Here is a 571,282-nt window from a genome sequence, read left to right on the forward strand (position 1 = left end):
TAAATAAGGACGGACGGGCAGCCCCTCCTCCCTCCTGCTTTGCTGATCTCTCTCTTTCTTACAATTTATGAGGCCAATTATGAAGATGAGGTTGGAAGTTCCTGGAACTTCACTAAATGCAAACGGCAGTCCCTGCTGTTCCCATCAAATTAATTAACCGCACGCTATTGATGGCCGCTCAAGGCTGACGCAGGAGGCCCGCCCTGCGGCCGCCTCTATGGACATGAGGACCCAGAGTCCAGAGCCCAGCCGGGGCTCCACCACCTTCCGCAGTCCCTGCCTGGCACCACAGGGGACTCCAGGGACCCTCCTTTCAGCCCCGAGGCCCCACCTGAGCCCTTGACAACATAGGGCATAGATACAGAGCTTTCGATAGACAGACATACTGACATATAGCTAGTTACCCACACATGTATGCAGACACAAAATCATGAACACACAGCATACACAGGGTGTGGGAAAGCACGTTGGGCACACAAGAAAATAAACAGACTCAAGCGTAGTGACAGCCCAGCTGAGGGGACCAAAGCCCACTTGGATGAGGGCAGTGGGGCTGAGAGGGTCTCACTGCAGAAGGAACACTACAGCCGGGCCCTGGGCCTGCTCAGTCAGAGCCAGGCCTGAGTCCAGGGGAGCAGAAGGCCAGGCAGAGAGGTTCCACCGCCACCCAAGCAGCAAGCAGTGGTCCACCAGTATCTGTGGGGGATGGTTCCAGGATGCCCCTCGTGGGTACCAAAAGCTGTAGATGTCCAAGGCCCTTATAAAATGGTGTAGTATTTGCATATAACCTACACACATCCAACTGTATACTTTAAATCATCTCTAGATTGCTTATAAGTACCTAATACAATGAAATGTTTTGTGAATACTTGTCATACTGTATTGTTTAAGGAATAATGGGCAACCTTTCTCAAGACACACAAATCCCTCCATTAACTCTTTTTGGGGACTCCTGTGTCAGACTGCACAGTCAAGAGGACCCCTCCCCAACCCCCCCCCCACCCGCCAAGATGGATCTCTCTGGAGGACATGCACACTCTCCCCTTGGAGCCCATGACCTCCTGCTGCCCTTGCCAGAAGGTGGAATCAGGAGTTTGGTATGGAGGTGGTCTCTGGAATTGAGTCTCCTGACAGGAGGGGAATGGCAGGAATGGGGGCCCCTGGTTTCAGACACAGGAGTCAGTGCTATCCCACCCCCTGGTTCTGCAGATTTCTTGTGTGTAGGAAGGGGTTTACTGGCCAAGTTAACTGGAGACCCACTGGTTCCCTCTGCTCCTAGCAGTGGAGGCCGCTTCTTTGGACCTGGAGAAGCTGCTGTGATGACTAAGGACACTGAAGAGGGAAAAGGAGAGAAGCAATGGCTACCTTTGGATCCTAACACCCCAGGCTTCAGACTTCTGCCAACTCTGACCTTGCTTGGGATGGGGGCGGGCACGAGGGCCCAGCTCAGAGTAGAGCTAGTAGACCTGGGGCGGGGACAAAAGCAGCTCTAACACCTGGGGGCCAGGGATTTCCCAGCTTCTCTTGTCTCCTCCAGGCCCTGGACAGCCAACCTCCCTGGGAGAAGCTCTGAGGAAGAGGCTCACCCCTCACCAGTTTCTGGGCCTCTGACGGAGCTGTTTCTGGTTGGTACTGAGCTGTGTGCAAGGGGATCTAGGACTCCATGGGCTTTGGTTCCTTCCCTGCATGACCCATGCAGACAAGGCCCCATGGCGTAGACTTCAGGGCTCTGAACTAGAGTTGGGAGGCCCACTCTAAGGCTGCTGGGACCCCCTGACTGAAACAGAGGCCAGCTCTGGGACTCTGTAAGCTGACAAAGGACCCAGCAACTGACCCCACGCTGCCTCACAGCTAGTGCACAACGGTTTGAGCTCATCTCTGCATCCTGAGTGTCCTTTATGCTCTGCCTCAAAATCCCCCATGTCACAGGCCTCTCGAGGCTCCTTGCTGCTCCTCCAACACAGTCAACTTCTCCTGCCTGTGCCCATTCTTCTTCATACTTGGGATGCCCAAGCCTTCTTCTTCTGCATCCCTCCACTTCCCTCACCAAGTTCTCCATCCTGCAAGGTCCAGCCTCTGAAAAGGATCTTGATGCCACTAGCTGGACTAGCTCCTATCTATCTGCTCTACCAAACCAAGCCCCTCAGCTTGACTTTCAGTCCTCCGCCAGCCTAGCCTTCTCCTGGTGCCCAGCACATGCAGCCCCTCCAAAGTGGGTTCCTCAGTTATGCCCAGAGCCTGCTTACCCCTCTCAAATAGGCTATTTCACTGCCAGCCACTCCCCCTCTCCAGGCAGCCTTCCTTGACTGCCTCAGCCCTGTCAGTGGCACAGAGGCTACATTTAGTTGTTTCTAATTAGGCTTTGCCACTTTTGTTCATGTTCCCAGATAGCCTGTTCTAGGGCAGGGCCCACAGGAGATGTTGGTGGATAGACAGGAACTCCTAAATGCCTGACTCCATGAATTCACCCTTTTAATGTCCACAAGTCCCCTTCTGAGTTCAGGAGCTGACTCAGACCTGGCCTATTTGAAGAGCAGTTAACGTGCCTTTCTGGGCTCTGATTCAGCACCCATTCTATCCCTACCTGGGTGGAAGAAGGCAGGCAGGGCTGCAGCAGCTCACAGACACCAGGCAGGTTGAATGCCAAGTGCACTTTACTGGGCCTCTGGGCCTTCACATGCTGTCTTCACAGAGCCTGGGGCACCCCTCCCAACACCTCCAGCTGCACAGGAAGCAGGGTGGGTGGAGGGAGCACATGGAGTGAGTGGCTCATTCTCCTGCTCCGAAGGGTCATGGGTAATGCTGGGCCACAGCTGCCCGCCTTCCTCCTGCAGCCCCCATCTCACCCCCAGCAGCTAGACCCTCCGCAGTGTAGGAAAGGGCAATGCCTGGGCCTTCAGCACAGGAAGCTGGCTTCAAATCAGCCACCTGTTCCTGCTTAAAATGGGGCAAGGAGCCACGTGCAGAAGTCTACCAGGGGCAGTTGTGTGGTGGAAGGGAGAGCAGTCTCCTCTTGTTGAGGAGGGCAGGGCAGACCCTGGGAGCCAGGCTGGCCCTCTCTCTCAGGCCCAGGGAGCTGGTGGTTGAAGTGGTGCGGTTCAGCCAGCTGAGGCTAGAGGGGAGTACTGGATGGCCAGGTGGGGCAGCTGGTCTGGCTGGGTGCGCCCTCCGCCCCAGCCATGGGTCACCAGTCCCGCTCGGCTGGTTCTCGGTAGGGCAGGCCTAGGAGCCTGAAGACATCCTTCTCAGTGGGGGTGGGCAGCACTTGGCCAGACCCCACCTTAAGACCTCGGGTATCCCGCAACACAGCTGTGCTGAGGGCATGCTCTGACAAGCTCATGCCCTTGGTCTTAGCCAGAGCCCGCATGGAGCGGTTGAAGTGGGCAGAGCCGGTGAAGTAGAGCAGGGCGCAGGCAAACTCGCTGTAGGGCACAACAATGATGTCCAGTCGTCGATGCCGCCGCCCTGGCCCCGGGAGCTGGCACACCCCCAGGTACTTCTGCTGCTGGCCGTTCTCCTCCTGGCTCACCAAGTCATCAGTCAGGAACCCTGGCATAACACAGGAGGGCTGCTGGGAGGGTCAGGGACCCTGGTCACCCTGGGTCCTCTAGTCCCAGGTCACCCATTTACTTGCTGGTGACCTTGCCCTCTCTGGGCCTGTCTCCTCACCTGTAAAAGGTGTATAAAAGTTCCTCCTACCCCGCACAGCGCCACAGAAAGATCAGGTGAGACACTCAACCTGCAGGTGGTACTAAGCTGTTTCGTCTATTCCCTGAAATGGCTCCGGCCACAAGGCGAAATTCTCGGGGAAACAACCTGCCCCTGCTTCCTGCCTAGAGCTTGCAATTTTGAGGCTCTCCCTCCTGGGGGCCATCTAGCCCCACCCTGCTCCCTGCCAACCTGCTCACCCAGAGACAGAGCTCATACCTTGCTGGCGAAGGCTGTTCAGGAGGCGACTGAAGACTCCCTGGTGAGATCGGCCATCTGGGTGAGTGAGCAGCACATCGACATCCCCACAGGTTGCCTTCCCCCGACGGTAGGAGCCACAGGCCACGCACAGCAGCCCCGGGCTGAAGGCCTGAGCTGCTTCCCGGACCTGGGAAGGAGCAGGGAGGGGTCAGGGGCTGTGGACCTTAATCTTCCAAGGAGTTCCTCTCCTGTGTCAGCACAAGGGCTGACCCGACCCTGGGGCCCACCTTCCAGTTTACGCCCCAAGCCAATCCCTGGATGCAAGATGAAAGCCCAAGGAAACAGACCCCAGGGAACAGAGGCCAGAAATCCACCCAGGGAGCAGTTATCTAATTTCACCAGGACAGGCAAGGAAAAACCATGCTCACACGGTGGGAGGCAGCCTAAGAAGAGATGAAAGAAGTACTCGGATTCTGAGGAAAGCTCTGACCCTTCCCTCTAGTTCTTTCAGAGCACAGAGACACGCCTTCTCTTGGCCCCTGTCCAACCCGCGTGCCAGGTCTGTGAAACTCCACTTAGGACAAAAGGCCAGGTACGTGAAAGCCCTCAGCCAGGTCTCAGCAGCCCAGGTATCTGTGGATTTGGTGATACAGACAGTGTGTGATTTGGGGATTGAAGCCTGAACAAGTGGCTGGTACGGTGACCTGGGCCCAAGTGTGGGGGGAAACGGAGCCCAGAAATATAACTACAACTGTGTGGAGGGGGAGAGGAAGCAGAGAGGGAGTGGGAGAGGAGCCCAAAAATATAACTACACCTGAGATGGGAGGTGGGGAGGGGAGGCGAGGGGAGGGGAGGAGAGAGAGACAATTCTGAGCCAGTGTCTATACCCTTACTTGGAGGAATGGAGCTGGGTGAGGAGGGAGCTGTGACAGAGGGGACTGTCAGCTGAAGGGTCATTCCTCAGTGAGTGGGATAAGCTCATTAGCCCCTACCCAACAGACACTGAGGCCTTTCATATGCAGATAGCCTCCCGCCTCCACCCCAGGACACTGAGATTTCTGGGGTCCTGGATACCCTCAACCATGACACCTCAATTCTCGTGACAAGCAGTTCTGCTAATCCCCTCACTCCCTTCTTGAGCCTCCCAAGAAGATGGGAGGAGACCTAGGGTGAGTAATCCCATCAAAAACTCCTAAGGCTGGACCTCTTCGATGTGGGGGAGCAGGCCAGGTGGGCAGGGGTCCCAGACGCTCACTGGGGCATTCTCCTTGCCTGGACACCGTGGCTGAGTGACAGTGTCATCATGAACACCAAGGCCTGGGGACAGGTGAACAAAAGGGCCTGTCATCCATCCTGCGTGAGCCTCAGGGTTCTGTAGCTTGGAGAAGAGCTGAAGGCCGATTTCAGCTAAGCTGTCCATAGCGTCCTACCCTATCAGAATCCTAGACCAATGTGCGCAAACCTTGCCCACAGCAACCAGCCCCTAACCCTAATGCCAACTGGACACATCTAACCCTAAATGAACCCTAGTCTCTGTAATCTAGCTTTTATATGAACTTGATCCTTAACCCAATTCAAATGAAACCTTAATCTTAGCCAAACCTGATTTGTAGGACAACCAAAAATCTTAACTAAAAGCATCCAACACTAAGAAAACCTTACTCCTTATTCAGGCTTAATCTTAACTCACCCTCTTTTTCTTTAATAATTGATTGATTTGTTTATTTATTTATTTTAGAGAGAGGGGAAAGGAGAAAGACAGGGAGAGAAACATCACTGTGTGGTTGCCTCTCACGTGCCCCCAACTGGGGACCTGATGTGCAATCTAGTAATATACCCTGACTGGGAATCGAACCAGCGACACTTGGTTCGCAGGCCGACACTCAATCCATGGAGCCACAGCAGTCAGGTTAACTCACCTCTTGATTTAGCTTTCTTCTAACCCAAACCTAATCCTACTAGCACGAGGCTTCTTTACCAGTTCTGACCCATAGAGGTGGGCTTCAGAAAGTCCACACATCTGGAAAGAGATATAAAACTGCCCATTTGTACAACTTCTGAAGAGAAAGAGTTCCTAGTTTTCAGCAGGTTCTCAAAGAAGTTTGTGAATCAAAAATGTTAAGAACCTGTGCCCTGACCCACCATAACCTAGCCCAGTTCAAACCTCAACATCTTAATCTAACCTTAACATGAACCCAGTCCCAACACCATTCTAGCATGTAAGCCAATGCTTACTCTACTTGACCACTGAGAACCCCAATCTAAGGGGCTGGTTTTGCAGCCCTTCCCTACCAAAGCCACCCACCCCTCCTCTGGGCTCACAGCTTCAGTCTGGACTTGCTCTTTCCCCCCTGGTCCTCTGGTGGCCTGCAGCTCCCTCTGCCTGCTAGGCTCCCTGGCTGAGGGCAGGAGCTCTTGGCTTTGAGCCAGGCCCTAACCTTATAGCTGGGCCTGGCTCTCCCCACTGCTTACTGTCTGCTCAATCTCTGCAGCCTCCTCCCTGGGAATGCGTTCCAGAAAGTCATCGTAATGCTTCAGGCCGATGGCCTGCTGGCTAGTCAGGGAGGCCTTGTTACGGATGTCTTCTAAGCTCTGGAAACCCTGGAGAAAAGAAACCAGTGGGGGCACTATGAGGATCCAGGACCAATGAAAAGGCAGTGAAAGAGCAGACAGTCAAGGCTTCCATCACCCCCAGACTCCAAGAAAGACCTGAGACAGGACCAACCCCAGGGGCAGTTGCATCTGTAATCAATGGAACTTGGAAAAGGCAGGGGTCCTGGAAGACAAGCCCCAATTCAGCTGTGCTAAAATCCTAAAAGACTGGTTCACGATTCCATCTGGGCTCTGGATACTTATCCCTGAGGCCTAGTCTCTTCAGAAAGGCCCTTGCTGGTCTGGGAGACAGAGCAACATACGTCTTGTCTCTGCCACAGATTAACCTCAAATATACCAAGCAACAAGGCAGTTCTGGAGCTAGGAAAGGACTCTACATGAGCCCTGGACCCTTTAAAAAATGGTCTCCCTGTAGTCTGGGTTCATTCCAATCAGAGCACAGGGTAAGAGAGCTGTAGGTCAGGAGTTCTGAGACACAGGGAAACTGAGAGGGGGGTGGGATATGGCATTACCTGGTGGTACCACATCTGGGCAGTCTTGGTTCCAGCTCCCCAGATATTAGAGAAGAGTTCCAAAATAGGCACGCTCTCGCTGATGTGGTCCAGCTTCCGCAGATGTCCACTCTCTAGGATCTCCACGATCTTCTCAGCCATCCGTTTCCCAATCCCAGGGATACGGCAGGCCTCCTAAAGGAGGGGGATGGGAGAGGCAGGAAAGAAGAGTGAGAGGACAGGAGGGGTAGAGCCAGAGGGGTGGGGAAGCTGAGTCCTTCAGCAGATGTCTGAGTAAAAGCCAGCCAGGCTACTCGGCAGCTGATGGCTGTGTAAAGCTTGGGCACAGCTGAAGTTGAGATGTTTGGATGGAATGGGCTGGTTAACTTGTCTTTTGGTTTCCAGGGGGATGGAGATCAGCACAGGAAGCAGAGATACTAGTCACCATCATCATCACAGCAGTGAGAGCTAACATTTACTGAGGCCTTACTGTGTAGCAGGTCACGCACTACAGAGATCGTCTAATTTAGCCCTCACAGAACACTGAGTTTGTTACTATTCTTAGTCTCTTTTTACTGGTGAGAAACTGACACTCAAAGGGCTTAAGTAATTTGCCTAAAGTCACATAATTAGTGATTGATGGAAACCAGAATTCAAACCTTGGTCTGTTGGCCTCCAGAGTCTAAACATTTTAAAAACTTTATTATGGAAAAAATTCCAAAGTAGACAGAACAGTGTAACAAACCCCCAAGTAACCATTAACCAGCTTCTGTAATTATCAAGATTTTGCCAGTCTGCTTTCATCAATCTCTCCATTTTTTTCTTTTGTGCAAGTCCCAGACATCATAAAATCTTAACCACTCCACCTGATCCCACTTGTGACTGGAGCCTCCACCAACCTCTAGCCAGTAGAGAAGACCACATTCCACCCCTCCGCATACCCTGCCCTGGCCCCCAGGTACCTGGTAGGAGGCAACAGGCTTGTGGAAGCTCTTGAGGGCATTGATGGCCTTGGCATAGCCCAGGGCCCTCCACTTGTCTCCCTGAACAGTGTAGGCTTTGGCCAGCACTTCCAGCTTTTCTGTGATGTGGGCATTGTGGTTGGTCGCCTTCTGACTTGAAGACTGTGCACAGACCCACTTATCCAGGCCCTCAGGGGCTGGGCTGGGCTCACCATCTCCCTCAGAGGGGGTGGGGTATTGGCCACTAATCAGGGCTTCCAAATCAGCTGCGCTAATCTGGGTCTCTTCCCCATCACTACTTTCATAATCAGAGCCGGGCTTGAGGAAAGGAAGGAGAAGAGACAATAAATTCATGCGCTCCGTGAATGCTCCTCAAAGGTGGGGGTTGAGTCTCCTAGTTAGACCCCAAAATCAGGCTGGGTCTTCTGCATCAGACTTGGGTCTCCTTAAGTGTTGAGTCGTGTTCCATTTGACTACCTCAGTCCCAGCCCTATGATGCCCAGTGGCATGTGGTAGCTTTGATCTGGGCAAATACAGGATGAGTGTTGGGAAGATCTAAACGGCTTCACAATAAAGAGAGCCCTCCTCTCTCGGGGGCCCTGGACTTCCTGAATGAATACTGAACAGCCATGTTTCTGTGATCTAGCTTCAGGGAAAGGGAGCGCTGGGGGCTGAAAGGCTCCTTACCTGGGCTTGGGGGCTTGGAGCTTCTTCTGTCCTCTGAGGAGGAGATACAGGTCTAGTGGGAGTAGGGGGAGGACAGAGGGCTGTCCTGAGAAGACCCTCAGAGCCTCCAGGAGGAGTAGAAGAGTCTTGGTCTGCTTTACTGAGCTGTGGTTGGGACAGGTACCTGCAGGGATGGTGATGGGAAGATAAGACACCAAAGGTCTTACCCTACCTCTGCTCCTAATCTTTCTCTACTTGGAAACCTTGGTTTTCCAATGTGTTCAATTAAGACAATGTGTTATTTTTAATAACCCAAGGAAAGAGTTCAAGGTGCCGCCAGAAAACATTTGAGAAAAGTCTGGGACCAGCCCACCTGTCGGGGATGAAGATGCTGAATCCTGCTGTGTCCACCAGTCTTCTCTCCTGCAAACACAAGCTCAGCCAGGCTGACTTTACCAGCTGAGCACCCAGGGGCAGCCGGGGCAGTCTAAGGAGACGGAGGGCTCGCTCACAGTCCATGCCATCATCCACCACGATGTGAGTGACCCCTGGGGCCTGGGCAGGATGTATCTGGCCACCATGTTTGACAATCTGGTTCTCAAAGAGTTCTGCCCGGGTTCGCCCAATGCCTGTGGGCACAACATGGGCCCGCAGGGGGCTCAGCCACTCTGTGAAGATATTCAGATGCCTATTGTCATAACTTTCAGACATGATCCAAATGATCCCATTATAGTCCCCTACTCCCAAACAATCATTTTCCTTCCATCCAGACAGCCTGCGTTCTGGGGACTCCACCATAAGCACATGGTTAATTTCTTCATGGGCCATTACTTGATGTAAGGGGAAAGGATTTTGGTAAGTCCTGTTCCCTCGTGTAAATTAGAATAGTGTCTGGCACACTGTAGGCATCCTATAAATCAATTTGTTCATTTATTCCTTCAAAAAGTATTAATAGATACCTACTGTATACCAGGCACAAGGCACACATGTCTTGCAATTATAGGTCTCACAGTCTAACAGATCCTCCCTTCCCACCCGATATAAGCTTCTGCTATCCATTTGTCAATTTGGCTGCAAAATATCTTATAACTCTGGGGACCTGAGATGGATTTCTGGGCTCTCCCCACCCCCTCATTGCAGGCAACCTCCTGGAGAGCAAAGGATTCTGCTGGTCATTCATTTCCTTAGGAACCAGGAAGTATTTTCTGATTGACGGAAGTCTTAGGGTGGGGCAAAAGATAACACAGCAAGTGGCCTGTCAAAGACTGGGACCAAGCCTAGTACCACGCATGTATAAATCAATCTGCAGGCCCTGCGCAGGCAGAGTAGGCTCTAACATCTGATTCTGGCCACGAACAATGTAGAAAGTCTAAAGGTTCAAGCACATGAGGGTTCTGAGACTGGGTCTGCTCACCTCCTTCTCCATCTTCCCTCTTGGGAATCTTTGTAAGTGCTTTTGATGATGGATTTGCATGAATTTTCTTTCGCTTGGGAAATGCCTTCAAGATGCCCCTGGGGTCCATTGAGGTATGGCTGGGTCCTGGCCTTTCTGTTTGAGAGTTGATCAGGGCAGCTGTCATGAGGAAACCCAGAATTGAGGTTCTCCAACCCCTTTGCCCATGGAGGTAGGATCTCTATGGACTTGGGGGCAGTAGCCCAGTTCCTCAGGGTCTCCCAAAACCATTTGAACTTCATTAGTTTGGCCTAGCTCTACACTCACCAGCCTTTCAAAGTCAGAGTATTGGGGAAAATGGGGGGAGCAATAGAACTACTGGGGGAACTTCTGAGGGGTACCAAACGGTATCATTCCTCAGAGGGGTTACTCTAAAGATTCTGTGTAGTGTCTGCCCTGCTGCATCCCAAAGGGGTTTACCAAGAGGGGATGCCAAGGTAGGAAATAGAGCTAAATCTTTAGGAAGGACTTGGTCTCCAGAGAAGAGTGGAACCTGGGTGAATCTGCACAAATGCCACATAATCTTTTCTCTATCCCCATCACAGACCTGCAGAGGAAAACCTGGTGGTGCGGGTGTGGGAAGTTTGGGAGACAGGCAGAATACCCTGTACCTGCCCTGGTTGCAGGCCTCTCGGCATGGGAGTACTCGACCCCGCAGCTGCGGGAAGATGGGGCACGGCCACAGCAGGTGTGCAGCGTCTTCCGGGAACGAGGGAGTCTCGGCTTCACAGCTGGGGGTAGAAAAGACTCGGGCAGGTGTGGGGTGCCCGCCGCGGTACGCAGCTGGAGCGTGCTCGCGACTCCCACCTGGGGCCCAGAAGGGTGATGGCGAGTCCGGACCCTGCCCAGAGGATTCAGTCCGGGAGAGGGTCAACTTTAGGCTCAGCAAGCCATCCGGAGGGTGAGCATAAACTACTACTTACTTACCAAGGCAGCCAATGAGAGCGGATGAAGTGACAGAAGGGCGGGGGGGTGGGGGGTGGGGAAAATGACCAGAACAAGTTCCGGGTCAGCCGGAAGTGACCCTAAGCCGAACGGTCGCCATGGTAGCGGCCGGGCGCACAACTGGGCGGAGGGAAGATGGCGGTGACGCGGTGGCTGGAGAGTCTGCGGGCTGCTGAGAAGACAGCACTGCTGCAAGATGGTAACTCGACGTTCCCCGCGAGTTCCCTCGATCCTTACCCTAGGCTCCGGCCCTCCGCTCTGGCGCCTCCGGAAAGGGCCCAGAGCCTGGGACGGCAGAGCTGGCAGAGTCTCGGCCGCCACCCAACCCAGGTCCTGCATTTACAAATGAGGAAACTGAGGCCCAGAGAGATGATGTAATTGGAACACGCATCTCTGGATACCCCCTAGTTTCCTGTGTACCACTTCGCTCTGCTCGGAGATCTGTTACTAATAAATAACACATAATTCCTTTCACCTTCATTATGTCGTTTGCCTCTCACTGCTGTCCCGAAAGGCTGTTAATTTTCCACCCATTTTACAGAAGAGAAAACTGATCCAAGAGGGTTTTAGGTCAGCCCGAGATTCCCACCCAGTCAGGTACAACTGCATCTTGACCTGGAATCTCATGAACCTTACTTTTGGGGTTCCACTGCTGAATGCAGCCTGGTGTCATGGAAAGTGTCAAGAGATGTCAGGTGCTAATTACGACTCTGCCATTAATTCATCGGGCTCTCCAATCTGCCCCTGTACTTGTTTGGACCTCACTTTCCTCATGTGTAAAATGAGGTGGATGGCCTCCCTGTTATCTCTGAGGTGCTTTCTAGCTGTAATATTGTTTGTAAGTGACCTTTTAAAATGTTTCACGGGTTTTTAGGGGAGACTGAGCAAGGGCCTGGGGTCTGTGCCTAGAAGAGATGGCACAGAGGTATGGAATTCTGATTTCCCTTCTGGGATTGGCGGATGTAGGGTACCCACCCTCATCACCACCACCAGAACTTCAAGGCCCCTTCCTGGACCCACATGGCAGCCAGAATGAATTAGGTCTTAATTCCTGTAGTTTTTAGGGTACCTATTAGGGATTCACAACTGTAGGCAAAGGCCAATTAGGGAAGCACGGAAATTAAAATCAGCTGCTCATTTGCTCATTCATAAACACAGCATTTAAGGAGGCTTTACCATGTGCCAAGCTGTGTACTAGAGAAGATAGAAAAAGACAATAAGCAAACCATTATTAAATACATGGATACACTTTGTCAAATCTCTCCTGTAGATTTACCTTCCTGGTGTGTGGCTGGGTGGGAGATGTTATCTCCTTCCTACCAAGAATCACTGCTATTGGTAATGAGAACCCAATACATTTTTTTTCAAGAAATAATTTACGTCCATTGTGGAGATATGAAAAATAAATAAACAAGTTACCCATAATCCTACCTTCCAGAGATAATCATAATTTACATTTTCATACACAAACTTCTGTATTTTTTCTATGCATATACACATAATTTTAAACAAAATACTTAAAATTTTTTATATTCACATACATATATGTACCTACTTATATAACAAATACATATTAGAGTAAACTATAGATAAAAATTATATAATCTTTGGGTAAGGGAGAATATTCTAAGTACAACTGGGTAGTAACCACAAAGAAAAAACAGTTGACTATATAAAAACTAAACACTTGTTTGAGAAAACTCACTTTAAGTAAACTTAAAAGGCAATTGAAGCAATATTTGCAACATATATGACATATGGTTAATATATCCAAAGCTCAATTAGATTAGTAAGAGAAACATGAATACCCAAGTAAAATAGGCTAAGGCCTAAACAGGTGATTCACTAGAAACACAACCAGTAAACCCATGGAACAACGTCAACCTTACAAATATTTAAACCATACAGATTATCCTAGTATGGTTATAAGAGCATGGACTTTGGTCTCGAGTTTAATCCTGGGCCCATCATGTCCTAGCCTTATGACCTTGGACGAATTGTATGACCTTTAAGCCTGAATTTTCCTCATTTATGAATGGGGGCACATAGGATTATTATGAGAATTGAGTACAGTAAAACATGTAAAGTACCTGGCCAATAGTAAGCATTGCATCCTGCCTGGACTCAAGACTGGACTCCAGGGGGAGAAGAGGGTCGGGCCAGAAACACCCTCAGCTACTCACAGGCAACACCTTATACCCCACTCCTTCCAGCTCTTTGAGCTATCCAAATGATTAAGGATGGTGTGACCTAGAGGGCTGCTGAAAGACATGCAGATTTCAGGGGTGAGTTCCCCAGAATATATTATATTAGGAACTACTCTAGAGAACAATGTCTTTGGGGAGTGAATTGGACAGGAAAAAGGCTTGGTAGATAGGATATAATTGCAGGTTTTGGTTAGTGACACCCTTGACTCTGGTTTAGGGCCTTGGTTCTTGTATTCATCAAATGTATGTTGGACCTGTTAACTGGGCATTAGTCTTCTGTTATTAGTCTCACTGAGGAATCTACCTTTATCCACTTACCTGTCTAAAAATAGGGGAAATGCCAGGTACATGGTGTTAGGAAAACTATAGGCAGGGGAGATAAAACCCCTCTTATCTAGTAGAAGAGACAGGCAGTAACCAGTCACACAAATGTAAAATAATAAGGTAAATGCCATGAAGAAAACATGGGGACTAACATCGTGTGACTGTGTGATAGGAATGGCCTAGAGGTGTGCAGAAGAAGGCAGAACAATTGCATGGCTAAAGGGAGTACTTGGTTGGGAAACCCAGTTTACTATCCTGAGAACATAAGCTTGTTTTAGGAACTGAGGAGAGAAAAATATATCATTCCTGAAGAGAGAGATGCTTTTAAAAGTATCATACTATGTGGTAAATGCTCCACTGAATAAAGTATTAGAAGGGTATAAACAAGGAAGCAAATTTTGCCAATGTGGCTGGGGGTGATATTTTAGGAAGACTTCCCAATGGAAGTGATATTTGAGCTAGGTTTTGAAGGGTGAGGAGGAGTTCAACAGATGGAAAGAAATATGGAGCTATTGCTGATAGAAGAAACAGCAGGGCAAAGATATGTTGAAAGAAATCTTCAGAAAGGAAGAGAGTCCCAAGACATGTCTTAAAGTAATAGTGGACGGTGGTTGGCAAGGAGTGGGAGGCCCTGGGAGGGTTTCTTAGTATGCCCAAGGCTGTTGGTGTTTCCCAGGTAGACCCCTTGATCTGTAAGGCACAAGGCAAGAGGAGGCTTGGGGTTAAGGCACTCTCTGCTTTGTGCATAGGGAAAAGGAAGGTGCACTATTTGTTCCCAGATGGGAAGGAAATGGCTGAAGAATATGATGAGAAGACGAAGGAACTACTTGGTAAGTGACGGACTCCCAGTGGGCCCTTAGGAACACTTGGGGTGACCTAAGCACACACTCCTAGCCTGAGGCTCGAAGGAGGAACCTACCACCAAATGTGGGAGCGAGGGAAAACTGAGGCCTTTGAGGCAGGATTGTTCCTGAGAATAATCTGAGGTCAGGGCTGGACACCAGAGGTGGAGTGGGAGTTTGTTTGACCAGTAAATCCCATTCCACCCCAAACAAATGAGAGAGTGAGTAATTTTTATAAGGTAGGAATGGGAATGTGGAGAGTCCATTGGGAAAAAATTTACCAAGAAGGCAGAATTGGAAGTGAGTCTTGTAGGCTGGATAATGATAAGGGCAGGCTTTTCACTGCATATATATATATATATATATATATATATATATATATTTTTTTTTTTTGCTTGTTTTTTAAAGAAACCACACTAAGGACAAGCAAGTATCAGAGGCAGTAGTTCCTGACCTTGTCTCAGAGGCAGCACTATTAAATATTGACCTTTATCTTAGAGAATGTCAGAATCAAAGGGAGTAGGGGCTAGAAATGGTAATTTTGTAGGATTATCATTTGTGTTCCTGCAGCTCTTTTCCTCCAAGAATAGGCTCAGGAATAGGGGCTCCAGCTCAGATTTCTGGGAATTATTTGATTTGTCCACTCTCTGTTCCCAGGTCTACACATCAGCATTAACTGACTTCCCAGAGCTAGGTGGCTGGTTCTTTGACCCAGGGCCTGAGGCTGTCAGCAATGGGAGTTAGTCTCTTTATTAAGTTCTACCTGAAATTCTAAGACCAATGCTGGAATCATGGACTGGATTTTTTTTCTTGTCATTATTCTTGACTTTAATTTCTTCCTGGGTCTGATCGACAGGTAGGATTGGTGAGGGAATTTCTTTTTCCCTTTTTCTGACAGCTCATAAATGTCCAGAACCGACAACACAGATTACACTGGTTTGCATTCTCTTAGTCTCCAGTCCTAAAATGTGTGTCCTGCGCATGTTCAGTCACAGAGTGAAGTGTTGATCCCTCCTCATTATGAGCTGCTTGGGCCCCAGTCCCAATTGGTTTAGTCTGGTGCTATTAAAAATCTTGATGTGTTTAGCATATGACACTGATTTGGTGGAAACCAATACAGTAGTAATATCCTCACAATGCATTGTAATTTATAGCGCTCCCAGGGGGTGACAGCCTTGGAATGCCTAACAGGGGCGAGCTTATGAAAGCAGAGGTCACGTGGGCTAACCACCACCATCACCAGGCCAGAGTCTAGGCTCAGCTCCTCTCCCCCAGCCCCCAGCATCACCTTTTCACACAGAGCAAATCAAACAGCCATAGCTGCTGTGGCTATAAAAACAAACAAACAAATAAAACCCAGGCCCCTTAGTTGCACTTGGATGTGAAATTAAAATGAAAAAGTTCAGGTTCCTTCATTTGTAGCATCCTATGTTAACCTGTCACTTCTCTTGGCAGGTGGGAAATAGAGGCCTCCAAACTCATTTTTCTATACTTGATCTTAGCCAAAAAAAAAAAAAAAGGTCAAGAAGCGATATAACTCCACTTTCTTAAAAGCAGAAATGGAGGTTCACAGGAGAACATTGTTTGTCTAAAGTTTACCTGATAATGATGTTACTACCATAACTTTTATTGGGTGCCATGCTAAGTGCTTTCTGTGAATGATCTCATGTGATCATCCTCATACAGCCCAGTGAGGTAAGTACTGGTGTCCCTGCATTACAGGTAAAAAATTAAAAGGCAGTTCCAAGAGGTTAAGACCCTTGTTGAGAGTCACGTTGCTGTTTAGTTTCTGAGCCAGGATTTAAACCTAGGTCTGTCTGATTAAGAGCCCATGCTTTAGTCTGCCACAACATACGGTTGGGAGTTGAGAATATTTAATCCTGCTTTATTTTCTTCTTATTAAATTTTGCTCTCCTCAGCATGACCTGAGTAGGGGCTGGTGAGAGCAGGACAGAGATGGGCAGAGAGAACCACCGGATCCATGGAGCAGCTGATCCTTTTCTTACTCATCTCTAACCACTGTCCCCCGTCACCGCACCCCCGGCAGCTGCCCTTGCAAAATACTGTTCATTATTAAGTGTTGAATATAAGTACTCCCTGGGCCTGAGCTGACTTTTACTTGTGCATTCTATGAAGTAAAATATGGACAGGGTTTTTGTGGCCGTAAATGGGAATAATTTCCATTTTTTTCAAGCTAATAAATTTGATAATTGGCCAAACTGGTATTCTGTTAGAAAAACCCAGAAAGTAATTTACAGGGGAAGAATTGCCAATGGTGCGTCTGTCTAGGATGGAGTTTGTCCACTCTGTGTTCATAAGCATGGTAGTGTCATATTATTTTCTACCCTGTCAGTGCTATTCATTCCTACCCCCCACAATGAATGCTGTATGTATTCATAGAGGAAAAAACTGAAGGGCCCCATAACAATGATCGGAACATCAAACCAGCCCAGTAGAACACAGCATGTCCAGGGGGGCAGAGGCTGAAGGGCAGGCCATCCCCCAGCGATTACATTTGGATTATCGGCCTAATCTGCTTTGGTATTTGACCGCCAGCCTAACCACCCCAGGCTGCATTTGGAGGATGTTGAGCACTTTCATCCCCAAGCACTTCACTAGCTTTATAAATGACCCACTCGATTCCCTTCAGCCTCCTCGGGGATGGGCCGTGGCAGCTGTTTAATGGCCACATAGCAATGTTGCAGTGTTTTAGGGCAGAAAAGAAGAATCCTACATCTAGTTTAAGCTGCAGGGAGTATTTAGGAAGGGGGAATGTAATTATCCACATTGGAAATGGGCCAGGGCTTTGAGCTTTGGGGAAAGAGGCTTTTAGGACCTCTACTTTGCAGCCCACCTGAAAGATGGGACCTCCTTTAGCAAGCAGTCCTGGACATCAGCCTGCTTCCTGCTGACTTAGGAAAAAGCCCCCAGGCACTGCTTCCTTCATATATTCCCCATCAGACCCTTAACAGGGTCATTGGAAGTCTCCTTTCCAAGGACTGACCCTGGCTTAGCCGGAAAGATATGACAGCGTCCCAGGGAGCTGCCTTGCACACACCAGTTTGGGTTTAACATATAATCAAATCAGAGTGACAGCAGGTGGAAACAGTCTTCTGTTGCCGGAGGAGCTGTCCTTGAGTTCAGGAACAAAGACAGAACAAGAAACGCAAAATGCAGATTTGCATGTGTGCATTCATGCCCACGTCCATGGGAAAACATAACAAGAACCTCACCAAAATCGTTTATTGCATTTCATAAGGGAATGAGTAGGGATACTTTCTAATGCATTCTAACAAAGAATTTAATCCCAAGGCTTTATTTTATTTTTTTAAAAAAGCTAAAACAGCCAAGGGTGCCAAGTTCCTGTAACCTGAATAGCTTTTAAGGTCAGTAGTAAAGAAATGAGTAGCTAATTTTCCTCCTCCTCAGTGTGCTCCTTGGGGAGGCTTCTGTGCAAAACCCAACATTTCCTTGGAGTTAAAGAATAGACAGGGAATACTGGGATCAGAATTTCCTCTCCTAGCCATAGTGCTGTCCAGCTTTAGGACATATGATTTAACAAGTCCCATGGTTAGGAGAGCACCTCACATATCCAGCCCCAGATAGGTAAATTATATTTTAAAATAATCCAAGTTTTTCCTTTAAAGGCTAAAATATAAAAAGAGAAGTAGAGCTACTTAAAAAAATAGAAACCTTTCTAAATATCATAATGCTTATTGAATATTTATAGAATATAATTTAGCCTTTTATTAATGATTCAAATTCTGGACTTGAAATTGGGAGACCTGAATCGTAACTGTAGCTCTTGCAAGTCAGTTTATCTCTCTGAGCCTTGATAATTCCTCCTTCTCTGTCCCCTGCAGAGTGGTGGCAAGGGAAGAAATGCTATTTCTCATTTAAAAAACACAGGCATCGGACTAGATGCTTTCTGAGGGACCTGCCCCGTGAAGATCTGTGGTGACTGTATCTCATATAGCAGCCCCTCGGGTCTCAGGGCGCGTATCTGCCCTCACACTGAATGGTCCCCTGTGCTTTGTAGTCCTGACGCTGCCCTCTGAGGTGAGCTGTTCCCTCATGCCCACATACCTGGGAAGACAATTAATTTCCTGCCATATTCTGCACGTAGCATTTTATATACATAGTCTGAGTAAGAATCCAGGAGCGGTCGAGTTAGGTGTGTGGGTCTTGTCACAATAAGCTGCTGCTTGAAGGCATTTGTCACTTCTGAGTTTGTGACTGTGATAGAGGCCCCCAGAAGGCTGGCTTCCAGTTAAGCGCGGTGCTGTATTACATGAATAGATTTGGATGTATTCCTGGTTACAGTCCATTCACTTAAAAGAGTAGAAGTATTTTGTGGAAAAAAAAAAATAGTTGCCTATAAAGCATATTTCCAAGTTTTACTCTTCCATATTAATTTTCATTATAAACTTGGAAATGTGTTTCTAGGGAGAATTTTTGGCCCTAAGACGTAATAAAATCACACTGCAGAATGCAGCAGACCTTGTAAAAGTACACATTCAAGAGAAAATTCTAATTTTACAGCACACTTTTGTGTTCAGCTTGCGTGCCTTACTTAGAGCAACGAGGGTGTTTGGGTTAGGCACAGCTGCTCAAAAGGTCTCAAGGAAGCCCACTGATCCCCTGATTTAGAGAGTCAGGCTGCAGCTCTCATCCCTGCCCACCCACCCCACCCCCAGCCCCCGCCGCCCCAGCCCAGGAAAAGCAACTAACTGGAATAGCTGCAGCAGGATCCCTGGCCCTTTCTGAGTTGTTTAGCTCCTAACAACAGCATTAGCAGCATCTGGGCTGCCCAGGCTGGAGTACACCCCAGTGCCGCAGGAAGGGAGAGGAACAGAGAGGTCACAGGTCGGCTGAGTGGGGTTCCCAGCAGGGCTTTTCAGAATGTCCATTGAACTAGTTTTTTCCTTTATAATTTCTGTAATGTATGTTCCTTACTTGGAAAAAAAAAGCTTTATGCAAACACCTGGCTTGTAAAGCAAGGTAAATAAGAGATAGTTGTTTGCATTATAAAAGGATGATTCTTCACAAAAAACTCACATTAGATCTTATATAAATAATTTAAAGTATGGTGTGTGCTTACCTTTGTTCAGATATACCTGAAATGAGTGAATTTCTACATTTGAACTTTCTGAATCATAAGGCAAATATGCCTACCAGCTTTCACCCTCTTAATTCATTTTTCCTTTGCACATTTTCAGAGGGAAAAAATGCATGTCAACTCACTCATTCTGGGATCCAAATTTTCCCAGTTACAATAGCTACCCTTTTCCTAACCCTCACCTGTAGCTCCCACTTTTACCCTGCTCCCTTTACCTAATGTGATGTCAATGATTCAGCAGAACAGAGCAGAGCCCCTTTCCCATGATCCCATCACTTCTTTCTCTCCCCAGTAAGAAAGTGGCGTGTAAAAAGTGCCCTGGGAGCCTTCGGCCAGTGGCAGATTGAGGTGGGAGAGCCAGCACCCCATGGAGCAGGGAACCTGGGGCCTGAACTCATCAAGGAAAGCAATGCCAACGTATGTTTATCTATCAGGTGTCTTGGGGAGGCAGCACTGAGTGGGGAGTGGGCTGCCAGCCCTTGAGGACAGGGACCATATCTTCTTCCCCGCTTCATCTCCAGTGTGCCCACCTGGACACAGTGCTCTAGAAGTGTTTGCCTGAATGAATACCCAAGGGGTTTTTGGCTCGGTCATCCCAGGGCAAGGGCTCTGGGCCTGGAATGTCACAGTGATAGAAGCACCAGAGGGCAGAGATTTGTGGAGGGGGGCCATTCCTTCCTACCCCTCCCCAAGAATGGTCGGGGCGTTGGATTGCCTTCTACAGCCCATCTTCATGCGCAAGGACACCAAGATGTGTTTCCAGTGGCGGATTCGAAACCTCCCCTACCCTAAGGATGTCTATAGTATCTCTGTGGACCAGCAGGAGCGCTGCGTTGTTGTCAGAACCACCAACAAAAAGTAAGTAGCGTGGTTGGCAGAGGCCTGTCTGTGTGTGAGCAGGATGTGGGTGGAGTTGGACCCGGCTTAAGGCTCAGACTGCTCCCTACCCTGGGTGGGGGAGGGGCAGAGAAGCCTCCTCTTCTAGCTCTGAGGAAGGAAGGGAGAAGGGCTGTCCTGAAACTGCAGTAGGCGATCAACACTGAAGGGCTTTCTCCTACAGGACAAGTTATAATAATGTAATTAACTTTATCAGGGCAAAGAAATTTAAACAAGTGTCTGGTCCAGTACCTTGCATATACTAGGACTCAATAAATATATTTTTTAAATAATTTATTTATTTATTTATTTTATTTTTAGAGAGAGGGGAAAGGAGAAAGAGAGGGAGAGAAACATCACTGTGTGGTTGCCTCTCACTCGTGCCCCGAACTGGGGACCTGACATGCAACTTAGTAATGTGCCCTGACTGGGAATCAAACCAGCGACACTTGGCTTACAGGCCTACGCTCAATCCACTGAGCCACAGCAGCCAGGGCCCTCAATAAATATTTTTTGAATAAATGAGGAGATGAGGGGATAACTTATGATCTTAGGTGCTTCCGTTGTAAGGTTATTGTGACCTTGACCTCTGGCTGGATCCAGTCCATAGTGAACTTGGCCTGATGATAATCACTGTTAGGGCTGGCCTGGAAGGGAGCTAGGACCTGGAAGGTACACCTGTGCGAGGTGACAGTTATAGGACTTTCAAGTGTTGGCCCAGGAGCAGCCAACCTGACCTCTCCCTGGACTGAGGGACAGTGGTCAGTGCTTTGGCCTCTTGAAAGTCTTGCATTATGTTTCAAAAGAGGTACTCAACTTCCCTTTTCTCCCCTCCTCGTTGTCTGCTAGGGGGAGGCAAAATGTGGGGTTGAGGGGACCGAGGTGACTGAGATGGACATTTGATCCTGGCAGGGCTGCTTCTAGGCTGACCATCTTGGAAATGTATTGATCCTATTTGGGTTTCTGGAGCTCTGACTGGTCACAGGAGAGAGAAGAGCCCTGTCATTAATCAGTTTTGCTGTGGGCCAGGGGGATCGCAATGACATAGATTTGGGGCATTGAAATGAAAGGTTTTTATGAGTTACTGGTCCACAAGCTTTGAAGCCACCCAACATGCCTCTTGGGGTGCTAAGCTTAATGTAGCTGACCTTACTGGTTTATGTGCATTAAGGAAGGCCCAGCTCTTTGTCCATCTTCTCAGATAGTGTGGTGCCCACCGCCCCTCCCCTCCCCTGTCCCTCAGGCCCACAAGGCCCACGGGGAAGCAGCATGGTTCCCACGCTCCCCCAAGTGCAGCCCTGGGTCCTGCCCACTTTTTATGGTGCCCCCCCCCCCACCCTATCACTTTGGCCGGGTTAAGGAGACAGGGAAGAGGTGGAGATGAATGAGTTAATTTCAGGATTATTGCTGTACATGCAGCCAGTAGCCCCTGCAGTGGGCCTTGTCTATAAAGTTATAATAATAAGAGTTTGCGTTTATAAAGCACTTCGAAGCCCTCAGACAAAAGGCACTTCATTCCTGTTATTGTTCTCATCATTAACAGGAGTCAGTGCCTAAAGTGGAATTTAGCAATTTCAGACAACTGAGAAATTGCCTGTAGGAAAACAAACTCTCTACTTCAGCAAGCATTCCCTGGCGTAAGAGGCCTTGGGTCCAAATGGGGACAAAAGTGCTCTGACAGCACTTGAATCTGCAGCCCAGCAGTTTGTGGAGCTGGCTGCTGCCTCCCTTTTGTCCCCCAGAGGTCACTGTCGAATACAGATATCAGGCAGAAATGTGATTACCAGGGAGAGAAGAGAAGCTAGCTAGCTCACCAAAAATTCACGTCAGTGCAGATCCTCTGGGTCCCATCTCCTGCGCGTACTCAGCTATAGGTGGCGCTGTTGGCCAGGAACTCGCTGGCTGGAGGCCCACTCCAGTGCCCAAGGGGCAGGGGGTACATTTTTTAACTGATAGGTGAGGCCATGTGGGATGGGAGTAGTGCCTCAGGAGGGGGCAGGGCCAGAGATTGGAGGGGAGAAGAGTTTGCCCATTTTGGAGCCAGCACTGAGTCTGGTCCAGTGACCCAGCCTGGCTCAGCCCAGCCTTCCCCAGGTCCCTCTGCAAGGAGGTGGGTGAGAGGGATCGCTAAACCCTTAATTCTGAGCTTAGTGGCATTTTCATCTTCTACCTGGAGTAGCAATGTGTCCTGTACCTTTACTACCACTAATTAAACAGAACTTTATGGCTTTTCCTTTGAGCAATGTTTAACTTTCTCAGAATACTTTAAACATCTATTTTCTGATTATCACACCATCTGGAGGTGGGCAGGGTACATATTTTTATTCTTGCATTATAGATTAATGATTATGTAAGTGTATCTGTAAAGTCAGACTTGCCAAAGGTAAAGTTAGTAATGGTCTCAAAGCCCAGGCACCTGCAGTTTGCCTTCTTCATTGACCTGAAGGTTCCATGCCTGCCCCAGTCTGGAGTGTTGTTACTAGTAAAAGCCAGATTTCCTTTATCCATACCTGCCTTGTCCCTGAAGAACTGGGTTGGCTACTTTTTTCTTTTATTAATTTTTTTATTGATTTGAGAGAGAGAGGGGAAGAGTAGGGAGAGGGAGAGACAGAAATAGCCACTTGTTCCGTCTCTTATTTATGCATTTATTGGTTGATTCTTGTGTGTCCTGATGGAGGATCCGGACCTGCAATCTTGGCATACTGGGATGACACTCTAACTAACTGAGCTACCGAGCCAGGGCTGGGCTGGCTACTTTTACTGAAGGAATTGATTCCAGTGTATCATGTCCTTGGTCTCAAGTATTAGTGAGGGAAGGAAGAAAGTGCTTCTCCAGGATCCCAGTGTGGCGCCATCTGTTCCTGTTAAGAGCGGTTGTGCAAAAAGAAGGTTCTTATCGTCATCCTATAAGCTGGCAGCTGTAAGTGGAAGGCGCCAGGGCTCTGGAGTGGGACTGTGTTGGCTGAAATCTGGCCTTTGCCATGTATTAGTTGTAGTATTTTGGGAGAGGTTTCCTCATCCATCACAGGAGAACACTCATACCTTTCTCACAGATTGGGGAATTTGATGGAATCCCATATGCACAAATGCCCAACACAATGGCCGGCCATAAGCAGGTCCTCAATGATTCTTTGAAAATTGGGATGTGAAGGGAGCCTGGCTGATCTGACCTCAGTGATACTAACACTAGAGGAGGTGTTAACAGACACAGCTAGAAAAAAAAAAGATTCTGTGCTGAAATACCTTTAAGAAACTCTGAATTAAACAAGTATGTGAATGTGTACTGTGACTCTCAAGGAGGGGCTACTACAGGCAGGGATGAATAGTTTGCCCAGAGCCTTGACATTTAAGAAAGAAGGAAGATTTGCCCACTGATTTTCTAAGGTTGGACTGGCTGGAAGCTTCTCTGGACTATTCTGGCCAACCCTGAGTGCAGATATACAGCATGCCCCTGGAGGTGTGTGGGGCATGGCCCGTGTGACTGTATACAGTGTCCCTGCTTCTACTTTAAGCCTGTCCTCTAGCGTCTTTCTCAGAAGACCTGGCCTCTGTGCTCTTTCCCAGTTCACTGCAAGGGAAAATGGGTTGGGAAAGGGTTGGGAATTGGGAAGGCAATACAGTGGGAAGAGAGTGATGGGGTGCGACGGGCCATTTCTTCTTCTTTTAATAATCCTCACTTGGATATGTTCATTGATTTTTAGAGAGAGAGGAAGGGTGAGAGAGAGGCAGAGACAGAAACATTGGTTGGTTGCCTCCTCCAGAGGCTCCGACTGGAGATTGAACCCACAACCTAGGTATGTGCCCTGGCCAGGGATCGAATCCACGAACTTTTGGTATATGGGATAATGCTCCAATCAACTGAGCCACCTGGCCAGGGCTGGTAGGTCATTTCTGAAATAGCCAAAATAAAAGAGCTTTCCTTTTGGCACACGCTGAAGAAAGTTGGCTTCTTCTGGCCTGTTGGACTAGCACCTGTAGACTTAAAGTTTATCTAGGACAACTCCTATATTTAAGGAAGAAACTGAGGCCCAAAAGCTAATTGGTCTGCCCAGGGTCACAGGGCAGGGCCAGGAGTCCTCCTGAGAGCCTTTGCTTCCACATATGTCTTTTGAACACTTTTGAGATTCAGAAAGATCACCATGTGTTAGAGCGCTGTGGGGACCTGCAAAGTGGCTGGATCCCTGGGGAGCCCACCTCCCATATCCGCCCCATTCTTGGACAGATGCAGGGAATTTACATCCGATGATCTGTTACTTAGAAGTGAGACTAGAAAGATGGAAGGGGCAGAAGAATGGGGAGTTATCATTTGTTATTAGAACATCTGTATTTACCAGTTTTATGACTTGGGCAAGATACCTAACTTTTCTGTGTCTCAGTTTCCTCCTCTGTAAAAGATGGTAATAGAAGTAAACAACCTGAGTAGGACTGTTTTAAGGATTCCATGTGTATAGAACAGTGCCTGGCATAAAATAAAGTATTAATAAATGTCACCTCTCATTGTGTCACTGAGACTGAGAACAATGAAGGGAGATGGAATTGGGAGTGTGTTGGGGCATCTGCAAAAACCCAGGAACCACCTGCTGTAAGAGTTTAACTTTTAGCAGAAACACAACATGGTCTCTTCAGGCGGGCACGGGGCCTTGTTTCTTCTTCACCCTTAAATCCCTAGGCTCACAGCTCAAGGCCTGGCACACAGTTGATGCCTAAGAAATGTTTGCTGCCTATCTAGGGCTGCCTGAGATTGAGTATTCTGGCTTCTCCAGAAGCACAGTGGGTCTCTCTCTAGTCCAAGTGCTGATGAACAAGTCAAGTGCAGTTCCTCTCAAGGCAAACCCAAAGGTCAGGGAACGAGGGACGGGGGGCTGTCCCTGAGGAGGGACACTCCATACTCCCTTGAACGCTGCCTGTTAGGACCTTCTGGGGAAAATTGTTTAACCTCAACCAATAAACTAAACCCATTAGAATAAACTCAAAACAAAACTGAGTCTCCAGACGCACTGCTTCCACTGCCCTATCCTCTAGGCTCGTGAAGTCCCTCTTGAAAGGAGGTGGGTGTAGGACAGAGAAGGGGGTAAGCCATGCACCTCAAGTTCTCTTTGATGTTGTTGCCGTCAGGGCCCTTAAGGCAAAGCTCTCAAATTCTTTTTCTAGTTCCACTGCCCCAGCCTGGGGCATGTGGCTTGATGGTGCCCTTCTGAGGGTGCACAGGTATGTCCCTGTCCCACCAGCACACAAGCCAGGTCGGTAGAAAGGATGTCCCCATGCTCTGCAGAACAAGGCCTACACAGGCCCCTCGGGTTTGGCTGGGCTGCATGTGCCTGGGCTGCTTCTCTCCCAGTTCAGCATCTTGTGTATATTTGCAGGGAAGATGTTAACACTTCCTAACAAGCCTTTGTGTTCATCTAATCTTTTCTGTTTAACCTTTGACTCCCCCCTATTATCAGTGTCTGCCACCTTTGCTGGCCAGACCAAAGGCCCCAGGAAAAGACCTCAGCCTGGGCTGGCTAGGAAGAGGATGAGGCCGGCATTCCACCCCGGTTTGCAGGCAGATGGATCGCCTTTCCCTGGGGCAGAGCTTTGGAAAATAAAGCAAACCTGTGGTGCCATTAGGATCTCCCAGCCCCCACTCCTTTTGAACTGTCAGCCTTTAAGTAAACATTCTTTTCCTGCCATGGGTCCCAGCACCTTGGCGGGGAGCGGGGGACCTGGGAGGAGAGCCTCTGCTAAACTAAGGGATTTGGGCAGGGAGAGCAGGGCAAAAGTACTGCATTGATGTCAGCTCTCTGAGTCCCCAGGGCATCAGGGCTTTTGAAGTGGACTCGAGGTAGCTGTCACCACAAGGACCAGGCTCCTCTGAAGTATTAAAAGCCCTATCCTCTGAGGGCCCCTCACTTGAGTTTGTTTGTACCTGCCTGCGGCGCTTCCCTTCCGAACCCACACACCCCGGGCAGCAGCAGTGATGCTGTGCCTGGGTGACAGGTCTGGCAGCCACTGACAGAGCCTCACTACACTTCCACTAAGGAAAATGCCAGTAGGCCTGTTGCTAGAGACGAGTAGGCCATTCTTTGTGTCCTGGCATGATAAGCACCAGACCAGGAATAAGAAATTTCTATCCTGACTGCATTGACAACTGGCTGTGAAACCAGGCAAGGCATTTCACCTCTCTGCACCCAAGTTTCCTCTTGGGTAAAGGAGGTCAAATTTCCTGCAAAGCAAAGTCCAGTTACACACATTATGGACTTGGTGTTGCTATCTGGGTTTTTTTTCTGTTTATTTGTTTTTTTTTTCTAAAAGGGATCATTAATCTCTGGATTGGCACCTGCAGATGATAGTGGTGTGTGTGGTGTGGGAGGTATGTGAAAATAGAGCAGTACACTCACAGGGCCAGCAAAGTAGTCCAGAGTGGTTATCCTCTCAGGCAGCTTCCTCCTGTGGATGTACTTCCCTCTCTGGCCTACAAGCTAATAAAGCCTTGAGAGACCCTAACAGAGGAAAAGGTAGCTGAGACCTTCAGAGGAAATCCCATGTAAATGGCAGCTGTCAGTCCCCAGCTTTGGGGGACAGCCTTTATTGAGTCCCTTGTTAGTACATATGTCCCATTTCCTTGGGGTACAGAGGCCTGGCTTGCTTGAGCTACCTGCATATTCCATGTTTCTTCTGCATGTTTTTGGTAGTTCTAAGCTTGAAGTAAGAGTCCCTCTAACCCCTGGTCTAGTCAAGGAATCCTGACCAATTCTGCCTTTTTACTGCTGGTCAAGCCATAGGCCTTTCCTTCTTCCCAGAACCACTAAGTTCCAAACTGCTGGTGCTCTAACTGGCTTCCCTTCCTCCTCTCTGGCTGTCGGAAGGTGTGAGAGAACTGTATAGAAGCTTGGCAGCACAAGGCCTGATGCCCAACTGTTGGAGTAACCTTGTAGGATGTCTTTATGGCCCCTTTGTGTCCCCACAGGTACTACAAGAAGTTCTCCATTTCTGATCTGGACAGATACCAGCTACCTCTGGATGATTCTTTGCTGAGCTTTGCGTATGCCAACTGCACGCTGATCATCTCTGTAAGATTCACCCAGGCCACTGCATCAGGGAGAGGTTCCTTCTTTCCCTGCCCATTTCCCATTCCATAGGAGTCTAGCCCTAACCCCTGTGGTGTGCTTGCTACAGAACAGACATCTGTACTTCGCATGGAGAGAGCAGGGTGGGGGCTCTCAGCTAGAGAATAGAGGGTGATGGTGATGGTGGAAATCATAGGACTGGGGTTCTTGTTCAAGACCTGCTCCTACCCAGCCATGTGACCTTGAACAAATCATTTAACCCTTAACCTCAATTTCCTCATTTTTGAATAAAGGGATCAGAAGGGGCCCTGAGAGAGAGAGAGAGAGAGAGAGAGAGAGAGAGAGAGAGAGAGAGAGAGAGAGTGTGTGTGTGTGTGTGTGTGTGTGTGTGTGTGTGTTTAGAGATGTGACTGAATTGTGTCTTCATGGCTCCATCTATAGTACCAGAAGCCAAAGGAGGTCCTGGTGGCCGAGTCGGAGCTGCAGGAGATGCTGAAGAATGTCAAGATGGCCCACAGCAGTGACGGGGACTGCAAGACCCAGTAGTGGACTCCTGAGCCTGGCACCTGTGGTGTGGAGTGTGGTGAGGCTCTTCCTGTCAGCCCGCAAGACTTGACAGCCTGAGCCTTTCTGGAACAGGGGCAGCCTTTTCTCTTCCAGGCTTTGTAGAAGCTGGGCCTTGGGGCACTCCTGGCCCTGCCATGGCCTCAACTTCTGAGTAAAGCCATTCTGAGTCATTGCCTTCCTATCCACTTCTGCATGCTTCTATCCCCAACAAGGGTGCTGGTGATGACATTCCCTTCTCTATCCTAGGGACCTTCCACATAAAGCGTGTCATACAAAGGAAGGTGTGGGCCTTAGATAGCGATGTGGGTGGGCGAACCCTGACCCCAGCCGGGGAAGGCTAGCATCTTCCCTGACCTGTTTGCATCATCTCAGAAGACAACTGGGCTTGCAGATGTGGCCCAGAGGAACTCCCTAAGATAAGGGTGGATGAAGAGAAGTTTTTATTTTAAAATGCAGAAACCTTGGACACAGAGCCTAGGATCTGAAGACACTGTGGGTGAAAAGCCAGAATAGGCATGGTAGCTTTGTGAACAGTGTGCACATACTGGGTTGGAGTGAGGAAGGGTCACCGCAGATGGACAGCAGTTTAGTCCCTGTTGGTCCCCTCTCCATACCCTCAAGGTGACAGCCACCCCACCACCAGGGCAAAAGGATTGTGTGGTCAATGAGGGGGTTTCCTGGAAAAAAAAAAGAAAAAAGAAACCTTTGTTCTTTGGGACACTGAGCCATGATGCTGGTCCTACCATCTCTCCAGCCTGCACAACCCTCCATTTGAATCTGCTGTCCCCTCTCCTTGGGGCCTCCCAGGAGTCCCCAGCCAGTGAAGAACCAGATCTGTGAACAGTTAAGCTTTATTTTTACAAAAATGAACATCGTAGTATATGTCTCAACAGCTGGCCTGAGGCTGCGCTGGCTGCAAACTCAAAACTGCTGGTTCCCTTTGTCCTTTCTTGGTTTCAAAGGGAGACCAGGCCTCATGCCCCAAGAATGAGACTTGAGCCTCGAAAGCTTGATCCAGGGTAGGGTCTGACTGGGGGGGCAGGGTTTGGTGCCAGCAAGGGTATTGGCAGCCTCACCCCTCCTTCCAGCAAAAGGACAAAAGGGGACCGCTGGCAAGGCTGGAGCACCTCACCTCACTCTAAGAGTGCAGGGGTGCTTCTCCAGGCCAGATCCTTGCGCTGGCCAATAGGAAGGCAAGGCCCAGTGGCTTCAGCTTCACTCTCCCAAAGCAGCAGGTCCCTTCTCTCCAGCTGGCTCCTGGGAGGGACCATGCCTCTGGGTACCCAGATCCCCAGGAGTCAGCAGCCTTTAGCTTAAGGGCCCGAGCACTGTGGCCACAGGCCTGGGAGTACAGGCACTGAGGTGGGGAGGAGTTATCACTGCACCCTCCAAGCAGGATAGGTCCCTGAGTAGCTGGCTTTCCTGGCCCACAGGCTGGGGGGGGTGGCCCCGACTGTCATGGGTTTTGAAAGTCCAGGACATGGAGGTTGTGAGCCAGTGCAGCATAGAGATGCTTGGTGGTGAAGCGCAGGCAGTACACAGGACTGCTTTGGGGTGTCGACGTCAGGGGGAAGGCCTGCAAGGGAGGGCACAAGAATGGTGAGAGCAGCCCAAGTGGGGGATGGGGAGCCGAAACCGGGATTCCCAGGCCCGGTGCAATGGGCCGTGTGCCCGTGTAGGCTTCCTCCCACCTCTCCAGGCACACCCACGCTCAGGTGCAGCCCCTTAAAATTAGTCCCTGCTCCCTGGAGGCATGAGGTGGGCGGGATGCTTACGTGTAGGCAGGCCCTTTGGCGCCGGTCCCAGAGTCGCACAACGCCGTAGTAGGAGGACCCTGTAGCAAGCAAGTGATTCCCATCTGTCTGCAAGCAGTACAGGGTGCTGTCGTGTGGCTCCTCCCACTCCATGACACACTTCCTGTCCAGGAAGAGGAGATGCAGGGGGAGCTTCAGGGCACCCTCCACCTCCACCCCCACATCCCCATTCTGTCTGGGATAGAGAGAAGCTGACTCACCAAATCCTTTAAAAACCAGCCTTATTGAGGGAAGCCTCCTCAGTAAAGGTCTCTTTCCTCATCAAGCCCCGGACCCCCAAGTAGATTACGCCCTCATCTGCTTGACATAGCTTTGACATGTCACAGGACTTACAAGGCTTTAGAGAGGCAAAAAGGCCTCCAGAAGGGCTGGGACACAATGCTGAGGGATGGCACCCTGACAGCTTCCAAGGCTCCTATCAGGCCCTGTGGCTACAGTGTCTGAGGCCTTGAGGCCAGGACTGCGCAAGATGAGGAGTCTAAGCTTGGTCTACCCTTGCTGACTGCTCCCTGATGTGGAGTTCCTGTGCCTTCTCTTACCAGGGCTGGTACAGGGTTCCCACCACCTGTCCCCCTGCTCTACACACTCACCTGACACTGGCTCGGAGGTCCCAGTATCGAACGTAGGTGTCATAGCCACAGGACAGCAGTGTGGAAGGGGACTCGTACATGAGATCCAGCACCCCAGCCCCTGGGGGAAAGTCACTTCCCAGGTGTGTCACCAGCTGCCCCCTGGGGAGAGAGGAGGGGCAGAGGATGAGCCACTGTCCCACCTTGGCCCGCACAGGTTCTTTGAACCTCCAAGTGGTATCAGTCCCTAGGAAATGCAGCTCCTTCCTGAGCTAGAATTAGACTCCCTTAGGAAGTGGGGGCTAAGGGGGGGTGGATGCCCTGGACTCCCCCCCTTGCACCCCAGTCCCAGTCTCCCCCTGCAACTAAATGCCTCAATCAGCCGCCAGCAGCCCCTTCATCACACCTGCATGCTGACCACCCACCACCCAGGCTCTCCTCCTCAAGGACGATGAATGGGCCTTGCTGAAGGGGTCGCCCCCCCCCACCCCCCACACACACGGTTACTTTATACTCCTTGATCCTGCAGGTCATGCAGTTCTGAGCTGCCTGAGTCCAATGCCTTAATTCCCGCCTGTAATCTGGGGCTCAAACCTCATTGGGGATAAAGACCACACAAAGGGAGAAGGGGAGTCCCAGGAGATGTTAAAACAAGTAAACACCTTTGTGTCTGGGGAGAGAAATCGCTGAGAAAGCAGCTTAGCAGGCTGGTCCCCGGTGTTCCTGGCCAGGCTGGCCCCCAGCCTGGGGCGAGCACGCCTCTGTGATCACAGCCCCCAGCCTGCTGGGCTCCAGCTTGCTCCCCCACCCTCACCCCTCCCGGTGGCCGAGAGCAGATTACTGAGAAGAACAATTTCTTTGTGACTGTGTAATTCCCTCCGTGACCGCGGCAGTGGGCAGACCCCTCGCCCGATGCCAGACCCCTAGCAACCATGTAGGGGGGCCTCCTGGCCCTAGCAACTACCCCTCAACATCAAGTGCACCCGCTAATCCCTGTGGCTAGGGGACGGGTAGAAGCAGTGAGTTTGCAGAATGACTGCGGGGAATGAAGGAGAAGAGGGGCACCCTCCAGACCCCATTCCTCAGCTTCACCCAAGAGATGCTGGGCTCTCTTCCATGATAGGACTGAAGAAACAAGGCCTTGGACACTTCACAGGGACACACAGGTAAGAGGCCCTGGCATGGAGTGGGGAGGACTTCGTGGTCACATCAGCCCAGATTTGGCCCAAGCAGTCAGTGTTCTTCAAAGGGCGTAAGGCAAACGAGGCTGCCAGTCACGTGTGTGAATGTGGCGCTCAGCTCTAGTCCTTCTACCTCACACAGTCGCTGACCCCCGACCTCCCTTCTCCCCAGTGGAGCCCCAATCTTCCCTGAAGGCTGAAGGGGTAAAGAAGGAGACTGTGGGCTCTTTTCTGCCCACTCTGCCTTTTCCGTGAGCCCTGGACAGTGAGGCGACCCCAGCAAGGGGTTACTATCTGTTACTATCTGGTAGGAGGCTGGGCCCCCAGTCAGCACCCCTGCCCCCAGCCTCCTCTCCAGGGCAGCGCTCTTCTTTCTGTCAGGGTGAAACAGGACACACCACAGAGGGGGCAGGGGACGCTGGGCAAATCCAAGGAGGACCAGGCAGAAAGCCTTCTCTCCAGATCAGCATCTCCTAGAGATCACTGACCTGGGCTCCCAGGAACCTCTGCCTTCCCAGAGGGGCCACCAGCCATGACTCACCCACCCTGGGCGGCTAGAGCCCTGAACGTGGCTGGTCTCTCTCCCTTTCTCTCACGGGTACATGTGCACATTTGTACATATCAGGTAGGGGCTGTTTTGCTCCACAGCTCTCCCTCTCCTTCCAGATTGGGGGCCCTGCCCCCTCCATTAGTGAGGCCTTCAGGAATGACTGAGGAGCTCTCCCCTTTAATCTATAAAAGTAATTTCATGTTTGTCTGTTTGAAATAGAAGATGAAAGGCAGTGCGACTGGGGGCGTGAAGCCCAGCATGGCTCTACCTGCCCACCCCTGGTCCCAGGGTCAGAGGGAAGGAAAGCTGGGCACCCTGGCTAGGCAGCGTCAGCAGCATAAGGGCCACGCCCAGACCAAGTGGCCAACCTGGAGCCCTGGCCCAGAGTCAGCCACCACTGTAAAGTGTCACGCCACAATGTCTGCAATAAGAAACACAGAACTCCACTGTCTCGGAGAAACCAAAGGGCAAGGGTGAGCATCAGCCCCTGGGGGCCAGGACAGGTCTGGAAGCCCCTCGTCTGCCAGCCCGGCCTGACCAGGGGTTGCAGAGTTTTCTTTCTGCCACACTATTCTCTGATTCTCTGAAATGGCCACACACACTTTAAATCGGCCAATAAAAAGATACAATTTCTCTTCTGGGCCCGGCACCCCTGAGGGCTCTGTATTGCGGTGCCCGTGAGGTGAAGTTCAGAGCGTAAGCTGACACACCGCACTCTGGGAAGTGGTCAGTCTCTTCCATAGCGGCCCAGCGGTGCCTTAGGAGCCCTGCTGGGGTTTTGATTTGGGAAAACAAACAGAAATGGTACCGTGGGCCCTTTGTGGCCCCCACCCCAGGACCAATTTAACTAGAAAACTCTAGCTCAGCTGCTGTGGTGGACAGAGAGAGACTGGCCGACAATAGCCCCAAACTTTGGGGGAAAAGGGGACAAAACAAGCTGTCTCCTCAGCCCCTCCTCCCAGCTCCTTTTCTTACTACAAGTGTATTCTTGTAAAAAAAAGATTAAATTGCAATTTGTATAACATGGTGACCCCCAAATTCAGACGTTTCACCCCTTTTCTCTGGAAAGAATGTTAAGAATGCTTCTCGGCCTATCACTGTGGGGGGTGGGAGGGGGTGCGCTGCCTTGGCTGTAGGAACAACTTGTGTGGGAACAGGGCAGCCGCTCACAGCCCCAGGCCAAGACAGGAGCAAGGGCCGAGTCTGTCACTATAGAAGGCCAGACAAAAAGTCTATTCCCTTCCAGCTCCTGCGCACAAAGCCCAGGCCTCCCGAGCTGCTCCGGGCTGGAGCTGCTAAGGGCTGGGGGGCCTCCACACCCAGCCTCCCCCAAGCAGGACTCCAGCAGTCCTCTCCCCACCAGGGAAAGATGAAGACAGATGGGGCCGTCCTGTGAGCCTGATGAATGCGGCCCAGCCGGAGGGCAGCCTGACGGAGATGTTTGCCTGCAGCCTGGTTACGTGGGCCTTATCCCAGGGAACCTTGAAGAGGGAATCAGGTCTCCCTGATCCAACCCACCCTGCTGCCCAGGCTCCACTGCCACTGGAGGGAGGGAGGATTGAGAGGAACTTCTTGACAGTCCAGGAGGAGGAAACTTTAAGACATGTAACCCCCTCTCCCCACCCCCACCATGACCGTCTTTATGGGGAAAGCTAACATAAGGTAGGTGCCAGCCCTGAAGACCCGGATGTCTGCTTTGGGAAAGGCACTGAGTTCCAGGCTAGAGTCCAGCAGGGTCGGGCAGTCCCTGGCAGGAACAGCTCCCCCCCCCACCCACCCAATCTGGGCCCTGAAGAGCCAGGAAGCCTGGTGTCCTGTTCCCCTGCCTCCCCTGAGTCCTCTCACCCCTACCTGGCCTGCTCGTGCTCCCACCACAGCCATGGCCCACAGAACAGCCTCCTGGGCTTGAGCACCCTGAAATGCCCCTGACTCCCACTCCCCACCCACAGCTAAGAATACCTGTGGCCTCACACTATTTTATAGCTACTGTTACCACACTAGGTTCCTGATGATGCTCCCCAGAGCTCCTATGGGTGCTCATTCCTGCATTTGTTTGGGTGTAAGGACACCCCATCTTGCATGCGCTATCCCAAAATGCAACAATGGCTTTTGGGAGAGGGAATGAATGGGAGGGTGACAATAGTTCACCTCTCTAGATCTCTTTGGCTCCCAGGAGACAGAGGGCCTAAAGGTATAAACTGGGCCCAACATGGTTGTTAAGGAAGTGGGAGGTCTCTTCTTCCTCCCTCCCTCCCTCCCTTCCTTCTTTCCTTCCTTCCTTGCTTCCTCCCTTCCTCCCCTTCCTTCCCTCTCTTCTTTTCTTTGACCAACAACCACTTATTGAGCTCCTTCTGTACACAAGGCATTGCGCTTAAGAGAAACTGAAGGGAGATGTGAAGTGTGAATTCGAAGGAGACATTCCCTGTCCTCAAGGAGTCTGCAATCCAGGAAGGGAGAGAAGCTTATCATGTATCCGATTAACAACACAAAGCGTGACCTGGGGGGCACCAGAAGAGAGGTGAAAGAAAGTTTCATAAGAGCACAGAGAACATTTTTGGCTGTGAGTACTGAGTAATTGTTCAGTGAATGTCAGAACTGTGACAGGCAATGACAGGAAAGAGGGGGTAACCCAGGTAAAAGACCGGCAACGACCGAAGTACAGTGCTAGGGCACCTGGTTGGCAATCTGGTTTATCAGAGGCTTGGGTCCATGGGGGGAGCAAGTAGGCCTGCTCTGGCTTCCAGACCATGGCGGGCGCACTGCTTAGCAGGCAGAACCCCACGAGTGGTGGAGAGCAGGGAGTGGTTGTCCTAGTCCAGCCCTTCGGCAGGGAGAGTGAGAGAATCAAGGAGGCAGATAGGCCCCAACCACGAAGTGATGGAGACAGGAGAAGCCCATCAAAGCTGTCCTGGCCCTGGCCCTACCAGGTGAGAGGGAAGGGCCCTTGCCAAGCACACAGCCTCCCACATGCACGTGTGTGCACGTGCATGGCCCCCAGCACCCGCCCGCGCACACGTGTTCAGACACAATGGCTCAAAGGCCAGGCAGTCCACTTTGTACTGCTAACAAGGGAACCGTAATTACAGGAAGGGGCAGCCGGGCAGATAAAAGGATACAAAATTTCAACATCTGTTGCCATAAAGGGATAAGGAGAAGTGAAACGCAAAGTATCAGTTTGGTGTCAGTAGGCAGAGAGCCAATTTCAAAGAGTTCAGGGGGACAGAGGGGACAAGAAAGAAAAAGGAAAGGGTGGGGGGAGAAAGAAAGGAAAAGAAAGAAATTACAGGGTTCCTTAAAGAGGTAAAGAAAAAAGAAAATGAAAAACGCTGTCAGTAATACTTTCAAAGGAGAAGGCAGGTACTTTAAAGAGGGGCAATTCCCTTAATCAGCCTGACTGAGGGCCAGGCCCCCTGCCCGGTGGAGGCGGAGGACCTGGGGCAGAGACAAAGCTGCACCTGGGCGGGATGGGTACTAACAGTGCCCTCGGAGTGGCCCGGCACTCAGGACACCAGTCCCTCCCTACTGCAGGTGGTTTGTCAGGCGCCCTCGCCATTGCTAGCGCTAGTAGATGACCTGATATTCAGCTCCCATGCTCAGTCCAGGGTCCCAAGATAAGTTCCCAGCCCGAGGTGGAGCTATGACAGGCCACACAGTGGCCAATGAGGTAGCCCTGTGAGTTCTCCAAGAGTCACCAGCTCCAGCCACATGGGTCAGGATCATGGTGTGCTTTGTGATGGAGGTGCTGTTCATGCTGAAGTGTGAGCAGGGCTTCAGGAGGCAGAGAAGGGTCAGGCACAGGAGTCAGGTGGAGCAAAGGCTCAGAGGGGAAAAACAGAGGGCACCTGTCAGAACGTGTGAGAAGCCCATCTGCCCAGCTTTCACTGAGAAAGGAGATGAAGGGGCTTTAGGATGGAAAAGGAGGAGTAATGGGGAACCAGGGATGACCCTGGCCAGAAGGGGAGATGGGGGCCATTTCACACACATACGCAGCACAGTGCCTAGCCAACGACTCAAATCCTCAGTCCCAGGAAGAGCCAGGTCACCAAAGCCCACTCCTACCCCTTGCCCACCTGACAGGCCCCAGGCTGGCTCGGAGCTGTGGCTGGACCCACTGTGACACCTCCCGGTCTGGGATCCCAGGCCTCTCCCTCGTGTTGCCCAGCTGCCCACCACCACCAGGGCGACCACTGTGCCCTGCTCTCAGGGCACCAGATACAGCTCAAATGCCCCTTGACAGAGTATGACCCACAGCAAGAACAAGCCCTGAGGGCAGGGGGGAGGGCAGTGATATCTGGCCAGCAGACCCCAGCAGACCCCAGGCAGTGGGCGGGCAGGCAGTCTCCACACAGACAGCACCTTCCCTGGGGCCCAGCCAAGGGCCCTGCTCCAATGCAGACAGAGGACACAAGATGAACCTTGATTCCTCTAGGCCTCAGGCTCAGAAACAGGACAGCTTTAGCACAGTACCTTGAGGCCTGATGGGACCCCAGGGCCTAGCTATGGACACTTCAGTGGTTGGCCGTTGGCACTGTCTGTCAAGATGGAGCCCTTGAGGGCTGGGGACTGGGCCTGAAGAACATCTCCCTTCAGAAGCAGGAATGCTCTGGCCCCTCCAGGTTGGATGAAGGACTCCATCTTTCTCTCTGCCTGGTTTAGACAGGTTAGACATCCCATCCTTGGGCCCAGCCCATGGGCCCCAGGTCTAGGAGAGAGAAAAGCAAAAAAGAGGGGGCAGGGGGAGGCCAAGTTCCTTGACATCTAAGCAATGGTTATGTGCCACTGCTGCCCTCTGACCTCCAGCCAGGGCCTCCCCTTGCTTAGCCCCTGGGGAGAACAGAGTCTCTGGGAATGCTGGCAGAATGAAAGGCTGAGGGAGGCATGGTGACCTCGAAGGAGTCCCCAGGCAGTGTAGGTAGCTCCGTCTGCCTGAGGACAGGTACTGAGGGGCACTGACGGCTGACGAAGCACTGGTATTCGGCAAGGTACCTACACTTCTGTGCTCCGTCCCAGCCGCTACCCTCATCCTGAGGGCAGCCCTGGTGGGGCGGCGGGGGGGTGGGGTGGGGGAGATGCTCAGAGCAAAGCTGCCCCTCAGTACTCCTCCCCCGCCCCAAGTCGTTGCACACATAAAAGAGAAAATCTCAGTGCTCCTCAAGTTTCAGCGGTGACAGGTTAAAAGCAAAAGAATCCACCCAGCACCATACTAGGCCTGGCTGCTGAGTCCTGCCGGCGATGTTGCTCCACCTTCCAGATTGGCCTGTCAGTCAGGCTTTGGCGTTATTGAAAGATCAAACTCTGTCCTGCCTGTTCATTACCTTAATCCTATTTTCTACATGGCTTTATTATCTGCTCGGGCTTCTCTGGGAAAGACAGCTACAGAGAGAGTCGTCCTGTCCATCCACTTCCTGCCACCAAAAGCAGATACCTCCACCAGGGCACCTTTCCCTTGATCCCTGGACTGCTCGGTCCTCCAAGCTCCCCTGGGGACAAGAGAGGTGTTCAAAGAAAGCCTGGCTCACCTCAGTGGTGAGGAGGGCAGTCTGGGGACTAGAGAGAAGGCAATGCCAAGTGACACCAGGGCAGCCCTGCCACAGGCTGGTCAGAGGGTGCAGTGGCTGTTCCCTGTCTGGTTTCACTGAGGACTGTGCCCACTACCTTGTATCCACTCTCATGCGGGTTCTTTTTGGGTTCTGTAAAAACCCAGTGTTTGGGTTAGTGAGGTTGAGGGATTTCGTGAGAGAATGCCATTCAAGGACTGGTGCCTTAGAACTCCATCCTGATGGTCAATCTGTGCCCAGGCATACCTCCTACCAAGGCAGCCACAGGCCAAAGAGGCCCCTTCGGCATTACTCCCCCTTACAGTTGGGCCGCAGTGGTATACCCCCACCCCACTGGCCTGTCCGCCATCCTGGGCCCAGGTCAGTGATGACGCCAGACCAGGTCCAGCTACATGACTAAATAAAACTGACCTTCAGCAGACATGCCCGTCTTTGTTACTTATAGCCTTACTGTCAAGAGCCTTCTCTATGTCATGAAGTCAGCAGGTCCACCCCTGCCTTCACTAGTCACAGGCCACAAATGTTCAGAGGATTGAAAGGTGAGCCTCCACAAACTCCATGGTACCAGTGGAAGACAGCGTGGATGTGGAGGAAGAGAGGGAAGGAGACAGTGTACAGCTGGGGACTGCCTCAAGGTGACAGGCACTGTGTGGGCACTTTTTGAAAATAATCTTTTTTCATACTGGCTCTGTTACACAGGGATGATTAAGTCCTATTTACAAATGTAGAGACTGAGGCCCAGGAGGCCCCCAGGTCACAGAATTAATAAGCAGCAGTCAGTTCTGGATCCCAGGTCGGTCTGACCAGACGGTCTGTGCTCCCTGTCGCTCCTCATAGGCCCCCATCACACCAGAGGAGGGGCTCCTTCTTCCTCAGCCCCACTCAGATGCAGAAAGTTGCCAGGAGCAGGATTTGGCAGAACTAGCCATGGTGATAACTTTCACAGCCCCAAGTTTTCTGAAATCTAAAGGCCTGTCTTCAGAGGAGAGGTTCAACTTGCTTCTGGTCAGGATCACACCCCCAGGAAGCAGATCAAGCCTCGATGAAGGGTAGGCATTCTAACTCTCAGCACTATGCAAAGATGCAATGTGGTATTTGGTGATGCCGCAAGTTTCCTATTACTGCAGCTGGATCATCATTAAGAGCATTAATTAAAGTGTCTCATGTGTTATAAAAAAAGCATTTGGAAAGACTGACAACACAATGGATATTTTGAAAAAGAAAAAGATATGGCTAATACTTTCCTGGGGAGATGAAGAGAAAAGGAGCAGACAAGCTAGAGCAACTGAGGCAGGAGAAAGGCAAGGTGAGCACCCTGCTGTCGCTAATTACAGCATTGTAAACCAGAAGGTAGGTGCTGGGGCGAGTGAAGAGTTCTTAAGAATTGATGCAAAAAAAAAAAAAGTAGTGACAATACTAAATGCCATTGAGGATGTGAAGAAATTAGAGCTCTCATACACTGGGGTCAGGATGTAAAATGGTAAAAATACTCAAAACAGTGTGGCAGGTAAAAGTCTAAATGTACGCTTACCAAATGACCCAGCAATTGTACTCCTGGGAATTAATCCCAAAGAAATGAAGTCATATGTCCACACAAAAGCCCGCACACAAGTGTTCATTACAGCTTTACTTGCAAAGTCAAAAAATTGAAAACCCAAACGTACTTCACTGGGGAAACAAACTTGGATACATCTATACCAGGGAATGTACTACTTAGCAATAAAAAGTAAAGTGCTATTGATACATGTAACAACTTCTACAGGTCTCAAGAGAATTATGCTGAGTTAAAGGGGAAAAAAAAACTCAAAAATTTGCATACCATATTATTTCATTTATGGAATACTTCCAAGATGGCAAAATTATAGAGATGGAGAACACAGTGGTTGCTAGGGGTTGGGGTCAAGAGGGAGGAGATGGTGGGTTATGACTATACAGGATACATGAGGGGGTCTTTGTGCTGATGGAACAAACAATTTTGTATCTCGATTGTGGCAGTGGTTACCTGAATCTACACATGTGATAAAACTGCAAAGAACTACACCTATGTACACATGCACATACACACGCACCCAGAATCTGAATAAAGGTCTTTGGACTACATCGATGTCAATTTCCTGGTTTTGCTATTATATTATGTAAGATGTTAAACAGGTACCTTGCTGTTCTATTTCTATAGCTTCCTATGCATCTATAATTATTGCAAAATAAACTTTTATAAAACCACACAACAGAATGGAAGGTAATCAGATGGGACTGTGTCAAGCCTGCCAAGGTAGAAAATTGTGAATAAAACCTGGGTATATTTTAACTGTTCCGTATTATTCTTTTTATGGATCTGTAGGCTCCTTCCAAATTTCTTAATTTTAGAAAAATCATCTCTGAGGATAGTGCCACATAGTTAAGCACTCCTCAGAGAAAAAGTATCATAAACCCAAACTGTTGTCATCATAAATTTTACCTGAAATTATTTACCTACTACAAATTACTTCAACAGTCGACTCAAGCTAACAATGATTCCATGTGAGAAGGCGCCACAGCAGAGGCTGGCAGTGGGTGTCGGGGCAGTGGTCCTTCCCAGCCTGCTCCTGGACCACCCGGCAGCCAACTGAAGCAGGGGCTGGCTCAGCCCACTCTCTCCACTGCCTCCCTGGCAGCTCCAGCCCCACCCCCACCGCAAGCCATGGTGGGCTTAGGAATCTCTTACCTGTTGAGGTCCCAGATTCTTAGGGGTGAGAAGTGCCCACAACAAGCCGTCCCTGTCACAAAGGAGCTGCCAAACAAAAGGAGAGCACAGTCAGATCTGGCTTGTCAGAACTTGTGGCGGAAATGGCTACACAATCGAAGGTGCAGTGCTCATTCTCCAGGGGATTCTGGGGTTAAGCCAGGATGAGAGAAGCAGCCAAGAAAGCCATCAGAGCAGTTGCGGAAGACCGCTGGGAGCACGGTGAGCACTGCAACCCAGAGCTGAATGGCCAGAGGAGCCACAGGTCCAACGACAGCTGAGCCCGCTGCTCTGACTCAGTTGGCGTGGTATCTACCCAACATAAAAAACAGATCTCTAGGTGCGCAACTTGGAGGCCAAGGGAGAGCATGCGTGTATGAAGTTCACAAAGCCGTGGAACAGAAACGGTCTCCTGGGATTAGACTGTTGGATGCTGGAAGGTGATGCCTGGTCAGAACTGAGGGCGGCTGGGGGGCATTCCTGGAGATTTTAAGAGCTCGGGGCATCTGGTAATGGGGTACAAGCACAGGGCAGGTGTAAAGCCACTGGTCTGAGAAAAAGAAAACGATGAAAGGTGAGTAAGGATATGGGAGGATGAAACAGGAGAAATGCTAGTACATGAAGGTGAGGGAGAGAGAGAGTAGGGAATATGAGGGGCCAAGCAGCCAGTCTGCTATGGAGAATGGGGGTCCGGCTGAGTTTACAGGACAGTGACAGACACTGCCGAGAGGCAAGTGAGAAGGAACACTCCTACCATATTTCTGAGAGTGTGTCTTGAACCCTTAAAAAGTTCAACAAACACAATCTGCAGTTTCATTTTACGTGCAGGCAGTGAGAAGGCTCCATGCAATGAACCAGGCTGGCTGTAGTGCTAGGACTAGAACTTGAACCTAGGCGCCAGGCCACTCTTTTGTTAGAGGATTTGACAGGGGTGGGGAGGGGAAGCTTGCAGGAACCCAGGGCCTGAAAACCTAAACTGCAAGCAAGACAGCTGAAAGCAGCTGTGTCACTCAGGAGCCCGTGGCAAGGAAGGGCCATGTCCCTACATGTCAAGTATGGGGGGAGGTGGACTGGACATACTAATGACATGTTAGCAATGTGGGGCAGCAGCCCACCCTCTCTGGCCCTGCCCAGCACCTGTGGCTCTCTGATCCCAAGCATGTCAGTGGGGAGATGGATTTCCGCAGAGAGGGCTCTGAAGAAGCCCATGGCTTTGGCTGGGGGTAGGGAGGAGGGGGGAGTTGGCCTGAAAGTTACTGACTGGGGAGATGTTGGGGCAGGCACTGGCCAAGCCACTGATTTACAATCAAAATTGCAGGGCAGGTGTCTGCTTTTCAACCCAGACTAACAAAATGGCCACGTGAGCCACCCTGTGGCTTCCATGCCTCAAGCCAAGACTTCGTCTAGGGACATGTGCCATCATCCTAGCTTCCTCTCAACCCATAGGAATGTCAGCAGCCACTAAACTAGGGTGGTGTGCCAAAACTGCCACTCTGTCATGTCCCGAGTGACTCCCAGCCTGGGAAAGTGGCTGCTGGACAGTGAAGCTCCCAACTACAAAGCCGGGAGGTGTTGTCCTCAACATCCCCCGGCATTTTCCTCTTGTGGGAAATCCATTAATAACTAGTAAAGCCAATTGCCTTGGGCTGGAAACATAAGAGCCACTTGGAAATTGTTCAAGCAGGCAATTGGGCTCTCCAGATTTTTGAGGATTGGACCCAGGTGAGGGGCCCCAGCAGAGATATCTCTTAAGGAGGCCTATGGCAGGCATCTGACCTGCCAAGGCATAAATTAGCATCAAGGAAAGTCAAAAGAGAGAGAGAGAGAGAGAGAGAGAGAGAGAGAGAGAGAGAGAGAGAGAGAAGGTAGGCATCTGGAGCCTGAGACCCTGCCACTCCCACAGCTCTGACCTCACAGCAGGCTGGGGTGGAGATGGGAACACCTTCCCCCGGGACTCCTGTGCTTCTCTATTCCCGCCCACCCACCACCCTGGCCCTGTCCATCTGCCACTAGGAGAGGTGCCTCTCACCTTCAAACCCCACGAAGGCCTTTCTTAATTGCCTGGATAAGACACCTATGAATGTTCCCTTCCATAAACTGTTTTTCCCTCGTGTCACCATGGGAAGTAGGGAGGAAGAGAAGGGGGCAGAGTAGAGAGTCCCCCCTGGCACTTATGAGGACCTAAGAGTTGAACCAAATTGAACACACTCAGCAAAAGATGATATAAGCAGCAGTCAAGCAGATTTGAAGCCAGGTTCTGCTGGGGACACCTACCAGGACTCAAACCCAAACCAGGGACAGGGACAGCAGACCTGTGCCAAACAGGCAGAGACAGAAGCTGCTGCTCCCAGGTGACCTGACTATCCCTCCTCTGAGTCCCCATCACACTCTGATCTCACCTCCTTGGGACAAATGGTACTTTGGGGGGTTATCTTCCCATGTTCTCCTTGAGATCATGAACTACCTGGTGGCTCTTGTGTATTCCAGTGCCCAGCACAGTGCCTGACCCAGAAGAGGTGCTCAGGATAAATCTGTGGACTTGAACTGAATGACCTTCCAGAGCTCACAGCCAAATAGGATGAGAAGCTAGTCATATGGGCTGTGAAAGGAGTCCCTTTGCTTCTTAAAGGAATAATTCCCAAATCAGCAAATTCAGATCCGAATGACAATGACACAGTCATACATCGTTGGGGCTATGAAGTCCCTCATGAGCACCACAGCCAGATAACAAATGAGAAATACCAACAGCACCTAAAAAATAATGTCAAAAGTCTCTCCGTCCCTCACCCCTCTCTCTGTCACACACACACATGCACAGGCTCTCAAAGCTTGAGGGTCTAAAAGTCATTATGACTCCATAAACTCTACTCTTTTTGGACAAGAAAGCCCTTACCAGAAGCCAGCCGTCTACAGTTTCTCATTCTGTGCCCAGGCCCCCATCCTACCTTACTGGCCCCCTGGCCCCAGCTCCCAGAAGCCTGGCATCACAGAGATCATTACCAGGCCCTGGCAGTAGAGGTAGAAGCCCTCACATCAGAGAGAGACACACCAGGAGAACTAGGGATTCTGGGACTCAAGTTGAAGAACAGAAAATAACAAAATATAGGAGTAAGAGGAAGGTAAGAAGGTAAATTAGCTGAGTTTGGGCAGAGTGAAAAGAAGGTAGATTCTTGCTACCTCTGCCTATTTTAGGCCCTTTTAATTATATGAATGATTTATTGAGCATTTACTAGGTGCCAAGTTCTGAGCAAGTGTTTCAAAACCATTATTCTATCTAGTCTTCATAACCCCGTGCAGTAGATTCTACTTTCCCTAGTTTACAGACGAGGAAACTGAGACACAGAGCAGTAATGTAAGTTGCTCGAGCTCACACAGGGAGCAAGAAGGACTGGAATTAAAACCTAGTCAATCCTGTTTCCAGAGCCCAAGTGACTTTATACCCCTGGCCTCATAAGTTCTCTCCCTAGCACCTAGTATAATACTTGACACATACTGAAATGCTTGTTGAATGAACGAATGGACAAATGACCAAAATGACCCCACCTGGAAGGAGAAAAGAGAGACAGAGTGGCTCTGAGGTGGGACAGAAGTGGCGTGCTCAGCAGCTGTGCCCCGTGGCTGGCCCGGAGCCGCCCAGCTGGCCCAGGCCCCAGCCGCCTCTGAGCAGGGGCTGACACACTTTGGCAAGGGAGGCCACTAGAGCTGTCACATCATTCACCAACATGCCCATCAAGTGTATTCAGTTCTCTTCAACCCGCATTGGCATTTTAATTACTGTTGGGTAAACTAATTTGTACAAATGAAGGCTGGGCTGCCTAATAGAATATGCAAGCTCTCTGACCTCTGACAGGCACTGACACGAGATACAAAGGCCGCCGAGGAAGGCTTTTTATCTGAGCCTTATTACTCTCTATTACTCCAATTAGTCAGGCTCCAGTGCTCCTAATTGGAGGAAAAATTGCAATTAAATCAATTTTTGATGGGCTGCAAGTGGGCTCCAAACTGCCCGGCTTGTGAAACACTGATATTATAGCAGCAAAGGTCACAGGCCTCATCAGCACCTGGGAACCCCCCTCCCCGATTTCCCTTGGCTCCCTCCTAAAATGCTGCAAGGAAACCCCTGCCCCTCCATCAACCCAGCCAGCAAGGGTGGGAAGGAGGGAGTCATTAGAACATGTCAGGTCTCATTGCTGCCACTGCCATCTGCTAACCTGCACCACTGACATCATTACAGCAGCTAAGTCCCGAAGCATGAATGCAGTGCGAAGGTCACCCAAACCCACTCAGTGAGGGGAAACCAGAAGCAGAAGTGCAGTGGCAGTACTGTGAGGGAGGGACCAGTAGAGTGGGAACAGGAGGTCAAGAGAAGTCAATAAGAAGAGAGATATAGGCCAGGGCAGGTGCAAGTGTAGGGCAGCCAGTTTCCAAGATCCAGCCAACAGGGTACCCTGAGCCACCTAAGGAGAAAGGAAATAGATGTGTTTGGGAAGGGAAAAAAAAAGAGGCAAAAAATTTTTATACTCTCCAACAAACATCTCACCTTGAAGCTGGGAAAAGATCCACCTGAATGGGAGCACACTTGTGGGGCCTCCTATCCACAGCAGTGCCTGCCTGTGAAGGGTGGGGATACCCAGAACTAAAGCTGTAAGACCAGGGAGGGGAAGGTAAACACTGTTTTGTTCATCAAACTAAAAAATAAGAAGACCTTTTTTTTCTCTCTCCCTATAACAAAGGAAGCAAGAATATACAATGGAGAATGGACAATCTCTTCGATAAATGGTGTTGGGAAAACTGGACATACAAAAAAGTGAAACTAGATTATTACCTTATACCACACACAAAAATTAACTCACAATGGATTAAAGACTTGAATGTAAGACCTGAAACCATAAAACTTCTAGAAGAAACACAGGTGGTAAGCTCGTAGACATTGATCTTGGCAATAATTTTTTTGGAATTGACTCCAAAAGCAAAGTCAACAAAAGAAAAAATAAACAAGTGAGACTATATCAAACTACAAAGCTTCTGCACAGCAAAGGAAATAATCAACAAAAATGAAAAGGCAACCCACTAAATGAGAAAAATATTTGCAAATTACTGGTATGTATCTGATAAGGAGTTAATACCCCAATTATATAAAGATCTCATATAACTCAACAGACAAAAAACGAAAACAAACAAAAAAATCCAACAACAATCTGATTAAAAAATGGGCAGAGGACCTGAGTAAGCATATTTTAAAAGACATACAGATGGACAACAGGCACAAGAAAAGATGCTCAACATCACAAATCATCACTGAATTGCAAATCAAAACCACAGTGAGATATCATCTCACACCTATCAGTATGGCTATGGAGTATCAAAAAGATAAGAAATAACAGATGTTGACAAGGATGTGTAGAAAAGGGAGCCCTCACACACAGTTGGTAGGAATGTATATTGGTGCAGCCACTATGGAAAACATATGAAGTTCCTTTAAAAATTAAAAATAGAATTACCATATGACCTAGCAACTATTTCTGGGTATTTACCTGAAGAAAACAAAACCACTTTCAAAAAGATATATGCAGCCCCATGCTCAATGCAATGTTATTCACAATACCCAAGATATGGAAACAACCTAAGTGTCCATCAATGGATGAATGGATAAAGAAGTTGTGGTACATATAGACAATGGAATACTACTCAGTCATAAAAAAGAATGGGACCTTGCCATCTGTGACAATATGGATGGGTCTGGAGGACTAAGTGAAACTTTTTTTAATGTTAGCTACTATGTATATTGTATTAAAATATGAAATGATGACATCTTAGAACTGAAGAACTATGGTAGGTTCTAAAATAAATACTGTAAGTTTAAAAGACAAATAGATCAAAACAAAACAAAAAAAGAAACTCATAAATTCAGAGAATAAATTGGTGGCTCCCAGAGGGGAGGGATTTGGGAGTGAAGGGTGTCAAAGATACAGACTTCCAGTTATAAAAGAAATAAGTCATGAGGATGTAATGTACAGCACGGTGACTATAATAAATAGTACCACATTGCATATTTGAAAGTTGCTAAGAGAGTAAATCTTATAAGTTCTCATTAGAAGAAAAAATTATAACTATGTATGGTGACAAAAGGTAACTAGACTTATTGTGGTCATTATTTAGTGTACACAGATATCAAACAATTATGTCATACACCTGAAACTAATATAATCTTATCTGTCAATTAATGTCAATTATATGTCAATCAAAAAAATTATCTGCACATGTAAGAGGATAGAGGGAAAGAAAACATTGAAATGCTAAAAGTGATTGTGTTTGGGCAACAGAGTTATTAGCAATTCTTTCTTCTCTTAAATTTTCTTTATTTTCCAAATCTTTGTTAATAAGCGTGTGCTACTTTTTAAAGGGAAAAACATTATTTATATCCTGTAGGAGAAAACACAATAAAACCAGAGACTCTTGTTCGCTGGTTCACAGCCAAAAGCAGGTGAACTTAATAATGAGCTGCTTGCTGGAGAAGGTGTCAGCAAAGGTGGCCGTGGCACACCTTGAGCTAAAGCTTTAGGACTGACTAGTTGCCCAAGGTTAAGACGGAAAGCCCCAGACCAGAAGAGAAGGCTCCACTGGCCTCTTTCTCCCAACTAGGCACTGGACTAGGGAGCAAGACTGACCCCTGACCCTGGCAGCACACACAAACACACAGGCCTCTCTCAGGGCAGGATGTGTAAGTAGCTGCCTAAAACATCAGGCTCTGGACAGAGTATCCCGAGGCTGAGGTTCCCAATGCCTACCCTCACACAGCAGCTCTAACAAACAAGGGCCAGCAAAGCAGGATTTCTGCTTCCCCATAGAGGAGTGCAGTCCTACAGCTGGGAAACACCTCCACAGAAACACAAAATGGTTATTTTCCACTTTCACAAATGGAAAAAGGTCAGCCTGGTCCTTGAAGACGCTGGCCCAGGCTAGATAAGAGGAGGCTGTCTTCCCAAATGCACCCACTCAAGAAGCAGAAACTTAGAAACCTGAGCAATGGAAGAATAGAATAGAGAAAAAATTAAGTACATCAAAAACAAAAACTCACAGTACAATGTAATAATATACATTCATCCAATCTACTGAATTTAACAAGAAATGTGTTGGGGCTCCAAGGAGAAGAGTTTCTACACTATATTTCCCAACTACATAGCCTCTAAACACTGCTTCATCCACTCCCAAGAGAAAGAAATGGCAATGTGTTCCAGTGCTAAGGGAAAAATGGACTGCGTCAGACTTCCTGAGAAATGATGATATGATATTCACAAAACAATGTATCCAACAAGAGGCATGGAAAAAAAAGAAATAAAAATGGTCATTATTTACACACAATATAATTGTCTACCTAGAAAATCCAAAAGACTCAACTAAAACTATTACAACAAATACCAGCGTGGGAGGAGGCAGATGGGATGCTCTGTTGGGTAGCGGAAGGCAGTGCAGGCTCAGGGCTCCTGGCTCTGCCACCTAGTGATCTTAGATGAGTTACTGAACATCTTTAAAGCTCAGTTTCTTTATCTGTAAAGGAGAAATAATAAGAGCACCTATGCATAAGCTTGTTGTAAAAATTATATGATATAAGATGCTCAAAACAATGTATGGAACACAGCAAATACCCCCAGATGCTGGCTATTATTATACACCAGCAATCCCCAATCAAAATGTAATCAGAAATCTATTCACCACACACACACAAAAAGGAATGAAGAAACTGTAAAATAGCCAAGAATAATCCTAACAAAAACAAAAAACAAGACAGCCCCATTGTAAAATCAATAAAGCTTTACAAAAGGACATAGAATTGCTGACTTAAGTGGAGAGGTAGATCATGTTCCTGGATGTGAGGCCTCAAGATGATAAAACTGTCAGTTCTCCCCCTATTAGTCTATATATCCAGTACAGTCCCATCCAAACAAGATTTTACTTAATCAATTGATTGTAAAATTCATCTGCAAGAGGAAATACACAAGAATAAGCAAAAATATTTTTAAAAGAACAATGAGAAAGAAATTGCTTGATACCAAACATACTATGAAGCTATATTATGATGTCCATGATGGAACAGACAAATAGATTAATGGATCAAAATAAAGAATCCAAAGCCATACTCATATATTTGCAGAGAATTAGTAGATCCTAAATGCGACCTTTAAAGACAGAGGGTGAAGAATGAATTAATCAGTAAATGGTATAGAGACCACAGGACACGCATTTGGAAAATAAAATAAGAGCCCTACCTCACAGCAAACGTCAATTACAGATGGATTAAGGACATAAATACTTTTTTTAAGGTTATTTATTTATTTATTTTTAGGGGGGGAGGGAGAGAGGGAGAGAAACATCAATGTGTGGTTGCCTCTCCCATGCCCCCAACTGGGGACCTGGCCTGCAACCCAGGCATGTGCCTTGACTGGGAATCGAACCAGTGACCCTCTGGTTTGCAAGCGGTTCTCAGTCCACTGACCCACACTAGCCAGGGCCATAAACACTTTTTAAACTACACAAAAAACAATTAAAAGTATTAGAAGAAAATACAGTATTCCCTCACTTATCGCGGGTATTACATTCTAGACACACACACACATACTCGCAAAAGGTGAAAATCTGCGAAGTAGGAACCTTACATTTATTTTAGTATTTATATATATTTTAAGGCTTTATAAACCCTTCCCACACACTTATAAACCATTCCCAGTCCCTTATTAACCTTTCCCACTCCCTTATTAACTTTTCCACACTTTTATAAACACTACTTATGTTTTTAAACATATTCTACACTCTTAAACCTACGTAACTTTAACAACATACATATACAGTACCGCAAAATCCCGCGATATAGCAAAAAATCCATGATAAATAATTAAATATAATATTTTTAAAAATCCCGCGATACAGTGAGGCCGCGATAAGTGAACCACGATATAAAGCGGGATTACTGTATAGGAAAAGTTATAATCTTGGAGTAGGAAAGACATTATTAAGACTAAACTCTGAAGCCATAAAGGTAAAGATGACAGAACTAATCTCCAAATAATAAAAACATCCATGCAACAGAATACACTGTAAAAAACAAGCTGAGAAATTATCAAATATATGTATAATAGTCAAAAGATTAATATCTAGAACATATAAAAAGATCTTATAAATAACAGAGGAAAAAAGTAGATAAGTGAGAAAAAATGTCAATAAGTAACTTATAGAAATAAATATTCATGGCCAAAAAACATATGCAGTAATATTAAATTTCCAAGTACTGTTTAAGCACTTTATATAGATTAATTCATTAAATAATCAAAAAATTCCTACAAATTTGATATTTTTCTAGGTGTGATAATAGGATTTATAAGTACATTTTAAAAGCATCACTATCTTTTAGCACAGACACTAAAGTATTTATTTATATGTCTGATATTTGCTACAAAATAATATGGGAAAGGAAAGTATAAGGGCAGAATTGAAGCAAAATTGGCCAAGAATTGATAATTGTCCTACTTTGGTATATTTTTTGATTTTCTTTTTTTTTAAGGATTTTATTTATTTATTTTTAGAGAGAGTGGAAGGGAGAAAGAGAGGTAGAGAAACATCGATGTGTGAGAGGAACATTGATGGGCTGCCTCTCACACGCCCCCAACCGGGGACCCAGCCGCAACCCAGGCATGTGCCCTGATTGGGAATCAAACTGGCAATCTTTTGGTTTGCAGGTCAGCACTCAACCCACAGAGCCATACCAGGTAGGGCTTAAATTTTCCACGATAAAATTTCCTTGAGGAAATTGAGGAACAGAGAGATCAAGTAACTCACCAAGGTCACATAGCTAGTAGGTGGGAAGACTCATGATTTGACCTCAACCACTTAGGCTCCAGAGTCTAGCTTGTAATTGCTATTTTATACTTAATTCCCCAAATTAAATACCATTTTTTACCCTTCAGAAAAGCAAAAAAAAGTTGTTTTTAACTGACATCACCCAGGAGGACTGATAAGTTTAAGAAGGAATAGGTACTTGCAGACACTGTTTATTAGGTCGTCGGCAGCCGTCCGTCTCGAGAGACGATGGTGTAGCTTCTTAAGAGTCTATCTGCACCGCCGAGAATGGCTGTGCAATCCGACTCGGGAGTGACATCGTATCTGTCTCCTCTCGTGTTGAATCGACATCTTGCGATGACGCTGAAGCTACAGAGCCTGGGCAGGGTGATATGGAGGGTCTGCTGTTGCCCGTGCAGCAGACCCCCCCTCTCTTCGCAGCTGAAGGGTCCAAGGGAAAGACGGAGTCAATACAGCTTGGCTTCAGGTGCGCCGCAGGAGTTGCCGGTGTTGACTACAACGTCAAACCGCCTTAGGGACTCCGGCTCCGGATTTTCTGTCGGGGTTTACTCCCCTAGCCTTTCCCCTGAAGAGGTATGCCGCAAGGCAGCGGAGGTTTTTTGGAATCAGAGTTTTCCTTCTCTGATGTACCCTGGCTGGAAGATCGAACCAGCGACACTTAGCTCGCAGGCCGACGCTCAATCCACTGAGCTAAACCAGCCAGGGCCTGTTTATTAGGAAGGCATATTAATTTGATACAGTCCAACTGGGCAGCAATTCAGCAGCATCTATAAACTTCTTTTAAATGCACTTACCCCTCAATACAGCAAGTATTTTCTAAGTATCTTTCCTAGAAAAATACCTGATTACATGCACAAATAGGCACGTACAGAGACATGTCCTGAGGCATTGTTTATAATAGCAAACCACTGAAAACAACCTAAATGTCCATCAATAGTTGGATGGCTAAGTAAACTATGGTGCACCCACCTTCTCTGAATCAGAATGCAGCAGTAAAAAGAATGTGGCAGAGATATGTGTTCTGACAGCATAGGACCTCTGCATGACATGGGTAGAGAAGAATTCAAGTTTCAGAGCTAATGCATAAATGTGAGCCTAACACAAAGCAAAACCCTACATTTGTGTGTAAATATACATACATAAATATTCATGAAGTTATACAATGCCTGATATTTGCTTCAAATTAAAAGATCTGGAGTGACACATACTGGACTTCCTACAGAAAGAACGATGTGAAGCGGGGCCACGGGAAACTGAAATGAATTTTTACTTTATATTCTATGTATTTTAAACTGTTTGAACTTTGTACAATTGAACATATTTATATATTACTTAGGTAAAAAAATAAAATAGAAAATGAGAAATTAAAAGAAAGATGGTAATATGTAACAATATTCACTTTGAAGTGGCTTGAAAGAAGGGTTGCATATTGGTGGCACACTGAATTCTGAATATCTGAATTCAGACTGAATATCACACAAATCAAGGTGTCAGTTGGCTCCATCCCGAACCCAGCTGATGCCCTTGACATAGACATAGACCCTTCACCTGGAGGGCTTCTGAGTGGTCAGAGGCTGGAAACAGTTCCTATGAGAATTTCACAAATTTCACTGCTCTTATAGTAGTTTCCCCCTAAACTTCTGCTTCATAACCACTCTTGCTGTAAAGAGGTAAACAAGAAACTTCTTTAAACAGGTGAGCTTCTGAATTCCACTGGGAGTCCAACAGAGGCCGACGTGACGGCGTAACCCACAACAATGCCCTGTATGTATTGGGTACTCAATGACTTGCTGCTATAGCTGCCTCAGCCTGAAGCACAGAACATATTTCCAGCTTCAAAACAAATCACTTTTCCTTTTAGGTGGTCAATTTGGGCATTATGGTAGTGGTCAGGCCCAAGGCCTTGGCTACCATGCTGCTAACATCTTCTACAGGGCATGGACGGCCCATATGGTCTGGTGATTACTGGGGAGACTAAGGCTAGACAAGCTTTGGTGTTTTTTCAGGTTTGCTAATGAACACAAGTGCCTAGTATTTGAATAAAGGCGAGATGGAAGGATGATGAGGACCATTAGGATAAACTGTGGCCCTACAGAGAAGAAAGCAGAGCTTGACTGGAAAGCTGCACAGATAACCAGAATGCCAACGCCAAGAAATTTATTTTAAAATTTGATTCTTTTAAACATACCCACATAACATATCACAGAGGAACCTTGAGACTCAGACTTGGTCCACACTTGGGCAGGAGAAATAGGGAAGAGAGATGAAAATAGGTCAAAGCAAAATCTGTTTGGCCTATGATCAAAAGGTCCTACACCCCTGACCCACTGAAACACTGAGCCAACAATGGAGTCCCTAGATATTGACCTGGCTTTTATTTTTATTCTCATTGTTCCATAAGCACCAATGTGGGGGAAGCATCAAAGTATAATCAAGACCTTATAGAAAGGGGTTTTCTCTGAAGATTCAAAGGGCACAAGAGCACATCCAGACTATCCACCACATAACTGCACGACCTTTCTCATTCACTGGCCTCCTAACTCTTGCCAGGCTTAAAGTAAGAGAGGTCTTGATGACCCACCAATGAAAAGGAGTCCTACAGTGACATCTAGCAAATTTAAAAAAAGGGGGCGGGGGCAGAGGACATGAGTGTCGACCTACAGATTCACCACCACCATTGATCCCTGTACCACTTCCATTAAGACAGAGGAAGGAGAATTGGAGGTGAAGTTCTGCACTCCTGAACCTGGCCTGATTGTTGCAGCGTTTCCCACCATTACCCTGAACGCTACTGCAGAGGGTGAAGGATGTTAAGGAGAAGGAAGGGGGTGTTACAGAGGTTGGTAGACCTATATATAGAGCCTCTATGCATCATGAATTATACACAACAGGGTTATAGATGTGTGATCCATGACAAGAAGAAAAGAGAAGTAAAACCTATTCCTCAGGAAAAACAGTCTCCATTGTAGAAGAGAACCAGTGCAAATCCAACCAATAACTCTTATGTTGCCCTGGCTGGTGTGGTTCAGTGGATTGAGCACAGGACTGCAAAATGAAAGAGTGCAGGTTTGACTCCTGGTCAGAGCACATGCATGGATTGCGGACCAGGTCCCTGGTTGGGGGTGGGTGAGAGGCAACTGATTGATGTTTCTGTCCCTTTCTCCCTCCCCACCCCTCTCTCTAAAAAATAAATAAAAATCTTTAAAAAAATAATAACTCTTGTGTTGACTCCTTCCCTGTGATGGGAGACAACAAGGGCCCCAGAGTCCTCACCTTGACCACACAGAGACTTACATTACATGGGGCAATGGAAAAGTCATAAGGCTGGAGATAGTATAAAAGTGAGGGTACTGAGGTCCTTTTATGCAAGACCCCCATCACAGGGTTTTTCAGGAAGGTGAAGTTCTGAGGAACTTCCAAACTCCCAGATTAGTTAGCAGCACCAGGAATTTTGACCTTGAACTTCGATCTTCCCCAAGATTTCCTACCCTCTTAACAATAGCACCAAGGAGGGAAGAGGCAGGAGTCTCCATCTTCCCTCCTGTTCTACGAGGTTAAGTATACTCCTAGAGTCTAATTCCGGCTGCCTGCCTCTGGAGGAGGACCAGCCAGAACAGGACTTAGTTCCAGTCTCTCTCTGCCCCACAGGGAGGGTGTTGGGCCACTGCTCATTTGTCCAGCATCACGTGTCTGCAGTCAGGGTCTTTCCCCTATATGTGTCCCACTAGGAAGGTGGCAGACTTTTCTAAGGGCACCATTCACAGTTTACAAAGGAAGAATCTCTGATCAGCAGACCAGTAATGAAGTGAGGACGGGGAAATTAAAGGCAGTGTCATCCACACAGACACCTTGGGACTGGATGTCATGAGCAATTTGGTCTTTATAAAAATAGTAAACCCTATTGTTTTGTTCTGTCTGCCCTACACCATCCCTTCATACATGAGATTCAAGCAAGACTTCCCTGTTCTTACACACTCTCCATTCTCTGGCCACAGTTACTTGATCAAGGAGTGGGCAGCTGACCCAAGCTGGGCCAAAGGGCCCCTACCCTGAGATTTTTGGAAGCCAGTCACTCTCCATGACTTAAGCGATGAGCTGCCAAAACTCAGGAGCTCTTGGCAGCCTTTGGAATAAGCTGGTCAGCTGGAAAAAAGAAGCTAAGATCCAGGAAGAAAGAAAGATGAACACTCCAGAAATATAAAGTCCTGGCAGCACTGTGGCTTCTGGGTCCAATTACTCCTGAGCACATTTCCAGTTTTATTTAAGTAAATTGAATATGGTTTCTGTTACTTACAACCAATTTGTCCTGACCACTCCAGTGCCTTGTTCAGTAGCTGATGGGCTTCTCACACATGTGAATGTCGCCACTGATGGATGAGCAAAGGGCTTTGTCAGACACCTATTGGACACCTTGAGGCCTGGCTAAGAAGAGACACCTCACCCATGAAATCAACAGATAGTGGGTTTGCTAGGGGAACAGTTAAAACAGGGTAGTACAGGCTTGCCTGGAACTTCAAAAGGGGGATAAAGTGTGCTTTTACACCGAGGCCAGGAAAACAATCTACTCCCCTACTCCCAGTAGCTGGTGAGGAGACAGTCTGGACGAGAGCAGATAACAGGGAGGCTGTGAGAGGTGTGGGATTATCATTTCTAGGCGAGAAAGCCCTGATCTTCAGAGAGCTGGCCTCTTGGATCCTGATGAGAGTGAAAGTTCTGCTGAGAACCACAAGGCTCACTCCGATAGGAAAGAGTTGAGTCTACTCTCAGGCCCTTCTATTTCCAACAACGACAGTGCCAGGCATCTGAGAAATGGGTAACGTAAAGATATCTTCCAGGTATTTATCTAGTTTGAATTAAGAACAAACAGAATAATTAAGATAAGTATGAAAAAATAGGAGTTAATTTTACCATTTTCTCTTTGTGTATGTTTGAAATTTTTTAAATTAGAAGTTCAAGAATACACACACATTTAAAAGTTAACCCCAAGCAACTCCTTTGTCGCAACTTCTTTCACCCCTTTCCTACCCTTACCCAATATTAACGGCCCAAAAAACAAGGGAAAAATAAATTTGACCACATGAGCAAACTTGAATATTCCACTGCTGAGTCCCTCTGAGTGATTGAGTGACACACACACTAAATGCAGGAGGAACCAAACAGAAAACTCACACACAGCAGGTAAAATTTTGTTTTTCTTAAAAAATAAATCAAAAAGCCCTACACAACCTAAAGCAGTCCTAAAAAAGCCTCTCTCTCTCTTTTTTAGAAATGAACCTGGCCCTAGGTCAGAAAGACATTTGAAATCATAAATCAGAAATTAGGTGTGAGAAAACCAGGGCCCTCCCATACATGGAAAACCACATTCTGGGACATAAAATAATAAATGATATCATGTCACATAAAAAATCTATAAATATATCACTATATATCATATAAATAGACATTTATATGTATGTTTCTATATCTACATACAAATATAGATATGGATACATAGATATAAAAAAGTGAAGCAAAATATGACAAGTATTTGAGCTTCAGGCTCCTGTGAAGACCTACCTTCTTATAGGTAGCCACTGTGTGGAGCCTGTCACAGTGAGCAACCCATTCCTACTCCTCTCTGAGCTACTGTACACACACCGCAAGACCCCCAAATTCTAACCAGCCTGTGTTGTCCATAGACATTTACCTCCATGCTCCTGCTCAGGACTTGGTCAACAGCCCTCACCTCCCCACTGGCAGCCTGTAGGCATCAAATTCTACCTCCTAAGGCCCCGAGGTAGGCAAATAACTTAGCATATTTGTTTTCTGGGAAAAGTCAACCCCTTGATGTTTAATTTCACCTTTTTGGAACATTGGAATAAAGGCCAAACACATCATGAGCCACAGGGAAGCACTGGGGCCAGGGCAGTACCTGACTCACTGCCATGCCCACCATCAGCACCACCAGGCCCTCCCCTGAAGTACCAAGACTGGGGACAAGGTGAGATGTGGTACTTATGCTACCTGTGATCTGTGGTGCACATGTGTACGCACAACTGTAAATAACTAAATTATAGACTTTGGATGTGTAAGTCTACCTCCCTCCCCAGCACACTCTCCAAATAAGGTAAGATCAACCTATCTTCCCAACTTGTACTTCTCCTCAGAAATTTTTTGGGGGAGCAATGGGTGTCAACTGGAGACTCACACCATAAGCCCTTTCAGCCAAGCTGCATATCAAGAAAACATCCCAGGCCACTGATTTCTTTTCTGCTGAGTCTCCACACCTCACCCCCACCTAGGCAACATGAGGAATAACACTGGAGATTAGCATGTCGATCCATTACTCTTGCCAGACCTTTCCTAGCCCAGGGCCAGTAGGTGGCTGATGGCCGTCAGCCCTGAGTTGTTGACTATCCAGGCAGAAAGCTATGCTATGGCTCAACTCCCAGGTACTGGTATTTGGCTCTCGGGAGAAATGAGAACATGGGCCCAGTCACAGCCTTGGGAAGAGGTGCATGCCCCTCTGGGCTCTTGGCCTTGCCATCCTTTGCTAAGAAGACACATGCAAGCAAACACACACACACACACAGCTGGTGTTTTCTCCTTTTGGTAAGGGGGCACCCTGGATGCTGCACACACATTCACACAGACACACCCAGTGCTTGGGGAGCAGAGGAAAGAGGTTCTGTGGGCACATGCACACCCTACACATACATGCCCACAATCTGTGTTGTAAGCACTGCACCCCAGGGAGTCTCTCTCCCCAGCCTTCCTGGGCAGCGGTACATTTTAGTCAGCCCAGGTGTCGAGCCCCTGCCATTCTCTCCCCCTTGGCCTGTCTCTGTCCCTCCCTCTGCCCTCCCACAGTAAGTGCTTTCAGGCCACACAATGAGTGGGAGGAGGAGAAACACTTCTATTGAGGAAGGCGTTTTGTTGTTTCATCCCTAAGGGGGGAGCTGAGGTAGGGAAGAAGGGGGGACCCACAAAATTTCTAATAAGCAGTTTCTCTCCTCAAAGCTAAAATGATTTTCTTTAATTGCTTAGTGGGAACAGTTTATTGTGGGGTCTCGGCCCTCCCCCCCAGCCTAATTGACTTACTGAAGTTTAACAGGAGCTTTCACCTGGAGAGACTGCAATTACTCCCCCCATCCCACATTCATACCTGGGCTCTCCCCACAGGGGGCCTTTGTTCCCCCTAAATACAGCAGTGACACAAACGTCCTCAGCAGCAGGGGAACGCATGCAGGGAAGTGGTAATTTTCAGCCCAACGCAATTAGCTGAGGGCTTTTCAGCCTTCCCAGTGAATGGCGGGGAAACTTCGGCATGTGGGAACGGTGAGCTGGGGCTGCTCTGTGCAAGTCAAACAAAAGAGGCCTCTGAATTGGGCCCCATGATGAGCCAGACCAGGGCTGGTGGGGGCAGCTGGGACTGGGGTCTGGACGAGGACCTACATCATCACTCACCCAATCTGTGTCTTCCACTCAAGGCCAGTGGCCCCAAATAGCTTGCTGCGAGGCAGAGGCATGCAAGACAGTTGACTTGTCCCCAGCTCCACAGCTCTGCCTTTATGAAGCGGATAGGGAAAGGGCGGTGGGACTGAGCTGGGGCAGAACGAGGCGGAGGCCAGAGGGCCACAGGGCTGTGTCTGTCTGACTCTCCCCAGAGGGCCCAGGGCTGGAGCTCGCAGTCCACTTTGGACCTGCCCAGACACCCCTGAGTCAGGAAGATTTCAGGAGAGATTCTCCTGGGAGTGCAGAGACAGGAAGACCTAGGGCTCTACACCTACTGTTGCCTCCACAGCAGCTTCCACAGCCAGCTGAGCAGAGGAGAGAGTCCTCAGCTTCAGGTTGGCTTTGAGGCAAGGGCGGCACAGGGTGAAAGCAGTGTGTGGCTTATCTGGGGCCAGTGTGGAGGTGTCCAAAGACCAGAATGTGGGCTCCAGCCATGGAAGTAATGTGGTTACTACCAGCCTCCCACAGCCAGCTCCAGAAGAGCCCTGACCCAGACCCAGGAGAGAAAAGAAGCAGTTCTCCTGGAAACAATGAAAAAATTGAAACCAAAACCAGAAGGGCTGGTTGACAAACAGCTGTGCCTGGGTGAGAGAGAGAATGAGGAGGAGTTGAGATCACAGCCAGGTGAGAACACAAGTGCAGGCAGCACTAAGCACACTGGGAAGGCCCCGGGGCCGGGACCCGACAGGCCAGCATTCAGTGCTAGAGGAGCTGCTCACAAGCAATCTAACGTAGGCAAGCCTGTAACCTCCTGCGGCCTCACATTTCTTGTCTGTAAAATGGGAAACAGTTATACTAGAGCAATGTTTCCTAACTTTCAAAACAGGAACAGAAAACTTCTGAGTTAACATCTCTAAGATTTATAAAGCAAGAACCAGGGCAGCTATCTCAGGTGAGCAGAGGTGGCATGAGGGGCTGAGCCCCGCCCATGCGTCATCCAATCCTCCTGCCTTTGACGCAGACCTTTGGGGCTCTGCCTGGAAACACCAGAGCCAGATCCTCCCCAGGGCTACTCCACCCTGACCCAGGACCCATGAAAAGGGGCAAAGCTGGGCTTCCCACACCAAAGGCCACTCTCTACGGCCCTGCCTCCCAGCTGCCCTCCAGTCACAGCAACAGAAGTGGGATCACACCCCCACTTATCATCAAAAGCCTCACAACACATGATGGCGTCTCTGAGAGCCCAGGCGAATGTACTTGGGGGCAACCATGGCTGGGGGCGGTTGGAGCAATTTGGCATATGGCTTGTAGGTGGTGGGAGGTCAGGTCAAACATTTTGCTGTTTACCCAACAAGGAGATCTAACCATAAAAATGACTGCATCGTGATGTGCTACCCCACCCCGCTCCTTCACTGGCCTGGACTGGTTCCTAGGAAGTTCTGTTCCCGCCCTCACCCCCAGCTCAAGACTACCAAAAGAGATTCAACATGATTCTCTACAGAAGAGTAAAGGATGGCTAGTCCAAACACCCACAGTTCAGAGACATGAAAGCAGACCCTCTCCTCACACCCCACTGATCCTGGAATAAACTCTTCCTTTCGGGAATAGCCCAGACCAATAACCAGCAGGGGACAAGCAGGCCTGTCCCCTCAAAACAAGTGGCTCAGCTCCAGTCACATCTGGCCTGGATTCTGTCTTCTTGGGTTCTGCTGTCCCTGCATCAGCCTTGTGTCAGATGGAAGCTCCTGTTCTGGAACTGACCACCCCTCTCACAGAACAAGGTCTTGCCTGGGCAACTGCTGAGCTGGAAGCAGACAGAGATAGGGGCTTCCTTCCTTCAACAAGGACCTCAGGGCTACACAAGCCAACCCGGTGCTAGGTGCTGGGGTGTTTAGAAACAACAAAACTCGCATAGGCCTGCCCTTAGGCAGCTTAAGGTCTAGCCAGAGAGTCAAGTCTTCAATTCATATTTTTAAAAAATTGGAAGCCATTCAAGACAACCAAGAAGTTCTCATCCCAAGTAATAGTGAGATGATCCTGGGCCAAGAAAACAGACAGTGTAGCACAACAGCTGAAAAGCATAAGCTCTGGAGTCACATGCCAGGGCTCAAACCCTGGGCATATCAGTCACCAGATGTAACTTGGGGCATATTAATTAACCTCTCTTAGGCCTCAGTGTCCTTACTTGTAAATTGAGGATGGTGACAGTACCTATCTGGAAAGATTAAAGGAGATATCAAGGGTTCAGCGTAGTGCCTGACACTTAGCTGACACTCGTAAGTGTCCGTCATCCTCATCCTCGGCATTATTAACATCACTGGCTAGGCAACCGAGAGACACTGGGGACTCATGATCATGAAGTGGCCTAGTAAGAGAGACTGATGTTGTTCCCTTCCTGAAGCATCAAGAACCGGGTAAGAAGAGAGACCTCAGGTTCCCTGTCCCTATTCTGCAGACCACTTCAGAAAGCTCCTGCCAGTGCCGATGACAGACAGGACAAATTTAACCTGGCCAGGACCATGGGAGATCCTGAGTTAACCAGGGGCCTTAAAGGGCAGACTGAATTTGTGCCTCCTTCACCTGACCACAGCCCCATGAGCCCTCTCCTGCCCCTACTCTACCATCAGCCTGCTGGCTGGAATGCAGCAGCCCCTGTGCCAAAAGGCCCAGGCGAGACAGGAGGCCAGGAGGCACAGGTGGTTCTCAGAGGAGCTCCCTGGGCTCCAGAAAGCATTTCCCCCACAGGCGCAACCAAACTGAGGCTTGTTGTTGGTGAAGGCGCCTTTGCTTGTTTGGGCTGCAGCCCAGACAGTGAGGGGGCTGCAGCAGGCCAGGGGACACAGAGCTTGTTGGCGGGGGTGGGGTGGAGGTAGGTGGGGGGGGGGGTGAGGGGTGAGGTGGGGTGGGGTAAGCAGCAAGTCCTCTGGCACCACCTTCCTCCTTCCCTGGGTTTCTCACTTTGCTCAGCACAGCAACCTGAAGGAGGCTGGGGAAGCACTTTTCACTTCCCAGCAAATACAGCGACAGGGGGAGGGAGAAGGATGAAAGGTTTGGAGTTTTTTAATTTGGTTTTGGGGTATTTAGGTGGTTTGAAAAAATAATAAAAAGAAGTTGTTTCTGTAATCCAATTAATTTCAAACCTAGGATTCAGATTTTAAAAAGCCAACAGTGATCCCCCACACCTCATACCTACTACCCTTATTCTGAGACTTGAAGTCCCAGTGGAGCCAGTTGGTCCCAAGGGGCCTGGTGGGAATTTTTCTACCTCTTTGTGATGGTGGTACGGATGGGGCACAAGCATGGCTTTAGTCAGCTGGACCACAAAACTCAGGCCTCAAGTTCCCCAGGTCCACACAGACCCATGCAGTCCTGCTAATCACGGGTACCCATGGCCTTCCAAACAGAGGCTCCACACCAGAGGCTGCCAGAACCCACTTCTTCCCAAGAGCCGTGTTCCCTGGCCCCGGGCCTGGCCAAGGCCTCCTGCAAGGGGTGGAAGAGATTCCAATAATGACCTTATCTGTTTCGTTCATTAATTCCAGAAAAGGAGCCCCCACCCACAGGTCCTTCTGCCTCTGTTGGCTCCCTCCTACTGAGCCCCAGAGCGCTGACGCCAGACCTTCCATAGCCCTGCCGCCTTAAGAGAAGAGGGGAGGGACCCTTCTCACTAGGCCTTTGACATAGGAGAGGTTTTTCACAAAGGACTTTAGGGCAATACTGGGCCTGGGAATCCCTTCCCTAAGCAGCTGCCTGCCATCCTGTCCAATCCCTCAATGTTAGCACTACCACTCATACCACATCCTCAGTTCTTGCTTTGGAACAGATTTGTTCTGGTGGCGTGTTTTTATTTTTCATTTTTGAAATCACAAGATATAAAAACTATGGGTCTCTCTCTGGCAAAACATTAGAATACCGACAAGGTCATTTGATTGGAAGTTTCCTTTCTTTCCCACTAAACCACTGGGATGAAATACAAACCTTTCAGAAGAATGAAAAGAAAAGACACAAATTTGCAAACACACTTGACAGTGGTGTGAATTCCTGATTTACTGGCTGAGTGACCCAGCTCACTTCAGACTTTCATTGCTACACAGTAGCTGTGCCAAATACTGGACACTGCTTGCTACCGCCTTGAGGTATCCTCAAGAAAGTTTCTAGAGAGAAACAACTTCCCATCCACCTCCCCATCTCCCTCTGTGAAAAAGCCAGGGAGTTTAGACCCCAATGAGAAACCTGCTCGGAACCCTCGGGTCAGCTGCCATCTCACAGGCCTGGGCTCCCCGCCAACTCAGCAGTGCCTGCCCTCACTCAGGGTCTGGCATTCCCTCCTAGGACCACATCACCCACTCTGACTTGCCTGAGAGGCACACAACTTTGTTCAGAAAACAACCTTTCCTTGCACTCCACCACCAACAGGAGGAAAATTCACAGGGAAGGAAAGTCCCAGGGAAAAGGCTAGGGAAGATAATCTAGAGAAGAAAAAGACTTCAGAAAACACAGTGATTGCCAGAAACTCAGTAACTAGGTTCCCAGCTCTTCCTCCATGCTCTAGGGAAAGGAAACAAGAGCCCGATGGCTTTAAGAATCCACATACATGCACACTCACTTATGTTGGGGTGTCTGCTTGAGGTGACTCTGTACCAGGAGAAGCAGTGACATCAGCACAGAGTAATGAAGGTGAAAGGCAGGATTCCATGTGGATCATCTCAGGAGAGGTTGCTCTTGCATAGGGAGAGGGCACCCAGAGACCAAGGAACCTGCCTGCCACTCTGACACACACAGACGCACAAGCTCTGAGACAGGTGACAGATACACACAGAGCTGGGAAGAGAAGGGCATAGGACCTGTGCCTGAAAATAAAATAAAATAAAAATAGCATTGGCTATCGATTGCTCAGTTAATTTTCATGAGGTGCTAATTGCTTCCTCTAATCATCTCTTCTCCTTTTCTTGGAAAGTAAAAGTACACAGAGGGACAGTTTTTCCTCTTTATGGGGAGGAATGGGGAAAAAAAGGAGGAAAGAGGCAGATAAAGGAATGTGCCTTCTACACACTTCCAGCCAAGATGGAGGCCTAGACTGACATGTTCTGTCTCCCTCCACAACTAAGAAGGAATACAACTACCACAAAACCAGAAATAACCAGAAGTTGCAGAAAATAAATGGAAGTCCAAAGTATGAAGTTATAAAGAAGTGGTGTTCATCCTGACGGGGAGGAGGGGTGAAGCCGGGGTGGAGAGGTCAAGCTGTGCTGGCAGTGGCAGCAGTAGTGATGGCAGTGGGATGGCGGTAAGCACAGACATCTGTATTTAAGGGGAGATGAGAAGCACCTGGGGAGCACCCCTGGCTGCAGAACAGATCTGTCAGCTTACGATTCCAACACTGGGGAAGGCAGACCCCCATCACCTTGGACTGTGAGGCCCGGAGTGGGTGAGGACAGAGGAGGAAGCTCCCAGTCTCTCAGTGGAGAGTGAATGGCAGGAATCAATCTTGGACCCCCACCCCCACAGAAAACACCACAGCGTGATGAGAAGGGTCACCCGGTTGTGACGAGTGCATGGGGCTCCGCCCCCTATAGCGTAGGAGGTGTGACAGCCCCGCCCAGGAAGCAAAGGTAAGCACAAAACTGTCTGGATGGCACAGATCATGATAGAGAGCCCGGTGATGCAGCTAACCAGCCAGCAAATATCTGATCTAACAGCTCAGCAGATAGGAAATCTTTCTGAGGCACAGTTCAGAGCTTTGGTTGTACAAATGCTTACAGACCTAACAGCAGATCTTAAACAAGATGGGGAAGAAATGAACAAAAACACATAAGAAACTAGTGGTGAGGGAAAGAAAACCAGGGATCATATCAACAAATCGAAACATAGGGAAGGAACAAACAGTCAACCAGTGCAGAAAGAGGAAACAAAAAGTGAGAAAAATGAGGAGAGGCTCAGAAACCTATGGGACAGCTATAAGCGGGCCAACATCCGAATCACAGGGTTGCCAGAAGGTGAAGAAGAAGAACTAGAAATTGAAAAATTATGTGAAAAAATAATGAAGCAGAACTTCCCTAACTTGGGGAAGGAAATAGACTTACAGGCCCAGGAAGCACAGAGAGTTCCAAAAAAACTGGACCCAGGGAGAAACACACCAAGACACATTATAATCAAAATGTCAAAAATTAAGGATAAAGAGAGAATCTTAAAAGCAGCAAGAGAAGAAGAGAATTACGTACAAAGGGGTCCCAATAAGACTATCAGCTGATTGCTCAAAAGAAACTCTGCAGGCAAGAAGGGACTGGCAAGAAATATTCAAAGTAATGAAAAGCAAAAATCTACAACCACGATTACTCCATCCAGCGAAGCTGTCATTCAGAATAGAAGGGCAGAGAAAGTGCTTCCAGGACAAAGTAAAACTGAAGGAGATCATCAGATCCAAACCACTATTATATGAAATGTTAAAGGGACTTGTTTAGGAGAAAGGAGCAAAACTATGAACATTAAAATGAAAACTATATCACAAAAACCAACAACAGAAGCTAGGGAACCAAAACAAAGGCAAACTAAGTAGGCAACCAGAGTGGGAAAAGAATTAGGTATGAGGTGCATTCTGGGGGGAGGTCAGCAGGGAGGGGTAAGATGGTACAGGAATTAAGAAGCATAGTAGGAGGGAGTGGAGTAGACAGGAAGATGTTGAGAAGAACTATATGCACAATCAATGGGCATGGACTAAGGCAGGGGCAACAACTAGAGGGAGGAGTGTCACTGGGTGGAGAAGAACAAAGGGAAAGAAATTGGGACAACTGTAACAGCATAATCAATAAAGTATATTAAAAAAATTAAGAACTAAAAAAAAAAAAAGAATCTGCCTCCTACAGGTGCTCAGTAAACTCAAATGCCGGGTTCACCCAATCACTGGGGAGGTCCCAGGCCAAAAATGGGATTATGTATCCATTAGGAATTAGGTCTACCAACCACAGAAAGACATCCTGTGTATTTAACCTAAGCTAAGCAGGTACTTGGGGTAAAAGCAAAGGATGGTTTGGGGGAGAGAAAGAAAAAACTCTAGGCCTTTGACGAAGTCACAACAAGCATTAATTCCACATAAGATTCTGTACCCCTGCTCTTAGAAAGGGAGAAACTCTCCCATGACAAATCAGTACCTTTTCTCAGCCTCCGAGAACAATGACTACCAGATACACTCTGAATCAGGGTCTTCTTAGGAACTGATTGGACTTTAGACATGAGCCCTAGGATGGCAGCAGCAGGAAAAAGGAGTCAGAATTTTAAAGCTGACATCACCTGATTGACTCAGATAATATTCCACAGACAGGACCAGGCCACCCTTGTCTAGACCGAAATTCGTATGTACCTAACCAGGCCCAGTTAAAGGCCAGCCCACCTCAACCTTTCCCTGGCCCCAAAGGTGAAATCCGGTGCATGCTGGGAAACAACAACAGTTGTCAATCCAATGCCCTACACCTGAATCTCACCGTTTTGTACTTTTAATACAAAATTTAAAATGGCAAATATCAGGTCTCCCAGGAAGGCAGGGTTTCTGATCAATATTTTTATTGTCTGTCAAAATTCCTCAGTCTTAGTCCAGAAGTGAGGTCTCCACCCTCACCAGGGCTCTTCCACCTCTTTTTTATTATCAATGAGTGAGGGAGCACCTCCAAGCACCCTCCCACTGGTGTCTCTCTCCTTTTCTCTACCTTGCTCCAAACTTGCCTTTAAATTCTTGGGTGCTCTGCAAAGTTATCAAGAGCAACTCCTGACTCTTCCTCCAACTAAACATAATTATACTTTTAAAAGGGAAAAAACAACCCAGAGAATGCCAAGGAGGCCTGCTGCACTCTTCCCCTTGTAATGAAGCTTAATAATGAAAAGCCCTACACTCCAATTAGTAAGAAATGCCCATTTTCTCCAGCTGAACACCCCCTATAGATATATCTAATCTGTTTCCATGATTCCATCTCTTTTTTCCATCGAGTCTGCATTTAAAGGTTATGATCTGTTGGTACCTTCTCAGCCCTGACAGGACAGCTGGGGAGCGACAGTGTTTTCTTAGAGCCCCAGTGTGACCATCCTCGACACCCGTTCCCCGCATTATCACATCCACACACATAAGCTCTGACTCTTTGAGGTTCCTTATGAGCTGTCCACAGAATGGAAGAGAAGGGTGGGAAGAAACAGCATTTGGAAAAATTAAGGGAAAAGAACAGTAAAAGGAAAAGGGGAGGAGCTAAGTGTTGCTGGGAGTGCCCATTTCTCAATGAGAGAAATGTTCTCTGCCACAGAGAGGCCCAAAGCAGAAGCTGCTCCTTACTGGTAGGCCGCTTTGGGACACAGGCCCCTCAAAGACCTTGTAGCTCCAGCTTCTTTTCCCACATCAGGCCTAGCAATGTGACTGGCACCAATTCCTGAGACAGTCTGAAGGGTGCCAAAATCAGCACAGAGGAGCCGCTGTGCTCAGGGAACCTTGGCAGGATGCCTCTCCAGGGCCACCTCATCCCAGTGGCCAGCCTGCATCTCTGCCTTCTGATCCTATGCAAAGTGAAGACACAGTTCCTTTCTAAAAACCTGATCCTGCAAATGAAGGCCTCACTCCCAGCACCACACCAGATGCCAGGACCACGGCCTGGACATGGGTGGGAGTGGGCAGGCCATCACCCCCCAGCTCCCTGACTCAGGAGTACCCCTGGGCTTCCCTCTCCGCAGAGGCAGAGCAAGTCCCAACCAGGCTGATGTTCCCTGAGTCTCCCCTCCCCAGGTCACACACATGCATCTCCTCTCTCCACAAGACTCAGGGCCAGAATGGGGAAAGGCCCTTTCACCCAGCTCCCGGCATGAGGCTACAAGGCAGTAAGGCAAATGGTCAAGGCCGAAGTCATCCTGCTGGACAGTCCCTAATGGGTCTACCTGTGATGAGGCCCCAGTTCTCCTCATCAGGGAAAGTGCCTCCCACCCTGTCCCTAGTTTCTAGGGACTCTTCCCTCAATTGCTGGAGAGAAGCATTTGAGATTTGTTGACTTTCCCCCAGGCATTTGCCTCTTCTGTCTGGTTCTGTTCTCTCCTGACCCTTCCCCATTGCTGGGTAGTCATCTGCAGCAGGCGTGTGCTTCCACAGCACCCCTCCTGTCTGTCCCCACCTCCTCTGAACCCCTGCAGACAAGGCCCTGCCCTGGCTCCCTGAAGCTCACAATCTGTGCTCCTGCCAGACTCAGTCACAAGAGGGGTGTAACTCACTTCAAGCTGGCAGCCCTGTGTGGTATAACTAACCACCCCCTCAAGGGATGGGGGTGGAGGGCCAGGCAAGCGTGGGCCTGTGCATCCCAAGGTGCTCTTGTTTTCTGGGCATCCCGCATGGTCTGTGACAGACGCATGGATGGGGGAATCCTCTGCCAGCCAGAATTGGCATCTCACCCTACCTCTCAAATCTGCCACTAGCCTCCAGGGCCGAAGACCCTCCAAGAAGAAGAAGCCCTGCAAGACAAAGACCTGAGCCTCCCACCCCCACCCCCAAGCCTGGCCTCCCAGCCCAACACAGGCCCGCATTAAAATCAACACTCCGTGAACACACAAAACTGACAAGGCAGAGGGGGTGCACACATCAGATACAAAGATCGGGCTCTCGGGAGACGCGGCCTGTTGGTCTCCCATGTTAGCTCCAAGTGACTAAGCGCAGGGTGGGAAATAACGCCATCGCGGCGGCCAAAGCTCCCGCCTGGGCTCCAGGTTCGGCAGCCTTTTCACAGGGAAGATGCCTCTGCCTGGAAAAAAACGCAAGCATTGTGTGGGGACCATTAATGCATGCGCCTTTGCACATTCCTTCGAGAAGAAGCACACTAGTCCCTGAGCCCCCAGCCCTGTGCCCCAGCGATTGTGCCGGCCGGCAACACACTGCACATGCCACCTGGTCCTTCCCCCCCCCAGGCCCCCAGCTCTCTGAGTAGTGGGAAGGGGCCCGCCAAACACCCTGGCTTCATTGTGCCCCAGAAAGAGGGGACTAATTACTCGCCTACACTCTGGAGCTCCCAGCCAGGGAGAAAACAGAGGCCAGTGGGGTGGAGAGGGTGGGAAATGTGGGGGGGTGGGGGGGTGAAGAAGGGAGAGAAAAAGCCACAGGATACATTTCAAAGTTTCTCTAGCAGTTTGGGGGTAGAGGAAAGAAAGCCTGGTCCCGATGTGAAATCATACAGAGGTCAGGGCTGGGTCTCCCACCCTTGTGAGAAAGTGGTGAATCGGGGACGGTTTATCAAACAATCATTTTTTTCTTTTGAAACCAGGAGGCAGCAGCTTGGACAATTCTGCAGATGTGCTTGATGAGTTAGGGACAAAAATGGCCCTTTTCTGCCCCCCTCCTCCCCTCCTTCTATAAGGGCTCCCATAGGGGGTTGCTTCTCCCTCCACTGCCTCCGGGACCCTGCCCTCCCTTCTTCAGTGGTCAGCTGAGACCCCCACCCACTGCTTGCCTTTGTACTCTTGGCCTTTGGACATACTGACAGGGGCCTTTATGAGACCCCAATCAAGACCCCCATGTCACAGGTACCTAGTAGAGACACCAGACCTTTTCAAACAAGGGACAACAAGGAAAATCGGCTGGTCCATTGTCTCTCCTCTGTGCTAAGTGAGATGAAAGGGGCCCGCGGCCCCCTCCCCAGAGCCCGCCTGCCAATCACCTCTAGTTATTAAGGTCACAATGTGTAAATTCTTTTGACCTGCACCTAATCAAAGATTCACCGGCCCTTTCAAATCCGAATGGGGAGGAGGGGAAAGATTCCCTCCCATAAACCCAGCAAACTCTCCCTCAATAAAATTTCTCTCTCTGATTCCTTCTCTGCTTCCCATCTCCACCCCCTCGCTTCTCCTTACTCCGCCCTCCTCACCACTAGCTTCAAACACGAATAACAAGTCCAAAAAAAACCCGAAGAGAATTTAAAACTTTCTATTTAATTCTCTTTAAAGAAAAAGTTTTCAGACAGGCACAGTTGCCCAAGCAAACCGAGAACCTGCGCAGCCCCTGGGGCTCTGATGCCAAATCTCTCCAGTTGGCTTTTTTCTCTCCTAAACTGGCCTCTCTTGCTTTCCCTTAGTGCCACTCTCTGTGGAGAAAACTACAGGGATTGATGATACTGCCTCACGTAGCATCTCTAGCTCAGCTGCTGACCCTCCAACAGCCCAGCTTACACTAAGTGATTTTGTGAGCTGAGGGAAAAAATATTACCAAGCCCAAAGTAGGCAACACTCGAGGAAAAAAAAAAAGCAAAAAAAAAAAAGCCATAGGATAGAGCAATAGAGAACAAGAACCAGAGGAAAGGACTTGAGAGAAAGCAAAACTTGGGATTTATTGTAGTTTAAGAAGTACATAATGCAAAAAAAAAAAAAGTACATAATGCTTAAATCAAGCAAGGAAAATAAAATGCTTGCAAATTTTCATGCATCACTATCAAGGCTATAGCTTTGATTTTATCTTTCTTATCATCACTTAGAATAAGGAGGAGACCTAACAAAGCAAGATAGTGATAAGTGAATATATGTAAATTGTCAAAATCTAGTCTTACTAGATGCCCTGCTCTCTCTGGTGGTACTTCTGCCTCTTGGCTTCTCCTTGCCTGGATGTCTTTATTTCTTTCTCAGCTTTCCTTGGGTGCTAATCCCTCCTGTTACTTCAACCATTGTCTCCATACTGATGCCTTCTGCATCTCGATCCCATGTCTGAGCTCCAGGCCACCTTTCTGGCTGTCTCTGGCCACTGCTACCTGACTGGGCTATCACTGCCGCAAATCAACATGTCTAAAACAGAACTTAGCCTTCTCAAAGCCAGGGTCCCCTTTATTCATCAGCCTCATAGAGAAACCCATGCCGGTCTGTCTCTTCCCTCTCTCCCCCAGATGCAGTCATGACTGCCTGCAGGCTGTGTCCTCTGTTTCTCCTGAATCCAGGTTGTCTTCCCACTGTCCTGAAGAACCCAGTCCCTTACTGCTGACAAAGTGCACTCACAGAAAAGTATACAAACAGCCTCAGTCTATCCCCCTCCAAAGTATCCTATACACTGTGCCAACCACATAAATCATTTAATACCTTCAATCTGGCCAAAAATATTCTATAGTTCCCTATTATCCTCAAGTTAAATTCAAACTCTGCTCCTCAAAGCCTTTAAAAACCAGGCCCCAAACATCTGCTCCAGCCTCATTGCCCACCACGTCTTTACACAAACCCCCCACCCTAGACAGCCGCACTTGTCTGCTTTGAACCCCCAAACATGCAGTGAGCCTCCCATCCCTTATGTCTCACTTCACACACATCCCTTTACCTCCAATTCCCTTATGCAATGGAGCGCCATCCTTGAAGACCCACTTTAAGCTCCACGTCACCCAAGAAGCTCCCCTGCTTTAACAAAAAGGCTACTGCTTTCCTCTAATTTCCTGTCAATAACCTTGATAATCGATGGCTCTCACACTGCATACACAGTGGAATAAATCTAAGGATGTGCAGATTTATTGGACTATAAACCCCTGGATGACAAAAACTGTCCTTTGCATTACTTCATACTCCCCATGTGACCTTGCACATTATAGCATTCTCAACACATCTGTAAAGCAGACGCTCAGAAATCTGTATTACACATAGAAAAATGTTTCTGAGCTTACATTGCCTTTTTAGACAAATTCTAATACTTTGACTGATTTCTTTCCCCAAAAAAGGTCTCGAGCATGAAACCATGTTTAATGCTGCAAAAGTAAACGTAAGAAAGGCTCTTTTCAGGGTGATAGAAACATGCTAAAGTGAATTGTGGTGATGGTTGCACAGCTCTGCAAATTCTCTAAAAATCATGGAATTGTATACTTAAATTATATGCTAAAAAAAGGTGAATTTTATGGTATATAAATTATACTTCAATAAAACTGTTTAAAATAAAAAAGTAAGTGTAGGTGCATGCAACTTTAATTTAAATAACTGTAAAGAAAAAAAGGAAGGATTCTCTATACAGCTGCCTGATACTAAAATAGACATTTAAATGTATTTATGTTTTTTCTAATTATAAAAATAGGCTCATTATAAAAAATATAAATACAAAAAAGTAAAAAGAAAGTAAATGTCAGCAGAAATCCACCACGTAAGAAATAACTCTAAGGAGACAGTCAAATAAATGACTATCATATTGTTTTATAACCTTTTTTCATTGAACAATGTTATGACATCTTTTGGGATCAATTAATATACATCTATATCATCCCTTTAATGACTGTGTAGTACTCTGTTGAATAAAAGTACCATAAAATATTTAACCAGACCCCTATTAATGGATATATGTGTGTTCTTAATACAAATCTTTATATATACATCTTACATACTTGTCTGGTTATTGCCTTAGGATAAATTTCTAGAAATGGAATTCATGTGTCAAAGGTTTTCGCATTTTTATTTTGATACTTACTGCCAAACTAACACATTTTTAAAAGCCTAACTTTTCCTCTCCTTCTTTCTGGAGATAGCCCACCTTTACCAGCCTGCAAAGAAGGATTTTTCCTGGCCATAGATCTCTAACAAATGGAAGAATCCTTTGAACAACTTATATTTTTGTGTTAGTTCTTTGGTTTTATTCTCAACCACAGCTCACCCTGGATACTAGTGAGATTCAAACTGGTCAGGAAAGTAGAGTGCTTCAAACACATTAATTTACGTGTCCTTCACTCTTTGCCAAATGTTACAAATATCACCCTCATGCCCAGCTGACCCTTCTCTTGGGTTACCATAGGACCCCACCCCAATCACTCACTCGATCTCCTCCCACTCAGGCCCAGGAGGAAAAGAGGCCCAGGCTTAGCCAGGACAGCTAATGCTACAGCTGCAACAAGACAGAAAATTACTGGAGAGAAACATCCTGTAAGAACAGAATCCTCATGAGAAAGAGAGACGGCGGGTCATGTACTCTGAACTGCACCCTCTCCGCATCCCCTGCAGGCCATGGTGCCATGAGTTCAGGGTGAGGAGCATGTACTAAATGATGGTTGATTAAATCTGGACAGCATCCTATAGGGAGTCTGTGCTCCTGAGACTCCAGAGTTTTGACCACGCACCACAGGACTGATCCTCGGCAAGACTCAAGCTAATCTCTCTTTTAAAATTCCTCAATCAATGAAGAAGGGAGGGAGAGACACTCATGGTGGCTACAGGCAGAAAGGGGTTCATTTCAGCTTACCCCACACATCTCAGTCTTTCCTTCCCTATCTGTTCAGCCAGTGCATGTCACATATGTAACAGAGCCACACATAAAGGAGGAGATGCAGCCCCGACAGCTGCATAGGGCCTCTACTACTGAGGCACATTTATACTTGAAAAGCTCTTTCTTCTAGCCTTTGTATCTTCCTAACTAGTTCAGCTCCTAGAAAGAAACCAGTCTGAAGCTTCTCAGCCAACCACTTACTATGCCAGCATAATGAAAGCGGTGGCCATCCCCTACCTATCCCCACCTCCATCACCACCAGAAGCAACACAGACTTAAGTCTCCAGCCTGGGAACAGAAAGCCACACTTTTCTAGATGGGACAGATGAAACATGGGAAACTGAGAATGGAAAAAAGGCCTGCTGGTCCCACATTCTGCTTCATCAAGCCTACCCACAGGGTTAAGAGGATCAGAGAAAGCACAACAAGAAGAGCCTTGGCTTTAATGCCTTCTGTAAGCAGGCAAACTCCTGCCTCAAGATGCATGCCCTTCAGCCTGTACACAGAGGCTCCAGCCCCCAGGGCCAGTGTGCACATTTTCTAAAGTGTACCGAATTTAGTTTCCAGCCCACTGTGAAAATCAAAATACTACACCATGACCACCACAGCCATTGTTCCAGAAGCTAGATTGTGGCTTTGCTGTAGAAAGGAGCAGAGGAGACCGCAGAGCAAGCTGAGCAGGGCCAGAGACAAATCTGAACACAAGAACATGGAAAAAGCGCATGTGGGGGTGGGGGTCAGGACAAAATATAATTTATAATTATTTTGATCCCCTAAAAGGTTCTCTCTCATTACTTGAAATACCCATTTGCAAATTAAGAACCTGCTGAAGATTTTGGATGTTATCTCATCCCAACTGGCACTCCACCTGCCCCTCCTATACTTTTTTGTTCCCCATCCATGTTTTACATTTGCATTGCAAACAATGAAAAAGGAAAGCTTCTGCAGAAAGCAATTTCCTGGGCCAGCAGCTCTTGGACTAATATTCCCTTTGCAATTACCATGCTTTCTGTATGCGTGTACTCCCCTTGCTCCTCTCTCCATTCCTCCATCCTCAGCCAGCAACTTCTGCTTGAGCCAAGTCTGTCTAACAGAGCACTACAGACCATGTTCCAAACTACCCCCTATGAAATTGCCCTGGCCAGAGAGAGGAGCAAGAACTGGATGGGAAAAGCGGCAAGGATCTTGGGTAGTCAGCTTAATAGGCAACCCCAGAGGCAGAGGGGTAGCACTCAGGCATATAGCTCTTACAAAAGACAGCAAATAAAACCCCTGCCCCCAAAGTTCACAATCTGAAACTTTAAGAGTCTTGTTCAAAAAACTGCTAGAGAGGTACAAGGATTAGCAGATGTCCAATCCACAAAGCCAGAGATCTTTCAGTATTGGTCTGAAGGAAGAGCAAAATACACTTGTTGGCTTGCTGAGGCATAAATGCATCCTCTGATCAGCATAGCAGAATTCAGAATCAACACAGACCTTTATGATTCATAGCACCTGCACGGCCAGCTTCCCATATCAAGGGTGTCAACAGATTCTATTGTTGGTGGTATACGTGAATATCTATTCTCTTTCTTGGTGTGAGGAAAATGTTCCAGCTCTTGTGTTCCAATCTCCTAACCCCCTAAATGGAACTACTATAATAAAGAAACATACTGAGACTCACTGATACAGGAAAATGGTCATTGGCAGCACAATTCCTGTTCTTAGGTCTTAAGCCCATGACCAAGCAGAGCCACACATGACCATCCTGAACTTGGAGAAGAAAAGAAATACAGCTGACACTATGGGCTGCCCCTAGAAACCCCAGGAACCAGGACTCCCATATATGGAAATGGGGTGAGCACATTTTCAAAAAACTTGACTTGGAATAAATAGAAAAACAAGGCAGTTAAGATGACTCCAAACTAAAATACTGAAATCTGCCCCAAATTGCCTGAGAGCCACCCATTTGCAGGAGGATAGTGATCCTTCTACATCTTACATGACCCCCCAATCGTCGGCAGCCGTCCGTCTCGAGAGACGATGGCGTAGCTTCCTGAGAGTCTATCTGCACCGCCGAGAATGGCTGTGCAGTCCGACTCGGGAGTGACAATCCCTGCCGCACTTGTTACAGGCGGGCAAGAGCGACCCCCCAATACACAAATGTATATTAATGCTATTGATTCAGCCACACCCCCATCGTTGCCTTTTTCACTCGAGTCCACCCCAACCCCCAGTGTACTTACAAGAATAAGCTCCACTGGCTCAAGAAACTAAAAACACAGATATTTCATGAAGATCCCTCTTTTGAATGATCTGAATATTACAGTTAACAGGTGGGGAAATCTTAAATATACGAGTATTATCATGACAGGGCCACTGGAACGGATCAGTGCCATAAGTCAGACAGGACTAGAAGTTTCCGCCCCACCATCAGGTTCCTCTTTAGCCTTGACAGATCAAACTCAAGCCGATGCAGGCAACAGAGATCAGTTCAGTCTCCGAGCCAAAGGTCTTCACAGTGAGGGACCAAAGCTGCCCTGGCTGGGCCTCTGCCGGCCCGTGTCCCAGATTAATCACCACCAGGCAGGGCCTGGACACCAGGCTGCAATCTGAGCCCAGCAGCACCTGCACAGGGGTCACCCTGGCTCCTCCTGCACTCCGCTTGGGCAGGACTCCAGGGCGTGAGGGTGTCCACCTGTTGACTAGGTTACCTGGAACAGGAGGGCAAGACACTCAGCCATTTTCAATCCTGCAGGTAAGTCAGAAACTGTATGAGTGGCTAGTGAAGGAAGGAGGAAAGATGCAGCAACTCAAGTAGTTAAGTGAAGGCTCTACGAGAAAGAATATTCCCAGCCTCTGAGCAGAAGAAAAAGGCCCAAAGTCCCTCTCTAGAAAGGAAAGGTAGCTCTAGACCAACAGTGGGTGAACTAAGCTCTCAGAGGTTATGAACTAATGAGATGCTCTGAGGGTCCGGTACACGTGCTCCTCATCTACAGATCTGCAGGACACTGATGAGAAGGAAAGAGACCAGAGCAGGGATATCTTTTCAAAACACCCTCAAATGCTTCCAGATATGCTAGAGTAAAAGGAAGCTTAGAAACAAATTCCCTCTGTGAGGTGTAGGAGTTTCCTATGAATGCTAAGACCTTGGAAAATAGTTTTTTCAATGATCACCTAAATCAGTATGCTATTTCAAATACTGAACACTCAGAGCTGGCAACTAAGTATGGTGAGTGTACATATATATCTATCTCCTCCAGAATGCTCTTTTTAGGACCAAAGGACCCGATTATATTGTAAAGTCCTCTCAGATGGTAATCTCTTTTACACTGTTGCTTCTCTAAGTAGAATAGGAGGAAGTATTCTTGAGGCTAAAAAAAAAAAAATTTCAAAAGGAGGAAGATAAGCATGAAGATCTGTATCTTAGAAAGATCTGTCCCAGGCCCTAACCTGTGCTACAAGGAGAAACCACTCATGAATGCACCCTTTCCCACATGCCCCATGGCCCCAGGGAAGACAGGGTGGGGAGGGGTCAGAGTCAGATTGAAGTGTGTCCCTTGAAAGAGCAGAGAAAAGCACAGGTCAGATAAGAGGAGAAGGAGCTCCTGCGCAGTGCCTTCATTTGAGGAGGAACACCCACATCCTGACTGTTACACCTTGTACCTCCAGAGCTCCATCTCCAGGAATTCCCTTTGAACTCCAGCTGCAACCCCACTTTAGGATAGAGCAGTGGCTACAATTACACACTTGCTTGGAACAATGGGGGGGGGGGTGCCACATGTGACAGGCCATGAAAGGTCCCTGCCTATAAAACAGACTGGAAAACAAACCCTTAATTTAAATGTTAATGAAAGTGCTGTGGAGACATCAGAGGCTTCCCGGCTGCTCAGAGAACAGCTACACCAGCCACAGAATTTATGGCTCCCCTTCACCCTCCCGCCTCCCTCTCTGCCTCATCACCCACTGAAGTTTAAAGAGTAAAAAAAAAAAAACAACTAATTTTAACATTAACTCCATGCTTCCACCTTGGGATGTGATTGCTAAATTATCTGTAGGCAGAACAGTGATCAAAGGTGGAAAAACACAGGCACATTGCACACACAACCCAGAGAAGTCAGCCACAGCTGTGGCAGGAAAATTACCTTCTCTCTCTTCCCGATGTGATGCAGGAAGAGAAGAAATAGTAGTGCAGGCAGGGACTGGAACCGGGAGGTACAAGCAGCGGGAAGAAGAGAAAGAAGACTCTGACCCCTCCAGTGTGCTCTGTTCTCCCATCTGAGAACTTAGCACACAGATTACCTACTTGACTGGTCTGTCTCTCCATCAGACTACGCTGTCTAGTTCACTGCTGTTTCCCCAGGGTCTAGCACATAGTAATGCTTAAGTACCTGGAGAGAGAAAGAGAGAATGGGGGCAGGTGGCAGGTGGGAGAGAGACAGAGGTAGAGGTGGAGAAAGAACTGAAACACTGAGACTGAGGGATGGAAAGGTACCCCTGTTAGCAGGGGCAGGGTCTCCATGCACGGACTCTGTCTCCAGCCTTCTGCAGCAGCCTCTGTTTCTATCTGTGGTATTTTATTTGTCAGCTCTTGACAACTGAGCCAACCTTGCTGGCCAGGGAAAGACTTGCTCCCACAAATGGGTTCTGGGCCAGCCAGTGCTGGTTGGGTTGCTGGTCTCAGGCCAGAAGCTCAGCACATGAGCCTCCCAGTGCCCATCCTGCCCTGGCTAGTGGCAGATATCCAGAGTCTTGAGGAAATGAAACCCACCCTTGTCCCTGTGGCATTTTGTCCTTGCTACTGATGGACACAACCGCCAGAGAGGCTTGGCTTAGCGCAGGCAATGAACTCTAGGGCAGGCACTGCCCTGAGTCTCAGCAGGACCAGACTGATTCAACTATATCCCCGCACCGATCCTATTCCAATTTTTAGTCACTTCCGGCTGGACCAAGGGGCCCACCTAGCATTACCCAGAGCTTCCTTCTTTCTCCAGGTGCCATGCCAGCTCTGGCCCCTCTATGGTGCCTTATGCCACTAACCCTGTCATCCAAGGGCACCACATGTAGGAAGCTCCCTCCTGTGTGCTCTCCAGCCTGGCAAAGGGGAGCACTAAGCCAATTCTTGCCTTAGTAAGGTATCCTTTCCCTGGACAGGCCCCAGAGGAAGCTTCCCTCTCGCCCCAACCCTGGGAAGGGAGAATGGAGATGTCTTTGAGTTGGCCAGGGGCCAGGCCATCAGGAGAGCAGCCACAGGTGAGGCAGGACAAAACCATCCATCAGAACACTTTTTCAGGTTATCAAGGTTAGGGATCCTCTTCAAGACCCAGCTCTCCATTGCCAACCAGAAAAAGCAAAACTCGGGGGCACAACCTTTACTTTTGATTCACTTCTTCTAAAAGCACTGAGCGAGTTATGAAGCCCAGGGCCAAAGGGTTGCTGAACCACTGGGAACCAAAAGAATCCAAACTGAAAGTTGGCTGCTTCTTTTTCCAATCTTTCAAAACTCTCTGTCAGGGAAAACTCCAGATGCAATTACCTTTCACTAAAGAAAGGTGCATTTCAACAGGCTAGTGAATATGCATCTACCCCCCACACAACACACAGCAAACCCTGTAGCCACTGGAACAAACACCCTGCTCTCCCAAGAAACCCACCCCCTTACCAAACAGTACACAGTGCCTGCTTTCCTTCCAGATTCTCCCTCACCTCTGGGAGAAATGAAGCAAGAAGGGGCAGCTGCTCCATCAAAACCCCCCAGAGGCCGCAACTCACTTTACAAATTTGAATCGGTACATTTCATGCAGACTTGGACTAATCCCCCCAAAAACAAACAGGCCACCACAGTGAGAAAAGTAACACAAAATTATATTGTATCTTTAATAACACAGCTAAGTCAAGTTTCTACACCTATACCACTCATATATTTCCCTAATGACAGAAACAAGAGAGAAGGAATTAAAACCCAAGTGTCCTGGGAAGCCTTCCTGACCACACTCACTCTCACGATAGCAAGCATTGTCCCGAGATGGGGGAAGGATTCTGTTGAGCACCTCCTTTTCCTTGAGGGTAATAAATATGGTGTCTGCAGAGGAAGGAGGAGCTGGGGGCTCCTCTGTCTTCCCTTCCCATGCAAACAGGGCAGGCAGGCCTACAGATTCATTTCACCATCAGGGCCCCCACGGCCGGCTTGAAGGGAGCCCTGCAAACTGAAGATCTATGAGAAGCCTCACTCCTGGACTGAGTGAGCCCAAGCCTCCATTACACACTGCCTCCCACCCCCTGCTCTATCCCAACTCTGGCCCCAGGTCCCACAGAGCCCTTCAAGGGCCACTGCTACTGTCCAAGATGCTACTGGTAAAGGCATGGCAATGACGTGGCCACAGGCTGACGACCGGAGCGCGAGCTGCTGCCTCTTCTATCCCACCCCACATGGGCTCCACCTCAAGCATCCCTGAGCCTCAGTTTCTCCCTCTGCCCAGAATGGCACCCCTCTCCCCCCTCAGTCAAAGACAGCCTCATTTCAGGCACTTAGTATCATGTGGCAACCACAACAATTATGTACCCATCTAATCCCCTCCACTGAATAGGATCTTTGGGGGGAATTGCCTCATAGCAAGTGTTCAGCCAGTTCACAGGGAGTAAGGAGAAAAGGGAGTAAGAAAGGGAAAGATGAAAAGTAGAAGGGAATGAAATTAAGGCTTTAACAGTTCTGCATTTCCTCACTCTTGAGTATTTACTAACTGTATTTAGCGTGTAATAATGTTAGATGGCAACAAAACATTTTTCACATTTTAAAAACTGCTTTTCTATGTTACTCATGGAAAAGTGCTCAGAATCCAATGTGACCCCAGGAGGCCGGATCTCTGAGAGCAGCCCTACAACACACCCAGACAGGTGCCCTTACAGCCCGGGCACGCCTCCAGCATCTCACTGCTCTTCCAGCTCAACCCATCCTCTGTCACTCATAACAGCGCCACGCTGGGGCTCCTCTGCAGGAGGAGGGCCTCATCTGTAAGCCAGGAATCTGAAAAACAGAACTATTGCTAGCAGGGCAGGAAGACGGGTAAGCAGTAGAGTCAAAGGTCCTTGCCTGCCACCCTGCTGTGGAGACTACTGGTTTTCCTTCTGTGTTTTTTAAGTGCCTAAACACAGCTCTAAGAACAGAACTGGTGTGAAGTATCATCTTCCATGACTGTTTACGAATCAAGAACTCAAGGTCATGGAAGGAAGGAAAGGTGACATTTGGACACAGGAAAGAATACCCGCTTTCTTCCAGTCATAAGCACCTCAAAATAAGCCTAGGGCTTGAGGTTTCATGTTTCACGCTACAAGTGTCTAAATAAACACATAAGAAAGGAAGACAGAAAAGCCCCTGCATCAGATAAATACAGTAAATAGCTCTCGCATTTTATTTGAAATAGAAGAAAGAGATTAATTAAGAAAAGTGTAACTAACTGTATGAGGGAGCTGTGAGGGAGTGAGAATTTGTCAGGTAAACCTAGAGGACAGCTCCTCACATGTCCCATGTTCTTCATGAGGGGTTCAGGGTCTCATCACATTAGGGAAACTGATGACCATAGTCAACAGGGAAGGTGGCAGGAAGGGGAACAGAAGGCAGGCATCAAGGGCGGAACATTACAGAAGGAAAAGGAGAGGAAAGAGAGATTCCTGCTGAGTCCCCCCACCACCACCACCACCAAGAAGACTGCAAAAGAGCAATATAATGTAACTCCACCTGGGCCAGCAAAGCCCTGGCCAGAGTGGAGAATGAGAGCCACTAAACAAAGGCTACACCAGAGAGGAGAGATGCTGGCTGACATCATATTACAGCCCTTTAGCTTTGCAGAGTATTTTCTCAGTCATTATTTCAGGTCATAGTCACAATAATCTAGGAAGCTCTGTAAAGGAAAAATATTTACATTTAATAGATGAGGAAACTAAAGCTCAGAGAAGGGAGTGACCTACCTGAGGCTCCTCTGATGGCTGATGGCAGAGCAGAACTTCGGTCTCCCAGAACAGACCCCAAGGCTAGGAGGCATTGCCTCCCAGATTGGGATAAATGGATGAGCTGATTGAAAGGTTCAAATTCATGGACACAGAGAGATAAAACTGATCTAACACTGAGATGAAAAGGTTTCTAACCCAGAATACTTTGGGGTAAGAGAAAAAGGAGTAGAGATAACACTAGCATATACTCTGGTCTCCTAGCGTAATGACAGAATCCCAAATGCAAACTATTTTTAAAGAGTTCAAGATACCATCTGTGGAGTTAGGGGAAAGGTCATCTCAAATAACTGTGGGTCAGGAGTTGAACAGCCAGCCAACAGTGAGTGGAAGACTCACCCCAGGGTCAAGAAAGGACACCAAGAAGACAAGAAGACTGAAAGAGAATGTGAAGAAAATAGAAATCTCAGGTTTTCACCAAAGGTGAGGTACACCAAGGGTGTGGCAGAGGGTTTGGCATAGAGCTAATGACTAATTAGTGTCAGCTGCTAGTAGTAGTAGTGGTCATGGGGCACACTAGCAACAGAAAGCTAGGTCCTTCCTCAAAGCCAGTCTCCAAGTTGTAGCCAAAACTCCCCAAACTCAGTTAATTGTAATAGAAACTGCTACTTAATGGTGAGGGCAGACTCCATCTTCACCTTCTTATTGGCACCATCTTCAACAGTTGCTGTGCTCTATTCTGTTAACAGGTAGCCTAACTCACTCCAGAAGAGGTAGCTAGAGTAGAAGAATATGGGGTGGGGGTGCTGGGAGAGTCTGTCTGGGTTCTTTGGCCTAAACCCATGTGCAGGAAGCATAGGATCATCTCCAGCCCTGAAGAACTTTCCTCTACACCCCTGCCCCCCCACCCCCGTTTCCTGAAGCCAGCAGAAGTCCACAGGTAACCACCAAGATAAAGTCATAAGCCCACCTGCCATCTCTCACAGATTGTCCCACCTTCCTTCAGTCCTTACACAGATCCAGCCCACAGACCCTAAAGCCTGACTAACCGGCTTAAAAACGGACATTAGGAAGAAACTGAGGAGGGGACAAACCTTGATGGCTCCATTTTCCACCCTCTGCTCCCACATACTTAGGCCTCTCTACTCCCTGCTGGTCTTTCCTTCCCTCTTTCCTAGGCTTCCTAGAATGATTTGTTCTGAACAGCGACAGGTTTATAGGTTAGCCGACACCTCCGCTCTGTGGAATTTTAATTAACTTCTCCCATCGTCAATATGCTAAGGAATGGGGTCTCCATTCTCTGGGGTCAGCAATGTGTTTCAGGTCCTGCTATATCAGCCGTCAAATTGAAGAATTAATGACGTGGCTAATCGGCTCTAATTCTTTAGGAAGAAAAAAATTTGAAAGGGAGTTGTGGAAGGGGGCAGGAGGAGGGGTGCAAGCTCCTTGGGGTGAAGAGAAGAAGGAAAGGGGGCTGACCAAAGAGGGTAACTGGCTCTCTCATAAAACAAATGACTGACTCAAACCCAGTGTTGGAGGGTGCATCCCTACAGCTTTCCTATTGATCATCTGGATTGGGAGTGAGGGAGGAAGGAAGTGGGGAAGACCCTGGGTAAATACTGTGATGGAGCAGGTACAGGAAAGGGCATCAGTGTTTTCTGCTGGGGAGGAGAGAGGCTCTGCCTTACTCCATGAGAGCCCAGAAAGCAGAAGTCGGGATAGATAAAGCTAGAGAAATACCAGTCGGGCCAAAGGGTAAGGTAAAGAAATGCCATCATCAAAAACTTGGCACTTCTGCTACTATAGTCAATAAATCTACCCCCCACACACGTCTTTGGATGAAAGCCCAATGGCACCCAGGCCCCAAGCCTCTCCTGATGTCTCAGCTCTGCAATGGATACTCCAGAAGACATTTTCCAAGGGGAACAAACCACTGATGTGAGTTGTAGGAGCAGGCTGGCTGGTACTGTCTCCTCCCAGGGGTTCTGAGAGGCCTGAGCTCTCAGGTACATTCTAACATAGTATTCTTTCCTTCACATTCCTGAGCTAGATGCTTAGGAAGCTAACTCCTGGAAGGTTATCTCAACCCCATGCATATATGAAGTGAGCTTCATAGCTCAAGTCTTGGGACAATTCCCAAAATCTCCAGGAGAGTAACTCAAAGCAACCTAGAATATATAGCTAGAAGATTTTCTAGCCCACCTGACCTTGTAAAATAAAAGCATTATTATACGGGACATAATCATATCCAAAAATGTCTCCCTTACCTGAGTAATGGACTGATAGCAATGGACCAGACTCGGTCTTCAGTCTGGATGGTGTGTAAGCACTGCCCAAGCTGGCCTGAGGCCAAAGACCATACCTGGAAACAGGAGAGGAGAGGCTCTCGTTGGCAGTGCCTGGATGGGTATGGGGTGAAGGAAAGATGCACCAGCTGGGGGTGACTCTCCCTGGGCGGCGGTGGGGTGGTGGTGGAGAACCCCTTCTGTCCTGTGTACACAGAGCACAGGGTACCAGCAGAAGGGCCTCGCGGCTCCTGAATATAGCCTACCACCCAAACAGACCCTAGCTCTCAGTCCTAACCACCCTCTTTTACTCCCACCCGACAGCCCTTACTTCCCCGCCAACTTCATCCCAGGGAATCAGAAGTTTCGCATTCCTCAGCTGAGACTTGACTGAGATGAGTGAGTAGACGGGCTCACCCCTCTTAGCAACCTCCCCATGTTTGTGGATTTTCCTTTCTCCTATCTCTCACCAAGGTTTTGCTTTGGGGAGGGAGGGGGAGGGAGGAAGATCAAGGCACGGTATGGGAGGAGAGAGATGGAATTAGAGTAGAACTAGAGAGAGGAGTAAAAAGAGAGATGCAAGAGAAAGAAAGAATGGAAGAAGAAGAAGCTCTTCAAAGTAGGAAGGTGGTGTGTTGTTGTTTGTTTGTTGATAATGCCCAGGGTCCAATGCTGCTCATGTCAGCACGGAATTTAGCACCTAATGTCACCAAAAGTAGCAGAAAAGCTTAACTCTTTTAAGCTTCCATATCTCCTACAGGTTAAAAATATTGCTTGAAGCACATTATCTGGTCCCTATCAGTCAGGAATGTACATTAGCAGCCACTCTGAGCTTAACTCTAATCAACACTCACAGAGCCCTCTCAGCCGTCAGTGCATTTAGAAATCTCCCATTAAGCACAAGGCCCCCCTGCCTCACTCTACCCCAGATGACACACACAGGGAAATAAGCCTCTAACTAAACAGAAGGGAAACCTCTAATATACAGGGCTGTCCCCAGACAGCAGCCAAGGAGGGATCCTGAGACGGCCAGCTGGATCAATGACCTCTCAAGGTCCCTGCAGTGCTATAAGGGGAACACACAAGTCAGTTAGCACCTTAGATGGAAGAACTTTCAGGAAACATTCCTTGAGTTTAAGGGGTAGGTAATGGAGTGGGGGTGGTTCTGCCTCCTTAGGGTCACATGATATCTCTTCCCTATAAAAGGAGAAAGTGCTATAGATTTTGTGTGCATGATCGGGGCAGTGGGCATGAGTTGCTTTTCTCAACATAGGGAAAAGAAAATAAATGTAACAAGAAAAGCCTGAATGAGGAGGAGCAGAAAACAAAGGTAAATACCAGAAAGTTCTCAGAGTGCCATGATTCCAGCTTACTCTTCTGGATCTATAGTCAGGCCGCTTTGGTAGTAACTAGATGCACTTCTGATGTCCTCTTTCAGACGGCCCCATATTGAAAGAGGTTTACCTTTTCTCTGATACAGGCCCCCTAGAAGGCATGTTCTTGCATGGGTGGTAGGAAGACACTAAGGACTCTGATTACCAAATCTATGGGGACAGCCTAGGCCTGAATTCATTAGTGCTCTCCAGGAAACTGTCTGGTGGATTCCCAGATTGTACAAACCACAGAACAAGGTTCCTGGTCTCCAGGAGTGGCTCAGGAAGCATGCTGCCAGTTCTGAGCAGCACACCATCCACCAGGAACATGAGTGTGCTGAACACATCTTTACCCTCAGTGGTCAAACACAAAAAAGACCCATCCCTGGAGATGTGACTCAATGGGAGCGGACATTTATACGGTCCTTTTAAAAAGCAGTTGGCTGTATATACCAAGACCTTTAAAATCACCAAAGTCTTTGCCCTGGCTGGTGTGGCTCAGTTGCTTGGGGACCATCCAGCAAATCAAAAGGTCACAAATTTGATTCCTTGTCAGGGCACATGCCTGAGTTGCAGGTCTAGTCCCCAGCTGGGGCACATATAAGAGGTAACTGATCGATGTTACTCTCTCTCTCTCTCTTTCTCCCTCCCTTCCCTCTTTCTAGAATAAAAGAAAAAAAAATTGAATCACCAAAGCCTTTGATTCAGTCATTCTATTGTTGAGACCCTATCCTAAGAAAATGATCCTAAAATGAAGAAAAACCTAAATGATAAAAATATTCCCTAAAGCCTGCAATAGCAGAAAGGACTTCGGAATCAGACAAATTTGGGCTGAACACTATTTGTTACTTATTATCTCTGATCTTACAGATGTTTCATAACTTCTCAGTCTCAGGTTCTCACGTATAAAATAAGAAATAATACCCATCTTTCAGGGTTGCAGTGTGGAAAAGTGAAGATATGTATAAATTACCCAGCACAATAGCACAGTATTTGGTAGGTATTAGGCATCAATAATAATGGTTCTTAATACTATAGGAAAAAAACTAGATACAAGCATCACCAATAGGAAAAATTGTGACTAAATTATGGCAAATCCATTGTGAAGCTATTAAAGATGACACTAACAAAAAATTTGTACTACTAATAAAAAAACCTTATCAAATAAAGCTGATACAGCAGTGTATACTGGGTAGCTAAAAATATATTGTAAGCATAATTATGCAGCAGAAAATTACCCTAAAAGATAAAATGAGAAAATAAATAAATGTAAAGAGCTTAGCACAGTGCCTGGTTACATTCTATATTGTTACAGATCAAACAAGTAAATCTATGCTTTGAAAAATAACAAAAAGAAGAAAAAAAGCAAGTTCAAATGCTCCCTCCCTCTTTATAAAATCTCCCCTTCCAAGCCAGATGTGATCCAGCCACCCTCCAAATTTCCTGGCCCTTTCCCTAGAGCCTCACACTTCAGTCTTTAGCCATTTCCAATCACCTTCAGAGTGCACTCATGTCTCAGCTCTCCTTAAGGAGAGAGGCTGTATATTCCTCCCCTTTGAATAACCCTGGTTGCCTTGTATAGGCACATATCATAATGAATGAAAGGATAGAGAAAAAGGAAGAAATGAAGGGATGGCCAGTACCAGCCCAGACCCACCAAGAATGCAAGCTACCATTCTGCCACATCTCAGGATGGGGCTGGCCCCACTAAAGTCCAGAGAGGCCACCCAAGCTAAGTCACAGTAAGTTTAAAACTAAGGTTCTGGGAGGATGAGGAAGAAGGCTTTCCAGAAGTCCCTTGCTCAGCAGTCTTACAAAGAAAATGTTTTCGTTTTCTTCACCCCAATAAAACAAACCTCTTTTCTAAGACACAGTACATATTTGGGGAGCTCCCTCAAAAAGAGGCTATAGATATTTATAGGCAAACATGATAGTTATTATGTAGGTTCATATGCATTACAAGCCTGAAGTAGCAGCTGTAGAATTGCAAATGCCACCAAAAGAAAGTGGAGAGCCAGTTATAAAAGGCTAACTGTGGGTAATGTAGAAATGGGCCAGGAAGATGAAGGTGGAGAAATGCAGAGACAGCAACAGAAAGGAAGAAACAAACGCAGCATCCAGAAAGCCAGAGATGAGCTAGGCTGGAGGTCATTGGGAAGCCCCAAACAGCTGACTAGCTTTCTGAAGTTGAAGAACCAGGAGGGAGAATTCTGTCACTGACATAAAAGAAATCCTCAAAAGAAAGGATACACTGCAGTGACAATTTTAGAATTCAATAGTGCTCTATTTCAATACTTTAAAAAAAAAACTAAGTCTCTAAATAGGGCTGAGTTGGTATTTAACCCAATATTCCAAATAAAATTGCTATCATCTTTGACCGTAAGCAGTCCATACCCTTGCATTGCTATGTGTGGTCATAAAGCTTCATTTTACACTGCACAGGGTATCAGAGCAGAGCATAGGATAGAAGAAAGAGCTGTCAATGAAGAAGAAGAGCCAGGGGAAGCTTGAACTATGACAAGAAGATGCTATAGCGAGATGGGATGATCAAGGTCACACATGCCACCAAAGGTTTCTGAGCAAATTGACTTCTGGCCAGCCTCTTCGCAAGGAATCATACACACAGTTACCAATCAGAAATCTGAAGTGTAGGGTGGGGGAATGGGAAGCAGGTGATAAGAAATTCAGTTTCCACATTGGTTCAAAGGTTTTCTGGATTTTTCAGGCTCCTTGTGCTGGTGTGCATTTCTCTGACAGAATACAAAGTGTGAGGAAGAAAACAGCAAAGGGAGGAAAAACTTCCACAAACACAAAAGAACATACTTAGCTTTTCTTTTTATAGAAATTAGTGACATTTTTCCATGACGGAGTAGTCACCAGAGAGTACATGGAGTCAGAAAAGTTAGTGAGTAAAGACTGAAATTTCCCTCTCCTGAGTCTTCTCTCCCTATGTGTCTTGGAGGCCTGTTTGATGACACGAACAAGCATCTTGCTCCTGTTAGCACTACAAAGTCTCCAGATGCTGGAAAACAGACAGGCAAGATACTATCAGGCCTCTTACACCCTCAAATAAATTGTCAGCAAAGTTCCCACAGCAGCCCTAACAGGCCAGGCACGTGTGGGCCCTGCCTAGGGCTGCTGGAAACACAAACGAAGAAAGCTATCGCATGGGTGGGGGCCTATTTGACCCAAACGGGATGAGCTGAGTCCATAAAGCAGGGGTCACACTACTTATCAGGCTCATTCTGTTAGGTCTTGGCAGATGTCTGACTGCAGGCCAGGCGATTTGGCAATGATGCAACAAATAACACCCTTCTCTTGTCATCTTTCTACTGCTTACTGACCACATCACTCTCCAGAGAAGCAGTAAAAACACATTTTAATTATCAGCCTGATTGCTTATAAACAAGGTGGTGAAAAATTAACCTCCCTAAACAGAGAGCAAGTAAAAAGACGGAGATTTTAAAATAAAATATTGGGGTCAGAACTCAACCCACAAACTTGAGGAAATTCAGCTCAGGGAGGAAAAGCTGGCCAGGCCCTCTGTTTTTGAGTTCACGCCACATTTCAAGTGAGTGGCAAGCTTCCCAGCCACTGTCCACTCCTTTCCCAGGCCAGCTGGCAAGGACACAACCTGGCATGGCAAGCTGCATGCCAGAGGCACATAAGTGAGTCCTTTATTGTGTTGTTTCCCCCGCCCCCACCCAATGCTCTCGGCCAATCCCAAGACTGCGACCCTATCCACCCTCTCCCACCACACTCCCAGCAGACAGCAGGGAATAACAGTATGTAAGGGGGTGATCACCTCACCTTGGCCGTTCTGTCCCTGGAGCCACTCACGATGATGCCCCCTTTGCAGTCCACACAGTTCACCTCCTGTCCATGAGCTGAGTACTTGACAGTGAAGGAGCTATGAATCTTATGAATACCAATCTTCCCATCTCTAGGAGAGAAATAAAGAGCCCACCCCCAATAGCCAATTATTTTCTCTGTTAGAAGAGAAAAAGTCTACAGGAATAGCCCAAGCCTGGAATGACATCCAAATTTGGTGAGTTTTCAGGCAGTCCCGTCCAGTTAGGTTCTAAGCTTCTATACACGCTTACTTCTTCAGTACACTTGGGGTTGAACAGAGCTGAGAGACAGAACAAATTTCCCCCTTGGGAGTACCAACACCAGCTTCGCTTTTCATTAAAGGCTCCTCCTGTTTACCTTCCCCAGCTAACCCTGTTAAATGCCTTTGGTAAAGCTCTGTGCTTTGAATGGGAAACAAACAAAAAACCATTACTCCTTCTTCTAGTCTCCCTCCTCATCCCTTTGGAGTTAAGACAGAAAAGTCAGACACAGGCAGATGTTCCCTGAAGAATCCTAAGGAAGAGGGTGGAAGGAGAAACCTGTAGCACTTACCCTCCTGCGCTGATAATATGTGAGTTGGCCAACACAAAGTGGCAAACGTCCTCATCATGCCCAGCAAAGACTCCCAGGGGTCGACGATTCAAGCTGGCACCATCTGGGCGGAATTGATAGGCCAGGATGAAATTAGCTTGCGATATGTACAGAGAATTCCCCTCTAGCTGCATCCAGGGCATCTGACTGCAGAGATGAAAAACAAAATTTAAGGATCATCAAGATACAGAATGAAAACCTGACTTCAATCTTTGGAGAGGCTGACCAATCCCCAACTCAGCAAGGATGACCTGCAAGACTAAGTCTGTATGTATCTTGCTCTCCCCTCCTTCAAAGAGCTTTGTGATGACCTAATCATCTTTGGACTATCTAAAAAAGAGAGAATTATAAGACCAATAAAATAGTACTTTTAATCGGAGAATGCTTAAGACTTGAATTACTTGGTAGGCAGAGCTTAGAAAATGCAAAAACTGAGGGGTGGGGAGGGCAAAAAAGAAACCTTCCACCCTGATGAAGTAATTTTTTTTCATTCTGTATTCTTACTAATTTGAATCGTAAGTGCTAAGTTTCAAGGTTCCAAGACTCCCATATGTGCCACTTTCCCAATAGATTGGTTTGGGTACGATAGAGAAAAGAGAAAAGTGATCCCAGGGAAGCTCCATTCCCTTGTCCTACTAGAGCAAAGGGGCCATTTATAAATAAAAGGAATAAAGCCATTTAGGAAAGGATGCTAAAAGTGTACTGATTAGATACCTAGATCTTCACAGGGGATATCTACATTTCTCTATTAGAGGGTATAGGGTAAGGATGGCAATGGAAAAATACAGCCCCTGGGGCAATCACTATAGTTCAGGGGCTAAAGAAAAATAGCTCTCCTAGGTAGCTGATAACAGAAATCCACACACAGTTAAAGATTCCCCTTTACAATCTGGCAGGAGGAAGAAAGGTTGGAAGCCACAGATCAGTCCCATGGCACAGAGTGAGCATTGAGAAGAAAGAAGACTCTGCCAGACACCAAGCTCTCTGGTGGGGACTAAGCCCCTTTCCCAAGGTAGACATCCCAGCAGCCTGTCCAACTCTACGTAGGGATTCTGGGGCTACCAGGTCCCAAGCAAAGTACAGGGACAGCTGATTCATCCCCATTTCAGAGACACCAGCTCATACTGCCAAGCCTGTCTGAGCAAACTGGGCTGTGTTTCTTCCCCAGACTCCTTAATACAAGCGTCATGGGAATGTGGAAAAGTTCTGCAAATTGACTTGACGGGCCATTAAATGCAGCTTGGACTTTGTAGGAACTGAGTTTCTGCTCATGAGGTTTTTACAAGTGTGTGCATATATTATATGGAACATGTGTAGCGTGTGTATAGATGCCTACATTTTCACTCATTATGCACATTCCTCTTCAACATCCCCTTGCATGAGTTTGTGGCACACTCAAGTGGGCAGCAGCAGAGGGGTTTGGAACTCATGTTTAGAGTCATCTGGTAAGCAGCCATTGCCTAGGACAAGAAACCAGGTTCATGCCAGGTGAACAGTGGAGAATCCCAGGGCAGCCCGGTAACTGTTTTGTGTGTTTATTTGCCAGACTGCTTTAAACCAGCCAAAAAGAAAGTGTCAGGGACAAAACTTTGATAGAGAAATAAACTCTACTTTCTGGTATTAAAAGACAAAAGTGGGAAGTAAAAGGTAAAGTCATAAAAATCCACATTTCTCCATCTCCACTGCCCCATAATTCGCAGCCACTGATGTCAGTATAATAAAACCAACAGACAATGGACACAAGCAAGAGAGAAAGGGTCACCAGAAGAAGAAGCGTGCCTGTATCTATCAGTGCAGGTACAGGTTAACCAAGAATGAGGAATCGTGATGTTAATTATCCAACCAATCAACAAGGAGCATTTTTTCTGGTAGGGAGTCACATAATAACTGAAATAATTTAGCACTGATGAAGCATAAAATCTGTGGCATTAGCAGTGCCAAAGCCACTATCTAAATCTCCTGGCACTTTTCCGAAGCTCTGCCTCCTATAACATATATATCCAAACACTTAGAGTCTATTTTGCCTTTTAATAAAGTAGAGGACAGAACTATAGGAAGCCAGGAGTGAAGGTATAACTCCCTACGGTAGAAGAATTAAAGAAAAATAATTGTTAAACAAGATGGCATTGAAATATTGGCTTCATTTACCTTTTGATGAGCTACATTAACAGTGTGGTTACCTCTGAGTGGTAACTTATAAGTTAAGTTTTATTTTCTTCTTTAAATTTTTCTATTTTTCCAAGTTTCTAAATAAACACTTATTTTTATAATCATAAAAATATGAAATTCATTAAAATAAAATATGGTTTCTATACTCTTTTTTGATAAATGTGAAAAAAAGTTGTCCCTCTGATGCCCCCTTTATGGTATTTAAAGGATCACCAGGGCCATACCACCCAAGATAGGCTATTCACACTCTAGCTAGGACCAGATTTTTCACTTCCCAGCATGCTTTTCTGTCCCAGATAGCTTTTTAAAAGTCAAGAGGCTACTTACCTGCATCTCCACTTCAACAGAATTCCCTCTCGGCAGCGCCCCAACCTCCAGTTTTGAGACACCTTCACTCGTTCCTTCACTGGTACACTGGCCATCCTGTGTCCAGACAAACAGATAATCCAGTCATTACAGTTCATTGCCAACAAGAGAAAATTCCGTGGGCTTACAAGTCAGGACTCAGGGACATCCAGAATATATCTGGATATAACAGAAGGGGCTAGGAGACAAGAAAGGAAAACCTCCTCTCCCCATACTGGGATAACTAAGAAATCCAAGGAGAACACTCTTTCCTTTAAAGTGTCTATAGTAATGCCAAAGCAATCTAACAGAGAAAAGATGACAAACAGTGCTGGAACCACAGGCTGTCCATAACAAAAAAAAACTGATTTAGATTATCACCTCATAGCACAATAAATTCCCCCAAATGAGTGAATTTAAAAGTTTTATTAACTAAAAGTTAAAGTATTATTTAAATTTTAAATACTGCATAGAATAAAGAAGAGATTGAAATGAAAGCAACAGAGTGGGGAAAATTAACACTTAACATCATAAGTACAAGTTTTATACTTAAAAGTTTTAGGGGACTGATAAAAACCTATCACGGTAACACACCCTGTCTCCAATATCCTATCGTCCATATCCAACAGCAGATAAGAACAGGCACACAGTTTCCACATGAGAGAACACTGGGAAAACAGCCCATAACAATAGTTTACAGACATGCACATTAAAATAATTATTAAAGTACCACCTCACATCTAGTAAGTAGAAAAATCACACTAGCTTTGGTTTGATAGAAAAGTTTGGGTTTGGTTATACATTGCTAGCAGCATGCTGGTACAGCCTTTCAGAAAAGAATTCTGTTGAAAAAAGTTGTTAAATGACAGCTTTTGACCCAGCATTCCCACTTTGGGCACTATATCACAAAGAAATAATTCAAAAGAAAAAAACATTTTTTACAAAGATATATATTGCAGCTATATATTAGAGTTAAAATCTGGCAATAGCCCAAATGTCTGTCTGTGGGGGAGAATGGTATACTAATGCAAAGGAATATATTGCCAGTAGAAATGATAAATGTGAGGACTGCAAAATATTTTGGAAATGACTATAGCAAAGAATGGTAATTTAAAAACTAAGTCAAATTAGCCCTGGGCTGTGTGGCTCAGTTGGTTGGAGCGTCATCCTGTAATCAAAGGGTTGTGGGTTCAATTCCTGGTCAGGGCACATGCCTGGCTTGTGGGTTCAGTCCCTGGTCCTGCTCTGGTCTGGATGGGTATGGTACAGAACGTAACCAATCGATGCTTCTCTCTTGCATCAATGTTTCTCTCTCTCCCTTTCTCTCTCTCTAAAAGCAGCAATGAAAAAATGTCCTCACGTGAGGATAAAAAAATGTTTTTAATAAGTCAAATTTATAAAATAGAGGTGAGGATAGATGGTAGTTTCAGAAGTGAGCAATTTTAAAAAATATATCACACAGTTATGGAGAGTTAGGCCTTTCAATTTACGTTTAAACATAGATTAAATGAAGTTATGGGAAAAGCACAGAATGCAGATTTAGGGAACTAGGATCCAAACCTGGTTATCTAACTTTTCTAATTGTCAGTTTCTTCATCTATGAAATGAGGATAGTATTTCACCCAACTGTGGGGTTTTAGTGATGACAACTAAAACAAAGTACAGTATAAGTTATAAATCACTACAAAAAGGTTATTTTACAGAAATATAAATCTATATAGTGATTAATATCCATGAATAGTGTCATCTCTAAAGCTAATTCAATAATCATTTGTTTTTCTTCTAACTCAATTATAACTAGTAGAAACTGTACTTCTAATGTCAAACTTTGTCCCCTCCCAGGCTGAATGATTAGGATTTGGGTGTACACATGTTAAAGCTATAATACAATACTGAATTTGTCCATTGGGTGCATATGATCCCTGGATTCACATTACTAGGAAGCACCCTATACTACCAACTAGAGAACTGAGGACAGTAAAAGCCTGTCAACAGGATGGACCAAAAGAACTCATCTCTTAATGAAAATGATTAGACTACCTGTCAAATTCATTTGCATATCCTCCCAGATATAAAAGAAGAGATAGTTTGTAGCTAACCTCTCCTCTTCAGTCAGGTCTAAGTTCATAAGAGAAAATGAAACTGAAATTCAAACAAGGGGGTAAAGAATCAATATATTTCCTGAATTGGGATAAGGATAACACTTCTCTCATCTCCCTGGTCACTTAACTGCAATTTGGTGACACTTTACTAAGGGTCAAAGCACTGCCCTGAGGGCCTGATCAGCAGCAAGAAACTTTCAAAGTTGAACTTTAGAAGCTGCTGCTACCAAACAGCAGGTGCAAGCTTCCTCTCCCATAGTGAACACCATAATCAAAATACTGGCTCTGGTCCTTCAAATCAAATGTCAACTTTTTAAAACCATTCCATTGGCTTTCACTTCGCTAAAAGCAACTAACAAGCAGGCTTTTTCATCCCTTTTGTTTGTTCAATCATCCCTGATTGTTTCCTAACCAGTAGTCAAATCGTATTCATATTCTTATTGGCTTCAGTACCTGAAAAATCAGAAGGAATAAAAAAATCTTCTTTCTCTGAAAGCAGGTATCCCTCCTGCCATGGTCCAGTCAGAAGGGGTCAGTAAAACAAGGCAGCAGATGTGACTAAGATGACAGGAGCAGGAGCCCCTGGGAATTCAATAAGGACCCTTGTTCCCATCCTTGAAATGCTTTCTGGTTAGCTGTTTCTCCACCACGGTTACTGGTGTAGTGGGCGTACTCCCTCCAAAAACTAATGGTGCCCTGAAAACAAGCCTCTTACATGGCTGTTAGGCACGAGGGATCTCTAACCTGGCCTGTGGGCCCACTGGAACTTCCATTTTCCCAGCCCTCCTTCTCTTGCCTCAGGCTCATTTTTCCACTTGGGCCCCCACCTTCTCAGCTTTCCGGCACTTAGTCACCATTATAGTTTGACTGCATTCCTGGGCATATGACCTATTTTAAACAAAAACAATACAACATGCACCCACAGTAAGGTATCGGGCCCCTTAAAACCTCGGCAACAAGTAAGTCCAGCGGGACAGAAATTAATCTAGGCAGTTATCTAGAGTCCCCTTTCATTTCACCTCTCCTCTCCGCACCCCAAACCAAAAGCAAATAAATAAACCTAGTCAGAAGAAAAATGGCTTAGGGGTGAGGGAAGGGGAGGTGTGGGTATATCATAGAGGTCTTAAACCTGAGTCCCTACGATCAGAAAACTCCTGGGACACAAATCAACTTCCCTCCCTGCTCCATCTTGTAGTTTGAGTCCCCTTGATGCCACCCAAGCTGCCTACCTCCATGACTGGCACGACTACCATAAGCATAACTTCCTACTGACTTGGCAATTCAGAAAAGGAAGGTATCTGTCCACAAGTGACAATCAAGGCCATGACAAGGAGCACTGGGCTAAGGAGGGGAACAGGGTTATGCAAAATGATGCTTGGGGGCTTGGAATTTTTAATGAATACTGTCTCTGAATTTCTTTGATCTCCTTGCTCTCCAGAAAGCAAATTTCCTCACATAGTGCCTGTACCCACTAGAGCTCTTCTACTAAAACTAAGAATTTGGCTTTAGGTACAAGCATTTAAACAGCCTAAGACAAAAAACTTCTATCTCTTTGTTTATACTTGGCATTAGACTAAATCCTCCAATGGCCGTCAGCAGCAGAGGTCCATAATTAAGGTTAAAAAAAAAAAATCATTATATTGTGTTAAATTGCTTACCCTTTTGGCCAGGGAACAGGGCATAACACCAACATGCAGGGTGAAATGAGATTATAGGGAACATGTCAGCATGAGGACAGAACCATGCACAAGGAGAACGTGGAGCAGACTCATATCTCCTTTGAAAGGCCTCCAATGACAGCTCACCTTATTCACTCAACTTCACTTCCCATGGCTCCACACTATGCAACTGAACTCCAGCCAAACCCATCTCTTCCGCATTTATAACTGTACTCATACCTTCTCCCATGTTGCAGCCCCAACCTACTTAGTCCTTGACAGATGCTTCCTTCCCTCTTCTGGGCACTAGTCAAATTCACCCATTCTTCAAGATCCAGCTTAAGCCTCTACTTCCCTGATTCCTCCAAACATTCCTCGCCTTCTCATGTGAACCTGTAGACTGAACCTATTATAAACCTAGGCTTGTTAGCTTTTCACAGCTGTGTGTCTTGTTTGTCCAATACAGTCATAAATTCCACAGGATCAAGTCCTTAAACCTCTTAGTACTTCTGAAAGTGGATCTCAATCAGCGGTATAACAGGAACCCTGAATAAGTATGCCATCAAATTTTAAACGATTTATAGAATTTATTTTCATTCAACTAAAGAGTCCCACTTTTATAAAGCTTTCTGTCAGACATATCACTGAGCCACAATTTGACTCACAACACAGTTGCTACAAATAAGAGGAAGGTTGCATGTTCAGAGGAATAGATATAAACTTTATCTCAAAGTAGATTATAAGAGAACAAGGTCAGGGCAGTAATAGTTCTACTCAAACAGGAACATACCAGACAGTGAACACATAAATAGACAAGTTTTTCAACTTTTTGAAACTTGCTTAAAAAAAAAAAGACATTTAGGTTTTAATTCTTTAATATCCTATCAAAAATTCTAACATCACCCAAAAGTATGTCTTAGACACAAAAAGTGAGAACCATGGTCCTAGCATAGCAGGTCTTTTGATAGAAACTGCCTAAACAAGTTCTTAAAAGTACAGCTCTCCCTTTAGCAAGTCACACTTTCAACAATGTCTGTAGATTTTCAGGAGCCTGGACCTTCAATCTCCAAAGGCCCTTCCTAAAAACGTATAATACAGCATATCTTCATGAATTCAACCAAGGCTTCCACATTCTTATGCTAGAGAAGCTCCAGGGAAGGAATCTGAGCAGATCAAGTAACCTGATGTGGCACCCACATGTCAAAGCTTTCCAAAGCAGTTTTGGAAGAACTGGGCATAACCCTGATTCCTTACGCGGTTTAGGATTTACGGTCACATTCACATTCATATTCATTTCCTCCTGCTATTGGTCCAGTTCTGTATTTGCAGGGCACTTGACCAGTGTGCATGTTCTGCAAGATGTCAAGAGATACTAAACAGTGAAAAAAAGAATTTTATTATCGAAACCTTTTGGGAAGTGCTGGATGAAACAAAATTAAACGGGCCTATCACAGGACATCTCAATGCCTTCAGTTTACCAATGGGCATTGTGAATTCCCAAGAGAGGGGATGTGGAGCACAGCATTTCCCACACTCGTTTGATCACAGAATCAGTTTTCAAAAATCCCACAGTACAGGCTGATCTAGCACTTTCTGAGAATAAACAACAGCAAGAAAGATACCACTGTTTTCTGAAAACAGGCCGTCCTCTAATTGAGTCATGAATTGGTACCTAACACTCAGAGGTGGACCTTGTTTCTCATACCTTCAAAATGACTTTTCCATAGGCTCCCCATCTGAAATGTGAGGAACACACTATTCTGCTTCTCTGGGTTATTTCACAGTTTTTAATCTTATAACTGTGTTTCATATTAATCACCAAAGCAGATTCTCGGTCCTGGTGGCCAAGTTTCGAAAGCCCTGGTGCCCTTCCAGCCTGGATGAAGGGATGGAGAGAACATGAACCAGACGCCACCCAGAAAGTTTTACATCTCCAATTTCTAGGTCATTACGATAAAGTCAAACTGCAGCCAAGATAAGTGATGAATGAGAGGTTCTCCTTTAGTAACTCACTCCTAGAGGAAGGCCTCTCTTAAGCACGCACCACCTGTATCTGAATCTTAACTTGCCTTTTCAATATGGACTTTCTAAAGGAAAATTCAGAGAAACATAGGCACTACAGGGAGGAAAGAAAATGAAGTACCAGAAGAACCCATTACAGATCTAGTCAGCAGGGGAAATATCACTCCTTTCAGTGAAACAGCTTTCCAGGAAAATATCTCAACGTATTTACTATAAAACAATTTAATTTCCCTGTCCCATCACCTGCCACCCCACCATCCCCATCCTCCCCAAAAAAGCCCACAGATTGTGGATTTCCTCTCATTCTTGGCAGAGTTACCAGAAGAAATATAATACCCCCTTTGGACTGCTCCCAACAGCTGCTGAACAAGAGGGGGAGCTGGGGGTAACCTTCCAAAGCTGCCTCTAAAAATGACCATTCTCCCTGCCAAACCATGCAGCCAGTAAACATAGGTTTTCTTTCTCTACTACTTAAAATAAGGGAGACCCCAAAAGCAAAAGTGTGCCCTAGTCCAAAATACTTGCCCCCAATCCATTTAAATAATCCTCTTCTCCTTCACCAAACTAGTACTTGTGTATCTGTTTGTTTAACCTACCCATTTGCAAGGTAGGGTTCTTAAAAAAACTTCTATTCAGTGTAATTTCCTTATCACTATCCACCTCCCCAATACCTCCTATAGACACACACACACACACATACACATACAAACACACAAATCTCTTTTCAGGTTAAGAGCCTTGAAAAACAAGTCTAGGAACAAATTTAGCAACGGCTACACCGCACCCTAGCCCTTTCCCCTTTTCCCAACATCATCACACACCAAATGCGCTTTTCTGTCTAGAAAAGCCCCATCACCAGGCAGCAGAGAGACTTCCAGTTAGCCGTCAGCCTCTCAGCTGAGACCACCAACAAAGAAGTTCACAAATGTCAACTAGGGGCAGAAGCAGTATCTCTCTTTGCTGAGGAGAAACTGGACAGAGCCTTCAGCATCATTCCCCAAAGGTGACAGCCGTGGTTGAGTGAAGACCGTGAAAACTGTACAAGAGCTGAGGGAGAAAATATAATGTAAGGAATGATTTGGAATCAGGGGCAGGAGAAGGCGGAGGGATGAACTGGTTGACCCCAAATGTCTTTTCCATCTCTAACTCCTATGATTCTTTGACCTCCAATTTTGTGCTGCGGACAAGGAATGGAAAGTCAACAGACGTGGTGATGTTTTGAAAGAGCCTGGCAGTCTGCTCTTGTCATTTAGTGGCCTTTGCATGTATTTTTTAAGGTGTCTCCAAGCCCTGTCTTCATTTCACAGTTGTCACCTTTCTCAGCAATTTGAGCTCATGTCAAATACCAAAAAGAAGGAGAAGAAGAAAGAATGTACTGGCGATTAACTATGGGCTAAAGAGGGGCAGGCACGGGGGCCCATTGGGTGGCCCAGACTCCCAGGGAGGGCAATGGGGACAGTTTGGATATGATGAACTGACTAAAAGTTGAGACAAGGCGGCTAACCTCTAACAAGAGATAAATTCTTTCCCCAGACAGCCTCATGCTCAGTTTTAGACACAGTTCAAGCATATACACGATTTAGGATTCATAAATGGATCCTTAATAAGCCCAACCATCTTGCTTCTATGAATTACAACTGAAGTTCATCTGAATCCTGGTCATACCTGAACAAGACTGCTGAATAGAAAGAATAAACCAAATCTTTGGATTTGGTTGACACACCCGAGGTAAATTCTGGAGCTTAGCAAAAATCTCTTTCTAGGAATGAGAGGCGGGGAGGTATGCCAATTTCCACTGAAATTTCAAAATTCAACTTTCTCATTTTTTTCAAGCAGTTTATCTCATCTTAAATTTTCAAAACTTATAGGAGCCTGGCATCAAGAAGAGTCTACCAGAACATCTCCCTGTTCCATGGTTATGAGTCAGGACCAGAAACTAATCCAATGCCAGAGTCACCCCAGTTAAGGTTAAGTTGTCACACGAAGGTAATTCTTTTCCATGTCAAACACTCAAAAATAGTTGTTGTTTTTTTTAAATCTGCATGTTCTTCAGTAACCTCACTATCAGTTTGATTTCAGCAGCTCAAGCACAACTTTTACCACAGGTGAAGGTATTAGACACAGAAAATTGGAAGTACAGAGTACTGAAATACTTTCAGAGATCTCATTTCAGTAAGAATTACTCATCTTGCAGATTGTGAGGACTTTGGGTTTCTCCATGTTTCTGCCCTGAAAACTAGCAAATGCATCTCCTACTCTTCAAATTTTACAGGACTCGGAAAGTATATAAGCAGCTTCTATATTCTCACCATCTTGGAGGAAAAGGCCTCTTCCATTCTTCCAGTTTGCAGTGGGAGGTACTGACTGCACTAGACCATTTCCTGCTTCCACAGGTGTATTGGTTTTATTTATTTTAAGCATGTAAACTGAACTCAACTTCCATTACCTCACAGAACCATTAAAAATAAGGCCTTTCCAAAACGACTGAAGATAAATAACATCCATATATGAAACCCTGCAGTGCACTGGAGAACAAGTGCGTGCCTCTTCCTCCCTAGGTAAGGCAGAAAGGGGAAGGAGAAAGCCTCAGGTACTTTAAGTTGATAATTGTTTTCCGAAAATCACTGTTTAGGTCTTAAATGTAACCAGTAAGCGTAGCCTTCTCTGTTCAGAGCCAGGAAAGGAAACTTTATGCTTTCTGCCCCCCACCCCCCAAGAAAAAAAAAATGCTCTTAGGCCCAATCATTTTAAAACAAACAAACACACTCGGCTTATCTGTGTCCATCTCACCACTCTGGACGTTAATCATCACTGAAATAGATACCCCAGTTCCTCAGCCTCAAAGTGCTCCAAGCCTCCAAGACCCTGTCTGAGGAATGAATGTACATGCCAGGGCAAACACCCCAGAGCCTGACTCCCTAAACACCTATTGTGAGTTCTAGGCAAATCTATCACAGGCCAATGCAAGAGCACCCATGTATTGCTCAAAGGAGATTTAAAATAAAATTCAAGTTTGAAAACATGTAGGACTTAATTTGGAAGGAAGAGGATTAAGTAAGCTTTCTTTAACATAAGACTGGCAGAAGTATTTTTATTTTTAAAAAATATTTTATTTGTTTTCAGAGAGAGGGGAAGGGAGAGAGAAAGAGAGAAACATCGATGAGGGAGAGAAAAATGGATTGGCTGCCTCTCACGTACCCCCAACTGGGAACCTGGCCCACAACCCAGGCATGTGCCCTGACTGGGAATCGAACCAGCAACCTATTGGTTCACAGGCCGGTCTTCAATTCATTGACGCACACCAGCCAGGGCTGGCAGAAGTATTTTTTAAAAAACAGATTTACATACATGGATATACTTCTTTCTTTCCATTCTTTGCTCTTGTTAATTTTCAGTATCAGAATATTTGAAGGTAGCACCTTTGCTCTTCCGCCTATCATACTACCTGCAGTTAGCCTACATTATAAACTGGCAGTCAAATTTCACTGTTTTGTTTTTGAAGACTGAACTAGGTTAGTTTCCCCTCTACTCTAGGAAAAACTTAAATGATTGCTATATGAAACATTTCCTTGATTTTTATATTACAGATCTTTCCATTCCCCCAGGTTTTTATAAAACCTTCAAACAGAACCGATTTTAAACCAGATGACTGACTCAAACTGTCCCTGTGTCTGCTTTTTTTTTTTTTAAAAGAAAAAACCCTCAGGATACCTACCAGTGTTCACTGTTTGAGCAAGAGGCCTAAAGGGAAGCAAATTATTTGTTTGTGGTTTTAAAGTGACCAAAATGCCTTCAAGCACAAGTATAAGACCATTAACAAATCACAAGGAACCAAAGCAGTTCATCTTACTCAACAAAGCTATGATCAGTTAGGAACAGCCAAACTGAATGGGACTTGCCCTAGGCCGGAAGGTCAGTAAACCTTAGCAGTTTGTGTTTCTGAGAATCAAGAGGCTCTCCGGCAGGGAGTGCAGACCCTAAGCTCACAGGTTCTACTGTCATGTTTCCAAAAACATTTAGGACAGGTGAGAGAAACTAAGCCGTGTGTGTGTTTTCCCTCACCTCCTGTCTTTAGGCAGCATCTCCAAATCAAACCATCTCCACTTTTGCTATATACAGACCAACTAGAGGGGAAGCCAAGCAATTCAGAAGTTCCATTTTACAACAACTTATTGAGTGCCTACTATGCGCTGGGGACTATGCCAGCACTTACACATTGAAGCCTCATTTTACAAGATATGTTATTCCCATTCTTTATAGATGATAAAACTCTGGTACAGTGAGGTTGTGATAAACCTCACTTCTGATAAAATGAAGTTTTGTGTTGTACTTATAAAAACTTATCCCACTATCCAGTCTGCAATTAATTAGCCCAAAACATGAACTAGCAGCCATACTCCCACTGAAATTTGGGCCCTGGCACCCTGATGCCATAAGAGGAATGGGGTGTATACCATCTCCCTCCAGGCATGACAAACAACCACCTCTCTTGGTGGCTTATCACGTCTCTGCAGCTGTCCAGAAACAGACCACACTAGTAAACACTGTCTCCACCTGCTCTAACACACATAACTTCTCCCCTCAACTCAGAAAACACAAACAGTGACCTTGCTCTTTATCAAGTACTGTGATAAAACAACTTCCCTAGAAATTTGGAGATGCCTCATCCTAGGAGACAGGCAAAAAAGCAAAACACACATGGCTAATAAATAATAAAGCCATATCACTTTGCAGTCTCAAAGCACTATAAATAAGTTTATACTATACCCATAAACTCATTTTTATTTTATTGCTATTACTACTTATAGAACACACATTCATTTCCATTAGCTCTCTAGAGCACTTGAAAAGAAAAGAAAAATAAGCATCAATTCTTTCACTCATCCATTCAATCTCTAAAAGGAGGAAGAGAAAGTCAAACTATGCCTTGACTGGCTTGGATTCCAGTCAATTTAGCCACCTTCTCTTATACATTCTCTAAAAGTTTTTCCTATGAGAAATAAAGGTAACAAGATTACATCCCAAAAACATCCCAGAGAATCATTGTCATCAATAAGAAAATTGTATGACAATTAATAAAAGTTAAACAAAATGATCAGGATCAAAATTTACAAAAAATTAATCTTGTACATCAATAATATCCAAATGGAAAACATACTAAAAAAGAGCCTGCATTCATAATAAAAACAAAATGCATAACATATTTAGCAATAAGTAAAACAACAGGTGTGTGGGAACTTTATATTGAAAACCACAAAAACTTTTGAAAAGGCACAGAATTTATTCTTGCTTGGGTGTCTGTGTGGAAGTAGAGATGTCTTTCTCTCTCTCTCTCTCTCTCACACACACACACACAAATCCAACAAGGATAATGGAACCCTAACAGATATTAGACCCTATCAAAAAACAGCATTTAAAGTAGTATGGAAATGCAAAAATATATCAGTGGAACAAAATAGACTTCATTAATAGTTGACAAAATAAGCTTACTAAAACAAAGGGAAAGATAGGAATTACTTAACAAAAGGTATAGTGATAACCAGGTAACCATTTAGAAAATAAGAGTTGAATTCACCCTTTGCACATATAAGTGATATTGACTGAAGTGTTAACTAGTCTAAAAAGTCAAAATATAAGAAAATCAGTACCTATTCAAACAGAAGATTTTTCAGGTCTTTGGGGGGTTATAAATTTCTCAGATTTGGGGAAAAAAATAAATCACAAAAGACCAACAGATTCTGACATACAAGAGTAGACAAAAGTAGGTTTACAGTTGTGAGTAGGCAAACCACAGTTTATTCTTGTATTACTATTAATTATTGTATTATTTTCCATACAACAACTGTAAACCTAATTTTCCCCACCCCTGTATTTAAGTGTAAAACTTCCATATACTAAAAACAGTAAAGTAAAAAAAACTAGGGAAAAAATATTTGCATCAAAGATGACAAATGATAGCCTAATAACTACAGCCTAATATCTATAACCCACAAGGATTCCAAATTTACAAGAAAAACATCAAGACTTCAAATAATAAATGGGCAAAGACTCAGAACAGACAATCTCACAGATGAAACAAACATATGGGAAAATATTTATCCTGATCAGTGGTAAAAGAAATGCAAAATAACAAAACTTTGCGATACCATTATATGCCTCAAAATAGCAAAGATTTTTAAAATTTTCACATTCATTGCTGGTGCCACAGTGACTTGGTATACCTTTCCAATCCATAACCTTTGACCCAATAATGCCAATCTTGAGAATTTATCCTAAGTAACTAATTCAAAAAGAGATATGTATTAGATGGTATGTGGCTTATATTTCAATAAAGCTGCTACCAGAAGTACATTATTCATTTATCTATAATAGCAAAAATATGGACATAACATAAACATAATCTCATGGTACAGCCCACAAACACTATGTACCTATTCTGTTAGGATCAGTAAGATAGCAACGAAGAAGTGTGTAACTGAAAAGTAATTTTAAAAAATCAATAGTTGTCTAGAGGTGATGGCATTATAGCTTTTTATGTCTTAAAATGACTTTTTAAAATGTTGTTATACTATACTTGAACTACCTTTTTAAAACCCAAACTGGATGGAGTTGAGTGCAATCTGAAAGCTTTCACTCCCCCAATTTCATACATATTTTCCCTTCTGTTTAATAGCTTAAGTAATTCAGGAAAGTTGTTCATTCACAGATCTCAAATCCTACTAAGAACAAGCCAAATTGCAATACCATGCCCTTACATGCAGCCTAAATCTAACCCAACGTCGTGCCATAAGCAGGCACCCTTTTGTGGGTCGTTCTGCCTGGATCAAGTCATAAAATAGCGTTGACACTTGGACCAAGGGCCTTCGCTTCAGGTCTGAGCCCTGTTCTCCACATTGGACTTGATCTGAGCCCTGGAGCCTAACACCCTTTAGAAGAGGGTGAAAGGATGAACGTCCACAGAACGTTCTAAGAGACCACACAGTGAACCCAAGCCCTAGACCCGGACCGGAAGGAGGCCTCCGAAGACCAGCCAGGCTCTCTGGGGCTGAGGAACGCAGCGAGTCAAGGTCTGTGAGAAAGACACAATTAAAAGCTGAAGGGAATGCTTAAGATGGCTAATTGTGAGGAGCCGCCCACGGGGAGGGCGCACACTGAGGGATGTTCTTGGCAGGCCCCCTCGGGTGGGGACCTCCGAGAAGAGAAGGGTGCTCGGGTAGGGGTCTCGGTGGAGGCTGGGGCAGTGCCACGGAATTCGGGGTGCGACACGGCCCCAGGCTGACCAGGCCGCGGCGCCCCGCCCTTTCCCGGGACGCGGGCCGACCCCGGGGCGGGTAAGCGGGCGGGCGAGCGGGCGCTTACAGGTCGGTGCCGAGCCGCGTGAAGCCGGAGTTGAGCGAGGCCCGGGCTATCCGGCGCCAGAGCAGGTCGCAGCTGGTGAAGCGCCGCAGCCAGCGGCACACCTGAGCCAGGCGGCCGAGGGCCCGCATGTCCAGGTAGGAACAGATGAGCAGCAGCAGCTCCTCTGGCAGGCGCCAGAGCGCGGACCCCGCAGCTGGGCGGCCCGCCGGCTCCCGAGCGGCCGCCTCCTCCTCGGCCTCCGCTGCCACGGCCGCCCCCGCCCCTGCTCCCGCGAGGCGGCCCCAAGCCTCACCCCCTCGTTCCTGTTCTCTGCCCGGCCTTGCGTCCTCCCGCCGCCCAGTCCTGGCCCTCCATTCCTGGTTGCCCTCGTCTCTACCTTTGGCCTCCTTCCCTGCCCCTGCGCTCTCCTCATCTCCCCTTACGATCCTTCTCGCCCCTTCCTCCACGCTTCCGCCTCCCTCTCCTTCCTCCCCCGGACCTGCCCCCGCTCCCGCCTCGGCTCCCAACCCTGCTGCCTCCTTCGCCTTTGGCGGCTCCGGCTTCCCTACCGCCCCGCTTCCTCTTCCGCCTTGCCTCGCTCCTGCTTTTCCCTTCCCGTTCTTCCGCTTTCTCCGCGCGACCCTCCCTTCCTGCAGTTTCCTCTCCTCCCCGCTCTCGCCCTTGCCCGGCCCGCCGTTCCCGGGGGGCCCCAAGCGGCCCTGGCTGCTCATGAGCGGCCGCAGGGCCGGCCGACGCACAGGCGAGCCCGAGCCCCCGCCACAGCCGCCGCTGCCCCGGGAGGAGGCGACACCATGTCGGACCGGGTCACATGGGGCGGAGCGGGCCGACACCTGGACCCGCCCCTCACATCCTTGGCCGCGGAGCGGCTTCGGGGTTCTGGCCGGAGAGCGGACCCCCTTCCCGATCCCCGAGCCACCTGGAGCGTTTGGTGCAAGCACATGCATTCATTGGTCTAGCACGTGAGGAGGCCGGCTGAGGGCCTGGCCAAAGACCGCACACTAAAGGAGCTTCCGCCTCCCAGAAGCGGCCAGTTGGAGCTCCTGCCCTCAAGAAGCACCCGCTTGGATGGCTTGAGAGCGCTCCTCTTCTTCGGCTGATGCCTCTTTTCCTCAAGCCACATACCAGCGCCCCATAAACTGGAGCCCCCTTAAAGTTAGTAGATTCCTTAACCTGGGTTCTCACACAGGGTATGAACCACGGTCCTGGCAGTGAACTGGTATTTTAGACATTTGGGAAAGTTTGCAGTCCTCTCGATCCTAAATCCCTAACTCCCCAGTGTATCCGTAAATGGCAAAGTTAGGGCTTCTTATTAGTCACCACCCACACGCAAGTGGATTCTCCAGGCTCACCCATGATCCCCTTTCACACCACCCATTCCATTCACAAGGTCACCAGTCTGAAGGGGGAGCTAAGAAAAACCTGAAGTCTAGACATGCTGGCACGCCCCCCACCGCACCACCAGTCACACGTGGCTACAAATGTGAAATACACACCAAATTTTGAAAACTTATACAAGAAAAAGTATGTGAACTATCTCAATAATGTTATATTAATCACATGGTAAAGTGATAAGATTTTTGATACATTGGACTAACATTTTAATTAACTACAAGAAAATTTAAAATTATACATGTGACTTACATTTTTTCCATTGGACAGCACTAGGTTAGACAGTAAGATTTGGAGGGAAGGGAGAACAATGCCTGTTCTTATCTGTGTACTGTATATCCCAAATTCTGATAGGAAGGATTTGAGGTTTTTATTTTGTATTTACATCTTAAGTTTCATTATCAAGTAGCAAGAATGAATGAGAAATCAACTCTGGAAATTATTCAACACTTTAGCATAGCCAAGGAGAGACCTAGGAAGGAACTGCATTGAGTTATGGTGTTGCAGAAGCATCATGTAACAAGGTCAGACCGGAATCTGGCTTTGCCCTAGAATTACTTTTTGATCTTAGCAAAACAACAACAAAAACCTCACATATCTTGGCTTTTTAGTGTTCTCAGGCTGTAGCAGAGATAATGCCTCTGCCTTACTTTCGAGGGATAAATGAGATGATCCCTGTAAAATGCTTTGAACTCCACTAAGAAAATTCTCAATAATAGTTACAGGTCAAATCCTGTTACAAAAAAATACCCTTACAAAAAAAAAAAGGCATTGTGTAGAAAAAGATCTCCAAACTGCAGCCAGTAGTTATTAAAAGCAATATTTGACACATTTCAGTATACCTAAAGAATTTATACCATCTCTGAGATCAATCTAAAGAAATTTTCTTATTCATACTGTTAGAACACTGTTGAGGTAGGAACTCTGCAAATTGAGGTCATGTCATCATCAATTCAACATTTATTGACTGCCACATTTGTGTACTGTGAGCCACCCTGAATAGAAGCCAAATGAAAACAGTACATGGTTCCCATATTTTGTACTCAGATTTGTGTTAGACACCTTTGTAATATCCTACCGTTTGTCTATTTCTCTGAAGATTTTATTTATATATTTTTAGAGGGGAAGAGAGGGAGGAAGAAGAGGGAGAGAAACATCGGTGTGAGAGAGAAACAACCATGCCCCCAGCTGTGGAGCTGGCCTGCAACCCAGACATGTGCCCTGACCAGGAATCCAACCGGTGACCTTTCACTTTACCTTACGATGCCCAACCGAGCCACATCTGTCAGGGTTTATTAAAAAGTTTTTTAAATTTGCATGTTAGTAAGTAAACTGAAAACATTGGACTACTTTAAACTTAAGATGCAAAAAACATGGGTTTCATAATATACAGGGCAGAGCAAAATTAGGTTTACAATTGTATGGAAAATAATATAATAATTAATACATAATAATATAAGAATGAACTAATTTTGCCCTACCCTATAATAAAACTTAGAACTTGCCTTGCCTGGTGTGGCTCAGAGGATTGAGCACCAGCCTGCCACCCACAGGGCTGCCAGTTTGATTCCCTGTCAGGGCACATGCCTGGGCTGGAGACCAGGTCCCGGGTTGGGGGTGCTTGAGAGACAACCACACATAGATGTTTCTCTCCCTCTCTTTCTCTCTCCTTTCCCCTCTCTCTAAAAATGTATAAATAAAATCTTTAAAAAAAAAAAACAAGACTCTATATGAATTTTATACTAAGTATTTAGAAACACTAATACTGTATTAGCTTACTTTTAAAGAGAATTTTCAAGTACAGACATGAAGTTCTTCGTGTATGCCCATGTAAGTGACATAAAGAGTAGCAAATATTACTGTTATAGTAGTATATAATGTATGTCTAGGATTGTAAAAAGGCTAGAATTCTGTGTTCTGTCCATTCCTATCAACATAGGTGACAATCTCAGATGGGAGCCATTCCCATATCCAGTACTCCAGTGTCCACGATCCCATTGGTTAAGCCCTCAGGTCCCAGCCTTTAAAAATAGGCAGATGTAACAGGGAAATTATTCTGAAATGAATGAAAGAGAAAGAAATTCTTTTGTGACTGGAAATTTTCAATGTCGTACATTTGCTCTGATGCGCACCATTATTATTCTATAATAATAATAATAGCTTATGTTTTAGAGCACTTACTATATATCAGCCACTATCCAAAAGAGCTTTTCACGTGTTGTCCCACTTTCCTATCAACAATCACATGAGGAAGATACTATTAACCCATTTTTTTGCAGAAGATAAAACTGAGACCTATGATCACATGATTCCTGAATGGCAGAACAGGTATTAAATCCAATCTAACCCCAAAGCTAGTACTCTGAACCATGCCTTTGCCATACTCTGCAGAAAATGGAGTAAGGCACTGAATTCAGGGTTCTCTAAGATCCCTTATAACTAATAAAGACACACCTAATAATACTATCCCTTTGACTATCAAGAAGTCTAGTATCTAAATAAAAGCTATTTCTGCTCTGACTGGTGTGGCTCAGTGGATTGGGTGCCAGCCTGTGAACCAAAGGGTCACCAGTTCAATTCCCAGTCAGGGCACATGCCTGGGTTGTGGACCAGGTCCCCAGTTGGGGGTGCAAGGGGCAACCACACATTGATGTTTTTCTTCCTCTCTCCCTTCCTTCCCCTCCCTCTAAAAATAAATAAGTAAAATGTTTTTTAAAAACTTTTTTAAAAAGCCGTTTCTAAGCAATTAAATTAGTTCCTTTTCTTGTTTCAATTACTTTTTATGAGTTAACCATGTAGACTTAGAACCTCTTAATGCTTTTCACAATCTTTAAACAGATTTGTAGAAACTATCTTGCAAAAAACATTTAACTGAAAAAGTTTAGTAATTTCTTCATTTTGCTTAAGCTTCAGTTTCTTCTGTTAAGTTTAAGTACAATATATGTATGGTGTGTATTATATGAGCCTTTTTATAACTTTGTCCCTACCTGTATGTATGTGTGTGTTTACACACACACACACATATGGAGATTTTGTAGAATGATGTTAATGGTTATTTCTAGGTCATAGAATTTTTGGATTTTGTAATGTTTTGTATTGCTTGATTTTTTTAATAAGCATATATCACCTTTATAAAATTAATAAAATCTCTCAGAAAGAAAAATAGAGTTGTCACGGGTCCAAACACACCATGCAACAGGAGAGTTTGAGATTTGAAGCCTAGATCATTGTCAGAGATTTTATCTAGCCACCTAAGTGTATTTAAACTTTACTTATTCCATTTAAAATGTGTATCATGTAATAGTAAAATAAAGAACAAGTTAGCATATTAGAAGAAATAAGAGGCCTAACAGTGAATGCCATATCCGTAAACATTTGAACAAGCCACAAATGGAAGGATAGCGTGCGTCTAAACTGTTGTTTTCAGGAATTACCTATCAGATTCATAGTTTATATCCTGAAATTCTATGAAAACACCATCAAGATCTTTTTTTCTATGAATCCACTATCTTTGTCATATTGGAAAATATAAAATATTTTTATTTTATATGAAACAATTTAAAGTATGTACTGTTTAAAAAGTTACTTTATGCAGAAAAGACTAGAAGGAAACATGATGGAATGCTAGAAATGAATGCTTATCACGGGTGGAATTATGGGTAGTTCTTTTTCCTGTTATTTTATACTTGTCTGTATTTTCTAACATTTCTGCAGCAAGCATGTATTACACAATCAGTTTTTTTAAAAAGAACAAAAAACCTAAGATGTGTTTATACCTAGAGTATTAGAAAAATAAGAAGTACTTTAATTAAGTTAGTTTATTTTAATATTTTAGAAGTTCATTTTATAAATATCCCATGCCAAAGAATTCCAAATAGTTTATTACACTTCACCTTCAAGGAGGTGGAGTATAATTCCTTGACCACACACACACACACACAGACATTCTTAAGAGGGCTAAATATAGTGACTTCCTTCCAAAGAATACAATATGGAAAGAGGGTGGAAGAGAGTAACTTTACAGTGGAAAAGGCTGACAAACACTATTTCAGCCAGGTGATTGAGTTCAACATCTACCCTTGATATATTATAGTGATAACAATGGTAGTTTACCTCTGTGGTCTTCCTCCCTAAAACTCATAATCCTGGCCTAATAATGAGAAAAACACCAGACAAATTGAGGGATGTTTTACAAAACTACCTGACTAGTACTCCTCCAAAATGCCAAGGTCATCAAAAACAAGGAAAGTCTGAGAAATTGTCACAGACAAGAAGAGCCAAAGGAGTCGTGACAAGTTAATGCAATGTGGTAGCCCAGAACAGAAAAGAGAAAGGACATTAGGTAAAACTAAGGAAATCTGGTCCATCTATTATTAATCAATACAACTGAACTACATACACTAATGTAAAATATTGATAATGGGAGTATGTGGGACTGCTCTATACTGACTTCACAATTTTTCTATAAATCTAAATCCGTTCTATAAAATAAAGTTTTTTGAAAGTTCACTTTAGCCTTTTGTGACTTTTACAGAAAATCTTTGCAAAAGTTGTAATGAACATGAAGGCAGTGGGTTTCCTGAGTTATAAGGGTTCATGATATCTTGAAACCCTGTCCTGTCCCCAACAATGCAAAAGAAACTAGTTAAAATAATGCACCATAAGTCATCTCCAACAAAAATAAACCACTATAGATTTCTAGTTGTCCAAATTAATAGCAGTACTAGAAAGATTCATTTTCCAAAGGGTCAGATATCATTCCAAGAGACTGTCCTGACTATAACTCTGAGAAAACACACATTTTCAAACAAGTTTTTATGTAAATTATATATGTATTTATATATAGTGCAATAAATATACACATATGTATACAAAATTTAAGGATCCTATATCTATGGATAAAAGAGCAAGTGGAAGGGTGGGCAGGATAAAAATATAAAATGTAACTTTGTACAGAAAGCAAATAGTCAGATTTGCCAATGGAAGCGATGCTATTATTAGTCTATGATAGCCTCTTTCATGTTAATAGGTGGTGATCAAAGGGATTTTGAACAAAATGTAGAGCACACCATTAGCATTAGGATCTAAGATAAATTCCTATATTGGATCTAAGATAAATTCCTATATTGTCACATGGCATCAGAATTTGATTTTTCTGATCTCTGCCAGTCAGAAGACTGAGTCATTTAGCAACATATGATGGAAGGTACAAAACTTGAAGATGAATGGAACCACAAAATCATGTGAAATTTTTATAATTACCTGAGGATTTCTTTAAATAAATACGTACATAAAAATAATGTCGCCACTGAGATCGAGTATATGCAAATACAATCTTAATGAGCTTTTTCTAAGAAAAGAATGATGTGTTCAAGTTAAAAATTTCTCTTAAATGTAATATTCAGTTCTGGGAGAAAGTGCCAGGTCAAATATAAAATTCTTATTTCTTATTCTATAATGAACATTACCATTTAAGAATGCCTAACTTCAGATGCATCTTTTCATTCAAGACACTCATTACACTGAATGAACCACAGGATATAATTTATTTCTCTTGTGCTAGGTTTTAGGTCCTGTTAAAAATGTGGAAAACATAAAAAGCAACTTTTCTGGAGTATCATTAAATTACTCAATTACATTATTTTGAACAGATGGTGGGTTGTGTTTAGTTGTTAAATATAAAAGTTTGGGTGTGAATGAAATAAGGGTAAGTCTTATTTAATTTGGGGGGGTTACTTTAGTTAAAAAATACTTATACACATGCACACTCATATATTAAGTAAAGCTCAATTATATCTTTGGACCAAAATTTAACAGTTATCTTCTAAGAACCTGTGTTATTACTTCTAAAAAAGTTATATATTCAGTGTAATGTGCCTTTCTCCTTTCTTTTTTTTTTTTTTCTGTGTGGTTGCCTCACTTGCGTCCACAACTGGGGACCTGACGTGCAACCTAGTAATGTGCCCTGACTGGGAATCGAACCAGCGACACTTGGCTCGCAGGTCAACGCTCAATCCACTGAGCCACAGCAGCCAGGGCTTCCTTTCTCCTTTCTTATAGCAGCTACTTCAAAAACAAATGGAGGAACGAATAAGAAAAATTCCCTGCATTTAAAAATCTGCCATGGAAAGAAAAGCAGGGAGTAGTCCAAGCTAGCCCCTGGGGATCTTCCCAAGTTCAGTAGATTGACTTGAAAACAGGGAGTACATATAGCTTGAGCTCTACTTCCTTTAGTAGTACAGTACTGGTCAAAAAAGTTTTCAAGTGCATGGAGTTGAGCAAGACCACCTGCTCCTAACCCAGGACAATGGCCACTGGACCACCAACTCCATTGCTTCAACACCAGCTTTCCTTCACATCAGAATACAGGCTTTATGCTAGAAGAGTTTCCCAGTAAAAGAGTAAGCAAAGAGAAGCTAAAATTCATATCTATGATAGGAGCTCATAAATTAGGAGTGAAACGAACAGATTAAAAATCTAAACTGAAATGAGTCTAATAGAACCAAGCAATAATTACATAGACATCGACCCTTTAAATACAGAGTTAAAAGTTTAAATCCTCACTTGGCAAGGGCGTGGGCCTCCAAGTGCTATGGAGCCACCAAGAAGTAGAAAGGAATGACCAGTCTCGGTGGATGTGTGGCATAACCCAGGAGATTTAATCTATAATCTCTCAAGATCCTCATCTCTTGGCCCCACGCCACAACAGGAAAGGAGTCACATGGTCAGGCCGCACAGCTTGTGCCATTCTTCCAAAAGAATTGAAGTCAACTAGAAGTTCCAATTTCCCTGATTTGAGTCTTCAGTCATTTATGAGATAGCATGTTGAATTGGTGTTCAGCTAAAGGGGTGTAAAGAAATATTTAATATGTAATATTTTGTAGGTTAAGAGAATTAAAGTTACTACAGAAAATTCTCAATTCTATATCCTATGTTAACCCATGTAGGAAAATCAATGAACAATGGCATTTTAAATGTTTTAGCAGTTAGGTCATGACACCATCTCGGTGGCATCCATGAGGAGACTGAGAGGAAGCAACTGAAAGTCTTGGCATCACACAACTTTCATAATGTTGGTCTCTTGAAAACTATAAACCCATGTCCCTTTGGATAATTTTTAAAGTTTTTATAAGTTTGAATAATAAAATTTTTAAATTTGTTCAAGAACCTTCTGTTATGATTAAAACACTTCTTCAACAGTACCCAAGATAGAGTCATAGAAACAACCTTAGAAGAAACAAGAAAATGGAAGTGGTTTGGAACAAATATATTCTAAACTGTTTAAATAAGGCTTGGAACATTCATAGAACACAGCTATGAAAGAACAAAGAAGATCGTATGCATTATTATAAAAGTATAAAAGATCTCTAATATACATTAAGTGAAAAAAACAAAATGCATAACTGTATATAACACATCACCCTTTGTTAAGGGGAATTATATTTATGTGCTTTGACATTTGTATGCCGAGTATCTTTGGAAAAATACACAAAAAGCTAGTGCCCGTGTTTGCTTCTAAGGAGTTGGTGAGGGACAGAGGATCTTTTCATTATATGTGCTATTGTATACCTTTTGAAATTCTATTAAGTATTTGTGCGTATTACCTATCAAATAATAAGCTTTATCTCTCTTTTTTTCTAAAGGAGGGGCCACTCTCTGAAAAGTAAAAGAGCATTTCGAGCATATTTTGAGCTAATGGAAGAGGCCATCATGAAATAAATTGCCATCACCTGCCAACAGAGAGGTGTGATGGAGAAGGGGACTGAGGGATTTAACAGTATGCTAACTGGGGTGTCAGAAGGTAGATCAAAATTAATACCTAATTTGTAAAAATATGGTAATTACTGACAGAAGAAGAAAGAATTTTTGCATTTAAGTAAGTAGTGATATGTTAGGGAAAAGCACTAAACAGGGAGAAAATACTAGAACTCAAAAATTGTAAAACAATAAAATCATTTGCAAAAGAAAGCTTCAGAATGTTATAATGTCACAGTAAAACGTATAAATAAACTTTTGAATGAACTCCATCAGATCCAAAAATCAGTAAAACAATTTCACTTTCTTAAAATGCTTCCACAAATGCCCCCTTAAAACACATACATATTTCAGACATACACTGTGAGAAGCCTATAAGACCATTAAGACAATTCTGGACTTTTATGGCTATTTCTTTTTCAGGGGCCATTCTTTGCATTTTTACTGCTCTAAATTTACCTCTCCAAGTCACGGCACTGCAGATTGAGCTTTCTTTCTTTCTTAGTTTTGTTCTCAACCAAATCTTTTGTACATTTCTGGAATTTAAGCCACCTCAGTTACCGCTACTTATCTATAACACCAATGCTTTGAGGGATTAAAACAGGTTTCTTGTAATACACTTAGATCAAGAGTTATCTGAGTTGAGAAGAATATCTTGTTTGAGTTGTGGGTGGAGAGTCTTTTTTATTTTTTTATTTTTTATTTATTTATTTTTTTAAATCTTGAGTTGTTTTGATTTCCCCTGAGAGCAGTAATCTTCAGCAAGTGAAATTTTTTAAAAGCCCAAGCACACCACAAAACATTCCAAGTGATTTTAACTCCTGAATGAGGTTGGGCTACCTGAGTGATTCTCTCTCTTCTCTTCTTTGGCAGAAAGGATTAGAAACCTCCACAGAACTTGCTCTCTATTAAAGTGGAGTGCTGTGCATTCATTGGCAAGAGGTGAATTGTTTTCAGATTACATGCGAAAGAGTGTGTGTGTTTCTTTCCCACATCAAAGACTTGGATGGAAGCAGTTCTGAGTATTGCCAGGGATGCAAGAATTGGCGCTAAAGTGATTAACAAAATTGCTTTCCTGCAAAAGAAGCACAAAACATTACCTAGGGATTAGAGGAGGAGAGGGCAAGATTAAAGGTGATGTTGAATTTTGGGTGGAATATCTTATCCATCTTTTTCATATCATGCTTCAAGGATTCTGTGACTCCTCCTTAAGGAAACCTGAACAAATCAAAGTCTTGCTTTCTCAACTTTTGTACAGAGGGGTGCTGACAAGGTAAAATTAAAACTACTAACACAAGCAGCACTCTCGTGATCTCCATATCTTTATCTCATTCTACAAATACATGTTTAATATATTTTATTCAGCACACACCAATGACTCCATTGACCAAAGAGTCTTTCATTTATAATTTGTGTCCACCTGTTTCACTTAGATGATACTGTTTTATAGAATTTCTAGAGTTTGATTTTTGTAAATCCTTGACTTGATTAGTATAGCACCCCTTTTTAAACATATCTTTCACAGTCAAAATCTTCATCTAACCAAAACATTTTTTTAATTAGCCATAAAACCTATATTCTAAACAGGAAAAATTATACAGCAAACCTCACAATTTCTAATTTAGGAAATTATTTTAAGGGGTATCTCTGAAATGCCCAAGGTTTGACATGCTTTGTCACTTAGCATTTTTCATCTTTCAAAAACTGAATTTAGGCCTCCCTTCTTCCAAGAAGTCCTCCTGATTTCAGTCTCTCAATCAGAGACAGGTAGAAACATTAGATATTGTCCACACAAATGTACAGATAGGAATAAACTTTTTCTTCCTCCTAGGTTTCTTCCTTTAAAACAGTAAATTCTGGAGTGCACACCAGAAACTAATATAAATATGTCAACTGTAACTGAAAAAAAATGTTAAATGATTTTTTAAAAAACATTAAGTCCACAAAAGGAATGACACACATCTGGGTAGATGGTAAAAACATAGTTAAATGTGATATGCAAAATAAATAAATTCAGAACAATATATACAGTATGATACAATTTATGAAAAAATTAACACAAAAAAACTATAATTCTTTAGCAACCATATACGTGTATATAAAAATGCAAAAATTTACAGAATTATACATCTCAAACTCACGGTAGTAGTGGCTGCCTCTGGAAAGTAAAATGGAAATGAGATCGGGGGTGAAGGGAAATTTTAGCTGCATCTATAATGTTTATTTGTTTTAAAGTGGGGGAAGATTATTCACTGAGACATAGTTAGGGGATGTGAAGTATCATTGAAATGTTATCTAAAATATGCAGCAGAAGTTTGAGATCTCATCTTTGTCCTCAGATTATTCTTTCACATAATGTACAGATATTTTTTGTCAGATACTAGTTATGTCTCAGTTTCTTTATAACAACAATAAAACCTGTTTCAAATTGATTAAACAATTTAGGATAGTTGTGACCTCCTCTTTTCCCACAATAACTTTATCCTCAGAGGTTAATGTACTGTGGTGATGGTGCTTTGCCGTTGTGTGTGTTTTGTAGAGAATGAGACTCACCATGAGTCTTCAGTAAAAAGAATAAATAGAGGAATAAATAAATAAGCACTGTTGGCTTACCACCCTGCATGCAATAATTTGTGGGTGTTTTCATTTTGCAGTTGTTTCTTGAGGTTGCCTGTGTGACTTCTTCGCTTTCAGGAACTTGTTGAGAACAATCATTTTTTATCTGTCTTTCCCTGAGGGTCTCGTAAGGTCACTGGACATAAGATAGCTGTGAAATTTGACATTGTTCCAATTTAAATGCCTTACTCCAGCAAGTGCAAGACTGTGGATGCTTCGGTGTGGGGATTGCCACGGCCAGGCCTGTTTCTGAGACTCGCCAGCCCTCCAGGCTTCAAAGCCTGCCATCCTTGATCTCACTAAAGAATGTTTTTGAATTCTATGTCCATCTAGTGGTTGCCTGCAAAGATCTACTTGGCTTTTTCTTTCTTCCTTTTCTTTCACACTTGATCAGTGAGATTCTGTTTGTGATGGGGGTTTTGCCCCCCTTGGTCTTTAATTCTTTCACAGGTGGTTTCAAAGTGTCTATCCTTAGCCACTGCTTTCTATAAACAAGCAGGAATTCATGAGCCGCAGTTACTGATGGCTCTCCTCACTGAGCCATTCTCCCCTCACTTCGAAAATAGACTGTTTTGTGGACAGTAAAGTACAGTTCTTTTTCACAGATGAGATTAGGGGCTTGAGGGGAGTCTGCAGAGGGGAGTTTTTCTTTTTCTTTTTTCTTTTTTTTTTAACTGGAGAGCCTTTGTGTTGTAACTCATTTTAGCAAATGCAAGAACTTTTACTTATTTTACTCTCAGTTGCATCTTTGGTTAAAGATGACATGGTGCTAAATAGAGGATGCTGAGAATTTGCTGATTTCCTCATTAATTTCAACGTCTCCAGCATCCCAAGTATAAGGTTAGGAGTTGAAGGGCAGATGGTGACAGGAGCTAATGTGGTTACGTATCCAAGGGATCAAATTATATCAATTCTACCTAAGAATTTTGATGTACCATAGGGGTTGAGATATCTATCTTATCACCTCCTCCCCTCTATGGGCTGAAAACTCTCTCCCCAGGTTTCAATTCCTTGGATTTGAGGTTGTAGGAATGGATTCAATCTCTTATCTGTAGCAGCTTTGGTCTTTTCAATTTTCAAATGGATCATGAAAATTGGAGGGAGGGTAGGTTGATGGATTATACTACTCTGAATTCTGTGAGGAAAAAAAATAATAGAGGCCAAGTGTTATCACTTGGTTCCTAACACATGCACAATGTTAGGGCATATATGTGTCTTGGGCCATCTTGGCCTCTAGGAAAACAGGGATACACAGTGAATTAGTCACTGCCTTTGTTCCAGCTCAAATTAAAATAAAAAATATTTTTAAATTTTTAAAATACTTTTTCTCTTTATAAATGTAAAATACTTTATTAGAATCAATATAAAAAACACAAATTGTGTTCATGCAGCATTCATTGTTGGTAATAGCAAAAAAGTGCAATTAAACAACCTAAATGTTCGTCAACAGGCAACTGGCTGAATAAACTATAATGTCTCCATCTACAGAATGATTATGTACTAATTAGAAAGGGTGAAACTGGAAAAGAGTGACATGGGAACATCTCTAAGACATAGTGTTGCTTGAAAAAAAGTTGAAAAATGTTATATACAAAACAATCCTATATAATTTTAATGGGTTCCGATATATATATGATTAAGGAAGGTGATCTAAGGGATTTTAACTTTATCTGTAATGTTCTATTCTTCTACATGAAGAATGTATTTTTATAATTCTTATGTAATTAAAAGTAAATTTTAAATAATTTTTAAAACCAAATAGAAGATGACTAAAAAGAAAAGAAAAATCACCTATGATCTACTACCCAGCCTTCTGTATAGTCTTTTGTATATATACCTTTCTTAAAAATGTTTTATTGCGGTAAAATATACATAACATAAAATGTACCATTTTAACCATTTTAAATTTAGTAACATGAAGCACATTCACATTGTTGTGCAATCATCACCACCCTCCAACTCTGAAATTCTGCACCCATTATACAGTAGTTCCCCATTGCCCCGTGGCCCCAAGCCCTGGTAACCACTGTTCTACTTTCTGTCTCTATGAATTTGATTACTCTAGGTCCCTCATCTAAGTGGAATCATACAATATTTGTCCTTTTATATCTGAATTATTTCACTTAGCATAATGTCTTCAAGGTTCATCCGTGTTGTGGCATGTTTCAGAATTTCACTCCTTTTAAAGGCTGAATAAAATTTGATTGTATGTATAGAACACATTTTGTTTGTCCATTCATCCATCAATGGGCATTTGGGTTGTCCTCACCTTTGGGCTATTGTGAAGAATGCTGAGATGGACAAATACCTGCTTGAGTTTCTGCTTTCAGTTCTTTGCGCATTTACCCAGAAGTGGAATTGTTGTTTCAAATGGTTATTCTGTGTTTAAGTTTTTGAGAACCTACAATACTCTCTTCCACAGTGGCTGTACCATTTTACATTCCCACCAGGAATGCACACTGGTTCCAGTTTCTCCATATCCAAACCAACACTTGTTTTCAGGGTGATATATATCTATATGTAACAGCCATCTCAAAGTTGTTAAGTGGCTATATACTTTAAAAAATTAAAAATTGGCCTCAAATCTAGCTTAATATAACCTTAACATTGTCTATGCCATTAAATATTCTTCAATATCATTTTAATGGCTGCACTGCATTCCACTTAATAAGATGTACCATAATTTACTCAATCAGTTCCCTATTACTATAGTATTAGAAACTTAGGAGTCTCCAGTTTGTTTATTTGTTTGTTTTTGTTTTTTTTTGTTTTCGTTTTTTGGCATTATAAAGAGTACTCCATATTCATATACTTGACTTTGCTTTAAATTTGCCTATAAATTTCTAACAGTGATATTGCTGAGTCATTGGGCATACACATTTTTTAAAGCTTTGAAGATCAATATCCATCTTAAAGTTCACTTAAAAAGAGGGATTGGAGGACAGAAAGAATTTCTCCTGCAGCTACACACTTGAGACCCCAAGCAAACTACTACTTAATCAGTTGAGAAATTCCCACACACAATGTAAAGAGTGGGCATTGTCTGTCACCATTGACCTACATCAAATCTTCAGTGTAGGAAAAGAATGCAGAAACCTCTTATTGGAAGGCTTGATTCAGTAGTACTCAGGGTGCTAGCATAGCCTGTGTGTGAGCGCTTTCATCACTGTGGTTCATGGGGACCCAGGACCAACCTGAATCTCTTTTACTTTTCTCATTCCTGAAATGCAGTGCTATCTCTGAGGTGGAAATTACAGAAGTACCCAAGAATAACAATAGAGCAAATATGTTCAAGACGAGGAATTATCCAGCAATAAATAACAAGGGGCTAGCTTTCTCCCTCCTGAATTGCCTAATATTTAATTGGTATAGCCAATGCCCCCAGAGAGTCTTGGACTTAGGAATTCTAGACAGACTTTATGTCCCTCTCTCCCTTACTCAGAGACCTTGGCCACCCATAGGTTTCATGGGCAATATTCTGGTTTCCCCCTACCTCTCACCATTCTTACTGACGCAGCATGAAAATTTCATTCCGTTCATATTGACCTATTTTCAGTATTTCAAACAAGTGGCACACACTGTGGAAAGACTTTTGGACTTGGAGTCAGATAATCTGGATTTGAACATTGGCTCTATTGTTTCTTTACTAGGTGATCTTGGGCAAAAATACTTCATCTTGCTGAGACTCAGTTTCCTCGTCTGTATAATAGGGATGACAAGACCTAAGCTACTGTATTATTATGTATATGTTAAACTAGAAAACAGTATGTAAAAAAAGTTAGCACAATGTGGAGTTCGTAGTGAGTGTCTGATGGGTGACGTGAATGTCTTATTTATCCTGGCCTCTGAGCCTTGGTCCAAACTGCTCTTTCTGAAAGAGCCCTCTCTCATTTCAATCCTATACATCCACCAACGCAAACTCATGTTTTAGCCACCTTGAAAGTCCTTCCACAAAAATTTTTATCACTCACTGACTAGACTACTTATTTACTACCTGTATTGTAGTATGTCTATACTGCCTGGTGTTGGTCATACTTTTTACCATGTATCTGTCCTCTCCAGGTAGCCTGTCAAAGGACAGGAACCCTGCCTACTAACTCTTCCCCCCATCCTACTTTTCCCCTCTGTAGTAAGAATGATTTACACATAGAAGATGGTAAATAAATATTGGTTAACTGACCCTTTTCATTCTCCCCATGCTTCATGATCTGCCTGTATGCAGAGGTCCACATCAGTCCTTCTAAATGGACTTTCCCCTGGGGCTGTTTTCAGGGAGTGTTTATACCAATTTTGCCCCAACAATAATAATATTTAACAAATAGCACTTCCCTGCTTACAACAATAGCCTATGTGGACAACAGAATGGATATGGTTGCTGTTGTCATCCCTATTTCTCAGGGACTCAGAGAGGTCAAGTGATTTGTCACAAAGCCAGTGTGTGGCAGAATGGAAAATTGAATTCAGATCTACTGATTGCAAAACTCATGCTCTTGGCTTCACATAATAAAAGTTCCCTCCCTATTTAATTGTTAATGGACATTTGTCCCTCTCCAAAGTAATATTGTTGACTCTTAGGTCTTTGCCTAAGAAGAAAATGGTGGTGTTTTTAGGCACAATAACTGCCTAAAGAAACTTCTTTAGTGTCTGTGGAGGCATGAAAGAAATGTACATGCTATGCCAGTTCTCAGGAAAATGTTCCAGGTGAGAACCTTGTGTAAATTATTTCCCTGGGGCCCAGAATGAAAGCTGGGAAGGTGAGAAGGTGTCTTTTCCCTTACACCTAATTAATTACGACTCAGAGCAGCCCTCTTAGAAATGGTTCCCCCGCTGCACTTGTAACCTCCTAGGTGACCTGCCCCCACTGCTTCTGCTCCAAGGCCTTGGCTCTGACTTCCAGGAGTTCTTCCCCTGCAGTCATCCTCCATGAACTAGGGTCCTTCCAGGAAAGGGCACAGCTCTTTAACCACAGCTTAAGGGAGTCATAGGTGATCCTAATTTGAAGAGATTCTACGTGTTGTCCTATGACTACACCAGCATGTCTCCCAGCTGAACATTTAATTCTCTGACAGCTCAGTAGACATTCTTCAGATTTAGGGATGGTATGAGTCCACAGACAGGTCCCCTACAACCCAAACAGAGCCATGTCTCTTAGCTACCTCAGTCACTGAGTAAGCAACAGCCTTTCTATCCAGAGTGTCAGTCTACCTGTTGTTCTAGTAAAACTCCCTAGAAGCTCCATGAATCTTGATTTAGCTGTTACCCTAAATTCTACTGATAACAGTTGTATAAATTCATTTCTTCCCTGTTCTCCTTGGACACTTGGTCACTAAAGTCAACTTTGCTAAGTTGCTTCCAGATTTGTTCAATATATATATTTTTAAGTATATTTTATTGATTATGTTGTTACAGTAGTTGCAATTTTTCCCCCTTTGCTCCCCTCTGCCCAGTACCCACTTCCCTCCAGCAATCCCACCCCACTTAGTTCATGTCCATGGATCGTGCATATAAAGTCTTTGGCTTTGCCCTTTCCTATATTATTCTTAACATCCCCCTGTCTATTTTGTACCAACCAATTATGCTTCTTAATCCCCGCGCCATTTCCCCCATCTCTCCCCCTCCCCCCTCCCAGCTGACAACCCTCGAAATGATCCCCGTACCTATGATTCTGTTCCTATTCTGGTTTGCTTAGTTGGATTTTATTTTTATTTTTTAGATTCAGTTGTTGATGGTTGTGAGTTTGTTGTCATTTAGTGTTCATAGTTTTGATCTTATTTTTCTTAAGTAAGTCCCTCTGACATTTCATATAATAATGACTTGGTGATGATGAACTCCTTAGCTTCACCTTGTCTGGGAAGCACTTCGTCTACCCTTGCATTCCAAATGATAGCCTTGCGGGATAGAGAAATCTTGGTTGTAGGTTGCTTTTCATCACATTGAATACTGCTTGCCAGCCCCTTTCTGCCTGCAAAGTTTCTTTTGAGAAATCAGCTGATAGTCCTATAGGCAGCCCCCTGTAGGCAACTCTCTGCCTCTCTCTTGCTGCCCCCAGGACTCTGTCTTTATCTTTCACCTTTGGCATCTTAATCATGATACATCCTGGTGTGGTACCCTCTGGCTCCAGCTTGCCCAGGACCCTCCATGCTTCCCAGATCTGCATGTCCATCTCCCTCACAAAACTTGCGAAGTTTTCCTCATTTTTTTCAATTCTTGCTTCCTCATTCTACACTGGTTGACTGTTTTTTCTTCGTCAGGTTCCAAATCATTGATTTGAACACCGGTTTCCTTCCCTTCACCATTGGTTTTGCGTGAATTTTCCTTCGTTCCACTTAGCATAGCCTTCACTTCTTCTCTGATGCGTTTCCCATACTCAAGCATATCTGTCAAGCCTGTGAGCATCTTCATCACCAGTATTTTGAATTCCTCATCTGTTAGGTTGTCTATCTCCTCATCTGTTAGGTTGTCTATATCTTCGTCGCTTAGTTTTTCCACTAAAACCTTGATCCGTTTCCCCTTTTGGGCCATACTTCTCTGTCTCCTCATCTTCACAGGCTCCTGTGCTTGTTTGCCTCCATGTCCCAGGTAGAGCTGATGCTCCTGTTATGTTGTAAAGGGCAGAGCCTTAGGGATTGATCAGTACAGAGCGGCCTGTTTCACCACGTTGTGGTGCTGTATGTGGGGAGGGGTCCGAGAGGAAACAATGCTGCCTGCCCAGTACTCGCCCCTTATCCAGGCACCTCTCCCACTTTCGCACTGGACTGGCGCCCCTCTAGCTGCTGCCCTGGCCATTGTTCCCAGAGTGGGTGAGTCTGCAGATGTTCTAGGACCGTAGGGGCCCTTTAAACAAGCGGACTCTGCTGAGAGACCAGCAGTTTCTGCCTCTGTCTCAACCCCCACTGGTTTGCACAGTCAAAAGCAATGAGGCTTGACTTTCCGCGGTGCTGGGACAGTGAGCTGCGCGGTCTGGTGAGGAGCTGGGAACGCTCCCCAGGTGTCCCTCCTGACTTTTTAAAACGTGTAGCTGCGCTTTCTGCCAGCCTGCTGCTGTTGCCGCTGCTGCCACCACCACACCATGTCCTCTCTGCCCTGGCTCCACCCCTCCTACCTGTCTGGATGAGTATTTCTTCTTTATATCTTTGTTTGCTGGACTTCCATGCAGTTTGATTTTCTGGAAGTTCTGGTTGTTTCTAGTTTTTAGGTAGTTGTATTCCTTCTTAGTTGTGGAGGGAGACGCAGCATGTCTGTCTACACCTCCTTCTTGGCCGGAAGTCCCAGTCAAAGTCCCAGATTTGTTCAATATATATTTATTGAGAACTACTTCTCATGTACCTTGTAGGCACTGGGGATAAAAAGATGGGGTCTAGAATCTTCTCCTTTTTTTCTCAACCCAGTGTCCACTGAAAGCCATACTTTCTCACAACCAACAAGCCTCATATCAGCAACAACCTTCAAGTTGGACAGAGACTGTCCATGTTTTCAGAAATAAATATTAACATAAATATTAACACAGCAATGACAATTATATTGATTACTCTGGGCCAAAAAAAAAAAAAAATGGGAATTTGACCTCAATTTACATGCTATTTTAGTAGAAAGTTACATCTAACCACAGGTATAACATGTCTTCATCTTTAGTCACATCATTTGGTGAAACCCTCTCCCCCCTTCTTATGATGTTGTTGTTACAACTAATTTTCCCACACCTAACCATTCTGTTTCAAACACTAAGAGTTCAATCCTGTCTCCTCCAAAGATCTTAACTTTGAGACTTAAACATTTTCCCTTATTTCTCCTCCCTAGTCATTCTTTAGTATAACATCAACTCAGTCAAATGAAATAAACACATATTTACAGAGTGGGGATGGAGGGAAAGGTGAGGATGGGGAGAGCTGTGATTATTGACCCATCCTGCCCCAGCTTTTCCTCACTAAGAGGGTCTTTGGATTCAAGCTCAAAATGTCAGCCAAAAATACAAAAGTCTAATTTCTTATGCTTCCCTAAAGACCAACAATGAACTATTGGAACTTAAATTTAAAAACCAATACCATTTACACTGAGACTTCCAGTCAAGATTGCAGCATAGGTAAACACAGCTTGCCTCCTTGCACAAGCACATCAAAATTACAGCTGAAATATAGAATGACCATCACTTAGAACTGTCAAAAATTGAGTTGAATAGAAGTCTGGCAACTACTGAATTAAAGAAATCATGTCCTTCCAGACTGGTAGAAGGGACAGAGTCACAGAACAAGCTGGTCCAACATCCACATATGGTGGATAATAATACAAGATGGGTATCTCAAGAGCAAGAAGTCCCAACCACACACCAGACACCCCAGCCCAGGGTCCAGTGCCAGGATAAGTCGCCATAATTTTTGGCTGCAAAACCCAGGGAAGATTGAGTCAGTGGAAGAAACTTCTGGAGTCCCAAGCAGTTCCCCTTAAAGACCCACACACAAACTTACTCAGACTCACTCCCTCTGAGCTCCAGCACCAGGGTATCAGCTTAAAAGGCACCAGTGGCATACAGGGAAGAACTGAAATGTCTGACATCAAGGCGGGAGCTGAGGAACAACTTTCTCCAGACAGAAAGAAGGGCAGAGGCCATTGTCCCTTTTCTGAGCCATCAGGTTGGTGCCATATCAGAGACTCCATCAACCTGGCCAACACTGTTTGCCCTGCCCTGAAGATCCCCTGAATCCCACCAAATTTACAGGGCCCACCCAAACTGTTAACAGTGGGATTTCCATATGAATGCCTGGTCTTGGCTCATGCCTCACAACTTCCTAAATCCTCTCAAATAAGCAACAGCTGGCCTCAGTAAGGCACCAGACCCCTACCTCTTGCTAAGTGGCCCGAGTTCCGGCACTAGCAGCAGCAAGCCTAGATTCACAGCTTGGCTTCACCTGTGAATCTCCAAGCCCAGTACAAGTAGCAGCCAGCAGCCAGCTCAAGATTGCTTTATAGCTCATGAACACTGATCCTGGGCAGACACAGGAGCAGGCTGACCCTGACCAAATCATCTGACAACCCCAAGCCTGCGTATCCAGTGGACAGCTATAGATCACACTGGAGCACAACTACCCTGCCCCTGCACAGCTAATCATCCACAGAAGGTGGAGGTTGATGGTCAGTGGTCACAGCTAGTCCTTGCAGCTGATTTGCCTGGGTAACTCTCTTCCATTGATCTGCCAACAGAAATCAAAGCTCAGCTATAAGAGGACTGTGTCCTCAGCCCACACAAAGGGTGCACCTTTGTTACAGAAACAGGGGTGTTCCAAAAACCCCAGACTTTGCGGCTGGGGGATGGGGAAAAGGAAGCATCTTTTCAGAATGCCTCCACATGCCTGAGGCTGGAGGCTAGTGTCTTTCTTATGCAAAATGGCTTTAATGCATCCAAAGCCTCAGGTAGATGGGAGGAGTCTTGAACCAGGGGACGGTATGGAAAAAAGCACACAGAGCCTACGTAAGGTTCTGTGAATGGTCAGAACTGTTTGCAATGCCCACTGCGTCAGAGGACGCAGTCAGGGATATATAAGCAGCTGTGGACATTTTAGCTCTCTCGGGCTCTCTCGCTCTCTCTCTCTCGCTCATGCTCTTGCTCTCACGCTCTCGCTCTCTCGCTCTCTCGCCCCCTCCATGCGGCTTGGTGAGGGGCCTTCTCCATGTGGCTTGGAGAAGGGGTCTCCAGGCTGCTTTAAGAGGCTCTCGCCACCCGGTTTTGAGGAGAGGAGATCCATGCGGTTTGCAGGAAGAAAGCAGTTTTCAAGGAGGCTGAGAATCCAGGCGGTTCTGCATTGAGAGCTGGAGGGCACCACAACACAGAAAGGACCTCCCCAATCAGAAGAGTGATTGGCAGCTGCTGGTAAAGCTGAACTGTGTTTGGAAAGTAGGGAAACGGTTTCTCTAACTTTTCTAAAGCTAGCCTGGTTTGGTAGTGGGGAGGCAAGGATATGTGTTTATAGGTGTTTTAAAGAATATAAGACTTAACAACAGAAATCTGCAAATAACTAAATCTATATAACTGTTAAATAAACAATTCTTTTTATTTTCACTAAACTCTGGTACTGAGAGTTATAATTTTGGTGGCGGGCAATCGGGCCCCTAACTAAAGAGCCCGTGGGTTTGTTTTCAATTGGAGAAGCCCAGGGGTTCTGTAACACCTTGAGTACCCAGCTTGGGTGATAGGGGAGGTGGTGCCAGTGGACCTATAGAACACCTACTACATTAGGCCACACTACCAAGACACAGAGTCAAAGAAACACTACCTAATACATAGAAATGAACACAGGAAGGCTGCCAAAATGAGGAGATAAAGAAACATGGTCCAAATGAAAGAACAAATGAAAACTCCAGAAAAAGAACTAAACAAAATGAAGATAAGCAATCCTTCGGATGCAGAGTTCAAAACAGAGGTTATAAGGATGCTCAAGGAACTTTGTGAGAACCTCAACAGCATAAAACAGATCCAGTCAGAAACAAAGGACACAACAATTGAAATGAAGAACAATTTACAGGAAAACAACAGTAGAATGGATGAAGCCAAAAATCAGTTCAATGATTTGGAACATAAGGAAGCAAAAAACAATGAATCAGAACAACAACAAGAAAAAAAGAATCCAAAAAACCGAGGATAGTGTGAGCAGCCTCTGGGACAACTTCAAACATTCCAACATTCGCATCATAGGGGTGCCAGAAGGAGAAGGAAGGAGCAAGAAATTGGAGATCTATTTGAAAGAAAACTTCCCTAGTTTGGTGAAAGAAATAGACATATAAGTGCAGGAAGCACAGAGAGTTTCAAACAAGATAAATGCAAAGAGGCCCACTCCAAGACACATCATGATTAAAATGCCAAAGGTTAAAGATAAAGAAAGAGTTTTAAAAGCTGCAAGAAAAAAGAAGTTAGCTACCTACAGGGGAGTTCCCATAATACTGTCATCTGATTTCTCAAAAGAAACTTTTCAGGCTCAAAGTATTGGCAAGAAATATTCAAAGTCATGAAAAGCAGGAACATATAGCCAAGATTGCTCCACCCAGCGAAGGTATCATTTAGAATAGAATGGCAGATAAAGAGCTTCCCAGACAAAAAAAAAAACCAAAGGAGTTCATCATCACCAAGCCATTATTACATAAAATGTTAAAAAGACTTATTTAAGAAAAAGAAGATCAAAACCAAGAACAATAAAATGGCAATAAATATATACCTATCAACAATTGAATCTAAAAAACAAACTAAGCAAACAAGAATGTTAGGGATAAAGAAGCAAGCCAGTGACTCTCAAACCAGTAGGAGATAATTAACTAGATGAATCATGGAAAGGGGTGAGGAAATGACATTCCACAGCTCCTCACACATATCTCTGGGGTCAAAAGGAGGGAGATTGTTGTCACCAAACACAGAGAAATGGGAAGATGTAGCTAGATAACTTTGCAAATAAGTTGGAGATAGACCCATAATTAGATTACCCTTAGTTAATCATACCCTGAGTTAAGTAGTTAATCACATTATATTGTGAACCCAGACTAACCAGTAATGGAGAAACAGGGGAGAAAGAGAAGGGAGGTGGAGCTAATCACATTAGGGAGAGGGAGTTAATCACATTAGTATAAAGTCAGTTTTCTTTGTCTGCTTTGTGCTCTGCACACTCCTGGCTGGCGGTGCACCTGACTCTGCAGACTCATGAATAAGCACCTTGCTTTGCTGCTCAAGTCCTGGGTTCCAGTTTTTTATTGTGAGTGTTTCTCACAAGAACAGAAATGGAATCATGGATACTGAGAGCATGGGAGGGAGGTGTGGGGGAATGGGTGAAGAGGTGAGGGGATTATGAAGTACAAATAGGGTCCTTAGACTTCCAGGCAAGATGGAGGCATAGGTAAACACGCTTTGCCTCCTCGGGCAACCACAGAAAGAATTACAACTAGACCTCAAAACAAATAACACCTAGAACCATCAGAAAATAGAGCTGTATGGTAATAGACAACCAAAGATTTAAAGAAGCCACATTTATTCAGACAGGTAGGAGGGGCAGAGATGGGCCAAGAGGTGTGGAGATGCATTGTGGTGTGGAGAGGTGGTGGTGGCAGAATGAGCAGTCTCACATTCAAGTGGTGGGCAAAAATTGGGAGGACTACCTTGGGAGAAAGCCATCCCAGCCCCATGCCAGCCCACACAGCCCAGGTTACCAGCATCAGGAAGATAAATCCCTATAACTTCTGGCTGTAAAAACCAGTGGGGATTGAGGAGACAGAAGAAACTGCCAGAGTTTCAGGATACCCACTTCAAGGGCCTGCACAGACTTAGAACATATGCAAACCCACCCCCTCTGGGATTCAGACCCAGGGCAACAGCTGGAAGAGTACCAGTCACATACAGGGAGTAAGTGAAGTGACTGGAAACAGGATGAGTGGCATGCAAACCTCCAGAAGCCAGACAGCAGTATTGTCCCCTCTCCAAGCCCTCCACCCACAAAGAATCACAAAGCAGTAAAGTGGGTTGCCACTCCCTGGCGATTACCCGAGGCTCCACCCTATACAATGTACAGGTGCCTTGTCTACAATAGGCCACACTACTAAAACAGAGAGTCAAAGCAGCTCTACCTAATACACAGAAACAAACACAGGGAGGCTGCTGAATTGAGGAGACAGAGAAATATGGCTCAATGAAAGAACAGATCAAAACTCCAGAAAAAAAGAACAAAACAAAATGAGATAGCCAACCTATCTGATGCAGAGTTCAAAACACTGGTGATCATGATGCTCAAAGAACTCACTGTGTATGGCAACAACATAAAAAAAAAAGAAAAGGAAGAAATAAAGGTTATGCTAAGTGAAATTTTTAAAAATCTACAGGTAACCAACATTGGAGGAGAGGAAGCCAGGATTTAAATTAACGATTTGGAACATAAAGAAGAAATAAGCATTCAACCAGAACATCAAGAAGAAAAAATAATTTTAAAAAACAGGGATAGTATAAGGAGCTGCCAGGACACCTCCAAATGTATCGACATCCAAATCATAGGAATACCAGAAGGAGAAGTAGGAAGAGCAAGAAACTGAAAACTTATTTGAAAAAATAATGAAATAAAACTTCCCCAATTTGGTGAAGGAAATAGACATACAAGTCCAGGAAGCACAGAGTCCCAAACAAGTTGAACCCAAAGAGGATCACACCAAGACACATCATAATTAAAATGCCATAGGTAAAAGATAAAGAGAATCTTAAAAGCAGCAGGAGAAAAGCAGAGTTACCTACAAAGGAGTTTGTATTAGCTGGCTTCTCAAAAGAAATTTTGCAAATAAGAAGGGACTGGCAAGAGGTATTCAAAGCAATGAAAAGCAAGGACCTATAACCAAGATCACTCTACCCAGCAAAGTTGTCATTTAGAATGGAAGGGCAGATGAAGTGCTTCCCAAATAAAGTAAAGTGAAAAGAGTTCATCATCACTGAGCCATTATTACATGAAATGTTAAAGGGACTTTTTTAAGAAGAATAAGAAGATCAGAACTATAAACGTTAAAATGGCAACAAATTCACAACTATCAACAACTGATCTAAAAAACACAAACTAAGCAAACAAGTAGAACAGGAACAGAATAGTAGATATAGAGATCATGTGGAGGATTATCAGCTGGGAGGGGGGAAGCGGAGAATGGGGGAAAGGGTGTGGGGATTAAGAAGTATAATTGGTAGGTACAAAATAGGCAGGAGGATGCTAAGAATAGTATAGGAAAGGATGAAGCCAAAAAACTTACATGCAGGACCCATGAACATGAACTAAGGGAGGTGGGGTTGCTAGAGGGAAGGGGGACACTGGGCAGAGGGGGTCAAGAGAAGAAAAATTGGGACAACTGTAACAGCATAATCAATAAAATATACTTTTAAAAAAGAATAGTCTAGGAAATGGAGAAGCCAAAGAACTTACATGCATGACCCATAGACATGAACTGTGAACTAAGGGGGGGATTATTGGAGGGAATGGGGGTACAGGATGAAGGAAGGGAAAGGAGAAAAATTGGGACAACAGTAATAGCATAATCAATAAAATATATTTTTAAAAAATAATTACACATAGGTAGTTACAAAATAGCCATGGGGATGTACAGTACAGCATAGGAAATGGAGTAGCCAAAGATTTTATACTCATGACCCATGGACATGAACAATGGTGTGGGAATTGCCTGAGGGAGCAGGGGTGCTGGGGAGAAAAGGGAGAAAATCAGAACAACTGTAATAGCATAATAAAATATAATTTTTTAAAAATACCATTTACAATAACATAAATACACACAAAACCCCAAATACGATAGCACCAAAAAGCCCAAATATTTAGTACAAGTCTAACAAAACGTGTACAGGATCTTTATGTAGAAAACTGGTGAAAGAAATAAAAGGAATTTAAATAAATGGAGAGAGATTCCATGTTAGAAGGTAGTATGCAAAAGTCCATTGCTTTCCCCCATACCAGGAATGAACCATTGGAATCTAAAATTTTTTAAAAGATACCATCTAAAAGTCTTGTTTATTAGTGTCATGTGGTTCATGCCAGTGATTAGCACATTAGCTTGATGATTAGCAGTTTCAACTTGACTATGCTGTTTAGTCAGAAATCCTGGGGTTGTGAGACCTCCAAGGAGTGACCCAGACCTCATCCTGGGTTTTGAGTCAAAGCTGTCCTTTGAGTGATTCTAATCATTCCTGGATTCCTCTGAGGTACTATTTATCAAGTCCTTTTCCTTTTCTCCAAGCCACTTTCATTCCAGCAGCCACATTTTCCCTGCAGGCTTCCATTCCTCATTTTCAAACCTTCCTGCCTCTCTTGCTCCCAGCAGGTTGCCGAACTTTAGTCTGACACTTCTGAAGGCTCCTCCAACCTCAGCAAGTCATACTCCTTTGTGGCCTGTTTCCCAAGCATTGTCTGGCTTCTCGGCTGGCTCTTCTTCACCTCCAACTCCCTCCGTGCTCTTCATCTGAGTACAGGTCAATCCTTCAAGAATGTATTTATTATGTTTAAATCATTTTCTCTGCAACAAATATTTGCATATGGGAACCCCACATTTGCCATCTGGTTTTCCCTACTTCCCAGCCAGAGGAACTCTCAATTTCATATATATTTTGAGAAATGAAGTTTTCCCCAGATGGTCTCTCCAAAGTACCAAAGCAAGGTCAGGGTTTATACATTCCTTCAAAGATTCTGGGCAGAGGTTAGAATTACTCATGTATTCTTAGTCCCATCAGCAGTTATTTCATCAGTGCACCTGATAATGGGACACAACCTGACTCTTTTTTTTTTTAGCTAAAAACACACCAGAGTTTGAGAGAAATGTTGAATCATAAACTGGTGTCCCCAGGGAAGGGAGAGAAACCTGCCCAGTTGCTTAAATAATTTCAAACCATATCCCCTAAGAATATTTCCACAGGGAAAGAAAAAAGTATGAATATTAGAAAGATGATGAACCAGGTGTGCCAAACGATTTCTTAGTCATTCTTAGCCCTAGAAGGGGTTGGAGGCAGCCCCACGTCTGTACTGGGAAACATATTTCCCCTTTTAAATCAGGAAAGAAAAAAAACAACAACATAGCCCCAAATAGAGAATGTTTTCCTTTGTAACTGGAAGCAAACATCACTGATGGCTTTAACAGCTGCCTGCCAACATGGCCTGAGAAGCAGGCAAGCTCAAACATTTTCTGAGATCAACACATGTACAGACATACAGTATATTAGGTCAAGTTATAAATCCAGGAATAAAAGAACAAATAAACAAGTTTCAGCTTTCTCTAGGCTTCTGCATGCAACACCAGCTAAACTAGACTCTGAAGCAGAGAAATCTAGATTCCAAGAAGGCAGATATCTCAGGAGTTCAAGGCAAAGCTCCCTCTTGTAGGAAAAGAAGGTGCTGTTGTAGATTAACTGGCTGATGGCTGGCCAGGAGGAGGCTGACGGCCCTGCCTAGCTGAGGCTTCCTTGTGCCTTAGCCTAAACAGATTCTGAGGATGTGGGGCAGGCTAACTTTCAGCCTGCCATTGACTTGATCTTTGACTCCAGTAAATCATTTAATATGCCATGTGCCTTTGTCCACATGTTCATGTTTGGTGCAATTTGGATGAGAATTCCAGCAAGTTGGGGTGTGTCACCCATTAGGGCTAACTCTTCAGAGCGTCTAAGAAGAACCTTCTTGACAGCAGCTTCGCAGAGAGCCAAGGTATCTGGACAAACCAAATTGAAATGCGTGCAGATGGTGATATTAGCATTCCTGTAATTATGGCTGAAAGGTAGAAGAACAAATGTGTTCTTTAGTTATCAAAACAGACACAAGACTTTTGTGATAATTTTGCTTTAGGACCAGAAACACCCCATAGTGTAGCGGGTAGGAGAATACTGGGTTATTCTTCTGATCCCACCACCATATTAGTTAGGTGACCTTGAGCAAGTCACTGAGGCTGAGATTGTTCAAATATTAGTTGGTCATGAAATCAACAAAATGAATCAGAACTAAACATTTTTTAATGAAGTCAGGTTGAATAAAATAAAAAATACAAGTGCTTAGGTCACAATAAGTATAAGCACTGTTGCATATGGGTGTAGATATATGTTTCCTGGGGTCAAGATAAGCAATACATTTCTTTTTTTAATTATATTTTATTGATTATGCTATTACAATTGTCCTGATTTTCCCCCTGGTATCCCCTCCACCAAGCACCCATCATCCCTCAGGCAATCCCCCCAGCATTGTTCATGTCCATGGGCCATGCATATAAGTTCTTTGGTTACTCTATTTCCTATACTGTGCTTTACATCCCCATGGCTTTTCTGTAATTACCTATTTTCACTTCTAAGTCCACTCGCCTCTTCACCCACACCACCCTCTCATCGGGCAACCATCAAAATGCTCTCTGAATCCATGATTCTGTCTCTGTTCTTCTTGTTTGCATAGTTTGTTTTTAGGTTCAGTTGTTGATAAATATGTATTTTTTTAATTTTTTTATTTTCTTTTTTTTAAATATGCTTTATTGTTTATGCTATTACAGTTGTCACAATTTCTTTTCCCTTTGTTCCCCTCTACCCAGTGACCCCCCCTCCCTCCAGTTGTCCCCCACCTTAGTCCATGCCCATTGGCTGTGCATATAGTTCTTCTCAACATCTTCCTATCTACTCCACTCCCTCCTACTAAGCTTCTTAATTCCTGTGTCATCTCCCTCCCTTTCCCCCTTCCCCCTCCCCACTGACCTCCCCCCAGAATTTTCCCCATAACTATAATTCTTTTCCCACTCTTGTTGCCTACTTAGTCTGCCTGTTTCATAGTTCATAGTTTTGATCCTCCTTCTCCTAAACAAGTCCCTTTAACATTTCATATAACAGTGGTTTGGAGCTGATGAACTCCTTCAGTTTTACTTTGTCCTGGAAGCACTTTCTCTGCCCTTCTATTCTGAATGACAGCTTTGCTGGATGGAGTAATCGTGGTTGTAGATTTTTGCTTTTCATTACTTTGAATATTTCTTGCCAGTCCCTTCTTGCCTGCAGAGTTTCTTTTGAGCAATCAGCTGATAGTCTTATTGGGACCCCTTTGTACATAATTCTCTTCTTCTCTTGCTGCTTTCAAGATTCTCTCTTTATCCTTAATTTTTGACATTTTGATTATAATGTTTCTTGGTGTGGTTCTCCCTGGGTCCAGTTTTTTCGGAACTCTCTGTGCTTCCCAGACCTGTAAGTCTATTTCCTTCCCCAAGTTAGGGAAGTTCTGCTTCATTATTTTTTCACATAATTTTTCAATTTCTAGTTCTTCTTCTTCACCTTCTGGCAGCCCTATGATTTGGACGTTGGCGCGCTTATAGCTGTCCCATAGGTTTCTGAGCCTCTCCTCATTTTCCTCACTTCTTGTTTCCTCTTTCTGCACTGGTTGACTGTTTGTTCCTTCCCTATGTTCCAATTTGTTGATTTGATCCCTGGTTTTCTTGTCCTCACCACCAGTTTCATATGTGTTTTTGTTCATTTCAGCAGGACTAGCCTTCATTCCTTCCCCGTATTGTTTAAGATCTGCTCTTAGGTCTGTAAGCATTTTTATAACCAAAGCTCTGAACTGTGCCTCAGAAAGATTTCCTATCTGCTGAGCTGTTAGATTAGATATTTGCTGTCTGGTCAGCTGCATCACTGGGATCTCTATCATGAGATCCCATCCTGACCATTTTGTGTTTACCTTTGCTTCCTGGGCGGGGCTGTCACACCTCCTATGCTATAGGGGGCAGAGCCCCGTGCACTCATCACAACCAGGTGACCGGTCTCACCACACTATGGCATTTTCTGGGGGGGGTGAGGGTCCAAGATGGATTTCTGCCATTCACTCTACACTGAGAGACCAGGAGCCTCCTTCTCCGTTCCCACCCCCTCCGGTCCTCATAGTCCAAGGCAATGAAGGTCTACCTTCCCCGGTTATGGAATCACAAGCTGACGGGTCTGGTCTGCAGCCGGGGGTGCTCCATAGGCGCTTCTCGCCTCCCCCTAAATACAGGTGTCTGTGCTTACCACTGTCCTGCCTCTGTCGCTGCTGCTGCTGCCACAGACAGCACAGCTTGACCTCTCCTCCCCAATTTCACCCCTCCTACCTGTCCAGACTAGCACCACTTCTTCATAACTTTATACGTTGGACTTCCATTTATTTTCTGGAAGTTCTGGTTATTTCTGGTTTTGCGGTAGTTGTATTCCTTTTTAGTTGTGGAGGGAGATGGACCATGTCAGTCTAGGCCTCCATCTTGGCCGGAAGTCTCCTGTGTTTGTTTGCTTCCATGTCCCAGGCAGAGCTGCCGCTCCTACTACGTTGTAAGGGGCGGAGTCTTAGAGATTGGTCAGTAACGGGCGACCTGTTTCACCACGTTGTGGCGCTGTATGTGGGCGAGGGATCTGAGAGGGAACAATGCCACTTGCCCAGCACTCGCCCCTTTTCCAGGCACTTCTCCCACTTCTGCACCTGACTGGCGCCCCTCTAGCTGCTGCCTTGGCCATCGTTCCCAGAGTGGGTGGGTCAGCAGATGTTCTAAGACTGTGAGGGCCCTTTAAAAAGCGGACTCTGCTGAGAGACCAGCAGTTTCTGCCTCTGTCTCAACCCCCACTGGTTTGCACAGTCAAAAGCAATGAGGCTTGACTTTCCGCGGTGCTGGGACAGTGAGCTGCGCGGTCTGGTGAGGAGCTGGGAACGCTCCCCAGGTGTCCCTCCTGACTTTTTAAAATGTGTAACTGTGCTTTCTGCCAGCCTGCTGCTGTTGCCGCTGCTGCCACCACCACACCATGTCCTCTCTGCCCTGGCTCCACCCCTCCTACCTGTCTGGATGAGCATTTCTTCTTTATACCTTTGTTTGCTGGACTTCCATGCAGTTTGATTTCTGGAAGTTCTGGTTGTTTCTAGTTTTTAGGTAGTTGTATTCCTTCTTAGTTGTGGAGGGAGATGCAGCATGTCTGTCTATGCCTCCATCTTGGCCGGATTATTTTTGATAAATATGTATTTATTGCTGTTCTATTGCTCATAGTTTTACTCTTCTTCTTTCTCTTAAATAAGTCCCTTTAACATTTCATGTAATAATGGCTTGGTGATGATGAACCCCTTTAGTTTTTTCTTGTCTGGGAAGCTTTTTATCTGCCATTCTATTCTAAATGATAGCTTTGCTGGGTAGAGCAATCTTGGCTTTTCATGACTTTGAATATTTCTTGCCAATATCTTCTATCCTGAAAATTTCTTTTGAGAAATCAGCTGACAGTCTTATGGGAACTCCCCTGTAGGTAGCTAACTTCTCTTGCTGCTTTTAAAATTCTCTCTTTATCTTTTAACCTTTGGCATTTTAATCATGATGTGTCTTGGCGTGGGCCTCTCTGCATCTATCTTGTTTGTAACTCTGTGCTTCCTGGACTTGTATGTCTATTTCCTTCACCAAATTAAGGAAGTTTTCTTTCATTGGTTTTTTAAATAGAGTTTCAATTTCTTACTCTTTCCTTTTCCTTCTGGCTCCCCTATGATGCAAATGTTGGAATGTTTGAAGTTGTCCTAGAGGCTGCTCACACTATCCTCATTTATTGGATTCTTTTTTTCTTGTTGTTGTTCTGATTCAATGTTTTTTGCTTCCTTATGTTCCAAATCATTGATTTGATTCTTGGCTTTATCCACTCTACTGTTGTTTTCATGTAAATTGTTCTTCATTTCAATTATTGTATCCTTTGTTTCTGACTGGATCTGTTTTATGCTGTTGAGGTTCTCACAAAGTTCCTTGAGCATCCTTATAAACAGTGTTTTGAACTCTGCACCTGATAGATTGCTTATCTCCATTTTGTTTAGCTCTTTTCCTAGAATTTTGATCTGTTCTTTCATTTGGACCATGTTTCTTTATCTCCTCATTTTGGCAGCCTTCCTGTGTTTATTTCTATGTATTAGATAGGGTTGCTTTGACTCCATGTCTTGGTAGTGTGGCCTAATGTAGTAGGTGTCCTGTAGGGTCCAGTGGAACAGTCTCCTCTATCACCCAAGCCAGGTACTCAAGGTGAACCATTTGTGTGGGCTGAGTATTCCCTCTTCTTATAGCTGAGCCTTGATTTCTGTTGGCAGATCAATGGGAGGGATTTACTTAGGCCAGTCAGCTGCAAGGATTGTCTGTGACCACTGACCACCAACCCCTGCCCTCTGTAGAGGATCAGCTGTGAAGGGGCAGGATAGTGGTGCTCCAGTGTGGTCTGTAGCTGTCCATTGGGTACACTGGCCCTGGGGTTTCCCAGGTAGTACAAGCCAACATCAGCCCCCACTTGTGTTTTGCCCGGGGTCACCCTGCCTGAGCTATAGAGCCATCTGAGATGGCTTCTACTTGTACTGGGCTTGGAGATTCCCAGGTGAAGCCAAGCTGTGAATCTAGGCTGACTGCTGCTGGTGCCAGGCCTGGGGCTCACTGAGCCCAGCTGTTGCTTGTTTGAGAGGATTTAGGAAGTTGTGAAGCATAAACCAAGACCAGCCACTCATATGGAAAAGCAACGTGGGTAGGCTCATAAATTGAGTGGGCTAGAGTCTCTAGGGATCTCCAAGGTGGGTCAAACAGTGTTAGCCAGGCTGATGAAGTCTCAGATATGACACCACCTTTCCGGCTCTGTGGGGGGAAGGTTCATAAAAAGGACAATGGCCTCTGCTCACCTTGATGCCAGACACTTCAGTACCTCCCTTTATGTTATTGGTGCTTTTCAAGCTGTTCAGAGGGAGTGAGTCTGAGTAGGTGAGTCCATGTGTGGGTTCTTTAAGAGGAACTGCTTGGGTCTCCAGCAGTTTCTTTCACCAACTCAGTCCCTACTGGTTTTTGCAGCCAGAAGCTGTGGGGACTTATCTTTCTGACACTGGAACCCTGGGCTGTGGGTCCTGGTATGAGGCTGGCACTCCTTGCTCCCAAGATATCCCTCCCAAATTTTTATCCACCACACATGGGTGAGGGACTGGTCTGTTTCATGTCTGTGCCCCTCCTACCCATCTGGATGGATGTGGTTCTTTTATTCTGTAGTTGTCAGACTTCCATTCAACTCAATTTCTGTTAGTTTGAGTGATGGTTATTCCACATTTTAGTTGTAACTTTGATATGGTTGTGCAAAGAAGTGAGCCATGTCTGCCTACATCGCCATCTTGACTGGAAGGAAGTCTAGCAATACATTTCTTACCATGGGTAACAAACAAGTTTTTCAGCCAGCACCTTATACCATAAAGTTTTGATTTTTCCATCTATTGAGTGGAGATAATTCACTTCATACATATACATATATACACTTACATGTTCATATACATATGTATATACTGAGCACCACAGTGTGTCAGACACAATAGCATATAACATACACGGGCATAACAAGGCCCTGTTTTCATGGAGCGTCAGCTAGTTGGGGAGCCAGTCATATAAAAATTACATAATTATTGAACTACCTCTGTGGTCAGGGCTACGGGAGACTTACAAGTTGTCAAGAGAGCATGTTAACACAAGTTCCTAACATGGGCTGTGATATCAGGGCCCACATCCCTAAGGAAGTGGCATGGAAGGGAGCAGAAGGACCAGAAAGTGCGAGAAGACTCTGAAGGAGTAACAGTATCAGTCAAATGAGATGACAGTGAAAACACTTTGTAAAATATAGAGCATTATTCAGATGTGGTATGTTATTATTTAAAACCATGATTATAAACATGCCTTAAATATGAACTTAGTTTCCTTCATGCATCCATTCAGTGACTAGAGGAGCACTGCTTAGTGCCAGATCATGTTCTAGGTTCTGGGGATATAGCAGTAAATAAGACGGGACCAATGCCCTGTGAATTTCCCCTTTCAGAGACAGACAGACAGTACACTCATAGAACCGTAATTTCAGAGAGTGGCAAAGTGGGGCAGAGGCATAAGAAATAATGAAAGTAGGGGAAGGGAATTTTTTAGACAGGAAGACAGGGCTTTCTGAGGGGGTGGTAACTAGATCTGAATAAAATGAAATTTGCCACTTTCTGGTGATGTGACCTTGGATACATCACCTAATATTTCAAGACCTGGTTTCCTGATCAGTTAAAGAAGTGTACTTAAACCAATCTCACAGGATATGGCTGAGAACTAAATCAGATAAGGAATGCAAGGCCTCGAGTGTCACCCTGGCTGCAGTAGCTCAGTGGACTGAGTGCTGGCCTGTGAACCAAAAGGTTGCTGGTTTGAGTCTCAGTCAGGCCACATGCCTGGGTTGTGGGCCAGGTTCCTAGTCAGGGGTGTGCAAGAGGCAACAAGAGGCAACCAAATGATGTATCTCTCACACATCAATGTTTCTCTCCCTTTCTCCCTCCCTTCCCCTCTCTCTGAAAAAATAATAATAATAAATAAATAAAATTTAAATAAATAAATAACCAAGTGTCTGCTGATCTTTTACTCAAGATATATTGTGAAGGATATAGAACAATAAAAAGAAGAAAGTAGGCCTCTTATTTTCAAACCAGGCTGGACAAATCCCTCAAAAGGAGTCACTTCTGGCCTTCAGTTCTGTGTCAGCTGGGTCCTCTGGGAGCAGACATGGTGACAGAAAAAGGTGTGCAGTTTGTGGTGTGTGTGTGGGAAAGGGGGTAATACCTGGGAAAGACAAAATTGGGAAGAAGCAGAACTGGGCAGGAAAAGGCTCTGGAGGAAAGACTGCTGGTTGAAGGAGTCCCACCCTGGTAAAAATGGCCAAGCCCTGATACCCCTGATATGCCACATCATTAACAAGGGCTGCCTGTGAAGAACATGGGCTCCACTAGAAAGGGCAGCCACATGGCAAGTTCTTCCTTGAAGGGAGATCTGAGTGGTGCACCCCCACAGCTGCCACAAACTCCCAGCCTCGCACTGGGAATCCTGTAGACTTTTTGTTGTCCAAGCCACAGGACTTCCTTGGGAGAGGAAATGTGATTTATTCTGACTTGAGGAAGGCTGTAGAAAGAAAAAGCACTCAGAGGGCCAAAGGATCTCAGCCCTGATTTTATGATATTCTGTACCTGTTAGGAGGTCTTCAGCCACAAGTTATAGAAAACCCAGCTCAAAATGGCTTGAACAGTAAAGAATATTTATAATCTCATCATAAGAAGTCTGGAGGCAGGAGGCCCCCAGGGTTGTTTAATTTAGAATTCAATGATGTCATCATTATGTCATGACTTGGGACGAAACAGTTTTCGGTTTGGACATCCTCAGCATGCCAGCATTGTCTCCATTTGCTTCCTTCATGGTTCCAAGATTACTGCTGCAGTTGTAGGCATCTCATGTGGATGAGACAAGAGCTAGCAGAGGAAGACAGGCCTTATCTCCCTGTGCATCTCTTTTTATCAGTGAGGAAACTTTTCTCAGAAGCCCTCCAGCAGACTTACTCTCATGTCGCATACTCATCTGTACACAAGTCACCAGTACAACCAATGGGGTTGCCGTGACTGGTGGGCCTAAAGACCTGGGATGATAAGGTTAGGAAACTCCTTTCACTTTTATTTTTATTATGTCACTATATATACATACACAGGTTGGGGCAAAAGTAGGTTTACAGTTGTTCATATGGAAAAGTAATACAATAGTTAATAAATAATAATACAATGATAAATGCTGTTTTGCATACTCACAGCTGTAAATCTATTTTTGCCTCACTCTATATATGTATACACACACACCACATGTATACAGACATATATAGATCACCTACATTGAAATATAACTCCCATACCAATATTCGACTCTTTTTGAACTAAAAATTTTTGTTGATCATTAATTTTTTAAAATTATTTATTTATTTGTTGTTTTGTTTATTTATTTATTTTTAGAGAGAGGGGAAAGGAGAAAGAGAGGGAGAGAAACATCACTGTGTGGTTGCCTCTCACTTGCGCCCCCAACTGGGGACATGATGTGCAACCGAGTCATGTGCCCTGATTGGGAATCGAACCAGGGATACTTGGTTCGCAGGCTGACGTTCAATCCACTGAGCCACAGCAGCCAGGTAATTTTCTTTTCTTTTCTTTTTTTTTTAATTGTTGTAGAGCCCTGGCTGGTGTGGCTCAGTGGATTGAGCATTGGCCTGCAAGATGAAACGTTGCTGTTTCGATTCCTAGTCAGGGCACATGCCAGAGTTGCAGGCTTGGTTCCCAGTTGGGCGTGCGTGAGAGGCACCCGATCCATGTTTCTCTCACTCATTGATCTTTCTCCCTCCTTTCCCCTCTCTCTGAAAATAAATAAATAGAATCTTTAAAAAAAATTGTTGAGGAATACACATAACAAAATTTACCATTTTAACCACTTTCAAATATATAGTTCAATTGCATTAAGTACATTCACATTGTTGTGGTAGCATCACCACCATGCATCCACAGAACTCTTTTCATTTTGCAAAACTGTAATTCTGTACCCATTAATCAGTAATTCCCCACTCTTCTTTCTCCTAGTCTATTCTATCTCTATGTAGTTGACTGCTCTAGGTACTTCATATAAGTGCAGTCATACATACAGTACAGTATTTGTCCTTCTGCATCTGGCTTATTTCACTTAGCATAATGTCCTCAAGATTCATCTATTTTGTAGCATGTAGCAGAATTATTTTCCTTTTTAAGGCTAAATGATATTCTATTATATGCATGAACACACCACATTTTGTTTAGCCATTCATCCATCAATGGATGCTTAGGTTGTTCCACCTTTTGGCTATTTCAAATACTGCTGCTTTGAACATGAGTGTAAAAATACCTCTTTGAGACACTGATTTCAGTTCTTTTTGGTACATACCCAGAAGTGGAATTGCTAGATCAACTAGTAAGTATATTTTTTATTTCTTGAGGAACTGCCATACTGTTTTCTGTAGTGCCTGCACCGTTTATATTCCCACTGACATTGCACAAGGATTCCAATTTCTCCAAATCACACCAACACTTGTTATTTTCCTGTTTTGGTTTTTTGGGTGTTTTTTAATATAGTAGCCATCCTAATGGTTGTGAGGTACTATTCCGTTGTGGTTTTGATTGGCTTTTTTCTAATTATTAGTGATGTTCAACATCTTTCACGGGCACCTTATTGTCATTTCTTTGTAGAAATGTCTATTTAAGTCCTTTGCCCAGTTTTTAACTGGGTTGTTTGCTTTTTGTTTTTGTTGAGTTATAGAAGCTCTTTATAGTTTTTAAGTATTAACTCTTTATCAAATATATAATTTATAAATATTCACCAATATGTGATTTCTTTAGAAGTTAAAAGCTCAGGCTGTGGAAACTAATGCTTAGATACAAATCCCAGAGGTGCCATTGACTGGTCTGGAGGGAAGGGTAAAAAAATCACAACATCCAGGGCCTGTCAACAGGGAAGAAAGGGGCAGTGGCAGCTAAGTATCAACCAGCGGAGTTCATTATACAGTACCGGATGTCAAAGGCAGTTGGGTGTGGATGGGGCTTACTTCAGTTTTCAAACTAAGAAGCATACATATTAAGTATTGTAATACTAGAAGACAGCATTTCCTGGTGTGTAGACTGTGCGAGCGCCACAGCAAGTCCTTTGCCTATCTCATTTCATTTATTCATTCAACAAGTATTTAACAAAAGCCTAATGTGAACCAGTTGCTAGTGAGCTGAAAGCAAAATAAAAACAAGAAATCAGACATTGGCCTGCCCTCAAGGAGTTTACAGACTTTGATCAAAGAATCAAACAACTTACAATGACACTAAGTGCTATGAAGGGTAGGTCCATGGTCCTATGGAAATCGATCTGGTTTAAGCATATCAGGGAAGACTTCTTTGAAAATGGAGAAAACAAAGCTTGAGTTGAGATAAGAAAAGATAGGGGTAAAGAGCTAGGATGTTTCAGACACATTAGCCCCATGAGCTAAGTATAATTATCCTCCCCACTGGGAGGTAAGCTCTGTGATTGTAGGGTCCTTGTCTGTCTTGTTCACCAATATATTTCTGTTGCCTAGTCCAGCGCCTGAGACAAAATCGCTCTTAATAAACATATGTTAAATAAATATGCCCTAATTTTATAGATGAGGAACTTGAATCTCAGAGAGGGTAAGTAACTTGACCAAGGTCACAGAGCTACCAAGTGGCAGAGCAAGGTTTGATGCCAGGCAGTAGTAAGCTCTGCAGCTTGAGCTTTTAACCTTTTAAAAAGTCTTCCTTAACCCCATAATCCCAGACCTATAGAATAAGCATTCTCTTCTTTGGCCTCCAAAAGCATTTATTTCAACTTGCTAGTGAGGCCCATAACACATTGTATTATAGTTGCTTTACCATATGACTATCCAACTCCAACCCTCCTTCCCTCTGAGTAATAGTAAACTGTGAGCTATTTAAGAGATTATATCTAAATATATACATAGTGCAGTACTTAAGAATGCAGACTAAGAAGTCAGACAGACCTGGGGTTGAAACCTGTTTTGGCCACTTACTAGTTGAATGCCCTTAGGTTCTTTACTTAACCTTTCTAAGCCTCTGTTTCCTTATCTGTAAAATAGGGATAATAATAGAACCCACACCTCACAAGCTGTTGCAAGGATTAATTGACATAATGTCTGTAAAGCACTTAGGCTAGGACTCAGCACAAAATAAGTACACAATAAAAGTCTGTGAATACTCTATCCTGGGAAAAAATGCGACCGACATCAACACCCACCCACCCCCAGTTGGAATAAAAATTATATAGGGATGGGCAGGCTTCAGCTACTGGGTTTTTCTTCATTCAAAATACACTATTAGCAACATCATCCTGAGCCACAGTCTCATGGAAGGAAGGGACTGGCCAGTAAGGGGCTAACTCAAGAAGGTCTCAGAATCACCAAGTTCCTTTTCCTTTCCCAACCCTGAAGGCTTCTTGTTGCTCCTGCTCAGGCCTTGCCAATCCTCCACTTCTTCCTCCTTTTTTTCCCATCCCTCCCTCCCCACTTCAAACCCTGGGAAAAAAATGAAGAAAAGCACACCAACCAAGAAGGCTTTTCACTTCATTGTGTTTTCCAGCTAGACCTGAACAGACGGCAATCAATTCAGCTCTCTCGCACCCCCACCCCGCTCTTCTTCTCTCATGTCCTCTTTGTTGTTGTTTTTTTTCCCTCTCTCAGACTGTGTCTTCAGGCTTAGGAAAAAGCAGTTACCTCCCAGCAGCATGAGGAGACAAGAAGCTTCAGTGGCCAGCAGCAAACACACACGATTGTAACAGGTCCCCATGGCCCTTGGCACTTAGAAAGGCTGAGAAGCTGGGGATCCCGTTCAGATCCCCTGAGAAACACCTCAGCTTGACCACTTCTGTCCCAGCCCAGGCTCTGTTGCAGCGAGTCACACAGAAAACCTCAGTCTCCTCTGGCCAAGAACCTTCTGAAGTCTATCCCATCCCCAGGCAAGGGGTTCTCATTCCAAGTTTGAGGAAACCTGGCCATTTGGACTTGAAGTCAATGAGGATGAAGAAGAAACATACCTTTTCCATTTTCATAACAACCTAGTGGGATTTTTCTTTTCCCAATAAGGTAATTCCAAATTGGCAGAACCTTCAAAGCTACAAATTTCCATGTCCCCAGCCTTCACTAAAGAAAAATTTCCTGGTTAGGTTGGCAGGTTTGAGGTATGCAAGTGAGAAACGTTCCCCAAATAGTTAAACCTGAGCTATGAATCCAATTAGTCTCAACAAGACTCTCCGCACCCCCATGCTGTACTATTACCCTCCTTAATTCCTGCCTAAACATATATTCAAAAATAACTACTGTTTATCAAGCACCCAGTAAGTATCAGGAACTGAAGTGTTTTATTTACTTATATTGACTCGTTTTATCTTCACAACTATGCAACAGAGGAATTTTTTTATTGTTTTCTTTCAGAAGAACAGATAGGTTAAGTAATTTCTCCAGTCACGCAGTTAATAAGTGGCAGAACTAGAGTTTCAATCTCATCGCCAACACAATAACATGGGTGAATCTCAAAATCACTCTGCAGAGCGAAAAAGCCAGACCAAAAATAAATAAAAGAGTACCTACTATAGGAATCCATGTATATAGAACGATAGAAAATGTGCCCTGATCAGTGTGGCTCAGTCAGTTGGACATCGTATTGCAAACTAAAGGTTACTGGTTTGATTCCCGGTCACGTGCTTGTTTTTCAGGTTCGGTCCCCTGGTTGGGGCGCGTGCAAGAGGCAATCGATCAGTGTTTCTCTCTCTCACCGATGTTTCTACCTCCCTTCCCATGTCTCTAAAAAATAAATAAATAAAATCTTTAAAAAAATGAAAATGTGAATTAATCTATAGTGATAGAAAGCAAATCAGTGGTTGTCTGGGGATGGGGAGGGCTGACTTACAAAAGGGCACAAAGGAATTTGGGGGGAGTATTAGAAATGTTTGTAATGTTGATTGTAGTGATGTTTCCACAGTGATGTATACGTATGTCAAAACCCACCACATCATACACTTTAAATATGTCCAAATCAGTGTACTCCAACTATATACTTCAATGAGGTTGAACAAAAGTACCCCCCAAATCCTATCGCTTAAATAATTTACACAAACGCTTTTACCTTTGCTATAATAATATCGTAGGGCCTAGCCTGACTGGTGTAGATTTTTATGCTGTTGTTTCTGGGTTCTTTGAGGTGAGAGGACCTAGCTGTTCTCACTGGAAACTCCAGTTAGGCAGGACTGTGATTGTAGAAAACCTTTTGCACCGCTCACAATTAGGCCCAATAGAATGTTGGTGTGCTGCTGCTGATGCTCTAAAGCAGCAGTTCTCAGGTGTTTTGGTCTCAGGCCCCTTTCACACTCCTGAAACATATCAGGATCTATGTATCATATCAGAAATCAAAACTGAGAACTTTTAAAGATTTTTTAAAATAATAAGTCTATTACATATAACATAAATAATAAATTTTTATTAAAAATAACTACATTTTCCCAGAAAATTAGGGAAGGGAAACAGGGTTGTTTTGCACTTTTGCACATCTATTTAATTTCTGGCTTTATAGGTGATTCTCATGTTCTCATATTTGCTTCTTCATTCAATCTGTCACAGGGAATGCAACAAAATGAACACAGTGAATGAAGCTTTCTGCAAAAGACCACCACCTACTTGTGAGAGAATGAAAGTGAAAAAGGCAAATAACATCTTAGTGTTATTATGAAAATAGCTTGACTTTGCAGACCCCTGAAAGGATGTTGGGGATTCTCAGGGGTTTCCAGACCCTACTTGGAGAGTTGCTGATCTCAAATGTTCAGAACTGTGAACTGCTGATCTCAAGTGTTCAGAAATGTGAACTATTTGTTTCAATTCTTATGCTACCACTTCCATTATTTTCCCTCTTCTACCCAAGACCTTGTGCAATTCCAAGAGACAGAGGAAGAAACTGGGGCACAGAGATATCAGCCGGAAGGTTGTCTGATAACTCTCCTTCAAAGTCATTTCCACCCCTAGGAGTCTGTGCATCGGGGATTTTTCTTATAAAATCAAGAGAACCAAAGCCTCAGCAGGACCCAGACACACAGGACAGGGAAACAAACGCATAACCATAGAAACATCACAGACCTTCCTCATGACCCCCTCACAGAAAGGGGGACAGCTGCCTCCTCTCAGGACCTTCCTCTGGTTCACCCCACAGAGGGTGTCAAAAGAATATCCTGCAGCCCTGAAGAAACTGCACACAGATCTTACCTCTTATTGGTTCCTTAAACAGGTTAAAGCCAACTCTAGTCCACACCCTCCCACCAGAACAAAACTTTGCCCCCTGGCATGGGGCAGCTGGGGCATGAGCTTAGAAGTCAATCAATCAAAGTGTGAATATTGTTTCCCCTTCTTACAGGCTGTGTAATCTTGAGTAAGTTACTGAACTTTTTTGAATCTCGGCTTCATCTGTAAAAGAGAAGTCATATCTTTCTGAAAGGATTATTGTGCAGATTCAAGGATATAATAATATATAGGATGAGGCAAAAGTAGGCTTACAGTAATGAAAAGCAAAAGCCTACAACCACGATTACTCTATCCAGCGAAGCTGTCATTCAGAATAGAAGGGCAGAGACAAAGTAAAACTGAAGGAGTTCATCAGATCCAAACCACTGTTATATGAAATGTTAAAGGGGCTTGTTTAGGAGAAGGAGGATCAAAACTATGAACATTAAAATGAAAAATGTATCACAACGACCAACAACAGAAGCTAGGGAATTGAAACAAAGGCAGACTAAGTAGGCAACAAGAGTTGGAAAATAATTATAAGTATGGGGAAAATTTGGGGGGGTTAGTGGGGAGGGAAAGGAAGGGAGATGGTACAGGAATTAAGAAGCATAGTAGGAGGGAGTGGAGTAGATAGGAAGATGTTGAGAAGAACTATATGCACAACCAATGGGCATGGACTAAGGTGGGGGACAACTGGAGGTAGGGGTGTCACTGGGTGGAGGGGAACAAAGGGAAAGAAATTGTGACAACTGTAATAGCATAAACAATAAAGCATATTTTTTAAAAAGTAGGCTTACAGTTGCTCATATGAAAACAATACAATAATTAATAAATAATAAGAGAATAAACTCTGTTGTGCATACTCACAACTATAAACCTACTTTTGCCCCATCCTGTATGTAAGAGACCCAGCAGAATACCTGACACGTAACAGAGGCTCACTCTTAGTGACTGTAACATTTTTACAGAAAAGTGAAGAAGAGCAAGATGGAAATACCACAGCATCCAGCATCAGACAGACCTGGGTTTGAATGCTAACAACACTGGCTTTGGGCTTATCATTTCATCCACCTTGTAGAATTATTTTAAGTGCTGACTGAAATAACGTCTGTAAAATGTCTGGCATCTAACCCATGCCCTGCAGATGGTCACTGTTATTAGCATTTGCAGCTGTGGCTACAGGGTCACTGCTTCCCAGGGGAACCTCTCATCCTCAAGGGCAGCCTCTTTGTGATCCAGATCTTAGGATCCCTGGAGACATGTTAGAATGGCTGGCTCTCCATCAGGCCTGATAGGCATTTTCCAGAGGAGTTAACCCAGTCCTATCAGTTGGCATTTTCATTTTGTAGATATTCAGCAACAGAGGATGTTGCACAGAGGTAATAAAATGATAGGAGGGTTAACATCTAGGGGAACTGTTTCCGAAGCAGAGAGAGAATAGATACTGCATGTAAAAACCACCTGTACAGGGAAGAGGCTGTACATACACCAGCTCTGGAGTCAGACTCAGATTCACATCCTGGCTCTACCACTCATTTACCAACTGCAAGATCTAGGACAAACTACTTAGCCTTTGTAAGGCCAGTTACCAATCTGTGATTGGGAATAATGAGAGTACCAGTACTAAATGTAAATAGCACTTAGCATAGTGCACATAGAAAATTCTATGGGTTGGCCAAAAAGCTTGTTTGTTTTTTCCATAAGATGGCTCGGTAGTGCTTAGTTATCTTTAACTTCATTCAAAACAATTTTCTTAGATTATATTGTGACAGCAGTCATATTAGTGTGCATTTAAGAAAACATAAAAATTGGTAAATTTTTGAGTAGTCATTTCAATATTGAAGATGAAAGAAAATCCTCAACATTTTTGGCGTATTATGCTTTATTATTTCAAGAAAGGTAAAAACACAACTGAAACACACACACACAAAAGATTTGTGCAGTGTATGGAGAAGGCAATCAGAATGCACTGAGGGGAGCCGGTACTTCTGTTGTTGGGAGGAGTCTGGGCCCTGCAGAGCCATGTGACTTAGGATGTGCCCTGACCTGAGTGGCTCAGTTGGTTGGGAGTCTTCCCCGGCAAAGTGAAAGGTTGCAGGTCAGGACATATGCCTGGGTTGCGGGCTCCTCCCCGTTGGAGCGCCTTTAAGAGGCAACCATCAGCGTTCTCTCTCACATCAATGTATCCCTCCCCCCTTTCTCCCTCCCTTCCGCTCTCTCTCTAAAAATAAATAAATAAAATCTCCAATAAGAGGAAGAGTTGAATACAAATAAAGTGGTCCAGGGTGCCACTGGTGCATGCACAGCAAGGCTCCGGCTTGAGGAGGGGCTCAGAAGAGCTGGGAAAATGGGAAGGGAAGGGGCGATCAGCAGAGCTATAGAAAGTGTGGGAGGATAGCAAAGATGGGGAGACAGGAAAAAGGTGACCTCCAGAAACAGAAAGAATGTGTGTGGTGCGGGGAAGGGACCAAGACGAGGAGAAGGTGGGAAGGAGAGATGGCAATGCAATGTGACTGGTGGTCCTGGGGCCCATGCGGGGGGGGGGGCCTACTCCCCAGTGCGGGCTTGTAAAGGATGAAGAGTGATTATTGAGAACTCACTGCACGTCCCTTTATATGCTCTTAATCCTACGAGGGAGGTCGAACCCTTTGCTCATGCTTCCGCAGCTGTGAAGTGTTGGAGCCAACTTTCAATCTCGCATGACTCCTAGATCCTCGGCTGGCTCCTGTGAGACGGGACTGAGGGCCTTCCCAGCTCCACCCTCACACATGGGACTTTCTGGGGGAAAAGACGGGGGGAGATGAGGGAAGATAGGAGCAACCAAGACGTGGAAAAGAAGGGAAGGGCCTGAGAACAGGTGGGGGATGAAAGGAGAAGAGACTGAGAAAGGACAGAAAGTAGGCAGGAAAGGGAAGAATAGGGGTGTGGGGGGTGGGGGGCAATAGGAAAGGAAGAACTGAAAGAGAAGAAAAGGAGCTGTGGCGGAGCATGGCGTTAAGCCAGAGGGAGGGGGAGCAGGAAATGCGGGTGGGGTCCTGGAGGAGTCAGAATCACCTGGAGCATAATCCTAGGAGCTGAAGGAACAAGAGTTGGAGTTTAGTAGGTGTTTGTGGTTTGCTCTTTCCTTGCTGTGAAAGTATGGAGCGTGGGGATCATTGCCCATGGAGCTGTCAACAGACGAGTGAGCTCAACAGGAGTGTCAGACGGTGGGAAGTTGGAAGTGAGGTCAGACATCTTACGACCTGTACTGGGGGGTTCTCGTAGCTGAGGCTGAGTTGCCATGTTCAATTTGTTGATACATTGAATGGACTCAACCAGTACACTGTTCTAGCGTCATCAACAATCTGAGCTGAAGTTTTCCCTTTGGACCATGTTGTGGGGGTTTTTTTTTGGAGGGGGAGTGTAGTAAAATGTATTTTGTCACTAAATACGTTGTTTGTAATGTAATGTAATGATTTCACAAAGTCTTTATCTTCCTTTTTTTCCCTCTGAAAATCTGAACAGATCCTATGTTTGATCTTAAACCTTGTGGACTAAAAAGGGCAGATTTTTCTTTTTCTTCTTGGGTTTTTGCTAGAACCCTGGGGTTTAATCTCTTGAGGGGAAGTTATTGGAGGAAGAGAGCATACCAAAAAGAAAAGAGCAATGGAATATTATTTAGCAATAAAAAGGAGTGAAGAACTGTTACACATTATAACAGGGTGGACCTTAACCACATTACGTTAAGTGAAAGAAGCCAGTGACAAAAGACCATATTTGTATGCTCCTATTTATATGAAACGTCAAGCATAAGCAAATTCATAGAGACAGGAAACAGATTAATGATTGATTGCCTAGGGCTGGGGGAGGATGTGGGGAATGTGGGTATGGAGTTTCCTTTGGGGTGATGAAATGTTCTAGAATTGATGTGTTGATGGTGCCCAACTCTTAATATACTACAAACCATTGATTGTACACTATAAATGGTGGATTGTGTGAGATGTGAATTATATCTGAATAAAGCTGTGAAGAAAAAAGAGAGAGACAGAGAAAAAGAGGTAGAAACTATTTCACCTGAATTAGGGGGCATAGAATGGATCAGTCTGGCTGGCATTTAAGGAAGCACTCAGGAATGCAGCTGAGGCCAAATAACAAAGGGCCTAGAATTTTATGTCAAAGAGTTTGGACTTGATTTACAGACTGAACTGTCGAATATAGTAGCCACTAAGCCATGTATGACTCCTGAGCACTTAAAATGTGGCTAGTCCCAAGTGGGGTGTGCTGTAGGCACAAAATACACACCAGATTTTATTAATAACTTTTATATTGATTACATGTCAAAATGACAATCTTTTTGATATATTGGGTTAAATAGCACATATTATTAATCTTGTTTTCAAAATAACTTTTTAACATGGCTACTAGAAAATTACAAATTACGTATGTGGCTCACATTGTATTTCTATTGGACAACACTGTTATAGATAGAGAGAGGCCATTGAAGGTTCTAAAGTCAGAACAGGGTTTGGCAAGTGTTTTCTGTGGAGGGCCAGATGGTAAATATTTGAGGGCCATACAGTGTCTGTCACAACCACTCAACTCTGCTGCTGGAGTGCAAACGCAGCAGAGGCAACGTGTAAACCAATGAGTAGCTATGTTCCGATACAACTTTATTTATGGATGCTGAAATTTGAATCTCATAAAATTTTTACATGTCATTAAGTATTATTCTTTTGAGTTTTTTTCTATAATCATTTAAAAGTGTAAAAAAAATTCTTATTTTGTGGACCATACAAAAATAGGCAGGAAGAGGGTTTGGCCAGTGGGCCACAGTTTGCCCACCTCTGAGTTAGAGTTAAGCTGGAGTCTCTGAAAATCTTTCGCAACAACCAACACCATCGGGGCTCTCCCCACAAGCCAGCACGCAGAGCTTGGAAAACTCCTCCTTTGCAAGCAGCATGGATTCACATAACATTTGATCTGGAAGGGCCAGTAGGGATCATGTACTCCTACCTTCTCATATTACATTTGAGGAAACTGAGTCTCAAAGAGGTAGACTCACATAAACAAGGTCACGTTGCAGGGAAGAGGTTCCAAAGAATGGGACTAATTGCAAGACTATCAGGCAGCAGCTGGCAAAAAAGGAAGGGTCTAAGGTCAGACTGAGTACCTAAGCCCCATTCAGGGACTCTAAATTCTTGCTCTTCCATCCATCCACTTATCAATTTTTTTATTCATCACTTATTTCTTAAGATAGCCCTTGGTGAGGCTCTGGGGAGCTTGACGTCAATTAATTTGTTCACTGACCTTGAGGAATTCATGGTATAGAAAAAAGATATTTTAAAACACATATCCTTGGGGAGGGGGAAGAGACAGATGTCCTGGAAGGATAAGGGAAAGGACCTATGAGGAGATGTGGCTTGAGCAAAGATCAGGCCAAGTAGGAAGTAGCCAAGTGCAGGAAAAGGTGGGAAGAGTGTTCTAGGAAAAAGGAACAGCATATGCAAAAGCCTGGAAAGTGCCAGAATGTTTAGGGAATTGTAAATAGACCATGGGTGTGGATGGAGCATTAGTCAGGAAGCTGAAGTAGGAGAGGTGAGCCTGGAGGTTAGTAGGACCCAGAAAATGAAGATCCTCTGTTTGAAATTAAGACATTTGGTCTTGATCACATTGGGTGGTGAAGAAACTCAGAGAAATTATAAACAGTGAAGTAACATAGTCAGACGGAGCTTATTAAAAAATCACATTGGCAGTTTGCCAAGCAGAAAGGAGAGAAACAGATTCCATGGAAGAAACAACCTGTGCAAAGGCCTGAAAGAGTGCAAGGACCAGTATCAGCAAGTGACCTAGTGTGACTCATGCATGTGATGTATGACAAGAAGTTAGAAGAGATCAACCTAGGGCAGCAATTGGTACACATGGTAAAGGGGCTTCAATTTCCAGCCAAGGAATTTGAATTTGATCCTTCAGGTATCAGACAGAGGTAAGAACCTCATAGCAGTGAGTGTGAAGGCAGAACACAGACTTAAGGTCAAGTGTTCCCACCTCTGTCATTTATTCATCAAGTCTCCATTTTCTCAGGCACAATGGAGATAGTAAAGCAGTGAGTGTAAACCAAAAATAATGTATAAAAAGTGCTTATCACTTTTTAAGAGCCTGACGCACAATAAGCACTCAAAATGCTAGCTCTCAAACCTGAATGGGGCACATCACATCAAAGGGCTCTCCGTAGAATGCTCTGTGGGGAGGGAGTCCTCTGCCCTCTTATTTTTGAAGTCTGGCTAACTTTCCTTTTTTTCTTTTAAGGTGAAAAAATCATTGTGGGACCACAACCAGCCACATTTTGGGGTAGTTCTCTTTAATATATTCAGAGGAGCTTACACACCTGCCTCTGGCATTCTGTGCAGCTGTCCCCACAGCAGAGCACAGGAAGCCAGCAGCACAACGGGAGAGCGCTGAGCATTCTGTCCTGGACCTGGTCACAACCTTTGGGTCCGTAGAGCCCTCCCAACACTGATTATCTGCTCATTTCATATTCATTTCACATGGTCTGTATGTACAGAATAGTTTACATCTCAAACGTGAAAAAGGAAAAATATTTTATGTATAGGTTCATAAATGCATAGAACAGCTCTTAAGAACCTAGTCACTGGTCCTCTCCAGGATAGGGAATAGTGTGTGTAGAGACAGAGGCTATGGAAGACATCGTTTGTATTTTTTTTATACCTTTTGAGGAATCGTGCATATGTATTATCTATTCAAGTGAATAAATTAAATTTTAAAGATATAAAAGCGTTTTGCTTTCCCATAATAGAGGTATACCATAATCACAGTTGGTTTAACCTCTAGTTTTGCTTTCCAACACCTTGCTCTCTAGTCCAAAGCCAGAGCAGTGGACAAGAGGGTGGAAGTGCTGGTTTCTTTCTACGACCCAGACCTCCCAGCTGGGGAATGGGGAGACTGGCACTTGCCACAATCCCCACAGGGGTAGCACTGAGAAAGGGGCTATCTATTGGTAAAGGATTTCAGGATCTGGGAATGAAAGAGAATAGATTAACACAAAATACTCCTGCTTTTTAACCCCACATAGGTCTAGGGAAATCTAATATAAAGGCTTCAGATCCATTTACAGTTGTGGCACTAAAGATGAATGTTAATTAGTGACATTGACAATTGTCATTTTCTTTGTAAACCCACTTGATGACGAGGAGCTGCAGGAATCTTGCTATATGAGCCTCCTCTCTTTGAAGAACAAAGTCTCAGGCTGACCTACCTGAAACAGACAGGAAACCTGCCCACCTGAATTACAGGTCTCAGTTGAGAAGCAGGGTTTAGTGTCCACACAGTCTATCTGGACAGTGTTTGCCTAACTAGTTTTTAATGAGGTTTTCCCTTCCTCCTCTCTCCAGGCCCTTCACCCAGGGTGAGGTGCAGAGAAGACATTTAATAAATGATGGCTGAAATAATGGCTGCCTTGCTGGCTTCAGGAATGCCCTCACTTTATAGACAGGAAAACAGGGGCACACAGAAATGCACTACCTTGCATGAGTTCCATTATGCAAAGAATCACTGGTTCAGGCAGGACTCCCCATTCAACCCCTAAAGCTTGTCTCTTCTCTCTTAACAGTGAATGCTTAAGAAGCTCCTGCATTTCCACCTTCAAAGTCAGGAAAATAGGAGAAGCAGCTGTAATCTAGACAATCCCTCTCCAGATCTCAGTTTCCCCATATGTAAAATAACAGTAGGAGTAGGATGATCGCTGAGGTTCATTCTCATTCCATCTGGTCTCTGTACACAATTCTACAAGCACCAGCTACGTTGGACCATTTCTTCCTCCAAGTTGTATTTCTTTAATTCTTTAAATTTCTCAGGAGTTTCAAGAGGGCGCTATGAAACGGGGGACAGTCAGCCAGCAGGCTCTTCCTTCCACGGAGCTGCCTGGCTGCTCAGTCTCCCTGCTGGTAACCAAGCCCTTGTCCGCCTTTTGAGCAACCCAGCCCTTTCTTATTGTGGTGGTCTGTTTCCATTTGCTGCTTTTATTCTCCGCGTTTTCCTTGACTCTGATGTTATTCCCCCTGCTGCACAACAAGCCCTTCTGATCTCTGTGAAAGGCAAACCCGTGTCATTCTTCCAAATCATCATTGTATGACATGTTTTTATATCAGCCGGACAAAGGAGCTATTTGATCAGGGGGTATGGTGTGTGATTGTAAGAAATTCAGCTAGTCGGTGGCAACCATTGTTCCCCCAGCGGCTCCCTGACCCCATTCTGTTCCAGGAAAAACTCCCTGAGAGTGGCCTCTATTCATGGAGTAACACCAGTCCCCAGCCCCGCTCCAGGAGCATGCTCAATTCCTTGCAGTGTCACCGATAGCTGCCCGCAGCCACCCTTTAACTCTTTCATCAGCATTAGGTTTCCAACCCCACAGCTGTTATCACAGCCCTGAGCTTAGGGGGTTAGAGATATAGGCATGCTCTCTGCTCTCCCTCTTATCTGGGAGAAATTCAACCTTCCTTTGAAATGGTCATTTGGAAATTACCCGTCTGCTGCTTTCAGCGCAGCAGGCCTGGCTAGCATGGCCTGCCCTCCTCAGTTTTCCCCCAGCCCCCGAGCTAGCGGTTGGCAGATTGTTAATCAGTCCCTTAAAGATGAGGAAATACTTCCACACTCTTAACAGATATTACTTGCCTAGCCTTCCCTTTCCTTCCTCTCTGTGCACACGGGGCCCCTGACTGTGTAAGGTCTTTGCCGCATATTGTAGGAGAGACAGAATTGTGTACGCATTGGCACTTGGCCCTGGGAATTCAGCACATTAAGGAGAATGAGACAAGTAGACATGTATCTGCAGAAACATCTTTAACATTGTCTCATCGTGAACCCTGTGCTGTTAAAACAGTGTGAGGTACACCCAAACTGCTTAGCATGCAAAGTACCCAGCTGATTGGAGTGCTCAAAACCACACACAGTATGAGATATACCCAAACTATTCCAACCGAACTGCCTAGCACACAAACTACCCAGCTGATTGGAGTGCTCAAAACCTCACACAGTGTGAGCCATATATATACCTTTTAAAAGGTCCGGCTTGCCCTAAGTATGTGGATGCTAAGGCATTACACATTTACAGAATGGCCCAGAGAATACCGGAAGATTCTGTGAAGTGTCTTAAAACCTAATAGCTTTGGGATTTTCCTTATTATCACTGTGCTCATTTTACAGAGACTAGCAATGGAAGGACCCATTCGAGATCATGTAAAGCCAGTGGCTGAGCAAATGCTCAAATCCAGAGCCTGTGGTTCATTTCTCCCCTGGTTCATTTTTTAATTCATTAGGTTCTGCTTTTCTCCAAGAAGCTGGCAATAGATTAAATTGTTGCCAGTTCTCTGCAACTACTATCAGGGAGTCAAGGGCCTCAAAGCCAATAAAAACACAACTTGAGAGTCTAGTATCCTAAATGAGGTTCCTTCTCTGCCTTATCCCACCTCACTGTTTCTGTGCCTTGAGCCAAAAAAATGGTCTCTCCAGTTAGACAACATTAGCCTGGCTCCTCCATCTCAATTCCTCTTTGGCTTCAAGGAAACACCCATAATGCAATAGCTACAGTAGTAACAGGTATATGTAGAGTGGCCAAATAATTTATTGTCCGAAGTACTAATTCATGTTACAACATGGATAATCTTGAAAACATTATGCTGAGTAAAAGAAGTCTGACACAAAAGACCACATATTGTATGAATCCAAATATATGAATTGTCCAGAATAGGTAAATCCATAAGGATAGAAAGCAGAAGTTTCCAGGGCGGGGGGGTGAGGGGGGGCATGGAGAGTGACCATTAATAGATAATGGTTTCTTTTTACAGCGATGAAAATGTTCTGGAATTAGATAGTGATGATGATCACACAACTTTGTCATACTAAAAACCACTGGATTGTATAAATTTTATGGTATGTGAATTATATCTCAACAACAACAGCAACAACAAAAGATTGGGGAAGGTGGATACCACCTAAAAAAGAAAGTTTGTCATCCAAGCCAGGACCAAAACTGGGTAATAATTACCCAGGAAAATACAAGGTGGAGCAAAAGTAGGTTTACAGTTGTTCGTATGGAAAATAATACAATAATAAACAATAATACAAGAGTAAACTCTGTGTTTCATGTATCACAACTGTTAACCTAGTTTTACCCCACCCTGTATGTATAAGCCAGGACATATGGTCACTCTAGCTAGAGACAATGAACCTGAGCTCTGTGTGCCATCTGCCTAAGAATGGCCTAGAGTCTACCCAATGAAGGATTCTGTGGCCACTGGCAGCCCCAGGGACCATATGAATTGGTGCTCTCAGCTCTTCTTAGCTTTTTCTGCTCCTAAATCTCCCAAGCCATTTGAGATTCTGTTACTTCTTAAATGTACCTCCTCTTTTGTAATGAGCTTTAAAGGTTTTCTCTACTCCGTGACATTGGACCTCTTTCCACTTACCCGAAACTTATCCATTCATCCATTCGTTCATTTATCAGACAATTATATAATGTCTGCTGTGCCAGGCAGTCAGTATAGGGGCTGAGGAATATAGATTGAAGTCAAGTTTCCTTCCTCCTAGGAGTTCACTTTCTACTGAGAAGGCTGACATTTAAGTAAAAGGAGTGCAACTACTTTTGAAACAGAAGAGTATATTGTGCCCTGACTAGTGTGGCTCAGTGGGCTGGGCAGCAATTCCACAAAACTACAGGTTGTCAGTTCAATTCCCAGTCAGGGCACATACCTGGGTTGCAGGTCAGGTCCCTGGTTGGGGTTGTAGGAGAGGCAACTGATCAATGTTTGTCTCCTTGTTTCTTTCTCCCTCTCTTCCCCTATCTCTAAAAATAAATAAATAATCACATCTTTAAAACAAAAACAAACAAACAAACAAAAAAAACAGAGTATATTAGGTACAGGAAGGCCCAAAGAAGGCGAAAGTTAGCGATTCCTGATGCTGGGAGTTTTTAGATGCCCACTGCTTGACTTTGTAGAAGGACAGTGACAGGGCCTTCTTTTGGTGTCCCCAGGAGGAAGGATGCTTTCTTTGTCTTTGTCTTTCTCTCCAAGTCCCCATGATTACTGCTCCTAAATGCCTCTCAGCCCCAGCTGTACATGGGGACACAACCACTGAGAGCTCTGGAGCCTCTTTCCTGGGGTGACCTATACTCCAAATGAGATTCCCATTCTCTGGATATCATCTGGATCTTTCCTTCCGAAGTACATAGTGTTATTGCCCATTTTTTCTGCCCACTCACAAAGGCTTACAAGGTGAAACTCCTTGACTGAGGTCACACGGCTGGTTGGTAGCAAACAGGCTAGAACCCAGGTTCAGTCCTCCAAGTGAAGTCCTTCTGAGCTTCCAATGAGGGGTTTTATTTTCCTAACAAAGTGCGTGTAACCTGAAGAGGGAATCCCAGTCAGTCCTAAGTCAGTTTTTTGTTTTGTTTTCAATTTTTTTTTTTTTTTTTTTGCTTTAGCCATGTCAGGGGTCACAAGTAATGATTAGTGACCCCCTCCAGGGGTGCATGTCAAGGTCCCAGGACAAACATCAAGCTGGGACTTCTGATCTCTCACAGCCTGCCTGTGCAGCCCAGTCCCTATGCCATCAAGCTCAGAAGCCACAGGCCAGTCGTGTATCTAACTAGGCAGAAGGAGCAATGGCATTGATTTCCCCTTACAACAGAAGGAAACATTTACATTTGGAGGAGTCAGAGGCAGAAAAGCTTGGAGATTAAGAGCTTGGGTTTTAAAGGCCAACAGATCTTAATTTAAGTCCTAAACTATGGAAGGAACATAGTCCTTCACTTTTCTGAAACTGTTCCTCCAATTGTAAAGTAGGGATAACAGCTTATTTAGGGGATAAAATCCTCACAAAGATAACACTTGCCATAGAGTATTGGTGTGAGAATGAAATGAGATGAGACATATAAGGGGCTTTAGCACAGTCCCTGGTAGATAGTAAGCACTTCATTAATGGCAATTATTGTTATTATTTCTTTTCTAAAGCGACCTCTAGTCTTCAAAGGGTCCAAAACTCTGGAGACCATTGGTTAAGACTCCTCAGATCGTGGTGGCAGCCCTCTTATTTGCCCCATAATGGGATGACCAAGCACTAAGACATCCAAAGTGAACTCCACTCATTCATTCACCAAAATTTACAAAGCACCTACTGTATTCCAGGATGACTTGAAGAATTATAGTTATTAATATGTAGTTATAACTCAGTGTTGTAGACAGAATAACATGTGAGGCCTCAGAGGGTTGCCTGGGAGACACACGGGGAGAAGACAGGTTTTGAAGGGTACGTAGGAGTTCATCTAGGCAGAGGCAACAACGTGAAAAGACAAATGCATGCAAGAACTTGGTATGTTTGGGGGTTGGTAAAAAGACCTGTATCACTAGGCTCTCTCAGACAAGTGGAAAGAGGTAAGTTGGGAAATTGTGGCCAGAACGTGAGTGGCCTCGTATGCCCAGGTGAGGAATTTGAATTCTATCCTGTGGGCAAGGGGAAACAATGGAGATTTTGACATGTGGCTGACTTGAAGAAATCTTTGGCTTTGTTTAGAAATTTTTGTTCTGGTTGCATTGTAGTGGAAAGATTGCAGAACACGCCCCAACCTTTGGGGGTCTTGGTCCGGCAGAAAAGTGGCAAAGTCCTGCTGCTGCTGCACTCTCTCTCTCTCTCGAAGTCAGTTTTCTCTCCTCTTTCTGCATGTGCTTCTAGTTCACTCACATTTCACACAGGTTCTAAGGGACTTTCAAAGACTTCAGAGTTCTTTAACAAGGCAGAGCTGAGGTTGAAGTCCTCTCAGAGTTTTCTTGTCAGTAGTATTCAAAACTGGTGTTGATCTTGGATTGTCAGCACCTGAATTTTACCTCTGACTCCAGATTAATCAGCTCTATGACCTTGGCCAAGTAAGTCTCTATTCCAGTGTTCCTTCCCTTCAACCAGGAAGGAACTTCCCTCTCCTAAATTCCCTAGACTATGTTGGTACCTGTCCTAAGTCACTTTTTCCATTACATTCTGCTCTGCGTTGTTAGTCATTGCCGTGCTTTGCAAATGAGAAGGACTGGAATCAGCAGATCTGGCTTCAAGTCCACGTTCCACCACTTGCCAGTTGTGTGGTATGGAGACATTATTTAACCCTGCGGACCCCTCATTTCTTCCTATGTAAATACAGAGTATTGATACCTAACACACTGAGTCACTAGGAGGTCAATAGAAGGAATAATTGAAATAACATATGTAAACGCAGAACCTGAAACATCAGACACTCACTGAAGTACATACGCATGCATGCGCGCGTGCACACAGATACACAAACACACACACTGTAGTCTTGGTACCTAAGCACTTAGCTTAAAATAATTATCAGTATGGACTCAGTATCAATATTGATATTGCATATATGCCTTGATTTTCTTATCTTTTTAAAAAAATGTTTTAAATTTATTTCCAGAGAGAGGGGAAGGGAGAAAGAAAGGGAGAGAAACATTGATTAGTTGCCTCTCACATGCCCCCAACCAGGGGCCTAGCCCACAACCCAGGCATGTGCCCTGACCAGGAATCAAACAGGTGACCTATTGGTTTGCAGGCCAGTGCTCAACCCACTGAGCCACACAAGCCAGGGATGATTTTTTTATCTTTAAAAGGTAATGATACTGATTCATCTGCACTGAATAGTTGGAATAAAACTGAAAAGCACACTATTTGTAATTGCCTATTTGATATCTGACCATATGTAGTTTCTCTTACTAGACTGATTGTAAAGTCCCCAGAGCAGGAATAAAATCATTGCTTTCCCTGTGAATAAGAAGTGGAGTGGGGCCCAGGGCTTGGTGCATGACAGTGGAAAGAATCATATTTAAGCCTACAAGCCAGGAGGTGCCCTTCTGCCTAGCCTGCTGCCCATTCTCAGTTGCTACCTTCTACTGACTGCACAGGCTCACACATAGACATCACAAATGCTGATTTCAACTTTGTCCTTGAACATGGTATCCTTAGTTTCTAAGCCCAAATCCCGGTCACTAATGACAGCCGGCAGCCAGACCTTGAGATGCCCAGATGTTGAGGGGTGAGCAGGAGCCCAAAGGATCTCTCTACCTATGGGGCAGAGCCAGCCCTTCGTGCGAGTCCCAGAGGATAGTCTGGGAAGCCTGACCTTGGGATGCAACAGGAGAAAGGCTGGTCAGCAGGTCACAGCCTCTGGCTGAGCTCCTGGCCTTCAGCCCAGCAAAACTACTTCTCAGAGCCCAAAGCTGCACACCACTCAGCAGGGCTATGGGGAGTTCCACGCCTAGATCCCAGCCTGGTCCATGGGACCCAGCCCAACCACTTCACCTTTGCCTCTTTCTCAGGTCAACTCAGTCCAAGGCATCCTCCTAAAGGGACCATTCTGCTGAATTGGGACTCAAAATCAGCCTTCAGAGTGACGTACGGGGTAAACGAGTAGCTCCACTAAACGCCTCACTTACATGGGTACCCGGCCGCTCACCACTGGAGGGCCTGGACTGCTCTGGAGGTGGGAGCAGAAGGTCCCCTGTTGGCTCCCAGAACATCTCACAGGCATTAGCCCTCTTAGGCGCCTTCTAACCTGCATCTGAATCCTTAGAGGCAGGTAGGGAGGGGGTTGAGCTTAGGATAATGCACTCGGCCTGCTGAGAGTTTCTTCCTCAGGGCTCTGGGCTGCCTGGGTGAAGGGTAAAAGGAATTCTTCTAACCACAATAACAGCATTTATTGAGTGCTTCCTCTGTGCCCGTCACTGTTCTAAATACTTTACAAGCATTGTCTTTTTGGCCCTCCACCTGTAAGTAGGCACTATTACGAATCCTCTTTTACAAATGAGGAGACTGAGTCCCAGAGAACTGAAATCCCTTCCACAAAGTCCCAGAGATCCAAGCTAGAGAAGTGACCACTCAGAGCATTTGCTTTGTCTCACACCATGGCTTGAAGGGAAAGAAAGAGTTAATTTGGAAATTCACTGAGGTCCTTGGGCTCTAAGGTGGGATTTTAAGACTCCAGGGTGTAGAGTGGCAGAAGACACTTCAGTGCTTCAGAATCCAAAAACCCTGGGTTCAGATCCTAGGTCAGCCAGTAAGTAACTAGCTCCACCACTTGGGGCAAGTTGCTTAACTTCTCTTGGCCTTAATTTTCCCACCGGTAAAATGGGACTAGTAGTCCTGCCCTTGCAGGGCTATTGTGAGGATTGAAACTGACATACGCAGCGCCTGGCACCTGATGGGGGCTCGATAAATGGTCACTGTGGTTACTATGCTTCTCTCCCCTCCCTTGTACTCACTGACCGCCCCAGCAGCCCACCGGAGTAAGTGGAAGCAGCTGGGAGGGGGGTGGAGGGAATAGGGGAAGGGCGGGGGCAGCTTGAGTGACTGCAGGCCAGCCCTGAGGGCCTCACAGGGGATATTGGCCCTAGCCACAGGTGCACCAATTACTCTCCCCTTGAAAAGCCTGGGGGGTGCACCTCCCCCACATTTTCCCACTCCGCACAGCCCCGACCTTTGGTTCTGCAGAAGGCAGTGGCAGCTCCACAGCACCAGTCCACTGGCTGGTCGTTTGTCTTCGGGTTTCATGGCCTCCCTGAGGCTCCCAGTGCCTTGGAAGTTTTCCCTCCCTTTCCCATCCACTTCCCAGTCAGCCTGGGAGCAGCTCGAGTTTCATTCCTGGGAGCTTTGTTCCAAATGGAAGTTTCTGGTTAAGATAATCCCTGGGTGAGAGTGGTCAGTGCAGGAAGAGACAGGAGCCTCTCTAAGAAGCTGTGGGAACAGCCCCACTCTCCAGGTGCTCCGAGGAGGGAGCGGGCTCAGCTGCTAGTCCTGGTGGCCCCTTCCCGGCAGGGCCAACAGGGTGGCCCTACACAGGGGTCCTGGAGCCTGCCCAGCCCTTTCTCTCTGGAGCATCCCTGCCATCATCTTCCGCTGATGCTTGCAGGAACCCTAAAGGGCTCTTACCACCTGCCCCAGCTGAGATGTCATACACAAAGGAAGAAACTGAGGGGATCCCAACCCCCGAGGCCACCAAAGCAAACATTGTTTACATCTGTTTTATAACATAGGCTCTATACAGGTTTTCCTCCTGAAATAAATTTCTTTTGTCAAAACATTTTTTAAAAACAAATTATTTAGTTCAAACCTTCCACCTTCTAGAGAAGGAAATTAGGGTTCAGGCAAGATGAATTTCTGAGGATTCCACAGCTGCTCATTCTCAGCTCCTGTCTTCTCTGCGATTGCTTTTATGACTCAGTCAAGTGGAATACCCAGTGCTAACTCATTTCTTGCCCACACCACGTGGTGTGACAACTACAGGTTTCCTAGTCCTTGAACCCCAACACATGAGACACCTGAAGGCAGGAACCTTGCTCCAGCAACTCAATACTCAGTGTGCACAGAATGAAGTTGGGACCGAGATGGGTTGGGCTGATCTCCATCAGAGCCTCCCACTGAGCTGCCTTGGAGCCAGCATGGCCTTAACTCTGAGCACCTCTGCCCTCCTCCCCTCGACCCCTCCCTCTTCACACAACCCTGTTCCTCCTCTGTCTCAGTCTTCCCATGCCTCATTCCAATGGACTGTCTAACCGGAGCCATCTGCTCTAGATGGGAAGCGTTGGGGGTCAAGGGTCTATCTGACTTGCTCACCGTTACTTCCCGACACTTGCTTTAATGCCTGGCATAGAGGAGGTGCCCAATAAATTTCTCACAGGTTAGTACAGGGTCCTAGAGAACAAAAAAGGTTGGCATTGGCTGGGAAGAAAGATAAGAAGCCTTGGATGTTGACTCTGTGTTGCCTGTGCTCCTCTCTCCTTCCGTTCTTGCTCACTCCAAACCACTCGGACTTGACTCTCTCCCCAGCATGTGTGGGCTGCTTTGGGGTTGGGAGAGGGGAGGCCAGAGCAGGTCTGAGGACCAGTGTGGTACCGACGCACACGCTGGCCTCTGGGAGTGAGCAGGAAGGCCTTCCCCTGGCAGGACACCATCATATCTGCCCTCTCAGCACCCCCAGGCCTGTGGGGGCCCCACCTTCGGCTGGCACACCTGCATGGAGGAAGCCAGGCTGTATGTGCCTGAAGGACCTCGTCCTCATCTCACCCAGCTTCCTTGCTGCCTCGGGAAAACTGCTCCCCAGAGACTCTGCCTTTCTCCTGGCCCCCCATAGTACCTCTTGAATGACATCACTATGCAAACCTGGGCTTGCAGGGGCTTAGCTCGACTGTCCCAACCCTCCCCCAGAGTCCCTCCCCGCCATAGCCACCATTTGTTAGCAACTGTCATTCAGGACCTCTGCGAGACACCTTTCATACTCCCAGAAACTCTAATCCTCCTGACAACTCTATGAGGTGGAGTATGTGCCCCATTTTGCAGGTGAGAAATTGAGGCCAAGAGAGGTGAATGATTCACACAGTTCTGTCTGACTCCAAAGCCCTTACTCCTAACCATCTTGTCAGGCCACAGCCGACTTCTGGCAGCTCCTGTAGCCATTTCTCTGAATTCCTTCTCTGACCACCGAGGCCTGGGGTGGGGGGTGGGGGGTACCACATCAAGGTCAGTGCAAATTCCAGGGGTGTTGGGGACAGTCATAAAGATTCTCTTTTCCTTCCCTCTCTGCATCCACACCACTGGTTGATGGAAGTGCCCCCCCATGCAGGCCCGCTTCCTGGGACGGGCTCCTTCTACAAGGCCTGCCACCAACACCGGCCCCTCCCCTCGCTCCCACACCTGAGCATACTCCCATCTTACCAAGGTCCCCAGGACAAAAATCACAATTCCAGATACCAACACTTAGGCTCTGACCCCCCTCACTCTCTGCAACAACCTTGGGTTTTTAGCCTTTTGGTCATGGCTTCCCCTTGTCTTCCTGCTTTTTTTCAGAGCCCCAGATACCAGTCAGACCTCACCTCTCCCTCCCTGGGCTGCTAGCACCTCTTCTCAGGAACCCCCTCTTCTCCTCTGCCCATGTCCCCCAACCCTCACTCCACCAGGGAGTATCATGCCTGACTTAATGGAAGTGGCTGGAACTTGAGCCCAACTGGAGAAGCCAGCCCAAACTCTCAGAAGCCTAAGACCCAACTTCCTACTGACCCAGTCTCTGCTATCAGAACAGAGATCAGGCAAACCCTACATGGTGTGTTACCCACGATGAATGTTTTATGAGCCTGCTCTTCCTTACTGCGGGCTGCAGGAGCCAGGGAAGGGGAGGGGGAACAAAATTGCTCACCGAGGCGCTGGGCAGGGAGACGAGGTGGAAGTATGGTAAATGGCTAGGGTAGCTTGTGATGGGACAGGGGGATTTCTCTGTGAAGAAAGGTTTAACAAGAGTTGGTGAGGTAATTGAAATGACTCAATGTTGGTGGCTGAAAATAGGAAACAGTCCAAAAAGGTAGCAGTTTTGGACCTGGGTTTGGGAGCTGTGGGCCTGTGGGCAGACAGACAGACAGACAGCTGGAATATGGTGTTGGTCCCTGCCACCCCCATCCTTGAAAGTCACTGGCTGGTTCTCTGGGCAGTTGGCTTGGGCCCAGTGTCCTGGCTTCTCAGCGGCTTGCCATTCTGCCATTCCCAGGTACTTTTTGGTCCTTTGGGCTCAAGGTAGCAGGAGGCTTCAAACCACATGGAGAACCTGTCCGGACTTAGACTTGCCCCCTTAAAGCTGTGTCCAGTCCTGGCCCTTGTTCTGAGCACCTCCAACCAGGCCCCAAGCTACAGCCCATCTCATCCTTCACGGTTAGGGGCCTCAGCCCCAGTGCCAAAGCCAGGGACCTTATTTCACACAGGATAATGTTCTGACTTCCCTCCCCTCCCCTCCAGACCCTCCCCTGTTCTACTAGTATACCACACACACCCAAGAAAGGAAGGGAGCAGAAATGCAGCTCCCAAACCAACCCAGTGGCCCCAGCTTGTTTCACTATTGCTGAGAGAGAGCCTGAGTCGGGGGAAATGGTCTAAAGGACTGGGCCTGACCCCTTCTCAGCATCTGTCAGCCAGTACGTGGGAGACTGTGCATGAGGGTCAGCTCTGGGGCCTGCCCAGATGGACAGTTCATCCTTGAGGGTCAGCAAGAGATCCAGATGGGGAAGGGGGACAACCAAATGGACCTTATTGGCACAACCCTCCACAGTAATGTGGGACTTGAGGGTCCTCCCGGAGTTCCTGCCAGCTCCCCGTCTGTCTTGCTACCACTTACTCCTCCTCTTTCCTCTGCTCTCTTTGGCTCTTAATTCCCCTTCACTCTCTCCTTTGAAGTCCCCTGGTTGCTATGGAAACCCAGTGGCAGGGAAGGAGGCAGAATTTGGGGAGGTTCAGAGACATCCATCCCAACAGGCCATACTTAGACACTTGTTTGTCCAGGTTTTGGAGACATTATTACAGCTTGAGGAAATGGTGGTGAGCCTACTCAGAAAGCCTTGGACCTTCTTTTAGTAAAACCATGAATGTCTGGATGAGCTCAGAGGGTCATCTATCCCAAGACTCTCAAGTCTACCTGACCTTCCAGCATTTCCCAGAGCCTGACCCAAGTCCTAGGTAAAGAGAACTCCCAAACCACCTCCTCCATTCAACAACCTCCGAGTCCACTCACGTTTTATTAGTTGATTGCTTCAACCAATGTTTCCTAGAACATACCTGACACTGTTCTAGGCACAGAACAGTGGATAACCATCAATGAGCAAGTGCAAGTCCCTGCTGTCTTGGGAGTGATACAGAGATCAAAAGCAAGTATATAGATAAATAACAGGATAATATCAGATACTGATAAGTATACTAAACATTTGTGACAACATGGATGGACGTAGGGGGTGTAACGCTACATGAAATAAGTCAGAGAAAGACAAATATTGTATGATCTCACTTATTTCAGAACCTAATAAATAAATGATGAATGAATGAGTGAATGAATAAGTAAATAAAACAGAAACATATCCACAGATATAGAGAACAAGCTGGAGATTGGCAAAGGGGAGGGGTTTGGGGAAGGGGAATTTTTAAAAAGTTTTTAATTAAATAAATAAATAAGAGAGTAGTGAAGCCACCGTCCCAGGAACAAAAGGAAAATCACTGACCAACTTCTCTGTAATGGTCTGTGCAATAATGTAATTCACACTGCTAATATATAGTATATAAAAGAAAATGAAGCAGGGAGCGACCGCAGAAATCTACATAGTGCTCAGTCAGCCATCCATCGATCTAGAGGAAAAGCATGCCAGCCAGAGAAGAAGCGCAAAGGCCTGAGGCAGATCTGAGCCTGGCTTTTCTGGCTGGAAGGCAACATGGCCGGAGTGCAGCAGCTGAGTGGGAGAGCAGTTAAGCGGCCAGACTCGATGGGCAGAGGGGACCACACAGGTCATGAAAAGAAAAATTCAGTTCTAGAAGACACAGCCCTTCAACCTCTCTAAATACGGTGATAACACGATCAGATTTATGTTTTAAAAATTGTGGCTACTGAGTACAGACAGGATCATAGGGGGATAAGAAAGGAATAGGGGAGAGCAGGTAGGGGCTGTTGCCCTCAGTCAGACAAGAGCTGAAGATGGCTTGGAGCAGGGTGATGGCCGTTGATGAGTAGCCGAGTAGATGTATGGATCAGAGATATGTTCAGAGCTAAAGGCAGCAAGATGGGAGGCAGGGGGAGGCTAAGAGTCAAGGAGCCTCCTGCCTTAAGCCAACTCTATTCATTGGTTGCCTCCTCTTGGCCCTGGGGTTGGTGGAGGTAGGAGGAAGGGAGACCGTTAATGACAGTAAAACTCTTCCCTAACCCCAGTTAAAAGTTTCAGGCTCAGAAATGGTTCTGTTTCCTATATCATCAGGACACTACATTCTCCTGGCTTTCCAACCAGCTATTTCATGGGCCACACTTCCTCAACCTTCTTTTCTGCTTCCCCCCTTCACCCTGGCCTCTCACCCTGTTTAGAGTATACCAAGGCTCAGACTTGGAGCTCTTCTATTCTCTAGTTATGCTCACTCCCTAGGAAATCCACTCCATCTCTTGGCTTTAAAAGTCACCTGTGCGCTGAACACTCCCAAGTTTATATCTTCACACTAGATCTCTCCCCTGAATTCCACACTCATACACAACTGCCTACTCAACACCACCACTTAAATACTGAGTCAGATCAGACTTAACATGGCCATACCTAAACTCCTCTCTTCTCCCTCAGAATCTGCCCCTCCTGGAATCTTCCTCACCTCGGTAAATGACCCCTCCATCCTTCCAGTTGCTCAGGCTAGAAACCTTGGAAACCCTTCAACTCTTTCTCTTGCAGCTCATATCCAAATCTATCAGCAAATCATGTCATCTCTACTGGAAAAAATAAAATAAAAATCCAGAATTTCAATCTCTTCTGTCACCTCTAATCCACTATTATCTCTCACCTAGATTATTGCAATAATTTTATAATTGGCCTCCCTTCCCTCCCTACTATCTATACTCAACACAACAGCCAAAGCAATCTTGCTAAAACTTAATTCGGATCATGTTACTCTACTGATCAAAACTACAGTCTTTTCAATGGCCCTACGTGATCTGTCCTCCACCTCCACCGCTTTGATCTCTCTTGCTTCACCTCAGCTTCTGTCATTTTCTGCACCCCCACCCACCCTTCCCAACTCACACACACACACACACACACACACACACACACACACTCTCATAATCTCCTTCACTTAGCTCCAGCCACACTGGCCTCCTTCCTCTTCCCCTAATGCAATAAGCCTTCATACTTGTTGTTCCCTCTACCTGAATGGCTTTTCCCCCAGATATCTGAATGCCTTACCTCAGTCATCTGTCCGCTCCAACATTAACTTTTCAGTGAGACCTTCTTTGACCAGTCTATTTAAAATGGCTACAGCCCCACTCCACCTCTCACATTCATTCCCTTCTCCGCATGTCTCTCGATAGTGGTTGTCAGTGTCTGCTATACGACACACTGTGTGCTCTGCACTCCCCACCATGACCACTAGAATATGAGCTCCATACTGACAGGGCTTTTGTCTCTTATTTCCTGTCTTGTTGCCTTACCAGAACAGAGCCTGGCACATGGTAAGCACTCAATAAATAGTGAATGAATGAGCGGAATTAGGGAAAGACCTACAGTCCTTAAGAGGCAGCCTGGGTCTAGGTATTAAGACCTGATTTCTAATACTTGCTTTGGCCCTAGCTGTGTGGCTTCTGGACCTGTAGACAGTGGAGAACTCCTGGTCCTTTGTTGTTACAGCATTCTAGAATGATGCTTAGTCATAGCTCACCTGCTACCATTCGGCGGAGAGTGGAAGGCAGGGATGGACAATACCTGGTTGAATAAGGGAATTCTCACCCCTTCTTTCCAGCCAAGGCTTTGGTGAAGTCTTTACTGGCTTTGAAATGAGAGGCAAGGCTCTGGCTTGGACTTAGAGCCTTGGTGAGGGAGGAATGGGTCAGGGGCCCAGACTCACCTGCAGAATGGGAACAAATAGAGGCCTAGCCACTAGGCCTGGGCTCCTCCTCGGGAGGAATCTGTCCCTTTGAGGGTCTCATGGGAGGTGCTGGTAGAAGAAAAGGAGGAGAAGGGGAGGTGGGAAACCAGTACAGGTAAAAACTGACAAGGGAGGACTGGAAAGGGCCCTCCATGTGGATCACCTGGGCCCACATACTGGTCTTCAGCGGAGCTCTGGGAGGTCAAGCCTTCATGCAGACCTCAGCTGGCCCCCAGGCCCTCACAGCCAGCACCCACTCCAAGACAGAGTGGCAGGCCTTTTGGCTGAGGAAGGAGAAAGTCCAGCCCTCCTCCCTTTTCTGGGCCTTGCAACAGCTCCCTGCTTGTTTTCCCCGAAATAAATGGGCTGAGCATATTGGGCCGGCAATAACCCCTTGAAATCAGTTGTTATCACAGTTAACAACCAGTTTGGCTTCAGTTCAGGCTGTTAACTATCAAACCACTAAGTGCCGGTAATGATTGATTCTTGGCCAGTTGCAGCTTGAGTGGGCTGTAAAACCCCATTAGCGAGGGCTCTGTGGAGGCAGCAACTCAAAGATAAACAAGGTGGTGGGTGCTCTAGCCCAGCCTAGCCCCTCCACTTTGGCCTCTGCCCCCATGGTACCATGGCCTGGGGTCCTGCTAGGGTTCAACCCCTTCCCGAAGCCTCAAGCAGCCTCATGGACAAGAGACCAACTATCCTGTCCAGCTCTGCTTCCTCCCACCCCCATCCGTCATCACCCTCCTCTCTGTAGGCAGGTCCAGCTCTATGGGCCATGGTCCATCTCTTCTCCCTCATCACAACGCAGTTCCACCCCACCACTCTGGAGTACTCAGGCATCACAACCCTGGGGGCTTCAGGGGCAGCTTCGCCTAGCCAGTCACCAGCCTTGGCCCAACCTGGCCCCACTTTGTGACCAGGATCACAAGCAGGGAGAGTCTGACATTCCACCCCACCCCAGACTCCCTCCTATCCTGTGGCTTCCCCCAGGAATTGCTCTCAAACAAATGAAATGTGGGTAATTACTGGGCTAGGGGCTGGACAGGCGGCCTGCAGATGAAAGCGTTTCCTGGACGGTCTCTTCATTTGCATGGCATCAGAAGCTGCTCAGAAGGTGTGACTTTTCCCACAGTGAGACCCCAGCTCCTTGCACAATAAAGCCAGGCTGCTCACCCAGAATTAATTAAAGGGGGAGGGGAGGGAGCAGAGGAGGAGGCAAGAAGAGCTGGGGGAGCTGTAAGAGAGATGTCTAGAGCCCCCTCTCCAAGTCCTCAGTGAACCAGAAGAAACCTACTCTATCCAGAGTCCCTCGCCCTCATAGCAGGCTGGAAGAGGTGATGTAGACAGACCCCAGGGTATCCCCAATCTCTCTACTCCAAAGCTTCCACGGAGCCCTCAAATTCCTGATCCACCTGGATGGCCCGAGTCTGGGACTTGCAGCTGCAACTCTGGGAGGCCCGTGGGGTTAGAAAGTCTTGGGGTGCTCCGCTCCCAAAGGAGGTGCCAAAGGACAGAATCCCAGAGGGAAGAAGTTTCTGGATTGGCCAAGGAACTGGGTTGTGGCACAAGCCCAGGGACAGTGTCAGAGAAGGCAGCAGAGGCAGCCAGCATGGGAGGCCTCAGTTATAGACTGGGCCAGCTCTGCCTTCAAGGTACCTGCTGCTTCTGGGTTGTATTCTCCTTCATACCATATCATGGCATGGTATGGTGCCAGTGTCACCAGTCCACGTCCAAACACACACCCCTCCGCCCACCATGGACCAGTCCTCTTGCCCATACCATGACCTGCTCTACCAGCCTGTGTTCTTCTCTTGGCCTGAGAGCTTCCCTTCCCATCCCATCCCATTCCCAGTTCCTCTCCGTCCAGGCCCCATCTCTCCAAAGGTGGTAGCCTCTCCCTAAATCACAGTCCCCTGGGTCCTTTTGCAGCACCTGTGCTCAGCACCTTCTGCTCACAGCTCTCTAACCAGATCTCCCAAAGCTAACACTTGTTCCATGTCACAATTGTCAACACCAGCCTTGGAGGTCCCCACTCTGACATACCGCCACCTTGGACCCTGGCAGCTGCTCTTTTCTTTCATTTTCTGGAGCCTGATACTCAGAAAGAATGAACCTCAGCATCTCCTATCTGTCTCCCACACAGACCTAGGCACACAGAAAGGCACAGTTTTTAGACTCATTGAATCCATGATCGCAGCTCTGGCAGAGTCATCATTTCTGGCCCAGAGGTGGCATGGGGAAGTGTTAGCAATAATTCCTGTTAAAAGCTAGGAAGTCCAGGTCGCCCAGGACAAGCTAAGGACTTCTCCTTGCTCCTTCCCCTACGTCTGTCCTCCCAGTGACAATGATGGGGACATCAAACAGACATGGGTCCTTAGGCAAAAGGGAGGCTATTGTCAGAGCTGAGGTCTGATTTGCTGCATCTCCCAGCTCCCCCGCCAGCTGGGACAGGGCAGGGGGAGGGACCCCTGCAGGACTCACCCTCCAACACACATTTTTAATACGCAAGTTAAATAAATATTTTAGTCATTTAATAACAACTAATACACAACCTCCCCCTACTGACACCCACCCTTAAAACACCTGCCTAAGTCCCTACCCTTTTCTCCCTGCCCCCACCTGGGGGAGCAGTGGAGTTCCTAGCTGCCTGGCCAGCTTGCTCTGCGGGTACTGGGGGCTCAGGAGCACCTCTGCTGGACTAGAAAAAGCCTCCCACCCACAGGGGGCCCCCCAATCCCAGTCTTGGCCACTAACCGGCCTTCCTGAGAGTTAAGAAGACACCACAGCCAAGTGGAATACAAAAATAGAGCCTCTCTTTTGTTTTAAAAAAAAAAAAAACCCAACAGCAAACAATTAATTATGAACAACTAGAACCCGGGGCTCCCCCAGCTCCTCCCCAGCCTTCAGTAGAGCAGACCTCATCTTGCTTGAGTTTTCTCTGTCTGTGCTCCCCTGAGATGGAAATCTCTGCGCCGGGAGCTGCGGGAGGGGCCGGGCAGGCGCCTATCGGGGCTCGGGAGCCCAAGTCCTCTGGCTGCCGCGCAAGCTGCGCGTAAAGGGCGGGTAGTTAAGGAACTCGAAGCGCAGGCTCTGCTCGGTGGTGTGGTGGCCGCGGGGCAGCCGCTTCATGAAGTGGACCTCGCGCTGGTGCTGCCGCGTCTTGGAGCCCTTGCGGGGCCGGCCCTTGCGAGTGAAGGCCATGTACCAGCCCTCGTACTTGGCATTCTGCAGGGCCGTGTAGTTGTTCTCCAGCACGATCTCCGTGAAGACACAATCCTTGCCTTTGCCGTTGCTCTGCAGGTAGGGGGGCCAGACACAGCGTTACTGGGCTCTCTCCGGAGCCCCCCCCCCCCATCAGAGGCAGAGGGCAGGCGGCCCCAGACAGCAGGTGGGCACCCCAGCAGATGGCAGGGTGGGCAGGAGCCGCAGCCCCACCCCCTGCCTGGGCACCCGCTCTCTAATCCCTCACAACCCGCAGCCCACCCGGCAACTTCCTGTCCTCCCGGGCAGCAGTGACACATGGCTATCTACCGAAAGGGCTGGGCCGCAACACGGAGAAGCAGCAGAGAGGGGGCGCAGCCCCTGCCTGCCCTGGCCTCCTGCCCACCAGTCTGGCCTGAGCTGCTAGCACCCGTTTCCCCACCTGCCCCCCTCAGCCCCTCAGGATTCCAGCTCCAGGGCCCCTGGGTAGCCACCCTATGGGGGAGGGGAGGTCGCCTTCGAGGAGGCGCTGAGCCCCAAGCCCCAAAGCCCAGCAAGCGGGGAGCTAGAGGCTGGAGAGGAGCCGTGACTAATGGGGCCATTTCAGAGCTCGGCCGAGGGGCTGGGCCTGCGGCTTACTGAACATTCCAAATGCTGGTACCATGTAATTGGACATAATAGCAAAGCAATTTGGCGATTTGTTAAAAAGATATATGGAATTTACCAACCCCCCCCCCAAGCCCCTTCCCTAGCCTTCCTTCTTCCTTCTTTGCCTTTATAGCTTTTCATCTCTCAAGCAATTTCCTTCTCCCTCACCTCTCCCCCTCCCAATCATTAGGTAACCCCAAGGTGGCCCTGTATCTCTCTGCCCACCTTGTTGATATCCTGGAGGAGCTCAGCCAGCCCAGCCCCCTCCCTACCGCATCCCCCTCCTTCTGGGGCTTCACCTTGGCAATCAGCTTCCCTTTCTTGTTCATGCAGATGTAGAGACCTGTCTCAGCTCCTCGAACTCGAACCCGGCTTCCAAAAGTATCTGTCTCCACAATGAGCTTTGCTGTCCAGAACAGAGGAAGGAGGTTATTGGAAGCTTCCTTACTGCCACAGTTTCATGTCTTCACCCCAGCTGGTTCACAGACTTGTCACATCCTACCCAAGAGATGGGCTTCAGCCCCTGAGGTAAGGTCAAGTCCCCTTTCTGGGCCTCAGGCCCCTCACCTGGGTTTACAGAGGGGGATGGACAAGATCATGGTGTACCAACTGGGTTCTGCAGAGGGGTCTTGGGGCCTTCAAATTGAAAAGACCTTCTTTTAAAACAAGACAGTTATGACTTTTATGTCAAGGTTTCATGATGAGTTTTCCTGCTAATCAAAAGATCTCTGAAGATCCTTCCAACTCAAAATATTATGTGTACATACCTCACAGATCATTTTATACATCTGAGTACAATGGTGACCTCCAGTCCTGAAGGTGAACGTGAAAGCATTCTCTCCCATTTCTGGTACCTCGGGTTCTAACTCACAGCCTTGGCCCCCCTTCCTTCCCCACTGCTGCTCTACTGAGAAGGTGATAGGGATAGGACAGTTCTCCCTAACACAGCCCCTCACCAGCTGCTTTCCCAGAACGCAGAAACCAGCTGGGAGGGTCCTGCCTCTCCCCCTTGCTTCCCAGTCACTGAAGTCCCCAGCCCCAGTGTCCAGAAATCAGCAACTCAATGGTCTTTCTTCTTTCGACCTCCACCACAGCTGGGATTCTCACACCAGTGACCCAACCCTTTCTGTGGGTGTAGAGGGAGAAAATCAGGCTTACTTGCCTCTCAGTCTGGAGAGAAATTGTGGACCTGAATTCTGTGCCTTCTTCCCCCTCCTCCTTCCCCTCAGACAGCAAACTTGCCACAGAAGCCAATTCCTGTCCATTCTCTGTGTAACTCCTCCCTTTGAGGCTGTCCCCCAAAAGGGAGTGAGGGCTGACTTAGCCCTTTGGAATGGGACAGAAGGGGCTGGGTGTCCTGCCCTCCCTATTGCAGCGCCCAGCCTCTTCCCTCCTTGAGAAAGCAGTTCTGGGACTCCCAGAGCTGCCTCCCAGCCTACACTGACAAGGTGGCACCTTCTCTGGCTCTGAAACTACTGGGAAGATAGGCACTAAGGTCAGCAAGACAGCCCTCAATGCCCAGCCTGTGACTACCCACCCCCTTTACATAAGCACAGAGCTGGGACCCAGCGGCCAAGTCCTCAGTCTGGCTCCAAGTCAGCCAAGGGGAAATGCAGCTGTCACTTCTCCCCACCCACCTCCTCTTGGACCCAGCTAGTCTGCTCATCCCTCTTGTGGTCTGCCTTCCAGAGCAAAAAGAAGCTGCTTTTAAGGGCCAAGAAGAACATTGATGGGAAAGGGGCAAGAGAGCATCCCACTCGGAGGATTCTGGCCAAACTGGGCAAATAGGGATGGAGTGGGCCTCTCTGTCACTTCCTGGGGCCCACAAGAAAGCGGCTAGGACCCCTCTGCTGTTCTTTTCCAGACTCTTCCTGTCCTGGTTGCACACCCTAAATCTCTGCTCTTGGACCATCCAGCTTCTACTCCTGCTGGGCAGGCAGGGACAATCCAGTAGCCTGGGAAGCCTCCTATATGTGTAAAGAGAGAAGTGGGCATCGACCTTTGACGTCTGAAGACGAGTTCTTCCATGGCCAGCTTAGCCTCTTCTTCCCTCCCCAAAACCCAAGGATGCAGGACCATTTGCTCTGATGGAGTAAATCCAGAAGGAGTCAGGCAGGCATTCATTCCCATTCCTAGGAAACTGAGTAGGGCAGCTAGCAGCCAGTTTGGAGGGACAAAGGGAAGGTAGGCTGGCCCTGCCAGCCCAGCGGGGGAGCTCGGCCACTGGGCAGGCTGCCCCCACCCCCACAACCAAGAGCTCCCACTCTCTTTCCTGGATGTTTCTGGGGAGCTGGGTCTGCAGTGTACAGCGGCTTTCCCGACCAGGCTTTTGGAAAGCTTAACATTTTCAAACCTATTCTTCCACCCAGTGACAGATTTATCCCAGGAAAATTATGTCTCCTTCTCCAGCTTTGAAGGGAAGTCAGCTACGTCGACGCAGAAAAAATGCAGCGAGACATACTCGATCCCCCAAACTGGCTCGAGAAGAGGAGAAAGTATTCAGGAAATGTTTAAAAAGGTGAAAGTAAGAAGAGTTTTAATCGCTCTGCCAGACGCGGGGGTCTCTCCAGAGATTCATAGAGAACAATCTTGAACCTCTTTTTTAACATTTACAGACTTGCAACTCTTTTCAAACTCCACATCTGAAAAAAAAAAGGCTCGTTCTTTTTCTGTTTTATATCATTCTTCATTTTTCTTCTTAGCTCTTAAAATGCCTCACCTTTTTATTACATTTTAATAGAGTCTTCCCCTCTGCTTTCATGCTTGTTTAACTTGGTCATTATTTAAAGGTTTTTAAACTCATAATAATCGCTCTCTAAAAACAACACCAGCCGCCCAGAGGGCTTGCTTTTCTCTGGGTACATCAGGACTCTGGAAATTGGCCTTGTTTCAAGGCAGGAATATTGAATGTTTTAGAAATCAATCAGTCCTCAGCCTTTCCACCCGGCAGTAGCTCCCTGTACTCACCACCCCATCGGGAGCCGAGAGCCGGGCTCTGACCCACCGCCTGGGTTCCTGGGTAAATGGAACAGGGAGGGCCCCTACCCAAGCCTAGTCCTCATGTGTAATTGACCCTTCTGATCAAAGCATTTAAAGGTTCACAGCACCCCCCCCCAAGCTGCGAAAGTTGGGGGGACTTCTCTCCCTTCTCTCTCCCACTCTCCTTTTGTGGGCCCTGGCGACATATCCTCTTTCAAGAGCTTCCCTTAAACCTGGGCCCCCTCCCCGTGAACCCTCTGCCTCCACCTGCAGCTGGGGAGGGGTGTATGAAAGGGGGAGGTGTAAAGGGAAATTCCTGGATTCATTCATCTGTTGGGCAAGGCAGGGGCACCTGTAGGCCAAGTACTCCCCCAGGTCCCTTCCCAAGTCCTCTCTTCTCCAGCTGACCCCCAAAACACTTTTTTGCCTTAACCCCTTGCCTCCTGAGCTGGGGAGCCTACAGAGTGCTGGCCCACACAGTTGTGGCTGGTGGATCCAGTCACAGCAGGACAGCAGGCAGAAGGGGGCATGTTCCACAAGCTACCTTTACCCTGCTGCAGTGCAGCTCGCCTTACCGAAGGGGTCCCCGTCTTCTGCCATGGCGTTGATGCGCTTGTTGGCCAGGACCTGCACGTGCTTCCCGCTGGTGCGGCTGTAGAGCTGGTAGGTCCGGATGAGGCGGCGGCTGAGCTGATCCGTCACCAGGCTCTGCTCCCTCACATGCTGTGTAAAATTAGGTGAGGACTGAACAGTTACCTTTAGGAAATTGAAAAATACACAACACGCCATTATAATGCTACTCTGCCCAGGGGCCCGAATGGCCCCCATTGCCCTGTACCCCACCTCCAGTGCCCCAGGCAGCCGGAAGGGGCTGGGGGTCCCCCCCAACATGCCAGCTCAGGGTACCACCCCCCACCCGGGGAAGCCGGGCATATCCAGCCTAGCATGGATGAGCCAGGGGAAGGGGAAGGATCTGGACCCACCTGTTGGGAAACACCCTGGGACTCGCGGCCAGCTCGGAACAGGGAAGCCAGCTCCCTGCCCAGCGCAGGCCCCCCGCCCGGGCCTTCCTAGAAGAGCAGGGCGCTTTTAAGTAGGGAGGCAGCGCTGCCTGACCCCTGACATTTATAAAGACAAATTCACACAGCAAATGTTGAGAGCGCAGAAGGCCTAGGCACCTGATCTTTCCGCCAGACCCGCCACAAGCCTCCCCCCAGAGCTGCGGAGAGGGTCCCTGAGACAAGTCACCCGGACTTCTGACAAGAACGCTCCCTGGCCCCGACCTGCCCCCTTCTTCTGCGGCCAGGTGTGGCTGCCCGTGGAGTTCCCCCAACCTGGCTAGAATGCGTGGGAGACGACTCTGGACTCTGAGACCTTGGATTCTAGCCTCGACACGCATTGGCTGTGTGACCCTGCGCTGGGCGCTACCTCTCTGTTCCTTAGCTCCCGACTCAAGATAGTTCGGGGTTGGATTTCTAAAAAGTTCCTTCCAGCCCTGCCCCACTGGCCGCAGCGTCGGTCCGGGTACCCCTACCCAATTTGGCCCGCCGGCGTTCCCCACTGACCCCCGGCCCGCGGCCCCCGCCTCCCCGCAGTGCGCCTTACCTGGGCTTGGAGGCAGAGAACCAGCAAGTGCAACAGCCTGTGGGAGACAAAAGCGGGCGGGAGAGAGAGGGGCGCGGGGTGAGCGAGGGGCGCGGCGCGCGGCCGGCGGGGACTGGGCGGCGGTACTCACAGGCAGCTCAGCGCCGAGCGGGGGCTGCCCATGGCGCGCGGCCCGGGGAGCGCGGGGAGCCCTGGCGGGATCACGCCGGCCCGCGGGCACAAGAGATGAGACTGGCGGCGAGCGAGGACTGCTCGAGGGCGGGAGCCCAGTGGCGATGCCGACGCTGCTCCGCAGGTCCCGGGGAAGGTCGAGCTGGCCGCGCCGAGTCGCTCTGCGCCGCTACCGGAGCCGGTGGCCGCTGGCTACTCAGGAGCCGGAGCAGGCGGAGGGTAACGGGCCGGCAGGCTGGGTGGGTAGGTGGGAAGGGGAGGGGGAGGGGTGGGGGCGGGGGGCGCCGCACCGGGCGCGAGGGGGGAGCGCGGGGCGGGCGGCCGGAGCCCGCAGCCCCGGCTAGGAGCTGGGGCCGGGACGCAGCCCGGGGCGGGGGCGGGGCGGCCGGGGCGGGGCGGCCGGCGGGTCTGGGATTGGGGGTCTGGGCCAGGGGAGGGGTCTGGGGACCCGCCGGAGGGGCGTGGGCGACCGAGGTGGGCGCCTTTCCCCCACCCTCCTGGGCCTGTCCCCTCGCGCGCTCTTGAGGTCTAGACGCGCGGGGATGGGGGCGCCTCGTGCGCCCGTTCCATGGGGTCCCGAGACCCTCTGCAGGGACTTCCTGGACCGCCGGATCGTCAGAGTTGGAAAATGCCAGGGCTCCACCGTGGGGCTCGGTCTGCTCACGCCTCTGGCTAGGCTGCGGGTCTCTGAGCCACCTACTGTGCGCTCCTGCTGGGCCTGCCCCTGGGAAGTGGCCGCTGACACTGGACTGAAGACCAGTGCCTGCCTGTGCGACGGGGAACCAACCCCCCATCCTTCTGCTCTTCTGCTGAGTACCCCGCCTTGCCTGTCTCTCCTGCACCTCTCAGTCTTCAAGAAGCCTTGAGAGAAATGTCTTCTTCTTACCCTCCAGCACCCATTATCACCATCACCTCCCGCTCCTCTCCCCCGTTCCCAATACAAATACACACATATACTGGCCTGTGACTTGGGAGGAACCACGAGCCACCTATGTTGGAGAGCCCAGAAGTCCCTGGCAAGGACCCCCAGTCCCTGCCAACCTCCAAAGCAACAGGCAGATGGTACAAAAATAACTACTCTTAACTGTTTTTCCTGGGGAAGAGATTTCGGTCCAGGCAGCCAGCTTTTCTCTCAGAGTCCCATTATTTGTGCACTTAAGAGGCACTTACATACCTACTGTGTACTAGACAGGGACTGGTGCTTTGTGTCAACTAGGACAGGGCGAGGGGGAGTGCCAAAGAAGGAGGTATGGACTTGTCTAAGTCGTTCCCAGACCCTCATGCTTCCCCTGGCAGGAGGAGGAGGGGTGCTTCTTTGGGAGCAGCTTGGGTGGGCAGAGGTGCCCTGGGATAAGCACTTCTGAGGAGCAGGTGAAGTCACTGATGTTCTGCCCAGCCACTGACTTTGACCACACCCCCTTGCCCCACTGGCCCCCTCATGTCCTTGGGGGTTGAAGCTTGAGGGGTTGGGTGGTCTTAGGAAGCTGTTAGGCCAAAGGAGGTAGGCAGGCCCTTTTCCGACAGTACAGTCAAGTTCTGCCTGCCTCCCCTTTCTCTACCTTCTCCCACTCCCAGCCATAATGCTAACACTGAGCAATATGCAGGTGGGAAAACAGAGGCAGAGGACTTATCCCAAAGATCCCATCGCTCCACAAAGGAGTGGACTTCCTGAGCTCACCTGTTAGCCCCTCCGGGAGTCTATTCACTCAGCTGGCTCTCGCCCAAACAGACCTCCAGGCAAGGACATATCTTACTAGCTCAGAACTTGCGGTTCATGGCACAGAACTGGGCAGGGTTATTCTGCAGTTAGGATTTGATGAATAAGTACTGGGGAAACTGAGCATTTAGACCTCAGCCCAGAAGTGGCTTCCCCAGGGAGACTTGCCTTCACCCCTTGCCTCAACAGATAATAATCTTAAACACCACCATTTATTGAGGATTTGTATTTGCTAAAGGCTGGACTTAACTCTCTCCTCCCAACCCCACTAGGAGATGGGTCCATTGGGTGGGTGGGTGGGGGAGACAGGTGAGGTGGGCTCCAGTGCCCACAACCCAGACTAGCCTTTATCCTTTATTGTGCCCTTCTGTGTTAGAGGCCTGCAGGACACCTGTTGAGTGTCTACCTCCCCAGCTGCACTTCAAGCAAGCAGAATACTCACCATCTTAACCTCATGCCTGTGAATAGTAGGCCCTTGAAAAAGTTTATTTGCATACATTAATGAATGAATGAGTGAAGAGATGTCAAGCAGAGGATCTGAAGGGCCTTCTCACCACCAGGGACCCTGCTGTATAAAAATGGTCTGATGAGAACAGGGAGCAGGAGCCAGACATTCAGACCATCCTTAGTGTGTTGTGCATAGTCGCAGAGTCACAACCAGAGTCACTCTGTGCACCAGTCCTCCCCTGGAATGGGGGTGATAGCCAGAACTCCTGGATCAGACCAGGGTCCAACCTGGGTTCTGGAGTCCCCAGAAGGTTCTGAGCCTCAGTGATCATAACACACCCTTCTCTCTCTCCCCCATAGACCAGCATCTAGGCCCTAAAAGGGTGGAGGTCAGGGTTTTAGTCCTACACCTTAACCTCTACCAAAGAGCCTGCTTGTACAGGACCAGAATTCCTTTACATTTGGAGAATTTCCCCTGAACTTGATCCTTGTCAATTTGGGGAGATTCTTCTCATCTCCCCAAAAGTCTGTCTCTAGAGGGGGGTAGATGGGGACAGCCACGCATCCGTCCCAGGTACTGTCTGGGCACACTCTGAGTGACAGATGCAAAAATACTCCTTCAGGGCCCCAGCAGGCTTCTCTCTCCCTCCCTCACTGCCTTGCTCGCCTCCCAGCCAGCTCGCTTCTTTATCTTATCAAAGCCCCGTAATTACAATTGCTATTTTGTTTCTTCGAATCTGCAATCAGAGCTCCCTGGCCCTGATGAGGGAGCGCCTGTCAACCTGATCGCTGAGTGACAGCCCGGCCGCCTTTCCCGGCCGCCCCCACACTTCGCAAACACAAACACACACACACACACCCTCACCTCCTACAAACACAAACACACACTCCTCACTAACACAAACAGCTTCTCTCCACAAACACGCCCTCGCGGAGACCCAAACACACACCTTCAGCCTCTTTCCAAACGCATCCCTCACCCCCGGCCCACCCCAGGCCCTCAGATCCACACCAGCTGGCACGGCCGCCGGGGCTGCCACTCGTTCCTCCTGCGCCAGGCGTTCAAAGCGCTGCGGACTCTCCGCTCACCGTTGAAATGCAAATCTTGGAGACTGCGTTAAGTACTTGGGACACAGTCTGGGAATCGTCCCTTCTACCCCGCACCCCCAAAGGCAGGCTGCCCTTCGTCCAGCAGTCTGTAGACCCCAGTGTAAGCCTTCATCTCTCAACGCTCCTTGTCTGGAGTGAATTGGCAGCATTCCTACTGTGCGCTGAGGGTGTAGAAGGGGGATCGAGAGACGGGGCGAAGAGGGAAGAAAAACTTCCTAGCACTATCCGCGGGGCACCTGGTCTGGCCGGGAAATTCCTGGATGAAGGGGCAGACGTGGATTGGGCCCCCATTGCGGGCAGGAGCTCGCTAGGCGCTGGCGGGAGAATATCGGAGACCCACCAACACAACAGTCAAGGCACACAGTGAGCCATCAGCTGCGCGTGTGTGGGGGTAAATACTGGGGCGAAGCAACGCGCAGGGGCTAGCTGGGTTGGCCTCCCCCTGCCCCCAGATGACTTTTCCCAGCACCCAGCGGGTCTCCCACGCCTCCAACCTTGAACGTGCGGAGCAGGATTTCGGAGGCTATAGGCGAGAGGAGGTAGTGAAGCGCTCTAACAGGAGCCCTTCCAGTGAATGATGAATGAATGAACGAACTTAGCCTTAGTAACTTATTCCCTTGCCTTCCGCCTAAACTTCGGCGGCCAGACCACTTGAGGGCAGGGAGCCCCTGTACGCCTAAAGCCCCTAAAAGAGTTGACTTGGGACAGCGACAGGGACACAGGCGGTTTCAACATTGCCCACCAGAGGGCGCCAGCTCCCCCTTCCCCTCCTTCTCTAACCCGTGCTGCGGGAAAGTGAATGGTCTCAAGCCTGGCTGCCACCCTCCACCCTGGTTCTTGGTGGAAGCACTTCAGGAAATCCTCCTGGAGAGGAGAAAGGGGCCTGCGACCCTGATCACTGCAAAAAACAGAGGGATCACCTTCCTTTATCCTCAACTTGAAAAAGTGAGGTTAAAAACTGGACCCTCTTTGCTCCTCACCACAGCGAGCTGGAAACCTCTTCTAGGGATATGTTGAAGAGGGAGTGCTTTCCAGGGACATCCTCTCCCAAGTTTACATCAGCTGGCCCAATACCACCAGCCCCTTCGGGTTATCTAGGGACCCCTCCTACTTGCTCAACTCACTGTGGGAGGGAGTGGGCCAGGCCCCTCCAGGCACTCTTCTCCGTCCATCCTCAGCATGTCTGGCCCCAGGCTATCCCAGGAGGTAACCTTTTATTTGTTTGTTTGTGGGCACTAAGACACCCTACCCCATCAACACAGCTGCTGAACTGCTGACCCCAGAGTTGGTCACATACACATGCATCCCATCAGGTACTGAATACATCCCTTTCTCTTTCTGGCACAGCAGCAGCCAAGCCCAAGAACCACCTGATTCCAGGCACCAGAGACTCCAGACCAGGCGGTGTGTGTGCACAGGATAAGGGGGGTGTGTGTGTGTCAGAAACCCCTTAACCTATGAGTCTGAATCCCAGGGGATCCTCTTTGCCCCCATATGCCAGGCCACCCGGATTCTGGTTTCCCTGTCACCCAATCTGGTCAGCCCCCTCCATCTGGCCCCTGGAATCAGGTTTCTAAGGCTCCACAGAAGCTCAGAGACAGCCTGCAAGACTGGAAGGAGCAAAGACATGCCTCCTCCCTACTCAGAGCCCCCTCATGGGGCTAGAGATGCACATTCCTCCGGCTGCTTAAACCCCCTTATCTGCCCCCCTGCCCATCAGCCTGAGTGCTGACAGAGGCCCAGACCCCTTGTTTGAATGGTGATAACCTCCTGGGATGGCCCTCCCCCACCTGTAGGGACTGGGAATGGGCTTGGTGTTGGGAGGTCCTCTTCTAGCAAGGCAGTTTGGGACTGGGCCTGGCTGGGGCATAGCAGTATCCCACATTTCCTCACCCTCCCCCAGGCCTGGGACCACCCTCAGTGCTGCCACACTGCCACCTGGTGGTCCCTAGGGTAATGCCACCCCAGCAGGGAAAGAAGCCACATGAGTTGCAAAAAAACAAAACTCTACACTTTATTTCACCCTTCATCCAAAAATGTAAAAAGTGTTTAAAATGTCTAGTCCTGAGCTTTAGATGCTGACCTCTAACCTCAAAGACAAGTGCGGAGAAAGGATCAGGACAGTTCAGAGTTCCTCCCACTCATGGAGAAAAGGGAAGCCCCGGGTATGGTATAGAATTAGAAGAACACCAGGGCCCTGTGGAGAATGGGACCCACTTTCTCCTAGTACCAGCCCAAGACCTCCCACACCACCCTTCCTCTTCAATGAAGAAGACATTTGAAATTCTTGATACTTGTACAGCAACATGATGCATGGCATGTATGGCAGGCAGCTAGCTGACCTGAGGAGAGCAAAAAAGAGATAAGCATCTAGGCCCTCACCTGCTCCTCCTGCTCTCCCAGACCCTGCTGGACACCCCTCCCTCCCTCCCACTCACCAAGGAAGGCTAGGGCCTGCCCCTCTGCTTCTTGGCAGGAAGGATGGGACACAACTCAGCTTCCTCCTCCTCACTCTCGTCGTCTTCGCTCTCTTCCTCAGAAACATCATGGCTTACAGTAACTGGTGTATACACAGATAGTAAAGGGAAGGGGAGAAGGTTCAAGCCAGACCCCTTTCATACCACACATCATTTATTCATCCACTGTGGTGCTAGGCTTACAGGGCCCCGACCTCCCAGAGCATATGGTCTAGATGGGAAGAACCTCAGACACTAAACTAGGTAACAAAGAGCCAAGGAATTACATATCACTGGAGCTGGAGAAGCTGGGACAGGTTCCATGAAGGAGGTAGGCATGAGAAAGGACAGAAAGTAGAGGGCACATCACGGAGAACCCGTATGGCAGCTACACTGGGATATAAAGCTGGAATGGGGCAAGGGTGTGGAGTCGAGCGAGACCTGATGGAGGGTACACTCTCACCAATCTGGTGGCGCCCAGTGATCCGCACAGGACCAGAACCTGACTTCAGGCGGAAGGTTACAGGAGGTTGGAGCTGGAAGTCATCCAAACTGAGCTGGGAGGAAGACAGGGATGAAGGCCTAGCCCACCTCTGCCCTCCCCCACCCCACAAAGTATGGCCAGGGAACTCACCATGGGTTGGCAGGACAACTTGAGGTTGGCCACAGGGACTGCAATCTCCTGGTGGTCATGGTTCCGGGCCACAACTTCTACCACATTACACTCATCTTTGGCCCTTTCCGTGAGGCAGAGCTGGGAAGGGTACACAACGCCTTGAAGGGGATCTCCCCAAGCAAGTATTGACCCCACAGTGCAGGCATCTACCCTAGAACTTCCCAAGCCTCAGGGGTCCCTGAGTTACCTGGCCTAGGGAGAGGGCCATTGGGAGGCTGGGGAATGGAGGACCGGTAGACCCAGGAGTTGCCTGCTTAGGTTCAGCTATTCACCAATACCCCTCTTCCCCACCCCTCACCATAGTCAAAGACAGCATGTGCTCTGCATCATCCTCTTCCTCTACCTTGAAGGTGAAAGAGCGCGTGTGTCCCGAGAGCTCACATCCTGTAAGAGATAAGTGAGTGTGCCTAGGTGTGAGTGCGCGTGTTATGTGAGGGGAGGGAGGGCGTTTCACCAAACCTTCGTCACGAGGCCATGAACTGCATCTACACGCCCACTTTTTCGGAACACCTGGGGCGCTCAGCCCTGGGCCACGCCGCGCACATTTGGGCAGGGGTCTCACCACCACTTCCGCTCCAGCTGCGGCGTTCGAGCCCCACCTACGCCTTCACCCACGTCGTGCACCCATCTGCATTCCTGTTGCTCACGCCTTCCTCTTACCGCCCCAGGACTACCCTCATCCCCTCCTTTCTCAATACCGAAGAAAAAACTGTCCATAGTGATCGGAGCCGGGGCCCCCAGCCTCCCGACGCCCTTGGCCCGGGTTCGGCTCTCCTGACTCCAACACGTTAAGGCGGCCATGCTGCAAGGGCCGCTGGGGAACCCCACCCACGACACGTACAAAGCAAAGAACTCCAGCAGGTTCTGGCCCCGCCTATTAAAGGGAACGCTCGCCACTGAAACGCCGCGGATCCCCGGCTTTTTCGCCCAGCCTCCGCTCAAACCTGTGTGTGGGTCGAGACCGCAGACAATGTTAAAGAAGCATGAACTCGGAACTGAATGTTCCCGTCCTTGCTCCTTACAATGACCCAGGCTTTCTGAGGGAGGCTCCTACTTCCATCTTCTCTAGCTCATCACACCTAGCGCCTCCAACCCAGGGTCGACTTCCCTCGAAGGGAAACTAGATATAAAAATGTAAATCTTGCCAATTCTCCCACGAAGGTGAGTTTCAGGGCAGCATTTTCCCTTACACAAAATGGCATCTTTCAGAGCTTCAGATGCTGGCTGGATGCTTGTGCTTGCCAGCAACAACTAACTCCTGCCCCTGGCAGAGGCCAACTTTCCAACCTGTACGGTCCTTTCCAATCTGCCCAGGAACAACATCCTTCCACCTTGGACTCCTGTCTCATAATTTGGGCGACTCCACACCTTTCACCGTTTGACTGAAGGACCTGGCAAGTTGTGCTCCTTATCCTATTTGACAACAGGACTTCACTCAAACAACTTGCCCCAACTCACACCCAAGTTATAACTGGCAAAAGGGTGGCTATGCCAAGAACCTGTCCACTTTTACCTTTTGCCTTACCTTGAGGAAACCCTGAAATAAAGTCTTTCATAGAAAAACGGAGTGGAAGAGGAAGGCAGACTGCCTTCAAGAGCTGGTCCCTAAACCTGTAACAGCCGTGGAGAGGAGTACTTGGCTTGTAGGTGAGGCATGAAGAGCAAGAGGAAAGGAAGGAGGAAAAAACAAGTCGGTTTACACAGTACACCACCACACACATTCAATTCAAGTTTTATTTTGCTTCTTGCATGGTCTTCAGATAGTTTTACAGTTCGTTTTCTACAGAAACTGAGCTGTGACCTACACAATCAAGGAAATATCATTCCGACCTTAATAAATATTCATAACCATAGGAAATAGCATAGCACTTTACAATCCTAGAGTGATGTATGCATAGGCCTGGACATCTCTTTCACAGTTAGCATCTGTGACGAGAAGACCAGCCAAAGTTAATAGAAAGCCAAGAAAAAGCCACAAGCAAATGCTAAAAATCTTGATTCCATAGGATGACCCTGAAATCCTCCAGATAAAATGCCATAATTGTGCACTAGTATAGAAAATGTATTTAAAAAGAAAATCAAATGACATAAACCCATTTAGAACAGTCATATCTCGGCCCATGAAAATGCAAACTTGGTTCCAGCTTTCCAACATACTATATCCTATCAGTTGAAGGTTTCTACCCTGAAAATGAGGCCTCCCTCCTTCCCTCCCTCCATCTCACCCATTCATGGGCCTTGGTTGAAAGTCTCTAGTGGTACCACTTCAGATTACTACTCTTCAAGACTCTCAAAGCCCACCCTGATGGAATTCTATGAAGAAAAATATGTTTCCAGTTTCCTCTCCTTGCCCCTTCCCTCAGCTCAAAACTAAACAGCTGATATAAAACTGAAGGGAAGCTGATGATAAAATACTGTTAGAATCTATGGAGAAATCAGCCAGCCATAATGAAAAAAATGAATTCTGCAGAGATTACCTGCTAGTCTCATGCTCAGAATCCTTAAAAACACCAAATCTAAATCAAAATACATGAAGCTTTCAGACTCTGATTAAAAGGAAAAAATAACCATTAAGTCACTGGTTATGCTCATTCTTTGTCTCTTTTAAAAATTCAATACAAACATGCAAGAATTAGACTCTGATTTAATAAAACCAGTAGTAACAGGTCTTGAAATTAAAGGACAACTGATCTGAGGGTGAACGGGACCAATCAGTCCCTGAACCCTACTTGACAGGTGTCAACCTAACATTTCACATGCTGACCTGCATTGAGGTTAATTTCTAGAAGTGACTGCACTTGCAACACATTAAGATTCCTATGAAGTTATAGGCTCTTGTACCCAAAGCAGTTGTGGCCTAGCCCTAGGTGGGAGGCACTTTAAAAATAAAACTTACTGGAAAAAAAAAAAACAAAACTAACCGAAGACAGAAGAAAGTCACCTTCCACTAATTTACATTATTCAAAGTGCCATCCTGAACCACACCCTTTCATTTTCAAAATGAAAAAAAAAATTACAAAATCAGTAAACACAAAGGCAGATCACAGCTAGTATATACAAAAAATTTACAACTTTTTCATTTTTAGGCTTTTGCCACAACAAGTGCACATTTGTCCCTACAAAGCACAGCATGCCTGAACCAATCATCACTATAGGAGACAACTGGCCAAGATTTTACAAAAAAGCAGGAAATCCGCCCAAAATTGAAATCACTTATTCGGCTTAAACTATGCCACAACCATCCCACTTGGAATTTATACCCGGAAGCCTCTGAAACCCATTAAATCTTTTTCTTCTCTGCCATGTCCCCCCCCAGAATGAGACATTTCATTCAATAAGCCGAGGATGATAAATGATTTTTGATTATGTACTTAGGTGGGAAATGCAACCACACTGGATGCAGAAAACAGTGCTGAAAGAGCCCCTCCCTATAAGCCCATGTTAAGAGGTCTTGACACTTAACATAAGACCCCAAAATCCTGTTTTATATAGGATTTGAAGCAATACCATCTTCTTCCAACCAGTGATTAAAGTGTGAAGAGTGAATTTTATATATTCTTCTTTGTTTCCAATCCCAAATGGCTGATTTGTTTTCCGCTCCAGAGGCCGACCTGTATGAAGACCCCAACCACCACCCACCCGGTGAAGTTAAGAGACTTTTGGACAGTTCATAGCGCCAACAAATGTCACAGGCTCCGACCAAGTATAACCACATCCTTTGGAAATCCTTCCATTTTTGCAATTTCAAAACATCCTAACTTGCTGTAAAATTCCAGAATTCTTTTATCATCTGGTCTCACTTCACAGAAAGCCCCCCTGGAGCCTAGAAATAAAACAAATAATCAAAATATGTGTTAATTAGTAAAATTATGGACATGAATTGTGACTAATCTTTAATAGATTTCAAACAGTTTCATAACAGGTGCCTGTCTATTCCAACCCCTAAATATCATGTCACAATTTTTAAATTTTTCATTAATATTAAATGAACATTAATATTCTCATTATTAAATACTGCAGCGATAACTATTTTAGATGATGGACATGTTAACTAGCTTGAATGTGGTTATTTCACAATGTATTTCAAGTCACCAAATTGTACACTTTAAATATATGCAATTCTTAACTGTCAAATATACCTATCTCATTAAAAAGAATTTCAACCACCATGGTGAAAAAGGTGAAGGGATTAAGCATAAAAATAAAATTCAACCACAAGTTAAAACTCTTCTCCAGAAAGAAAACCTTTTGGGGAAAAGGTTATAAGAAACCTCAATGCAAAGGATACCTCTGTTTAATATCTTAATATAAAGTACCACTGAAGGGGCTCACAGGGCAGAACCTAATCCAGTGTGTCATAGACCATTATAAGCAGAATGAATGTGTTCTATATTCTAACATACTTCATATACCCACCTACGTGATTCAGTTCCAAGCACAACACTGTACAATACTAAGAATTATGATTTCAGAGTTGTTTTAATTACCCCAAAGGGACACCACCGACTCAAATGTTACAAAAATGCAACAAGTGCATTGTCATGTATCAACAACCCTGTAATGAGGGCTCAAAAAACTTTCCACTTTTGTATTGCCCAAAAGCTAAAGTTTTTTACATTTTTTAAAGGCAGTTAAGAGGGAAAAAAAAAGGACTATGCAACAGAAACCATACGTGGTCCTTAAAGCCTAGAATACTATCTATCTGGCCCTCCATAGAAAAAGTCTTCAAATGTAAAGCCAAATATTTTTGAAGGCTGAGTTTAGGTAAACTCAAAAAACTGGTGACTCTGCATTCCTAAATGAAATTTCTCGAGGTTAATTTAATTTTCAACTATCATTTATGAATCTCCTGGCAAAATAAATATAACCTCATGTGTTCATTTCTCATTTAATTGAGGTGCAAAGTAAGCATTCATGGTGTAAAAGAGCAGCCTTTTTCAATTATTAATAAGCATGCAATTCTTGCACAACTAATAATGCATAAGTCAAATCATAAGTGGTGTAAAATATAGTCTTGCCCCCCCCCAATGCCCACCTAAACACCAGCAACTCCATATAAATATATATATATATATATATATATATACTCACCATTAGCCTTCAGTGAAGACAGGAGGCAAGCCATCATGCTTTTGGCTACACTTGGGTCAGTTACTTTTTTGTGAATATCCATCTTTATCAGAGAAGGGAAGTTGGCAAGGAAAGTTTCTGGCAAAACTTCCTGCTCTTCATGGAAACTCAACATTATTTTCTAAAAATTAGAATTTTCTAAAAATTAGAATCTCTTTAGACTTTCAGTAGCTACTCATTATATCTATAACCTAACTAGAGAACTCAGCAACAGGAAAGGAAAATATTCAAGAGCTCTTTCAGTCATAATTATCACACGTAGAATTAGCTTATAGTTCTAGCTGAAACATTTTCACTTTTAAAGACTATTTCTAAATATAATCATATATCCTGCATTGGATCCTCGAACAGAAAAAGGACTTTAGTGGAAAACTGGTGAGTAAATAGTGAAATTTATAGTAATGTACCAAAGCTGGTTTCTTAGACTTGGACAAGTGTAGAAAAATGGGTGAGGGATACACAGGAGCTCTGTATTATTCCTAAGATCTTTAAATTTTAAATTATTCAAAATAAATTTTTTAGTTTGTATGGCTTGCACAAAAAAAGTGAATGTACTTAACGCTGAACTATACAGTACACTTAGAAATGGTTAAGATGATAACTTTTATGTAATGTATATTTTACCACTTTTAAAAAAAGGTTTGTTAACAGACACACTGGTCATTCTTTATATGTTCTTATACTGAAAACTGTAGTTGTCAGATACTGAACAGCAACACATCAACAGCTCTATCACCAACACGCTGCTGTCAGTATCAATAGTCCCTTAGTGAGGCCATTCCAAACCAGCCTCTCATTACATAGCTAGGGCAGAAGGTAAAAGAGAGAAAACTACAGAGAGAATGTGAGAACACTGTTGTGGTGAGAGCGGTAAGGAATTTCAGAAAAGGGGAAGAGGAGCAAAGTAGAGTCCAAATACATATCTAAAAGTATTTATTGAACATAAAAATTATCGTTAAGAAGGAACTATTTTAAAAATGCATATACTGATGAATAAACCAAAACAATCATTACTTGATCAATGTGGGGCACAACATTTTTTTTAGAGGAAAGATTCAATGAAGCTGGATCACATAACAAGTGCTCCTATCAGAAAGCATTGAGAAAAGCATTACTGAGAAAGCCAAGTTAACCGCCTGACAACCAAGCAAAGAGATTTTAATTACCTACACTTGCCCTGAGTACCCAGAAGAGACTGTAACATCCTTAAGTTTGGTGCTTCAAAACAAGGAGAAAAAAAAAAGGTTCTTTAATTGTCTACACTATTTTTTTATTTGAGGAAGTATTACAATGCTTCCAAATTCAAAACTGTCCTAATACTGAAGGAACATTGAAAAAACAGCACATTAATAAGCCCTAATTCTCTTCTGTGAGAAATTTAGAAAGCACTGAGAATTTAGGATGTATCTTCTTAGGAAGGAAGGAAGGTTCATATGCTTACTTTTTATTTTAATAAGTACTTAAGTAAAAATTACTACAGTATAATTCTAAACCTCTGCATTACCTCCGCCTCAGACAGTTCTTTGTCACCATTTGGCTTGGTATACTTCTCTTGCATGAAGGGAATCCAGGAAATTTTACATTTTTTAATGAAGGGGGTTACATCTACGGTGCCCAGGGCATAACCACATATGCCATCTTCATCTTCTAGGACAAAGCAATAATCCAGGCTGAGGGAAAGCAGCCCTCCTACTAACCTGCTCAGAAGAAAAGAGGCCAGAGTGAGTTTACAAGTCACCAACACAAAATTCAGACCTCAGTGATGTGAAGGCCCAAAGCACTTGAATGACAACCTGTGGCAACTACACTCAGTGTATGAAGAAACTGGAAATACACACATATTAATGTTCAGGTTTTATTAAAACTAAAGTGGGATTTCTAAAAAACTATTTCCAGTCATCACCTCCCCTCAATCTAGTAAACCTGGCTTTGAAATATCTACTTCCCAAATCCAACAAATCCAAATACTTAATCACATACTTGTCTCCAATAAGGTCAGGTTGACTTTGAAAAGGTAAACCCACTCCATCGTCATACATTTCTCTGCAAATCTTGTACACGGAAGCCTGAAAATATAATTTAGTTAAGCGATACATCAAGAAAAATGGGAAGAGAATTTAACAAACAATGTGGCTCATAAATCTGATTGGACTTATAGGACAAAATGTATGGCCTGTCATAATAATCACATTTGCTCTGTTAAATTAAGATTTGCTCAGTCATAGTTGTAACACCAGTAGAAAACAGAATGGTTGTAGTAAACACTGAGAAGTGCTTTGCAGGAAATGGTTATAGGCAGTAAGTACTGGATTCAAAATCCAGCAAACTATGGGACTGTCTCAGTTTTCTGAGACATGTTTTAAAGATGCTACAGTCTTTAAACAGGTTTGCTTTTCTCTGTAGCTGATTGTCAACAGCCTGTAGGCACTTCCCAATGAAAAATTACAGAACACTAGTACATTGGAGAAAATCAGCCAAGGACACCTATCATTTACACACTGTTTAGTAATTCCAATTCTGAATACATTTCATCTGAATTTTTAAAGGGAGGAATTAAAGAACATATCACAATACGTTAGCAGTCCGAATTCCTTCGGTTCGTCCTTAAATATTCCCCCATCCATGATCAATGTTTAGTTAACTCCATCTAAAGTTCATGTTTAAGACAGAATGATTAACTAGGGAGTCCAAAGGAGAAAAGTAGTAATGTGCACCATAACCATACAGCAGGTTGGTAGATAGACAATTACCTCATCTTTAGGAAAATATGGTCTGATAGTATAAACTTTGGAGGTAGGAGTCAGTGGAGGTGGTTGAAAAAAGAGATCATTTGCCCCATCAATTGGCAGCAAACGCTGTGGGAAGGAAAAAAAAGGAGATGAATTAGTGTTGGGAAAATATCAATTTCTTCACATGGGTGTGCACTGCAGATTACCAATTTAACATTAATGGCTACTGCAGGCAGACCTAAAGAAGAGGGGTGTACTATGCTTTACTAATATAAACACCTCTTTGCTGAGGGAGGGGAATGCTTCTGAATAGAAATTACCCAAACTGAGTTACACAGTTTTAGTGGCATTTAATATGTATTTAAATTTACAGTTAAAAAAAAAAACAACAAAAAACCAACTCCAATTATGACAAATTTTTTTTTTTTTTTTTTAGCAAAACCAATCTCATATAGACCATCTTTCTACTAAAAGATGGCAGAACAGCATGTCAGGAGGAGAGGTTTGGTCTGAAGAGGGTTATCTGTCCAGGAGACGCTTTATTCCCAAAGCAATGCGCTTCAGTTTGCTGTGCGCAGCAGAGCACCTGTTGGGGGGAGAAAAGTAGAGCACCTGGAAAGTCCATGAACAAATTCTAATACCAAATATGCTTCGTATTTTGTTCGCATTTTCATTAACAGACTGTTTTTTTCAAGTGTTTAAGTTTTATTTATAAAATAATTGTGAAAGTATCCAAAAGCCCTTTCACCATTCACTTGCATAATTATTCATTCTTTTTGCTCATGGAGTTTCCACCGGCAGACAAGCATGCGCGCATTGTGCATTGCGGGCGCAGATTAAAATGCTGTGCGACCTGCAAAGAAACAATGTGAAGTGTACACCTAGAGCCGCTGCGCTTCGCAGGCGCGGGGGGAATTGGCAGCATCTCCTTCAGAAATTACTGTGAAAGAGGAGGAAAATTTGATTTAAAATCCAGCTATGTAACTAAATTGAATTTGGGACTAGAAAGCCTTCGGCAGACCAATCCTTCCAGCCATCTGATGCGTAACATAAGGTTTCTCATAAAACAAAGAAAATGTCAATTCAGTTGTGAATTCATATTGATACCTGGAACTCTCCTGCTAGACCACCTCTAAAGGCCCAGGGTTCTTGGTCTCCAATTAAGAACTGTGCTGAAGAATGACTACGACACCCTGTTGAGATCAGATCCAAGCGGAGAACGTTACGAGAAAGGGGATTTCCTGGGGTCTCAAACGTCCAACAAACTAATAAACACTTTGTGGAAAATAGCTCTCTAACAATAATAATCCAGGGTTTCAAGACAAGGCTGTGATAATAATTTTTAAAGAATTCATAATGAAATTTTCAATACTGATGAGTCCTTCCTCTGATTAATAAATAATTACTGTTAAGAGTTCTACCTTTTCTTTAAATGTTGGAAGAAAAGTAAATCTCAAGTTTGTCTGGGTCAAGTCTATACATTCCCTTAGAAACAGCTATAAAAATCAATTTAGCTGCTTGCTATGTAGTGAAATTACAGTAACTATAAAGCGAAATTAATGAGAAAGATAATGAGTCATTTTATTATCACAGCCCATGAAGGAATCAAACCTGTCTGAAGTCACATTTTACATTTTGAGAAAGGGAACAGGAAAGGGGAGAGGGGAGAAAAGGGTTAATCTTGTCAGAAAACTAAGGGCAGCAGAATAAATAACAAGGACAATCCAAATTCAGAGGGGGCTAGTAATACTACTAGCCTGACAGAAACTGAGAACTAAGGAGAGCTGACTGATGCTCCTAATTTGTCCAGAGCTAAAACATACTTTTCTCAAAAGTATGACAATAACTGGCTCCTCTGATTGACCATCATAATCTTTGCAGTGCGCTGAACACATGCACGGAGAAGTAGGCTTTGTGATCCAGAAGTTAGCTTTAAGGTTCACCACTTAACCAACTTCATATTCACAGACAATAAAGGCAGCTAACAATAAGAGATAATTAAAGGCAATACTTGGAGGCCAAATCAGAATCACCTGCCTAGTCTTCTGACAAGATAAGCAGCGCAATATAGTTCTTTTCCATTTGAAGACAGCATTCTACCTCCTGTTCAAGTTAACAGTCTCATCAGTACAAGGTATAGTGTGCTAGTCAGACAGTCCCAAAGCAAACCAATTTTTTTGCTGACAATTCAAGCCCTTTAAGAGATTATATCCAGGTTTGTCACTTTTTAGGGGTAGGGGTACTTAAAAAAAAATATATAATGTAATATTTGTAAAATAAATATGAAATGGGGTCAAAATTTAGGCTATGAAGAAAACCTGCCACATTCCATAGCTCAGTGTAAATTTACACTGCAGGAAAAAACTATACCTCTCAAACTTTTAAGATCAGCCAATTTCCCCTCTCCCCCACTTTGAGACTACAACATAACTAGCACTTGCAACTATTGTAATAAAAAGCTGCATGTACGAAGAGCTGTGTAAATGAAAACATGGTTAATGCCTCAGTCGCTGCGCAAACGTGACTTCAGTTCATGCCTACTGCCCTTAAATCTACCTGAGCTACCTCACAAATAGAACCTTTCAATTTAAGCTAATTAATCATGACGCGCTGTGAGCATCTGCCGCTGTCCATCCAATAGTAGTAGACACTTGTGCTGAAGATTCTCCCATCTGTACACAATGGGGAAGAAGATAATAGAAGTCGTTAGTAATCAAAAGTACTGCATAGCCACATTCTTTAAAGGACTGAATGCCAGCTGGACTGGAGAGAGGAAACAAAGGGTTCTAATCAGTAACTCCTTGAAATTACTATAGAATCAGGAAAATACTCTCCTTGTCATGAGCTTTTTGTGAAGCTATGTGAATGCAAAGATGATCATTTAAAACTTCTAAGATGCTCTCCTTGTAATTGTACAGCTATCTATACAATCTGGGAAAACTGCACCATAATTGGACAGTGCAAAGGTAAAACCTGAGTGGAAACAACACAATATCTATATAACCAAGAATTTAACTTTTGCCCTGGCTGGGTGGCTCAGTTGGTTAGAGCATTATCTTGTACACCAAAAGGTTGTGAGCTTGATTCCCAGTCAGGGTACCTATCTAGGCTGCAGTTCAATTCCCAATTGGGGTGTGTGTGGGAGGCAACCAATTAACGTTTCTATCTCACATCAAAGTTTCTTTCTCTCTCTCCCCCTTCCTCTCTCTCTAAAATCAATAAACATATCCTCAAGTAAGAATTTTTTAAAAAAAAGAATTTGTAATAATTCTTGAATTAAAAACAAGATGGAAATTTAATACTTAAATCCCTATAAAAGATAATTATAACTCCCTGGTCAGAAGCCTGGAAGGTAACTGCCGTCATCCAACAACCAACAGAGGTTATTTCCTGAGTCGAAGAGCAGACATCTATCACAGAAAAGAGGTAATCTCTTAGAGCCTTTTAACAAGAGGTCAAAAATCTCTGTTCTACCTGTTGTGCTACATATACAGGAACCCTAAGTTCTATATTTTCAAATTAACAAAGACTATACTCTTAGCTGCTAATTAGTTGTATCACAGGAAAACCACTATTTTTAAAACTTAAAAGCCCAAAGTATACAGGCAGAAGGTGATAAATTTCATTGCCACTACTCCTTAGTTAACCCAAGCTCACAGTGTTTCACACACCTGCTGCACAATCAAGACCATGTAACCCACCACAGTATTTGTGACTACTATGAAAACTATGACATGTCAGTCAGCCTTGCTGCCTGCTGTGTGCTGTATTGTAAGTCCATTCCATATTCCTTACAGCTGGATTGATAACCTGGAAATGAAATGAGGTCCCTGGAGAAACTTGGCCATGCTGGTGCTTTTTACCAAGTCTGAATATTTAAAAAAAAAAAAAATTGGTTTTCAAAGAAGACATACAAAAGTCCATTTAATGAAGTTTTTAGGGGGCTGCAATTTCCATCCCCTGCTAAAACCAATTACTTGGCAGAGAAATAAAGAAAAAGCCATGTGAAGTAATACCAAGTAGCACCAGAATAGCCCACCACTAAAGCTCGCATGCGCACAGGGCTGGGAGGATGGCTTCCTCTTGCCAGGCCCCTTAGTTTATTTCAGCAATTGTTCTGTTAAACAGCATTAATGTTATCAAGACACAGCAAGCAGCAGAGAGCTTACCAAGTCACAATTCATAGTGTCTCGGCTCCAAATCAGATAAAAATGGTATACAGGGTTCCATCCAGGAAGCATTCAGTCATAGCAAGTTAAAGTCAGTACTTTCTAACACATTTTCAAAATGTTTATGCTGAATTAGCCCAAGGGAGAAAAATCAGTGTGCTCGATGTATTTACTGAGACTTGCACCTCAAGTCTGCAACAACAGCTACATGTCTGAAAAAAACTCTAGGCAAAGAATTTAAACAGAGATGGAAATTCTCAAGTTCCCTAAATATTTTCTCCCTGTGGGATAATCTGTCTTTTTTAAGGAACAATACATCTGAGACGAGATTATTCCTGGTGCACCTACCTAACCACTGTACAAAAGACTTCACCATAGACATTATACTCTTGATATCCCAAACATAGGAGTACATGTCATAAAGGATTGTTCTGTTGGCACAATTGGAAAGTCGAGTGAACATTCCCATCACTAGTCCGCACATCTCTTCAAACTTGGCTGCTCGTGACCGCCATTCTTCAATCTGTTGAAGTTGAAGATCAATAAAGAGACTCAAAAAATTGCAAGCTTAACAAAATAATCTAAAACATACTTATAAACTAACCTGGTTATCAGGTGCAATTTACCGTAACCACTAAAGAATCACTGAGCTTTAAACTCTTTAGATAAGCAATAAAAGTTTGTGTCTGCCAGGTCCAGTAGCTCAGTTGGTTAGAACACCAATCAATATGCCAAGGTTGTCGGTTCAATCCCCACTCAGGGCACATTCAAGAATCAACCAATGAATGCATAAATAAGGGGAACAACAAATCGGTTTTTCTCTTTCCAAAAATCAATAAATTACGAAAATTTTTTTTTAAGTTTGTGACTGCTCAAACTGACAAAATATTCCTAAAATAATCAACTTTGACTTCCTTAATTTCTAACTATAAGGTTAAACTATGGAACTGTATATACCAGATTTGGTAGAGTCCACGTCCACTTTATAGACTATTCTAAGATGTGGTCTATTTTCTGCCAGTTATCAACGTACTCATTTAATACCTTCTCCATATCATCAGGGGACCGACCCATCCAGGCTAGAGAAGCAGGTAAATTAAGCATACTCACCTTTTCAGAGTCTTTTCCTTTGCAATTGACACTGACAACACTGCTATTTGCTCGAAGCCACTGGAACTCTCGTAACATCTGTGCTCCTTTGGGTCCATGCTCATAAGGTAAGTAGAAAAGATCAGCAAGTAACTGCAAATCCTCCAGAGTCACTGGTTCTACAGTGTACAAAGGCTTTTCATTTGGACCTGGCACAAACTGCTCCTTGTTTGTCTGTTCATCAGTCTGCATAGGGGCAATATCACTGATGCAATCTTCCTGCATAGACATCTCTGGGGATTTTGATTCAGCTATGCTCTCTTTATCAGTGTCCATTGGTTTCAATTCCTCTGACATTTTAGCTTCTACAATTTCAGTTAGTATTTGATTGTCATTCTTGTTGTCTGTTTCTTCTTGCTTTTCCACTACCATGTCCATAGGTTCCTCATCTGGCTGTTTCTTTTCTTCTTCCTTGGTCAGAGCTGTAGGTTCACCCCTCAAGGCTGCACCCTGGCTCATAATGGGCTCCTGGTAAACTGTTGTAACTACAGTTGTAGCATTTAAAGAGGGTGCTGCAACTAGCGGAGTCCCATCAACTACACTTGCTTTGGCTCCACTGTGTGCAACTTGCCTACCTACAAAAACAAATTGCCACAAAGATAATCAGAATTAGAAACAGAAAAATCAGATCTAGAGTAACATTTTCTTACAGCTATAGCTGGAACCTCAATTTCAGCTTCCAAATTATATGAGCCCTGAGAAAAGTACAATTTCTCTAAAATCATTAGGGAAGTGGGGAAAGAAGAAACAGATGATAAACATCCCTACATTCCAACACCTATTATCACTTCTTTTGAAAATATGTATTTAAAAGGTTAATTATTTCAAAATAAATATTTTTTAAACAAATTAGCATTCCATCAAGACACAAGCCATTTAAGACCAAAAGATTTTAAAAACCTTACTTTTTCTCTAGATCCCTAATCATATTGCTTGGTAGACCTATAGCAAGGCACATCAAAAAATGTTCTTTACTTTATGACTCAAACCATGTGATCCAACCCCCTTAACAAAGAATAGCCAAAACTCACTACTGTACTGATGAGGTACGCCAAATTCCTGTAACCATTCTGTTAAAGCTAATTTTAGAGCCATCTGTGGACTATAAAGTACATCAGTTTCAATATCTTCATCACTGCCTTCGTTTTCTAACTTTATCTGGATTGATACAGTACTGTCTTCACTGTCAGCTGCAAAAAAAGAGAAAGAACACAAAAACAGTTTTGATTACAAAAGCCTCCTGAAAGTGACAGGAGACAAATGCAAAACACTGGTTGTTACAGCACAACCAGAGAAGCAAAGACCTGGAAGAACAAACCTTAAACATAAAAAATGCAAATGCAACCAAGACCTTTCACTGAACAACTTCACTTTGATTAGTCATGTAAATGTACTGCTAAATGTAAAGTCACAATTGAAATAAAGACTAATTTTAGAAATACTAAAAAAGTCATTTATAAATGTCCTACTGAGTACCAATTATTGCAAATGCAAGGTTAAAGGCACTATGCTGTCCATGAAGAAAACATTCCCTACCCTTCTGGGGATTATAACTTAATCAGAAAATAATTATTAAAAAATAGGCAAATTAATAAATGCATTGCAGAGAAAGAGTTAAATCAATTAGAGAGCCAACATATGAGCACAGATACTAAGCAAATAATGAATCTCTGAACCAGGATAGTGGTAGAGAAAATTAAGTCTGAACTCTGGCTTGGTATTCAGAACCTTCTATTCTTAGCTCTCTTCCTCATTTCCCTATACATGGTCCAGTTTGGACTATTCCTCAACATGCTTCATGCAGTCTTAAAAGAGAAAGGAGCTAAGTGCCATGAATATAGAGGGGGTGAAGAGTATATCCCTAATTTTGTGGGAGGTTTTCATTGGGGAGAGGGAGGATAACAATGATTGGGATTTAAAGGGAGACATTAATTCAATAAACAGAATGGGAAGTAGGGGTACAGAACTGAGAAACAGAACACAAGTATATACCAAATATATGGTGACAGAATATGATTTTACTGTGGGCGGTGAGCACACAATGCAATATACAGATCATTTATCACAGAAATGTACACCTGAAACCGATATGACCTTATTAACCAATATCACACCAATAAATTTAATTCTAAAAAAAGAACAAGTATGTAACTACATATCACCAAGCATCCATGTGACATTTCAATACCCCCAAATGAGTTAAAATTCAATTAACTTCAAATTTTCAGTATCCAGTGTTTTCACCTCCAGCCCACCAATCCTTTAATGCCCAGCAAACCTTACTAATACTTTGACCCAGTTTAAGTATCCTTCCCTCTATAAAATTGTTTCTTACCACCAATTTGCTTATCAGAAATAATCATTCCTTCCTGTGTTCCTATAGCACTTTGTAGATAATTATCTCAGCACTTCTTATATATAGTACAGTTGCCTATACGCTTTGTACAACACCAGACTGTGTTCTTCAAAATTCAGGAACACTTTATTCTTTGCACCCTTCATGCCCAGGAAGATGCACTTGCCACACAAGAGGTGTTTAAACGTTAATGAATAAACAACTAGCCAGCATCCTTTTATTTGAAAATCAATTAGAAATTTTTCATAAATAAAAATTCAGTAAGCCAATGTTAAAAAAATGAGAATATGTGCCATACATGTAAGCTAAATCTAAATGATATGTGAAAAACCTCAGATAAGAATAAGTTGTCTAAAATATCCCATTGAATATGTCACCTGAAAACACAAATTGAATCTGAATTCTAGAGATAATTTTAACACTAAAAGACTAGTCAGTCTAGTACTCAAAGGCTAACACACAGTTAAAAACAAAAAACTGAGGCCAGGAGGTTGTCCAAAGCCACTCAGCCCTTCTTCTATCATATACTAGTATGTACATATCTCATTCATAGGACTAAACAACACACCTTAAAAAAATCTCTTCAACTATGGTTACAAAGAAACACTTATCTACCAGTGTCTTTAGTTAAACCCAGCTCTTCTCCCAAGGTCAAGGTTTAAGAAGTCTACTTACTCATCACTACATCTTTTCTCACTCCGTTCATGTTTGATTTGTACCAGGTGGCAAGGGTGTGGATAGCAACATAGTTGGCTTCAAATTCACAATTTGGATTAGTCAGGACTCCTTTTAACCGTGGGATGAGTTCTGTGGATCTTCCTTTGTATGGGCCCAGAAATAGTCTCTTCTGATCATAATCATTAGCATGAATGTTATCCCATATTACTGGCGCTCTCTTAATAATCTTAGAAACCTCTTCGATGGACTCTACTGGAATTTCTTTAGAAACAACTTTGGGACCTAGAAATAATGACCACGTTTAGTTAAAAGACCTTTATATGTGGTTCTTCAAAACATATTCCATACAATATTTTATTGTATTTTCTTTGTAATATGTATACTTTCTAACAATCTCTTTTTAAATAACACAGCAACCTGTCTTTTTACTTAGTTTTAATCACCCCCTTCCAATATTTCTAGAAACAGAATTAATCCAATTAGTCCAAAGGTATAAATATTTAAGGTTTGGTAAAGCTTCCTCAAATTGATATGTTAATAAGAAATAAATTTACATGTAAACAATTTCTTTTTCCATTATAATACAGTATATCCTTAATTAGACAAACCCCAATTAACCTAAACTATGGAATGATTTCTAACTTTAATTCTTAGAATAAAAGCTAATACAGTGCTGTGGCTCAGTGGATTGAGCGTCGGCCTGCAAACCAAGTGTTGCTGGTTCGATTCCCAGTCAGGGCACATGACCAGGTTGCACATCAGGTCCCCAGTTGGGGGCGTGTGAGAGGCAACCACACAGTGATGTTTCTCTCCCTCTCTAAAATAAAATAAAATAAAATAAAATAAATAAATAAATAGTTAAAAAAAAGAAAAAAGCCAACACATATAAAAAAGGTCATTACATTAAAAAAAAAAAAAAAAAAGCCAACACATAAAAAAAAAAAAAAAAATGTCATTACATTAAAAAAAAAGCTAATACTAGCTGTCAATCCAGCATGAGTTTTCATTTTATAAAATATAACCGTCTCCTAGGGCTGGAATCAATATACTTTTAGCCCAGTTCCCTACAGATATAACTGTATTATTTATCAGTAAATATTTAGGTACAGTGGAAATCCTCAAAGATGTTTTTAATACTGAGTGAAAAATGTATAGTTGGCAAAAGAATTCTAAATTTTACTTATTTACTTTATTTATTTCTGAGAAAGAGAAACATTGATCTTTGCTGTTCCATTTATTTATGCATTTGCTGGTTGATTCTTGCCTGTGAGCTGACCGGGGATTGAACCCACAATCTTGGCATACACTTGGCATACAGGGCAACACTCCCACCAACTGAGCAACCCAGCCAGAACCAAGAAAATTTTAATTACAAAGTTTTCTGGTTAAAGGTCAGTTTTTAAGAAACATCCAATTAACCAGAACAGCCAACTTCTTTAGTGCTAGTTTCACTGTATAAATCTTAAAGACTTACCAGTCCAAAGCACCTCAATTCCAGGTAGAAGCTTTTCACCCACAGTCCTTAAATAAGGAGACTGAGACACATTTGGATAACAGAAAGTGCCACAATATTCTGAATGTAGGGAGGACATAAGTAAAATAGAAGTGAAATGGTCATGAGTTTTTAAATAAGGGAAAAATGTCTACCAATTCTAAATTCTTTTCATCCAAATCATAAAGGCCTCCATGTCATGTCCCAAAGGAAGTAAACTTAAGTAGAAAGTTTATTTAAGAATGAATTCATTAAAAAAAAAAATCAATTCATAAAATGTGATATTCTTCTTCCAACAGTAATACAGATCAATTGTATGATCACTAGAAATACAAGTTTACTAAAGAAATAATTTAATGGGTGGGGGGAGCAAAGGGGGGAAAATGGAACAACTGTAATTGAAAAATCAAAAAATAAAATTAAAAAAAATAATTAAAAATTTTAGCATTTTCTACAAAATTCTGAATTGCTTATATGTCCTGAGTTACAGAGGCCAAATAGACTGAATTGATACTGTAACCAAGATTGCAACATTATCCCTATGGCTATTAGTACTCAACTGCAACAGAATTATAATTTATAGTAAATTAATTCCCAGTATAATCTTATTGAATATTATTTGAGTACTCATGTAGAATCAAACCACCAAGATAAGGTTCATGGCTCACAATACTCAAGACAGACACACACACAAAGTTAAAACAAATTGTCTAAAATTTCTTAGGACTTATTTATGTCTTCCTGAATAAGAAGTCAATTCTTGGGAATGAAGAAGGAAGGAGGGGAGGAAAAGGGGGAAAATATTAAGCTTTCTATGATGACATCTTAAAGTTAAGAGCCCAGCTGGGAAAGGGAAGAGCGAGAAAGAACACAGATGCACGGGGAGAAAAAGGATAAGTAAAAGGAGATGAGAAGTGACTAAGTTAAAAACTATGTAAGTTTGTTTTTATTTTCTAATTTTCATTTTGATAATACTAGCAATCCTACAGTAGTCCCCCTTATCTGCTGGGGTACATGTTCCCAGACCCCCAGTGGATGCCTAAAATTTTGGATGGTACTGAACTCTAAATTATATTTTTTCCTATACATTCATACCTGCAATGAAGTTTAATTTATAAATAGGGCACAGTAAGAGATGAACAACTAATAATAAAATAGAACAATTATAACAATGTACTGTAGTAAGTGTGAATACGGTCTCAAGATTTCTCATTTTACTGCACTCACCTTTTCACTTAAAGGAAACACTTTACACCTTCTCTTTGGCATATCTGAACTACCAGCATCACCACTCTTGCACTTTGGAGCCATTATTAAGTAAAATAGGGATTATCTGACAGTAAGTACTGCAATACCTCAACAGTCAATCTGACAACCAGACAGCTAAGTGACTAACAGGCAGGTAACATATACTTTCCAACCATGGTTCACCACGTATTACTGAAACCACAGATATCAAAACATGAGTAACAGGAGACTACTGTATTTTCAGTACTAAAAATTACGTAAAATCTTTTGCCTATTCAGTTGTCACTTATTAGGCCCTAAAATTTCTCCAGTTTAAGACCCCGAGAAATATTTCTAGAAAAATAACTCCTACCTTTATACGTACACCCAAGAGAGTAGACAACACAATAAAGCCCATGCACAGTCCTTTGAAAGTTAATGTATTTCAAGAGTAAGTAAATATAAAGCTATTATATACAATACCTGTGGGACAGAAGAGGAAAGTTTCTGGCTCTCCTAGGTACTGATAAATTTCATTTGTGATGGAGACCTGGGCATGAGCAAAAGAACTGAATACCTCTTTGTCTGCTGCACACATATTATGGTCAATATCATCAAAAAGCAAGGCAAATGACCTGCACCCAAACTGAGAAACCTAGGAAAAGAAAAAAGAAGAGGCCTTACCAGGGTCATCTTAGAATAAAAAACTCAGGACTCCAAATATCAAAGCATATACTTAATAGTTATATTTAAAAGTCAAATAGTTCCCTTAGTAAAATATTCAAAGCCAAACCCATTTTTACATTTTCTATGCTAAAAAACTATAAACAGTTTTGCGGACTGCTTTTTTTCATTTGGGTTTGAATGCCATATACCAATATGTTCCAATAAAGCTTCTATTGAATACTATGGGCCTATCTACGACCTTAGCTGCTAATCATAAAAGACCAAACTGTCAGAAAAATACAAAAACATGAATAAGTAAACTCAAGACATGAAAAACCCAGACTTTCTCTAGTCCCGAAGGACACAATGATCCTAATTAATCTCTTTGCACATTAACCTTAACTAAACCATGAATCAGAAAGAATAAGAATACCACAGAACTTGATCAAATAGGAAAACAACCTCTTAAAAGCTTATTCATGGAAACTTGACTACCTTAAATTTTTACCATCCATTTTAATGCCACAAATAACATAAACCTTTGCCTAATAAAAAAATACACAGACACACACACACACAAGTTAGTTACATATCAGCAAACATTTATCTGCAAACTTAAGCCTTCACAAAAAAAAGTTGTGCAGCTTTTAGGTTAGGTAGAATTTAGGCTTCAATCTGGTCCACCAACAGCTTACATGTGTACCTGGTCTATTTTTCTTCTCATCTTGGGAAACAAATCATTTCCATACTCAATTACATCTCTTGTGCATATAACTGAGGGAACTGATGTCTAACAGGTAAAACCCTGTTTCTATAACCTCAGTCACAAATTCAGCCAAACAGCCAACAGTATACAGTTTTTCAAAATGTGGTTGTGGATCACTTACTGCAGAATCACCTATGCTAAGATAACTCCCCACCCCAAATCAGTATAAGAGTTTCTGGGAATGGAGACTATTAGTCGGCATTCTTTTTCTTTTTTAGTTGGCATTCTTTTAAGCATCACTTCTAAGCATTCTTTTAAGAACGTTCTTATGGAAAAATGAAGTTTGAGAAGCACTGGTACCTCCAGTGAACTCACTTTAGAAAACATCCCTCTATCAAAAGCATTAAAATAAGAAATCTGTACAAAAACAAAAAGCATGAATTTGCTTTCCTTTTAACATCATAAAAACAACTCAGAAAATTTAGTATTAGGTACTGATTAAGGGAAAAATAATGAAAAAAAAATAAGGTAGTTACCTGATCCAGTTTGCGTTTCAACGTAGAAACTTCCTTGGGATTAGAAAAGGTAATATCCAATCCAGGTGAGATAGCATAGATGAACTCTATCTCATATTCCCATGCGGCAGAAATGAGAGTCATAAGTTGTTCTAAAGAACAGAGTCCATATTTTTAGAAAGCAGCATAGAAAACTAAAAGAACCTCACCTTTCAATTGAAGACATCACTTTCTCCAATTTGCAACAAGTCAAGAAAGGTCCCTTACTTTCACAAAACTGTCATGTTCAATGTGACAAAAAGATAAATGTGTTCTTAAATACCAGGGTTAAGTGATGGACTTAACAATCCTGACCCCTCATCTTTGTAACTACAGGAAAAATATTTATTACAGATTTTAAGTTTTTAAAACATGATACAGTTTTCCTAAATAAACTGAAACACTATTCCATAACAGGGTATATCTTAAAATAAGTTTCTGTGCTATCTCAAAATAGTCATTTGACTGTATTTTGAGTATGGATCACATTAAAGTTCATTACCAGCATCTCCAAAAAATAAATAAGTTGAAGACACACAAATTATATAAAGTAGTAAACAGTCAATGGAGATGGGATTAAGTTTTAATTGCTTCTTGATAATTTAAGAAAACGTTGTCTTTAGAGCCTCAGCTGGGCTCCGTAACCAAACATCTTGTCAGCCACATGTGTATCATTTCACACCAAGTACAAAAATGTTTCCCCATTCACTGAAGTCCCACCCTCCGCAAACACACTATTTGTCTAATTTACAAGGAGGTTCTGTGATGTACTACTTTATTTACAAATTTTACATAATTAACTCAACATGAGAACATACATAACAAAGATATCTGATTGCTTTTCACTTCAGTGCAGGCATAGACTAGGGTGAGGTCTTCATTTTAAAGACAGAACCACCCCTGGCCAGTGTGGCTCAGTGGATTGAGCGCTGGCCTGTAAATCCAAGGGTCTCCAGTTCGATTTCCAGTCAGGCCACATGTCTGGGTTGTGGGCCAGGTCCCCAGTGGGAGGGCATGTGAGAGGCAACCACACACTGATGTTTCTCTCCCTCTTTCTCCCTCCCTTACCCTCTCTCCAAAAATAAATAAAATCTTAAAAAAAAAAAAAAAAGCACACAGAACCAAGAACAGTAATCAAGTAGTTAAGACCAAAACATACTTGAGCCTAAAGCAAGAGGATCAAAATACTAATCCTGTCTTCCATTTAAAATTTTGCTATTTTGTTCATGGATTATACTGTACTTATTTTTACTGCATCAAGCTAAGTTTTAAAAACTGCAGAAAATATTATTTATCCCAATTTTTTTTTTGAGTCCCATATAATCTGCATCCAACGTGGGTGCCTCACTTGCCTGGCCTAGCCCTGCTTCAGCACCTCTTTCATCCAGAAGCCCACTTTTGAGACCACTGGCAGAAATTAAAAAGTACAATTTATGACCATAGGACAGGTGGATGCAGACTAATATAACCATGAATCAGACCATAGCTGTGCACTGTTAGTGCTACTCTTTAAATCTGCACTAACTCGTGTAGTTACTAAATAGAAGAAAAGGAAACTACCTACAAAGTGAAAATAAAATACTTAATAAAATTCCTATACCACTATGTTAAAAATAGTTGTTTTCTTCACTTACTCTGAATCTATGAATTAAAAAGAAAAAGATTACCAGCTTCCTCCACTGAATACATCTCTCGCCAAAACATCCTATGTTTGTAGTCATCTTTTGGGGCATACAAGTATGTATTCAATTCCCATTTCTGAAGCCTTAAGGGGAAAGAAAATTACATATGTATAAACAGGCAACATGCATAGGCTGCAAATCTAATTTTTTCTTTTTCTTGAAGAATTTACAGTATTCCCTCACTTATCGTGGTAATTAATGTATTACTACGTTCTAGACCCCCCCCCGCGAAGTAGGAACCTTACATTTATTCTACACTTTTAAACCAATGTGACTTTAACAACTTACGTATACAACACCGCAAAATACCGCAATATAGCGAAAAAATCTGCAATAATTAAATACAATATTTTTAAAAATCCCGCAATACAGTGAGGCTGCGATATAGAGAGGGACTACTGTACATCTCTTAAAAGGCTAATAATATTCTAGGGAATAGCTTTTAACCTTTCTGTAATCCAGTTGAATTGTAAAAAATACTACAACAAATATTTTTAGAAAGCATATTAAACAGTCTTAACTAAAAATACAACTCTGGTCCTGGCCAGGTAGCTAAGTTGGTTGGAGCATCAAAGGGTTGAGGTTCAATAGCAGGTCTGGGCACTTGCCTGGGTTGAGGGTTCCATGCCCACGGACTTATGGGAGGCAACTTCGCATTGATGCCTCTCTCTGTCTCTGTCTCTCACACACACCAATGAAAAAACACATACAACTACACAACTCTGGGCGAGGCAGGTAAAGCCCAAGTCCTATTCAGCTCCCCAGAAAAGTTTGAAAACCTATGGCCTAAGTGAAAAAGAGGTAAAGGCCAACTTTTGCACCTAAGAAATCATCAAATTGCACCTGACCTATTGTTAGTATTTCTTTAAACAAAAAGAATATGTTAATAGTTTAAGATTCTCCATTATAAAATAAAAATTTACCTCCTAAAGAGTTCTTTTCTCTGTTCCATAACCCAAGGTCTTCCATAAAATCCTGGATTTAAAAAAAGAATGAAATTATTTTAGTTTCAAAATGTGTTAAACTGTTTAAGAAACGCAGGTTACAAAACATACAATCCCATTTTATAAAGATGTGCACAACATACCAAAATCTGAAGGTCATTTAATAAATAAAACATTAAAGTATCTTTGGATGATGATATTATAGGGGGATTTTTTATTTCCTTTTTGCTTCAGTAAATTTTCTGATTTTTCTACCATGAATGCATTACTTGTATGATAGTTACTTAAAAACAGCTAGACACTGTCTCTTTTCACTGCCAGAAAAAGACAAAATATAATTAAATCTAACTTCTAAAAAATTATCTCAACCTTACAATGGGGAAAGGGAAAGCAAAGTAATTCAGAACTGCTATTAATACTAATTAATAAAAATTTCTATCTAGGAGAGTAAACTGCTTTTAAAGGAGGGAGGAGAGATAAACAAGGCAGGAAACAAAATCATGAACACAACTAGAAAAGAATCTGATTGACCTAATTTTATGATCACATTTTTTAAAGTTCCTGATGTAATAAAAGGGACCCCCAAAAATACCTTAAACTACATTCACAACAAATTCAACAGTGAACTGGCCCAAACAGGAAGCTCTCAAGCAATCTCAATTCCAGAGCAAAAGTTTGAACTGAAATTTCAGTAACACGACTTGCTCCAGTGTCCAAATGGGCGGAGGAAGGGGGCCTGCAAAGCACATAGCGGGAAGCAAACCTGCAGACTGAAGGCTTAAGTAGTGGTGTAAGAGCAAAACGGTATTCGGAGCTCACTGTTCTGCTAGTCAACAGTTTACAGCTCGCCTAACCTTTATCTTCCACCTCTTAGTCTAATCAATCATCTGCAAGAGATTAGGACAACCTCTCAGACATACCATGAATAGTTAAGCTTGCATTTTGAATAAAAAATCACGCGCACACACACACACACACACACACTACCTAAGAAACCAAAAACTGAAATTTATGAAGTGTACTTAAAGTTCTGATCTCTAGACAATAACAAGGACAAGAGACCAAAGAAAATTTCATTAAGTATCAATGTATGAAACTGTAGCATGTTCAATCTTGACGATTCAATGTTACTCTCTTAAGGTGATCTTGCCTAAAATAGTAGGTAAGTTTTATACAAGGCTTGATAGCTTTCATAGAGCACTAGCATTATCATTTTTATTTTAAAGGAGTAGGCATTAAACATCCCTTTAGAGTTTTCGATATAAAAAAGAAACATTTTTCAAGTGTCTTAACATTTTAATCTGAAGATTAAAAACCCTACCTTTGCTCTTTGAGTCAGGTTGGTTTTGATTCAAAGGCACCACAAAGAGGAAGCAGTGCCCTTACACATTAGTTAAAACAACAAAGGTCTGTGAGGAATAGAAAACAAACAAAAAAGGAATCCTGGCAATACCTACAGTTTTTCTATCCTCATTTTAGGAATGGTGCCAACTTACAAGTACCAAAAAAAAAAAAAAAAAAAATCAAGTGCTTAGCCACGAAGAAAATATAGGAGGGAATGGGCTAGAACTTGTGAATGGGATGGAGGGACAACACATAAGACAAAACAACTCCATTCTTTGAGTAGTTCCATTTCAATACCATTCTGAAAAACAAACCAACTTATTCAAACTACAACAAGCTTTTATCCGTAATTACTGAAGGCAAGTTTCCAGTGTAAGATTTCTGTATCTCTGCCAACACTCTTTCCCCGCCCCCCACATCAAGATCTCTGATGACAAACATTCTTTTTCTAGAATCTCCCTGCAAACAAGCCCAATAAATATGTCAATGGGTAAGTCACACAAAGCAATTATGTTTTCATAAAACTTCCACTCCAGTAAAATACAAAAGTAGTTTTTCACTGTCTTCTCCCAAATTCTGCAAGTTAACTTTGCTGAATTGTTTCACTCATTGAAAATTAGTCGTCTCCACTACAATTTATCTAAAATACAATAACCATCATCCATCTTTCAAATGAATACTCGATGCCAGTGATTTTCAAGATTTTCAACTTTTTCAACCAGTGTGCTGTAAGAATTTTCAAAACATGCAGTACCTGTTTAGTCAGAAGCACTGACCTCTTTTCCCTTAAACTGTCAAATTAAAAAATGACCACAGCCAACACAATAGCCATCTGGTGTGAACAAATCAAAATTATACCTATTTTCTTTTGTCAGAAAGGCAAAAAATGTATTTTTTTGGTGTGCTGCAGAATTTTAGTAATTAGTCTGTGTGCCAGGAGACGAAAAAGGTTGAAAATCGCGGTTCTATGCTGGAAAAGCTGAAGCTCTCAAATAAGAAAGCAACCATCTTTCCTTTTCCATACCTTTCTAGTTTTTTATAAAGAATAGTTTTTATACACTCTTACTCCTCTACATACCATTACATACAGGACAATATAAAGCAGACATCTAGGAAACCCTGACTCAAAATACTTCAGAAAACTCGAATATATGCTGTACTCGAGGAAACAGTGACAATGTAACTGATTAATGCTCCCATACACTATACGGTCAAATACTTGTCTATCACATTAATAAATTACCTTTACAATCTTCTGGTCATTTTCCCCAACTCCCCTTTAAATGGAAACCGGAAGGGAAATCCCGAGAAGGACATTTTTTAAACCTCTCCTGCAATCACTAAATTAAAATTCCGTATCTGATACGAGTCACAGCTTCTTCCCTCGGGGGCAAAAAAGCACAGCAGTTGGCAAACGGCAATTTCTAGGCTGCAAATGAATCTTCAAAGGGCGGGAGGCGGGGTGACTGGCATGCAAAAAAAATTATAAGCTAAGAGGGAATTAGTAAAACCAGAGGCCTACTGTGCTTCTCTTCACTCCAGGAGTACAACAAGGACCTTTCTGTGGGGCTTTCTTTTTTTCCCCCAAGGACTGGCGATGGCATCACTATACACATTTCCCCACTTGAACACAGACCACCCTAGGGAATAACACCCCAAGGTACAAACGAGAGCGCAGCGCCAGGCTCCGGACCGCCGCCTCCGCAGGAGGACGCCTGGCTCCAGCCCAAGGCGGGTGGGGTCAGGCTCAATGGCCAGAGAGGAATTCGACGCCATTTAAAAACCAGAAGACGACTTGCCCACCCTCCCGTCTCTCGCCTCGCGTTAGCAAGGTCAAATTTCAAAAAACACCCTTTTAGAGCCCCCCGCCGCCACCTCCTCACAAGGACAGAACCTGCTGTTTTGGGAGGCGGCAGGAAGCAGGACGCTCTCGCCCAGCCCGCGCCAGAATGCTCACCTTCCACCACGCCACAGAGGAACCTCCGAGCCCCTCCTGCAGTCCCGGACACGGCTGCTCCCCCAGCCCCGGCCGGGTTGCCTTCTCCGGGAGCCGGAGTTGCCGGTGGCTCCAACGACGCCCCAGCGGAGGCAGCAGGGTTGGCGTTGAGCTCGTTCTCCCGCTCCTCCAGCGCCGTCTGGCTCTCCTTCTGAACCATCCTCCTGCCCTCGGCCGCTGCCACCTCTACGGGTCCTCCGCTGCCTCCGTCCGCTGGGCCGCGGGCCCAGAGCCCTGGAGAGGACCTCGACTCCGAATGCTCGCTCCTCCCGCTACTGCCCTTCCCCCTCTGCCCTTCCCCCTCCCACTCCGCAGGGACCTGAAAGCCCGGATGAGAAGGGCGGCGGCACCGGAGCGAGCCCTTTGTCAGCCGCTGCCTCCGCCTAAACTGGGGAGCCGGAAGTCTAAGCCGAGAACGAGGCTGCACCCCTCACTCCCTGGAGACAGATGGCCCAATCTTCCTTTTCGTTCTCAGTTGGCCTTTCTTGCCCTCCCTATAATCTTAGTCTTCCGCTGTTTTCGCCCCGAAAACCCAAGATCTCTTCGACCGCGGCCTCTACCTCCGGCTTCCTGTTTATCCGCACTGCGCCTGCGCTGGAGACCGGCTCAGACCGGTCCCTTTATCCTGGCTCCCCCGCCTTCTTTTCGGCCAGCCTATTGAGCTTCTTTCGGTAGGGGGAAGTAGAAAGGAGGAGACGCGAAAAGCAGAAGGTAATGAAGACAGTAGGATGTACCATTTATGTTCTCCACCCTCCAGAACGAGCCCGGCGCCCTGGGACAGACCATTACTCGACCTAAAGAAGGGGAGCATGGGAGGAGGCTGCAGCGGGTTGGGGCAATTGGAATTAAGGGGAGTAGGGAGGGTGAGAAGAGAGGCGTTTACTCTCTCGACGAGCAGGCGCAGTAATGAAGCATCTAGTTCTTAAAGACATAGGAAGGAACTGACCTATTTCTATTGAGATTCTTCTAATAGGTTGGCTCATTACGACAACCTGACCCAGGCTCGGTTCTGTGAAGACAGCACTCCCAAGGAGTTCAGCTAACCCGTGTCTTGAATCATTTCCGCGTCCTCCCAGCTTGTCGCTAACCCCTTTAAAATTTTCAATCATTCGTTCGTTCGTTCCTTCATTCAGCAGACACCTATTGAGCTGGCCTCCTGCTGAGCTCTTGAGCCACTATGAGCTCACAGTGGAGTGCTGGGCACAACCAAGTACACACCCTATAAGGTGTACCCAAGTGTTGCCGGAACGCAGAGCATGGACTGATTTAATCCTCTTTTGGGGATAAGCGGTGACCATGGATGGTTTTGCTTTTGAGAGATGTTAAAGGATGACTATGAGTTTAGCCAGACTGAGTAGTGAGGAAGGGAAAAGAATACTCCAGGCAAAAGGAACGGAGTACAAATTTAGGAAGGGATGAAAAGGCCTGACTTGTTTGGGAATGGGGAGCGTGAAATATGAGGAAGAAGTGGAAATACCTCGGCCTCAGCATAAACGTAATTTCCTTGGGGAAACCTTCCCTGAACCCTAGATGGGCTTGGATCTCCTTGCTGTGCGTCCTCAGAGCTCCCTGTAGTCCTGTCATAATGCACTTCACATTTATGTTGAAATATCTGTCTCAGCTTATGCGGTAAAAATGTGAACTGAGCATCTCAGTCTCATTCTGATTAAGACTTCCTATTGTCCATCTTACTTTTCAGTCTCATACCCAACTCCTCCAGCGGTAGCCCAACTTGGAGCTCCAGGGCCTCTTACAGTCCCTCTATTTTTTAGTTCTGAAGCATTGAGATTGGGGTTAATGGCAAGCATTTTCTTAAGGGACATCCTGTGATGACAGTTGGGGTCATAAGCAGCTTCACTGGATACTGCGGATCACTTGAGGGATTGGGGGCTGTCATTCCAGCTGACCCCAGCCCTTAGTCTCAAGAAATTTTCTGCTAGCACAGGGGTCTGCGGCCTGTTAGGAACCTAGGAACCGGTTGGGAGCGAATCTCATCTGACCTCCACCTCCATCCCACTCCCTTCCCCCCACCTTCATTCCACAAAACCGGTCGCTGGTGCCAAAAAGGTTGGGGACCCTTGTGCTAGCAAGTAAGTAGCCATGATTTCATCTACTCGCCACAGTCCAGACTCTGGGGTCAGTGGCCCAGGCGAGATCCACCTTCCATATCTGTACCTCTCAAACATGAAGGGGAATTAATTCTTGCCTCACACTTTCTCTCCATACCACACCTACAATGGGAACCAAAGTTTAACAGGCCTACAATAAATATTTGTAGAATGAATGAAATAGGGCCCTACTCTCAGAGAGTGTACATTCTAGTTGAGGAAACAGACCATAACAAACCCAACACATACACAGGAACTCAGTCTGTGATAAGTAATATGAAGTGAAGAAATTGAGTGATGTGATAAAAAGTAATCACAGCAAGGAGGGGCTACTTTAGGTGGAAGAGGAAGTAATAATCCAGGTGAGTAATGACAGTGGCTTTCACTAGGGAACAGCAGTGGAGATAAAGAGGGGGTGGACATTTGGTGGTAGAATTGGTGATTGACTAAAGGAGAGGAGACAGAGAAAAAGAAATGAAAACTCCTAAAATTTTGATCTGAGCAACCAGGTGGATGGTGTCATTACTTGAAATGGGGAAGATTGAGAAGGCATATATCAAAGCTCCATTTTGAACATGTTAAGTTTATTACAGGTCCACATAATATGTCAAATAGGCAATTGGATAAATGGGTCTTCGAGCTCAGTCAATTCTGGAGATATAAACTTAGGAGTCCTCTGCATATAGATGGTATTTAAGCCATGGGGTTGAATCTGATTTGGAAAAGAGGCTCAGGTCTGAGCTGTGGAGCCCAACAGAATTACAGTTAAAAAGGATGAGTCTGCAGAGAGGGCTGAGAAGGGGCAGCCAGAAGTGTAAAAGGAAAACCAGGATGTATAAAATACTGGAAGGCAAGAAGAGAGGGTGTTTTGAGACAGAGCAGCTGACAACATTCAGAGTCCAACCAATGGCTGGAAAAAAACAGACTGCCAACCTGATATTTTTCTGGTCCCCATTTTTGTGTCCTGGCTCTGGGACACTTCGCACTTAACTAGAAATTCTCAGTTTCAGACTTCAACTTCCCTTAAACTTGGACCTACTCTAAAATATAAAGAATGTTCCCATACTTAACCCAGTTATATACACAAACTCACCATACTAATTAATCCAATCAAATAATTTCTGAGTGCCTATTATTTACCAGGCCGCAAGGATAGGATGGTGAGGGAAAATGAACCTAGATCCTGCCACTCAAGTGTATCAAAGAAGACAATTACTCAAATAAACATATACAGTAATTACAAACTGAGCAGTGCCAGGCAGGAAAAGCATAGGGTACCATGAGAGCCTGTCACAGTGTCAACTTGTTTGGATTATTTATGACATACACAGTATCCATTTTTCACACACAGATCTTTACTGTGCCACAAGGCCACTGAAGAGAGACAGGGGACTGGATCTAGTCTCAATCCTCCTATAAATGTACCCGTTTCCTCTTCTGTACAATGGAAGGCTGAAAGATAGACTAGATCACAGGTTCTTAACTTAGGGCTCACAGATGTGCTTAAGGGATACCAAAATAAATGGAGCCCTGGCCGGTCAGCTCAGTTGGTTGGAGCGTCATCTGTACATCAAAATGTTGCGGGTCTGATTTCTGGTCAGGACACATACCTGGGTCACGGGTTCCATCCCTGGTCGGCATATAAGGTGGGGGTAGGGGAAGCAGCATATCTATATTTGTTTCTCACATTGATGTTCCTCTCTCTCTCTCTCTCTCATCGATGATCATATTCTCAGATGAGGGTTTTAAAATAATAAATTAAAAATAAATATAAAAGTGCATTTTTTTTCCTTCTCGACAGTGGGCCCATATATTTCATCAGATCCTTCAGAGGGGTTGTGACCCAATGAAACCCAAGGGCCTAAAGAGCAAATAATGGTGTGATGTGAGTAGGGTCAGATGACAAAATGATGGACTCTGAAAGTAAGTTTTTGTTTCTTGGACACCATACCCCTCCCTTCACCTTGTAAATGTGTACAGTAATAGAATGGAATAGGAACCTCTATATAATCTTGAAATACAAATAAATGTTGGAATTATTTGTATATCTGTAAAAACACTCACTCAAGACATCCTTGGTTTATAGCTAGAGATTGTTGTGTAGCAGAAAATTCTGCCTAAAATTGGATTAAACAACAAGGAAGTGTATAAACTCAAATATGAAAGACATGATAGTTGATGGAGGTCTAGGCAGGGTCTATTGGTGCACTGTTTCCACTTCTTGGTGTTCCTCTTGGTCCTTTATATGTTGCCATTTTATCAGGTTGGTAGGGAGATGGCCATGGAACTTCCAAGCTGAACATCTTTACTAGTCACTGTTCCTCAGGGGCAGAAAAGAGTGGACTTTTGCAGTAAGTCGGAGGTTTGAGTGCAAAATCAAATGCAACAGGAAGCAGGATATTATTTAATTTCAATCTTGAAACTGAGTTACATCCAAAGACATTCTATGGATGGTGAAGCTTAGTCACCATATGACAGTGCCCTAGAGAAAGGATGGGAGGAACCTACTACTGATGGCTACCTCTCTAAGAACAAAACAAAGAAAGGTTCCCGCCCCACACAGGAAGTCCCTATTACCCTAGTGTCACCTGCTCCCTGGTAACCTGCCCTGGGTCCACTTCATCTGATTCCTCATCGTTCTTTGCTGGAGTATAAACACAAATGTATGTCCATACTGGAGGAAAGGTTGAGATGTTTACATAACAAAATTTCATTAGAAACTAAAGGGAATGCCTCACCCTCAAAAGAAAAACACTTTGACATTAACTGATGTCTGTAAATTAGAAATTATTGATTCAACTTGTAATGTCTAGACAAAAGACAGCTGGTTTGGCATAGTCTTTGAGACATCAATATCCTGTCCCCTGTCTCCTCTAAGGAGAAAGATTCACGTAGGTGCTTCTCTAAGGTCAGGTATGTTTCCAACCCTTCCAGAACCTGTGTCTTGGTCTTTTGCCAAGAGTTGGCCATACTATGGGGAAAGAGGCACCTTCTTTTAGATCTAAAAGGCTGCAGGTGCATGAGTTAGAGGTTATGAGGTATGTGTGGGGTAGGAGGGACAAAAAGGCAGAGACAACAGCCTGTGCATAGCCATTGTGTTTTATTGGATCTGGTGTATTTTTTATTTTACAAAATATACAGACAAGCCAAGGATGCAAAGCAGTCAACAGCATTCTGATGGGAAAGGGAGCTCCCTGGGGCCCTTCCCCTTAGATCCTGGCTAATGGAACAAGCAGGTATATTACGGAGTGGCAGCATGGCAGGGGTGCTGATGATAATGTGGGACTTGGATCCTATGGTTCCTGCCTTCTAGGTGTGTTCAGAGCTTCTCTGGGTAGATTAAATAGAGCAGGAGGAGACCCTAGGTGGGAATTGAGGAGGCTATTTTGGGGGTTGGAATAAAGGCTGGGTAAGTCAAAGATTTTAACGGATGCCCCCACACTGGTTCAGATGCTATGCCAGTTTCCCTCCTTCCCTTTTCTTCTAATGCATCCACTAGATGGTCCCTGACTCACTCCATGCTGGTAGTCTGAACCTTTGGGAGGAATCAGCCAGGACACCTCCCACCCATATCCCCCTGCTGCCACTACTACCATATAAATAGGAACGAAGAAGAGGAAAAAATTCGAGGGATGAGCCAGGCATCAGAAACCCAGGCTTTTCTGGGAGCATAGAAAATTTGTGGGGTGTTTCCAAGGAGAAAAGGCCTTCCGAAGAGCCTAGGAATTCATATTCATGTGGCTTGGGGGCAGACCTGTGGAGCTCAGAGTGATAGCCTGGCATGCCTTAGCTCTCACTGACAATCTCTAGGCCTTTTACTCTGTACTCCAGCTACCTCCTAGGACCTAACCACTGGCTCAAGCCGAAGATTTCTACCTTTACATTCTTGTCCCCCTCCTACAGAGCTCTCAAAGGCCCTGCTGAAAGGCTGATAAATGCCAAGGTCAGAGCAACCTCTCTGAGAAGGGAGTCAGGGAAAGTGCTTATGAGATGAGGGATGGGGAAAGCACCATAGCAGGAGAAATTTTGTCTAGTGTTGTGGTTTCTAGAGTGGGAGTGGGAGGTGGAAAACCAGTTAATTCCTATAGCAGGGACACCCTCAGCACTGAATGTCAGGCAGGAAGGGCTAAGAGATGTACTCTGCCCATTCCCTGACCCCTTTGGCTCCAAGGATCTGAACCACTAAATCCCCAGGCTCTTGGATTCCTACAGGCCCTAGGGCAGGGCTAGGATGAGGACAGACCTGGGGAGAGAAGGGTGAGGTCCAACTGGACTAGGGCTAGAGCATGGTTCCCCCAGGACAACTGAGTCCCCTCTCCTGGGGAACTAGATGACATTGTCAAAGAGCTGCATGGACCTCATGATGTTCTCATCCTGTAGCCATGGTGTGAGGGAGGCAGATTGAAGAGAGAGAGAGAGAAAAAGAGCTTGTCAGAGACAGGGAGAGAGACACTGAGTTACAAATGGGGACATTCAGAGACAAAGAGAGGCAATGAGGAAGGAGACACCCAGAGAGACCAGAGGTGGGGAATGATAGGCCTCCCCAGTTGTGAAGGAACAGGACTGGGAGTGGGGTTAAGGAGATGATACTCTTCGCAAAGGAGCCTTCTCCTCTATTATTGAATTAGACCCTGAGTCCAGACCAGGGAAATGTGGAAGGTGGAGACCTATACCTTTTGACAAGATTCAATGAATTCTTCAATGGTCACCACGCCATCCTTGTTCCTGTCCATCTTCTGCAAAAAGGTAGTTGAGAGGGATAATAGAAGCAATGGCAGGAGCAAGGTAGGTAGAATTCAGGTAAGTTCCCCACGGGGACCTCACCTTCTTCCCTTCACTCCAGGGCCCTCCAGCCTACCCAGTCCCAAGTACCTGAAAGAAGCTCTCCACATGTTCCCTTGGGGCCTCTTCCCGGAGTGCAGGATATGTGTATTTGCCCATCATGTCATAGATGGACTTCATGATATCAAGCATCTCCTATTAGGCCAAAAAAGAAGAGGATCACTCCTCAGAGCCTATAGCCTCCAAACCAGGAGGCCTAGGGCCTAGGGCAAGCATCACCCTTGCTGGTAATGCATTTGCGGGTCACATTTCCTTCCTGTGGGCCTTTTACACCTCCCCGCCAGCTCTTCAGTTGCCTTGCACACCTCCTTGGTGATGCAGCCATCCTTGTTGAGGTCATACAGGTTGAAGGCCCAGTTCAGTCTGTCATCTATGGTTCCTCGAAGAATCACTGACAAACCAGCCACAAAGTCCTGGGAAGGAGGCAGGGGGGAAAATATGTCTTCAGATACCCTCCACCCAGTCTCCTCTCTGGGTTTGGCTTATAGATCCTGGCCCATCTCCTCCAGCTCACCTCAAAACTGACCGAGCCATCATGATTGGTGTCAAAGGCATTGAAGAGAAAAGTGGCATATGTACTGGAGTCTGTAGAATAGTGGATTAGTAAGCTTGGCTTCCAGATAACAGAGGACTTCCAATCTCTATGGGGCTCCCCAAACACCTCTTATCACTTGGCATTCCCAGCCCCTCCACAACCCTCTCCCCAACTCAGCCTAGAGATGTACAGACAGCTACTTTCCTTTCAGGCCCTGTCCCCTCACCTCCTTGAGGAAAGAACTGGGAGTAAATCTGCTTGAAGTTCTCCTCATTGACAATTCCACTGGGACATTCCTGGGCAGTGGGGAGACCAGACTGAGGACAGAGACAAAACCCCCTTCCACGCATTCCCCTTCCATACCCCTCCCCACTCCATGCCCAGAGACTCCCAGAGAGGGTCAAAATCTTTATGATTCCAAGGGGCTCACCATGGAGCTCTTCTAATGGGAGGCAAGACTTCTCCCCAGTGCACAAATGAAAAAACAGAACTAACCTGACAGTCTACAGGTTCTGTCCCTTCTCAAACAGGCCAGAACCTCCTACTAGAAGTTCAGTCTGCCCAAGGGGAGCAGGGTGGCGGAGGAAGGGAGGGAGAAGGGGATTCTCCCTACCCCTCCCCTTCTGTCTCATACCCCAAAGGCCACCTCTCTGAGAAGTCCAGGATAGGCCCCACCCCTCTCCCAGTTTGGCCTTACTTTGCACTCACGTTCTTGAAGCCCCTGTACAGGACCTGCAACTCTTTGCGAGTGAACTTGGTTTGCTCCTGCAGCTGCTCCAGGCCTTCAGGCCGGTGACACACGGTAGACAGTTCAAATTCATCCTCCACGCTGTCTGAGGGGTTAGGGGGGACGAGGGAGGGGGAGAGCTGCGCCTCAGGCCCAGCCCCCACGACCCCTCTTCACAATCACCAATCCATACATCCCCCCTATCTCCAATGCCGGAGACCAGCCTGCCAGTTCCCTGGACATCAAGGCAAGCAAACAAGACTCTGGTCAACTTCAATGTCTATCAGCAGGCCCGGCCCAAGGCCGGGCCTGGCTCCAGAGCCAGGGATCTGACCCAGCGCTGGCCCCTGGGCCCTTGGTTCCTGGTTGGAGGAAAAGGCCCCAACCCATCTTCATCCCATAAGGGATTAGAGTAGTAAAGACAGGTTTGAGAGGGGGCGTCTGAGGATCCCAGCTTCTGGGCCTTCCCTGACCAACTCAGATCTGCCTAGTCCAGGTCTTGCCCTGCCCAAATCCCCACCTACCCCAGCCATGCCGGAGCCATGCCCCGCCCAGCTCCAGCCAAGCCCCATTCAAACCCCATTCCTGCCTTCACCTCCCTTAAGCCTTAGCCTAGGCCCCACCCCCAGCCCCATCTCAGTAACCCCGAGCCCCCAACATCCAGTCCCCAGGCAAATGCCCCCACCCCGTTCTCCCAAAGCCCCCCATCGCCCCCGCCCCCACCAGGAGAGTAAGTCACCTGGGTCCAGCGGGCAGGGTCTGTGGGGGCGTAGGGAGGCTGGGGCGGCTAATGCTGAAGGGAGCACACTGTCACCAAGAAAGCTGAAAACCCGGCCAACTGCAGACACACACCTTATCCCTCACACTCACTGCAAATCTCACAGACCTGCGTGTTACAGTGCACACACTCCAGCCCCGCGCGCAAAAGCACACGTAACGAGACATACACAAAATGGACCCCACGCACGTAAGCATGCGGCACTCACACTGTTTTTTTCTGAATCTATCCCCAAGTGGGATCCGGAATCAAACACAATGACACCCTCAAATAACTACAAAACGGACCTTTACAGCTTGAAAAATGAAGTATGAGCCTATGATTTGGACAGGGACCAAATGAGGAAACAGGCCTAGAGACAAAGGGAGGTCACTCAACTGGGAACCAGGCTGCCATTAGAAAATCCAAGTATCCTGGCATCTGGTGGAAGGCGGGCTCCATCCTCATGGGTGACACACATCTCGACAACCATAACATGCTCAGGGATGGGGCAGGAGGCCAGAGCTGCAGACACTAACACAGCTAAGCCACGCACAGACCCGCACAGCTGCCTACACCGCCCCCACCACACTGGTCACAGCACTCGACTTGGGCCTGGGCCCTGCTACACTGGCCACGCCCAAACACACAGGTCCCTCCCATTTTGCAAACTGGTACTGCCCACAGACACTAGTGTCCCCCGCACCCCAAACTGACCATGTCCCCACCCTATGTTTCCTCTGAGAACTGTAGCTACACCTGCTCACTCTAGCACCAGCTAGTGCCCACCCTATCAGGGGGACACACTGGTCGCGTGCGCGCGCGCGCACGCACACACACACACGCACACACACACAGAGGCCCGCCCTGTCACACTGGTCCCACACAACGGGCCCCGCCCCAGGAAATACAGGAGCGGCACTTGCTTTCACTGACTGAGGGCAGGGCTTGGGGCCCGCAGCAAGGCAGCAGCTTGAGGAACCGCTGCTTCAGCGCTTTTTTAGTGGGCCCTGGAGGGTGGCCTGGGAAGAGAGAAGACCCCGGGAAGGCACATTAACCCCCACTGCCCCTCCGCCATTCCCTGTCCCTTTCCCACCATCACAAATTAACCCTGGCTGGGGGCGGGTGTTGGGGAAGGGTTTAAGGGGGATGGCGAAGGTAGCTGGGACCAAGTTCGGGGAGCCCAGTGGGTTTCAGAGGCATGGAAAACCAATGGAGGCAGCTCGGGCACCTTGCATAATGCAACCCAGCTGGAGACAGCGAGGCAGCCAGGGAGAGCTGGTACTGGCTTCAGTGTCTGCTGACCCAGTGCCCTTGCCTCCAGCATTATGGCTGGACCTCTAAGGGTGATGTCCAACCCAAGGATTGCCTGAGTAGGAACACCTCTCTCTCACACACACATACTGACAGGTGTGTATAGTGACATATAGAATGATAAGTCACAGAGTGATGGATTCCATACAGTGACAGCTTGATACCTAGTAACTCACACCCAATGGCCTAATTAAGCAGGCTTCAACACATGTGCACACACACACACGCATATACACACACCCTGACCTAAAACTCCTTAATACAAACATACAAGTGTGACCTAGGAAAAGCATGACACATATACATGAGGACCTATACAGGCCATCTTACACACACAGCATGATCAAGCCACACAAAAACACGCAATGACCCTGGGGACATCATGATACAATGTGTTAGTGACACACTAGGGCCTTATAATATTATCACACATATCAAGGTCACCATGACAAATACCCATTATCATATTGCGATCTATTGCCTATGGCACTCAGGTACCTAACTTCACCCACAGAACCTCCATCTGTCCTGAGGGCACCCACCTTTCTTTTCTATAACTCCTCATTCCAAGGTGCCAATATCTTCCTTCCAGTGGAACAGAGTTTCTCATCAGCTAACCAATCCACCCTAAAAGTGTCCCTTCCCAGTCCTTTCCAGTATGGCCTACTCTTTGAAGGTGAAATGATAGCAAACACTGAGGCAATAAGGGACCTTAAGATGAGTATTTTAGTGTAATGTGGGGCTATCCAGAGCCCACAGATCCCAATTCCTCTCCCTTCCCCTTATTTACACACATGTCCTACAGCTCTAATTGCATCCTATGGAGACCCGCCATGTTCATGTGTGTCTGTCTCCTGGCTGCACCCACTTCCAGAGTCCACAGAGACTGAGGTTGGCCTGAGTCCACAGAGACTGAGGTTGGCCTCAGTCCATTTCTGGAGGGACCCAACTTTCTTTGGTTTCAGGTTACTCAGGCATCCCAGCTCCCACACAGGCCCCATTCTCCCAATTCAGTCTCCACCGTCAGGATAAGTCCCCGCTCCCAGAAGTCATGGCCTTCTCCCCCTCCAATACGTCCTCTCTCCCTCCTCCTTAGCAGGAGCTATGGAGGGGTGGGAGGGAGGCAGTGGGTCGGGTAGGGGATCGATGGCAGCCTGGCCCTTGGCCCAAGGCTCCATTAGCACGGACTCTGGTTTCCCGAAGCCGAAGCCTTATTGCACTTGGGGCCTCCGGTGGTAGAGTTGCCACCAGACTGGGGGGAGGTTGTCCCCTTCTTCCAACCTCCTCCTCTTCACACATACTTCTTATTACCTGCTCCCAAGACTCAATCTCCTCTAGGCCCCTCCAAAGGTAGAAAGAGAAAGGGGCTGCCTTCAGCCTATTGGAGGCTGGGTTTCCTGGATGAGCCCTCTTCCCACCAAATAGTCTAAAGGGGATGGTAAGTTAGAGCCCAAATGATTGCACCCAAGCAAGATTGGATGAGTCCTGGCTGCTGTGGCTCAGTGGGTTGAGTGCCGGCCTGTGAACAGAAAGGTTTCCAGTTTGATTCCCAGTCAGGGCACAATGCCTGGGTTTTGGGCCAGGTCCCCAGTTAGGGGCAACTGATCAATGTATTGATGTTTCTCTCCCTCTTTTTCTCCCTCCCTTCCCCTCTCTCTTAAAAAAAAAAAAAAAAAAAAAAGATTGAATGAACCCTAGTTCATCTAGGACCAATTCTTGTTCCTCATCCCATCCCAATAAATGCAGCAGAGAATGGAGGGTGAGCTAGTTTTCTACTCTTACTGAACACTAAAGCAATTCATGGACCTCTATCTTGTCCCTAGCTCCTTTCACATCTTTTTAGTTCTCCCCCGCAGACCTCTTCTCATGGTTCTTGCCTGTTTGCCTATCCCTTGTGGGGAACAGCCATGCTATGGAGCTGCATAGTTCTTGGTGTAAAGCAGAGAGAGAGGCCAGAACTCTCTGGGGGAGGCAGAACATGTTCCTCTCTCTACTTCCCATATCACTCACCCCAGTTTACTTTGAGGTGGAGTGGAGAATTGACTCCCCACTCCCAGTGTCTAGGCCCTGGAGATCATTCTGCCCTTGGATCCTGACAGGAACTGGGCACTTGGGAAGCACGGTACCTGATCTGACCCACCCCTCTCCTTCCTGCCAGAGCTGATCTATGTCTCATTCACAGTGTTCCCACTTCTGTCCCTCAGAACCCACTCCCATCCTAAGTCTTGGGTATAGAGCTAGTATATGCTCAGGGAACTCTGGGAACAGCCATGTACACAATCTGATACCCAAAGGGGCTCAGCCACCCACGCTGTCCCCTCAGTCACATCTACCACCTGACAAAGCCACATATCCTGTCACTCTGACATTTTAAATCACTTTTCTGTCACTTCCACAGGCTCACAGAGTCACATACTTTGTCCTTTCTCATCACACACATGAACACACACAATCACGTCCCCTGTATCTCTCACGCACTGAGCCACACACACTCTGTAACCTATACCTGCAAGGATGGAGGTACAGAGAATCACACACATCTCCAGTGCCATTGTGGGCCCCTGGCCCCAAAAGGGACTCCCTAGAAGCCTAGTGTTATCTTGGGATTCCCGGAACCTCCTTCCTCTACTCCAGATAAGCCTGCCTATCTCTTGACCTCTCCTCATATCCCCCAGACTCCCCTCACCTCCATACCCCAGACCTCCCACACTGCACCCCTCATCACTTCCCCAAGTACCATATCCCCTGGTCCTCTCTCTTCACCTCCCTCAGACACCCAGTCCCCCACATTCCCTCCTCACCTCCCCTAGGTGCTCCACCCCAGTCCTGTTCCCCAAGCACCCCTCCTCATCTCCTGCAGATGCCCTATCCCATCACTAATCTGTTTGTCCCTGCTCCCGCTCCCAGTCATGAGTAGCCCCTCCCCAATGCTGCTGGCGGCTGTCCCTCCACCCAGAAGCCCAGACCTGCCCAGACACCTGGGTTACCTTCCAAGGAGACAGGCTCAAAGAGGCCAAACTGCTCCAGGACCTTGACAAATAGAGCGAGGACCACAAGCACTGCAACCATCTCCAGCCCTTCCAGGTTCATGATGGGCCTGGGGCATGGCCCCCACCAACTGAGGCTCAGACAGGCCTGCCTGGCCCTCAGGCTCCCCAGCGTGAGTAGGATCGCCTGCAGCCTCCCTCCCCGCCTCCTTCCCTAGATCTCCTCCCTCTCCCCACTTCCCTCACCCCGCCCCTGCCCCACTCACCTCCCAGCCACAACCTCCCAGCCACAGCCTCTTTCTCTTCACAGGCCACCTCAGCCTCTGGTCTGGCATCTTCTTGGGAGCTTTTGGTGTGAAGGATTTGGGCCAGGACAGGCCAGAGGAGGGAGGCAGTGACCTGCCTCTGTCCCTGAGGACTGCTTTCCTCAGACACCCTGTGGCTACTCTGTGTCCAAGGAAGGGGGCAGAGGGAGGAGCTGTGCTTAGCGAGAAGGCAGGGAAGGGCAGTCTGTGTGAAAAATGGGGGGCTGCACATATATAAGTGACAGGTGTATGAGTTAGAATATGTTACGGGTGTCTGGGTGTTTTCTTGTATGTATATTCCTACGTTTGTTCATATGGAGGATATGTGTCTATGCGTCTATACATGATTGTGCATCTGTCTATTAGGTGTGTGTATTGTGTATAGGGGTCTGTGACCTGGGTGTCTATGCTGTGCATGTGAGTGTATCAGAATATTTCTGAGTGTGTATAGGGTGTGAGGTGTCTCTGTTTTAGGAGGACTGTGGGACGTGGGTCTGAGGACTGGTAGGTAATATGGATGTGTCCTATAATTAGGTGTATGGGTCTATGGTGGTTGTGTAATTGTATCTGCATGGAACTGGATGAGAAAATAATAGAGGAGAAGGCAGTGACCTCTCCCGTCAGGAGGACACTATCAACATCGATTGTGGTTGCCATAGAGACTGTGAGGGAGGGAAGCACCCTCTTCCCACAAACCACAGAGAGGGAAACTGAGGCCCAGGGAAGGAGAATTAGGTCCAATAGCCTGGGCAGGAAAAGGGCTACTTAGCTCTATCACAGCTCTTTGGGGAGGAGACTTATTTTGGCTCCCTTTGTGACCAAGAGACTGGAGCTCCTTGGGAGAGGAGGAGGGACTGTGTTCTTTCCTCCCTCCAGTCTGGGGCCTCACCCAGTAGCTGCCAAAGCCCTGCCAGCTCCTAGGGAGCCATTACTGAACAGATGGAGAGGCCCAGGGTGGAAGGGAAATCTGAACCCTCCAAGAGCACCCCCCACCCCCACCTCCTGGAACATTCCTGGAGCCCCTCCCCCATCTTCCCAGCTCCTTCCTGGTAAGTGGTGGTGGTGGTGAGTGTAGGGGGTGGGGACAGGCCTGCAAAGCCAGTGAGCCAGAGAGCCAGAAGATAGAGCTGCTGAGTTACTGCACAGCTGACTGAAGCTGACTGAGCACTCACTATGTGCTAGATAGAGTACTATGTGCTTACAGACATTATTATGTTGAATTTTCACAATAACCCCGTGAAGGCGGTACTGTTATCCCCATATTACAGGTGTCAAGATTAAGGCAAAAGGAGGTTACATCAGCAAGTATCAGAGCCTCAATTTTAAGCCAGTCTGACTGTGAGCCTGCTGTGCCCTAAACCAGCACACTACACTGGCTCCCTTCTTAGACAGCTTGCCTACCCAGGAGGCTTAGTTTCCAGGGATGGACCCCAAAGGAAGCCCTCCTTTCTGGTCCAGCTCTGGGAGGGGTGTGTCTGAGCCCCAGTTGTGGGGTTGGGGTTGTGTGGCCACTACTTCATTTGAGATTCACTGATTTGTAGTTCTACAGACCACCACTGGGTTCAGGCAACCATTTCATACCGTATCTTACCCCTTTACTCCCCCGACCCAACAGCCCTGGAAAGGGTTCAAAGGAGGATTGGGAAGGAGGGCAACCTCAGGCAGGCTTGACCCTCTGCTTCCCCTCTTCCCCTCCTCCTGAGAAGAAGTCAGCTCAGGGACTGCTTTTGGATTGGCAGATTCTGGCACTTCAGAGATTACGGATTTACAAGTGAAACCAGCAAACATTCTTCCTATCAGGGTCCAAATCCATGTCTGGCATTTAATACCCTTCCACTCATTAGCACGTCTCATTTTCTTTTTTTTCCGCCAGTTTGGCCTCCTCACTGCCCCACTATCTCTGTGACTTTGTTCCTGCTAGTCCCTCTGCCTGGAATACCCTCGCTTCTGCTTTCCTTCTATCTTAGTGCTCTTGCCTACCCTTTGGAGGCATCTTAAATTCCCTTCCCTTCAGCATCTCCAGCTCTCAGCAGGCTCTAGATACCTGAATTTCTACTGAAATCAATGTTGGGCCCTCAAAACTCAGCACCTAACTCTGTAATGTTATTAGTAGGAACAATCAAAGAAGGCAGCTTAGCATGCTAGGTAATAGCATGGGTCAGCATGCAAGGCTCCCTGAGTTCAAATCCCAGCTTTGCCTCTTAATTTTAAGTTGCAATTAAATGGGTGAGTTCTTAATCTTTGTGTGCCTCGGTTTCCCATCTCATATGGTTGCTAGGAGGAGCAAATGAATTAATATATGGAAAGCTGATAGAATAACTCCTGGCACAGAGTAAATGCTAAAGTGTTTGTGACCCTTATTAACAACATGTTACTCCCCCTTACCCCTGGCTGGTTTGGCTCAGTGGATTGAGCGTCGGCCTGCGAGCTAAGTGTCGCTGGTTCGATCTTCCAGTCAGGGCACATCAGAGAAGGAAAACTCTGATTCCAAAAAACCTCCGCTGCCTTGCGGCATACCTCTTCAGGGGAAAGGCTAAGGGAGTAAACCCCGACAGAAAATCCGGAGCCGGAGTCCCTAAGGCGGTTCGACGTTGTAGTCAACACCGGCAACTCCTGCGGCACACCTGAAGCCAAGCTGTATTGACTCCGTCTTTCCCTTGGACCCTTCAGCTGCGAAGAGAGGGGGGGTCTGCTGCATGGGCAACAGCAGACCCTCCATATCACCCTGCCCAGGCTCTGTAGCTTCAGCTTCACTGGAGAGGACACTCCAGCGTCATCACAAGATGTCGATTCAACACGGGAGGAGACAGATACCGTATCACTCCCGAGTTGGACTGCACAGCCATTCTCGGCGGTGCAGATAGACTCTTAAGAAGCTACACCATCATCTCTCGAGACGGACGGCTGCCGACGACGACGACTCCCCCTTACATTTCCATAGCACTTAACATAGCACTTAATTCACAAAACATTTCCACAAACATTGTTCTCTCAGTGGCTTCTCATGACAGTCCCATGAGGTAGGCAGAGTGATTAGTGTGCCCATTTTACTGATGAAGTAAACAAAGACCAGAGAGATAAAGGGACTTGTTCATAGATAAATGATGCAGATTTGAATCCAGATATTTCTGGATCAATCCTGCTTCCCCAATTAGATTCCAAGTTCCTAGAGGGCAAGGATGTTAAAAAAAAATTTTGGACGTACACAAATTGAATGCCATGCTCTGAGCTGGTGCCTGCGGAACAAAGGTGAACCAAACAGGGCTCTGGTTCCCACTGGGCAGGAAGAGACAGCCCACTGAGAGAACTACAAGCCATCTATTCATTCAAAAAAATGTTTGTTGCATACCTACCACTTGGTAGGAACTGTTTGTTCTAGGCAAGGCATAAAATGAGCTAAGTTAAAACTTTCTAAGTGGGAGCCCAGGCAAAACCTGGAAAGGATATTTTTGAGCTGACTCTTAAAGGAACGCTAAAATGTCTACAGGCCACCTTAACAAAGGGATCAACATTTATTGAGCATATTTTGTGTCCTGGGTACTTTACATATATTACCTTACTTAGTCCTCATAATAAACCTGATAGGTTGGGTCTATTATTCCTGTGTTTATAACTGATATGGTCAGAGGGAATAGTAATATATCTATTTTGCCGATGAAGAAATTGAGGCTCAGAGAATTGATTTTCCCAAGACAGCACAGATGACAAGGGATGGATTAAAACTTGAACCAGAACCAATGATCTGCCAACTCCTTCAGGCTGTCTCTCCAATGCATGTGGGCGTGTCAAGGAATCCTGGCGGTGACTGTAGCTTAGTTACCCAGGGGAGTTACAAGTGATTAGACCAAAGGGTCGGATTCCATGGAGCCTTGAATGCCAAGCTCTTCAATTGAAAGAGGCAGCATAGCAGCATCTCTTTGACTTCAGATGCTGATTCACAGATGGACAGATTGACAACCTTGCAGCCATTTGGTCTGTCCCTGACCCTCTACTTCCCTCTCTCACTCCCACCTTCAACCTTCAGAAACCTTGACCCAGCCTCACAGAGACTCAGGGTCCTAAATCAACCAGGCCTCTAGTGGAAGGGTCTGTGGGAAGTGAAAGAGCAAGTTGTTTTTCAGGTTCTCCTTTCTCCTCACTGAGCGACCTGTCAAGTCTCAGGGCCCTGTGAGAAACTTGTCCAGGTCTGTCCTCCCCAAGCATTCCTGAGCCACTTAGCTCTTTACTCAATAGAATGAACTCTTAATGAAAACACATCAGAGACAGAGTGAGTGAGGGCTCAGGGGAAAACTTCCTTGAAGCATTAGGTAAACCCTCCCTGGGTCTCTCAAATCTCACCAGAGATACTCCTATCATTTGATCTGTCAAACCTTATGGGGGGGACCACCCTATGTTAACTGTCCCACATTTCCATCTCTCCTTATTCCCCCAGTGAAAATCCCAGCCAGTGAAGACCCCAAAGCCCTCTCTCAGTCTTTCGGCCCTACTCTACCCCAGCCAGGACAGAAGACACAGCAGCCCCCAGCTGTATCAGATGATTAATGAACTCCCTAGGCCTTTGGGCTATTTTGGGGCCTGGAAGTCATGCCTGCTATGATTGAGAGCGGGCTCCGCCTTGCTCTGGCCATCTGTCACTGGAGAGAGGCCCAAGCAGTGGGCTTAGGGGACGCATGCTCCCCAAGCGACTTCTAAGTATGGCTCTGTCTCAGCCCCATCTCTTCTCCCTCTTGGGAGTTAATGGGAAGGAAAGGCCTGTCTATACTCCAGGGACTCAAGCAGAGTAGGTACCATGGAGAGAGCCAGAGAACTACAGATCCCAGAAAGCCAGGGGGCTAGGCTGCTTTGGTCTCCCCAGGCCAGGTGCAGAGGGATGCTGGGTTCTGTGGGCTCTGCCCAGGCAGACCTAAGGAAACCCAGGTGGAGGTGGCACAGATCTCACCAGTACCATGATATGATACCCATAATCCCCATATCATAAATTCCACAAATCCCACACTAAACTATAACCTAGTGAAGGCTACACAACTAACTTAGTGTGACTCAGGAACCCCCTTCCCAACCCTAAAGCATAAAACTCTAGGTACATGCAGTTTCACTGTCACAGAATCCCAGGGATATGCAAACCTAGGGACACACAGCCCCAGAGATGTATGCACAACCGTCTTAGAACAGACTCCTAGAGACAGACAAAATGGTGACATATACTCCTTATGCCACATAAGTCTATTCATCCTATCACGCATGAGCTCACTAGCTGAGTTCATGTTGGTCCAGTCCTACCTCAGATTTTTCCCTCTGGACACTCACTCCAGTCATCTTAAGATCCCATTGAACTAAACAATTTATTAAAGGGCTGTGCCTTTCCCCTGATTTGCTGCAAGCTTCCTCCTTTTACCCCTGTGAGGGGCTTTGCCTCTTGCATTCGCCTACCTGAAGTCCCCTCCTCTGCCATCAGTGAGAAGCCCTGCACGCTCCTTCACCATTGTGAGGGACCATAATGCTCCCTCTCTTTTCCTCCTTGACAACCTCCTATCTCCTCCGCCTTTTCTGCAAGGAACCCTATCCTGAGCTCCACTCCTGTATTACCCTTTAAACCCTTTTCTTTGGGGGGGGGGGTGTCCTGCTCCCTCAGTCTGTGAGGGGCCCTTTTCCTCCCCACCTTTGTAAGGCTCCTATCCCACTTCGCTCATTTTTTAAGGGGTCCAGCCCCTTCCTCCCTTCCTCATACCTGGCGACAGCGACCCAGTCACCAGCTGGTAGAGGGATCGCGCTGCCTGCCCCAATGGGCTCCGGCACCTGCGGGGACAACGGTTCATGGTTCGGCTGAGAGCACAGTGGCCAAGCTCCGCCCCCAAGTCCCCGGGTGGTCGGGTCTCCACCCCTACCCGAGTGGGCGGCGCCGGAGGGTTGGACCTGCAGGACGAGGACCCCAGAGAGTAGAGCCTTGTTCCACTCCAGGTCTTCTTCGGGCCGCACGAGGGGGACCAGTCCTGGTCCCAGCATCTAAAGCACTGGATCCCAAAGTTCCTAGACTGAGGCTGAGGTGGAGGTGGGGCAGGGGGCAAAGGCGCGGAGCAGACTCTCTCATAGCCTTTGGGAATATTTTCCAGATTTCTGGTGGGAGAGGGGAGCACCCACTGGCTTTGAAAAAGAAGTTGGGGGGAGAACGAACCTTATCTTTAATTTCCTTTCTTCAGCCCCTCCTTCTCTGCCTGTCACACCTCTCCCTCTTCCATTCTGGCAGAGACGAGAAGGGGTAAGAGGACACAGTTGTCATGGCAACTTCCCACACTTACATACTTCCTGGACCAATGGGAGAGAGAGCAGAAGGGAGGAGGAGGAACTGGCCAGTGTATCGGGGTGATAAAAAAGGGAGGCAGGGATGTGACCCTACTAGTCTATTTCCTGGCTCCCAATCCCTTTCTCATAGCTGTTCCTGTTTTGTGTCCCTCTGTCCCAGCGGGTTCACAGACTCTCCCATCATACGCTGACTGCCAGCCGAATGCATCAGAAGCCCCCCTCTCCTCAGTCCCCGCCCTGACCACTTTCCCGGATTCATCCCCATCTGGCTTTACCCAAAGTAAACATCTTCGAGGACCCACTCATGTCTTTACACTGCTGGGAGAGCCTACAGAAGGGGCACAGTTCCAATCCTCCGACTGGGATCCCGTAATTTTCCCTGAAAATCTTGCATTTATGAAGCAAGAGTCACCTCCGAACTCCATGCAAATCTTGCCCCTTGGTTTGATGACATCCCTCTTTCGATTCAGCTCCGCAAGCTGACTATGACCACACGGGGGCGCCCCAGTCCGGGGAACGATATTTATGGCCAGAAGGACGTGACTCCGACTCTGGAGATCCCAGGCCCAGGGACTAGCACTCAGGCCTTTGGCCAGCCCAATTCTCTCCCCATCTTCTTCAGTTCTTTTTTTGCTTCCAGCTACGGAAGGACTACCGCTGGTCATTGACTTTTCCCACCCCGCCTCACTGCCAAGCGGCCCTGCCAGGCTGGTAAGACGAGAGAGGTTAGATGCCAGGCGGGGGTGCCCTTGGAATTTCCCGGCCCCTAAAAGTGTTCTGTCTGCACAGGGAAGATACTTTGGGAACTCAGATGGCCCCGTCGTACCTCCGCCCCGCACCCTTCTTCAGCACCGAGGACAATGACTCCCTTTCAGGCTTCTGATCAGGCGTCTCCAAGCACCCAGCACTTTAATTCAGGGGGTGTCCCAGCTCCATTTGTCTCCTGCTATAAGATAACCTTTCTTCTAAAGGAGAGCTCCAGGTAGTCCTAATTCTTCTTTTCAAGTCCTGTGTAGAGCTATCTACAGAAAGGATGCTTATAATATGGAACATGATTCTTGCCTCTTGACCTTTTTATTTCCCTTGGGAGGTAGGCAGGCAGGAAGTAGTATTCCCCATTTTACAGAGAAAAGTGAGGCCCAGGGAAATCAAGTCACACATAGTTAATACTCACACTTCCATTCCTGCACCTTCTACTACAAGTACTTGCCCACCTTCACCTAGTCAATCTGATTCAAACTGCAGAGTAGGGAGGGGATGATTCTATTAAATGGGAGACTCAATTAAAGCAGGAAGCAAACACTGACGAATGTGGTGCTAATGAGGGCCTTGGGGCCCTTACTACTTTCAAGGATACTGAGGTGGTGAGAACAGTTCAAAGCAGAGCTAGATAACGGGACCTTTGGATTCCATCTAGGCCTCAGGCACATCTAGGACACATCTGGGACCTGACTGAGTAGAAGGGCTTCCCTTTTTGGGAGTCTTGGCATAGCGGCTAGGACCTTCACAGGGCCAGTGAGTCAGGGAGACACTTTCTAAAGGCATTGCATTTTAGTCCTGTTCCCATCCCCGAGTTTTAACCTCGCCCTCCTCAGGACAGACAAGGATCATGGCCTCCTTCCATCTCCCCAGCTTGTTTTAGGCACGGGGGAGAGTCTATCTCCTCCCATTCTCTGTTGGAGTTCTTGGGCAGGCTGCACAATAAAAGACAGAAACACACATACGTGGAAATGTACACAAGGTAACACCCACACAAACACATGGATCTGCCTACCAAAACCCAGCAATGTGTACAGGCACAGATGTACTGGTCTCACATACCCCCCCACCCCCCACCCCCAGTGTGGGAGAGAAGATATCTGGGCAGCAAAGTGGTTTGGGGGACACTTACAAGGGGAGGCCTCACGGCACCTCCCAAGCCTAGAGCTTCTATCTCTGGGTCTGGAGAAGAGGCAAGAGAAAGTGTTGCCTGTCCTTTGGGTTTGGGTGAAGTTCTGGGATGATTATTGGGTTTTGAAGGATCTTCTGTTGTAAGAATGATCTCTGAGTACATTACAGAGGGAGGGGCTTGACCCAGCATTAACCAAAGCTCCTGGATAGGGGCCAGGTGCTGCTCCTCGGAACAAGGCTGGGCAGCTGGACATGAGTCCCTGCTTGGGTCCACATGGGCTATTTGTGGAAAATGTGGGGTAAGCAGTGGTATGTACTAAAGATCCCCTTATGCACCAGGAAGCCAGAGAGACAGCTAGGTTAAGACACATCACTGACACTCACAGAGCCCCACTGAAGACACCGTCACATGAAAGTACACAATCAGCATCAAACGCCAATATAACTGACAGTCTCACAATCACAAAACATGACACAACCCACTTTAACAAATACTTGCCCCAGAAAGCTCACAAAGTCTTACAAAGAGACACACCACTATAAAGTGAAGCCCTGACACATTCTAATAGTCACATACCACTTCATATAGAAGCACGTATTCAAAGCACAGAGTTGTACATAGAACAGAAACATATGGTCAAACAACTTCATTAGTACCATCAGGGTACTACACAACCTCACTCAAATACCTGACGAGATCAGACGATTGCACAGCTACATACAATCACACTCACCCTGGCTGTCACCAAGCCCAGGGCACATGGCAACCAGCTGTGGGAGGCACACACATATACACACAGACACACACAAAGAATGACAGGCGATCACTCACGTAAAGCCTCCCACCATAACCCTCCCTACCTTGTGTCACACAGGCCCACACCTGCTGTCTCTCCCCACATGCCCACCTGCTCTCTCCAACCCGTTACCCCACTGTGGGACCCAAGGCTTTAAACCCCCGTGTCCTGGGGCCCAGAACAGCGGGAGGGTGTCTGGGTATGGGGCAGAGTGTGGGGTAAGGGCTTGGCCAGGGTCAGAGGCATAAGGGTCTGAGGGGATGGAATCTACCCTCCCTCCCTTGACCCCCGATCCATCGACTTACCGGTGAGCTGGTCATAGGATCCGTCCAGGTCTCGGGAATCGGACAAACTCTCCTTGCGTCCCTGGCCCCGCATGGCCCCCGGCAACCCCCTCCCGTCCCTCCTGGGCCGTGGGAGGGGGCGCCGGGTGACCAGGATAGGGTGCTCACACGGCGCCCCCTGGTGGCGTAGCACGCGGCTGGGGCTGGGGGCCAGGAGAGTCCGGGCTGGGGTTGAGAGTCTAGGGACCAGGAGGGGTCTAGGGCCCACCCGGGGGTCCTGGGGCAGGAGCGGAAGGGAAGCTTGGGCAGAAGGTGAGCGCTGAGCCTGAGGCAGAGCGGAGCTGAGCACAGAGCCAAGCTGAGCCGCCTCTCTCCTCCCGCCCCCTTCCCGCGGCTGTCACCGCTGCCTCCCCTCCTTTGGCGCTGCCGGGATTGGCTCCCCCTACCCCCGCCCCCTCCTCTTTGCAGCTCGGGGGAGGCACCCAGTGAAAGGGTGAGCTGGGAAGTGCGGAGAGGGAGACTGGCTCTCCAGCAACTCAACCCCCTAAACCTGAAGCCACGGGTCTTGGGGGTGGAGGAAAAAGCGGGTCCAAAAAGGCCCCACTGGGGGGAAATCCAGCCCCCAATTCTCAGGCACTCTTGCCCCCACCGCCAGCACTGGTTAGGGTAAGTCTCCATCTGAGTCTCGTTAGTCAGTCTATATGTAACCCTATTTTTTTTGTTGTTCCCCTCCCATGTGTGGGTCTCTGAGCTTCCCGCTATTCCTCCCCTACATACCCCCACCCCCGGCCAGTGCCCCCACCCTGCTTGAAGGGTCAACCCGGCCTCTAAAAATAGGCTTCTCAGGCCAGCGGACTACAATTTTCTCTCCTCTCAGAAATACTCCAACCCTCACCCACTCCAAGACCCTCTCTCTGGGCCCCATTCCTTCTCAGGGTGCCTTCTTTCCTGATCTAATGACCCCCACCCTATTGGCCAACTGGGGAGAAAAGGAAAAGATAGTCAACCAGATCACTTTCTCAAGACTTTCTTGCTCTGTTTCTTTCAATTTTCCTGGCCTCCCTTCTATCACCTGCTCTGACCTAGATTCCTGCTGTTTTCCATAAGATTTGCAGGGGGGTGGGGGGGTGGGGTGACAGGGTTTGGGGATCCAGGTGGGGGAATGAATGCCTTTGTTATGAGCCGCATTCCCTTCAACTAGCTCCTTTTCTGAAGCAGGAGTCTAGCACAGTGCTGGGCTACCTCTGGCTCCCAGGAATGGCTGTCTACTGAAGGACTGAGCCTACTTCTCTGACCTTACCCAGGATGCTGCCTGGACTCCTAGCCCAGGACTCCCAACCCCCCAACGAGAATAGAAGGCAGTGTCTGGTGGGTCTGGATGGTGTGGTGGCAGTGTCCCAGGTATTCCTGCCTGCTGAATGGCTCCTGTGGAAGAGTGACCTGTTGAGACTAAAAGCTTCAGCTAAAATGACCCCAACACATTCAATGTCTTCAACTGGATTTAATTTCCAAGCATTTGATTCAATTAACCCAGCAGGAATTATGGTGGGAGATTGGGCATGAGAAGGGGACAAGTAGCCAAAGGAAGGACTGTCTTTGGGAGCAATGTCCAGCTCCTGGCTCTCCCCTGGCTCTTGAGGGTCCTACACAGACCTGGCACAGACACTGGGGAATGAACCCTTTTGGGGTTCAATTTTAGGACAGGATGGGACTCCTGATTAGAGTCCTTAGAATAAGATGGGCCAGAGATGGGTGGACCTTTACCATGCAATCATTTATTACCTCATGCCCTTGACCTGCCCTTATTCACCCATAGGAAAGACTGGCAGGAATCCATAAGCAGTCCGAATGGGCTGGCTGTCCTCTTCAATACCAAGTTTGGAGATAAGGGAACTGTTTTCTCCCTCCTTCCATCCAGAAGGCAAGGGAGGCTACACCTCTCTGAACCAAATTTGCTTCCTCTGTGGCCAGGAGAGTCCCTAAGGATAGGCAGGGCCAGCCGAGCCAGATAGGACCAGCACCTGAAAGATTAATTTTGTCTTTGAGAAGTGAGTTCTGGGTGAGATTAAGAGGGGGGAAAAAGAAAAAAAAAGACACTACAAAGACTGTCCCATACAAATCAATTTTTAATAATTTCAGCTTGCCACAAGCTTCCAGCTCCAGTTCCTCTAGGTTTATCATTGTGGAAAACACTTGAATGACCCCAGGCTTAGCTATCCATCTTGTAACCATAGGTGACCCAGCTGCTGATCTCTTAAGAATCTACATCTGTCCGTGGCAGCATGTTGGTGGATTCTCTGCTCCTAGTCCATGTCTGCTCAATGTTGGAGCCAGAATGCTAGTTCCAAAGGAGGGCAAGCATCCCTCCCTTGAAGTTTAAGTGGAACAGCAACAACAGAGGTCCCTGACTTCTGCTCACTGCTGGATTCCTGCACTTAAACTCCACTCTTCCTGAGCTGCTTGCTCTCTGCCATCCTGAGACTTTAGAAAGTGTTTCAGGGATTGAGGATCTCAGAGCAGCAGCTACTTAGGAGGCATCGAAGGCCAACTTCTCAAATGTCAGGAGACTTGCCCGCATTTCCACCGGGAAAACAGGTAGACAGAATGGCCTCTCCATGATGCTCACCTGGCCTCTTGTAGATAGATGGAGGGTACTCTGCCCCCAGCAGGTTCTCTCCCTCCCAGGCACCAAACCACAGCAGGAACAGATTCCTCCCCAGAGGAAATTCTCAGCAGGCTGGATGTAAACAACAGCCGGGTGAGGGGGTGGAACTCTGGAGGGGAGCTCAGCAGAGGCAAGAGAGGCTCTCAGAGGAGGGGGTGACTAGGGAGGTGGGGAAGCTGCTGGAAAGGGAATCTGCAAAGTAGGCACCTGAGGGCTCCAGAAAACCTGTCAATGTTTATTTCACACACACACACACACACACACACACACACACACACACATACACACACACCCTGGATAGTTTAAACCAGACTGAAAATGAAAAGCTCAAGCTGTGACCCTTCGGTGCTGACGAATCAATGGGTTGGAAGATAGGGGAAAGCTAACAGGTACTCCTGGTACCAAGAACCAAATCCAGAAAGTGGTGGCCAGACAGCAGAGCACTGAGTGGATTCTAATCTTTAGTCTCCCAGAGAAGTCAGCTCTGATTTAGAAAAGAGAAAAAAGGTACTCCATTCCTGCCCTACCCTAAGCCTGAGCTAGGAGTTCTAATGACTGGACAGACTGCTGGCTGGGGCAGGGGAGACAGATTTCAAGCCTAGCTCAGCCCCAGGCCAAAAGAAGCAGAATTAGTTCCACCCAGATCTGAGAGTTGTCTGTTTTCAGAAGCCTAGGAGAGCCACTGATCCTCAAGGTGTTGGCATCACCCTAAGGCTTGCCCCAACAGCATCTGAAAATGTCAGTAGCCACAACTTATATATAATCTCAATTGGAAATGTGAGGGGATGTCCAGGAAGGCCACCCTGGACATCCCTACATTCTTGAAGGCTTCTCTGTGCCCACCCATCCCTCCCCAATTATCCCTGGCTTGCCCTTCCTGGTCCCTGCTGTCCATGCTCCACTGAAGTACGGCCTTCACCAAGAGAACTGGGTGTCTGTATTGTTCTCCAACCTTGGGGACAGCTCCGTCTCCCCTTACTTCCCCTCCAGCCCCGAAGTCTCAAGGATAAGGGTGGTCAGTAGCTGCTCAGGTTGGCATGGCCTCAGGAGATAGTGGAGAACTCCTTCAGCAGGACTTCCTGGCTGAGTGTGTGGAAGGCCAGGTTTCTCCGCACGTTGGTGCTAATGGATCGAACCTGGGAAAGGGTGGGGGAAGGTAGGAGGACACAGGCAGAGAGAAAAGAAGAGAGAGTCATTACAAACAGGAGAGGGCACTGCCTGAGGCACAAGGCCATGATTCAGTGCCAGAAGTTTCTCTCAGGAAATGAACCCTTAACAGCTATCTTCCCTGCAGGCAAACGAGCAAACAGGTCGGTTTGGTGATAGTGGGAAGAAAAGAAAGAGACTGAGAGACAGAAACTCTCCAGTATTCGAGAAGAGGATTCAAGCGCCTGAACAGGTAGGAGCAAGCAGGGCAGGAATGCAGGGCAGGCCTTTGTCCTGGCCTCAGCCATGCAGAAGGATGATTGTCTGGTCAGTGGTCTAATGGAGAAGGAGAAACTGACACTAGTGGACTCTAGCTCTGGAGCTACCTCCCTTTCGATGTGTTTCTAGTCTCCTTACTCTCCCTTTGCATTTATCTACTTTTTCTGGGCTGGAAAGAGCGTTTAGATGCAGCCCTTGCCTGGCATAGATGGCAGGAGTGTGATCCAAGGAGGCCAATGACCAGGATTAGGTCATATAGCTAGTGAAGTCCCAGGCCTGGGGCAAGACCCAGGTTTCTTAATTGCTAGTCCAGCACTTTTTCCACACCACAGACATACCTCCCCACTTTAGAGGAAAGTCTGGAGTGTAACCCTGCCATGTCCCTCCTGCTCACCTCACATGCTTTCTACCCATGGACCCAGAACCTTGCAGAAAGGGGTGCCTGGGTCAGCAGGGAAAAAGATCTATGGAGAAGGGGTCAGAGGGCCCAGCTTCCCACTCGGAGTGCATTCCAAGAAGAATCCAGTAGACTCCGGAAGGAGACTTGTTCACGAGAAATGGATGTAAATGTTGTATGAGAGAAAAAGGGGCTGGGGAGGAAGGAGAAAAAGAATGTGCATCTGTGCTGGGCCCCAAAGTCCAGGGAGCTTTCAGCCAGACCCTCCTTGTTCCCCTGTGCCAGAGTGCAGCTATAAGAATTGAGTAAGACAGCAGCTTTGAGACAGAGTTCCTCTAACCATCTCCTCCACAACCCTCCCCATCTTGCAGTAACTCACTCTTTGTTAAGTCTTGGCCCTCAGTAATTCCCCCACATCACCCCATAAAAATACCCTGCTATATCTCCTTATACCAATGGCTTCACTTTTCCCAACTAACTCATCCCAGAGTATGTCTTCACCCTTGGGAAGTCCAAAACCCCAGGAATGTCATGTCAGGGTCAGAGCTGGGCTGGGTTTAGTACAGATGAGCTAAAATCCAGCACTTCATCTTGGACTTGGCACAGAGTGGTAAAAGCTGGGCTGGCGCACTCCCTTCCCCAGTAGTGGGAGGTCTGAGGACATGGGGAGTAGCTAAAGAGGCCTGTGTGTTCTGGTCTCAGCCCCCAGCCAGAACATGTACAACCAGGTGGGCAAAGTGGCAGGAGGCTGAGCTTTTCCTGAGAGTAGATCTGAGCGCAGCGCAGTAGAGGGACCATCAAGAGGGAGAGTCCAGTTCTGTGAAGTGAAGCTGACTGCGAGGTGGAGTAGGAGGCAGAGCACATGCTCACTGGCTCCAGGTGCCAAGGGTGGGGGCTGCAGGAAGTTGAGTGAATGGGAAGTGGGAGTGGGGACAGAGAGCAGACTGGAGAACTAGATTGGGGGTGTGGGGTGGCCTCAGACTAGGAGCCAGTTAGGAATTTAGGAAGTGACTGCATAAGGAGGAGAAGCGTCAATTACTCTCGTTAGTTTCTCTGAGGACGGGATAAGGAGTAATGAGCCAGAGTTGCTACTGGGAACATATGTCAAACCCCAGGCCCAGCTGGAACCGTGCAAGGGCTGTCGCCATGGATGCAGAAGAGAGGTGGGCAATGCCGCCTCAAGCTTCTCGCCCTTCTTATCCTGGCATTAGTACCCTGGAGAATGTCTTTTCTCACTGTCTGGTCCCAGACTGCTTTGGGAGAGAAGTTGCACACCCAATCCCAGAAGACCCCTCAAGTCTTATTCCATCATCCTTTGGCAAACTGCAGTTGCTCCCTACATGCCACCTGCACAGTAGAACTCAGTGGCTGGGAAAGGGCCCCCAAAAGACACAGGTAGAGACAGAGGCATGGCAGACTCACCAGCTCTTTGAAGAAGGCAGCTTCCTTGTGCTGCTCCGAATAGCGCTCATACTGGTCCAGGCCATCCTGCAGCTTCAGTGTGAGTGTGTCATAGTTGGCTCGCACTACCTCCAGCACCTGGGGAAGGTCAAAGGCCAGGCAGAGCTTAGACCAGGCAAACTCTAGATCATTTGGCCCCATGCATGCCCCTCCTGCTGCCCTACTGCATTGAACTTAGCCTGGGGCAATACCCTCAGAGGGCCTTGCTCACTACTTATCACCCCTTCCCTCCCCCCAAAAAAACCCTGGTCACAGGGAGCAATTCCTCAGGATTCGGGGATCCTTTCTACTCTCTTCCATTCCCTACTTTTCCTGACAAGTCCAGCCTGGCCACTGAGGCTGTTTACTCTGGGTATGGTAAAGGAGCGTGAGAAGAGCCACAGAAATAGTAACTGTCTAAGCTAACCAATGTCCCCATATCATTTATGTTTTCTCAGCCACATCCTGCAGCTTTCTGTAACCAGGTTGTCACGGTTGCACAGTAAGACTTTGCCAATGTCTCCTTCTTTTCCCCTTTGTGGGATCCACATTTCCTCAGTCCTGGGATGCTCCTCAGCACCATCTGCCACTTGTTTTCATCTCTCAATGCCAACTCAGTCTTCCTGTTCATTGCCTGGATCATACTTTGGGATATCCCAGCCTTGGAGTTTAGGGGACACTTTATAGACTAAGCTAGAGATAACATCATCTTTTGTTCTGATGAGGGGGTCTCTGCCCCACCATGCCTCTCTCTGACTCTCTGTGGCAGGGACTCAGACCTCCACTGACTCCAGGAACCTTGTATCTCTGTGGTTCCAAAAGAAAGGAACTATCATAGCTGGTCTTGATGTGACTTTAGTTTATAAAACCATGAATTAAAGGCAAGGACAATTAGGAAGAGAGGCACTACATCAAGTTAGAAGAAATGAGCTGGGCAGAAAGGAGAGATCAGGGGAGAGAATGACCTTAACTGTGCTAATCTGGGTGATAGCTATTTCGCAACTTGATCTGATGTGGGAGGGAAGTCTGTGATGTCAGGGAGAGCTCTCCGCTCAGTAGGGAGTTTAGGAGATTAAGTGAGTAATGAGGGAGGCTTAGCTCTTAACAGCAGATAGGAGTGAAGGGGATAAGCCAGAGTCTGAACCCGTGAGAGGGAGAGGATGAACTCCTGAGGGGCTCAAAGGTGCCTCTTGTGGCAGGGCAGACTTTACTTGGTGGCCAACACTTCTGCCTGCCAAGAATTCCTGAGGAGAGAGTATGGATGGAGAACACAGGGAAGGCTGTGTCCTGAGTCTGAGGGAAAGGACAACTAGAGCAAAGGTACTGGCCCATGCTCTGGGCTTATAACCTCCAGACACTGAGCTCCTGAAGGTGACTTTGCCTGGTTATGGATCCAAAGACCCTAGTAGGGGCTGGCTCCTTTGCTTCTAATTCCATTTGAAAGCTCTGTCAGCAGGAGGACCAGTACCTACAATGGCAGTCACCCACAAAGTAATCTAGTCCTCTCATGTACCTGGGCTGTGCTCATAGCTAGAATATCTACAGCCAACGCCTTGGCTCAGAAGTGAATGGCTCAAGCCCAGAAAAAGGCAAAACTCCTCCAAGATAGAATCAGCCCTCACACACCAGGCAAAATAAAATAATACATGCCTTCTCAAACTCTGAACAAGCCTACTTTCTTTCATCAGCTGTTGGGCTGGTGCGCTTCCTAGAAACATGTCCACCACCTCAGCTCAAAGTAGCCCCCAATTCAGTAAGCCACATGCTCTCTAAGGAGTCCATACTGGCCCTCTGCCCCCACGACCCTCAACAGACAGGAACCTGGCAAGGGGCCAGAGAGAACAGAACTGGGAGTCCCACTCTTACTATGAGATCTCAGATGGTTCACCTAACCTCTCTGAGCCTTAGCCTTTCTCTCTAGAAAACAGAACTTATATTCACCTTCCTAAAATGACACGGGAATAAAAGTTTTGAGTTCCTGAAAGTAATTGATGGAAACATTATCATCCCAATGGTTAAACCGCTCTTGGGACTCAAGAGGAACTGTCTTCACACCCTGTTTTAAACAATCTCAAAGATCCTATGTGCATAAATTATTTTTCACTGAAAGAAAACATCTTATGGATTTAACTGGAAGACACATACGGCCTCAGTTTAGGGAAGACCTGGTGGGAGGAGCGGACCTAAATCCCTCCCCTGAGGTCTCCTGAGGCGAAGGGCCTGACATAGGCCTTGAAGTCAGAGAAACCTGAAATTTGGTCCCATCAACCATTAATTAGCTATGTAAACACATACACATTACTTAATCTCTTTGAGCCTCAGTTTTCTTATCTGTAAAATGGGGGTAACACTATCTACCTCATAAGGCTGATGTGAGGATGAAATGAGAATTGTCCAATGTCTGGCACATAATGAAGTCAATAAATGGTTACTAATTTTATGATTAAAGCTTCCTTCTGGTGACAATGGGCATTTGGCAGTTCTGCTTATCCCCAGATAGTTTTAACCCTAAGCCTGGAGCTGGGGCCTTGTACATCTTTACTTAGGCTATGGCAGATTCTAGTGAGGAGAAAACTTCAATCAATATGAAAGCAGGTTTCCCATAATGACCTCACTGTACTGAGTAAACTGGCAATGCATCAGCCAGAAGTCAGAGAATATCCAGTATGCCTTGCCAACCTTACCAATCTTGGGAGTGCAAAGGATACAGGTTATACTAAAGAAAAACTGAGCCAAGATTCCCACAGATTCCCTTGCATCATACAGGTTCTGAGACTCTTGGCCACATCAGGATCAGGAAGGAGAGAGATACCAGTGCATGGTTAGTTCAAAATTGCTGATGAGTTTTCAGACACATTCACACCCTCCCTTTAGCACACACAACAGATATTCCCCACAAACTATTCAATGGTCTGTGCCCCATTTTTTTTTAACAGACCCTTCAAAATGGGAAGTAACTTCTACCCTAAAGATAGCAGCAAAGGAGAACAGTCAAGTTGGAAAACTTCCTGGCAATGGCTATCCAGCCTTGATGTCAGAGGGCTTTGCCTTGTGCCTGAAAAATTGCTTAGTCTCAAATTTCTGTTGGATTGAACTCCCAGCATAATGAGAATTAGGGGACAACTAAGTAAAAAGATGTGACCTGACAGCAAGCTTCTGTTCATTACCTTCTCAGTATGAACACTCCTTACAAGGGCATTTCAGAATGGATCAAACCTGATTTTTACGAAATTGAAACTATGGACTGTGTATTTGGGGCATAAAGTCACATTCTTTCCCATCCTTTCAACCTTTTGCTCATCCTTTCTGTAGGATTTATTTTCAGCATCAGGGCTGAGCCTGAACGATCTGCCCTTGAGGTGACAGGCCCTGACGAAGCCTAAACTGTCAGCACCAGAGTCACAGACCTGTCAGAGGTAATGGCCCTCACTACAGCTGCTGTCTCAGGGGCCCTGCTTGCTGATGGGGAAGTTTGTCCTCAGAATTAGCTGACACAGTAATGTAAAGTGGAGGAGGTGGTAGATAAAATAGAAGAGACCTTGAATTTCTTCATTTTAACCTGGCTGCCCATTCACTGGTTTTGCAGCTGAGTCTAAACCAACTTAGTGGCTCAACCCTATTACGTGCTTTCATCTGTGGAAATGTGCTTCATGGTGGTTTGTCTTGATTCCCCATTTTGCCCGTTAACTCCTTAAAGGCAGAACTTGGCTCTGGGGGCCTTAGTAACCTATCAGAGTGCTGAGAACAGTGCTGGGTGTACTGTAATGGCCTAACTCCAATCTTGTGTGACCTTGATGAGAGATTCCTTTCCTTTTTGGTTGGGCCTGAGTGTTGCTAAATTAGTCCACAAGCATGTTGGATGTTTACTGTTTCTTAGGACTCTGTTAGGCGTTGTGGAAAATCTATAATGTAACCCTGGGTCTCTTTCTTCAGAGTGCTGAGAATCCAGCTGGGACACAGACAGTTTCAGTGAGGAAATCAACAGTAGTGGCATGCTTGTTTCTCCAGAAGAGGGCCCACCACTGCCTGTCTACACCTGCTAATGTATAAACCTCAACACAGTGTGCTCTTTCCTCTACAGTAAATCTCTCATTGGTAAGCCTCTAGAGGACAGGTCACTTCCAGAAAGTCATGGAGGGGAGCATTTACTTATTTATGACAGGAGTTGGAATTTCAGGTCCTAAAAAGCAGCTATTCGACATATTAAAGCGAAAGGAATAATAATAACAGCTAAGGTTATCAAGCACTTTCTGTGTCAAGCAGTATGCCTGGCACTTTATATACATTACCTTATTTAATCCTTACTACTGGCCCTATATGATAAACATTATTTTTATCTCCATTTTACAGATGAGTAAACTGAGGCTTACCCAGATCCACCCTGTTAGTAAGTGGTAGAGCTAGGATATGAGTCCAGGCAGACTGACTCCAGAGCCATAGCCTTAACTATGTTATCTTGAAAATTACTAGCTATTGGTTGAAACTCTTTTTCAGGGTCCAGGCACAACTAGACCCAGTAGCGATGCACCAAGATCTTTACTTGGAGAACATCTTTGCAGTGCTTCTTGTTTAGCTTTAACTAGTCCTGAATTTGGAAGAATACATATGGATTATGGAGGAAGAAGAATTGGCTTTTTGCTTCTCTATCATCAGAATTCCCCTTCCAAGCTGTCTGATACTTGATCACCACTTAACTTAGTTGTAAGCATGCCACTGAGAACCTGTCCTTAGACTGGTGAAATTACAAGGTCAGGGATACACCTTTATTGCTTCTGGGAGCAAAGAGAGTTGCTTCTCATTGGAAAATCCATAACCAGTATTGGGGAAGGTCTGGTTTGGGGAAAGTAAAGGACGGTGAGAAGCTAGATTAGGTCCCTTCAGAGAAAATGAAAGGTCAGAGCTCTTATTTCTCTTCAGTCTCTTGCCAAAATTTACAGAGCATTTTAGCCCTCTAACAAATCCAGAAAAGGGAATTAGGCAATGCCCTGAGTAGGTCATTCTCATTTTTAGAAGAAAAGTTATCTTTTGAGTTTGAGGAAGTTTACTGGGTAGTAAGTAGAAGGAGAATGGTTCCGGTCTTCCTGGCTAAAAAAAGCTGTATTTAATTTCTGTTTTTCCTCCACAGACAATGAGAGGGACCTCAGCCTACATTTACCATAAAAACTGCCTGCAGCTATTTGGACCTTCTTCCCCTCTCCATTTGTCACTGACCATTACTGAAAGACTATTCTGTGCTCAGCACTATTTCTCTTACTTACTTATTTATTTTTCAAAGGTACTATGTCCTCAATGAGGCAATAATCACACTTAAGCTTAGAGACATCAGAATTTTTTTATTTTTTATTATATTTTTAGAGAGAGGGGAAGGGAGGGAGAAAATGAGGGAAAGAAACATTGATGTGAGCAATATCGATTAGTTGCCTCTTGTATGTGCCCCAACCAGGGACTGAACCTACACAACCTAGGCATGTTCCTTGACTGGGAACTGAACCAATGACTTTGCTTTGTGGAACAACACCCAACCAAGCCACATTAGTTAGAGAAGCACTATTTTTTTTTAGAGACTGGACATTATGCTAGAGCAATGAACAATTTAGAGGGGTGGCATGGAGAGCAAACCTGTTATTCAGACATTCTTGGCTCTGTGGGCATAAGTATGGGTTTGTCCCAAATCTGGAATCATTTCCAAACAACTTTCTATGGAACAAGATCTTTCATTATTTTCTCCATCATCAGCCTGCTGAGTAAGCAGTACCAGTTCAGCTCCCTCTAACTGATGGGAGAGAGAAGCAAAGGCAATGTCTAGACTTATGCCTTGTGATGCTCTTGCTTATGGTTTCAGAACTTGATCTCAAGCTCTCCTTGCCTGCCTTGCAAAATAAGTGGGGCCAAAAATCATAATCTCTAACTAGTGAATAAATATCTGAAACAAATCATATGGCCAGAGGCCAATGGGAGAAATAGATGGATATTATCATGAAAAATCCTCTAAAAAGCCTCCATCTTCTTTCTTCCTTTGAACCACTATGTATATCTGTTTCCAATCATCCAGAGATTTATTTTTTTCTATGATTGGAGATTTGGCTGCAATAAACTGGAACAGCATGGAAGTGGGCAGGTACAGTCTCTTTCGGAGAATGGAAAGTTGGCCCTGAGGTATGCGCATTCATTGCAGAAAGGATTCAGCGAATCCTTTTAACACCCACCCAAGCCTAGAGATCACCTGACAGCTGTGGCCAAAGAAGCCCAATTAATTAAAGACTTGAATATCAAGCTTGTAAGTGGGTATTAAGTAATTAAATAGCAACCAAAACCAGGTTTTGCTGATAATGAGTTTGGAGTGGTCTGTAAAGTTTTTTTTGTGGTTTACACCAACTACCACAGGGCTGAGCAGGGTCTTCAATTGCTAATGGTGGAAACTGACATCTCTGGAGTTCTGAGGACCTGGGAATCATTAAAGATCAAACATCAAACGTGCTTCCCCAGATTACCTTCCCAGCTCTCCACAGATCATGCATGCCTCCCACTTGCTAGGAGTGAATTTGAATTCTTTGAATGTTTGTTTTCTGATAAATCAAGTTTAACCCGTAAACTCAGGAACATGCCCCTAGTTAGAGTAGGCTGACCATATAGGAAGAGTACTGGATTAGGAGTAAAAAAACTATTTTCTAATTCCAACTTTGTGTCTTTGGGTAGTTTACAACCTCTCTGGACACCTGTTTCTTCATATGTGAAAGGAGGGCCATGAATTAGGTATCAGGTAGGTGATTTCAAAGGTTCCTCACAGAACTATTATTTCTATAATTTTATCCCTTTGGTAACACTCTGCCAAAAACAGGTATGGTTGCCTTACATGTCACTATCCTCAAATATCAGTGATAACGCCATACCTTCCTGGCCATCATTTTAATCACCTGATTCATCTTACTTGAATGCATCAAATACTTTCTCTTTCCATTTTTCTTCTTTGCTTCCATCTCAATAGCCTTCATTCATTTGGCACCTTCTATTTGCTAGATGCTATCATATATTTTAAGGTTTATTTTATATATCATCCCTAATCTTCATAATATTAGAAAATATTATGATGATGATGACTACTTTACAGATAAAGAAACTAAAGCTCAGACAGATCAAGAACATATAACTAGTAAATGATGATGCGAAAATTTGAACCCAGGTTTCTGATTTCATAGTCTCTTTTCAATTACATCCCACTGCACACTTCTTACATTCCATGTTTTATTTCCTACTCTATAAGAAGTCTCAGTAAGTTCCTCTATTGGTGTCCTGTGGTTTTATCCTCATTTGCCAGCCTGGCAGAGCAGTCATACATGTTGCCTGGACTGGGAGCAGGCTGGTCACAGACTTAAGTACGCTGCCCAGATAGGTTATACTGGAGATGTTAGATCACGGAGAAGAGAATGAATGCAAGTTTGCTGTCAGGTCAAATCCTTTTGCTTAGCTGTTGCCTAATTCTCATTCTGCTGGAATTCAGTCCAACAGAGATTTGAGACTAAGCAATTTTTCAGGCACATGGCAAAGCCCTCTGACATCAAGGTTGTATAGCCATTGCCAGGAAGTTTTCCAAATTTAAAACCCAGGAAAGAAGATAATGGACTCTTTAAAGCAAAAAATAACAACAATGTACTTTGAAACTTAATAACAAACCTTTAGGAAAACTGTATGACAACACTAGTACAAAGAACAGGAGGGGGGCAAATGGAAATAAACTACTGCAATGTTATTACATGTCACATGAAGTCACATAACATTATATTTTAAAAATACACCATGATCAGTTTAAAGGTGCAAATTGTAAGCCCTAGAGCAAACACTAAAAAAATAAAACAAAAAGGTATACAGTGAACATAAAATGGAAGTACTAAAAAATACTCCGTTAATCAAAAAAAAGCCAGAAAAATAATTGAAGAACAGATGAGAGAAATAGAAAAAAAAGCAAGATGACAGATTTTAACTTAGCTGTACTGATAAATTTAATGTAACACTAATTAACAGACAGATAACTGGATATTAAATAACATCTCAACTATGAGCTGTCAAAAAGAAATCTATGTAAAATATAAAGACAGAAATGTTGAAAATAGATAAAAATATATCATATAAACACCAATTGAAAGAAAGCAGATTTACTATATTAATATCTGATAAAGGAGACTTCAAAACAAGGAATATTATCAGGAATAAAGAATGAAATTCATAATGATAAAGGGGTCAATTCATTAATAACACAATTCTATATGCATGTACACCTAATAACAGCTTTAAAATTCTGAATGAATCAAAAGTGACAAAGCTGAAAGAAGAAATAGAAAAGTCTACTACAGTTGTAGATTTCAATACTTCCCTCAGTAACTAATAAAAGAAATACAGAAAATCTGTATCTGTAGAAATTTAAACATTACCAACCAAATTGATCTAAAGGCATATATGTAAAAAAATTCTACTCAATAGTAGAATATATATTCTTTTATTTTAATTAATTTATTTTTAATTGTTGTTCTCTTACAGTTATTCCATTTTTCCCCCATTGCTCTCCCGACCCGCCCACCCCCTCTTCTCCCAGTTAATCCATGTTCTGTTGTTCATGTTGAATATGTATTCTTTTAAAATGCATGCAGAACATTCAACAAGACAGACTATATGCTGGACCATAAAAAAATCTCAATAAATTTTATAAAAACTGAAATCACATATTATCAAACTACCAGGGAATTAAATAAGAAATGAGTAACAAATTTATCTGGAAAATGCACAAATAATGAAAGCAATACAACATACTTCTAAATAAAAGAAATGAAAAAATAATTTTTGAACAGAATGAAAATGAAAACAAAGCATACCAAAATTTGTGGGATGTTAACATGGAAATTTTATAGCTCTAAATTTTTATATTAGAAAATAAGAATTAAAATCAATCAACTAAGTTCCTATCTAAAAAAATGAGAAAAAGCAAATTAAGACAAAGCAAACAGAAGGCAATAACAAAGATAATCATATAAATCAATAAAATAGAAAGCAGAAAAACAAATGAAAATCAATGAAACTAAAAGCCGACTCTCTGAAAAGATTAATAAAATTGATAAACCTCTAGCCAGACTGATCAGAAACAAGAGAGAAAACATATGTGTTACCTATATCATGAATGATAAATCCGATAGACATTTAAAGGAAAAAAAAGAGAGTATTATATATAACTTAGGCCAATAAATTCAACAACCTCTATGAATGAATAAAGTTTCTTAAAGACACAATAACAGTGTTAGGCTCAAGAACAGGTAGAAAACCTGGAGGTCCTAGCCACAACAATCAGACAAGAAAAAGAAATAAAAGGCATCCAAATTGGAAAGGAAGAAGTAAAACTGTCATTATTTGCAGATGACATGATACTGTATATAAAGAACCCTAAAGGTTCCACCAGAAACTACTAGAGTTGATAAGTAAATTCAGTAAAGTAGTAGGATACCAAATAAATATTCAGAAATCGGTTGCATTTTTGTACACCAATAATGAATGATTAGAATCTAAGAAAACAATCGCATTTACAATTACATAAAAAAATACAGGAACTTCCGGCCTAGATGGAAGTGTAGGTAGACATGCTGCATCTCCCTCCACAACTAAGAAGGAATACAACTACTTCAAAACTGGAGATAACCAGAAGTTCCACAAAATCAAGCTGCATGGAAGTACAACAAACAAAGATATAAAGAAAAAAATACTCATTCAGGCAGGTAAAAGGGGCAGAGCCAGGGTGGAGAGGAAATGGTGTGGAGGCGTTGGAGGCGGCGACAGCAGCTATGGCCAGATGATGGAAAGCACAGTTACACATTTTTAAAACTAGGGAAGGACACCTGGGGAGCACTCCCAGCACCAGACCAGACCACGTGGCTCACATTTCCAGTGCCAGGGAACATAAAGCCTCACTGCTTCTCTGAGAACCACGGCCAGGGCTACAGCTAGAGAGGTGCCAGTCCCATGCAGGAAATGGGAGAAGTGCCTAGAAAAGGGGCAAGTACTGAGCAAGCAGCATTGTTTCCTCCCAGATTCCTCCCCAACATACAGTGCCACAACATGGTGAAATGGGTTGCCAAATACTGACGAATACCTAAGGCTCCGCCCCTTACAACATAATAGGTGTGACAGCTCTACCTAAGACACAGAGACAAACATAGGAGCCTGTCCAGTTGACAAGACAGAGAAGTATGGCCCAAAAGAGGAAACAAATCAAGGTTCCAGTGGGAGAACTAAGTGATGAGGAGATAGCCAACCTAACAGACACAAAGTTCAAAACATTGGTGATAAAGATGCTCACAGACTTGATATGCTTGAGTATAGCAAATGCAGAAGGGAAGAAGTGAAGGCTAGGCTAAGTAAAACAAAGGAAAATTCACACAAAACCAATGGTGAACAGAAGAAAACCAGGGTTCAAACAATGATCTGGAATATAAGGAAGAAATAAATAGTCAATCAGTACAGCAAAAGAACAAGAAGTGTAAAAATTATGAGGATAGGCTTAGGAACCTCTCAGACAACTTTAAATGTGCCAACATCTGAATCATAGAGGTGCCAGAAGAAGAAGAAGAGGAAGAGCAAGAAATTGGAAACTTATGTGAAAAAATAATAAAAGAAAATGTCCCAAATTTGGCGAAAGAAATAGACATACAAGTCCAGGAAGCACAGAGAGTCTCAAACAAACTAGACTCAAAGAAGACCACACCAAGACACATCACAATTAAAATGCCAAAGGTTAAAGATAAAGAGAGAATCTTTAAAAAGGTAAGAGAAGAGAGTTACCTGAAAAGGAGTTCCTATAAGACTGTCAGCTGATTTCTCAAAAGAAACTTTGTAGGCAAGAAGGGACTGGCAAGAAGTATTCAAAATGATGAAAAGTAAGGACCTACAACCAAAATTGCTCTATCTAGCAAAGCTATCATTTAGAATGGAAGGGCAGATAAAGTGCCTTCTAGACAAGGTAAAGCTAAAGGAGTTCATCATCGCCAAGTCATTATCATATGAAATGTTAAAGGGACTTATTTAAGAAAAAGAGGATCAAAACTATGAACATTAAAATGACAACAAATTCACAACTATCAACAACAGAATAAAAAGTAAATAAAAATAAAAACAAGAACTGAGCAGAAAACCAGAATAGGAACAGAATCAAGGTATGAGGATCATTTGGAGGGTTGTCAGCTGGAACGGGGAAGGGGGAGAAATGGGGAAATGGTGCAGGGATTAAGCATAATTGGTAGGAACAAAATAGACAGAGGGAAGTTAAGAATAACATAGGAAAGAGTAAAGTCGAAGAACTTATATGCATGACCCATGGACATGAACTAAGGGGGGTGGGATTGATGGAAGGAAGTGGGGTACTGGGCAGAGGGGAGCAAAGGGAAAAGAAATTGGGACAACTGTAACTGCATAATCAATAAAACATACTTTTAAAAAAACTTAGGAATAAGTTTAATCAAGGAGGTAAAAGACCTTTACTCAGAAAATTACAAGCTACTGAAGAAAGAAACTGAAGAAGATACAAACAAATGGAAGCATATACCGTGCTTATGGAGAGGAAGAATAAGCACCATCAGAATGTCCGTACTACCCAAAGCAATCTAATGGCATATTTCACAGAACTAGAACAAATAATCAAAAAATTATATAAAACCACAAAAGTCTCTGAATAGCCTCAGCAATATTGAGAAAGAAAAACAAAGTTGGAAGTGTCACACTACCTGATATTAAACTATACAAGGCTATATAGTAAACAAATCATGGATGGACCTAAAGGGTATTATGCTAAGTGAAATAAGTCAGTCAGAGAAAGACAAATACCATATGATTTCACTTATATGTGGAATCCAAAGAACAAAACAAACAAACAAATTGAAATAGACTCATAGATACAGAGAATACTCTGATGGCAGCCACAGGGGAGAGGCATTGAAACACTGGGTAAAAAAGGTTGAAAAGTTGAAGGGATTAAGAAGTACAAATTGGCAGTTACAAAACAGTCATAGGGATGTAAAGTGCAGCATAGGGAATACAGTCAATAATATTGTACTAACTATGTATGGTGCCAACTGGGTACTAGAAATATTGGGGGAAACACTTTGTAAAGTAGATGATTGTCTAACCACTATGCTGTAAAAATTATCCCTAAATATATTGAAGAAATTAAATTAATATTTAAATGCTACCCACAGAAGTACAGTAATATTTGCAATTAATTCTGAAATGTACTAAGAAATAACATGGGTTGATTAAGAGCCATCTTATGGATCAGATATGTGATAAAGTATAGTAAAATGTAAATGACAGAATCTAGGTGGTGGTTATATTGGTATTCACTATATAAGTTTTTCAATTTTACTGTGTTTGACATTTTTCATAATAAAATGTTTGGTAAAAATTTCTTCTCACAAAGGGAACTCTAGGTCCAATAAATCATGACTAGTCAAAAAAAGTGGTCTGGCAGTAAGCTTTTGTCTTTTTTTGGTCTTACTATTCCATTTTTCGTTGGGGCAAGAATCACTCAGACTGATATATCACTTCCTCTAAGCTAGTAGCTCTTAGCATTTCAACAATGCCAAGGATTCCCCTCATCGTACTCTGCCACTGCCTTCCTCCACCACTGGCATTCTTCCCTGACAAATTAAACAGACTCTGGGTAGCAATCAACAGTGTTTAGAATAATTTTGAGCTGGGCACCAGCCACATAAGGTTTTTTTAAGTGAGTGCACTTATCTGGACTTCCTAATAAGCTCAATCATTTGCCAAGCTTAGGGACTTACATGTATATCATGGACATCTAATGAAGATTCTGCCTTTGCCTTTTTTATGAAACTGACGCAGGTATGAAATGATCATGACTTTTCACGTGGAAACTCACTCCAAATAAAGGTCATTAACCAAACTTTGATGGGTTTATAATGAGGCAGTATTTCACTAGGGGACGAGAAGAACAGGGAAGTTTATTTGTCCTCCTTAGGCTTGTAAAGGGTCAGGTGGGGCTACTGCAAGCATGCCAAATACATCGCCAAGTGAGGTCTACAGGAAAGCACATGGACAAAGGTCTAACTAAGCAAGAAAGTGGTGAACCTGATTCTTATACTGTGAAGTCCTCAAGGGTGGGCCAGTATGATTGTTGTATTTTTATAGCCCCTGGCTTGGCACGCAGCAGATAATTTCTGTACTTTTGCACAAAAAAGAAATAATAAAATCTGGGGAACTTGAAGTTAGGGCACCCATTATTCCTTGTCTTATTGCACCAACCAAAGACATACAGAAGCAAAGAATTCTTAGATCAAAGCAGATTCTGGAGATTTCCTGGCAGGCAAATTGGTTCTTTTTCAGAATACTTTGTTTCAAAGTGGCAAAGAAAGAAAGAGAAAGGAAGGAAGGGAGGGAGGGAGGGAGGGAAGGAGGGAGAAAGAAAAAAGGAAGAGAGAGAGAGAAAGAAAGAGAAAGAAAGAAAAAGAGAAAGAAAGAAAAGAAAGAAAGAAAGAAAGAAAGAAAGAAAGAAAGAAAGAAAGAAAGAAAGAAAGAAAGAAAGAAAGAAAAGAAAGAAAGAAAGAAAGAAAGAAAGAAAGAAAGAAAGAAAGAAAGAAAGAAAGAAAGAAAAAGGAAGAAAGAAAGAAGAGAAAGAAAGGAAGGAAGGGAGAAAGAGAGGGAGGGAGGGAGGAAGGAAGGAAGAAGGAAAGGAAAGAAAACAAGCCAATAGCACAGGAATTAGAACAAATAGCAACCGCATAACAAAATCATAGACCTCACTGAATGAGCATCCCTCCCTACACTGGGTGCTTACAGTGACTTTCTGTCCAAGATAACCTGCATATCTCTCCAGGCACAATTATTTAATATAATTGTTTGGAAACAAGAATCTAAAAGATGGACACAAATCTCTTAGGATAAAAAAAGGTTAAATACTTTTTTAAAGGGAACTTTTTTCTTTATACAGGCACCCTGCATTTAACATGCTGACATTTTTTTCCTTTTCTATTTCCATCTAATATACTTCAGGACCAAGCACAACTGCAGAACGAATTTAAGCTGGGTACTTCTCCCAGTTCATCCATGTCTTGCAAGCCTGTCACCAAAGGGCCACTGTCCTAAGATTTATTGATCTGACAGACTGGCTCTTCCTTTCAGCAAAGTGGATCAGATAATGAACCTCACAGTGGGTGATTAGTGAGAGGCCATCAGATGGTTAAAGAAGTGGTGACAGTGACTCTTTAATTTCCCTGGGCAGCTGCCCCACCTCTCTGACTTTATTTGGCTGAAGCCCTAGATACCCCTTGTGAAGCTTTTCTTTGCACTAATTATAGATCCAACACGCCCAGATCCTTACCCTGCACTAGCAAGGCATGCAATCACACTAAGAGGCAGTCAAGGTAATGGGAGGTAATTAGTGTGGTACACTAATATCACACCAGACCACCTTCTCAATGGTTCATTGTGGGCAGCCACTACGCCCAGCTCAAAGCAAGATGCAGCTGTCTCTGTTCTCCCCACCTGAGGTTTCCTTCCTTGGAAACATATCACATCTCAGGGAGGGAAACAGAAACCATGGTCTGTGCACCTTATTCACTGCCAGTTCAACATCAGGTCTCTGTCTTCCTGCTGAGATGCACTAGATATCCCTCCCTAAGAGAGAGTTTTTTATCAGAAATCTCATTTGTGGGCTATCCAGTTTCCCTTCTGGCTGGCTGGGTCATTTATTTTTAAGATTGCAACTTTCTTTGAGCAGGATCACTGTGAAAGGTCAAAGTGCTGTTATGGTAGTTAGCAAAAACATTTCCAATTAACACAGCTTATGATAGAGCTAACAAGTTTGCATAGCAACACTTCTGGCCTCTAATGTTACCACAGTAGCAAACTATGCTTTTCTGAGCATACCTTACAGTTTTAAGCTATCTATTCGGGAATACGTTTTGGTGGAAATAAAACAAAAGTTCCTAAAGATCTATTTGGAAGGAAGGAGGTGGCTAAAAATCAGACTGAAGAAGGAAGTCCTACCTGTACATTCTCATCTAATAACTGGATAAAGGATCTTTCTTAGGTTAAACCAGGAAAGCAAAGGCCTGGAACCTTTTGAAAAGCTGACAACTACTGGAATTCCTATAATCTGCAACACTATTCCCCCTATGCACTGCCTATCATGCTTCACTGGCAATGAAGCCTGACTGGGGAAGACCAAAAGTTTATGTGATGGGCCTTTCAAAATTCGTTCTTAGTTGGAGAAAATGCTGATAGTGGCAGAGAATAATAATAAGATGAGCTCTTCACCAATGACTTCAGCATTCATCTAGCTTGGCTCTGGGACATTAACTTTAAGAGTCTTCATTTTGCCTTCTTTAAAAACAAAATGAAACTACAGAAGTCCCTCTCTATATCGTGGTCCACTTATCGCAACCTCTCTGTATTGCGTGATTTTTAAAAATATTATATTTAACTATTTATCGCGGATTTTTCGCTATATCACGGGATTTTGCGGTACTGTATACGTATGTTGTTAAAGTCACGTAGGTTTAAGAGTGTAGAATATGTTTAAGAACATAAGTAGTGTTTATAAAAGTGTGGGAAAGGTTAATAAGGGACTGGGAATGGTTTATAAGTGTGTGGAAAGGGTTTATAAAGCCTTAAAATATATATAAATACTAAAATAACTGTAAGGTTCCTACTTTGCGGATTGGCCATCTAGAATGTAATACCCATGATAAATGAAGGAATACTGTACTACTTTAAAGACAATTAAAATTCAGCCCTGGTCAGGTGGCTCAGTTGGCTGGAGCATCATCCCATGCACCAAAAGGTTGCAGGATCAATTCCCAGTCAGGGCACATACCTAGGTTGTAGGTTCAATCCCCGGTTGGGGTGTGAGTGGGAGGCAACCGATCGATGTTTCTCACATTAGTGTTTCTCCCTCTCTAAAATCAATAAAACACATCATTGGGTGAGGATTAAAAATATATATACATAGCTCTGACTATAGTGGCTCAGTTGGTTGGGTGTCCTGCAAAATGAAAGGTCACTGGTTCCATTCCCAATTGGGACACATGCCTAGATTGCTGTTTGGTCCCTGGCCGGGGTGCTTGGGAGAGGCAATCAATCAATGTTTCTTTCTCTCATTGATGTTTCTCTCCCTGTCTTTCTCCCTCCCTTTCCTTCTCTCTAAAAATAAATTTAAAAACTCATACACACACACACACACACACACACACACACACACAATTAAAATTCAGGGCATTTCAAGATGGTAGTGGAGAGAAAAGCTACACTCACCTCCTTCCAGGACCAAAATGGAATTACAACTATATTAAAGAATAATCATCCTGAATAACCAACTGAAGATTAGATGAAGAGCAGTCTTACACCATGGGTTTACAGAAGAAGTCACATCAAGACTGGGAGGAAGAACAGAGACGCGAAAAGTGCTGGCTCCACTCCTATAGGAGGTGGCTGAAGTTCTGGAGAGATGTCTCAGCTAGGGGCAGGGGTTGTTGCCCCTGAGAAGCATGGGGCCAGAGCATTAGAGCTGAGCCAAGGCACCCATAGAACCTCCAGCTATGAAAAGCAGTGGGGTTTTTGGGGGCCAGAAAGAGACTGGAGTCCACTACAGACACATGCACCATCTTAAAGGGCCAACACACAAAATTTCATTTCCAGTGACTAACCCTGGGGTCTAGCAAAGGGAGGGCAGAATGGATTAGTCATGTGAGGAAAGTCTGGGTTTTGTGGCTCCGGGGAGAGATCTGGGGTGACAGCCACCAGGATCCCTGTGCTATCATTCTCCCATACTGCAGAGACATCTTTCTGGGGTGGAGCACTCCCCTTGTGTAGCATCAGCCCGAGGGACAGCAATTGCCCACACTCTGGACTTCCTCTCATCTCGCCCTGAGGGACTTAGGCCCTGCCGAGGAGTCAGCTGCCTTGGCCACGGTGTAGAGACTCAGTGGGTGTCAGTGACTGAGCTGTCTGGCTTCGGGGTGGGGGCCATTCCCCTCACTTTCCAGTGAACCTGACTGGTGCTTCCACCACACGAGATACGAGAGAACCTCCTTTGGGCTTCTGGCAAACGCACCTCTGGGCTCCGGAGGCCCCACCTGCCCAGCTCCTAGTGGCTCTGTCCTGCCGCAGTCAGGACAAAATAGTGAAAAAAATGACTGGCTCAGGGTGGGGAGCACACGTACCACCTTCCCTGAAGCCTGACCAGCACCTCCCCTCACAGGAGATCCACTAGCCCCATCCTTCATATCAAGATACCAATGGTGTACTGCACAGAACTAGAATAAATATTCCAAAAATTTATAGGAAACCACAAAAGACCCTGAACAGCCTCAGCAATCTTGAGAAAGAAGAACAAAATAGGAGGAATCATGCTACCTGATATCAAACTATACTACAAGGCCACAGTAGTCAAAAGAGCTTGGTACTGGCATAAAAACAGACATACAGATTAATAAAACAGAACAGAAAACCCAGAAATAAACTCATATCTTTATAATCAATTAATTAACATTTGACAAAAGAGGCAAAAACATACAATGTGGTAAAGACAGTCTGTTCATTAAATGCTATTGGGAAAATTGGACAGATATATGCAAAAAAAAAAAAAGAAAAGAAAAGAAAAAAAAGAAACTAGACCACCTTCTTACACCATACAGAAGAATAAACTCAAAATGAGTCAAAGACTTAAATGTTAGACTCAAAACCATAAAAATCTTAGAAGAAAATATAGGCAGTAAAATTTTAAGATGGTTCTCACAGCAATGGCTTTTCTGATATATCACTTCGGACAAGGGAAACAAAATAAAATTAAACAAATGGAACTACATCAAATGAAACAGGTTTTGCACAGCAAAGGAAACTACCAACAAAATGAAAAGACAAGCCACTGAATGGGAGAACATATTCACTGATACATCTAATAAGAGCTTACTATCCAAAATTTATAAGGAACTTATAAAACTCAAAACCAAAAAAAGCAAACAATCCAATTGAGAAACGGACAGCCCTGGCTGGTGTGGCTCAGGTGGTGGGCGTCATCCACAAAATGAAAGGTTGCCAGTTCAATTCCCACTCAGGGCACATGCCTGGGTTGCAGGTTCAGTCTCCAGTTGGAGTGCGTACAGGAGGCAGCCAATCAATGTTTCTCTCTCACATCAATGTTTCTGTCCCTCTCCTCCCTCCCTCCCCCTCTCTCTAAATTAAAGAAATAAAGAAATGGGCAAAGGACCTGAATAGACACTTTCTCCAAAGAGGACATATAGATGGTAATAGACATATGAAAAGATGCTCAACACCACTAATCATCAGAAATGCAAATTAAAACGACAATAAGATATCACCTCACCCATGTCAGAATGGCTATCATGAATAAATCAACAAACAACAAGGGCTACGAGGACATGGAGAAAGGGGAACCCTATTGCACTGTTGGTGGGAATGCAGACTGGTGGAGCCACCATAGAAACAGTATGATAGAGTTATCATACCGCAAATAATTTAAAATGGAACTGCCCTGTGACCCAGCAATTCCACTTCTGGGAATATAGCCAAAGAAACCCAAAAGAGTAATTTGAAAGAATATAATAAGCACCCCTGTGTTCACTGCAGTGTTATTTATAATAGCCAAGATTTGGAAGCAGCCCAAATGCCCATCAGTAGATCAGTGGATAAAAAAGCTATGATATAGTTACATAATGGAATACTACTCAGCAATAAAAAAGAAGGAAATCTTACCTTTTTGATAGCATGGATGGACCTGGAGAGTATTATGCTAAGTGAAATAAGCCAGTCAGAGAAAGACAAATACCATATGATTTCACTTATATGTGGAAACTAATAAACAAAATAAACTAACAAACTAGAAATAGATTCATAGATACACAGAAAAGACTGACAACTGTCAGAGGGGAAGGGGGTTGGGTGAAAAAGGTGAAGAGATGAAGCAAAGAAAAAAAAACTCATAGACACAGACAACAGTATGGTGATTACAAGAGGAATAAAGGGTTTGGGGGAGGTAGAGGAGGGTAAAGGAGAGATAAATAGTGATGGAAGGACACTTGTCTTAGGTGGTGAACACAATATACAGATGATGAATTATAGAATTGTACACCTAAGACCTATATAGTTTTATTAACCAGTGTCACCTCTATAAATTCAATTAAAAAAATAAAAATAAAAGCAAGACTCAAAATGACATCATCATTGGATGTAAGGGTAGAGTAATGCATCAAAGTGTTGAGAGTAAGTTTTTAATTAAATCTAAAATTGTATACTCATTTGAATAATTTATGTGGGAAAAATACAAATTTTTAAAAATATGTTGACAAAAATAAGAGCCTACCAATTATGTATTATTTGTAGAAAACATTTATATTAGGTCAGTTATACTCCAATAAAAAGTAAAAATATATCCAAGAAGTTAGAAAAAAACAGAATCCAAGAAAGAATAAAACTAATTGAGGTTGAGTCAGGTTTGGGTGGGAAACTAGAACCCCTTAGAGTAGAAGAGAGTGTCCCAAATTAAAGTGGGAACAGGAATGTATGTAAATAAAAGTATTAAATTATTTTAATTTTAATTATTAACTTTTAGAGAGGAAGGGAAGGGGAGGTGGGGGGAAGGGAGAGATTTGTTGTTTCATTTATTCATGCATTCACTGGTTGATTCTTGTATGTGCCCTGATCAGGGACTAAACCCCTCAACCTTGGCATAAGGGGATGATGCTCTAACCAACTGAGCTACCCGGCCAAAGCCAAAAGTATTAAATTACTTACTGTTATAAAAACAACCCCTAGAAAGAAGTGAAATTATAAATGGGGGAATATGGAGGAAGGCAAGGGCTGGTGTGAGCCCTACATTATTCATATTTTACAATAGAGTATAAATAGATATTAGGTGATAACTCAGTACTTTTTGTTGTTTTGATTTTGATTTTTCTAGAAAAAATAGTTGTCTTTAAAAAAAAAATTAAGCCCTGGCTAGTGTGGTTCAGTGGATTGACAATCGGCCTGCAAACCAAGGGGTCAAGGTTTGATTTCCAGTCAGGGCATATGTCTGGGTTGTGGGCGAGGTCCCCAGTTGGGGGTGCGAAGAGACAAGCACACATTGATGTTTCTCTCCCTCTCTTTCTTTCCCCTTCCCCTCTCTCTAAATAAATAAATAAAATCTTTTTAAAAAGAGGTAAATTATTAACAAAAAATAAAATAAACAATTAAAATTCAGTGTGCAACCTTTTAGATTTGGACTCACCTAAATATGTTATCTATTAAAATTAATAAATTTAAAATTTAAAAAGATGTCCATGTTCCTTTGGTATGTGGAAAGGTTTTATTTCTTATTAGTGACCTTCCTGACATGCTTAGAATAAAGAGACTCTTCCCTCACTTATAAAGTTATCACACTGTGCCAGGAGCCTCTACTTAGACATTTCTACCTAACTGGGAGGCAAACTCTCCAGGTCCCTGTTCAGTACTTCTTTTCCTCAACTGAATGGGCCCTTACCAAACCAGGACCTCCCCCAGGAATGAGCCCTGTTCTCCTCTCCCTTCCTCTCCCCATCTACCTTCCTCTCCCTGGCTAGCCTCTTCCTTCAGGATAACTGACAAACTCAGGTTGTCAAACATGCCTCAGCCTGATGAAATGGAAAAAGTTCAGACTTCCATTTTAAACAAACATAGGTACACATTATGGCTTTAACACTAATAGCTGTGTAAACTTGGACAAACATTTAGTCTCTTTAGTATCCTTATCCATAAAATGAGGCTAACGGCACCTACCTCAAATAGTTGATGTTAAAAATTAAGTCAATAAGCTAATAAAACTGCCTAGGCTCCATAACTACTAGTTATTCCTTTCTTTTTATCTATTCGTGTTTTTTTTTTTAATTCAGGATACTTTCTTCCCTATTTCTGGTAGTGTGGCTTACTTCCTGGTCCAAGTAAGAGAGTGGCCATCCTAAGCAGTACATAATCAGCTCTATGTGTACCTTCTCAAGATGCCCTATATAACATGCAGTTGATTTCTGAGGTTAACCGGCTCGTAGGAAAATGAGAATTCCTCTGGCTCTGACTCTGTGTCTTCCTTGCTTTAGTGAATCCAGTGAACAAACAACTCACATCAAACTTTTTTTTCTGTCAAACAGGTCAACTGAAATGCCAGAACCTAAACAAAATCAACAAGGAAGGCAGGGTCAGACAGCCAACCCGTCGGTCACATGCTCGCACCCAGTAAGAGTTCCCACAGCAACCATCACTCAGGGTTACAGAGAAAGCAGTGTGAAACTATAGGCTATTGCAGAAAAATATAATGCCAAGTACAGGAAACTGAGCTATGGCTACCATGGGAGTCTGAAATCCAGCTCTCCAGCATATGTCTCTGCCAAGGCTGTCTTGCATGGCAGTTAAGGAAGGCCCTGTTCTAGGATGAAAAAACATCACAGGGGCTATCAGAGTGGGCTGCATAGGGGCCTCAAGTGCTTGGGGGAGCACTTTACATAGGTGGCTGCCATGGGGGAGTGAACCATACTCACCTCCTGCTCAGAAGGCCCTAACTCACAGCTTTACAGCCCCTTCTCGCAGTCGTCCTCAGCCCCCAGTGGTGTGCTGGAGCTGGCTCGGGCATGCCTGGCCTGCGAGAGCTGAGTATTTAATTTTCATGCATTGTGAGAGCCACTTGGCTTCACATCATTAGCCATGGTGGGAGCATTCACACACGACTCTACAAATCCCACCATTCACCTCCTCTACCAGTTGTTAAACATTTACCAGCACTGAAGGGCCAACAATTCTAAAGCTGAAGTATCAAGCTACATTTTCATAAGCCTTGAAGCTCTTAGGATATTTTTCCGAGACTTTTCTGGGTTTTCTCCTACATGTTCCCAAGCAATGGGTATCATCCAGGGCCCCTAACAATGTTTGCCCACAAACTAGGAATCTCGTCTTATTCTATCCCACTTCTCCATGGGAAGATAAAGCTAGGTTTCATTAGGATTTGTAAACACAGTAGTTATTTGTAGTGGCTCCTGTCTTAGGATCAGGAGAAAGACTACGAACAAATGGAATACTGAGCTTCCAATGCAAACTTCACTCATTGAGATGTGAAGCATTTTTGTTTGTTTTCCTAATTTAACCTACTCCCCAAATGAATGATATTCTGCTTTGTTATAATATTTTTGAAGATACCTCTTGTAATATACAATATTACACAGGCCTCCTCTGAATCCAAAATCCAAAGCTTTAGTAAGAGTGGAGACTTACAGAAATAATAGAGGTGAAACTCCATAAAAATTCCTAACATAGAAAATTTAGCAATCTGGGTACAGTGTCCTATGGTCCTTGACATATGGGGGTGCCAGCAGGCCACCTTCTGATCATCCCAGAAATTTCCTAAGTGTGTATGTAGAGAAATTTTTAGCAGGCTACTTGCTTCAAGGGAACACCAGTTTCAAGGCAGATCTGCTCACTCTTAGAAACAGAAAGTACACTGGTGTTTGCCAAAGGCAGGGGTGGGGTGGGTGTTCAATGAATAGAGTATTAGTTTTGTGAGATGAGAAGTTCTAGACATAAACTTACAACACTATACTTGTACACTTAAAAATAGTTAAGATGATAAATTGTTATGTGTGTTTTACAAAAATTAAAAAAAAAAAAGATAGGTTTGCCTATTAGGTCTTATCACATGTCTAGCATTGAGGCTGGCTTACACTAGGCCCATGATGAATGCTAATGAATTGAATCTAGTGCAGTGCAATTATGACAGAGATGAGAGTTAGTGCATTAGGGATTATGGAAGCTGTGATAATTTAAGTGACTGAATTGTATTTCTAAGTCATCCAGTCTCTAGGTACCTTGTGATCTGAGGACAAGACTTACAGAAACTCTGAGACTCTTCTCCACCTATCCCTTCTTTTTCAAGTCCCAACTCAAGTCTTCTTTCCTCTTTCCAGACCACCACAACCTACAGAGATCTTTCTTTAAGAGGAACTCACAGATCCCACTGCTAGGACTGCTTGGCTATTGATAATAAATTGCCTGAAGCCATCTCTTGGGTTTATTCCATCCTTTGAGAATAAAGGCCCTTTATCATACTTCTGTATCCCTCAAATGCCTCACACAATCTGAAGCACACAGCAGGCACTAAAAGCTAAACTACCGATCCTGAATGAAGGCTGAAGAAAGCAAGAGTGGGCCAATCATTTACTTGCTTTCCAATGGAATATTTCAAAGGAACAAAACTGGTCATGGATGTGACTAAAAGCTTAAGGAATCAGGTGCTCAGAGAAGATTTTGACTTAAATCCTAAATTGCCACTATGCACTTCAGATATTCAGGGCTCTAGAGAATCTTCTGTAAAGTTCTGCTATGAAGCGCCCTCTTGCCTGTAAGAAAATTAGAGCTGATATAAATCAATATGTCGTAGCATCTGTAAACCAAAACAAATAGTGAATAGCCTAAAAGGAGCTCCAGATCCTCCATGGATTTTTTCAAAGGTCTAAACACTTTAGGGGAAACGGAAGTGTGAGATATTATTCAAGGCAGCTTGAAGTATCAAAGACTGGTTGAGAATTTTTTATAAGATAGACCCTCATCAAGAAAACTAAGGACCTATCCATAATTTTACACACTATTTCAGAGTGGATAATAATTCTCTAAAGCCTATTCTATTAAAATAAGGACTTTATTTATTTTTAGAGAGAATGGGAGGAAGGGAGAAAGAGAGGGAGAGAAACATCAATGTGCGAGAGATACATCAATGGTTTCCTCTCACACAACCCCAACCGTGGACCTGTTCCGCAACCCAGGCATGTGCCCCAACTGGGAATCGAACCAGCAACGTGTGTGTTCACAGGCTGACACTCAATACCCTGAGCCACACCTGCCAGGGCTAAAGCCGATTCTTGGACCTTAGGTTAAGAAACTATGAGCTAGTATTATTCCACAAGATGTCAGATGACAGACCTCTTGAGTGTGGACCCATTTCTAATAAGATCTAAAGAAAACTAAGAATAAAGGAGAGGGAGGAGTATGTATGAGTTTAGGGTGGGCCAGGATAGAAAGGAGCTCTTTTATTCCAGCATAGTTCTATGAAGGGAGACTTACTTCCTCAAGATGAGATGTGCTCAAAGCATCCAAACCTAAGACATAGCCTGGGATCAAGAGTTTCTCTTAAATACTTTCCATCTACATTTATTTAATATAGACAAAAAAATCATTGGGATTTATTTATGCAACATAGGTTGTCAGGGTGCAGGCCACTGGTGGGGGGAGAAGCATATCAAGTGATTCTCCAGCTAGGGACAGGTGCTTACCAACAAGCCATACTGGGGAGAAAAAGGAGCTAAATGGTGTTGGGAAAACTGTACTGGTACATGAGAAAAAATGAACCAGACCACCAGCTTACACCATACACAAGAATAAACTCAAAATGGATAAAAGACTTAAATGTAAGTCATGAAACTATAAAAATGCTAGAAGAAAACACAGGCAGTAAAATCTCAGATATCTCACGTAGGAATATATCCTAAGAATCCTGAAACACCAATACAAAAAAATATATGCACCCCTATGTTCATAGCAGCGTTGCTTACAATAACCAATATCTGGAAACAGCCTACGTGCCCATCAGTAGACAAGGAGATAAAAAGGCTGTGGTACATTACACAATGCGGTATTATGCAGCAGTAAAAAAGAAAAAAACTTACCTTTTGTGACAGCATGGATGGACTTGGGGAATAGTATGCTATGTAAAATAAGCCAGTCAGTGAGACAAATACTACATGACCTTACTTGTATGTGGAAACTAATGAACACAACAAACTGAGAAATAAAATAGGAACAGAAGCACAGATACAATGCACACACTGACAGCTGCCGGGGGTGGAAGTCGGGGCAGAGGAGTGGATGAAAGATGGTGAAAGGATTAGTGAAAAAACATTTATGCATTACCCATGGACACAGACAACAATATGGGGATTGACTGAGGGAGAGGCGAGGGTGGGGCTGGGTGGAGTTGAGCAAAGGGAGAAAAAGGAGAGACAACTGTAGTAGCATAGCAATAAAAAAATGTGCTATGTATATACAATGTGATATTATCCAGTCTTGAAGAGGAATGAAATTCTGGTACATGCTTCTACATAGTAGAATCTTAAAGACATTACACTAAGTGAAATAAACCAGATACAAAAAGACAAATATTGTATGATTCCACTTATACGAGTCAGCTAGAATAGTCAAATACAGAAGTCCCTCGCTATATCGCGGTTCACGTATCGCAGCCTCACTGTATTGCGGGATTTAAAAAAATATTATATTTAATTATTTATTGCAATTTCTCACTATATCGCGGGATTTTGTGGTACTGTATACGAATGATGTTAAAGTTATGTAGGTTTAAGAGTGTAGAATAAATGTAAGGTTCCTACTTTGCAGGGGGGCCTGGAACATAATACCCGCGATAAGTGAGGAAATACTGTACATAGAGAGAGAGTACAACAGTGATTAATAGAGGTTCGGGGGGAGGAGAAATGGGGAGTTGTTGTTTAATGGATAGAAGATTTCAGTTTGGGAAGATGAAAAAGTTCTGGAGATGGTCGCACAAAATGTGAATGTACTTAATGCCACTGTACACTAAAAATAGTTAAAATGGTAAATTTACGTATATTTTATCACACATGAAAAAGGAGTCAAAAAGAACAAGTTTCACAATCAACCTCAGAAAAACATGACACCTGTGTATACAAAATAAAAATGCATGCAGCCCTGGCTGGTGTGACTCAGTGGGTTGGGCATTGCCTGCAAACCGAAGAGTCTCAGGTTTGATTCCCAGTCAGAGCACATGCCTGGGTTGCGGGCCAGATCCCTGGTTGGAGGCATGTGAGAGGCATCCGATCGATGTTTCTCTCACACTTCAATGTTTCTCTCCCTCTTTCTCCTTTCCCTTCCGAAAATAAATAAATAAATCTTTTTTTTTTTTAAATGCATGCAATTTATTACATTAGAAAATACAAAACCATTCAGTCATGTTGAGGGTATTAACTGATTAAAAAGCTTTGCCCTCTATGAAGCCAACGAGAAGTAACAGAAAAATGTCCTCTGCTGGACAACTGAAAAAAAACAACCTGTGTGAGAGAATGGACTTTGTTTAATAAGCAATAATGAATTTACAAGCATCTCCTTTAAAGCTTCAAACAGAGGATGGAATGTGTCTGGGGGTTTTCAGAACTCAAAAACTCAACAAATCTCTTCCTAGAAAAAATGGCAATCTGGGCAGGCAGATCTAGCGAAGAACCTTCTCTCTCTCTCTTTTTTGAAGTATATTTTATTGATTATGTTGTTACAGTTGTCCCAAAATTTTTACAGCATAGTGGTTAGACAATCATCTACTTTACAAAGTGTTTCCCCCAATATTTCTAGTACCCAGTTGGCACCATACATAGTTAGTACAATATTATTGACTGTATTCCCTATGCTGCACTTTACATCCCTATGACTGTTTTGTAACTGCCAATTTGTACTTCTTAATCCCTTCAACTTTTCAACCTTTTTTACCCAGTGTTTCAATGCCTCTCCCCTGTGGCTACCATCAGAGTATTCTCTGTATCTATGAGTCTATTTCAATTTTGTTTGTTTGTTTGTTTTGTTCTTTGGATTCCACATATAAGTGAAATCATATGGTATTTGTCTTTCTCTGACTGACTTATTTCACTTAGCATAATACCCTTTAGGTTCATCCATGATTTGTTTACTATGTAGCCTTGTATAGTTTAATATCAGGTAGTGTGACACTTCCAACTTTGTTTTTCTTTCTCAATATTGCTGAGGCTATTCAGAGACTTTTGTGGTTTTATATAAATTTTTTGATTATTTGTTCTAGTTCTGTGAAATATGCCATTGGTATTGTGATAGGAATGGTGCTGAATCTATAGATTGCTTTGGGTAGTACGGACATTCTGATGATGCTTATTCTTCCTCTCCATAAGCACGGTATATGCTTCCATTTGTTTGTATCTTCTTCAGTTTCTTTCTTCAGTAGCTTTTCTGAGTAAAGGTCTTTTACCTCCTTGATTAAACTTATTCCTAAGTTTTTTTAAAAGTATGTTTTATTGATTATGCAGTTACAGTTGTCCCAATTTCTTTTCCCTTTGCTCCCCTCTGCCCAGTATCCCCTTTGCCTCCATCGATCCCAACCCCCTTAGTTCATGTGCATGGGTCGTGCATATAAGTTCTTCGGCTTTACTTTTTCCTATATTATTCTTAAGTTCCCTCTGTCTATTTTGTTCCTACCAATTATGCTTCTTAATCCCTGCACCATTTCCCCATTTCTCCCCCTTCCCTGTTCCAGCTGATAACCCTCCAAATGATCCCCATACTTATGATTCTGTTCCTATTCTGGTTTGCTTAGTTGGATTTTATTTTTATTTTTTAGATTCAACTGTTGACAGTTGTGAATTTGTTGTCATTTTAATGTTCATAGTTTTGATCTTTTTCTTTTTCATAAATAAGTATCTTTAACATTTTGTACAATAATGGCTTGGTGATGATGAACTCCTTTAGCTTTAACTTGCCTGGGATGCACTTTATCTGCCCTTCCATTCTAAATGACAGCTTTGCTGGATACAGTGATCTTGGTTGTAGGTCCTTGCTTTTAAACACTTTGAATACTTCTTGCCAGTCCCTTCTTGTCTGCAAAGTTTCTTTTGAGAAATCAGCTGACAGTCTTATAGGCACCCCTTTGTAGTTAAGTCTCTGATTTTTTCTTGCTGCTTTTAAAATTCTCTATCTCTCACCTTTGGCATTTTAATTATGATGTTTCTTGGTGTGGTCCTCTTTGGGTCTAGCTTCTTTGGGACTCTCTGTGCTTCCTGGACTTGTATGTCTATTTCCTTCACCAAATTTGGGGAGTTTTCCTTCATTATTTTTTCACATAAGCTTTCAATTTCTTGCTCTTCCTCTTCTCCTTCTGGCACCCCTATGATTTGGATGTTGGCATGTTTAAAGTTGTCGAGAGGTTCCTCGGCCTATCCTCATTTTTTTCAATTCTTGTTTCCTTATTCTGTACTACTTGACTGTTTTTCTTTTTCTTATGTTCCAAATCATTGATCTGAACCCTGGTTTCCTTCCCTTCACCATAGGTTTCATGTGGACTTTCCTTCATTTCATTTAGCATAGCCTTCACTTCTTCCCTTATGTATTTGCCGTACTTAAGCATTTCTGTCAAGCCTGTGAGCATCTTTATCACCACTGTTCTGAACTCTGAGTCTGTTAGGTTGGCTACTTCCTCATCTGTTAGGGTGGCTATCACCTCATCGCTTTGTTCTCCCTCTGGAACCTTGATCTGTTCCCTCTTTTGGGCCATACTTCTCTGTCTCCTCATCTTGACAGGCTTCTGTGTTTGTTTGCCTCTGTGTCTTAGGTAGAGCTGTCACACCTGTTATGTTGTAAGGGGCGGAGCCTAAGGGATTCATCAGTACCAGTGACCTATTTCACCCCGTTGTGGTGCTGTATGTGGGGAGGAGTCTGAGAGGGAACAATGCCTCTTGTTTAGCACTCGCCCCTTTTCCAGGCACTTTCCCACTTCCGTATGGGACTGGTGCCTCTAGCTGTTACCCTGGTTGTGGTTCCCAAAGTGGGTAGGTCTGCAGACGTTCTAGGACTGTGGGGGCTCTTTAAGCAAGCGGACTCTACTGAAAGACCGGCAGTTTCTTCCTCTGCTCCTACCCCCACTGGTTTGCACAGTCAGAAGCAATGAGGCTTGATTTTCCCCGGTGCTGGGACCGTGAGCTGTGCAGTCTGGTCTGGTGCTGGGAATGCTCCCCAGGTGTCCCTCTCAACTTTTTAAAACATGTGACTGCGCTTTCCGCCGGCCCGCTATAACCACTGCTGTTCCTGCTGCTGCTGCTGCCGTCACCACACCACATCCTCTCCACCCCGGCTCCGCCCCTCCTACCTATCTGGAGGAGTATTTCTTCTTTATATCTTTGTTTGTTGGACTTCCATGCAGCTCGATTTTCTGGAACTTCTGGTTGTTTCTCGTTTTGAGGTAGTTGTATTTCTTCTTAGTTGTGGAGGGAGATGCAGCATGTCTGTCTAGACCTCCATCTTGGCAGAAAGTCTCAAAGAACCCTGTCTTGTCACTATTCACTAGGTGCTATAGATTTCAGTTAACATCTATTCATGGTATTTAGGTTTTATTTTAGGAGTCTATTAGAATCTACTTGGGGATTAAATTTCTAATTTTTTCTTTCTACTTAGTTTGCTGCTAACAACTACAGGGCCCTACTGCATCTCAAAGCCAGCTCTTTGGGAAGCTGTGAATACACTTAGCATTAAGTGATATTAGCATTGATGATCCTAAGTGAGGGGAGAGAAGTGCTCCAACACATGTTGGAGATTAACAAGGCAATCAAATACTTCTAATCTGATAGTGCTGAGAATAAAATCAAGTGTACCCTAAGCTGTCATGCAGGGCCCTTCAAAGTTAGCAACAACTATTTTGAGAGCAGATTTGCAAAGGGTCCCAGAATAGTATCACCCTTCCCCCACTCCCCAAGTGAAAAGGATCATTAAGAGAGGTAATGAGTGTACAAATACTCCATGAGAACAAGGACTACACTTAGATTAACCATCACTAATCCCCACCACCCTGCACCATACCTTATATACAGCAGGTCTGTAATTATTTATTGACAAAATAAATCTTTGAGAGCTGTTATCCCTTCCCCATTCTCAAAACAGAACTGTCTGCTCTCCCTCTCTATAGAAATTGCCTCATCTCTGGTTTGTGAACTCTTTTTGAGAGACACTTTCATCACTTCATTTAACTTTGAAAGAAGGGGGAGGAAGGGGAGGACATGTGCTTGCTAATCATCCTCTTCCAGATTGCCTCATGAGCCAGAATGAATTTTTATTATTGGTCTGTGGCTGCTACTGCTGTAGAAAGATTTCAGCCTGACCTTCCCAAGCTGCTGGGGGATGAATACTGCACGTGGCTGACAGGGAAAATGTGTCTCTCTATCTTTTTTTTTTTAATGTTTTAAGTAAAGCTTTTATTTAGACTAACCAGAGCTCACTGTGTAGGAAAGTCACCCTTTTTCTCACTGAACAAAATACAAGATGTTGAATCCTTTTGTATAAAAATGGTATAGTAAAATCGATCTGAATTGGTCCATCAGGAAAAAAGTAGCATCTTGAAGCACCTCACAGAGAACAGTGGTATCAAAGAACAGGACTCAGGAATGCTCCATAGGCGGAATAGTAAAAAAGAAAATGAAGCCATTTATAAAGCAGATTAAAAAAGCAGATGGATTTTCACAGGTGGCCTTACAAAAGAGAACAAACATGTCAAAGGAACAACTGATATACTAATAGAGTCCTATCCATCTGGCTGAGGAAAGAACTACTGGTGGGAATACTGAGAAGCTTGTCTGTCAGGAAAAAGGCTTGCTTGGTGCCTCACTGGCAGAGCTGAATAGTTTTTAGGAACACTGGAACACACTGTTGCTCCTAACTGGCTGGCCCTGCTAGCAAGAGGCTCATAGAAGGATTATACCGATGCACTCGCAAAAAAGGCTGGGCAGAGCACATTAGGGCTTTTAAAAATTAAGATTGTAGCCTATATACCTGGACTCTCATCTCATGAAGACCCTGGTCCTCCACCTTAAGGATAAAGTGGGAAAGGCCCTGGCTGGGTGGCCCAGATGGTTGGAGCATTTGTTCCATACACCAAAATGTTGTGGGTTCAATCCCGGTCAGGGCACATACCTAGATTGTGAGTTTGATCCCCGGTTGGGGTGCATATGGAAGGCAACCGGTCAATGTTTCTCTTTCACATTGATGTTTCTCTTTCTCCCCCAACCCCCACCATACCCTTCCTCTCTCTCTTAAAAAAAAAATCTATAAACATATCTTTGGGTGAGAATTAAAAAAAAAAAAAAGAAAATGGGAAGAAAGGGAGATTGTGTGAATAGGATGCCTCACTTTGTGCTTTTAAAAATAGGACTCAAGAGTCTCATTCTGAAACATTAAGTTCAGGTCCATGCCATGCGCTGAAGTCCCATCTGCACTTTTATATAATACAGAGCTGAGTGCAGGCATTTTGGGAGATGGGGAAATCAGGCCAGACTCAAGAGAAACAAACACACAATACTATCTGCATCTCCAACTCAGTCCATAAAAACCTGCTTAGAAATAATTTCTCAAGGCAAACAGAACTCAATTACTAAAGAAAATCTGCCCCAATGAGGGCTTATGTTTTAATGAGCCAAAAAGCATCAAATTAAGCTGAACTCTGGGTTTTTCTAATTGGCAGTTTCATCCATTTCTAAGTTTTCATTTATTACTTTCAAAAATCAAAATGACTCTCTGCCTAAAATTTTAAAAAGAAATGCCTTCTTACCCACTCTAAAATAAGAATTCTCCAAATTTTCACCTATATATCTTCTATATAATTAAACAAACCTCTCGCATGGCACAAAAGCATAAGTCATTACTATTTAAAGTACTATCAACAAATCCCTTACTAATTCCTCCCAGCAGCCTGGCTTTTGCCACTCCCACTAGAACAGTGGTAACCCTTTAATACAGTTCCTCATGTTGTGGTGAACCCTTGTCCTGGCTGGTTTGGCTCAGTGGATTGAGCGTCGGCCTGCGAGCTAAGTGTCGCTGGTTCAATCTTCCAGTCAGGGCACATCAGAGAAGGAAAACTCTGATTCCAAAAAACCTCCGCTGCCTTGCGGCATACCTCTTCAGGGGAAAGGCTAAGGGAGTAAACCCCGACAGAAAATCCGGAGCCGGAGTCCCTAAGGCGGTTTGATGTTGTAGTCAACACCGGCAACTCCTGCGGCGCACCTGAAGCCAAGCTGTATTGACTCCGTTCTTTCCCTTGGACCCTTCAGCTGCGAAGAGAGGGGGGGTCTGCTGCATGGGCAACAGCAGACCCTCCATATCACCCTGCCCAGGCTCTGTAGCTTCAGCTTCACTGGAGAGGACACTCCAGCGTCATCGCAAGATGTTGATTCAACACGGGAGGAGACAGATACCGTGTCACTCCCGAGTCGGACTGCACAGCCATTCTCAGCGGTGCAGATAGACTTTTAAGAAGCTACACCATCGTCTCTCGAGACGGACGGGCATGGGCAACAGCAGACCCTCCATATCACCCTGCCCAGGCTCTGTAGCTTCAGCTTCACTGGAGAGGACACTCCAGCGTCATCGCAAGATGTCGATTTAACACGGGAGGAGACAGATACCGTGTCACTCCCGAGTCGGACTGCACAGCCATTCTCGGCGGTGCAGATAGACTCTTAAGAAGCTACACCATCGTCTCTCGAGACGGACGGCTGCCGGCGGTGAACCCCAACCATAACTAAAGCACAGTGATTAATCACAAAAACAATATATAATTATATATGTGTTTTCCGATGGTCTTAGGGGACCCCTGTGAAAGGGTTGTTCGACCTCCAAAGGGGTCACGACCCACAGGTTGAGAACCACTGCACTAGAAGCTCAGTCACAGAATCCCTGTGCAATCAGACAGAGGACAACTACTTGATCCTAGCCACCAAGTAGGGTCACTCTGGGGAGAGTAGTGGCTTACCTGTTCCTCCGACAGTTGAGATATGTGGTTCACAGCAGCATAGGATTCAATTTTGGGGTTAAAGTGGTTGATGATGGCTCTGAAACAAAGAATTAACATTAAGATAGCACCAGATGTAAGGAAAGGATAAATGAATTAAAACCAAGTATTGCGTACTCTGGTTTAGAGTATGAGAGCACAGAGTGACTGTCAGAGGGTAGCTGTCCTCTTATTGAACATGGGATCAATGGGGTAGAACTGATAATTCTAAAGTGCAAAGGGTTTAATAATTTATTAGAGGCAATAGAATTAAGCATCTCTGCTTTGCAAATGAACTAGTGAAAACCTCACAATCAAACAAAAAACAAAACCAAGCATCCTTTAGAGAGGAAACAGGACCCAGTAGGCTGTCCACTAGGGGGCCCCTGGTGTTTCGGTCAGAGTGAGAAGTAGTTCGCTCAGCTCTGACTTGGGAAAGCAGGGCACTCAGTAAAGCAAAATCTACATGTATGCTAAATACAGTCTGAAGAAGCTGAGCTTTAGCAAAGCCTAGAATCAATCTTCACACGTGTTAGTTAATATTTCAAGTCAAAATTTTATTTCCAGCCACAGAAACCAAAATCTGAGTGTCATTTTCAAACACTCCCTTCTCCTTCATTCTCTCACATTCAAGGTCACCAAGTATTATCGAATTTACCTCTTAAAAATCTCTGAAATTGGAAATAAATAAATGTATCTGAAACCAATGCCTTGGTATAGGTCCTTGTCATTTCTTGTCTGGTGTAGCAGAAAAAACACAGGTTTCAGATCAGAGTTCAGTATAAGTCCATACTAATATAAAAATTATTAAAAAAATGGGAAGAAGAGACAAATTTTTCTAACAGAACAATTTCAAATGATATGTGCAGATACTCTCCTCTTTAGGAGGTGTAGTTTAGTTCCCATTTCCACTGAGGGTAGGCTAAATTAGTAACTTATTTCCAAAGAACAGAGTAGCAAAAGGGAAAAATGGTAACTTTACAGTGAAAAGTCCTGAAGACCATCTTAAATCAAGTGATGAGGGTGAACATCACTACTGATGTCATGTCATGTAGCTGTCAAGTAACCCCTGATACAATCTGATGAGAAGGACACCTCACTCCTTTTGTGTACTTCCCAAAATCCATAACCCTGAATTGCATCCTGGCGCAGAAAGAGGACATTAATGGATAAACTGGTGAAATAAAACATAAAATATGGAGTTCAGTTAGTAGTAATGTATCAATGCCAGTTTCTTAGTGTAAGAAGGGGATAACTGGGTCGAGGAACATTATTTTGCATTTTTCCCCCTGTAATTCTAAAATTATTCCAAAATAAAAAGTTTATTAAAATGTGTGATAGCATAATAGAAATCAATGTTTTCTTTTAATATAACTTGCTGATTGTAAAGAGTTAGAGAACCACCCTGGCTGCTGTGGCTCAGTGGACTGAGCGTCGGCCTGCAAGCCAAGTGTCGCTGGTTCGATTCCCAGTCAGGGCACATGACTTGGTTGCACGTCAGGTCCCCAGTTGGGGGTGCAAGTGAGAGGCAACCACACAGTGATGTTTCTCTCCCCCTTTCTCCTTTCCCCTCTCTCTAAAAATAAATAAACAAAACAATAAATAAATTATTTAAAAAATAAAGAATTAGAGAACCATTTAATCTAATACAGGTAATAAAAATGTAAACCAGAAACTTCACAAAAAACATCGTTGGAATCCTATTTTGACCACTTATTATTCTGAATGATTTTGAGGAAGCTATATGTCTCATCAAAGGAGAAAAAAGTGGGAATAATAATACTTTGCACAGCACCTAGGAATAGCACATTGTAGGCGTACAATAAATGTTTGTTTAAAGAGTGACTAAATCTTAGAGGATTCTTGCAACATTTATATAATAAAGCAATGTCAAACACCTAGCATAATGCCTGGCACACAGTTGGTGCTCAATTAATATTCAATGAATGAATAAATTAAATATGATAGAAACAGGTCAGGAGCCCTATGCTTTATCGTCGGCAGCCGTCCGTCTCGAGAGACGATGGTGTAGCTTCTTAAGAGTCTATCTGCACCGCCGAGAATGGTTGTGCAGTCCGACTCGGGAGTGACACGGTATCTGTCTCCTCCCGTGTTGAATCGACATCTTGCGATGACGCTGGAGTGTCCTCTCCAGTGAAGCTGAAGCTACAGAGCCTGGGCAGGGTGATATGGAGGGTCTGCTGTTGCCCATGCAGCAGACCCCCCCTCTCTTCGCAGCTGAAGGGTCCAAGGGAAAGACGGAGTCAATACAGCTTGGCTTCAGGTGCGCGCAGGAGTTGCCGGTGTTGACTACAACATCAAACCGCCTTAGGGACTCCGGCTCCGGATTTTCTGTCGGGGTTTACTCCCTTAGCCTTTCCCCTGAAGAGGTATGCCGCAAGGCAGCGGAGGTTTTTTGGAATCAGAGTTTTCCTTCTCTGATGTGCCCTGACTGGAAGATCAAACCAGCGACACTTAGTTCGCAGGCCGACGCTCAAAATATTCAATGAATGAATAAATTAAATATGATAGAAACAGGTCAGGAGCCCTATGCTTTATGCTGCAGAGCATATATGCTAATATTTTTTGGCGAAGGGTATGACAGATTTGCCACTCTGGGAATTTATATCTACTTTTTTTGGGGGGGGGGGTGGGAATATATATTTGGAATAAAGATAAAATCATCCTTCATACTGCTCTATGACATTCTCGGCCCAGAGCTCCAGATTTCCGCAGAGATTAAGGTCTTCCATCACACAAGTTGAGGGACTGTTTAGAAACCTGAGAGTTGCAGAATAGTCTAAATCCAGTTAGTAATCTTTTAACTCAGTACCCACAAACGGCACTGAGTATATGTTTCTGTTTTGCTTTTCTTGCTGGAGATGCCAGGTGCAGGGCATTAGGCCTAGGAGGTAAGAAAATTAGCCTGACACTGGCTTTTCTCCCTTCAGGCTTTTTAGCAAGGAATTTGAGAGAGGGCTTGGGAGCTTCATGCTGTTGAAATAGAAATATATTCTAAGAAGCAAAGAGATGACAAAACACTGAAACCAGGTTAAGTCAGCCCACACTGAGTGTGACACATGCCTTTGCAATGACTAAAATACTTAGCTTTTCCTTTCCCAAGAAGTTTGGAGACTACTAGGGCTCACCCAAGTTATGATTCCACAAGGTCCCTAGACTGGGACTTACATCTGACTAGTTAGTTCTCAGTAGAAGAAAGATGAGGTACCAGATTTAAGGATGAGTGAGGAGTCTTTTTTTTTTTAAGGCTTTCCTTCCCACTGATATCACCTCCAAAAGAATTAACTACTGAACATTTCTTCTGAACATTGCACTCAGGGGCAGTGGGGGGGCTTCTCCTGAAAGATTCTACCAGTAGCACTCTCATTTTTACTGATCAAAGTCTGACAGATAGCAAATGTCCAGTGCTGAAGTCTAAAATCTGAGTGTTCCAGCAAGGAAGAAGTAGCATTTTTTTTAAATATCAGAAGATGAATGAGCAGAATATGAGTTTAATTCCCTCCTACCCAATCTATCCAAACCCCGCCCCTACAAAAAAAGGGCAGGTTCAGAGAAGGTGAATACTACGAGCAGGATCCAAATTCCTTGTTCCTGACTAACCTGGTACAAAATAAAGTTCAAAAAGGTAGCTGAAGAGACCAGAAAGAGGAGTCTTGCATGAGCAGAAGGCTAGGGCAGGCTATATCAGGGCATCCCCATTAAGTTCATATTGAATTGTTACGAACTATTTGTTCCTAGCCCCCCAATTTATATGTTGAAGCCATAATCTCCAATGTGAGTATATTTGCAGAGAGGGCCTTTATTGAAGTAATTAAGGTTAAATTAGGTCATAAGGGTTGGGCACTGACCCAACAGAATTAGTGTCCTAATAAAAAGAGATAACAAAGAGATTTCTTGATCTCTCTCTCTCTCTCTCTACCTTGTAAGGACACAGCCAAAAGGTGGCAGACTGGCTCTAAGTCAGGAAGAGTCCACATCAGAAACTGACCCTGCTGAACCCTTCATCTAAGACTTCTAGCCTCCAGAATGGTGAAAATAAATTTATTTTTAAGCTGCCTAGCCTATGGTATTTTGTTATGGCAGCTGAGAAAACTAATACATGAATGTTCTACTCCCCACAGGGACCTTGGAGTTTCGGCAAAGCAGACCACAAGCCCAAGGCAGTCTTCATTTACAAAGTAGTGATAAGGATAAAGTTGGCTTCTCATTATGCAGGTGACTTCCTTTTTTGGTGCCCTTTACCTGTGGACTGTTATTACCTTCTCTTCTAGAAGAGGCTCATACTGAGGTTCCTATCCTACAAAGTACCTATCACAAATAACACAAATGTAGCAACATGGGTTACCAGCTTCTCAGACAGATTAGACTTGGCTTTTTAGCCTTTACCAAGTGAGAAACAGATTTTAGTAAAGAAAGATTTTGCAGGAGTTTTTGAGTGGCCTGTGCCATAAAAAACACACACATACAATAAACAGAGAAAATGTCTGAAAGGACAGCTGTGTAGGCAATACCATACATGACAAAGAAAGAATATCCCAAAAGGCACTCTGTACCCATTAGCAGTGATCCTCATTTCCCCTCTAACCCTCCTCTCAGCCCCAAGCAACCATTAATCTACTTTCTCTATATGTAATAATTTATTGGGTTGGCCAAAAAGATCGTTTAGTATTTTTCCATAAAGACATATTTTTCATTTTTCAACAATAACTTTATTGATTTGGATATTTTGAGTATGTTGGCTATCCCCCGCTATTGGCTCCTAGTGGACAGAGCCCAGGGATGCTGCTAAACATCTTCCAATGCATAAGGGAGTCCCCCAGCAAATAATCATTTAGCCAAAATGTCAATAGTACCAAGAAACTTCGCAAACCACTTTTCACACATTTGATCAATCACAGCACCTTCTCCATACACCGCACAGATCTTTTCTTTGCGTTCCGGTTGCATTTTCACCTTTCTTTAAATAATAACAAAACATGCCAAATATGCTGCATATCTTCTTCCGTCTTCAATATTAAAATGGGTGCACAAAAATTCACCAATTTTGACAAGTTTTTTTTGAATGCATCCTAATATGACAGCTGTCACAATACAATCTAATAAAATTGTTTCAAATGAAGTTAAAGATAACTAAGCACTACTAGAGTCATCTATGGAAAAAACTAAATGAACTTTTTGGCAAACCCAATACCTATTCTGTACCTTTCCTATACATGGAATCATAAAATATGTGGCAGCTTCCTTCACTTAATATCGTCAAGATTCATCCATGTTGGAACATTTATCAGTACTTCATTCCTTTTCATGACTAAATAATATTCTATTATAGCTATACCACATTTTGTTTATCCTTTCTTCAGTTTATACATTCTTCAGTTACTCATTCATAGACATTTGGATTGTTTCTATTTTTTGGCTATTATGAATAATGCTATTATGAACATTAGTGTACAAGTTTTTGTGTAGACAATGTTTTCATTCTTTTGGGCATATACCTAGGAGTAGAATTTCTGGGTGTTATGGTAACTCTTTGTATTAACATTTGGAGAACTGCCAAATCATTTTCCAAAGTAGCTGTACCATTTTACAATCCCACCAGCAATGTACGAGAGTTCTAATTTCTACATGTCCTTGTCAACACTTGTTACTGTCTTTCTGATTATTGCTATGCTAATGGGTGTGAAGTGATATCTCATTAGGGTTCTTTATCAGATATATGATATGTAAATATTCTCTCCATTCTGTGGGTTTTCTTTTCACTCTCTTGATGGTACCATTTGCAGCACAAAATTTTTTTAACTTGATCTACTTTTTCTTTGTCACTTTGTGCTTTTGGTGTCTTACCCAAGAACCATTGCCTAACCCAGGGTTGTGACTATATATTAAAACAATGACTGTACATGTTAAATGGATGAATTATAATATGAATAAAGTTTTTAAGAAAGATTAAGGTCTCCGCTGCCAGCAGTCCTTGAGAAAGCTGCCTTCCCCAGCAACCAATTCCACTAGAATTCACAGATCCCAGGAAAGATAATTTCCTAGAGCTTGTATATGTTAGCAATGCTGGTGGCAGGAGGAAAAGAAACTCATTGGGCCACTGACTGTTTTGTACATCACAGCAGATAGAGTTTAAGGAGCTGCTTGCTGGAGAAGCCTCTGTGGTGCAGTGACACAAAAGGTAACAGATGTGAGTGAGACTGTCCCCGGAAGCCACTTGTGCAGAAAGGACCAATCCTGCCTGGATATAAAAAAGTCCAACTTTTGGTAATATGCATGATATCATTAGAATAAAAGGTCTGCATTTGGTAAATGATGTCAACTTTTGGCTGTTGAACAAAGAACTCCTTGGAATCAAATGTTGAGGTAGACTGGTGGAGAAGGAAGGTTTCCTTATTTTTAACACCCTTGACCATTTTTTTTTTTTTTAAGAAATGACTAGAACTGCCCACATTACTCAGAGAGAGCCATCCATCCAGGACTATGAAGAGGGTTTAAAGAAATAAGGTCCGAGGAAAGGGAAAGAAGTCTGGAGGTAGAACTTGGTGGAGAAAACGAATATAATCTAATCAAATTTCCAACTTCCCTCAAATTAGAACTAAATGTTCCTTGAAAGCAATGATCAAATTTATTTTGCTCACCAATATATTCCCAGGCCTTTAGCAAAATGGCTGGCAAACTGAGAGATTTTATTTTTAAAACTGAATGAATAAATAAATGAAAGTCTAAGGTTTCTTACTGGTGTCACAACAAGCAAGGAGGTGCATGATCTCTAACTATTCTCCAAAAGTATGAAAATAACAATAAAATTGTTTTATCCCACCCTGTGAGAAAAGGCAGCACAGACACAAATAGCTGTCCTCCAAAGTAGGAACAAAAGTTGTCACTAAAGACAGAAAAGATTTCTGGCATTTCCTATTAAAGTAATCTAATATCTTCTAAAAAGTAAGCCTAAGTTTTTGTTTGTGTATTTGGGAGTGGGGGGTACAAGCACAGTAGAGGAGTGTGTTACACTCTCCCAAAGGGAAAAGGGAAAAGAAAAAGACAAAGACAGAGTCAAGGGAAATTGTGAAAGCCAGCCACAGTAAGGGATGACTCTGTACCCAAAGCACCTTTAAGGGCAAGTATCTGGGCCATCCCCCACACCCCCAAGCAACTGTCAACTTCTGACTGCTGAAGACTGGGGTCACTTACATAAACTGAAGCAAAATGAAGTGGACAGATGGAACAGTAAGGCTGAGCTGGGGATTTCTTGGTCCATTTTTAACTTATTCTCTCTGACTCATGACTCTGCAAAGCAGCTTTCTTTTTCCCTAGTGTTGGGTGGATGATGGCTGAGACACACAGTTAATGCCCAACTTACCCAAGAAATGCATAGAAATGTTACCATAACAATGTAGGCAATGTAGCTTAAGAGAAAATGTGGATTATTCCTCATATCCAAAGCTATAATTTCTCACAATACCAGCTGTCTCCCGTAGATGGGGTGTGGTGGGACATCTAAGGGTCTTTTATGAAACAATAAATAAATAATAGTTTCAATTCAGAGCTCAGAACATGATTATTTTCTGAGTGAGCTATTTGAAGGAAGCAAGCTGTCTCAGAAAGTTACTATGTAAAACCTTCAGGAAGGCCCTGGCTGGGTGCTCAGTCAGTTAGAGCATTGCCCTGACATGTTAAGGTTGTGGGTTCTATTATTGCCAGGGAACATACAAGAACTAACCAAAGAATGCATAAATAAGTGGAAAAACAAATTGATGTTTCTCTGTCTCTTCCTCTCCAAAATTAATACATTTAAAAAATATTTAAAAATCCTCAGGCAGAAAGGTGAAAAACAGGCAGACAAGTAGGAGGGGTGAAATCATGGCGATAGGGTGGAGAGGTAGTGTGGCTCAGACAAGTGGTGGTGGTGGAACGGATGGTCCCACATTCATGTGTGGTGGATAAAAATTGGGAGGGAAACCCTGGTAGCAAGCGATCCCAGCCTCAGGCCAGACTGCACAGCCCAGGGTTCCAGCACCGGGAAGATAAAACCCCATTACCTCTGGCTGTAAAAACCAGTGGAGGTTGGGGTGATGGAAGAAAACTGCCGGATTTTCACCGCTTAAAGGGCCTGCATGGTCTTAGAACATACACAACTAGCAGCAACTAGAAGGGTGCCAATCCCATACAGGAAGTGATTGAAGTGACTGGAAATGAGATGAGCCAGGCAAATCGCAAGAAGCCACGCAGCCTCATTGCCCACTCTCCGAGCCCCCCACCACAAACAGAGACACAAAGTGGTGAAGCAGACGGCCCTGCCCTGGCAATTACAGGTGCTTTTGCTACATAGGCCATGCTACTAAGAGAGGGAGTACAGGGAGTAAAAGCAGCTCTACCTAATACACAGAAACAAACACAGGGAGGCTGCTAAATTGAGGAGACAAAGAAATATGGTCCAAATGAAAGAACAGAACAAAACCCTAGAAAAATAACTAAATGAAAAGGAGAGAGCCAACTTGTTAGATGCAGTGTTCAAAACACTGGTGATAAAGATGCTCAGAGAACTCACAGAGTACAGCAAAAAAATAAAGGAAGAAGTGAAAGTTACACAAAGTAAAATAAAAATATATATACAGAGAAACTTCCGTGAAGGGAAGGAAGCTGGGATTCAAATCAACGATTTGAAATAAAAGGAAAAAATAAACATTCAACCAGAACAGAAAGAAACAAGAATTCAAAAAAAAAAAAAAAAAAAAATGAGGATAGGCTTAAGAATCTCTGGGACAACTTTAAACATACCATCCTCTTAACCATAGGGGTGCCAGAAGGAGAAGAGGAAGAGCAAGGAATTGAAAACTTATTTGAAAAATAATGAAGGAAAACTTCCATAATTTGGCTAAAAATAATAGAAATACAAGTCCAGGAAGCACAGGGAGTTTCAAACAAGTTGGACCCAAAGAGGACCACACCAAGACACATCACAGTTAACAAGACACATCACAGTTAAAATGCCAAAGGTTAAAGATAAAGAGAATCTTAAAAGCAGCAAGAGAAAAGCAGAATGTTACCTACAAAGGAGTTCCCATAAGACTATCAGCTGATTTCTCAAAAGAAACTTTGCAGGCAAGAAGGGGCTGGCAGGAAGTATTCAAAGTGATGAAAAGCAAGGACCTACAACCTAGATTGCTCTATCCAGCAAAGCTATCATCTAGAATGGAAGGGCAGATAAAGTGCATCCCAGACAAGGTAAAGCTAAAGGAATTCATCATCACTAAGACATTATTACATGAAATGTCAAAGGGACTTATTTAAGAAAAAGAAGATCAAAACTATGAACACTAAAATGACAACATACTCAAAACTATCAACAACTGAATCTAAAAAAACAAAAATAAAACTAAAACAAACTAAGCAAACAACCAGAACAGAAACAGAATCATAGGTATGGAGATCATTTGGAGGGTTATCAGCTGGGAGGGGGAAGGAAGAAAATAGGGGAAATGGTGCAGGGATTAAGCGTAATTGGTTGAAACAAAATAGACAGGGGGATGTTAAAAATTGTATAAGAAAGGGAGAAGCCAAAGAACTTACAAGCACGACCTATGGATATGAACTAAGGGGGGAAACTGACCTAGGGAAAGGGGACACTGAGCAGAGGGGTGCAATGGGGAAAAATTGGGACACTGTAACAGCATAATCAATAAAATATAACTTAAAAAATACTTCCTAAACCGGTACAACTGGATGTCATGCCTTTGTTTACAGTTTTCCTCATATGGAGTGCTATTTTTTTCCTCCACTAAAAAGCCTATGTCTTATTTTTCCTTGAAGACCCATGTAAAATACCATCACTTCCTTGAACAACATGGTATAACGTAAAAAGCAATGCTTTAGGGGCAGTAAACCTGAGGTAAAATCTTGATTAGTTCGCTTCTAGGCTGTGTGATCATGGGCAAGAGACCAACCTGAGTATCAGTTTTATCATCTGCTTGGATTTCCTTTCCAGAGCTCTCCTCTGTGTTTTCCTATATTTATACCAACTGACATGAACTAAAGGGAACCCTCCCGTCCCCCCAAGCAGCTTCCCATTTCCTAGACCCAAAAGAGCAGTCCAGTGTCTCAGACATCTAGTGTTAAAGACAAGAAAGCCATCACATTCGTAACTGTTTCTACCTGGGAAACCTTCAAACATACATGTAAAAGACTGGCTTTCAAGAAGGGGTAAAGGTATGACTAAACGGTACGTGGCAGTGTTTAAAATGGTTCATCTGAGGTTGAGTTATTTAATTTCAAACTAACATTTCTCTTCATCTTCAAAATTGCCTCACATACTCCCATTACATGCAGTAATAAGCTTCCTTCATAGAGTCTATGAATCTTCAGCCCATCCAACTCAACAACAAAAAAAAACAATTTCCCTTGATACCTGTTAACAGCAGTGCATTACAAGCCTCAGAGACTCTGCTAATTAACATTAAACAAAATAAAACCTCATATAGGAACTACCTTGTAACCTTTTCATTTTGAAACTATCTAGTCAAAACTTCAGTTAGGGTTATTCCTCTAATTTATCTCCTGTGTACCAGGTCTTAACCCTTTCACACAAATTGTCCCTTTTCTTATACTGCAGTTTCTGTGGCCATTCTTTTTAGGAACAGCGACACAAAAATAGAACCTTATTATAGAAGCCATTTTGACAACCATCAGGAAGAATGAGCTACTGACCAGCATATCCAGTTGCTTGCTTTACCCAATGATTCAACTATGTAAATTGGCCCAATTACTAAAGAGAACCTGATTTATTTGTGAACACAAAATTACTGGTTGAAGAGAATAGAAAAGAGAATGGATATCACTGACTGCACCATAGTAACCCTCAGATTTTTAACCTGGGGAATGATTTGAGTCAGCATTCCTCTCAATTCCTAGGTGAGAAACACATGCCACGCACCAGGTAAATTATTCACCTTACTGGATGACATTTTCATCCAGGCCACATTGGACAAACGAATGCTCAGAATTCAGGAAACAGGAAAGAGTTAACGTATGTGAAATCTACATGCACACAGCCTGAGGGGTAGTTACCTCATTTTCTGAAGCTGTGCGCATGACTGTACATTTTGGCAGTTTGAGCTTTCTACTTTGATGCATGATTCTGTCCAGTGTAGGTTTCCACCTCATCACCTGCTTGAAATTGGGCAATTGGTTATAGCTACTTTGCTTGAAAAATGAGCTAATTTCTAGTTACTGTGGCCCCAAACCATAGATTTAAGCCAAGTAAGATGCCATGGGCTTTACACTTTGACTAAATTATCTCCTCTAGCACTGGCAAGGAGAAGAATGGAATTCCTCCCTGCTTTAGATACCAACCTGATGGGTTTTTTTTCACTGTTTACACAATCACAATGAATGTAAATGGAGAAGAATTAACCACAGGAGTTGAAGGAACCACAAAAGTCAAATGGACAATCTACATTTCCATAAAAGACATCACTTAATCCATTCCCCTTAGAAATGTCCACTTTTTATTAAAGCTTTCTCTAAATAAATGAACAGGTGCTCCAAAAGTTTCCTAGGAATAAAAAACCTACAAGATTAGCCTATATTCTTGCTTATATCCCATTACTCTGTGCTTCAGCTTCCCTTACTCTGTCTCCAGTGGCAGGCCAGGAGTTGGTGGCAGAGTTCCTGGGAATACAGATTGCAAACCTTTGACAGCCTTTGCAATTAGTTTGGCCCTTTATTTCCTATCTCCAGAAGCAAGACCTCTCTAAACTCTCAGAAGTTTCTAGTGAATACAAAGGAACAAAATGGGCCATGTGAAATGTCTATTACAACAGATTTTCTGTCCCACTTCAGGATACAAAAAAATCCTAATACATACTTGGGAGGACTTCTCAGGCAGTAGAGATAAATTCAGAACCCAAAGAAGTGATCTAATTTTAATTAATGATGAACATTTCAATCCCTTCAATGTGACTCAAAAAACTTTTTAAAAACTGGCATGAGTCAAAAACCTGAAATATGTTAACTACATATCAGTCCCATGAATCCAATTAATCAACTTATTATAAGACATTTAACTTAGAGCAGGAGGGAAAAAAACACAACAAAACCAGCAATTGGCTAATTTTGGCTTGTTTTCCTTTCACTTCAAATTATTTTAGTGGATCACATGCTGGACTGGAGAGACAGAGATTTCCTGTGGATCCCATACTAGTTAGAGAAAAAAGGCAAACAGATCCCAAACTAATTACAAGAGCTGTGCATATACCTCAGTGGGTGGCGAAGAAGGAATGGGGATCTCATGTGGACAGAGGAAAAAGGCTGTGAATATTCTCAGTGGTCCAGTGTGGGCCATATAGACACCTTACTTTACTGGAGTTGTCCTGATGTCCACACACCGGAGAGAGGGGATGGTAGGCATATGGATCACATACCAGTTTTCAAAGACATAAAAAGAGGTTTATGCTCCATCCCAGGGGTACCTTTTGGAACTCCTCAGGAAAAGCAATCAGTGAGTCTGCCAAAGTAATTAAGCAAGTGAACATTTACCATAAAGCCCACATCAATTAAGTGAACAGAGATGAATCTTATTACAGTGCACTGTCGGCTCTGAGCCTGCAGGTCTAACCACTGAGAGATGTGGCGTTACTCGGCCCTATCCACTCGCTTACTCACTGTGACGGAGAGCTTCACCCTTCCTGTCAGCTCTAAAAAAACAGGTTGCTTTCACCTGCTCTGGCAGTGACTTACGTTGCCTTCAGAGAGGCCCTAGCACCAGTGGTTTCCTATAAGAAGCCTGGGTGTAAATAGGAAGGGGAAGAGATGCGGTTGGCTAGAGAAAGGATCCTTGAGAGGTAGAGAGGTAGAGGTGTGGGAGAAAGCAGGGAAACTGGGTAGCAGTTCGATTAGTAAGGTAAGGAAAATGGGATGGGTTAGTGTATCAAGAAGTAAATGAAGAATAAATAAGTTGCGCAAAGTATTAAACCATTCTGCTTAGCTGAAGTTGATAGTTCTCTCAATGACTAGGGAAAAATTTAAAATGCCATTGCAATATACTTTCTCCACGGGGGGGAAAATACCACTAAGGCAGGTTGCTTGTCCAATATTAATGGCAGCCTCAATATCAGCTCTTTAATGAGTTAGCTCCAAAGCTAAAGGGTCAGATTTTCTCAACAACCTGATCAGTATTTATTATTGAACAAAATGCACTGTTTGCTAGTGAAATGGGTATTTATCAATTATCCTAAGATTTGCAGATGGCACAACTTTTGGCTCTATTTCTTTCTAAAAATAATCATGAGATACAAAATGAAAGCCCCAAACTGATGAAACGGCAGCCCACTAAGTCCATTCCTCAGACTGTAGGAATACCTGTAGAGACAAATTTAAAAATCATGTAGCATTTAAGGCCATGTGTCTATTGCTCAGGTAAAGGCCCAGTGTTTAGAAACCAATAAATCTCTAACTCATTATAGAGAGGAGAGCCTAGACATTGCTGGGAGACAGACATGATCAACCAATTAAGGAAATGACATGGAATGGGCTTGTGATTGAAATTGATGGAGGTCTCATAACACATGCATGTGCAGGCACTCATACATTTAAGCTTCTCTCTAGGCCTAGAACGAGGGCAAAGAGCTGTGGTAGAAAGTAAGTTGCAACCATACTTCAACCACAGCGTTTTGTTTGCAACAGGGCCTGCAGTTTCCTTACTTTCAAAGGCAGTGAGGGGGAGGTGGAAAAAGTAGGGGGAAACTAGATGACTACTACTCATAACCAAGTGCTGCCCAGGAGAGGACTTAGTAGGAGGATAAATTTGGAGCCTGATTCTTTGACAGCACCTCCAGTAATAGCTGGTAAAGCAGGGCGTGAGAGGCAGCTCCCAACTTTCATCATAATAGTGCAACAAAATGGAAGTCTTTGGGGGAGAGTCTATGAAATTCCGAAGTAAAAAAATGAAGCTTGTTGCTTCATTGCGGGGGTGGGGTGGGGGTGGGGGGCTGGCTCTGGCAGAGGGTCTCTACAGGTATAATTGTTCTATGTTCATAAAGAAGTTATTAGCTGCTTTCTCTCCAATATACCAGAAACAGTGGTAAGTTTTTCCCTTCCTGAAAAGTGACACCACCATAAGGAGAAATTTAGTTTTAAAGTGATTACAGAACTTTATCCTATATGCACCACTTTAGAAAGAGAACACTTCTATATTTTCCTTCTCCTCCCTTACTCTGTAAACTGACTGCTTTCACATGTAGTGAAGGAGCACTCTGTCCCTGGAAGAAAGTTCTGTGGTTTCTGAACTTTTGATAGTTCAGTTTGTTTGACAAACATCTAAATACCTACTATGTGCAGGTACTGTGCTAGGAAATGGGGGAGGCAAATGAAATCTGACCTGAAATAGCAAGGAATGTACAGATTAGTGGAAAAGACACATATCACAGACAGATAGTTTTATTATTTGTTAAGGGCTAGACAAAGAACAGACAGACGGTAGGTATCATGGAAGCATGGGGGGAGTCAGAGGGGTGGATATTTTGCCCAAGCTGAGGGCTTAGGAAAGGCATCCTAAAGGAGATGGTGCTTGAGTAAAGTTTGAAATATGAGTTAACTTAATTAGGCCAAGAAAGAGGAGTATACCCTAGCAGATTATATTATAGGGATGAAAACTAATACCCAATTTTTACCAACTCAGACTACAGAAACCTTACTAGTTCAATTAGGTTCACCCATTAAAAAACCAGCCAGCAAAATTCTTCCAGTAAACCAGAGAAAAGTTGGAGTTTCCTTTCCCAGGGTCTTGTTTCAAAGCTTTCCCAGCTAGGGAGTAGGAGGGTAACTGTACTTCTATGAAAGCTACAAGTCTGCTAGGGTCCTATTTGCTCAGTACTGACTCAAAAATGCTCATGGAGATAGGATATGGCAGGTTCTGTACCTCCTCTCACCTAAAACTAAATGTTAACATCAAGCAGCTATCTAAGCTGAAGATAGGCCTTTCAGCCTCCTATAGGAGTGATGGATCTCAGCTGTGCTATGCCCGCCCTCTACAGTGTTACTCTTCAGCTGGTGATGCAGCTGCTTCCCTAAAGCCACGCTGGAGACTCTAGTCTCTGATCGCCACCAAACCACACTGAAGAGAATAAATGGCTCTGCTCTGCAGCTGCCTGTTAATTATAACAGTTTCCTTGGTTCTCTTTTGGCTTATAAGACAAAAAGCACATTTGGGGAGGCCCTCAATAAGCAATACATGAGAGAACCTTAACCTCATAAACAGCCTAAAAAAATACCTTACTGCCAAAAGCAATAAGGCATATAAACACCTAAACAATACACATGAAACAGCAACAGAACACACATTCCTTCACCAGGGCCTCTAGCTTACATAAATGACAGCAACCCATCACTTAGCCGATGAGAGGATTTTTTTTTAAGGCATCCTGATAAAATCATCTTTAAAATTCAGTAGATACGCAAGATAAAAATAGCATTAATTAGCTTGACTTGTTACTTTAAAAAGGAGGAAAAGCAATGCATAATGTTATCAATAATTCACTTCAAAGTGGCTTTAGTTGTCTCAAAGCCCCATTTCAGATAATAAAAACCTTTTGGATGTCTTTTTATAACCCTGGAAGGAATTACAAGTCAGTAAATCCTAGTGTCAAGATAAACAATTCAACTCATCATTGAGTAAGGGGACTCTTGATAATTCCAAAGCACACTTCCTGGCTATATACCTAGGAATTAAATTACTGTGTCATAAGGTTTGGGCAACTTGGACTTAACCAGATACTGCCAAAGAGCCCACAAAATGGTCATACCAACATATACTCCCACTAGCAGATTAAAGACCTTTGCTTCTGAAATTCAACTCCAGTGACTGAATAAACTGAATAGAGACTGCTATAAGGGAAAGACTGGAGGTAAAAAGCAGGTAGGCTCTTGAAATGTGAGAGTTTATGAGGCCTTGAACTAAAATGATGCTTGTACAAAAGGAGAAGAATTTACTTGAGAAATATTTAGGAGTTAAAGCTGACTGGGTGGAGGAAAGAGAAGGCTCTAAAGCAACTCTGAGATTTTTACTTTTACCTTATGCAACTGAACAGATGATGATAACATTAATTAAGATAGTAAACATAGGAGGAGATGGTTTTTAAATTGTGGGATGAGGGCAATAGGCATATTCTTCAGAATGTCAAATTTGAGGTACTTGTGGGACCTCTAGGTAGGGGATGAAGTTCAAGAGGCAAGACCATGATGGTAGTAAAAAACTGTGATGCTTGTTAACCTAGGGAGCGACAAAGAATCAGATATGCAGGCTCAAAACAGTAAGGGGAAAAAAAGAAAGAGAGAGAGAGAGAGAACAGCACTTTCTATTAGTTAACACTAGATTCTCTATTCCAGGAAAAAGTCAGTTAAATGCCCCATGATACAAGGTAGGTACCCTCCCCTTTAACTAACTCTATATATGACTTTCCACCTGTCTAGACTAAAACCTTCAGCCTAAGATGGAACAAGCAGGGATGAAAGAAGACAGCTTCATACCACTGGACCTCAAAGAGCTACCAAACTATGCTTTAAATGTTATCAAAGGGGAGATGACCTGACATCCTGTTTGACAAACGAAACAAGACTTCACTCCTTTGAGTGTTTTCTACTCAGATACACTTCAGCAATTCTGTAATTCGCTGTGCTTTGAGCTCCTTGTTCTTCCAGATGTATGGAAAGGTGCTTTTAAGCAAGAAGGAAGTATTTACTGAAAAGTTATGACGAATACTTCTTCATTCTCTGACTAATTTCAACAAAGTGTGACTAGAAGAAGCTCAGGAAATAGGATAACAGTTGTGATCCAGTAGTTTCATCCTAGTGGAATACAGAACAGCTGGGACTCACCACCCGAGTCAGGCCTGTTTTACAGCAGTAATTGACCTTGGAAACCCTGGGGTTAAAAAACCAAAGTTATATTCTAATAAAACAATGTGCTGGTCTCTCTAGTGTTAGAAAGCAGGCTAAATTGCCATACTTCAAACTGTGAGGTGAGTAAGAAGTCAGCTGTCTTTGACCCCAGCACTACAGTGTAATAAGGATGGTAATGTTAGTCAACCCATCATATCTAATCTTCTAGACCTGTTTTATAGACACTTAAATACATGTGACTACTAAGCACTTGACATGTGCTTAGTGCAACAGAGGAACTAAATTTTTATTTTAATAAGTTTAAACTAAAAAAAAACTAAAGGAGTGTAAAATATTATTCCACTAAATACAACTTTGTTTTGGAAGCTATATTTCACTTTAATCACTGCTTTAAGATATTATTGCTGTATTATAATGCAGGTCACGCATATGTGTTGTTTCCAGTACTACTATCACCAGTCAGGTTGATTTCAAAGAACTGATTCAGTTCAAATTACTTTCTATGTAAAAATATAATGTATTTATTTAATATTTTATGCACACAGCATGAGTTACAGCAGGGTTTCTTAACCTCAGCACTACTGACATTTCAGGCGAGATAATTTGTTTCTAGGAACTGTTCTGAGCACTTCAGAATGTAGAGCAGCATAGTTTGTCTTTACCTACTAGATGCCAGTAGCACTCCTCACCCCATCCCCGAAGTTGTGATGATGGAAACATGCCAAATGTCCCTTGGTGGGAGAAACTGCTGAGTTACAGTAATACCTACATAAATCAGAGTAAAATGCTTATAATTTAAAAATTATGTTTCTAGTTTTAAAAAGTAAATATGAACAGATTTTTAAGTTTAAAACAAAGGCATACTACTAATGCAGAATTGAGTACAGATGCAAATGATAATACTATGCTGAAACAGTAAAAAGAAAAAGTAAGACTGAAAGAAGGCATGTTGCTGGTTTCATGATGAATGGCAACGCAGTGTGCTTCAGCAGGACAAAATGAAAAAGCCGTTTGTTGTGCAAAAGTTTTCAAGGTAATAAAGTACACACTATTAAGAAATGTAAGAAAATATAAAGTCAGTAAGTTTCTTCTTAACATTAAAACATTAAAAATGAATCACCAAAATAGGCTGTCTCAAATCAGAATTAAACACCAACGAAGGAATTTTAATTATTCTAAACAAGATCTGAACTTGTATCTTTGGCCCCCAGACCAGATCTGTTTGGTTTAGATTGTGATAAAGCAAAAGAAATTCTTACTTCAATTATGAATGTTTTGTCAGAAACTTATTAGAAAAAAAATTTTAAAACACCTTATAAAAACTGAAAGACCTTCAATTAAAACACCAAATAACTGCTTATAAAATATAAGACATTTCTAATGATATAAAAGATCAGTTGATTCAAAATGTTTTAAATTACAAGTACGTTTCTTTAGATTTAGATGACACTGCTCAATTAATACTTTGGATATGCTTTCTTTCTGAGAATTCCCAGATATACAAAGAAATTTGTCAACTTGTAGCCTAAAGATCTGAATTTGTGACATTTATATTATAAAATCTACCTCTGTCAATGAAGAATTTGACCAGATATTTTTTAAAATTCCACTGCATGGATGGAGTTACAGCTATGTTAAGTCAAACCCAGGTTTATTGGCATTTTAAAACAAGACTGAAGTTTCCCTTCAGCTTGAATCTACCGCATGTTACATATTAAAAACACTTGTGTAATATTCTGAAGCAGTCTCTCTAATGTCATAGATATGGTTGCTAACATAATTTAGCCTATATGTGAAAAAGCTATGAATATTGCCCTGACCGGTGTGGTTCAGTGGGTTGGGCATCAGTTCAATTCCAGGTCAGCCCACATGCCTGGGCTGCAGGCCAGGCCCCTGGTTGGGGGTGTGCAAGGGGCAACCCATCGATGTTTCTCTCGCAGATGGATGTTTCTTTCCCTCTCTTTCCCTCCCTTCCCCTCTCTCTAAAAATAAATAAAATTTAAAAACAAACAAACAAAAAACCTCTCTCTGTAAAATCAATGGAAAAAAACATGTCCTAAGGTGATGATTTTTAAAAAAGCTATGAACATTGCCAGTTCATGGAACAGTTGAGAAAATTAGCAGACAATGACAATGAATCAAATCACCCTGAGTTCCTTGAAATGCTCATTGGTTGACTTGTGGAAAGGTTTACAAAAGATTTAGTATGCTGTTGGTATTTCAACTCAAGATCTTGAAATAAAAGGAATGCCTGCCAAATTTCAATAATAAAAAAACTTTTTTACTAATGAGTTAAATTTGAAGCTCCAAGAAAAGTAAAAGCTTATTTTGTGACCTATCTGGTAAGGTATTTATGTTAAAATTGAAATTTTTCATTATAATAATTAATATTTTTCTAATGTGAATCAATATGTACATTTTAACTTAACTGATAGCACTAACAAGAGGCAAAAACTACAAGATAAATTTGAAAAATGCTTTGTTGATATTGATAAATTTAGAGTTGCCTTAACAATTTATGCCATATCCCTTTGAATTTGGTGTTAACACAAGAGTTAGTAAATTTCCTTAAACTGGACAGATACCTTTGAAGTAAAATGAATTCTAAAAGAGATGAACCACTTTTATCAATGTGGATGCAAATTTTAAAGGGAAATTCTTTTTAGGTACTCAATTCAGTTATCGGAAAACTTTTAAGTATGTTTGGAACAACTTGAGTATATAACTCTACTTTTTCAATTCCAAATTTTATGAAATTTTTATGAAATCTAAATAGAGATAAAGTATTTCCAATGAAAATATATTTCAAATATTTTGATAATTTTTATCAAGAATAGATGTCGAATTCTGCATCTCTCAAATGACTGATGAACAAAACCCCCAAAGCAAACATATTTCCTCATGTACACATTATCTCTGGAAGAATATACAAAAAGGGGAGCGGGAAAGGGAATTCTTGCTCTAGCACAGTGGTTCTCAACCTTCCTAATGCTGTGACCCTTTAATATAGTTCCTCATGTTGTGGTGACCCCCAACCATAAAGTTATTTTCATTGCTACTTCATAACTGTAATTTTGCTACTGTTATGAATCATAATGTAAATATCTGATATGCAGGATGTATTTTCACTGTTACAAATTGAACATAATTAAATCATAGTGATTAATAAAAAAAACAATATGTAATTATATATGTTTTCCGATGGTCTTAAGTGACCCCTGTGAAAGGGTCATTTGACCCCCAAAGGGGTTGCAACCCACAGGTTGAGAACCGCTGCTCTAGCAGAAAGCTCTTGCTTTGAAAGGTCACAGAGAAGGAAGAACATAAGCCTTAACTAAAGTCAAGGCCGCAAGACTCTAGGGTGGGCAAATGTCCTCAACAGACCTGTTTGGTTTAGTGCTTAAAGTAGCCTTCTCCTTCCTAGAGTGACTTCCATGACAATACAGGAGAAACGGAACATTTCAGAGACTTTCCAGAAGCAAATGATGGGTGGCCATCTCCCGGAGCTTTTCAAAGGAGCTATAATTAGAACAGAGCTATCCTAGTCACATTCTACCTCGGGTACAACATGATTGCACCCTGGCCTTCAGATGTCCTTCCAAAGTCTTAACTGCAGTGGCACTCTACCTATGAAGTCTTGCCATGTTGGACTCTCAGTGCAGGTCAGGAGCTAAGGGCACAGGGTTGGTATACAGGAACTATATAAGTAATTATTGACTAGTTAAGAGTTAGCTAAGATGGGCCTGCAATTCCCAGATGGATGAAGTACTATACGTCCACTATGTAGAGTCAGTAAATTTCACTTAAAATCCCTACTGGGTGTAAGGGGCATAAAAATACAGGATTAAGATATGATACACTGTTGACATAAGCCCTCACTTCATAGTGTTTCATTATCACATATTTATCCAGTTAAAAATTTTAAATGTCATCTTAGGATTTCTCTTCCTACTGAAACTTATCATTTTTTACAAATTATAGCTTTTTAATTACTACTTGTTAGACACTGCAAGTATTAGTGAACGTGTCAAGTCAGAAAAAGAAAACAATATAGATCCAAGATAGCAGAAGAGTAAGTAGAAGCTACACTAACTTCATCCTAGGACCAAACTAGAATTACAACTAAATTGTAGGGAAATCATCTTGAATAACCAACTGAACAGTAGCTGGAGAGAAGCCTTATAACCACAGAGAGACAGAAAAAACCACTTCACCGTAATGAGAGTGGTAGAGAGTGTAGAGGAGGTGAGAGATGACTGGCTTGGCTCCCATGGTGGCAGCTGAAGTTCCGGAGGGATATTTCAGCAGCTGGGGGGGTTCCCCTGAGAAGTGTGAGGTCTAAATCCCAAGGTTGGCTCCCCAGCCTACAGCACCAGAGCCAGAAAGGAACCCAGGTAATATCGAGCTGTGAAAAGCAGCAGGGTTTCTGCCTGTCAGGGAGAGAGAGATGGAGATGCAGAGTGCCTCTTAAAGGGCCAACGCACAGAATTTTGTCTGCAGCCACTTACCCTGGGCTCCAGCAGGGGGAAGGCAGAGTGGACTAAAGATGCTTGAGAACAGGCTGAGGTTGGTGGCTCTGGGAGGGAACTGAATAAATAGCTTCCAGGATCCTATGCTGAGTCATTCCCCACACTGCAGAAGCCATCTTTCTCAGGCAGAGCAGTCCCCTCCAAGTGACATCAGCCTTAGGAGAAGGAATAGCACTGCCCACAGGAATTACTCTGCCCTATCCTGTAGCGCTTAAACTGAGCTACTGATTATAGCTAGAAGCTACATGACTGATCAGTTTAACAACTAAGGCAGAAAATATAAAGAGGCTGCCAAAATGGGAAAATAAAGAAACAGACCCCAAACGAAAGAACAAAAGAATTCTCCAGAAGAACTAGATGAAATGGAGGCAAGTAATGATTAAATAGAGAATTTAGAGTAATGATTATAAGGATACTCAATGGCATGAAAAAAGACATAGAAACCATAAAAAAGGACCAATCAGAAATAAAGAATGCAATATGTGAAATAAATAAAACAGTGGAAGGAAAAAACAATATGTTAGATGAAGCAGAGGTTTGAATAAGTGATTTGGAAGACAAGGTAGAAAAACGCCCAGACAGAGCAGCAAAAAGAAAAATGAATTTTAAAGCCCTGGCTGCTGTGGCTCAGTGAACTGAGAGTCAGCCTGTGAACCAAGTGTCGCTGGTTCGATTCCCAGTCAGGGCACATGACTAGGTTGCGCATCAGGTCCCCAGTTGGGGGCGCGAGAGAGAGGCAACCACACAGTGATGTTTCTCTCCCCCTCTTTCTCCTTCCCTCTCTAAAAATAAACAAACAATTTTTAAAAAGAAAGAAAAATGAATTTTAAAAAATGAGGAGAGCTTACAGAAACATTTTTGACAACATAAAGTGTAACAACATCTGCATCATGGGAATACCAGAAGGAGAAGACAGCAAGGGAATGGAGAACCTATCTGAAGAAATAATGACTGAAAACTTCCCTAATCTGGGGAAGGAAAAAAGACACACAAGTTCAGGAGCTCAGAGAGTCCCAAACAAGTTGGACCCAAAGAGGGTTGCACAGAGACACATCATAATTTAAATGACAAGGCTTAAAAACAAAGAGATAATACTAAAAGCTTCAAGAAAAAGCAGGTAGTTACACAAAAGGAAGCACCAATTGGACTGTCATCTTATTACTCAACAGAAACATTTCAGGCCAGAAGGGAGTGATGGGAAATATTCAACGTGGTAAAAAGGCAAGGACCTACAACCAATGCTACATTACCCAGTGAGGCTATCATTTAAAACCCAAAGAGAAATAAGGAGATTCCTGGCCAAGGAAAAAGCTAAAGGAATTTGTTAACACCAAACCAATATTGCAACAAATGTTAAATGGCTTACTTTAAGAAGAAAAAGAGAAAGAAAAGGGGGGAAAAAAAAGAGGAAATAGTCTAACAATAAAATGGCACTAAATATGTATCTATCAATAATCACCTTAAATGTAAATGGCTTAAGTGCTCCAACCAAAAGACATAGGATAGCTGAATGGATAAGAAAACAAGACAATATATATATATGCTCCCTCCAAGAGACCCACATCAGATTGAAAGATACAGACTCAAAGGGATGCAAAAAGATATTTCATGCAAATGGAAAGGAAAGACAAAGCTGGGGTAGCAGTACTTATATCTGACAAAACAGACTTTAAAGCCAAGGCTATATATAGTAAGAGCCAAAGAAGGATACTACATAATGATAAAGGGAACAATCAAACAAGAGGATATAACCCTAATAAACATTTATGCACCCAACATAGGAGCACCTAAATATGTGAAGGAGATCTTGATGGACATAAAGGGAGAGATCAACAGAAATACAGTCAGAGAAACACCCATTGACTTCAATGAATAGAACTTCCAATAGAAAATCAACAAAGTGACAACAGCCTTAAATGGCACACTAAAACAAATGGATTTAATTGACATCTTCAGAGCATTTCACTCCATAGCAGCAAAATATACACATTTTTCAAGCATATATGGAATGTTTTCTTAGAATAGACCACATGTTAAGACACAGAACAAGTCTCAATAAATTTAAGAAGACTGAAATCGTATCAAGCATCTTATCTGACCACAATGCTATGAAAACTACTGAAAAACATACAAAGACATGGAAGCTAAATGATATGTTATTAAACAATGAATGTGTCAGCAAGGAGATCAAGGATAAGATAAAAAGACACCTTGAAACAAATGAAAGTGAGCACATAACAATCCAAAATCTGTGGGACACTGGGAAAGCAATCCCAAGAGGGAAATTCATAGCATTACAGGTTTATCTCAAAAGAAAGGAAAGAAAGAAAAGAATAGAAAAGATAGAAAGAAAGAAAGAAAGAAAGAAAGAAAGAAAGAAAGAAAGAAAGAAAGAAAGAAAGAAAGAAAAGCTCAAATAAACAATATAACTTCACACTTAAAGTAACTTGAAAAGAACAAGCAAAGCCCAAAGTGAGTAGAAGGAAGGAGATAAAGATCAAAGCAGAAGTAAATGAAATAAGAGTCTAAAAAAATTATACAAAAGATCAATGAATCCAAGAGCTGGCTCTTTGAAAAGATAAACAAGATTGACAAACCTTTAATCGGTCTCACCAAGAAAAAAAGATACAGCCAAGATGGAGGAGTAGACAGACATGCTGCGTCTCCCTCCACAACTAAGAAGGAATACAACTACCTCAAAACTAGAAACAACAAGAAGTTCCAGAAAATCGAACTGCATGGAAGTCCAGCAAACAAAGATATAAGATACTCATCCGGACAGGTAGGAGGGGCAGAGCCAGGGCAGAGAGAACATGGTGTGGTGGCAGCAGCAGTGGTGGCAGCGGCAGGCCAGCAGAAAGCACAGTCACACATTTTAAAAAGTCAGGAGGGACACCTGGGGAGCGTTCCCAGCTCCTCACCAGACCTAGCAGCTCACGATCCCAGCACCGGGGAAAATCAAGCCTCGTTGCTCCTGACTGTGCAGACCAGGGGGTGCTGGGGCAGAGGCGGAACTGCCGGTCTCTCAGCAGAGTCCGCTTGTTTAAAGGGCCCCCATGGTCCTAGAACACCCGCAGACCCACCCACTCTGGGAACGACAGCCAGGGCAGCAGCTGGAGGGGCGCCAGTCCCATACAGAAGTGGGAGAAGTGTCTAGAAAAGGGGTGAGTGCTGGGCAGGCAGCATTGTTCCCTCTCTGACCCCTCCCTCACATACAGCACCACAATGTGGTGAAACAGGCCGCCCTGTACTGACGGAATCCCTAAGGCTCCGCCCCTCAAACGTAACAAGAGCGACAGCTCTACCTGGGACACAGAGGCAAACAAACACAGGAGCCTGTCAGAATGAGGAGACAGAGAAGAGAAGTATGGCCCAAAAGGGGGAACGGATCTAGGTTCCAGTGGGAGAACTAAGCGACAAGGAGATAGCCAACCTAGCAGATGAGAAGATAGACAACCTAACAGACCCAGAATTCAAACCACCAGTGATAAAGATGCTCACAGGCTTGACAGATGTGTTTGAGTATGGCAAACACATAAGAGAAGCAGTGAAGGTCATGCTAAGTGAAACGAAGGAAAATCCACACAAAACCAATTGTGATGGGAAGGAAACTGGGGTTCAAATCAACGATTTGGAACATAAGGAAGAAAAAAACGGTCAACCAGTGCAGAATGAAGAAGCAAGAATTGAAAAAAATGAGGAAAACTTCCCAAATTTTGCGAAGGAGATGGACATACAGGTCCGGGAAGCATGGAGGGTCCCAGAGGGGACCACACCAGGACGAATCATGACTGAGATGCCAAAGGTGAAAGATAAAGAGAGAGTCCTGGGGGCAGCAAGAGAGAGGTGAAATAACAACTGATACCAAAGAAATACAAAGGATTGTAAGAAAATATTATGGACAACTATACCAACAAACTGTACAACCTGGATGAAATGGATAAATTCCTAGAACCAATCTTCCAAAACTAAATCAGGAAGAATCAGAGAATCTGAATTGACCGATTACTGTTTCATAAAATTCAAGAGAAGGGAAGGTCCTAAACTCATTTTATGAGACCAGCATTATTCTAATTCTAAAACCAGATAAAAACACCACAAAGAAATAAAATTATATGCCAATGTCCCTGATGCACATAGATGCTAAATTCCTCAACAAAAATATTAGCAAACTGAATAGAACAGTGCATCAAAAAGATCATACACCATGATCAAGTGGGATTTCTTCTGGGAATGCAAGGTTGGTACAACATTTGCAAATCAATAAATGTAATTCACCACATAAACAAAATGAAGGATAAAAACCACATGATCATATCAATACATGTAGAAAAAGCATTTGATAAAATCCAGCACCCATTTATGATAAAAACCCTCAGCAAAGTGGGATTAGAGGGAACATACCTAAATGTAATAAAGGCCATATATGACAAACCCTCTGCCAGCATCATACTCAATGGGAAAAACTACAAATGTTTCCCCCAACATAAGGAACAACACAAGAATGTCCACTTTCACCTCTCTTATTCAACATAGTACTGGAAGTCCTAGCCTCAGCAATCAGACAAGAAGAAATAAAAGACATTCTAATTGGAAAGGAAGAAGTAAAATTTTCATTATTTGCAGATGACATGATACTGTACATAGACAACCCTAAAGATTCCACTAAGAAACTATTAGAGCTGATAAATGAATTCAGCAAAGTAGCAGGATACAAAATTAATATCCAGAAATCAGTTGCATTTTTATATGCCAATAATGAACTAACAGAAAGGAAAATTAAGAAAACAATCCCTTCACAATTGCTACAAAAATGAATAAAATACCTAGAAATAAAACTAATCAAGAATGTAAAAGACCTGTACTTGGAAAAATGTAAGACACTGAAGAAAGACTGAAGAAGATACAATAAGTGGAAGCACATACCGTGTTCATGGATAGAAGAATTAACATCATTAAAATGTCATATTACCCAAAGCAACCTATAGATTCAATGCAATTTCTACCGAGATTCCAATGACATATTTCACAGAACTAGAACAAATATTTCAGAAATTTACATGGAACCACAAAAGGCCCCACATAGCAACAGCAATCCTGAGAAAGAACGAAGTTGGAAGGATCACGCTACCTAATAAACTGTACTACAAGGCCACAGTAATAAAAACAGCATGATGTTGGCATAAAAAGAGACATAGATCAATGGAAGAGAACAGAGAGCCCAGAAATAAACCCACACCTTTAGTCAATTAGTATTCAATAGTGGAAGCAAGCACATACAATGGGCTAAAGATAAGTTTATTCAAAATTGGACAGATACATGCAGAAAAATGAAACTAGACCACCTTCTTACACCACATGCAAGAATAAATTCAAAATGGATCAGGCTTAAATATTAAACCCGAAACCATAAGTCATAGAAGAAACCATAGGAAGCAAAATCCTGGAAATTGCTTAGAGCAATATTTTATTGGATATATCTCCCCAAGCAAGGGAAACAAAAGAAAAAATAAACAAATGGGACTACCTCTAACTAAAAAGGTTTTGCACAGTAAAGGAAATCATCAACAAAATAAAAAGACAGCCCCCATTCACTGATACATCTGAAAAGGGGTTAATATCCAAAATTTAAAAAGAATTTACAAGACTCAACACCAAACAAATCAATTAATAAATGCGCAGAGGACCCGAATAGACACTTCTCCAAAGACGACATACAGATGGCTAACAGACATATGAAAAGATGCTCAATGTCATTAATCATCAGAGAAATGCAAATTAAAACCACAATGAGGCCCTGGCTGGTGTGGCTCAGTGGATTGAGCACTAGCCTGTGAACCAGGGGTTCGCTAGTTGGATTCCCAGTCGGGGCACATGCCTGGGTTGTGGGCCAAGTCCCCAGTTAAGGTACGCAAGAGGCAACCACAAATTGATGTTTCTCTCTCCCTGCCCTTCTCTCTAAAAATAAATAAAATCTTTAAAAAAATAAAATAAAACCACAATGAGATATCATCTCACAGTTGTCAGAATGGCTATCATCAATAAATCAATAAACAACAAATGGGCGAGGATGTGGAGAAAGGGGAACCCTTTTGCACTGTTGGTGGGAATGCAGACTGGTGCAGACACTGTGGAAAAGCAGTATGGAGGTTCCCCCCCCAAACTAAAAATGGAGCTGCCTTTTGAACCAGCAATCCCACTTCTGGGAATATATCCAAAGGAACCAAAAACACTAATATGAAAGAACCTAAGCACCCCAGTTCTCATTGAAGTGTTATTTACAGTTGCCAAGATATGGAAGCATCCCAAGTGTCTATCAGCAGATGAGTGGATAAAACAACTATGGGACATTGACACAATAGATACTACTCAGCCATAAAAAAGAAGAAAATTTTACCCTTTGCGACACTATGGGTGGACATGGAGAGCATTATGTTAAGTGAAATAAGCCAGTCAGAGAAAGACAAATACCATACAATTTCACTCATATGTGGAATCTAATGAACAAACTGAACAAGAAAAATGGGGACAGATCCACAGATTGAGAGCAGGATGACAGCTAGTGGACGTGTCGGGGGAGGTAAGGGAGTAGAGGGTTTGAGCAAAAAGGAAAAAGGACTCATGGACATGGACAATAATGTGGTGATTGCTGGGGGAAGGAGGGTATAAGGGGACTAAATGGTAATGGAAAACAAATACAATAAAGATTAACTTTAAAAGAAGAAAAAGAAAATAAGCCACATGATATAGATGGCTATTTGAGAAAGTTCCATTTATGATTAATTTAATTCAATCCTGAGCAAAATGATGAGTGTCGCTCCAATAGCAGACTTCATCTAGTATATCTGCACTATTTATCACACTAGAAGGAGAAGAGACAGATTTTTGTAAATAGGGATACAAATCAATATGAGGTTTTAACAGATGGAGTCTTGATTGGGAGCCACAGCAGCCCCTTCAGGTCCTGGGCTAAAAATCATTTAGCTGAAAATACTGGAAGACCCAGAGACATTTGCTTGGCAAGTCACTTGGGGAATCAGCATCTTGCTAAATGTAATCTGCCCAGTCTGGGTCAGAATGATGGCCACACATCTGCTCAGAGTAGTCAGCAGTTAGCATACTAGCCACAGGCACAGAGCTATACTAAATATTAAAGCTCCAAGTAGTGCAATACTGCCATCATATAATTTCCCCAATGAGATCTTTTTAGAGATATTGAATAGATATCAAATGGTTTCGCATTCAGAGAGATGCTTCAAGTTAAGAAGCAAGCACTAGCCCTGGCTGGTGTGGCTCAGTGAATGAGTGCCGGCCTATGAACCAAAAGGTTGCGTGTTCAATTCCCAGTCAGGGCATATGCCTGGGTTGCAGGCCAGGCCCCACAATGGGGGCACGTGAGAGGCAAGCAATCAATGTTTCTCTCCCTGTCTTTCTCAATCCCTTCTCCTCTCTCTGAAAAGAAAGAAAAGAAAAGAAAAGAAAAGAAAAGGAAGGAAGGAAGAAAGAAAGAGAAAGAAAGAAAGAAAAAGAAAGCAAGCACTATACACAGTTTAGATCACTGGGGACATGGGAAAGAGGGGCAAAGGGGCTCAGCAGCTATCAGCACTGGTTTAGCATTTGTGGTTCATCTATCCCTGAGTCCCTGACATTGTGCAAACCTGCCTTAGACACCGAAAGAGTGACCAAGTTTTTTGTTCCAGTCCAAATGCAGAAAGGTGTAGAAGTTGTCTCTGAAGTTAGCTCTGGGACACAAATATCCCTAGCACTCTTGTATCTTACAACAATTCAACAATGGGAGGGCCCAGACAGAAGAGATAAACAAATCTTTAAGACAAAAACTATATCCACAGAACCTCAAATAACTGGATTCAAATCAAAAATTGGGGAACTGATCCTCTTGTCTATGTCTGATGCCTATCAACAAGGTCTAAGAGCTACTTTACTATGATTTCCTTCTTAAAATAACCATCTCATCTGTATACAGGTTTATATAATACTGACACCCAAGAAAAACCACCACAACCCACCCTCCCATTTCTGCTTCCACTTAAAAACAAACAAACAAACCTTGGAATTTGCAAGCAACATGAAGAAAATCCAAATCTTCCAATTCTAGCTCCAGTTACTCAAACTATTTTTCAAAAGGTGGCCAAATATAAAGCACAGTAGTGATGGTCAAAGTTGAATTTTCTACCCTTCCCTATAAAGACCTTTTTTTTCCTTCTAATTTTTAAATTAAGGGGAAATCCACATACAGGAAAATTTACCATTTTTAGTGTATAGTGTACAAGTTTTGAAAAATGCTTAGTCATATAATCAACACCACAATCAAGATACAGAACAGCTCTGTCACCCATAAAGTTCCCCTACGCCCCTCTTTCCAACTCTAGCCCCTGGCTGATCTGAATTCTGTCCCTACAATTTTGCCATTTCCAGAATGTCATATACATGGAATCATACACTATGTAGCCCTGAGTCTGTCTGGTCTCTTTCATACTGCATAATGCAATTTAAATCATCCACGTTGTTGCATGTATGAGGAGTTTGTTCTTTTTTATTGCTGAGTAGTATTTCATTATATTGGGTGTACAGAGTTTATTTACATTCACTCCTCAGTTGAGGGTCATTTGGGTTCTTTCCAGTTTTGACAAAATGTACAGATATAGCTACTGTAAATATTTTTTCAACCCAAGTTTTCATTTCACTTGGGTAAGTATCTAGGAGTGGACTGCTGGAAGATCTACATTTGAGAATATCTGCTTGGTTCTATCTGTGCTATTTCTATACAACAGTTACATACTCTCCCAATGGAATAGCTATGATGCTATTTCTGTGATGCTTCTCTTCCTGGTACATCTATAACATTTCTCTGCCCTCCTGGGTATAAAACATCTCCAAATCATTATCACTTACAGACTTCATTAACACTTTGTTTACTTTCAGCCCTAAATCATTAATAAAAATGCTAAATATGCCCAATTTCCTAAGCACCCTGCAGCATCCTCATTCCCAACCCACACACTACCATTTAGTTTACACTTCATTTACAGTACACATTGTATCAGTAGTTTCTCCTTTACGTTCTTAATCAATTTTCAATTGAACCAAGAATTTTCAGTATATCACCTTTAATAACAACAAGGAAACCAAACAGAGCTTTCCTCAATTCATTTGCAGTTAGTGTACTTTCTGTATATCACAGATACAGACAAGGACCAGCAGAGAACAAACTCAGAAAATGAAAGGTGTTACTCTAACACAAGCCTAAAAGCAACATTGGGATTTGTCCTCCCAGAACAGTGTCCCGTTCTAAAGCAGTCGTTCAAATAAAGCTGTATTACTTAAACTAGAGAAGGTGGGAGGGAGGAGCCAGCATAATTAACATACAAAGCAACAGTATGGCCTAATTAATCACCATGAAGAACAATTGAATAAAATACTATGCATTTTTATGGAGCAATTTAATCTGGCAAGTAATTAATCATGGAAACACTAAGCAAAACAAATGGATTTCCCTTTAAGGAAGTCACATTTATCATCTCTAATGTATCCCAAACTCTAATTTGTTATCCCAACTCAAAATTGTCCAGGAGACAATGAATTGTCAGCCTTTGTAGAACATTAATTTCTGGTGAAAAAGAAGAACATTGAGCTTTTCAAATCAAGTTACAATCCCTGAACATCCAAAGAGCTAAGGAATAAGGGGCAGAGGTACACGGCAACTGGCATGGAGGTCTTAACCTCAAGAGTTCTAAATCTAGGTCAGTCTAGTTAAATCCACAGATAATTGCTAAATGACTCATAAAAAAATACAGCATTAGTAGTGTCAATTATACATATCAAAACCCCAAAGGAGGAACCCCCCATTGCTATAGCTTTTGATCTTCAGAAGAAGCAAAAGGAGGTACATTTCAATGCAGTGAAATTTGCATCTCCTTAACTCCTTCCTTCTCTCTTCATCTTTATAAACAGTGACCCACCTTACCCTGAGCCCCAGTAGCTTTTCCAGAGTGAAGAATTTCAACAGGGGGGGTTTTCAAATGTATTTTACTGATTATGTTATTACATTTGTCCTAATTTTTCCCCCTTTACCCCCACTCTACTCTGTACCTCCATTCTGTCTGGCAATCCCTCCCACTTAGTTCATGTCTATGGTCATGCATCCCTGGCTGGTTTGGCTCAGTGGATTGAGCGTCGGCCTGCGAGCTAAGTGTCGCTGGTTCGATCTTCCAGTCAGGGCACATCAGAGAAGGAAAACTCTGATTCCAAAAAACCTCCGCTGCCTTGCGGCATACCTCTTCAGGGGAAAGGCTAAGGGAGTAAACCCTGACAGAAAATCCGGAGCCGGAGTCCCTAAGGCGGTTTGACGTTGTAGTCAACACCGGCAACTCCTGCGGCGCACCTGAAGCCAAGCTGTATTGACTCCGTCTTTCCCTTGGACCCTTCAGCTGCGAAGAGAGGGGGGGGTCTGCTGCATGGGCAACAGCAGACCCTCCATATCACCCTGCCCAGGCTCTGTAGCTTCAGCTTCACTGGAGAGGACACTCCAGCGTCATCGCAAGATGTCGATTCAACACGGGAGGAGACAGATACCGTGTCACTCCCGAGTCGGACTGCACAACCATTCTCGGCGGTGCAGATAGACTCTTAAGAAGCTACACCATCGTCTCTCGAGACGGACGGCTGCCGACAACGACGACGACGATGGTCATGCATATGAGTTCTTTGGCTACTCCATTTCCTATACTATTTTTAACATCTCCATCTATTCTATACCTGCCAATTTGTACTTCTTAATCCTTCTACCTTTTATCCCATTCTCCCCCTTTCTTCTCTCAACTGGTAATCATCTAAATGATCTCCATAGCTATGAGTCTGTTTCTGTTCTGCTTGTTTGCTTAGTTTGTTTTTGGATTCAATTGTTGATAGTTGTGAATTTATTGCCATTTTAATGTTCATAGTTCTGAAATTCTTCTCTTTCCTCAATAATTCCCTTTAACATTTCATATAACAATGGCTTGGTGATGACAAGCTCCTTTAGCTTACCTTGTCTGAGAAGCACTTTATCTGCCCTTCCATTCTAAATGACAGCTTTGCTGGATACAGTAATCTAGGTAGGTCCTTTCTTTTCATCACTTTGCATACTTTTTGTCAATCCCTCCAGCCTGCAAAGTTTCTTTTGAGAAATTAGCTGACAAACTTATGGGAACTCCTTTGTAGGTAATTCTCTGCTTTTCTCTTCATGCTTTTAAGATACTCTTTTTAGCTTTAACCTTTGGCATTTTAATTATAATGTGTCTTGGTGTGGTCCTCTTTGTGTCCATCTTGTTTGGGATTTTGTGCTTCCTAAACTTGTATGCCTACATCCCTCATCAAATTAGGAAAGTTTTCTTTCATTATTTTTTTAAATAAGTTTCAATTTTCATGCTCTTCCTCTTCTCCTTCTGGCACCCCTATGATTTGAATGTTGGTACATTTGAAGTTGTCCCAGAGGATCCTTACCCTTTCTTTGTATTTTTTAAAGTTATTTTTCTTCTTGTTGTTCTGATTAAATTTTTTTTCTTCCTTGTGTTCCAAGTCATTGATTTGATTCTTGGCTTCATCTACTCCTGTGCATCCTTGAGCTCTGTTCTTACAGAGGAGAGCTCCACAGAGCACAGTCCCTGGTCTTTGGTTCGGAGAACTGGGCCTGGGAAAGACACTGGGGAAAGCTGAGAGGTATCTTAAGAACTCCCCAAATCTGAAAGGCTGCCATTACTGCAGTTGTCATCAATGTTGTTTTGTTTGGTGCATGGGGCCTGAGAGTATTTGTGTCCTCTGGATGTTCCTTATCTTGCCCCTAGGGGAATGGCTGGTGCTGTCCAGTCTATGTGTAAATTTTTCTTTATTTCACTCAGTACAACTTCATTTTTGCCTGGGTCTTTTTTATGCTGTTGAAGTACCCAATGAGTACTTCAGTGGATCAAGTGCTGGCAGATGAACCAAAAGGCCGCCAGTTCGATTCCCAGTCAGGGCACACGCCTGGGTTGCAGGCCAGGTTCCTAGTTGGAAGCATGAGAGAGGCAACTTACCAATGTATCTCTTGCACATTGATATCTCTCTCCCTCTCTTTCTCCTTCCCTTTCCCTCTCTGTAAAAATAAATGAATAAAATATGTAAAAATAAAAATAAAAAAGAGGAGGCCCCTAAGAAACTCGCAGTTTCTTCTGCCACCCCAACCCTCACTGGTTTTTACAGCCAGAAGTTATGGGAACTTATCTCCCTGCAATGGAACTCTGGGTTGTGTGGTCTGGTGTGGGACTGGGATCCCTCACGTGTGAGGTTTCCCTCCCAATTTTTATCCACCACATGTGGGTGTGGGACCACCTGTTCAGCGTCTGAGTCTCCACCCCTTCTACCTATCTGGATGAATGTGACTTCTTTAATTCCTTGGTTGTCAGATTGATTATCTGACAATTCCTGGTGATATTTGTTTTGTAGACTCGCTGTAATTTTTGCTGCATCTGTGCAAGGAGATAGCCATGTTCACCTATGTATCCATCTTGACTGGAGGTCTCTTATCACAATTTTAAAAATGTTTAGGCCCTGGTTTGGTTGCTCAGTTTGTTGGAGCATCATACCGTACACCAAAAGGTTGTGGGTTTAATCTCAGTCAGGGCACATGCCGAGGTTGTGGGTTTAATTCCTGGTTGGGATGTATATGGAAGGCAACTAATTGATGTTTCTTTCTCTCTCTCTCCCTCCCTCCCTCTCTCTCTAAAATCAAGAAAAACATATCCTCAGTTGAGGATTAAAAAAATTAAAATTAAAATAAAAATGTTTCATTTTTTTAAAAAAGAATAAACTTATATATACCACTATGTGAATGCATCTCAAAAATATGCTAAGTGCAAGAAGCCAGACAAAAAAGAGGACATACTATAGTCGACACCAGAGCAACAGGAGGGTCTAGGGGTGCACCCGCATAGTCAAAAATCCATGTGTAACTTTAGACTCCCCAAAAACTGAACTGCTAATAGCCCATTGTTGACCAGAAGCTTTATCAGTAACATAAGCAGTCAATAACACATATTCTATATATTATAGGTATTATATACCCTATTTTCACAATAAAGGTAGAGAAAATCTTATTAAGAAAATCATAAAGAAAATAAATTTACAATAGTTATTGAAAAATATCCATGTAATAAGTGGACCCATGCAGCTCAAACCAGTGTTATTCCAGGATCAACTATAAATGAGTTTGTCTATATTCAAGAACAAGCAAAACTGGGTGGTAAGCACACAATACGATATACAGATGATGCATTATAAAACTGTACATCTGAAGCCTATATACTTTTATTAACCAATGTCTCCTCAATAAATTCAACTTAAAAAATAAAACTAAAGAACAGGCAATACTAATTTATGGTAGAAGAAGCCAGAAAAGTCTATAGTTTAGAGGGAGGTGGGTGGGGGCTGGGTAAAAGAGGTGAAGAAATTAAGAAGTATAAATTGGTAGTCACGACATAGACATGGGAATGTAAAATACAGCAGAGGGAGTTAGTCAATAATATTGTAATAACTATGTAAGATGCCAGGTGGGTACTGAGATATCGTGGAGAACACTTATGTAAAGTATATGATTATCTAACTACTATGCTGCACACCTGAAACTAATACAAAATAACACTGAATGTAAACTGTAATTGAAAAATAAAACTAAAGAAAAAAAGAAGTGCATAGTCCCATGATAAAGGAGGGTTATGAGGGAACTTTTGGGGATGATGAAAATGTTTTACACCTTAATCTGGATGACAATTACATAGTTACAATGTTGTTCAATTAAATATCTAAGAAAAACGTTTCACACCTTAATCTGGATGACAATTACATAGTTACAATGTTGTTCAATTACATATCTAAGATTTTGCACATTTTACCACATATAATAGCTCAATTAAAAAGAAACAAAGATAGGATTTCAGTGAATTGGTAACATTCTATTTCTTGAGGTGAGTGGTTCACAGATTCATTTAAGAATCAAGCTTTATTACAAATATATAGTAATATACAGTACTCTTTAGAATTTATCAAATAGTTCATATTTTTTAAGTAGGAAATTAGTTCCAATTAAATGGCCAAAAGGAACAAGTTTTAATCTACCTATCTAAATCCCATCTGGCAAATTATCCCATAAGAAAGGTAAGGTACACACAAAACCGTGTTCTGCCCACTTCTACCCAGAGTGAGTTCCAACTGCAGATGGCTATTTCTGCTGCCTTTTCAGAGATGAATGTAGAAGAGGAGAGACCAATAAGAACCAACTGTCTGGAACTTTCTTGATATTGAGAATTTTCATCAAATGAAAAGTGTCAAATGAGAGAGAAATTAATGTTCTTTGGTGTACAGGGTAGTGAAAATGCATCAGCACACCTGGCACCTGACATCCCACTCAAATGTTGTCGGTTTTAAAAGAAAGTATATAGAAACCCATCCGAACAAAATAATCTCATTAAACCTCTTACAACAGGAGCCCACTTTGCTAAAGCATGCTCAGTATCTGGGCTCTGGGGAGAAATGTAAAATCAAGGTAAAATTAATCAAAACCTACATTAAAAAAATGGCAAGAAGCGACTTACGGCCAAGATGGAGGCTTAGACGGACACGCTAGGTCTCCCTCTACAACTAGAGAGGAATACAACTACTTCAAAACAAAGGATAACTAGAAATTCCAGAAAATAAAACTACACGGAAGCCCAACATATGAAGTTATAAACCAGCGGTGCCATTTGGGCAGGTAAGAGTTAAAGAGGGCAGCGCTGTTTGCGGTCAGCGGCAGGGCGGCGAAAAAGCCCGGAGGCAGTCAAGCCCCTGGCAGTGCACGACCCCAGCACTGGGGAAAACAGCCACCGCATCGCCTTGAACAGTGAGGCCCAGGGGGGCGGGAGGACGGATCCCGGTCTCCTAGCTGAATAACTGTGTGAATCCACCTTGGACCCCCGCCCCCAAAGAAAGCACCACAGGGCTGCGAAATAGGTCGCGGACAGGCGCCGGTCGCTGAATTGTGACGCGTACACAGGCACTGCCCCCTACAGCCGGCCCAAGAAAACAAAACGCATCTGTCAAAATGTGGCAGACAACTATAGAAATCCCGGTGACACAGCTCACCAGGCAACAGATAGAGAACCTGACAGATGAACAGATAAGAAACCTGTCAGAGGCTCAGTTCTGGGCCATTGTTATCAGGTGGCTTACAGAATTCACAAAAGAGCAGGAAAAAGATATGAAAGAAGCGAAAAACTTTCATAACGAAAGGAACAAAACCACATACGAGACAGATGGTGAGGAAAAAAAATCCAGAGTTCATTTCAACAAACTGGAATATGGAGAAGGAACAAGCAGTCAACCAATGCAGAGAGAGGAAATGGGAAGCAACAATGAGAGGATCAGAAACCTCTGGGACAGCTATAAAAGGCCCAACCTAAGAATCATTGGTTTGCCAGAGAGTGAGGAAGATGAACTAGAACTTGAAAAATTGAGTGAAAATATAATAAAGGAGAACTTCCCAGACTTGGGGAAGGGAATAGACTTGCAGGTCCAGGAAGCAAGGAGAGTTCCCAAGAGACTGGACCCAGGGAGAACCACTCCAAGACACATTATAATCAAAATGTCAAAAATTAAAGATAAAGAGAGAATCTTAAAAGCAGCAAGAGAGAAGAAAAGAATTATGTACAAAGGGGTCCCAATTAGACTATCAGCTGACTTCTCAAGGGAGACCCTACAGGCAAGAAGGGACTGGCAAGAAATATTCAAAGTAATGAAAATTCAAAACCTACAACCACGAATACTCTATCCAGCGAAACTGTCATTCAGAATAGAAGGACAGAGAAAGTGTTTCCAGGACAAAATAAAACTGAAAGAGTTCATTAGATCCAAACCACTGTTATATGAGATGTTAAAGGGACTGGTTTAAAAAACAGAAGCTAGGGAGATGAAACAAAGGCAAACTAAACAGGCAACGAGAGTGGAAAAGGAACTGTGGGTACGGGAAGCATATTGGGGGGAGGTCAACAGGGAGGGGGAGTGGGGAGAGGGAGGGAGATGATATAGGAATTGGGGATCATGGTAGGAGGGAATGAAATAGACGGAGAGAGGTTGGGAGGAACTGTATGCACAACTAATGGACATAATCTAAAAGGGGGGGACAACTGGAGGAAGGGGGGCCACTGGGTGGAGGGGAGCAGAGGGAAGGGAAATTGGCACAAATGTAATATTTTAATCAATAAAACACATTAAATCTGAAAAAAAATAAAAAATAAAATAAAAATGGAAAAAAAAATGGCAAGAAGCATTTTAAAAAGAAAATCTTTCCTTGGTGTTAGAAATTTCTGAAGTCTGATCACTGAGTGCCTAATTCTTCTTCTTATTATCTTCCACTATGTAACACTATATTTATAATTAGGCTGATACCACAGTAAAATGCAGACACAATTCATTTAACAATTAATCTACTGGAGCTAAAAATTCTTACCATGTCATTAATTGCCTGCTTAAAGCACTGCCTCAGTTTTAGTTCAAGATTATCAGACACTTTCTTTAAAAAACCAGGGGAAATGTGACACACGAGACAAGGCTCGTTTAGGGGAGAAATAGCAGGCAGCAGTGAGCTTCATGCTTTTCTCTCCCAATGGACCCCAATTCAGAAGAACCTTCATTACAACCACTATTACTACTGATTAAAAGAGAAAACAGTGAAGAGCATCTTCTTTCTCAGTCAAGCTCACCCACCCACTCTCACCCCAAACTGCCTTTTTATGGTCCTTTCCCTGTCAGGTCTAATTTCTCAGGATAAGAACTAACACTTGCTACAATCTTTTTTTCTTTCTTTTCTTTCTTCTTCTTTTAAAAAATATTTCAACTGGTAAACCTCTCTGCAGGAGTTTTGGGAGAGTAGGAGGATAGAGAAAGATTTGAACCATTTTATGAAGGTTGTCATCTCTGATTTCTCTATAAAAAGATTTTATTTTTCCAGTCTGGCCCTGGCTGATGAGTCTCCACCCACAGTCTTTTCTTCACAAATTTATTCTTTACAAAGAACTTTGCAGTTGATTCTTTGGGAATTTTTTTTTTTTTTCAGTTTTCAAGTCCATTTTATATAATAGCAGCAAGCCAAAACTCAGAAAGGGGAGAGATTATTCCCAAACCATCGACCAAATCAGTAACAGAGGCAGGATTAGATCAAAACGTCTGGAATAAAAATTTAAAGGCATGTTTATCAAAAGTGCCGATGACACAAAGCTGCAAAAGAAAACCAATACATAAAATGACATAATCAGGCCTCAGAAAAATAGCCTAATAAACTAAAATGATGAGTTTCAATGAACAAGATACATTTAATAAGGATATAGAGTTTCATTTGGATTAAAGAAGAAAAATCAACTGGAAATATTCAGGAGATTCACCAAAACAGTAATAGTATGTATCTCTGAATGGTGAAAAAAAAATTTAAATCCTCACCTGAGGACAAGCCTATTCATTTTAGAGAGAGGGAAAAGGTGGGGGAGAGAGAGGGAGGAAAACATCAATGGGAGAGAAACACTGATTGGTTACCTTTCATATGAACCTGAACTGGGACTGAACCCACAACCCAGGCATGTGCCTTGACTGGGAATCAAACCCGCAGCTGTCTGATTTACAGGACAATGCTCCAACCACCTTAGCCACATGGGCCAAAGCTGAATGGTGAAATTTAGATGAGTTTACTTTACTTTGTTCTTTTTACTTTTCTGCATTGTTTAAAATTACTATGGTGATCAGGTAGCATTAAAACAAAACAAACTAGCACAAAGCAAAACATCATTACTAACTAAATAATTACAGATGGGAGAGAGTTAGCTTGATAGGAAGTCAGTTTAAGCAGATTTCAAAGCAGATTTTAGTAAGACCTAAGTTTGTTATGAAGCAACAATGCAAGGGATCAAGAGTTATTTGAAGAAATAATAACTGAAAACTTCCTTAACCTGGTGAAGGAAAAAAAACACACAGGCCTAGGAAGTACAGAATCCCAAATGAGATGAACCCAAAGAGGCCTACACCAAAACACATCATAATTAAAATGGTGAAGATAAAGATGCACAGATTCTGAAAGACACAAGAGAAAGACAGTTAGTTACCTACAAGGGAGCATCCATAAGATTGTCAGCTGATTTCTCAACAGAAACATTTCAGGCAGGAAGGGATTGGCATGAAATATTCAAAGTGATAAAAAGCAAGCACCTACAACCAAGACTACTTTGCCCAGCAAGGCTATCAGTCAAAACTGAAGAAGATATAAAGAGCTTTCCAGACAGGAAAAAGCTTAAAAAGTTTGTTGCCACTAAACCAATATTATAAGAAATGTTAAAGGGCCTGCAAGAAGGAGGTGTATGAGAAGGAGGAGGAGGAAAAAGAAGACGACGACGACGACGGTGACAATGACAACAGAGGAACATAGTTAAAAGAATAAAAATGGTAATAAATATGTACCTATCAATAATCACATTCAATGTAAATGGCTTAAATGCTCCAATCAAAAGACATAGGGTAGCTGAATGGATAAGAAAACAAGACCCATATGTATGCTGTCTACAAGAGACACACCTCAGAACAAAAAATACATATAAGCTAAAAGTAAAGAGATGGAAAAAGATCTTTCATGCAAATAGAAAGGAAAAAAGAAGCTGGGGTAGCAATACTTGTATCTGAAAACATAGACTTTAAAACAAAGCTATAGTAAGAGACAAAGAAGGATACAACATAATGATAAAGGGAAGAATCCAGCAAGAGGATATAATTCTTGTAAACATTTATACACCCAACATAGGAGCACCTAAAGTGTGATGGACAGAAAGGGAAAGATTCACAGTAATACAGTCATAGTAGTGGATCTTAACATCCATTGATATATATAAATATGGATAGATCTTTCAGACAGAAAATCAACAAGCCAATGTTGGCCCTAAATGACCCACTAGAACAGATGGATTTAATTGATGTCTTCAGAGAATTTCACCTCAAAGCAGTAGAATATACATTCTTTTCAAGTGCACATGAAACATTTTTTAGAACAGACCATTTTAGGACACAAAACAAGTCTCAATAAATTTAAGAAGAATTAAATCATATCAAGCATCTTTGACCATAATGGTATGAAACTAGAAATCAATCACAAGAAAAAAAGTCAAAACACACAAAGACATGGAGGCTAAGTAACGTGTTACTAAACAATGAGTGGATTAACAATAAAATCAAGGATGAAATCAAAGGATACCTGGAACAAATGAAAATGAGAACACAATCACCTAAGATCTGTGGGACACAGTGAAAGCAGTCCTGAGAGGGAAATTCATAGCATTATAGCCCTATCTTAAGAAACAAGAAAAATCTCAAATAAACAATCTAACTTTACACTTAAAAGAAACTGAAAAAGAACAATACACAAAGGCCAAACTAAATAGAAGGAAGAAAATAATAAAGATTAGAGCAGAAATAAATAAAATAGGGTCTAAAAAAACAATACCAAAGATTAAATCTGGTTCTTTGAAAAGATAAACAGAATTGACAAACTTTTAACTAGATCCATCAAGAAAAAAAGAGGACCCAAATAAATAAAATCAGAAATGAAAGAGAAGTAACAAGTGACCCCACAGAAATACAAGGGATTATAAGGAAATATTACAAACAACTATATGTCAACAAAATGCACAATCTGGACAAAATAGATAAATCCCTAAATACACACAAACTTCCAAAACTGAACCAGGAAGAATCAGAGTCTGAATGGGCAGATTACAACTAGTGAAACTGAAGGAGTAATCAAAAACACCCAACAGCCCTGACTCTGTTGGTTGTCGTCCCACAAAGTAAAAGGTTACCAGTTCAATTCCTGTCAGAGTACATGCCTTGGTTGTGGGCCTGGTCCTCAGTTAGGGTGCATACAAGAGGCAACCGATAGATGTCTCTCTCTCACATCAATGTTTCTCTTCCTCTCTTTCTCCTTCCTTTCCCCTCTCTCTAAAATAACTAAGTAAAATCTTTATTAAAAAGAAAAAACTATCAGCATGTAAAAGTCCTAGACCAGATGGTTTCACAGATGAATTTTACCAAATATTCAAAGAACTAACACTTATCCTTCTCAAACTCTTACAAAAATTTCAAGAGGAGGAAAGACTCCCAAGTTCATTTTACACAACCAGCATTATCCTAATTACAAAACCAGATAAAGACACTACAAAGAAAGAAATTTATAGGCCAATATCCCTGATGAACATAGATGCTAAAATCTTCAACAAAATATCAACCAACCAGATTCAGCAATACATTACAAAGATCATATACCACGATTATGTGGAAATTATTCCAGGAATGCAAGGTTGGTAGAAAATTTGCAAATCAGTAACTGTGATATACCACATAAACAAAATGAATAAAAACCACATAATATTAATAGATGCAGAAAAGCATATGATAAAACTGATCAATGACAAAACCTTTCATTCAGCAAAGGGGGATATACGGAACATACCTCAACATAATAAAAGGCCATAGGTGACAAACACACAGCCAACACCACACTCAGTGGGCAAAAACTACAAGTGTTTCCCTTAAGAGAGGGAACAAGACAAGGATATCTGCTTTCATCACTCTTATTCAACATAGTACTAGAACTCCTAATCTCAGCTATCAGACAAGAAGAAGAAATAAAGGTATCCTAATTGGAAAGGAAAAAGTAAAACTGTCATTATTTGCAGATGACATGATATTATATATAGAGAACTCTAAAGAAGCCACCAAAAAACTGCTAGGACTGATAAATAAATTCAATAAAGTAGTAGCATGATACAAAATAAATACCCAGATATCAATTCCACTTTTATACATTAATAATGAACTATCAGAAAGGTAAACTAAGAAAACAATCCCATTCATAACTGCTTCAAAAAGAATAAGATCCCTAGGAATAAATTTAACTAAGGATGTAAAAGAATGTACTTGGAAAATTATAAGACACTGAAAAAAGTAATTGAGGAACATACAAATAAGTGGAAGCATATACCATGTTCATGGATAGGAAGAATTAACATCATTAAAATGTCTATACTACCGAAAGCAATCTATAGATTCAATGTAATTCCTATCAAGATACCAATGGCTTATTTCACAGAACTAGAAAAAAAATTCCAAAAATTTATGTGGAACCAAAAAAGACCTGGAATAGCCACAGCAATATTGAGAAAGAAGAACAATGTGGGAGGAATCATGCTACCTGATAACAAATTATACTACATGGCCATAGTAATCATAACCATGGCATTGGGCTCTGGCCTGTTGGCTCAGCTGGTTGGAGTGTTGTCCTGTGCACTGAATGGTTAAAGGTTCGATCCCCAGTCAGGGCTCATACCTAAGCTGTGGGTTTGATCCTTGGTCAGGCCATATGCAGGAGGCAACCAATTGATGTTTCTCTCTCACATCAATGTCTCTCTCCCTCCCTCTTCCTCTCTTTCTAAAAATTAATGAAAACATATCCTTGGGTAAGAAGTAAAACAAACAAACAAAACAAAGAGCATGGTACTGGAAGTAAAAACAGATATATAGATTAATGGAACAGAATACAGAGCTCAGAAGTAAACCCATCCCAGATAGTCTGAAATAGTCTATTCAATAAATGGTGTTGGGAAATTGGACATATATGTGCAAGAGAGAGAGAGAGAGAGAGAGAGAGAGAGAGAGAGAGAGAAACTAGACCACCTTCTAACGCCATACATAAGAATAAACTCAAAATGGATTAGAAACTTAAAAGATTAAGACTCAAAACCATAAATATCCTAGAAGAAAAGATAGGCAGTAAAATCTTGGACATTTCTCATAGCAACATTTATTCTGCTATATCACCTCGGGCAAGGGAGACAAAAGAAGAAATAAACAAATGGGACTACATCAAATTAAAAAGTCTTTGCATAGCAAAGGAAACCAACAAAATGAAAAAGATAACCCACTGAATTAGAGAACATATTTGCTGATACATCTGATAAGGGCTTAATATCAAAAATTTATAAGGAACTTATAAAACTCAATACCAAAAGAACAAGAGTGAATTAAAAAATGGGCAAACGACCTGAATAGACACTTCTCCAAAGAGGACATACAGATGGCAATAGACATATGTATGAAAAGATGCTCAACACCACTAATCATCAGAGAAATGCAAATTAAAACCACAATGAGATACCACCTCACACCGGTCAGAATGGCCATCATCAACAAATCAACAAATAACAAGGGCTGGCAAGGACATGGAACAAAGGGAACCGTTGTGAACTGTTGGTGGGAACGCAGACTGGTGCAGCCACTGTGGAAAACAGTATGGAGTTACCTCAAAAACTTAAAAATGGAACTGCCTTATGATTCCATTTCTGGGAATTTACCTGAAGAAATCTGAAACACTAGATCAAAAGAATACACTCACCCCTATGTTTACTGCAGCATTATTTTTAATAGCCTAGTTCTAGAAGCAGTCTAAGTGTCCATCAGTAGATAAGTGGACGAAACAGCTGTGGTAAATTCACACAATGGAATACTACTCAGCTGGAAAAATGAAAGAAATCTTACCCTTAAGACAACACGGCTGGACCCAGAGAGGATTATGCTAAGTAAATAAGCCAGTCAGAGAAAGACAAATACCATATGATTTCACTCATATGTGGAATCTAATGAACAAAATGAACTAATGAGCAAAACAGATAAGAGAGCTGGCTGACAGCTGGGGGCAGGAGTGGGGGCAGGACAGCAGGGTTGGGGTCTGGAGGGACTGAGCAGCAAATAAAAAGAAAAAACTCAAGGTCATGAATAATGTGACTGCGAGGAGGGAGGGAGGTAAGGGGAGGTGCAGGGAGGTGGAAGGGGGTATAGGGGCGATAAATGGTGATGGAAGGAGATTTGACTTGGGATGGTGAACTCACAACACAAACACAGTGTACAGATGACGTCATGGAATTGTGCACCTGAAACCTGTGTAATTTTGTTAACCAGTGTCACCCCAATAAATTCAATGAAAAACAAACTCAGGTTGCAAATAAAATATGTCCATTTCTCAGGTGTTAATGGTGTCCCTATAATTTAAGCTACTCAGACTATATTTGGATCCAGTTCTAGATGTCATTAAACCCAATAAACATTTACTGAATGCTTATTTGATATAAGGCATACCCTAACACCATATTTTAGGAGTGAAATTGGGAAGTTAGAATATGTGTAAAATCAATCACAATCACCAGAGATTCTGAAACTATGTCATATGAAGAACAATTGAGGGAAGAAAGGATGTTTTGCCTACCAAAGGGCAATTTTGTACATGCTAGCCCTCTGAAGAAGTTCACATGTAAAAGACAGGAAAATGTTGGTGCTGCATCTGAAGGCAGAAATAAAATAAATAGGTTCAGGTTATGAAGAGGTAGAATTCTAACATGAGGAAGAGATCTCATCATTTTAAAAAGTTAATGGAATACAGCCTAAAATATTAAGCACTATTTTTAGTAAGTGTCCAAGTAGAGACTGGATATTACCTAACAGCTTTGAGAAGGAGACCAGGGTAGATGGCCTCTTAGGTTCTTTCAGCTTTTAAGGTACTGCTGATCTGTAAGATCAAAGTCTAATAACAAAAAAGAGGAGGTATGGTACCTTAGCCATTCTGGTATAAATCTGAGAATTTCGAATGATTAAGTTTTTACAGAGCCAAGAACATGTCTCTTTTTGTTCATAGTAATCCAAAGAAACATGAAGTTTCATCTGATGAAGAGATGACTGGGTTTGATGATAGGATAATATAATATATTGCTACCCGATAGAAATGGATTTTTTCATCCCATTAGCAGATAAACAGTCTACTGTTCAACATGGTTAGAATACCTAAGTTATGTGACCAGGGTTCCAGCCCAACTTTCGGGAAAGATAATAGAGAGGGAAAATAAGGGATAAGATGAAGAACTGCCCACAGTTTAAAAAGATTACTTTATAAAGTACCCGAGGCATAAGATGCAAAATGGAAAGGAATTAAGGACCTTAACTATGCCTGTTGATCCCATTTGTAGGTAGGCTTTCTGTAAGTTACAATTACAAATCATCAGTTTATGAATTAAAAATCATTTAAGCCATGATTAAATGTCTACATTTCCTAGGAAGAGTTCCTTTAAAAAAAAAAAAAAATTCACTGTTTTCTCAGGTGAAAGCAAAACTTTTTTTCTTACCTTGGGATCGACGACAGTTAAGAGCAGCACATCGCCTAAAGGATGGAAGAGCTGACTGGGAAAGAGCAAAGGCCCAGAAATAATATGCTCTGGACTGCTGTAGACTTCTGGCCCCTTCCCACCACTATCGCCCCATTATGTAATCAGTCAATCGTAAACATCTTTCTTCCTGACCTCCTAAAACAGAGCAGCAATTCTAGGTCACCTTGACTGCCCCCTGGTTCTCAACTTCTAGCATTTAAAAACAGTTGTGAAGATAAGAATGCAGGGACAGAAACAATAAAGAAATGCTCCTAAAACCACCAATCCTGACTGTCTCAAAAACACACCATACTTCCTCTTATTCATTCTCTTTCTCTCTCTTCCCAGGTTTTTGATGCTTGCCTAAAGAAACAGGAAATAAGATACGTTAATTCCTACTGATTAAAAGATTAGAAGAACACAGGCCATACATCAGATGGCTCGTCTCAGATACTCTTAAAAAAATTAATGCTAAGTTGAAAACCAAAAGTTAATTTACCACACCATAAAATTATAGGTAGGAGATCCAATTAATTACAAATGGGACAAATGCAAACTAGAGACCTCTGCTGTGTAAATCCATATTTACAGAAGCAAAGAATGTTATGAGACTGCGGACCTAAAGAAAGAGGGGAGAATTTGGTCTCCTGCCACGTGGGACCATTCACTTACACATGTGGAACCAAGGGCTAGAACATCCTGGAGAAAAATGCCAATCATACATTTCTCCTGCAATGCTCTCAACAATTTCATCTGCAACTGTCTGCTCAGAACAAAACCTTTCCAATTTACCTCAAGGTCCAGAGACTGTTAACTACCTGTAGTGGTCAGGAAACAGTGACTCCATTATCACTGGCTCAGTCACAAAGGCAGTCCCTCCCACCCACCTCAAAAGGCTCAAGTTAGTAGTACAATACGTAGTATAATCATTAAGAAAGAGAAAAATATCAAAGGGATAACAAGCAAAAAGATTGTCTGACTGTTTGCTAAAACAATACTCAAAGCCACCAGATACATCTCTCTCCCAACTAATGCCCAATTACAAGGTTCCTCAAGTTGGCTAGTCACAGCCATATAAAACCCTAGCTTTTACAAAGGGTGAAACCCCACACCTACGAGGCCTCAACTGACGCCCTCAGAGCATACATCTGGAACCCACTAAGGTGATCCTATTTCACAGTCCAGCAGCTTGCTTCGGGACAATGGGCGGGCTTGCTCACTGCTGACTTCTTCTTTTCTGCTAGGAGTTATACTGCAGAAATAGCCCCTTACCTAAGCCAATAAAAACAGGCCACAGTCAGCTGTCTTTGCCCTGCTGGGAGAAAATGAGATGTAAAAGATGAGGCACAGGACAAGAATATCTTCCACAAACAAACACAGACTCCAGGCATAAAAGAACACACCTAACAACTCCCTTCATCCACTCCATGCTAAAGTACTGTCCTCTCAAAATTATATACCTCCAAAACAACTGCTCACCGATTTCTCCTGTTACTTTTGTACCTGTACTCTTTCTTTGTTATAAAACTCAACATGTAGGCATGAGCTCGAATTGCTCACACTTTGAGTTTAGGAAAAGATATAGCTGTGCACTATTAGCTCACTGAAGAATAGAGCAGGATCTAGAATGCTGTGTTTAATACCTACATGTGAGAAGACCTCTTGCAAAGAAGATATATGTATTTAAACTCTAAATATAGACTTCTCCCCACTATCATCTAGTCCTAGCTCCAGATATGATAGACAAAATTAAGGTCTTGTTTCTAATGCACCTCACTTTCTCAGAAAATATATGAAATTCTCCTTTTTAGTGCGTTTTGTTTGTTTTAATCTTACCTGTGGTTTCTGTACATTTTGTTTTTACTTTTTTTTTTTCCCTAGGAAGAAAAAACACAACCATGGCAATTTATATAAAAGTGCCAGGATAGTAGGGGAAAGAAGAAGACCAGAGGTGTGGAAAGCTAATAAAAAGTGGGTTCCAAATCACATGGAACCGTCCACAGGGTCATCTCTGGGGTCTCATGAGATGGCTGGTCACCTTGGCATGCGTGTCTGGTGCCTGGTCTCCTGATCAGCCCCTCAGACACCCAAGGTCAGTGAGAGCTGGTCACAACCTGGATATGTGCCACAGACACACTCAGACTTGATAGAAAGACAAGACAATGCAGCTCTTTGGTTTTGTGCACAGGTATCACACAGCAGTCCTTCTTACCTAATGGAGGAGTCTGGAAGTGTGAGAATCACAATGGGACATACTTCAGCATCACAGTGAACTCCAGGCAGCCACCCCTTTATGTGCAGACATGGTCCTCACTATCCACACAGGTGTCTGTCCAGACATCCCCAAGTAGTATGGCTAAAGGATGAGGCACATGACAGTTCCTTCCTAGCCACAGTTCTCCAGTCTTACTCTGTTGCCTATAGAAGGAGATTGGGGGTCCATGTGCTTTTTAGCTCGGCACTGAACACTGATACATACCAAAGAAGCTTGGCTATCTGGATCCACACTGAAGGTCTCTTGAGTTTCTCCCACTTTTATGCCAATTTCAGGGCAGAAGATTCAGCCAGACCCAGAACCATGAGTAGCAAACGGAAAAGCCAGAGTGATGGATGGCTGGGCAAGAAAGAGCCCACTGCAAGACGAGAGTATAATACATTCAAGAAGGGGAGGGGCATGCAGCAAGCTGTTGCTCGAAATCAGTTTAGGGGAGGCACTAAGCCCGAAGGACACAGCCAGGTCTGCCAGTCTCACACCTCATGCCAAAGGGGCCCACTAGTTGTGGTTCCTATGTGGGGAGTGATGGGTTTCCTGCACAGAGGCCAGGTTACATCTCAGGGCCACAATCCAGATAGCACCACGCTAGCCGGCCAGCCAGACCATAGTCCTCAGCCTCTCTGCTCATGGGGCTCTGGGTTGCACAAGAAGGCCACTAGCAGGGAGGGAGCAAAGGAAGAGGGCTGCATTCTGCTGGGAGAGGTTCAGGGAGGAACTAGTATGAGCTGGAAGGAGCTGTGGCCCAAAACACTGTGGAGACCAAAAGAATGGGGTAAATATCAGAAAAACAACAACAGTCTTGTCACTAGTTTAAACACAGATTATTGTTGCTGTTATTTAGTTTTGTTTTTCTTTTTAAAACCACTTAATTTTGAAAGGTGAAGAGGCTGGGGAAATTTAGACCCTTTCACTTCTCTCTGATCCTTTCTGGGCACCAGGGGGCCTCAGGACCATACCCAGTGCTCTCTCCTTGCCTGGGCTCTGGCCACCCAAGCCAGGGCAGGGCCAAGAGAAGACTGGCTCTACTTCCCAACAGCATTTCCTTCACAGCGTCAAACCAGAACTGGGAGGTGGGAAGTCCAAAGACTACAGTCTGAGAATTCCTCAGTGTGGGAGGTCTGGCACTGGGCACTCTGGGAAGGAATTGGGGCAGGGTCAGCCCATAGCTGCAGCTGTAAGAAATACTGACCCTCACGAAGGAAGCCTGCAGGGCACAGTCTACTTTCCCTTTGGCCCTGTTGACACTTCCACCTGGGAAGTGTCAGCAGCTACCAAAGGGAAGTTCTGGTCTGAAAGATATAGCCCATGAAGGGAGAAAAGTTGTTATGACCATCCCTGGAACGACTAGTGACCTCAGGTATAGGAAGGTGGCAAGAGGGGAAAAATGCATGACATAAAATCTGTGAACCCCAGGTTTCAAGAGCAGGGATACATGAACAACCAAAAAGGCAGAATCTCTCCTGGAGAAAATTTGGTGAAGACGGTCAGGATCCTATCAGCAAGGCCTGCTGGGGGGAAGTGCTCCTCTGGGTGTGGGAGAAACTGCACAGTAGGAGAAGAGAAAAAGAAAGCCCAGGCTGGCATTAGGGTGTATAGACCAGGGGCGGCTGAAATGGGTGGATGACCTCCTATTCAGAGGGGTAGTGCTCAGTCTCCTCCATCTCAGAGAATAGCTCCAGTGTCTGCACCTCCTCCTCTGTTGGGGTAGTGGTGCAAGAGATTGGCTGCTGTGGCCAGGACTGAGGCTCCATCAGCTCCTGCCACCAGGTAGAAAGTAAGCCAACAGTGACATACACTTGGGAATCAGGATACTCCTTATGTTGCTGCTGCTGGGCCAGGATGAGTTCGGAAGCCAAGTAGGAAAAGCTGATGACGGTAGCACACTGCAGGAATGTGAGGATGTAGGCAAAGGCATAGCGACAGGCGATCTTCAGGACTGGATGCTTGGGCCCAAAGAAATCCAGAAGGAACACGGAGAAACTACACAGGATGCCCAGGAAACAGAAGGTGGCAATGATCCGCAGGAGGAACGTGGTCTGGAAATTCATGCAGAAATCTTTCAGCGGGTCTGGGTGCACGTAGCTCAGCACATTGGAGACCCCCAGCTCCTGGCGGGAACAGGTGCCATGTGCATCCAGGCAGGCTCAGTGAGGGCTGTGCACAGTGCTATGATGGACAAGATGCTGGGACGGGCTGAGGCCAGGCTCCGCTCCGCTATCTGGGCAGAGTGCTGTCTCCTGGGCTCCTCTACCAGGCCACCAGGCAACCATACCTCCAGGGACATAGCTGCCCGGGTGGCTCCACAGTCGCTGATGCTCACTGTTGACTCCCAGTGGGCATGCAGAGTCTGCTAGTCAGCAGGCCTCAGGGATGGTGCTACTCCATCCGTTAGAGGCTCCTTGGCTGCCCGGGCCGAGTGACTCCAGGGCCTAAACCCACAATGCCCAGACTGACCCAGGTCTCTTACTGTTTTTTGGCAAATAAAGTTTACTAAAGTGAGTGTTCTGTGTGTGTGTGTTTTAGAGCTACATAAAAATAATGTTTTTATATCTCACTGGAATTAAGTTATATAGGAGGTCTATCCGGAAAAAGTCCAGCCATTGTTAATATAACAAGAATGGTTTGCCCGACATCAATGTAACCTGGCAGCCAAGGAGAGTGGGCTGAAATGTGCATGCGTGAAAGATGACAACTTCACTGCACTAGTCACTAGGAATGGTAGGTGGCTGTTGAGTGAGCATGTGTACGGTGTGGCCGTCATATTCAAAATGACTGAGAGAGCAGAGCAACGAATCTGCATCAAATTTTGCCTTAAGCTTGAACATTTCTCAGTGGAAATTATCTGGATGATTCAGAAGGCTGCAGCAATAGGCAATTGGTGACGGGCAGCTTCATCACAACACGCCCATTTGTGCATTGGGTCTGGTGCAGAGTTTTTTGGCGAAACATCAAATCACCCAGGTGACTCAGCCCCCCTATAGCCCAGATTTGGCACCCTGTGACTTCTGGCTTTTCCCAAAACTAAAATCACCTGGGAAAGGGAAGAGATTTCAGACCATTAATGAGATTTAGGAAAATATGGTAGGGCAGCTGATGGCAATTGGGAGAACTGTGTGAGGTCCCAAGGTGTCTACTTCGGAGGGGACTGAGGCATCACTCTCCTATGTACAGTGTCTTTTGTCTCTTGTATGTTCTTCAATAAATGTCTCTGTTTTTCATATTATTTGGCTGGATACCTCCTGGACAGGCCTCATAAATCTGAACAGCTTCTGATTCTAATAAGTTAAGATGTATATGGTAAGCCATAAAGTGACCACTAGTGAAAAAAATTCATTAAGGAAATAAAACTGCTATCCTAGAACATATTTTCTTAATTCAAAAGAAAGCAACAAAGGAGGTATAGAGGAACAAAAAGAACATGAGACACATAGAAAACTAGAAGTGAAATGGCAGGTGTAAGTCTAATTATATCAATAAAAACATTAAATGTGAATGGAATAAACAATCCAACCAAAAGGCAGAAATTGTCAGCCTGGATAAAGTAAAAAAGATACAACTAACTATATGCCATCTACCAGAGACATATTTTATATTCAAAGATAAAAATAGATACAAAAAGATTTTTTTTTTAAAAAAGGCATGTCATGACAGAAATGAAGGCAGAGACAATTCAATAAAAATTAGAGCCTTCAATACTCATTCTTTTTTTTTTTCCTTTTAAACCAAGCTTTAGCCAGTTTTAAAGAAAAATTTTGTGTGATTTACTTTTCACCAGTCTGTTCTGGTATGTTTCTAACGATATCAGAATCACCTGGATCAATGATAGCCGGTGTGCACACTCTGTAGTAGTTTCCACATGCTGTACCCAATTTAATATTATTGCTGCTATAGTGATGGACACCAGGTCCGTTTTTTTGTATTGTTTTTAAATTTCTTTTTAGAGACAGGGGAAGGGAGGAAGAAAGACAGAGAAACGTTGATGTGAGAGAAAACATCGATCAGTTGCCTCTTGAACATGCCCTGACTAGGAATCAAACTGGTGATCTTTCACTTTGCAAGATGATGCCCAACCAACTGAGCCACACCAGTCAGGGCTGGAAACCAGTCTTGGCCAACATGGCAGGGTACTCTATTTCAGATTTCCTCAAGGCTGACAGTTGTTGGCAAGGATGACCAGTTTTGCTTTGCCTGGTCTGATCATCTTCAGAGTCTGCTTGTACCCTAGCACATACATTCCACTTTTCATACCAATTTGGAGCCTAGAGTTGATTGACTACAGCAACATTTTCGTCTTGCTTGTGACGAAGCTTCCTGCCTTAGTTGGGTGCAGGAAGCCCCCAACCAAGAGCAACTGCCAATACCCACTCTTTTAATAATGGATAGAACAATTACACAGAAGATCAACCAGAATAGAAGACTTAAAAAACACTATAAATCAATTACAGCTAACAGACACCTATTGAATAGTACACTCAATAGCAGAATATACATTTTCCTCATGTACATACAGAACAGTCTCTAGATTATATCAGATGCTAGGCCATAAAACAAACCTCAATAAATTTAAAATCCTAGGAATAATATAAATTATATTCTTTGACAAGATTTCTTTCTTTTACTGATTTCTAATTTCATTCTATTGTGGTCAGAGAATATACCCTGTATTACTTCTATCATTTAAAATTCATTGAGGTTTTATGGCAGAGCAAATTAAGCCTAAAGTGAGCAAAAGGAAGAAAATAATAAAGGCAAATGTGGAAATTAATAAAATAGAGAATAGTAAAACAAAAGAGAAAAATAAATGAAATAAAAAGCTAATTTTTTGAAAAGATCAACAGAATCAGCAAACCTTTAGTTAGACTGACAAAAAAGGAAACAGAACTCAATTACAATTAGAAATGAAAGAGATGACATTATTACAGAGAATTATAAAGTAACACTATGAACAACTGTATGTCAATAAATTAAACAATTTAGAAGAAATGGACAAATTCCTAGGAAGGCAAAAATTACCGACACTAACTCAAAAAGAAATAGACAATCTGAACAGACCCATAACAAGCAAAGATACTGAATTACTATTTTAAAAAATTACCCATGGAAAAATAAAGCCCCAGCCCTGATGGCTTCACTGATGAATTGTACAAAAAATGTAAGAATGAAAACCAAAGCTTCACAAAGTCTTCCAAACAACAGAGGGACCACTTCCCCAACTCACTCTTTTAGGCCAGCGTTACCCTGATATCAAAACCAGACACACATGCCCTGGCCGAGTGGCTTAGCTGGTTGGAGCACTGTTCTGTACACCAAGGGTTGACGGTTTGATCCCCAATCAGGGCACATACCTAGGTTGCAGGTTCAGTCAATGGTCGAGGTGCATATGGGAGGCAACCATTTAATGTTTCTCACATTAATGTTTATCTCTCTCCCTCCCTCTCATCCTCTCTCCCTTCCTCTTAAATCAATGAATATATCCTTGGGTGAGGACTTAAAAAAAGGCAAACATCACAGGAAAAAGAAATCTACTGAGCAATATTTCTTATGAAAATGAACACAAAAATCATCAGCAAAATACTAGCAATCTGAATCTAGAAACATATAAAAAGAATTATATATCATAACCAAGTGGGATTTAGTCCAGGAATGCAAGGTTGGTTTAATATCACTAATGTAATACAACTATATCAATAGAATAAGAGACAAAAAACACACAATTGTCTCAATAGATGCAGAAAAAGCATTTGACAAAACCAAACACCCTTTTAAGGTAAAAAAAAAAAACCCCACAAACTCAAAAAAGTAAGACTAGAAGAGAACTTAGTCTAATAAAGGGCATCTACCAAAAAATCCACAGCTAAATGTTTTTAATAAATTAAAATATAAGAAAACTTAGAATCACCTATAATCCCTCCAATCAGAGAAAAGAACACTGGTTAGTACCCTTTCAGTTGTGTATATGAATATGCATTTCAGGTACATTCTCTTTTACCACAACAATGGCAAGAAGGCAGACTGTTCATCTGAAACTAATAAAGCCAAAGTTTCATGCTCAAACATCTCCTCAAAGGGTTGGAAGTGATGGAAAATATAAACTCTCCCCATCCAAATTATTTTCCCACCAGTGATGCCAAAACAGTCTGACAGCCTAATTTCCAGTGTTGCCCCTGCTGTCAGCTTATAAATAGTATCATTTTGTATCTATGGTCCCTTCTAAGTCCATGAGTGAGGCCAAGGGAACTGAACAAAGTTGGATATGAAAGGCTCTTGCCTGCCTAGAATGAAGCCCCATACACAATCAGGACAACTTTTTAAAAATGTAATAATAATGAACATTTATATAGCACTATGTGCCAGACACTGTTCTAAGTTTTTCACACATATTATCATTTAATCTTCTCAGCAATGACACATGTTCCATTATTAACCTCATTTTACAGATGTGGAAATTCAAGCAAAGAATGGTTAAGTAACCTGTCCAAATTAACTAGTACAGCTTAGACTCAAATTCAAACAATCTAACTTTAAAGTCCCTGCTCTTAAACACAATGTTATGCTATCTCTGAAACAATAATAATAATAAACCAAAACAACAACAAGAAATGGGGGTATGCGGAAAAGTGTGGAGTCTCCATTTCTAGTTTATGGGTTAAGTTCCAAATTCAGTCTTATTCAAATTAAGAAATTAGAGGGGTGATTATCTCAAAAAAGCAAAGTGGCTGCTGGGAAAACTGGAGATTCAAATGTAAAAAAAAATGCAGTTGAACCCTTAACTTACAACATATAAAAAACTTCACTCAAAATGGATCAAAGGCCTAAATGTAAGAACTAAAACTACAGAACTCTAAGAAGGAAACATAGAAGGAAAGCTTTATGTCATGGATTGGCAATTTCTTGGATCTGACACCGAAAGCACAGGCAATAAAAGAAAAAAACAGATAACTTGGACTTCAGCAAACTTTAAAACTTTGCATCAAAGGACACTATCAATGGAATGAAAAGGCAACCCATGGAAAGGGAGAAAATTTTTGCAAACCATATATCTGATAGGAGGCTGATCCAGAATATTTAAATTCCTAAAATACAACAACAAAACCCCAAACAACCCAATTTAAAAATCAGAAAAGGACTTGAATAGACATTTCTCCAAAGATGATAGACAAGTGGTCAATGAGCACATGAAAAGACACTCAACACCACTAGTCATTATGGAAATGCAAATCCAAACCACAATAAGATATCATTTCACACCCATTAGGAAGGCTTTTATCAAAAAGCAGAAAACAGCAAGTATTGGTGAGGAAATAGAGATATTGGAAGCCTTGTGCAATGAAATGTAAAATGGTGCAGATGCTGTGGACAAGGTATGGTGATTCCTCAAAAGTTTAAAAATAGAATTACCATATGATCCAGCAATTCCACTTATAGCTATATATATCCAAAAGAAGTGAAAGCAGGTTCTCAAATATTTGTGCACCTTTGTGTTCATAGCAGCATTATTCACAATGGCCAAAAGATGGAAGCAATGCAAGTGTTCATGAATAGATAAATGGATAAACAAAATGTGGTCTATACATACAATGAAATATTATTCAATCATAAAAAGGAATGAAATTCTGACACATGCTAAAACATGGAAGAACCTTGAGGATATTATGCTAAGTAAAATAAGGCAGTCACAAAAGGACTAATATTGGATAATTTCTCTCACATGAGGTTCCTAGAGTAGTCAAATTCATAGACACTGAAAGTCAAATGATGCTTGTCAGGGGCTAGGAGAGAGGGAATAAAGAATTATTATTTAATGAGTACAGTACAGAGTTTTAGTTGAGGAAGGAAAAAAGTTCTGGAGATGGCTGGTGGTGGTTGCACAACTATGTGAAATGAATGTGCTTAATGACACAGAACTATAGACTTAAAAATGGTTGCTCTGGCTGGTGTGGCTCAATGGACTGAGAACCAGCCTGTGAACCAAAAGGTCATCAATTCCATTCCCGGTCAGGGCACATGCCTGGGTTGCAGGCCAGGTCCCCAGCTGGGAGCCTGCCATTGGCAACCAATTGCACATCGATGTTTCTCTTCCTCTCCTTCTCCCTCCCTTCCTCTCTCTAAAAATAAATAAATAAGATCTTTTAAAAATGGTTAAAATGATAAATTTTGTTATGTATATTGTCCCACAATTAAAAAAAAAAAATTCAAAGTGGTAAAAAGACCCCAGTGGAATTTCAGGCTGAGGAAAATAGGTTTCATATGCTAAAGTTACACTCACCTAAAATCACAGCAGACCCAACTAAAAATCTTAATATTTTATTACAAATATCTAAATCTCCTAAATCAAGACTTCTTTACTGCACTGCAGTTCACCAAGCCCAGCTATGACCTAATGCAAAACCTCACTTTATAGCCACATGAGATTCAGTATTTGGGTTTTTTTTCTAGCTGTAGTCTTAAGAGATTGGGGAACAGCAATTATTAGAATAATGTGTAATGCTCCTAGTCATTGGGGAAACAATATTATAGCAGCCTCATTTCAGTGCTTTGTTTTAATCTGAATACATAATGCTTTTCATTCTCTGTAAAGGGAGATCAGTATATCTGATTAACAGAAGAAAGGCCATTACTGACAAATCCTAACCTAGGGGATAATCTGAGCCTCTCTGTCTTTTTACAATAGACAACTGGACTAGAAGATTATGTTCATGTACTTCTTACTACTCAAGAGTCATCAGCCCAAATGCCTCTGCTCCTATTATTAATCGTTTTAGTCCATATTTACTTTTCACTAGACTAAGTTGCATCCTTTAGCTAAAGTAACTGGAATCAAACTGCTCCCTTCTCTCAATTCATCAACATCTATTCTGATAAGAGAACTGACTAATTTTGCAGCCCAAACAGGTACATGAGCAAGGGGATTTGGGAGACCTCACATTCCCTTCTCAACCTTAACTAACTCTGTGGCCATCAACAGCGAGTGTATTCTCTCTGATTACTGCCTGAAGACTTTTATTCTGTGACATTCAGAACTCTATACACAACCTGATCAAAAGAGTGTTAAGCTCCATGAACCCCCTTATCTACAGGCTGCTGAGAGCTATTCTCGTTCCTTCGCCTACCCAGCAGAGAGCACATTTAAAGCTTTCCTCCTCCTCCTTTTTTAGAGGGAGTATTATTTTTTCAGGGTAAAGGAAAACAGCTACATAAGCATATAAGCAGGAACTGGTTCGGGGGTGGGGCAGGTAGGTGAGAGTGGGCCACCTTAGCATTGGAACAAAGACAATGGAGCAAGCAGGTGGCTGAGAGACAAACTCACTAGGTGAACAACTAAGAGACTAACAAAGAAATGCACTCAAGTCTCATTCCAAACCCCACGCTTGTCACTAACCATAGCAATATCTAAAGTCTTTCTTGAAGAAAAACTAAACTTTATCTTAACGCATTCCAAATAAGGGGAAAAATTAATATATAAATCATAGTTCAAATTTTATCCAACTTAAGAAAATTAAGTATCAGGAAAAAACTCTACTTGCAGTGATTCAGCCACTACTTCTGTGAGTAACCTGAAAATAAATAGGATTGTGAACTTTGCGCTAATAAAATGCTCATTAAGTGAAAACCATTAAGATGTTAACTTGAAGAGATTTATTAAGGGCTTCAAATTACTTACCTTGAAAGTTGTTTGATTAGATGGTCAAATTTTAGTCTAACATTTTTCTTCTTCTCTTTTGACTAATTAGGTTAACAGCCAGCAAACATCTACAGGACCTCACTGGAGGAACCAGCTCAGTGGTGGCAAGGAAATACTTAGTAAACAAGTCTCCAAGCAAAATTTCCCAAATGTTTTCTCCTTCCATCCTTGCACATGGCCCCTCACAGCATTCTTCCTTTGTGGACCAGCAGATCTGCAAGGGCAGCTGCAGTAACAATTATACCAAGTGGATTTTTTTTTTAATTTTATTTATTTACTTTTTATAGAGAGGGGAAGGGAGGAAGAAAGAGAGGTAGAGAAACATCAATGTGCGAGAGATACATCAAATTTGCCTCTCATACGCCCCTGAACCAGGGACCTGGCCCACAACGCAGGCATTTGCCCTGACTGGAAATCAAACTGGTGACCTTTTGGTTCGTAGACCGGCACTCAGTCCACTAGTCACACCAGCCAGGGCACCAAGTGGAATTTTAAAGGTGGGGCTATATTTTATTTTTCATGTGACAAAGCAATGGAACAACCCTCCTATGGGTAGGAACAAACATATGGCCCTGTATGTTAATGACCTCAAGTGTTCCAATAAAAATAGCAGTTTCTAAGCAGCTGCATTTTAAGAATATTTCTGAAGGATCAACAGGAAGAGAAAGACAAATTGTTTAAACACAAATAACTGACAATTAAAGAACTAGCATGACTAAATCAGGAAAGACAAGTGAAAAGCGAACAGTCTGACACTTGAGCAAATTTAAGACTCCAAACATGTGGAAGTACTTTTTTAATTTTCACTATCACAATCTAACCCCCAAAGCACAGAAAGGCCTGCAGCTTTTCTGCTGCCTTTCACCTGCTGGTGATATACTATGTTAGAGGTGCCATTAGATGTACTGCATTCCAGAAGATCCCAAAGGCATAACTTGTAGCCATCATCAACTGGTAAATCAGTCTCACAGGCCCTCCCAGCTGTTAGGTGTCTCAAAGTTTCACATGCAATCCAATCCCCTTCCCATGGTTATCAAAGAACATACTACAGGACAGGAAGCAAAGAGTTTGTTTGCTCTGCCTTAGACATTCTTTCCAGGTGTGAGATCAGCACAAATACCTTTATAAACAACAGAAGTAAATGTCTCGTACCATCACAATTTTACTGCTAAGCCTTTATATACTCTATTCTTGATAATCAAGTTGGTGGCCAGGAGTTAAATATCTCACTGTATCCATAGGAGACCCACAGGTCCAATTTTCTGACACAGTCTCCTGTTTTCTAAATCACCCAAATTTAATAGTGTCATGGATGTACAACACAAGCTCTCAGAAAAAAGCAAAGGAGCATAAAAAGGCAGCACTCATTACCACTGACTCAGTGGAATACAGACTTCTCAGGCATACCACTTTTTTGCCCTCAGCTGAGAAAATACTAACTCTGAGAAAAGAAAACTCCCTGGATCGCCTTTATAAACTGCATCAAAGTCAAGCAAAGAAAAGCAAAATATCTTTTAAGGCTAAGGTTAACATCTTAACTTTTATAGAAGGGACAAATAAAGACATACTTAGGAAACGTTCTAAGGAAGGCTCAAAATGTTAAACCTGAAAAAAGGTATGGCAATTCCTCAAAACAATTAAACACAGAACTACCATATCCCACCAATTCAACTTCTGAGTATACGTCCAAAAGAAATAAAGGCAGGGACTGAACGGATGCTTGCATACCCATGCACAAATAACCAAAATCACAATAACCAAAATGTGGAAGCAACTCATTTGGGGTTTCATCAATGGGTGAATAAATAAAATAAAATATGGCATATACATGCAATGAAATATTATTCAGCCTAAAAAGGAAGGAAATTCTGACACATGCTACAGTAGGAATAAACATTAAAGATATTAGGTTAAGTGAAAGGACCAGTATTTTATAGTTTACTAAGTGCTTTCATATACATTATATTATGTAATTCTCACACCCATTTTCCTATGAAACAGCTGATATCATCATGACCTTCATTTTATAGGTAGCGGAAAGAGGTCCAGAGAAGCTAAATAACTTCAAGATCACATACTAAGAGACAAAAACAAAAAAATCCAGTTTCTCTAACTCAAATTTCCATACTCCTTTCAATACATCATGCTGCATTTTCTGTTTACCTCCACGGCAGCTTTTGATGCAGCTCTACAGAAGGAGGCATTACAATTTAGAAGAGCCCTGAACTTGGGAGTTAGAAAACCTATGATTAATTTTCAGCTTTGTCACATAACAATTGGGGGACTCAGTTTCCTCACTGGTAAAATGTATTTTTAAAAAATTTATAATACAGTCTATTTATAGAGTTTGAGGATTGAAGAAGACAGTATGTGAAAGAGCAGCACTAAGTTTAGAATTTATTAAGTGGAAATAAATGTCAGAAAGAAAAAAGTTAACTTTTACAAGCTTAGCATCACCGATATTTTCCCCTGACCTGGCCTTAGTGTGATAAGTGACATTCAAATACATCTTTCCAGGAACCTCTTGAGAAAAATGACTGGATCTTTGATATGCTTGACATATACTTTGAGTCTAATTCATTAGCAACAGTGAAGATGATATAATAATTCTGCAGCGAATTCATCAAAAAGTATGAGGAATGAAAATGGGGTACAGGCCTAATAAGAGACTAGCAAAGAGAAGAAAAAGGTCACAGATATGGGCATCTGCTCAAAACTAAGCCCAGTCCTTTTTGGTCTATGCAGAGAAAGGATAGGCCAAAATCTTAAATCAGCTGTTTGATGGCCTTTGAAACAAATAAGGATAGCCGCTAAGCCATAAGCCATTAGAAGGAAAAGCAACAAAGTAGGAGATAAAGCAAGCATAAAGGAACGTGATCAAGGAAATACACCCCAAATGAAATGGAGCTGCCTAGAAAGCCTAAGTAAATACACGAATAAAAAAATACAACATAAATTGTACCCATATGCACTTCATACTCTAACCCAAAATCTGGTGCTTTTTTCAAAAAACCACATTTGTCATACTGCCTCTGGGTCACAAAAGGATATTTGGAATAAGGCAGTTTGTAATTCCCAATTCTTACAGAAAATCACATTTATCATAAGGCCTCACTACAATATCTGGTTTATTTGCTAGGTGCAAATATGCATTTATTTGCGAGATTTATAAAACTGTGTTTGCTGTAAAATGTCTCTGGAGGCAGGTAAGGCAGATCAACCTTCAGTACAATCTTGTTAGCACATCTCACCCCCATGCTTCCTCATCCTCGCCCTCCCAACGTACATTTCACATTTTTTCTTTCATTCCCAGATGTGACAAACACAATAGTAAATCACTACAAGGACAGAACATTTTACTTAAAAAAAAAAAGAAGAAGAAAGATATAGAAACACATTGACTCCCAGCTCTGTCACACATTAGAATCTATACCAAGTTGTAAATGTACTTTACTATTACTGGGAATGTTTGGCAAGGCTTACATCTGGAGCTAAATCAAGTTTCTCCATCTGTTGGATTTGCCTCATCCACTCAAGGTTAATTTTTCAATTATTTGCAAGAATAAGTTAATAACAGTTGAGAAAATGGAAACTGATAGGCACAAAGGGAGCAAGGACTATAAGGAAAGTCAGCTTTAGATTTCCTAATACTGAAAGCACATTCTCTCCATTTACAAACAGCTCACTCCCGTGAATATGTGGTAGTTCCTTAAGACCCTAAACCAACACCATGTATGACTTAGTTTTATCCAATACCTACAGCACTCTGTAATTGCCTTGCTATTTTATAAAGAACGTAAAATGACAGCCCCATGAGCTCCATTTGCCTCTGTTTACCACAAACAGAAATAGCCATGTAAAGCAAAATGTCAAAAGTACCAGATTCATATGAGTCATTTTTTGAACTGAGAACGGCAGAAAAAATTTTCAGCGAAAAGCTTTCAGATGGCCTATACACAGAAAACACTTTGGCAATAAAGATGCCTGAAAAGGCCTTGCAACCCTCCCTGACTAAGAAAATTCACAGAACAGCACTGTGAGCTATTTCAATTTGACAAAAAGAAAGTCTCATGCACTCCTGCTTTTCTTGATCAAGTACGACAATGTCTTTCACTCCTACAGACATCAGGGCTTAAAATAGTAGTGGTGTTCAACACACTCTACTTAACACAGTACAATAAACCTTAGGATGAGCCAATGAAATCTGAAAGAGAAAAAAAATCTCATTTCTTACCTGATATTAACCAATGCGTGGGTCACCTTGCTAGCAGCTTCTTTCCACTGGCCTGTATTGGTAGAAAGCCTCAGGACTGCACAGAAGAAAAGAACAAAGATCTGTCAGACCCCTGATATAAAACACAAATATGAAGAATAAAGACACATCTCAAAATAGCACTATTAGAATAACCAAACAGAGCCTGTGCCAATCTTCTGTTTTAAATGTCCTCATCCTAGAGCAGCGATTTTCAACTGGTGTGTTGCAAGAAGTTTTAAAACATGTAACACCTGACTATGTAGTCAGGGGTACTGACCTCTTTTCCCTGAGACTGTCAAATTAAAAAATGACGACAGCCTGCACAACAACAGCCATCCAGTATGAATGAATCAAAATTATACCTATATTTTTTGTCAGGTGGGCAAAAAATATATTTTGGGGGGTACCACAGAATTTGAGTAATTACTTTATGTGCGCCATGAGATGAAAAAGGTTGAAAATCACTGCCCTAGAGGAAAATATAAGGACTTATTTTCAACTATTTTCACCAGCAATTTTTTTCACTTTCTATCAAAGTACTCCTCCTCTGCCTTGGATTCCCCTCCTTACACTCTCCACTAAAAGGTTTACATACTTAGTTTTTGCAATCATTAATAATCTACAGTGGGCGGTGATATGAAAGTAACCTGGCTTCCACATTTATCATTTCTGTAATGGCCAAGGCTGATTTAGTGGAATTACACAGATGAGTTAACTGTCCCCCCCTGCTCCATATATATCTTTCTCCTAAAGGTCTAAGCTGGGTCAAACAGGACAAATATGCTTGCCAGATAAGAGGATGGTTATGTTTTAATAAAGGAGTAAGCTGTTTTAGCTCCCCTGACTTAACTGTGTGACCTGCAACATGACTCACCAGGAATATTCTTCCCTTCTCTGACCAAATTCCCTTTTTTACACTTACCCACAGGAGGAGAGATGATAGAAATATAGAACATTCTTTTTCAGCTATGAGTTTCAGGGCATAGATACATTGAAGTATCTATACCATTTAAGATTTTATTTATTTATTTTTAGAGAGAAGGGAAGGGAGGGCAAAAGAGAGGGATAGAAACATTAATGTGTGAGAGAAATATTGATCAGTTAGTTGCCTCTTGCACACGCCCCAACCAGGTCTGCAACCTAAGCATGTGCCCTGACCGGCCATCAAACTGGCAACCTTTTGCTTTGCAGGACAACACCCAACCAACTGAGCCACACCAGTCAGAGCATAGTACCTATACCAATTTAAAATAAGAGACAAAGTAGCAGTGCTCCTTGGAAGAACAGGCACATGGTAGGCATTCTAAGGATGTTTTTAAGGAACAAACAGTTAATAAGAGCTAAATATATAGTGAGTTTACTATGTGCCAAAATTGGACAAAGTTGCGTTATACTCAATATAGCATATAAATGAGAAAACTGACACTCAGAGGAGACAAGTAACCGATCAAGGTCATTCACACAGTTATTGGTAATGGAGCTGGAATTTGAACCTGAAGAAAATAACTCTAGAGCCTATATTTATAGAGTAAGTGGTTAAGAGTATGAATTCTGAGGCCAACTGTCAGGATCCAAGTCCAGCCCGTGCCACTTAATAGAGAATAATAGCAACACTTATATGAAAGGATAACTGTGAAAATTAAATAAGTTAATATATATAAAACCTTAGATCAATACCTGGCACATAGTAAATTCTATATAAGTATTAGCTACTATTAATATAAACAGACTGCCTCCCAAACAAATGAATGAATGTACCTGAGACTTACCCTAAGAAGGGAAAAATGGAGCCTAACTAACATCAAGAAATGTGTAACCAATTTGCATAGGAACTTTATATCTGAGTATCATCATTACCTGCTCCTGACCATTATTTCTCTAGAAAGAAGAGTAGCAGCAGCAGCTCTGTCAGAGGGAGGACCTATGGCTGTAATACGGAAAGAAAGCTTGCGTGGTTGCTCTCCATCTGTTCTAGCAATACCTTATTTTTATAAATTCATGCACTTTTATGAAAGAGAAGATAGAAGCCTTAATAAAACATATTATCAGAGTGCTGCTTTTCTAATTTATAAGATTTAGTGCAGGGGAACTTAGTACATGAGTAGTTCCAAGTTAGAGCTCCACAGTCTGAACTCAGGTTTCACCCAGTGTTGTGCAAATGTAATGAATAATTCTGTTCAAATAATGAACAAAATTGCTTCAGCAGGGCAGACATAACTTTTCCAACTCAACTTTGAAAACTATTTAGATGTGTTTTGTCTTTCACTAGATCCTCCACTAAACTGTAAGTTATCTGATGGTGAGAACCTAAGCATTTATGAAATTGAGCTAAATTTTCCATTACTTACCTCAAAGAGATATTTAACTCTGTCCATGTATTATTTCTCTGTAACATCCTGTCAGTTCTGTTCCTCAGTGAACAGACACCTAGATGACCTCATCACTGCATTTACTTTGGAAATGTCTTAGATTTTATGCTCTTTTCTAAGTTAGCAAATTTAAACAGAAAATTATTTCCAAATGCCCTAAAAGCCCCAAGTTAATGTAACCATTTATGTAGTAAATTATGCTCCACAAAAATAACATACTATACATCTATTAAAAAGAGCAAAAATTGAAAACAATCATAATTTCCTTGAAAACAACAGTTTAAACTATACCCATACTAAGCAAGAAAGAGAAAGAGAGAGAGAGAGAGAGAGAGAGAGACTGAGACTCAAAAAATTCACCCCCTGCCCTGGCTGGCGTGGCTCAGTGGATTGAGTGCCAGCCTGCGGACCAAGAGGTTTTGGGTTTGATTCCTGGTCATGTACATGCCTGGGTTGTGGGCTGGGTCCCCAGTTGGGGATGTGCAAAGGGCAACCAGTTGATGTTTCTCTCCCTCTCTTTCTCACGTCTTCATCCTCTCTCTAAAAATAAATAAGTAAAATATTTTTTTAAAAATTCAGCCCCAGAATAGAAAAATGTTTTACGATATATATGGGGGGGGGGGGGGGAGTAGGTTTACAGTTGTATGTGAAACACAGTCTTTGTATTATTGTTTATTAATTATTGTATTATTTTCCATACGAACAACTGTAAACCTGCTTTTGCCCCACCTTGTAGTTTTAAAAAACACAAATAGAAGGATAACATGATTACAACTATGTAGAAACTATGCATACATGCAGGCTAATATACAACTATGAAAATAGTGGTATTACTAGGAGAGAGATTCTAAACTTCTTTTACCTTGATTTTTCTTTACTACTGATAATTATCTTTATTTCTTAATGAAAAAAGTTTCAAAATATGGTATCATTTATGGTTCAGGGCAGTGCCTGTGGAGGTCCTTCCTATTCAGTGGATATCACTGCAGTAAATTAATGCCATGGGAACATTAAATGTGTACCTTTACCAAAAAGGTCTCAGTGATCCTTCCTCTTTTAGCCATGATAAAGTAATAAGACGTAATTTACCCTCCAACCTTAAACAATAGAAAACTGACAAAAATATATAAAACAACAGTTATTGGAAACTGGATAATAATAGGCATACAGAACTCTGATCCGTGAAAAAGGAAAACGAACAAGGTAAGCCCTATAATTACCCCAGTTTAGCACATGGAAAAGTTTCCAGCCTGCAGTGCAGGGAGGAGGAACCAAACAGAAGCCCCGAAGTCTGACCAAGCCAAAGACATAGAGCTCAGTATTTGAAGAGACCAAGGCACCTGGAATTTACGGGGCCGAGTACTGTAGAGGAGGGAGTTTGTCAGGGGAACTCCGGAGGTTTGTAGAGGGATGCTCTTATAATTTTTGCTGAGCACTGACCTACACATAAGGAAGAGGAAACTACCCAAGGCTGGAGGCAAAGAACCACTGGAAAGAAAAGGAAATTGTGGAGCTCATGGAAGTCCCCACAAAGAAAATAATCTGTGTCTCCACCAGTGAGAGTAAAAAGATCTACTGATACAGAGTCTGCAGATCAGTACTGCATTAATAATAGGGCCAAATTAGCATCTATTAAAGATTGCTCTCAACATGACCTAACAACCCTTAAAAGCAAACACAGAAACTGATTCCACATAACATAACATAACCACATCCCAGAACAAAATCCAACATATATAAAATATATAAAACCTAGCACTCACAACATTAAAACCACAATGTCCAAAATCCAATTAAAAAATTACCACACTTTCAGAGAATCAGAAAATTATAACCCAGAAGCAAGAGAAAACTCAGTCAATAAAAACAGATCTAGAAATGAAGAAAGATGACAAAATTAGCAGACATGGACATTAAAACAACAATTGTAAATATGCTCCACATGCTCAAGAATATTGAGGGAAATATAAATACGGTGAGGAAAGAAATGGACATATTTTTAAAAGTCCAGATAAAATTGCTAGGGAAGAAAAACTTTCTGAAATGAAAAATACACAGGATAAAATGAACTAAGATTATTGAGATTAAGAGCATATTTAAAAATACAAGAAAAGACCAATGAATTTGAGGACTGAGAAATAAAAATTATTTAAAATGAAACCCAGAGAAAAGGCAAAAAAAATGGAAAGAAACCCCCCCCCCCAGAGCTTTAGGGACCTATGGGACACTGTCAAGGAGTCTAACATATACATAACAACCACAGCTCCAAAATGAGATGAAACAGAAAAATATTTGAAGAAATTAGCCAAGTTTTTCACATTTAATGAAAACTAGAAACCCACAGATCCAAGAAGCTCAAGGATCCTGAAGTAAAATAAAGAAAACCATGCTACATCACATTATAATCAAATTGCTGAAAACCAGTGATAGAGAAAATATTCAAAGCATCTAAGAAAAAAAAAGACAGATTTATAAATGGAGAAATAAAGATTTAGAATGGCAACAGGCTTTTCATTACAAACTATGCAAGCCAGAAAGCAACAAAATTACATCTTTTAAGTATTGAAAAAAATTCTATATTCAGCAAATACATATATGTATATTTTAAATCCTCACTTGAGGATATGTTTATTGATTTTTTTTTTTTGAAAGAGGAGAAACATCAATCGGTTTCCAACTTGGGATCGAACCAGCAACCTAGGTATGCGCCCTGACCAGGACTCAAACCCGCAGCCTTTTGGCGTACAAGACAACGCTCCAACAAACTAAGCCACCTAGCTAGGGCTAGCAACAATATCTTTAAAAAATAAAGGTGCGGTTCCACTTCCAGCATGGCAGAGCAAATCCTCTACAGCAGTGGTTCTCAACCTTCCTAGTGCCGCGACCCTTTAATACAGTTCCTCATGTTGTGGTGACCCCCAACCCTAACTAAAACATAGTGATTAATCACAAAAACAATATGTAATTATATATGTGTTTTCCGATGGTCTTAGGCGACCCCTGCGAAAGGGTCGTTCGAACCCCAAAGGGGTCACGACCCACAGGTTGAGAACCGCTGCTCTACAGCCGCCCTCTCTTGCTAATAACAGATAAAAATCCTGTGTAAAACATAAAAAGTAACGTAAGAGCTATAAAAATTAAACAAAAGCAGATATATTATAGAGGAAAGTCAAAACTTGGAGAAACACCCACAAAAGTGAGTTTCCTAGTTTTCTTTTTTCCTATTTTCTCTGCAGGTTTGCCTCAGTTACAGACATGATGGAGGAGAAGGATGCGTACCTAAAACTTCAATAGAAACCTCATCTGTCTATAGACAGAAACCAGGAAAGGGGGCTCCTGCTGGTTAGAAAGCATAAGAGGGAATCCTAGACAGACCAGGAGAAAGTGCTCTCTAATTCTGCATATAAAAGCTGTGCAATTCTCAGGCTCACCCCTGAGCTGAGCAAGCATGGAACAGATAAAAAGAAGCAAAGAAAAGCTTTAAGACATAAACCAATATCTGAAGCACAATCCAATTCTCTAACCCTGAAGTGGTGTATGTGTGGGCCAGATCCGAAGCAGCATAGAAAAGCCTCGAAAACTTAACTGATATTGAAACTGCTTCCCATAGAAGGTGAGACAGAACTTGCAGCCTTAATCCAACTGGGTTGACTGCCTGCTAAAAAACAAAAACAAAAAAACAAAAAACTCCAGAGGATTATTACTGAATCCTAAGTATACACAACATAATATTAAAAATATCCAAGATGTAATCCGAAATTATTCAAATTATAAAGAACCAGGACATACACAGAACCAGAATACATGATAAAACAAGAAAATGTAACAAATTCCCTCAAAGAACAGGTAAACAGATGCCAGAGATGACACAGGTGCTAAAATTATCAGACTTTAAAGCAACTATTATGACTATGCTTCATGAAAAAAGGTAAACACACTTAAATGAACAGAAAGATGAAGCTTCTCAGCAGAGAAACTGAAACTAGAAAAAGAACCAATTAAAACATTTAGATGTAAAATACATATTATGTAGAATTAAAAATTCACCAGATGGAGTTAAGAGCAGAATGGACTGAGACAGGAGACCTAAAGATAAAACAACAGAAAAAAAACCAGGAAAAAAAAACAGGGACCTGTGGGATAATATAAAAAAGTCTAACATTTGTGTTTCGTAGTCCAAGAAAAAGGAAAAAGACACAGGGACAGAAAACAATTTGCAAAATAGAATGGCCAAAAACTTCCAAATTTGGTGAGATTCAAGCTCAGCAAACACCAAACAGGATAAACTCAATGAAAATAATCATGCTTAGATGTATCAAATCAAACTACTGAAAGCCAAAGATGAGAAAAGAAGCTGGAGATAAACAACACATTATAAACAAGTGAGCAATGATTTAAATGGCCACAGATTTATTTCAGAAACCATGGAGGCCAGAAAAAGGGGAATAACATCTTTAAAGTATTTAAGAACTATGAACTCACCTGGCTGGTGTGCTCAGTTGGTTGGAGCATTGTCCCATAGACCAAAAGGTCACGGGTTTGATTTCTGGTCAAGGCACATACCCAGGTTGCAGGTTGGGGCACATATGAGAAGACAACCAATCAATGTTTCTCTATCACACTGACATTTCTCTCTTCTGTCTCTCCTCTCTTCTCTCTTCTCTCATCTCTCTTCTCTCTCTCTCTCCCTCTCCCTCCCCTCGCCCCTGCTTCCTCTCTCTCTAAAAGCCAATAAAAAAATGTCCTCTGGTGAGGGTAAAAGAAAAAAAAGAACTATCAACTCAATATTCTATATCCAGCAAAAATATCCTTCAGGAATGAAGGAAAACAAAGAGAACTTGTCACCAGGAGATCTGCTTTAAAAGAAAGGCTAAAGAAAATTCTTAAGACTGAGAGAAATACCAGGAAAAAATTTGGTTCTTCAGGAATAAAAAAAAGCAACAGGAATGGAAAATATCAAGGTAAATATAAAATATATATTTTTCCCTCTGAAGTTCTTTAGAATATGGATGACTGTTACAAGTAAATATTATAGCATTGTCTGGCGGGGCTTTCAATGTATGTAAATGTAATACACATGGAAACTGTGATATCAAAGTAAGAGTGGGGGCTGGTGATTAAATAAGCCTATACAGTAGCAGAGCTTTTATATTTTGTTTAGGTGGCACAACACTATCTCTAAGCAGACTGGGAAAAGTATGTAAAATGTGAATCTAGAGCAACTGTCAAAAATATACAAAGAAAGATAACCAAAACCAACTGATAAATTAAAACAGAATATTAAAAATATTCCAATTATCCAAAAGAAAGTAGAAAAGGAGGTACAGAAAAACAAAAAAGAAGGGGAGAAAACAGAAAATAAGTGGTAGAGCTAAAGAAAAAGTATATCAGGTATTCCATCAAATGTATATTGTTTAAACACCAAATAAGAGACAGAGATGGTCAAAGTGGGTAAGAAACAAGACCCAATTATAAGCTTTGTACAAAACAGCCACTTTAAATATAAAGATATAAATAATTAATAGTAAAAGGATAGGAAAAGATGGACATGTAGACACTAAGAAGAAAATCATGGTGGTTATATTAATAACAGGCAAAACAGACTTCAGAACAAGGAATATTACTAGGGATAAAGAGAGACATTACAAAATGATAAACAGGTTAATTCACCTAACAACAGAGCTACAAAAGGCATGAACCAAAAAGTTAAAGAACTAAAAGAAGAGATCGACTTTTAGCCAAGATGGAGGCTTAGACGACACACTTGGTCTCCCTCTACAACTAGAGAGGAATACAACTACTTCAAAACAAAAGATAACTAGAAATTCCAGAAAATAAAACTACACGGAAGCCCAACGTATGAAGTTATAAACCAGCGGCGCCCTTTGGGCAGGTAGGAAGAGCGAAAGGGGGCAGTGCTGTTTGTGGTCGCACCAGGGACAGCGGCAGGGAGAGCAATCCCAGCGGCAGGGAGGACAGTCCCGGCTGCAGTCGAACCCCCGGCAGCTTGCAACCCCAACGCTGGGGAAAACAGCCACCACATCGCCTTGAACAGTGAGGCCCAGGTGGCGGGAGGACGGATCCCGGTCTCCTAGCGGAATAACTGTGTGAATCCATCTTGGACCCCCGCCCCCACAGAAAGCCCCACAGGGCTGCGAAATAGGTTGCGGATAGGCGCCGGTCGCTGGGTTGTGACGACAAAGCACCACGGAGCAGCGAGAAAGGTTGCGGAACGGCGCCGGGTCGCTGGGTCGCTGGGTCGTGACGAGTACACAGGCACTGCCCCCTATAGCCGGCCCAAGAAAGCAAAACGCATCTGTCAAAATGAGGCAGACAACTATAGAAATCCCGGTGGCGCAGCTCACCAGGCAACAGATGAGGAATCTGACAGATGAACAAATAAGAAACCTGTCAGAGGCTCAGTTCAGGGCCATTGTTATCAGGTGGCTTACAGAATTAACAAAAGATCTGGAAAAAGATGAGAAAGAATCGAAAAACACTCATACTGAAAGGAACAAAACCACATACGAGACAGATGGTGAGGAAATAAAATCCAGAGTTCAAATCAACAAACCAGAACACAAAGAAGGAACAGTCAACCAGTGCAGAGAGAAAAAACTGGAAGCAAGGAAAATGATGCAGGATCAGAAACCTCTGGGACAGCTATAAAAGGCCCAACATAAGAATCACTGGTTTGCCGGAGGGCGAAGAAGATGAACTAGAAATTGAAAAATAAAGTGAAAATATAATAAAGCAGAACTTCCCAAACTTGGGGAAGGAATAGACTTACAGGTCCAGGAAGCACAGAGAGTTCCAAAAAAACTGGACCCAGGGAGAACCACTCCAAGACACATTATAATCAAAATGTCAAAAGTTAAAGATAAAGAGAGAATCTTAAAAGCAGCAAGAGAGAAGAAAAGAATCATGTACAAAGGAGTCCCAATTAGACTATCAGCTGACTTCTCAAGGGAGACCCTGCAGGCAAGAAGGGACTGGCAAGAAATATTCAAAGTAATGAAAAGCAAAAACCTACAACCACGAATACTCTATCCAGCGAAATTGTCATTCAGAATAGAAGGGCAGAGAAAGTGTTTCCAGGACAAAACAAAACTGAAAGAGTTCATTAGATCCAAACCACTGTTATATGAGATGTTAAAGGGACTGGTTTAGAAAAAGGAAGATCAAAACTATGAAATCTAAAATGAAAACTGCATCACAAGAAACAACAGAAGCTAGGGAATTGAAACAAAGGCAAACTAAACAGGCAACGAGAGTGGAAAAAGAACTATAGGTATGGGGAACATATTGGGGGGAGGTCAACAGGGAGGGGGAACGGGAAGAGGGAGGGAGATGATATAGGAATTAAGGATCATGGTAGGAGGGAATGGAATAGACAGAGAGAGGTTGAGAAGAACTATATGCACAACTAATGGACATGGTCTAAAAGGGGGGGACAACTGGAGGGAGGGCGGCCACCGGGTGGAGGGGAGCAGAGGGAAGGGAAATTGGGACAAATGTAACATTATAATCAATAAAACACATTAAAAAAAAAAAGAACTAAAAGAAGAAATAGCAAACCTACAATTAGAATTTCAATAGTCCTCTGTCCCTTTAGAACAAGTAGAAAGATCTGTGAAAACAGAGAACATTATCAAACAACCTGACCAGACTGAAACTTATAAAACACTCCACTCCAAGATCAGAATACAAGTGCATAAGGAACATTTACCAGGATGGACCATATTCTGGCCCATAAAACAAGTCTCAATAAATCTGAAAGCACTAAAATCACACAAAGAATATCCTTGAACTAAAACAGAACTAAACTAAAAATTATTAGCAGAAAGATATCTTTAAAAATCTCCAAATATTTGGAAATTAAAAAACATAATCCTAAATAACCCAAAGATCACAGAAGAAATCACAAGGGAAATCAGAAAATATGTTGAACCTTAGTAACAATGAAAACATAGTCAATAAAAATTTGTGAGCTGCAGCTAAAGTAGTACTTAAGAGGGAAATTTACAACACTATATATTTATATTAGAATAAAACTTAAATCTTAAGAAAATAACAAAAGAAGAGCAAATGAAACTCAAAACAACATAGAAACAGCAAAAATCAATAAAGTGAAAACAGAACAACAGAAGAAAAAGAAAACCAATAAAGCCAAAAGCTGGTACTTTAAAAAAAATATCGGTAAGCTTGATTGATATACATGCAGCCAGACTGACCAGGAAAAAGAAAAAATACACATTGCTAACATCAGCAATGAAGAAAAGGAAAGCAGTACAGATATCATAAGTGAATATCATAAACAACCATGAAATAAAACAAATTCCTTGAAAGATAAAAACTTCTACAAGTCACTCCAAAAGAATAGATAGCTTAAACAGTCCTACATCTATTAAAGAAATTAAATTCACAGTCAAAAATCATCCAGGAAAGTAAATTCCAGGCACAGCTGTCTTCACTAACAAATTCTATCAAACATTTAAGGGAGAAATAATATCACTTCTAAATAAATTCTACCAGAAAACAGAAGATGAGAGAACACTCTTCCACTTATTTTATGAGGTAACATTATCTGATAACTAAAGCCAGAAAAGAAAATGACATTACAAGAAAATGAAATTATAGCCCAGGTCAGTGTGGCTCAGTTGGTTGGAGCCTCATGCCTTAAACCAAAAGGTTGCAGGTTCAATTCCCAGTCAGGGTACATGCCTAGGTTGTGGGTTTGAGCATCAACTGATGTTTCTCTCCTCCTCATTTGCAAATATTCATGAGGGATATTGAGTTTCATTTAGTGAAAATTTCACTTTCTTATTTGTCAGGTTAACATTTTAATTCCCTTGGCAAATTTGAACATTCCCAGATAGCCTCCTATCTTGTTGCTATAGCTACAGGGGCGTATCTCATTTGATTGTGTACATGGCCCAGTTAAGCAGGTATGACAGGCTCCTATAAAATATCTCTCCCATTGCAACTCTCTTTCCTCATTGAAAGACATCTTTATCCATCTATTAATGGGTGCTAAAGCCTGGAATGTATATGTCTATGATAGCTTCATGTACATATACATATGCCAAAACTTACAAAAAATTGTATATTATCTTATTTTTTTAATACTTATTTATTTGTTTGTTTGTTTTTAGAGAGAGGGGGGATAAAGAAAGAGAGGGAGAGAAACAGTGTGAGAGAATCCACCAGTTGCCTCTCTCACGCCAACTTGAGACCTGGCCCATAACCCAGGCATGTGCCCCAACTGAGAACCGAACCAGCAATCCTTTCAGTCCACAGGATGGCGCTCAATCCACTAAGCTACACTAGCAGGGGCAAAAACTGTATGCTACTGTAAACCAGTGCAGTTCATTATATACCAATTATACCTCAATAAAGATAATAAGTTGGGGATTTTAATAGACAGCTTTACTAAGTGAATTTCTGTTTCGGTGCAATAACAGAAATCTTTCCTGACCTTTCAAACTCCAGGTAGGTTTGACTACTCTACTCAAACTTAGAGGGATACATAACCTCTTTCAGAAATATGTGGTTATACTCTCTATGGCCAAAGAATAAATTTTCAGTAAGCTAATCACCAAAAGGCTTGCAAAATTTTTATCTTAATGCCAACTTCCTCTTGTTAAGTTATGTTAAAAATACATAGGTACATTAAATCTCCTTAAAATTCTGTACCTTCTCAAGTCACACAATGTTCTTCCTTTGGGATCCAAACTCTTCTATTTGCTGCTGTCAGTTTCCACCCACTCTTTCACTCCCATCTAACTGCATTCACTAAATCCACAAGCCTCCCTATTCTCTCTCTTTCTCTCACAAACATCAAAGAAGGACTACAGGGTTGCTAACCACCTTTCTACTGAGACAAATTCTGAGTTCCTGAGGCAAAAAGTCCACATATTCCTTCCTACTGCCTGAGAAGAGGAGACTACAATATTTCTATGCCAAGAAAGGGCACCAAGCAACTACAGAATCTTTTGTAGTATTTTCCTCTTATATGCCAAAAATCACAGCTGATGCGGAGAGAGGAGCAAAAAGAAAAGGGGGAGAGGAGTAAAAAAGAAAAGACAGCTTACCCATGGAGTATAGGTTGTCAAAGCTCTGGTGCATGCGGATAATCTCATAGTAGAGTTCATCATAGCTGCTGGGGGTGGGCAGGAATGTGTCGCCATATGTGATAAACATATTAAATAGGTTCACAATCTAAAAAAAGAAGCAAAAGCCCATATACAGGCATCATGCTATGAAGACTGGAAGGGTGTTATTAGTCTCATACTGTAGCCAGCTCTCACTGGCTTGCAAGAGCTGACTGTTAAATTATCAGGAATTTTGTGAGTTGGTTGTTAAGCAAAGCCATTATTAAAAAATAATTTATATAAACTTACAATTCAATAAATTATATTAAAATGAAGGTAATAAATACTAAAAACTTGTCACTTGCTAATTACTTTGTTTTAGTATTATCTATGCTCTTAAGATTAATTTACACCTCTTCCATCTGGTGTGTTGGAAATATCGTATAATGGTGTGTTACTGCTCATCTTTTACCAACTCTGCATTCAATGATGTCATGTTAATAGATTAGAACTGCCATGGTGGGTGTAGTTTTACCATGGAAATCAGCAAAAGATATAAATCAGGACTACCCTGCCCCAAATGTTAAACATTTATGAACACATTGGGTAATATATCCTGAGAAGACAGTAAAATGGCACAATGCCCTCCTACCACCCCAAATAACCAGTCAGATAATCAGGCATCTGCAATGTCCTTCAGGAACCAAAGGTAGCCATGAAGGAACCACACATCTGGCTAGGACACCTCTAGAGACTTTGCTATATACCGACATAGATACTATACCAGTGCAGTAGTCTCTCACCTGGGACCAAGTCTCACTACTAATACACAGCTATCTGATCTAGACCTGCCCCTGCCAGACAATATATTCTCATGAAAGAGAAAGAGTCCCAGGTTTGCTAAAGACATAGGGGAGAGTGGGGAGCACCAATACAGAGATCCTGATCCAAAAGGAAAATAAAGGTCTGGTTCCACCTATGGCTTAGTCCCCAGAACTCAGCTCCTGCTTCAGAACAGCCCATCTCTGCCTTAGAGTGTATCTTCAGAAAAAGTAGTATTTTTTGGTTACTCACCATAAGGGCTAACGTAAAAATGTTGTGTTTGGCCAAAAGTACAGTCTCATTTGACATAAGGAACTTCAGCAAATTTATCAAGGCTTTAAAGGAGAAAAAAAAAAGACATCAACAAGCTATTCCAAGCATAATCAATAAAGTTAAATGAAAGCAATAAAAATCAGCTAGCTCTACAGAAATCCAAATAAGGCTAGAATGAGTGAGTCACAGCTACTAAGCACTTTTTAAAAGCAGGTAAGGTGGGTGGGTATATTTGAAGAAAGTACTGACCTTCCCAAGCACATGTCTGTTTATCTGCCCATAGAAGGTTTTTTAAAATCTTCTTTTTGTCACTTCTTAAATAGCAATTAAGCTCAGTGATTTGACTATAAAACACATCTTAAGTGTTCTAAATTTACACCCGCATGGTGATTTCCCCATCAAATCTGCTCAATTTGCAGGTCAAAATGAGGGTCCGCAGGCCGGCGCTCAATCCGCTGAGCCACACCAGGCTGCTAGCATCTCATGTCCCCAAGTTTTAGCTATGTATCTGTTTCAAACATCATTACTAAGAGGGACATTTTTCAATTCTAACTGGTCACCAGATGTGCCAGCTATATTAGAGTACTTACACCTGGGCTTCACCTTGGGCTGGGAGGAGAGTTCATGAAAGGGGGAGGGGGGGAAGCCCTTAACTGTTCTAACTGCTCAAAAAAAAAAGTGCAGCTCTGTTCTGTCCTTTCTCAACCATGACAACATTTACTGAAAAGGTCCTCTTTCTGCCTGGCGCTCCTTAATGACAACAGAGAATGCCAAAACCCAAGTAACCTCAGTAAAGAGACTGACAAGTGCCTAGGTTAGCAGTGCAGCTTTAAAGATATTTTGCAAATAAATATTGAGCATAAAAGAAAGTATCAATTGCCTTGTACTCTTTCACTGAAGACTGTGAAATGAATTCTGCTTCTGTGCCCATTGTGACTACTGGCCCTGTCTTAACACTCCTCTTTGATAGGAAACTATGAAAAAGGGGTTCAGCACTGGCCGGTGTGGCTCAGTTGGTTGGAGGATTGTCCCATAGACTGAAGGGTCACAGGTTCCATTCCTGGTGAGGGCACATAACCAGGTTGTGGGTTTGATCCCTGGTTGGGGCATGTACGAGAAGGTGGCCAGTCGATGTTTCTCTCTCACACAGATGGTCCTCTCCGCTCCCCCACTCCCAACCTTCACTCTTTCTAAAAGCAATGAGAAAAATGTCCTCAGGTGAGGATTTTTTTTTTTTTTAAATTTTAAAAAGAAGGGGTTCAGCAGCTACAAGCAACTAGTGGTCCTCCTGTCTTCTCTCCTTCAGCCCTCCTCACTTCCACAGACACAAAAAAAGGCTTGACCTTTTCTTTTCTAAGACCATATCCGCTTCTTTGCCAGCAAAGAAGTCAGTTCTCCCGTGATGTCTGAGCTTTGTGTGGAGTTTACTACTCTTAGAGAAGAGACATGGGCTTTGATATGAAACAGCGGGGAATAATGAGTAGGAGTAAGCTTCTCTGAACACTTGCTGCCTGCCACATAACACCCCTCACTCTCAATCCTCTAAAAGCACGGGTACAGTAAAGCAGCAGCAGGCAAGGAAAAGTACAAGAGCCTGTCTACATTCTGTTTCTAAAGCCTGAACCTTCCCCTCAAATAGCAAAAAAGCCTTGCTCGGGATGAAAGGTGGTAGACATCCTCATTTATGAACTCTTCACCCCTGCTCCATCTCAAATTCTTTGAGGTTTCCTAATGGAAAGGCGAATGAGAGGCAACTGGCCCTTTTGATATGGTCTGTTAACAAGTGATCTGATGGACTGGACCAAAAAGAAAGCTCCATAGGAGGCCATTCTGGATCACACAACCTGCTTAGCTCCTACCAGGAGCTCAGAGAATGAAAGGGACTAGCTTCATATAAAAAGGACTAACACAGCCAAGAACACTCATTAATGAAGATCACTCTGCTGAGTTATTTAAGGGCTGTCCACTCCACCCCCTACTCAGGAGCTTAGACAAGCCCTGTTAATGGATAGAATACCTGACACTCACACTCTATAAACTCACAAGAGAAAAGAGGAAAAGGACAGGTAGCAATGTAGCATTCTGCAAAACATAATAGCTAAAGAGAGACCAAGCCGCTTTTGCACAAATCCAGCAAACACAGCACAGAGATGCAACCTCAGCAGTGGCTGTGTGGTAATTAAGGGACACCAAACCTGGAGAAAAGTGAAAACAATGATTTATTGCCCCTCTGCAGGACTACAGTTAGTCTTGATCTCTGGGATTCAGAGTCAAGAATGACAAAGTGATAAATATTAGGGAAGGAAGAGAGCAATTCTGGCACAATCCAAGAGGTGACCTGAGTCCCAACTGCAAGAGACATCAGCACAGCCAAACAGTAGTAAGAAGGAGATTCTGGCCTGCAATACTGAGTCATTGACAGGGGATATACTGCATTCCGCCCTTGGTAATTTAAGTTAGACCTCCCCTGCTCCATTCCAAAAAAAAAAGACCAAGGTTTTAACACCTAAAAGTAACCATTCTCTAGAGGGAATTTACTAGGCAGCGAAAATGAACAAAGCAACCTTAAAATTGGCTCCCACAAGCCTCTGACATCAGGGACCTCATTCCTCTCCAACAGAGAATGCCCCAAATATCCCATGAAATAGTGCTTTTTTTTCCCCTTCATCAGCTCCCTGACTTTGCACTCATTCTATCAACTGTTCAGTGTTCTATGCATCACAACACATACATTGTCTTATGTCCTCTGACCTGATGTGATGAAGTTGATTATAGATTTTTTTTAGAGCTAGAAAGGACCTTAGAGGCCATTTAATTCAATGCCCTTATTTTTGGATTAGAAAACACCGCCATCCCCAACTCTCCACACCCCAACTAGCTAGTGACTAAATTGGGACTAGAACCTGGTCTCCTGTTTAGTGTTTTTTTCTACCATTCCATTAAGGTTAAACAAATAAAGCTGCCAGATGGAGCTAAATGTTAAAGGGAAGGAACTTTGCCTATAAATGGTATGCTTAAACTTGCTGGCCCAACTGCTACCAACACTTCTCTGGACTCTGCTTTATCACTTTCTCCATCTACTGGCTGCTCCAGGTTATTTTCGTGTAATATTTGGTTCCCTTTTTCTCTTAGTCCTAAGCTACTTAGAGTACAGGTGTTTAATAACTCGTTACTACCTCTCTCTACTACTCACTCTTAGCACCTAAAGACTCCCAGTAGCTTTTCTCAGCATACACCACCTCAACAGGCCCTCGATAGCTCCTCTCACCTCTCTCCTTTATACCTCGCCTCTCACACACCTCTCTCCATTTGTTTCTGCTTCGCCTCCTAGTGTCTTTTAAAAAATAGCATATAACTGTCAACCAAAACTGCTTTTATTCCCCTCGCTCAGGGTTACTGCCTTCAAAATTATATACTACACATGGAATGTGACTGGATCTGGACTTTAGAAGGAGCCAAGATACCCCTTTCTTTATGCAAAATCTGAACTGAAACAAAAAAGTGGGTATAAAGGATTAATAGCTAGGCTCATTCACAGTTACTATGTTACAGAACTCTGCATAGTGTTTAACTGCAGGCCAGAAAAGAGAATAGCCTCATGTCAGGGGCCGGTTCAAGGACAGTAGAGAACTGGCACTAAGGATCTCAGTGCCAACACACAAGTAGAACAGAGCTCATGCTGGCTGGCTCCTGGTTCACCACTCTCCACACATACACATTTTTAGAAAACTGCCCTTGATCCACTTGTCTACTTTGTGCCATCTGGGCACATTACCAGCCAAACTGTTCCAAAAACAGTCACAGAAGTAGCAGTACATAGAGGAAAGAGTTAAGATAACTATAATAGATAAGGAGTCAGTTGTATAAACATAGTACTGTTAATTAGTCACATGCCTTTAAGAGTTTGGTATTAAGTACAAAACATGTAGTCATTATAAACTTAACTGAGCAAGAAGTACTTTTTTTCTTTTTAAACTTTTGACTTACTGTTTCCAATTTTTAAATAATACTTTTAAAAAGGAAGCAGGGGAGAAGAGGCTAACACAAAACTCTTCCTCATCAAAGACTTGACCCCGTAGTCTGAGATATTTCCAAAGAATAGCTTATGTTCTAGAAACTCAAAACTGTGTCAATACTTTGTCTATTAGGTGAGCTACAGCTGTTCATCCCCACAAACCAGAATGGCACAGCTTATTACAGAGAGTATCCTTTTGGATGAGGACTAGCTGGGTAAGTAAGACCTTCTAAGCCTTAGTAGACAATTCTCACTGGCCCTCATCCTTCACAGCCCTAGGAGTAGGCTGCCCCAAAACACCAATGCCAGATAAACATATCGTATAGAGGAATGCATCATATCTTCCTGCTGAGTGACTACTACTACAAGTTAATACCTGTGCCAGAAGCCCACAAATTATTACAAACCTTCTTCTTTTCTCCTGCCCTCTACCCAATATCTTAAGACAAGACACTTAACTACAGAAATCACCTCCCCCAAATTGCATTAATCTCTTTTCAAAGGGAGAAACACAATGGTCATAAATAGCACATGAGGTAACATTTCTTAGGTGCCTACTAGATGCTAGGCATTATGTAAAGCTCTTAAAATACATTATTCTCACTGAATCCTCTTAACTATCTAATGAAGTAGGTATTATTGGTCTATGTAATTTACAGGTTACCACATTGAAATTCAGAAAGTTTATATAAGTTATTCAAAGCCACATAGCTAGTTGGAGCTAAACTGCATTAAGGATGTTGGAAGCAAAATTTTTCCTCTACCCTTCTAGGTTCTTTTTGGCTGGCCTAATAATTAAATTAACAGATCAATAGGAAAAAAACAATCAAATTTAACTTAGTACATACAGGAACCCCAAAGATATGAGGCTCTAAGAAGTGACCAAAGCAGGCAGCTTTTCTACTTTTTAAACAAAGAAACAATTATTTGTAAAGATTTGACAAAACAAAGGTGTTTTGCTTGGAATAGCAAATTAATGAAGTAACAAAGTACGTTTACACAGCTTTCCTGGTCTTAAATTCCCTATCTCTGGTGATAAGGATAACTTCTATCCTCCTAGTATATAGAGGATATCTTCATATGGGAGATTTTTTTCTTACTTTCAGAGGGACAAAGGCAGGTCAGATTATTCTTCTTGCACCTACTGTTTCTCAAGCAACTTTAATTCAAAATAATCAATGTGCCAAAATGGCATATTTTGGGGTGACTTGCCTTAAATTCCATCAAGGGTAACATACTGGAAAGAAAGTACACAAACTCCCCCCACTGAGGTCTATGAAACAGTACTAGTTCCTCCTAAACTTCAATTAAAAAAACACTTGTTGAAGGTGGAGAACTTAGTTATCTAGGGCTAATAACCTATTTTGTTACCCAAAACCTTAACTTTAGTCAGAACTCCACTAATCAGCCCCTCACAGAGCAAGTGACCAACAAATGCATCCTATAAGTTCAAGTTCATTTCTCTTGTAAGCATCTCAAGATTTTAGTACATTGACCTAGGACACTTTAACCTGTACATTCTCAAAAACAAGGGACTGAGACGTCCGGCCAAGATAGAGGTCTAGACATACATACTGCGTCTCCCTCCACAACTAAGAAGAAATACAACTACCTCAAAACTAGAGACAACCAGAAATTCCAGAAAACTGAGCTGCATGGAAATCCAACAAACAAAAATATAAAGAAGAAATACTCATCCAGACAGGTAGGAGGGGCGGAGCCGGGGCAGTGAGGATGCGGTGTGGCAGTGGCGGCAGTCACACGTTTTAAAAAGTCGGGAGGGACACCTGGGGTGTCCTCCCAGCACCAGACCTGACTGCACATTTCACAGTCCCAGCACCAGGGTAAATAAAGCCTCACTGCTTCTGACTGTGCAAACCAGTGGGGGTTGGGGCAGAGGCAGAAACTGCCAGTCTTTCATCAGAGTCCACTTGTTTAAAGGGCCCCCATGGTCCTAGAACATCCGCAGACCCACCCACTCTAGGAACGATGGCCAGGGCAACAGCTAGAGAGGCACCAGTCCCATACAGAAGTGGGAGAAGTGACTGGAAAAAGGACTAGTGCTGAGCAAGCGGCATTGTTCCCTCTCAGACCCCCCACCCCCACATACAGCACCACAGCGTGGTGAAACGGGTCAACCTGTACTGATGAATCCCTAAGGCTCTGCCCCTTACAACATAACAGGTGTGACAGCTCTACCTAAGACACAGAGGCAAACAAACACAGGAGCCTGTCAGAATGAGGAGACAGAGAAGTATGGCCCAAAAGGGGGAACGGATCAAGGTTGCAGTGAGAGAACTAAGTGACCAGGAGAGAGCCAACCTAACAGACAAGGAGATAGCCAACCTAACAGATGCAGAGTTCAAAACACTGGTGACAAAGATGCTCACAGGCTTGACAGATATGCTTGAGTATGGCAAACACATAAGAGACAAAGTGAAGGCTATGCTAAATGAAATGAAGGAAAATCCACACAAAACCAATGGTGATGGGAAGGAAACCAGGGTTCAAATCAATGACTTGGAACATAAGGAAGAAAATAACAGTCAACCAGTACAGAATGAGGAAACAAGAATTGAAAAAAATGAGGAGAGGCTTAGGAACCTCTGGGACAACTTTAACCATGCCAACATCCAAACCATAGGGTACCAGAAGCAGAAGAGAAAGAGCAAGAAATTGAAAACTTATGTGAGAAAATAATGAAGTACAACTCACCAAATTTGGCAAAGGAAATAGACATGCAAGTCCAGGAAGCACAGGGAGTCCCAAACAAGCTAGACCCAGAAAGGACCGCACCAAGACACATCATAATTAAAATGCCAAAGGTTAAAAATAAAGAGAGAATCTTAAAAGCAGCAAGAGAAAAGCAGAGAGTGCATATAAAACCATCAGCTGACTTCTCAAAAGAAACTTTGCAGGCAAGAAGGGACTGGCAAGGAGTATTCGAGGTGATGAAAAGCAAGGACTTACAAACCAAGTTTACACTATCCAGCAAAGCTATCGTTATCATTTAGAATGGAAGGACAGATAAAGTGCTTCCCAGAAAATGTAAAGCTAAAGGAGTTCATCATCACCAAGCCATTATTATATGAAATGTCAAAGGAACTTACTTAAGAAAAAGAAGGTCAAAATTATGAACATTAAAATAACAACAAACTCACAACTATCAACAACTGAATCTGAAAAATAAAAACAAGATTTAACTAAGCAAACCAGAATAGGAACAGAATCATAGGTACGGGGATCATTTGAAGGGTTATCAGCTGGGAGGGCGAAGGGGGAGAAATGGGGAAATGGTGCAGGGATTTAGAAGCATAATCGGTTGGTACAAAATAGACAGGGGGAAGTTAAGAATAACACAGGAAAGGGTGAAGCCAAAGAACTTATATGTACAACCCATGGACATGAACTGAGGGGGCTGCGATTGCTGGAGGGGATGGGGGTACTGGGCAAAGGGGAGCAAAGGAAAAAAATTTGGAACTACTATAACAACATAACCAATAACATATACTTAAAAAAAAAAAACCAAGAGATTGAAAACAAGGACTCAAACAAGTATTTGTTTACCCAGGTAGAGACAGAAAGTAGAATGGTGTTTGCCAGGAGTAGGAGAGGAAGAAGTACAGAGTTATTGTTTGAATTTCAGTTTGGGAAGATGAAAAAATCCTGGAAATGGAAGGCGGAGATGATTGCACACCAATGTGTTATTTAATTCTACTAAACTGTACACTTAAAATTTTTATTTTTTTAAAAAGAGAGGTCAGTGTTTTTCTTTCCACAGGCACTACCTGATCCCCACAAAAACTCCATCCCAACTTTGTACAACGTCAGCATAACTGATTATCAGCTGAAAATTACATCATGATACACAGTACTAAGTATGGGGCCAAACATACAAATGGGGCAAGGAAAGGAGCCACATATACTGAATCAACAGAGAGCCATGAACTTTTGGGCAGGAATGGAAACTCAAAATGAACCCTGAGCAGTCTTCAAGACAACCTTGTGGCAGTCTGCAGAATAATAATCGAAATTCACAAAGCCACCAATGCACTGAAGCACCAACAATATTCTAGGAAATCCTTAGGGATCTGGGTTTGACTTCTAATCTTTGCCATCTTCACTGAATGAGGCTCCAGGTACCTTGATGGTTCCTAGAGTCCCTAGTGAATTCCCAGAGATAGAGACAACCAAATCTATTTTTCACATAATAAGAATTCAGTAACACCACCTGAGGACCCTCCCACCTTACACAGGTCCCCCTCACCCCACAAGGAACCTTGTTTGCCAAAGTGTTGCCTAGCATTTACATATCCCCACATAATGAAGACTTTCCCAGATTGTTTTTTTCTATCCTGTTTCCAATTCAAGGGGAGAGAAAGAAGGCTACAGCAAATTGTGTTGCCATATAGGAGAGTAGAATGAATAATGAATATGGGAACTTATCCAGGACTAAAACCTGTCCCCCACACTGAGGTAAACCAGGTGCACAGAGGAACAAGCCAACCACGGAGAGACACAATTAAGTGGTACCTCAGACGCTTGCCTCAGAGAAGCAGAGGGGAGGTTTAATTACAAACCCAAGTGAATGACATTTAAATAAGATTAAAAACAGGAAGGAGACAGCCTCCAGCAGAGCACAAATAAATGTCTCAGAAGAATCAGGCCAGAGAGAGCTGTCTGTTTGAACAGCTTTTACATGCTATGAAGAGAAAGAGATACAAAGCAAAGACAAGACTCTGTCTGCCAGGCCCCATTTTGTGGCCTGGCATGGAGCTAGGATGAGATGACACAGATCCCCAATCAAAACCCACTCATTAGGGGAAATGGATAAGTAATTTCACAGTGACTGATAGAAGAGAAATATTAGCATTTCACTTGCTTAGGAGGTAGAGGAACTCAAAGGACAGACTAGAAATAGCACTAGTATAACAAGCCAATGCCTCCAAAACCCCAAAGGCTTAATATAAACTCTAGCCAATTCTAGCATCTCTGGATAAAATCACCAATTACTCAGGGAGATTGCAAGCAATCAGCAGGCTCACTGTCAATCAGCAAAGTGGCGCAGGCAGGACTTAGAAGCCAGCACCTACCAGTAGAATAATTTAAAAATACTCTAGGTGGCTTCTCAGAATATAAGCATCTGTCTGGATGCAAACCCAAGCACCTCACTGAAACAGAGGCCAACGAATTAAACAGGAAAATGAAATGGCTTTGTTTGCAAGCTATGAACCTTTCCAGGTGAAGAATGCATATTAAGTACGTACATCCAATGGGAAGACTCTGGGAAGATGGCAAAGTAGAAAGCACTAGGACTCTCTCTGCCCACCTAGATGATAACTGCACTGATAGAATCTGTCTGATTAACTGTTTTGGAAACTCTGGACTCAGATGAAGATTTGCAGCTTCCGGAAGACTTGGATGGTACATTTTGGTTAATTTCAATTTTAGCTCTTAGCACAGTACAGCTACCCATCCCCTGCCCTCAGACATGTGACAAAACCCATAGACTTGTTCCTGGAGCAGCATGCACATAGCTTGTTGAAGATAAGATGGGCAAAAATGACCTTGTCCTCCTAATATGCAATGGCTTTGCACCCCTGCTTCTGATCCTAGGCGTGCAAACACATTGTTGTTGCACCTCTCCCACTATTGCAAGCCCTTCCCCCTCTAGATAAGTGACTTACTGGAGACTTACAGGGCCAGTATCCCTTTTCCTCCTCCTTCATTTTTCACTTTCCCCCTTTAGAAAACCAGACATTAAAGACTAGGGCATTCAAAAACTGCACATACAGGGAAAGTTAGAAAGTGACAGTGCATGCCCAAGAAAAGGCTCAGAAGAGACCTAAGAAGACAGTAAGTTTACAGCTCAAGCTGATCCTCAGCACAAACAGCCTGTAACAATAAAAAACAAACAAACAAACAAACAAACAAAAAAAAACCGATAACAAGCCCTGACTGCTGTGGCTCAGTTGGTTGGATGTCATTCTGCAAAGCAAAGTGAAAAGCTGCCAGTTCGATTCCCAGTCAGGGCACATGCCTGGGTTGCTAGTTCAGTTCCAGGTCAGGGTGCATACAAGAGGCAACAGACTGATATTTCTCTCACACATCAATGTTTCTCCCCCTCTCTTTCTCACTTCTTTCCCCTCTCTCTAAAAATAAATAAATAAAATATTTTTAAAAATTTAAAAAGGAAAACAAGAACAAAACCAGCAACTCTGAGGACGGGGCAGAATCTGATTTCTTGAAACTTGAAGACATTATGTTAAGTGAAATAAGCCTCACAAAAAAGACAAACACTATATGGTTCCACTTACATGCTGTACTTAGAAAGTAGACTCTGATGGTTGCCAGGGGTTGAGGAAAGGAGGGAATGGAGAAGTATTATTTAATAGATACGGAGTTTTAGTTTTACCAGATGAAAAGTTATAGGAAAAGGTGGTGGTGATGGCTGCATAACAATGTGAACATATTTAATACCACTAAACAGTATACTTAAAAAATGGCTAAAATAGTAAATTTTATGTTATGTGTATTTTACCACAATAAAAAAAAGTCAGTCCATCAATAGGCTGAACTGTCTAAAGGCTTCACACACCTCTAGACAAACTGAAAAAAACAAACAAACAAACAAACAAACAAAAAAAAACCATGTTAGGGTCTGTCTTACCATTCTCCTTGTTGTTGAAGTGTATCAGCTAACAGGGAAAATACAGCTCTCAACTATCTCCAATTCCACATTACTTGGAACACTGCAATCCTCACAGTTACTGCCCATCCTCTTATTTATCATGAAAATGAGCTTTTATGTGAAAGTTCCCACATGAACCTTAGACTCTGGGAAATGCAGGATCCTATATACCTCATTCCTATGTAACTGCCTCTAACTAAGCATGCTTAGAAGCCACCGCCGCCTTCTAGGGCCCTATTCCACCTGCTTATTATTTCCAACATTGCCCAACTGAAAGACAGCCAAAACCACTCTTTAAAAAATCTAATACTCAATGAGGCCATGTAGATCCAAAAACTTACTTGCTGCCAAAATGAAAGAAAACCAGTAACAGACCTGTCCTGCTCACTCAGATCCAGAGAACGAAGATACCAGTGAAACTAAATGACATGTTCCTTTAGAACTAGGATAGACACAGCAACAAAAGCATAGCTACTCCTTCCTCTATCTTTCTAAGTAGACAAGATACTAATAGGCCTCTGGATAGGAAGTGACTTCACATACAGAGAAAAGAACAGAGATTGCTCACTCTTTTAGGGGTTTTTAGGTGGTAAACTTTTTCTCCCTCTAACAGGCTAAACCTATTAGAAATTCTTATGTTTTGCTTCTGCCAAGTTTCTGAGGAGATGAGAAAAATATTCAAATTTTGGATTTAGCCAAATGTGGTGAATTGAAAGGAAAAAAATAGTTTCCTGGCTTTCTTTTCCAATCCTGAGCTTTCTATACTGCTATACAGAATCTTTCATAACAAAATTATGGAAAGAGAGAAATACCTTCTAATGTCCTCTATTAGAACTCTTTAACTTTGAGAAGAACTGATTATCCACAGAAGCTAAAAGCCTCCATCTTTCTGCACATGCAAGCAAAAACAGTCTTAATTGGTACATCAAGACTAGCATGCATCTTTTAACATATTCCCTTAAATCAGAGAAAATTGGGGGGAAAGAGGAAGAACAATTTAAAAAGCAATTTTAAAAACAAAACAGCAATAGCAGCTCCCAAAATTCCTCTTCCCATCTACTCTAGCTGTTAACTGCTATATTCTTTCCCACCTGGATACCCTCTTCAAAACTAAAAGAAACAATAATGTAGAGTTATATAAGATGTCACTATTGGAGGAAAATGGGTGAAGGACACAAAAAGTCTCTGTACTATTTTTGCAACTTCCTGTGTATAATTATATTGATATGCAGTTTAAGAAAGAAACTAAACTAAAAGAAGATGACAATTAAAAGTTCAAAAGATAGTTGCCCAAAATCTGGAGGGGCTACCAGTCAAAACTATACCTATATATAGAAATTGCCAGATAACTCTATGATTCAGGTCATTCTTTCATATGACAACACCTACATTATAAAAGCTTCCAATGAAAGGTTCTCGATTTCCAGTCTCAAGGTATGCCTGAACCATGAAGTCATAGGCTTCTGCCAATGACGAGAGAGCTAGCTGGATCCAGAAAGCTGTGACACTCTCTGGGTTCTGCATTTTCCATTTCCCAACGTACAATTTCTCTTTTTCATATAGCTGTGAATGCTTCAGATGCCATTTAACACAGTGGAGCTGAACAGCACGGGGGAATTTAAGGACCTTTCTTCCTGCAGGGAGGCAAATGTTGCCTAGTGATTGGAGTCTGAACAAGGAGTCAGGAACTCTTAGTTCTAATCATGACTCTGTTTAGTATCTGGTTCCATGATCCTCAGCAAGTCACTTATCCTTCAATGCTTCCACTCCCTTCCCAACAAATGGTGATAAAAATAATGACATCACCCACAGATGTAGCGGAGTGAACAGGTATAAAGGATTATAATCCATAAATAAATGTAAAATATAAAATGCCAGTATAGATTCCAGGAGGATCCAGTCAAGATGGCCAGGTAGAAAGGCATGGCCCACCTATTCGCACAACCACATTAAAATTACAACTGAGCCCTAGCTGGTGCAGCTCAGTGGTTGAGCACTAGCCTGTGAACCAAAGGGTCATTGGTATGATTCCCAGTCAGGGCACATGCCTAGGCTGCGGACCAGGTCCCCAGTTACGGACATGAAAGAGGCAACCACATACTGATGTTTCTCTCTCTCTCTTTCCCCCTCCCTTCCCCTCTCTCTAAAAATAAATAAAATCTTAAAATAAAAACCAACAAAATTACAACTAAAATATAGAACAATCATCAGCCACAATGGTCAGAATCAAGTTGAATGAAAGTCTGACAACTATGGAATTAAAGAAACTACATCCATTGAGATGGATAGGAGGGGCACAGACACAGAACAGGCTAGTCTCTCAAGCATGTGTGGTGGATAAAAACTCCAGAGGGATACCCAGGGGCGAGGAATCACCGCCCCACACCAGGCCCCCCTAGCCCAGGGTTCCAGTGCCTGGAAGATAAGTTCCCACAACCTCTGGCTGCAAAAACCAGTCGGGATTGAGTCAGTGGAAGAAATTGCTGGAGCCCAAGCAGTTCTTCTTAAAGAACCCAAACAGGGACTCACCTACTCAGACTCACTCCCTCTGAGCTCCAACACTGGGGTAGCAGCATGAAAGGCACCAGTGGCATACAGGGAGAAACTGAAGTGTCTGGCATCAGGGTGAGCAGAGGCCATTGTCTCTTTTCTAAACCCTCCCCTACAGGACATGCAAACTGGTGCCATATCTGAGACCCCATCAACCAGGCTAACACTGTTTGACCCACTTTGGAGATCCCCAGAGACTCTGCCCCAACCAAATTACAGGCCCACCCAAGCTGCTTGTGCATATGAATAGCTGGTCTTGTCTCAGGCTTCACAACATTCTAAATCCTGTCAAGCAACAGCTGGCTTCAGTGAGCTCCAGGCCTGGCCTAGCAGCAAAGCAGTCAGCTTAGATTCACAGGTTGGCTTCTTGTGGGAATCTCCAAGCCCAGCACAAGTAGCAGCCACCTCAGGTTGCTTTATAGCTCAGGCTGGGTGCCCCGGGCAAAACACAGGTGGGGGCTGACCTTGTCCTGCACCATGGGGGAACCCCAGGGCCAGTGCACCCAGTGGAGAACTACAGACCACGTTGGAACACCACCACCCTGCCCCTGCACAGCTGATCCTCCACAAAAGGCACAGGCTGGTGGTCAGTGGTCCTAGCCAGTCCTTACAACTGACTGGCCTGGGTAAATCCCACCCATTGATCTGCCAACAGCAACCAGGGCTTGTCTGCAAGAGGAAGATGTACTTAGCCCACACGAAGGGCACACATTGAGTACCCAGTTAGGGTGACATGGGAGGCTATGCCACTGGACCCTACAGGACACATACTACATTAGACCATACTACCAAGGCATGAAGTCAAAGCAGCTCTGCTCAATACACAGAAACAATCACAGGGAGGCTGCCAAGTTGAGGAGGCAAAGAAATATGACCCAAATGAAAAAACAGAACAAAACCCCAGAAAAAGAACTATATGAAACAAAGATTGCCAACCTATCAGATGCAATGTTCAAAACACTGGTAATAAGGATGCTCAGAGAAATGATTTACAGCCAAAAAATAAAGAAGAAGTAAAGGTTACACAAAGTGAAATAAAGAAAAATATACAGAGAACTAATAGTGGTGGGAAGGAAGCTGGGATTCAAATCAATGACTTGGAACAAAAGGAAAAAATAAATATTCACCTGGAACAGAAAGAAGAAACAAGAATTGAAATAAATAAGGAGAGGCTTAGGAACCTCTGGGACAACTTTAAACGTACCACCATCTGAATCATAGGGATGCCAGAAGGAGAAAAGGAAGAGCAAGATAGTAAAAACTTATTTGAAAAAACAATGAAAGAAAACTTAACTAATTTGTTGAAGGAAATAGAAATACAAGACCAGGAAGCCAAGAGAATCCCAAACAAGTTGGACCCAAACAGGACCACACTAAGACACATCATAATTAAAATACCAAAGGTTAAAGATAAAGAGAATCTTAAAAGCAGAAAGAAAAAAGCAGAGACTTACCTATTAAGGAGTTCCCATAAGACTATCAGCTGATTTCTCAAAAGAAACTTTGCAGGCAAGAAGGGACTGGCAAGAAGTATTCAATGTGATGAAAAGCAAGGACCTACAACCAAGATTACTCTATCCAGCAAAGCTATCATTTAGAATGGAAGGGCAGATAACATGCTTCCCAGACAATGTAAAGCTAAAGGTCATCATCACCAAACCATTATTACATGAAATGTTAAAGGGACTCATTAAGAAAAAGAAGGTCAAAACTATGAACATTAAAATGACCACAAACTCACAACTATCAACAACAGAACCTAAAGAAGATAAAAGCAAAAACAAACTAAGCAAACAACCAGAACAGGAAGGGGATCGTAGGTATGGGGATCAACTGGAGGGTTATCAGCTGGGAGGGGGAAGGGGAGAAATGGGGAAATGGTGCAGGGATCAAGAAGCATAATTGGTGAGAACAAAATAGACAGTGGGATATTAAGAATAGTATCGGAAAGGATGAAGCCAAAAACATATATGCACCACCCATGGACATGAACTAAGGCGGCAGATTACCGGAAGGAAGGGGGGTACCAGGCAGAAGGAGGCAAAGGGAAAGAAATTGAGACAATTGTAATAGTATAATCAATAAAAAATACTTTTAAAAATATTTAACAAGGTACAAAATATTCTGTGAATAAAGAATTAATTGGGGGTCCAAGGAACCTAAAATTAAAATAGGAATTCTTGACATGGAATCATGTGGGGCTCTTAGGAGTCCCTGCAATTACATGAAATTACCTCTGAAATTATAATATGAATGTGCAAACAGATATTTTTCTGGACACAAAGATCGTATCTTTCATATATTCTCAAAGGTAAAAAAGTGTTTCACTAGTATCTTTATTCTAAAACCCACTTTTCTATCTCTATGAGAGGAGAGTTTTAAGATCTAACCTTTTACTCAAAATAGGAGATCTGGGTAGCCTAGAAGTCAGAGAAGAGTTTCTGAACTTTCCATACCTTGGTGAAAAATAGTGATTGCTGAAAAGAGGGCACTGAGAGAGTCCTTTCCATATTCTAGTTGAAGTGAGCCTAAATATATTTCCCCACATACTCAAATACCATGGTGACAGGCATCATATAAATAGACAATGGCAGCAGGGAATAGGTCAGGGCTTGTATAAAACCAATATATCGGGCAGAATTAAATCCCTAAGTAACACAGCTGGCTTTGTAAATTCCACATAAGAATTTACATAGGTCCCTGGCTGGTGTGTCTTCGTTGGTTGAAGTGTTCTCCCACAGACAAAGAGTTGTGGGTTCAATTCCCAGTCAGGGTGCATGCCTGAGTTATGGGTTAGATCCCTGGTGTAGGTGAGGGTAATCCCTGGTCCAGGTACCAACAGGAGACAGCCAATCGATGCTTCTCTCTCACACTGATGTTTCTCTCTCCCCCTTCCTCTCTCTCTAAAGACAATGAAAAGATGTCCTCAATTGAGGGTTAAAAAAAAAGAAAAATTTACATAGAGACCTTGGGCTACCTCCCCAATAACAAAAAGCTACTGTAGTCAACAGCATAGAATTACAAGTAAAAATCACCACTAAACACCTACATTCCCAATGACAAAAGGCATTTCTACCCTAGCCAACTGCTTCCCAGACACCCAAGGACTTATGTGTGTCCACTCTAACAACACATATGCCCTACCAGTCTTATTTATAAATAAAATTCAATAAAAGTTTGCAGTACATATACAGGGAAGCATCTATAGACATAAGAATATATGCAAGCCCAGGCTGCTGTGGCTCAGTGGATTCAGCCTTGGCCTGCGAGCCAAGTGTCGCTGGTTCAATTCCCAGTCAGGGCACATGACTGGGTTGCACATCAGGTCCCCAGTTGGGGGCACGAGTGAGAGGCAACCACACAGTGATGTTTCTCTCCCTCTCTTTCTCCTTTCCCCTCTCTCTAAAAATAAAATAAACAGACAAATAATTATTTTTTTAAAATAAAGAATATTTGCCGTGATGAGTTTCACACACCTTCCTCAAATCCCTAAGTCTAGAAGGCAAAGAAAGAGTGAAAATAAGGGCAAACCATCATATGAGGGGCGGCACCAGCCAAAAAGTGGGTGGATCCACCAAAGCCACATTTATATTCACTGATTGCAATATTATACATTATTATGAGCTCTGATGCATCGCATGTAGTATAATATTTTGCAGCTTTCCTTAACACCTGCTGCTCCACATCCTACTATATACTCCATGTAAGACTACACAGAGCCAGGGTTCCAGAAGGACTCATCCAGTCTATATAGGAAAAGGAGCTAACCTCACTTGGCAAAGATATCTAGCACAAATATCTATACCTTAGAAGCAAGCAGTCATCCAGGTCTCACTAATGACACTCATATATACCTCCTCTCAACCTATCAAGAGCCTTAGAATGCCAATCAATCAGTTCTAAGATAGCATATAATTATTGTACAAACAGACCTGACATCACAGAGAGTTCTCAAAGACATAAAGTCAACTGACCAGCAGAGAATGGTCTCCTGCCCCATAATTTCCTAGCCAGAATGGGGAAATGTGAAGAGCCAGAAAAGAAATATAAAAGACATTTTTTAATGTCTTTAAAAGATAATTGCCTCTTTAAACAAAATGATGGCAATGCATTGTGGGGTTTATAACCTATGCAAAAGTAAAATGTATGACAACAATAGCACAAAGAACGGGATATAAGGTAGAGGTAGGAGAGCAATGGGAAGCCCAGGGCCCCAGAGAGAGAGAGTCAGAGTGAACTGCAGAAGGTGATGTAGAAAGGCAATGGAACAGGGCAATGAGGAAGAGGACGACAGATGATGAGGATCGGAGAAAAACCAGAGAAATCCCAGGAGCCAGAGCTGGGATAGCTAGGATAGGTTAGAAAGAAATAGAATTAAAAAAAATAAAACCATAAAAGAATCAAAGGCGAGCAGAAACAATCACTACTACCAACTCTTCAGTACTACATGTGTGACTTTATCCCAGTTATATACATAAACCATTTGTACTTCTTGTTAAGTTCTTCAACTGTATGTAACAACATCCACTGACTTGCATCATTTTTGTGTTTCTCTCTAATCCTAAATTTTTAGACCCTAACAATTATATAACTAACTGTCAATAGGCAACAAGGCAATCCTTTATAATTAAAAAGAATTGTTCCACTCTGGCCAGCGTGCCTTGCAGTTGGTTGGAGCACTGTTCCATAACTGAAAGGCTGCCGGTTTGATGCCCAGTCAGGGCACAAGCCCAGGTTACTGGTTTGATCCCCAGTCAGAGTGCATGCAGGAGGCAACCAATCAATGTTTCTTTCTTTCTTTTTCCTTTTCTTTTTCTTTCTCTTCTCTTTCTCTCTTTCTTTCTCCCTCCTTCCCCTCTCTAGAATGAGAAAATAAAAATAAAAAACTTAAAAAAACTTGTTTCTGCCAAAGAAATTCTACTAATTTAGTCATTTCCATCTCTTTTGATCTCTCTTTAGCTCTTCTGACATTCCCTCAGTCTGAAACTCTCACACAATCATTACTCTTTTATAAAATAGCAAAATGCCACTATTACCATTTAGTGTTATTCTCCTATTCCCCCTTCACCACCTAGACAGTAACTGCAAAGATCTCGCTAATCCATTAATTAAAAGATCTCTACTTCCCATTATGGAGAACTAAATTTAGAAAGCCAAATTGGGTTGGAAGGAAACTACATGTCACAACAAGTGAGAAAAGTTCCATGAAGGGGGCGGGGTTACTGGCCCTTAAAAAGCCTCTGACATCCTCCTCCACTGAGAATACAGAGAAGCTCTCCCACAAGTGGGGCAACCATTCATCACTATAATTACCTGGAGAAGACTTTATTGTACCATCAGGTCATGAAAGCCCCAGGACCTATCAGCAACTGAATGCCTCAGGGAACATGTCTCTCCTCTGCTTTCCTATAAGCTTCAATTAAATTGCACTAAAGAAAGGGGTGGCAAGCCAGCATTAATTGTACCCTTAAAGAAAAGCCACTTCCCACCTGCAGGGATGGCAGTGACTTTACTGGGCTACCAAAAGGATACAAAGACAAAAGTAAACACTGTAATTTGCTGTTTTTGTCTCTGGCACAGGGGGAGTGGTACAATTGACACTGTCTGTAAACAGTAATAATGCCAGATGTAACACAAAGAACAGGATTCCCCCATCTCTCCGCCCCCTCCACACCCCCTCTCCCTATGACATTCCTCCTGGGATTACTCATCTTGAAGAAACACACAGAAGCCTCCCCATAGTCCATATGCTGCTACCAAATGGAATAGAGGAAGAATCCAAGTTTGGACTGACTCCTCTCTCTTACTCATAAGAAGATACATTGGAACTCACAACTGACAAAAAAAATAAGAGGGAAGAGAGGGAATGAGAGAGGAAGTATAGGATAGGTATGTGACATGCCCATGTCTGGATTAGACAAGGCTAAAATGACAAAATATATCAATGAAAATAGAAGCATCCTAAACAAACTGAAAAGTTTTAAAATAATTCATCTTATGCCTAGGACTAAGGACTCAGTAAAGATACAGGAAAAGAGGATTAATTAAAAAAAGAAAGTTACCTGACCAGAGCTCCCGCCAGGTGTAATGCAGGCGTACTCTACACTTCTTCTGGTAGCAAAGTAGCTTATGTACTACCTGAATGCAGCGTCTGTAACAGAGAAAGAGAAAAACTGGGGGTAAGCCTAAAAATATGGTACAACTGACTAAAGACACCCTTTCTTTAGTGAGGCAGCTTTGCTAAGGCCACTAAAGATGCTGGATATAAATCTATACACATGCAAAAAAAAAAAAACAAAAAAAAAAACATTTCTACCGGCAGCCTTCTGGTACCTAAATATCTCCCCAACACACACAAACATACACACACTGCTTGTGTTAATTCCCCTTATCAGGAGGAAAAGGGGGCTATAACCACATACAGATTAAAAGTCAGACACTATTTGATACCATTCCCTTGAGTATCTTTCCTTGGAAGAAGAATGGACCAGAATTATATTGCTCCATTCAAAGTTGCAAACACTGGGCAACCCCTTCAGATCTATTTAAACTTGTTTTTTTAATTTTGATTAAAATTTAAATAAATTTACATTTAATTAATGTGAAATTAACTTGAATTTTATTTACATTAAAAGTTAAATTAAAAATTCAGTTCTTCAGTTGCACTAACCATGTACCAAATGCTTAATAGCCACATATGGCCAACGGCTACCATATCGGAAGGCACAGATACAGAAATTTTCTATCGTCACAAAACGTTCTATTGGACAGTGCTGTTCTATATCACAGAAATATTCAACAGTATTCACATCCCAACAACATATGTTTTTGACAGTATTTCTGAATAAGCAGTTAGTAGGCTGATATGAAAGACATTTTAAACACTATAAACCTAACAAAAAAAGTGTTTTTCATGTTTAACCGGAGGAGGGTTTTTGAAAGCTTAAAAAGTCATAGATGAAAGTACGAAGTACTAATGAAATTTCTTCCTAAAATGAACATCTCATTTGATGAAAAAAACTATGATTGAAACTGAAAGCCAAACTCTTTGGAAAACTGCATTTGCAGCAAATAACATGAAAGGATTACTAAGCTTAATATATATATATATATATATATATATATATATATACACACATACACACAAATTAATAAAGAAAACATCATTAATACCCCTAATAAGAAAAATGGACAAAGAAAATGGACAATAAATTCATCTACCCCACCCCACAAAAGGCAAAATATGGTAAGTTAACATTTTTCTGCAATGTTTAAATTCATTTAAAACAAGATTCTATTTTTACATATCAAATTAATATAGATTTTAATGCTGACAAAGGTACAGCACAAGAGCCACTAGTCCATTATTAGAGAAAGTATAATTGGTACAGAGCCTTTTTAGGAGGCAATCTGGCAATCTCTATCAATAGTCTTAATGATGTTTATTTCCTTTGACCCACTTATACCACTCGAGAGAATTTAGCATTAAGCCAGAGTGCAAAAAAACTATACAAAAATATGTTCATCATAATCTTATTGGAAACAACTTTGGAAAGAATGTCCAATGCTGAGAGAATAGAAAGTAAATCATTCTACATGTTATATACTCAATTATGATCTTCCAAAATTCCTATGTTGAAGCCCTAACTCCCAATGTGACTGTATTGGGATATGAGGCCTTTAAGAAGGTAATTAAAGTTAATGAGACTTCCGTCCAAGATGGAGACCTAGACTGACACGCTCTGTCTGCCTCCCCAACTAAGAAGGAATACGACTACCACAAAACCAAAAATAACCAGAAGTTCCAGAAAATAAAGCTACATGGAAGTCCAACGTATGAAGTTATAAAGAAGTGGTGCTCATTGGGACAGGTAGGAGGGGCAAAGCTGGGACGGAGAGGTCAAGCTGTGCTGGTGGCCGCAGCTGTGGCGATGGTGGTGGGACAGCGGTAAGCACAGACACCCGTATTTAAGGGGAGGCAATAAGTGCCTGGGGAGCACCTCTGGCTGCAGACCACACCCCTCAGCTCAGGATTCCGACGCCGGGGGAGGCAGACCCCCATTGCCTCGAACTGTGAGGACCAGAGGATGTGGGGTCGGAGAAGGAAGCTCCCTGTCTCTCAGAGGAGAATGAATGGCAGGAATCCATCTTGGACCCCCACCCCCACACAAAGTGCCACAATGTGGTGAAAAGGGTCACCCGGTTGTGATGAGTGCACAGCGCTCTGCCCCCTATAGCGCAGGAGGTGTGACAGCCCCGCCCAGGAAGCAAAGGTAAACTCAAAACGGTCAGGATGGCACAGATCATGATAGAGATCCTGGTGACGCAGCTGAGCAGACAGCAAATATCTAATCTAACGACTCAGCAGATAGAAAATCTTTCTGAGGCTCAGTTCAGAGCTTTGGTTATACGAATGCTTATAAACCTAACAGCAGATCTTAAACAAGACAGGGAAGGAATAAAGGCTAGTCCTGCTGAAATGAACAAAAACACATACGAAACTAGCGGTGAGGGAAAGAAAACCAGGGATCAAATCAATAAATTGGAACATAGGGAAGGAACAACCAGTACAGAAAGAGGAAACGAAAGTGAGGAAAATGAGGAGACTCAGAAACCTATGGGACAGCTATAAGCGCGCCAACATCCAAATCACAGGGTGGCCAGAAGGTGAAGAAGAAGAACTAGAAATTGAAAAATTATGTGAAAAAAATAATGAAGCAGAACTTCCCTAACTTGGGGAAGGAAATAGACTTACAGGTCCAGGAAGCACAGAGAGTTCCAAAAAAAACTAGACCTAGGGAGAACCACACCAAGACACATTATAATCAAAATGTCAAAAATTAAGGGTAAAGAGAGAATCTTAAAAGCAGCAAGAAAGAAGAGAATTACATACAAAGGGGTCCCAATAAGGCTATCAGCTGATTTCTCAAAACAAACTCTGCAGGCAAGAAGGGACTGGCAAGAAATATTCAAAGGAATGAAAAGCAAAAACCTACAACCACAATTACGCTATCCAGCGAAGATGTCATTCAGAATAGAAAGGCAGAGAAAGTGCTTCCAGGACAAAGTAAAACTGAAAGGGTTCATCAGATCCAAACCACTGTTATATGAAACGTTAAAGGGACTTGTTTGGGAGAAAGAGGATCAAAACTATGAACATTAAAATGAAAACTGTATCACAACAACCAACAACAGAAGCTAGGGAATCAAAACAAAGGCAAACTAAGTAGGCAACGAGAGTAGGAACATTATGGGGGGAAGTAAGCAGGGAGGGGGAAGGGGGAAAGGGAGGGAGATGGTACAAGAATTAAGAACCATAGTAGGAGGGAGTGGAGTAGATAGGAAGATATTGAGAACTATATGCACAACCAATGGGCATGTTCCCCTTGGGTGGGGGACAACTTGAGGAGTGGGGGGGTCACTGGGTGGAGGGGAATAAAGGGAAAAGAAACTGGGACAACTGTAACAGCATAATCAATAAAGCATACTTAAAATAAAGTTAATGAACATAGGGGTGCACATATTCTTTTTAAATTAGTGTTTTGGGGTTCTTAGGATTTATTCCCAGAAGTGGGATAACTGGGTCAAAAGGCAGATCCATTTTTAATTTTTTGAGGAAACTTCATACTGTTTTCCACAGCAGCTGTACCAGTCTGCATTCCTACTAACAGTACATTAAGGATTCCCTTTTCTCCACATCCTCACCAGCACCTGTTTGCTGATTTATTGATGACAGCCATTCCGGCAGGTATGGTTTTAATTTGTATCTGTCTGATGATTAGTGACATTGAGCATTTTTTCATATGTCTACTGGCCATCTGTAAGTCCTCTTTTGAGAAGTGTCTATTCAGGTCCTTTGCCCATTTTTATATATTGATTTGAGAGAGAGAGAGAGAGAGAGAGAGAGAGAGAGAGATATCAATTTGTTGTTCCATTTATTCATGCATTCATTGGTTGATTCGTGTATGTGTCCTGACCAGGGATCAAACCTGCAACCTTGGCATATCAGGATATTTCTCTAACCAATGTACCTATCTGGCCAGGGCCTTTGTCCATTGTTTAATTGGATTGTTTGTCTTCCTGGTGTCGAAGTATATAGGTTAGTTATACATTTTAGAAATTATCCCCTTATCAGATGTAACACTGGCAAATATGTTCTCGCACACAGTGGGTTCCCTTGTCATTTCGTTAACAGTTTCTTTGTTTTTCCTTTGTTTCCCCTGACCTAAGAGATCAGCAAAAATATTGCTATGAGAAATGTCTGAGATTTTAGTGCCTATGTTTTCTTCTAGGATTTTTATGGTTTCAAGTCTAACATTTAAGTTTTCGATACATTTTGAGTTTACTCTTATATATGGTGTAAATTGATGGTCTAGTTTCATTTTTTGCATGTATCTGTCCAATTTTTCCAATACCATTTATTGAGGAGACTATCTTTACTGTATTGTATGCTCTTGCCCACTTTGTCAAACATTAATTGACCTTAAAGGTGTGGGTTTATTTCTGGGATCTCTGTTCTGTTCCATAGATCTTATATGCCTGTTCTTATGTCAGTACCGGGCTGTTTTGATTACAATGGCCTTGTAGTATAGTTTGATATCAGGTATGTGATACTGCCAACTTTGTTCTTCTTTCTCAAGATTGCTGAGGCTATTCAGGGTCATTTTTGGTTCCACATAAATTTTTGGAATATTTGTTCTAGCTCTGTGAAATATGCCATTGGTATTTTCATAGGAATTGTGTTAAATCTATAGATTGCTTTGGGTAGTATGGACATTTTAATGACATTAATTCTTTCAATCCATGAACATGGTATATACTTCCACTTCTTTCTATCTTCCTCAATTTCTTTCTTCAATGTCCTATAGTTTTCTGAATAACTGTCTTTTACCTCCTTGGTTAAATTTATTCCTATGTACCTTATTTTTTGTTGTTGTTGCAGTAGTAAATGGGATTGTTTTCTTAATTTCTCTGATAGTTCATTATTGATGTATAAAATGCCACCGATTTCTGAATATTAATTTCATACCTTGCTTGCTACTTTACTGAATTCATTTCTTAGATCTTGTAGTTTCTTGGTGCAGGACCACGTGTTAGGACAAAATAAATCTTAACAAATTCAGGAAGATTTATTAAGCATCTTCTTGGATCACAATAGTATGAAACTAAAATTCAACTACAATAAAAAAAACTAAAAAACTGCCCCAGCTGGTGTGGCTCAGTTGGTTAGGTGTCATCTCGAGAACTGAGAGGTCACTGGTTCAATTCTCAGTCAGGGCACATGCCTGGGTTGCAGGTTCACCTCCAGTTGGAGCGCCTATAGAAGGCAACCAATCAATGTTCCTCTCTCTCACTGATGTTTTTCTCCCTTTCTCCCTCCCTTCCCACCTCTAAAAATCAAAAATAAAATAAAATATTTAAAACTGAAAAACATTCAAACACACGGAGGCTAAACAGCATGTTATTAAACAATGAATGAGTTAACAATGAAGATCAAGGAAGAAATCAAAAATTACCCAGCAACAAATGAAAATGAACACACAACAACCCAAAATCTATGGGACACAGGGAAAGCAGTCCTGAGAAAAAAGTTCATAGCATTACAGTCATACATCAAGACGCAAGAAATATCTCAGGTAAACAATCTAACCCTACGCCTAAAAGAACTAGAAAAATAACAACAAGCAAAGCTCAGAGTAAGTAGAAGGAAAGAAATAATAAAGATCAGGGTTGGGGGGTGAAGGGAGCAAGCAAAGAAGACAAAGAAAAAAAGAGAACTCATGGGCATGTACAACAGTGTGTGGTCGCTATGGGGTTGGGGGGAGAGGTGGAAGAGGGCATGGGAAGATAAATGTTAATAAAAAAAATACAATAAAAATAAATAAATTTTAAAAATTATCTCCTAAAATTTGTATTTAAAAAAAAAAAAGCAGAAATAAATGACAAAGACTTAAAAAAAAAGATCAATGAAACTAAGAGCTGGTACTTTGAAAAGATAAACAAGATTGACTAACCTTTAAACAGACTCATCAAAAAAAAAGAGAGGACACAAATAAATAAAAATTAGAAATGAAAGAGGAGAAGTAACAACTAACTCCACAGAAATACAAGAGATTGCACAAAAATACTATATGCCAACAAATGGACAACCTGGACAAAATAGATACATTCCTAGAAACATACAATCTTCTAAACTGAATCAGTAAGAATAAAAAAACCTGAATAGACCAATTAAAACTAATGAAATTGAAGCAGTAATCAAAAGACACCCAGCAAACAAGTCCTGAACCAGATGGCTTCACAGGCAAATTTTACCAAACAGTCAAAGAAAAATGAAGACCTATCCTTCTCAAACTATTCCAGAAACTTGAAAAGAAGGGAAGACTCCCAAGTTCATTTTACACAACCAGCATTATCCTAACTCCAAAACCAGATAGACACTACAAAGAAAGAAATTTATAGGCCAATATCCCTGATGGACATTGATGCCAAAATCCTCAACTAAATATTAGCACTGGCTGCTGTGGCTCAGTGGATTGAGCGTCAGCCTGCGAGCCAAGTGTCGCTGGTTCGATTCCCAGTCAGGGCACATGACTAGTTTGCTCGTCAGGTCCCCAGTTGGGGGCACGTGAGAGGCAACCACACAGTGATGTTTCTCTCCCTCTCTTTCTCCTTTCCCCTCTCTCTAAAAATAAATAAGTAAATAAAATTGTTTAAAAATAATTTTAAAATTTAGAAAAAAATAAATATTAGCAAACCAGATCCAGCAATACATTAAAAAGATCATATACCATGATGCAAGACTGGTACAATATTCACAAATCAATAAATGTGATATATCACATAAACAAAATGATAGATAAAAATCACATGATCATATCAATAGATGCAGGAAAAGCATGTGATAAAATTCAACACCCATTTATAGTAAAAAAAAAAAAAAAAAAAATCCCTCAGCAAAGTGGGAACAGAAGGATCATACCTCAACAAAGTAATGGCCATATATGACAAATCTACAGTCAACATGATAATCAATGGGTAAAAACTAAAAGCATTTCCCTTAAGATCAGGGACAAGACAGGGATGTCTGCTTTCACCACTCTTATTCAACATAGTACTAGAAGTACTAGCCATGGCAATCAGACAAGAAGAAATAAAAGGCATCCAAATTGGAAAGGAGGAAGTAAAACTGCCATTATTCACAGGTGACATAATATTGTACATAGAAAACCCTAGACTCCACTGAAAAAAGTTTTGATGTCAACAGAGTTGTCTATTTTGGGTTGTAGAATTATAGGTGAATTCTGTTCTTTCTCTTTTTCCATTTTCTCCAAATTTTCTACAACTATATTTTACTTTTACAGTTAAAAATCCACCATTTAAAACAAATTCATTTATAAAAAGTTTAACCTCCTCTAGAAAAGGGCACCAAGAAACTTTTTAGAGAATAAAAATGTTTTCTATCTTATCTGGGATCATTTGTTATAGGGATGTATACATGTGTCAAAACTCTTCAATCTTTATTCCACTGTAATTCTGTTTATAAGTCTTTGGCAATGGGGGTCTAGAAGCACAATGGGCAAATCATGAGAGAATAATATGGAGAAAATTAGTACAACAATCTGTGAACCAAGAATCTAAGTTCTGAAGGTTTAACTTGTTTTAAGGAATCACAGTGTAAATGTCCCTCTACTTTTGTCAAAGGGGGAAGACGTCAATGCAAAAACAAAAACTTTGGCTATTGTAAGGAAATAGAAATTGGAGTCCTTGTACATTACTGGTGGAAATGTAAAACAGTACTACCACTTTGGAAAACAGTTTAGAAGTTCCTCAAAATGGTAAACATAGAGTACTATATGACCCACCAATTTCACTACTAGGTATATACACAAGAAAAATGAAACATATATCCACACTGAAACTTGTACATGGATGTACACAGAAATATTATTCATAATAGCCAAAGGTATAAATAACCTGATGTCTATCGACTGAAGAACAAATAAATGAAATGATGTCATGTAGTCATACAATGGAATATTAATTAGCCATAAAAAGGTATGAGATACTAATACATGCTACAACACGGATGAAACTTGAAAACAATATGCTAAGTAAAAGACAGTCAAAAAAGGTCACATATTATATAATCTCATTTATATAAAATGTCCAAAATAGGCAAATATATATGGAAAGTAGATTAGGAGGAGGAGGGGTGAAAACAGAAGCCCAAAGCTTGAAGTATAGCTCCAGGCTCATCATACAAATAAAAAATTAAGAAGAAACTGTCACACCTATCTTTTCATTTATTTATTCAACAAATATTGACTGCATAACAACTAAACATCCAGCACTTAAGTCTTCCTAGAATTAAGTTCTTAAGTTCCTGGAAAATGGACCCAGATAACTTGCTAATTTTAGGCAAATGAAAGAGACTCTTCCTCTTGATACTATTCTGACATAAAAGAATGAGGCAGGGAAAACAAATACAAGAGACAAAATAAACAAGGCAAAAGGGCATAGCAAAAAAGTGTCTCCTTTCTACCTAATATGCCCAATTGCAATTCAATTGAATGACAACTTCAAGTAAAGAATACTTCTAGAGGCAGAACTGAAACTCTCTCAGGGTCTCTGGCTTTAATTGGAGACAAAGAGTATCCTAAGACTCTACTAACTTCAGCAGATACCATATCAATCCATAAGGTATCAATCTGACAGTTCACAGAAGCAAGCAAAAATGAGGGTAGCTAATTTCTTGGGCCTCCTAGCAGAGATGAAAAGAAGAAAGTAAGCCCTGGCCCAGTAGCTCAATTGGTTAGATCATGGTCCTGATACGCCAAAGTTGCAGGTTTGATCCCGTTAGAGCACATACAAGAACCAAGGAATATATAAATAAGCAAAACAACAAATCAATGTTTCTATCTCTCTCCCTCTTCCTCTCTCCGTCTAGAAACAACTAAGAGGAGGAGGAGGAGGAAAGGAAGCAAAACAGAAAAGAAGTAATTTTTAAAACCATGACAAACCTCCCTGTGGAGTGAGAGCCAAAGACACTAGCTAAAGAAATCAAAAGTGCCTGACAACATATCAAAGAAACAATGAAGTTAACTAAATTTGCAAGTTAAAATAATGAAAGTTTTCAAAAGTATTCCCAATAACGGGCCTGCTCTGCTACCTTACTTGTCTATTTTTATTACTTATTCACATCTCTCTCTTGTCTTCCCACATCATGTAGCTCTAAGTAGGAGTCATTAAGATATAATTTTATGAGAGAACAATGTAACAGATCTTTCTTGAAAGACTTCAGTATCTTCAAGAGTAATATTAAAAATACTTTTGAAACCATACAGAAATATAAATTAATATATAAATCAAAACATACATAAAAAAAATTAATTCCTTTACTCTCTAAATAAACTAAACTGTATCTAAATGACTTACCAGTGCTAAGACAAGAAGTCAAAGCAGCTCTACTTAATACACAAAAACAAACACAGGGAGACTGCCAAATTGAGGAGACAAAGAAATATGGCCCAAATGAGAGAACAGAACAAAACCCCCAGAAAAAGAACTAAACAAAATGGGGATAAGCAACATATCAGATGCAGAGTTCAAAACACTGATCAGGATGAAATAAAGAAACCAACAGTGGAGGGGATGAAGCCAAGATTCAAATCAACAATTTGATACATAAGGAAGAAAAAAGCATTCAGTCAGAACAGCAAGAAGAAAAAAGAATTCAAAAAAACGAGAATAAAATAAGGAGCCTCTGAGACATCTCGAAACATACTGACATCCAAATCATAGGGGTGCCAGAAGAAGAAGAGGAACAGCAAGAAATTGAAAACTTATTTGAAAAAATAATAAAAGAAAACTTTCCTAATTTGGTGAAAGAAATAGACATACAAGTCCAGGAAGCACAGAGTCCCAAAGAAGTTGGACACAAGAGGACCACACCAAGACACATCATAATTAAAATGCCAAAGGTTAAAGATAGAGAAACTTAAAAGCAGCAAGAGAAAAGCAGGCTTACCTACAAAGAAGTTTTCGTAAGACTGTCAGCAGACTTCTCAAAAGATAGTTTACAGGTTAGAAGGGACTGGTAAAAAGTATTCAAAGTGATGAAAAGCAAGGACCTATAACCTAGATTAATCCAGCAGAGCTATCATTTAGAATAGAAGGGCAGATAAAGTGCTTCCTAGACAAAGTAAAACTAAAGGAATTCATCACCACCAAGCCATTATTATATGAAATGTTAAAGGGAACTATATAAGAAGATCAAAACTATGAACATTAAAATGGCAATAAATCCACAACTATGAACAATTGAATCTAAAAATCAAACTCAGCAAACAGGAACAGAAACAGAATCATAAATATGGAGATCATTTGAAGGGTTATCAGTTGGGAGGGGGAAAGAGGAGGATGAGGGGAAAAGTGCACGGATTAAGAAACATAATTGGTAGGTACAAAATAGACAGGGGGATGTTAAGAACAGTATAGGAAATGGAGTAGCCAAGAACTTATATGCATGACCCATGGATATGAACTGGGGGAGCGGGGGGGTGGGGGGGAGCCTGCTGGAGATAATGGGGGTACAAGGTAGTAGGGGGCAAAGGAAGAAAAATTGGGACAACTATAATAGCATAAGCAATAAAAAAGTTTTTTTTAACTACTAACCAAGGAATATAAATTGTAGTATAAATCATCCTAATAGTTTCCAAACCATTTGTTCAATTTTAGAGATTGTGGTATAATCTCCTGTTTGATGTGGTTGTCACTGGCTACAGGATGCCCTTTTTTGAGCCATGATTTCACTTAGGAATATACAAACTCTCCTGTCAATTTCCCCATTAAATTGATAGTCTTTAGGTCCCTTTTGCTGAAAGCATTGTTGCAGCCAGTAAAGGTGGCTGGATGCTGCCGATGCATGACTATCCATGCATCGTACATTCCTGGACACCAGTGCTTCGTACATGGCCTGGATCTAGACAGCCTGCCTGCACCTTGGTTCTTTTGACAATGCCATCCCAACACTGAGCCACTGTGGAGCAGCAGTGACATACAGTATTCCCTCCCTTATTGAGGGTATTACGTTCTAGATACGCCCCCGCCCCCCGCGATAGGTGAAAATCCGAGAAGTAGGAACCTTATATTTATTTTAGTATTTATATATATTTTAAGGCTTTATAAACCCTTCCCACACACTTATAAACTGTTCCCAGTCCCTTATTAATCTTTCCCACTCCCTTATTATCCTTTTCCACACTTTTATAAACACTACTTATGTTCTTAAACATTCTACATTCTTAAACCTACGTGACTTTAATAACATATGTGTACAGTACCGCAAAATCCCACGATATAGCACAAAATCTGGGATAAATAATTAAATATATTTTTAAAAATCTCTTGATACAGTGAGGCCGCAATAAGTAAACCGCAATATAGAGAGGGACTACTGTACTACCTATGTGCCCCACCCCTGCTGCCACCCTCTGGTTAAAGGCTACCAATATCCACTCCTGCACTGTTCCTAGGCTCTGTTCCTGCCTCTGCAGCCACCCAACAAGTGACATCATTAGCCTTATGGTCTCAACTTACACTATTTACTAAGGAAAATGAAAATTTTAACACCACTACAGTCTTAACATTATATACCATCTGAGTAACTCCAAATTTCTTTCATGCATGTAGTGGCTTCCTATTTTAACACAAGACATGTCTACTTTAACCTGAAATTTTCTTGTGAGGTCCACTGAAGTCTGAAAGTAGAAGAAAGTAGAGACTTTCTTCTGGTGCCCACCCACAGATCTGGGACTGTCTGACTTAGCAAAAGTCCAAGTTTTATATGTAAAAGTAACTTAAAGAAGCGTTTACTCCTCAGAGGCTATTTTCCCTCAATTCCACATCCTATGGCAGCACGGGGGTGGCAGCAAGAACCAAGGAGCACAGTCAGGGGTAGAAACTGGTTGGGTTTTCCCACCTCTTTCTTTCTCTCTTCCTTCTTTCTTCCTTCCTTCCTTCCTCCCTCCCTCCTGCTCTTTTTTTTCTTTTCTTTTCTTTCTTTCATTTTTTCTTTCTTTTCAGTCCTTTTCTTTCTTCCTTTCTTTCTTTTTCTCCTTTTTCCTTCCTTCCTTTCTTTCCCTTCCTTCCTTCCGTATAAGCACCTTCCCCCCATTATTACTTTACCTACAGCATTTATACACAGATGTAAAATTATTTCATTTCTGACATAGATTCTGGCTTTGAGTATCCAGTCTTTCTACACTCCATATTTCTTCATATTTCACCATGAGGATTATAAACTTACCTGAAGTGGGAGAAATTCATTTTGCTTTCAACTTCTCATCTGCTGTATGCTGCTGAAAAGCAGTACATAATAAGAAGTAGAGCAACAACCTGGCCTGATGCCCAGCTGGGAGCAGATAAGTTCACCTGAAAAAGACTTATGCTCCAAATTCCAAACAGTGGAAAGAAGATTGGGAGGGAGGGAAGATCTGGAAATATGCCCATGGGTAGTAATGAAGAAAGTGAATTCAGCCTGAGGGTGGGACCTTCTGTCCAACCTCTGTCAGCTTGATGCCTCATTATCTTTTCCATCTTCCCTAACCTCAGGACATTAAATTAGGGAGCAGATGGAAAAAGCAACTGAGAAAGCAAGACAATACAGAACAAGTTAGAAACCAGGTGGAGAAGGGAGTTTTAAGTATTTAGTGTAGACCAAGTTCACTGGCTGAGATATGAAGATTTAGGTGGACGGATACATATCTATAACTCCATGTACTGAACACACAATCTTATCATGTCATCCCCATATTCAACTGTTCCCCATCATCCATTTAATCTCAGGTAATGTTTTTACTACCCTCCTATCCTTCCTCCATGCACCCTACACTCTATAATCATCCTGAATTATTTTCTGTTCTCCGAACACGCCACACTTCCAAGCTTTGAACATGTTGGTGTGTCCCTCTCCCACTTCCCCACAGAGAAAACTCCTACCATTTCTTTATGACTCAGGTCAAGTGCAACAACCTTCTAATATCTTCTCAGATGCCCTGGTCAGCATTAGTCACCCTCTGTCACTAATCACAGTAGTGGTTAAGAGCAGAGCCTCTGGGGTCAGAGAGACTTAAGTTTGAATTTCAGTGATACAACTTACTACATGTGCAACTGTGGTAGCCTGCCTGCAAGATGGCCCTCAGTGGTCCCCACCTCCTGACATTCACATCTTGTTTAGTCTCTTTCCACATTGTATCAGGGTTGGTCTGAGTACCCAACAGAAATGGTCTGTCATTTGAGATTAGGTTATAAAAGACTCTATGGCTTCCACATCCTAGGTTCTCAATCTCTTTCTCTTTATCTCTTGGATTACTTGCTTTGGGGGAAGCCAGCTGCCATGGCAAGCAATCCTATGGAGAGGCCCAAGTGGCAAGGAACTGAGTTTGCCAACAACTACATAAGTGAGGTTAGAAGCACATTCTCTAGCCCAATTAGAGCCTAAGATGTCTGCAGCCCCAGCTAACACTCTGACTGCAGCCTTGTGGGAAGCCCTATACCAAAACTATCCAGCTAAACTCCTCCTAGATTCCAGAACCACAGAAACTGAAAAAATAATCGTTTGTTTTAAACCACTAGGTTTTGAGGTAGTCTGTTATAGAGCACTAGATAACTAATACACCTGAGAAGGGATGGCAACAGCCTAGAATTTATAGTAAGAATATTTGGGTTCAGGTGCTTACTAACAGAATAAACCTTAGCAAAGCATTTCCGGAGCCTGAGTTTACTAACTTGGAAAATGGGAATACTGAAACTACAATAATATATTACAAAGTAAATAGCATATCCTAAAACTAGAACATAATAAGATAATTAAGCTAGAAATAAAGTCTCTAGCAAAACAAATTTGATCCCCAAGGTACTGAGGTTCAGAGATCCCATCTAAAACAAGAAGAACACTCGCATTATAACAGTAGGTTTTTATTGCCTTTGAATTTAAATAAAGGATCGGGCTAATTCTAATCATCCAAAAGATATTTTAAAAGGCAAACTATAGTCTACTTATCTAAATGTAAAATTTCTAGCATTATTTAAGACCAGGACAGAAAGATTGTATAGCTTATAAGCAGTCTAAAAAGCTGGAGGTCTACGCTATTCCAAGCAAAATGTTTTATATTCCCTAGATCCTTTATGGCATTAGAACGAGGTACACTGAGCCTCCTTCCTGCACACCAAACTGTACACTTGCTCAAAAAAATGGAGGTACCAATTCTGTTGTCAGACTCAATTCACATGCTTCTTGAGGAATCAAGATAATATACAATTCATATTTGGGATAACACTAATGTAGCATAGTTGTTCTTTTTTTCTTTTTTCTTTTCTTTATTTATTTACTTTTAGAGAAAGGGAAAGAGAGGAAGAGAAACAGCAATGTGCAAGATATACATCAATCAGTTGCCTCTCACATGCCCTGAACCAGGGACCTGGCTTGCAAACCAGACACGTGCCCTGACTGGGAATCAAACCAGTGACCTTTTGGTTCACAGGGAGCGCTCAATCCATTGATCCACACCAGCCAGGGCTATTCTTGAACATTAAAGATAAGAAGAAAACAGAAACAGCAAAGGAGAGAGGAAGGCTTAAGGCTTCAACTAAACTATGATTTTCAATTGCCTCTAGTTGTACTGGTTGTCAAGAATTGTGAGAAACAATCAGATTTCGTCAGGAGGAAGGAATCTCCCAGCCAGGCCACTGTATACATAATCTGCCTACTTAGCAGAGTTCAGGCTAGACTGCTTAGGACAATGTAAGCTAAGAATGGACCAGAAACTCCATCTCTCTGGCCTTTCCTTACCTTCTAACTACTGCTGACGACTTTGATGCCAAAGCCCAGGGATGCCTAAGAAGTCTGCTGATATTCCATATCTTTGGATCAAGACAGTCACCTATGATCACTGCTTCAATGCATCAGCCCTGCTCCTCATGCAATGTGCCTACCAGTGATAATGAAGATATGTGCAGAATCCAAATTGTGGCTTGTACTATACTTTTTTCCCCTTCTGGAAAGATGTATCATATAATAAAGCCGGGCCATAAAATACTCCCTGACAGTTCTCCACACATGTTTGTTTTTCCTTAAGTGAAGTCTACATACAAATTTTGCTTTAAATTTCCTATCACTCAACTCTATAAAAATAAACATTTGCACACATTAAATGAACCACAATACTTACACATAGAGATCCATAGGAAACTCCTTCATCATGTGTGTTACAATAAACTCTACCATCAGGTCTGAATGGGGAATGGAGAAAAATTATATCAATCAGAATAAAATTCATTCCTTGCCTTTGAGTTAGGAAAAAACTGTCTGAGTACACCTTGCACTCATGCTGAGTGTCACCCACTAAGCACATCTTTTTCACATGTGCTTCAATTTATTTTATTTAACGCACTTTTGCAATACTGTTCATGACCTGCCACTTGTAAAATAACAAGAAAATTAGCTCATTCTCCTACTTCCAGAAGGATACCGTGACCTGCCAATAAATTCAGATACAAGGGAGATTTCACTGTACAGATATTTCATACCATGGTATAATGCAAAATGCCAGAGGGGACTCATATTCTGAGAACAGAATGATGAGGGAAACAGAGAAGAAATTATGGATCACATTCATGTAACCAGAGACTCAGCTCTAAAGCTATGTCTATCTCATCTCACTATCACACTCAGTTTGACAGATATTGACTAAAATGGCCGGTGTGGCTTTGGGTCAATAGAAGTTTATCAAATAGTCTTAATCACTGGTTCTAAAATCAAGAATGTAGGAACTAGGGCTAAATATACAAATGAAATGGGATTAAGAGTTCAAATCATTCCCGAGGAAAATGCAGCATTCTGACTAAATTACCTAAGATATAGCCCCCTACCTGTTAGCTCCCATCTCAGCTTAATTTACTCAGAGGAAGTTTTTCATGTCTGAACCTTGAACTTCAAGCCTCCTGGCCAGCTGGCCCATCAATATGAACAAAGAACGGGAGGAAAGAATTTCAAATCTTGATCAGGAGTAAGGTATTTTACAAATGTAAATCATGTTTTCAAGCTTAGATTTAGCCATTTGTCTCCTTAGAAAGATCTTTTTCTCTGAACAAGAGCACCCTTTGAGTATTCTATTCACTGGAATTGCTTCACCAAACTTAACAAAAAACATAGTTTCTTAGGCCAGGAAAGAAATATAACTAGTAAAAACTTCTCTGAGGAAAAATATATCAGCCAGAATCTAAGCTTCATCTTAATGATGAAAACCTGTCACTGACTCAGAAAAATGCCAATTATGATGATACTCACCCAGTACTGCACATACTAAAGGACGACAGGGAAGGTTCTTGTCTGCTGCCTTCTTCCTGTGTCTCATAGGCTTCAAACAGAAAAGAAATGAAATTAATAGGCACCTGAACTTGTATCCAATGGCTCATCACCATGGTTTCCATACAAACAAAATCACCACTATAGCCCTGGCTGGTGTGGCTCAGTGGATTGAGCACAGGCCTACAAAATGAAAGGCTGCTGTTTGGATTCTACACTGGAACACATGCCTGTTGCTGGCCAGGTCCCCAGTTGTCGGTGTGCAAGGGGAAACCAATCAGTGCTTCTCTCCCTTTCTCCCTCCCTTCCCCTCTCCCTAAAAATAAGTAAATAAAATATATTTTTAAAAATCACTACTATAGAGATGCTACCTTTTCTAGTGATGGGGTAGGGTAGGGTTGGGTTGGGTAGGGCAGGGAGGTCTTGTAAATGCTTCTCATTTACCAATACAAGCTTGTGATAAAAACACAATTCACAGCAGGACAACAGCCCCAAAGGGTGCTCGAGCATACTATAAGATGAGAAAGCTATTGCTTTTACTTTGATTTTACCTCTACAGTGGCATTACAACAAAGACGTTTAATGGTATTTTTCTTTGGTAAAATAATAATTAAGAAAAAAAGACAAAGTGACTGTGTAGAGGCAGTAAAAGTGGCAGATGCAAAAAACAAAAGTAAGTTTCAGATATAAACCTCTATAAGGGAATTGGAACATACCTCCAAGTTTTAGGAAATTACTTGATCCTTCATATTCTATCCCCCACCACCACCCCACTACTCAGATGAATAAACAAAGTAATATCTAGTCTTAACTCATCAAATATTATACTACATTTTGAAAATAAAAGGCTTAGGCCTTATTGAAATCTACGTTACTGATATTACTAGCATGGGTATATGGTTGTGGACCTTTCCGTCCTCTCTCTTGAAGAAACGACTCCATGACACACACACAAAAATCCCCAAAACAGGTATGGGTCTACTAAACAGCAGTCAAGCAAGAGCCCTTTCACACAACATTCCATACCCACATTTGTTCTAAGTAGGATCAATTTCTTCCTCCCTGATCCCACCACACACAAAAAATTTCTTCTATGAAAAAACAAGAAATAAGAGTCATACCTACCATTTTATGTAAGTTTACTCGAAAATTCATATTGTCATCATGCAAAAATGCATTGGCATACTGATCCTAATAAAAATAAAAATATAGAGAAAAAGTAAGGAGTGAGAGTTATACTTAAGAAATTCAGTTTATAATGCATCATAGTTCCTTGGACTTAAAAGAATTATTTTCAAGGACCAGTTGGAAAGCTAATGAGATGAGCTTATGTTAAAACCTACTTACAAGCAGGGACCCTCCAAAAAACGGAATTATGCTCTTTAGGGAAGGTTCCTTGTAGTACAAGCTTCCCCTGCTAGGTGAGTGTTCTAGGAGCCCATCTGTATCAGTGTACCAGCTGGCATCGTTGTAAGAGGCTGCATTCAGCTTCAGTGAATTTTTTTTTAAGACTTTTTCAACACATTTGCCCATTTCATGATGGGTGACTTACTAGCACACCTGCCCCAAAATGGCATGACCTCTGAGCCCCACCCTCCCTATTCACCTGATCTCCCCCAAAGTGACTTTTTTTTGTTTCCCCAGATGAAAAATCCTCAAAAGGAAACGGTTTGCCAATATGGAAGAGGTGAAACAAAGAACAGCAGAAGCACTAAAAGGCATCAAAATCAAGGAGTTCAAATATTGTTCTGAGCAGTGGAAAAAAATGTCTCAATTGCTGCATTGCATCAAATGGAGAGTACTTTGAAGGTGACTAAAGTTTAAACACATAGGAATAAATACACAATTTTTAATAAATAAATTCGGGGTTTTTTTGGGTCCTCCCTTCTAAGCCATGAGATTTTACTTTGAGTAATTCTCAGTGTCCCTAACTGGTCAAATATACCTAAGCAAATTTCAAACAATAAATATCAGGGCACAGGGCCCTGGCCAGGTGACTCAGTTGGTTGGAGCACCATCCCATATACCAAAAGACTGCAGGCAGGGAACATACCTAGGTTGTGGGATTGATCCCCAGTCAGGGCACATGCAGGAGACAACCAATCAATGTTTCTCTCTCAAATAAGATATTTCTTTCTCCTCCCCTCTCCCCCTCTCTCCTTTTCCCCTCTCTCCAAAATCAATAAACATATCCTTAAGGGAGGATTTTTTTTAAAAACTGTAGGCACAAGGACTTGAGGAAAATGCTGAGAGGAACCTGTTTTCCTATTCTCTTCCTTCCTTCCCATCTGCCCAAGGAGCCCGCTCTGTTTGTAACAGCTTGAAGGTTTTCGTAGGGGCTGCAGAATACAAGTGCAGGCTCCACTTCAGGATCTATAATTGAGAAGAAAGGTCTGCAGTCCACCAGGAATGGGTTTGGCATAGCAGGAGAAAAAGCTACACCGGCAACATGGCAGTAGGCAAGACCCCATCTATCTCTGGCTTCCTTGAAGACTGATGGGAAATCAAAAACCTCTCACCGTGGATCGGTCATAAATATCCCTTAGCTCTTTCCCAGCACTTTAGCTGAAGATCTGATATGCCTACAGACTCCAATTACTTAGAACCATTACAATTTGTGAAAAACAACTCCTTTAACTATTTTCTTGGAAAGATTTTTGGAAGCAATGACACCAGGCCCACTTCTAATCAGTAGCTCTACTATAACCAGCTATCCACGCCTGGTGAGAATCAGGTCATCTTTTCACAGAGAACACAGAAAGGCAAAGACTGAGAGAGATCTCTACTCCACGTGGACCGTCTTTCCTGTTTTAATGAAGGGGAAGGTTGAAACTACTATTTTAGGTCTAAGGTGACTGAAGTTCTGCCATACCTGTGTTGCCACCAAGATCCTGGGTGAGTTCAGGCCTAATTAATACAAGCAAGAGTACCACCTTACAAAGCCAGAGCACCTGTATAACTCCTCGGGTTTTTGTCCACCAAATTGCACTCAGCCCAACTCCACTAACTTTCCAATCGCCTTTCTTTGACTGTTCTCTCCACATCCCCCCACAGGAAACCTGAGCTCCTTTATTCATTTTGTGAAATGGAAAAGATCCTACATGAGCAGTTTTAAAGGGGCAGAATTATTTTTTCTGAAGTGGGTTAAATCTTCTGTTTTAAACTATTAAGAGCTAAAATCTTCTAGTTCTCAATTACAGCAGCTATCATATCATAATTCATTATTAATCCATACAGTAAATACTAATTGAACCTCTACTATATACCAGACACTGAGAGTAGACTGGTGAAGGAGACAAAATACCTGCTATCAGAGCTTATATTCTAGCAGGAGGAGAGAGGGCACATTTTCTCTCCCAAGCTTTAGGAACCTAAATGTCAGGAAATGGGTAAGATGGGCAGAAAAATATAGCACTTTGTGGGGAACCGCTCCTTGTGGTTTAGGGAATTGTAGCCCCGGCCTGAGCATGACCTGCCGCCAGCACTCTGGCCATGCTGGTCTTTAAGCCTCAACAATGGCCATGTGGGAGACATGCCCAAAAACCATTCAGAGGGTTTCCGTGGAGATTGGATTTAAAGAATATTAATGTGCTTTAGAACTTGCTTTGCTTACCTTTATTTTATAATTAAGTATAAATAATCTTTAACAGGAAGTATTTGAAACCTTGTACCTAGTGCCAATGTGGGGTCAAAATGTTTAATAGACCCTGGCATAGACTATTCGTTGTCCATGCTGTATTGAAATTTGTAATCAGTTATTGTTGATTGTAACCTAGGTACCTGAAAGCTATTGAGGATTTATGAATGTTGATCTTATATCTCCCATGGTATCCTTCTCAATAAAAAAGCATGAGGGATGAAGGTCTAGCTGCTGTTCTCCACTAGAGAGGCAGTCACCTTCCTTCCCCCAGACATAATGAAATGTCCTGGGTATAAGTTATTTCATCAGACATAATAAAGAGTCCTAGATAAGAGTTTATTCCACCGTGGTCACAAAGCCTCTGCTGGACAGAGCAACTTCCAACCGAGCCTATGGTGTGTGAGGCACCTCCGCCTCATTACTTTGTAAGAAATTAGCTAATACCAGAAGACTGGTGAAACATACCTCTGCAATACATGTGAGAATAATCAGACAGAGTTTGCCACTGTGAAGCCGGTGCTCATCTGTAAAATGAAAATAAAAACCTTCTCTATAAATCATCCACACCATGTTTCTACTAGAGAATAAAGATGTGTATCATCAAAAAGAACATTCACACTTTCTTTCCCCACATAATTCATGAATGAAAATCACGATTCTACTAGAGTAATTCTTGCTGTTTTTCTAGGCAAAACAATTCCGCCGTGAGGTTTTTTTCTTAAATATTCTGAATGACAGCTCACCACCTTCCTGAGAGCCATCTAATTACAGTAATGGTTCTACTGTCATGGCCCAAATTAGGGCCATGCCCTTGCTTCCATATGAGCCCTTTGCTTCTTAATAGTCTGGTGCATTCCCTTTCCAAACCCTCCCCATCCACCAGCTGTAAGCACCACCATCTATACCCACCTAACTATCCATAGCAAATTGGCAGTGGAATCAGAAAGAAACTAACTGGGGAGCAGGGGCTAGCTAATGCTTCTCCTTACACTACGCACATTATTTACAAACATGAAAGCTATGAACTCTGATCATTTTTCTTCCTGCCAAAGTCATTTACTCTATAATACCTGCTTAGTACCTACTATGAAGCAGGCACTGCACTGAACAAAAACAAAGGATCCTGGTCTCCCAAAACTCACATTCTAGTTATTAAAAAAGAAGAGAACAACCTCAATAGTATGGCTCTACGCCCACACTCATGACCAAGAAAGAGCTACTCCATCTTCTCCAATTATCAGAACCATCAAAGCTTATTTACTTTCCAGGATCTTTGTGAGTGAAGGGGTGAAATGGAGGTAAGAACCGGGTCATACCAGCTCATCCAAAATAGACAAATGGCTTATGATGTTTCACATTAGCTCTGACAGGATCCAGGTTGAAGTTCATTCGGAGAGTAGACCTATTAACAGATTGCAGTACTACAGAAGTGAGCAAAGAGTACTCACCCTAACATAACCTGCTACTTCCTCAGAGATGGAATCTATCAACTAAAACCTGACAATTAGTATAAAGGGGGTTATAGTCCAGAAATACATTGACCTCTCCTCAGAGATAAGCAGTGCAAAAAGAGTGATGATGACAATCCCTAGTTGACACTCCCCATTGCTTACATCAGAGCCCCTAGGCAGTCAGAGAAGTGCCTCTGCCCATGCAGATCATGAGACCCTTTTCTTCTACCTCTACCTCTGGCCACAGAGTTTCTCTGGCATTATCCTCCCTTCTCCCAAAACCTGATAAGCAACTCCCTTGGGAAAGACTGCAGCTACTTCTACACTTTAAAATAAAAAAGGCCCTGGCTGCTGTGGCTCAGTGGATTGTCAGCCTGCAAGCTAAGTGTTGCTGGTTCAAGTCCCAGTAAGGGCACATTACTAGGTTGCACGTCAGGTCCCCAGTTGGGGGCGCAAGTGAGAGGCAACCACACAGTGATGTTTCTCTCTGTTTCTCTCCCTCTCTTTATCCTTTCCCCTCTCTCTAAAAAATAAAAAATAAACAAAAAAATAAAGTATTTTTTTTAAAGACACTTCAGTACGTTTTAAAAAAAAGTTTCTGAATGCAAAAATAAGACATATTTCATTATAAACATTTTTTAATTCAGAAAAGGACAATAAAAACTAAGTTTAATCATACTACCCAGATGTCATCTCTGTAAAGGCTTTGATGAATCAACTTGAAGTCTATATATAGATAAACGTGCATTTTTAAATATTTTTGCCTAATGTCTATTTTCAAGGTTAAGCAGATTCTCCTTTAAGCTGACAACACTAAGTCAAAAGAACCTCAGGAAAAAATAAAGACTTTGAAAGTAGAGCCAAATCAAGGGAGATATAAATGTTAAATTATGGAGAACTGAGGGGAAAGGAGTGACTGTAAAAGGGGGCACACAGGTACCTTCAACAGCATTAATAATTGCTTAAGCTGACAGTAGGTTAGCATATGTTCATTTCATTAGTAGACATTATAACTTACGCTATTTACTATGCTTATAAACTTTATAACAATATTCATATATATATTAAAAGCATATATTTTTAAAGTATACTTTATAGGTATCAAATGACAAACAAAGAAAAAAGAGATAATATCCAGGGGTCGGGGGAGACAGGGAGAGCAGAGCAAAAAAAAAAAAAAAACGCTTCCATGCTCCCCAAAACAAGATCTCTAGCCAGGGCATGCAGAATGTCATGAGCATAACATACAGGAAGAAAGCCAGTCCAATGAAGTCACACAGGAGCCATTTCTGAAATTAATGCTTCATCATACCTAACCCAGCCCTTTGCCATATTGCCTATTGGCAAAGACCTAATCCAGCCTATGTTTAGAGAGAGCCTGAGGCAACCCATACTGCAATTAATCTGCCCTCAATTTTTTGCCTTCCATTTCGTGAATGGCAAAGTGACCAAGACAAAGAGGTTTATATAATGGTTAAAGCTAAAAACGAGTTCCCAAGGCCTCAGCTCACTATGTTATATCAAGCAAAGCTAAAAGATCATTTTCAGGGTCACATCTACAGTTTCTCTTTGCTGCAATATGTTGAGAGAAAGGAAGAGGTTACCCCTTCCCATAAAGGAGAAGCAATGACCTCAGGAAACACTGATACACAAGAGTCTTGTTATCCTTAGCTGCCTGATCTCATTTGCTAAGTCTCAGAGGTTCTCCATCTCTGCAGCTCCTAATGGACTGCTCTATGTTAGGAGTTTGTGACATGGACTACTAGCATGTATCTCATCCTTGTATATAACTGTCTCTCTTGAAAGAGTGCACTCACAGGCATAACAGGAGAAAAATTCTAAGTTTGTAAGACAGAAATCTCCAAGAGCTAATACGGTATGTTTGAGTACAGCAAGGATTTAGATTCTGAACACCCAGGCAGGCTCCTTTTAACTCTGGCAATTTATTTCCCATATTTATCTTTTAGTTATCTATCTCTGTCTACCAATGTTCCCTTCTTACTCCTATAGCCTCCATGTCCTGGTCTTACTCTCTTACACAGCCGCTCAGCTCCATTCTGGAATTCCTGAAAACCCTCATACCAGAAACCTGCCGAGCCCACTTGGCAAATCAGAGCCTTCTAAAGTACATTTTACATCTAAATGAATCTTAAACTACCTCACAAGGCATTAGTCTCTTCTCATGAAGGTGAAGTGACAAAACTAATACTATTTTAGAAATTTTGCTTCTACACTGGCTTTTTTGTTATCTAGGAATCTGAAGCTTATCAATGGACCATAATTTAAGAATCCAAACTTCAACTACTGAGCAGAGAGAAAAGTTGGCTTAAAATAGGATGTAAAGATTCTTAAAAGAAAGGCTTATAAAGGAAGAATGTACACCAAATTGTTAAGAATGATTAACTCTAAAGAGCTTAATTCCAAAGGAATTTCACTTTGTTAGCTAACCATTGCTAGAATATTTTAATTTTTAACAAATACTATTCCCATTACTTTTTTAATTAGGGGGGAAAATCCTCTTAAAAGGGAGAAATCCACTGGATTAATTAGTAGGTACTGGGGCTTACAGTCAAGATGGAGAGGTAGGTAGACACCCTTCACCTCCTCGAGCAACCAAAGAAAGAATTAAAACCAGATCTCAAACACAAATAAAAACCAGAATCGTCAGAAAATCAAGCTGTATGGAAGTCTGATAACCAAGATATTATTTTTTTCTTTTCTTTAAAATATATTTTACTGATTATGCTGTTAGAGTTGTCCCAAGATTTTTCCTTTTGATCCCTTCTACCTGGTACCCCCCTTCCTTCCAGCAATTGCCACTGCCTTACTTCATGTCCATGGGTCATGCATGTAAGTTCTTTGGCTTCACCCTTTCCTATATTATTCTTAACATCCACCTGTCTATTTTGTTCCTACTAATTATGCTTCTTGATCCCTGCACCATTTCCCCCATTCTCCCCCTTCCCCCACCCAGCTGATAACCCTCCAAATGATCCCCATACCTAGGATTCTGTTCCTGTTCTGGTTGCTTGCTTACTGTTTTTGTTTTTATTTTTCAGATTCAGTTGTTGATAGTTTTGAGTTTATGTCATTTCTTTTAAGATTTTGTTTGTCTATTTTTAGAGAGAGGGGAAAGGAGGGAGAAAGAAAAGAAACATCGGTGTGCAGGAGAAACACCGATTGGTCACCTCTCTTACGCCCCCAACTGGGGACTCAGCCTGCAACTCAGGCATGTGCAGGACTGGGAGTCAAACCATCTACCTTTCCATTTGCAGGCCAGCACTCAATCCACTGGACCACACCACACAAGGCAATTTGTTGTCATTTTAATGTTCACAGTTTTGACCTTCTTTTTCATAAATAAGGCCCTTTAACATTTCATGTAATAATGGCTTGCTGATAATGAATTCCTGTAGCTTTACCTTGTCTGGGAAGCACTTTATCTGCCCTTCCATTCTAAATGATAGCTTTGCTGGATAGAGTAATCTTGGTTGTAAGTCCTTGCTTTTCATCACTTTGAATACTTCTTGCCAGTCCCTTCTTGCCTACAAAGTTTCTTTTGAGAAATCAGCTCACAGTTTTATGCGAACTCCTTTGTAGGTAACTGTGCTATGCTCTTGCTGCTTTTAAGATTCTCTCTTTATCTTTAACCTTTGGCAATTTAATTATGATGTGTCTTGGTGTGGCTCTCTTTGGTTCTAACTTGTTTGAGACTCTCTGTGCTTCCTGGGCTTGTATGTCTATTTCCTTTGCAAATTACGTAAGTTTTCTTTTATTATTTTTTCAAATAAGTTTTCAATTTCTTGTTCTTCCTCTTCTTCTGGCACCCCTATGATTTGGAAGTTGGTACATTTAAAGTTATCCCAAAGGTTACTAATCTTCTCATTTTTTTCAATTCTTATTTCTTCTTTCTGTTCCAGGTGAATATTTATTTCTTCCTTTTGTTCTAAACCATTGAATTGAATCCGGCTTCCTTCCCATCACTGTTGGTTCCCTGCATATTTTTCATTATTTCACTTTGAATAACCTTCACTTCTTCCTTTAATTTGTGGCCATAAATCATTTCTCTGAACATCCTGATCACCAGTGTTTTGAACTCTGAATCTGATATGTTGGCTATCTCAGTTTCATGTAGTTCTTTTCCTGGAGTTCTATTCTGTTCTTTCATTTGGGCCATATTTCTTTGCCTCCTCAACTTGGCAGCCTTCCTGTGTTTATTTCTATGTATTGGGCACAGCTGCTTTGACTCCATGTCTTGGTAGTATGGTCTAATGTGGTAGGTGTTCTGTAGGGTCCAGTGGCACAGCCTCCCCTATCACCCAAGCTTGGTACTCAAGGTGCGCCCTTAATGTAGGCTGAGTATACCTTCCTTTTGTAGTTGAGCCTTGGTTGCTGTTGGCAGATCAATGGGAGAGATTTACCCAGGCCAGTCAGCTATAAGGACAGGCTGGGAGCACTGACCACCAACCTATGCCTTTTGTGGAGAATCAGCTGTGCAGGAGCAGGGTGGTGGTGCTCTGATGTGGTCCGTAGTTGTCCACTGGGTGTGCTGGCCCTAGGGTTCCCCCAGTGGTGCAGGGCAAGGTCAGCCCTGTTAGGGATAAAGAAGCCAGTGGCTCTCAAACCAGCGAGAGACTTAACAGATGAATCATGGAAAAGGGGCAAGGAAATGATATTCCGCAGCTCCTCACACATATCTCTGGGATAAAAAGGAGGAAGACTATTGTCACCAAACACAGAAATGGGACGATGTAGCTAGAAAACTTTGCAAATAAATTAGAGATAGACCTACAACTACATTACCCTTACTTAATCACACCCTGAGTTAAGTAGTTAATCGCATTAGATTGTGAACCCAGATTAACCAGTAATGGAGAAACGGGGGAGGAGAGGGGAGGGTGAGCTATCACATTAAGAAGGGGAGCTAATCGCATTACTATAAAACCAGTTTTCTTTTGTCTACTTGGCGTGCACATTCTCCTGGCTGGTGGTGCTCCCGACTCTGCAGACTCGTGAATAAACGTCTCACTTTGCTGCTCAAGTCCTGTGTCCTGGTTTTTATTGTGAGCATTTCACCCAGCCCCCACTTGTGTTTTGCCCGGGGCACCCAGCCTGAGCTATAAAGCAACCTGAGGTGGTTGCTACTTGTGCTGGGCTTGGAGATTCCCACAAGAAGCCAACCTGTGAATCTAAGCTGACTGCTTTGCTACTAGGCCTGGCCTGGAGCTCACTGAGGCCAGCTTGACAGGATTTAGAATGTTGTGAAGCCTGAGACAAGACCAGCTATTCATATGCACAAGCAGCTTGGGTGGGCCAGTAAGTTGGTTGGGGCGGAGTCTCTGGGGATCTCCAAAGTGGGTTAAACAGTGTTAGCCTGGTTGATGGGGTCTCAGATATGGCACCAGTTCACATGCCCTGTGGGGAGGGTTTAGAAAAGAGACAATGGCCTCTGCTCACCCTGATGCCAGACACTTCAGTTTCTCCCTCTATGCCATTGGTGCCTTTCAAGCTGCTACCCCAGTGCTGGAGCTCAGAGGGAGTGAGTTGAGTAGGTGAGTCCCTGCGTGAGTCCTTTAAGAAGAACTGCCTGTGGCTCCAATTTCTTCCACCGACTCATTCCCTGCTAGTTTTTGCAGCCAGAAGTTGTGGGGACTTATCTTCCAGGCACTGGAACCCTGGGCTAGGGGGGCCTGGTGTGGGGCGGGGACTCCTCGCCCCTGAGATATCCCTCCGGAGTTTTTATCCACCACACATGGGTGAGAGACTAGCCTGTTCTGTGTCTGTGCCCCTCCTATCCATCTCAATGGATGTAGTTTCTTTAATTCTGTAGCTGTCAAATTTCCATTCAACTCGATTTCTGATGGTTGTGTCTGATGGTTGTTCTATGTTGTAATTTTGATGTGGTTGTGCCAAGAGGCAAGCCATGTCTGCCTACTCTGCCATCTTATCAGATCCCCTCCCAACAACCAAGGATTTAAAGAAGCCATAATCATGTGTGGAGGATAAGCTAGAAGGGATAACCTGGGAGCAAGCCATCCCAGTCCCAGGACAAACTGCAAAGGGTTCCAGAACCAGCAAGATAAACCCCCATTACCTCTGAATGTAAAAACCAGTAGGCATTGAAGCAGCAGAAGAAACTGCCAAATTTTCACTTCCTAAAGAGCCAGCGTGGTTTTAGAACATACGCAAACTCCAGGGCAGCAACTGGAAGGGCACCAATCGCATACAGGAAGTGGGTGAAATTACTGGAAACGAAGCAAGTGCTGGGTAAATCGCCAGAAGACAGGCAGCAGCACTGTCCCCTCTCCGAGCCCCCCACCATAAACAAAGCCACAAAGTGGTGAAGTGGGTGACCCCACCCTAGCAATTAGCTAAGGCTCCACTCCACAAAATTTACAGGGTTTTTTTGCTATACAGGCCATGCTACTAAGGGAGTAAAAGCAACTCTACCTAATACACAGAAACAAACTCAGGGAAGATGCCAAGTTAAGGAGACAAAAGAATATATCTCAAATGAAAGAACAAAACAAAACACCAGAAAAAGAACTAAACAAAATGGATATAGCCAACCTATCAGATGCAGAGTTCAAAACACTGGTGATCAAAATACTCACCTCACTGGGTACTGCAACAACATAAAAAAGACCCAGGTAGAAATGAAGGCTGCATTAAATGAAATAAAGAAAAATCGACAGGGAACCAACAGTGGAGGGGACAAAGCCAAGATACAAATCAACAATTTGGATCATAAGGAAGAAAAAAGTATTCAATCAGAACAGCAAGAAGAAAAAAGAATTCAAAAACGAGAATAAAATAAGGAGCCTCTGAGACTGTTCGAAACGTACCAACATCCAAATCATAGGGGTGCCAGAAGGAGAAGAGGAACAGCAAGAAATTGAAAACTTATTTGAAAAAATAATTTAAAAAAACTTCCCTAATTTGGCGAAGGAAATAGACACACAAATCCAGAAGCACAGAGTCCCAAACAAGTTGGACCCAAAGAAGACCACACCAAGACACATCATAATTAAAATGCCAAAAGTTAAAGATAAAGAGAGAAACTTAAAAGCAGCAAGAGAAAAGCAGAGACCTACAAAGGAGTCCCCATAAGACTGTCAGCTGACTTCTCAAAAGATAAGTTTACAGGTTAGAAGGGACTGGTAAAAAGTATTCCAAGTGATGAAAAGCTAGGACCTATAACCTAGATTAATCCAACAGAGCTATCATTAAGAATGGAAGGGCAGATAAAGTGTTTCCCACACAAGGTAAAGCTAAAGGAATTCATCATCACCAAGCCATTATTACATGAAATGTTAAATGGACTTATTTAAGAAAAAGATCAAAACTATAAACATTAAAATTACAACAAACTCACAACTATCTATAAAATAAAAACAAAAACAATCTAAGCAAACAACCAGAACAGAACAGAATCATAGGTATGTGGATCATTTGGAGGGTTATCAGCTGGGAGGGGGAAGGGGGAGAATGGGGGAAATGGTGCAAGGACTAAGAAGCATAATTGGTAGGAACAAAATAGACAGGGGGAAGTTAATAATAGTATAGGAAAGAGAGGAGCCAAAGAACTTACATGCACCACTCATGGACATGAACTAAGGGGTAGGATTGCTGGAGGGAAGTGGGTACCGGGTGGAAGCGGGCAATGTGGTAAAAATTGGGACAACTGTAATAGGATAATCAATAAAACATACTTAAAAAATAAAATAAAAATGACAAGTAGGTACTAAATAAAATGCTATTAAAATGTTGTATGTGGTTAAAAATATATCACTTATGAAAAACATTTTGGGGATAACTGGGAAAAAACTAAATACGGACTGAATGTTACATGATATTAGAGAATTGCTGATTTTCTTAACTATAATAATGAGTATCTTGGGAAATGTCTTTAACTGAGATACATGCCAATGTACTCAAGGTGTAAAGTAGAATGATATCTGTATCTTACTTTAAAATGATTCAGCCAAAATAATAACACACAAAGAAATTTAGAGACAAACCAAATATGGCCAATTGTTAATGGGTAGATGAGGAATCACTGTATGATCCTTTCGACACCTCTGTATATTGGAATTTTTCACTTTAAAAAATTGGAGGAAAAATGCTACCTAAAAGGTTTACTTCCAGAGCATCTTAAAACTGGAATACATTTATTACACTTATATGAGGGTACCTAGGGTAGTCAAATTCATAAAGACAAAAAATAGAACGGTGGTTGCCAGGGGCTGGGGAAAGGAGAGAACGTGGAGAATGGGGAGTTAAGTGTTTAATGGGTACAGAATTCCAGTTTCACAAGTTGAAAAGAATTCAGGAGATGGTGGTGATGGCTGCACAACAATTTCTATGTACTTAATGCCACTAAATTGTAGTCTTAAAATGAACAAAATGGTAAATTTTATGTTATATGCATATTTAGTCACAATAACAAATACTAGAAATAAAAATTATGAATACATATATCTAGTATAAAAAACACTGAGTTAAAAAAAGACAAAAGTGTGATATATACTCAACAGAATTTTCTGGGTTTCCTCCCAATCCCTTGTCACTCTCAGCCCAAAGATTCTACCACCCTACCACCAATTAAAAGCCCACAGAAAAATCATAAACAGAATAACAGGAATCCAGACAGTATAAACTCAAACACGCCCATCACCCATTTTTCTCCCACTTTCCACTCTGCGTTTCTGAGACAGGTACTGACACTTCCATTTTAAGTGTGAAGGAGCAGTCCCTCTGCATCTCACCTCTTCCTACTGTACTCTCTACAGCAGTCCTCTAATTCTCACCACAAGCTGGTGCTTTCAGTTCTCATCCTCAAAAGGGAATTCCCTGAAGCATGCTAATCCCCCCACTTCCCACGCAAAAGAGTTTGCATCTACTTACCAAAATCTGCTAAGAAGGCTTGCTAGTTTTTGTAGAGACCGCTTTTTTTTTTCTTGTCCTATTTTGGAGCACACCCCCCCCCCCCAGCTCCAGGTTTTCCAACACCACCTAACTACCATTTGGCAGTGAGAAATCCCTGTTATCCAGTAATCAGGACCATCACCCTGCACAGAAGGCCCCAATGGTTCATCTTGTGGAAGCTTCAAAGTTAATGCTGCACCTTGATTCTAGCTAAGCAGCTGCCTGCCATCACTCCTGCCTTCTGTGACCCCAAAGTAGCGTGACTTACCTTTGGTGTCCTGCATGACAATGGAGCTATACTTTAAGAAGGTTATCAGTAGGTTACTGGTCTGTACATCTGCATCCAATGGGAGTTCCACAGAACTTATAACTGCAATAGAACGATGAAATGCAGTTAGCCTATACTATTTAACACTTTTATCTCCGTAGCCAATTTGCCAGCAGATAAGGAATCACTAAGCTTTTTCCACACAACACAGGGAGGACCAAGGGTTTAATATAAAACCTTTATCTAGTCTTCCTAGGCCCCTAGAGCCCTTCCTACTTCAAAGATTAAGCCCAAATGACCTCTCATAGCTAGGAGGGCCAGTCTCCAGGAACAGTGCTTTTCTCCCAACATCCTATAAAGGGTATTTTTTCAATTACATTTCATATTCAATATTATTTTGTATTAGTTTCAGGTGTACAGCACAGTAGTTAGACAATTATATACTCTACAAAGTGTTCTCCCAATATTTCTAGTACTAACAAGAATATTTTGATTCCACTTCTAGCTCCAAGTAACCCAAAATGGTTCAGGGTCCTTCTTGAAGGCGCTAAGATTTATACCTAAGGGGAAGATCTGTACTGAATATAAATTATCTTTGCTTGGTAAGTCTCCTGCTGAAAATAAAATGACAATTCATTCCTAATTAAGGAGAAATCTTGCTCAATTTGAGAATAAGCCTTTAGACTGGAAATACCCAAGATGGAAGGGGGGAAAGTTAAGGCAAAATTACATTCAAATTGTATTCAATCCCTTACCCACAGTGAAAGGGAGCCTAAAAAGAAATACCAGACTGAAAATAGGAGGACATTATTGTTTGGGACAAACTGAGAAATGAGTTTTATACACCTAGCTACTTGCTGTTTGTTTCCAAGAGAAACTACCCCACCACTGCTCCCACTCTCTAAGCCACAGTTCCAGTGAAGAGTGGGGGACCAGACCAGGGTTGGCCCACACAGAACAATCCTATGTAGGTTCCCCAAGTTTCTAGGACTTTAAATTAGACCCAGACAGCCCTGGCCAGTGTGGCTCAGTTGGTTGCATGTCGTCTGGCAAAGTGAAAAGTCACTAGTTCAATTCCTGATCTGGGCACATGCCCAGGTTGCAGGTTCAATCCCCGTTGCAGGTCCGGGCACGTGCAAGAAGCAACGGATTGATTTTTCTCTTTCATATATATGTTTCCCTCCCTCTTTCTCCCCCACTTCCCCTCACTCTGAAAACAAATAAAATCTCTGAAAAAAATAAACTAAACCCAGACACTTTGTTAACTGTCTTTACACTAAGACATAATATACAAGCAAAAGGAGACTCATAATGGCCTAGACAAGCTAGAGAAACTAGCTTTCTGCTGTTATTTCCACCCATGAAGACTCAGCTAAGTTTGGGATATTATTCATAATATGTATTCATACCATAATGGATCCCTCTGGAGTTATGATGGTATATACAGAGAACATTTATTAACAATGGGAAACATTTGCGTATTATGGATCCATAATACACAGCGAGCACAGCAAAAAGCCTCATGAGAAGAAATTAGCATGTCCAAGCCTTGGCTGTTTTCCCACAGTTCAGCCCCCCAAAATTAATAAAAGACAAATATATTTTTATGTTGAAATACTAAAAGGTCTTAATTCACGTTATAGGTAAATGGCCTGATGCTGTCATTTCAAACTATAACAGCCTATTTTGGAGCTCAAAGCCCATAATCATTCCTTTGTCAAATACAGTAAGGCATCTAACTGGGACTTTTGTTTCCCACTCACGCACTGCAATAACTGGAAAACTGTCTTATATAATACACAGAAATATAGAAGTATATGTATTTTTAGTTTACCAAAAAGCCCTCTCATGCCAAGGCTGAGTTGTCAAATGTCAAATGTGAGCTGAGAACTGTTACAGCTAAGCTGTTGGTTTTTAAAAATAATGGTTCCAGAGCCCTGGCCAGGTAGCTCAGTTGGTTAGAGCATCATCTCAATACACCAAGGTTGGGGGTTCGATCCCCAGAGAGGGCACATATAAGAATCAACAAATGAATGCATAAGTAAATGGAACAACAAATCCATGTTTCTCTCCCCCTACCCCCCTCTAAAAATCAATAATAGCCCTGCTGGTGTGGCTCAGTAGATCAATGGATTGAGCACCAGCCTGTGAACTGAAAGGTTGCCAATTCGATCCCCAGTCAGGGCACATGCCTGGGTTGTGGTCCTGGTCCCCAGTTGGGGGCACGTGAGAGGCAACGGATTGATGTTTCTCTTCCTCTCTTTCTCCCTCCCTTCCCCTCTGGCTAAAAGTAAATAAAATCTTTTAAAAAATCAATAATAAAAAAAATTTTTTAATAATGGCTCCAGCAATATACCTTTAAATATACTGGCCTACTGAGCACCACTATATTTAAAAACCAAAACCTGAAAACAAGGTTATAATATTTAGGACTCCTACAGACCAGAAATGAGTTAGGAAAGGAAAAAGAACAAAATAGAAGAGAGAGAATAAAATCCCTCACAAAATAAAATCTCCTTCCTAGGATAGTTATTCCTTGATCTTTGGCTTCATAATTCTTCCCAGCTGCCTTTGTCAAGGGAGACAGTCATTTGAAAGTGGGCTGACTCCATCTTCCCACTAGAAAAAAATAAAAGCCCACTAGTTGTAGGTAAGTAAGCACAAATCCTGCCATTGCATAATCAAGTGTGTGGGTGGAAGTGTTCACAATGAACAGTCTGAAAGGCAGTTCTCTGAAGCATCCAAAGCCCAACATCACATGGAACTCAGATATATATGTGTGTATATATATATATACACGGCTTTGGATATCCATGGTAACCAGGCAGGCTTCAACCTTAAAGAGAAAGAACAGTATTTCCATTGGACTACTCAGTGACCTGAATAAGCACAGACAAATAGGCAATCCTTGCTACTTGCTCCTGCTCATTAAAATATTTTGGAATTTCGCTTTCAATTTTAAACAGATCCAATCTGCTACCATAGACTTGAATATCAATGGCACCTCCCTGTCATGCTTCTGTACCAGTACTGCTTATACTACCTTGAAATGCTACTGCCGAAAGTTCAATGTGAAAATTTAAAGGAGAGAAAACAAATCAAAGAAGGTCATTTCACATACAAACAGTAGGGAGGCACAAAAAAAGGATCAAAGTTAAATTTCTTGTATGTATTTCTTTACCCAAAATGAGGTTAACATTTGAGGCAAAACATCAAGAATTAACAAAGATTTTTTTTGATTAAGGTATTCCATCAAACATACTCAGCCTATAGTAGAACCAACTCAGATGACACAGTTTATTGCGCAAAATTCATAATTTCTTTTCTGTTAACTTTTTCTTAAATTATAGTCATAAGATTTATAAAGGAGAAATTTTTTTTGTTACTTTTTAGGGGAAGAAGTCTTAAATACCCACCAAATTCCCAATTATAATACACTCAAAACTTATCATTTTCTAACTGGGAGTGGCTAGCAGACACATAACAGTGAGCAAATACCAGGTTTACTCTCTCATTCATTTATTCAACAAATATTTACTAAGCAATGACCATGCCAGGCACTATGCTGGGCAAATAGGGAAAAAAACAGACATGGTTCCCTGACCTGATTCATGGCTTGGTTCTTAGTTGCAACTCTCACTAACCTTAGGCAAACCATTTAATTCTTTGTCTTCAATTCCCTCATCTGTCAAATGCTAACATGAGATAACATTACTATTTTACACTTATGTCAGACAGTGAGATGTTCATAAAATATCTCATCTGAGCCTCACAAGTACCCTGAGAGTTTGGCAGGACAAGCATCACTGACCTCTGAGACCCCTTTAAGATCTAGTATTTCATGATTCAACCATTCCCCGAGGAGGAGGACACACTGGAGTTATGTAGCTTCTTACACAGAGAAAAGCACTTAACTATCTTTTCCAAAGTTCTCTTTGGCGCTTAAGGAGTCCTGAAGGACAGTATTTTTCAGACAATTTCTTAAGTGAAAGAATAGACAACTGTGTTCTTTGTTAAACACAGGCTATGCTCACCCTGAAAGATTCAAGACCATATTAATCAAGAAAACAAAAGAGGTCGTGGGCTTACCATCAGAGGAGGGTGGTGTGGTACCAAGAGGTGTGACTGGGGTTGTTGGAGTAGGACTGACAGGAGTTGTCGCCAAACCCATCTCTGGATGACTCTGAAAAAGAACACAGACGGGTGAGAAAAGAGAAAATTCAGTTCCGAGTATCTTCTGATTAATATCCTTTCTGATGTTCCTGGCCTTGGAGACAGAAAGCTCACTGAGGGACTGCTTCTATAAAAGAGTGGACAGAAGCCTCAGAATTGGGGGGATGGGACTTAGTGGAGCACAGCCATTTTCCTGAGAGATGTCTAGTTTCTTAGTTATGCAAATGGTTATGGCCACTCCAGGGTGCCAAGGAGATGAGAGGAACTTTGACCACAGAATGGTGACCAAAAAAGTTTACAGGATCACTTGAGATTCTGCGAGTGGCCAGGACCAGTCTCCATACTGACTGCATCAGAGGCCGCAGTCAGGGTTTAAAAATAGGGTGGCAGTCATGTGAGGAGGAGAGCCATGCGGTTTTGAAAGGAAAGGAGAAAGCCAGGCAGAAGGAAAGGCAGCAGCCATTTGGAGTGGAGCCACACAGTTTGAAAGGATGTAGAGGGACCCCATAGCCTGCCAGGAAGTCTGGTGTGTATGGAGGTGCCACGTGATTCTGGATTAAAAGCTGGAGAACACCAGAACTCAGGTGGAACCTCCCCAATCAAGCACAGATGAATGGGAGCCGCGGGGGGGGGGGAGCTGAACTGTGTCTGGGAAATATGGAGCCACAGACTTCTATTTTCCTAGAGGGAGATGGTACCTCTGACTTTTCTGTTTTGAAACTGGCCTGATTTGGCAAGAGGGAAGGCAAGACTGTGAGCTTGTGGGTGTTTTAAAGGGAGTGGGACTTAATGGCAGATTCGGCGATTAATCTAAATCTGTATAACCTTTAAATAAGCAATTCCTTTCCTTTTCACCAAACTCTGGTATTGGAAGTTATGCTTTTCGTCGGTGGGCAATCAAGCCACTCATTACTGAACAGCCTGGGGGTCTGTTTCACTTCTACATTTAGTTCTCATGATTACCTGATTAATGTTGATGCTTGCTAAACTAATAAGAAGCTCTGTGGGCTAGTTCTTTCTAAGCTACTAAGTTTTCAGTATTTAAGTTTTTCTGCAGAACTATAGAAATAAAAAACTAGACTAAACGAACACACAGGATTATTCTACAACAAAAGGGAGAGGCATTTGCAGTCCTATCTGAACCTGGGAAAGAAACCGTTTCATCAGATCAACCCAAAATACATCTACAGACTATTCTGATGACCACATAGTTCATAATAAATGCAGGTGAGCTAAGGGGATAGTAGGTACTATAAAAAGACCTATGAAGATGACAGCTTTCCTGTTCCACAACAAACGAAAGTGTGGAAGAGGGAGGTAAAGACCTGAGGACCAAACCAGATGGCTCCTCTGTCCCTGACCTTCCTTAGCCATCTCTGCCACATCCGCTCCTGAGAATTAAACTGAGTGGAAGTTACTCTCTTCTCCTCTCCAACAGCTTTATCAGCCTTTTACCTTCCTCTAAAATCAGTTACAGAATTCAGACGAGAATAGTAAAAATAGTAAATAAAGTCCTTCATGTTATCAGTCATGAGAAATTATGTCCTAGGCAGACCCCAAACCATCACACTGCTTTTCAAGCATGACTTCTTTGTTGTTAAAACTCAACCAGTGGATCCCACACACATTCGCCCTTTGAGAAAGACACATAAGCAAACCTCCCTTTAAAAGAAACCTACATACATATTTTAAGCAGTCTGGCTTTAAAATGAAAATACTTTATCAATTTTTTAAGGCAGCTTTCATGGACAGCACTTGAGTTCTCAGCCTATTTTAGTCCCATCAGTTCCAACTACTGAGGCTATGCCTTAGGCAAATGACCCTGCATTCAGTATTCTATTACTTCGGCTTTTATTTGCAGACCATGTTTTCTGTTAATAGCTAACCTTAGGCGGGACAGGATATTTTTTACTTTTCTTCTCTGGAAATTTGTGAGAGGCTAAGTAACTTGGCCTATTTTATCTCTAGTCATAATTTAAGTGGTTTAGAAAGCAGAAAGCCTGATATAAAAATCCATATGAGCAGATAATACCAAGAAATTTCCAGTGAGCCAAATGAAGTAACCTCAACTCATTTGGATTAACAGTACACTGCTCAAAACCATTAACTTTGCATGTTATCTGACCCACTCCACACCAGATGGAAACAGACAAATCCGACAGCTTGAAGCAAAGGCAACTTATGCAACTCTTTGTTACCACTACTTACCAAAGCAAAGCAGAGCTCAAACAGGCAAAGCCAGAGGCTTTTCAATGGCGTGATTTATATGAAATTAAGGAAGAAAAAGAATTGGAGTTTTTAATATAACCAACCTGAGCTAACACTGTGATGAAGTTGCGATTTAAATGAACGGCTTCATAAAGTGCCAGAAGAATGGCCTCATTGGTTCTAAAAAAAAGAGAACAAAACTGAAGAGGGTCTTATAGTGAAGGAATTAAAACAATACAACCATCAATATAAGATTTCACCCCAGCTTCTCATTATCAATCCTTCTGAGTTTCTAATGTTCCTTTATTTCTTTTTTTTTGAATATGTAAAGTGTATAGGCAAAGAGTATAAAGTAAAGAATCTTAACTAAGTCTTTAGTTCTTATCTGGTTAATTCACTATTTTCACTCTCACTTTTTCACCCTAGTCCTGTTAAGTCCTTAACTGGCTCTGATATCCAGCCCTCTTTCTTTTCATTCCAGAAAAAGTTGGGAACAGTTTCTCAGCTTCATGGGGCTCAACACACAGAATCAATAAAACTCAAGAAACACTTGAGCCCCTGCTGGTGTGGCTCAGCGGATTGAGTGCTGGCCTGCAAAGCTAAGGTCACCAGTTCAATTCCCAATCAAGGCACAAGCCTGGGTTGTAGGCCAGGTCCCCAGTTTGGGGCATTCGAGAGGAAGCTAATCAATGCCTCTCTCACACATTGATGTTTCTCTCTCTCTCTTCCTCCCTTCCCCTCTCTCTAAAAGTAAATAAATAAAATCTTTAAAAAAATTTTTTTATATATTACCAATTTTGAATCTGTAAAAGATTAACAAGAGGTAACATTTCACACTCTCATATCCAGTCTGTGAGTTCACACTCAAGTTCAAGTCACTGCACAATGTCAGGCACTTACTGTACTGATATTTTCTCATGAGCATCTGCTATGAACATGCTGCCCACCTGTGGAAGAAAAGGGAAATTGCACACTTACAGCAGGAAAATGTAAGAGGGGCTCTGCTTAAGTCTTGAATCAGTTAAAAACCAAGCTACTTGCCGCCCAAGGGAATTTGGACCGGGGCCCACCAGTTATACACACACCCAAATCAGCCCACTTTGAAGATCTTAAAATAATCATAAGTAATAAATGAAATAATGATAACTCCACTAAATTGTCTTTTCTTAAAGAGACTTAAAAACAATACTAGTACTTTTTTGTCCAGTTCATCTTTTCCATGGGTAAGTTTAGTAACCACTGACAGCAAGTAAAGTTAACCTAGACATTCTCATCACTCTGCAGCTTTCCTGGAAGTTGTTTTGTTAAAGTCAAAAACTAATTCGTGAAGAACATCACAGAAAGTAGGCTGACTTCACCCAACATAGAGCCATCTTTGGGGGGAATACCTGAGTTTCAGACTAGAACTGTGGATGTGAGATCCATTGTCCATCTTTCAGATCACAAAATCTTTAGTTTGTGTCCTAGGCAGGGCAGCCGAAAAAGTAAATGCAGTAGGCTGTCCCCAACATGTGTGATATCAGAGGAACTGAGAAAGATACCCATCCTTCTAAAAATACCTTTCCATCTGTTTACTGATGTCCAAAACTATGCAGCTGGAGATTCATTAGGCAAAGATCCCTGAGAGCAATATAATTACATCTAAATCATTTAACCAAATACCAATACAGCATTCATATTGCTCTGACCTCTGAGAGACTTTGCTTATTGATGCTTCAGAGTTAAAGAACCTATCAAGTTCTTCCTGAGAGTAGGCTCTAGGAAAGAAGGGGGAAAGGGCATAGTCATGGGGGTCGGGGAGAGGCAGAAATTGCCTTTTGGTGGGTAGAGGGATAACTTTCTCTTGCAATGAACTCAAAATTCTCTTGCCCTAGCACTGATTACTTGACTATGAAAGCCCAAGAAGACTTTCTGAATCTCCCTAGTCTCTAAGACCTGCTAGATTAGTCTTAAACATTAGTCACAGATTATCTGGCCCCAAATGCCTATGATGCCAAGGTTGTGAAACCTTGCTCAGCAGTCTTGCAAGTGGACCAATAAGTTTTGTAGACCATGGACCATGGACCTCTCAGCCCATTAAGCCTTTAGACGAGAGGTTCAGATCCACTGTACCAATCCCTCAATTCTAGGAGCAGCAATGAGGAAACAAGTGCTCACACACAGCAGGGTTAGAATCAGATCTAAACCCTTCTATACTCTATATCATAGAGTCGGTCCTCAAACAAAGCCAACTCTATAGAAAGCAGAATCTGGCTTAATATGTACCTTTATTGCAGCCTTTAAAAACTAAATTAGTTTGAGAAAAAAACCTGTCCCAGAGAAATCAGAGCTCTCCTTTCCCCTACGTCACTTTGGTTTGGAAATCACTAAAAGAGATGCAGTTCTCAAAATAATCTGCTCTGAGTGGCCCTCTCTCTCTCCCTTAATCATGTCATCATCTCACACACCTGAACTTCTGAGTCCAGATTTGTCTACCTTTACGGAACTCTTATATTTCTGAGCAGGAGAGAAAAAACAAGTAGAACTTACCATATTTGTTAAAGCAGAGAAAAAACCACTCTGATGTTCTTCTTCCTTGTCTTTATACTGCCTAAACAAAAATAACTAAATTAAACTTTAATATTATTTATCAAGTATGCCTTTGTCCTTAGCATTCTAGGTAATCAGGGCTGGGCACTCACAGAATTCACTGACTCCGGAAAACAAAAGCACGGCTACAATACAGTCACTGCAGTTTCTCCTGCAAGCTAAGAGGCACGCATCTGCTCTTGAGGCAGTGTGTACCAAATGCCTGACTACTTTGAGACTTAGAAAGCAAGCTGCAAAAGTGTGAAACTGCTCTAACATATGGCTGATTCAGTTATTTTTCAAACAGACTATTACTTGAAAAGTGTGGCAGTGAAATTACTTCAAGGCTGTAAAAGTGAAAATCTTGTTTGTTTTTGAAGGAAGAGGATGGAAGAAATCTGTGAGCTAAAGTATTTGTGGAGCTGGGACAGATTTGAAATTCCAACACCCAATTATGTGTGAGGAAAGTACGGAAAGAAGCAAGAAAGATCCTGCCTGGCCTTTGCCAGGCTGGGGAATCTTCTGGTTTCCATTCAATAAATATCAGATCCTTCCCCATCCACAGCAGGAGAAAAAGCAAGCATCAGTGAAGAGAGCCCCCAGAAGAGACAGGGATCCAGGAAACTACATTGAGTCCTGATGAAAAAGAAGCACCTGGCAAACTAAAGCCAATTCAATAATTTTCTCCTTTTAATTTTTTAAGTATACAAAAAAGGCAGTGCTTCATAACCTTTTTACACAGAAAACGATATTTATGTGACACACTGGGACATATGGAAGAGCCTGCTTGTGGCTAAAATACTAGTTAAAATGCTGTGCAATAAAATACTGAAGGTTGCAAAGAACGTACTTAATTATTTTAAGAAAAGATAGACACTAACCTGGTGGCTTCTCCCCTGGTTTTAGAAACAACCTCTGCTAAAGCCATCCAGCCAGCCTAGAGCAAATATATCTGCCAGCAGCTGTACCTCTGAATACTCTTCTAGGATAGATAAGGGAAGTTCACCCAAGAACTCTTAACAAACCTGTTTCCTACTCAACCAGTTTAAATGAAAATTAGACCCTTCTCTTCTGGGAAGATGGACTTACCTGTTGTACTCAGATAAAGCCTGAGCAATCACAAGCCCCATTCCCTAGAAAGGAAAAAGATAGCATAGGTGAAATAAGGGGCTGATGGAGATTAGGCCATGGAAAACATTAATTACATCCTCATGGTCCAAGCCCACGAAGTTTTCTACCTTAAAGTTGGCAATGAGGACAGATATTCTTAGAGGCATTGCCAAAGCATCAGAAGGAACTTCTTTGGAGAGATTTCTCTGATCTAATTATCTTACTGTTACTTAATAGAGTAACAGGGGTGAAACAGATCAGCCCAGATCACTGACTATTTCACCAGAATCATTTTCACCTCAAAAGAGAAGACTGAATTAGAAGCTTCAAACAACAACAAAAAAATCTCTCATATATATGTCTCTAAAACAACCACAATAAAAGTGACAATGAGTCCCATGCTAAATGAAGGTGCATATAGACAAGCCACTCTCTTTGAGGCCACAGGAAAAGCAGGAATGTAATGAGCAGAAGCATCCAATATAGTAAATGTTAAAGTGACTTATCAACTTTCCCTCTAGAATCAGCTAAGTACAACACAAAGATCAATTAAGGTCACACATGTGTACTTCTATTCATAACAGAAATTAGAAGAATGAAGAGGGCAAGAAGGAAAGAGAATAAAGCCAGGCACCTGGTCATCTTCCTCCTCCCAAACTTTCAAAGACATATCGTAGCATGTTTCAGCTTTACCAAGTCAGACTATAAATACTATCTGGATAGTTCTACAAGAAGGAATCTCCCATCATTTAGTCACCTAAGCCTTCTTTTTTTTTCTTTTTTTTTTTATTTCAGCTTTACTGAGGTATAATTGACATATAAAATTATGAGCTATTTAAAGCATACAGCATGGTGATTTGATATACCATCTAAGCCTTCTTATTCTTGGAAATGTAATTTATTGTCTCTGTAGGAGAATAAACCTCAGCACACTATAAAATGAAATATAACCAACCATTTCATCATGATTAGCAAGCAAATGTCCCCTCAGGCCTTCCTTCCATGATAAGAAAATAGAATACAACAAGATAGTTGCACTAATGCTCTAAAAAGATACACCAATTCCCTCTCTATAGCCAGATGAAATTAACACAATTGCTCTGTGCTCTCTAAATAGCCAGTGTAAGTCCACTGAATGCAAGTAATGAAAACAATACACAAAGATCCAGATACTCACATTGAGCGTGGCCTCATCATCCACAATAGACAGCTTTACAATATAAGGATTCACAGACTGTTCAAGAGAAGAGGAGACTCAAGGTGAGTGTGACTTACTTAAGAAGCCATTACCTATTTAACAAAGTGTTAACAAAATGTTAACAAAAAGACATGTAACATGCCCTCCTTCAATAGTGATGCTCCTACTACCCAGACCTAACCCACCATGCCAGCTGACTCCCATCATTTTCAGTAAATCTCTCAGTGTACATGAGCATTCACTGAGCACACACATGCATACACATACACACACACACAAATTCTATTCCACCTGCATTTTCCTCCAGGCTGAGGCAGCTCAGGCCTATGTCTGCCACTTCTCCCATCTTTCCCTCTTACTTGTTTCTAAAAAGTAAGTGAACACTCCACAAAACTCACTTTGTCTTATCCTGCCAATAATTTACAGAGTCCATGGGGACAACTGTCTTTTAGGGGACATAAAAGCTTCTCTACCATAAGGCACAAATTTGTAAGCTGCTAACTTACATTCTCATCCCAAAGGCTCCCTAACCATTCCACAAACGATATGCAAAGACTGATTCACCCACCCATAAAACAAAGCCACCTGGGGGGTAGAAAGTGGCAGCTGCTTAACAGCCAGAGAGGCCATTTATGGATCTGATACCCAAATAACACTGCAGGGGAACTGAAAAAAAAGGACGTAATTACCCAAACTACAGTCTGGTCAGGACACTGGGATTTAAATGATTGTCCCATCACTTATAGCATTGGAAGATTTCCTGAGTTTTTCCAGACCCAATCTCAGCTGGGCAGCATATGGAAATGAACATATATTTAAACTCATTAAGCAGTTGGGCCATCTCCTACTGGTGAGATGAGAACCAATGACCTGCTCACCTTAAAAATATCCCACCCACGGGATGTGAGGAAAGACCTCATGTAGATCAGGCACCAATTCCAACCCAAGGCAAGAAAGGAACAATAGTTCTCAGATTGGCAGTTTTTACAGCAACCAAGAAAACTCATTACTGAGAAACTTGGAAACTCAACTAAAAGGCTAACCCCCCACATAGACCTTATTTAATCAAGTTTCTGAGGGCATCTTTTGAATGTCAATTGGGAATGGAGAAAGAGACAGCTCTGCTTTCTTAACAGCTCAAATGTTTATAAGGTTTTCTACGACACAACTCAAGGAGGTAAAACCCATTCAATTTGTTACTTGATCTAACAGAAGAAAGCTCTCAACACTTCTTCCCATAACCAACAGTCAAACCCTGCTGGTGTTACAGACTTCAGATAAGATCCAATGCAAGTGGATGCTTGAAAAAGAAAATCAGCAATAGGCTAACATACAGATGCCACCATGATAAGAACAACGCTAGGAGAAGGCCACTGTTTCTTGGCATAATTTTTGAAAGTCCTAGCCATTCACCTTCCGAAAAGTACACTGTTTTAGGTAATCCTAAGGATCACTTGATTACCAAGAACAGTCTGTGCTTCATCAGCAGTTGGGGGAAAGGCAAGGTGGCTAAAAGCAAGGATTCGAGTTCTAGTTCCTCTAGTTGTTAATTGCAACAAGTTAGGCACACCAATTAACCTAAGCTCAATTTCCTCATCTGTAAAATGGGGATAATATTTTCACCCTTGGTGTTGCTAGGAGACCCAAATGAAGACACATAAAATCCTTAGCACAAGTATCTGGCATATGGTAAAGGATCGATGATTGGTAACTATATTTTTTTCTCCTTTGACATTTTTATCACATTCAGAGGAAGCTCTCTCTGGGGAAGAAAGAGAAAGAAAAAAAAACAACTTGCAACTGAACATAAACAATTTTGTAATTCCTGAAAAACGTCATGTTCAACAGGCAGCAGTTGGGGAGTGAGTCACTTCATCTCAGGAGACATGGCAACCTAGAAGGCCAGGATATTAATGCTGTGAATATTTCTATTCTCCAGACACTTGATTATCCTCAGCACCGCATACCTGTTGTGCTGGTCACATTTTTAAGCTGGAGGCAATATACTTTTCAGTCACAAAACAGAATTACAAACTCAGTGAGCCATCCTGGGGTCACTCTAATAGGGTCCTGCCTTTTTTGGATCTAAATCATTCCATACTTACCATTTTCATTGCACTTCCTTAGGCTTTTTTTTTTCCTTTTTTTCTTTTCTTTCTTTCTTTTTTTATCTCCTCTATCTCTTTAGATAAACTGTCTCAAATGGAATGTATTATTTGTGGTAAGGAAGAATTATTTTTTTAATTTACTCCAGGCAACTTTTCCAGCACTTCCATTCCTTAAGTCCTACACCTTATTTGCCTTCTCTGTGTTTAGCTGGGCACCCAGCCTCTCTGGTGGCCTCTGCACCTTTCTAGGTTACAACCTACTGCACTGGTCATAGGATTGCCTATGGTGTAGCTGGAAAACTGTTCTCCAGAGCACACACCCTCTCATACTAGTGTGCATAAAATTTCACCAGCTTTTGGTTTTGCTATGTTCATCTGGAATTCCTCATGTTCCCGTCAAAATACCTTCCTCCTCCATAGTCACCAGGCTTCCTTAATGGTTTCTGGTGAGTGACTTATATCAAAAGCTGCAAAGCTGAGATAAATTATGCCCACCAGCTTGATCTCACCTGGAATATTACTTCTTCTGGGGCTTCTGACAGACTACAGATGCATATGTCACTCTAGAAATATGATTTTCTCCAGTTCCTCGGCCATGTCCAATTTTTCAGGCTGACATTTCAGAGCCCTACTGGGCTAAGCCAGGTTTCAGTTCACATTCAGAGAAGCCAAACCACTGCCTCAAAGTGGCCTGCATCCAGCAAAATGTTCTGAAAATATACATTACTGATGATGGTGTTTTCCTATCACATATAACTCAACTCTTTAATTCTCTTCAGCATTTTTCCTCAGCTATTTTTCTTGCTGTTGTAAGAAGGCCCCAGAGGCTATTACACATGTCAGAGATCAAAATGGCTACCATGCCAACCCCTCCAGATCACCAGTAAAACAGGTGTTGGTGATAAATTACATATTTATTAGCCACTCTAACACCATTCATCAGTTCCTCCTAGACAATGAAAGCCATCAGCTCCTGGGATTCATAACACAGTAATGTTGCTCCGCATATTCCAGTTCCTCTTTAAGTATTCCTTTCTTACAGCCTCCCTTCGTCCATATCCTTTTGTATGAAAATAAGCTCCAGATTTTATTACTTATCTCTTTTGACCTGGCTAGGAAGCATATCTAACATCACTAAGTAAAGATCCAGAAGTTAAGAAAGGACAATCATCCCTCCAGCTGGCCCACTTCTCGCGGTACTGCTACTTATTAAGTGAAGAAAGTCAGGTTGCCTCAAAGCAGCCCCTAACTTCTGGGTTTAGTAAAGTACCACTAGCTCCTTATTACTCCGAAGCTATCTCCACTGAGGCCCCTGGTCTTCCTTAAGTGGCCCCCTTCCTTTTCTGTGTATTCTGTCGTTTGAGGGAAATCAAGTAGACACACCAATCCAAGTAGAAAGCTCTCTGAGTTCTGCTCTTCATCTCAAAAACCTACAAATCTGTCCCCAATTAATTTAGGGGCAAAAAGAACTCCAGAATAAACATGAACAGGACCCTGTCTTCAATTTCCCTTATAATCAGAATGAGTCCCCAGACCAACAGTGATACATACATAGGTGGATTGCATTAAGGAAATCCAAAATATAAAAGTCCAATCTTTCAAAACATATGCATTAGGTCAGTGGCTCCCAATCCATATCATCATATTCAATAAAGGATCTTTAAAAACACACATACGCACACACACAAACGCGCACACACACACACAAATTCCCAGGCACCCCAAGAGATTCTGATTCAGTGTGTCAAGAGTAAAGCTCAGAAATTTCTTCTTTTTAAAAAGTCCCTAGGTGATTCAAATAATAAGCTAGGTTTATGAACCACTATATTCAGGGATATTTACTCACTTTATTAGAAGTTGCACTATGGGATTCCTTTAAACAGCTATATCATCTGCCTACACATTTAATGTAGGATTTTTAGAATCTGTTTTATCAAAATAAATCCATATACCATTTACCAAGAACACATCTTCTACATTAAGCAAAGGCCTCTGGAAGGAGCCACATGTAGGAAAGTTACAGAAAGATAACTATCACTTACCTCATATTTTCTGTAGTTCACCAGCAAAGCCAAGAGGACTACAGCATCATACCCATGCTCCCTACGACTTGGGGGGTGGGAGAGTATCTGTAATAACAACCAGAAATATGTGAAAGTGCTAACTCCTAGTTCCTAGGAATGCAGAGCTGATTTAAGGAGGTGGTTTACCCAAAAGAGAAACAGGTAACAAGGGAAATGACCAACCTGTAAAATTGCTTCAAATATGCTGTTGATCATTACATACTCCAGGATAGTGTTCTGACTGATGTTATCTGTCACCTGAATGTAATAAAAGGCTTTTTAAAGTCTACACTGAGATACTCTGATATCGCATAAATATCTCCTCCCCTAGAATCTAAGAGAAACAAAAATGTTAAAACATTCTACTAGTACTTACTAGACCTTTTCATAATCTTCCCCAAAGCCACTAGAGCTAAAAAGGTGCTAGACTAAAAGACACTAGGTGGGTAAGAAATTAGCAAATTAAAGCTCCCTAAATTTTTTAACTTCTCATTATTTCTCTCATACCCTCACCCAAGCATTTGCTTAACAGTTTCTTGGGTTTCAATCCTCAAATGCACAGGAAGAAGTTTATGATTCAGAAGTCTTCCAGTGGTGGCAGGGAAAGGGAACCACCTAAAGCAAATGAACAGTACCTTGCCCTCCTCCCACTGAAACGTACAGGCCAGCTTCATGCTATAAAATCTAGGTCAGAATAAATAAACACATTCAGAATGACAAAAACTGTTTCCAAATGAGAGCTGGTGAGAAGGGAGAATCTAATAATCCAGAAGAGATTAGTTGTCCAGGAGTGGTACTTCTAAAGTAACAAAGATTACATATCCTACATATTAAAATGCCAGCAGTTGCTTCAAAGAGCAATTTGTAGGAAATGAAAGTCCACATAACTAACTTCCTCCTACACATTTAAACACAACAAAGTGCTGTAATGCCCCAGTAGATAATTTATTGTTCTGTCTTTCTTTCTAGCTTTGAGTTCAAGTACTCAAATAAGCTTGCCCCTGCTGTCACATAATACCTCTGACAAAGAAACATATAGATGAGTTACTCACAGTCACTAAGCAAAGGAGAAGTTTCAGACATAAACTCTTTAGACTTTCAGAACCTTCTGCACAAAGCAATGAATCCAAACTCTCCATCAAGTTCTGAAAAAGAGAACAGCTAAAAGTGAAACCATAGCAATTAATATCTGCACTGTGTCTTTGTCCAATGCTGGGTTATGTTACACAGTGTAATGTGAATAACACACAATGAAGAAAGCATATCATTCCCTGAGGCCCAGGCCTTACAAAATTAGACAAATAAAAGGAAGACTTCTAAGTCTAGCTATTTTGGGAAAAATGCTTAGAACAACAGAATTCACTATTCTACTAAATGAATGTTTGTAGCTATCATCCTCATCTAAACCTTTTGATTAGAAAGAAGTAAATTTTTAAAAGGCCAATAATAATGGTTAAATTAAATAAGCATATAAACTAAAAACAATAAATGAGCTAATAAAATTCAATTAAATAAATTTAAAATAATAACTTAAATAATTAAGTTCAAGATTAATAATAACAGTTCAATAACTAGATACATTGCATTATTTGATAAAGAAAACATATCCCTTGAGGCAGGCACACTGAACAAACAACGATGAGACAGTGTCACTACCGGCTCTCACTGGCCATATGCACTATGCAACAAAGCTAGCTTGTGTCCATCCTGGTCAATTCTACTAAACAATGTGATTGGAGTTTATCAATTGCACTAACAACCAGCTGTTAAACCCAATGTAATTAAAAGATAAAACTTTTAGATACTACAATAGAAGGAAGAAGAAAATAAATATTTTACATTAAATGAAGGAAGAAAATGAATGGAGAGTACGGATCTAGCAGGCTGAAAGGTCAAGTGAAGGTTCAAAATAAGCTACTGCAATTCAACTCAACAAATGTGTAGTGAGGATCTGCTATATACTAAATATTGTGCTTTCAAAAATACAAGAAAAAATATGACAATGACTCTTGCTCTCGAGATATTTTTAGTGTAATGGGAGAGAAAAGTAAGAAAACAGTTTTGATTTAATGGTTACTATGACAGAAATACACATGGAGGAAGGGAATTAGCTCAGATGTCACCTATTCTAGTACTCCTTAAGGGTGCATTATATTTTGAAAAATCAGCAGGAGTTAATTAAAACTTGAGAAGAAAAGGAATTCTAGACAGGCTTAGCATGATCAAAGACAAATGCAGAATGAAACCACTCTGGGCACAAAGTTGGAATACAAGCAGTTTGTTATTAAGGAAGTGCTGTATAATGAGTGAGGCACAGTGGTGAGAGATGAGACTAGGGAAATAACTACAGAACAGGTCATGAAAGTTTTATAAGGCTAACTAGGGAGTTTGGTCTTTATCCTGTTAATGATAGGAAACTAATGATGGGTTTTAAGCAGGAAAGATTTGAGTGTAAGATACAAAACCTCTGGTGTCAGTGTGGATGACAGATTTAAAGATGGTAAGCCTGGAGGAATGGAGATAAGTGAGGACTAATCCATCAGTTTTCTTAAAATAGTTGTCATGTCTTATTTGCCTCTGTATCCCCAAGTGCCTGGCACACAGGAATCTAACAAATGTTCGTCAAAAGAAAGAATGAAGACTTCACTGCAATAGTTCAAGTCAGAGATAACGGGGACAGTGGCAACAGGGGGTGAAAAAGAAAAGGTATGCATAATATGAGCTGAGGTAAAATTAGCTGAAGTTGGTGATTGTCTGGATATGAAAAATGAGGGAGAGGAAAGAGAGTTATGGATGACTCCCAGGTTTTGGCTTTAGGGACTAAGAAGAAAGGTACCTGTATTCTGATAGGGAATGAATAAGGAAGAACAGATGTTGAGAGAACAGTGAGTTCCATATTGAATATGTCAAGCAAGAGATATTCAGGGATGTTTGAGTGGGTATATGCAGCAAGTGCTTACAGAGTACATATAGAACTCAGACTCATGAGAGTACGTTAAAGCTAAAGTTAGAAACATTTTTTTAAAGATTTTATTTACTTATTTTTAGAGAGAGGGCAAGGGAGGGAGAAAGAAAGGAACAGAATAATCTATGTAAGAGAAAAACATCGATGGGTTTCATCTCACATGCCCCAAACCCGGCACCTGGCCTGAAACCCAACATGTGCCCTGACCAGGAACCAAACTGGTGACCTTTCACTTTGCAGGACAATGCTCAACCAACTGAGCCACACTAGTCAGGGCAGTTAAAATACTTTTGTTCTTTTACCACCAATTTAGGGAACTGTTTGAAAGAGTCCTCCCCAGGCTTCAGCCAGCAGGCAGAAGCCTGCTGATAACAGCCTCTAGTTCTCCTCTGGTAACAGACTCTGTGAATGTTCAGATTTGCTTTTCAGCTAAAGACACAGTGACACAGTGGATATCACAAGAATTGTTGAACCTATGACCTTTTGGTTTGTGGAATGATGCCCAAACCACTGAGCCACACAAGTCAGAGCTAAAGTTAGAGACTTAGTAATCAGTAGCACATCAGTAGTTAGAATAATAAGAATGAAAGAAAAATATGGAATTTTTCTATGATATATACATGATATATATAGGGTAGAATTTAAAAAATGACTCTTTGTGTATTCATAATTGTCTGTTCATAACTTTTAAAATAAACCAATCACTATAAAGATTATTTGGCACACAGATTTTTTACTTTAAATTTAGTGAGTGACAGGAGACTAGTTTCTCAAAGTTCATATTATGAACAACATTCATTCAAGATAGTGTCAAACACTGCATATCTGCCCTGACTGGTGTGGCTCAGTGGGTTGAGCATTGTCCAACAGAGCAAAAGGTCACCGGTTCTAATCCCAGTCAGGGCACATGCCTTGATTGTGGGCCAGGTCCCCAGCTGGGGGTGAGAGGCAGCCGACTGACGTTTCTCTCACACATCAATGATTTTCTCCCTTTCTTTCTCCCTCCTGCTAAAAGTAAATAAATAAATTATTTTTTAAAGAACTCTACAAATTTGATATCTGATAAGGGATATATATCCAAACTATATAAAGAACTCTTACAACTCAACAACAACCAAAAAGAAAAAAGAAAAAGAAAGCAATCTAATCAATCCAGAAATAGACAAAGGGTTTAAATAGCCTTTCTCTCTCTCTCTCTCTCTCTCTCTCTCTCTCTCTCTCTCTCTCTCTCTCTCTCTCACACACACACACACACACACACACACACAAGATGAAAAGCACTGTTAACAGGAACACGGAGAAACTGGAAGCCTCATACATTGGAGCAGAACTGTAAAATGGAACAGCAACTTCAGAAAACGGTGCGGCAGTTCTTCAAAATGTTAAACATAGGGGTACCATATGACCCAGCAATTCTATCCCTACATATATACCAAAGAGAACTGAAAATATGTCTACACAAAAACTTATATATCAATGTTCACAGCAGCATTATTCATAATAGCCAAAATGCTAAAACAGCCCAAATGTACATCAACTGATGAATGAATAAATAAAATGATGTGACACATTCATACAATGGAATACTAATCAGCCATAAAAAGGAATGAAGTACTGATTACATGCTACAACATAGATGAACCTTGAAAACAGGCTAAACGAAAGACCCTAAAAACTAAACACCACATACAATTCCATTTATATGAGACGTCCAGAAGAGGTAAATTCATAGAGACATATCTGATTGATAGCTGCCAGAGGCTAGAGAGAAGTGGGACTGGGGAATGACGGCTAATGGGTATACATATTCTTTCAGGGGTGATATTTTAAAATTAAAAGTGGGGATGGTTGTATAACTTCCTGAATATATGAAAAAAACACTACATTATACACTTTAAAAGGGGAAATTAGGCCCTGGCTGTGTATAGCTCAGTTGTTTAGAGCATTGTCTGGATATGACAAGGTTGCCAGTTAGATTCCCAGTCAGGTCACATAAAAGAGTCAATCAATGAATGCATAAATAAGTGGAGCAACAAATCGAGCTCTCCCTCTCTTCTTCTCTATCTCAAATAAATAAATAAAAATAAATAAATAATTTTTTAGAAAAGAAATGAAATTTGTTGTTTAAAAAAAGGTGAGATTATATGATATATGAATTATACATCAACAAAGCTGTTATTTTTAAAGTGTCAAGCAGCCCCAGCTGGTGTGGCTCAGTGGACTGAGCACTGGCCTGCGAACCAAAAGGTCAGTGGTTCAATTCCCAGTCAGGGCACATGCCTGGGTTTTAGGCCAGGTCCCCAGTTGGGGGCACATGAGAGGCAACCCATTGATGTTATCTCTTGCAACCAGATGTTTCTCTCGCACATGGATATTTCCCTTTTTCTCTTTCTCCTTCCCTTCCCCTCTCTCTAAAAAGAAAATAAATAAAATCTTTTTTTTTAAAGTGTCAAGCAGTAAAAATAAAAATTCTGATAAGTCATTGTGTTAAATAAATCTTAGACTGCTAGCCAAGATGGAGGCGTAGGTAGACGCACTTCACCTACTTGCACAACCATAAGAAGGATCACAACTAACCTCAAACAAAAAAAAACAAAAAAGCAGAACTGCCAGAAAATCAAACTGCATGAAAGTTCGACAACCAAGAATTTAAAGAAGAAATATTCATCCAAATGGGTAGTAGGGGTGGAGACAAGGAGCCAGGGCGGAGACAAGGAGCCAGGGCAGAGAGGATGTGGTATGGCAGCAGCGAGGGGCAGCAGCGAGGCAGTGGCAGCAAGATAGAGGCAGTGGTGGTGAAATGGGTGGTCCCACATTTACATGTGGTGGTTAAAAGCCGGGAGGGACACCTGGGGAGCAATCCTAGCCCGAGGTCAGACTGTGCAGCCCAGTGTTCCAGCAGCTGGAAAATAAAGCCTCATAGCAACTGTTGAAAACCAGTGGGGGTGGCAGTGGTGAAAGAAACTGCCCATCTCTTGGGAAGTCCATTTAGAGACCTCCAGAGTCCTAAAAGACACACAAACCCACCCACTCTGGCAAATACCACCAGGGCAACACCTAGAGGGGTACCAGCCACATACGGGAAGTGGGTGAAGTGACTGGAAATAAGGAAAATGCCTAGCAAGCGGCATTGTTCCCTCTCTGACCCCTCCACTATATACAGCGCCACAAAGTGGTGAAACAGGTTGCCCTGTCCTGGCAAATACCTAAGACTCTGCCAAGATGCACTAAGACAGGGAGTAAAAGCAGCTCTACCTAATACACAGAAACAAACACAGGGAGGCTGCCCAATTGAGGAAACAAAGAAATATGACCCAAATGAAAGAACAGATCAAAACTCCAGAAAAAGAACTAAGCAAAACAGAGATATCCAACCTGTCAGATGAAGAGTTCAAAACACTGGTGATAAGGATGCTCAGAGAACTCATTCAGTACAGCAAATGCATAAGGGAAGAAGTGAAGGCTACACTAAGTGAAATAAAGAAAAATCCACAAGGAGCCAATAGTGAAGGGAAGGAAGCCAGGGTTCAAATCAATAATGTGAAAGATAAGGAAGAAATAAACAGTCAACCAGCACAGAATTAAAAAACAAGAATTTTTTAAAATGAGGAGAGAATAAGAAGACTCTGGGACCTCTCCAAAAGTGCCAACATCTAAACCACAGGGATGCCAGGAGAAGAGGAAAAGCAAGTAATTGAAAACTTACTTGAAAAAGTAATGGAAGAAAACTTCCCTTATTTGGCAAAGGAAAGAGACATACAAGTCCAGGAAGCACAGAGTCCCAAACAAGTTAGATGCAAAGAGGACCACACTAAGAGACACCATAATTAAAATACCAAAGGCTAAAGATAAAGAAAGAATCTTTAAAGCAGCAAGAGAAAATAAGAGAGTTACCAATAAAGGAGTTCGTGTTAAGACTGTCAGCTGATTTCTCAAAAGAAACTTCGCAGGCAAGAAGGGACTGGCAAGAAGTATTCAAAGTGATGAAAAGCAAGGACCTACAACCAAGATTACTCTATCCAGCAAAGCTACCATTTAGAATGGAAGGGTAGATAAAGTGCTTCTTAGACAAGGTAAAGCTAAAGAGTTCATCATCACCAAGCCATTATTACATGATATGTTAAAGGAAATTATTTAAGAAAAAGAAGATCAAAACTATGAACATTAAAATGACAACAAAATCACAACTATCAACAACTGACTCTAAAAAACAAACTAAGCAAACAACCAGTACAAGAGCAAATCATAGATAAGGAGGTCATATGGAAGGTTATCAGTGGGGAGGGGGAAGGGGATGAACGGGGGGAAAAGGTGCTGGGATTAAGAAGCATAATTGGTAGATACAAAATAGATAGGGGAAGCCCTGGCTGCTGCGGCTCAGTGGATTGAGCATCGGGCCTTCGAGCTAAATGTCGTTGGTTTGATTCCCAGTCCGGGCACATGACTAGGTTGCACATCAGGTCCCCAGTTGGGGGCGTGAGTGAGAGGCAACCACACAGTGATGTTTCTCTCCCTCTCTTTCTCCTTTCCTCTCTCTCTAAAAAACAAGATAAATAAACAAACAAACAAAAATTTTTTTTAAATCTCCTTTGAAGCAGTAAGCAGCCTTCCATAAATCAGAGCTTACTTTTATTTAAAAAAAAAAAAAATAGATAAGGGGATGTTAAGAATAGTAAAGAAAATGGAGAAGCCAAAGAATCTACATGCACAGCCCATGGACATGAACTAAGGGTGGGGAATTGCTGGAAGGAAGGGGGTTACCAGGCGGAGGGGAGCAAAGGGAAAAAAATTGGAACTATAATAGCATAAGCAATAAAATATACTTTAAAAAAAAAAGCTTAGCTGGTGTGGCTCAGTGGATTGAGTGCCAGCCTGTGAACCAAAAGGTCACTGGTTCGACTTCCAGTCAGGACACATGCCAGGGTTCCATGCAAGAGACAACCTATTGATGTCTCTCTCTCACATCAATGTTTTACTCCCTCTCATCCTCCCTCCCTTCCCGTCCCTCTAAAAATAAATAAAAATCTTTTAAAACTTTTTTTAAAAAAGAAAGCTTAAAATTTAGAAGTTACCCTTGTATATTAAGTTGTTTTATTTTATTTAAGTTCACAAATGTTTTTAAAGACTGTATGATCATATGCTATAAATTATAAAATAAATTGCTCAGTCTTTATCCTGCAGAGAAAGGATGCCTCAACTCAAATTTGAATTTCAAATTTTCTTTTATTCATATAAACCAAATCTGTAAAATAAAAACAACCAAATTCAAGGCCAAATTCAATCATCTATATCTTTTTGAGTCCAAATCTTCTAGTACATCTAACTGGCTGCAGATGGTACCCATGAACAGCTGTCAGAAGCAGCCATGCACAGGCAGAGCTGCAGCTTATGCCTCACCTTCATGCACAGCTCCGCCTTGTCGAAGCCCATCAGCATGTTGATAATGTCAAACCCAGAGGTAGATTTATTCTTTTGATGTACTCCTCGAATGAGTGCACACAAGGTCTGCAGAGATGAGAGAAAGAATTCTTTCTGGGGAGGAAATCTCAAAACAAAGGGCACTGGATCTGTAGCGTCACATTGCAACCTCAGAACCTCTTCCTTGCACAGCTGACATTCAAGTGCTCTAATACTTAAGCTCCAAAACCCGGTCTAAGTCTTAATATGTGCAAAATCCAGAAATCAAAAGAGGAATAGCAACTAAAACTGTTGTCATCTTCTTTTTCTGGTCATTTTCGGCCATCCTCTTTTTTAAAATTGCACTGCAGACAAAGACTGGAAAGTGATATTCAAAAATAAAAAACAGTTCTTGAGTCTGTGTCATAGCTTCAGTGAAACTTTCCTTTATTTAAAATTTTAGTATTTACATTATAGTTTATCATTTTTAGTAATTATATTTAATAACTACAAGTTATTTAAGTTCCCTTCTCATCTATAAAATGGGAATGATAATAATAGCACCCATCTCACTGGGATATTGCAAGTACTATGTAAATTAATACCATAAAGCACTTAGAATAGTCCCTGGAACTTTGTTCAAGCCCCAATAATATTACCTGGAACTTTGTTAAAGTTCAGTAAGTATCAGCTATTACAATAATGTATTATATTTTTCTTGATTACCAAGTGCCTTGTCAATTTATTTCCACTGAACTAAAAACAACTGTCAAGTCATGCCCCCACAGTGAGCCCCCACATTACAGGAAGTACAATTTTCAACTTTGGTTTCAACTTTCTATGAGCTCCTACAACTGTGATGCTCAAAATATGGAATTTATTTTATTTATTTATTTATTTATTTTATTTATTTTATTAATAAGTCTATAGGATAACATAGTCCTTCTTTCTGGGGCATCAGCTCAAGAAGTAATTTCTATATTCAACAGATGAGAAAACTGGGGCTCACAAAGTGATCTAACTAGTAAGTTAGAAACTTAAACCCAATCAACCAAAACTTCCAATAAAATCCTTTATGCCGTCTGTCTATCACTGCCCTAAGTCTGTCAATCACCGACCTAGGTACTAAGCCCTCAATTGGCTGCCCTTGGAGCTACTAGTCAATAAATTTTAGAAATCCTGCCCATCATTTATTCAATAAAAATTTACTTCTAGAGTCTACTTGTCAGGCACTGTTCTACAACTAGGAACAAATAAAACTATCAAAGTCTTTTCCCTCAGAAGCCTATAATATATCCCCAGGAGCCCAGTGGTTGGCACATAACAACCAAGAAATAATTGTTCAATGAATCTTCCTCATGATACTGCCACTTAGCATTAAGAATAAGGATTCTTAATGTTTTCAGAGTTACAGACCCTTTTGAGAATCTGATGAAAACCCTCTCTCCAGAAAGAGTATACATGTGCACATAAAATATTACATATAACATCAGGGAGTCAATGAGCCTCTGAATCCTCAGAATACGAACTCTTGAACTAGTGAGAAAATTTTGTATTAAGAATCTCCTCTCATCCTTGGCTGGTGTGGTTCAGTGGATTGAGTGCTGGCCTGCAAACCAAAGGGCCGCAGGTTCTATCCTGGGCAGGGCACATGCCTGGGTTGCAGGCCAGGTCCCCAGTTGGGGGCGCACAAGAGGCAACCACTAATTGACATTTCTCTCCCTCTCTCTCTCCCTCCCTTCCCTTCTAGAAATAAATAAAATCTTTTTTAAAAAAAATCTCATCTGATTTTTGCTGTAGACTAAGCAGCCTTGCCTCAAGTTTTCTCTCTATCTCTTCCTTTCCTCGAGTAATAATTAGAATTCTGTCGAACAATCTGCCTTGGCACTAGGTCAAATTATAAAATGGACAAGATTACTACTATCAAGAGTCAGTTTGTTTAACCAGTAAGATGATTAAACAAACATGGCATAGATGTTTAATTATTTAAAGAAGTAAGAAAAAAAGAACATATATACCCAAGGGCAATTCTAGGTTCCTCAGATCCCAACAGAGGTGTTACACTTCCTTCCTCCTATCAAACAAGACTTTCCAATTTCCCAGTCTTGTACCTGCAATGCATTGACAACTCGAATTGGATGTTCCTCTCCCAGAGCCTGAATGCAGCGTTGAAATAAGCAATTAATGTTGTCCTTGATCTTCATTAACTCCTCACCATCAAGAGATTCCAGCTTGCCTTCTAGGTACTCTAAATTCACCTACCAAGGAAACAATAAGGGCCTGAGTTCACTTTTAGTATAGCACCTAAAACACATGAGAAGACAATCTCAGTTACCAGGAAAAGCAACAGATGCCACCAAGTCTTACCTTCATGAGGAAGAGCTCCTCCCAAAATCGAGGACTGCACTTACTGGGGTCTTCTGTCTGAAATCAGAAGATAAGTAGGTTCAATATCCCCAGTTAAAAACCAAATCATTAAGAATACATTTGAAAGGGTCCCTATACATAATCAACATTACCTTTCAAAATTAACTTTTAAAATTACCTTTCAAAATTAACTCTTAGCTTGGTCATTATAAACTACTGTAATGGGGAACAACAGCTTTTCAGGATTTTCCCCCAAATGGAAGGCATTTTGGATATATATATATATTTCCCTGAATCAAACGTTATAATGGCTCAAGGAATCTCCCTCAAATTTTTCTCTCCTAGCAAGAAGTGAACCTAATCACCTGAATAAGTTAGTCAAGTTGTGATAAGTCCCCACTGCATTTGTATGGTGCTCAATTTTCAAAGCTGATTCACATACCTGAAATATAATGACCCAGTGAGTCAAGTAGGATAGATATAACCTTACCCTCCTTTGAAGAAAGAAGGTCCACGAAGTTCAGCAACTTAAACAACTTACAGGAGCCAGACCCAAATCATCTTAGTAATATTGCCATGGTTTTTTCAACATCCTGTGTTGACTGCTTCTACTTGCCCTCACATATGTATTTAGTCCTCTGTATAGACTTTTTAATATGCTCTTTCATTGGTTAAATTGGTCCGAAAAGTTAGTTCTAATAAAATATTACACTGGGAATCTCTACTGGGTTTTTAATAGAGGATGAGGTAGAGAAGCAATATTTCTGACCTTCTCATAAGGTCCTCATTTAGTCTCTTTCTCTCAAGTCCTACTTCCCAGGACAGGTCACACTTTGACCCTCATAATTCTGTAATATCATTTTGTTGTCTATGTATATGAAACTCAGGGGCCAGATGGGAAGAGGGTGTGGGGGAACAGGTGAAGAGGTGAGGGGATTAAGAAGTACAACTAAGTAGTTACAGAATAGCCATGGGGATGTGAAGCACAGTATAGGAAATGGAGTAGCCAGAGAACTTATACACATGACCCTCAGACAGGAACAATGGTGTGGGGGCTGCCTGAGGAAATGGGGGGCTGCTGCGTGGAGGGGGCCAAAAGGGGAAAAATTGGGACAACTGTAATAGCATATTCAATAAAATATCATTAAAAAATAAAGAAACTTGGGAAATTATTGGAGCTGGCACTTCCCATGCTCAAAGCTCACTCAAGCATAGCGTTCTAGGTCCAAAAGGAACTTCAAGAGACATCTAGGATAGAGGGGTCCTTAAGACAGATCTTAAGGAAGACAAGTCTTAAAGATATTCAGAAAAGAAGCTTCCCCAGCCTTCCTTCCTCCTTTCAACTGTTTTACCCAGCTCATGGCAACAATCTATATTATTAATACAGGATCATAAGCTCTACTACGAGAGAGCTCACTTTCACCCTTGCTCCCACTCTTTCACCCTCTGAAGAGCTGGAAGATAGCAGGCAGAGGTGAGGTTATCCTTCATTTTGGAACAAGAAACTAAAGAGTCAAGTCATGCAGAATATCAGGTCTTCAGGCCTTACCATAAAGATCTCATCATACATCAGCACCACTTTTTCCTTCAGTGGTTTTTTGGAGGCTGAAGATTTCCGGAGCAAACCCCCCCGCTTCTCTACCTGTGCCATGGTTAGGGAATCTGTGAAAAGAAAGTCACAGTCAGTGCTAGAAATGCTCTCCAAGATTCTGGAGACTCTATTGAAATACCTCTCAATGGGAAATTTTTTTAGAGAGAAATTATACACAACCATGCTATAGTTCTTGTGCATCTGTCCACCATCCCCTCTCCTGACCAGGTAATTACAAGGTTTAAATCATTACTTGGCCTACAGCATAACATATTTTAAATCCCTAAAACATGCCAGTGGCCCTGGTTGGTGTGGCTCAGTTGGTTAGTGCATCATCCCATAAACTGAAATGTGGGTTCGATTCCTGGTCAGGGCACATGCATAGGTTGTGGGTTTAGATCCCCGGTCGGGGTGCATACAAGAGGTAATCGATCGATGTTTCTCTCCCTCCCTCTCTCCCTCCCTTCCCCTCTCTCTAAAATCAATAAGTATGTCCTCAGGTGAGGATTAAAAAACAAAAACAAAAAGCATGCCAGTGGACAAGGCTTAAAGCAGATCCAAAACCAAGCAGGAAAGTATAACTAGCTCCATCTGTAATAGGTCTGGCCATATATTTGAGGTTGATGGAAGGAAGGCTGCAAAGCACACACTGCCGCAGACCAATAGTGAAGTTAAATTTCAAATATTGATCAAGCTTAGGAGCCATTAAGACAGGAAGTGTGCTGCAGACTGATGTGCTCCATTGGTTTCCCCAAAGTGTACTCACTTTGGTTCTTGTCACTGCAAAGTACTTGGCCTTCACTGCCTCATATATCACAATGCACTTTACTGTTTTCAGAAATTCCTTTGGAAAGAGACCCAAGGCAGAAAATAGCAGTTAAAGGCCAAAACTTAAACTTGATTTCAAAATAACCAAATATGACAATATACTCCTTTTAAATTTAATTATAAGTATGTGTGTGTGTATATATATATACATATACATATATATATGTAACACTATTGCAGATCAAACCTCAATGTATTTTTCAATTCTATATAAAAGCAGTTCCATGAATCATGCCCAAATTTCCCCATCTTGCTTCCAGGAATTCTCAATTTTTTAAGTGAGAACTTGAAATCCCATAGGCCTCGCCTGTGGATTTACACATATTCCCTTGCTTCCCAGATTCTTCCTACCTAGAAGAGACCAAATTCCTTTCTGTCTCTTAAATTCTAGGCTCTAGTTGTGAAACTTAATCTTAAACAATGGCAAATAGAGGGGTAGTGAGGAACCTGATTTTTACTTCCAGATGAACCCAAAGCAGCAGAACAAATTAATTTTGTTCAATGACTTTTGGAAAACATTCACTATCTTTCAAATCAAAATAAAAATTTTGTTTAAGGAACAGATGCATCAATTAGCATAAAAGATTTAATCTCAGACATTGTCTTTCTCTAATACATACAGCCAGAAAGGAGATTCACCTTTGAACACAAAAAAACACAAAGCACAGAAAATTTCCCCAACTAGATGTTAGGCATCTTTACCAAAGGGAATACATACATCTTATCTCTTTTCTATAAGCCCATTGCTCATTATAAATGCACAGTGTATGCTCATCACTGACTGATTCTGAAAGGGGGGGGGGAGCCCTGAAAAGTATTAGAACTGACTTAAAATTTTAGTAAGATCTATCTTTATTGAGACCTCACTAAGGCCTCAAAATCCATTATAGTCCAGAGAAAACTGAAGGAAAAAATAACAACAACAAAGAGAAGATTCTGTGGGCAATTTATGCTGTATTGATCATGGCTTTGCCTTAAGGTGTGAAATACAGCCTCTGTTCAAAACATTCCTGTGTCTTTTAAATATGTTGTCAAGAGAAAGATGTCCTTATAGGGGAGAAAACAAATTGGAAATCAAGAGGATCCTATTAAACTAAATCAAAAGCAATGCAATTCTAAGCTTAGTGGGTCCAGATCTTTCATGTACTCGGCTTCAACCAGTTGATTAGCAGGAATAGTGGGAACCACAAGTTCCTGGATGTGAAAAGCACATGTTTACAAACATCCCCCTCTAAGGATATATAATTGGTTACAGCTAATCAATGTCTACCCCAAATCTAATAAACTCACTTTCTCTATTTCAAAATCAATACTTTCTAATAAGTAAAAGGGAATAGGAGAGGAGGGAAAAACAATTCCAATCCAAAGTACCAAATTTCCTAAGAAATTAAATTCTTTCCATCACTCTCCTTCCATTTGGAGCAGGAGGGAAATTTCAATCAAGGGCCTCAACTCATTTACTCTCTGTCATCATCACAGGCAACTGAAATTTACCACCCAGGCTCTCAAAACCAACAACATGAAGTCTCCTCCTCCTCCAGCCCTTCTATCAATGAAACACAACAAAGATGGGTATGTCTAGGGTGGTGGAAATGGAGAAATATTATAGAAGGTTTTTTCTTTTTTTGGGGGGGGGCTCTCAGAAATTAAGCCTGTGCTCCTAAATTTGAAAGTAAAATATCTGACTAGTAGAGCAGTAAGTTGCAGCATATCAGTAATGTGATGCAATCTGTTTACATCCTCTCAGTGCTTTCTTCCTCTTTTACAACCCTCCCCTGATATAGAGAGAATCAGTAGCAGCTGCAGGCAGCAAGGCGGAATGAAGCAAACAACCAACAAAACCAAGACTAACTAGAACACAGGTCTCCCAATCAACCAGGTGACAGAGTAAGTCTTTACTTCTCAGTTTCCTTACAAGTACAATGAGGGGTTGGACTAGATATATAATCTAATGATTTTCTCAGCGTCAATGAAATACCATAAACACATAAAGAACACCTATATAATATAAAGGCACTGTAGGGTTACAAAGAAGAAACTCCAGACCTGATCCTCTGAGAGCTCACTATCTGTTGGCAGAGACAGACACATAACAGCACATAGCACAAGGCAAATCATGAGAAATAAAGAGAGTAAAAGTACAAAGAAAATGCTATGGGACCAAGGGCAAGGGAAAGAAGCATTCTATGATTATGACCTCTGTTGATTCTGGCTTTTAAATCTTTGTGGTGAAGAAGCAAATACAACAAAGCCACAGTAATCCCACAGAAATGTCATCTTAGACTTAATATGGTTTCTCAGAAATAAGACATACTAGGCAAAGTATAAGAGAATTGGGCAACTTTTCAATACTAATTTCATTTACCACCAAATTTAGGAATGGCTTCAAATACCCCCAACTCAACAGAAAATCAATGAGGTCTTTTATTCCTAAACCTCAGAGGCTGCTGGTCCGATGACCTACAGCACAAATTCTCTCTTAAAGATCCAAGTCATACAACTTTTTAAGAACTGTATCTTAAAGCAATCCAGCCACATACTTTTTAAAGATTTATTTATTCACTTATTTTTAGAGCAATGAGGAGGGAGTGAGAAAGAGAAGGAGAGAAATGTCAATGTATGGTTGCCTCTTGCGCACCCCCAGCTGGTGACATGGCCCTCAACCCAAGCATGTGCTCTGACTGGGATTGAACCGGCGACCCTTTGGTTCACAAGCCAGTGCTCAGTCCACTGAGCCACACCAGCCAGGGTTAGCCACATACTTTTTAAATGCACATCTCTTCACATCTCTACAGGATGAAAAAGTCAAATATCAAAATCTTAAAACCTAAAGCCAACTTTTCAAATGTCTAATATGTAAAGAATGTTAGTTACACTTAGCTATTCATTTACTTTATTGTCTTCATGAGTATAATACATGCCAACTCTAGTGTCAAAAATTAATTTAATAGAAATTCACTCTAATTTCAAGATAGTTACCATAGCTAATCTATCAAAAGTCTTGGGTTTTAGTCCTCATTCTTATCCTCATTCTATAACCTTAACTTTCCTTTCCCTCCCTGGGTTTCAACTCACCAAAATGTAAAAAGAACCCATGGTAAGAATGTGTAGAAAAGCAAATCCTTCTGTACAGGTGGTGGGACTGTAAATTGATTACAGCCACTACAGAAAACAGTATGGAGGTTTTTCAAAATATTAAAAATAGAACTACCATAAATCCCGCTTCTGGGTATATATCTGAAGGAAATAAAATTACTATCTAGAAGAAGTATCTGCACCCCCATGTTTACTGAAACATTATTCAGAAGAGCCAAGACATAGAAACAAACTAAGTGTCCATCAATGGATGAATGGATAAAGAAAATGTAGTATATATACAATGTATTTTTCAGCCATAAAAAAGGAAGTCCTACATTTGCATAATGACCAAGATACATTTGGTCATTATGCTAACTGCTTATTTCTCTGAAGTAAGTCAAAGAAAGACAAAAACTGTATGATCTCGCTTATATGTGCACTCTAAAGAAGATGAACTCATAGGAACAGAAGAGACAGGTGGTAGACTGGTGGTTGCCAGGGGGTGGGGAAAATGGGAAGATTCTCAAAGGGTCCAATGTTCCAATTATAAGATAAATAACTGCTGGGGTCTAATATACAGAAAGGTGACTACAATTAACAATATTATATTGTATATTTGAAAGTTGCTAAGAGAGTAGATCTTAAATGTCCTCATCACACACAAAAATAAAGGTAACTGTGTGAGGCGTTAACTAACCATACTGCAGCAATCATTTCACAATATAGATCAGATCATCAAATTGGACACCTTGAAGTTACACAATGTGATCTATCAATTATATCTCAATAAAGCTGAGGGAAATAACACATGGAACAGCTCTCTTCTGTAGGCTTCCAAATTTAATAATCTGGGGTAAGTATCACAATTTCTTCACTGTTGAGGGAGGCTCCAAAACACTACTGTAGGTAGATGTGGAGGTAAACATCCTAAAACATTTCAACAATATGCAAGAAAAGCAAGAGGAGAGGGAAAAAAGGAAAGGGGAAATAAGAGAAAGTGAATAAAAATAAATGTGCCCATCATCTAGAAAGAAAAAAACATATGCACAAATCAGGTATTCCTCAACAAATATTTACTATCAAGCACTAAGAATAAAGCAGTGAACAAGATAGATAAGATCCCCGCTCTCATAAGTTTTCAGTCTAGAAGGGAGAAAGACAACAAAGGAGTTGAGACAGGGATAAGTACCTTAAAGACAAATTGTGTAGGGGGACTATATTAATAGGGAAATTAAAGTAGCCTGCCTCTGTGAGAAGTGATATATGGACTGAGATCAGAATAACAGGAAAGAAACCGCCATGTGAAAATCTTGGGAAAAGTGTTCCAAATAGAGAGAATGACAAGTGCAAATGCTCCAAGAATTTAAAAGACTTGGCATGTTTGAGAAAGAGAAATGCCAGAGCGCCTAGACTAGAGTACTAAACAGTCCCTTTCTGAAATGTTTTTGTCATGTTTGTTGAAGTGGGTGGTTTTGTATTTGTGTGTGTTTTTTTAAATACATAAAGAGAATTCAAATGCCCACAGAAGTAGAATGGGAAGATTATAATACAGTCATACAAGAGAATACTACATAGAAATTTTAAAATATTATTAAAACAATATTGATAATTTTCAGAGATGTTGAATGAAAAACATCTGAAAGAAAAGAGTACAAACTAATGATCCACTTATATAAAGTTTAAAAAAGGCAAAATTAATCTATAGCAACAGAGGTCAGAATACTGGTTTACCCTTAGTAAGGAGATGAGTGGGAAGGAGCACAAAGATGAGTGGGAAGGAGCACAAGGAAGCCTTCTGAGGTGCTCAAAATGTGCTCTATCTTAATCTGAGTGGAAGTCACACAAATGTGTACATGTGTAAAAAAAAGTTGTATACTGCACATTATATAAGCTACAGCCCAACCAAAGAACAATGTGAATTCGTATATATATATACATACACACACACACACACACACACACACACACACACACACACACATTTAATAGCACCTATACAGAACATGAGAACAGAGGCTAGTAGAGGCCCCAACTTAAACACTCAGGACACCAATTTAAAATAACAACCAAGTTTTTTTGATGTGACCTGAGATGAACTAAGACCGCACACCACGCATCATGTCGAAGCCAGGCCGGGCCGCTCGGGCTGTCAAGAAGCCCGAGGCCGCCGGCGTGATCCGGGCCATCGTGCGGGCGGGCCAGGCGGTACCCGGGCCCCCACTAGGCCCCGTACTGGGACAGCGAGGCGTTTCCATCAACCAGTTCTGCAAGGAGTTCAACGAGAAGACAAAGGACATCAAAGAAGGCATCCCTTTGCCGACCAAGATCTTTGTGAAGCCCGACAGGACGTTTGAAATCAAGATTGGACAACCCACTGTTTCCTACTTCCTGAAGGCAGCGGCTGGGATTGAGAAAGGAGCCCGGAACACAGGGAAGGAGGTGGCAGGCCTGGTGACCTTGAAGCACGTGTATGAGATTGCTCGTGTTAAAGCTCAGGACGAAGCCTTTGCCCTGCGGGACGTGCCCCTGTCCTCTGTTGTCCGCTCCATCATTGGCTCTGCCCGCTCCCTGGTGAAGGACCTCAGTTCAGAAGAGCTGGCAGCTTTCCAGAAGGAGCGAGCCATATTCTTGGCTGCTCAGAAAGAGGCAGATTTGGCAGCTCAGGCAGAAGCTGCTAAGAAGTGACCCCTACACCACACAATCCAGGATTTTGAAGGGGGCCACTGGGAAGGCTGGTTATTATTGCTGTGACTTTAGATTATATATTTTTACACACATGGATGTAATTGAGGAATCAAGTCTAAATAAACATCTTTTGTCACCTGAAAAAAAATAAATAAATAAAATAACAACCAAAGAGTTAACACTGCCCTGGCTGGCATGGCTCAGTGGATTGAGAGCTGCCCTGCAGACCAAAAGCCTGCTGGTTCAATTCTCAGTCAGGGCACATGCCAGGGTTGCAAGCAAGGTTCCCAGTTAGGGGTGTGAGGGAGGTAGGCAACCAATCGCTGTTTCTCTCACACATCACATTTCTCTCCCTTTCTTTCTCCCTCCTTTTCCCTTTCTCTAAAAATAAATATATACATACATAATACCAGCCGAGCTAGAGGTGTAGGTACACACACTTCACATCCCTCCACAACCATAAGAAGGAATACAACTACCTCAAAACTAAAAACAACCAGAACTATCAGAAAGTCAAACTGCATAGAAGTCCAACAAAAAAAGATATAAAGAAGTAATACTCATGCAGACAGGTAGGAGTGATGGAGCCAGGGCAGAGATGATGCAGTGTGGCAGGGTCACAGCAGCAGCAACAGCGGCGGCAGCAAGGCAGTGGCTGTGGCCAGCTGGCAGAAAGCACAGTCACACATTATAAAAGTCTGGAGAGAAACCTGGGGAGCGACCCTAGCCGGAGATCAGACCTCGGTTCCAGCGCCGGAGAAAAGAAAGCCTCATTACTTCTAACTGTGCAAACCAGTAGGGGTGGGGGCAGTGGATGAAGCTGCTAGTCTCTTAGCAGAGTCCATTTGTTTAGAGGGCTCCCGTAGTCCTAGAATGTCTGCAAACCCACCCACCCTGGGAACCACAACCAGGGCAACAGCTAGAGGGGCCACAGTCCCATACGGGAAGTGGGAGAAGTGCCTGGAAAAGTGGCTAGTGCTGAGCAAGCAGCATTATTCCCTCTCAGCATTGTTCCCTCTAAGCGCCACAATGGGGTGAAACGGGTTACCACCAAACTGACAAATACCTAAGGTTCTGCCCCCTTAAACCGTAACAGATGCAACAGCTCTACCTAAGACACAGAGGCAAACATAGGAGGCTGCCCAGTTGAGGAGACAGAGAAGTATGGCCCAAAGAGGGAACAACAGATCAAGGTTCCAGTGGGAGAACTACGCAACAAGGAGATAGCCAACCTAACACAGAGTTCAAAACACTGGTGATAATGATGCTCACAGACTTGACAGATAAGCTTGAATATGACAAAAGCAGAAGGAAAGAGGTGAAGGCTATACTGAGTGAAATGAAGGAAAAACCACACAAAACCAATGGTGAAGGGAAGGAATTCGGGGTTCAAATCAATGATTTGAAACACAGGGAAGAAGAAAACAGTCAACCAGTACGGAATGAGGAAACAAGAATTGAAAAAAATGAGGAGGTTTAGGAACCTCTGGGACAACTTTAAACGTGCAAACATCTGAATCACAGAGGTGCCAGAAGGAGAAAAGGAAGAGCAAGAAATTGAAAGCTTATGTGAAAAAGTAATGGAAGAAAACTTCCCTAATTTGGCAAAGAAAATAGACATACAAGTCCAGGAAACACAAAGAGTCCCAAACAAGCTAGACCCAAAGAGGACCATACAAAGACACATCACAATTAAAATGCCAAAGTTTCGAGATAAAGGAATCTTAAAAGCAGCAAGGGAAAAACAAAGAATTACCTACAAAGGAGTGCTTATAAGACTATCAGCTTATTTCTCAAAAGAAACTTCCCAGGCAAGAAGGGACTGGCAAGAAGTAGTCAAAGTGATGAAAAGCAAGGACCTACAACCAAGATTACTCTATCCAGCAAAGTTATCATTTAGAATGGAAGGGCAGATAAAGTGTTTCCCAGACAAGGTAAAGCTAAAGGAGTTCATCACCACCAAGCCATTATTATATGAAATACTAAAGGGACTTATTTAAGAAAAAGAAGATCAAAACTACAAACATTAAAATGACAACAACCTCACAATTATCAACAACTGAATCTAAAAAATAAAAACAAAAACAAACTAAGTAAACAACCAGAATAGGAACAGAATCAAAGATATGGGAATAATTTGGAGGGTATTCAGCTGGAGCGGGAAGGGGGAGAAATTAGGAACTGGTACAGGGATTAAGAAGCATAATTGACAAGTACAAAATAGACAGGAGGAAGTTAAGAACAGTATAGGAAAGGGTGAAGCCAAAGAACTTATATGCATGACCCATCGACATGAACTAAGGGAGGTGGGATTGCTGGAGGGAAGTGGGGTACTGGGTGGAGGGGAGCAAAGGGAAAAAATTTGGACAAATGTAACAGCATAATCATTAAAATGTACTTTAAATAAATAAATTTAACACTTATTTAGCACTTACTATGTACCAGGCACTGTTCTAAACACTTTATATACATTAATTCATTGTATCATCACAACAAACCTATTATCAAGGAACTTTACACTAAGATATCCAAAGCATGAAATGGCTTAAAAAAAAACAAAAACTTGTCAGTTTAAGTGAGAGTAGGACCTCAAATCCAGTCTGATGTTAAGAGTCCCTGCTCTTAACTACTACACTATACTGTCTCTCAAAAGACACAGGAATGAACAGTAGAATAACGTACACATAAAGCTGAGGATCTGCAGGGAAACTATGAAGAGGCTACAGCTGAGTGAGGAGAAAGAGTATATACTCATTGACCTTATAAACAAACTTTGTAGTGTCCAGATATCTTACGTTTCATCACTTTAATTTGCCAGTGGGTAGAGATGCCATGATATAAAGTAAAAGATAACTTTTACTGATGCATGCATATATACATATAAATATATATACATGTAAATATCAATAACAGTAAAGTGAAAAAGAGATAAGTGAATGGAATTACAGGAAGCTTAGGAAACAATGCAGAAGAATCTGAGAGTCTAGTCAAGTTGATAGATGTAGCCAACATGGTAACTGAAAGAGAAAAAAAAAGGCTGAAATATATACACTGATCTTCACTACAGAATTTAATTGGTATTATTTTAATCAAGCTTAGTCAGTGCTATGAGAATAAATCTGCACCGAAACTTGATAATGAATGGAAGGATATAATAAAACAAGACAAAAAGATGAAATGGGGAGCAAGTCAAATATAAATCAGCATTGCCTTCAGCTTAGGAGAGAATATGTTTGACCACTGTAAAGCTGTGATAGCCTGCTTCAGAATTTCCTGGGGTACCTCCTGAAAATGTAGATTCCTAAGCCCCCTTCCCCAATAGTGAAACAAGCCTTGAACTAGGATGTCTTCACCTTTAAAAAGCACCCCAGATCAGTGATTCTTAACATGTTCCGTTCGGATGGCAAGAATTCTCGTCATTTGATCGCGTAATTTTAAACAATTAAATGAGGTTATTTAGACATTCAGTAGTAATTTTTCATTTGCTTTTTTTTATTAATTAAGGATAGTAGTAGCGTAATTGTTAATTTCATGAAGTCATTTCATTAATATTAACCATATAACCATATTTAAATCTTAAAACCTGCCAGAACAGAGAATTAAAAGACATTTAAATACCCGGGTAAGCAACGTGTTAACTGGGGCAATTTTGCTTCCCAGAGGACATCAATGCCCGGAGACTTTTTTTTTTTTGGTTGTCACAATTGGGAGGAGAGATACTACTAACAAATCTGGGTAGAGGCAAGGGATGTTGCTAAGCATCCTACAATGCACAGGACAGTCCCCACAACAAAGAATTATCTAGCCCAACACATCAATAGTGCCAAGGTTGAAAAACCCTGTCCCAAGTAAGTCTGATGCTCACTAAAGTTTGAGAAGCAGACTCATCAAAACCTTATACCAGGCTTTGAAAGGAAAGGAACATCTGAGCAGAGATGATTTTGAGAGAATGCATAACACTCCTGCCATCCCCAGAAAAGGAACTAAAGCAATCCTCACCTACCCCCCCATCTCATTCTCCCCATATTAATTCACCAACCACATCCCCTTCCTTTAGGATCTTGGCTCCAGTTTGCCCATCCGTGAAAACACACTGACTATAGCAATCCATATTTTAGTGAAGGAGATGAAAATCCTATCTGCCCAGGAGTTGTGGCTGAATGAAATACTACCACTGTCTAACCATGTGCCATTCACCCAATACACAAGAGGAGGCAATATGTTTATAAAGCCAGAAACAGTCTCCTGCCCTGACTCTCCTAAAAGTTCCCTAGTTCCCCTAGATGCAAGGTTTTTGTTGTCTTGTTTTGTTTTGTTTTGAATCTTTAGGCACAAGTTATTTGTTCTCTAAATTTTCTGCAATGTATACCACACTCCCGGGAGGTAATACTAGCAGTGTAAGCATTTAAGAGAATACAGGGTATTCCTCCAAGCCTCAACCCTTCATTTCTCAAACTACTTCCTAATATGCCTCTTTATTTCTGAAGGCCGCAAAGACTTAGTTCACTTGCTAGTCCACATAATCCAGATTGGCCTTCTGAATTTAGCCTTGTCTGAATCTGTATTTAATTCACTTTCCAGACACAGGCGTGGGCACTGTATTGTGTTGTTACTATTTCACATGGTTCCTTGCCACAGCTCCTTTCATAGCATGGGACACAGGTCCCCCCAATTCTACCTCACTGGTTGGCTCTAATACAAGCAGATAACTCCCTTCCATTTGAAAGGATTTTAGTGCTAGTCATTCCAAGTCTTTTATATCTTCCAAAAGGCATAAGGCCTGCTGCATTCTTGAAGCTAACTGCCTGAATCCCCTCCTTTATGGAGAGCTCCAGGACCATCCCCTTATTCTACCACTTTTCTTTTAATTCCTGGGGATGGAATTCATAACTTATTCCTCCAAATCTTTCAAAGCACAGCCTTCTCCTCAGAGTAACATATAATAAGTAACATGACTGAGTATCACCATTTACATGGCACTGTTCTAAGTGCTTTAAATATACTGTATTTAATCCTTATAATAACCAGATGAAACAGGTACTATTACCATAATTTTACAATGAAGATTTTATTTTGCCCAAAGTAACACAAGTAGTAAGTGGTAAAGCCAGTAAATCTTTCCCTCCGATAGCCCTTCTTCCTATCAGAATATCCTGTTAGTGCAAAAACTCAGGTGTTGACTAGAATATTTAAAATCCAGACTTAAAGTTCTCTGGAAACTCCAAACTGATACTCATAATATCAACATTCCCACTTTATCCAAGAAAAGCCATTCAACTCAGGACATTGTCTGACAAGCATCACCCCTATTCTCTAGATACTAGGGTAAAACTGGCCTGATCAGTAAGTACATGAGCCACTAGGGGGCAGCATCAATGTCTTGTGTGTGCTCTGGACAGTGCTCACTTCAGAGTAGGTGTTTAGCCTACACTTAAAAGTGGAAGTAATTCAGGGATTTTCCCAAGACTAAGAAGCAAGTGGCAAAACTTGAAATTTCTCAATCTCTACTCTAGGTATCAGCTACTGTCTGTACCTACTAAAGGTGAACAAGCTTCACAGAATTCAATTCATCAGCAGTGACCAAGTCTACCTACTTTCACAAACTAATAATACAGATGAAGAGGTTTAAATAAACATGATTACCTTAGGTTTCCTTTCAAATTATTTTACACAAGAAGGAATGCACTTGCACCTTCAGAAGGAGGAATCAACTTCAATCTGACAGGATTTCAGAAAACTCTTATTGAAAATCACATTCTTCTGACATCTCCCAGAATGAAAATTCATTGAAAGTCCCTCTTTTCAATGAGCAGCAGCCTCTGGTAAATTAATACTGTCTATCTCCTGCTCAAGCCCTGAACTTCCTCAAGCAGCACAGTGTCACTCATATGTTCTTCCTTTCCGTTGAACCATACAAGCCTCATGAATACCACCTAAGTGTAAAATGAAAATTATAAGACTCCCATCTTTTTTTTAAATTCTTGTTTCTATTGTTCTATTACAATTGTCCCAATTTTCCCCCGTTGCTTTCCCCTGACCTGCCCCCCTCGCCTACAGTCAATCCTCACTCTCTTGTCCATGTCCATGGGTCATTTATATCTGTTCCTTGGTTAACCCTTCCCCTTTCCTCCCTTATCCCCACTTCACTCTGGTCACTGTCAAGCTGTTCTTGGTTTCCTTGCCTCTGGTTCTATTTTGCTCATTTGTTTGTTTTATTCATTAGGCTTCTCCTATGGGTGAGCTCATACGGTATTTGTCTTTCACTGCCTGGCTTATTTCACTTAGCATAATACTCTCCCGTTCCATCCATGCTGTCGCAAAAAGTAGCAGTTCCTTCTTTCTTTCTGTTGAGTACTATTCTGCTGTGTAAATGCACCACAGGTTTTTGATCCACTTGATTACTGATGGGCACTTAGGCTGTTTCCAGCATTTAGCTATTATAAATAGCACTGCTATGAACACAGGGGTGCATAAGTCTTTTGAACTGGTGTTTCAGGATATTTTGGACATAATCCCAGCAGTGGAATCAGAAGGCAGTTCCATTTTTAGTTTTTTAAGAAATTCCATACTGTTTTCCACAGTGGCTGCACCAGTCTACATTCCCACATCCTCCCCAGCACTTCTTGTTTGTTGATTTGTTAATGATGGCCATTCTGACCAGTGTGAAATGGTATCTCACTGTGGTTTTAATTTGCATCTCTGATGCTTAGTGATGTTGAGCATCCTTTCATATGCCTATGGACTCTCTGTATGTCCTCCTTGGAAAAGTGAATATTCAGGTCCTTTGACCATTTTTTAATTGGATTGTTTGTCTTCCTGGTGTTGAGTCATATGAGTTCTTTATATATACTGGAGATTAAACCCTTGTCCAAGTTATCACTGGCAAATATGTTTTCCCATATGATTGTTTCCTTTTTCGTTTTGATGATGTTTTCTTTAGACGTGCAGAAGCTTTTTTAATTTGATGTAGTTCCATTTGTTTATTCTTTCCTTTATTTCCCTTGCCCTAAAAGATCCATAATCTTCCTAAAGAAAGCCCAAAAAGGTGACTGCAACTATGCAATAGTAAACTGATTTCCTGCTAACTTAACAACTAACAATTATCAATACCTTATAACACAGGCATTATATAAGACAAAAAGGGGACCTAAAATTATTGTTATGGTTCCTGCCTTGAAGCTCACTATTATTAAATGAAGAATTACATCTTCTGATACTTCTATTTTTTTTATTTTTTTTCCATTACCATTTATCCCCCTTATATTCCTCTCCCTCCAGCAATCACCACACTGTTGTCCATCATGTCCATGAGTCCTTTTTCCTTTTTGCGTTGATACTTCTTTATAAACAAACAAAATAAACATTTTTCCCCAGGATTCTTTTTCATATATGCCCTCACTTACTCAGAGCTATTGCCAACATATTAAGCTCACCAAGCCTCCCTACTTCCAGCTGCCCAACAGCTCCATGTGCACATCCCACAAGCAACCTGATCTCAGTACACCAGACTATCTCCCCTATACCTCTTTCCATAGCCACTCCCAACTCTTAAAAAATCTGCTCTACTTTTTCCTAGCCAATGGAATTCCCACTCACCCAATCTCACAAATTAGAACCTTATCCCACTCTCTCTCTCTCTCTCTCCAGTCACTAAGTACTGTTGCATCTATCTCCAAATTATTTCTAAAATCCATTCCCCTCTTCTTCACTCCTACTGCCATACTTTATTCAGACTCTCCAATTACAGTAACTCTAATTAGTCTCACTGCCTCATTTCTCATTACTTTTAATTTTCACTTCTGTCACTCTCTAACATAAAAAGCATGTCCTGCCCTGGCCGAGTAGCTCAGTTGGTTAGAGGGTCATACCAATATGCCAAGGTGTGGGTTCAATCAGGGCACATACAAGAAGCAACCAGTGGAACAACAAATTAATGTTTCTCTCTCTCTACTCCTTCCTCTCTCTCTTTCTAAAATCAATGATTAGGGAGGGTGATAATGGTGGAAAGAAGGGGAAGGGACTAGTCAAAGAGCATGTATGAATGACCCATGGACATGGACAACAGTGTGGGGACTGACTGTGGGAGCAAGTGGTGGGCTGGGTGGAGGAGGGCAAAGGGGGAAAAATTGGGACAACTGTAGTAGAATAAAAATAAAAATAATTTAAAAATAAATAAAACAATAAAATCAATAAATGAAAAAAAGCACCTCCTGACAACTTCCCCACAACTACCCTGACAACTACCACACATCCTGATTGGGACAAATTTCTGACACTTAAAATCATGTTATTTTTCTTCCTCACATTTTTCACTATTTCTGAGCTCATACTGTTCTCTCCTACTGGAATACCATTTCTTATTTGTGCAAGCTCCTACTCATCCTTCATCACCCAACTCAAATATCTCCCCCTTGTCAAGGCTTCTCTGACTGTTCCAGGCAATGGCAGTAGTCCCTTCATTCACACTGTATAAATTCCTCTATAAGGATATGTATCACACAGCACTACAATTTTCATATGAATATGTCTTTCTGATGTCCTTGAGGAAAGATAGTCATATTTCTAATCCCAGTGCAAGGTACATAGCAAGTGCTCAATAAATGCATATTGAATAAACAATTCACCTTCACATATCCTTCATCAATTTATTTGGCTCTTTTCCCCAAATATTATGAGTAATTAAACTTGACTGTGAAATATCAAAAGTTTTTATTTTAGAAACAATGCCAAATTTATCTGTTCATTTCTTATATTTGAAGTACTCCTCGATGACATCCTTTGCCTGAGACTCTGCCATAGTCATTAACCACTACACAATTACAATCAACCACTTTATGGGGTTTTCCCTCTCTGTCAATCTTACAGAGGTTAACCAATTCCCCTAGTCTCTTATTGTCGTCAAAATTAATTAGGTTGATTTGGTGATCAGTAGAAAGAGCCTCCACCACCTGACAAACATAGGCTTAACACAATTGGATGCAAGCACACAAAGGTGAGCTTGGCGATTATCTAAGGCTTTGGCAGCTTCAAGAATTCCCCACACTAGGCCATAGTGGATGAGGGTGGTTTTCAGCACCCCTTGTAAGGCAGTATTAACGTCCATTACACCTCCTGCAGCAATGCCTTCCTCAGCCTTGACTGCACCCAAGCCTCTGCCTCCTCATTTTATAACAACTTCTTTGAGTTGTCTAGGTTTTTAAAAAATTATTATACAACTGTTGAACAAGTGAATGAATTATAATGCTTAAACTTCCAGGGAAAACATCTTAAAGGCTCCCATATTCACTAAAATAATGGTTAATTCCCCTTTTACAGTCCTAACAAGGAGGATCCACGTTCCTCTAGACTGATTATCTGAAAGGCCTTCACAAAGGAAGTACTGTGCACACAAATCGAACTGAAGGCACACCCAAATAACTCCAACTAACTTGTGCTAAGGGCAGGTACACAAACCATTTTGCCCTGGTTTTCAAAGTCACTGAGAACTCAGAGACTAGCAAAGAAACAGCTCTCACTCAGCTCAAAACTTTTTCTGTAGAGGAATAACCAGGGAGGGTCTGATGATCAAGAAACATTTATTTGGGCCTGACCCAAATTTCTACCTCCTTCATTCTGCAAAGGTAGCACTCCACAGCTTTTGATAGCTCTCCTTCCCCAGGGAACTACTTTATTCCCCACACTTGCCTGGAAACAGGTTCATTCCCCAGCTTCACACCACGTATTCCAGAGAAAACACGATTGCTTCATTGATTCTTTGTGAAGGGTGGGCTAAATGAAGCCCGTCAGTCACAAACTAAAAAGAGGGACAGGATGGGGCCCTTCCGGGACACCTGAAGATTTGGGGCACACCGGCCGTTCCCTAGCCCTTCTCAGAGGTCTTGCCCAAAGTCCTTACCCCAGGGCCAGGCTGGGCTGAAGGCCACCCAGGGACAGGAACAATCTGGGAGGGGAGGCAGCTTTAGGGGTAAGGCTTGGCCCCCAGTTGAGGTCAAAGGTCAGCGCCTCGGCAGCCAGGAGGGCCCAACCGGAACCAGGAGCAGGAGGGATGTGACCCGCACCGGATGTTCCCAGAGACTTGCCGCTAGACATGCAAGCCGCTTCCCGCTCCGCTCCGCCGCCCCGGGCCCAGCCTCCCTACCTCGCGCAGCCTTAGCCCGCCACAGAAGCTGTCCTCCCTCCCTCTCCCCCGCCCCTGGTCACCCTCGTCGTCCCCAAAGCGAGTTCAGGCCCCGCCCCCAGAGCCGCCTTGGAGCCAAGGCCTAGTACGGCAGGACCCGCAGGGGTTGGCCAGCTTCGGACACCCGCGCGTCCGGCGCCGCTTACCGAGCCCCGGGCTCCTCCTCCACCACCCGCGCCGCTCCTGGGCGCGCTCGCTCCCGACGCCACCGACGCCGCCGCTGCTCTAGGCTCACAGCTCCACTCCCGACCTCCCCCGGCCCTTCCCCAGGCCCATAGTGCCCCCGCGGGGTCCTAAAACCCGCCGCTTGATACGTTCGTCCACGCCCTGAGGCTGGCGCAGACCACGATTCCCAGCAAGCATCACAGAAACATCTCCCGAAATGCACCGCGAAAGAGAAATTAGTAAAAGGAACATGTTAAGAATCTACTGGATGCAAGTTGCAATATCAAAGCTTTTAAATATGTCAGACCCTGGACACGGCAATTCCACTTCTAGAAATAAATGTATCTTCTAGAAAACACCGGTAGAGTTGGGAAGATACACATTACAAACTTTATGACAACTCTAAAAGTTGTAAGATTGGAAACAAACTCATTCAATGACTTTAATGAGGTAGTGTGGTGCCTACTCTGTGCAGAGAATCATGTAAGGCTGTGTTAACTTGGCAAATAACCCGATACTGTTTTCTCATGCAAAATGGAAGATTGAAAAAGAGAGGTCAGGCGGTGACTTCAATGACTTTATGGAACTCAGCAGATCAATATTTTGGAGTCATTGGCTTAGTGGTACGGGTTCAAGCCACAAGAAGGGAGGGAATGGCCTAGGAAGAAGGTTAAAAGAAAAATACAGTCAAGGTAGAATTTAAACACATACATTAAAGGATGATGGAGGAAAATGAACCAATAGCTAACAAAATTATGAAAGTAGTATTATCTAGAAAAGAGGAAGGCAAAGGAGAAAGATGCCATGGAAACCACAGGAGGGATTTTCAGGTAAGTAATGATTTGAGGAATGAATGGAAGAAGAGACAGTGGAGGCAACAAATGCTGGAAGATCTTTGCAAGAAACTTGACTCAAAGGAAAAGGAGAGGGAGCAGTGAGATGAGGATGAAAGGGTGACTTCTAAGACAGGACAAATGGGAGTGTTTCTATGCTGAGAGCAAGAGGACAGAGTGAAGCTGATGAAGTAGAAATGGATGCAGGTTCTCAGGGAATTTGTGAGGAAAGAAAGGGAGAAGCAGGCCTCATGAAAGCACTGGACTTGGAGGGAGGAGGAATACCACATCACCTGAGAAGATAATCAGAGGTGGAAAGAACCCCTACATACCAACTTGTATGTGTTGCTGGAGAAATTACACAGAGTCTCAGTGCTAATTTTGTTTTCTAGCAAGCTGTTAGTTTGGGTGATGAATTGTTGATAAAGTGGTTTGGTGCACTGACTCTGAACTCACATTGCCAGTGATTGAAAGCCCACCTCTACCTCTGCTGCTGTGTGATCTTCGTCAATTTACTTAATGTCTCTCTGTGCTTTATTTTCCTTAACTGTAAAAGGGGTTGTATGGAAGTATTAGCTATTATAATTATTTTCCACTAAATTGTCACCTCCATGCGGTTGACAGTTTTTATTTTGTTCAGGTCTGTCTACTCAGAGTAGGTGCTCAGTTGGTTGGAGCATCCTCTTGTACCCCGAAAACTTGCCGGTTCGATTCCCGGTCAGGGCCCATGTCTGGTTTGCGAGTTCAATCCCGTATCGGGGAGCCTATGAGGGACAGCCAATCTCTCTCTCTGACCCTCCCGCCCTCTCCCTCCCTCCCTCTCCCTCGCTCTCCTCTTCCTCTCTCTCTCTAAAATAGCAATGAAAAAATGTCCTCGGGGGAGGATTAAAAAAAGAGATTTCATGAATAAATGAGTAAATTGGGTGAGAAAGCGAGGCTGCGAGGAAAGGAAAGCCTTGGGAAAGGATGCTTTCGGCGGGACCGAATCCCAATCCTTGAGTCAAACGCTGGCCACTCCGCGGCTTCCGGAGGCCTGCGGTAGCGTGCCTACATCCCTGCAGAGAGAGCGTCCCTACGGATAGCGAGCTAGATCAGAGACGCCGAGACCTGCGTGGCCAGAAACTGTGTTCCCCAGCCAGACTCCGGTGGCTCCACCCCTGGCGAGCACTGTCGTGCGGGCGGGGCACGAGCTGGGGCAAGCCCAGAGCTGGCGGGGCGGGGCGGAGCCGACTCTCAGGCCGGGCCTCCGCCCACCTCTTAGACCCCGGACGGAAGTCACAGCTCCACTCTCGACCTCCTCTGGGAACCCCAGACCCAGAGCCGGGCCTCCCCCCACGGGGCGGCCGGGCTTCAGCGTGCTCTGGGGCGGGAGGCACCATGAAGCGCGTGGGGACTCTGCGCCTGCTCTCGGATCTGAGCAACTTCAGCGGCGCGGCCCGGCTCCGGGAGTTTCTGGCTTCGGACCCAGTCATCCGAGTCCGCTGCAGCCCGGACGGGCGCCACCTGCTGCTGCTGCGACCCTCGGGGGCGCCGGCCCCGCAGCTGCTGGTCGCAGTGCGTGGACCCGGCGAGGAGCTGGAGCGCGCCTGGCCGGCGGGCCACCCCTCACCTCTAGACGCCTTCTTCCTGCCGTGGCCCGTGCGACCTGCGCTCGTCTTGGTGTGGGAGAGTGGCCTGGCGGAGGTGTGGGGCGCGGGCGTGGGGCCTGGCTGGCGGCTGCTGCAGAGCACCGAGCTGTGTCCGGGCGGTGCAGCCCGCGTGGTTGCCGTAGCGGCGCCGCGAGGCCGCCTGGTGTGGTGCGAGGAGCGACATGCTGATGCTGAGGGCCGGCTCCGGCCGCCCTCCGCCGCTTTCAGCCACTACGTGTGCGTCAGAACCCTGGAGCCCAGCGGGGAGGCCGGCACCAGTCTTGGCCGCACGCACGTCCTTCTACACCGCTGTCCCCCTTTCAGGCTACTGGCTTCTCGCAAGGACCTCTTCCTGGTGCCCACTGCCACCACTTGGCCTGGCGTGGACCACATTCTGCTCACCTGGAGCCCAGGAAAGGGTAAGTTGATTGTGGCTGCCCCAAGTCTTCACCTCTCCTACAGTAAGAGCCTGAATCCTGGACGAGGGGACACATGGAACTTCCGGACCCTGCTCCGAAGCCTTCCTGGGCTGCTGTCCCCCAGGCAGCCTTTAACTGTACATACCTGGGCCCCAACTTCCCAGGGCCTGCTGTTGCTCGACTTCAGGGGCACTGTGAGCCTGGTCCAGTCTCACGGCGGTACCCGGACTGTGGGCACGCTGCAGGAGGCACCGGTAGGCCTGGCAGGGCCTGCAGCACTGGGAACATTTCATGGTACTCTGGCCTGTGTGCTGGGCTCCACATTGGAACTGTTGGACATGAGCAGTGGGCAGCTGCTGGAGAGGAAGGTCCTCAGTACAGACCGAGTACATTTGCTTGAACCCCTAGCTCCTGGCCCAGAAGATAAGGAGAAGATAGAGATCCGAGGGGGTCTTCATTTGCTTTCAGCCTTGGGCCTGTTTCAAGTTGGGTGGGAAGCCCCACAAGGCCTTGAACTGCCTTCAGCTGAAGACCTGGTGTTTGAGGAAGCCTGCGAGTACTACCAACGGCGGAGCCTACGGGGTGCCCAGCTCACCGCAGAGGAACTGAGACACAACAGCATATTCCGGGCACCTCAGGCCCTGGCCTCCATCCTCCAGGGCCATGTGTCCCCATCTACACTGTTGAACACATTGAGGGCCGAGCTCCGGGATTACCGGAGTTTAGAGCAGCTCAAAGTCCAGCTGGTGGCTGGGGATGATGAGGAGGCTGGCTGGACTGAGCTGGCAGAGCAGGAAGTGGCACGCCTGCTGAGGACCGAGTTGATAGGAGACCAGCTGGCCCAGCTGAATACCATTTTCCAAGCCCTTCCTACAGCAGCCTGGGGTGCCATCCTCAGGGCTTTGCAGCTCCAACCAGATGGGAATGGCAGGTTGAGGTCCCAAGCACCCCCTGATGTGTGGAAGAAGGTACTAGGGGGTACAGCAGTTGGAAAGGAACTTCCCAATGGGGTACTGCCCCTCTTTGAACTACTATGCCAATGCCTCTGCCAGCTGGAACCACGGTGGTTGCCACCCTTTGTGGAGCTGGCACAGCAGCAGGGTGGGCCTGGCTGGGGGGCAGGGGGCCCAGGGCTCCCCCTCTATCGCCGAGCCCTGGCAGTACTAGGTGATGAGGGGACTAGATCTGAGGCACTGGAGCTAGAGCTGCTTTTGGGCAGTGGGCGGCCCAAAGCTGTGCTCCAAGCTGTGGGGCAGCTGGTGCAAAAGGAGCAGTGGGAACGTGCTCTAGAGGCTGGCCTGGCCCTCAGCCCCTCCAGCCCCCTTCTTCGAAGTGAGATCTTCAAACTGCTATTGGCCGAATTTGCCAGGAACCGCCGGCTTGATGCTCATCTTCCTCTCCTGTGCCGCCTGTGCCCACCAGAACTAGCTCCAGCTGAGCTCCTGCTTCTACTGCAGACACACCTCCCAGATGAGTTGAAGCCACCTACCCCATTCCCTGAGCCTGGAACAGAGCCCCCTCTCACTGTGGGCTTGGTCAGAGCTCTGTTGGAACAGACTGGGGCTCAAGGACGGCCCTCAGGCCCAGTTCTAAGCCTTTATGAAGACATCCTCTGGGACCCAGGCACTCCACCCCCAACCCCACCTCGGGGACCTATGACTACCCTACAGGCATCAGAGTACCCAGAGCCGGAGGCCTGGGCACCATCTGGACAGGGCCTCTGTGTGACTGACACAGGCTGAAAATCATTTCTGTGATCAGGGAAGAGTGCCTAAGATTGGAGGGAGCCAGGGTGGGACCTGAGTGTGCAATACTCTTCTCTTCTCGAGCAATGTTAAAATATATATGTATGTTAAATATTGTGGTACAATAAATTTGTTTGGTCTTTATCCTCAGGTTTTTGTCCTGATACAGAACTTTCCTAAAACCCTTGGACTTTTCCTGAGTGATAGGAATGTCTTTTGTTATTTATAATGAGCCCCTTTAGATCCCACCTGCCTTAATGCAAATAAGGGTATAGCCCCCAGCCTCTAGATGGAGCTGGTCACCAGAAAGGTCAAGTGATGAGAGGGCTGGAATTTTCAGCCCCATTCTCAACCTCCTGGGAAGAGAGGTTGAACTCTATAAAAAACTACTGAACAAGGAAATTTGATGAGCTTCTAGACTGGTGAACACATCAAGGTGCTAAGAGGGTGACATCCAGAGGGCATGGAAGCTGCAGGCCCACAACTCCCCACCCCATACTTCGTCCTATACATCTCCCATCTGGCCTTTCCTGTGTTGTATTCTTTGCAATAATCCTGTAAACATAAGTAAAGTATTTCCCAGAGTGCTGTGAGTCATTCTAGCAAATTATCAAACCAATTTATAGCATGGGAATTCCCAGTTTATAGCCAGTCAATTGGAAGTACCAGTGACTTGCAACTGGCATTTTAAAAAATTACATCATTTTATTTTTATTTATTTTTTATGTGACTGGAATTTGAAATGGGGTCAGTCTTTTGGGACTGAGCCCTGAACCTTTGGAGTCTGAACTAACTACAGGTAGTGTCAGAATTGAATTGACTTGTAGGACACCCATTGATGTCCACGGAAAATTGGTTGTTGGTGGGAAACACTCCAGAAAAATATACACGGTTTGTGTATTTTTGAACAGCTAAGGGTCTCAGACGGTTGTGGGTTATAGAGGGAGTTGTTGAGACTAAATCTGTTGGCTAAAGTGGCCATTTCCAATCATGAAAATAAACACTTATGAGCATTTAATGTGTCAGGCACTCTTCAGGTCTTTAATAAGTCCTTGTTTAATGCTTCTAACAACCCCATCAGGAAAGCACTAATATTATCCTCATTTTACAGTGAGGAAATAGTTTTAGAAATAGGAAATAAGGTTTAGAAAGATTACCTGACCAAGGTCAATCAACAAGAAAGCAGCTCTATAAGATTTGAACTACTCTGTACAGCCTCCTAGCTGCTATCTGGGCTTGAATGCACTTTTTATTCCTAGCTCAATGCTAGCTTCTCTAGTCTGTTGTGAGGAGGGGGATCTGCAGAGCAGCTCCCTTCCCTCAAGACTTCTGTTCCCTCGTAGGAACTGTGATAGGTCACAGACCCATGTCTGCCCTCCCCTTGCCCCCGCCAGGATTTCTGGAGCCCCTGGTTGAGGAAAGATTTGCCACAAATAAGCTACCTGCAAAGCCCTCTGCCTTAGTAACAAGAGTCACTGGCACAGGGTTGCTTGGAGGATCCCACCCACATTCCTATTTACTCCCTAAGACAAGAAACAAGTATCTCTGACAGATTTCTTTATATCTGGATTTAGTTAAGACTACCTTGGAAGAGGCCTTGGCCCTATGCCCACTTCTACCCATGTGACCCCTCAGCCTGGTTCTGGGCTTAGGGTAGGACCCTGGATACTGCTACTTAGCATCCTCTTGGGCCCCCAGCTACGCCTTGTCCAAGACTTAAGACAAAAGTAAGGGATGCCACTCACCTCTGTTCCTCAGCTGGTACCTACAGCTTGGATTCTGCTCAGCCTCATCCTGGGTTTAAGGTGGTTCTTTAGTTTCACATGGGACTAGGGACAGTTCTTTAGTCTCTTGGCAAAGTGGGGCAGCCTCTCAGGCTTGTCAAGGCCTATTGTTACTCCTCAGCCTCATGGAGGTCCTGAGGTGGCTAATCTGCATAGCCAAGTCCTGGGATGGCTCCTCGGGCTCATTGAAGTCTAAGGACAATACATTTATCCAGGACCAGGATGGCCCTTATCCTGTCCCTCAAACCAGGTTATCTAGCAAGAACAGGAGTCATGCTGCTAGCCCTTAAGCTCCTGTTCTTCCCAGAGGCCCAGAACTAGGGACAGATTATCCCTTAGCCTCTTCTTCAGCCTCTTCCTCAGCCGTTTCCTGGTTTGGGAAGGGTCTTCATCCTCTTCTTGAGACTGAGCCTAATATGGCTCCTCAGTGGAAAGCTGGGAATGGGCAAAAGCACAAATCCGCTTCCTGTGCATGATCCTGCTGAACTGTGGTGGTTTCTTCACCTGGGATTTAGCTTGGAGCTCCTTTTGTGTTCAGAGAAAGACTTGTACTCAATGGGCCCCTTGGGTCATAGGCAAAAGAAGGGGACCAGGTTATTCCTTAGAGTTGTATAGCTCAGGGAAGTTCCCCAGGACCACCCACTAGTAGAGCCTCAAGGTGGAAACAACCCAGCCTAGCAGCTGGCAGGGGAGCTTAGTTGGGAACTTTCACCTGTTCTTGCCCTTGCTCATACCCACCTCTAATGGTGGGGGTTGGGGGGTATGAGAGTGACCTCAAACCATGTCTAAGGACTTTGGAGAACAGCATAAGCATGCAGATGTCATCATGTGACTGGATTCTGGTGGAGTGTGCAAGAGGGCCATCATAGAAATGGCCCCGTGTGGTCTGCCTAAGTCAGAAGACTGAATAGGTGAGTAGAAATCCCAAGTCTGAGGTCTTTGGTTGGTTTGATTTTAGGGCCACGAGGTAGAGAGTGTCCCTAAATAGAATGTTGAGACCTAGGGAAATGGGAGGTCTAGGAGCTGAGGCCCTTGATCTTGGGTGCCTGGGTAAAAGGGGAAGTTCTGGGGCTGAAGGTTTTGAGCCCCAGATTCCAGGTCCAAGGTCCCTGGGCAGGAGGTCTCTGGGTAGATCATAGGCCAGTGAGTAGAAGCATTTCTACAGCTGTCTCACCTTTAGAGCAAGTTCATTTGACAGTAGCCTGTGGAAAGCTTGAAGATGAAGCTAAAACTAGGCAAAACCAAAATGCAGTCTAGGAAAAGATGAGGAAACAAAGCCTAAGGTTTTTCTACCTGCCTGTAGGGCCATAGAGCCCACCCAAATTCCCAGCCCCAGCTCTGTGCTTCCCTTCCTTTACTAAGGAATCTGCTGTTTGAACACAGACTACAGTTTCCATGCTTCCCAATGACTGGACTACAGGACCACAGCAACCAACCTGCGAAGGCCAAAGATCAGAGCCTCACCCTTTCCTCTACATGAGGCCTATAGGAAATTGGACCTGGTGGCCAGGGTGGGCCAGTGTTCAAACCACTACTGCTTTCCTCCCATGTCCTGACCCAGCCCTAGGTCTAGCCCTGGCCACTTGTCATTGAGATTGTTACAATGGGTTCCTAGTTAGTATCCCTGTCTTCTCAAACCTAACCTTGCTTACCCAGAATATTATAATGAGCAGATCTAATCAAGTTTAGCACCTATGTCAATATGCAGGGTAAAGGTCCAATTCTCAACAAACACCTTTCTTCATGACTGGACCTGCCTCTATTTCCAGTCTTCTCTCCAGTCCATCTTTCTTCTCCCATCCTCTGAAAAATATATTACACTTTGTAAACTACGTTGTGGTTCCCTGAACTCAGTAGGTTTCTCATCCCTGTGCCTATGCTTAGCATGCCTTCCACTCTTTTCTCTGCCTGGCCTAAATCCTTTAAGATACATTCAGATGCCACCTCCTCTCCTAAGACTTCATTGTTCTTCCACAGTTCTTGGTATATAGCTCTAAAACAACATTTATCAAATTATGTTGTGAATACCTACTTATTTGTCTCCCTGATTAGTAAGCAAATTCCCAGAGAGCAAAGACCATGGTTATTTGTATTTTTGTATCCTTAGCAAGTATCCCAGTACCAGTGTCATAATAGGTTCAATTATTACTGCAGATGCAGAAACTGACTGGTCCCTGTGGCCTACAGTGAGAAGGACTAGGCTCTGGGTTTTTATGGAGTCTTTGGCTTTCTTCCATTCTTTCCTTAGGCCAGACTCACTCACTGTTTAGTTGATCCAGACTTTAATAGAAATAAGTCAGCTGGAACTGAAGGAAAAACCAGCCCACCTGGGGCAATGGTGGGGATGTGGAAGCTCTTGAGCCAGGGCCATCTTGGGAACTAGAGTGGAACTGAAAGTAATGGACATAACTGCTACTACTCAGGGTTCCCTGATCCCCAAACCAGGAGAAAAGGACTAGTAAAGCCTGGGTCAGTGACGTTCTAGGGGAAGGATGGGTGGAAGGGGCTAATGGGAGTTGTGGGGTGAGGTCAAAGGACTGAGGATTGGAACTTGTCCTTAGAAAGTGTTCAGATGCAACAAAATTTGGTTCACACTGACCAGGGTAGTCAGGGAAAGAGAGAGCACTTCAGGGAGTACAGAAGGGGCATATTTAGACACCACCCCCTCTCTGCACAGCTCCATAGGGAACCAACCCCAGTTGGAATGCCTGGCACCCTTACTGTCCTGGAGAGAAGGGAAGAAATATCCTTGAAGTGGCTCCCCAAGTCCCCACTTAGTCTCTTCCTAGACACAGGCTCCCCCTCCTGGTTCCTTTTGTCACTGCCAGCTCCACCCACTACCCTCAAACGTGTACACACTTGAGCATTTCTTGACTACGGAAAGAGGAAGCCTTTGAAGGTGCTAAATTAAGGTTCTCTGAGGGCAAAACAGAAAGGGGAGGGGGACAGGTAGGAGGAGGAGGACAGGGCAGAATTCAGGGAGCAAAATCAGAGGGAGAGGAAGGAACTCTGGACTTGTACTAGGACAGTATCACACCGAAGAAAGGTGACCTGTTCTGCCTGGGAAGGCACAGTGAGATCATACTTTATATGAATTTGAAATATAGGAATAAGATGTTGGGCCTTATTCAAAACCAGTAAAGCCTCACTTTATGAACAAAATGTGAAATGGAGATGAATCTCAAAAAATTTTTTTTAAGAATCGCAATTCCAAAGTTAATGGGCTGTGTGAATTGTGAACTATGCTTACATGGATCTCCATTTCCACTAGTAAAAAAATTCAGGTGAAGAGCGAGGCTGAATTGGGCTATGAGGTCTGAGCTGAATAATCAGAGTCACTCACCAGCTGTGGGCAAAAGTCTGGGAGTGGTTTCTCCTCTAATTCTCAGAAGAAGGGCCTCTCTGAAAATCTCTGTACAGAAGCAAGACAGGACCAGAGCAAGAACAAATGTGAGGAGAGATGGAGTCAAAGAATAAGTAAAAGAATGGATCTGGACCAGAAGAGAGAGGACACAAACAGGTGATAATGGAGAGAGGGTCCTGGAAGAGGCAAGGAAATTCATTCAATCTGGGGAGCAGAGGAAGCTCTCAGGTGCAAATGCTGGGTGGCAGATGAAGGAAGTAGCAGAGGAGGGGTCCTTTGGGGCCTCTCACCAGCATTATGGCCAAAGCGTAGAGCCAGTGGAACAGCTGGTCTAGATCTGCTCTCCCAGAGGTTTCCATTATCTGGGAAATAAAGGAAAATGAAAGTTGTGAGGAGCTGTGAGGGGTGGCCTTCACCAAGACTGAGGGTTGTTCACATCATCCTGAGCCTCCCTTAGCTGGAAGTTCTGGAGGAACAGACAGATAGGTTTCAGGTCCTCAGGCTTTGGCAACCCTTCAGGTGCCAAGGTGATATATATCTTCTCAGAGTCTCTATTATTTTTGTTTTGTTCTGGGGAACAATGAGAAAGGATGGGCATTGCCCCCACTCCTAAAAGCCTCAGGCAGGCTCTCAGCCTGGAGCCTCAGAACTGGGGACAGGGTTTTTTCAGCGGAAGTGGACAGACCCTTGATGCTGGGGGTAGGAAGGCTACAGTTGGGTTCTGGTAATCACGGTGGGGAAAGGGACAGGAAGGCTGAGGGGAGGTAAAGGAGCAGAGGGGACCCAGAAATAGCCAGATCAGTGTCCTGAGCCACTGCAAGGGCAACACTGACCTGGATATTACTGAGATCATTGTCCAGAAGGAAAGTCAAGTGACCACTCATCACTGGCTAGATTGGTTCATTGTTCTCATATCTGCTTTGTGGATATGGCAGGTCAGTGTAGGAAGGGGATTTATTTGGAGCCTAGAAGAGAAAGGAAGGACACATCAGTGACCTACTTCTTTCCTCCACCACCCTGGTCAGGCCTTAGTGAATTCCTCGGTGTGTAGTTCTCCTCGGTGAATATTGGGGAAGGGAAGTCATCATAAAGTGGCCTTCCCTGGATACAAGAGAAGGGCTGCTTAAGAAGCGGAGATGGAACTAGCTCCAGAGAAGAGGGAGTCAGAAAGACAGAATGGGTAAGGCTGGTTGGATTTCCTAAACCTTTGTGGCTTCTCCAATAAAAGAGAGAGTTTCTCCTTTTAGAATGTATACCTTCCCAGGTAGCCGTCAAAGATCTCTCTACTGACACCTTGAAGGTGCATGTTTTCTGGTGGTTTTTTTCTTTCTTATCTGAATTTAAGAAAATAACACACCCATCCAGAGAAAGTCAGGAAGTCACTGACAGATTACCTGAAATGGGAACACATGACTTTTTACCTGGGCACTATATCATATGTAGTGTCTGGTTCATTTCTGCCTTGATATATATTATCTAATGGATGGGAAAACTCATCAATGTTATTTACCGTTTTTTTGTTTTATTTTTGGCTCCCCCCCCCCACTAAAAATTTCTGTTTGTTTTTCTATTACAGTTGTCCCACTTTTTTCCCCACTGCTTCCCCCCACCCTGCCCACCCCTTCTCCCACAGTTAATCCCCAACATGTTGTCCATGTCCATGGGTCATTTATACATATCCTTTTTTTTTTATTCTCTAAGGAAAAATGGGTTTATTAGGAAATCTGAAGATGGGAGTGACATATTTAGTGTGAGAAGACATATTACAGACTATTTTTCTTTTAAAAAAAAGAGAATTTGTAACAATTGTTACAGAGCAGGGTCCCCCCCCCCCCAAAAAAATAAATAAAGTAAAAAAAAAAAAAAAAGATTATAGCGTCGGCCTGCGAGCCAAGTGTCGCTGGTTCGATTCCCAGTCAGGGCACATTACTAGGTTGCACGTCAGGTCCCAGTTGGGGGCACGAGTGAGAGGCAACCACACAGTGATATTTCTCTCCCTCTCCTTCTCCTTTTCCCCCTCTCTAATAAAATAAAATAAAATAAACAATAAATTATTTTTTAAAAATTAAAAAAAAATTAAAAAATTATAGGACATCAGAGTAAAAAGTTCCAAGAAAACAACTAAACCTGTGTTTTGTAAATACAGTCATTTTAAAAATTACAGTTGTGTTTTAAAGGAAATAATTAAGTTTTGGAAAAATACAAGTTATACTAAAAAAAGAGAATTTGGAAGTAAAAGATGATGGAAACAGATCAAAAATGGTAAAAATATACCAGGGAATAATCTTATTTTAATATCTGATTCATTTACTCATTTATATTACAAATAGTAATGAAAGGGAGAGTATAACATTAATTTATGGATAATAGTGCACTGGAAATTTGACAAATATTTCATTTCTGTCTTACACAAAGTCAGGAAGATAGAAAAAAAATGGCCACCATTTTATAGATTGTGAAACTAAGTTTCATAAATATTAAGTGATTTGTCCAATGTCACAAACTTGATAGACTATGGTAACATTGGAATTTAGAGCCCCTCATAGGTGCCATCCAATGTAGTAGCTCTTTTTCATTTTTTTTGAAGATAAGGTAATTGATATAGAATCTCTATGTATCAGTTTTCTATTGCTGCCTTCACAAATTTCCCAGAAATTTAGCAGCTGAAAATAAATCAAATTTTCTGTAGTTCAGAAGTCTAGTGTGTTAGCTGGTTTCTCTGCTATGAGTCTCATAAGACCTATATCAAAGTGTTGACAGGTCTAAGTTTCTTTCTGGAAGCTCTAGTGAACAATTCATTCTTATATACATGTCCTTTGACTAGACCCTTCCCCTTCTTACTCCGCTTCTCTCCCTCCCCTCTCACCCCCTTGTCACTGTTAGTCTGCTCCTTGTTTACATGCCTTTGGTTCAATTTTGCTCGTTTGTTTGTGTTGTTCATTAGTTTTCTGTACTAGATGATATCATATGGTATTTTTCATGGCCTGGCTTATTTCAATAAGCATACTTCTCTCTAGTTCCATCCATGTTGTTGCAAATGGCAGGAGTTCCTTCTTTCTCTCTGCTACATAGTATTCCATTGTGTAAATGTACCACAGTTTTTTGATTCACTCATCTACAAATGGGCACTTAGGTTGTTTCCAGCACTTGGGTATTGTAAACAGTGCTGCTATGAACACAGGGGTACATAGGTTCTTTTGAATTGGTGTTTCAGGATTCTTCAGGCATAATCCTAGCAATGCAGAAGTTTAACTGGAACTGGTAGTGGGCTCTTTACTCCATGTTTGTCACTTTTGTTAGCCTTGTCCATCCTTAACTCAAAGAGAGCAGGAAGAAAATCTGTGGTCAATTCATTTATCCCCTGTGAATAGTTGTTTTTTGGTTTTCTTATTATTATTTATTTATTTATTTATTTATTTATTTATTTTCCTCACCTAAAGACATGCTTATTGATTTTAGAGGGAGTGGAAGGGAGGGAGAGAAACGTTGATGTGAGAGAGAAATATCGATTGGTTGCCTCTTGTACACGCCCCAGTGGGTCAGAACCTGATCAAGAATTGACCAGGTGGTGGGTTTATAGGACGATGCACCAGCCAACTGACCACACTGGCCAGGGCTGTTTTTTGTTTTGTTTTGTTTTGTTTTTAAGCATAACTCCAAGTGGTCATGTAGGTGGGGTCAGCTGAGGAGCCATCAAAAAAACAAGAGGAGCCCTGGCTGCTGTGGTTCAGTGGATTGAGCGTTGGCCTACAAGCCAAGTGTCGCTGGTTCGATTCCCAGTCAGGGCACATGATTAGGTTGCATGTCAGGTCCCCAGTTGGGGGCACGAGTGAGAGGCAACCACACAGTGATGTTTCTCTCCCTCTCTTTCTCCTTTCCCCTCTCTCTAAAAATAAAATAAATAAACAAACAAATAAATTATTATTTTTAATTAAAAAATAAAAACAAGAGGGGAACTGTTTTTAGTCAATCCCAAGTCTGCCCTGCCTCTTCCGACTCTGTCCCCCAACTTCAATTCCCTATCATGACTTTGTGAAGCCCTGGTCATCCCTTTCCATTGCTCACATATCCCACACAGCATTCTCAAAGTAATGGATTCTGAGCTTGTGTATATTGATGATCAAGTCCAATGAGTACCAATACTCTGAAATTCTTAAAAGCTGAATTCAGCAAATCTTATGTACTGTAAATTCTGTTGACATCCTAATATCCTCCAGCTGGGTAGTTACATCCAGGGTGGGGGGTGGGAATGGGGTGGTAGTACAAGAATAAGAGCTGGAGCTGGGGGATACTCCACCCCATACCTGCCACAATGTCTATGCTTTCTTGTCCACTATCTCTGGGATACTGTAGAGAGACTGTGGGTGCCCTAATGGAACCTAAGTTTCTCTAACCCCCAAATCCATTTGACTGATTCTAGAAAAGAGGGGACTAGGTGTCGACCTTACTAGACCTCCTTGAAATGAGATCCTTCAGCCTTCGTGGCTTTCATAAAAATCTTTTCCTAAGGGGACTATTTCTGCATGAAACTGAGGAAATAGAGAGGTGAGAATAACCAATTGGGAGATGCTCAGATATAGCCATGTTGGTAATAAGGGGGAACATGAATGGTTGCCCTAGTTGGGGTCTTCAGACCAGGGCTAAGAGGAGAGGACAAACAACCTCTCATTGTGGCAACTGCTAGCTGCCCTTTCATTGTGGACCAGGGCTAGCTCAAGTTTCCCAGGTTTTTTAAATTTTCAAATTTTCACCAGACTAGTGACTTGGAAACATTGGGTCTCTTTCCCCATAATAATCAACTGTGAAATATTTGAAAGAAAAAAGTACCATGTAATTGTCTTTAGGGAGACCTTAACAGGGGAGAACTGATGTCCCACTCAGCATCCAGTCTAGAGGCATGAAGAGCCCCAGGGATTAAATGGGTAGACAGTAAGCAGGCTGAGGCTCTTGCAATTTGTAGGAAGAAAGAGGTGGGGGCCTGGAGGATTACCAACTGCAAGACTTGTAGGGCTCCCAATTCAGGAAGATAATACCCAGAATGGAAAAGAAAAAAACCCAGCTGAATGGTGAGGCCCTTTTAAGAAATGAGAAAACAGAGCTCAGAAACCTAGCTTGGATTAGCAAAAGGACCTTTCTGGGAGCTTAACCCTGATGGCTTCCCTAACATATTAAGACACCTCCCATCTTCAAGAAGAGTCCCATTTAATTGGTGATCATATAGGGGTTCATTTTCAAAAAAAGTAACAATGATATCAGTTCACTGATATCTGGGAGCTGGAGAAAGAAAAGGGGGTGAGCAAGGACTGGGATAATATGCCTTGCTGACTCACTTGCCTCATGTTAGTAGAAACTCTCCTCCCCGCCCCACTGCAAATCCTGACATGAACTAGACACAATGCCCTCACATTTTTTTATAGAGAACAAAGGTCTGGATTTTCCCAATACTGGCCCTTCCCAACCACCATTTGTGTATCTACTTCAGTTTAAAGGCTCTCAGGAGCTAGGTGGGAATCAAGGTCTTCCCCATCATAAAGGGGCTTCTTAAAGTAGGGACAGATTTCTTCTCTCAAACTCAGGGACTCTCCAAGTTTGGGCTTAGATCTCCTCAATAAATTGGAAACTATAGTGGGTTGAATTGTGGTGCTCAAAAGATACGTCTATCCAGAACCTCAGAATGTGACCTTATTTGGAATAAGGGTCCTTGCAGATGTAATTAAGGTAAGGATCTGAAAAGCAGATCATCCTGGATTAGGGTGAGCCCTAAATCCGATAACGAGTATCCTTATAAGACAGAAAAAAAGAAAATAGAGGTTCAGAAGGAGAAGGCCACATGAAGACAGAAGCAGAGTTTGGAGAGATGGGGCTACAAGCTGAGGAATACCAAGGGTTGCTGCCAGCCACCAGAAGCTTGAAAAAGGCATAGGACTTATTCTCCCCCAGAGCTTCCAGAGCATTCCAATGCTGCAGACACCTTGACTTTGAACTTCCGGCCTCCAGAACTTGTTTTAAGTCACCAAGTTTGTGGTAATTTGTTATAGCAATACTAGAAAGCTAGTATACCTCCCAAGAACGAGGTCAGGTTTTCCTAAAGGTGGGGTGTATATCTTGATTGAGGCTAAGGTCCGTTTCTCTAACTCTATTATGCACAGGAGTAATCTGAGGCTTCAGAGAAGGAAAACTCTGACTCCAAAAAACCTCCGCTGCCTTGCGGCATACCTCTTCAGGGGAAAGGCTAAGGGAGTAAACCCCGACAGAAAATCCGGAGCCGGAGTCCCTAAGGCGGTTTGACGTTGTAGTCAACACCGGCAACTCCTGCGGCGCACCTGAAGCCAAGCTGTATTGACTCCGTCTTTCCCTTGGACCCTTCAGCTGCGAAGAGAGGGGGGGTCTGCTGCATGGGCAACAGCAGACCCTCCATATTACCCTGCCCAGGCTCTGTAGCTTCAGCGTCATCACAAGATGTCGATTCAACACGGGAGGAGACAGATACCATGTCACTCCCGAGTCGGACTGCGCAGCCATTCTCGGCGGTGCAGATGGACTCTTGAGAAGCTACACCATCGTCTCTCGAGACGGACGGCTGCCGACGAATCTGAGGCTTAGAGGTTAAATGACTAAGTAAAGTACAGCAGAATTATATCATACGAAGGGGGTTCTAAATCAATGCAGATATCAAAAATTGAATTTAGTCAAAACATGGAAATTCTTTATACCACCCATAAAATAAAGATGACCTCTCTCTTTTTAAATTTTTATTTACTGATTTTTAGAGAGAGGAAGGGGGAGAGGAAATATCAATTTGTTGTTCCACTTATTTATGCATTCATTGGTTTATTCTTGTATGTGCCCTGACCAGGTATCGAACCTAGAACCTTGGCATTTCAGGATGATGCTCTAACTGAGGATTGCAGCCTATTGCTGTTGCAATGGTTGAGCACCGTATTTGGAAGTTGGTTTGCTTTTAGGGTCCATGTTGTGTGAAAAATGCTTGAATCATTGAACTTACACATATTGTAACTAAGATTCCACCTCTCTTCTCATCCTGTCAGTTGTTTAGAATCACTTCTGGCTGATTGTATATGGCCGTACTGGCCCTAAGTTAAATGTGCCGTTGATGTGACTCCATTGTGGGTTGAAGCGAGATTTAAACCTAATAGCTATGCTGCCCTGCTAAGCAGTTGTCCTTCCAGCTTGGGGGAACTGACTGTTATTGATGTGGGCCTGCTTTTTTCCTGAGCCTGCTTTGGGTCCCCCATACACAGCCACTCCCCAAACCTATCCCTCTCTCACTCTCAATCAAATCAGACAAGGATTCTAGACTGAGGGTTGTTTTTGTTTTTGTTTTAAGATTTTATTTATTTATTTATTTTAGAGAGGGAAAGAAAAGGAGAAAGAGAGGGAGAGAAACATCGATGTGCAAGAGAAACATCGATTGATTGCCTCTCACATGCCCCCAGCTGGGAGCCTGGCCCACAACCCAGGCATGTGCCCTGACTGGGAATTCAACAAGTGACCCCTTGGTTCACAGGCCAGCACTCAATCCACTGAATCATACCAGCCAGGGCTAGCCTGAGCTCTTGATGCTGTGATATTGTGATTTATAGTAAGAAATGTATATAGGAGTTGCAAAAGGAGGGTTAGAGTTGTTTGTATGAAAAAAGACCTGCAGCCTATGATTATTACAAACAATAGCTTTACTAACTCAAAAGAATGGCACAGTGCACCTAGGTACAATCTCGTAAGTGGTCAAATTGCCAGCCTTCATTTACCCATTCATGTAGTCTACTTGCTATACTCAAGCACACATTGGCACAGAGTTCTTTATTGTCATCAGTTTCTTGACCTGCTTCTCTTATGCAGTGAATCATATCATCCCCAGTATGTGGTTTTCTTGAAAAAGCTTTATCTTTGCAACATCACAAAAGAAGTCTATTGGAGTGAGATCTGGTGCATTGGCCCTTGGCAACCTGTGCACCTGTTGGGTAATTGTTCATCAAGAAACTCACGCACTAGCCCTGGCTGGTGTGGCTCAGTGGATTGAGCGCCGGCCCTGCGAAGCAAACGGTCACTGGTTCGATACCCAGTCAGGGCACATGCCTGGGTTACGGGCCAAGTCCCCAGTTGGGGGCACATGAGAGGCAACCACACACTAATGTTTCTCTCCTCTTTCTCCCTCTCTCTAAAAATGAATAAATTAAATCTTAAAGAAGAAGAAATCATTATCATGCTGTCTCTATAACTGTGGTAAAACAGTGTCCCTCAGCATGGTAAGATACAGGTTGTGTGTAAGAGTAATATGGAAGAAATAGGTCCAAGTACCCCTTTACATGAAAGACCAACCCATACTGTAATTCCCCAGCTGATTCAACTGTCCTTCTGTGGTTACATGGGGGTTTTCTCTTGAATAGTAGACACAGTTGTGCCGATTTACAGCACCTGAAAGTTTAAAATGAGCTTTGTCAGACCATGTAATTTTATCAGTAATGCTATTGTCTTGTCTTTCTTCATGCAGAGCTACTTCACAGAATTGTAAACAGTGAGCCAAATCATCTTTTAATAACCCATGAAGCCATATTGGCCGATACATTTTCATTGCAGCAGACAACTCAGAGATCTACAGGAAATGCCTAACTTAATAGAAGCTCTTTGTTTTGAGTTTTTTGGGCTCTTTCTGAATGCTTGACTCATAAACATTTCATATTCCTGGGTGGTGATAATGACCGAATGACCACTTTTTGGAGCATTACCGATGGATTGTTTCATTGAATTTATCATGTATTCTATAATTTGTCTACTTGGTGAAGGTGTATGAAATTCTTGAGCCCATTTCTGTTTAACCTTTTAGGCATTATCTGTCTTCCAGTATTGTTTAAGTATCCACTTTGGTTGGTCATTGGTTAAATTACCAACCATCATTACCAGAAGATAAATCATAAGTAAGGATACAAAATAATAACAACAACAATAATAAGACAAATAATACAACTAAGTAATACAATAATTTATAAATAAACAATGCAAGAATATTTTGGGTATTCATAACTTTTGCCCACCCCTGTAGTTGGTCTTGGTCCGCACTTCTGGCAGAGAGCTTCAAAAACCCTTGGAATTTCCTAAATGATAAGAGCAATAAATGTGTCTTAATATTCATAACAAACCCCTTTCACCTCACCTGAGTTTAGTTTAATGAAGTCACATTTGGAAAGCACCTAAAGTGGGGCATTGGTTGTTAGGGAGCTAACCTGTGATTAAAGATTTGGAATTTTCATTCCTATAACCCTGACTTCCAATGGCCAATGTTTTAACCAATTGTACCTATGTAATGAAGCCCCCATAAAAACCCAAAGGGATGGTATTTGGAGTGCTTCCAGGGTAGTGAACCAAAACAGATTCATGTGTTGGGAGGGTGGCAAACCCCAAACTCCATGGGGACCCTTCCAGACCTCACTCTACGTATCTCTCTATCTGCCTATTCTTTCAAATTGTTTTTTAAAAAAATTGAGTGACTGCCCTGGCTGGTGTGGTTCTGTGGATTGAGCGCTGGCCTGCAAACTGGAAGGTCACAGGTTCAATCCCTGGTCAGAGCACATGCCTGGAGTGCAGGTGTTTGAGAGGAAACTGATCAATTTCTCTCTTGCACATGTTTCTCTGCCTCTCTCCTCCCTTCCCCTCTCTCCAAAAATAAATAAACAGAATCTTTTAAAAAATCGAACTGAGTAAATTTAAAGATCTAATGACTTTATTCAATGATTCATGAATGAAGCAGCATCTATCCATCATAGAAAGGGGCTCCGAGGAGCTCAGTAAAATGAAGGCTTTTATAGGCAGAAAGGGTGGGACAAGGAAATCATAAACAAAAGAAAGGATTTTTTCAGGCAAGGTCACTTTCCTTTGGGGGAAGTGGGGGGGGTCTATCTTGCATATTACCTCACTAGTCCTGATAGGTAATTACAGATTGACTAGTTAAAAGTCACATTCCTGGGAGAAGCTGAAACTGCAATTAAGTTTGCCAGTGTGGGGCTTAGCACAAGTGACTTCATTTGGAGCCTGTTGTTTCTTTCTAACAGTATCCTTTAATATTCTTGGTAATAAACTGGTAACCTAATAGGTAAACTGGTTTCCTAAGTTTTGTGAGATGCTCTAGCAAATTAAACTGAGTAGAAGGTCATGTGAATGTTCAATTTATAGCCAGTCAGTCAGAGGCACAGGTAACAACCTGGACTTGTGATTGGTGTCTGAAATGGGGGTCACTCTTGTAGAATGACACCCTTAACCTGTGGGATCTGATACTATTTTCCAGGTAGACAGTGTTAAAACTGAGTTGAATTGTGGGACACCCAGTTGGTGCCAGTGAATTGCTTGGTGGTATTGAAAAAGACAGAACGGACATGGAGGACAAGGCACATGTTGATCCCCAGCAAGGTCCTGAAGTCTGTGGGAGACGGGATGACAATAAACGACCAAAGCCCCCCACCTCTCCTAATGCAGGCTGTTTCCATCTCACCCAGCAGGTTGGATCAGATTTTTCTGATGGGCTTCTATCCATAGGTAGTGTTTATATCCATGCCCTGGGAGGTAGAGGGAGCAGGGTCAGGATACCAGGAGTAAGGGAAAGTTTGAGGGAAGGGGGTTTCCTGCCCAGAAATGATCCCTAGGGAGAAGAGACAGAAATGAGGTTGAGTGAGCTGCCATCAATCATCTGTGACTGTGATGCCTGGAATCTGATACTCCTGTGGGTGTGACCCAGGCTCTCTGGGAGATTGGGAGTCGGGGTGGGATCTGAGTCTGGCCCAGAGGGAAATTCCCAGGGTAGAGCGAGAGTTAAGTCCATGCCTGGAGGATGACTTAAGGGAGGAGGAGAGAAAGTTGTACTTATTATTTCTGAGGGAGTAGCTGCTGTAGGAAATGGCCTCACGCAACTGTTTATTGCTTATGAAACTGCAGATATTCCAGCTCCTAGGGAGACAAGACAGGAGGGAAAAGGGGAGGGAACTCAAGTCCAGGTCAGAATGTGGAGAGAGGTCAAGAAAGTCAAGAAAGGAGAATGGGGTGTAAGACAGGTGGAGGTGTGTGAAAGTTAGGAGGGGATAGATGGAGGTGGGGGGTCAGGAGTGAGAGAGGAAAAGGGAAGAGATGTCAGGGCAGATGAGAGAAACCAGGACATGGTCAATGGTTGGGTTTGGGGAGTTCTGGGTGATGGGGCCCAGATAGTCAAAGTGGGAGCAAATTGAATGGGGTTGTGGGGGGGTGGGGGCGGTGTCACAGGTTAGGATGGGATCTTCCTGAGGAGACCAGAGGTGGTTCCCGACCTGAGGGACCAGCTTTCAGACATGAGGAGTGGGCACTGGGTAGGCGAAGGTGAGCATACAGGAGAAGCGAGGTCATGGCCAGCAGGAAGCAGGTAGGCAGGCACTGGGAACTGGACTGATGGAACTAATAGCCTCTGCAGAACTCACACAGGCTGAAGCCAGACAGGAAAAGCACTAGACCAAGATGAGGCAAACACCAGGCACCCTTATGTAGCCAGACTCATATTTCAAGACCTGGGAGCAGGGCAGAAGGGAATGTGGTCTTATGCTTTAGCTGGACATCTGGTTACCTACTAACACATCCTACCTTCTATGTGTGCAGGACAGGGAGGGGCAGTGACAGAGGAGGCCTTTGGAGGCCAGACCAGCAAACATACCTCCCCTTACCTTCTTGTAGCTGTCCAACTTGCTATCCTTATTTTTTATGCTCTCAGCAAGTTTTGGTTCAGTGGGGAAGGATGCAGAGTGGTAAAGCAGAATGAACCCAGTCCAGCACCTACTGAGCAAAGGAGGACTGTCTCTCCTGCACCCATTCCTTATACCATCCAGGAAGCATCCTGATATACTGACACAAGATAGGAGGGCTCTGATGGGGTGCTCCAGAGCCTCTCTACTTGACTGCTAGGATAGCTTCCTTGTTTTGCAATCTCTGAGTTCCTAACTCTCCATTCCTCCACTCCAATCCTCCCCCACATCCCACTCAGGGTCCCTTCCATTCCCATTCCTGTGGACTTCGGAGCATTCGACCTCCTGGCAATGAGCTGGCTGGAAGACAGGAGATGGAGGAATTATTTCTGAACTTACTAAACTCTTGATTATCAATTCCTCCTTTTAACAACCCTAGAAGACAGATGCTGTTATTATCCCCATTTTAGAGATGAGGAACAAGCTCAGGTTAAATAACTTGTTCAGGGTTACCCACCTATGAAAGGTTGGGCCAGGATTCAAGACAGGGGCATTTAGAGCTAGAGGCCATGCTCTGAACCATAGTGCTGTGATTACTCCAGGGACCCCCACCTTAGTTCACAGCACTAGCACCCCGTCATTTCCTCCAAATTTCAACATTGCCTTCCATCCTTCCTACTCACTCACTCCTCAGATTCAGTGAACTGCCAAACTGTATCTATACTCCTCCTTTCCCTAGACGCACCACAAAGGCCCTAATTCAGGTCTTTTACTTTCCACCAGGATGCTGTCTCATTTTTATGCTTAGTATTTGTTGTTATAAAGGTAGCATAAATACATTAAAGGAAATTTGAAAAATGGCAGAGAAAAATCCACCTAGAATTCAATCATCTTATTACCACCATTGTACTTTCTTCTTGTGTATTTTTTCCTACGAATAGACTTTACATAATTACAGTCAGTTTGTACTATAATTTATCATACTTTTTCAGTTAACATTTATAAGTGTTTTTTCACATTCTTTTAACTTCTTGGTAAACATCATTTTGATGGCTGTGTAGCATTCCATTGTTAGGACGTCCCATAGCTAACCAAGCCATCTTCCTATCCATCACTTTCTGGAGTTTCCAAATTTTCTGTAGCATAAGCAATGCTGTGATTCCCAAAAATGGAATTAGTGGGTCAATTAGTGCGCACATTAACACAGGTTGCTTTTCTGGGAGATTACCTTACTCAAAATGTATGAGATTCTAGTCTCTTCACATTATTCCCAGTACTGGGTAAGATCACTGAAAATCTTTGTCTCTTGGTGGGTAGATAGGAGGTATGGTAGGGATAAATGGTGAGGCAAGAAGACTTGACTTGGGGTGGTGAACACACAGTACAATATACAGATGATATATTATAGAACTGTACACCTGAAACCTATATAATTTTATTAACCAATGTCACCGCAATAAATTCAATAAAAAAGAAAAAAAAAAAGAAAATCTTTCCCTCTTTAGTATGATTTTGTATACATACTTCAAGAACAGGTAAAACTGGCCCCAGCTGGTGTGGCTGGAGCATCATCCCATACACCAAAAGGTTGCGAGTTCAATTTTGGTCAAGGCACATACCTCGGTTGTGGGTTTGATCCCTAGTCAGGGGTGCCTATGATAGGCAACCAATCGATGTTTCTCTCTCACATGGATGTTTCTCTCTCTCAAATCAATAAACATATTAAAAATAAATAAATAAATAAAACAGGCAAAACTAGCCCTGACCAGGTAGCTCAGTTAGTTAGAACATCATCCTGATATGCCAAGGTTGTGGGTTCTATCTCCAGTCAGGGCACATGCAAAAATCAACCAATGAATGTATAAGTAAGTGAAACAACAAACTGATGTTTTTCTCTCTCTCCCTTTCTCTAAAATCAATAAATAAAACTTCTTAAGAAGAAGGCAAAACTAATTATGGTGTTAAAAAATCAGGACAGTAGTTACCCTTGGAGGGAAGAAAATTATTGAAAAGGGTCATGAGGAAGATTTCTGGGGAGCTGATAATGTTCTACTTCTTGATCTCAGCACTGGTTACAGAGTATGTTCAGTTTTAGAAAACTTGTCAAGTTGTACATTTATTATATGTGTACTTTTCTGTATGTTATACTGCAACACAAAGTCTACCAAGCATGCCAAAAGCACAAGCAAGAGAAAAACTAGATAATTGGGACTTTGTCAAAGTTTAAAACTTTTGTGTTCCAAAAAGCACCCTTAAAAAAGTGAGAAGACAATCCACAGAGTGAAAAAATATTTGAAAGTCATATATCTGATAAAAGACTTGTATCTAGAATATATAAATAACTCTTAAAACTCAATATAAAGACAACTCTATTTAAAAATGGGCAAAGGGCCCTGGCTGGGTAGCTCAGTTGGTTAGAGCATTGTCCCAGTACACCAGGGTTGCGAGTTCAATCTTTGGTCAGAGCACATATAAGAAGCGACCGATTAATGCATAAATAAGTGGAACAACAAATCAATGTTTCTCTCCCCCGACCCCCCCTCTCTCTCTCAAAAAAAAAAAAAAAAATCAATTAAAAAAATTTTTAATGGCCAAAAGACTTTAAGACATTTCTTCAGATACAAAAATGGCTAATAAGTACATGAAAATATGCTCAACATTATTAGTCATCAGGGAAATGCAAATCAAAACCATAATGAGATACCAAGTCCCATACTCCAGGATGGCTATAATAACAAAGGCAGAAAATAACAAATGTTGGGGAAGATATAGAGAAATTAGTCTTCATATATTTCTGATGGGAATGCAAAATGGTACAGCCACTTTGGAAAGCAGTCTGGCATTTGCTCAAAATGTTAAACATGAAATTACCATATAACCAAGCAATTCCACTCTTAGGTATATATCAATGAGGAATCAAAATATGTGTCTACACAAATATGTGTACACAAATGTGTATAGTAGCATTATTCATAAAATCCAAAAAGTAGAAACAACCCAAATTTCCATCAACTGACAAATGTATAAAGTAAAATGTAGTCTATCTATACAATGAAATATTTGGCAATAAAAAGAAATGGAATACCGGTACATGCTATAACATGGATAAATCTTGAAAACAGTCTGCTAAGCGATAAAAGCTAGTCATAAAAGACCACATATGTATAATTCCATTTATTTAACATGTCCAAAATAGGCAAATTTATAAATACATAAAGTAGATTACTGGTTGCCTGGAGGTAGGATAGCGGGGGAAATTGTTGAGTGACTGGTAATGGGTATGGATTTTCTTTTTGCAGTGATGAAAACATTTTAAAATGGGTGTGGTGCCCTGACTGGGTGGCTCAGTTGCAGTTGGTTGAAGCATTGTCCCGTATACCAAAAGGTTGCGGGTTTGATCCCCAGCCAAGGCACATACCTAGGTTGCAAGCTTGATTCCCACCCAGTTGGGGCACTAGTTGGGGCATGTACAGGAGGCAACTGATCGATGTTTCTCTCTCACATCAATGTTTCTCCCTCACATCAATGTTTCTCCCTCTGTCTCCCTTTCTCTCTCTATAAAATCAATGAAAACATATCCTTGGGTGGATGATTAAATAAAAAATGCTGTGGTGATGGTTGAACAACACTATGAATATACTAAAAGCCATTTAATTGTACACTTTAAATGGATAAGTTGTATGATATGTGAGTTATATCTCAATAGAAGTGTTATATATATATATATTTTAAATTTACCAGAGAAAATACCTTTGTTAGTTTAATGAACCAAAAAAGAGCTATGTTATTTTAATATACAATCATTTATTTGCTATACAATCATTTATTTACTGTTTTTATGTTATTCTTAGTACTTCCTTCTCTGAAATTGTCCTTTACCCATTTATCTTGAGGAATCTCTTTTCTTAAACCTATTTTGCATGAATTAGTTTTACAAAAAGATTGTAACTCATCGTATTTGCTGTAAATATATCTCCCAGTGTGCCCACCATCCTTTTGGGGGGTGGGAATCTGGGGGATGGAAATCTAATTTATTTATTTATTACTTTTTAAAAATTATTTTTATTTTTATTTTTGGGGGGGACCCCCACTCCGTAACAATTCCCCCCTCTCAGACTTAAGACCCTTTATAATCTTATAAAGGACAATGGGCAAAGGTCTCGTGCTCCTCTAGCTGCTTCATCCTACCTACCCTTGGGTCCAGAAATCCCTAATAAGAGTGAGGGTGTGGAGGGGAGGGTGGCCTTTCCACCTGGGGAAGGATCTTGCAGGTCAGTTGGCTGTCCCCAGGCAATGGCATGCTCGGTTTAATGAGCTGGCATCATTGTTGTATTCTGGGGACAAGAGATTTGGCAACAGGGTTAAAAGGCATCATTAAAACCATAACCACTAGATGATAAAAGGCAGGGATTAATTTTTCAATGTCCCACATTAGGAAAAAAAAATGCTTCTTTGGAGGAAGGTATACAAGGCACATCACACCTGTCCAAAGCCCTTTTGCCCACTATACTCAGTTTGGGCTGAGGGAAATATTTTAGGTTTCCCCCATCTCAGACTTCTGGGCCCTTTCTGTCCAAGCCATTAGGATAGAAAAGAGAAACCAGTTTTAAAGTGAAGCCCACAAACCACCCAATACAAAAATATGGAACGCTTCACGAATTTGCATGTCATCCTTGAGCAGGGGCCATGCTAATCTTCTCTGTATCATTCCAATTTTAGTATATGTGCTGCCAAAGCGAGCACTAATTTATTTTTTTTAAGATTTTATTTATTTTTAGAGAGAGGGGAAGGGAAAGAGAAAGCGAGGGAAAGAAACATCAATGTGTGAGAGAAACATCAATCGGCTGCCTCGACCAGGGACTGAACCTTCAACTCAGGCATATGCCCTGACTGGTGACCCTTAGGCTTGCAATATGACACCCAACCAGCTGAACCACACCAGTCAGGGCTGTTTTTTACTTATACACACACTTAAAAATGTTAAAAATTTAGTCAGTATGTAGTCAAGTTGATCATTCTTCTATTAAGGTGAAATTCACTCCTTTCAATTTCTTCTACGGTATTTAAACGTTCAAGTTTGTCCTCCCCACACATATTCCTAGGAGGCTGATGAATATTATTCTATGTTATTTTCTTCTAATTATATTTGCTTACATTTACTTCATGGCCTCCTAAATGGTCCATCCTCTCTAGTCCTATAAACCATGCCAAACTAATCTTATTTAAAAACAGATCTAATTAAGTCACTTCTCTGTTCAAAAACTGTTGGTGGTTTCCCACTGCCTATAAAATTAAGTTTAAACTTCTCAGTCTGTCATTCAAAACTCTCTACTGTGGAAGTCAGTTTTACTAATTCCTTCATCCAGCAATGTACCCACCATTCCTTCCCTTGACACTTTTAAGTTCCCACAGTGTACCCCTTGCTGCTACAGCTTCACTTGCTTAACTGTCTTCTTCCTGAACCCTCCTGCTTCAGTACCTTCCCTAAAGCTGTCCCTCTACTTAAGAGTGTCTGTAGGTCTTTGCCAAAATTACTTGCTACAGGTCCACCTCCCTTCAAAAAGCACAGTCAATTTCACTTTCAGCAAGAAGCCTTCCTGGATCTCTGGTCAAAACAAATTTATCTTCCTATAGGTCTATAGCACTTTCCCTATTTTAATCCCATTCTTTGATGTGTGCTTTTTATTCAAACTGTGGCAGGGTCTGATTTCCCTGGCTCTGGAAGTTTCTGGAAGGCAGAGACCAGGTCTTAATCGTGCCCTGCCTTAGCCCCTTCAGTGACAGCCATTATGTTTGGATATAATCAAAATTCTGACTCCAAGACTTTGGCAAGTTGCTTGCCTTGCTGGTCTTTAGTTTCCCTGTTTCTGGCCTTTAGTATTCTCCTGTTAATGAGAGGTGATAACAGTACCTACATCACAGAGCTGTAGTCAGCTTTTAATGAGATCATTGATAAAAGGATTTCTCACAATACCTGGTGTAGAATGGACATTAACTGTTACCTTTTCATCATTGTCATCATCGACACCACAGCATTGTCTCATCTGGCCTCTGCCTGTTCTGTGACAGTCTTCCCTTGCTCACTAGGCTCAGAACCTACTGGTGTTGTATTCTTTCAATCTGCCAAGCACTTCCCAGCATGAGGATCTGTTTCTTCTACCTGCTCCACCTGGCTAAGTACTCCTCATCCTTCAAGTCTCAGCAGATACATCTGAGACCTTCCTTAACACACCAGTTTAAATTAGGTCTCCCGATTATATGTTTATCCTGCACTGTTCAGTTATATCATAAATTGTGATTACATATGTATGTGACCATTTATTCAATGGTTCTCCACCCAACTGTATGTGCCATGTTGTCTTGTTCACTGTTCTATCTCCAGCTCCTGGCATGTTGTAGGTGCTCACTAAATGCAGCTTGAGTTTGACTGGTTGAATGAATGATGAACAGAGTAGTTTATATAGCAGATACTCAATAAGTGTTTGAACTTTAATTCAAGTTAACCCTTAGATAGACTCTGCCTGGGCTTCAGAGGTGGGAACCTGAGTTTGCAGAGATTACACCTAAACATATAACCAAGACAAACTCTGCAATGTAAGACAGGAAATAGGAATAAAACATCATATAAGTGCTCTACATGAGAACAAAAACCTAGAAAAGAATCCAACTGTCCAGTGACAAGAGAATGAAGAACGATGAAATATTACACAGCCCTCAAAATGAAGGAATTGTAGCAATATGTAACAATATAAATCTTAGTAACATAATATTAAGTAAAAATAATATGCCATCAAAAATTAAATCAAGCAATATTCCTTTATAAGGTAAAAAATAATAACTAACGTTTTAAAATAAGTTTTTAGGAATGTATATAGCTAAAGTAAATATATAAGAAGAACAAAAGAAACTAGGAGCAAAAACAAAAACAAATAAAAAGGAAAAAGGAATGATGGATACCTTGGGAGAGGATGAAAAGGGGATGGACCACAGTTAGATTTTAGTTATTACCTAAGTCCTACCTTTCATGGTGATGAGTTCTTACGCCAGTATTATTAGTAAATAAATGTGTCCTGTGCATGGAGCAATCAAGAGTATGTCATGGCCCTGGCTGGGTAGCTCAGTTGGTTAGAGCATCGTCTAGATATGCCAAGATTGCAAGTTTGATCTCTAGTCAGAGCAAACAGAGGCAACCAATGAATGCACAATTAAATGCAACAACAAATCGACTTCTCTCTCTCTCTCTCTTCCCCCTTCATCTCTCTCTCTAAAATCAATTAAAAAATAAAACCTCCAATAATATATTTTTTTTAAAAAGAGTGTGTCATGAACCAAGGTTATGATTAATCTGTGTACCTGATATCCATTAAAGGAATGAGAGAAATTATGCCTACCTCCTCTAGACAGCTTTACTTGTTTGGGGGCAGTGGGGAAAAAAGAGTCTTCTCCCCTATCCCTGTCTCCAGGGACTGGCTGCAGGTTTCCTCCTAGAGAGGTAAGCTGGTGGCACACAGGTGAGTCAACAGGGAGGGGAGTAATCCAGGGTTTGGGTGGGAAAATGGCTCCTTCCCAAGGCTGGAGTAGGAACCTGGAGGTATGGGTCAGCTTCCATTTCCATTCATCTTCCTCCACTCCCCAGGTTATGAACTGCAGGGTGTGTAGTCTCCCACCCATTTCCTGTTCTGCTTTATTGAAGATCTCAGCATGGCCGTGGGGAGGAGTCTCACTGGTGGGTGCTGAGAGAATGGGGCTGTGGCCACTTGGGACAGTTATTGTAAGTATTCTGGGTGTTGGGAACTGTGCCCAACAGGGGCCAAAACCAGCATCTTTGAAATTCAGCTTGGAAGTAGAGGGCCGCTGACTCAAAATTTCTTTTTACACATTCCTTTTCTTTCAACCGGGCCCAGAACATGCCTGGGTTATCCTCAGCACCTCCTGCCCCTCATCTCCCTGCCTTCCCTTCTTTATCCAGGTTGTAGCTCCTAATCCTATACCTTCACCTTTCCTCTACCAATCCCCAAAATAAGGCTCTACCTTGTAAAAAAAAAAAAAAAAAGGCCTGGGGAAGCCCTGGGAGGGTAGTTTAGAACTTTTCACTTTAGGGGATGAGACTTGAGATCATATTGAACTGGGCTGGCTGGGCTGGAGTCTTAACTTTGGGGAAAGGGGTTACATGGCAGGCTGAAATTGGCTAAGGGTATTAAGAGGGGCTGGAGGTTGTACTGGACTAGACTAGCAGTCCCTAAAAAAGGGAGCTAGCGGTCAGGCTAGACAGAACTTGGATACGAAACATGGGGAAGGAGAAACTGAACCCAGGCTAAACTGTGAGTCTGAGGGTTTAGGGCCAGTGCCTCTGTAAAGTCCAAGCCTGGCAATTCACCTTTCTTTGGCCCTCACTTCCTCCAAAACACAGTAATAACACACCACACACACACAGGCTGTGAACCCTCAAATGCCCAAACCAATCACACAGCTGCTGCCCTAGCAGCCCCCAACCCCAACACAATCATACTGCTAAGCCATGCATCCAACAACACATCCTCATTTCTGTATTTGTAGCCTCCACTCACACCCAGCAACCATGCCTTCTTTGCCTTGTTCAGAACCACATCCCTAGCACCTAGTTGGGCCTGGCACTTGGAGAGAGCTCAATGAATATTAGCTGAATGAATGAATCCACCAAGACACATACCATAAATAAATGCATCCCATGTACATATTCACACGTTACATTACATACACATATCTAAGTCCTCTCCCAGTTCAGCAGTCACATACATACATATACTGGCACACACTCAAGGGAAAAAGGCCAGATGTACACCTAGTACCAGACAGACACACTCCAAGTAGGTGTTACCTAGCAGTCCCAGGGTGAGTTGGTGGTAGCAGCTAACTGGCAAATGTCCTTCAGTCAGGTCAGGCCTGCAGAGGAGGAGGAGGAGGAGGAGGAGGTGGTGTGTGTGTGTGTGTGTGTGTGCACGTGCAAATGCAGGCCTCGGGGTCCTGAGGCACTGGGGCAATGAGAAGGAGCTGGGCTGGCAGCAGGGCAGGGCCAATGTCACTGCTGAACCGGAGAGGGAGTGGGGTGGGCCATGAAGTGAAGTCCTCTGGTTTCTTATGCCAGCTGGGAGGTGAGGGTAGAGGTGCAGGTCCATGAGGCTTTACTTCAGATCCAGAGAGAACTTAGTGGGGAAATAGTCTGAGGCCTCGGGTTCCCCTGCCTGGGATGAAAATGAGGGAGACTCGGTAGGGGACCTTGTAGGTGCAATTCATAGTAGGGTGTCCCTGTCTTGCCCATCTTTAATGGAGGGGAAGGAGAGGACTGAGGGAGGGGGGAGTAACTACCTAGAAGGGCGTCTAAAGTGCCCTATTCCTCTTTCCATCCATGAAGCTTCAGGCTGTCTCCTAGCAACAGCGCTTAGGCATCCTCCTCTTTCCCTCCATGCCCTCGCCCAAAGTCAGCAAGGAGATCAACAATTCGGCTACTCTCCAACTTCCTCGCCTAGGTAGCTGGGCTGGCCGGCCTCCCCAGTAGGGGCAGGAATCTCACTGACCAAGCCTCCCAGGCACTCTAACCACAGCTCGTCCTTCAGAGTACCCTCCTGGGCAAGAACATCATTCCCCACCCCACGCCCCAACAGCCTAATCCAGGAGAGGCTATCCCAGGAACCCTGCCTCAGGAGGGCCACCTGTCTGACAACTCCATGACAGGAGTGAGGGACAGTGAGGGGCAGGGTGGGGGGCTGGGAAGTCAACTTTTAAGGGAGAAGGGGCCAGGCTGGGACACCACCTGAGGAGTAACACCAGAAGAATAAGGGGAAATGTGAGGCAGGAGAAGGGGAATCCACAAGTCCAATCCATACCTCCTCCCCAATGACTGGTCTTAGGACTGCAGGAAGGAGGAACAAAGACGGTCTTGGGCTGAGTCATTATTGGGCATCAATGACCAACCAAGACACACTCAAACTGAAAAGTCTCTTTATTGATCGGTACCATACATGACTCAAATGGAGAAAAAAAAAAGGCATTACAGTTGGGGTGGGACATTCACCTTCCACACCCCTTCCCTCAGCTCCTGACACGATACCCTCCCAGCAGTGGCAACTAGAGTGAAGGAAACAGGGTGTGGAGAGACCCAGAATCCACAATAGTGGGAAGAGAGGTGGTACTGACGCTTCTGGAACTTGCCACAGGAAAAGGCAACAAAGCCGGAGCTGGGTCCAGATTCATGGGACCCTGCTCTTGGTCTCACCCTGGGCCCAGAGCCTCTACATGTCCAACTGAAATACATCTGAGGATTCTGGCTGCTCTCCCCTTCCTTCTATGAGAACAAGGACCACAGGGGATATTGGGAGATGAATACCCTCTACTTCAGCTGGGGACCAGAGGCCCATTGTTCCCTGCTTAGAGGTGGGACATCCTCAGTGGCTCCTTCCCCTCTGAGGAGGGCAGGTGAGGACTAGATGTGTATAATCTGAGGGACTGGAGGAAGAGTACTAGAGAGAATGGATGAACCCGTCCTTCCCCGATCCCATGCCTACCCAACTGAGACAAAACAAAAAACACAGTGACAAACAAGGTTGCTCCTTCCCTCCATACTCCCTAAGGGAGGGAGCCTCCCCCTCCCCCATCCAAGACAGCTGCTTTAGTGGAGGACTTGTAAAGAATATACACATGGGGGGGAGGGGGCACGCTGGGACTGAGGGGGTTACAAGCACTAGGAGGGCAGGCCAGAGTCCTGGAGGATGGGGAAACAGAGACAACAGCTAGGAGCTGTTACAAATCAACGGCCCCCTACCCCATGGCATGCCTTCCCCAACTCCAGTCATCCCAGAGGAAAAGGGGAGATGGCGAAGTGTCTCCTTGGTCTGAAGCTCTCAAACTATATAAAATGGTAATGTATAGCCCCCCTATCCTACCCATACACTCACCTCCACCTGGGCCCTAAACCCCCCATCTGCCAGGCATAGGGAGGTAGCTGGACTTTTAATAAGGGGAAGAGGGGGGACATGAGTGATTTTTTTTTTTAAACTTACATTTTTAATAATATTATCTTTTAAAAAACTTGGAGCTGGGATAGGTGGTGGAAGAGAGGAGGAGCCCAGAGCTTTACCCCTCTACGATCAGCCACCTAAGGGAGGGTCTGGGGGAGGGGCGCTCAACCAATCCCCATAACTTTAAGTCCCTAAGGGCTGTGCGGGTAGACAACCCTAGGCTTGAAGTGTGTAGTCAGGAGGATGGGGAACCCAGACCTGGGGTGAGGATGGAGGCAAATGCTCTGAGGGGGTGGTTAGGACATTTCTCAGAGGCCCAGGGTCCACAAAGGCATCCACATGAGTTATCTCCTTCCCCCAAAAGGCTCTGCAGAGGCCAGGCCCAGCCCAGAACCACTACGGGGCAAATCTTGGCATCTGCCCCCAGAGAGTCCAGTTCCTCCCTGAAGTGGATGGATGGAGGCTGCCCTTTTTAGATGCTCAGTCTCTTCATTCTGTCTTCTGCTCCCTGGGGCTTCAAGGGGTGGGGCAGGCAGGTGGAGCGCTGGGTGGCCCCGGTGAGGCCTTTACTGGGAGGCCTGTGATGTGGGGTTCTCCGATTTGCTTTCTTGGCTGGATGGAGGCTTGCTGTTCCAGGGGCTGTTGGCGCCCAGGGCAGGGGAGTTGTTAAAGCTGTCCTCGTCGTCAATGCCGTTGGCTGCGTCAAACTGGGTATTCTCCAGCCGGGTGATGAGCCTCTCGTCCTCGTCCCCGAACTCCCCGCCCATCAGGGTGGGCTCCCCCACCACCATCACATCCTGAGAGTGGCGGAGGTCCCCAAACATAATCGGGGCAGGGGCTCGCCCAGCCCAGGGCAGCAGAAACCCCCAGAGCCCCAATACCCACCCAGAAAACTCAACACCCCCACCCCCTTCTCATACCCCAATTTAAAACATCAACTCCTCTGACACCCTCAGCCCTTGGAATCCTTCCCACCGAAGGACTGCAGAGCGTCATATTCTTTAATGCACATCCACTAGATTCTGGGAAAAGTCACTCTACTCCCTTAGCTCCCTAGTCCATCTCCCCAAAATTTTAGGGGGCTCCTAAACTTCTGTCCACATGCAAAAGAGGAGCAGATCAAAAACACCAATGGGGGAAGTGTGTGCATGTGCATGTCCATATAGTCTAGATGTACACACAATGAGCTTGCAAGTCCCTCTATGAGTGTGAGTGTCTGTGTCTCTGATGGTCTGTGTGCTCCCAAGCCGTCTGTCCTGAACGTCCGTATGTTCTTATGGTTGACTTTGTCCCTTTATATCTATATTGCTATGTCTGAGCCTGTGTGATCAAAACCACATATGTGACTAACAACCACTCTCATCAGTAATAGGAGTCAGCCCATCCTGGCAGAGTACACTGGGAAAACCGTCTCTGCTTCTATGCCTGCTGGTGAGCTCACACTGGGACAGGGTCAAGGGTCAAGGGTCAGTAGTGGGGGAGCCCAGAAGAGAGAAGAAAGCCGAGATGCTTACAGGTACCTGGCTGGAGAGGGCGAAGGTGCTGGCTGGGCTTTTCTTCTTGCTGTTGCTGTTGTTGGTGTTGCCGCCCCCGGAGCTCATAGTGCTGCCCCCTGACATCTTCCGTTTCCGCCGTTTGCTGGGCTGCTGCCGGGCGGGCTCCGCTGTGCCAGGGAAAGGAGATGTAGGTGGGGCAGGGTCCTGGGCCCCTGCCTGGCTCCCCTCTCTGGCCCCTAAGGAGCCTGAGCCTACCCTGATCCCAATCTTGCAGACCCAAGAGCAAGGAAGGGGATTCATGAGGCAATAAGAGATACAGCCTTGTGGGATGCATCAGATCCTGGTAAGAGCAAGTACAGGCATAAGGCACTCACCGGGGGGTGCTACCATACGCTGCCACTTCTGGAAAAGGCAGGTCTTGAGGCAGTCACGAGGGCTGAGGCTGTAGGTCTTGTGGCGGGACATGAGCTCCTGCATGGGCTCGAGTATCACACACAGCTGTGGGTAGACCAGGAAGGGGTTTGTCAGGAGAGACTCAAGAGCTCAGACCAAAGGGGAGGGGCAGACTGAGCAATCAGACTCACTCGGAGGTAGTTGAGAGTGGAATTGGACAGCCCACATCGTGTGATATTTTTGGAGAGCTGATCCAACATCTGGGGGTCCTGGGCCTAGAGGGGGAGAAAGACAAGAATACTAGCACCTGGGTTGCATTTGCTCACCTGCCCTTATCATCTGAGCTTGGGACACCCCTGAAAGAGAAGAGGGCCTATTATTAAATGCACTTTTCAGGAGAAATTCCAACCGTCTAAAGCAGTGGTTCTCAACCTTCTTAAAGCTGTGACCCTTTAATACAGTTCCTCATGTTGTGGTGACCCCCAACAACCCCCAACCATAACTAAAGCATAGTGATTAATCACAAAAACAGTATGTAATTATATATGTGTTTTCCCACGGTCTTAGGCGACCCCTGTGAAAGGGTCGTTCAACCCCCAAAGGGGTCATGACCCACAGGTTAAGAACTGCTGGTCTAAGGTAACTGTCAGGAAATGAGAGACCTTATTCCCCCCTTCCCAATGTCTGCCCTCCCCCTTTCGCCTTGATTTCTGTCCACACTCACATGCATGGCAAGAATGCTGCGGGGGATGAGCTCCCGGTGCTGCCGGATGCTGAAGTGCCATGTCTTTATCCGCATCATGTCATCAAACATGAACTCCAGGTACAACCGCCCCTCCACACATACCTGGAGACAAGGTTGTCACAGATCTGCCCTCTCCCCCATACACAAAAATATACCTGTTCCCCATTTGCTCAAAACTTCCCCACCACATATACTTCTGCCACCTGTACCTAAATCTGGGTATGTAACATGGACCATCTGCTCACATACCTGTTACACCCTTGACCCTTACACATACCCACACACAGAGTCGAAATGCTTAACCAATCCTGTCCTCTCCCATGAAGCTAGTGATGCACTCATCTGCTATGAGGGCAGGCTCTTGTGGCCCAGAATATGGTCATGTACAAGCTCAGTAAATGCCTGCTTAATGCTGTGGCTCACTTGCCCTCCCTTCTTATCTGGCCATGCCCCATTATGCCTCCCTGGGGAACAGCTGAGTACATTTTGGGAAGGAGGAAGGGAATCAAACTCAGGTGCTTCAACATTCCACATCCATCTGGATTGCTGACCTGGGTAAACATGGGTTTGCCGTGCTGGGTCACCATGCTGCCCTGGTCACAGTCAAGAGACACAAAGTTGCTGTGGAATGCCTCCTTGGGGTGCTTAAGCACATAATACAGCTCCGTAGCACCCCCCTCAAAAATGCTGCGGAAGTAGCGTGGGATCAGGGTCCGGCCAATGGCTGTAGAGAAGTAATAAACTCTTCAGAACAGAAGGACCTCAAAAGGGATCAGGCAGATGCCACCCCTGCCGAGAGATACCCTGGGACAAATACCCACTCCCAGACGTTGGAAAGACACAGGAGGTATATACCCCCATAGCAGAACTGGCAGAACCCCCAGAGGCCACTCACTATATCTCTTTGGTCCATCCTCCAGACAGAAAGTGATGGTTAACATGGCATCATCCTCAAAGAACTCAGTTGTGAAAGCATCCCACCAGAGATTGTCACACTCCTAAGAGCACAGGGAGAGGTGTTTGTGTGTATCAGAAGACATCCCACAGTGGTGCCCAGATGGCCCTCTCCCTCCCCTTTCCTCTGGATACCTCTGTCCAGTTTTGAAGCCGTTTGTTAAGCTCAAATATTCTGTAGTCAGTTTGGTTGCCATATGGTGTGTGCCTCCTGGGGTAAGTGAAGAAGGGAGGTTAGTAGGAGTAGAGCCTCCCCAAAACCCTCCACTTCTGCCTTCACCCATGTAATGGGAAGTATGCGCCACCCCACTGGACTCCACTTACCCAATCCCGGGCTCCAGATATGTAGGCGGATACATAGGAGTTGGGCTGTGTAAGGGAAAAGACCATGAGAATGGGGGTGGAAGACAGGAATTATCAGGGGATGTCACTCCCTCCCCTTTTTAGGCAGGATCCCATCTGGAAAAGGGATGAGAAGTGAATAAGACTCACCCCACATCCCGATCCAGCATGGTGCCGGGATGGAAGGGGGGGAAGGCGTTGCCGTTCGGGGGCTCCTTCGGTGAGTACAGCTTGAATGACTTGGAGGAACAACCTACAAGGGAAAGAAAGAAGGGGTTACCTGAGTCCCTCTTGGGAGCCTCCTGAAGTTAGCCAGACTGGGTGAACAGGGACTCATCTTCTGGAGCCACCAGAGTGAACTAGGGGAGGGGGACTACCCTAGGGAGCACCTACCTTTGCTTTTAAATCTGGCTCCAATATTGTTTTATTAAGAAGCTAGAAGTACCCAGCCCCAAAACCCAAGACCTTATTTCTTCATGTGGCTGAGGTCTGGATGACAGAATTGAAGCTGGGAAGAAATGTCAATACCATAGAATAAATTAAATACCCAAGCATTAGAATCCAATTTTAATAACCCCCGCTTTTCAACTACATTATTGTTTTTTAAGATTTTATTTATTTGTTTTGAGAGAGTGGAAGGGAGAAAGGGGGAGAAACATGGATGTATGAGAGAATATAAACTGGTTGCCTCCCACATGCCCTCACACGCAAACCAGGGACCTGGCCCCACCAACCCAGGCATGTGCCCTGACTGGGAATGGAACCAGCAACCTTTCAGACTGCCAATCCACTGAGCCACACCAATCAGGTCTCAACTACATTTTGTTCAATCATGACAACCATGGTGTGAGATAGTAGAGCAAACTGTAACATTCCCATTTTACAGATGAGGTAACCGAAAGCTGAGGAGGACTTGCAAATATCACAGTGGTAGGACTTGAGCCCAGATCTTCTGATTTCCACATCCTGAAGTATTTCTACCCTTCTGTTGACCTCTGGAGATCAAGTTGTGGGAGAAAGAAGGGGATTTGGCCAACTCCCTGCCCCTCCTCCACAGGGGATGGAAAGATAAAGGGGGGTGGGTGCCTGCTGGGTGCAGCCCACCAGATAACCAGTTGGGCCTTCTGACCCACACACCCCCACCAACGGCCACTCCCTTATCAGCCCAACCCCCTCTCCCACACCCACCACTAGTCTAGTATTGTCTCCAAACCAGAAACCCAAAGCCTCAACCCATTTTGTCTTCTAAGACATACAATGCAGAAGGGAGGAAGAGGGGCCTTCACTGGATCTCACTCTATTTACAAAAGGAAAAGAGGAGGCCTGGGAAGGAGGCTAGGTTCCAGGGGGACTCAGTCTAGGAGGCAAGTGGTAACTAGACAGGGATCTCTACTTCTCTCTGTGCATGTGCACATGTCCCCCCTCTCCCCTCACCAGATGCACTCAGGTCCTGGAGTAACTGACTGGAAAAAGTGTTATATTCATAGTTGGGTATGAGCCAGGTACTCCTGCAATACTATTTTCCCCTCCCTCCAAGGTGAGGGAAAACTGAGGCACCATTCCAATAGTCCTGACCCCAGTTATAGCTGTTTCCTCATGTCCCCAAACTTGATTGCATTTGGAAGGGTAGCTATATTGGTTGTGTCTAAGCCTCTTTGCCAATTTAGACACAAAATCTTTGTTCCTTGGGGGGGGGGGGGAGACAAAGGAAGACCCTGTGCCAATGTGTGTCATTTAATTCTCTCCTCAGGGAACCTTCCTCACAATGTGGGCAAAAGGAGGGTCCCAGAGGGGCCTACACTACACAGTCCCTGAAGGTGCCAAGAGTCAGAGCCTGTGTGTGCCTGCACATGCGTGTGCCTCATCCTGCCTAGCAGGCTTCTACTCTCAGCTCGCCCCAACATGCCTACCAAGGGCTGGAACCCAGTAGCCCCAGGCAGGATCAGTGTGCCCAAAACAGGCCCTCGCCCCATGCATGAGCTCTCGCAGGCCACATCCATATGCTCCCAGTGCAGCACACACAGCCTTCACATGCCTGTCTGCACTGAATGAGGAGCCTGTGTCATCAGGAAAGAGACAGTCCCACCCAGCCCCAAGTCTCCCCACTCCACAGACAGGTAGACCAGGCCATATAGGAAGCCACAGTTCACCCAGCTCACCAGAAGCCAGGCCTGGGCAATGGACCCAAGAGTCTAGATGACCATACCTGAGCCTAACTAGACCATCCTTCCCCCAAAGGCATCACTGCCCTTGCCCCTCAGTTTCAGGACCACTTGAAGAAATGGACCAGCTCAAACCCTAAAAAGGGAGACAGGATACCTGGACTCTTCTCTAATTCTGGAAGAAGTTTCAGAGCTTCAAGTTCTCTCACTAGTGAACTGATAGGCATTGTCTGGGCCTGGGTATCAGTTATGAGGGGCAAAAATGCACAGCTCCATGGCCTCTATTTACATCTCTAGCGAATGGACACAAAAACACCTCAGCGTCTCTCCAGAGGCAGAGCAACACCCAGTGGCCCCAGCACACGGGCTTGGGAGTGAGAAGAGAAGGGGAGGGAACATCACCCAGACCATCTGTCCCTGTTGCCGCCTGTCCTCAGCAGCAGGGGTAGAGGGAGAAAGGTGGGGGTGGGAGTGAAAGGGATGTGTTATCCAGCCTTGGGAGTCAGACACAGCCCCCCCTCCCACCTCTAGCAATATGGGAACCCTCAGGAGGAAGAAGAGAGCAAGAGCCCAGAACTAGTAAAGTTTCCCCAGGATGTAAGTTGCATCCTAGGGCTGATGGGGGGCACCTCCAGCTGGGCATTTCCATGGTAACCAGCCAGCCTCCCTTTTGGGTCTGACCAGAGGTCAGCAGGCCTGGGAGCCCTGGCCTCTCTGAGCTGAGGCACCTCTCCCCCAGCAAGCATACCAGGCCAGGGCCAGGCACGGGACCTTCTACCCACCCCTACAAGCTTGTAGGGTGCCCAGACTTACCTGGGAGAACTGAGGGGGCCAGAAGAGGTGCAGGAGCGACTGGAAGCCCACCAGGGCCCTGGTAGGGGCGAGAACTGAGAGGGGGCCAACTTCAGCCGCTCATGTCCTGAGTGGGGCAGACAGGCCTGGCTAGGAGGTCCACTCCGTGGGCCGCACAAAGACTTGCACGCACAGCCTGGGCCTGCCCCGCGGCAGCCACAGCCCCGGGGGAAAGTTACAATGGCCACTGGGCCGGGGGCCGGGGGCCAGGGGGCCGGCCTGGGGGGCGGGGGGCCGCGGGGAGTCTGGAGCCTTCTTTGTTTGCAAGGTTTCCCTCAACAATGGCTGCTCCGTTCTTTCCTCTCTCCTCCTCCTCCTCCTCGGCTCTACCCGCCGCCACCTCGCGCTGCCTCTACCTCCAAGCAGCCCCCCCGCCCACCCCCGGCCACCAGGCCCCTCTGCCGGGGCACCAGACGAGGTAGGGCCCGGCACTCACTCACACTCGCAATCGTACACGCACAGACACACGCAGCGCCCACCAGCTCCCAGCCTGTCCTCCCTTTCTTTCCTGGCCTCCCCGCTCGCTCACGGAGCCTCTCTCAGAATGAGGCCCCAGGGCGGGCAGAGGGTGGAGCTGCCCCCACCGGCCCCGCCCCCTCCCAGCCAGGGAAGAGGAAGAGGGAGAGGGAGGGAGCTGAGCGAGAGAGGGAGGCAGGCAGGCAGGCAGGGAGGACTGCTGAGAAAAACAAAAGAGAGACAGAGACTGGGAGAGCCTGGGAGAGACTGGGATGGAGAGACGGACACAAAACAGGCTGGGCCTGGAGAGACCTGGAAGGAGGGGAGGCCTACGGGGACCAGGAACTGAAACGCCCCACCCACCCACCCATGCCCCAGCCCCAGGTGTGGTGCTCAGGAGTGAGCAGGGAAGCCAAAGCCACAGGAAGGGATGGAGGAGGGTGCTCTCCTCTCTGGAGACTCCCAGTATCTCCAAACTACCTCCCAAACGTGCCCCAAACCTCTCTTGCCACTCTGGGCTTCAGCCCCTGGTGAAATGTCAGAGCAGCTGGGGCCAGAGGTTATTTTTGACAGATACACTCTGACTTCGGCCTGAAAACACTGACTGGAGGGAGGGGGACGCTCCAGGCTCCTGGTCCCCCAGCCCAGCCAAGTTCTAAGCCCTGACTTAGATCTGTCTTAGCAGGAAGCTCCTTCCCCCTACCCCACCCCCCACCGGAGACACGTGTGTGCTGGGGAAAGAGGCGCTGTCAGAGCTAGGGAAGGCAATCTTGCCCAACCAAGGATCCCCAGAGGGGGCCTAGTCAGCTGCTGAATCCTCCCCACCGCCCCAGGAAAAAAGGTATGTGGTTACTGGGGTAGGACCTCTTTTCCAATGCTAAGGGAGATTCCCAAGAAAGGGGGTATTTCTAAAACTTGGGTGGTGGTCCAGGCCCTACTCCCTGAACAGACAGGAAACACACACACACACACACACACACACACACACACACACCCGCTGAAGGGGGCAGCATATAACGTCCTACTTCATTGCAAGTTGAGTCACTGGTCCCTGCTCCCTACCCATCCCCACCAGATTCACTCACAGCCCCATGACAGGATTTCTCATGACATATACACCAGCTTACTGTGCAGTAATAATATTGCACATGGCTCTTTGAACATCCTCCACATATAAGTAACAAATCTCACTTTCACATAAATCAGTACCTGATACGTACTTCAACCAGTGATATACCTCAAACTCTAAATAAACCCAAACCCAAGATGCACACACATAGTCTATGTCAGACCCTGACTTCCATACACACTGGGACTAGTGACACACATGTCCCTGACCCCAACATACACACCAAAAATGCATTATATACCTCCTGAACCTGTGATAGACTATTACATACACTTCCTGACCATTTGTTACCCAGGGACTAACCCCATAAACTACCCTTCCTGAAACTTGCACACCATTCTCCATCATGACCTGGCCATGATACACCCAGGCTTTCACAAACATATCAAAATCTATGACATTCAGCCAGACCCTGCAACATACTGCCTACACCAGGACTTGAGACATTCTCACTGACTCCCAAATTTACAGCCCTGTTCTAAAATAATCACACTCCTTCCCCACTGACAATCCCTGTCATTTGTTTGGTGCTTTTAAACTTTCCAAAGTGCATTCATAGGCAGTATCTGAGAGATCCTTACAGCACAGAGGACCAAATATTAGCCTAACTAGAACATATTATAATGAGACAGAAGGGCCTGAGGCTGGAATTCTGGATTTCTAACCCTACTCATCCAAGTCCAGCCCTGGGGCATTGCAGTGATTCTTATTCTCTTCCCCCTCCAAGAAAAGGCCATTCCAAGCCCTGAAATGACTGTCTACATGAGGAGGGGTACGGGTTTGTGCTCTGGCTTCTGTCCCTTAATTCAGAGTTCAGAACCCCCATCCGGTGTGTCTCCTCAAATTTCAGGGAGAAGGGACCTTAAATACCAAGACTCTGGCATACCATTCAAAATAGGCCCCCTCCTACTTCCTTCTCTATCAAGTCTGCCCCTCTCTATGTTCTGACTTAATTCCCTCATTTGCTCAGGGTTAGAAGTACTGTACAGCTAAAGAGAGCAAGTCTGAATTAGAAAGCCCTAAAATTCGGTGTGGGGATGAGCAGGGCACATCAAAGAATGACAAAGGTGATGAGGGAAGAGGAGAGGAAGAGCACCCCTCCTGGAGGTGAGGACTTTGAAGGGCAGTAGCCTTCAGGATAAGGTACCAGCACTGCCCCCTGCCCGGGCCCCTGGGGCTCCCTGACCCAGGCCTCCAGCATGCCTGCCCCCCTTCCTTTGTCTGTGCCCGGCCTCCCGTTGGCCTGGCGCTCTGCCATCCTCTTCTCCTGGCTCCCAGCCGCCACCACTGCTGCCTCCTCCCCTCCCCCTACTCCTCCCTGCCTTAACCCTTCTGAGCCACATGCTGCCCCAAACAGGCCCTGGCCCTCTCAGCAATTGCCCTACCCAGGGTGATGTTCCTTAGCAGAGGTTCTACCTGCTCCTGACCAAAGCCCCAGAAGCTATTCCCTACCCCAAGAGCACTATGGGAGCTGTGTGTGTGTGTGTGTGTGTATCTTGTGGTGCTCCTTCTGTGTGTGCATGTGTGTGGGTCCGTGTGTGCTCTGGCTTCCCTCAGTCACATGTGTGGGGCATGTGCTGTCTCTGCTGGGCTGGGGGAGGAGGAGGAGCTGGGAGACAGCAGAGCACAAAGGAGAGACTCAGACAGGCAGGCAGGCAGCAGGCAGGCGGCCTGCCAGGGCGCCTGGGCACCCACCCTAGGGCTGCTCCAGTTGTGGTGGTGTGGGGCGGGGTGGGGGGGTTGTCTTTGGACCTGGACTGTACATGCTGCCACGATGCCCTTGTGTTCAACCATGTGCTCCTACCCACCCATGCAAGCCTGGTCCCCTCTCTTACCCTAACTCCAACCATTCCCCAGCCCCAGCCCACTCTCAAGCCTCTCTCCATGTGATTCTCCTTTAAGTCTAACCTCCATTCATCCTCTGTGGCATCAATCCATAAGACTTCTTCACATTGGGTAAAAAGATTCCCCACTCTTAGCCATCTTTTGCCCCTTCACCCCTAACCAGGCCACTAGACACACAAAAGGAACATGCCTTTTGGGGCAATGACTGAGGATGTCCCTCCACACACACACAGGATGAGTCCTCTACCTGTCCCTAAGCTGCTCCCAGACAGGCTGAGGAGGAAACTTTTTCCATTCTCTGCTGGACCCAGGCACCCTGCCCCAACTTCAGGGACAACCTCCCATCTACCTCCAGCCTGACAACCCCTCTACACATCTACCCACTATTTGTAAAAAATAATATACAAAATATAAGACTCAGGCCCCTAGCTTGTTCAGAGCCTTAGCTTCTACTATGCTCATGTGTGTCAGTGGAGGATCAAGCCCATGGGGTGGACTCAGAGCATGGACGGATCCAAACAAGGCACTCGGCAAGGGGCAGTTATAAAGAAGAAAATACACACACAAATATGCATACCAAGCTGGTATGAGAAGGAATGATGGGGCCAGGCAGGATTCCAGCTTGGTAAGCTCTTTCCTCTCCTCTCCCCCACCCTCTGCAGCAGGAGCCAGGGGTTCCCACACCCAGATATTCCAGGATTCTCAGGTTCTATGGCCCCCTCCCTCTGGGCCCTGGGCCCCGGGCCCCTTAAACATCAGCATTATCAGCCTCAGCGGGCACTTTAAGTGTGTGCACAGACCAGCTTGGCCTGGTCACATGATTTTCAAGGAAACTTCCTCACTGGCAGCTTCCCTTGAGGATTTGGGGGGGGGGGCAGCACTTGTGGGTATGGGCCTCCCAGAAAATAGGGAATCCAGAGAAGCAAAGGACCAAAACCAGGCTAGATTTAGGGACACCTAACTTTCAGAAGAAAAGAAGAAAGCTAACTCCAGCCTGGGACAGGACAGGGGCCTTCAAATAATTCAGGAACCCAGGTAGCTTGGTTAGAGCATCAGCCCGATACACTAGGGTTGCAGGTTCAATCCCCAGTCAGGGCACATACAAGAATCAACCAATGAATGCATAAATAAGTGGAACAACAAATTTATGTTTCTCTCTCTCTCCCCCTCAATGTCAATTAAAAAAAAAAAAGTAAGAACTCAGGGTCCTGGAGAATCCTGGCGATGTGGACAGTGTTCTGAGACCCCTGAAAACTACCTTCTCTAATTACATCGCCTCTCTTTCCTCCTGGCAAAGAGGGAGAGCCTTTCTCTCCCCAGGAAAGAACTCAGATCCAGGCTGTCACTGGCAAGAGCTCTATTTTGGGCAGGCAGAGATCTGAGCCTAAGTTCTTCTCGAGTACTCACTTTGGGGTCAGGTACTGATCCCCTCAACTCTACTCTCACAAACCTAGTTTCTAGCTTGCCTGGAGCTGCCACATTCCCCCTCCCACGAGGGCAGCGATGCCAGACCCCAGGGCCCAATTATCTGCCCCCTCCCAGAGTACCTCTTGTCCCTCAAGAGAGCCAACGTTCCCTGGCAACAGGCAGGAAATTTTGGAGGGGGGGGTTAGATGGGCTCCAATTAATCCCTCCCCCAAAACACGGTCCTCAGAAACAGCCTGGAGGGGGTGTCACAGGATAAGTAAGAGGGAATAGGCAGGAGGGAGGGGGGGGGCAACCCAAACTAGCCAATCACAACCCTATGATAACCTGGGGGGGGGGGTCAAAAGTCTATACTCACTTTTGATTGGCTAACACCCTGGAATTCTGGGAATTTCAGCCCCCCCAAGCCCCTCCCCAAGTAGCCGCCCCCCCTCAAAAAAACCCTACACACTAGCTAGCCCCCGGCACCCCCTCCCTGCGCCTCCTGACTGCTGCGCATTTACACAGTTGGGGAAAACCCTCCCCCCAGACTGAGGTTCCTAATACCCCTAAGAGCCCCCTACCTCCGCCATGCCATCGACGCCCCACACACAAGTTCTCGCCAAACAAGGGGTGAGGGATCCGCGGAGAGGGTAAGGGAGGGAGGGGCCGGGCGGCCGTGCGCCCCACTCACCAGGACAAGCACAGCCCACTGACATCTTCACATCGCCCGCCGCTGGGGGCCCAGCCGAGTCACGGTGCCTGCCCCGCGCGGGGACAAGCCGGGCATGAGCCGCCGCCGCCTGCGGCCCCTGCTGCCCTCGCCGCGGGCCCGGCGAGGCCCGGCCTCTGCCCCGTGCGGGCGGGCCCTAGCTGCAGGGAAGAGCCTGTCAGGCGAGGAGCAGACAGGAAGGAAGCCAGGCAGGAAGGCGAGCTGCCTCTGCGTGTGTGCGCGCGGGTGTGCGTCCCCCGAGTGTGTGTCCGTGTGTGCGCGTGTGCGTGTCTGTGAGCTCCAGCTGCCAACGCCGCTGCCGCTCGCCCCCGTCTCCCTCTCCGCCCTCCCGCTATCCTAGGCGCCCGCTCTCTGGCCCTAGCGGGGCAGGGCCAGGCTTTATTAATATGCTAATTGCCTGCTAGTGGGAGGGGAGAGCGGTGTCAAAGTGACCCGGGCGGGCGCGCAGGGAGAGACGACGTGCGTGCGCCGCGCGGCGGGCGGGTGGCTAAGGGCCGGGAGCGTTCGAGGAACAGCAAGCAAGTGACGCAGCTTTTAAAAAAGGAGACGGAGGCAGAGACCCCAGAGGAGGGCGAGGGGGAGGGATAGGAGGCGAAGCCTCACAGTCTGTGTCTGTCCTCCCGGCGCCGCTGAGTTGGGAGCTGTAGACGAGCCGGAGCGGGAGCCGGGACTGGGGGAGGCGGAGCCAGGGTGGGCTGTGAGGTGTAGCTCTTCCTCCACTCCAGCCGCGAACTGGGAGGGAAAAGGGACTGCTGACACCCCCCCGCCCCATGTTCTCTATTGAGAACGCAGTCTTACTCTGGATGCCCCTTGTTATTCGTCCCCCATCTCAACCTGGGTAGAGAAAGGAGCAGTATCCTAATTCTTGTAGCAACCCTTCAACTCACCTCTTCTCTTAAATTAACCACCCCTCCCTTGCCTGTTAAACCAGTTGGGACTAGAGCTAAAAGGGTTAATTAAGTGGGGTCCCCGCCCTCCCCCGCCTAAAGGCCCGAGATCTGGGTTTTGCTGGGGCGAGGTGAGAATCAGCAGGCTGTCCTCCGCCCCCCCCCCCCTTTTGCAGACTCTGACTCATCAGTCAAGACGCTCTTCTCCTCCCTTCCCCCGCTTCTCCATCCAGTCTCGGCCTCCCCCACCCCGCCCCCTGCCTCCCGCCCCTCGCCTCGAAGAAGCTCTCCTTTGAAGGCCTGGAGACTGGGTAGAACTGGAAGACGACTCCTCCACTGTCCCCTAGCTGTAGGGGCTTTGGCTACGGTGGGAGTGGGGTGTGAGGAAGGATGATCTGGATGGTCAACATAAGGAACACTCCTTCCCCAGGGAGGAGCCTCCCAACCTTCAGGCACTCTTCAAGGACTCCCCAACCCAGCCGTAGGAGGGGGGGCTCCTTCTCCTCCGTCCCTTCCCAAACGCCCAGCCTTGGCTGCCTCATAAACAGGAAATATCTATTAGCAGGGGGAGGGAGGAGAGCCGTCTGGAAAAGAGAGTTGGCTCCCTCCCTTCTGGGGGGTCCCCAGCTGCTAGCTTTTCTTCCTTAAGCTTCAGGGTGGGCTCCAGGAGTAGCTGCTACTGGGGACCTGAGCTGGAGTACCCCTCCCTAAGGCATGTGGCTCAGAAACCCTAAGTTACTCCCCTTTGTTACTTAGGGTGGGATTGATTATGAAGGTTTCCTCCTGCCCAGAGTCTGCACAGCTGGCTTGCTGGCTAGGGGAGGGTTACAGATGTGGAGGCTTAAGTGTTTATGAGATCCCTTCTCTCACCTTAGCTTTTGCTGAGGAAGCATGAAATGGGAGGATGAGGATCTGAGGGTTGAGAAGAGGGCCTTCCTAGGGGACCCTCTCCCATGTGCTTAGGAGAGTATGGGGGAGGGGAGCTGTGAGCACAGCCACATACTCCAGCATTCCCATCTACGTTGTGGATTCCCCCACCCCCACTCCCTAGCCTCACCTTCATGAGAGGGAGTGGGGGAGGGCGGGGCAAAGACTGAAGTCATCCACACTTACCCAGGTATCCTTGACAGCATCCCCTGCCTGTGACTACATCCTCCCCATATTTCCTCAGAGAGCGGTCAGCACTAGAGAGAGTAAATGGAACGTAAAGCAACAGAACCCTGACCTCGAATTTTGCATAATGTAGTTTAATTCCAGCTTTGCCCCTCACTAGCAAATGACCTGGACAACTGACTTCCCCACTCGAAGCTTTACCCTCTAGCTCAGCGGTTCTCAGCTTGTGGGTCGCGACCCCTTTGGGGGTCACACGACCCTTTCAGAGGGGTCGCCTAAGACCATCAGAAAACACATATAATTACATAATGTTTTTGTGATTAATCACTATGCTTTAATTATGTTCAATTTGTAACAATGAAAATACATCCTGCATATCAGATATTTACGGTTCATAATAGTAGCAAAATTATAGTTATGAAGTAGCAACGAAAATAATTTTATGGTTGGGGGTCACCACAACATGAGGAACTGTATTAAAGGGTCGTGGCATTAGGAAGGTTGAGAACCACTGCTCTAGCTTTATACTCTGTAACTGGTGGAAATCGAAATAGGCAATATGTACCCAGTCACCTAACCCAGGGCCAGCCACGTAGTCGGTACTCAACATACATTTCTGTTTTCTTTGAAGTTATCTATTATTTCAAGAGTGTATGAAGTGGGCTGGATTGGCTGGAAGATTAGAGATAGAGTGGAGGAGAGGGGCTACCTGCCCTGACCTCTTTCACTCTGCTGTTCATGAATTTGCCTTCCCCCAATCCTATGACCACTTTGCCCCTAAGGCCACTCATTCCAAAACAACTAGCTTGGACAGATTCCATAGTAATCACCAATTACCTGGGTGGACAAAGGGATTTACAGCCTACCCTGTAGGGGACTTCGCCTTCACTGAATCTGAGGTTCCTTTCTCCTATGTTACACCTGTGGAAGGTGGAAGGCAAGGAAGAAAAAACAGCTTTAGTTGAGCATACACTATGTGCCAGGCACTGTGCTAGATGTCGCACACCCTGAGATCTCATTTACTGTTATGATGACCTTTGGAAGAAGGTGCTATTATCTCCATTAAACAAGCAAGAAAACTGAGATTTAGAGAGGTTAATAAATATGAATTGTCTGTAAAGCATTCTTATTTGTCTTTGCCTACTAGTTAGTGCCTCATTTATTTTTATTTTTTAAGATTTTATTTATTTCTTAGAGGGAAAGGAAGAGAGAAAGAGGGAGAGAATCATCGATGTGCAAGAGATACATCAATTGGTTACCTTTCACACGCCTCCAACTGTGGACCTGTCTGTCCCACAACCTAGGCATGTGCCCTGACTGAGAATCAAACCAGTGACATTTTAGTTTGCAGGCCGGCACTCAATCTGCTGAGCCACACCAGCCAGGGCTAATGCCTCATTTAAACTTCAGTTCCAGCTTCATCTCCTCTAGGAAGATACCCCTCCCACTCCCCCCTCCAGCTAATCTAATGGCCCTGTTACCTTTAAGAAAGTGTCTCTAACAGAGCATTTGAGATCTTGCTTCCTAGCATTTGTCCTTAATTTGGCTCAAATAAACTCATAAAAATTCTCTTTCAAAAAAACAATCTTACCAAAACAAAGAAACAAACAAACAAAAAAAACCCAGCCCAGGCCAGGTGGCTCAGTAGGTTATAGCATCAACCTGATAGGCCAAGGTTGCAGGTTTAGTCTCTGGTCAGGGCACATACAATGCACGAATCAACCAGTGAAAGTATAAGTGGAACAACAAATGAGTGTTTCTCTTTCTCTCTTTTCCTCTCTAAATATCAAAAAAGTTTTGAATCTCAATACTGTTGAATGAGTGACTAAGATAAATGGTTTCAGCTCCTTGAAGAATCAAGTAACTCGCCCAAGATCACACAGCTAAGTAGTAAGCTCTTTTCCCTGCCTGACTTCTAGTATGGACCAGATCTTGGGAAGGAGAGAAAAACATCTTTGGCGCAACTCTGTGATATGGGTAAAAATGGGAAGAGAAATCATGGATGCCTAGCAGATAGACCTGGGTTGTAGAAGGGAGTCGGTAAGCCTATGTAGAGAATCTATAATTTAATTACCATGTCCTGGAGGATGGCAGGCTTAGCTGAATTTTTGTAAATTTTTAATCGATCTTTTAGAGAGTGAAAGGTAGGGGCACACACACACATTGATTTGTTGTTGCACTTATTAATGCATTCATTGGTTGATTCTTGCACATGCCCTGACCAGGGAATCAACCTGCAACCTTGGCCTATCAGGCTGATGCTCTAACCAACTGAACTACCTGGCCAGACAGTTTAGCAGATTTGGATGGATGGATGGATATGAACATCCAGTGTAGGGGGTCTTTCTGAGTTGAAATCACATTCCATAAATTAACCACCTTAAAGTGAACAACTCAGTGACATTCCAGTATTTTTAAATACCATTCACTAGTGCAAGGTGAACTCTAGACAGGGAATGAAGCAAAGTGCGAGGTACTTGAGAAGAGGTAAGGTGAGAAAAACAGGAAGAGAAGAGGAGCCCCACAGAAAGGCAGACAGCGAAAGCAACTGACTAACCTCTAGCTCCAGGAGAGGTAGGCTTCCTTCTTCTTCCAGCCCCTAGAACTTGTCCCATCCAACTCCCTTTCCTGACCTTGACTTTTGCCTTCTCTGTTTTCTCCCATGTTTCGCTTACTCTTGAAACTCCCTCAAATTCTTATTCACATTGCTCTTTCCAGGATGAGTATTTTTTTTCCATTGTAATAGATAATATATGTCTTATTGATGGCTGTGTCCCCAGCATCTAATAGGGTACCAAGAACCTAGTATGTATCCTATAGTATTTGTCAAATGATAAGAAGTATGTGATAGGATTTATCTTCCTCTGCCTCAACACATGACTCCTTTCCTTCCCTCTTGTCCATTGATCATCATCATCACCATCGCCATTTACCACCACCACTTCTTCATTTCTCTGCCAAAAGAGTTTCTCAAAGAATATAAGAAACTCCCAGGAAACCTGTTAAATATGTAGAAGGCCCCATCCTCAGATGGAAGATATCTTATCTCTGGAGAGGTAAAGGGAGCTAGGAATCTGAAATTTAAAGAACTTCATCAGGGACCCTGGCCAATGTAGCTCAGTTGGTTAGAGCTTTGTCCCAATATTTCAAGGTTGCCAAGTTTGATCCCCAGCCAGGGCACATACACGAATCAGCCAATGAATGCATAAATAAGTGGAACAACAGAATGACGTTTCTCTCCTATCCCCTCTCTAAAATCAATAAATAAAAAAAAACTTTTTAAAAAGTTCCTCAGGTGATTCTCATGCAGAAAGATATTTGGGAATAGTTCCTTCTTCTAAAAGGGTCCCCACCCTTCAGGGCATTCCCACCAAGTGGGAAAAATCTATTAGTGTCTCCTTCCATAAACAATTGCTTGGTACAGTGGAGGATACACCCTATAGGAACCTAGTAGCCAAGGAAAATACTGTGTGCCCCTGGGCAAATGGCTTAACCCTTTCTTTTCTTTTTGATTTATTGATTTTAGAGAGAGAGTATGCATTCATTGGCTGATTATTTCTATGTGCCCTTGCTGGGGATTGAACCTGCAAGTTTGGCTTATTGGGATGACACTTCAACTGAGTATTTTTTAAAAACATTTTATTTATTTATTTTTAGAAAGAAGGAAAGGGAGAGAGAGAAACATCAATGTATGAGAGGTACATCAATTTGTTGCCTTTCACATGCCTTCAGCTGGGGACCTGGCCTGCAACCCAGATAATGTGCCCTGACTGGGAATTGAACCACTGACCTTTTGGTTTACAGGCCAGTGCTCAATCCACTGAGCCACACCAGCCAGGGCCAAATGCATACATCTTCAATGCAGTAATCTCATTTCAAGGAAACTATCCCATAGAGTGTACAAAAGTGCAAATATACATGTACACACATACAAGAATGTTCATTGTAACTTAATTTGTAATAGTGAAAAACTGGAAATAAATATAACTTAAATAATTATATATCCATATAATGGAAGTGGTACTCCCTAAGATCTCAGTAAATATTTGGGTAATGAACTAACAATGTTACATGAAAAAAAAGCAACTTGTCGTCGTCGGCAGCCGTCCGTCTCGAGAGACGATGGTGTAGCTTCTTTAGAGTCTATCTGCACCGCCGAGAATGGCTGTGCAGTCCGACTCGGGAGTGACACGGTATCTGTCTCCTCCCGTGTTGAATCGACATCTTGCGATGACGCTGGAGTGTCCTCTCCAGTGAAGCTGAAGCTACAGAGCCTGGGCAGGGTGATGTGGAGGGTCTGCTGTTGCCCATGCAGCAGACCCATGAAAAAAAAGCAACTTGTAGAACCATACATATGGAATTGTCCTTTTTTAAAATTTCATTTATTTATTTATTTTTTAGAGAGGGGAAGGGAGGGAGAAAGAGAGGAAGACAAACATCAACCCATTGTCTCTCGTTCGCCCTAACCAGGGACCTGGTCTGAAACCCAGGCATGTGCCCTGACTGGGAATCAAACCTCCCACCTTCTGGTTCAATCTTTCAGTTTGCAAGTCAGCGTTCAATCCACTAAACCACACCAGCCAGGACATAGAATGGTTCTATTGTTGAACAACAAACAAAAAAATAAAAGACCAATATGCAACCCTATAGATTTTTGTAGTCATAGAAGTAAGGGTGAATATACACTCAAGGTGACAAGGGTTAAGTGTGGAGAGAACTGGAATTTATAGGCCAAGGGTATTTTTTACTTTATATAGTTTTGTACTCTTTGAAATGATTTTTAAACTTTTGTAATAAAAACATTTTAAAAAATAGGACAATATGAAGTAGTTTCTGAATGGCAAGTGAGTGAATAATAGAGAGTGATGGACTGTAGAAATACAGAGAGGGATCGTGGGTGGCTGGGATTATCAACAAAGGCTTTCCTGGGTAAAAAAGGTATGAAATGTTTCGAAGTTCGAGTACTCCAGACAGAAAAACTAAGGCAGGTAAACCACCTGTTGTCTTCGGAGGGCAGCAAGGTGATCTGTTTCTGTCATCGCAGGACAATTGGTAATGAGACGCCAACGCGGGTTTCTGAGCGTCCCGGATAGACGGTGAGAATGCAGTGTTTTAAGATGAAACTGGCAGTAGTGCCGCAGTATGAGATTAGGTGAGGGTTAGAGCCTGGAGTGCGCGTGCCCACTAGGGGATGCTGTTTCAAAATATAAGCACACTTGGATTTTAGTGAAAGGAATGTATGGTATAAATAGCAGGTAGAGTATCAGGCAAAGAGGGTGTTCGACAGTTGGACAGATTACGAAAATAAAAATATGCGCAAATGTTAAGTCTCCCCTTATTACCTTTCCCTCGCCAACTGCGTACCCCATACAGAAAAACTAAGCATTACAGTACGTATGCTTATAGCACGTACCAGTCGGGCTTCATTAAAGCGACTACTATTCCCAGGATCCCTCGCGAGGACAGTGCTCTTTTTCTGGGTGCAAGTGTTTGTGGGGAAAGTGGGTCTCGCCGCACGGACTTCTGGGATTCGTAGTCTTGCGGGAGTTGTAGTTTTCTTCCCACAATCGGCTGGGCGAGGCAGGCGACTTGGAGGCGGCGCCGGCTGAGTTGCGCTTGGTGTTCAGGGGCCAAGATGGCGGCGCGCCGGGGACGGAGAGACCGAGTCGCGCCGCTTGCGAGTGGCGACCCCGGCCCGGACCCTGGCGGTGGAGTCCGCGGCAGCAGGAGGGGGAGTCGGAGCCAAGCAGCGTATGGGACTGTGGGCACTGTGAGCGGCGGCGAGCAGGTGAGGGGCTGGCTGGCGGCCCGCGGCTTGCAGCAAAGCGGCGTGTGCCGGGCGGTGACACGTGGACGCCACAGGAAAGGGAGGAAGCGCTCCGTAGTCTCTGCCGGGTGGCTATGGGAGCCAGGTTGGGCCGAGTGGACTGGGCCCTTTGCTGGTGGGATGCGGGCAGAGGCGGGGTCCCTACGGCCATTCCTCCGGAACGGCGAAGGGGCACAGCCTGTGGTGTTGGAAACGTGGCCAGTGATTTGGGCTTGAGGGAGGGATTCGGATTTGGAGTCGAGGGCTAAGATCTCTCTCTAAGGATGCCAAGTGGGGGTTGCCCCTATCCCCGCACCGCAGTGCCTTTTCGGAGCCACGTGGTGCGGGGGGAGCGGTTTTCCCCAGAGAACTTGTCTGTTTCCCCTCCCCCTGTAGAGGGCCCCGGCACCCACGTGGATTGGGCTCAGGGCTGGGGGGGCTGCGGGTCCACGTTGGGGCGGGGAAGGGATGTCCACGTGGCTCCCGCCTCAGGCTGCCCGGCTTCTAGTATCGACGTTGGAGCCGCACTGCCGGGAACTGGGTGTGTCTCAGCAGGTCCCGCCATGTCCGACGGGGTTGGGGGCCTCTGGCCGGGAAGGAAGGTAGGGACTGTTAGAGTCAACTTTGCTTAGAGCCTTGGAGTTATTTTTTTAGTCCTGCTTTCGTCCGCGGCGCTCCTAAGAGAGCGGATGGTGAAGGACTTTCCAGATGTGCGGGGAGATTGTTCCCTGCGGATGGCGGAGTGTGCTGGGGAGGATAGAGGGCTGACGTTGAAGGGCTGTGGAGTGGCTGCTTCTGCCTGACCAGCTTGGGGTGGATTGTGAGTCACGGACACTGGCGTTTTGGTTTCCTGCTCCTGCCTCATTCTTGGTTCAAGGGGAATGGAGAGTGTCAACATGTACAGGGGACAAACGTAAGGAAGGGAAAGAGAATAATCCTCTCAATTTACCACTTTTTCCTTCAGCATTTATTTCGAGGAGGCAGCTAAGCCTTGTTCCTGTGAACTGATACAAATTGGCCTCTGTGTAAGGGTGTCTGGAATTTTTGTTGGGGATGGGAAAAGATGGAGGCAATTTGAGAACACTAGTTCAACATTTATTGGATGGAGGGAATTCTTTGTTAGTCTTTTTTCTTGGCCTTCAGTTCTTCATACTTCATAAGTTACCTTCTTACTCCTCAGCAGAGGGCTTCTTCAAAGTTCCCACCTAGAGTGGAGGTTGGCAGGACTTAGTTTGAACTGTTTACCTCACTTAAGCAATTAAGCTGACTCCTTGAAAGCTTTTCTGTAGTTCTACAGGTGGGAGTTGGGCTGCAGGCTGCCAGCTAATGTCACTTCCAGCAGACCAATCCAGGCAGGTCCTTGCCCAGGGGAAAATGGCTTCTGGATCCCTAACTTGGGAGCTTGCCTCTCCCTCTTCTTTTTCTCAGAGGTCACATCTTGGAGTGGTGCTGCCAGTCCTTTGCAGGAGAGGTGGGACAAATTCTTGATCTAGCTGTAATCCAAGTTGGGTGGTCATTCGGGTTGGAGAGGGTCTCATGGAGAGATTGTCCTGTTCTGCCCCCCAACCCCAACAACTGTGTGGAAGTTAGTCAACCAGCTATTTATTGAAATAGCATTATGTTCAGACGCAGAGAATACTGTGGTAAACCACTCATGGTTTCTGTCCTATAGGATCTTATTTTATCCTTACCCAAGGATATTTTTTTATTGCTTTTTTAGTGAGAGAGAGAAAGAGAGAGAAATATCCATTGGCCACGTTCTTGTACTGCCCTGACAAGGGATTGAATCTGTAACCTGGGCGTGCACCCCAACCAGGAATTAAACCTACAGCCTTTTGATGTATGGGATGACGCTCCAGCCAACTGAGCCACATCGGCCAGGGGGGATCTTATGTTTTTATCAAGCTAGACAGACAGTAAGGAAAGTGCATATCTGAGATTATATAATCAGAAGTAGTAATCTAATTTGCAGGGTCTGGGAAAGGACATTTTAAGCTGACACTCAAAGGCTGTGTGTAGGTGGGGGACGCTTTTATCAGAGGGAGTAGTATGTGAAGGCCTTGAGGTGGGAGAGAACATGGCTTATGGGAGAAAGAGATCTAGTATGGCTGGTGTGTAGAGGGACAGGCAGGGTGGTGAAAGAGGACACACTGGAGAAGAAGAGTCTGGTGGGGAAGACCAGGACCCCTATAAGCCATACTGAGGCGTTTGAATCTAAATGCCAACAACAGTAAGATACCATTGGAGAGATTTAGGGAGGGTCTCAGGAAGTGATTGGATTGTATTTTTTAAAGTTTGTAGTTGTTTTGAGCAGTCAGAGGCCATTGGAGGAATTTAGGGAGTATCTCTGGAAGTGATCAGATTTGTTTTTAAAAGCTTATAGCTGGATTTGAGCAGTAAGGCCATTGGAGGGATTTAGGGAGGGTCTCTGTAAGTGATCAGATTTATTTTTAAAAGTTTATAGCTGGTTTTGAACCATGCAAGAGACAAGACTGGATGTGGGCTCAGTTAGCCTGGTCTTAGCCCCTTGATGATCTTGGTACTCTGGGAGCTCTCCTATTGGGGGATTGAGTGAGGGTAAGGTCAGGTGAAGAGGGGTTGTTTCTGACTGGGGGTCCAGTACTTGTCTGTTGGAGGTGGTGATGAATGGTTTGTAGAGCTGGGCATTGTCTTGAGATTCTGGGCTAAGTAAGTGGCAGGGCAAGTTGAGGTGCAGCCTCCTTGCTCACTTAGGAGCATTTGCTGAGCCAGGTGCTATTCAGCTGCTGGTCGTAATTACAGGATTGTAAAGGTCTGGGAGGAGTTAGTGCCTAAAACCTGCCACCTTTCACTTCTCTGGGCCTGGTCTCCTAAAGAGTTAGTATCTATCTAGCCCTTCCTATCCCAGGGTATCCTCAACTTGATAGGAGGGTGGATATGGGGTGTAGTTACATCTGTTAACTTCCTTTTTTTTCCCCCTTGGAAAAGGTACAGAGTTTCTCTTTGCTTCAGAAGGGGAGGGGAGTTAACTTGTCCATGGTTGTTCTTATTCTCTGGCCTTTGCATCGTATGTTTCCTAGAGTGGAGATACCTGTGGCTCTGGCCTCTGCTGGCCTTGTCGGCCCCATTCCAGCCACTTCTGGCCCTGCCCACGCCTACATGCTTGACAGGCCTGGACGGGTGGCTCCCTGCCTAACAAGGCTGAAGACATTGCTAGTTCTCAGGGAAGTGGTGGGGTGGGGCTTTTCGATCTACAGAATCAAGCTTTCTCATCATTTGCTCTCACCTGGTAGGGATAGGGAAGAGACTTTTCCCTTGGGACTACCATTGAGAAGTTGGGTGGCACACTGTAGGGCCTTCAAAATAAAAGTTATTAAAAAGTGAAATACAACAGTCCTGGTTGGTGTGGCTCAGTGGATTGAGCGCCAGCCCGTGAACCAAAAGGTCACTGGTTTAATTACCTGACAGGTCACATGCCTGGGTTGTGGGCCAGGTCCTGGTTGGGGACTTGCAAGAGGCAACCGGTTGATGTACCTCTGAAATACCGATGTTTCTCTCACTTTCTTTCTCCCTCCCTTCTCATCTCTAAAAATAAATAAATAAAATCTTTAAAATAAATAAAATAAAAGTGTGAAATAAGTGCTCTGGCCAGCGTGGCTCAGTTCATTGGCGTGTCATCCTATACACCAGAAGGTTGGGGGTTCGATTCCTGGTCAGGGCACATACCTTGTTTGTGGGTTCGATCCCTGGTTGGGGCGTGTATTGGAGGCAACCAATTGATGTTCTTCTCTCACATTAATCTTACTCTCTTTCTCTTCCCCCTTCCTCTCTAAAATCAATAAATATTTTTTTTTAAATTAAAAATAAACATGAAATAACTGTGAATATCAACTGTGTATAAGATACTATGCTGGGCATCATGGATGACCAGGAAGTGTATGGACAGTTTAAACCCTTCAAGCGCCAAGAAGGATATAAAAGCTATAGGTATGGGGATCATGTGGAGGGTTATCATTAGGGAGGGGGAAAGGCAAGAAATGGGGAAATGGTGCAGGGATTAAGAAGCATAATTGGTTGGTATAAAATAGACAGGGAAGTAAAGAATAATATAGGAAAGGATGAAGCCAAAGAGCTTACATGCACGACCCATGGACATGAACTAAGGAGGGTGGGATTGCTGGAGGGGACGGGGGTACTGGGCAGAGGGGAGCAAGGGGAAAAGAAATTGGGACTACTGTAACAACATAGTAAAATATACTTTAAAAAATATATAAAAGCTTATAGGATATGAAGGGTTGTTTTATTTCCCACCAAAGAACTTGGAACTTAGTTTTAGTAATAGTACAAGGAATGTCATGGGCAGGGGAGGGGGCAGGATGTGGTTGCCATAAAAGTGAGTGGTTTAGAAACATGGAAATTTAGGGGAGAGCATCTTGAGTTGGGGCCCCCTGAGGGGTCTTCCTGAAGAAGGTGGCAGACATTTGAACTAAATAGGGAAGTCTAAGGGATTTGAGGGAGGTAAGGCGGTTGTAGCTGAAATTGCCTACTTAATGATCTCTCCGTTAGTGTACCCTTCAGACAGTCTGCCTTCACACTTCCAGCAGATAACTCTTGGACAATCTTGATGTTTTGAATTCCCAGTTTAATAATCTCTTGTGACACTCTGTTTGTGGATGGAGTCCAAACATTTTTTCTGTCCAGAAGGGCCTTGAACACTGCCATCTTGGTTGGGTCTTTGGCTCATGTTGTACTTCTCTCTGCCCAGCAAGTCTAGAGATTTGGCTGTGGTTGGGCTCCTTCTGAGTCTGGGGCTGTTGGTAGAGGGCTGGGCACCTAGTTTACAGAGCGTATCAGTCAGCTGCCCCAGAGGGCCCATACCCTGCAGCCTTCACCATGCCCTTGTGACCTTTCCCCCTTTTGCTCCAGGTGCTACTGCATGAAGAGGTGGATGATTCTGGCTTTGTCAGTCTGTCTCGGCTGGGCCCCTGCCTGAAAGACAAGGACCTGGAGATGGAGGAGCTGATCCTGCAGGATGAGACACTCCTGGGGACCATGCAGAGCTACATGGATGCCTCCCTCATCTCCCTCATCGAGGATTTTGGGAGTCTTGGAGAGGTGAGCTAGAGCTGGGCTAGGAGGTCCTCAGACAGAAGCTTCGCATGGGAGGTTATAGCTCAGTGGCTCTGTTCTCCAAGACCCTTGGCTCCTGAATACCCAACCTGAGTTATTGAAGTATATTTTTTTCTTTTTCTTTTTTTAAAGATTTTACTTGTTTATTTTTAGAGAGAGAGGGAGGGAGGGAGGGAGGGAGAAAGAGAGAGAGAGAAACACCAATGTGTGGACCTGGCCTGCAATCCAGGTATGTGCCCAAATTGGGAATTGAACAGTTTACCCTTTGGTTTGCAGGCTGGCACTCAATCCACTGAGCCACACCAGCCAGGGCTGAAGTGTATTTTTTGTCTCTTAAGTGAGCGTTGGGCTGCAGGCTGCCAGATTATGTCCCATTTAAGGAAGACCTGGCAGGCTTGAACTGTAGTTCAAGGCCTTTTCTCCTGCGTGAGCCCCTGCCTTACATGTCTAGAGGGTTCTGATCCCTGTTTTGAGCCCAATTCCAGCCTAACCAAGGGTTGTCTACTGAGTATCACATTTTTTAACTTGAGGGTGGAAGGAATGTTTAAAACATAAGTTTAAGACTCACTTTTGACAGGTTTCTGTTTACACTAGAGAGGTAGTGGATGGTAATAGATGAGTTTGGAATTCATACCTCCTGGTACTCAAATTTGTCCCTGGCAAATGGAGCTAACCTGAGAGCCCGGGAGACTGATTCTCTTAGCATCTAGCTCTCTGTGGCTCAGTAGACCATTTGGGATGTTGGTGTGGAACCTTCCTATTGTCTTTCTGGAGCAGAGCAGGTTATCGCTGGAGGACCAGAATGAAGTGTCACTGCTCACAGCTCTGACGGAGATCTTAGACAATGCAGATTCTGAGAACCTGTCTCCATTTGACAGCATTCCTGACTCCGAGCTGCTTGTGTCACCTCGGGAGGGCTCCTCTGTGAGTGTGGGACCAGGGGAAGGGGTTGTATGGTTGGTGCAAAGGTTAGAACCATGTCTGTGGGGCCTACTCACATAGTTCTGAAGTACAAACTCATCTCAGGTCCTTTTCTCCCTCTCAGCTGCACAAGCTGCTAACCCTCTCTCGGACACCCTCAGAACGTGACCTCATCACCCCAGTTGACCCGCTGGGGCCCAGCACAGGCAGTAGTAGAGTGAGTAGGGTAAGCCTGACCTAAGGAGCCTCTGGGAATCCCAGGGGGGAGGAGTGTGTGAAGATAGCTCTGAAAAAATAAATTCCTGGAGAAAATGCCTTCTCTGACTTTTCTCCTGTAGGTTGAGATGTCTCTCACAGATTCCCGTTGGGATTTCTCCCCACCCTCCTTCTTGGAGACCTCCTCCTCCAAACTTCCTAGCTGGAGACCACCAAGATCTAGACCCCACAGGAGCCAGTCGCCTTCTCCCCAACAGAGTAGTGATGGGGAAGAAGAAGAGGAGGTGGCCAGCTTCAGTGGCCAGATGCTTGCTGGGGAGCATGACAACTCCATGAGCAGCATCCCAGACTTTCCCATGTACCTGGCCTGCCCTGAGGAGGAAGATAAAACAGTAACAGCAGAGATGGCAGTACGGGGAGCTGGTGACAAGAGCATAACTTCCCTGAGTGAGTTAGTGCGGGCCATGCACCCATACTGCCTGCCCAGTTTCACCCACCTGGCATCACTCAAGAATGAACTTCAGGAGCAGACGGATGATTTGAAACTGCCTGAGGATTGTGTGGTGCTAGAGATTGTGGGCCAGGCAGCCACAGCTGGCAATGGCCTGGAGATCCCAGTTGTGCTGCATCAGATCCCTGTTGGACCCCAGCCTGTTCTCCTGGATGACACGCTAGGGGCCAGTCCAGCGTTGCAGCTGCTCCTGCCTACACTAGAGTCAGAAACTGAGGTTGCTGTCCCCCAGGAAGCCCCCTGCCCTAAGAAAGAGGGGTTGTCATTGGACTCAGAGGAAAAGCTGGAGTCAGCCTTGTTGGAACCTAGGGAGGTCATGGAACCAGTGGCGCCCAAGGGACCTAAAAACCCACCAGCCAATGCACTGCTGAGTTCCCAGAGAGCTCGAAAGGGTAGAAGGAAAAAGAAGAAGGAACAGCCGGCAGCCTGTACAGAAGGCTATGCCAGGAGGCTGAGGTCATCCTCTTGTGGGCAACGTACTGTGGCTACAGAGGTGATCTGTCAGGCAGGCAGTTTGCCTCACGAGGAACCTCAAAGAGAGGTTGGGCCTCCATGTGGTAGAGGGAAGCCCCGGGCTTGGGCTCGGGCCTGGGCAGCCTCCTTGGAGAAGCCTACTTCTGGGAACTTGGAGAGTAGTACTGGACAAACTAGTCCTGCTAAAGAAGGTCCTCTAGACCTCTGCCCCAACCTGGGTGACACCATCAAAGCCAACCTTGTTTCAACCCATCTCTCCTTTGTTGACTCCGCTTGTGCTGACCCCGTGCCACTTGATTCTGTTGAAGCTGATCCCAGTGCAGTTAACCATGTACCTGTTGACCCTGCATTGGTTGACCTTGCTTCAGACAAGTCAGAGCTGGTTGACATTCTCCCAGCTGACCCATTGTTGACTGAGCCAGTCCTAGATGACTCGGTAGCAATTGACCCTGTAGTTGTTGTTCCTATCTCAGATGACCTATCACCAGTTGACTCTGTCTCAGTCACCCTAGCACCAGTTGACACTGTTCCTGACGACCTGGCTCCAGTCAACCCTGTGTTAGTTAAGTCTAGGCCAACTGATCCCAGACGTGGCGCAGTGTCATCAGGCCAGGAAAGTCCAGCCCCCCATCTCCTTCCGGAGTCAGAGTCCTTGGCCTTCCCAAAGGCCTTCGTTCCTGAAGTCAGGGAGGTTGTGGGTCCTCTGAAGGTGGAAGGTGGTACCAATGCCACAACCCAGGAAACTAAACCTCGGCCTCTTAGCCTATCTGAGTACCGGCGAAGAAGGCAGCAGCGTCAAGCAGAGGCAGAAGAAAAGAGTTCCCAGCCCCCATCTGGGAAGTGGCCCAGCCTCCCAGAGACCCCCACAGGGCTGGCAGACATCCCATGTCTTGTCATCCCACCAGCCCCAGCCAAAAAGACAGCTCTGCAGGGGAACCCTGAGGCTTGCTTTGTGCCTGTGGGTCCCAGCCCTGCTTCTAGTCCTGAGCCACCTGCAAGCAAATCTATGGCCTCAACTGCCACCGAGCAGGTGCCATCCCAGGAGATGCCACTGCCAGCAAGACTTCCACCTCCTGCTGTGCAGTCCATGCCTCCCACAATGCCCACTGCTCTACCTTTACCATCCAGTGGGGTGGGCATGACCCCCACGCTGCCCCCTCCTGCGAGTAGGCAAGGGGTCCCCAGTCTGCCCCCCACATCCTTTCAGCCTCCTAGTCTTCCAGTGTCTGTGGGGCCAGTGCCACCTGATCCTTATACTCACTATGCCCCCATGCCACCTTGGCCTTGTTATCCCCCAGTGTCTCCTGCCTACCCTTGTCTGCCTCCCCCACCAGCGGTGCCCCTAGTGTCTGGTACTCCTGGCGCCTATACTGTTACCCCCACTTGCAATGTGCCTTGGGTACCCCCTCCTGCCCCAGTCTCACCTTACAGCTCTAGGTGTACTTATGGCCCCTTGGGATGGAGTGCAGGGCTGCAGCCCCCTCCCTTCTGGCCTTCTGTTCCCCCACCACCTTTGCCTCTAGCCTCTGTTGGGAGAGCAGTTGCCCCACCCAAAGTGGAGCCCAGTGTCATCCCAGCTGGTCCTCCTGAAAGTGTACTTCCTGTACTGATGGCTCCTTCCCTCAATCTTGTGTCAGCTGGCCAGGGAGGTCCACAGATAGAGTCCGCCAAGGAGGAGGTTAGCCCAGTGCCTACGTCTCCCCATCTGAAACACAAGGTATCCTCCCCAGTGCAAAACCCACAGAAGGCTTCACCGTACCCATCTGCTGAGAGTGTGACTATTGAGGAGCCTGAATCAGAGATGCAAAAGCTTGAGACCCAGGAGACAATGTCCAGGGAGAAGACGCCCTCTCCTGTTAGCAAGGCTGTTCCCACATCCACACCCAGGCAGAGCACTATCACCAAGTTGCCTGCTGTCCACCCAGCTCGTCTAAGGAAACTGTCCTTGCTGCCAACCCCACATGCCCAGGGTCCTGAAGATGTGGTGCAGGCTTTCATCAATGAGATTGGTGAGTGCCACACAGTTCAGTTGGTGTGAAGAAGGGCATGGGGGTTGGGTGGGGAATGTCCTCCATAGATCAGGATAAAGCACCTAGATGGACTGGCCTTTGGATTTCTTTGGAGGGTTCTTCAGAGGTGGAGTTCTGGGTTTGTTTAATTCTTTCCTGCTTTGTGTTGCTGTTTTGATTTACTTAGTACAGTGAGCAGTGGGGAGAAGTAAGGTGATTAGGGACTTCTGGGGACCTGTGTACTCAGTTGATAGGAGCTAGTTTCCAGCCCTGTGTTGTGTGCTTCTACAGGAATTGAGGCATCGGACCTGTCCAGTCTGCTGGAGCAGTTTGAGAAATCAGAAGGTGAGGGAACCGAGGTAGCTTTGCTCCAATCTCTTTTTTTGGTATTCTTTTGGGCTCAGTTTAGTTACTTAAACTGGGGGAGGGGCAGTCTAAGCCAGAGAGAGGGTAAGCTGGCACTTCTACGAATAGTAAACCAATAGGGAGGTCCATGTGGGTTGGGTTGTTTGGGGACATTTTTCTAGAGGGAAGTAGTTCTCAAGCTAGGCTTTGAAAGACAGGATTTCATAGACTGTATGTGGTGAATAAAGGCAAAGGTATAGGAATGATTGAATATGGTGTATTTAGAAGGCAATGGATAGCTCAGCTTTTTCAGTGCAAGGCATGGTTCTTGCTGCTGTGGAGGATGCTGTATCCTGTTCTCAAGGGGCTTATGGTCTAATTGGGGAGAGAAATATGCAGAAATGATTATTGAATTGGAATGGGCATCTGTAATTCAAAACAAAATATAAGTGTAGAAAAAGAATAGGCTGTATGTAAGACTTAGAAAGTTAGGCTGGTCATGTAGACTCTTGAGTTAGGCTTAGAAGTTTGAACTCTCATCTCAGAGTGTTGGGGAGTGTGGGTGTTTCTGAGCAGAGAAGAGACATTAAAAATAGTACCCGGGCCTGGAAGAGAATGGGTCTTTCTGGAGAGAGCCCAGTGGGATATGTATGCAAAGTGGATTTTCCTCCTTTGGGTCTCAAAGCCAGCCCTTCTACACCGCCTCAATTTGGAACATCTGGTTGGGCTTTTAACCAGTATGGTTTCTTTGCAGCCAAAAAGGAGTGCCCTCCCCTGGCTCCTGCTGATAGCTTGGCTGTAGGAAACTCAGGGTAAGTATGGGGACATGTGAGTTACCCTACAGCTGTTGGTCAGCAGCCAGCTGGTGCTCCAGAACCATCCACTGGATGCCTCTGTTGCAGGGATGTTTTGTCAGCACTGGAGTCTCCCTGTTTTCCCATCTCCATGCTCAGCCCATTAGAACTGGGCATTGTCTTGGGTGGAGAGGTAGGAGGATGTGTACCAGCCTTTGTCCCATTTCACTCTGGGGTTCCAAATCTGGAAGTACCTATTGTCTTCTGGCAAGTCATGCCTTTGGGGATTTTTCTTTCATTTAACAAAATTTTTTTAAAAATATTTTATTTATTTATTTTTAGAGTGGGGGAAGAAGGGGAGAGAAACATCAATCAATTGCCTCTCGCATGCCCCCAACTGGGGACTTGGCCTGCAACCCAGGCATGTGTGCTGGCTGGGAATCGAACCGGTGACCCTTTGGTTTGCAGGCCAACGCTCTGTTCACTGAGCCACACCAGCCAGGGCTCATTTAACAAATGTTAAACTTGCTCAACACTGGTGATAATTTAAGTGGGGAAGATGTTCATGGCTAGAGCTTCCCTGACTCCTTGGAGGACATAGGCACCCTGGTGGACCTCCTTATTCCTGACTCCCAGTACTGAGAGGCCTTTTTTTATTTTTCTTGTTCATGGTACTCCATGCTGTTGTGCCAAGCACATTCTTCTCCACATTGATTTTGGGTTGGTTTGAGCCGGGCAGGATCCTTACCTGCCCGGCTCAAACCAACCCAGGGAGGCCTTACCTCCTGGCATTGGGCAGAGCTAAGCTGAGCCCCAACCTACAGTTCAGTCACCAAGACCCCTTCTGTGCTGGAGTAGAATGATAGGGGCAGGTTGTGCATCCCATTCTCCTCTGCACATATCCCTTTCCTGTTGCTTTGTGAGGAAAGCAGATGTACAAGATGTCGAGGAGGCAATGAACCAGGCTTTCCCTTTTCACCCCCTGCCAGCAGCGTTGACCCTTCCCAGGAGAAGCGGCCCCTAGACCGGTTACAAGCCCCAGAATTGGCCAACGTGGCAGGTGGGTTCAGGGTGGGGAACTCTTACCTTTGATTAGCTTATGCAGCAATTGTTTGTAGAGCCCATTCTGCATGAAGTGTGTGTAGGTGTTGGGGATACAGATATCTGGTCCTTTGAGTTTCTCACAGTCCAGGGGCAAGTGTGTAAAGTGTGTAAAGTGAGTATCAGGTAGTATGTTAAAAAAGCCTGCATGGGTTATAGTGGGGTCTGAAGCGGGCCAGTCAGGGAAGGGTTGTATAGAAGGTAGTCTCCAAAGCAGAGGCTTGAGAAAATCACTGATACCAATCAGGTAGGTTTAGAGAATGGAGCATTCTAGGTAGATGGAGCATCTTGAGTGAACTGAAGAAATAAAGTCAGCCTGATATGTTTGGGGGAGTTGCAAGTGGTTTAGTTTGGCTGTAGTGTAGTGGCTGATCAGGGTGGGGGGCAGAGCTAAAGCAAGAGAAAGCTAGAGTGGTAAGGAGGTCAGATTATGGGAACTTTGAATGTAATGGTAAGCTATTTGGACTTTATCCTGTGCATTGAAGAAGCAATGGAAAAAGCTTTACCAAATTGGTTTTTGGATGCTCTCTCCAACAAGAATGTAGAAGACAGGTGGAGGGGTATGAAGCCCAAGGTAGGGGATCATCGGAAGATGATTGCATGGGTCCAGGGAAGATAGCAACCAGAAGTCAGACAGTGCTGGAGTAGGATAAGAGGGGTCTAGGAATGGAGAGGTAGACCAGGCAGGACCTGGCCACTAGTTAGGTTTGAGCAGTGAATGGTTGAGAGGTTCAGGAAGACCCTGGCTGGCTGGGTTTCTTTTACTGGTCCCCAACATGGGGGACTTGAGGGAAGGAGTAGTTGCAGGAGTTGGTGAGGTTGGGTTGTGGACAATTGGTGTACTTTGTCAGATGAGGTGGGGTTCTCTGGAGCCTATATACACAGTGCTTGGAAGCATAGAATCGGATCTCATCCTGCTATCTCCATCCTCCCTCCCCTCACAGGGCTCACCCCTCCAGCTACCCCTCTCCACCAGTTATGGAAGCCCTTGGCTGCTGTATCCCTGCTGGCCAAAGTCAAATCTAAGTCTACCACCCAGGAGGGAACCCTGAAGCCTGAAGGAGTTACAGAGGCCAAACATCCAGCTGCAACCCGCCTCCAAGAAGGGGTCCATGGCCCTAGTCCAGTCCATGTGGGCTCTGGGGATCATGACTATTGTGTCCGGAGCAGGACCCCCCCAAAAAAGACACCTTCCCTAGTCTTTTCAGAGGCAGGCTCCCGATGGAACGTCAAACGCCATCAGGATATCACCATCAAACCTGTCTTGTCTCTGGGCCCAGCAGACCCCCTGCCCCCAGGTACAGCTGCCTCCCAGGAGCCACTTGATCACAGGACTAGCAGCAAGCAGATAGACCCCCCAGCCCCTTGCCTTGCCCCATCTGCCTTGCTGTCTCCTGAGGCCTCGCCCTGCCGGAATGACACAAACACTAGGACTCCCCCTCAGCCCTCAGCCAAGCAGCAGTCAATGCGCTGTTACCGAAAAGCCTGCAGGTCAACTAGCCCCCCAAGCCGGGGGTGGCAGGGCCATCGTGGCCACAGCAGTTCTGTCAGCTCTGGGTCCAACCGGACCAGTGAAGCATCTTCCTCCTCATCGTCGTCTTCATCCCGATCCCGGTCCAGGTCCCTCTCGCCCCCACACAAGAGGTGGCGAAGGTGAGCTCTGATGGTCTATTAGGTCTTCTCCATTTAGGGAAGTTCATGTACTCTCCTCTGGTTTATTTTGAAAGCTTTTTGAAGATTGAATTTGATACTTCAGGCACCAAGACTTCTATTTCTGTCTTTGGCTTTTGTCTTCTCCCCCTTCCCTGGATTGTTGGGAGGCAAGGTGCGAGAAAATAGCTTTTGTCCTCTCTTGAAGTTTGGGATATTCCTGAGGTCTCTGCTTCCATGAGACCTGCCTTGGGGAGACTGTTAGGGTTTGCTCTTGCCTATGTTGATTTCTTTGAATACTGTTATCAGTTCTCATTTCTGGTATTTTCCTGGTGGGATTGTGGGTTATTAACAGCAGACAGTCCTTTTAATTTTCTGTTGAGGAAAGAGTCTGGGCAGTTCTTTCAGTGTCCCTGTGGCCTCATCTATTTCCTCGCAGTACTGTTTTTTTTAGTAGCAGACCCAGATTTTCCCATTTAGATAAGGAGGCCATTGTCTCTTTGAGTCATTTATTTTTCTTCTTTTTGATTTGTTAAGTATTATCAATTTTTAATTGCATAGTTGAAAATAAATATGACCCATGCCAAAACATGAAAACATTCCAAATACATCTAAAGTTTATGAAGGCTTCAGTTTGGTCATCTCTGAGTTTTTCTAGACCTCTTCAGCTCTCCTTTGCCTTTGGTCCTGAGCTTCCTGACAGGAAGGCAGGGCTACAGCCAAGGTGAAGTAAGTGGAATATACCTGAACCATTCCCAGCATTCCTATGTGCGCCTTTATTTTCCAGGTCCAGTTGCAGTTCCTCTGGACGTTCTCGAAGATGCTCTTCCTCTTCCTCATCTTCCTCTTCCTCCTCATCTAGTTCCCGAAGCCGGTCCCGTTCCCCATCCCCCCGTCGGAGAAGTGACAGGAGGCGGCGGTGAGCATGTGTTCAGGGAATCAGTGCATCTGGGGTGCAAGTGCCTGAGAGTTCTGAGACTTCGGCTATCTAATGTCTGGGAGCTGATGGCACCTTCTTTTGTCAGGTACAGCTCTTATCGTTCACATGATCATTACCAAAGGCAGAGAGTGCTGCAGAAGGAGCGTGCAATAGTGAGTAGAGGAGCAGGACATGGGATGAGTGAGCTTGCCCCTGAGCCGTATGCTCATGGAGGTATCTGCAGCTCGGGCCCTGGCTCATAATATGTGAATTTTCCTTGACCCCACATAGGAAGAGAGAAGAGTGGTCTTCATTGGGAAGATACCAGGCCGCATGACTCGGTCAGAGCTGAAACAGAGGTTCTCTGTTTTCGGAGAGATTGAGGAGTGCACCATCCACTTCCGTGTCAAAGGGTAAGCTTGGGCCCTAATGTCAGGATGTATTTTCTGTCCCATTCGTGTACCTTGATGCTTCTTATGTCTTCCTCCTTGCTTTGGTGTGCTGGTCAATGTAGAAAAACTTCATTTTTTTATTCAGAGGGTTGACTGGGGAATGCGAAGAATCACCCTAGTTGCTCTCTGTAACATGGGGAGCTGTTTGTTCTCCATGGCATGTGCCCAAATAGCCTCTGTCTCACCTTCCCCGTCAGTGACAACTATGGCTTCGTCACTTACCGCTATGCTGAGGAGGCATTTGCAGCCATTGAGAGTGGCCACAAGCTGAGGCAGGCAGATGAGCAGCCCTTTGATCTCTGCTTTGGGGGCCGAAGGCAGTTCTGCAAGAGAAGCTACTCTGATCTTGGTGAGTGGAGGGAGGCCCTGAGGCTTTGGTGTACTTAATTTCCCCAGAAGGGTTCCCAGCCTTTTGAGAATGGGCTAGGCAGACTTGTCCTCATCTGACACACAAAGAACCCTAAGGGGTGGGATGACTTAAAATCATCAATGAGATGGGAGGTGGCTGGCCATCTGAGGACCCTGTGGTTGGCAAGTACAATTGGAGACCTTGATGTTTGCCTCTCTACCTTTATAGATTCCAACCGGGAAGACTTTGACCCTGCTCCTGTAAAGAGCAAATTTGATTCTCTTGACTTTGATACATTATTGAAACAGGCCCAGAAGAACCTCAGGAGGTAACCCTGGGCCCTTCTCCCCCTCCCCTTTTTCTTTGGAGGTGTCCAACCATCTCTACCCCCTTCCCCCACTCTAGGGGAGAGAGCTGCTAGTGAGGAGATGACTGTTTTATAAAGAAATGAAAAAAGTGAAATAAAAAAATGTGTTAAATCAGATTTTTTAAAAGGGTATTTGTTTTTTTATAACAGGCATTGAAACAAGTTAATTTGCATTCCTATGTGAGATGGATGAGGCTGAGGGGTTTCCTCAGTGTTTGGATGACCTAAGTCACTATGCAGACTAATAAACGTGAACTAGAGAGAACTCCATACTGCTGTTGTGCTTCTTTTTTTCTATGGTATTAGTCCCAGACATACTCACTTTTCCACTCTGAACACAATCTGTCATGTTTTTTACCTCCACTGAGTTCCTAGGACCCCTCTGTGGTCAGGTACAAAATCCTATTGGACATGAAACTTGGCTTTTCAAGTATGTTGTCAGTGAAATAAGTAATCTAAGACAGTGTTTCTGAAACTTAAAAGGGTATTTGAAGATCTTTTTAGAAAGTGGATTTTGACTTCTGGGATGGGGCCTGAGATTCTACATTTCAAACAAAGGGATGCTGATGCTATAGGTTTTGAAAGGGGTTTTAATATCAAGGATCTAGTGGGAAGCTCACACTTGTTCCAAATGAAGTTTTTTAAACTGAAAATTGGGTATATGTGTATCATTTAGGTTGAGCACAATGCTTGGTACACAGCAGTTGCTCAGATGTTTAAAGAATGCACATATGGTTACACCTCTGGGGCAGAGGGAGATGTAAGAGTTATATCTAGGAGAGGGGAATGCCTGTTTTGAGAAAGGCAAAGAAGTGTGTCCCCTGAAAAAGTGCATCCTTACCCTTCCTGAGGGGCATTAATGGGAAGTAGTCAAGGGATAATGTGTAGGATTGAAGGTCTGCGGCTACTGTAAATTAAAGAATGATAGAATTTGAAATTGACCTGGCAGGCCTGGTCATTTGGATATTTGAGTATTCATGACAAAGGGTGAGGCAATTTTCTAATTCTCCCACAGGGAGAGTTCAATGTTTGAACTCTGACTCAGGAGATAGTAGCGTTATTCTCACAACTATGGTGCTGTATCACTCAGGTTTGATGCACAACCCCTTTTACCTTCATGGAGCTGGCTGGCTTCTGACTAAATTAGTGGGGGAAAGGGTTTCACGGGCAACAAGACATGATTGGGGAAGGGGCAGTTTTGGGGGATCAACGCCCCATCTCTACCGTGGATGATCTGAAGGATCTTAAGCAGTGAAGGGAGTCCAGAGGCTGGGGTGGTACCTCAGAAAGGGTCGCTGTGGGTGTGGGAGGCAGTGAAGATGAAGGGTGGGAACAGTGGCAGCGCAGTTAGGGGCGATCTGGAGAACTTGTTCCCAAGCCGAGAGCCCAAGAACAGCTCAAGCCCGTCGGTCCACTCTTCGAATTGAGAATCCCAGCTAGGGCGCGGGAAACCGGTCCTGGGAGAAAACGTGCCTGCAGAAAGGGTGGGGGTGGGGAAACGGTGCCGGAAGTCCGGAGTTTTCCCGCCACACCGAGGGCGTGACCCCTGACGTAAGGCTCCGCCTTTACAAAGTAAAAGGCGACGGGCTCCGCCCTTACCAAGATGGCGACACGTGGGAACGGAAATCTCAGGCTTCGTCAGACTCCACCTCCGAGTTGAAGGCGGGACGGCCCTAACCGAGTGCGCCCGCCCCTTCCTCTGTGCACCCTCCTCTTCCGCTTGCGCCTGCGCGGCGCGATAGCATCACACGGGTCCGCCCCCATCTCTCCAAGTTCCAGAGTTCCTGAGTCGCGTGCGTAGGCAACAACGGCAGTGACGCGTATTGCCCGGAGGATGGCGGACGCCGGTTTGCGCCGCGTGGTTCCCAGTGATCTGTATCCTCTTGTGCTCGGCTTTCTGCGCGATAACCAGCTTTCGGAGGTGGCCAATAAGTTCGCCAAGGCAACAGGCGCTGTGAGTCCCGGGGCATGGGGCACGGGCCGGGGTGGGCTAACCCCAGGACTCCGGGCCCAGATGTGCTTAGGTTTCAGGTAGACAGGTCCGTGAGGTCCGCCAGCCTCAGTGTCTGCGGGGCTTTTGTGCCGAGTTCTCGGTGGTGAACGGAGAAAGGCTGGAGTCCACGAGGTCTGTATAGGTAGTGCTGTGCTGACTGAGTCGTGTTGCTTTTTTTCTGGTGAGGAGTGCAGTGGCGGCAGCGTGGCACCCGCGTGGCCCAAATCACGTGGCCAGCGGAGTGCGGTGAAGAAGGAGCACCCAGTCCCATCGAGGCATTGAAAGCTCCTGGTTTCTTCTTTTGGATTTACGTTGGCTGTTGCAAAGCGTGACTTCAGCTTAAGTCTCAATCGAATTTACTGGCGACTCAAAGATAAATAAAATTGCTTTAGAAGTGTGGGATTTTCGGTAGTAAAGAACCAGAGGCAGGGGTCTGCTTTTAGTTATACTGAAGCAGCACAGAGCATCAAAGTCCTACTATGCAGTTATAGCAGTGAGCTTGGATCTTTGACTTGTGGAATCAAATATGTATAGGTTTGGGACCAGTCTCTGCTATTCACTTAAAGATGTATGAGCAGGGCACCTTGCTTAAACTGAGTCTGTTTCTATGTCTATGGAGATGTCATGATCCACTTTATAGGATTTTTGTGAGTTTCAGTAACATACTGTGTACAGTGTGCCAATTCCAATGCCTGATGATCAGAAGCATCAATGAGTGAAAGCTGTTATAGTTTTGGTAATTTAGGACGTTCTAAAGAAACGTAAAATGAAGATGACTGAGAATGGGAAAGGTTTGGAATTTACATCTCAGGAAAAGCAGACATGATTGCATGGGCAACCAAACACCTTGAGAGAGGGTAGAGGGTCTTTGGTAGTCTTGGTCTTTGATTAAGAAGATAGACTTTTTCTTAATGGCAGAATCATGCTGCACAAAGAAAGAATCAGATCAACCTCAGAAAGGACTTTCTTAAGTTGAGGCAGCCTGCCACGTGATCAAATATAACTTTTCATATTGGAACTTTTTGGAATTGACTGTTAGGGAGGCTGCAGAGTGTTTCCACAATGGGCTGGATGAAATTTGGCCTTTCAGAATCAGGATTTTTTTTTTTTAATGTGGTAAAAACTAATCTTTGTGGAGGGCTTGCTAAAGGTCAGATAGTTTCTCCAGTAGTTAAATCCTTTATATGCTTTGTTTCTTACCCGCTCAACAACTTAAGATGTATAGTATTATTTTCATCTTACACAGAAGAAAACAGTCTCAGAAAAATTAAGTTATCTGCTCATGGTAACCCAGTAAATAACAGACAGAGGTGAATTTCACATCTCTACTTATCTAACTCTGGGCTTATACTTTGTGTGTACTGTAATGCCTTGCCATTTTTATTGAACCAATTAATAATATCAGTGTGATTAGTAGTTGGATGAAATTCTGTACTGTATGTATGATGTAGCTTTTTACCAATCTTCTCTTGGAGGGTGGTTTACAATGATTTGATATTATAAACCACATTACAGCAAACATTCTTGTATAAATGTTTGTGCCCTTGTTTCATGGGTAAAGATAAGTTCCTAGATAATACATTGCTAGAATAAAAAGAATACACATTTTAAAAGGCTTTATAAATAAGATTGACAGGTTGGGAATAAATGGTGTCAGAAACTATAGGAATAGCTCAAGTTTTTGATGCCAAATATTGGGAAATAGATAAGTAGAGTATTTTTCTCCTAATTTGTGCAAGTAGGAGAAGTCGTATGAAACTGTAACAGTTACCCTGGCTGGTGTGGCTCAGTGGATTGAGTGCTGGCCTACGAACCAAAGGGTCCCCAGTTTGAATCCCAGTTGGGGGTGCACAAGAGGCAACCACACAGTGATGTTTCTCTCCTTGTCTAAAATAAATAAATAAAATCTTTCAAAAAAGAAAGCGAAACATTTATATGAATTATATATAATAGGTATAAAACAGGTCACTTTTTAACTTTTTTTAAGAAGTTTTATTTATTGATTTTAAGAGAGAGAGAGAGAGACATTGATTTGTTGTTCCACTTATGTGTTCATTGATTGGTACTTGTATGTCCTCTGACCGGAAATTGAACCTGCAGTCTTGGCATATCAGGACAATGATCTAACCAACTGAGCTACCTGGCCAGGGCTAAAACAAGTCATGTTTAATAAGACAATTACACAAAATATAATCTCCCCTGGAATAACCAGGATAAAATTTTCTTATCCAGTTATTTACTTTTTCCTCCTACAGACCCAGCAGGATGCCAATGCTTCTTCCCTCTTGGACATCTATAGCTTTTGGCTCAAGTAAGTCTTCCCTGTACCACTTTGGCTATTTTCTCCCCGAAGTGGGCTAGGCTGTGTTTCTTGTTTTGGGAAGGTCATGACCACCTAGAAGTTAGCCTGATATGCCTCAGCAGGTCCACAAAGGCTCCAAAACGGAAGTTAGAAGCAAATGGGCCAGTGACTAAGAAGGCTAAGAAGAAGACTTCATCCAGTGACAGCAGTGAAGACAGCAGTGAGGAGGAAAAAGCCCAAGGGCCTCCAGCTAAGAAAGCTGGTAAGGAAGGGCAGGGAGTTGGGGTTAGCAGTTCGAGGAAAAGGATTTGTAGTCTGTATGTACCTAATAGCTGATTCTTAGTGATACCTGTGCTTTTGTTCAGCTCTACCTGCCAAGCATGCCAGTCTGCCTCAGCATCCTGGTAAGGATGTAGCCAAATCATCAGAGAGTAGCAGCAGTGAAGAATCCAGTGATGATGAGGAGGAAGACGAAAAGGAAAAGCCTGCCCAGGTTTGCAGCTTGGGAAGGAAAAGGGTTGCTTAAAGTATTGGAAAGAAGATTTTATTTATTTTTAGAGAGATGGGAAGGGAGGGAGAAAAGAGAGGGAGAGAAACATCAGTGTATGAGAGATGCATTGACTGGTTGCCTCTCATACACCCCCAACTAGGGACCTGGCCTGCAACCCAGGCATGTGCCCTGACCAGGAACCGAACTCACGATGCTTTGGTTCACAGGCAGTGGTCAATGAACTGAGCCACACCAACGAAGGCTATTGTTGTCCTTTTCACACGCTGTCCTGCTTAGGTTTCCTTTTCCCCTACTGCTTTGCTGAGTCTCCTCATTGTGTGTTTTCTTACAGAAGGGAATTAAGCCCCAAGCCAAGGGTGTCAAAGCTCCTTCTAAGAAGACTAAGAGCTCTGATTCCGATTCTGACTCAAGCTCAGAGGATGAGGCACCAAAGAACCAGAAGCCAAAGACAACACCTGTGGCAGCTAAAGCTCAGGCTAAAGCCCCAGTGAAACCAGGTGCTGTTTCTTTTTCCAAAAGCCCAGGCCCAGGACCAGCTGGCTCTGGGGATGGGTGTTTAAATTGCTCATTTAGCACAGGGGTGAAATGGTACTGGTTATTGAATTACAGATGTTGATCAGTGTTATATTTTTAAAAAGAAGCTATTAATGAGCAAAAGATTTTATACTTAGGGGCTAGTAACTAGAGAAACAGTTTGCAGCAAGGGAGGATGTGTTTTTAAAAATTGTATTAGTTTATCATTGTTTAGTTGCATTTCATAGACATTTTATGTTTCCAGAAATCCCATTTTACTGTGACTACTTACACCTCTATTTGTGCTTTTCACTACCATTTTTTCTTCCTACACCATCCCATAGTACAAATGAGAAGTTTTATTTTATTCTGCAATTTTCATGTGATAAAGGTTGAGTTACAATTTATAGTAGCTTCTCTAACACTTGGAGTGAAAGACTTCAAAGACATTTAAATTGTTGGCATCATATCATTTTAAAAGATACAGTTTTACTTCTGAAATTGTGCAGGAAAGACATCCTTTGATACAGTAAACCACAGCAGTCTCCTTCGTGCCTGCTCTAAAGGCAAGAGAACTCACAGACTGCTAGGTTCTGAGCTAATAGGAAGTTTTTATGCTCCTTTAATTTCTCGATGCTTACACTATTTTTTCTTAGGCACACCTGCTCGAGCAGCATCTAAAGTAGCTAATGGCAAAGCAGCTAGCAGCAGCAGCAGCAGCAGCAGCAGCAGCAGCAGCAGCGATGACTCAGAGGAGGAGAAGGCAGCAGCTGTCCCTAAGAAGGTGTGGGCCGTAACTTCTACCAGGGAAGAGGGGACTGGGAGTGAAGGGGTTAGTCTTTAGTTCTTGGTAGGATTGGTTGGGTCAGTGTTTTCCTGTGGTAACTGATTTTCTTGTGTGACACAGACTGTACCTAAAAAGCAAGTAGTGGCCAAGGCCCCAGTGAAAGCAGCCGCCACCCCTACCCAGAAGAGTTCCAGCAGTGAGGACTCCTCCAGTGAGGAGGAGGAGGAGGAGGAGGAGCAGAAAAGGCCCATGAAGAAAAAACCAGGTGACTGGACATGGGGAGTCAAGCTACATGACTATTACCAGGACCCATGTGCAGAAGGACCTCTGTAGTCACCACATGTAGTCTCCATAGAGTTGCTTCACATGAAGGCTAGTTGCTCTCAGAGAAAGGCACATTGTTTTTTATAACCTAGATTCAAAAATGACATGCAGCATCCCTTCTAATTCTAACTCACACTCAAGGGAAAGGGTTAAGCTCCATTTCTAGAAAGGAGAGTTATCAAAGAATTTGCACACTTATTTATTTATTTATTTATTTTTAAGATTTTACTTATTTGTTTTTGGAGAGAAGGGAAGAGAGGGAGAGAAGCATCAATGTGTGGTTGCCTCTCACATGCCTTCTGGTCTGCAACCCAGTCAGGTGTCCTGACAGGGAATTAAACTAGTGACCCTTTAGTTCGCAGGCTGGCATTCAATCCACTGAGCCACACTGGCCAGGGCTTGTGTATATATTTTTAAACCACCACATTCTCCCTTTTAAACAGGTCCCTATAGTTCAGTCCCCCCGCCTTCTGCTCCCCCGCCCAAGAAGTCCCTGGGAACCCAGGCTCCCAAGAAAGCTGCAGAGAAGAAACAGCCTGAGGAGAGCAGTGACGACAGCAGTGATGAGTCTGGTGAGAGTGGGTCTGAGTGGTGTCTGAGGAATAGGAAAACAGAAATGCTGTCCCTCTTCTCACTGAAGCAAGACGGCTAAAGCTCTGTGGCCTATGCCTCATTTTTATAGTTCTTGGTTGGGCTGGAACTCTGGGCCCAGCCTAATGCATAGGCTTTCTCTAGATTCAAGCTCTGAAGAAGAAAAAAAACCACCAGCTAAGGCAGTCATCTCTAAAGCAGCCACTAAACCAGCTCCAAAGAAGGCAGCAGAGAGCTCTTCAGATAGCTCAGGTAAGTCAGATGGAGGCCATCAGGGCAGTGGGAACTCTGGGGGCTCTCCTCAGTCTAATTCCAGGAGCTATTCATGCTATCCTCTTGCCTAGACTCGGACAGTTCTGAGGATGAAGCTCCTGCCAAGCCAGCCAGTACCACCAAGAATCCCTCAAGTAAGCCATCTGCCACTCCCAAGCAGCCTGCAGCTAAACCAGCCACAACTCTCAAGCAGCCTGCAGGCAGTGGCCAGAAGCCTCTGAACAGAAAGGCTGATAGCAGCTCCAGTGAGGAGGAGAGCAGTTCTAGTGAGGAGGAGGAGGAGACGGCGAAGAAGACTGTGGCTACCGCTAAGTCCAAGGTGATGGCCAAAGCAGCTCTATCTTTGCCTGCCAAACAGGTGTCTCAGGGTGGTGGGGAGAGCAGCTCTGATTCAGACAGCTCCAGCAGTGAGGAGGAGGAGGAGGAAGAGAAGACATCTAAACCCCCAGTTAAAAAGAAGCCACAGAAGACAGCAGGAGCTGTAGCCCCTTCCAAGCCAGCTTCTGCAAAGACAGTAAAGGCTGAGAACAGCAGCAGTTCTTCTGATGACTCCAGTGAGGAGGAGGAGGAAGAGGCACCCAAGGGCAAGGGTACTCCTAGACCACAAGCCCCCAAAACCAGCAGCTCTGCACTGACTCTCCAGAATGGAAAAGCAGAGAGGGGCAGCAACAAGGAGCAGGAAGATAAGACAAAGGCAGCAGTGGCAGTTTCTAAGCCAGGTCTGTATCAAAAGAAGCTGGCCCCTGGGCATCCCCCCCAAAATCAGGATGGGATATAAACTCTTGGGGATGGGGTAGGGAGAGGAGACCGAATGACTAGATTTCAGTTGCAGGCGTTCAGTGTGGCAGCCTGAGCAGAGGAACAGGAAACTGGTCTCCCTGAGTCTGGCTTTTTGTTCTGTAGGTTCAGGAAAGAAGCGAAAGCAGAATGAGGCTGCCATAGAGGCAGAGACTCCTCCGACCAAGAAGATAAAGCCTCAGACCCCCAACACATTTCCAAAAAGGAAGAAAGTAAGCTGTCTTACTTTCCTCTCAGGAACTGGCCTTTATATTTTTACTTTTCTTAATTTTTTTAAAGGATTTTATTTATTTTTTAGAGAAGGAGAATAGAGGGAGAGAGACATTGATGTGCAAGAGAAACACTGACCTGTTGCCTCTCGCATGCCCTGAACCGGGGACCTGGCCTGCAACCCAGGCACATGCTCTGTCTCAGAATCGAACAGTCAATCTTCCAGTTTGCAATCTAGCACTCAAGCCACTCAGCCACATCAGCCAGGGCAGGAACTAGCCTTTATATTTAAATTACTTTTTAACAAGAAGAAGTCAAGTTTTAATATATTTTCATGGGGAATTCAATTAGGCATGAAAGTTTCGAAGACCATGAGTTAGGCAACATTGGACATATAAAACATTTGGACAAAGGAGAAAATGGGGTATGGGGTGTTAGGTTTTAGAAGTGAGAGTGGGGTGCTAGCCTTTAAAGACTAGAAAGAAGAACCTGGAATCATTTTGACAGCTCTCAGTCTGGCCTGGCACACGTGCACATGTGTGTATCACAGGAGGGCTTCTCTGTTGCCTGACCACTCCACCTTTAATTTTGTACTTCATTCTTCTGCAGGCAGAAAAAAGGGCATCGTCCCCATTCCGAAGGGTCAGGGAGGAAGAAATTGAGGTGGATGCTAGAATGGCAGACAACTCCTTCGATGCCAAGGTGAGGAGAGAGGGAGGTTCCCCACCACCACCATTTTATATTAAAGATTTTGTTTATTTACTTTTAGAGAGAGGGGAAGGGAGGAAGAGAGGGAAAGAAACATCAGTTGGTTGCCTCTTGTACGCGCCCCCAACCAGGGACTGAACATGCAACCCAGGCATGTCCCCTGACCAGAAATCAAGCTGGCAACCTTTTGGTTTGCGGAACGACACGCAACAAACGACACCAGTCAGTGCGAGTTCCCCATTCTTCAGTGGGGTTGTGAAGAGCAGAGGACAGCTTTTGCTTCAGGTTGGGTTCAGGTTTCCTTGAGTAGGGAGAAGAATGTAACAGGGCCATGATGTCCTTCTCTGTGTTAAGTACCTCTCTGTACTCAACAGCGAGGTGCAGCTGGAGACTGGGGGGAACGAGCCAATCAGGTCCTGAAGTTCACCAAAGGCAAATCCTTCCGGCATGAGAAGACCAAGAAGAAGCGGGGCAGCTACAGGGGAGGCTCCATCTCTGTCCAGGTTAATTCAGTTAAGTTTGACAGCGAGTGACCTGGGGTGATGATCTGAGACTACTGACTTTCCCCAATGGACCTGGGAGCTCTCAGCTCTGTTAGGGAGGTATTGTTGAGGACAGCAGTCTAGAATAGGTCCAAAGACTGCATCAGAACATCCTCTTTGGTCCTTTTCTATGTTTGTAGTTTTGTACAGATTTGTTTTTGAGTGTTCAGTAGGAAGGACAAGGTGACAAGGTAAGGGGTATGTTGTTTTTAAAGAAAAATTTGTTTTAGTTGTCGTACCCTTCTCACTGTTCTGTGGGAGTCCGCATACTGAAAATTTTGTATATTTTATATTAAATCATTTCCTGTTGATTTTTTTGTTATGATTTTCAGAGGTGTTTTCCCACAGATAAAAGCTATTGCTCAAGACATAGTAAAGGTCACGTGTATGAATTTTTATAATTAGAGAAGACTGCCTACTTGAGTGCATATGTCCACATTTCATCCCTCCTACCCATCAGCCCTGGTGAAAGGCAGTTAAGAATGGTTAATATATATGTCTGTTACGCATGCACTGTGTAGTTCATTCTCATTCATGGGGTCTAGGAATGAAGTTTTCAGCCAACATGGGCTTAGCTTCTTTGGGGGATAAAAGTCACTGTATTGTTACAGGCAGAATTATGGTGTGATGTGAATGTCGTGGGGTCAATCTGAGTATTTTGTTTTCTGTTACTTTACCATTATTACATAATGATATTTGCAATACATGTTTTTTAATTTGAAAGCATAAACTTTTCTATTGTTCAAAGGCTTGTTTTGATGACTTGACCCTTAACAGTGCTGAATATTAATTGAGGACTGCAGCATTTGATTTTTTTTTTTTTCCACATTTTAGAGAAAAAAATAACATTAATCTGGAAAGGACATATCACTTGGTATGTCTGTCTTTAGCACAGTGAACAAACTTAATTTCATTAACTCCTACATGGTTGGGAATCACTAATCAAAAAAGTAAAAGAAGAAAAACTGTAATAATCTCAGTCCTCAGTAGGCATTAGGTTACATTAATCAGGGGGAATTTAATATGTCACCTATGTGTGTGCTGAAACTTGAGTAGAGTAGGTTTGGGAGAGCATCCTAACAGGATTATTGTATCTTGTAGTTGGTACATGGGGAGCATTTGATGTGCCCCCTTCAGAACCATCATTGTCAGTAACAGCGGAGGTAATGATAAAAATCAATGAGCAGAGATGCGACTCCTATGCTAAGCTGGCAGATTGTAAAGCTGTAGGACGTGTTGGCAGTGCTCAGCCAGAACAAGATGGAGAAGGAAGAGTCAATAAACTGGAGGCTGGGCTGTCCCTGTTGTGGGAAGGTGTGCCCCAGTTTTATGAACAAGGTATAGGCTTAAAATTGACCATCCCTTGTTTGGATTTCATACTTATCAATAACCTGGTTTTCCATGTAACTGCCTCTAGGAAGGAAATGCACTGTTCATGCTGACATAGGTATTTCAGTCTGCATGGTTAAAATTATACATCTTATTATAAAATAATAAACTGGTTGGTTTATAATGTGTCTTGGGAGTTTTATTGTGAGCCCAAAGCCCTCCCACCTCCTATTCAAACTAGAACAACTTGGGTGGCAGTTAGAGGGCTGGGGTCCAGACCTGAGAATTCACTGCAGAGCCTTCTTGGAAACAGTTTTCTGGCTTGTCTTGGCCATACCTTAATCTCATGGTGCCTTTTTCAGGCAATAGTTCAGCTGGTGTGTAGTCTAAATTGGGGGGTTGGCGAAATAGCCTATGGGTCAGATGTAGCTCATAGCTTGTTTTTGTATTGCCTTGGAGCTAAGAATGGTCTTTACATTTTTAAAGGGCTTTAACAAAGAATATGACAAGTTCTTACATCTCTTTTTAAATTTATCCAGTAGGTCTTTCTGTCTTTACTGGCAGACCCACCTAAAAAACATGACAGACTTCATGTGACCCACAAAAGCCTACAATATATACTATCTGGCCATTTACAGAAAAAGTTTGCTAATCCTTGATATAAATCAGAGATTTCATAACACTGGTTGAAAATTAGAATCAATGGGGGACACTTCTAAAAACACTGATATACAGGGTCCCATTCCAGACTGGTTGAGTCAGACCCTGGTGTCTCTGGTGTTTTAGTTCCCAAGTGATTTAAAGCTCCCAGGTGCTCCTAAAAAGCAACCAGGGTTGAAACCTGCTGCTCTGAGAGTATTTGGAAAGAAAGGAATTGATATTTTTTCTTTCCTCATGATGTCATTTGCTATGATACTGGTTAGATATGAATGAATTAAGTGAAAATTAAATTTCCATCTCTTAGACCTGTTTTTTGGGACTTGATTCTTGTGTCTCCTAAATAGTTTCTCAGTGTACTTATCACCTTTTCTTTATACAAACAGGGTAGTTTGCCATATGTGGTGTTTTATAACTTTGGAGCTCATTTCATAACAGAACACAGCAGCTCATTTTTAATGGCTGCATGGTACTCCATTGTATGGAAATAGTGTAAGTTATTTAAACTAGTATCTTATTGGTACATGTTTGGGTTGCTTTAGTATTTTGCCCATATTGTAGATTGCAAATTTTTGTTTTTCAGGTGTTTTCATTTTAAAATGAAATATACATCCATTCACTTTTCTTCTTAAATGAGTAATTTGTAAGTTTACTGCTTATTGTTTATGGCTTGCCCTGGCCCAATGGCCCTGTTGGAGCATCATCCATGCACCAAACGTTGCCGGTTCATTTCCCCATCGGGTATATACAGGAGGCAACCAGTTGATGTTACTCACATTGATGTTTGTCTCTTGCTCTCCTTTCCTTCTTCTCTAAAATCAATAAATATATCCTCGGGTGAGGATTTTTTAAAAATAAATAAAAATAAAGCTATGGCTTATTGTTTTTTCTTGTACATTTTATAAACACAACCTTTCCCAGTCTTGTTTTTTTCTGTTTGTTTGTTTACTTATTAGACCTCCTTTCCCCTTAGGCTTTGCAAATCTGAACTTGCTACATATACTTTACGTGTTACACAAATGAGGCAGTTTAACAAATTGTCTTAAGAGCATTTACTAGGAAATTACTTAATGTCTCTGAGTGTACTTTATCATTTTAAATGTGAGTATTTTCTCATCTCATCTGTAAAATCTGACTTCTCTGGAGGGTTATTGTAAAGACTGAGAATTTATCTAAAGCACTTAGAATGGTTCCTGGCATGTGTAAGCACTCCGTGACTGCCACTTGCGCAATAAAATAATTTTTGAAATTACTTTCTTTGATGTCCTTGTGATGTGCAATATGCCATTTCAACAAAGGCTCAAACCATGTCAGAGTTAATTGATATATCCTGGCAATGGGTTTCTTCTTGTTTGTTGTTTTTTTAGCATCTTCATTCATGATGCCAAAGATTGATAGGCAGAATTGATTTTATTTCTCAGAAACTTTAGTTTTGTGAGGGATCTGGAGTTGCCACTTATCGCTGAAATCCACAAGTTCAGTGAATCACATACAGGACTGCTCATGCCCCTCTGCAGTGTGCCTCAAAATGACACACAAGGCAGGATACTTCCCTACACCCTTTTGTAGGCTTGTGCTTCATGGTATATCCTCACTGCAACCCACCCTGTTAGGCGGATACAAACTAAATCAAGGTTTCTCAACCTCAGCATCCATTGCCATTTTGCACCAGATAATTCTTTGTTGTGGAGTACTGTTGTGTGTATTGAAGCATGTGTAGCAGCATTCCTGGCCTCTACTAGATATCAGTAGCATTCCTCTTGTTTTGACAACCCGTGTTTCAGATATTGCCAAACATACCCTGGAGGCAAAATTGCCCCTAGTTGAGAACTGGGGCAATAGCTGAGTATCAAATGCTTTGCTTAGGGCTGATAAAACCACAACTTAGTGGCACATTGAGACAAGAACCCAGGTTTCTGTGTCTGAAAATCAGTCTACTTGTATTCAACATTGCCTACTATGTGCCAGCCATAGAACTCCCAGAGAGCTCAATATCTGCTGGGGGAAGTTGGACGTGGGAACAATTCTATACAGTCCTGTCATCAAGCACCAGAGTAGCTCCCCAATAGGGACAAGCAAGAAAAGAGTTGGCTGACCTTGACCCAGGATTCTGAGGAGAGTAACAGCTTATCAGGTGTCTTAGCATGCAAAGAAGACATTTTTTCCTGGGAGAGAAGGGGGTCCTTAGGATGGATCAAGAGGGTGTGTTGCAGATAGGGGTAACATAGTGCTAAGTCTGACTGAAGGTTCAATGACAAAGACCTTTGGTACCCAAGCCAACGGTTAGTACTTTATTTTGTCCCCTGGGTATTTTAGGGAATTGATAGTTCACTGCAATGTTCCTGGTGCTAACAGCTGCCAGGAAAGCGAAGTTCCTACTGACCACTGAGTTCTCACCCTCTGCTCCCTGCACAGGCTGCTTAAGCAGTCTGCAGTTCCTGAAGAGGCCAGTAGGTGGGGATTTTGCCCACCTCAAGGAGCCGGACTAGTTTAAGTCTGGCATTGTCATTCCAGTTACATTCAGCAAACTCAGAGAACTTGCAGCCATGAGATGAATAAGACATAGGCCCTCATTTGAGGCCCTTGTTCTAGAGTGTGGACAGATGAGGCCATTCTGGTGTCTAGTCCTGGGCATCTATGAGAGGTCACCTGTTACCTGACTGCCCATGGCAGGCAGCATGGCTTGTAGAGGATGTTCACCGTGGAACCCCCAACTTCCCCTCAGGTTCTACAGGGCACTGGAGTCCCAGCAAGAGGGACAAGCCAGAGGTCCCCACCGCGTATGTAACCTGCAGACCTGTGTCCTTCCTAGTCCTGGAAGCTCAGAGGCCCCAGCACTTTTCCCCTGTTTTCCCTCTCTCCCCTTTATGGAGCTCAGGACTGATGAGAAGAAACACCAGGCTTCCACCTTGCAAGTGGGTTTCAGAGTTGGGGCAGTACAGAGTATTTCAGTAAATTAGCCTGCCTGACAACAGAAATTCATACATTTAGCAAACGTGTGCTTACTATGTGCCAGGCACATAAAGTGTGATTTTGTGTGAGAGATGTTGACACAATAATGAATGAACAAGAAAACAGACACAGTCCCAGCAATCAAAATTTACATAGTTTAATGAGGGGCAACGGTACTAATCCTCACAATTGTGTAAATGTAAGCTTTAGTGCAATGAAGGCAAGGTGCAAAGAGCTATGTGAGCATGTGACAGGGCAACTGGCCCATGTGATAGAGGACTTCCTCACCGATGGGGTGACCATGTAATTTATCTAAAAAGATGACTTTGAGAGTGAAAGGGACAGCTGTTAATAATTAGGCTGAAACGAACAGGGGGTAAACAGACTTTTAGGGAAGTCAGGACATGGTCACCTTAGTGATAAAAATCTTTACTGAGGAAGTGATGTTTCAACTGAAACTTGAAGATAAGAATTACTTAGGCAAAGATGGTGACGATGAGCACAGCTGTGTGTTTTTTCCAGCTAGAATAGCATGTGCAAAGGCCTTTTGGTGAGAGGCAGCTTGATGGAGACTCTAAACTGTGAAAGAAGGTCTGTGAAGCTGACAGGCAGCGTGAGGAGGAGTACAATGTAAGATGAGGCTAGAGAAGTAGGGAGGGACCAGAACATGCAGAGCCTTGTAAGGCATGTTTAAGATTTTGGTCTATTCTGAAGGCAATTAGAAGAACTGAAGAGTGTTTGAGTATGTTAGCTTGGCTGCTATAACAAAAGAGTATAGACTAGGTGGCTTAAGCAACAGAAATTTATTTCTCACAGTTCTGGAGGCTGGGAAGGCCAATATCAAGATGCAGGCCTATTGGAGAGCTCCTAATGAGAGCTCTACCTGGCTTGCAGTTAGCTTCTTGCTGTGTCCACACATGATAGGAAGAGAGAGAGCAAGCTCTCTGGTCTCCCTTTATAAGGGTACTAATCCCATCATGGAGGCTCTAGCTTCATGACATCATCTAAACCTAATAACCTCCTCATACTATTATATTTTGGGAGACACATTCAGTCCCTAACAGTGAGTATATATATGCATGTGTCTTAATTATTTTTTTATTAGGTAAAATATCAAGTATATACCAAAGTAGAATAAATAGTATAACAAACTCCCATTAAAATTTTTTGAATTGATTTATTTTAGAGAGAGAAATGCCAGCTTATTGCTCCACTCATCTATGCATTCATTGGTTGACTCTTATATGCGCTCTGATTAGGAATTGAACCCACAACCTTGGCATATCGGGACAATGCTCAAACCAACTGAGCTACTCAGTTAGGGTTAAATGCCCATCTTCCTATCAAGCTTTTATTAATCTAGGCTCTAGCTTGTTTCATCTCTATTCTTCCAACCCATACCTTTCCCCACCCACTTCCCATTGAATTGTTTGAAGTAAAACCAAGATTTTAATTATATCCATAAATAATTTACTTATGGATCACTAAAGATTAAAGACTTAAAAACATAAATAACCACTATTCTATTATTGCATCTAAAAGGATTCCGTCGTCGGCAGCCGTCCGTCTCGAGAGACGATGGTGTAGCTTCTTAAGTGTCTATCTGCACCGCCGAGAATGGCTGTGCAGTCCGACTCGGGAGTGACACGGCATCTGTCTCCTCCCGTGTTGAATCGACATCTTGCGATGACGCTGGAGTGTCCTCTCCAGTGGAGCTGAAGCTACAGAGCCTGGGCAGGGTGATATGGAGGGTCTGCTGTTGCCCATGCAGCAGACCCCCCCTCTCTTCGCAGCTGAAGGGTCCAAGGGAAAGACGGAGTCGATACAGCTTGGGTTCAGGTGCGCCGCAGGAGTTGCCGGTGTTGACTACAACGTCAAACCGCCTTAGGGACTCCGGCTCCGGATTTTCTGTCGGGGTTTACTCCCTTAGCCTTTCCCCTGAAGAGGTATGCCGCAAGGCAGCGGAGGTTTTTTGGAGTCAGAGTTTTCCTTCTCTGATGTACCCTGACTGGAAGATCGAACCAGCGACACTTAGCTCGCAGGCCGACGCTCAATCCACTGAGCTAAACCAGCCAGGGTTATCTAAAAGGATTATCAGTATAGTAATCAGTTGATATTAAATACATTGTCAGGCCCTGGCCAGTGTGGCTCAGTTGGATGGAGCGTTGTCCAAAAGGTTGCGGGTTTGATCCCGGTCTGGGCTGGTACAATTTCCGGTCTGGGCACATATGGGAGGCAACCAGTAGATGTAGCTCTCTCACATTGATGTTTTGCTCTCTCCTTTCCTCTCTCTCTAAAAAGCAGTGAAAAAATGTCCTCGGGTAAGGATTAAAAAAAATTTAAATTATCTTGTCATTATCACTGAATGGTGTTAAAGGTAAAGGCTGGTGACGTGATTAGATTTGCGTGTTGAGAAGCCTAATCTGGGTGCTGGGAGAATAGACTAAAGGTATCTAGAGCCATTTGGTTAGTATAATAAACCAGGTGAGAGATCATTTTGGTCACTTGAATTAAAGTGGTGGTAGGGTAGAGAAGATGGAGAGGTGATGGACTTGAGAAATATTTAGGAAATAAATTTGACAGAAGTTGGTTGGTGAGGAAGGGGTTGGGAAGCAGAGAGACAGAGTATTAAGAATGACTTAGCCCTGGCTCAGTAGATTGAGCACTGGCCTGCGAACCAAAAGGTCGCCAGTTCGATTCCTAGTCAGGGCACATGCCTGGGTTGTGGGCCAGGTCCCAGTTGGGGGCATGCAAGAGGCAACCAATTGATGTTTCTCCCTCCTTTCCCCTCTCTCTGTAAATAAATACATAAAATCTCTAAAAAAAAAAGAATGACTTTGAAGGAAAAAAAAAGGATGACTTAAATACTCCTAAGAACTGGGTGAATGGTGGTGTCCTTCATGGGGAGGAAGCACACTGGAAAAGTTTGGCTTGAGACATGTTAGTTTGAGATGCCTTTGAGACATCTAAGTGAAATGTTGAGGAGTCAGTGGAGATTTATGCTACTGGAGCTAAGTGGAGAGGTCAGGCTGAAAATACAAATAGGGACTCATCAGTGAATAGTTTTCAGATAGGAGTATAGTAAGGAGGACATTGGAACAGAGTGTGGAGTCCGGGACTCTAGTTCCTGTCCTGCCTTGGACTCACAGGTAACTTTGGGCACCTTACTTTCTCTCCAGAACTGTCAGTATCCCTATCTGGTGACATACTCCCAATCTATCCCATAGTCCAACAAATGTATGAGGGGCTTTTGGTCCTTAAAATCTTACTCTAAGGTTAATTTTTTCACTCTTGCCCCTTCCCAATCATCTCCCTTTTCCTCTTTTCCTCATTTCCTGAAGCATCCTGATTTTGATATTTATCATTTGAATAGTTCTTTATAGTTTTGGTAAATATATATATATATATCTCCCTAAAGGACATGTCATCTTATTTTACCTAAACCTATTTTCCTGTGACTTGCTTATTTTACTGATGTGTAATAGTCCACTGTATACTTCCGTTTCTTCTTCTTTTTTTCTTATTAAAAATTTTTTTCATGGATCTCAAAATTTTGTGACAGATTTTTGGTCAAGTTGTTTCCGTTAAAATGTACTGATTAAAAACTAATAACTTCCCCTGGCTGGTGTGGCTCAGTGGATTGAGCGCCAGCCTGCAAACTAAAGGGTCACCTATTCAATTCCCAGTCAGGGTACATGCCTGGGTTGTGGACCAAATCCTCAGTTGGTGGTGTGCGAGAGGCAACCACACATTGACGTTTCTTTCCCTCTCTCTCTCCCGCCTTTCCCCTCTCTCTAAAAATAAATAGATAAAATTAAATTAAATTAAAAAAGAACTAATAACTTAAAAACTGCTGTGCACACACACATACAAGACCCCAAATTGTCCACAAAAACATTCTCTTTCCCTTCTGAAGGTTTTATGATGCATTGCAATCATTAACCAGTCTTCTAAAAAAATAATAATTTATTTGTTTGTTTGTTTTTAGAGAGAGGAGAAAGAGAGGGAGAGAAACATCACTGTGTGGTTGCCTCTCACTCGCGCCCCCAACTGACCTGACGTGCAACCTAGTCATGTGCCCTGACTGGGAATCGAACTAGCAACACTTGGTTCGCAGGCCGATGCTCAATATTAACCAGTCTTTTACTATTAAACTTAAACGGCCAATTGATACAAGTAGACTGTTCTTCCACCATTGATTAAGACTAGGTGGCAGGTATTGGGGATAATATTCATTCAGCCTTCTGAAATTTCTAGGCAGACTTGGTGACTTCCCCAGCTCCAGCTGCCTTCTTGTCCATTGCTTTGATGACACCCACAGCAACTGTGTGTCTCATGTCACAAACAGCAAAATGGCCCAGAGGTTGAACCAGCAACCCTTTGGTTTGCAGGCCAGTACTCAATCCACTGAGCCACACCGGCCAGGCAAAACAACAACAACAACAAAAAACAGTGTTAATTGTTACCTTGACCAGTGTGGCTCAGTTGGTTGGGTGTCATCCTGCAAACCAAAGGGTCATAGGGTCAATTCCCAGTTGGGCCACATGCCTGGGTTGCTGGTTGTGGTTCATGCAGGAGGCAAGCAATTGATGTTTCTCTCTCACATTGGTGTTTCTTTCCATCTCTTTCTCCCTCCTTTCCCCTCTCTATAAAATCAGTAAAAGAAAAAAAATTTTTAAAGTAAACAACGTTCATTGTTAATTGGTGTTAGCTAACTTACATGTATAATAATAAATTTACACAGTGGTATGTATATTGGCTGGAGGTCCTCTGTGTGCTCACTCCACACCAACCTCTCAACTGTCAAAATACTGGAGTGCTGCTTCTTAAAAGGTCATGTAATGTTAACAGACATTAAAATATGAGGTATGCACCAGGCTTAGGAGTCGTGTCAGTCAAAAACGAACCTAGCCCATATTTAGAATTCAAATTTTAGTTGCCATATGGCCTGGGGGTTTCTGAAAACAGTCAGAGTCGTTGGAAGCCTTGAAAGATAAATGGTCTGCTAGAATCTGCTGGAGTGGGCTGGACCATACAGCGGAGCTGGGTTTTGTTAAGAGCAGTGGTTCCAGTCTGTAAACAGGATAGCCACAAAGTCTGGAAACATAGATAATAGTATTTTTTATTGATGATATGATGTCTCTTTACTGGTGTTTCTAGACTATGGACTTTATGAACCTGTGGTGGTCAGGAATCCTGATCACTTTCTGACAGAACCTCTCAAAGAGCCTATATGGCCAGTGAAGGCTTGCCAAAGAATGACCTGAGTCTTAGGAGCTCAACATCTCTGTTCAGGGAATCCCCTCTGGTTGTGACAGAGGCTTTCTCCCTTTGTCCAGAGACTTTTGAGTGCTAAAGGTTGGCAGTTCAGAGAAGTCTGGTAGCAACTGCAGCTGCTGAGGTAGTGGTCAGCCAGGCAGCCATGACCCTGAAGAAGAGGTCAGCAGCAGCCTGAGCCCCATCATGATCCACTGGCAGTAAAGTGGACATTAGCTTGTGTGCAGCAGGGTGACAGTAGCCAGCAGAGCAATAGCCAACAGACCATCAATAGCAGTTAAAATGAAAGCTGATGGTTTGCAGAGCTGTTGTCAGCTGTTCTGATTCTATGAGTAATAAATATCTCCAACCCCACCTGTAAGGACACTTAGGGAAATAACCGTAGAGGCAGATCCTGGAATCAGGGCTTGAAGATTTGGGTATGGCTATAAATGTGACCTATCAGAGGATGGTGTGGGAAACCTTTGAATATATCTGTTTCTGATGAGGGAAATCTGCCAGTCCCCTAATCAAAGGAACTCTTAAGTCACATATTCAACAGGTTAAACACTCTGAATACAATTCTAGGACTACCTTTATTTTTTCAAATAAATATTTGTTTCTCCTTTTATTTTATTTTATTTTTCAGACATCAGTAGTTTATTGTTTGTTTAGTCCAAACACATTCAAAATGGAAACTGAAAGAATACTTTCCACCTGAAACAATTAAACTAGATTCTACTAGCATATAATGCTTAACACATTATAGCAATAAAGATGGTAATCCACTGTCTCCTATACCTACTAAAGCCAAGATGGTAAAGTCAATTTGGTTGCAATAGTGTCATAAGGATAGAATATTACCATAAAAAAAAAAAAAATCAGCAAATAACAGTAAGGGTAGATGACTATTTTTACTCTGGTTCACTGAAAAGGGGACAAAATGTTAAAGGTCCACAGTACAGCAGGTGAACAATCACCATATAAACTTCTCCGTGTGATGTTTTAATGATGTATTCATGGTACATAAAGACTAAAGTCAAATGGCTCTTTGCTCTAATTTTCTATTACACTTAACATCTGTCATTACTTTTGGTGCCAGAACAGTTTTCATGAGTGGTAGGGCAATATCCTCGTTTTGCAATTTTATATATATATATACACACACACACATATATATATATACATATACATATATATATATATACACACACATATATATATATATACACACACACATATATATATGAAATGGGAAGAAAGAGTAAAGGAAAAATATGCTATAAAAAAAGCACTGACAATAAACCACTCATTTAAAAGTAGTATTTGTTTCTCCTTTTAGATGTATATTTTGATCTTGTTTACTGTGATTCCATTTGTTCACATTTAGAGCATTTTTTAAATATATATTTTATCTTAATTACTAGTAGTACCTCCTGCCCTTTTCAAAGTATATACTGCAATGCCTTTTCAATCTTCTGAAATTTATTTGTCAGGATAGGACCTTCTTTAGCTCTAGATTCCCAAATGATTTCTGGAAAGATTGGGGAGGCAGCATGTCTTGAATTGGCTTCTGGATGAGAACTCATAAAAACAATACGTTAAGAACCAAGGTGAAATAGTTGCCCAGCTTCTAATTGGTGCAAGCTCCTCTCACTTCTTCCTGCATGCAGATTTCTTAGTAAGTCCCAAAACCATATTTCAAAAATTGTGGTCTTATTTCAACCATATTACACATATAATGGAAGGTGATGCAACTGTTAAATACAATGAGGACAAGGAAGTAGCAGGATACACAAGCTGCCAACATTGACTATTAAAGTCGGGTAAATGCAGGTAAGCTCTTGTAATGATGCATATTGTAATCTTTAAAGTAATCATTAGAAGCATAATAAAAGAAAGCACAACTAAAAAGTCAAACAGCAGGAAAAAAGCAGAGTGAAAATTACTTCATTAATCCAAAAGGAAATGAGGAAGGAGGAACAAACAACAGGTGGAAATAGAAAATGAAGAGCAAGATTGTAGTTTTAAGCCCATCTATAAAATCAGTAGCTAAATTAAATGTAACTGACTAAAAAATCAATTAAAAGGATATTAGATTGTATATTAAAAAATCCCGGAAAACAAAAACCCTACTTACACGGTGCTTATAAAAAGCACAAGTTGGTTTAACATTCAAAATCTAGTTGATACAATCACCAATTAACAAAATAAATTAGGAAAACAATTCAAAAATGATTAAAAAAATAATAACAGTTGAGCCTTGGCTGGTGTGGCTCAGTGGATTGAACACTAGCCTGCCAATCGAAAGGTTGCTGGTTCGATTCCCAGTCAGGGCACATGCCTGGGTTGCAGGCTGTGAAGATGTCGGAGAGGCAACAAATGTGGGTGTTTCTCTCACACATTGATGTTTCTTTCCCTTCCTTCCCTTCTCTCTAGAAATGAACAGATAAAATCTTAAAAAAAAAAAAACAGTTAACATACAATATTATATTAGTTTTAGGTGTACAACAAAGTGATTGATATTTATATAATTTACAAGTGATCACCCTGAGAAGTCTAGTACCTATCTGACAGCATACATAGTTTGTTCCTTTTTTCTTGTTTCCCTGCTTTCTTTTGGATCAAATGATTCCACTTTGTCTGCACTAGTGGCATATTAGTTATACTTTTATTTCATTTTTTTTAAATGTTTTTAAATTTACTTATTCTTAGATGTACGAGAGAAAGAAATGTCCATTGGTGGCCTCTCACATGCCCCCAAGTGGGGGCCTGGCCTGCAACTCAGACGTGTGCCCTGACTGGGAATTGAACCAGCAACCTTTCGGTTAGCAGGCCAGCATGCAATCCACTGAGCCACACCAGCCAGGGCTATACCTTTATTTCTTTAGTTGTTGTACTGGAGTTTATAATATACATCTTTACTACTGTAACATAATAAAATATACTTAAAAACTACACCTTTAAATATCCGTCTACCATTAAATAATACATATATCACTTCATGTGTTATCTTTTTGATTCTTCCTAGAGCAAGTGAAGTGGTATCTCATTGCAGTTTCGATTTGTATTTCTGAATTTCTTTGTGCACTTCCTTCCTCTTCAGCACACTGTCCTGAACACACTGTCTTGGCCTTCCTGAACTCCTATCCGTTTCTTCATTGCAGAGAGACTTCTGGGCTGTTTGGTTTCCCTTTCCTTACACTGCAGCCTGGAAGCTGCCTCCACACAGTAAGATAGCACAATCATAGGGCTCACATTGTTTCTCTCTTCTCAGGGATCACAGTCCTGTGCCGTCTACTGTCCAGTGTCTGAAAACCATTGTTTTCTATATTTTGTTGTTTGTTTTCTAGTTGTTTAAGGCAGAGGGTAAATCCAGCCCCTGTTATTCCACACTGGCCAGAGTGGAAGTTTCAGCTGCCTTTTTTCTCATCACATTTCTGAGTTCCTTCCTGCAGTAAGCTTCCTCTAAGTTCTTCACTGATGAGCTATATTTAAGACATTTAATCTGGGAGATAAAACCTTCTCACTGGATCTGAGTCTACAATGCAGCTCATACTAGTGATTTAAGTACTGTGACAGGCTACTTGGAGAAAGAGATATGACAACCACAGTGTGAAAGACATTGATCGGCCATTCCAGGCACCCTGGGCTCTACAGTGGAAAGAGAGCAGCTGCTTACTGTATTGCTACAGTGTCCTCTAGAATATTGTACACATTTCTTTTCTTTTTTTAATTTAAATATTTATTTATTTATTTTTAGAGAGAGGAGAAGGGAGGGAGGGAGGGAGAGAAACATCAACATATGATTGCCTCTTGCATGCCCCCTACTGCGGACCTGGCCTGAAACCCAAGCATATGCCCTAATTGGGAATGGAACCGGCGACCCTTTGGTTTACACTCAATCCACTGAGCGACCTCTGCCAGGGCTGTACACATTTCTACTCCCACTACTGGGGAATGAAAAGACATATAGCTTGAGTAGGCTTGTGATGATTCTACCAAGACAAATTAGTTGCAAAATGTACATGTGTGATTAGATAAATTGTTAAATAGGAATATTAGTTTTAAATCTGTTAAAGGTTTGTGATGGATAAATATTATATAAGATCCAGTCCCAGTACTCAAGGAACTTACCATTTTTAAAAAGACTTTATTTATTTATAAGTAAATAAAGAGAAACATTGAAGTGTGAGAGAAATATCAATCAGTTGCCTTTTGCACGTGCCCCAGCAGGGGACCAGGCCCACAACCCAGGCATATGCCCTGACCAGGAATCAAACCAGTGACCTTTGGCTCAACCAACTGAGCCATGCTGGTCAGGGCAAGGAACTTATAATTTAATAGAAGGGGAAAAACAAAGTATTTATATGACTTTTATTAGTTAAATCTAGAAAAAAACAAAGGGGGCCAATTTCTCCACATTCTCATCAACATTTGTTTTTTGGTTTTTTTTTTTATCCTACAAGAAGCCATAACTTTATTAATGATAGAAAGTACAAATTTCAAATCAAGCTGCAGTAACTTTTGAAACACCAAAAACAAAAACAAAAAAAACAAAAAATAACCCTCAATTTTGATGATGTTCATTCCATAATAGCATTTACAATATCATAACTGTTGTTCTTCAGGGCTCAGACTGCCTCTGCTCTTGACACATTTGCTTGTGACATGACCAGTTCTATGTCCATAACTTACACACCTGTTTCATCAACCTCTTCCTCTTCACTCCCCCCTTGTACAGCTGTAGTCTGTGTTTTCTTGAATGTTTGAGACAGCTTCACCTTGAACTTTGAATTTCTCAGCAGCTGCGCCACTGTGCTTGCTGAGATAAATCCTTGATCTTAGCCTCCTCCAAAACTATGTAAGTATCTGAAGCTGGGCTTTTGTAGACATCTGGTTTTGTGATGACAAAGAGGATATTCTTAGATTTCTGGATAGTGACCCTAGTAACTCCTGTAAATTGTCAAAGACCTTGTTTGGAATAGACTTCCCTGCCTTCTTTTCACTCTAGCTCTGTTTTGCTTTACAGACTAGTTTTTCATCTATTCAGCTGCTGCTGCCAGCTAGGCTTGTTGTGTGCTTGTCTGTGTGGAATCTTATTCCTCCGGCTCTGGTACTGATTCATCACTGTCAGATTCTGTCACAGACCCTGTCTCAGCCTGGGAATGTGGCAACTCCTGCTCTGTAGCAGGGATGGTTTCTGTGGCTTCACTGGACATTTTGTGTGGGGAACGCAGAACCAAGATGGCGGCCGAAAAAGCTTCTCTTTCTGATAATAGCCATTCTAGAGAGTAAGTGAAGTGGTATCTCATTGTGGTTTTGATTTGTATTTCCTTGATGGCTAATGATGTTGAACATTTTTATGTGCTATCAGACACTTGTATATCTAATTTGGAGAACTGTCTATTCAAATTCTTAGCCCATTTTTTACTGGTTTGTCTTTTTACTGTTGAATAATAAGAATTCTTTATATATTCTTGATACAAATCCTTTATCAAATATGATTTGCAAATATTTTATTTTACTCTGGATTCTTTTTACTTTCAAAGCACAGAAGTTTTAATTTGATGAAGTCTAATTTATCTTTTTTTTTTTTTTTTGGTTGCTGTGCTTTTGGTGTTATAGTTGAGAAGCTTTTACCATCATCACAAAGATTTACGCCTATGTTTTCTTCTGAGAGCTTTATGCTTTTAGCTCTTTATGCATTTAGGCCTACAGTCCTTTTTGAGTTACCTTTTTGTTTGTATAAGTGTAAATAAGGGGTCCAATTTCATTCTTTTGTGTGTGGATATCTGAATGACCCAGCACTATTTGTTGAAAGGACTACTCTTTTCCCATTGAATTATCTTTGGACTCTTGTCTGAAATCAATTACCTATAAATATATGTATTTATGTCTGGCTTTCAATTCTATTCTATTGATCTATATTTCCCCTTATGCCAGTACCACACTGTTTTTATTGCTGTAACTTTATAATATACAAGTTATAATAAATTTTAAATTTGGGAAACATTAAAGGGTTATAAAGAGGAAAATAACGTCATGAAGTTATATTTTTAAAAGGTTACATTGGGATGCCCTGGCTGGTGTGGCTCAGTGGATTGAGCACCGTGTTCAATTCCCAGTCAGGGCACATGCCTGGGTTGCACACCTGGTTCCCAAGAGGCAACCACACATTGATGTTTCTCTCTCTCTCTCTCCCCATTCCCCTCACTCTCTCTAAATAAATAAATAAATAAATAAAATATTTAAAAATAAAAGGTTACATTAGGGTTCCTCAAAAAGTTAAACATATAATTGCTAGATAACCCAGAAGTTTCACTCTTAGGTATATAACCCAAACAATTGAAAATAGGGACTCAAACAAATACCTATATGCTAATGCTCATTGCAGCATTATTCTAGCCAAAAGGTAGAAACAACCAAAGTGTCCATCAGCAGATGAATGGATAAACAAATTTAGTATATGAATACAGTGAAATATTAGTCAAGTATACAAAGGAATGAAGTTCTGATACATACTACAACATGGATGAACTTTGTAAACATTATGCTAAGTGAAAGAAGCCAGATACAAACAGATAAATATTGCATGATTTCACTCACATGCAATATCTAGGACAGACGAACTCACAGAGATAAAAAGTAGATTAGAGATTATCAGGGGCTCATGAGTGAGAAGAATAAAAAATTATTGCTTCATGGGTACAGAGTTTCTGTTTGGGGTTATAAAAAAATGTTTGGAAATGTATAGCGGTGATGGTTGCAGAACATTGTAAATGTAATTAATGTCACTGCATTGCACATGTAAAATGGTTAAAATGGCAAATTTATGTTATATATATCTCATTACAATTGAAAAAAAAGACTGCTTGGAGGCTGTGAAGAAATCAGACTATAGGTTAATGTGACTGCAGTAATTCAGGTTAAAGATGATGGTGTGTTTAACCCTTTCAGGTCTCCTCTATCCCTCTCTATCCTGCTCTGTGCTACAGAAAGCTGATCCGTTTTGGCTGAAGCCTCTGGCCTCTTCTGGTTGAACTTGGCCACTGTGGAGCACTGGTCAATATAGAGCACTGGTAAGAGATCAGAGGGTATGAGGAGGCTAGATCAGGGTATTCCCATGGCTTCCAATCTGCAGGGTTGTTGTGAGCACTATAGCTCTTGATGAAAGGTTACAGCTCCTGTCAGACAGCCCTCTCCACAAAGTTCTTTTTCTATTCTAATAATTGTTCCCTCCCCCAATTCCTTCTAGGGCCATAGTGGTCACCACTAGTGTACTTGTATTTCCCTACACCAGTTTATTACTTTAATAGCCCCTTTATTAAACTTTCCTAGAATTGCCCAATTTGAAGTGTGCTATCCGTTTCCTGCCTTAGATGGGTGTGCATGTAATAGGGAGAGCAATAGATGTATTTGGAGGTAGAGCCTTGAGGTAGATATATTTGGAGGTAGAGCCTTGAGGTTTTGATAGATTGGATGGTGTGACAGACATGAATGTCTATAAGAAAAGTTCTCAGAAATTGGGTAAGACAGGACACACACTGTAGGGAAGAAACATAAGATTCAGATTCATACCAACCAATTATAGTCTAGCTATAGTAGCAAGTTTCAAAGTGGTTGGAACAAGCTACTCAATGTACTAAACCATCTATCACCCTGCCTTGGGGACAGATTTTACTTCTCTCCTAGTTCTCAGATATGCAGGAGAGAAATTGGAGGGATCAGAAAAGTTGTGTGTCCTAAAAAAGCAGTGAAAATAGAATTACTGAAAATGATACTAGGAAAAGTGTCTAATAATTTGAGTAAGGTGTCAAGATCCAGACACTGGCTTGCAATGGCTCACTCTCCCAACCAGGTAATCTGGCGATAAATGGGAACAGCAGTTTCTGGAGATATTCAGGTTTCAGGGGTAACAGAGCAACACCCTGTTACATCCAGCAGCTGTCCTCTTGTGCTTATTCCATCCCAGAGACCATACACAGGACACAGTGGAAGAGATACTTCCGTCACAGACCCTACGCCATTTATACGCTTCAACTATTTTCCCCCTTTCCCTCTTTTCTCTGAATACCTTTCTCCTACCCTGGCCCTTCCTGCCGCTGAAAGGCACACATAACCTGTATCCCTGCTAGGTGGCAGAGCATCTGAGACTGAGGCATTACTTAACATGCTTCAAGCTGTCCTGAGTCAGACAGGAAATCCTAATGTCCTGCCTGGCTTATTTCCCTTTGATTCAATATGGAGACCTCTGATTAAGGTGTAACTCTCACAACATAATCCTTAGGTCTTGGGTCCCTGGACTAGTCCTCTGGGGCCTGCTAGTTGTTTCAGTCCGGCCTTCAGACCAAGGCCCCTTGAGTGGGTGTGCCAGTACCATAAACTCTTTCTTTCTTGTGCTTTCTTGTGCTTCCTACAGGAAGCACTCATCGACTTAATCGTATTCCCTTACATGCTCTAAGGATCCAGAGAGCCTTTCGTTATTCACAGCTCCTGGCCAGCTGTATGATCTCAGACACATTACTTAGCTTCTTTTTTTTTAAATCATTTAAAATTGTTACTCTATCACAGTTGTCTCAATTCTTACCCCTTTCCCCTCCTCTCTGCCCATCCCCCCTCCCCATTACTTAATTTCTGTATGCCTCAAGTTGTTATTATTAAGCTCTTAGCCAATGCCTGGCACATGGCAAACTCAGTGAAGTTTTGAATCTAAGTTCAGTTTATTTTATTTTAGTTAATTATTTTTAACTGGGTATTATGTGTACCCAGAAAAAGTTTCAAAAAAGGCCCACTACTTCTCCCTACCACCCAATTCAACTCCCCACAGACAGCCCTCTTACCAATTCCATTCTTAGACTTCAAGAGATAGTCTATGCAATTACAGACACAGACTCAGATTATTTTTCTCTTGTACAAATACTAGCTTTTGTCTTGGAGAGCTTTTCAAATCAGTTCTTACTGAGTTGCCTAATTCTTTTTTAGATTCCCCCAAATTTATTTATAAGTTTGGGATAATTTTCATGAAAAAAGATTCATTCATTTTCATCCATTTTAACTGTACATTTTAATGAGTTTGGAATTTTTATATACTCATTAATCATCACCACAATTAAGATACAAAATGTTTTCATTACCCTAAAATTTCTCCCTTTCTCCACTGCAATCATTTCCCTTACCTAACACCTAGCTCTGTGCAATCTTGACCTACTTTCTGCCACTATGGTTTTGCTTTTTCTAAAATTTTACACAAATGGCATCATACAATATGTTATCTTTTGTGTTTGACTTCTTTCATTTAGCATAGTGTTTTTTTTGGATTCATCCATGTTATTGCACATATTTATAATATCGTTTCTTTTTAATGGAGAGTAGTATTGCATGATAAAGAATTTTGAAATCAATTGTTTGTTCCAGTTCTTATTATGAAAAATGCGATTGCATATCAGTCTTGGTGTGGGCATATATTCACATTTGTTCTTGGCTGCTGGGTGATAAGGCAAGTGTATTTTTACTTTATAAGGCACTGTCAAACTCTTTCCTAAGTGCCCATACCATTTTGCAATCTCATTTACAATGTATTGGAGTTCTAGTTCGCATTTTTCCTTTTTAACAGCTGGAGTGTAACAGCTGGACAAAAAGAGCAATTAAGCAAATGTAGCAAATGTTAACAATTGATGAATCTGAAAAAGAGTATATAGGTTTTCATTTTGCTGGTCTTTCTGTTTATCTTTAAATTTAAAAAATTTCAAAATAAAAAGCTGAGAGAAAAACTAAATTGTATATTATATGAAACTGAACTGATTCTAAAGTTTATCTGGCATGAAAAATTTGCAAGGACAGCCAAGAAAACGTGACAAAGAACAATGAAGGGGAATGGGTCTCACTGTTAGCTTAGATAGCTAGATATTATTAAAGGAAGAGAACAAAGGGAATCAGATATCAAGCCTAATAAACTTGGAAGCTGAATCAGATAATAAGCCTGTCTTGCTAGGAAGTTGCAGCATTCATAGGTACCCCAGGGGATCACAGCATTTCCCCACCAAGGGAATTAACATCTCTCTTTCCCCTGTAGAGAGAGAAAGGACCAGCTGTCCACCCTTCTCAGGATACAATTGATCTGTTTTCCTGCAGATTACCAGGGGAGGAATAAAACAATAAAGGGCAAATTCCTCTGCTGGGTTCATTCCCAGTAGAAGTCAAATGGCGCACGGGGAGGTACTTCTGCTTTGACATCAACAATAGGAACTAAGATAGCGACCATAAAGTCCTGTCTGTCTAGCCTGGGAAAAGAATCAGATTGGAAAAGGGACAGAGGACCCCCGGAAGATCTAGGAAATGTATTGGTTGGGGGAGAAATAAACAGAAGCCCACAAAAAGTTGTGAAGTTGATTGGTTAGTTTGAAAGAGTGCTTGGTCCTTCCCAAGCCCAAGATAAAATAACACAAGCTTAACAAAGGTCTCTCTCAACTACCAACCCCCGCCACCAACATGCTCTCACCCTGCTCCTTCATGCATTGTGTCTCCATGGCAGCCATGTGGCCCTAACAGCCCCCTGGGATTCTGGAGCTGTGCAGCCTTGGAGCATGGACCTGTGCACAGCACCAGCTGCAGCACAGCTGGGAACAGATTAAGCTAGCTGGATGGGGACAGATACGCACTAGCTTCGGCATGGCACAAAATTTTTGGACACTGTCGTTTGTACTGGGCCTGGTGAAGACGAGGCTGAATGTTTCCCATGTTGGGATGTGAGATACCAAAACTGAATCCAGGACAGTACTTTATGGACTGTTTGCTCCAGCTTCTTCAATATACCTACCCCTAAGCTTTATCCTCCCATATGTGGGTTTCTGGAATGCTTTCCCTGTGATTCCTTGAAAGGGCCTCATTTCCACCTGCAACACTACTAGATATCAAAATTACCTCTAAAGCTGTAGTAATTTAAATGTATTTTATTGTCACACACAAAAACCTCCCAGAAAAATTATACAGAGAATCTAGAAAAAAGTTTCATGTGGCTATGGATATTTAGTTTACAATAAAATGGCATTTTAAAATTAGAATGAGTTGGGCTTTTGGTCAAGATGGCAGCATTGGCAGCATAGCACGTCCTTCCATGACCACATCAAAGTAAACACAAGTAAACTACAGGACAACCTGCCTGAAATCTAGCTGAGCAGAAGTCCTACAACTAGGGATATGAAGAAGAAGCAACATAGACTGGTAGGAGAGGCAGAAATGCAGAACAGGCTGGTCCAACACCCATGTGTGGTGGATAAAAATCAGGAAGGATATCTCACCTGTTGAGGTCCATCGGAAGGAATGAGGAGTCCCAGCCCCACACCAGCCTCCCTACCCTGGATTCCAGGGCAAGGAAGAGAAGTCCCCATAACTTCTGACTATAAAAACCAGCAGTGATTGTGGCTGAGTGAGACTGAGGGCTTCTGGAGTCCCCAGCATTTCCCTTAAAGGGCCCATACACAGACTTACTTGAACTCACTTGCTTTGAGCTCCAGCACTGGGGCAGCAGCTTGAAAGGCACCAGGGACATACAGAAAGTAACTGAATTGCATCAGGGTGAGAGCTGGAGGGGCAGCTTTCTCCCAAACAGAAGTGCTGGTAGAAGCCATTATTCCTTTTCTGACCGCTTTCCTCACCCACAGAGCCAGCAGACAGGCACCATATCTCCATCAACCTGACTAGCACTGTTTGCCCTGCCCTGGTGATTCCTTGAGACCTTGCCCCACCCAACTTGCAGGCCCACTCAAGCTGTTTCCAATGGCTTTTCCATACAAACGGTCTTTTCTTGGCTCATGCTTCAGATTTTCCCAAAATCTCTCAAACAAGCAACATCTGGCCTCAGTGTGCTCTGTACCTCTCTCTAAGTGACCCCAGGCCCAGTACTAGTGGCAGCTGGCCTTGGTTCACAACTTGGCCTCTTCTGGGCACCTCTAAGCCCAGCACAAGTAGCAGCTATCTGCAGATTGATTTGTAGCTCATGCCGGATGACTCACAGCAGAACGCAGGCAGTGGCTGACCATGGTTTGTACCTCTCAGGAGGCCCAGAGCCAGTGCACCCATGGACAGCTGCAGACCACACTGAAGCACCACCCAACCCCTCCACAAGTCACACACTTGAGGGGCGGACTCAGCAGGCACCAGAGCATCACTAAGTAAGTCCTGCTCTGTTGGGTGGGCCCCTGCACAGCTGGTTTTCCATGATAATTGCAGCCAGTCCTTGCAGCTGACTGCCCTGAAAGTAAATCCCTCCCATTGATATGCCAACAGCAATCAAGACTCAACTATAGAAGGAGGGTGTACACAACCCACGGGGGTTGGGGGAAGGGCATGCCTTAAGTGCCCAGCTCTGGTGAATGGGAGGCTGTGCCACTGAACCCTACAGAACACCTGCTACATTAGGCCACTCTACCAAACCCAGGATATGTAGCAGTTCTATGTAATACATAGAAATAAACACAGGGAGGCTGCCAAAATGAGGAGTCAATGAAACATGTCCCAAGTGAAAGAACAGAACAAAACTCCAGAAAAAGAACTGAAAAATGGAGACAAGCAATCTATGATATGCAGAGTTCAAAATACTGATTATAATGATGCTCTATGAACTTAGGGGAAGAGTAGAAGAATTTAGTGAGAACTTCAACAAAGGGATAGGAAATAAAAACTAAACTAAAAAACACAAAAAAGAACCACTAATAATTGAAGACTATTTTAATTGAAACTAAGAATACAGCCCTGGCTGGTGTGGCCCAGTGGGTTGGAACATCATCCCATAAACCAAATGATGGTAGATTTGATTCCTGGTCAGGGCACACGCACAGGCTGTGGGGTCAATTCCCAGTCAGGGTGTGTACAAGCAGTTAACCAATTGGTGTTTCTCTCTCACATTGACATTCCTTTTCTTGGTTCTCAGGCTGGCACTCAATCCACTGAACCACACCAGCCAGGGTGGATCTCTCTCTCTCTCTCTCTCTCTCTCTCTCTCTCTCTCCACTTCCTCTCTCTCCAAAAGCAATAAAAAAGTTCTCAGGAGAGGATAAAAAAAAAATTTTTTTTTAAAGAATACAGGGAATCAACAGAGGAGTAGATGAAGCAGAGGATTAAATCAGAAATTTGAAAGAGAAGGTAGCAGAAAATACCCAATTAGAACAGCAAAAAAGAAAACAATATCCCCCAAATGTGGATGGTATAAGGAGCCTCTGGGACAACTTCAAGTGTACCAACATTTTCATCATGGGGGTGCCAGAAGAAGGGAGACAGCAAGAAATTGAAAACCAAAAAAAAAAAAAGAAATTGAAAACCTATGTGAAAAAATAACAATGGAAAACTACTCTAACCTGGTGAAAGAAACAGACATATAAGTCGAGGAAGTGTAGAGAGTCCCAAACAAGCTAGACCCAAAGAGACCCACAACAAGACATATCATAATTAAAATGCAAAAGGTTAAAGACAAAGAGAATCTTAAAAACACCAAGAGAAAAGCAGTTAGTTACCTACAAGGGAGTTCCAATAAGACCATCAGCTGATTTCTCAACAGAAGCTCTGCAGGCCAGAAAAAAATGGCAAGAAATATTTAAAGTTATAAAAATCAAGGCCCTACAATCAAGATTACTCTACCCTGAAAAGCTATCATTTAGAATCAGAGTACAGATAAAGTGCTTCCCAGCCAAGAAAAAGCTAAAGGAGTTCATCACCACCAAACCAGTATTACATAAAATGCTCAAGTGTTTTCTAGAAGAAGGAGGAGGAAAAGAAGAATATGAATAACAAAATGGCAATAATTACATTATCTGTCAATAATTGAATCTAAAAAACAAAATAAACAAACAGCAGAGCAGAAATTGAGTCATAGATGCAGAGAACATTTTGACAGTTGCCAGCTGGGATGGGGTTTGGGTAGAAGGGTGAAAGAGGTGAAGGGATTAAGAAGTACAAATTGGTTGTTAGAGAATAGCCATGGGTATATAAAGTGCAGCATTGGGAATATAGTCAATAGTATACTAATAACTATGTATGTATGGTTTGGGATGGGTATGAGATTTATTGGGGTGATCACTTAGTAAGTTATATAATGTCTAATAATTCCAACATCTGCCACATCTGGGTTTGTTTCTGATGCTTGCTTTGTCTCTTCACATGATGTTTTTCTTGTCTTTTAGCATACCTTATAATTTTTGGTTGAAAGCCAGACATGATGTGTCAGGTAATAAGAACTGAAATAACTAAACTTTCACTATGAGGTATTTCTCTGTTTCTCTGCTAGGAGTTAGGCTATTTTTATTTCATTTTACTTCATGTTTTATTTGTCAATTACAGCTGACATTCAATATTATTTTATATTAGTTTCAGGTGTATACCCTAGTGGTTAGACATCTGTATAATTTACAAAGTGATCCCCCAGATAAGTCTAGTACCCACGTGGCACATGTATTGTTATTACAATATGATTGACTATAGTCCCTACTCTGTACTTTACATTCCTGTGACAATTTTATAACTGCCGATTTGTACTTTTTAATCCCTTTACCTTTTTCACCCAATCCCCCCCAACCCCTCTCCCATCTGGCAATCATCAGTTTGTTTTCTGTATAAGTTTGTTTCTGTTTTGTTCATTTATTTTGTTTGTTTTTTTTTAGATTCCACATATAAGTGAAACCATATGATGTTTGTCTTTTTCTGTCTGACTTATTTCACTTAGCATAATATTCTCTAGGTCTATCCATGTTGTCACAAATGGTAAGATTTCATTCTTTTCCTATGGCCAAGTAACATTACATTGTATATATGTACCACATCCTGTTTATCTACTTGTCTACTGATGGGCACTTAGGTTGCTTCCATATCTTGGCTTTTGTAAATAAGGCAATGATCATAGGGGTGCATATATTTTTTTGAATTAGTGTTTTGGATTTCTTCAGATAGGAGTTAGGCTGTTTAAAAAAATTTTTTTTTAAATCCTCACCTGAGGATTAAACATCGATGTAAGATAGAAACATCAATAGGCTGCCTCCTGCACAGGCCCTGACCAGGGACCAAACCTGCAAACTTTTGGTGTACTGGTTGACACTTCAACCAGCTGAGCAACCTGGACATGGCAGAGTTCGTTTTTTTTCTTTTATGTATATTTTATTGATTATGGTGTTACAGTTGTCCCAATTTCTTTTCCCTTTGCTCCCCTCTGCCCAGTACCCTCCTTTCCTCCACCAATCTCACCTCCTTTAGTTCATGTCCATGAGTCATGCATATAAGTTCTTTGAATTCACCCTTTCCCATATTATTCTTAACCTCCCCGTCTATTTTGTACCTACCAATTATGCTTCTTAATGCCTGCACCATTTCCCCATTTCTCCCCCTTCCCCTTCCCAACTGATAGCCCTCCAAATGATCCCAATACCTATGATTCTATTCCTATTCTGGTTATTTGCTTAGTTTTTGTTTTTATTTTTTATATTCTATTGTTGATAATTGTGAGTTTGTTGTCATTTTAATGTGAAGTTTTGATCCTCTTTTTCTTAAATAAGTCCCTTTAACATTTCATATAATAAGGGCTTGGTGATGATGAACTCCTTTAGCTTTACCCTGTCTGGGAAGCACTTTATCTACCCTTCCATTCTAAATGATATCTTTGCTGGATAGAGTAATCTTGGCTGTAGGTCCTTGCTTTTCATCACATTGAATACTTCTTGCCAGCCCCTTCTTGCCTGCAAAGTCTCTTTTGAGAAATCAGCTGATAGTCTTATGGGAACCCCTTTGTAGGTAACTTTCTGCTTTTCTCTTGCTGCTTTTAAGATTCTCTCTTTATCTTTAACCTTTGGTGTTTTAATTACGATGTGTCTTGGTGTGGTCCTCTTTGGGTCTGGCTTTTTTGGGACCCTCTGTGCTTCCTGGACTTGTATGTCTGTTTCTTTCACCAAATTGGGAAGTTTTCCTTCATTATTTTTTACATAGGTTTTCAATTTCTTGCTCTTCCTCTCCTCCTCTGGCACCCCTATGATTCAGATGTTGGCATATGTAAAGTTGTCCCAGAGGTTCCTAAGTCTCTCCTCGTTTTTTAAAAATTCTTGTTTCTTCATTCTTTACTGATTGACTGTTTGTTTCTTCCTTATGTTCCAGATCATTGACTTATACCCCGGTTTCCTTCCTTTCACCATTGGTTTCATGTGAATTTCCCTTCATTTCACTTAGCATAGCCTTCACTTCTTCCCTTATGCGGTTTCTGTACTCAAGCATATCTGTCAAGTGTGTGAGCATCTTTATCACTAGTGTTTTGAACTCTGCGTCTGTTAGACTGGCTATCTCCTCATCGCTTAGTTCTCTCACTAGAACCTTGATCTGTTCTCTCTTTTGGGTAATAATTCTCTGTCTCCTCATCTTGACAGGCTCCTGTGTTTTCCTCTGTGTCTTAGGTAGAGCTATCACACCTGTTAACATTATAAGGGGCAGAGCCTTAGATATTCATCAGTATGGGAGACCCATTTCACCATGTTGTGGCACTGTATTGGGGGAGGGTTCTAAGAGGGAACAATGTCACTTGCTCAGCACTCGCCCCTTTTATAGGCACTTCTCTCATTTCCTGTATGGGACTGGCATCTCTCTAGTTGTTGCCCTGGCCATGGTTCCCAGAGTGGGTGCGTTTTAAGACATTCTAGGACCATGGGGTCCCTCTAAACAAGCAGACTCTGCTGAGGGACCAGCAGTTTCTTCCTTTGCCCCAACCCCCACTGGTTTTCACAGTCAGAAGCAATGAGGGTTTATTTTCCCCAGCACTGGAACTGTGAACTGTGCAGTCCGGTCTGGTACTGGGAGTGCTTCCCAGGTGTCCCTCCCTACTTTTTTCAATGTGTGACTGTGCTTTCCCCAGCCGGCCACAGCCACTGTCATCATTTCCACACCGCATCCTCTGTGCCCCAGCTCTGCCCCTCCCACCTGTCTGTATGAGTATTTCTTTATATCTTTGTGGGACTTCCATGCAGCTTGATTTTCTGGAACTTCTGGTTGTCTCTAGTTTTGACATAGTTGTATTCCTCCTTAGTTGTGGAGGGAGACGCAGAATGTCTACTTACACCTCCACCTGGGCCGGAAGTCTAGGTTGTTTTTAATGCTGGCTATAGCTGTAGATGTCAGAAGTTTTAATTTTTTTTTACTGTCTTTTGTTTTTATCTTTCCTGCTCTCTTAGGTTTCCTCAGAAATTTTTCTAAAGAGTGTGCATCTTGCCATGCAGCTCTCTCAGTTGTCACTGTTATTATACTGGAGCCCTGCTGATGTGGTGGTCATGTACTTCAAGTACTGGGGGGAAGGGAAGTGTTCCATAATCTTATTATTAAATCTCAATTTATTTACAATGGGCCTGAGTTCTGGGGCTGGGACCCTAAAAAGGCTTTTTCCCCCCTTCTCCTAATGTAAAGCAGGAAGACTAGATGGGGCTGGAGTTCTCCAATTGCTCTTTTCACATAGGCTCTGGTAAAGTAATTTCCTGTGAGGACAAACCTTTGCTTTGGAAGTCAGAAGGCTCTGGGCACATTACAAAATGATTACTTTTTCTCTGAGTGTATTTCAGAGTGTTTATTTCTGCCTTTCCCCTTCCAGAAGCATGAGATATTTTTCTCTGACCTTCACCGTGAGAATCTGGTAGGTAGGTTCCTGGAAGCAAAACTCATGAGAGTATGTGGGCCTCTTGAAACTGGCACTAGTCCACAGGGTGAATGGACTGGTCCAGCTCCTGGGTTCACTGCTGATCAACCTGAGGTTACAGACTGGTCTGAAGGCAGGTAGCTGACCTCTATGCCAGTTCAGCAGTTTCCTACTGAAGACTGGAGCACTCAGCCTGCCACTCAAGACTGGTCTGCAGCCCCAACTGCTCAGGCCATAGAATGAGTAGGAACAACTATTAAGTGGTCTTAAGAGAGAGGGGGGGAAGAGAGAGAGGATGAGAGAAACATCAATTTGTTGTTCCATGTATTTATGCATTCATTGGTTGCTTCTTGTATGTGCTCTGACCAGGGATCAAACTCACGATCTTGGCATTTTGGGACAATGCTCTAAACAACTGAACTACCTTGCCAGGGCCTCTTTCACAAACTCTTAAACAAAATGGAAACAAGGGTAATGGAAAACGAAGAGTGTCTTAAAAAAAAAAAAAAAAGTCTGTGGCTAGTCCACACTCAGCCTGCAGGAATTTGTTTATTTGTTAATTATTGTTTATGTATTCTTGTTTATGTATGTACTAGTTCCTGGCTCCAATGGTGTCTGCTCCCTATAAGCTGTGATCTTCTCTATTTGCCTGTCTTTTCAGTTTTGGGGACAGTGGTTTACCCTAAAAAGATTTATTTTAAAACAATTGCATAGAAATCTAGAAAGAAATATTTGCAAATATAATGGTAACCAAACCTGAAGTGATTTTTGTCTTTTTTGTATTTTCAAAAATTTCTACCTTTAGAGTCAGAAAGAAAAAACACAAGCTTTTCTTTTTGTTGAGTACCATTATATGAGTACATTATTTAATGAAAAAGTATACAGTTATCCAAACAGATAAGGAAGTTCCGGATGTACTAAGATGGTACCTCTCCAAGACCTACTTAAAAAGGATCTATAAATAATATGAAAATGTGCTGCTTGTCATCCTGATACACCAAGGTTGAAGGTTCGATCCTTGGTCAGGGCACATATAATAATCAACCGATGAATGCATAAATAAGTGGAACAACAAATTGGTGTTTCCCTACCCATCTCTCTTTTCCTCTCTCTCTCTCAAATCAATAAATAAAAAAAGATATCTTGAAAGAAAATTTAAGATACTTTAAATTATTTTCTATAATCTCACCTACCCCATTAAATGATTCCACATTTTAATGTTTCTTTTCAACTTTAAACTTTAGGGGCATCATTACTTTTAGATAACTGAGATAATGGGATAGGTGTGGTTTTCAATATTGTTTTCCTTTCATATTATTATACAAACATAGTTTCATGTTTCATTATGATATCTGCAAACTTTTTATAGTATTAGTATTTAATAATTTATTGGTGGGTTTCTATTATTTTAAGTACCACTGACTTAAGTACTTCAGTACATACAGATTTCCTTTTTCTTTTGGCCTATTTCACTGGGTTTTAAATTCCTAGGTGAGGGACTGAGTCAAAGAATACCAGTTGGTTTTTGCTAAGTGCTACTTAAGTGTGCTTCTTGAAGGATTAGGTCAGTTTGGCCATTAGCCAGGTGTGAATGTATCTGATTCCCAAAGCTTTGACCAGCGTTGGGTATTTAATTTTTACACATTTAATGGATGTTAATTGGGACCATACTATACATACAGTCTTTAATTTGGATTTCCCTAATTACTAAGGAAGTTGAGGCTTTAAAAATATATATGTTTAGTGTTTGTATTTCCTCTTAGGTGTCTATTCCATTCAAAGCAACAGACATATTTTGAGCGCCCACTATATGCCAAGTGCTGTGTGCTTCCCTCTAAAATGAGTGGCCTAACAAAAATGACCATTTGGTGATAGGGTGCGGGAGTCAGAATAATATAGAAAATAAATGACAGAGTGTACTCAGTGGTAGAAGCACAATATTGGCAGGCAGTTTGGGCAAAATCCAGTGAGTAGAAGACAAAGGAGGAAGGAATTGATCCTGTCTGACACAGTATGCTTTTGCAGGGCAAGTAACTTTAAGCTGGGGTTGAACAATGGGTAAGATTCATCCAGGTGAGAAAAAGATGTCTGGAGAGAGGGAATAATTTGGAGAGAGATAAAGGGGGTTGAAAAACCTAAAAATATAGTACTTATTTTATGGAATTGTGACTGTTCCATTATAGTGAAAATGTGGAATCCTGGGGCTGAGGGATGGTGAATAAATGAGTCAGGGCTAACTTCAGGAGCCTGACCTTAGTTGTGAAGGTTTTTGTTGTTGTCATTCTTAAAAAGGAATGACATGAGCCCTGACTGGTATGGCTCAGTGGGTTGTGTGTCATCCTGCAAACTGAAAGGTCGCAGTTAGAATCCCAGTTAGGGCATATGCCTGGGTTGCGGGCTAGGTCCCAGTTAGGGGTTGGTAGTGTGCAAGAGGAAACCGATCAATGTTTCTCTCTCACATCAATGTTTCTCTTGCTCTCTTTCTACCTCCTTTACTCTCTCTCTAAAATTAAATAAAATATTTTTTTAATAAAAAGAGGAATGACATGAGCTAATGTATATTTTAGAAAGAACTTTCTGGCAGCTAATGAGAAGTAGATTTGGGGACACTGGAGTTTATAAGATGAGCCTAACTGTATCCTTAGCCATTTACCAAGGGTTAGAGAGATAGGACTAAAAATAAACTTTTTATGTAGTGTACACATTAACTCTTCATATGTCCTACTTAAAACTATATTCCCTGCCCTAGTTGGGTAGCTCAGTTAGTTAGAGCATTACCCCAATATGCTAAAGTTTCAGGTTCGATCCCTGATCAGGCACACACAAGAATCAATCAATAAATGCATAAATAAGTGGAACAACAAATTGATGTTTCTCTCATACACACAATCAATAAATAAAAATTGAAAACCTACATTCTCATTTCATGGCTTTTTAAAAAATGTTTATATTGTGGTAAAACATATATAACATTTACTATCTTAACTGTTTATAAGTATACAATTCATTTGTGTTAAGTAAATTCACATTGTTGTGAAGCCAATCACCAGATCATGGCTTTCCTTTTTAGTTAATTCAGTCAAGTTTTATTAATAAGAAGTTGAAATTTGTACAAATTCACTTTTTTGGTAATAATTACTATTGTTTGCTTAACACTTTATGTTGCATAATGTTCTTTATTTTATTTTTATTTTTTTATCCTCACCCAAGGACATGGGTATTGATTTTAGAGAGGGGGAAGGGAGGGAGAGAGAGAAGAAGGGAAACATTAATATGAGAGAGAAACATTGATCGGTTGCCAAACTGGCAACTTAACCATGTGCCCTGACAGGGAATGGAACCCTCAACCTTTCAGTTTACTGGATGAGGCTCCAACCAACCGAGCCACAGCAGCCAGGGCTGTTCTTTTAACATATGTGATCTTCTTTGATCCTCATAAACATACCTCTGAGGTAGATATTATCCCCATTTCACAGATGAGAAAGCTGAGGCCAAGAGATAAAAAGACCCAATAAGCTTGGAGTGTTTATCTTGGAGAAAGAAAGAGCATCACCCAGATTTGTAGGCTGAGGATTTCATCCATTCAGTCATTCACAAAACAAGTATTACCTGAGTACCCACTATATGCCCAGTGTAAGAATAATGTTGAGCAAAACAGACATAATTGATTGCATTTATGGAGCTCAAGGACTAGTGGGGGAAACAGACACTAATCAAGAAATCATAAAAATAATGTAATAATAAACTCTTATTGAAGGAAAGAAGTACCATGTTATGAGAATTTCTATATGAAAGTTACCAGACCACGTCCAGGGGTTAGGGAAGGTTTCCCCTAGGAAATAATATCTGGAGGTTTTTCTTCCTCTCTTCCACACACTCCACCCACAAGCTTCACCATCAAACTTCACAAGGAATGACAATGTAAAATATCTTCATTTGAGAGAAACCCAGGACTGAATATATATATTTATATGCATTTGTAAACCTTCCAAAAATGACTCATCCTGATGCATCTATGTGTCTAGTCCACAGTCTACTTTATTTTTTAAAAATATTTTTTAAATTTATTTTTAGAGAGAGGGGAAGGGAGAGGAAAAGAGAAGAAGAGAAACATTGATGTGAGAGGGAGACATCAATCGGTTACCTCTCACACATGCCTTGACCGGGGACTGGACCCACAACCCAGGCATGTGCCCTGATTGGGAATTGAATCAGAGACCTTTTGCTTTACAGGACCATGCCCAACCAACTGAGCCACACTGGTCAGGGCCATGATATACTGTACAGTCACTGACATTATCTGACTTGTATACGGACCTCATTCAGCCTTGTGAGGTAAGCAAGCAAGTATGACTATCTATGTCTTTTTTTTTTTTTTTAGAGAGGAGAAGCAAGGGAGAAAGAGGAGAGAAACATCCATCAGTTACTTCTCACATGCCCCCAACTAGGGACCTGGGCCACAATCCAGGCATGTGCCCTAGCACTCCAACCAACTGAGCCACACCAGCCAGGCTATCTACATTTTACTGATGAAGAATGACAGTGTCCAAGAGATTAGGTAACTTGCCTGAAGTTACATGATTAATGGTGGAGCTGGGATTTGAATCCAGGTCTTGTAACATCTCAGTGGTATTATTCATTTAATATTCATTCTTTCATTTATTCATTCATCCATCAAACATGTGCTGATCACCTTCTGAGTGCCAAGGTATGTATGAAGCAATCAAGAGCTACTGAAGGGTTTTAAGCAGGAAAGTAGCATGATCCAGTTTAGGTTTTAAAACCCTCTTCTGGATGAGAGGACAGAAAATGGTGGTTTTAAAAGTGCGGTCTGGTCCCTGGCCAGCGTGGCTCAGTTGGTTGGAGTATCATCCCATAGCTGAAAGCTTGCAAGTTCAATTCCCAGTCAGGGCACATACCTAGATTGCAGTTCTATCCTTGGTCCCAGTGCATATGATCTGGGCACATAAGGGAGGCAACCCAATCAATGCTTTTCTCTCACATCAATGTTTCTGTCTCTTCCTTCCCCTCTCTCTCTCTAAAAAAAAAAAAAAAAAATTAAAAAATGTTCTCTGGTGAGGATAAAAAAACTAAAAGTAAATAAAAATGTGGTCTGAGACCCACTACTGGGTCAGAATCTCTAGGGTTAGGGCTCAGGAATCTTAGATTAGCCAGGTCTGGGAATTCTTTTCTGGTTCTAATATGATAGAGAGAGAAGGAGGTGGTGCAACCAGTTAACATGACTAAGGTAGTGGCTGCAGTAACCAGGTGATAGGTGATGAGGTACAGAGACAAAGGAATGCACATCAGAGTCATTTAGATAGCATGGACAGGACTTCCCACTTGACCCTTCCTTAGATAGTGGCTGAGGTAGGAAGTAGAGCTGGGATTCCTACCTGGGTCCTCTGGCTCCAGAGCCTGTGGGCTTTACTGCATGTAGTTGTTTATAGCCACATCTTGATTATAAACATTGTATATTTAGTTATTTTAGCACTTGTTTTGCAAATCTCCTCTTATTGAAAACTGCCATTGAGCCTTGTAGTTCTTCCTTACTTTCATAAAACCTAGGAGAGAAATAAGGAACAGACAAATAAGGCCCTGAAAGTTTAAAAATATTTATTTCCTTGGGGCTGAGTACACAGGCAAGGAAAAAGTAAATTTGATTAGACAAGCATAGACTGGGGGAGAGAACAGGACACTCCTCCCCTTCTACACACCCTAGGAGGCTTCCAGGAAACCTTAAGACAATAATCCCAGAAGTCCAGAAGGTGACCCAATTTTCTCCCCAGGGTTATTACTGGGTGTCAGGCTGGAGCAGTCAGGAATTCAGGAAATTGTAAAGAAACCACAACAGCCTCAACAACCATCCTTCCAAACATCAACAGGAACAACCTCAAATAAAATTCATTAAAATTCATCTCCCTCCCACCCACGACCACAGACCTGAAGAAGGCAGATGGGACTATGGGAGAGGCTCTTTGCTGCTACTTCCCTAGCATGATTCATTCTCAACCCCAGCCTGGGTTTTCCAGGATCTCAAGAAAGCTCCGGAGTTTGGGGTGGGGACTTACATCCCTATTTCTGGGTCGGGGCACCAGAGGCTGAGGACACCTCCACTCTCTCCTCACAGCCAAGTAGGTCAGGATTAAAACAAACTGAAGCAAAGGTTGAGGTTGGCCATTCCAGAGGCAGACTGGCACAACCAGGTACCTGGAAAGGCCATAAGGGTTAAGTCAAGGGAGAGTGGAGATACTGGGTGAGAGGAATATGAGAAAGGGCGTGGCAAGGGTGTAAGACCCGGCGCGCGTGCGTGTGTGCGTGTAGTGTGTGTGTGTGTGTGTGTGTGTGTGGTTGTCAAGGGAGACTGGAGATCCTGGGGGAGAAAATATGGGAAAGGGCGTGGCAAGGGTCTAAGACCCGGCGCGCGTGCGTGCGTGCGTGCGTGTGTGTGAGTGTGTGTGTGTGTGTGTGTGTGTGTGTGTGTGTGTGTGTCTCCAATCAGAGAGCGAACGGCGGCGGGACAGAGGCGTGTCTTAGTCGAGATTGGATAACGGCCGGGTGCAGGGAGGTGGCTGCTCACCGCCTGGGCCCCGCCGCTTTGCAATTCCGCGTTATATACGGTGGAATGGGGTCGGACAGCATTACACGTCCCTGAATCCTACGCTCCTCGGCTTGCCGCAGAGTTCCTTGGGTCCTGGGTCCATTCTGTCCCAACCCAAGGTTCGCTACATCCTGGGTCCCCCAACCTTTCGCCCAGCTCCCCAAGATCCTGATCTTTAACATCTGCAGAACGAAATGGGCACAATCATGAATGTCTCAGAGGAAATAGTGCAGCTGCTCCAGCCCTACAACTTCGAGCTGTTACAGGACTTAAGCCCCATTTTGGAGGAGTACTGGTGAGACCTGGGGAAGGGGGAAGGGCCTCGCCAGGGGCCCGATCTTGATAACTGAAATTTGGGGGGTGGGAGAGACACTGCCCACAATTATCTCCTTAAAAAGAAGTTATCGGTCTCTCCTGTGCTGGCTGCACATCCCCGTTCTCGAAGTTGCAGGTAGTGTGGTATCTCAAAGAGACAGACCTCCAGGAAAGAAAGGCGGGGCGGGTGGAGGGGTGGGTGGGCGGTGGAGAGAGAGGCAGAAATAAGAGGATGGGATGAGGAATGCAAGAGGAGATGGCAACCAAGGGGAAAGAGTGTAGTGAGAAATGGTCTCTTAGGAATGGGGTTGATTTGAACTCCCAGTCCCACTAGCCTATAGATGATTCTTCTTTGTCTTTTGTGGCCTTGTGTAGCCATGTGTGCTGGCGTACATAGCACTGGTGTCCAGTGACAGCCTGCTCTTCACAATTATCATGTTATTTGCCAAGTGTTCCATCGTCCCTGCTGTGGAGGAGACAAGGTCAGGGAGTGCTTCGAGGTTTCCCCAGGCTCTCTGGCTTTGCCCTAGGCTTCTCAGAGGTGTTTGTGTGCCGACTGTGTGCTGCAGCCAATTTGCCAGGACCCACCTAGGTGGAAGCTATTGCCACATTCCTATACCACAGCCTTGTGTTGGTTCTAGGCATGGACCAGCACTTGTCACTTACTTCCAGCCCCATTGAGAGAGCAATAATCACAAAAACCTTGGACACAGCCCATGCAATGTGCTAGGTACTTTCTATATTAACACTGTTAGGAGAGGAGTATTATTCCCCCTTTACAAATAAGGAAACTGAGGCTCAGAGAACTAAGTAGTTTTTCCAGTGTCACACAGCTAGGTAGTGGCAGAGCTGGGACTTCAACCCAGAGAGCTCACTTAGATAGATATGTGGGCATTTCGCTAACCAGCACCCACCCATGAGCCCATCCCCTCTGCCTTCTGCCTGCCAGGGCAATCTCATTCCCCATAGCTCTGGTCTACCTACTGCTCATCTTTATGGGGCAGAACTACATGAAAACACGGAAGGGCTTCAACCTACAGAGACCTCTCGTCCTTTGGTCCCTTTGCCTTGCAATATTCAGGTAAGATACTCTTCATTCATCCTGTTCACCCTAGACCCTCACTCTGTCTCTAAAAGCTTTCTAGAAATCTCAATTGCATCAACTCCCCAAGTTGCCCCCAGCTCTCCCTATCTCATTCTCTCAGCTCTAGCTCCCCTCCCCAGCTTCCTCTCTCTTTCCTCCCCAGGCTTCAGACTGACAGTGTCTGTTCTCTCAGAAGTCCTCTTGTGCTCATGGAGTTTGTGTTCTTCCAACAAATTTCTCCAGAGTCTAATATCCTCTCCCAAGACCTTCCAATGACTTCCCTAGTGCCTCCTCTCCATTCTTTCTCCCCCATCAATCTCCCCTAACCTGTCACCCATCTCCTCATAGGCTTCTACCCATCCTGAGAACTCTGTCGCCTGACTCAACTTTCAGTCCCACCCTCCAGCATCCCCTGGTCCTTTCCCAGCCCTCATCTCCTCTAGATTACTGGTTGAATTTACCAGATTGGGCCCAGGATTTCAGAAGTCATGACTCCTGGAAGGGTGGGAAAGTGGCAGGGCTTGGGACAGTGAGCTGACCAGGCTGAGGGGGAATGGTGGATTGGTGTCTGGGAATGACCTTACACCCTTTTCCTCTGTCCCATTTCAGTATCCTGGGGGCAGTGAGGACGTGGGGCTATATGGGGACCGTGGTACTTAGGAAGAGCCTAAAGCGAACTGTGTGCTTCACCACCTTCCTCCAAGATTCCGTAGTCCAATTCTGGTCCTGCCTCTTTGTTCTCAGCAAGATCATTGAACTTGGTGAGTGGCAAGGCTTTGTGTCTCTGGCACCCAGTCAACTGCATCCTTCCTCAGGGCCCCTTTCACCCATCACATGGAGTCCCTTCCACACCCTTGGGTCCTAACAACACCTCTCACCCAAGCCCCTCTTCAGATTCTCTGCCACAAAGACACCTCTCCCTACCCTGAGAATTCCCCCTGTGCCCCCACATTCAGTGCAGAGGGTGGTCCCAACACTGGATGGTATGCCAGCTATGACTCCCCATCTCCCAGGAGACACAGCCTTCATCATCCTTCGTAAGCGGCCACTCATCTTTGTGCACTGGTTCCACCACAGCACGGTGCTAGTGTTCTCAAGCTTTGGATACAAGAACAAGGTGGCTGCAGGTGGCTGGTTCATGACCATGAACTATGGTGTCCATGCCATCATGTACACCTACTACACCCTGAAGGCTGCCAAAGTGAAGTCCCCCATGTGGTTTCCCAGGCTCATCACCAGCCTGCAGATCCTGCAGATGTTTATGGGAGCCACTGTCATCATCCTGGCTTACATCTGGAGACAGGAAAAGGGATGCCACACCACAATGGAACACCTCTTCTGGTCCATCATCTTGTATATGACCTATTTCATCCTCTTTGCTCACTTCTTCTACCAAGCCTACATAATGCCCCAGGTTAAAGCCAAGACCAAGAGCGAGTAAAGGTTTGGAGAAAAAGAAGCTCCAGGGTCTCTCCTTCCCAGGGCACTGAGGGACATGGTTTAGGTTTGGGAGAATGGTTAGGATGTGTGCCCCAAGGTGACAGGAAGTTATGACAGACAAGAAACATAAACTCTGGGAAGGGGGTGTGATCTAGTAGTTTAATGTTTCTGCTTTTTAATGTGAAGGCCAAGCAGGCCCTGGAATGGGGATGGGACTGAGAAGGATCCCCAGAGCTGAGTTATTTATATTTCTATATAGAAAACTTCCTCTTCTTGCTCTATTTTTAATTAAATATTTCAACAAAATTTCGGGTTTTGAGAATTTGGGGGAATAAAGGGTGTGCTATGATAGGAGATGGCTGCTGGCAGTGGGATGATAAGTAGGTGAGAAGTCTAAGAGGATGTTGGAAGGATGAGAGGCACACACGCAGACACTCAATAAGAATCCTAGGCCTGGTAGACACTTAATAAATATCTATTCCAGACCAGAATTTTATTGCTGTTAGGGACTCAAGCCCCTCATTGGAACAGTGAGAAACAGGTGCAGAAAGGCGGAATAACTTATCTAACGTCATAGGCTTCCTAAATTGCAGAGTTAACACCTGCTAGTAAGCGTTCCAGACAAGATCTTCCAGTTACTCTCCATGAGATCACGAGGTGGCGCCGCAGCCCCAGCTTTGGCCAACGCCGGCCTGGTAGCTAGTCCCCAAGCCTTCCACACAAAAATGTAAGCACGCGTGCGCACCTGTGCTCTAGGAACCCCCGACTTCCCCATCCTGGTGTTAGCAGCTGAGGGACACTGAAGCCCTAGAAGCTTGGGCTCTCACGTCTTCCTATACACCCAGCTTTCCTTTAGACGTGGAGGAGGATGAGGGGAAAAGGGCTGAGCCGCAACTCTGAAACATCAGGCTTTTGACTGTCCGCGCACATTTATTTCATTTATCTTTGAAAATGATAAATGGGAGAGGAGGAGTCTGGAGAAGGCGGGGTGGGCCAAGGGTGAGTTGGCCCCCGGGGAACTGGTCCCTGTTCCTGGCCTTAGTCCCAGGGGCGCAGACTCTGTGTAGGGTCCAGTCCACCCCTCAGGCCTGGGTCTCTCCTAGCCGGCTGCCTCCCTACCCCCAGCTGCCCCACCAGCATCCCTCTCAGACCCGGGGCGGTATCAAGCCAGTCAAGACTACCCCAGTCCAGGGAGGCTGTGAATTATCGACCTCGCCCTTGGGGATGATCCACAGGCCGAGCCACTCATACGGGCCTTTCCACAGCGTACTGACATGGACTGAGGTTGGCTGCTGCGGGCGGCCCAGGAACGGTGGGGTAGCTGAAAGAGGCGTGCTGTTTGGCCTTGAGCCTCAAGCTGGCCAGACTCGAGTTACACGGGTCCCGGTATACGTAGGGGGAGGAAGCTGCTGCTGCAGCAGCTGCGGCGGCCGAGGCGTAAGGGCAGGACACTGTCCCGGAGGACACTGCGGCCGGAGCCAGCCCAGGGGCCCCCCCGCCCAGACCCTGCAGGGCTCCGGGCCCTGGCACGGTGCCCGGGGCGGCCGCGGCCGAGGGCACCATGGAGGCGGTGATGGAGCTGGGTGGCGAGAAGACAGGCTGCGAAGCCAAAGGCCCCACGTTGACTGAATTGAAGGCGAACGGGAAGGTCTTGGCGGCCAGCGGTGGGCCGAGCGCCTTGGATGGCCAGTTGCCGTATGAGTAGCCGGGATACACCTCTTCGTAGGGCGGCACCAACCCTCCAAGGGGCGCCGCGAAGCCGCCCTTGCACAGCTCCGCCTGCTGGCTGCGCTCGCGCTTCCGCCACTTGGCGCGCCGGTTCTTGAACCACACCTGTGGGTGCGGGGGGAAAAAAGGCTGTCACGGCTGGGACCCCAGGGGGGTCCCGGACCGGGTCAGCTTGGCTGGTGGGTGGGTCACCCAGATCAGGGTTTAAGCCGGGGCGTTTAGGAGGATAAACGAATGAGGTGGCTGGAGACGGGAATGAGGGTCGTGGAGGAGCACACGGAATCAGGGAGCTGAGACAGAAGCAGTGGGCTGCAGAACTGCGTCAAGGGCGACGTGGGGGGGGGGTTGCAGTAGGATGGGGTCCAGGAGGCGTGACAAAGAGAATAAGCAGTAGTCTCAGGGGATAAGAAGCACGCGGCCTGGAGTAATAGGATGGAGTAAGATTGAAAATTGGTGGAAACAACGCCGTGTGGGGCAGCGGACCAGGGCCTTGGGACGTCAAGTGTCGGTGCGAGGATGGAACAGGCAGGGCAGAACCACAGGCTGCCGATTTCTAAGCTACTCGCTAAGCGGCCCGAGAGGATGGCCGGGATGGAGTACGGGCTGCGGATCTGGGAGCGCCGTACCCGTACTCGTGCCTCAGTGAGGTTGGTCCACACAGCGATCTCTTCGCGCGTACTCATGTCGGGGTAGCGGTTCCTCTGGAAGGTAGCCTCCAGCTCTTGCAGCTGCTGGCTGGTGAAGTGCGTGCGTTGCCGCCGCTGCTTCTTTTTCAGCGAGCAGTCTTCGGGGGAGCCGCCGGGCAGAGAAGCCGAGGCCTTCTCGGAGTCTGGGGCCGGGTGGGGGCAGGTGACAGGGATTCCCAGGCTGGGGTACCTTCTCCACCGGCCCCTCACTCCCACCCGGGCTCCACCCGCATTAGAGATTGAGTTGTTATCTCCCCTAATCCCAGAAGGGGGCGCGCTCACCGCTGTGTTCTTGGCCCTTGCAGCCGTGTTCTGGGAGTGGGGGGTGGGGAGTACCCGCATCTGACAGCGACAGGGCTGGGCTCCGGGCCTCCGCCTCGCTGAGCAGGCCGAACTCCATGGAGAGAAGTCTCTGGGGGAAGAGAAGACACAGACCAGGTCACTGGGGATAAAATCTTCGGGTTATCTGGTTCCCAGAAGTGTTTCCCCACAGGTTCACTGTCCCCTTCCTGCCCTAAGTTAGAATGGGGACACAGCAGCCGAAGGGGGAAAAGGTGTGTACGCAAAGATTTTATGCACATACACACTAGACTTTGTTTTGTTCACCCCTGGGCACCTAGAACTGTGCCTGGTTCACAGTTGGTGTTCAGAATATTTATTGAATTAATGAAAACCATACCATTGCACATCAAATGCCATATACCACATCCTCAAAAACTTCAGTTCCCTCTCACATGAATACCCAATATCTCCCCTAAACTTAACATGCTTCTCAGCCAGTCACACCTGAGATGCAGCTGGAACCTCTCCACTGGGAGAGATTTGATTTTGAACTAGGCCTGATATTTCTCCCATAAGGATAATCACTGCTATCAATTATGAGTACTGCATGCCTTTATCTCTTTATCTCTCCCTTCTCAAAAATGCATCAGCATTAAAAGTGTGAGTACCTTTTTCAGGTGAGGAAACTGAGAGTTGAAGTAATTATTAAGGGTCACAGAGCTTGTAAGTAGCGGAACTGGGATCTGAACCAGGTTTGGGAGACTCCTAATCTAACACATTTCTATCCGTTTGCTTTTTCAAATTATGTTCTTTGGGGCCCTATCCAGAAACCCCCTTAGGGACTGGAACTCAGGGCTAGCCTCAGGGATGAAACACTAGTCTGGCCATTCTTTGATCTGTTTCAACTAGAGCAGCCTTGCTTTTGTCTGTTTTTGTTGTTTTGTTTTGTTTTAATGCTTTCTGGAGAGACTTCATTTGAAGAAAGGGTTCCAGAATTAAAAAAAAAAGTTAAGCCCAGGCAGGTGTGGCACAGTGGATAGAGCACTAGCCTGCAAACCAAAGAAAAGGTCACTGGACTCATTCAGAGTTAGGGTACATGCCTGGGTTGCAGCCTGGCCCCAAGTTGGCACAATGCGAGAGGCAACCAATTGATGTTCCTCTCCCTTCCCTTTCTCTAAAAACAAATAAATAAAATCTTTTTTTTTTAAGTTGAAATCACTGTTCATTCTGGCTCTGTCTGCTTTGTGCCTGCCCAGACACATTTCATATCCTACCAGTCATTGTTCCACTCTCATGCACAGCCTCTACCAGGCCCACCCCAGGCAATAGATGTGAGCTTCTAAAAACCACCTTGCTACATTTACTCCCTATTCCAAACCTTGCCTGTCATTGCCCAGGAGCCTGCCTGCATTCCTCTTCAAGTTCCCCTGCAGGTTTCTCTTTTCCTTCTGGCTCTCCCAGGCCCCTTCTGGTAGGAGGAAGGGAAAGGGACACTAGTGGGACTCAGAAACTCTGGATGCCTCTAGGTCAGAGGAGGCTAAGGACAGAGGTACAGTGGTGAAAAGCTGGGTGAGAGGGGTCCATCTGCCTCCTCATTAACAGGGATTTAATACAGGCTATGCAAGGTGGCATTAATGTGGTGGATTAGCCTAAATTGAGATGTGTGTCACTTGGCAGCTCTGAATTTATTAGGAGCCTTTCTCAGGGAGGCACAGATGGGCAGTGGTCTATATGTGCACATGGTAATGCCCCCTTCAACCAGCTCAGAGATGACAGCTTCCCCCTACCCCCACTTCTTCAGTAAGATTGGGGTGGGACAGAGGTCAAGGCAGGAATTGAGAAACAGTCCTTGTTCTTTCCATTGGCAGAGGGGACTAGACCTTAGACCTTTTCCTAGGGTTAAAGAGGCAGGGCTGAAAGAAACCTAGGAAGGAAGGAGAGAAGTCAGGTCAGGGGTGGGGGTGCTCAGCTTACATCTCCCTTTTCAGGTCTGAGGTCAGAAGTCAGAGGCTTGAGGTTGGCTCAACAATGCTCCGGTGGAAGGGAAATGCCTTTGGGAGGGACCTGTGGCAGCCTTGACTAGTAGCTCTTCCCAAATAGCTGGGAAGGCTTAGAACTGAGGGCTGGTAAAAGGGGTGCTCTAAAACCTCCTCTTACTACCTACCCGAGAGGACAAAGAAGGTAAAGGGGGTCGAATATATGGTGGCAGAGAAGATTAGACTTTGAGTGGTGAGCACACAATAGAGTATGGAGATAAAAAGTTGCACACCTGAAATTTATATGTTATTAACCAGAGTTATCCCAATAAATTTAATGAAAAAATAAAATAATATATATTTTTTAAAGAGTCTTCAAAATGCAAACCATGCCCCCTGACTTCTCCAGAGGCCACAGGAGCAACACAGAATTGGGAAAAGAGAGACAGTTGCGTTTGCCTCTAGGGAAAGCTAAATCTTACCATTGCCATTTATCCTTCCAGTCTGTTTTGGCTCTAGACTTCTAATTTTCCAAACTCCCCTTCCCCGGCATTCCATACCTGTGTCTTGGTTTCACCCTTTATTTCAGCAGAGGGAGGCAGGGTGAGGAGAGATAAGGGCCAGAGTAAAAGATGAAGCTGAGAAAGCAGAGTTCAGGCTGTGTGTTTCCAGAGACAGACAGACACACATGCAGACACACATGGGTCCCCACTCAGACAAAATAAGCACTTGGACTTGGAGCTAGAGGCATACAAACACACACTCTCCCACACATGCGCTCCCACATTCAAGCAGACAGACACACACTGTCACACAGTCTCCTCTCTCTGTGACAGGGACAGCTGCCTTGGCTGTTTTGGAGCTAGCCATTACCCTCCCCCCTCCCCTTCCTGGTCCTTCTGAACCTCAGCTCTCAGTCCCAGGAACTAAGGACTCCATGAGGTAAGAGGAAGCCAAAGGAGCCAGGGGAGTGGTCCACACTCGGTGGCTTCTGGGCAGAGTCTGTTTAGCTAAGTGGGGAGACAGCAGGAGAATGCTAGAGGAAGAGGATGAGGTGGGGTCGAGGGGCAGAAACTGCCCAGGTCCCTTTTAGGAAAGTAATTTGGAATAGCACAAAGAAATTAGGCTTGGAGTCAAAAGATCTTGGTTCATGTCTTGGCTCCCAAACTTACTAGCTATGTGTTCTTGGCAAATTACTCTACCTCTCTGAGCATATTTTTTCATCTCTAGAAGGGGGATCATAATCCCTTCCCTATTTACCTTCAGTATTGTTATAAGGTTAAAATAAAACATAACATGTAAAAATGGGTAGGGGTACAGCTCTATCCAAGTATATTTTTTCTCATTCATTGAAGAGGATTATTTGGTACCTTCTGTGAGCTGGGCATTGAGTAAGGCACCAAGGATAGAGTGGTAAATATGATCTCATCCTTGTCTCTGCTCTTGAGTAGTTTACCTCCCTAGACCCTGTATCTCCCAGTGAAGAATTTCTCTGGTGAATTAAGAGATGAGTATGCCACATTTTAGAGAGGGATGAAAATGTGTGTTGTGAGCACTCACTCTGTCCTGAGCATAAAGGAGAGGCCAGTCAATCAGATAACAGCAAAATAGGTAGAGTAACCCAAGCTGGGAGCCATTTTGGGGACCAAGGACTGGTAAAGGAAAGAATGAAGCCTCAGGCTCCTGACTGGGCTAGTAATAGCAGATGGAGGGGATGAGGCTGAGAAGGGCCCTGAGTGTGAGACTGAAAATAACACTAAAGCCAGGCAGGCAATAGGAAGACAGAAGGTGGGGGCACAGGCCTCTAGCAGACTTGTGCCCTGATGGGCTGGTCAGGGAGAGGCTGGGGGCGCCAAGTGGTTGTCTGAGCTGGAGACAGGCTGGCTGAGGATTAAGCTCCCCCAAATTGCTCGAAGTCAGGAAGCTAGGAAGTTGGGACTGAGGCCAGGGACTTCACCTCACTTGGTGGACAGGGACAAGCAGTAAGTCTAGGAGCCAAACGTTTGGTTGATGCTGGTAGGAAACACCAGGCAGGGTCAAAGAGAGCCAAGAGGTAACAGTCATGCTTTGAGAGGGGCTACCTGTCCCACTTGCAGCCTTCCTGACACCCCCTACAGGAGAGGAATGGGCCAGGCCCCTCCACTAGTGTCAGGATGACAGTCCTAGCCCTAAGGAGAAGGTAGGGCCTATAGGTGCGCTCTGATTCAGAAGTGTGAGCTGGAATTACAAGAAGCTGTCATAAACTGTGGAAAAATAAAATATCCAAGATATATTGAGGTAGCGAGCATAGGCAATCACAGACCAGAGAGGCCATAGAGGGGAGGCCATGGTTTCTCCAAGGGACAGAAATTCGTGGCAAGAGGGCAACTGCCATGTGTACACTCTTTTATCCTGAAGCCAAAGCAGTAAATCAGGACCACAGCCAGAAAGCCCCAAAGAAGTTGCCATAACAATGCCTAAGGCAGGAAGCCCACCCTGGAACTTAAATAGGAGAAGAACTTTCTCTGGCAGGGACAAAATAAATAGGAAGATAAGAGGGGATGGAGTTGTGATGCTGTGGCTCAGCAAGGAGCAAGTGGCAAACAGGGTCATAAACCATTGTATAAACCTGAAACTGGAATGAGGCCCTCAAGTGCACACAGCCTCATATTCCTTAGTGATGCTGAGCACCCGAACTGTCTGGTCTGCTGAACTGCAGTGACAAATGGGAACAAATGAAGACAGCTGTAGACAAGGCTCCCAGCCTCAAGAGGAAACCCTAAGACTCAGGTGGAGGCAACAATAATTTTTTAAAATATGTTTATTGATTTTAGAGAAGAAAGGAGAGAGACATCAATGTGAGAGAGAATCATCGACTGGTTGCCTTCCATACACACCTTGACCCGGGATTGAACCTGAAACATAGGTATGTGCCCTGACTGGGAATCAAACCCCCAATCTTTTGGTATAAGGGATGATGCTCCAACCAACTCAGTCACACTGGCGAGGGTTAAGGCAGCAATAATTTGATGCACTTAATTTATTAAAAGGTAAATCAGGGATCAGGGAAATGAACCTCCACACTCTTCCCTCCCTTCCTTTCTTCTTGCCTTCAGAAAGTGTTAGGTTCTAAGACAGATCCCCAAGACTGGTAAGGCACAGACCCTAACTTCTAGGGGCCTGTAGTCTGGGGAGGGAAACAGAGCACAGGATGAAATGATGGGCTTCATGGGTCTGGTTCTCAGATTATGGGAGATAGATAAATGGAAGCCCACATAAGGGTACATTTTGGGGCTCAGAGATTGTAGCACATGGTTGAGCTAGGAATTGTGGAGACAGAGAAGGGGCAGAGGCTTCTAAATAATAGAGAAGGATTGGGAATGAGATGGCAGGGCAACAGGGAGCCTAGCTTGGCCAGGGTCTCAGTGTGGGCAATGCAAGATCAACAGAGAAAAATGAGTAAGGCTGGGGAAGTCGGCAATGAGGGGCAAAGGGTGGTGGTTCAGGTTTGATGCAATCTAGGCTGGAGCATCTTCAGCTTTTCCATGAAAAAACAAACAAACAAAAAAAAAAACCCTACTAAGACTAGTAAGAGAGAATACCACCCTGGGAAACTAGGGACACAACCTAAAACAGCTGCCACCAATATGAAATTTCTTCGAGATCTCCAGCCTTATGTTAAAAATTGAAGCAAATTTTGCATTCTATCCCATATTTAAAGTTATTATGTTTATTTAAATATAAAATTAAAGTTTTTTCTCCAAATCTCCAAGTGACATCATCACACCAGGAAGATCAATGGACCGTGTTTAGCCTGCAGCATCATGCTCCGCCCTCTCCTATACTGCCCTCTTCACCTCAGCCCCCTAAAGAGAAGCATTGCTCCAAGCAGTGGGAGTCACTGGAGGCTTATAGGCAGGAAAGTGACATCAGAGCAGCATCTTTGGGACCTTTATTTGCCATTGGTGAGCAGGTAGATTGGGCAGGGGAGAGACAGGAAAAGGACTCTCTGAAAGCAACTCTTTCTCATCCCACCACCTATCTTTTCCTTTCTCTCCCCATCACTCTTAGCATGGGTCCCTGTTGGTCACCATGGGCTAAACACTGTAAATAATCCCAAAGCTCAGGACCTAATGGATCCTTCAGGTTCGCTGCCATCTCCCTCCCCCACACTCTAGGAAGCATCATTTAGAGTGAATGGAGAAGAAAATATTTGGGTGACTCCTTCCTTCTCTCATGCCCACCCCAGCTCAGCTTCTGTCTGCCTCCCCTGCCCTCCCTTCCTGGGCCTGGTCTTGGGGTCCATATTCACATTTTTGAATAGCAGGCAGACAGAAGATAGATCAGAATCTTTGGCCTGGTAGAGTGGTTAAGCATTTGAGGAGCTCCCTTGAACTATTCCCAGAGAGAGGCCCGTCATTGGGAATCTTTCTGTGACTGGATCAGGGATGCTATCTGGCTGATATAATACCTGAGACACCACCCTTTCAAGCAAGTACTCTACATTTTAGGCATAATACAGTATTCCCTCACTTATTGTGGGTATTACGTTCTAGACCCCCACCCCCGCGATAGGTGAAAATCTGCAAAGTAGGAAGCTTACATTTATTTTAGTATTTATATATTTTAAGGCTTTATAAACCCTTCCCATAAACTTATAAACTGTTCCCAGTCCCTTATTAACCTTTCCCACTCCCTTATTAACCTTTCCCACACTTTTATAAGCACTACTTATGTTCTTAAACATATTCTACACTCTTAAACCTATGTAACTTTAACAACATACGTATACAGTACCGCAAAATCCCGTGATATAGTGAAAAATCTGCGATAAATAATTAAATATAATATTTTTTAAAATCCCGCGATACAGTGAGGCCGCGATAAGTGAACCGCGATACAGAGAGGGACTACTGTAATGGCAATGGACTACTGTAATGCTTCCTGCTTCTGTGATGCTTTTTCCATTTGCAAAGGGCTTTCATATATATGATTTAATTTAATTTTTACAGCCACGGTGAGTGGCAGGAATGACCATCCCCTTTTCACCTCTAAGAAGATGAATTTGTCTAAGCTTACGCAGATTGAAGAGACTGAAGAGGGACTGAGCTCTTTTCACTTCTTGCCCCCTTCACCCCAGCAGCCATTTGTGGCTCTGACTTGCACTGATCCTCCCAAGCCCTGAAGGATTCCATTTCTATTTCCTGCCTCTACCACCTCTCTGAAAATGAGCTCTGGAAGTTGGATGTCCAGTGTATGCCAAGGAACATTTTCCTATTCATCCTGTGCTCATATCACTCCAGTTCTTAGAGGCCCCCTCATCTCCAGTTTCAGGATTTGGGGAGCAAACAAGTCTTCTGCTTATCTATGCCTTTTATTATTTTGTGGAGTTCCACCCAATCTCACTTTTCAGAGGCCTAAACCTTGAAGTTGGCTCTTTCCAGCAGCCACTGGCTCCCCATCCTGCCTACTCTTTTCTGACCCTTTTCTAGGCCCATGACATTCTCCCTTAGAGCCAGTGACTCAGGCATGCACTCAGCTACATAGTTTTATGCAAGGAGGGGAGAACGGTTAGCTTTTTGTCTTCAATCATCTTCATTATAATGCCGTTGCTTTTTGGCCTTTTTGACAAAAGCAGAACTTTGGGCTAAGGTCTTCAGGGAACCATCTCTAATGCCTTCCTTATTCCTTTCCTGACTCAGAGCCTTTCATTTCACTTATAATTGTAATTTTAAAAGGTAATGGAAGCACAAGCTCCTGCAATGGTTATCTGAATGTGGTGGGGTATTGGGGTTTGATGCTACATTTATCAAAAAGGGGCAAGGAACAAAAAATGTTGAGAAACAATGTCCTAGCTCGTAATAAACAAACTTTAAAATTGAGGCATGGTGGTGGGAGTGAAGGGAGTATGTATTGTATGTCACACATGCATGGAGGTTGAGAAAGGTTGAGACCCAGTTGTTTAGATTATTTACTCATTGCTAAACACATTACCCTGCACTTGGTCCCCATGAAAACTCAGTCCCCAGTCTGGCTGTTTGTTCACTAACATAGACTGGGAGAGTTCTCTCTATTCTGTTCCCTTTGGCCTAATTGGGGTCTGCCTAGTTAAAGAGTTGGGGTCAGGTTAGGTGGTTATTATAGGGGTCCAAAGGAATCAGAGCCCTCTCCCAACCACAGGGAAAGCACACAGGGCAGCTGGGTAGGGCTGAGACCTCCTTCCCAACCAGGGTTGGGGGTCCATACAGGTTTCATGTTGGATCCAAATGTCTGGATTCCATTTGTCTCCTTCCTACCTCTTCTCAGCCACCAGAGTGCCTTTCAGATTGGTGGGGCTGAGGAAGCAAAAAGGGAAATAAGACCACAGGGCTTGCTTTGCTAAAGGGCTGTTGTTTTCTCTTCAGGCCTGGGGCCCCTGCTCTCTGCAGAGAAGGCACCTTTAGCCTGCTGACACCCAGTCAAGAAGTCTGGGGGTGTCTGATCAGCTGTATTGGGATTAGGGTTGCCTCCGAATTTGTGACAGAACTGAGGTTGACAGGGGCTCCTCCTTGCCCTCCCATTGCCCTTTGTGGTTTATTCCTTCTTTTTCTGGTCTTGATTCCCACTAGCAGTCCCCCGCATTGGCTTTGTCTCCCGGGATCTGGATTCTGGAAGTCCAGGTGATGCTTGGATCTGGTTTGGGTTGAAGAGGGAAGGCCAGGCTGCAACCTTTACTCTCACTCCCTGCTCCTGAGCCCCACAGCCCCTAGGAGCAGAAACAAGTTTGCAAAATGGGATTTGAGGTGACCCACTACAGCGAACCCCATTGCACACGCAGTAGCTGGGCAGGCGCTGACGCGTAAATGGACATGCCACTCGGCCAGGGACATTCTGTTCACCGCTGCCTGACACAGCGCCTGCTCCAGAGAGACCCACCTCGTCGCCTGGACATTCTGTCCGCTCCCAGCCCCGCGTGCTGCGGACATTCCGTCCGATTCGTGGCGGTCCCAGGCTGGGACCCATGCGGGCCCTGACACCCCAAGCCGGACACGCCAGATCCGCCGCCTGGTGACTCGGGTAGCCCAGGCACTTTCCTGCCGCCCGCACAGCGGCCATCGGACTCGGTCACGGCCAGCCTCTCACCACAAGGCTCTTATCGCAACTGCGAAGCAGCTGAGAAGAGAAGCGTGTGCGACTAGACGCACCCCTGCTCCCAGTCCTTGGAGTCTGAGTCCCAGCTGAGGGGAGTCGGGAGCCGCCAACTGCCCCCATACTGGGCAGCTGCCGCCAGCTCCCCCCACTGGCCAGGGCTTCGGCAACCCCTTTAACTCCCTGACTGCCTGCCCCGCGCCCTCGGATTCCAGGGTGCTTTCTGGTAATGGTTTCCCGACTCTATTCCCCGCTTCGCAGAGCCCCTGTCCTGGCTTCATGTCTCCGGTTTCCCTCTGGCTCCTCTGAATCTCCCCCTTTTTCTGTATCCTGAATTCTGACACTGAATTTCCCTTTCCCTAAGTCCTGGCCCTGGGTCTGCAGTCTGCCCTCTCAGTGTCGACCCTTCCCTCAGGTACCGTTCCCTAGTTGAGTCGACCCAAGTCCCGTTTTAGGGATCCCGAAGACCAGCCATGGCCCCTTGACCCCTGGAGCTCCGGTCCCCCGCATGGTCAAGCACTCACAGTGAGTCCCGCAGCAGGCAGACTCCCGGCAGCGGCGGCTGCGGCGGCGGCCGTAGTCCAGAGGGCTGGCAGGGGCCAGGGGCCGGGCACCCGGCCGAAGTGGGGGCTGCCCCCCTGCGCCCGGGCTGCCGCTCCGCTAGGACGCTCCGGGACTAGCTGAGGGAGAGAGTGAGCCTCGTCGCAAACTGCCACCCCCACCAGCCCCCATACACTTTATGGCAGCCCAGGGCGCCCCCAGCCCGCTGAGGCGAGCTTCTCTCGTAGGGCCCCGCCCCCTTCCAGCTGCGCTTCCCGGGCTCCACCCTTTCCAGCTGTGAAGATTCAGGTACCGCCTTCGGGGGTGGGGTCTGGCCTATGCACCACCCATAACCTCCGCCCCCTGACCAATCGGAGGGTCTCCTCAGCAACTGGGGCACGCCCCTCCCCACGTGGCTGAAACTGCGCTCCGGCAAAAATACTTAGGCAGTGCCAAACCGGAGAACGAAGGGTGGGTTGTGTAGCCCCAACGAGCCCGGGCCCGCCAGCGGCGAGGTGGGGCCAAGCCGCCACCCCGAGAGAAGTGGAGCGGTTCCGGGGATAGGGCTGCCGGGGTGCCAGGTGGGAGGGCGCAAAGGCCGAGAGAGGCCGCCGGTTTTCAGAGCTCAGACTTCGTTGCCGCTCAGGTTTCCGCGATTTTCTCCACTTGTCGCTGTCTGTCTCTCTGCTCCAGTCCTCCCCCGTCTCGCCTTTCTTTTCTCTTTTTTCTCCTCCACCGCTTTGCTCCTGCTGTTTGTCCCTGTCCTCCCTCCTCTGCCCCTTTGAAAAATTAATACTGTATCTTTCTCTCTGCTCCTCTTTTTCCTCACATCTTTTTCTCCTTCCTCTTGGCTATCTCGAGCCCTCTCCCCCTTTTTTTCTCTTCTCCAAGGAAGGTGGCTTCGTGGAGAAAGCAGAGTTTAGAATGAGATAAACCAAAGAATCATTCTAATCCTGCCACCAACCACACCATCACTGAGTGATCTGGGACAATTAACTGTCGCTCCCTTTTCCCCACCTACCCCCAAAAGTTAAAAGAAGCTCTCACTGAATCTCGAGGCTTGGACTGGGCACTCTTCAAGAGGCCTGGGTAGTTCATCTGTCAGTCGGCACTTTTGGCTTGCTCAGACTATGCTCTCCCAGCCTTAACAGGGCTAGCTTATCCTTTGTAATACCAGGTTCAGTTCTGTTGGCAAGGTGTGGCCTTGGTGCTTGCTAGTTAGGGAGTTGCAAGGAATAGGACAGATGTCCCAAGGAACATGTGGAGTCTGTTGAGTTGTTTGGGTGACCATCAGGACCTTAACCCTATCACACAATATGCTCCTAAGATAAATCTGACCAGTCATGTCTCTGCTTAAAACCCTTCAATGGCTCCTAACTGCCCTCAGGATAAAGGCCAAGCTCCCTTGCCTGGCATACAAGACTTTCAGGACCTGACTCTATTTGAATCCCCAATCTCCTAGTGGTTTCCTGCACACCTCTGGCCTTTCTTCTGACAGTAATGTATTTCCAGCTAGTCTTCATCTTGTCAATTTCTACTCATCCTCTTAAGCTCCTCTCAGACCTCATTTTCTCTGGGAAGCTGTTCCTGAACTCCCAAGTTAGCCAGATAGCTGGCCTCTTGCTCCCACAACGCTATACCCTCTATATTGAAGCGATCAGCTTATATGTTGTTGCCTATGATCCTAAGATTTAGGAGGGCAAGTACCATGTGTCCCCGACTTTTCTAATAATGTAGGAACTCAATACTGAAATATAAGAAGGAGATGTTTTACCTGGTAAGATGATGGAGGTTAGGAGGGGCCAGGGCATTGTCATCTCTCTCCTCCTCAACTCTAACATACCATCCCATTCATGCTCTTAGGTTGGTTAATTTTTGAAAGTATGTGGGAGTAGGGAGTTTTGGCCTACTTGGATGACTTTCCAATTTTTGGCTATCTAGGACCTCTCAATTTGATGTAGACCCAAGAGACCAAATCCCAGTTTTCAAATGAAGGTGGATAATGGCTCAGAGGTACTGTGAAAAAAGGTGCTGTGATGGTTGTATCCTCTTCCCCTCTCTTTGGGTGAAAGAGGCAAGATCCTCAGACCCAGAGACCAGGAGCTCAATGTGCAGGTGCAGGGAGCTGTTAAGGAGTTCTGCAAGTCTGATGTCAGGTCTCATGGGTTCTTTGAATTAGAGAATCCTAGCACATGGATGGTCTTTGGATCTCTTGTTTTGAGACTACATTACTATGGGGTTAAGTATAGAGCTTCCCTGAACTTGGATCATCCATAAATGGAATGAAATGGGGAGAGAGTTGATATCTTATTTCACTGCCTCCCAGCAATCTCTTCAGGTCTGCGGAGAATCCTGAGCTTTATTCCAGAAAACAGGCAGGAAATTCCACCAGTCAGTCTGCAAGGAGAAAACCCATCCTCATGTCCTTTTCCTATACACTCTCACTTCTAGGTAATTGTAAATATCCTACAACCTCTATCATCTCTTGCAGGAGGAGAGGCACCTGGAAGCAGGAGAGCGAAGATTGAGGTGGGTATCTAGCCCTTAGGCTTCTTAATATTTCTAAGGCAAACAGGAAAGGCTTCAGTTTCCTGTCACTAGTAATGTGGACTAATCCGTGTAATTAGCTTTGTTTCAGGCAGGTAAAGTGTCCAAGGCTTAGTATGAGAGGCAGAGCTGGGAGTCGCAGCCTGATAGGCTAGGGCATAAGAGATAGTGAAGGGCAGTGAAAAAGAAAACTGAACTGGAGGTGAGGACACCTGGGTTAGTCTCTCAGCTCTGCCAATAAGTAGTTATACGAACGTGGGGTCCAT

General features: G+C 43.7%; 14 protein-coding genes, 1 long non-coding RNA gene, 2 other non-coding genes and 5 pseudogenes across 44 annotated transcripts; 8 read left to right on the plus strand and 14 right to left on the minus strand.

The window, feature by feature from the left end:
* Positions 1-2,636: 2,636 nt before the first annotated feature.
* On the minus strand, positions 2,637-11,073 carry POLL (DNA polymerase lambda). Of its 5 annotated transcripts, none has more exons than XM_090278442.1 (10): positions 11,022-11,071; positions 10,706-10,825; positions 10,056-10,190; positions 9,015-9,309; positions 8,663-8,825; positions 7,976-8,293; positions 7,035-7,208; positions 6,382-6,510; positions 3,928-4,096; positions 2,637-3,549 (listed from the first exon to the last, which is right to left on the minus strand). In XM_090278442.1, exons 3-10 carry the CDS (start codon positions 10,162-10,164, stop codon positions 3,185-3,187), a joined length of 1,722 nt encoding a protein of 573 aa, XP_090134568.1. In that variant the 5' UTR covers positions 10,165-10,190; positions 10,706-10,825; positions 11,022-11,071; the 3' UTR covers positions 2,637-3,184. The 5 variants fall into 5 exon arrangements, with proteins under 5 accessions (XP_090134568.1, XP_090134567.1, XP_090134569.1 ...); XM_090278441.1 differs by having other exon boundaries at positions 10,056-10,214; XM_090278445.1 differs by having other exon boundaries at positions 3,516-3,568; positions 10,056-10,214; positions 11,022-11,073.
* Positions 11,074-11,123: 50 nt separating this feature from the next.
* Positions 11,124-28,204, plus strand: DPCD (deleted in primary ciliary dyskinesia homolog (mouse)). Its single transcript, XM_090278446.1, has 6 exons — positions 11,124-11,238; positions 14,320-14,400; positions 19,824-19,948; positions 20,256-20,389; positions 27,357-27,459; positions 27,898-28,204. The coding sequence occupies exons 1-6, from the start codon at positions 11,175-11,177 to the stop codon at positions 28,000-28,002; spliced, it is 612 nt and encodes a 203-aa protein (XP_090134572.1). The 5' UTR covers positions 11,124-11,174; the 3' UTR covers positions 28,003-28,204.
* Positions 28,205-28,858: 654 nt separating this feature from the next.
* FBXW4 (F-box and WD repeat domain containing 4) lies at positions 28,859-104,520 on the minus strand. Of its 4 annotated transcripts, XM_090278447.1 has the most exons (10): positions 103,598-104,510; positions 90,439-90,534; positions 87,904-88,089; positions 87,310-87,442; positions 82,109-82,203; positions 44,958-45,059; positions 40,400-40,465; positions 30,428-30,568; positions 29,799-29,940; positions 28,859-29,599 (listed from the first exon to the last, which is right to left on the minus strand). In XM_090278447.1, exons 1-10 carry the CDS (start codon positions 104,305-104,307, stop codon positions 29,480-29,482), a joined length of 1,791 nt encoding a protein of 596 aa, XP_090134573.1. In that variant the 5' UTR covers positions 104,308-104,510; the 3' UTR covers positions 28,859-29,479. The 4 variants fall into 4 exon arrangements, with proteins under 4 accessions (XP_090134573.1, XP_090134575.1, XP_090134574.1 ...); XM_090278449.1 differs by lacking the exon at positions 82,109-82,203 and having other exon boundaries at positions 44,958-45,028; XM_090278448.1 differs by lacking the exon at positions 44,958-45,059 and having other exon boundaries at positions 103,598-104,507.
* A 66,292-nt stretch (positions 104,521-170,812) lies between these two features.
* On the minus strand, positions 170,813-175,514 carry FGF8 (fibroblast growth factor 8). The gene is made up of 3 exons (XM_090279534.1): positions 175,367-175,514; positions 172,112-172,218; positions 170,813-171,257 (listed from the first exon to the last, which is right to left on the minus strand). Exons 1-3 carry the CDS (start codon positions 175,389-175,391, stop codon positions 170,967-170,969), a joined length of 423 nt encoding a protein of 140 aa, XP_090135660.1. The 5' UTR covers positions 175,392-175,514; the 3' UTR covers positions 170,813-170,966.
* A 6,316-nt stretch (positions 175,515-181,830) lies between these two features.
* NPM3 (nucleophosmin/nucleoplasmin 3) lies at positions 181,831-183,812 on the minus strand. The gene is made up of 5 exons (XM_090279535.1): positions 183,672-183,812; positions 183,272-183,357; positions 182,932-183,051; positions 182,761-182,854; positions 181,831-182,401 (listed from the first exon to the last, which is right to left on the minus strand). The coding sequence occupies exons 1-5, from the start codon at positions 183,772-183,774 to the stop codon at positions 182,289-182,291; spliced, it is 516 nt and encodes a 171-aa protein (XP_090135661.1). The 5' UTR covers positions 183,775-183,812; the 3' UTR covers positions 181,831-182,288.
* A 2,770-nt stretch (positions 183,813-186,582) lies between these two features.
* OGA (O-GlcNAcase) lies at positions 186,583-210,400 on the minus strand. Its single transcript, XM_090278452.1, has 16 exons — positions 209,757-210,400; positions 206,435-206,486; positions 205,497-205,594; positions 203,812-203,942; positions 202,387-202,558; positions 200,659-200,757; positions 199,182-199,466; positions 197,182-197,340; positions 196,112-196,725; positions 195,350-195,524; positions 191,940-192,025; positions 190,854-190,958; positions 190,084-190,169; positions 189,608-189,800; positions 188,065-188,224; positions 186,583-186,796 (listed from the first exon to the last, which is right to left on the minus strand). Exons 1-16 carry the CDS (start codon positions 209,953-209,955, stop codon positions 186,660-186,662), a joined length of 2,751 nt encoding a protein of 916 aa, XP_090134578.1. The 5' UTR covers positions 209,956-210,400; the 3' UTR covers positions 186,583-186,659.
* Positions 210,401-216,103: 5,703 nt separating this feature from the next.
* KCNIP2 (potassium voltage-gated channel interacting protein 2) lies at positions 216,104-233,030 on the minus strand. Of its 7 annotated transcripts, none has more exons than XM_090278454.1 (10): positions 232,663-233,030; positions 219,691-219,786; positions 218,747-218,800; positions 217,989-218,113; positions 217,507-217,576; positions 217,260-217,330; positions 217,051-217,158; positions 216,776-216,880; positions 216,577-216,639; positions 216,104-216,277 (listed from the first exon to the last, which is right to left on the minus strand). In XM_090278454.1, exons 1-10 carry the CDS (start codon positions 232,733-232,735, stop codon positions 216,230-216,232), a joined length of 813 nt encoding a protein of 270 aa, XP_090134580.1. In that variant the 5' UTR covers positions 232,736-233,030; the 3' UTR covers positions 216,104-216,229. The 7 variants fall into 7 exon arrangements, with proteins under 7 accessions (XP_090134580.1, XP_090134579.1, XP_090134582.1 ...); XM_090278453.1 differs by having other exon boundaries at positions 217,507-217,597; XM_090278456.1 differs by lacking the exon at positions 218,747-218,800.
* Positions 233,031-233,144: 114 nt separating this feature from the next.
* On the plus strand, positions 233,145-243,830 carry LOC150010530 (uncharacterized). Of its 2 annotated transcripts, XR_016511245.1 has the most exons (5): positions 233,145-233,307; positions 236,601-236,705; positions 241,881-241,984; positions 242,502-242,663; positions 243,694-243,830. It is a non-coding gene; the product is annotated as an uncharacterized LOC150010530 (long non-coding RNA). The 2 variants fall into 2 exon arrangements; XR_016511246.1 differs by lacking the exon at positions 241,881-241,984.
* ARMH3 (armadillo like helical domain containing 3) lies at positions 236,225-441,443 on the minus strand. Of its 5 annotated transcripts, XM_090278462.1 has the most exons (27): positions 441,281-441,418; positions 425,133-425,210; positions 424,325-424,437; positions 422,776-422,832; positions 422,520-422,666; positions 420,409-420,516; positions 413,099-413,191; positions 412,230-412,304; positions 412,026-412,112; positions 407,855-407,911; positions 406,657-406,700; positions 405,529-405,589; positions 403,900-403,946; positions 403,104-403,179; positions 400,708-400,801; positions 396,619-396,720; positions 386,437-386,495; positions 383,457-383,522; positions 382,314-382,383; positions 381,196-381,256; positions 366,025-366,113; positions 346,686-346,768; positions 345,612-345,738; positions 333,128-333,203; positions 271,189-271,267; positions 238,551-238,667; positions 236,225-236,442 (listed from the first exon to the last, which is right to left on the minus strand). In XM_090278462.1, exons 3-27 carry the CDS (start codon positions 424,424-424,426, stop codon positions 236,350-236,352), a joined length of 2,070 nt encoding a protein of 689 aa, XP_090134588.1. In that variant the 5' UTR covers positions 424,427-424,437; positions 425,133-425,210; positions 441,281-441,418; the 3' UTR covers positions 236,225-236,349. The 5 variants fall into 5 exon arrangements, with proteins under 5 accessions (XP_090134588.1, XP_090134587.1, XP_090134589.1 ...); XM_090278461.1 differs by lacking the exon at positions 425,133-425,210; XM_090278463.1 differs by lacking the exons at positions 425,133-425,210; positions 441,281-441,418 and adding an exon at positions 440,853-440,944.
* Positions 320,795-321,259, minus strand: LOC150010532 (transmembrane protein 127 pseudogene; annotated as a pseudogene).
* Positions 322,973-332,150, minus strand: LOC150010533 (large ribosomal subunit protein eL30 pseudogene; annotated as a pseudogene).
* On the plus strand, positions 430,360-430,961 carry LOC150010534 (large ribosomal subunit protein uL11m pseudogene; annotated as a pseudogene).
* LOC150010535 (small ribosomal subunit protein eS12 pseudogene) lies at positions 439,698-441,046 on the minus strand (annotated as a pseudogene).
* Positions 441,444-443,308: 1,865 nt separating the features above from the next.
* Positions 443,309-446,068, plus strand: HPS6 (HPS6 biogenesis of lysosomal organelles complex 2 subunit 3). Its single transcript, XM_090279537.1, has one exon. The coding sequence runs from the start codon at positions 443,510-443,512 to the stop codon at positions 445,919-445,921; it is 2,412 nt and encodes an 803-aa protein (XP_090135663.1). The 5' UTR covers positions 443,309-443,509; the 3' UTR covers positions 445,922-446,068.
* A 21,354-nt stretch (positions 446,069-467,422) lies between these two features.
* On the minus strand, positions 467,423-467,529 carry LOC150010537 (U6 spliceosomal RNA). The gene has a single exon (XR_016511619.1). It is a non-coding gene; the product is annotated as a U6 spliceosomal RNA (small nuclear RNA).
* A 6,107-nt stretch (positions 467,530-473,636) lies between these two features.
* LDB1 (LIM domain binding 1) lies at positions 473,637-480,773 on the minus strand. Of its 3 annotated transcripts, none has more exons than XM_090278468.1 (11): positions 480,686-480,773; positions 477,861-477,963; positions 477,693-477,737; positions 477,504-477,579; positions 477,310-477,412; positions 476,966-477,138; positions 476,394-476,516; positions 475,861-475,944; positions 475,651-475,774; positions 475,301-475,443; positions 473,637-474,577 (listed from the first exon to the last, which is right to left on the minus strand). In XM_090278468.1, exons 2-11 carry the CDS (start codon positions 477,878-477,880, stop codon positions 474,347-474,349), a joined length of 1,122 nt encoding a protein of 373 aa, XP_090134594.1. In that variant the 5' UTR covers positions 477,881-477,963; positions 480,686-480,773; the 3' UTR covers positions 473,637-474,346. The 3 variants fall into 3 exon arrangements, with proteins under 3 accessions (XP_090134594.1, XP_090134593.1, XP_090134592.1); XM_090278467.1 differs by having other exon boundaries at positions 475,295-475,443; XM_090278466.1 differs by lacking the exon at positions 480,686-480,773 and having other exon boundaries at positions 475,295-475,443; positions 477,861-477,952.
* Positions 480,774-493,910: 13,137 nt separating this feature from the next.
* PPRC1 (PPARG related coactivator 1) lies at positions 493,911-509,584 on the plus strand. 5 transcript variants are annotated; one of them, XM_090278470.1, is made up of 14 exons: positions 493,911-494,079; positions 499,003-499,191; positions 499,984-500,130; positions 500,252-500,353; positions 500,466-503,337; positions 503,629-503,682; positions 504,437-504,494; positions 505,466-505,536; positions 506,522-507,230; positions 508,015-508,146; positions 508,253-508,319; positions 508,438-508,559; positions 508,796-508,947; positions 509,176-509,584. In XM_090278470.1, the coding sequence occupies exons 1-14, from the start codon at positions 493,927-493,929 to the stop codon at positions 509,277-509,279; spliced, it is 4,932 nt and encodes a 1,643-aa protein (XP_090134596.1). In that variant the 5' UTR covers positions 493,911-493,926; the 3' UTR covers positions 509,280-509,584. The 5 variants fall into 5 exon arrangements, with proteins under 5 accessions (XP_090134596.1, XP_090134597.1, XP_090134598.1 ...); XM_090278471.1 differs by having other exon boundaries at positions 505,469-505,536; XM_090278472.1 differs by having other exon boundaries at positions 500,252-500,344.
* A 1,467-nt stretch (positions 509,585-511,051) lies between these two features.
* NOLC1 (nucleolar and coiled-body phosphoprotein 1) lies at positions 511,052-519,688 on the plus strand. 3 transcript variants are annotated; one of them, XM_090278477.1, is made up of 14 exons: positions 511,052-511,268; positions 513,563-513,618; positions 513,729-513,871; positions 513,975-514,102; positions 514,452-514,617; positions 515,290-515,417; positions 515,541-515,685; positions 516,188-516,316; positions 516,480-516,587; positions 516,680-517,327; positions 517,512-517,618; positions 518,226-518,318; positions 518,699-518,827; positions 519,199-519,688. In XM_090278477.1, exons 1-14 carry the CDS (start codon positions 511,149-511,151, stop codon positions 519,265-519,267), a joined length of 2,169 nt encoding a protein of 722 aa, XP_090134603.1. In that variant the 5' UTR covers positions 511,052-511,148; the 3' UTR covers positions 519,268-519,688. The 3 variants fall into 3 exon arrangements, with proteins under 3 accessions (XP_090134603.1, XP_090134601.1, XP_090134602.1); XM_090278475.1 differs by having other exon boundaries at positions 511,053-511,268; positions 518,699-519,688; XM_090278476.1 differs by having other exon boundaries at positions 511,053-511,268; positions 513,732-513,871; positions 518,699-519,688.
* A 1,014-nt stretch (positions 519,689-520,702) lies between these two features.
* Positions 520,703-520,765, plus strand: LOC150010541 (U7 small nuclear RNA). Its single transcript, XR_016511536.1, has one exon. It is a non-coding gene; the product is annotated as a U7 small nuclear RNA (small nuclear RNA).
* Positions 520,766-533,581: 12,816 nt separating this feature from the next.
* Positions 533,582-534,282, minus strand: LOC150010542 (nascent polypeptide-associated complex subunit alpha pseudogene; annotated as a pseudogene).
* Positions 534,283-553,303: 19,021 nt separating this feature from the next.
* On the plus strand, positions 553,304-556,456 carry ELOVL3 (ELOVL fatty acid elongase 3). The gene is made up of 4 exons (XM_090278481.1): positions 553,304-553,606; positions 554,576-554,707; positions 555,320-555,471; positions 555,724-556,456. The coding sequence occupies exons 1-4, from the start codon at positions 553,506-553,508 to the stop codon at positions 556,149-556,151; spliced, it is 813 nt and encodes a 270-aa protein (XP_090134607.1). The 5' UTR covers positions 553,304-553,505; the 3' UTR covers positions 556,152-556,456.
* A 185-nt stretch (positions 556,457-556,641) lies between these two features.
* PITX3 (paired like homeodomain 3) lies at positions 556,642-568,683 on the minus strand. 2 transcript variants are annotated; one of them, XM_090278480.1, is made up of 4 exons: positions 568,454-568,683; positions 558,847-558,976; positions 558,505-558,707; positions 556,642-557,983 (listed from the first exon to the last, which is right to left on the minus strand). In XM_090278480.1, exons 2-4 carry the CDS (start codon positions 558,962-558,964, stop codon positions 557,396-557,398), a joined length of 909 nt encoding a protein of 302 aa, XP_090134606.1. In that variant the 5' UTR covers positions 558,965-558,976; positions 568,454-568,683; the 3' UTR covers positions 556,642-557,395. The 2 variants fall into 2 exon arrangements, with proteins under 2 accessions (XP_090134606.1, XP_090134605.1); XM_090278479.1 differs by lacking the exon at positions 568,454-568,683 and having other exon boundaries at positions 558,505-558,969.
* Positions 568,684-571,282: the final 2,599 nt, after the last annotated feature.

The sequence above is a fragment of the Furipterus horrens genome, unplaced genomic scaffold, assembly GCF_987537825.1.
Source record: "Furipterus horrens unplaced genomic scaffold, mFurHor1.1.pri manual_scaffold_5, whole genome shotgun sequence".
Classification (NCBI taxonomy): Eukaryota; Metazoa; Chordata; class Mammalia; order Chiroptera; family Furipteridae; genus Furipterus; species Furipterus horrens.

Coding starts and splice junctions, on each gene's coding strand:
- OGA (XM_090278452.1), bottom strand. CDS start 209,955: ATGGTTCAGAAGGAGAGCCAGACGGCGCTGGAGGAGCGGGAGAACGAG. Junction 202,559..203,811: donor TGAAACGCAAACTGGATCAG/GTAACTACCTTA, acceptor TTCTTTTCCTAG/GTTTCTCAGTTTGGGTGCAG. Junction 197,341..199,181: donor GAGAAAAGATGTAGTGATGA/GTAAGTAGACTT, acceptor CTTTTTTTGCAG/CTGACAGTGAAGACAGTACT.
- FGF8 (XM_090279534.1), bottom strand. CDS start 175,391: ATGGCAGAAGACGGGGACCCCTTCG. Junction 172,219..175,366: donor AGAAGACGGGGACCCCTTCG/GTAAGGCGAGCT, acceptor TGTTCTGGACAG/CAAAGCTCATTGTGGAGACA. Junction 171,258..172,111: donor AAGGGAAGCTGATTGCCAAG/GTGAAGCCCCAG, acceptor CCCTACCTGCAG/AGCAACGGCAAAGGCAAGGA.
- ELOVL3 (XM_090278481.1), top strand. CDS start 553,506: ATGGGCACAATCATGAATGTCTCAGAGGAAATAGTGCAGCTGCTCCAG. Junction 553,607..554,575: donor CCCATTTTGGAGGAGTACTG/GTGAGACCTGGG, acceptor TCTGCCTGCCAG/GGCAATCTCATTCCCCATAG. Junction 555,472..555,723: donor CAGCAAGATCATTGAACTTG/GTGAGTGGCAAG, acceptor CCCATCTCCCAG/GAGACACAGCCTTCATCATC.
- PITX3 (XM_090278479.1), bottom strand. CDS start 558,906: ATGCGGGTACTCCCCACCCCCCACTCCCAGAACACGGCTGCAAGGGCC. Junction 557,984..558,504: donor TCACTGAGGCACGAGTACGG/GTACGGCGCTCC, acceptor CCGCACCCACAG/GTGTGGTTCAAGAACCGGCG.
- KCNIP2 (XM_090278453.1), bottom strand. CDS start 232,735: ATGCGGGGCCAGGGACGCAAGGAGAGTTTGTCCGATTCCCGAGACCTG. Junction 219,787..232,662: donor ATCCTATGACCAGCTCACCG/GTAAGTCGATGG, acceptor CTCTCTTCCCAG/GCCACCCTCCAGGGCCCACT. Junction 217,598..217,988: donor TGTACAGGGGCTTCAAGAAC/GTGAGTGCAAAG, acceptor CTCTGTCCTCAG/TCTGGTCTCCCCACTGCCCA.
- POLL (XM_090278444.1), bottom strand. CDS start 10,221: ATGACAGCTGCCCTGATCAACTCTCAAACAGAAAGGCCAGGACCCAGC. Junction 8,294..8,662: donor CTCCAAGCCCCCAAGCCCAG/GTAAGGAGCCTT, acceptor CCTTTCCTCAAG/CCCGGCTCTGATTATGAAAG. Junction 4,097..6,381: donor CTGCAGAGATTGAGCAGACA/GTAAGCAGTGGG, acceptor GCTCCTTCCCAG/GTCCGGGAAGCAGCTCAGGC.
- PPRC1 (XM_090278470.1), top strand. CDS start 493,927: ATGGCGGCGCGCCGGGGACGGAGAGACCGAGTCGCGCCGCTTGCGAGT. Junction 508,147..508,252: donor AGAAGTGACAGGAGGCGGCG/GTGAGCATGTGT, acceptor TTCTTTTGTCAG/GTACAGCTCTTATCGTTCAC. Junction 508,948..509,175: donor GAGAAGCTACTCTGATCTTG/GTGAGTGGAGGG, acceptor CTACCTTTATAG/ATTCCAACCGGGAAGACTTT.
- ARMH3 (XM_090278461.1), bottom strand. CDS start 424,426: ATGGCACAGGTAGAGAAGCGGGGGGGTTTGCTCCGGAAATCTTCAGCC. Junction 381,257..382,313: donor TTTAGTATGTGCAGTACTGG/GTGAGTATCATC, acceptor TTCCCCATTCAG/ACCTGATGGTAGAGTTTATT. Junction 366,114..381,195: donor TTTCCTATGGATCTCTATGT/GTAAGTATTGTG, acceptor TCTCTGTTACAG/ACGCTGCATTCAGGTAGTAC.
- LDB1 (XM_090278467.1), bottom strand. CDS start 477,880: ATGCTGGATCGGGATGTGGG. Junction 477,738..477,860: donor ATGCTGGATCGGGATGTGGG/GTGAGTCTTATT, acceptor TCCCTTACACAG/CCCAACTCCTATGTATCCGC. Junction 475,775..475,860: donor CCACTCTCAACTACCTCCGA/GTGAGTCTGATT, acceptor GTCTACCCACAG/CTGTGTGTGATACTCGAGCC.
- NOLC1 (XM_090278477.1), top strand. CDS start 511,149: ATGGCGGACGCCGGTTTGCGCCGCGTGGTTCCCAGTGATCTGTATCCT. Junction 514,103..514,451: donor AAAAGGAAAAGCCTGCCCAG/GTTTGCAGCTTG, acceptor GTTTTCTTACAG/AAGGGAATTAAGCCCCAAGC. Junction 516,317..516,479: donor CGACAGCAGTGATGAGTCTG/GTGAGAGTGGGT, acceptor GGCTTTCTCTAG/ATTCAAGCTCTGAAGAAGAA.
- HPS6 (XM_090279537.1), top strand. CDS start 443,510: ATGAAGCGCGTGGGGACTCTGCGCCTGCTCTCGGATCTGAGCAACTTC.
- FBXW4 (XM_090278447.1), bottom strand. CDS start 104,307: ATGAGCAGCCAGGGCCGCTTGGGGCCCCCCGGGAACGGCGGGCCGGGC. Junction 90,535..103,597: donor ACGCGGCTCGGCACCGACCT/GTAAGCGCCCGC, acceptor GTCTGGACACAG/GATGGCCAGTGTACCAGTGA. Junction 30,569..40,399: donor AGAATCTGGGACCTCAACAG/GTAAGAGATTCC, acceptor CTCTCTCCCCAG/GGGGCAGCTGGTGACACACC.
- NPM3 (XM_090279535.1), bottom strand. CDS start 183,774: ATGGCCGCCTTAACGTGTTGGAGTCAGGAGAGCCGAACCCGGGCCAAG. Junction 183,052..183,271: donor ACATGCTGTCTTTGACTATG/GTGAGGGGTGGG, acceptor TACCCTTCCCAG/CTCTGCCTCACGGAAAGGGC. Junction 182,402..182,760: donor CACTGGGCGCCACCAGATTG/GTGAGAGTGTAC, acceptor TGTATACACCAG/TTACTGTAAGCCATGATGTT.
- DPCD (XM_090278446.1), top strand. CDS start 11,175: ATGGCGGTGACGCGGTGGCTGGAGAGTCTGCGGGCTGCTGAGAAGACA. Junction 19,949..20,255: donor TCAAGGAAAGCAATGCCAAC/GTATGTTTATCT, acceptor TGCCTTCTACAG/CCCATCTTCATGCGCAAGGA. Junction 27,460..27,897: donor ACTGCACGCTGATCATCTCT/GTAAGATTCACC, acceptor CTCCATCTATAG/TACCAGAAGCCAAAGGAGGT.